The sequence below is a fragment of the Typopeltis vanoorti genome, chromosome 3 (genome assembly GCF_054136105.1).
Source record: "Typopeltis vanoorti isolate ZY-2024b chromosome 3, IOZ_Tvanoo_1.0, whole genome shotgun sequence".
Classification (NCBI taxonomy): Eukaryota; Metazoa; Arthropoda; class Arachnida; order Uropygi; family Thelyphonidae; genus Typopeltis; species Typopeltis vanoorti.
The window spans coordinates 50,750,000-51,326,715 of NC_143551.1; the positions used below are offsets into that span (position 1 = coordinate 50,750,000).

At 35.4% G+C, this 576,716-nt stretch overlaps 3 protein-coding genes and 1 non-coding gene across 8 annotated transcripts; 2 read left to right on the forward strand and 2 right to left on the reverse strand.

Moving 5' to 3' along the window:
• The first annotated feature begins 39,308 nt into the window (after positions 1-39,308).
• Positions 39,309-98,154, forward strand: LOC150108120 (uncharacterized). The gene is made up of 9 exons (XM_090415603.1): positions 39,309-39,430; positions 50,857-51,042; positions 55,298-55,468; positions 65,852-65,944; positions 67,766-67,900; positions 86,640-86,804; positions 90,059-90,100; positions 94,225-94,297; positions 97,851-98,154. Exons 1-9 carry the CDS (start codon positions 39,364-39,366, stop codon positions 98,110-98,112), a joined length of 1,194 nt encoding a protein of 397 aa, XP_090271729.1. The 5' UTR covers positions 39,309-39,363; the 3' UTR covers positions 98,113-98,154.
• A 54,989-nt stretch (positions 98,155-153,143) lies between these two features.
• Positions 153,144-423,061, forward strand: l(2)k01209 (uridine-cytidine kinase-like lethal (2) k01209). 4 transcript variants are annotated; one of them, XM_090390605.1, is made up of 14 exons: positions 153,144-153,302; positions 213,072-213,343; positions 231,836-231,942; positions 238,346-238,516; positions 245,867-245,938; positions 257,100-257,289; positions 284,899-284,960; positions 293,156-293,172; positions 340,808-341,000; positions 370,489-370,551; positions 376,310-376,432; positions 376,699-376,864; positions 390,213-390,311; positions 415,672-423,061. In XM_090390605.1, the coding sequence occupies exons 1-14, from the start codon at positions 153,247-153,249 to the stop codon at positions 415,710-415,712; spliced, it is 1,632 nt and encodes a 543-aa protein (XP_090246731.1). In that variant the 5' UTR covers positions 153,144-153,246; the 3' UTR covers positions 415,713-423,061. The 4 variants fall into 4 exon arrangements, with proteins under 4 accessions (XP_090246731.1, XP_090246733.1, XP_090246734.1 ...); XM_090390606.1 differs by lacking the exon at positions 153,144-153,302 and adding an exon at positions 183,573-183,709; XM_090390607.1 differs by lacking the exon at positions 370,489-370,551.
• TRNAE-UUC (transfer RNA glutamic acid (anticodon UUC)) lies at positions 390,765-390,836 on the reverse strand. Its single transcript has one exon. It is a non-coding gene; the product is annotated as a tRNA-Glu (tRNA).
• A 15,690-nt stretch (positions 423,062-438,751) lies between the features above and the next one.
• Positions 438,752-566,215, reverse strand: Rae1 (ribonucleic acid export 1). Of its 2 annotated transcripts, none has more exons than XM_090415604.1 (10): positions 566,171-566,215; positions 549,994-550,199; positions 540,662-540,754; positions 537,498-537,584; positions 527,984-528,070; positions 501,460-501,531; positions 485,884-485,991; positions 466,810-466,986; positions 456,309-456,503; positions 438,752-438,953 (listed from the first exon to the last, which is right to left on the reverse strand). In XM_090415604.1, exons 1-10 carry the CDS (start codon positions 566,190-566,192, stop codon positions 438,867-438,869), a joined length of 1,134 nt encoding a protein of 377 aa, XP_090271730.1. In that variant the 5' UTR covers positions 566,193-566,215; the 3' UTR covers positions 438,752-438,866. The 2 variants fall into 2 exon arrangements, with proteins under 2 accessions (XP_090271730.1, XP_090271731.1); XM_090415605.1 differs by having other exon boundaries at positions 566,076-566,190.
• Between the last annotated feature and the right edge of the window lie 10,501 nt (positions 566,216-576,716).

Below are 576,716 nucleotides of genomic sequence, written 5' to 3' on the forward strand. Positions count from 1 at the left end.
GAACCTACAACAGATATGACAAATTATTGCGTAGCAGCATATACATAACCAAATACACATTGCACCAGCAGTCTTTTAAGTATGTACACATACTTAAAAAGTGTTCATAGCTGAACTTTGAGTGTCAACATTTCTGTTATTTTTGTGAGATTTATGTCATTCAAATTTATGCTTTGAACTATGTTGAGTGCTAGTACTTTTATGAAAATCAGACAAGCATATAAAAAAGTTATAGTGCAGTTATATAAAGTGCCGATCCATTTCTGGCTGATAACTCCAGGCAAAATTTGTTTGCAGAACAAATATGCATTTGTTTTACAAATTCTGCAATGAGAAACAGTCTGAACTAAAATCAAAACAATCTGTCCAATTTTAATAGAGATCCCACATCTTACTCCAATAAATTCCACCCAGCCATTGAGGAACTCGTAATATTAATTCAAATCATTTTGTCAAATTCAATTAATAAAAATGATCCATTTGACACTAAAATTGACCATATGGACATATTCCTGTGTATCTATAACCTAAATCTCGAATTTCATTCCTTAAATTCCATCTAGTCAGTGTGAAATTTTATTATTTTTTTTTAATATGTGATTCACACATACTTTGTCAGAGAGGGATTGAAGTGGGTTTGTGAGAGAGGATCATTAATTAGCCAGATTGCCCTCTTCTGGACAGAATCTTAGGATTTTGTGGTTGGGCTCTGTGGTTGTGCCAGGAAAGATCGGAGGTGCAGGTCAGTCCGAGTAGAGAAATCTGACTGTGTTTGGACATTTCAGTATTACTGAAGGTGAAGGTGGGGGGGGGAATGAATACTTTCTTGAGAGAGATCAGACAGGACTGAGTTTTGGTGACATTGAAGTTTACAAGGTTGTCCTTGTCCTGCTGGGATATATTTAGGAGATCTGAGTTCAAGTCACTAGTCATTGTAGATCTTGAGGAAAAAGAGGAATGGAGTGTACTGTCATTGGTAAAGCTATGGATAGGACTGGAGGACTGAAAGAGCTGGTCATAAATATGAGGAAGAGAGTGGGTGAAAGAACAGAACCCTGGATTGGTTAGGAAATATGAGGATAGTAAACCGTCCACCATGACATACAGTGAGCGACCAGTGAGAAAGTTGGTGATACAGATAATTTGCAGAGTGAGGAAGGTAGACCATAGGATGGCAATTTGTTAAGTAGGCCCCTGTGCCAAACCTAATCAAATACCTCTGAAATGTTGTGGGCAAACAATGTGAGATTCTCCAAATTTCTCCATGGCTTGAGTCCAGCTGTTCTTGCTTTCTGTGAAAGCAAGAACAGCTGTAAATTGCAAGTGGTGGAATCCGTACTGCTGGTCACTGATTAGTTAGTATGACTCTAGGTGGTTTAAGAGTTGGTTTATTGATGGACTTTTCCATAATTTTTGAGAGAACAGAAGCGAGAGCAATTGGACGATAATTCGTTGGTTGATTTATCACCTTTCTTTGGGATGGGCTGGATGTGGATCTGCTACCATGTTGTAGGGTAGATGCCAACTGAATAGGATAGACTGAACAGGCAATACAGGATAGGTGTTAGTTCTGGGGCACAATTTTTTAACAGAATAGGTGGGATACAATCAGGACTAGAAGCCTTGTTTTTGTTCAGGTTAATGACGATTCTTCGGATTTCTTTTAGTCAGAAGACTATGGGTGACATGAAGGGAGCCATTCTTGGTAGTGTAGAGGGAACTTTGCCCAGGTCATCAATGCAGGAATTTAAAGAGAAGAGTGATGCCAGAAAGTTTGCCTTGTCTTTGGGTGAGGTAACTACAGTACCATCTGGATGTGAGAGCAGTGGAAACCTGGGTGAGCAGAAGTTGCATATAATGACCTTGGCAAGGGATCAGAAGGAGTGACTTCCATGTGGGTAGGTGCAAGTTTGCAGCATTTGACCCTTTCAAAGTCTGACTTGGACCTGGTGATTATTCTTTTACAACTGTTGCAGGCTGCAGTATAGGCAGTGAGCAGCTGAAGTTTTGGGCTTGAGCCACTCATGGTAAGCAGAAGATTTATCTTTTACAGCATTGGCACACTTTTTTGAGAATCAAAGCTTGGATGATGGATAAGAACTTGGAGTGGAATGAAGGATGAAAGCCTTCATTCCTGTGAGGATGATTTCTGTTATTCGAACAGAGAAATGCATCTGAACTAAAACAAAAATTTGAGTGGTCTGACAAAAATTTTGTGCAGATTCCAAATACCAAATGTCAATAATAAATTCATTCAGCCAGAGTCATGGAATAACTTGCATAACATACAGACAAAACAAAAACACTAGATCATTATGTAAAATCTCATGCGGAAAATTTTGCTGTGCATATTTTTTGCATCCGATTTTCCGTTCTTTTATTTTTTCAGTATTTAGTAATATTTGAAGTGTAATGAAATAAATAACATGTTACTATAAAAGTGCATATACATTGACTGTATGTAAGCTGCAAGTAGGGATTATGCCAAATTAGCGATGGTGAAACACCAACCAAAGGTTGCAAGGTCAACTGATGTTGACCGAATGGCCAGAACGACGTCATCGCTAAAGGCTAATCCCAAAAAGATAGCATAAAGAACAAAGAGCGACATTTTGCATAAAAGGAAATTGTGGCTATCGGCTCAAGGATTTTCTTCTGCTAGTCACTAAGGCTTTTAGTTCCTGTCGCCGGGGCTTTTCTTCTGCTCATCGCCAAGGCCTTTGTTCTGGTCGTCGTTGAGGTTTTCCTCCTTCCTGTTGCTGAGACTCTTCTCCCATCACGGGTTATCTACCCATCGAATGCCGTAGGATCTTCATCTCCAGATCGCAGGAGACCGATTTCCTTGTCAATGGCTCTCATGTTTTAGGCTCCAGAAAGAGAGCAGTTACACGTAAGCCTGGCAGTAACTAAGGCTGACTCCATATCAAATATCCAACAGAGGAAGGATCTACAAGAGACTGCCTGTGATGTCTATGCAGCAAGGAAGTTATCCAGAAAGAAGACCCTAAAAACCTGAAGAAGTATGCTGCAATTTGTCTACACTTTTATTCATGGTAGATTTCTAAGCAATGTTTTTGTATTTGTTAAAAAGTATATCTCAGTATTGTGAATGTGCTTACAAGAAATGGAATGTATTTTTTGTAAGCCACAAGTTTTGATGGAAGATTGTTTGTTAACTTGTATATTTAAGTAATGAATGTGTGCTTAGTTAAATTATTGGAAGCAGTATTAATATGATATTGTATGTGGTTAGACAATTGTTACATCAGCATTTAAGTGATGGATTTCAGTAACCTGTTTATGCAGTGAGCAAGTATGTACATAAGTTATGCCTGAAGAGTTAACCCAGTAATTGTGTGAATTGTGTCTTGTCAAATGCATTTTCTGCTTGTGAAAGGGTTAAGTGTGATAATGGCACAATATCTTGAGAGTAATGTACTTCTTGTGTCTAGTTTTAAAATAAATGTTTTTGTTTTGTAACTACCTGATCTGTTCTTTGGCTAATGCACTATCTCCAAAAAAATGCAAACCTGCGGACAATAATAAGATACTAATAGTCATGACTTGCATATAGAAAATTTGGATATATTTAGTGATTAATTTCTGTTTTTCCTCACCCTAACTTTCTAACGAAATTTACTCAAATTAGATGGCACAGTTGATAATAAATTAAATTTTCTAATTTGATTTGTATGAGAGTGGGGACTGCATACATTAAACATACTTATAACACAAAGTTATTTAATAGCAAGGGAGGGGGACAGAAATTGGTCCTGGTTGGATTAACCTTGAGAGGTTCATGTTAAAGTGGTTGATAGACTTAACTTAGTGAAGTGAACAAAGTAAAGTTAAGTCAAGTTAAAATAGATAATTTTAGTTAATATATATATATATATATATATATATATATATTTCAAAAAATAGATTTAATGACTCCAAGACCGAGATAACATATAAAGATTTTAATGATAAATACTACTAGTTTCGGCATATAGCAGCCTTCTTCAGGTATTTATAAAGGAAAGGAATACTAATAAACATTGAATTATTTAAATAAACAAACTGGAAATTACAGGTACAAATTGCCTCACATAATCGATACATAAAAACGTTGTATTTTTCAAGTTGTTCCAACTGGCGTGCCATTGTTTGTTGCAATTGTGCGTGCAAGTTCACGTGAACGCCAATATTGAATAACTGCAGCATGGCTATCTGGGATGTTATAACTTAAATTATTATTTAAGTGGACCGGGTTCAGTAGGATTTCCCTTGATTCTACGATTTTTCTTTCAAACTCATCTTCACAGCGAAAAATATTTTCTGATCTATTCCAGCATACAGAGTGGCTTTGTTGGTCATCATTAGGATTATTTGAAAAAAGAACATGACTGGATAACGCAGTTGCATGAGATCTTTTGTATGAGATGTCTCTCTTATGCTCTTCTATGCGTTGTTCAATAGATTTGTTAGTTTGACCAAAGTATGGGATATTGCAATCACACCACAATTTATATACTCCAGGGTACTGTTGTACCCTGGAGTATATAAATTGTGGTGTGTGGCATGACTATAAAAATAAATTACACGATAACCACAGTAATTAACTTTAATGAAATGAAGGTACAGATATTTTGTACTGAAAATAACAGTACATTATCAGTGTGCAGAAACAAGCAAATCAAAGAAACAGAAATACAAGGTACATATAGCAGTTGGTGGTTTACCAATTAAAAACTGTTGCCACGTGCTAGAAATTAATATTAATAAATAATATTATTAAGAACAATTTTTGATGGTTACATAAAATAAGAATCTTCCAAACGTTTGGGAGATAGAGACAATTGTTCCGATTCAGATTTGTCCAATGTAAAAGAGCTTCACAACTTTCTTTGAAAAGGAGTACATATTTAAACCTACTTCTATGGAGAAGACAAGCTTCATCCCACTGGATACTGAGTTTAGTGTCAATATTATGTTGTGCCAGACCAGACTTTTGGAGGTTTTATGTATTCGATATAATACTGATGTTTATTAATTCTTTTTTCCATAGAACATCCTGTCTGCCCAAAGTATGTTAGATTACATTCACAAGGTATTTGGTAAACACCAGCTAATGATGGCAACAGATGAGAAATTTTGTTGATAGGCAAGATGCTTCTTCAAAATTCTACCAATCAGTTCAGAGATGCCAGAAATATAAGGGATTGGAACCCTATAGTCTATTGAAGAATCCTGAGATGTTGTAACATAGGAGTCAATTATCTGCTGGATTTGATTAGGGTTATAACCATTAAATTCCATTAACGTTTTGACAGCGAGAAGTTCTTGTTGTCATGTACCATCAAAAATAGTTTTTAATAATATTATTTATTAATATTAATTTCTAGTATGTGGAAACAGTTTTTAATTGGTAAACCACAGACTGCTGTATGTATTCCCTTTTTTTTTATTTGCTTGTTTCTAAGCACTGATGGATGTACTTTCATCATGATGGATGTTATTTTCAGTACAAAATATCTGTACTTTTATTTCATTAAAGTTAATTACTGTGGTTATAGTGTAATTTACTGTTTATGTTGACATGATGTCATCTTTAGAAATGTAAAGAGCACTCTCCTGGGGGAAGGAAATGAGAGATGAACACATTTCATTTCCTTCCCTCCCTCAGGAGAGCACTCTATAATTCTGACGACACTCTTCATAATCCTTTCAATTAATAACCAAGCGATAAAAAATAACAAAAAATTGTTTTAACTTTTTCTTAATTATCACAGGATTTAGATAATTCATAACATTTTCTAATAGTTAACATTCATTTTTAATAATTAATTTCATTTTCCTCTCAGGGGACCTAACCACTAGAGCAGGCGTTCCCAACCCTATGCCCATGGGCACCATGGCGCCCGGCGAACAATATGTGTGTGCCCGCCGCTGTTCAACCGTGTGCCGTATAGTTTGAAATAATCACATGCACATCACACAATTCATTTCAATGGCCAATGAAATGCAATGCCAAAGATCACACTAACTTACATATATATATTTAAATTTTTATATAATGTAAACTTTTAATAAAACATTTGATTCTAATGTAAACTTTGTATGTAATCATTTAACAAAAGAATTCAAAAAATTTGCTTGAAAAAATAGATGGTGCCCATCGCCCTACCAGTATTTTAGAATGTGCTATAGGAAACCAAAAGGTTGGGAACCCCCTGCACTAGAGGGTGCATCCCCCACCCAGATAGTGGATGGGGTATCCCACCAAATATGGTGGGTGATATGAATAAAGACCATGGCCCAACAGGGCCACAAAGAACTATCAATTGTATAACAAGAGAAGTGGCACTCCCATGGTCCTCTAGCTGGTCTCTTCTTTCACCTGAGTCAAATTCCCTTTTTTTTTTTATCTGTTCTATTATTTTTCTCTATCAATCAATTTTCTTCTGACCCCGATGCTATTTGGGGACTAAGGGTCTTTCTCTTTTGACTTAATTCCTTCTTCTCTTCAAAGATTAGGCATTTGCCCATTCCTGCTTCACTGGTCTTACCATCTTTTTGCTGGTCATCCTCTCTCTCTCTCTCTCTTTGGTCTGTATCTATCCCGCCGCTTTGGGTAGCCAAAAGAGGTGGGATAGATACTCATACTTACCTGTATAAGATAAGTATGAGTCTTTACCCTTGATCAGTGATATACATAAGAGAAGCTAGTTCTGAAATTAAACCCTGGTTAAACAGGTTGGGATTCCATGACAGGGCAGCTCCCTGTCTCGGTCAAACTAATACTGCTCTAAATCTTAGAAAGAAAGCAAATAGCAGTGGATCTTCTTTTTTTTTTTTTTTTTTTTGACAATGACTTTGCAAGAAACAGAATGATTTCTAGAGCATGTATGAAGTCTAAATACTAAATAATATGAGATAATTCAAAAAGTTGAACAAGGCAGATGTTATGGTTCTAACAGAAACAAAGAAAAAAAGTAAGAGTTTTAAAATAATAGGTAAATATCTACATATATGGAGTAGAGTGGATAAATGCAGAAGAGATAAAGTAGGAGTAGGAGAGATAAAGCAGGTGGAAGAACCAAGTAAAAAGTTAGGAAGAAGTAAATGAAAGGTTTATAAAAGTAAATCTTGAAGTACATGGACTGGGCTTTTTAATTATTGGAACTTATGCCCCATGTGATGATGCCTCACAGTAGGTGGGCACAAGAAATTATTAGTATTAGATTTTAATAGTCAAGTTGGGCAGAGTGATAATCATTGTGTGGTATGATGTTATTGAGAAGATCTTGTTAATGCCAATGGGTGCAGGTTGATTAATTAACTGAATTAAATAATTGAGTCAGCACATGGGCACAAGGAATTATTAGTATTAGAATATTTTAATAGTCAAGTTGGGCAGAGTGATAATCATTGTGTGGTAGGACGTTATAGAGAAGATCATGTTAATGACAATGGGTGCAAGTTGGTTCAGGTATGTGAAAATGAGAAGGGTCAAGTAATAAATGGATATTATCAGCATAAAGATATTGGGGGGGGGGGGGGATCTGAATAGTTCTGATAAACACTTAGAACAAAAATTAATTAATTTTGTCTTTTTATATATCATAAAAGGAAAGATATTTTCTGAAAAAACATTTTTTATGAAAAAAGTTTTATATGAAAAAACATTTTTGTTCTGGGTGTTTATCAGAACTTTCTAGACCCCCCACCTGCCTCGTTTAAATGGACCCAATGAACTAGAGGTCTGAAGTCAATAATTGATCCAGCAATAGCTAGACAGAAGTGAATAGCAGTAGTGTGAGAGCGTTTTGTGGAGCTGAAGGTGGGCCAGATCATTATATGGTAATAAGTAAGATTGTGTGTCCTGTTATACATAGGAGGCCAAATATCTCACATGATGATAGCAGTTATTGCAATCCCTAGATATAAAATATGACTGTTACAAGATTATAGTACATGGGATTTAAGCAGAAACTGGATTTAACCACAGAGGGATCTGCAACTAAGTTATATGACCATTTAAAGAAACATGTACATGAGGCTGCTGAAGAGGCCCTTGGAAAGGAAGGTAAGAGGCAAGGAGATAAGTTGACAAGTGAAGAAGCTGAGAAAGTCAACAAGTGAAAAGAATGGTAACTGAAGATAAAGAAGGGTGGGAAAGAAAGCGCAGTGAAATCAAACATCTAGCAGTCACTGTTATGAGGCCTGATGATTTGTGAGATAGGTAGGAGAGCTTTATACACCTCAAGGAGGACTTATCCTTTTCCTTCACGATTTTATGAAGGTTTATTATATGAGGATAAGGTGAAATATCAAGGAGACGAGAGGCTAATGTATGAGAAAGAACATTTAAAGTAACATTAGAGGAGGTGATCCAAGCATCAAAATATGCATTAGCGACTTTATAAGTTAAGAACTGAGACACGTTTTTTTTTTTCTATTTCGAAACTATCGGGATTAAAACGAAAAAACAACAGAAGTAAGTTTTTATGAATACAGTTCTCTCTCAAAAATGTTCATGTAATAAAAGTTCTTAGACGCTGGACTTTTTACTACATGGAATATAAAAATGCAACTTCAAACAAGCAATTTAAACGTTTTTTGTTTTGTTTTTCAGTTCAGTAGGCTTACCTGGCTAACGGATGATATAATGCAAAAGAAAAAAAAAGTATAACTTTCAAAATGAATATGCACGCTTCATCTACATTAGTAAACCGTTATGCTACACTGAATATGAGCTTACTAAAGATTAACTTCAACCCATAGCCGCAACTCGACCTAAAATTCTTCACCTACATTGTAAACAATTCAAAGCAAATATCTTCTGCTAACTACCACAAGGTGTCACACTTATTCCTAAACAACAGGTGTGTGCGTGTGTTTCTATTTTCTTTTTAACGAAATATAAAAATAATTTTTTACATATTATTTTTATATTTCGTTAACAATTATGTCACAAAATACTGTACTATGTCCAATATCTCTGACTTGCAAATATCATGAACTAAAATACAATCATGAAAATTCAAGACAATCTCATATTTTATTATTTACATTGGCATGTTCAATACAAAAATTCAGGCAGTTCCAAATTTTTCTCCCTTTAATACAGAAAGTTGAAACTTTTTTCGCTTGGTTATACTATAAATTAAAGATGCCAAGAAATTATATTCTTGGTTTAATCCTTAATCCAAGTGTAAACAAACAATGTTTGCGCGTGAAGTATCTTCAAGACTGGGCTACTTGTATATAAAGGCTAATGACTTCACATCAATTACCTTAGCATCCCATGATGTAAAGCACACATCTTTATTATTATTATTATTATTATTATTATTATTATTATTATTATTATTATTATTTGACACCTTCAGGGAGTCCAAAGACTCATCGAGGGAGAGTGTGCCAAAAGCAACGAACGATTGGACCCTTTCCAACTACTAACCGCGCTCAAACTTACTTAACTGAGCCATTAGTAGATATGTATAATGCTATATATATTATGGGAGGTCCACTACCCAGATCAATTGCGACCTTTGTCGAGGTCTCATCAGTGGAAACCAGATCCAAAAGATACCAAGGTTGAAGTAAATGTAGAAGTCATATGTTTCACATATACAAGTAGAAAGGTGTCGCACCTTATTATAAAAATACTGTGGATTAGAGGTAGATGTTGAAACTTTTTCACTTGGTTATGCTATAAATTAAAAAATGTTTCAACAATAATCCAGAAATTATTTCGGAAGTTGTGTTGATTTCTCACCAGCCTGTTATTAGTCTTACAGCAGCAAAAATTATAAAATAATAATAAACTGTGTACCGTCGTTTTATTCCCCAAAAGAAGTAGTGAAACTCTTTTGCCTCTGACTTTTGAAAATCTGTGGGCAGTTGGTATTCACCCTTACTGTCATCAACTGAGCTCATGGCTATTTTGAGGATTTTCAAGGCACAGGAAAAAGAGTATACAGAAGACAACTATCACCATCTCATGATCCTAAATCAGTATTGTTGCTGGAAACAGTGGAAATTCACACAAAAAAAGTATAATATAGTATATCGGTAAGAAATGTGTGAGCAGAAATTCAATTGGTATAGTCATTTAAACAACAGAATGAGAAGAAAAAAGTTCTCAAACAACTTTTTTATGCTAGGATTATTATTATTATTATTATTATTATTATTATTATTGTTGTTATTATTATTATTATTATTATTATTATTATTATTATTATTATTATTATTATTATTATTATTATTATTATTATTATTATTATTATGTGACACCTCCAAGGAGTCCACAGACTCATTGAGGGAGGGTACCCAGTCTACAACTCTCCATCTCCACCACTCAATCTACCAACTACAGTAGTGTCATGTCAGGATGGTAGGAGAACACTCCAGAGGAGATCAAGATATAGGTGAACTAATGCAGTAATAAGTGTCTTAGAAGAACAAAATATAAATGTGACAATATTGCTGTCCTGACATATAACAGAGTAACTGGGAGGAAAATTGTCGATTGGAAGTTAGTAATAATATAAACTTTTCATGTACATCACTTTGAAGGTATATATCAGAAATTTGATGTGAGTGACTATGATGGTGGTGATGATGATGAGACATTCATTTTCAAATGAATCCTTCATAGGGATAACATATACTAATGGAAGCGAGCAAATATTTATTTCTAGTGTCCAGAAGCAAGGCCTTCAAACAAAGACTGATGCGTCTGTAATTCAAACCCCAGTTACCAAGTGGACAGTGTTTTCACTCTACAACCAATACACTTTCAGTTTGAAACCCAGTGCAAGTATGAATGTTTGTAAATGTGCTTAAGTGGTAGCTAAATCTGATACGTGAGAAACGCTCCTTATATTTCAGGCCTGATATATAAGCAGATATATTTTCAAACCATTTCAGGCCTACCTGAAACCATGAAGCTCAAGGAGATCGACCATAGAACTCACACTATTAGGGCCGTCGCCAGATTAGATCGCGCCCTGAGGCAAACAATTAAATATCGCCCGTGACGGATTATAAGACAAAAATATAAGAAAATCTGCAATTGCTGTTTCGTTTTTATTACAAGAGAAACATTAATGCAAAACGATTACATAATAATATTCATTAAATGTTTGCTCTACGGGGATATCGCACAATAAAACTGTTTATAAGCTTTTCTAAATGTAAATTATAAGCTATGTCCGCTCTATCAATATAGTTCCTAGACCAACCAATCTTTCTTGGGTCATTGCTGTTCACAAATAATTTTTAATCAGTTTAAGCTTGGAAAAACTTCTTTCCGCAATTGCTACGCTAACAGGAATTGTTAGCGTAGCGACTGCGCCTACCGCAACATGGCTGAACGAGTGCCCTTATTAAGCTACGCAGTGAGGCAAGCTACCTCTATACTATGTATTGCACACTATTACAGAAAATGGATAGTGATAGATTAGGGACCATGTTGCGGCATTAGTTGTCTGCCAGATTCTCATATCTAGATAGATTTCATCATAAGATACTAAAGATGGAGATTAGCTGGCCATCGATCTTCAAAAAAGTTAGAGCTAAAACAGTCTTGCTTACTTCCTTTGGGGAAAAAAACATTACCAGATTTTTATTATTTTTATTTTTATTCTTTTGTTTTAGCTCTAAGTTTTGAAAATATGTGTGTAGCTGACCTTCACCCTTCGTCAATATCAGTAGATGCGTTTATTTTGCCTGAGGATCTGTACACTTACAGCTAACGAGCATACGGCAAACAAATATCACTATCTTGTGTTCCTAATCCCAAATGGTATTTCTGCGTAGGGATCCCAGATACATGTCCCGTGTTTTTTTCCAATTTACATTGAAAAAAAACACGGGACACTTATGACTGAGGGTTAAAGTTTAGTATGTGCATCCATCACATATGCCAGTCTTACAAAATGATTCTAACGGCAAGATTTACTATGCACACACTTTACTAAGTATAAGTAAACAAATAGTAAATCCAATTGTTAGGCTGCATATTTTCATTAAGCCACTTTAAGTTGCCTTCAAATGTTTTTTTACTTACTATTATAGATACAAAATCGATTATTAATACAGTAATGCTCTTCTCACCTGACAATGTTCTTTCAATCAGTCTTGCTCACTCTTGCAATACTTTTCTGAAGAATGAATTTCACTTAACAATTGTTTGTTTTTAAGAACCATGTCATGAAAAGTTACACAATCCTCACCGAAGTATGATTTTACAGACAATTTGTTTTTCTCATCAGTCCACAGTGCGTTCATGCGAGAAAATTATCTTTCGAATACGCATTTGTTCCAGGGATACATATAACGAACTCCACTACTTTCTTTCAATTTGATAGTTTTCCTTCAACATTTTTTAAGAGATCCACCCAGACTTCATCTAAATGTTTGGATTTCAAAATGTCATTCACTTCAGTATCTTCTTTGAACTTCAGAGCTATTTTCACTATCATTACTTCATCAAACAAATCAGATTCAACAATGCTTGATATGGCAGCGGTCTGATTAATAGTTTGGGCTGTTTGAAGAACATTTTTCCAACATAATGCTCTTCAATTTCAGCATATACTGTGACCATTTTTTTATATGTGACACACATGTGTTGTAGAAATCAATTTATGAGATTGGAATGAATTTTTACTAATCAATCCTTCCTCTTGCAACTCAAGAAGTAGCTTCTTTTCTGTAGTAGTTGTCAAATTTTCATCTCTTCTCATTTCAATTTTTCCAACCAGTGACTGTATAATTGACTGTGCTTCAACGAAAGACATCGTTTCGCCTTCTATGCTCCTGATAGTAGTATGGAACATTTGACATTGCAACTCCAGAAAAGTAGAAAACAGCTTCGACACTAGGTTCTGGAAAAGTCTTTCAACATTGTTGGACATTTATCTATTGAAAGAAATAGACTTTGAGTCCTTCATACATTTCATTCAACCTTTTGATAGATGGATGCAACGACAGCCACCTTGCCTTCGAGTGTCCTAGAACTGTTTTATACTCATTGTCCACAAATTCACAAAATTCTTTTAGGGACTGGACTCTTACAGAGAATATATAAAAGTATTGAAATATTTTAGCTATAACAGCCTTAATGTCTACAAGCAATGTATCAGCTGCAGTTTGCACAGCATTGTTTAAAATATGAGCTGAGCAACCAACTCGAATCAATCTGCAGCCAAACCTAGTTCTGAATTTATGGTACACGTTGTTTCTTCCCTTTCTCGAACATCCACCGAAGTTAGTATTAGTATTGTCCGCTGACAAGGCAATGACTTTATCTTTAATCTTCCAAGATTTTAATAAATCCCACTTGTAATGCGTAAGTCGTTCTGCGCTTTCACTGGGAAGGTCTGTAAATTCTAGAATCATGGTTTCAACATCTTTTTCTGGAACGAAATATCGAACTATCAATGGCACTAATTTTGAAGTACCATGGTTTGAAGCGTCAATCAGGATTGATATATAATTTGCTTTCTTCATTTCCAGTTTGAATCGCTTGATTGCAAATGGAGCCAAAACATTTACAATTAACTCTTGTGTTTTTGTTTGTCCCACATATAAATTTTCCATCATATAACTTACGTATTATTTTAGATGTACAATCCATTGATCGAAAACTCTGGTTGTGAAAACACGTGTTATACGCGAAAGTTGCTTCTTCTGCAGCAAGATTCTTTTCCACTTCCCCCATCTATTTCTTGGTAAAGAAATCACTGACTTTTGCACTTGTACTAACTCGAGATACAGATTTATGTCTTTTCGTAGCAATGTGCTGGGTAATGTCGGACTTTCCGCCATGCTCAACGTTAAACAAGCCACCACAAACCATACATTCCACTTTATCTGTCTCGCCCAATTTAGTAGATTTTTTTAAAAACGGAAATTGAGATTTTAAAGCGTCTGTATAATCACACTTCCTTGTCGGCATTTTCAACGTTTAACAGTGCCACAGGAGAATTGAAAAACCATACATTTTAACAGCAGCCGTACAGTAATTAATACTCTGCAAGCACCAACCTGTTTCTCTCGGAGCAAGCTTCTAAAATGGCGTGGGCCCAGAGGACCGTTCCGTGCTATTTAAGCTGAGCCAATATCACGGCACACGCCAAAATGTCAATGCACATTCGCACTGTTCTAACGAACTTATCATTGTTGTAGTGTTGCTATTACTCGCATTTAGAAAATAACAATGTGTCTACAGTTCCCTGTAATGACGGAGAGCGATGTTTGTAATAGAATAGAAATTGTAACTGATCGATTTTGTTATTCAGTCTTGAACTCTAAAATACTGGACAAAAAAAACTGTCCTGAAGAGTTTTCTCGGAAAAACGGGACGCATTAGCCAAAAACTGGACGATCCCGTATTTTACGGGACATCTGGGATCCCTTTTCTGCGTAAAATAGCTCGAGTTCTATTATATTATTTCAGGCGAAGCTTTCAAACCAGAGTTTCTACGAGAAAAAAAAAGAACTATACTACCCTGAACCAGGTGATCTCTCTCTCTCTCTCTCTCTCTCTCTCTGCATGTGTGTGTGTGTGTGTGTGGTCTAGGAAACGTTTCGGTAGCTAAAGTTTAACCTACAATGGTCTTTCTTCTTTCGATCTTGGGTCAGAATCAGAATACGATAGCTATCTAGCTCGTACTCCTACCTCTGACTATTAGTATATACACTGTTTGGAAAGAAATCAATGAACACCATAGCGTGAGGTACAAACAACCATGTTTCCCACCTTAATAAGATGTAGGACTTCCTTTCGCTGCGATGACTGAAGCAACCTATCGAGTATACGTTCACACAAGCGTACGATAGTGGTCAATGAGAAATTTGGATCATTCTTCTTGTAGCCATGCAATAAATTCCTGTAATGTTGTGGGAGGACAAGGGTTGTCCTCCCAAAACATTCCAGGTGACTTTCATATCCACAAATCAATCAGCTACAGCAGCAGCAGCACAGCAGCCTTTCTCTATTATGTTCTGTGGCCTGCTATTGCCAATAATCAGCTACGCTACCGGCCAGGATATTTCCATGGATGCGAAGTGCATATTAAAATTGTAATACCATTGATATTACATTGAAATTTATGATGAATACGAAGCTTTTGAGGGTGCGTATTTGATCTTTAATGGCCAGTAAGGTGGTTAAAACATAATCAATGCTTTAATAGGGTAGTCAATCCTATCTACTTAGTATAGTATGGCCATCTATTGTATATGTTCTTTGGGAGGCTTCCTGTTTTGTAGGATGAAAAATCCGAGTTACTAGGAAGGGGGAAACTTGCTAACCTGTATGACACCAGCTAACTAACCTTCAATGGAAAAGACCTGATAAGGGCTCCTAGACGAGATTCAGACCTAGGTCTTTCTTCATTAAAGAGCTTCATCAAATTGACTAAGAAATGGAGTTTCTGGTATACATGATAAAAAAATTAGCTAACGTGTTTTATTCCCATATAGGGAGTAAGAGAGGGTTTTGGAGACTGAGGGGGAAATTCAGTGTCCACCATTAGCCAATCAGCGATATCTTGCTCCAGACTATCACTAAATTTACACGGCGTCTGGTGAAGAGAGGTGATTGAGAAGTACTTCCATCTTGTGATCCCAAATCCTAACACTATATTTACTATTGAAAAATACTGTGGGTTCTACGGTCGATTTTCTTGAGTCCACGGGACGAAAAACCCGAGTTTTCGGGAGAAAAAACCCGCTTGCCCTTGCCAGAGTTCGACTAAATCCAAGACCGGTCGAAATAAAGCTTCGTGAAAGTTCCTCTAGTCGGCGACTAGAACAGGACTTACGACGCTCTTTCTTCTGGCCGTCTAGAGCCGTACACGGCACACGCCACTTCCCCTGAGCTACACAGGTGCTTGATGTATCCTAAAAATTAAAAGAAACCCTTTAACAACTTTTATTACGCAGGAGTAGGCAAAGCTCCTTTAGCCCCAACTAACTGTTTGATAATTAACATGCTATAAATTAGCCAAGGATTTCAGGATAGTGAAAGAGAGAGAGGGAGAGAGAGAGAGAGAGAAAGAGAGGTAACTGTTGCTATCACCTGGTCTTTAACCCTAACACGCATATTATTATTATTCTCTTTGTTATCGAGTGAGTTCTGTGTCATATAGAGAGTCCTTAAAACATGAAAGTATTATTGTTTTGACTAAACGATGCTTATTCCTCTAAGATGGTAATCTGACTTTAGTCATTAGTCCTAATTAGGAAACCAGAGTCTATTCGATTTCGGAAGTAATGATTTGGGCATCACAGACCTGTTATTGCTTTTTTTTCTCGTGAGGCAAAATAGGGAATCGATCACTGAAGTTGGTCCATCTTCTTAGAGAAAAAAGTATACAATTTCTGCATGGAACTGAGTAACGACAAATCTGTGATGTCCTTATGGTTAATTGCTAGAAGGTTTTTTTTTTGTTGTTGTTTTCTGAAATGCAGGTTAAGAATCCAGAATTTCCGAGAGAGAAAAACCTACATGCATATGCCAAAAATCGACTAAGTCTGAACCCACAGAAGAAAAACCTAGGAAACTTCCCTGTAGTAGACGACTAGAATCGAACCTATAACACACTTGCTTCAGGCAACTAGCACTATGTAAGCAAACGCCGCATTCACAGAACTATCATACTGAGGAATATTAATAATCAAACACTGGTCTACAATTTTTTATCGCCTAGTTTATTTCAAACCTATTTTTTCTGTTGTTGTTGTTGTTAGTTAGTTAGTTAGTTATTTAATCAAAATAAATGCAATTAAATAAATCATCTGATCATTGGAGGATGACCTCTCAGAATCTGAGGATTCGAGGTTGACGAAAGACTGACAAAATCGCGATTTCCAGGTGCAGAGATTAGGGATGTTAGAGAGAGGCTATTAGAATTACGAAGGGCAAAGTGAAAGAATTGATTGTTTAGGATGGAACCAAGTGATTTGAAAGGAGACAATTATTGTATAAGGGAAGACGTGAAAGAATTACTGAAAGTAGCAAAAGGGAATAATGGGAGAGTTAAAATATTGAATCTGTTGCCAGGGTATGACAGAGTTTAGTTGAGAAGAGGGCCAAGATAGTAAAGGAATCATTGCGTAGGTTATACATGACGAACGGTGTGGGGTTTGTATGAATTTGATGGATAAAGGGAGTTAGTTAAGGTGGATGGTTTGGATTTAGTATTCAGAGTCTTGGAAAAGTGTTACTGAAGGATATGAGAATAGAGATGCAAAATCACTGAAGCTAGAGTTATTAGAGGGAAAAGTATTCAATGAGTCCACAGTTACCAATAAGACAAATGACCACAAGAATGTGCAAAAAATGCCTAAGTTAGGCATCTGGTAACACAAGGTGATAGCTAGTATAAAACGTAAGATAAGGATGGTCGTAAGGGAATTTTGCACCTAAAGTGTACACTAATGCTATGCCAGGAGCATTCAAAACAAAGGGAGGAGTTTTTGGTATTGTTAATTCTTCTTGGCCAAAGATTATTGGCCTTGGTGAGACACAGCTTACAGAAGATGATATCTTCAGTGCGATAGAATGTGAAGGTATAGTATTTTCGGTGAACATAGAAAGGGAAAAAAAATGCGGAGAGAGAGGTATTGTTGATAAAAGCTGATAAACTGCAACTAAAGAGAGCAGAAGTTCAACTGATGTCATTAAAAGTAGAGCATTCGAGACCATGTGGTGTGAGAAATAAGACGATGGGATAAAATATACACCTGCTTGTTACTATAGATCAGAGGATGAGGAAAACAGTATGCACTAGCAAATAAACTCAATGAGTGGGAAACAAATAATTATGTCTTCAGCTATGATAAAATAGATTGGAAGAGGAAAAGGACACGTGAGAGGAAGGAAATCGAAAATTTTGCAGTTATCAAGAAATAATTACTTGAGGCAGCATGTGGTGGAGTGTACCAGGTGTTTGAGAGTGTTAGATCTAATAATTATGTCAGAGAATTTGTAACCAGTATGAATGAATTGCGGCCAAGTGGCGATCATATGGTCTTGGTTTGGAAGGCAGCTAAATGTGTGAAATTTTCAGTTAAGAGGGGTTATATATGTTAATGTACATGGCTATTAAGTACGACAAACTCAGGAAATTGCTTGGAGCAATTCCATAACATGAGATACTACAGGGATTGTATGTTGATAGTGCATGAGAGGTGGAAAATGTTTGAGGAAAGTAATAGCAGACTGCATACCTAGAGTCGGGAGGAGAAATCAAGTAGTGGTAAATGGATGAATAGCTTCATTAAGGAGTACAAAAAAAGAAAGAAAATAAAATTTTGGGAAGGAAATTCAAAGGGAGGTGGCAAGCAGGCACATATGCCTGCTTGCCACCTCCAGCCTGGTTATCCTTCTGATAACCAGTATAGTAATTAAGGTAAAATCAGAGTATGGGAGGAAAATTATGGCTGAAGCCAAAGGTAATCAAAAGGAGTTCTTTCCTTTTTTGGCAAGTAAGAGGAAGAATGATTATGGAAGAATAATTTTGATGAATACCAATGGTACTGAGGTAATTGAAGGAGAAAAAATAGTTGAATTACTAAGTGGATACCTTGCAATGGTATACTCATCCAGGTGGAGGTAGTGGAGTAACAGGAGAAGCATAAGCGTATATGGAAATAGCGATAGATGAACTAGAAGCACTTTACATACCGAATGTTGATGTGGATAACACTATGGAATATGGTATAGCAACTGTGTTACGAGAAGTAATGGTAATATAACGGTATATCTGTGTGATGAGAAGGTGCTAAAAAAGTGGCAACGTCCTTGTCCACATTGATTAATTTCAGTTTCAACTCTTGGTTCATCCCCCCCCCAAGGGGATGAAAAGAGGAAACATTAGTTCCATTTCATAAAAGAGGCTCTAAAACTGAGGTATCAAATTACTGACTGATCAGCAACTCAGGAATGATGGTCAATTTATTGAATAAGTTGGAAAAATCAGGAAATGGAATACCGTATGGGGAAAAACATAAATGAGAACTAAATCAAAACTTAATAATCTATTCACTTTTTATAAGACAGTGACAGCTAAGTTGAATAAGTTGAATACATGTAATGAGTATACGGTGATACTGCCGGATTTCTCAAAAAGCTTTTAACAGGGTATCTCATGGAATCCTGATAAATAAATTACAGTACATGGGGATGGATATGAGTTTGGTGAAGTGGATAAGAGGGCGATTTATGGAGAAATATGATTCAGGAGTACAATCCAGTAGAAGACTTGTGTATAGAAGCATGCTGCAGAACTCTGTACTTGAGCAACTACTATTTAAAGTGTACATTAATGATATAGGAATTATCAGATAGGTGATATTCAGTTGTTTGAAGATGCAACATTGGCTAGCACATAAAAGTTAATAAAGATGATGTTGTTTGGAAATTGTTTGGTTTATGTAACAGAAAGATTATCGATTAAGGAAACAGTAACATAAAATAGCACAGGAAATTAATCAGAAAAACTGTCACATAATTAATATTACGGAATAATCAATAATCTGATTATTTGATAGTTTTAATCTGTGCAATCAACTATTCCTCCCCTCCCAAAAAAGGAATATTACTTACTGAAATAAAGAGCCAAAAGACTTCAATATTACTTATAATGAACATTACTGAAGGAATATTACTTATAATGAACATTACTTAAGGAATATTACTTAAAATGAACTTTTGCTTCTCATGTGCTACAAACTTTTGTAACAGCATTTCATTTATTTAAAAATATTATGAACGCCAGCATAACTGGATGTCGATAGGTAGATGATTCAAAATCAGTACTATTCTTTTCACATTTCCACCGGAACACCGTTTTCCAAATTCTTTTCCATTAATTCACTTCTATAAATATAAAAATTCGATTCAGACATATAAACTATCGAGAGAGACAATCAAGATGTATTATTATTATTATTATCGTCATCATCATCTGAGGCCTCCAGGGAGTGAAGGAGGACTCACCATGGGAGGATATACATCATTCAAACCAGCTTGTTTGAATACCAGATCTTTGTTTTACTGATTATGTAATTAGTGCCTTCTTGTTAGTGGTATTGGACTTTCATCCACCAAAACCAGAGAAGGTTGTATTCATTACAGTAATAATTAGAGCGGTTTCAGTATCTTTCCACCACTCTAGCTATCACTTGTACCTTAATTGCTTGCCATCTTGTTTCTTGAGTACTGACATTGTCTGCATGTTTTTCAGGTTGTAATCAACTCTTACAAGAACAGGTCTGTTGCTCCTGTGGCAGGGTTGACAGTCTCTTATGAAGCTATGGCCTTAAGAGAGAAGAAGACAGGAAAGATGAAGTGAGTGGTCTGTCCTGAAGGAGATTGGGGCGTTGTATAATTATAGATCATATAGGATTTTTCTATTTAATTTTACTTTTAAGGGACTCTCTCCAGTTTTGGGGGACAGTTTCCCAAAAGTAGATCGTTCAACTCAATAAGACTAGACAGTTTTGTCTTTTAATTTGTTTGGTGTTTTCCCTTACTGTTAATGTTTTTGCCTATGTTATATAATTTTTTTAAGTTATTTTAATTTAATTTTATATTTTTAGTTTTTATTTTGATTTTTTATTAATTTTTTTAATTATTTAATTAATTATTTATTTAATGATTATTTAATCCTTAATTTTGGTATAGGATAATGATAACTAGCTTTTCTTCTTTGCATTCAGAGAGTTGTTCAGAAGTTGGTTATTTTGGAATTTTGAATAATTGTTTTCATTCCCATACCTCTGCATTAACATTGCTTATTAGGTGTATGTCAGAGGCTTGGGGAAAACACTTCTCTAAAAGTGATAGAGATATTGGTGTGCTTGTTAGCCTGGTTAACATATGCTCTGGTGGCATTAATTAAGAGTATAGTACCATAGGCTTTAAGTAAATAATGAACCTAAGAGGTTGATTAAACCTGAGCATGGGGGCCAGGCCAACATAAAGATATGTTTAGGATTAAATTATAATTAATATTAAAAGTGAGAATTTGGGGATAAAAAAATAATAATGATAAATAATAATAGTAAAAAAAAAAAAAAAAAAAGGGTTATTGTGGCCATTTTGTTTACTTTTCTTGGAATTGATCATGGGAGTTTCAGAATGATGCTGCCTTCAGACAGGTAGCATAATGCAGGTGGGGAACTCCATCTTTTCCTGAAGAGATTTGGTCCCAGTTGTGCTAACTGTAGTCTCAGGTAGTTTTTGATTGATGCTCTTGAACTTCTTTTAATATCCTCTATTGTTTTCTTTTGTTTTTGATATGTTACAATATTCCTAATTTTCCAAATGTGATATTTAATTTCAATTAGTAGGTAGAGCAGTTGATTTTTCAAGCTTCCTTTCCCTGGTAGGTCTTGAAGGCATAGTGCTTGTTCCTTCCTGAGTGTGGGTATGTTGAAGGTGCTGCTTACATTAGCCCATATTTGTGTTGCCACTGCGCATTCATAGAACAGGTGTTCTTGGGTTTCTTGTAGGGTGCAAAAGGCACAATTTGCACTTTGAAGTATTCTCCATTTCAGGAGTTTTGCATTTACTGGTAAGATGTTGTGTAACATCCTCCAGTTAAAATTGTGTCTGGATGGGTAGGTGTACTTGAAGTAACAGTGTTTCCATTTTTCCTTTTCATGGGGGAGTGTGTCTGTTGGAATGTTGCTAATTGCCTGTAATATGTCCTCTTTTTTTAGTTCTTGAAGGTGCTGTTTGTTCTTCTTTGTGGTGATGATTCTTGCTTGTCTAGATATGGTTCTGTAGTATTCTGATGAAATTTTTGCCTTTTCACCACTGTGGGTTTGGCCTGTGAACATTTTGTATTTTACTCCTAGCCAGTACTGGCACATTTCATGGGAAGGGTGTGCAGTTTGCATAATCTTAATTACCTGCATAATTTTCTCTACTGAAAGCATGTCTTTTATTCTTGGGATGTTCAGCCCCCCCTTGTTCCTTTCTTTGAGCCAATTTGTCTTTACTGACCTTTGCCTTTTTATTGTTCCAGAAAAAGCTGTAGATGATGTCTTCCAGTCTTTTAGTTTGTAGTTTGCCGAGTGGAAATGGAGTTGTGTAGTATTTTATCAAGGGGATCATTAACTGTTTGATGATTTGTGCTTTTCCAGTGGCAGTTAAGAGTACAGATTGCCAGGTTTCTTTTATACAGATGATTTTCTTAATTAATTCTTCTTCGTTTTCAAGTTGGCCTAGGTGGTTGAAAGGAATTCCTAGTATGGTGATTGGTGCTAGCTGTTGTGTTGCACCAGCTCCTAATACTTTTATTTTTGTTTTTGATTTGTTAATCTGAGATCCTGTTATTCTGTTGTACTTTTCTGTTGCCTGGAAGAGAGTTTTAAGGGCAGTATTGTTGGTTATGATGCAAGTGACATCATCAGCATGTAGAACACATTTTATTTCATGTTTCTTTGTTGGTGTTATAAATCCTCTAATTTCTGAGTTCTGTCTGATCATTTTTGCAAGCAACTCAATTTGTGTTACATATAAAGCTGGTGAAACAGGGCAGCCTTGCCTTACACCTTGCATTATGTTGATGTCTTCAGAGAGGTTACCATTGATTCATATTTTGCTAATTATATTCTTGTATAGACAGTTTATCATACGTTGGAAGTGTGGGCCATAGTTATGTGCTGTTAGGGTTGCTGTTAAGAGTTCATGGTTAACTCTGTCAAAAGCTTTGCTTTGGTCAAGGGAAACCAGTGTTGCATTTATTTTTTTTTCTTGAGTGTACTGGATGATGTCTCTGATTAAACTAGTTGTCTGGAAGGTGTGTCTGCCTGGTATAGCACAGGTTTGATTTGTGTGTATTATTGTTTTTAGTGTTGGGCTCAGTCTGTTGGTTATTATTTTGGCTAATATTTTGTAGTCAGTGTTCAGTAAGGTGATAGGCCTCCAATTGCTGACTTGCAATATGTCTGGCTTTGGGATTAAGGTTATAATTCCTAGTTTCTGTGAAGGTGCTAATTCACCATCTTTGATGAGTGTGTTGTAGACTTGTGTCAGGATGGGAGCTAGATTGTTTTTAAATGTTTTGTAAAAGGTACTCCCAAGTCCATCTGAGCCTGGTGATTTATTTACTTTTAGTGTGGAGATTGCCTGCTTTACTTCTGTTTCTGTAATTTCTCTTTCCAAGTCCTCTCTGTCTTTTTGTGGTATCGTAGGTAGGTTACTGATTATTTCCTCCCATTCCTTTTTGTTTGATTGTTTTGTGGCATGTAGTTCTCTGTAGTAAGTTGTGAAGATTTTACTTATTTCTTTAGAATCTGTAACTGTTAAGCCTAGGTGCTGTATTTCCTCTATTGCCTGTTCCTGTCATTGTTTTTTAATTTGGTTGTAGAAGGGCTTCGTGAATTTTATCTCTGCTGTTATGTTGGTCAACCTGCTTTTTAACTGTAGGGTGTTTAGTTGTGTTTCTTTGATTCATTAACCAACTGTTATACATTCCCATGAATTCATTCACACTAGATGCAGTTACTATGAGGAAGGGGGATGAAAAGTTGTGATAAACATCTAGAACATGGTTCTACCTCAATTCCTTCAAGGTGGTGATCACAACTTTTCAGTACAACCTCGTACCTCTAAAGGCAAACTATTCCACTCCTCTTTGAGAGGAAAAACCTAGCTCTTACCCCTTTCTTGACTGCAAACAAACTTAACTTCCATTGATGTTCTCCTGTTATCTCCCACCTTCCAAATAACGAAAAATTTCATCATATAAACTTGAACATAAAATTAAAAGGCAGGTTTAATTATTCTTTATTCAAGTTTAATAACATGCGCATATAAACTAGTAGAGTGCTAGGGACTACAGAAGGATAGATCACCATGAGCTCAGTATGTCGATGGCATACTCCAGCTACTCACTGATATCCAAAAGTTAGTTGTGTCTAAAGGAGCTCTGCCTATTCCTTTTGGAGAATAAAGTATTAGAGGATTTTATTTTTTTCATTTCAAAATATTTATTAGCAGTAAAGTTTTTTCTAAAAAACTGATCGGCAACTTTTTGTTTTTATGTAAGTTGTAGGTAATATAAAAATACTTAAGTATGGATTCAATGTAAATTTCAAAGCTACAGACTTTGAATGTTTTCTTTAAAACACATCCAGTAAAGGCCTTTTATAACCCATAAGAAGTTAGCGATGCCAAATATTTAGCTCCAGCTAACTTTTCAAGATGAATAGCTACCCTGGCACCCATAGCCAATCACAAAATAGCTGGTCGTTGACCATCAGCGATTTTAATTGGCAGCCAGGGAAGAGAACACGACGAACAAGTGCTGCCATCTTCTCTATCGCCATACATTCTTCTTCTTCTTCTTATTATTATTATTATTGTTCCGGGAAACTCCAAGGAGTCGACAGACTCATCGAGGGAGGCCCTAACATCATATCAAGAACAACTATTCAACATTCACACAGTATCTATCATACCTTGCCTTGAACTCATTCACGGTCATAGCACCCACAACAGACTCTGGAAGCTTATTCCACTCATTTACCACTCTCCAAGTAAAGAACCTAGCTCTAACACCCTTGTCAACCACGCTCTTGCCCAGCTTCCATGCATGGCCCCTAGTCCTCCCACCACCAGTCATATTTTCAAAAATATCTTCTGGATCAATCTTATAAAAACCCTTCAGTAATTTGAATGTCTCAATCATATCACCCCTCCTTCGCCTATCGTCCAATTTCTGCAACCCACAAATCTTCAACCTATTCTCATAAGGTTCATTCCACAGACCTGCTATCATCTTGGTCACTCGTCTCTGGACCCTCTCCACTTCCTCTCCATCACGAAGAAACCCTGGTGCCCATAGCTGGGCACAGAAGTCCAGATGGGGTCTTATCAAGGCTCGATACAGAGGAACAACAACTTGTTCGTCTCTGCATGTTAAAGTATTTTTCAGAAGCCAAGTGATTTGGTGAGCTGTTTTAGTTACTTTTGCAATGTGTCCCCTAAACTTCAACTCCCTATCCACCAACACTCCCAAATCCCTGGCCTCATCAATCTCCTGGAGTATGATTCTACCAATGCGATATACTGCTGCTATTCTTTTCACCCCAAAGTGCATAACCTTACACTTTGCCACATTAAATTGACATCCATTTTTCCTAGCCCAGTCCTCCAAACTATCCAAATCATCCTGTAAAATTTTGACATCTTGTGCACTCACAATTGGTCTACCCAACTTTGCATCATCAGCAAACAAGTGAACACTTCCTCTCAGATCCTTTCCAATATCATTGATGAACAAATTGAAAAGCAGTGGTCCAAGAACAGAGCCCTGTAGCACTCCACTAGTCACAAGACGTCTTTTAGACTCCACTCCTGAATAAACCACTCTTTGATATCTCTCCTTCAACCACCCTCTTATCCATCTCACCAACCCTATATCTATACCCATCTGCTCCAGTTTACTGATTAGGGTTCCATGTGGTATCCTATCAAAGGCCTTGGCAAGGTCCAGTAGTATCACTGTAAACCCATTACCCCTATCCAGTTCAGCCGTCACTGTGTTATAAAACGTGAGCAAGTTACTGAGGCATGATCTACCCTTCACAAAACCATGTTGTCCCCCATACAATATCCCATTTTCATCTATCCAATCCTGTATTCTTTTCTTGACTAATTTCTCTAAGACCTTGACAATGATTCCTGATATGCTAATCGGTCGGTAATTTACAACAGCAGTCTTGGAACCACCTTTATGCAGTGGAACTATTTTCCCCTCTTTCCACCCGCTCGGGACTAACCCAGACCAGAGACTCAAATTAAACAAAATGGTCAAGGGTACTGACAATTCTTTAGCTGCTTCTCGTACAACACGAGCTGGTATACCATCCAATCCCACAGATGTATTGACCTTGAGGTTATGCAATAGACTACTCACCTCCACTTCATTAACCACAATTCCCGTATAATCTACTGGTTTATTCGTTTCTGCAATGCCACCACCTGGATGATATACTTTTGCAAAGTGCTCACTCAGTAACTCAACTATCTCAACTGATTCAGTTACCTCCCTACCATCGGCATTCTTTAAAATCAATCTGCCATGTACATTTTTCCTTTTACTTGCTACATATCTAAAAAACTGTTCAGGATTCTCTTTAGCCTGCATGGCCAATGTTCTTTGGTAATCCTTTTTTGCTTTTCTTACCACACTCGTAACCCTTCTGGCCTGCGCTTTATACCGTTCATGTGCCTGCCGGTCACCCTTCTCCTTAAATTCCCTCCATAGTTGTTTCTTTTTTTGCAACTCAAGCTTAATGGTGTTATTCATCCATTTAACCCCTACTTGATTTATTATTCGGACTCTAGGTATACAGTCAGCCATTGCTTCATGCAAGCACTTCTTAACTACCTCCCATGCACTATCAACTTCTAGTCCTTGCAGTTGTACATGCCATGGCACTGAACCAATCAAACTCCTAAGCTTGTCATACTTTCCAGCCCGATAATTCCACATGTACCCTGTCTTAATTGAAAATTCTACACCTTTAGCCACCTCCCAAGTTAAGACCCTATGATCACTCTCACCGATTGGTGGCAATGTGGTCATATTTGTTACGTCTGATATAGTATGATATCTACGGTCGACTTTCTTTAGTTCACAGAATGAAAAACGTGATTTTCTGAGAAAATAAAACCGATTGCCTGTACACCTAGAGGTTGACTAACTCGGAAAATGTTAGCGAAAAAAAATTCCTCTAGTTGGCAACCGAAATCGAAATCAGAACATAACAAATAGCCTCCTCACCCCACACACGATCACTCCCTGCGGGGATATATGTGTGTGGGGGGGAGGGGGAGGGGGGGAGGCTACTGGTACAAAGACCCATTTTTTTATAACATAATACCACTAAGGCTAATGAATGAAAGAATAGTAAAATTCTCTTGTCAGAAAGTTACATTTTGAATAAGCGCCCTCTCCGTCGGTGCTTAAATTTTATTGAAGGTAGAACCTTAAGTCTTCCGTTTATTTGTTGTAAAGATTTTATTACATTTTCATTTATTTATTTTTATGTGATTTCCACCCATGAAAGGTCGTAAACATATTGTTAGTACGGTGGGTGAGATAAGATTTAAAAAAAAAAAAAAAGCTATCTATTATAAATTATATGAAGAGCCAAAGGCTTCAATTCGGCGACATGAACTGATTTAAGGAATATTACATCCCATATTGTTTCATAGCCGAATAAGAAACTCAAAGAGTTTCATGCCGAATATAGAAACTATATAAAGTTCGGCGAGTCCAAGCGTAAGCAAATACCTGGATAGTGCAATATCTGACCCATTTGGTAGTGCTACACTGAGGCAACTCATAGTAAGGGTGGTGCAAGCTCCGATCACTATTCTTGGTATTTACCCACAATGTGAAACCCAGCTCCTAGGAGCTGTATAACTGTTCTACATTATGAGAGAAGGTCACTACTCAGACTGGTTTCAACCTTTATTGAGGTCTCATCAGTGAGTAGGTAGAATGAGAGTTCATGTCTTTCATCATCGGCCTTGGAGTATAAATATAGCTGAGGGTTGGATGACTGGAAAGTTTTCCGGAGGACACACGCAGAACGAATAGGAGGCGCTATATCGCCAACCCCAGCAACCACTCCAGTAAATAATCCTGAACCCACAAAAGAGGACGACATTCCAGCTATAGGCAAATCAACAGAAGAGCCTAAAACAACGGAGCCGGAAGACTCTCCAATCATCCAACCCCAGCTATCGTGACAGTAACAATAGCAAATCAAGCTGCCACCACAAAAAACTCAGAATGGAAAATAAAGAAAAAAAAAAGAAACGTAACGCAAGGAAAGCTCACATCGAGACGGAAGAGACCACCAATGAAAGTACAGAAGTAGAAGAAACGGAAGCCAGCAACAACACAGAAAAGCGATCAATCAGCCCTGAAGAAGGAGAAACGAAGAGAACAAAACCAGATAACAGATGCCCAGAAGAAGTATCAGACTCTGAGGAAGAGGAAGAAAGAGAGATCAGAATAGAAAACCAAGAAGAGACTGAAGAATCAAGAAAAGGCAATATTACCCCAGCCGAGGAATGGGAGAAAGAATCCATCCCTGCCGCGGACGCCCAAAGGCTTCTAATGCCCTTAATCCCGGAAGACTCCGAGATGATCCTCCAAAGGGCAATAGACAAAATAGGAGCACCTATGCTCCTCATCACAGGTCCTGAGACTATAAGTTTCGAATTTGGAGACCTCTATATAGAAAAATTAAGTGAACTAAACCCAGCACAGCTAAAAGGAATCCCGGAAGTAAACGAAGAAAAACGGAAAGGAGGCTGTATAAAGCTCTTCACCAACTAATAACTGGCAGAGAAAAAACAGTAGCTTCTCAAGTCTTACAGAAACATACAACAAAAAAAGAGCTAAGGGCAAACTAAAACCTTGTCCTCCTTTCAGGATCAACTAAATACTTAGTTCTATTATACAACTTATTGGTTCTCTAGTCCAGTAAGGAGGGAGTAGACTTGAGAACCCGAGCTGCGATGGTTCCCTAGTCCAGTAAGGAGGGGGATAAACCTGAGAACCCGAGCTGAGAAGGCTTACAGCGAGGCGGTGCAGCTCCTTGTAGGCTGCATCACTCGGGCCGGGTTCTTCCCCTAACTCTCGGTTCTCTGGTTGATAAAGTCCACCTCAATGCGAATTCTGTTATCGCAGTCTTTTTTCAGTTGTAAAGCATAGTTTAAGAGTAATCTAAGTTCCAAATTTTAACAAACAGTTTTTTTTTTAGGGACTACCAGATGATGTCTCCATACACCTGGATTAATCTAATGTAAAGTTATGTTTTTCGGGTAAAATATAGTGTAAATTTTAAGTTTTTTTTTAGAACAGGTGTAAGGAGATGATGTTTTACAGACCTTTTAGCCACAACCTCTGGGTTATACAGATAAACAGGTTGACTGAGGCCTCTTTTTACTTTCTACTATCCTACTCTACCTTTCTTTAACTTCCCCTATTACTACCTGCTGACCCTCAGCAATCTTTATACTCCAAAGGCCGATGATGAAAGACATGAACTCCCATTCTACCTACTCACTGATGAGATCTCAATAAAGGTTGAAACCAGTCTGAGTAGTGACCATCTCTCACAATGTAGAACAGTAATACAGCTCTTGGAGCTGTGTTTCACATTATGGGTAAATACCAAGATTAGTGATCGGAGCTTGCACCACCCTTATTATGAGTTGCCTCAGTGTAGCACTACCAAATGGGTCAAATGTTGCACTATCCAGGTATTTGCTTACGCTTGGACCTGCCAAACTTTATATAGTGATGAAAGACATGAACTCCCATTCTACCTACTTACTGATGAGATCTCAATAAAGGTTGAAACCAGTCTGCGTAGTAATCATCTCTCACAATGTAGAACAGTAATACAGCTCTTGGAGCTGTGTTTCACATTATGGGTAAATACCAAGAATAGTGATCGGAGCTTGCACCACCCTTACTATTAGTTGCCTCAGTGTAGCACTACCAAATGGGTCAAATGTTGCACTATCCAGGTATTTGCTTACGCTTGGACCTGCCAAACTTTATATAGTTTCTATATTCGGCATGAAACTCTTTGCGTTTCTTATTCGGCTATGAAACAATATGGGATGTAATATCCCTTAACTTAAATAAGTTCATGTCGCCGAATTGAAGTCTTTGGCTCTTCATATAATTAATAATTTATAAGGACACCTTTCTTGGCTATTCTCATAGTAGGTTCTGTTTGTAAGTTCTATGTAAGTTCTGTTTGCTACAAACTTGGTATTACTAGGTCTATCTACACACTGATGAGACCCCCAATGAGGGTGGAAACCGGTGCAGAGCGGATCTGGCTTTGAGAGGCTCCACTTGGAGGTAGGTTTTTGCCTGAGTGGGGCCACCTGAGATTATATCTCTGCTTGGTGGTGGGGTGAGTCTGCCACTGGGTAGAGTCAATGCTGAGAAGTTCTTCTCGATGACGGGGTGAGCCTGTCATCGAGTGGAACAACGCTGAGTTGGGCGATCTTTCGTGATCGTCTTATTTTTAGAGCCCGCTTCACCTATACATAAGGTTGAAACCGGTCTGGGTAGTGATCTTCTCTCATAATGTAGAACAGTAACACAGCTCCTAGGAGCTGGGTTTCACATTATGGGTAAATACTAAGAATAGTGATCGGAGCTTGCTCCACCCTTGCTATAAGTTGCCTCAGTGTAGCACTACCAAATGGGTCAGACGTTGCACTATCCAGGTATTTGATTACACTTGGACTCACCGAAATTTATATAGTATCTATTATATTTATTTATTTTTACATAAACTGGAAACCCTGGTACAGAGACCAAGTTTGGAACTTTTGAAGCTGCTTCAGTCCTCCAATAAGCATGGCGGTGGTCTCACATCAGGCGATGAAATTGTATTTCCAATCGAAAAATTCATTATTCTTTCATAGCCAACTATTTTGCAAACTTAAAAAAATTTGAAACTCACCAAAAGAGCTTATGAGAATAGAACTTTTTGGCTTCCGAGTAAGTGGTGGTGTGCTTGTATGTAATGCAGTAACATGGAAATTCTGATATCCACATTGTGCTACCATACAAGCTCGCCATCCAATTTCGAAGGATTTGTTTAAGTTTCAGAATAAATGGCTATAAAAGAATGTATTTCTGGACAACATTTCGATTGCATAATACTAGACTGCAAGGAATCGAATTGTTACATGTTTTAGTCGCTGACTAGGAAAACTTTTTTCAGTGCCTTTTTCAGCCAGTTCCTGATTAGCCGATCTTTTTAACTCAGTTTTTAACTGGAGTTTTTAATCCAGCAATTAGAAAATCCATGCAGAACCGACATTTCATACAATTTTAAGATTTAGAATAAAAAAATAACGACAGCTGTCTGTTACTTTCTGGCTCCGGAGCCTTCGAAATTAGCGGTAGCCACAAGCATCTCCATTGATGACAACTAAAGATAGAAGCGTCTGTCCACGAATTTCTAAAAGAGAGTAAAAACTAAAGGAGTTCTTTCTACTCCTTCTGCGAAAAAAAAGGCGTCAGTTTTTTTTTTAACATTTTGTTATTTGATTGAAATTTAGATTGAAATGCCCACTCAGTCTCCAAAAGTTAGATAGGAATAAAACGGCCTCGCCTACTCCCTATAGGAATAAAAGGCGTTAGCTAATTTTATTTTTTATGTAATAGATATATAATAAACGGCATGGACACCTTTATTTCCCCATCATCTTGTGATATTAACTCTAGAGAGATCACTTGTTTGCCTCGTGTCTTGCATCGACCGGATTTTTCTATTCAGCATTCATATACAGCAAAACAATATACTCAAACGCATTGTATGTAATTTCAGCCATTATGAAATGGTATTTTTTATGATGATGAGGAGGAGGAAGAGAAGAAGAAGATGAAAGAGGCCGGTTCCCATATTCGTTCCCACCCATTTTTGCTTAGATGGCCAACTAGCATTACCAAATGGGATAAAGTAATTATTAATATGTTAAGCTTAATAACAACTCAACGTGCAGTAGAAAGAAGAATGTGCAATACAAATAAAATAGACCACGTGAGACACACAGAAATCAGGAATAAGTCTGGACTCAAAGATGCAATAAAAGCAATCTACAACACCAAAAGTAGATGGGCAGTACATCTCACCAGAATGAGAGACCACAGATGGACAGTCAGATTAACAAACTGGTATCCGAGAGATACCAAAAGGAAACCTGGAAGACCAGCATTAAGGTTGGAAGACCCAGTGATTAAGAAAGTTAGAAGAAATGAGAAGAAAGGCCCAAGACAGGAATAGCTGGACTCTTTACGACATGCAGTCATGGAGATATCCTGACTGAAATCACAGGTTCGTCAAGGTAATCAAGGTAGGCTATTCAATGGGGGGGAAAAGGGTTATTCAAAGAAATCTCTGTTTTTAATAAAAGTGCGTCAGTTTTTTTTTTTTTTTTTTTTTTTGTAAAATACCTATCAATGTCAAACTTTAAAGCTCTTTGTTAAATAACGACACCTAAACACGTATTTAATGGTTAAAGTAATTATTAATATGTTTTATTAATACCTAACATTTAAATGCCTAACTACTGCATTTAGGCCTTTCCCCAAATGCGTTATCTACTTCATTTTATCCCTATATTTGCGAGCAGGCTATTCCATGATTTCAGTTAGACGGATTCATGTCCAATTATTTCCTATTTGGAAGCTTCATTAAACATTGTTGAGCTTTTCCAGGTTTTGTTTCAATGGGACCATTTGCAGCGGTAAAGCGTGTGGAAATCAGACACAGCATTGCAATAATTCCGTTCTGGCTGGATCGATGGAATTTAGGAACACACACAAGATGATATTCGTGTGGTTCACTTTTGGGTTCAACGGGCACACTGTATTGGCAAAATTTGACAAACTAATTCGGTTACTCCCCCCCTTATACAGCTTCCATGAACGACCTTTTTTCGATATCGCCTTCATTTTGAAAACTAGGTGACCAGTTATGTGCACAACAGTCCATCTGTGGCCTAATCAAAGCCTTATATAGTAGAATCATAACATCCCTACTTCTACAAATCAGTGTCATCCGCATCATTGCCATAATCTGTTGTGCTGTCTTCACGATTCTAGCAATGTGTGTCCCCGAAATTTTCGGTCTCTTGTCCACAATCACTCCGAGATACCTCATCTCCACCACTTCTAAGATATTACCACCAATTGTATACTCGGCATCCCATTTAAAATTAAAATCAAATTTAAACCTTTACTATATAAATAAAGTGGATATTATATTCAGCATTATTTCAAAGCCGAATATAGAAACTATGAAAGTTTCGTAAAAATAAGTTGACCATAGAGCATACGGGAATACACCCACCGGCATTCACGAGTTGCCTTACACGGACTACTTAGAAAACATAGGCGCGCCGAAGCGTCTATATATTAGCTTTCTATTAGTCCAGTTTGATAAGGTTTCACTGGCTCGATAGTTATTTCGAACTGGTTGGTTCTCCTCAGAGACTTGGCACTGTTTAAGTAAAGCACATCTCTAAAAATTAGACGACCCCCCCCCCCCCTAGACTACTCCCTATGAGTGACCAAAGGATCGTCCAACTCAGCGTTGGTTCCACTCAGTGACAGGCTCACCTTACCACTGAACAGAACTACTCATATTCCAGAGAAAACACCCCAACGACATGGACCGATAGAGGCCCTGCCTGAAAACGCCAATCCCCAGAGACTCAAACTGCTCTCTCAAGGCAAAACTCTCCACTCACGCCTCCGAAATCTTAAGCATCCCCCCCCCCCCTAAAGTGGGAACCAGACCTTAAGAGAGCAAAAACTCTCGTTCAGTACTAAGGAACTTGAAATGTCGGAGAGGTGTATTTTTCGTAAGCGAATTCTCGGTCGGTGCTAATATTGCTGGAGCTAATATCCACTTTACTTATATAATTTTGCATCACCGAACTGAAGCGTTTTGGCTCTTTATTTTAGTAAATACTTTTACCCACCGATCGAGAGTTCGCTTTCCAAAAATAACCCTCTCCGACATTTCCAGTTCCTCAGTACTGAAAGAGAGTTTTTGCTTTCTTAACGTTTCTGCCTGGTCTCTGAGGAGAACCACCCAGTTCGAAACAGCTGCCAGGCCAGTGAAACCTTATCAAAATGGACTAATAGAGAGCGAATATATAGACGCTTGGGCGGCGCCTGTTTTCTAAGTAGTGCGCGCTAAGGCAACTCGTGAATGCGGTGAGTCTATTCCCGTAAGCTCTTTGGTCAACTTATTTTTACGAAACTTTCACAGCTTCTACATTCGGCTTTGAAATAACGTGGGATCTAATATTCACTTTACTTATATAATTTTGCATCGTCGAATTGAAGCCTTTTGGCTCTTTATTTTAGTAATTAGTTTAAAATTCTTGCAAAGTTACGACATCGGCGTCATTATTCATTGTTCTCCCCAAGTTTGCATCATCTGGAAGCAGCTGAATATCAGCATTCAGATCGCTTCCGATATCAGTAACATGCAAGTTGAACATGTTACTGATATCGGAAGTATGCATCACCATTAAACAATGCATTGGTCATCTTATTATAATAAGCATGCAGATTACTAAAACACGATTTTCCTGTAGTAAATCCATGCAGACCATCAAAGAGAATGCTGCTGTTATCAACCCAGTTCTCAATCTTGGTCCTGACTAACTTCTCCAATACTTTAACTACAACTTCAGACATAAAGATTGATCTATAATTCGAAGCTTTAGTGTCATCACATCCCTGATGAAGCGGAATGACTTTACCTTCTTTTCACTCCTTTGGAACCAGCCGCCATTTCTTCATTCCAGTCTATATTAGCATAATTGAAATCACCATAATGATCATTCTTTTCTTATTTACCAGTCTATTTTGCTTATACGTTTCCTTTTCACTGCCCTCCAGATTTCCAGGTCTATAGTTATTATTGTTTCTATTTCAGGTGTATTATTTAATTTAAATTTTTTATTTATTTTTTATTTAACAACATCCAAATGAATATTATAAAGAAATGAAATATCAAAAATCCAACTCTGATAAATATGATACTGTATTGTGTATAAAGAAACAATTAGAAGAAATGCTAACTCTAATGTGGTGGTGGTGGGGGGGATAGAATGCGCTTAGCGGAGTTCCTTGTCAAATTGTCTTAGTTCAAGAATCGTGAATTAAAATTTCTTTTTTTTTATTTGCTGTTTTTAATAGCAAAACGATAATATGAAATGATAATATTTTTGAGTCTCTAATTACACCATTTTTATGGAAAAATGAAGTACAACAAAATTATTCCTATAATTAGAATACAGGAAAAAAAACCAGCTCTAGATTTAATTATTGTGATAATTAATGACATCACGAAAACACAGAATACCATTATTAAGCCTATCTTTTTATGACTGTCGACGATTATGTTGTCCTTATTTCACTAGCTTAATATTTGTGACATATGATTTTTTTTTTGTCTAATTTTATCACAACGAATGGTCTGATTGAAATGAAAAGTAAAATAGTTCGATTTTACTTTTATATCATTTCAATATCATTTCTAGTCGTTTGTTAAATATTAAAAATAAAATGAACGATTGACACAAAAAAATTTAAACATATAGACATTCCTTCTTAAACATCTTTGGGAGTTGCCAAACTTCATGCAAGGTCTCAGAGGAGGTATAATAAAAAAGGGACTGAAGCAAACAGAAGGGGGCTGCACGGATCCAGAGATTGCTGCAGAAGTAGAGGGGGGCCCGGTTCCAGAGACGTCCACAGAGAGACGGGAGAGGCTGCCCGGTTCCAGACGCTGGCAAAGAGGAGGCAGCTCGGTTCCAGCCATTGCTAAAGCTTCCCGGTCCCAGACGCTGCCGAAGAGAGACAGAGCTGCTCGGTTCCAGACATCGTCAGAGAGCATCCCAGATCCAGATGTTGGTTGAGAGAGGAGTTTTCCGCATCCAGAAAGGAGCTTCTCGGTTCGAGACGTCGCTAGAGAGAAACGACTTCTAGGCCACAGACAGGACTTTCAAATTGCCGAAAGGAGAAGTCCCAAACGCCGTAGAAGAGAAAAGTTTCCAGTCCATAGGGATCCTGATTGACAGTTCACAACAGTTTCATTTTTCTTCGAGGTGGCATTTTCAGTTTCTTAGAGGCGGCAATTCAAGCTACTTGAGACGGCAGTCGTCCAGGCATTTTCGACGAGCCCAAGTAGAGGAGAAAAGGCGAGGCAAATTTCCCGAAGTATCCTCGCTCGTAAGTTTTTCTTTTCGCCGTATTTGCCAGACTCAAAGCATGTATGAAATTTAAAAGAAACATTTTGCGAGTGTTTTAGAACGCTTGATTGAAATTATAAAATTCCTTGGTAGCCAATTTAGCTTTTCGCGGATCATCTGTTAAATTATATGAAAGGAATAACGGCAAATTTTTAAAATTAGTCGAACTGTTTGCGAAGTTTGATCCCGTTATGGAAAATCATGTTGAAAGGGCCCTACAACGAAAGAATAGAGTACACTATTTGAGTAAAGACAGTCAAAATGAAATATTGGAAACTTTAAGTAATGCAATCAGGGACACAATTTTATTATCAATTCGAAAATCTAAATATTATTCCATAATTTTAGACTGCACACCTGATGCAAGTAAAACAGAACAAATAACCAATATTATTCGCTTTGTTTCCTGTGACAAGTGAATTGTCAAGATCAGGGAAAACGTTTTAGGTTTTGCAGATATATCAGATTCCACAGGACGTGGTTTATGTGCAACAATAGTGGAACAACTGGAAAAATAGAATATTCCCATTGAAGACATGCGAGGTAGAGGGTATGACAATGGGGCAAATATGAAAGAGAAAAAATATGGGCTCCAAAATTTGCTTTTGAACAAAAATCCTCGAGCTTTTCTACGTGCCATGTGCTGCTCATACTCTAAATTTAATCATTAACGATGCAGCCAAAGTGAATGCAGATACAATTAGTTTCTTTGCAATTATTCAAGAAATATATAATTTCTTTTCATTCTCTTACAAACGTTGAGCAATCCTTTTAAAGTTCGTAAAAAATTTAACATTGAAACAACCATCAGAAACGCGATGTGAAAGTAAAATTCATGCAATCCGCCTTCTACAATATCAGTTACGAGAAATTTACGATGCACTTTTTGAAATTTTAAATAATGAACATTTTAATAAAGAAACTCAGCATGAAGCACAAACATTATGTGCTAAAATGAAGGACTACAAATTTATTTGTTCTCTTATAATTTGGCATGATTTACTTAACAGAATAAAGTCTGTGAGTAAAATGTTTCAAGACAAAAATATGAACATTACACTTGCTTTAGAATCTATCGAAAACATAAAAATATCCTTACAAGAGTATCGATCAGATACAAATTTTAAAGAAGTTCTAAAAACGGCAAAAGAACTGAGTGAAGAGGTGGATGGAGAAATAAGAATTTAAAACTGGTACGGAAGTTCGACGACGAAATAACATACGATAATTTGATTACGAGCTTCATTACGAAACGCCACAATCGCCAGAAGATAAATTTAGAGTGAATGTATTTTATACACTTCTAGACGTTGCAATGTGTTCGTTAATAGAACGTTTTGAACAACTAAAAACATATTATGATAATTTCAATTTATTGTATAGATTACTACAAATTAATAACGAAGATGTATGAAAAAAATGTGACGATTTAGAGATTCTCTTGATGGACGGCGACAATAAAGACGTAAATGCAATAGAACTATATTACAAGTTATGTGCTTTCCGGGATATTTTTCGAAAGGATAATTTAAATATTGAAAACCCTTTCGATATTCTTAATTTTATTGTGTCCAATAATTTATCTTTCCCTAACTTTTCAATTGCTTTAAGAATACTATTAACCTTACCTGTTAGTGTAGCAAGGGATGAACGTTCCTTTTCCAAGTTGAAATTGATTAAAACCTACTTAAGAACAAGTATGTCACAAAAAAGATTTGTTAATTTGGCGCTAATAGAATTGAAAATGAAATTGCTATTGAAAATGATGTATGTCGGAATTAGACGTTAAGACCATTATTTCTAATTTGGTGAATATGAAATCAAGAACTCTAAAATTTTAATAAAAACATTTCGAGTATTTTTATGTAATTTAATTTATTTTCTGTTATTCTGTAAAGATTTTATTTTTTGAATACTTATATTAATATTAATAAAATGTTCTAATTATTATTTCTGAATTATTTTCTTATTTTCTCGTCTATCTTGAGTTTCTTGTATTTTCCTAAAAGATAGTTCCACTTATAAAAATTATTAAAAAATTTTTACAACTTACTAAGAATTTAGTAAAATGCAAGAATTTTTTAAACTTTAGTTCAAATAATTTTTAACTTTAATTAAAATTCATTTTAATTTTGTTAGCGATTCGGGTCGGTGAGAAGGCTATAATCCTTGTATCATTATATTCAACGATTAAAGTGAAGTTGCTTTATCAAAATTTGCTTTAACTTTTGAGAATAACTTTTCAGAATTTTTTGAATATTCGGGTTTTTAATGATTATCCTGCCTAGTCAACACCCCCGGTTCGTTACATTTAGCGAACCAACGTGTGGCTGTTCTGTCAAAATTTATTTAAGAAATTTCAAATCAAATAATTTAAATTTTTATTATCGTAAAAGAACCACACACGCCCGGATCATTACAGGGGCGCTTAGATAGACATTGCATGCGGCGACAAAGACCATAGCGCTGACTATATATATATATATTTATAGTCAGCGCTATGGTCTTTATATATACAGTATATCTTTATATATATATATGGTCTTTATATATATGGTCTTTATATATAATATGGTCTTTATATATATGGTCTTTATATATATATATATATTTGAAATTTGTAATTAACTTGTAGTAGGTTAAGGTTAATTACAAATTAAGAAACACCGGTAGACAGATCACTGATGTTGGAATTGTGTCACGAAGGACATTTAAAGTATTGCAAACATAGCGAGCTTTTCTGTCTCATAATACAATCGGAAGATATTTCATTAATATAAACAGTAAAATGGTTATTTAAAAAATACTATTAAATTGAATATATTGAATATATATTAAACTTAAAAACTCGGGCATTTTCTCCCGAAAAACAAGAAAAGTCGGAATATAAACAATTAGCATTCAAAATGCATTTATTGATTTATTGGGTGAAATGGAGTTGGATGGTTTGCGTTTGTGAGCCCTGGGATTTTATGGAGGTGCCAAATCATAATAAAAATAATATTTCATGGATGAAATCAACTTATCCTTCAAACCATATTGAATCCTGCATCTGTTTAAATAACTGAAATAAAGATGAGCATTTAATCATATAAAATTTTATTTAATATGTAATTAAAATGAATAATTTGATCAAAGAATGATATCCTAAAGAATAAAACTATAGACATTCTATGACATTACGTGCACTATAAAAGTTTAGAAAGCTCTACATATCTATTAAATGAGTAATTAGTAATTTATAAAAAAAATAACCCTAATTAATGTGTTTCAGGATTTCACATTTCGCTTTTAAAATAAAATCTTGACAAAATGCAGTCATTCTTGAGAAAATCAAACTAAAAGCATGTGTATAACTCTTATTAGTAGAACAGGATATGACATACAGGAAACTTTTCTAAGAAATTCGCACGTTTGGTTTGCCCGTCACATGTCACCCGGTGTGCATCATAACGGATAAAAATGAAGTCAACATTGTTTAGACGATGAAAAGATAGTTTCATAGTGAAATGGAGTTAGTGCGTATGTCGTATTTTCTTATATTCTGGATTCTCTCTGTTATACAAGAAGCTGCAGGTAATTCATCCGATTTTGATTCAATAGACAGATATTTCGTTAGTATAAATAGTAAAATGGTTATTTAAAAAATACTATTAAATAAGAGTTGGCTATTACTGCAGATATTATTATTATTATTATTATTATTATTATTATTATTATTATTATTATTATTATTATTATTAGCACGTTTAGCAATTAAGATTAATGATCAATCAACTGTTAACCATCATATAAAGATACAAGTGCATAAAGGCAAAAGTCATCCCACAAACCTTTCTTCACGTATTAGCGTCTTCTTGCTACAGCACATAAACTGGCATCATATGATCTTAATTTTAGTTATGAAGTAATCCTTTCTCTCCAAATTTTGCTGTGTCTGCTAATGCGTGTTTTGTTTTCTTTCTCGTTCATTTGTTGGGAAGGAGAAAACATCCGAGTTATAATGTTATTATATAAAAATATTATAATCCAAATGTTAAATCTCTGCATTAATTTTTTTATTTATTTATTTAGACGTGGAGGTGGACAAATAAGATTTAAATCATAAAATAAATTTCAAATGTTAAAATGGATTGAAAAACGTTCAAATGAAACGTGGGTTTTATTTTTCTTTTTATTTATTACTAATTTAGTTATATAATATTTTAAGAAAAATGGATTTGATTAAAAGTTAAGAAAGGACTGATAAAACGATTTTCCATTTTATGTCGTTTATCAAACTTGTTCTGACCATTTCCATAGTTATTTGCTCTTACCTTCATTAAACATTGAATACAATTTAAACAATCTACAAAAAATAATTTTTTTTATCTCCAAAAAGGAAATGTACATATTAGACACAGTTGTACAATTTGTACTGAGAAGAATATCCTCAATATAAATTTAATTCATGACTTTTTTAGTTGGAGCAAAATTTTTATTCTGTATGTGGTACTATGACCAAAGGACAAAGCAGCAAAGGACATCTTACATTTGAGGCAGATCAAAGACACTGAAGGAAGAGTATTATGGACGGATGTGGGCATAAGAAACAGATGGAGAATATACTTTGAGGGTTTTTTGAATGAGGAAAATGCAAGGACTCACAGAGAAGATGGGCAGCCTTCTGAGGGGATGGTGCAGAACATCAGTAGAGTGGAAGTGACGGAGGCTATGAAGAGGATGAGGAATGGAAAATCGGTGGGCCCCGACAGGATTCCAGTGGAGGCATGGATGGCACTGGGGGAAAAGGGGATTGACCTGCTGTGGGACCTGTTCGTGAAAGTTTGCCAACAGGAAAATATACCCGAGGAATGGAGGGAAAGTACTCTTGTCCCCATCTACAAATGTCCCCATTTACAGTCTTGTCCCCATGCACAAGACTGTAAAAATTACAGAGGAATAAAGTTGATGTCCCACACAATGAAAATCCTAGAAAGGGTTCTTGATGGAAGATTGAAGAAGGAGGTGGAGATTGCAAAGAGATAATTTGGCTTCATGCCTGGTAGATCAACAACAGATGCTATCTTTGGGTTACGGCAGATGATGGAAAAGTTTCGAGAGAAACAACGGGAGCTACATCTGGCATTTATTGATCTGGAGAAAGCATACGATAGAGTGCCAAGGCAAGAAGTCTGGAGGCGTCTGAGGGAGAAGAAGGTTCCGGAGAAATATGTCAGGTTGGTGCGGGAGATGTACAGAAATGTGAAGACAAGTGTTTGGACCTGTCTGGGACAGACAGAAAGTTTTCAAGTAACAGTTGGCTTGCATCAAGGGTCAGCATTAAGTCCGTTTCTGTTTAATATTGTGATGGAGGTGGTGACGGAGGAGGTGAGAGAAGATGCGCCTTGGACAATGTTGTATGCAGATGACATCTTGCTGTGTGCAGATTCAAGAGAAGAAGCGGGAACTAAACTGGAAAGATGGAGAAAAGTACTGGAAGAGAGAGGTATGAGACTGAGCAGAAGTAAGACAGAGTATATGTGTTGCACAGTCGGCGGCGGCCAGGAGACAGACCCTGGCCACCGTGGAAGAAGATGGAGGAGCTGATAAGGAAGTGGGATGCAGGATACAAGCGGGTTGGAGGAACTGGAGGGAGATGGCTGAAGTGTTATGCGATAAGAGGGTGCCGATCAATCTGAAAAGCAAACTCTATAGGACAGTAGTGAGGCCAGCTATGACGTATGCTATAGAAACTGTGGTCCTGAGGAAAAATAACATCAGCAGGATGGAAGTAGCAGAGATGAGAATGCTTAGGTGGATGTGCGGTGTGACCAGAAAGGATCGTCTGAGAAATGACTATGTGAGGGGAACAGTGAAAGTTACGAACTTAAGAGCGAAGATACAGGAGGAAAGGTTGAGATAGTTCATATGGACTAATATACTTTGATATTCTGTTATGCAGTCTTTCAGTAAGATCAGAGAGCTTCGTAGCTTAATTTTCGACAATGCCTTTTGTTTGAAAAGGGACCTAGGTTCGAATCGTGTCTATGATGAGATGAACCTTAATCAGTGCTTTTCAATTGAAGGCGAATTAGTTGGTCTCAGACGCAGTTGAAAGTGAAACACCGGCAAGGTTAACATTCACAGATTTATTAACATTCACAAGTTTAAATTCACAGAGACAAGAATAACATTACAACTAATAATATTATAGTGATTTTATAGTTCTGTAACTACCATATGGGCCTCTTAGGCTGTTGTTATCATACGCTAAATAAATAAATAAATTAGTTCATCTCTCATTCATTTTTCTAATCAAAATTCCTCTGAAGTCATGTTCTTAGATAAATCTTTCCAGGATTTCTTGCTTTTTCTTTACTGCAGTTATATAACTTTGATTCTAATATGCATTCGCTCACTCAGATCACTTCCATTTGAAAAAGTTTTTCTTTTTCAAATGAGAGATGCTAAAAGTAAGTCTAGTTTATTTTAATGCAAACATAAAAAAAATAATAAAAAAAAATTACCAAAAGAACAAATCTTTGATCATCTCATTTCAAATATCTTTAGAATATGTCTTATATTCGTAAAGATATTTGAGTATCGAATTGCTTTAAGAAATCATAAAATCAAAAAAAAAAAAGGGGGGGGGTAAAATTACATTCAGAGTGATGAAGACAAGTCAACACTCGTAGCGATGACCTAGAATTTTAAATATATGTTACCATGTCAGAGGGAACATCCGATGATTTAGTGATTAATGTAACAGAAGCGACACATGTGTTAATTGTTTCCTTGAACAATTCCTGAAATGTGACTATTTAAAATAACTGTGAATTATATTTCACAATTCACAGTTATGTCAAAATCAAATATTTGGATTACCTTCGACGAGTCCTTGGAGGTGTGACGTAATAGTAATAGTTATAGATGGCTTAAATAATGATGCTTTTAATGGCTTTCTATGATTTATATAACATAAATCATTGAACTGCTAATAAACTTCTAATTAGCAGTTCAAGAATTTCTACTCATTTATACAATGTCATATCACGGTAAATACTTCGGCAATTAAATGGCTCAGTATTAAAATTCTGAAAAATCATAAATCAACTCAAGAGAATATTAAAAATGAAGTATTAATGTAATAATGATTAAAATGAAATCAATAAAAACGCTTCTGGAAAAATAAGTTTTTGGTTGCTTAATGCTGCTCCGAATATTTCCAGTGGATAAGGTAAAAAATTTTAAGGAATGATTCCGATTTTTTTTTTTTTTTGTACAAAGCCTTGTTTGTTAGGTCGTTTGTTTGTTTGGCTTATTTTTATCTTGTTTTATTTTATTTATTTATTCATTTTAGATCTGAGTCCCATCCAAGAACATTGTAAACCTATCCGTCATGAATACGATTTGTGGGCTAGGGGTTAAATAATTCAGGAGCCCTGCTCTAGAGATCAAGCATGGAAGTTTTTCAAGCCACTTCAGGCCACTAAGAATATGTTACCACACGGTCGTAGATGAAATTCATCTACGACCAGCTTAGATGCGTGAAATCTTGCTTTTGGAAGTATTTTAAAATCCAAACGTTTTCATGCTACAAAACAAAAAAAAAAGTTGTGTCGGTGTCTGTCTCTATGTAACACATACACGCATACGTAAATATACTTCAAGGAAAAGTTACTTTATCAGCTGATGAGGAACTACTCTCCTTTATTTTACTTGCATTCCGACAATGATAGCCAGAAAAAGGAAGGAAACTTACAAAGGAAAAGCAAATGTTGGTGACCATAGCTCCCATTTAAATACAGTTAATGCATTTAATTCAAATACATTTAATATATAACCTATTAAATGTATTTAATAAATAGTATAAATGATTAATTATTACTCATAATTTATTGCTATAACTGATTAATTATCAATTCATCTCACGAAAAAAAAAAAAAAACCGAGATTTTTTCGGCAAAAATTTTAAAGCATTCAAGTGAAGTTTGATCTATTGACATCACTTTAATCTTTCATACCCATTGAAAAAGATAAGTGCAAGTTCTTCATAAAAAAAATTAAATAGTATTAAAATACTGCATCCATTGAGCTTCCATCGAACCTCCCAATCAAGTCACTTTCTGAACAAGGGAACTAACATCGTTTTCATGTCGCAACCCAATCTTAAATATTTTCAGTTATAAAGAACGTCAAAGTAATACTTCTAGGCAAAATTTTAGCTACTAACATTAACTACAAGTTGCCGGAAAGAGCGGGGGGGGGGGTATAGAACCCAAAATGTTTCTTGAGTTTTTGTGATAGAACGTGAATTACTGTCCGATAGTACCGAGTGCAGCATGAGGAGAATGAACAGGACAAGATTCTTCGCACGATCAAATGCCCTACCCCCCCCCCCCCCGTATTCAACTACCTTATAAAAGTAAGAAAAATTATGAAATTTCTACGATAAAGAGCCAAGAGGCTATTTTTTTTTCAGGCGGCGTAAATTAAGTTAAGGGGATAATAAATCCCTCATTATTTTAAAAGCGAATACGAAATTCGGAGATTGAAATCTAAGAGTTTCATGCCGAAGAACTATCGGCGAGTCCAAGCGTAAGTCAACACCTGGGTAGTACAACACTGGATCGCCGATAGTCCTTCGGTATGAAACTCTTAGATTTCGATCTCCGAGTTTTGTATCCGCCTTTAAAATAATGAGGGATTTATTATCCCCTTAACTTAATTATGAAAAATTTCTCTTACGGTTTTGATTTGTAGTTTACTGTGAAATACTACTACAAATTGGAATATGGAAAGCAGAAAGCTAAAATAGGTTACGTTGAGTCTAGAATTACAGTCAAAGCTATTGTAAAGTAAAGCTGTTGTTTTATTATGTTTTAACTGAGTATGCTATTCTGGTCGGTTTGTCTGTTTTGTAGGATAAAAAAAAAAACCGACTTTTCGAATGCGATAACACCGCCTTCTCCGTAAGCTAAAAATTAAAATTAAAATAAATAAAAAATAAAATACGGTGAAGAAAAGTGTGGAGTCTGTATTGCCTTCTGTGGTACGTGTTTGAAATAATACAAACGGAAAATGAAGAAAACTAATTATGAAACTGAGTGAAGTCCCAAAATTGTAACATTGTATGAAAATAATGAAGATTACACATCAATAATGATGATTCCATAATAGAGAATTCCTTTTAAAAATTAGAAGATAAAATATATATTTAATTTGCTTACACATTACTAAAATGCTTACTTTTTCTTATGTGGGTATTTTAGCATACTCTATAGAAACTCCATAGCTCAGTCGGTATAGATGAAGCCCTTTGGTCGGAAAGACCTGGGTTTGATTCCCGTCTATGACGTGAGGAACCTTTACCTGGTTTCTTACGACTAAAGGTGAGTTAGCCGGTCTCATACGGGGGTAGAGGGTTTTTTTCACCTGGAAACTCAGGTTTTTCGACACCCAGAACAGGCAAACCCGCCTCGTGAACACACACGGATCTACAGTCATAAAATACATATTTATTCCCTCATTAGGAGGGCTCAACCAGTCCCAAGGAACGGAGGGAGAACCCCATACGAATAAATAAATAACAAAGCATACTCTATATGTTATGCAACTTTTTTTTTTGTTATTTAAATGCTTGTACATAACGTGCACTACCAAATTCTGTTCTTCCATTTTGATACCACCATTCCCGAGATGGCCTTACTTACTCAATAAATGGATTTCGTCTTTCATCATATATTTTTAATATTTCTACTTCTGAGTCTTTTATATTACTCTTATTTTATTATTATTTTTTTCATTTACGGTTTTTAAGTTATAGATTTTTACTCTTTAATGTATTTTGATTTTTAATCTCTTTACAAGTTTTTTATGGTGATATTTATTAGTAACGTCACATCATTCATTACCGAATCTATTCTTTAATCATATTGCATCATTTAATCACATTCTATTATTTTTACGCTATTAAACTCTTATTTATATCTCAGGTTTTAAATCTTTAAGATTAAACGGATTTCTATCTCAATATTTTACTTACCATTAATATCAAATTTATTCATCACCATCTACAATTTCAACTTCAACTTTCAAAGATCGTAATTGTTAAAAATGCAGCAAAGGTAGGCAATACAGTAACGCCTAACGATCCATAAAAACAGGCTTTGCTTATCTCTTTATATCTAAATTTGTATGGTTTTTTAATGTTTTAAACTATATACTCTTCTTAAGTATTATAAATAAATATTTTGTATTTCTTTGTAATAAAAATTGTACTTTGTTTCAGGTAAAATGTTATTAAGTTTGTTATATACATTAATCGTTTTTTTTTTTTTTTTCCTGGAGACCAAACTAAAATGAATCAATTCCATGCAGTACCGGTTACGTGGAAGTCGCCTTACAAACACCCCTAGGTCTCCATATGACGTGTACTGATAAAGTAATAAACAAAATCAAAAATCAGTAATCAATGAAAGCGAAATTTTACTGTTGAGTAGTTTTACTGTATGACACTAACAGAAATTCGCGCTTTGGTAGGGAAGTCATATTGGACACTCAAATTGCACATAATTTCTTGACATATTCCATAAAAGTATAGATTTAACCATGCCAACGTCGAAGGTTCCTTTTCAAAGATGACAATCAGCGAAGAAGTGCAAATACATTTCATATTTGTATTTTCATTTCATATGCAAATACAAATACATCGATCCATGTATGATTCTAATTGCATTTCAAGTTGTTGGCCACAGTGGCCGAGTGATGAATGTCTCCATTTTGCAACGAACAAAGTACGAATATATCTCAGTATGAAGTAATCCCAGTGTAATGTAGACATCAGCTATATATGATAATCGGGTGGAAGAGGATTTTAATCATTCAGTGTGAGGACCACCATTCTTACTCAATGAAGGCCTAAAACGATTAGGAAAAGAATGTGCTACACATTGCGACTTTTCATGGATGGGATCACCATAAAGAAACAGTACCAGCGGATGAGGACTTCGACTTCTTGAAAAAAAAAAAGAAAAGAAAAGAAAAGAAAGTAGTAAATATGTTCAGTATATTTTATTCATAACAAATGGGAGACCAAAGAGTCTTCGCGATGATTTTGTTGATTTTTACGTGAAGCAGTAACATGGTCAACAAAACAAGAAATCAACTCTGGAAATGATAAGCTCAACTGACTAGAATTCAGCGATCAATGCACACCTGATAAAAATTATAATTTTTTGCTACGCTAGCCAGAAATGATAAATCAATTAGGTCCTACTTAATTGGTGAATAAAAGGTGAGCACAGTGAGATATTGTTAGGCAACCAGCAGTATATCAAAACTACGACCATTTTCTTTGCTCGTTTTTTTTTTTTTTTTTTTTTTTTTTATGTTGCTTCGTGTTTCTATCATAAATACTGAGGTCATTCCCGAAGTATTAATTTTTAAGAGCTGATCTAAATTATACACAAAAGAAATAAACAAAATCAGCATACATAGATACGATTTTATTACTGATCGTTATTTTTATTTTTTACTTTTATCTAAAATAGACATGTTAATGTCAAGCAGCAGAACGTGTCCGAACGCGACTTCATTTAACTGATGTCATCTTTTGACAATGAATCAACATTCCAATCAGTTGTTTGCAAAATTTCTTATCAAATCAATTCCAAGACTGAAATGATAAATTGAGTAATGTCTGATTTTACCACTTACTTGGCGGTATTATGATGGTTAGATTTAGTCGTTTTTTAAAGGAGCTGCCGATCCGGGTATATCTGCCTTAATGTACAAAAAATGAAACCAGAGGTCTTCAGCTCTTTGAAAACATCTCTTTACAAGAAGGTACATTTGACAGAATCGGGAGAATGAAACGAGAAATGTGTTTCCATGAATTACTGAAAGCGATTCACGTGGTGTGGAAGAAAAAATACCACTAACATGGGACAACATTAACCAGAAATGAATCTTTTAAGCATATAATGAACAAAATTAACATGGTGTACGAGGAAAACACAACAGCAAACATTGGACATTAGATGTATAGGTACATAGGTCACGTGCATTCTGCACAGATAAAAACGATCCATATCCTTTACGGAAAGTAATACTTGTGTGATTTCTTTAGAGATAGTGGACCACAAGGACCGTTAATATATCGAGTGATTATAAAATAACGTCAAGTATTCAGAGCCCTCTAGCGAGTAATGTATTGGACGAAACACACCAATATTCGGTAGACGTACACAGTGGAACATGGAGATTCTATTTAACGAAAAAAAAAAAAAAAAGTACCAAAAGTCGCCAACAGGGGAAATTTTGGCGCTGCCAAATTAATTTTAGTAGGTGTGACTAATGAATGACTAAATGGCAAATGAGAGACAGCACACATCAATTTCATGACGTTTATTGTTAATTACAAATGAGGTTCAATATGACCACCATTCTGATGTTCCAGGAACTGCATACGGTGGACGACATTTTCCACAGTGGCTCTCAACATATCGGAATTGATTTGTCTCACGTGTAACGTTATTCGATCTTTCAAAGTCGGAATATCGGGTACATGTCCTTGATACACAATGCTTTAAAGAAATCCCCACAGCCAAAAGTCACAAGGATTGAGATCAGGCGATCTCGGTGGCCATGGCGTGGGAAATGCACGACTAATGATTCTTCTGTCAGAGAAATGTTGTCGCAAAACACGCTGTACATGAAGTCCGATTTGGGGTGGCGCACCATCCTGCATGAAGATGGTCGAATCGAGACATCCTCTTTGCTGCAGTTGTGGAACCACTAAGTTCTGTAGCATATTGGCATACCTGTTAGCATTGACGGAACTGGTCCATTTTGGCGATTTTCCTCGTAAAAGTATGGACCAATGATAAAAGATGCCGTAAATCCGCACCACACTGTGACTTTTGGCGAGTGGATAGGCATCTGCAGACACGTGCAGATTAGTTGCAGCCCAAATGCAACAGTTGCGTGTGTTAATATCGCTGTTCAAATAAACGTGCGCTTCATCACTCCATAAAATTTGCCACGACCATGCTTCATCCACTTCCATACGCGCTAAGAATCTCAAAGATAAGTCGATTCGTGTGGTCGCATCACCAGGGTAAAAGGGTAAAACTTCAACATCTGATGTAGGATTTTCCACACCGTTGTGTATGCGATATCCGTTTGCCGGGATATTGCTCATGCACTGCTGGTATCCTGCACATTCGTCATCTCCTGTTCCACAATAGCAGTTGCAACTTGTTCAACTTGTTGGAGATTGATTGGTTTGCGTCCCCTGCCTACCTGCACTGCTAGAGTTCCAGTAGTTTCAAATCGCCAAATCAGTTTTCGTAAGTTTGTTACGCTAATCGGTCCTTTTCGTAAATTTTTCATACGCCGAAAATCACGAAGACAAGCACTGGCATTATTGTTCCGTTGATAATAGAGTTTGACTAACAAAGCACGCTCACGTAAGGTAAGAGGCATTGAAAAGCAGTTCGTCTACGAATGATAAGAAATTTCACAGGCTTTCCTTTTATTGCAGGATCGCTCACAAGAAACGCGATAATACAAATTAATGCATTTTACTTGGTAAACAGCGCCAAAATTTCCCCTGCTGGCGACTTTTGGTACTATTTGTTTTCGTTAAATCGAATCCCCATGTTCCACTGTGTACGTTTACCGATTACTGGTGTGTTTCGTCCAATACATTACTCGCTAGAGGGCTCTGAACACTTGAAGTTATTTGATAATCACCCGGTATATAAAATAATATATAATGGGAAGAGCCACCCTTCGACATATTCTCGAAGATTAAATATGCTCATGTGTAGTGGGAGCTCAGAGAACTGGAGAGAATGTGGTTTGAAGAAGGTTCTGGTCAATCGATGATGTGGAGGAGTTCTAGAAGTGGAGTCCCTGCATGACGATCTAATTGAATGTAGATGTGGAAGAAATGCCGAAGCATGGGACGCTTCTTTTGTAATAATGACATTCAGAATGATAACATTATGGTGCACACTTTAAGTAATGTTATCATTACTTAAAGTGTGCACCGTACTTTAAGTAAACTTTAAGGGATTAAGGCTCTTTCTTTTCATCCTTCTGTGTCTTCAGGAATCGTTTTCGAAAGACACCAGAAATATCTTTTTCTATCACCCTATATAGATGAATGGTGCTACATTTCTCAGTGAGGTGTCAAGATCCTGTTGATTAGTACCTGGCCCATGCTCTACTCGACGAAAACATATGCGAGGGGTCAGTCATCTTACATCTCGGCAATTCTGATTTTTAGACAACGGATTTGACAACTGAATCTTATAAAACAGAAATCATATGTATCCACCGAACGAAAGTCCAGAATATGAATAGCAAAGAGAAAGCAGACTTTATTGTACCAGCATAGTAGTACCTCCTAAAGATAAGAGATGCCCTCGGCATCAGTCTTTTCCTTGAACTCTTGTTAAGATGGCCAAGGCAAATCTCCTCACATACTACGAACTCTCACGGCATGTCTCCGTGATCTTTCGCCTGAACATCGGGAAAATACTCAATAGGTTCCATATATTGAGATTGTGAATCAAGTTATGCTGCTGAGAATTGTTTCTGTACGCAGCTTACCTTCATAAAATAACTCCTGGTTTTGATAGAAAGAAACTTTTATTATAGTAATTGCATACTTTCAGTTATGACTCCTTAGACAAAGATAAAATGCATTTAGATTAGAAAGATATAGATTTGAATGTTCTAATAAGGAGCGGAGCACTTAGTGATAGTTTTTTCACACACTGAAACAGACAAACCAAACTGAGAAAAACATCAGCTGATAGATATCAAGGAATTAGTCTCGAGGTCTTAATGCCTCGATACTAATTCCATGTCTACCTTCGCTTAACACAAATATTTAGCATTCTATAGTCAGCTCTAAATTTGATCAATTCTGATGGCTTATTTAATGTTCATAATTTCAAGAATTGTTTTAAAGTATAAATAAACAATAAAGTACTTAACTATTTCAGGAGCCGGGGGGTACCATCAGTGTTACCCACCAGACATTCCAATGGGAGGAAAGTATAAACCTCAAAATACGATATATGATCTGGGTGACTTCATTAAATATGAATGTAACGATGAATATTTGATCTTCGGAGAAAAAGAGCGGAAGTGTGTACATGGAAAATGGTCAGAAATTGTTCCTTTTTGCGGTGAGTGTTGAATTTTCTAGTACAGTAAATAATATGCAAAAATTATTTGTATTTTCCTGTTGTCATTTATGCAAATTACTCCTCAGGAATCAAATTCTGAATACTTTCCTTTAGGCAGTTGCTAATTTGCTAACACAAAGAGGTTGTGAAACTTTTCATGCTGTTATTTTTGTGAAGTCTCCAATGGCATCTCTCGCAACCGGTAGATGCCATTCGAGACATTTTATTAGTGAACGGCCTCGTTCAATAATAAAAGTCATCGACTCCTGAGATGATATTATTTTTGGAAGAAAAATACAGGACACGGAAGAATGGTTTGGTGAGTATGGAAGAAAAATGCAGCCATCTAACGTTATGTTTAGTCAGGTGCAATGACAAATATGATCTCTGCTGCAAATCTAGCGACAGTTCTGGACTTTTATCATTTCTCACAAATTCTGGTGTATATTTTTAGATGTTCCAGCACTTATTTCCTTTAAAAATTCGCAATACTTTCTTAATATAATACTTTATATACTGAATATGAATTTATATCTGGATATAATACTTTCTTTTGAACTGTTGGCTAAAAGTTAAAATCATTAGTGAGAATTAGTTGAACAAGGATAATATAGTAAGAGAATGCAAAGAATAGACTATCTTCAGAGATAATAGAAGGAACAGGATGAAAAGAGGGGTTTTACTAATGATAGCAGAGGAATCGAAACCAAATAGAGTAAAATTACACCAGGAGGACAGAATTGTAGAGAGCAGTTCATTTGAGGATATCAGGTGTGAGATAGAGTAACAGGACAAAATATGTGATTGTTTCTGCTATAATCCAGGGAATATAAGGAATAGTGTATATGACATGCATTGGCATGTTAGCAAGACAAGTACAGGTCGAGTACTTATTATGAGAGATTTCAACTATGGGGAAGAAATTGGGAGGAGAGTAGGAAATGGAATTTATACAACTGCTGAGAGATAATATTACCTGAGACAGCATTTAATGAAGGGTACATGAAGTTCGAGAGTGCTGGATCTGATCATAGCGTCATAGAACTTAACATTAACAAACCTAGCTATGCCGCATCTGCTTGGGGGAAGTGATTCACCTGGGGGAGTTGTCAGACATGCAGAATTTTCTCTTAAGAAAGGATATGTGTGGAATTACAAAGCAGGTGATTATAACAAGCTGAGAAGTCAGCATTCAGTTGTGCCATGGCATAAGAATTTGGAGGAGAGAGAGAGAGAGAGATTGGTGATGTATGAGAGATGTTTGAAGAAAGTAGTATCAGAAGGTATACCCAGAGTCAGAAGGATAAATGAGGAGTTAAACGGATGAAAAGCATCATTAAACAGGAGTTGCATACAAAAAAAAAAGTTGTGGAGGGAACATAAAGAAAAAGGTGATCAGCATGCCTATGAACATGCCGATCATTTTTTTAAGGTCGGTATAAGGCACAGGCAAGAAGAGTGACCTGTATTGTAAGCAGGGCTAAAGCTAATTATGAGAGAGGGCTAGTTAACAATGCCAAAAGAAACTCTAAGGAGTTTTTTCACTATGTGATTAAGTAAAAGGAGGAATACCTACGGAAGGATGACTTTAAAAAGTACTGATGGTTGGCAGGTAACAAATCAAACCAAATAGTTGAATTATTGAGTGGGCATTTTGCAGGGATATATCATCTAGATTGTGACATTGACTGATAGGAAAATAGAGACTGAAGAAATGGAGGTTCCTAAAATATTGTAGACCCTCAATGCGAATATAACTATGGGATTAGATGCCATGCGGCTGTTGTATTACGAGAATATGCAAGAGAATTAAAAGCTTCTCTGACGAAGCTGTTTAATTTAATTTAGGAATGTTCCAATGGGGTGGAAAGAAGACAGAATAGTCCCACTCCTTAAAAGAGGCTCCAAAAACCGAAGTAGCAAATTATACGCTAGTCAGTATGTCTCAGGAGTGGAGTAAATGGTTCAAGTATTGGACAAATTGGTGAAAGACAGAACTCAGGACTGGGTGGATAAGAATACGATACTGTATAAGGGACAACATGGTTTTGTGAAGGGCATGTCTTGTCATAGTAAATTGCGGTATTTTATTATTTGTCATAGTAATAAAATAATAATTTTATTTATAACAGAGTAGCAAAGAAGTTGGATAAGGCAACTCAGCGATATTGCCTGGTTTCAATAGGCATATGACAAGATTACACATGGAATCCATGGAATAAGATGTAGGACCTACTTTGGCTGCAGTGACCTATAGAAATCCTACATGGGGGCATACTTTCTAGAAGCGTACAATAGCAATCAAAGCCGAAAAAAACTGATATGATTCAAAAATCAAAACGTTTAATTGATCGCGTACGAAAAGAATAAAGTCAGTGTATAAATGTATATTTTACCTATACCCAATTTTAATAATATCAATTTCAAAAACAAAAAAAATCAGCTAACGCCTTTTATTCCTTTATAGGGAATAGGCGAGGCCTTTCAACCCTATCTAGCTTTTGGAGACTGATTGGGCTGTTCAATCTCCATCAGTAACCTATCAGAGCTAGCTGGCTCATGACTATCACTAATTATAAGCAGCAACAGATGAAGAGATTGGCAAACAAGTGCTGCCATCTCTTGGTATCTAACCCTAACAGGATGTGTTACTGTCCGAAAAAATGTGGGTTCTATGGTCAATTTTCTTGAGTTTACGGGATGAAAAACCCAAGTTTCCGGAAGAAAAAAACCCTCTTGGCCATGACAGAAATCGACTAACTCGGAACTGGTAGAAGATAGGCTTAGAAAAAATTCCTCCAATCGACTACTAGACTTGAATATCTTAAGTTTCTGCGGCTTAGCGCAGAGAATGCAAGCGTCACTTCCACTGAGCTACACAGGCCTTCTATCAGTTTCAAGAATTACTAATTTTTTAAAAAACAACTTTATGTTTCAAATAGATTACATGCATATAACATAAAATTTAAGCAATGATACTACTTTTTTTGATGTGATTCAAGAACACTTTAATTAATATCATTATTATTTGCGTGATGTGCAAATAATAATTTTTCTTCTTATGGCTCTACAACTGAAATGAAGCCTTGGCCCCTGGATTAGTTGTCTTCGACTCTGTCTGTCTGTCTAAACTTTTACTTCTCCAGTTGGACATTATAATATGATGTTGTTATCTTGACTGATGGTGTCTATCCATATTGTTCTAGGTTTTCCTTTTGGTCTTTTACCGATAACTTTACTCTTTATTGTCTTCTTAATACGGTCAGTTTTCCTAAGAAGAAAAAATGCGAAAGTCTTAAAGGAAATGATGTGGAATTGCAAGGCAGGCGATCTTAATAGCCTTAGAAACCAACTTGGGACAGTGGTATGAATGGAGGAATTAGAGGATAAAGAGGTCAGTAGTGCATGGAAACTAGTTAAGGAACATTTGTTAACAGCAGTAGCAAAATGTATACGACGAGTGAAAAAAAACGGGTTAAAATAGATTACTACAGAGATTACGAAGGAATTCGGATTAAAAAGAAAGAGGATATAGAAAAAGTAGAGAATGAGAGGTAGTGAACAGTTGCTTGGCGAATACAAAGTTAAAGCAAGAAAGGTGACTAGTTTAGTAAGAAAGGGAAATTAGAATATGAGGAAGCTAGCATGCTGCATTGAAGGGACAACCCTACGCTATTTTTTTGTTATGTAGCCAGCAATAGAAGAAATGATTGTGGACGAATGGTCTTGCTGGATGGAAAAGGTGTGTTTGAGTGACCAAGGGAAATGATATTGTAGAGCTTTTTAACGATTACTTTATTCGAGTGTTTCATTCTGGGTAGCTGAGTTTTGTAAATATTTATAATAATAAGTACTCTGGAAGACATTGCTGAAGAGTTATATAGAACATATGCACACAAGCGATAGTGGATGGTTACAGGTTGGATATATGCTGAATTTCACGTAACTGATAACCCTTAACTAATTTGTTCATCTAAATTAAAAACACAAAAACATACACCTCATTGTTTTCCGCAATATTTATTTATAAATCTGTATATTTTTAATAAATATTTAGCCTTTGAAAATCATTATTTTGTGGAAATCATATATCAAAGTTATGATAAATTTCCTGTTATTATGTTATTGCATTTTTAACAAAAAAGAGACTCATTGGATTACTGTAACTACTAATATTTTTAAATACATATTTGCATTATTCTATAAATATATTATTTTGTTTAGGCGAATAGTATATCTAATAAATATTTATTAGACCTACCTTCAGAGAATATCAAGATTAATCCTTTAATGTCTGACAAAGCTGCTGTAGGCATAGATGGCAACACTTTAACGTGCTACGGTAATAATTGGGAAAAAGAACCCACTTTCTCTGTTATCGTTCCAAAAGTATCTGAAATTTTAGGAGTTCGATTTTTGCCATCAGGTAAGTAAAATTTCAGTTATAGAATGTGATATTATTAATAGACAATAGCATTGTTGATGAAGAAATCAGAAAAATCCAAATGGCATCTTATAATGCAATCTGATAATCCGGAAGAATTGTATTATTCTTTCGTCAAATCAATGCGTCGTATAATAAGAAAACAATATACAAAAAAAGACTATTTATGGGACCAGCTACAAATCCATGTAATCATAGCTTAAAAAGCGAATATAAGAATACAGAAACAAACTCCAATCAGAAATACGTCAAATTAAAGGTAATTATTACACCAATAAAATTAAATTAAATGAAGGGAAAATTAAAAGAAAATGGACAACAATAAACGAAGTAAGTACCACCTCTACCTGTCTCAACGAATGTCATCCAGAACTATGCCAGCACAGTTTAAGTAACACGCAACTAGCCGACAAATTTAATAATACCTCCAAGGAACAAATTACAATTTGAAAGGGAACTATATCCAGTCTTAGAAAGCCAAACACCAACACTATCCAAACAAAAATAAGACTATTCTATTCCTCCATATAACACCAAAGATTTGGATACGGTTATCTCAAAAATTAACTTTAAAACATCCCAAGAATTTGATCAAATATGACCAAGGGATATCAAACTGCACTACTCCGCCATATCGCCAGTTATACTCAAATTGTTAAACTTAATTTTTCGAAAGTAAAATACCAGACCTAAAAACAGCAGAAAATAAATAAATAAATAAATCCGATAAAATTAACAAATAGAGGGCTATATACTCAATATCAGCAATAGGAAAAACTATGAAAAAATAGAGAATGAAAAAAATATCGACATATCCAGAAAAATTCGAATTAATATCCAACACTCAGTACGGATTTCTTAAAACTAAAGGAACCAGTATCTTATTGGAAAATCTTTGTAATATAATTAGCTCATCTCTGGACAAAAAACACTTCGTGCTGTCGCTTACTCTTGACTTCTCTAAAGCTTCTGACACCATAGAGCACACAAAAGAAAAAGAAGAAAAAAAAACTCGAAGCGGTAGACATAAGAGGAAAACTTCACCACTGGTCCGAAGACTTTCTGAAATACAGAACTAACATTACAAAAAATAAATCGTACATACAGCAACAGAACTGAGATTAATTGTGGCATTCCGCAAGGGCCAATTCTATCGCAATTCCATTTTAATATTTTTGTAAACGATCTATCCAACCTACAGCTATACAGTCCGCAGTACGCAGATGACACACTGCTTATATCCATACACAAAGACCCATCAACAGGCTTACAATATTTACAGACTTCAACATAATCGCTGATTGGCTCATGAGCAATTCTATAGTAATAAATAGCAACAAATCTCAACTCGTAATATTTAGAGCCGCATCCTCTTTAACTACACAAGCTCAAATTGCGCAGCTGTGGCTGGCCTCTCAGTGCCAACTCACCACAGTCCCACTGGCTCATCCGACGTCTTGGATATAGCTGTCCTTCAGAATGTCAATCTCTGCAGTACACCCTGGAATCATTGAATGAATTATCATCAGACCACAATCCTATTTTGCTCCAACTGGGTTATCAGAGGGGACTTCCCCCCTTCGCCTCACACCTTCATTCCCTGGGAAAAGCTATCCAAAATGCTTCCAAACTACATTGATCCGGTCCATCATATTAATTCCAAGGAAGAAATTGATTCTGCAATCAATAAACTTACTGATCAAATCAACACAGCCATAGCATCTATCACCTTCAAATTCAATTGCTTTCAAGCCTAAACGACTACCAGATGACATAATGAACTTAATCAGGGAAAAAAATAAAGCAAGAAAAAGATACCACAACACCAGAGCACCCCAAGACAAAAAATATCTCAACAAAATTAACAGTGCAGTGAGAGATGCAATTAAAGTCCACAGAAACAAACTATGGGAAGATAAATTAGCCTCCTATCACCTGGTGATCAAACCGTCTGGAAGTTCCTGAGAAACATCAAAAACAAAAACAAATCTCTTCCTCCTCTCAAATCTGACCTGAACATTGTTTACACAGATGCAGAAAAAGCCGAAACTATAGCTAAAAATTTAGAAAAACAGTGTAGCCCGTCATACAATAATCTAAATTTCAATCATATTTACAAAGTCCACCGCCACGTCAGACACGTGTTAAAACGGCCTGATACCTGTATCAGCCAACTTACACCTACTTCCCCAGCTGAAATTTATAACATTATAAAGAAATTAAAGAATAAAAAAGTTCCATGGCCTGACGGCATATCCAACAAAGTTATTAAACTGCTACCCCGAAAGGCCATCGTATATCTTACAACAATAATAAATGCTATGTTCAGGTTTAAGTACTTTCCCTCTGCGTGGAAGTTGGCAGAGAGAAAGTACTTACCAGGCTTCTTATATACAAGCCTGGAAAGGTTCCTCAGCAGCCTCAAAGTTATCGTCCCATAAGTCTGATTTCTAATTTGGGCAAAATAGCAGAAAAAGCTACCCTTTCCAGAATTCAACTTTCAGTAAAAAAATTAAACATCCTTCCTTCAGAACAGTTTGGTTTTCGCCAGTTTCACAGTACCACCCAACAAATTCATAGACTAATCGAATTCATTACCACAAGTTACAATTGGCACCAATACACCAGAGCAGGCGTTCGACAAATTATGGCACTTTAGACTACTATACAAGTTGATTTTAGCTGGCATTCCATTAGATCTAGTCCAAATTATAAAGTCATTTCTTAGTGAGAGACGAATGCAAGTCAAGCTAAATGATATATTATCTACCTAGCGCGACGCATCTTGGCAGGAGTGCCTCAACGGTCCCTACTGGCACCGATACTTTTCACGATTTACATGGCGGACATTCCGCACAATCCAATGTCATCCATCATTGCCCTATACGCAGACGACACAGATCTATACTAACCAGATCTATTAAACCGCACCTTGTCACCAAGAAACTGCAAGAAAACCTGCAGAGATTAGAGCACTGGTTCTCGGAATGGAGATTGCAAGTAAACCCTCAGAAGAGTATCGCCATGCTCTTCACTAAAAACTCAATATCTCCCAAAGATGACATCTTCCTATTTAATATCAAGATTCCCTGGAAAGCAAAAGTCAAATACCTGGGTGTACTGCTGGACAGAAAACTAACCTTCAGTCCACATATAAAAGCTCATGTACAAAAGCATCAAGAGTCATTGCACAGCTTTACCCTCTTATCAACAGGAATAGCAAGCTGGATACCAAAATAAAACTGCTCTTTCATCATTTGATGATTCGACCCATTATTACTTATGCATCCCCAGCCTGGAGCCACATCTCAAGTACAAATATCATCAAACTATAGAGAGTGCAAAACAAATGTCTCCGCATGATCTTAAACGCACCATGGTATATCAGAAATGTCCAACTCCACCGGGATACAAATATCCCCTACATCTAATCTTTCCTGCAGTCTTCAGCAGTTCAGTTCTTCTCAGCATCCTCTTCACATCCAAATGAATTAGTGAAACAAGCAGCAAATTATGATGAAACAGACTTCTCCAAATATAGGAGACCCAAGGCCATCCTACTTCCAAATGAAGATCTTTAAACCGCACCCACTCAAGCAGAGCACTTAGCTCATAAACTTTTCCTCACACAGCAACCTTATCAGATAGCAGGGATTATAAAAGCATTTTGCATCACCCTTATAGTGAGCAACGTCTTGCGTCTTGCGTCGTAATATTTAGAAGTCCTCGAATAGCTGCAGATCTCTCACACATTTCATTGAAATGTCATACTTGACATTACCCAAAGAAAACAAAAACCTGTACTTGCCCAACAATCCAGGAAGTTAAAAATCTCAAATACTTATGCCTGCACTGTGACAAATATTTAGGCCTGTACATTGAATTTGAAATACAATATGCGATGGAACACATACATATTAATTATATATACAAAAACTGCAGATGTTACTCTTTAAAATGCATTGCTTACAAGACACATTGCCTTTAAATACTACGAAAATCATGTATAAATTCGTAGGTGAGTCTATACTGAGATATGATATGGCTTGCTTTGGTTCTGCACCGCGATACTTAATGAAAAAACTAAACTCATTACAAAACAGGCTGATGGCAACAACAACTCAGGAGTGCCATATTAGTAGTCCTCTTTTTCGTCCATCAGCATATACCAACAATCAACTTCTGACTGTAACCAACCTTAGACATCACATTATCATGCTAAGACACTACTTTTCCAGAAAATACCGAATAACAGTAACAATTCCATATGAAATGAGCCCTCAGCATATAACATACATTACAAGTAATTATAATAATGCATATGTCAAAACAACCCGCCAGTTCTATGTACCAGACCTATTAAATAAGCTTCCATACAGTATGAAGAACCAGTGGCGGCCGATAAAAATTTTAAGTGGGGGTGCTGCATATAAAAAAAAATTAATTACTTAATTTTAAAAAAAAATAAACTTTTTTTTCTAATCAGTAACGAATTTATTAATAAATAAATTTACATATTAAAAATTGCTTTATTAAAAATATTTCCTCCTCACCACGAACAAACACTAATAATAAAAGTTTCGTATCAATAGCAATGACAAGTGCAAACGAATATCGGCGTTAGATCGCAGTACATTTGTTTCGTGTAACGATAATTGAAAAAATATAATTCTTTTCATATTTTCAACAGTGACACTCATAATTCAGCCTTGTATCTATAATAAATAAATAATTATATGTTATTTTAACAAAATAAAATAAGATTTACAAAAAAATAGTTCACCACGAACATGCACCAATAATAAACGTTTCGTAGTTCACAGAAATAACAGAGCAGGCATAAGATACACTGTCCAAGAGGCAGTGTAGCTAATGACGTAACATGCAACGACAAGCACAAACGAATATCGGCGTTAGATCGCAGTGCATTTGTTTCGTGTAACGATAACTGAAAAAATAAAATTCTTTTCATATTTTCAACAGTGACACTCGTCGTAATTCAGTCTTGTATCTATAATAAATAAATAATTATATGTTATTTTAACAAAATAAAATAAGATTGACAAAAAATAGTTCACCACGCACCAATAATAAACATTTCATATCTCACAGAAACAAGGCGCGGAAGCATACTAAAAATGCACTGCCGTTTGAGCAGTTATAGGGAATGACGTAACGTGCAATGACATGCGCAAACGAATATCATCGTTAAATCGCAGTGCATTTGTTTCGTAATCTAAAGCGTTAATCGAACAATTCCAATTATTAACTATTCAATCAATGTCAAAACATAAGCTGTAACCTTTAACATGCTGTACTGCATTGATATAATGTTGAAAGCATTGTTATTATTTATAAACACAAACAAAATTTAATTTTTTAAATTTTTTTCCTTGGGGTGCTGCAGTGTCGCAGTGCTTATGTACGGAACACCATTGGAAGAACCTAAGTTCATATACTACCCTAAAGAGTACCTTGTGGTTCCTATGCTCAGTAACAATGTCTAATATCAAAATAGCCACATACAGAAAAAAAAAGAAGAAAAAAATCTAGTGCCTAATAATATATTTATTCATTTTCATCGGATTCGAAAGATGTGAATAAAGTAACAAATATACAGCTAATATACTGTATTTGCTATTGCTAATTATGAATATTAAAAAATAAAATAAATGTCCTCAGCATTTATTTGCATCAAAAAAGTAAATAACTATTATACCTTAATTTGGCATATATCATAACTCTGTACACATTATAACAATAATTCATAATAGTATTGAACACATAAACCAAAAAGCATCTACGAGTAGTATAACACTATAACACTATTAGTAATATGACACTATAACACTAATTATATACTCTAATGACACCTAAAGCATCTTCATAAAAGTCCAGCATTGGCTTCGAAAGATGTGAACAAAATGTAAATATAGTTTATGATTATGGCACCTTCTATGATTATGGCACCCACTACATGTATTACATACTGAATATATAATGTAAATATACAGGGGTTATCCAAATAATGGAAACACATACACATTTTTTGCAAAAATCTTTATTAATAAGCTGAAGGCCCATCCTCGGGCTGTTAAAACACCATGAATTCAACGTAGAATACTGATTCGAGTCCCGTACATAAGATAATAGGATTTGCCACTATTCTTCCTACAAAATATGTTCCAACGTTAATTAACCTATACTTTGTAGACTCCATCCAAGAACTACAGAGAAAGATCGCTCCACTCACAAAACCACTAGGAGGAAAACAACAAAACAGGCATTATGGTTCTCAGTTATGAGAGAAGCCAAACTATTCTCTGTAATCCATCAAACCAAACCACACAAAGGCGCAGAAATCGCTGGCATCAGGCCTAAACATATCAAGCAATATGCAGCTAGTCTATTTCTTTAAACTGATAAATAAAATCTTTAAATACTCAGTATGTTAAAGACTGCAATAATCACAACTATATAGCGGTACATACATGAAAAAAAGAAATTTAATCAATAATTTCAGACTACCAATTATCAATCAAATTATTTAGCGGATCATGCTTAACAAACTCGCAACATACAGAGAACGATTATATCATCCCCAAAACACAGTATGGTTTTCAGAAGAATAAGGGAATAACATCTCTCCTGGAAGATTTTACATCGTATATATTAATATGACATAAATCTGCTCACTGAGTGGCTCATCAATTAATGCAACTTTAGAAAAAACAAATTTGTCATGGTAATCTTTATCAACTTTACCAAAGCATTCGACACACACACACACACACACACACACACACACACACACACACACACACACACACACACACACACACACACACACACACACACACACACACACACACACACACACACACACATGTATGAGTGTGTCGAATACTTTACCAAAGCATTCGACACACTCATACATGTAACCTTATTAGAAAAGCTAAGCTACGTTGGAATAGGTGGGCCTCTGAAAAGGTGGTTTAGAAACTATCTTCAAAGCAGAAAAAAATTACACGCATCGGATCAATCCGTAGTATAGAGTTACCAGTAACCTGCTGGAGTGCCACAGGGAACTGTTCTCGCTCTCTCTCTCTCTCTCTCTCTCTCCAATTCTATTCAACATATATATGCATGATATTAACCAGCTACCTCTCAAAGGCAAAGCTTCCAATATGCAGACGACACAGCTATAGTATGAATCCATAATAATGCAAGCATAGCTCAAATAAACAAACATCTAATATGACATAAATCTGCTCACTGAGTGGCTCATCAAAAACTTTATACACCAAAACTCGGATAAGACAAAATTAATTATATTTAGAAATCCACTAATTCAACCAGTTGATAATAAAATATATAACTATCCAAAATCCATTCTCTAATATACAAAACACATAGAACAGTGAAACCACTACCATCACTCATGTTGAAACAATACGATACCTTGGAATTAACCCGGCGTTAGTAAGATGGGGTCCCACAGATCCCAAAGATCCTTACTAACCACACCTTACCAACGCCGGGTTAATGCAGATATGAACAGAAATAGCCACATAAGTCATCTGCAAAACAAACTCTGGACAATAACTGGAAATTTTTCAGGTTAAAAGACATAGTTTGTACTCCCATAAAATCACTAATATACAAAACACTATGCGAAAATATACTAAGCTACGCTATAAAAACACACATTTTGTGCACACTACAAACTAAATAGATTAATATCATTGCAAAGGCGTGAAAGGGCTTATGTGTTTGCAGTACAGGTTAATTTATTTTCACCGTATTGATTACAACACAGAACGATAAAAAAATTAATATTTATTAACTTATTAGCAGATATTTTGTTGGTATTATATTCAGCATCTTGGGAGCACAAGAACAGTTGTCCCAGTACACGAAACAACAACAATTTGATGTAACAGTGGGACTAGTTTAAAAAAAAAAAAAATGTAACGGACAACACAAGGCACTAAAGTCCTAATTAAGCTCCATCAATTTGAAAAAAGAGAAATAAAATTATTAGTTAGATCTTAAAATGACTGTCTTCCCGATTTTTGGTAAATTTTTACAGCTATATTTGTTAAAGTTTGGAGTACGTTTTAAAACTGCTGCTGATTCCAAAAACATCTATCTGACTAATAATGACTTTTGTGCAGCACTTTTGTTTTCTTCCATTTAATTCTGTGTGAAGGTCCAAGGCATGGTCTGCTAACCCTGACTGGCCATAATGATAGTGCCAGATGTATTTTTTATGTTCATCAAGGTGAAATGTTGACAAGTACATCTTATGAACTTGTGAACAGTTCTTCCTCTCTGTTCATAGTAAGCCAGGACAAAAGAACAGGGCACTTCATAAACTACTGGATGAGACGAAGAAGAGAGTTTGTTCTTAGGTAAACGGATGAGAGTTTCCAAGTTGCCATGTTGCTGAGCTGAACATCCAGCTCAGCAACATGGTAACCTAAAAACACTTAAGAGTATTGAAGTTCCTATTAGAACAGGTTACATGCTGAAGTACCGAGCTGGAAATTATGATAAACTTAGGATAATACTATCTATGATCCCAGGGTATCAGTTACTGAATGAGAAAAATGTCAGCAATGTATGGGAATCTTTGAAAAAGTGATTAAAGAAGTCGGTATCTGAATGTATCCCTAGTGTTCGAAGAATAAATATGTTGGGAGTGAAATGGATGTGCAGCCTTATTAAACAACAGATCCACAAGAGAAGATGATGATGTAGAAAGATTATCGAGAGAATAAGAGTGAGAAGAGTTATGAAATATATAAAGCTCAGGCCAGAAAAGTAAAGAATATTGTTCGGAAAGCCTAAATCAGAGAATGACAAGAAATTAGCTACGGAGGCTATGACGGTATCCGGAGAATTCACCGAAAACAATTTATCGAAAGAATTTACCGAACGACAATTTACAGAAAGGCAATTTATCGAAAAAATAATTCATCGAATAAACATTCGAAAATCAACTCATCGAACAATAGTTAATAGAAAAACAATTCATCGGAAGGCAATTCCGAAAAAAGCAATTCATCGAAAGGCAATTCCCAAAAAAAGCAATTCATCGAAAGGCAATTCCCGAAAAAGAAATTCACCGATCAGCAGTTAATCGAACAGAATTTATCGAAACACAATTGATTGAAAAACAACAATTCGTCGAAAATACAGTTCGCCTAAAATGAATTATAAGGCAGGTGAAGTGAAGATGTGTGTGGCAATTTTTTTGTTTTGTTTTGTTTTGAGAGGAATATACTTTTCAGGTCGCTTATATACAATAAACTACTGTTTATCTGACTTCGGAAAGCGATTTTTTGCCGGGCGATATGAAGGATGGTTAACTAGCTGTACCGGTTGCAGTAAATGATATCCAAATAAATTTATTTTATTTATTTATTGTTTATTATTATTACGTAATACTTCCAGGGAGTCTAATGCCTCATCGAGGGAGGGCACCTTTTTACAAAATCATGCGTTTTCCTTTCTGAGATCCTCAGCTCTCTCCTAATAACATGCGTTCACTTAAATCGAACTTCGAACCAACATTACTTGGAAACCTGAAGTGATTTGAAAACGTTCTATGTTTGGTGTTTTGAGCAAAGGTTTCCCTAAACTACCTAACCCTAATTTAGGTAGTTTATAATTCTATCTACGATAGCTTTCCAATTTTTTGTAGGCGGGACACATTTAAAAAAATAATAATAAAAATAAAAAAAATAAATAAATAAAATCGTAAAAATTATCGAAATGACATAAATGAAAGATTAAGGATCATCCTTAAGTATTGTTTTATATTTTGGGAGAAATTTTTGGAACTTCTCATCCATTCCTGTCTGTGTGTCACAGTTTCAATGAGCTTGTAATCTTTCTTCCCATTCATTATTCTCATCTCATGCATCAAAATTAAAAATAAATTATCAAGATTCGTTGAATTCTGATTCGTTGATTCTTGAATAAATACACTCACGCTTCCAGTTTGAAATCAGAAATAAATCAATAATTAAAAAATCCGTTCACATTGAGAAATTTTTCGCAATTTAAGTGCCAAACATATTAATAAGTTGTCTTTGTTAAAGTGAAAAAAAAAATGTTTTCTAAAAAAATTATTTGAGTTCTTCATGATACAATATTTTTTTTAGAAATAACTTCTTCATCTCCATCACATTTTGTAATTGAATGAATGAAGTTACCTTCTCTCTTGCGTACTCTTTCCCGCTCTCGTCTCCTATCCCTCTTATCCACTCAAGTATGAAATCATTCAAAGATGCCATCTTAATTTCAGCGGAAAAAAGTTGAAACGTGAAAGCAAATAAATATTAATTTCCATTGCAGGAAACAAATCTAATGCAAATTATGAAGTTAAGGTGTCAGATTCAAGTGGAGAACGTAGGTGTGATGATGATGAAAAACAGAAAGTTAATATAAGTAAGTAAATGGTTAATATAAGTCAGGCTTCCGTTTTATATTTTCTAAGACTAGGTTTAAGAACTCATTATACTTACATTTAAAAGTACTTTATGAAAATACCTGTTGATCACAAGTCACAGATTTCCTTTCAAAATGTTGAATAAGATCTTATGTAGTAAAAAAATGTGCGTTATGAGATATTTCTTGCACTCGTTTTTTGTTTCCCAAACACTCCAGGAAATCAGAATTATTAGTAGATAGGAAACACGAAAATCAGGACCATGCCATAGAGGGTGATTATAATTAAAGTTCACATTTCGAAAGACTGTAACTGGGTAACTACTCAGTGGAACAATTTAATATTAACATGATGATGATGATGTGTGTGGCAATGAAATGTTATTTCGCGCAAAAAACAACGTTAGTTCTAAAAATTGCCACTAGAACGATACATGGCACTGCAATACATGTAAATTATGTATGATACTCCTGGTATGCAGTGAAACGCTGCGATCGTAACATTTATGCAAATGACAAATGTCCCCAATCAAGTATGCTTCAAATGACCTCAACTCTGTGGAGACCGGTCAAATGATGATGTTCATGTCCACAGCCTTATGACACGGAGCATTGTCTTGATGGAAGAGAAAATGCTCATTTCGTTGGAAAGGCCACAGAGTAGGGAGCATTGCATTGTCTAGAATGTTCAGATACCCGTCGGAGTTCAATGTACTTGGTACCACAAATGGAAGTCCAAGGCCAAACCAGGAAAATCAGGACCATACCATCACACCGCAAAACCTCAGAATTTCATAGTTGAGATTACGCAACAAAAAGACATTCATCGGGCATCCACCACACCCACACACCTCCATCTGCTCGGTAGTGGGTATAACGTGACTCGTGTGTGCAGCGAGACATGAAAGCTTTCTAAGCTTCCATGTCTCACTGCACATGCTCTTTGCCTCACTGAAGAAGACAATGCTGTATGGTGGTTCGGGTAGTGTGGGGCTCGCACATTGCTGTCTTACCATGGAGACCCATGTTGTGAGCCTCGGTTTTGAATGTTTCCGTACAGATCCGTGTTCAAGTCGATAGCTGGAACTCCTCGTTGAACGTTCCGCTGACGAATGGCGGAACGTTCAATTACACGCACCTAAGGTCACGTTCGGTGAGTGTGGTGGGTCGTCCACTGCAGGTGGCACTTGCAGTTGATTCCCTGCGCTTCCATCTCAGTATGGTATCACTGACTGTTGACCTGGCATGACCCAATTTGTCAACAATTTGCCCAATAGTAGGCTTGCATCATGTCATCCTCTTACACCACCTCTTTCAGATTCGGACAATTCCCTTCTCACAGCCATTTCATTTGGACATTGCACTGACTTTCGAGAATCATATTCCTCCAATTTATACCGGCTCCAAACACGTGATTCGATACATGGCACGATGCGCCTTGCCTATGGGGTATCTTCGTTGACTTTTTACCAAGCAGTATATATATATATATATATATATATATATATATATATATAAAAGAAAGAGAGATATTTCCTTAGAACAAAAAGACTGAAACAAACATAACATCTAGATTTACGTAAATAATTTGTCAGCTGGTTTGTTATTAATTAAGCTAAATATTTAATCATAATCATATTAATTATTAAAAATTTCCTATGCTCCAGTAAGATTGAAATCACGCGCATTCTCCTTAAACAGTTACACAAAGAAGGCAAACATGTATAGATAATTTTAGAATAGCTGCTTTAAATATTACGAAGAGAGTTATGTATTCCAGATTACGATTTTAAAAATTCTGATAAATTTGCATTATTTCAGATGGGGAACAATGGCGTGTTGTATACTGCAAGCCCAATACTACAGGGAATGTTATTAATATTATAGAAAAATTACGTGATAGTTCCGCTGGAGGCTACATAGAAATTTGTGAAGTTCAGGTATTTGTTTTTGACGGTGAGTAAAAATTATTTCATATTCCTTTTGATCATTTAAAGAGTAAAGTAATGATCGTAGACGATCATAAACAGATGTATTTCGGTTTACATTCTTTATAGTTCAATTATCACGGAGAATGACAATTCCCCCCCCCCCCCAGTTTGGTAATTTACACAGTACGACCAGAAACTGACTCTATGGAGGCATCATCTTACATTTCGTATTTGGAATATGAATTCCAGATAAACAGTGTAAGGAAATATCAAATTTCGTTACATTCCATCCAGTTAGTCATTATTAGTATGATTATTTCGAAAGCTTATTCTGTTAAAACCGTCCAACAATTAAAAAACAAAAGGGAAAAAATTTCATAGCATCGTTCTTCAACCATTTAGAGTGAAATTGCACTTTGGAGAGAGAGAGAGAGAGAGAGAGAGAGTTTACTAAATTTATATTGTATACAATGTACTGTGAGCCTTCATAGCAGTCGATTTCGAAGATACTACCATTCGGTTGGAAAGACCTATGTTCGAGTCCAGTCTAGGACCCAAACACAGGCCTTTCCAAAGCGTTCAAACGAAGCATTCACAACCACCTCTGGCAACGCATTCCATCCATTTACAACCCTGCAAGCAAAAAATCCAATCCCTCTCCCCCTCTCATATGTCAGTGGGCAAATGACTGGAGCTATTAGTTTAATGTTGCAAAGTGCAAAGCCTTAAAATTTGATAAGCAAGGTTGGTTTCGTCTGCTACTCTTGTTAACCACACTCTTACACAATCTCCAGGGATGGCCCCTCGTTCTCTTCCTTCCTGCACTGGTCTTAAAAATGTTATCAGTATCAATCCTATAAAACCCTTTTAATAATTTATATGTCTCTATCATATCTCCTCTCCTACCTCTATCAGCTAGTTTTTGGAGCCCACAGACCTTAAATCTATTTTCGTAGGAAACATCCCACACAGGCCTACAACAATTTTCTTAACCAGCCTCTGAATCCTCTCCACTATTTCCTCATCACCAAGAAATCCAGGTGACCAGATCTGTGCACAATAGTTCAAATGAGGTCTTATTAATGCCTTATAAAGTAGGATAATCACTTCCTTATCCCTGCTTGATAGTGTGTTCTTCAATAACCATGTAATGTGAAGTTTTGGCAACCCTTGCAATACGCCTTCGAAACTTAAGTTCTCAATAATAACTCCCAAGTCCCTATTCTCATCAACTTCTTGTAGTTCAGTTCCATTAATATAGTAAACAGCATGTTTACTATATTAATGTTTACTTACACTTGGCCACGTTAAACTGGCAGCCGTTTAGTTTAGCCCAAACCATCAACCTATTTAAGTCATCCTGCAAGATATCCACATCATCTGAATTGACTATCGCTCTTCCCAGTTTTGCATCATCAGCAAAGAAGTGGATATCCCCTTTCAAAGTATTCCCAATATCATTGATGTACAAATTAAATAATAAAGGACCAAGCACTGAGCCCTGAGGCACACCACTAGTCACTTGCCTTCTACTGGACTCAGCTACACCATAAACCACTCTTTGGTATCTATCCACTAGCCACCCTCTAATCCAAATCACTAGCCTCGGATTCATACCCATTAGCTCCAATTTATGCAACAGAGTCCCATTAAGAATCTTGTCAAATGCCTTTGCAAAGTCTGGCAGGATCACTGAATAAGGATTTCCTTTATCCAATTCCATTGTTATTTCATTATAGAAAGTGAGCAAATTGCTAAGGCAAGATCAACCCTTCACAAAACCATGTTGTCCCTTATAAAGTATCATATTTCTGTCCATCCAGTCCTGAATTCTAATTTTTATCAAATTTTCAAAAATCTTAACCACCACTCCCGTTATACTGATTGGTCTATAATTTCTGGAGCCTCTTATGTAGTGGAATTATTTTCCCCTCTTTCCACTCAAATGGAACTTTACCAGAACTGAGGCTTAAATTAAACAGTTATTGTTTATGTTATTATGTTAATGTGAAACGTACCTTTTTTATGAATGTTTCCAATAATTTTCATACTTGCTTCAGTGTGATTTTATAAATATTAGTAGTGTTCATTACTAATATTATTAAAAAGCAGAATTCTTAATGATTACTAGATATTAATTATTCGGCTACAAAAATGATCATATTTATGATTTTTTTTTACTCACAGTGTAAAAGGCATTACGAAACAAATGTGACTTTGTTCCTTTCTTTAAGCATTATTTAAGTCATACTTTAGTAACACTATAGTTTCTTTTATATAATTCTTACCGCTCAAGGGTTGTGGGAAAAAAAGAGATTATATATGTAGCTATTTTGTTGTTAGCAATCTGTAAAATAATAATAATTAATATTAATAAATTGACATGAAAATGGCATGACATGAAACTGATGACATGGATAAGGTGATGATGGCTGATGGAGAGATACCAGACAGTAGTTTACCTAGAGCAGAGTCTCGTTGAAGGTCTGTTGTTTAGTGGCGTACCACACGGCTCTCTGCTTGGGACACTGCTATTTAATCTGTACATTAATTATACGAGTATAAGAGATGATCGGAGGAGAAATATTCAGTTGGTTGCAGATGATGCAAAATTAGGTAGCGCAACAGTCAATAATGATTATGTTGATATTTTACAGGACGATTTAAATAGACTGGCAGTAGACAGAAAAAAAAAGAAGGTCAATTTAATGTGGCAAAATGTAAGGTTATCCATTTTGGAGTGAAAAGATTACCATCTGTGTACCATATTAATTGAACTGTAGTCCAGAAATTGATGAAGTCAGGGATTTGCTGGTGTTTGTGGATGGGGAATTAAAGTTTCTAAGAGCATATGTGGCCAAGGTAGCTCATAGGATTATCTGGTTATTGAAGAATATTCTGACACGCAGAGATAAGCAGTTATTTCTCCTTATAAGTCTTTGATAGGGCATCAGCCGGATTACTGTACACAGATCTAGTTGAGAGGGTTTGTTAGCGATGTGGAAGAGGTGAGGCGGATTTAGAGGCGAGTGCCCAAGAAGGTGGCAAGTTTTGGGATGCTACATATAAGGAGTGATTGAAGATTTGAGAGTTACAGATCTTGGTTAATAGGTGGATAAGAGGGAATATGATAGAGACAAATAAGGTATTTGAGGGATTTATGGGATTGATGTGTATGTGCGGAGGACTTATTTCAGTACGTGAATAATACGAGGGAAATTAAACACACCCATGGAAATTAAGTAAGCGTGTGCTTAGCAAGGGCATAAGAAATAGATTTTTTTGCTTGGAGAGTGATGAATGATGGAATAGCTTATCAGAGTTAGTTGTAGGTGTTTTGTCGGTAAATGAGTTCAAGAAAAATATTACAGATATTGATGGAAAATGGATGTCACGAACTTCCCACGATGAGTCTACGGACTCCAGATATATTCAATAATAATAATATTTTTAATATAATAATAACTTTATTATTATTCACATATAATATTTACAATACCTAATTGCACACTAATCTGCATACATATACTGCTAAGATATTTTTTAATAATATTTTTTGTATACAAATACATTCTGTATATATTCATATACATTTACATTACATATACTTTTTTAACATTTTATTATTTCTCAGATAAATTACATACATACATACATAGAATAAGAGCCTGTGTAGCTCAGTGGATGTGGCGTTTGCCAACCACGGCGCTTGGCCGCACGAAGGAAGACTTGGTTTCGAGTCTAGTCGGCGACTAGAGGAAATTTTTCTAAGCCTTTTTTCGACCGGTTCCCGAGTTAGTCGATCTCTGGCACGGGCAAGCAGGTTTTTCCTCCCGGAAACTCGGGTTTTTCGTCCTGTAAACTCAAGAAAATCGACCGTAGAACCCACATTATTTCAGACATTAAATATATTGTGTTAGGGTTAGGGACCACGAGATGGCGGCACATTTGAGCCGTCTCTCTTCACTGAGTACCGCTTAATTAGTGATAGCCTTGGGCCATCTATCTCTGATTGGTACCAGTGGAGATTGAACTGCCCACTCAGTCTCCAAAAGTTAGATAGGGCTAAATGGCCTCGCCTACTCCCCGTATACGGGAATAAAAAGGCGTTAGCTGATTTTTTTTTTTTTATAGATAGAATAATAATTTTTATTGCTTTTAAAATTTTTTATTAGTTTCCAAATCGATTACAAATATAATTTTAAAAATTACAATAATAATAACAACAACAACAATAACAACAACAACAACAACAACAACAACAACAATAATAATAATAATAATAATAATAATTTAAAAAAATTTTTTTTTTTATTGTCTCAGTATAAATTACATACAATAATAATATTTACAATATTTACAATAAGGTTTATACAGAATTTTTGAATTTAGAGTATAATAATAATAACAATAATAATAATAATAATAATTTTTTTTTATAAACGACTTATTTATTTTTATAATGAAAATGATAAGGTTTACTATCACACAGAGTATCTCAACACACACAATGAAAAACATATTATCTTTTCTGTACAGTACGAAAATTCGATATACAAAATGCAGAGTACATTTTATAAATATGAATATACATTTTTTTAAACTAGCTAAATATGGATTGGCACCAGTGTGCACACAATTCACGATACAATGCAGTAATGCAACATACATACACAATTCACTACACAATGCAGTAATGCAACATACATACACAATTCACTACACAATTCAATAATAATAATAAATTTTTTTTTTTTTTTTTTTTTAACATTTTATTATGTCTCAGTATAAGTTACATACAATAATAATATTTACAGTATTTACAATAAGGATTATACAGAATTTTTTTTTTTTTTTTTTTATGTCTCAGATGAATTGCATACATAGTTGCTGTAGTAATTATATGTATATAATATTTATAACATTATTTATGTTATAAATATTAATAAATATTTTATTATTATATTATTATTTTATTATTTTATTATATATAAAAAATTTATATTTATAAATAAATATTAATATAAATATATATATAAATATCAATACATACAATATTTATGTATTGATATTTTTTCAAACTAAATAAAATATTTGATTATTTGCATTTAAAAAAAAAAAAAAAAAAAAACTTCGGAGCTGTGATTTTTTGTTTGTCAACTCTATTAAAATTATTATTATTATTATTTGACACCTCCAGGGAGTCCAAGGACTCATCGAGGGAGGGCACCTGCTCTACAACTCCGTCTCTACCATTCCATCACCAACTACACCAACGCCAGCTACCGACCATCACTTGTATTTCCACAGACAATCACAAACATCAATGCCCATGGCGTGATTCGCACCCGGAGTCTTTTGGCTGGAAAGCGCAGACGCTGACTACGCGACTAACCAGGCCGGCCAAAAAGATTATTATTATTATACGTTACACCGACAGAGAGAATAATAATAATAATAATAATAATAATAATAATAATAATAATAATAATAATAATAATAATAATAATAATAATAATAATATATTTTTTGACAAGTTTGAAAAAGTTTATTATCCTCTTCATATATACAAAATATTTACAAATATACAATTGAAGTATTACTATTACATTTTGTTCACTACAAATATTCAGTATTCAAAATATTTTTTTTTAAAATTTCTCAGATAAATTACATACATTATATGAAGACAATTATGCATAACAAATACTTTCTCGTACTTAAAGTTTTTTAAAAAAAAATAATAATAACAATAACTGTTTACAACATATATTATTATTATATTCATAATGATGATTATTACAGATGTTTCTTTGCAATTTTACACTCTATATATACAATATCAATGGATATAATCACTCTATATTGCATACTTTTGTTACAGTTATTACATATATTTGATTACATATGATATATTACTTACATTTCTTTACATATGATACTTATTTTACATGCATTTGTTTACATAAAATACATACATTAAATATGTCTGGTTTACATGTGATACGTACATTACATGCACTTGGTTACATATGATACATCTTGGATGAGAACTATCTTTGCTTTCATCCTCGAAGCTTATATGTAAGCTTATCTGAGGATGACACCAGTTGGTTATTATTAATTGATTTTTTCCCTGTGTTAGGAAACTACGAAATCTATGGAGAAATTCGCTCGCGCCCGAGCGCGCGCGCGCACACACACACACACACACACACACTCAAATAACTTGGAATGTATTGATGCGTCGCTGAACTGGAAGTCTGAACGAATATATTGTGTTTCATGAAGTTTGTATGGTATTTTGGGCGCTTGTTTCTTGTTCATAGTATGTCCTTAGAGCTCTTTTCAGGCTATTGTAGTTTGTAAGGTTTCTGTGTTCAAAAGGTAATTTGTTTATCATGTCTGGGATGTAGAAGATTCGCGTGGCCTTTCTGTAGTGATTATTGCATTTATATGTGATATAATTAGTGGTCTGAGGTCTTGTTATACGGTATGCATTTCTGACTGTCCTGTAATTGGCGTCGAAATAATGTTTCAGCAAAGCTGCATAGTGACATAAATGTTTTGCTGTCAGTATTTTCTGTTCTGACATTGCAATGTATATAAGGTCGTTATTTTTTCTTTTTTCCTAAAAGATCAGTTTTATCATTTTGTACTGTAGCGACATTAATCTATTTAATTTGTAGGGTGCACAGAAAGCATACGTTGTTATAGCGTATCTTAGTATATTTTGGCATAGTGCTTGGTATATTAGTGTTTTTAGGCGTATGGGAACTATGTCTTTTAACCTGTAGAGTTTGCCACTTATTGTTCGGAGTTTGTTGTGTAGATGGTTTATGTGGCTATTCCAGTTCATATCTGCATCGAAGTAAATTCCAAGGTATCGTATTGTTTCAACCTGAGTGATTGTAGTGGTTTTGCTGTTATATGTGTTTTTTATGTTGGAAAGTGGACGTTGGATGGTTATATATGTGTTATCAACTGGTCGAGTCAGTGGATTTCTGAATATCGTTAATTTTTTTTTTTCTGAGTTTAGGTGTATGGGATTTTTCGTGAGCCAGTCTATGATCAGATTTATGCCATGTTGCATATTTGTTTGGGCTATACTTGCGTTATTATGGATGGATATTATTGCTGTATCATCTGCGTATTGGAATATCATACCTTTGAGTGGTAGCTGATTAATATCGTGCATGTAAATGTTGCGTGTAAATAATAATAATAATAATAATTTTTATTTATTTTTCATTATGTCTCAGATAAATTGCATACATAGATACAGTAATAATTATATATACACGTGTGTGTGTGTGTGTGTGTGTGTGTGTGTGGGTGTAATATTATAAACACATTACAATTGTGAATAACAGATACTTGCAAGTTAATAATATTTTTAAATAATATTTTATTATTATTATTATTATTGAAATTATGATTGTATATTCTGATTGCATATTTACAACACATAATATTATATATTTACAACAGGTTTAGTTCTTTTTTTTTCTGTATAATGTATTATATTCTTTCTTTGGGGGACATTTTTGATTTCTTCCTCGAAGCTTAGCAGAGCTTATCTGAGGAAGATAATAGATGGCGGTGGTTTCATGGTTATGTTTCTATACTGGTCGCAAGCCAGGTGTTGATTTTACTGTTTATTGGTATGTGCTTGGAAGACTTCAACTGCTATTACAGTTTAACTTCTTTTTTTTTTGCAAGTAGAATTGGATTTAGACATGGTGTGTGTGTGTGTGTGTGTGTGTGTGTGTGTGTGTGTGTGTGTGTGTGTGTGTGTGTGTGTGTGTGTGTGTGTGTGTGTGTGTGTGTGTGTGTGTGTGTGTGTGTGTGTGTGTGTGTGTGTGTGTGTGTGTGTGTGTGTGTGTGTGTGTGTGTGTGCGCGTGTGCGCGCGCGTGCGTGCGTGCGTGCGTGCGTGCGTGCGTGCCTGCGTGTGTGCGTGCTTGTGGGGGGGGAGAGAGCGATGAAACAGGAATTTCTCTTGAATATAGCGTATGTTTCAGCTCTATGTATGTTCCTAGGTTTCTCTCGTCGAACGGCAGTTTGTTTATCATGTCAGGTACGTAGAAGTTTTGGGTGGCTTTGCCGTGGTGATTGTTGTACTTATATGTTATGTAGTTTGTTGACTGTGGTCTTGTTATGTGATATGTTGTTCTGGTTACTCTATAGGTTGGACTGTAGTAATGTTTTAACATGCCTGTGTAGTGGCATAAGTGTTTCACCTTAAATATTTTGTGTTTTTTCCGTGCTTCCTGCATTAGTATGGATTGTTCCCAGAATATCAGTTTTATCATTTTATCTTGCAACCATTGCAACTTGTTAAGTCTGTAGTCTGCACAGAATGCATATGATGTGATTGCGTATCTTAAAATGTTTTCACATAATGCTTTATAGATTAGTATTTTTATGTGGGTTGGGGCAATGTCTTTTAATCTGTATAGTTTGCTTGCTATTATCCTAAGTTTGGTATGTAGGTAGTTCGTATTGCTATTCCAACTTTGATCAGCATCGAAGTGAAGTCCGAGATAGTGTGTTGTTTTCACCTGTGTGACGGTTGTGGTTTTAGGTTCAGCGCTTTGTGTATAGGAGGATGAATGTCAGATAGTGAGATATTTAGTTTCTCTGGGCAGGGTTTTGGGATTTTTTGAATATCATTAGCTTTGTTTTTCCAGGGTTTATACAGGGTTTCCCAAAATTCACGCAAGAAGTAATTTTGATAGAAAACACAGGTTTTTAATTAAAAATTGTAATTTCTTATTGATTCATAAAGTATACAGTATAGGGTTATGCATAGAATAGTATATCGGGTAAATGGCCTCCACGGCTTTGCTGGCACATACGCACTCTTTTGTCGAAATTTTCCATGACCGTTTTGCATAAATGTGGCTGAATTTCGTTGATACAGCGCTCAATTTCCTCCTTCAAGGCATGGGTGGTCGTGGGCTTGTTAGCATAAACCTTAGACTTCAAAAAACGCCAAAGAAAAAAGTCCAACGGCGTTAAGTCACATGATCTGGGCGGCCAATTCTGATCATCAAAACGGGAAATTACACGACCAGGAAATGACTCATGCAGTAATTGAATTGTTTCTCGGGCTGTGTGGCATGTGGCACCGTCTTGTTGAAACCACATGTCGTCCACATCCATGTCTTGCAATTTAGGCACAAAAAACTGGATTATCATGTCGCGATAGCGAGCACCATTAACTGTTATTGCCTTACCAGCCGCATTTTCGAAGAAGAATGGACCGATGATGTTTCCAGCCCAAAATCCGCACCAAACAGTGACACGTTGTGGATGCATTTGTTTCTCAACAATCATCACTAGTGGATTTTCTGAACCCCAAATGCGACAATTTTTTCGATTAACGAAGCCATCAAGATGAAAATGAGCCTCATCGCTGAAGATGATTTTGTTCGAAAATAAGCATCCACTTGTTGTTGTTCCATAATCCATTCAACGAACTCTCTTCGCTGTGTGTGGTCAGTAGGCTTCAGTTCTTGAGTCAATTGAACTTTGTAAGTATAAAGATGCAAATCTTTCGTGAAAATATGCTATAGAGAGCTTCTCGAAATGCCCAATTCAAGACCACGGTGCCGACTTGATGTTCCTGGACTCTCATCAACACTCTTACGAACTGCTTCGATGTTTTCTGTTAAATGACTTGTTGAAGGACGGCCAGAGTGTATAAGATCACTAATTGATCCAGTTTCCTTGAATTTTTTAATTAATCTTTTCACAATTGATGAAGTTAAATCACTATTCCGACCATATTTTGTACGAAAATTGCGAACTGTAGCTGCCAAACCTTCATTATTTTTAAAATATTGCTCAACAATGAAAATGCATTGTTCTTTCGTGTAGCGCTCCATTTTTAATAACCCGGAACTGTCAGCTGTCACGCTGCCTTTTTTTTTTTCCTCGTTGGCAACACTTTACCGCACAAATGGCGCTAAATTTAAGTCTTGTGTGAATTTTGGGACACCCTGTATATACGCCGTTTTCGGTTAACCAGTTAGTGATTCGATTGATGTCGTGTTGCATATTTGTGTAAGCGATATTTGCGTTGTTGTGAATGGATACTATGGCAGTGTCATCTGCGTACTGGAAGATTTTACTTTTTAGGGGAAGGTGTTTTATGTCGTGTGTGTATATGTTAAATAGAATGGGAGATAGGGCAACTCCTTGTGGTACTCCACAGGTTACCAGTACCTCTTTGCTGTATGTTTGATCCTATACGTGTGGTGTGCTTTCTGTTTTTCATGTATGCTTTAAACCACTGGAGTAGACGACCTCCAATTCCGATATGCGTTAGTTTCGTTAACAAGGTTTTGCGTATTAGTGTGTCAAGTGCTTTTGTTAGGTCAATGAATACCACTAATGTTATTCTGTTTTTATCCAATGCAGCATTTATTAGGTCTGTGAAATCTTCCAGGAGTGTTGCTGTTTCTTTATTTTTTTTGAAAGCCATATTGTGTTTTGGGTATGATTTGATATTTTTCAACGTATGTGGAGAGTTTGTGATGCACGATGCGCTCCATGATTTGGTTGATTACAAACAACGTGGCAATGGGTCTGTAATTACTTATAATGTTTCTTTTTCCATGTTTCTGTAGGGGTATGATTGATGCTATAATAATAATTTAAAAAAATAATAATAATAATTTTTATACAATTACACAATTACAATAATAATCTTTAGTGACATTCCAACTTGTAATTTTTACAAAATTCAGCACAAGTGCTGCATATGTGATTCATTTTCTACATTGCATTTCAATTAAAATTTTGATAATAAAAACTTTTTTACATCTGTATTTATAACACGTGTTCTTCTAATATTAACAGTGAAGATTACACGGAATGTTTGAATAATGGATAATAATAATAATAATAATATATTTTTTTAAACATTTTATTATGTCTCAGTATAAATTACATACAATAATAATATTTACAATATTTACAATAAGGATTATACAGAATTTTTGAATTTAGAATATACATAATAATAATAATAATAATAATAATAATAATAATAATAATAATAATAATAATAATAATAATAATAATAATAATAATTTATTTATTTTATTTATTTATTTATTATTATTATTTTTATGTCTCAGATGAATTGCATACATAGTTGCTGTAGTAATTATATATATATAATATTTATAACGCATTACAAGTGTGTATAACAGATTCTTGCAAGTTGGTAATTTTCTTCCTCGAAGCTTAGCTGAGCTTATCTGAGGAAGATAATAGATGACAGAGGGTGGTTGTTTCATGGTTGTGTTCCTATACTGTTCACAAGCCAAGTGTTGATTTTACTGTTTGTTTGTACGTGCTTGGAAGACTTCGACTGCTATTACAGTTTAACTTTTTTTTTTTTTTCTTTTTTTCTTTTTTTTTGTGCAAATAGGGTTGGATTTAGACATGGTGTGTTTGTTTCTTTGTGTTCTTGTAGTGATAGTTTTTAAGAGGGGGGGGGGGGTTGTCATAGGTTTGTGTGTGTGTGTGCATGTGTGGTGGGGGAGAGAGAAACAGGAATTGCTCTAATTTTCATTCTCGCTATAATATTTATATAGTGCCTGTTTCAGCTCTCTGTATGTTCCTAGGTTTCTGTTGTCGAACGGCAGTTTGTTTATCATGTCAGGTACGTAGAAGTTTTGGGTGGCTTTGCCGTGGTGATTGTTGTACTTATATGTTATGTAGTTTGTTGACTGTGGTCTTGTTATTTGATATGTTGTTCTGGTTACTCTATATGTTGGGCTGTAGTAGTGTTTTAACATGACTGTGTAGTGGCATAAGTGTTTCACCTTAAATATTTTGTGTTTTGTCCGTGCTTCCTGCATAAGAGTGGGTTGTTCCCAGAATATCAGTTTATCATTTTATCTTGCAACCATTGTAGCCTGTTAATCTTGCAACCATTGTAGCCTGTTAAGTCTGTAGTCTGCGCAGAATGCGTATGATGTGATTGCATATCTTAAAATATTTTCACATAATGCTTTATAGATTAGTATTTTTATGTGGGTTGGGGCAATGTCTTTTAATCTGTATAGTTTTCTTGCTATCCTAAGCTTGGTATGTAGGTAGTTTGTATGGCTGTTCCAACTTTGATCAGCATCGAAGTGAAGTCCAAGATAACGTGTTGTTTTCACCTGTGTGATGGTTGTGATTTTAGATTCTGCACTTTGTGTATAGGAGGATGAATGTTTGATAGTGAGATATTTAGTTTCTATGGGCAGGGTTTGGGGGTTTTTGAATATCATTAGCTTTGTTTTTCCAGGGTTTATATATATGCCGTTTTCGGTTAACCAGTTAGTGATTTGATTGATGTCGTGTTGCATATTTTGGTAAGCGATATTTGCATTGTTGTGAATGGATACCATGGCCGTAATAATAATAATAATAATAATGTCTCATAAATTACATACATATATTAATAGTAATAATATTAATTTATATCTATATAATATTTATAATACAGTACACGAATACAGTTGTTCATAACAGATACGTGCCCGTACATAATATTTTGTTCTTGGCATATGTTCCAGAGTTATTACAGACATTTTTTGCATGTTTACACATTATGTATAAAATAACAATTTTTCTAATTTCATCGTACAGAGTATTTTCATATTTACAATTAATGCATATTACACTTGGGGCTCTGTACAATATTCTGTACGCAGTTTAAGGCACATTATTTCTTTTCAATATTTTTTTCTTAAAAAAAATCAGCTAACGCCTTTTTATTCTCGTATATATGTTACCGCTAAAGTGCAGAAATCAGTTATTCTGCAGATTATCTAGGTATTATGCAGATTAACTAGAGTGATCCGTTAACGTGCGGAAAATTGTTTCATTTCTCAAATTACTTAGGTAATCTGCACATTACCTACTAGGCACTCGTTAAAGTGAAAATAATATCTTTGCTGGAACAACAGCAACGTTTCTGTATGCTTAAATTAATATAATGTTATTTATTTATTTTTCGATATCTAAATAATCAAGTTAATACAATCAAACAATCAACAAATTAGTTGATAGAATCAATCATCAATCAATTAAAAAACTATAATACAAAGAATCAAACGGTTTAAAATATTATTACAATTAAGGAAATGAATTTGCAAAACATATGACACTGGCGAAACCAAACTAAAAGTCGAGGGAGAGGGGGGGGAGGAGTAGGGAAAGGAAATGAGAGAAACAAACTTTTGAACTTTAACAATACGGAAGCCGTTAATGTGCACATTACCTAGGTAAAATGCGGAAAACTCTTGTTTCCGCACGTTAACGGAGCAAATCAGTTAATCTGCAGATTAGCTAGGTAATGTGCACATTAACGGCTTTCGAGCTTTAGCAGTAACATATATAGGGAGTAGGCGAGGCCGTTTTTAGCCCTATCTAACCTTTGGAGACTGAGTGGGCAGTTCAATCTCCACTGGTGCCCAATCAGAGATAGATGGCCCAAGGCTGTTACTAATAAAGCGGCACGCAGTGAAGAGAGACGGCTCAACAAGTGCCGCCATCTCGTGGTCCCTAACCCTAACACTCGTATTTAATGTCTGAAATAATGTGGGTTCTACGGTCGATTTTCTTGAGTTTACGGGACGAAAAACCCGAGTTTCAGGGAGAAAAAAATTCGCTTGCCCGTGCAAGAGATCGACTAACTGGGGAACCGTTCGAAAAAAGGCTTAGAAAAATTTCCTGTAGTTGCCGACTAGACTCGAAATCAAGTCTTCTTTCTTGCGGCTAAACGCCGTGGTGTGCAAACGCCACATCCACTGAGCTTACAGGCTCTATATTTTTTTCTTTGGATACAAATTCATATACTTTTTTTAATATCTGTGTCTTAATTATTACTATACACTTTACTGCTTTGTTACATAATTTGCAGTCTTTGATTATGAGAATTATGTGTAGATGAATGAGGTAGATTAATCCCACCTACTTCGAAGCTTGGGTTAGATTTTATGACGAGAGTGGGATTAGTCTTCACTATTTATGTTGTTATTATTGTTTATGGATGCTGGTGATTTGTGATGTCTATATTAGTGTTAACAGTATAATTAACTTTGTTGGTATATTTTCCAGAGATCGTGTTTTAATGTTCTGTAGTTGTCCATGTATTTTAAATTACTTGGTAGGTTGTTGAGTAGCGTGGGTATCTGATGTGATCTCACCAAAGAACCATATGAGTTATTGAAGTGTGTAGGGATGTAGAGAGGTGTTGTGGATCGTGTTATACCATATGTGTTTCTGTTGTTTCGATAGGTGATGTTGAAGTAATTCCTTGGTAGTATTATGTAGTGTTTCAGATTTTTAATGCTGAGGATTTCTGTGTATCGCCATGTGCTGGTCGGATATTGGCTGTTGTGTATAAGGTGTCCAAGTCACTGTTGACACAATTTTCTTATGTAATATTTCTAATTTTGTTAGGTGGCTGTTTGATGTGTTTGCATAGACTGTTATATCGTATCTGAGTAGGGATTCACAAATACCGTGATATTTGTGAATTTGTGATATGGAGTGTTTTTATGTTAGATGGAATAATGTCTTTTACTTGGAAGAGTTTCGCTGCGATGATGCGGAGTTTGGTATGTAGGTATTCTATATGTTTTGTCCATTTAAGGTGGCAATCTATGTAAAGACCAAGGTATTTTGTATGTGATACAGGTTTGATTTCGGGACACTGGCAGTTTTTTTTTTTATTGTTGTTAATGCAGCGGTATGTGTGACAGTGTATCAATAGTGATGCGGGGCGCATGATTCTTGGGTTGTGTATTATCAACATCTGTGTTTTGGTGCCTTTAATTACAATTGCGTTTTGGTAGAAGTATGTTGTGATGTCATTTAGGTCTTGTGCTTTGGAGAAAGCCGTGTTGATGTCTGTGTGTGGACTTCTAGTACTGCGGTGTCATCTACGTACTGAAATATTTGACTTCTTATGGCTAGGTTATGAACATCGTTAATTTATATGTTGAACAGAGTGGGTGATAATATGGCGCCTTGAGGGACACCGTGTTTTATTTGTATACTCTGGCTGTGACATGTACCTATTTTTGTTACTTGTGTTCTGTTTGAGAGAGAGTTCCTGAACCGGTATGCAGTGTTCTTCTTATACCTATTGAGTATAGTTTGGTGAGTAGTATGCCATGTCAAGTGTATCGAATGCTTTGGTTAAGTCAAACAGTATAAGGACGTCGTACTTGTTTTTATCGAGTGCTTTGTTTATTGCGTCGGCGATGTCTTCTAATAAAGTGATGGTGCTTTTTGTTTTCTGATAGCAGCATTGATTCTGTGAGATGATGTTACACTTCTGTAAATAGTTCTGTAGTCTGGTATGTGTTATTTTTTCTAGAATTTTTTAAATGACTGGTCGGGTAGCTATTGGTCTGTAGTTCTGAGTATCGTTTATTTCACCATGTTTGTAAATTGGCGTAATTATTGCAGTGTTTAGTTGTTGTGGGATAATGCCAAAGTCGAATATATGTTCACGAGTCGCAAATGTTCACGAGTCGCAAAAGTATTGGATTTATTTGTTCAAAGTTTGTTAAAAGGTCTGAGAGTCTTATTTCATCTATTCCTGGAGTGGTCTTTGGTTTTTAGCTGTAAGAGTGCTTCTTTCAGTTCCTGTTTTGTTACAAGTTAAAAATACATAGTTTGTTGTTGACTTTGTGTCGTTAGTTTTTTGTTGATCGTTGGTAGATTGACTTTTTTTGAGTTGTGTGATATTGTTTGTGAATTCATGGTTGAATAAGTCTGCTAGTTCCTCCCGGTTTGTATCCTGACCGAAACTTTTAAATAAAATCTTGTGCTGAAGTTTTCTTTTTTCGGATTACTAATTCGTTGAGGGTAGCCCATGTTTACTTCATGTTGTCGTTATATTCCGTGATTGTTTGGAAGTAGTAGTGTCTTTTTTGCCCCTTGAATTTTTGGTGTTTGTTGATTTCTTGTGTTTTTATATCATCATCATCATCATCATCATCATCATCATCATACATATCAAGGATTTAGGCCTAGCATGGCCTGTTCCGGCCTTAGAAGTCATCGTTGAATCGTTTAAGAGGACGTCCTGGTTTTCTTTTTCCTAATGGCTTGTACTTTAAGGCTTGTTTTGGTAATCTTTCTGTTTTCATTATTTGAATGTGTCCCATCTATTTATGTTTATATTTTTTAATTTTTTCTATTACTGGTTCTTGGTTTAATTCTTTCATAATTTCTTCGTTTCTTTTGTGATCAAATAGGGTATACTTTGTTTTTTTATATAATGTTTGTAAGTGTGTTACTGGGTGACTTTTTTAGTTTATTTCATAGATTTTATTTTACAGTAATACTATTTAGTATATCGCATTTATCCATGAATTATTGTCTGTTTGTCGCCTCGTTTGTGTAGGCTTTCTTGCTTTTTTGTATATTTCTGTGAACTTTAGTTGGAAATCCTCATATAATGTTACAGGATCATTTATTTTAAGTAGGCAATTCCAGTCTGTATTTTTTACAAGGTTGTCGACAATGCTCTTTAATATGATCGAGTTTTGTTGACTTTTGTGGTGTTGAGAGGAGGGAGGGGGGTAGGTAACGTAATAAAACGACGTTGAGACAGCATAGTGATCGGTAATTTTGATGTTAATTACTGATGATGTATATGTATGGATGGGAGCCCGTGTGTTGACATACATCATCAACATACGAGCTCCCATGATTGTGTTAGCGAATTGTTGAGTATTTCTTCTCTTGTTGGTGAGTTAATGGTAGGGTTTATGTTGTACTGACTTAGTATGTCAAGGTATGTGTTAGTGGTTGAAGAAGCGTGGTCAAGAGTATTTATATTAATGTATTAATGTCTCCTATTAGGATGAGCCTATGCATAACCCTGAATGTTATGTTTATTGTGTATTTGATACTATGCTTGTCGCTATTTGTGATTTCCAAAGTTAGTGTTTTCGCCTGTTCGAAATGAGTTTGATTTTCAGTCACATTGTATTTTTCTTTGATAAATGCCACGATACCACCTCCTCTTTTGTTTGGTCTACATAAGTTGTAGGTTTGGTAATTATTAATGCTGTATGTATAAATTTCTGTGTCGTTTACAACTTCGGTCAGTATTAGCACATCTATGTTTGTCAAGGTATATTTGAGCAGTGTTATCAGTGTAAGCGAGTGTTTTTTTATACTTCTTATGTTTGTGTGTATGATAGTGAAGTTGGTATTGGTGAAAATATTGTCTGACCATTTCTTCAAAGAGTGAAAGACCTTGGACTTTATATTGTCTGACTGGATATGTTCGCCTATATTTGAGGTCTCCCTTATATAGTTTTTAAGTGCTTTCTAATCTTGTTCTTAAGGATGTGAAGAGTTAGTGTTTTATATTGGTAGGCTGTGTAGGTTGGATTCTTTTGCAATTATATAAACTCGAGTGTTACATTCTTTCTCATAAATATCTGTGAATCTTTAGTCCACAGGAACTTGTAGTTTGTCTCTGTTTTTGTCTTCCTTGCTTGGTATAAAAGATTTTCAAAGTATGGAGTCCAGTTTTCAGATACATAGATTGGTGTTGGGAGTTTCTTGTCAGTTAGGATCGATGTTGTCGGCCTTGTTTTCTTGCTTGCAGCAAGAATGGAGTCTCAGACTTCTGCTGGTAAAACGAGCGATGATTGATGGCGGTCTCTCTTTGTTTTTTTGTGGGCCTCAGTTAATAGAGGTGATGTGTGTCGTTGCGACTTGAATGCCAATTTTGCTGCCGATCAGTTGCACTATGTTGCTTAAATCTTCTGTCTTTTCTTTTGGGATTCCCTTCATTTGAAGTTCTTTTTTTCTTTCTTTTTGTAGCATATGTAGCATATGCTCCATTTGACACTTGAGTGTGTTTACCTCTTTCCTCAATTCTTTTTTTTCGCGCTTGAGTGTTTCTTGTGTTTCTATCACTACCGTTAATTTTGTCTTTATTTCTCGCACGGTTCGTAACATTTCTTCCACAGTCATGTTATTATATTGTATGTACTTTTCGTACTCCTCGATTTTTTTGTTAATTTCCATGTGTGTATTTAGCAAATCTTTAACCATAAGTTTGAAAGAGTTTGTCTGTAATTTTAGAATCAGGAAGGAACTTTCTTTGATGTGCGTCGTTGCTTTTCTTTGGTGTCTGTTCTTTGTTCTTCATTTTCTCACACAGCGCCATTCGGTCCGTTTCGCGGCTCCTTTTGCTTTCCACGTGCTTTCTGAGATCCCAGAACATTGGAAGTGTTGTCTTCGGCCACATCCAGAACAATGCGGCCCATCCCCTTCGTCGCTTAATGACTTATTGCACTTCTTACAGCTCATTGTGCTTGACCTTCGCTGTCTCAGTTTGTTCTCTTTTTAGCCACTAGCGCGACTTTTAAAATGGCGACATCCTTTGATCTTTGTTGGTTGGTGACAGCAGTTCATTCTATGACTTTCAGCAACAAAATTTGGATATTACTTAGCCGATTTTGATGATTTAAACGTGGCTGTCTTCAGCGTGACCAGTGAAATTAAATAGCCGCACTTTCAAATTAAAAATGAGTTAAAACCATTTCAAACCTACATAAACGGGAGCAGCGATAACATCATGATTGCACCCGTCTGCCTACACAGCACCCTCTATAATAATAATAATAATAATAATAATAATAATAATAATAATAATAATAATAATAATAATAATAATAATAAATTATTTATTTGTTTATTTGAATTTTGTTAACAGAAGACGAATGTTACCTTAATGACCTAAAGGTTAGCAATGGATGGTTGAATGCAAGCAACAGGTTGGTCGATTTGCATTGCTACGACAGTTTTTCGCCACAGTCACATAATCGCGCTGCATGCGAACTAGGTCATTTATGGACTGATACAATATTAACCTGCAAAGGTAAGAATTGATATTTCATTTTAATATCATTCTAAAATCTTAGTCCTAGGGAACGTTAATAGTTAAATAAATATGACCAATGCTATAACTACGTCTTGATTTTTGCTTAGAACACAATAAAGTTAGGGATATAATAGTGTATGCAGAAATCCATTTTGTTGTTGTTGTTATTATTTTATGTATTATTATTATTATTTATTTTTTTAAAGATATGATCTTTAAATTAAAATTAAATATTTAGAGGCATTCTATATTCGCGGAAAAAGTGTTTTTCCAGGCATATGCTTAGTAATGGGAACTGAATATTACAATCATATATTAATAGATTGAACATTTACACCTTGGATATTTTCACTCAAGATTTCTTCAAATAATGTCATATTTTAGGATAGATGAAGCTTGAAAATGTGGCATTTTAGTGAAGAAGAGGATAAGAGATATCAAAAACGATCTCGTGTCACAATGAAGCATATATTTTAATTCTGAAGATTGGAAATTAGGAATTCAACATCCTAAAGTATTTTTAAAATCTTAAAAGTAAGTAAATCGTCAACGACTTTTTAATTCTTCAAAAGGAGTAGGGGACAACTCTTAAGCTCTCGCGTTTGGAAATTAGTAATGTGCTCTTTTAGGTACTGACTATTTAAGGAATTTTAGGAAGACTTTTGGGTGAAACGGTGCAGTCATACGGCCGGTTTTGCAGAGTTGTCAGACTAAAAAGCACCAAAGGTCGACTAACTTGAGAACTGGCTGAAAAACTAAGCTCTAAAAAGTTCTTTCATACTTTCTTTCTAATAATAATATAATAAGAAGAAAAGAAGAAGAAGAAACTCGTTTTCTTATATATATTCTTATATATTCTTTCGAAAACTCCGGGTGTCAGTTGTGATGAGTTTTATGCATTTTCTTATTTGTGAGAATAACAAAATATAAATCTCTTCTGACAAAAAATAAAACCGACATTTATGGCGCTCTTATTTTTATTTTATTCATTTTTTGTTCGAGGCAATTTGCATTTGCTATTCAAATTGCAAATGCAAATTTGCTATTTGAATAGCAAATGTCTAGCCACTCACTGAGGGTCTAGCTACTCCTCAGTGGGTCTAGCTACTCACTGAGGAGACCTCAAAAAAGGTTGAAACCGGTCTAGATAGTGACCCCACCCATAATGTATTGCAGTATACATCTCTTAGTGAGATGTGCTTTATATTATGGAAAATACTAAGAATAGTGATCAGAGATTTTCCCACCTTTACGTTCAGGCGCAAACTTAACTGTTTGCTTACTTGGGATTAGGAGTAAAATAACTAAGTTTATAAAATTACTTAGTAACCCTAATATATATTACCCAACGTAAAAAAACAAATTAACACACACACACACACACACACACACACACACACACACACACATATATATATATATATATATATATATATGTGTTAAAGATATCAAGCTATTTTAAACCTGGTTTTACTCCATTTCCCAAGTAAGCAAACAGACAAATAAGTCATATTTAATTTTTGAATAGTTTTATTGCATACATACATTACCCAAGGTAAAAAAAATAATTTACATATACAGGGTGTTCGGGATAAATTTGACAGTTTCGTAAGGAAAAAGAAAATCTTCTTTATATCTATTAAATTTAATGAATTGACAAAAAAACATTACAGGCAGAGTTAATTACAATACTATCAACAAGATTTACTCAAAATAACCACCATTAGCATCGATCACAGCTTCAATTCTGCTTCGGAACCTCGAACAAGCTGATGCTACAGTCTCCCTGGGAAGGGCCGCAAAAACTGTTTTAATTTTATCCATTAACTGGGCTTTTGTATTACTGGAAGTGCGATTGGTGTCTTTTTCAACTGCGCCCCATACAAAATAATCCATGGGGTTAAGGTCTGGGGAGTTTGGAGGCCAAACATTTGGACTGGTGAAGTCGTAGAAATTTTCAGACAACCATTTTTGACTTTTCCCAGAGGTGTGGCAAGGGGCCGAATCCTGCTGCCATACATACGGCCTACCATTGGCTACCCTTGTTATCCAGGGCTTGACTACAGTTAGCAACTCCACGAACAAAGCCCGAATTCCAATGCCAGGGTTCTTCAACACCTGTTCCTGCAGATTTGCGAGGAATTCTGCTGTACGAACGCAATCAGATCGTCTGCTAGGGATCTTTCTTCTTGCTACATCCTCGTAGTCACCATTGCAAGTCTCTAGTTCATGCCTGATTGTTTTTACTGTATTCAGGGAGCATTGGGCAGCAGTCGTAATATCCTTATTTTGATGGCGGGCACGAATCATCATGATACAAGTTATTCTCTTCCATGATTCAGGTGGGTTCCAGCTATCCATCCTTTCTGACATCTTGTATATGAATGAAGAAGGGTCCAAACTTTTAAATGAAGAGAAGTGTGTGTTAATACATGAAACTTACGGAAAAAAACACCCTGTATATATATATATATATATATATATTGGTTGCAGTGTTATATCATTACTTTTTTTTGGTCACAATTGTTTGTCAACTTATCTGCGATGAGTTCAGAAATTGAGATATCACTAACGAATACAGGAGCGAATTTTTTTTTGTTTGTTTTTAATATTTTGTTTTTACTGCCTTTTTTATGTTTTAATTTTTGAATAGTTTTATTGCATACATAGGTTTTTTTGTAGCACTTTACTTCAATTGCTTGAATGTAGTGTAAACATAAAATTTATCCAGTAGAGAAAAGACATGCAGTTGAAGCTCTCAATGATGGACATGACTATGTTTTGGAACTACTGTCATCAATACAAAGAATAAAACAAAATAAAAGAATTATTTTGCGTAAAAATTAACAATAATAAAATTATTTATGTTAAGTGAGATTATATAAAGAAAAATCTGAAAAGGAATAGAAACAAATTTGTTCATTTATTTATTTATTTTTATTATTTCGTAATGCTAGTACTGTTTTATGTTATCTTCTTTGAATTTTATAATTTCTTTCATTATTTATTTTCTTCCTTTCTTTCTTTGTTCTCTTATTCACTGCGTGTGAGTTTTAAATACAATTTTACTAATTACAACTCTGTTGATTTTTAATAATTCAAAAAAAAATTACAGTTGATTAATTGTAATTTGATATTAATCATTTAGCTGAGATAATTTATGAATTCTCTTCATGATATTTTCATATCACAGAGGCGCAAGATGTATTTATTGAAAAATTAAATTGTTTATTTCATTTTCTAATACATAGATTCAATCCATAAGAAACCTGCTTCTTTCTACGTTTGGATTGGTATGTATAGACCCAATTGATTATAATATACTAAATTTTATGATATTTGATCGTATAAAACATTTCAATATTCTTTTGTAATTTTCATAGTTGTTATCGCTGTTATGAACTCTGTAATTCATTTTTCATTAACGAGCAAGATACGATATCATATAATAATTTCTTGAAAAATTGTTTTAAAGAAAATTTACAAATTTCTTTAAAACAACGTACATTGTTTTAAAGAATTCCATCTGAACATTTGTTTTCACTCTGCTTTACAGACAAACCGTTCTTAAGAACAGTCTTTAGTTATCTTATACATTCAACAAACTGCGCAGTGCTCATATATATTCCAAGCTATAAGATCTTGCATAGCAAATGCATTAAACGGTGCCCCATTGGTTGCCATATTTCAATGGGATGAGAGCAATATTGCCAATTTTAATGTAATGCTATCAAAACACAATCCTGTCTTATTTCAAGTAAGAAAGACCACATTACACCTTCCCTCATCTTTGATAATCCCGATGATTTCCATGCGAGATCAGATTTATCTTCTTGGACGGACACCACTAGCCTCCCTCAGCATAATCACATCACATCACCTCTGCCTCCCCAAAATTAAGTGTCCATTTTTAGCTCAGACATTTTTCACCTGCGTACAACTCCTAACACTGTATAAGACCCAAATCCTTACGCCTTAAAATGCTGTTCTGACATATGGAGGTGGTGCACGAAAATTCTCTAAAAAAACTTGCTACTAGCCATGAGAAGACGCCGGGGGTTAATTGTGATTCTCTCTCCAAAACTGATTCTGGTTACTTTGTCACAGATGTACTGTGTCTACCTTATGCCTCTCTACAAGTATTTTAATCAATGCTATTTTGCCGAACCGACTACCAATATTCCTCCATGTTTCCCTCTAGTCCATAAACACACAAGGAACTGCTGGTTCAACGAATGTTCACCAACATTCCACTGTCCAGCTCCATATATGCCGAATCAGCTTCTCATCCTCCTCCTCTTTCATTCAATCTATCTTCGGAACAGTATTTCCTGAAAACTATAACACCGGTTGTTTGGAAAACATATCGACAAGTTCTTTCTCTCTCTGACCATGTAAGCACACACGGCATTGATGTGTTATATGTTTTGCAACGTTTCGAGTGTTGGAATGATTAAAAAAAATAACGACGATAAAAAAAAAACTTTTCATTCACCTCCCGAAAGAAACTTTTGTTAAATCTCCCCCTCCTCTGATATAAGGATCTTTATATCATTTCTAATATACATTAGAAATATAGCATAATACAATTTCGAATATACATAGAAATACACCATGTGGTATATTTCTAAGTGTTTACTTAGAATATACCAAAATATGATTTTACACCACAGGAAGCAAAGCCAAAAACATCATCCTGGTCATCTCTTAGAAACCAGATTTAACACTTCGATAATGAATGCATTGTTCTAAAATGTCTTTTTTTACCCTTGGGATGGGAAGAGTATAGAATGTACATTCACTTTCATCATGACAAGCATTTAGTTTAAGAGATCCTGCGAGACCATAATAGAAATTAATCTTTAGATGTCCTTAGAGATTAATCATCTATTAGTCTATGTCATGACTATTAACTCTCTTAACCTAAAGGCTGTTGTTTATATGTTTAGAAGTCTTTCTCGTCATCTTTCTGCACATCCAGTTGCTGATCTACTAGAGAGCAATCTCTGAAACTTCTGCTGAAATGAAACATGCTTTTGAGAGGGTTCAAAAATAAATAAATGCAGTACTTAAGTATTTCGTATTAAGTATTTTGTAAAATACTTAAGAACCTATTAAATTCCCTTTGTTTGTCGGCCTGTACTTCGCTCTGGTTGAAGCGATTTTGATAGCGGTAGATAGCGTAGTGTACATGATCGATTATGTGCTGTGTAATGCTTCCGTAGCTCAGTCAGTATAGACCAGTGTTTCTCAACGTAGGAAATTTGAATATTTTGGGAGGCAAGTAGAAAATGACGTTACATTCGTCACTTCATCATCTATATACTCAAAAAACTCACCACTGTCGGCGATAAATTGTCGATGTTGCAACCCTGACTTTCCGAGAAAAAAAGCTGACCTCACTAGTACAGCAGTCAACATAAATACAGTATCAAGAAGAACTCTCAGAAAAGCAAAATGAGGAGTCTATTAGAAATTTATTTAACATAAAAGGAACAATGGCACGGCTTTCTGACGAGCCAGAAACGAAATACCGAAATTCAACTTGTTTTGCAAAAAAAAAAAAAATACTGTTGCCCTTCCCGTCGTCATATTTAGTTGAATGTGGCTTTAGTGCTGTAAATGACTTGCTACTGAAAAAAAGAAATCATTTGTTCCCTCTAGTCCATAAACACACAAGAAACTGCTGGTTCAACGAATGTTGACCAACATTCCACTGTCCAGCTCCATATAAGAATTATGTTATTATTGGATAAATGTTCAATCACAAACCGTGGGGATTTGAGATTGAAAATGACTAAATTAGTACCTCAAATAAAAACTCTTTGCAGCAGATATCAAGCTCGAGGATCGTATTAACTGGGATTTTATTTTCCCGAGTTCAGTTCGATTTATGTTTTATAATATACAAAGTGTAATATAAAATTTATATTCATTGAAGAAAGTAAAATTAAAAACAATTTTACCTATATTCCTTTTTTATTTAAAGTACATATTTATATATTATACTTTTTTCAGAACTTGGCAGACTATTATGCTAGAGGGGGGGGCATCAAAATCTTTCAGGCGTTGAGATGGGGCGTTATCCATAAAACGTTGGGAAACACTGGTATAGACGAAGCCCTTTGGTCGGAAATACATGGGTTCGATTCCCATCGGTGACGTGAGGAACCTTTATCTGGTCTCTTTCGACTAAAGTTGAGTTAACCGGTCTCATACGGAGGAGGAGGGGGTTTTTCACCCCGAAACTCGGGGTTTTCGTCCCGCAGAATAGGCAAAACGGCACACACGTGGATTACAATCATGAATACGTCCCAGCCATATGCCAGTCCCGAGCCCGGATAAAATTGGGGGGAGGGGAGCAATGGTGTCTTGTGTCCAGACGGCCTTTAATAAGTCACTAATTTTTCATCTTTTTCATATTTACACGTACCTTAACAGCAGTCTTATTCAATTCCACTCGTAGGAATCTCATTAGCATAAAATCCAATAACTGTTCCAAGTTTTCAGTTCACAGTATATCATGGATAACCAGACATTTCAATTTTTGTTATCTGGACTTTCCAAAAAAAAATATCATTAAAAATCTAAATACAGGAAACATATATATGAATACTTCTGTGAAATAATATGACAACATATCTACCTCATTTTAAAAAAGAATAGAATTTTATTTGATTTTATTTGAGGGGGGGGGGAGAGAAAGCCAACCGCTGGAGGTTTCGTGTATCGTATTTATTCTAAATAGACTTTTTTAAATCTTCTGTCTATTCTCTTTTATATTTACTCTTAGAATCTTATCGCACTATGCAGATTTTGCTTTTGAAACCATATTGGACGGAATAAGGTAGTTAATCCTTATTCCCGTAGGGACCTATGTCTGCATGTTAGGTGTGCCCGCGCGCGTGTTCTTTTGACCGATTTACCTGGTTTACGGGATAAAACACCTGGGTTTCACACACACATATATATTAAAGATACCAAGAAATTTTATAAACTTGGTTTTAATCCTTTTTTCATATGCAATATATACATTTTATATATTATATATAATTATATTAAAATATTATATTATTATATAATATGAATAATTATTAATATTATATAATATAAAGCCTGAAGACTGAAGAATTACAATATAATATAATAACAATATTATATTGTGAATATTATATAATATTGTTATTATTATAACAATATTATATTATTTATTTATTTTTATTTTGTTATTTTTGAGTTTTTGTGATGTTTATTTCGTAATGTAAATAGGAGAGGAGTAACAAGTTGATGTTCTTATATATCTTTTCGTAATACAGTATATTGAAACATATATAGAACTACGTGTTCATATAGAAATATGCTGTAAATGGAAGTAATTTATCAAAGAGTTTACTTTGATTTATCTTCATTTTTATAGCGATAGCTGCTATTGGAGGCGCTATCATTACAGCTGCACTTTTCGCCGCTGTACTTATAATTGCCAAGAAACGGTTAGTATTCTTTTATGTTTTAATTAAAACAAAGTAATTACATATGTATTTACTTATTTTTATTATTTAATTACCTAAAATATTTGTGATTCAAAATCAGTGCAATAAAATCTATATTATAAAGGGCCTGTTGCTAATTTATATAAAGCCTGCTTAAAAATAACACAATTGTTTTATGTTGATTTTTATACTGGTTATTTTAAACTGAATTAAAATTAAAATGGCATTAAAATTTAAAGATGTAATACATTGCATTAGGAAAATGAAATGCGTTCTAATTTTCTAAATATCTGCTTTCAGAGATAACGAATGTAATAACAATTTACTAACTGTAAAAGGTAATTCGGTTCTTATGAGATCTGATCGTACTGTTCAACACACGCACACAGACACACTTTTTTAAAATAGGTATTGGTACACGAACTGTCTACTTTACGATGAAACATGCTGATATGCAAATCCTTTCAACACATCGCCTGTACTACTATACAAGACAAACAGATATGCTATAACGTAGGAATCGACAACTACACTACATCTTCATCCTCGTCCCTCATATCTATAGGAGAGCTTACGGAGGAGTTCAAAAGAGCTGTTATCATAGGGAGATGTAGTATCAGTGGCCCATTCCTTCGTACTTGCTAAATAAATAACTGTATCAACCCCAGTTCAACTGTAGGAAATAATATCAGTAGATGAAAATGCGAGAATACTTTTTCAGAGCAGAAACACACAGGAAGACCCAGGAAACTAATCCAAGAATCCAAAAGGTGGAAGGGAACTAGGCGGTTTAGTGTGGAAATCATCCCTCATGAGTTCAGGAGTCTACAAGATTTGGGGACTGTAACAGAACATTACGTAAAGAGCTGTAATGGCCTCCGTTTTTTTTCCCTTTAATTTATTTTACTTTTTTACACAAGAGCAGTCGCGAATAATTAAATTCAAACCAGTTACACTGTAAGAAGAACATGCCTTTTTCACAGAGAGTTCGAAGTCTATGGCATGCAGTGAAGAATTACACAACATCCTTTTCCGATCAAATAGGCGAGTGTGTAGACGTGGTGGTGGATACCCAAGGGACTGCTTATGTAGAGTGCCTAGTTCCAAACGTGAGCTTTGACATTAGAGGTATAATATCCTGAACTGTTTCTCCGTGTTTGTTGTACCCTGAAGACTGAACGCTAATGGATATGGACTAATGGCTTAATAGATTAATATGCATTTATGTATGTTCTCTGGCCAGTCTGTCTCTATTTTGCAAGTGAAAACTGAAGGACAATTTTGCGATGTTCTCTGAATTGCGCAAAGTATATGCAACACATCTGTATACGGCACTTCTACAGTATGGCCGTTTTACGAAACAGAACCCATATCTCTTAAATACTGCCACATAGTTTGAGGGTAAATGATGTGGAAGAACTTGACTATGATTATATTAAAGCAAGAATGATTCAAAATAAAATGGCTAAATCATTATCACCAACTAGCGGAGAGTATGCTTTGAAAAGTGGAAAATATAATCATGGAGAAAGGAACACACAGACACATTGGGGGAAATAAATATTGAGACTACATTTCACCCAGAAAAAGTTGCAGAATTATTATACATTAATTTAATACCATGGTGGGTGAGTGGGATAAGGGTTAGATTTTTATGTTCTAGAGATCAAACATGTTTTCAAGATATTTCAGTTCTCCAATAAGCAAGGTTGGGTCTCATTGCGGAGGAGAAAATAGCCTCTCATTTAAAGATTAGATATTCACAAATCTCGTTACTGCAGTAAAACTGGAATTCACCTTTAAATGGAGAGTGGAGACGTTCACTCTGACAATCAGGCACTAAATTTATTACACGAACCAGAATACGTGGAACATTTACAAAACAACCAAGAAAGATGGTAAATAATTACAAATCACCAAATTCATCGTTGTTTGTTTTGAGTATTATCTAAAAAGAAAGAAAGGAAGAAAGAAAATTCTTATTCAAAAGAATTGTATTGTATATGAAAAGATGAGACTGATATCTTTGGCATCTTCTATAACAACTTGTATATATGATAAGGAAAACCATCTCGCACTATGCTAAGAACAGAAATTGCAAGTCTTTTCTGAACTTTCGCCAAAAAGATACATCAGAAAAATCGTCATTTGGTCTGGATACCCTGCGGTCCAGACGGCGTCCCTTTCATATATTCTTTGTAAAGCTATCAAGTCTCCAACAGCATGGAAGCAACCACCCTATGCCTAAAAGAGAGAAGATAAAATTCAGCTGCCAAACTGTCATGTCACTACCATCTTTAAAACAATGGAGAAGAATATCAATAGGACTTCATCTTCCTTACCTAGAGGCCAGTATTTAGTGATCGTATATATATGTATTTCTCTCTCTCTCTCTCTCTCTCTTCATTGTTCTTCCACACAAAATTTCTTACCAATCTTACCGCCCTTGGACACATTGACATTTTTAGGTCATTTGATCGAGTATGGCATAAAGCTCTCCTTTCTAAGCAGCTTAAGATTCATATTCTATCTTTTCAGATAGAAGTCTCTTTATTGTAATTGCGAATATAATTTCTCCTCTTCGAACTTCTCTGTCAATACCAGGGTGCCATAGGGATCTGTTTTTTCGAATTCTTCCGTCTATACATGAAAGATCATTTTTTATTATCCTGAGATCCTATCTCTAATTTTACTAATGTCCATTACCCTGATTTAAACATCAAGATCTTTCATGACAAATGTCTTAAATTTACACCGATTTCCTTAACATTCCCTAGCCGGATATGAATCCAGTGAGAGTTAATCTATTAACTTTCGACGCTTCAAAGAACGGTTCTGTCTTATTTCTAGTAAATAAGATAGAACCTTTCTTTGGAACAAGTAAAGAAAAAAAAATCTCACCCCCTCCCTTTAATACAATTTACATTCCAGTCAATATTTTCTTCTTTTTCAGCCGACTTACACTTCTTGCCTTTCCTGATACAAACCACATTACATTTCAGTCCTCTCCAGTCTCCAAAAATACATTATATAAATCTCAAGTCTTCCCAACTATAAAATTCTGTTGTCATATTTAGAATTTGTTTACCGAGAAATTCTTCCTAAAATTCTCCATGTCATCTAGATGAAAAGCATGATAGATTATCCCTCTCTCTGTAATTACTTTAGTCACTTTCTCATAGAAGTTTTGTTTCTGCATTATGTCTATTCTATAGATATTTGTATAGACACTGCTACACCCGAACCTATTCCACGTTTCTCTTAATATATAAAAAACACAAGCAGCTGATAATCAACAATGTACTGTTCATTTTCAAGCCATAGGTTTTGCGACTTCTCGTATGAGACTGGTATATCTAATAAAACTTATGTAATATAATAAAACACACACACACACACACACACACACACACACACACACACACACACACACACACACACACACACACACACACACACACACACACACACACTTGACAGTTTTATTTGCTCTTTTAGTATAGGAATCATGTTTGAACATGTATCTAACAAATGTTTTCATACGTATTTACAGAAGACGGAAACATCAAGAATCGGTAAAATGTAATTTCAGCAATAGTCAGGAAGTTTCAAATGATGATTTGTACACTACTATCATGTATGATAACATTCAAAACTCTTCCCTGGACTCTGGAATTCCTCCTCTACCACCTTCCCGAGTTACACTGATGCCATCCTATTCAAAACCAATGAAAACGTTTAATACAGAAGAAAAAAATATTCCTTTCTATGCCGAACCAGAAGATGCTTATAAGTGCTCATTAGATAATCATTAGATAATTAAGTATAATATGCAGTGGTCATATTGTTAATATTGGCATGCCACATGTTTTTGTAACTATAATGAAAATCAGTTAATTTATTAAAAACTATATTGATTATGCATGTGTTTATTTGTGCGATTCGACCCAGTTCTCAAAGTCATCACCATCTGTTGTGTCTTTTAATATGTCAAATCCAACCGTCCTATAATTTCTTCTAAGCATTTTTGAACGAATATGATTTGGTATCACATTTATACATTATTTCTCGCAATGAAAAGTGATAGGGATGTAAATAATTTGTGGGTAATTGAATTAAATATATTTTCCTGTCTTTTATGCAATAAGGGAAAATAAGCCTGTGAGTCATCACTACTGATTGTCCATGTTTTCTTAATAATAATAATAATTCACGATATTTAGAGACCCTTAAGGCCCACAACCAGCCAAGATTTGATTTGGTTATAAGTGTTCTAATTTTTGTGCTAATAAACTATCAACCACCCATTGGTTGGTTGATAGTTTACTAGCACAAAAACAGTAAAGGTTATACTGCACGTAAAAGGTTATAGTAATACACAAGGTCAAAGGTTACAATAATACATAAACAGTCAAAGAAAAATTGGAAACAATATGCATGTATAAAAACCAAGCAAGCAATGCAGCATATATATATATAAACAAAATTACAACAAAGGTTACAGAAGCACATATACAGTCAAATAGAAATTAATCAATAGGCATGCACAAACATTAAGTTCTACAATGCAGTTTCTACATATAAACAAAATTACTGCAAAGGTCACAGCAACACACAAGGTCAAAAGTAACAGCAGTACATAAGGTCGAAAGTTACAGCAGTACATAAATAGTCAACAGTACAAACTAATAAACAAAATGCACGTGCCAAAATCAAGCCAAGCAATGTAGTATCTACATATATATATATGATGAAATTGCAGCAAATGTTATTACAGCAGTACATAAATAGTGAAAAATAAATTATTATATAATATGCATGCATAAAAATTAAGTTTAGCAATGCAGTATCTACATATAAACACAATTACAACAAGGTTACACAAATATACAATCATATGCTGGCAATACATAAATAGTCAAAAATAATATGTATGTACAAAAATTTAGTATGTGCAAAAGCAATGCATTATGTACATATAAACAAAACTACATCGTGCCATGTAGTCGCACTACCTGTAGGATCAGCTAGACTTGCATCACTTGCAGGCGCAAACTTGACTTATTTGTCTGTTTGCCTACTTGGGAAATGGAGTAAAACCAGGTTTAAAAATTGCTTGGTATTCTTAACATTTATTATACCCAAGGTAAAATACTTTCTACATTTATATCTCCTCCAGAGATTTTTTTATTTAATAAGGTTAAAACACCTTATGGCAACTTGTCCTGGTAAAATACTTATGAGCTCTGTATTACTAAATCTTGGTATTTCTAGCCTAGCTCCCACTGATGAGACCTCAATAAAGGTCGAAACCGGTCTCGGTAGTGGCCTCTTGCCTTTAATACAAAACATCATACATCTCTTTCTTGGAGATGTGTTTTGGCATTAAGGGTAAATATAAAGATTAGTGATCGGATCTTATGCCACCTTTGCCACGAGTTGCCCTGGTCCTGCACTACCTGTAGGATCAGCTAGACTTGCATCACTTGCAGGCGCAAACTTGACTTATTTGTCTGTTTGCCTACTTGGGAAATGGAGTAAAACCAGGTTTAAAAATTGCTTGGTATTCTTAACATTTATTATACCCAAGGTAAAATACTTTCTACATATATATATATATATATATATATGTTAAAATTAAAAATTACCAAGTAATTTTAAACCTGGTTTTACTCCATTTCCCAAGTAAGCAAACAGACAAACAAGTCAAGTCAAGTTTGCGCCTGCAAGTGTTGCAAGTCTAGCTGATCCTCCACGTAGTGCAAGACCAAGGCAACTCAGGGTAAAAGTAGAATAAGCTCTGATCACTAATCTTAATATTTACCCTTAATGCAAAGCACATCTCCTGGAGGAGATGTATGATGCTTTTGTATTAAAGGCAAGGGGGACCACTACCCAGACCGGTTTCGACCTTTATTGAGGTCTCATCAGTGGGAGCCAGGCTAGAAATACCAAGATTTTAGTAACAAGTTACCATAAGGTAATTTGTTCTGGTATAGTGTTATGGTAATAATAATAATAATAATAATAATATATATATATATATATATATATATATATGTACACTTTAGCATTCATTTATATTTGAGGACTTCGAAACAAGAGCTATATCGTCCTTTTTCGTTTAAACCAAAAGTTTGGAAGCGTAATGTAGATGACATTTTTATTATATGGAGTCACGGCAAAAACTCTCTCATGGATTTCCTTCATCATCTCAATAACCAACATTGAAATATAAAATTCACAGCCGAACTATAACATGAAAACTCCCTACCATTCCTGGATATAAAACTTTCACGCTGTTCTGGAAAATTTAGAATCTCTATGTACAGAAAACCAACGCATACTAATAGATATCTTCACGATCTTTCTCATCATTTTCCACCATAAAACTCGGAACTATTTCCATCTTGGGACACAGAGCACGTTCTCTTTTGAACGATCCAGATGAACTTCAAAAAGAAATTAATCACCTCTCACATGTCTTTGAACAAAATGGATATTATAAAAAACCATTAAGAAATTTCTTATAGATCCTCCTGGGCACCGCAATACAGAAACTATCAATTTTAAAGGTAGCATCTAAATCCCATACATCAGTTCGGTCTCCCAAAAATTGGCTAAAGTCCTTAAGAAGTACAACATCAGGAGGTTATTCACTACACTTCAAAAAATCCGATCTCTTATAAGCCATCCTAAGCCTAAGCATCACAATCTGAAATATCCTGTTGTATATAAACTATGGTGTGACCGTAATGTTCGTTATTACGGTCAAACTAACAAGTCGATTGAACTTCGTATGGAGGAGCATAAAGAGACATTTCCTATAAAAGATCTCATGCCAGTGCCTTATCCAACCATATTCTCTTTTCTAACAATCCTCATGATGATTTTCAAGTTCACTCAATTTCCTAGGATAGATCTGAAAACATTTTTCGCTGCCATGATGAATTTGAAAGAAAGATACCAGTAGTAAGACTTATACCTTGGTTAGACATAACTGGTAATTAATTTACGGAATTGACAACGCATATAAACAACCAACATCCCAGAGTCCAGTTCACCTTAGAAAAAGAAGAAAACAACACCCTCCCCTTCCTTGACACTTTAATCACCCGCCAGCTTGATGGATCTTTGGTTTTCTCTGTTTACAGAAAACCCACCCACACTGGCAGATACATTCACCAGCAATCCCACCCCCCCCCTCACAACAATATGGGGTGATAAAAACACTATATAACAGGGCAAAATTAATCTGCTCAGATGACAAGGCCCTGACTATGGAACTAAACCACATCCTCAACACTTTCTTAGCCAATGGCTACAACCCCAAAAAAATCCAAAAAATACTAAAACCTGTAAACCACAACCCCCCCTCCCCCCTCCACAATAAAGACTACACCAAGTCTATCACTATCCCCTACATCCAGGGCACCTCTGAAAAAATAACTAATATCCTCAAAAAATATGACCTTACTTCCTGTTACAGACCATATAAAAAGTTGGCATCCCTTATCCGCTCTACCAAAGATCAACCACTTCCCCTAGATCTACCTGGTGTACACCAGGTCCCTTGCAGCTGCGAATTGTCCTACTTTGGCCAAACAGGCAGAACAACAAATATCAGGATTTCAGAACACCAAGACTACATCCGGTTTCACCAGTACAGCCGCTCTGGACTGGCAGACCATGCCTTAGATACCCACCATAAAATTCGTTGGAAGAAGACAAAAATAATCCATCGCAGCAAGTTTAAATACGAAAGACTATTCAAAGAATCTTCAGCAGCTCTAAAAAACTTTCCTAACCTCAACAAATTTGGGTGCATGAAACTGCCCCAAATTTGGGAGACTTTTATTTTGAGAACTTCAGCCCAACGGCCAAGACTACCAAATTAGTCCGCAAGAGGGCACCATTAGGACTTTAGGAACAAAATTAGTTCTTATTTTCTTCCTCATTTGCTTTGTTAGTTCCTTAGTGCACATACCATATCTTTATGTTCCCGAAGATGGCAATGTGACATTGCCGAAATATAGAAGTGATTCATTAAAGTTATCTGAAAGAAAGATAGTAGAATCCAGGGAGATCGTCCTTAACCCTGAACATTTAAACAACAATTTAAGCTATAACATCGCTGATAGCCATACTTGTTATTCAGTACTGGCGTTCTCGAGAGTCTGCTACCACGCAAACAAACAATGGCACGTAAAATACAACAACTTGAATGTTAATACAACGTTTTTTATTTCAATTATGTACTACAATTTATTTGTGCTTCTCAGTTTTTTAGAATCCTGAGTTTTTATTATTGTTTCCTCTTTCTAAAAAAAGATACCTGATGAAGGCTGTAAAAAGCCAAAACTAGTTGTGTTTTTTTATCATTAAAGCTTTTAATTAATTCTCTTAATATTAATTTTAATATATATATATATATATATATATATATATATATATATATATATATATATATATATATATATATATATATATATATATATATATATTAGGATAACCAAGTGATTTTATAAACTTGTTTATTTTATTACTAATCCCAAGTAAGCAAACAATTAAGTTTGCGCCTGAAACAAAGCTCAAGTCTAAAGATGGTCAACACCAGGGCAACTCATTGTAAAGGGTAAAGCTCTGATCACTATTCTTAGTATTTTCCTATAATGTAAAGCACATCTCACTAGAAGATGTATACTGCAATGCATTATGGGTGGGGTCACTACCCAGACCGGTTTCAACCTTTTTTGATAGGAGACCTCAAAAAGTGGGTAGTGACCCCACCCATAATGCATTGCAGTATACATCGTCTAGTGAGATGTGCTTTACATTATAGGAAAATACTAAGAATAGTGATCAGAGCTTTACCCAACTTTACAATGAGTTGCCCTGGTGTTGCACCATCTTTAGACTTGAACTTTGTTTCAGGCGCAAACTTAATTGTTTGCATACTTGGGATTAGGAGTTAAAATAACCAAGTTTATAAAATAACTTGGTTATCCTAATATACAATATCCCCAAGTTAAAAAATTTATTGTTTACTTTCTACACACACACACATATATATATATATACTGTATATATATATATATATGTAGAAAGTAAACAGGTATATACAGTATATATATATATATATATATATATATATATATAAGATTTTTTACCTTGGGTAATGTATATTAGGGTTACCAAGTAATTTTATAAACTTGCTCATTTTGCTCCTAATCCCAAGTAAGCAAACAATTAAGTTTGCACCTGAACGTAGTTCAAGTCTAAAGGTGGTGCAACACCAGGGCAACTCATTGTAAAGGTGGGAAAAGCTCTGATCACTATTTTTAGTATTTTCCATAATGTAAAGCACATCTCACTAAGAGATGTATACTGTAATACATTATGGGTGGGATCACTACCCAGACCGGTTTCAAGCTTTTTTGAGGTCTCCTCCAGAGATTTTTATTCAAATTAAAAACACCTTGTAGCAACTTGTATAGGTAAAGTTGATAAGGCTCTGTATTACTAAAACCTTGGTATTTACCTGAGGAGACTTCAAAAAAGGTTGAAACCGGTCTGGGTAGTGACCCCACCCATAATGTATTGCAGTATACATCTCTTAGTGAGATGTGCTTTATATTATATATATATATATATATATATATATATATATATATATATATATATATATATATATATATATATATATATATATATATATATATCTGTATCCGTATCATTTATCCGTAATTCGTGGAATTCGTAAAGAAAGACTTCCCATGTTCTTTATTATTGGTTGTACTGCTTTTTATATGTATATTTTTTTCATTACATAATTAAGTATTAGCGATTTTGATAAAATACATAAGCCATGGTTATGTATTTTATCAAATACATAACTATGTATTTGATAAATCTTATATATCGTGTATCATTTATCAGTAAAAGAAGTAGCTGTATAACGTTCATAAGCATTCATTTTTCGTGTAATTCGTAAAGACTTCCCATGACCTTTATTATTGGTTGTACTGATTTATATGTATATAATTAAATATTACCGTTCGCTATAAAGTCGAAAAAAAATCAAGAGCTCAAACTAATGCGGCGCTGAACACAAAATGGCGGCCAGTAAGCGTACCTGTTATTTAGAGCCTTAATATTAATAACAACAGATCTACTAAAAACTGTAGTACAGTTTAAATTGGAGTCTGCACTACTTCCAGCTGTATGTTACGCGCGCGAGTGATATCGCGAGAACGCCAGCACTGGACAGCAGAGCTATGGGAATCAGGTAAATTGTAGCTAGGCTGCTATTCATACGGGTTAAATCGAGAGTAATTTCTCTTGACTCAAGAATACGTCTTTAAAGTTCATCATAACATTTGTAAATATTAGAAGTTTGGAACCTGTCTATTTGATGTTGGCGGCCTTCATCAGAGTTTATAGAGAATAAGACGTGGTTGGCGAGAGCGCTGGCTCAGATTCTGTTATAGGATATGTCTCTAAGTTAAGGAGATAATAAATCCCTCATTATTTTACAGCCGGGTACAAAATTCGGAGATCGAAATCTAAGAGTTTCATGCCGAAGAACTATCGACGAGGCCAAGCGTAAGTCATCACTTGGGTAGTACAACACTATGGCAACTCGTGTCAAAGGTGGAGCAAGCTCCGTCACTATCCTTAATATTTCCTTAAAAAAAAATAAAAAATTAAGGACAGTGACGGATCTTGCTCCACCTTTGACACGAGTTGCCATAGTGTTGTACTACCCAAGTGATGACTTACGCTTGGACTCGCCGATAGTTCTTCGGCATGAAACTCTTAGATTTCGATCTCCGAATTTCGTATCCGGCTGTAAAATAATGAGGGATTTATTATCCCCTTAACTTAATTTACGCCGCCGGAAAAAAATAGCCTCTTGGCTCTTTATCGGAGGATATGTCTCTTTTGTTCTCTTCAACACGGAGAAGAATAGATTTATCAGTCTGTCCGTAGTAAGGTTTCCCACAATCAAATAATTTTGTATACTCCTGGGAAATGAAGATGGTAATGTTTTTCTTTAGGTTGACTAAGGATAGAGATGAGTTTAGATAAAGTAGAGAAACATGTTTTGATGTTGATTTTTTTTTAATTTTTAGCCAATTTGGGGGAGAGGGAACTAATGAATGGCAAGGAGATGTAAGCTCTGGGGGTAGTGGAATCTTCATTAGTTAGTTAAAGACGGCGAAAAAGAAGTTTCTCAATACTTTTTGAAGTAAAACCGTTGTTTAAAAAGGTCCTTTTGAAGAAATTAAGTTCATTTTGAAGGTTCTACGTCGTCTGATAATAAGGATTTGGCCCGATGTGCCAGAGTGCAAATAATGCCAAATTTCTGTGAAGGGTAGTGATGAGAAGATGCATGAAGGTATCGGTCTGTATGTGTTGGATTCCTAAAGATTGAAATTTTAATATTATCAGAGCACCTGGTTAGTTTTATGTCTAAAAACGAAAGACAATTGTTAACTTCCAGCTCATAGGTGAATTTGAATTTGACTCCGGACTACCCATAGCTAGTCCGGAGTTTTGTTTAAAGACCTTGTCCTCGAATCTAAATTAGCCTGAGTTGACACAATGGGTAAGTACGGCAAAGAACTTCTTTGATAATTTGCTCTTGAGAAGAGTGAGAACCTCCTGGGTTGGTACATTTGTGAAAAGCCACATTACGTCGAAGCTTGCCATCAAATCTGATTTGTTTAGTATAAGGTTTTTGATCTCGGAAACAAAGTCAGCAGAATTCTTTATGTAAGAGAAGGATTTGCCAGGGAGGTGTTTTAAGAAAGAGGCGAGATATTTAGATAAGTTGTAAGTAGGTGAGTCGATGCCTTCAACTATTGGCCTTAAGGGAGTATGGATTTTGTGAATCTTCGGAAGGCCGTATAACTGTGGGATTAAAGAATGAACGGATCTGAGCGAAAGGCGAATGTTCCTTGGTAATTCCGAAGTTAATTTTAGAAGATTGTTGGTCCTGTTATGGAACTCTCTGGTGGGGTCACTATTAAGTTCTGAGTAAGTATCTGTCTCTAATAATTCAAAAAGTTTATTGTGGTAGTCCGTTTTATTCAGGATGACAGTGGCATTTCCTTTGTCAGCTGGAAGGATGATAATATCTTAATTCTTCCTTAGTTTTTGAATGGCTAGTGTTTCACTATGCGAAATGTTATCAGAAGGTGGTTTAGCATTATTTATTATGAAAATAGCTTCCATAGGTAGTAGGTTTGCGTCTTGGGTTGGAAGTAAGGAAGCAACTTTTTCTGTCTTAGAAAAAGTTCTTTAGGAATGGAAGTAGGAACGATGACGAAATTGAGACCCTTTGCAAGAACCCTTTCTTCCGCCGATGAGAGGATATGTGAAGATTTGTTTATAACTACTTTTTTTAGAAAAGGAGGAAGCATAAGTAGATGAGGAACGATCCTGTGTACGTCTAAGTAAATCGAACTTTTTGATAAGTTTAAATCTGTTTGCGTTTTGGGATCTTGAAGCCAAAAGTGCGCTGATTTCTTTCGTGTTGTTCCGACAAATTGTCTAAAGAAGTCTCGAAGCGGATTTCTAGTGAAGTTTTCTTGGTGAAAAAAGAAGCTAGACTGCTTTTATTGTCTGCAATACGTTCTGAAAGAAGTTCCAGTTTAGCCTTGTGGTAAATTCTCTGCGCCCGAGCTATTTTGATGGATTCTTTGAAATCAAGAAAACGAGGTCTGATTGAATAGCACTTACATCTTTTTAAGAAGGCCAGTCTTTTGATGAAAAGACCAATGTTTCTGAGGGCTCTTTGATAAACTTTGACGAGATGTTGAGACTCCTCGTCATAAGGAGTATGGATATTCGGATATTCGTTAGCAGATTTACTCGGTTTAACATAATGTTTATTAATTTAATTAAAATGTCTTAAATACCGAGAAAACATAGCTGGAACTGTAACGTGGATTTCAATTTAAACTGTACTACAGTTTTTAGTAGATCTGCTGTTGTTAATATGTAATGTTTCTGTCGGATTATTTTGTATATTTCTTTATACTTTCACACTTGAAGAAGTTGGATTACCAACTTCTTCAAGTGTGAAAGTATATTCTTATTTATGTAACAGGTAATCAGTTACTCACCTTCCACAAAAACTACTCCGCTAGGGGTGCTCTGTCCATAGCTCCCAATAATAACTTTTCGAACCTTGGAAACATTGTAACTATGTAACCGTATATGATATCTTACTCAACGTGAATACCTTGAACGAGAAATTTTAATAAGATATCATATCTCCCTGATCAGCCACACCACTGGTATATATAATAAATTTAAAAAAAAAAGTCGTGGAGAGATTATGGACGCGTTCCTGCTCTCTTAAAGCTTCTGATGGAATGAGATCTGACCATAAAGAATAACCCCAAACATTCCGAAATTTCTGTATTTTTATTCTAAATAAGATATCTTTTGTTAAATATTTTCTTTGTATAGAAATGTTTTTATGATGTTTAATAATTAGAATGACTAACCAAAATCCCAAGAATAAAATGAAAGGAGAAGAATGATGATGATGAAGAGCGCTGGTTTGAAAATAACAAAGCCAGTAGACTTCGCTCCAGGAACCAACTCGTGTGAAAACAGAGCATCCTCAACTCGTCTGTATCAAAGATGCTGTTTGGTTTGAAACCTTGGGCTTGAATCCCGTCTAGAACATGAAGAACCTTTATGAGAACCCCTCCCCCGCGAAGAGTAAGTTAGTGGGTCTCATAATACACTTCCAGGACACTCAAAACTTTCATGCAATTTATAGACATAATATACTTGCCTCATAGTCTTAGTAACGTCTACCTAATTCCAAAACAACCCAATCCAGAAGGCCACAGATCCCCAGACACTGCGTTAAGCCATTAAACGAGTTTCGCCAATAATTTACGAATAGCGACAGAATAAACTCTGGGAGAACGTTCATCAAACGAATTGCTACCTACTGTTTGATGGAAAATGGGTCTATTTCAACAATCCGATACAGATAATCAATGTATCAAATCGTATTAAGCAATACTTTCAGTCTAGATGGGAAGTTGTTTCGATAACATGGTTGTGGCATACATTTGGTGGAATTTCCTAAGCTCGCTCCACTTTCAGCTTGTTCGATAAGGGCGTGGTATCAATACTCAATAACGAAGGAGTGTATGTCGCTTTGCATGATCATTACTCGGCAATGGGCCATCGAAAAACAGATGTTTTTCCAACAGGAGAATGTCAAGTTGCACACAGCATTTCGAAGGGAGGAAAAGCTGGACGATTAGCATAATCGAACATAATATTTTACACTTTGTTGAGTAATATTATTTAATTCTGACAAAGACTTGATCTGTGTCTAGAGAGAAACTAAATCCAGAGAGAAACTAAATCGTGATATGTGAAATTAGGGATCAGAATGTGTTCATAAAGTACTTCCAATTGGAATTGAAATATCAATCACAGATGAATTGCAATGGAAATGCGTAGAAAACAATTCTAGAAATTGGCACAATCTCTCGTTTGGCACGAGAAGTCAAACAGAGAAAATCAGATCTCTTGTTTGCATATTTATTCAATTATAGCAACTTCATCTAAATTCAAGTTTCATTTTCATTTCGTTTGCAAGTACACCAAAGCAATTTGGCTCAAGGCAAAATCAAATCGCTCTCTCTCTCTCTCTCTCTCTCTCTCTCTCTCCCTCCCTCTCCGCTGTATTAGAATTGATAATACTACTTAAAAATCAAAAACTGCCTTATACTTAACCGAAATTTGTATCTTTTCACATCACAATTTGTGTTTATCCTGTCCTTCATACTCTTTACATCCTAATGGTTCTCTTTTATTATTAAAAAAATAAATAAATAAATAACTTCTTGGCACTACTTCTCAAACTGTTGCTTCAATAATTAAAGAAAATCTCATATCAAAATAAGTATACCGTATTCAGTGCTTTCCTTTAGGAGATCGGAGCGAGTGAGTGAGAAAAATGAAAACATTGTATTTTAAATACTAAAAATCGTTCTGATCCCATTGGAATCTCTCCAGATGTTTTCAAAATCTGATACGAAGTTCCAAGTTAAGTGGTCGTTTACATTTTTCACTATTCCATTGGGCTTTATCACAACTTAAAAATTAATCCAGAAACTCATTTGAAACGAAAGAGTACCTGCAGAAGACAATTAAAAATGAAACGAAAGTTTCAATAGCTTGTCCTCTTCCATTAATAATATTAATTAATTTTATATTAAACTTACTTTAATTAATTTTGGATTACCTTCATATTATGTCTACAGTTTTTCGAATATTTGTTAGGTTTTTTTTTATATCTTACTTCTCATTAATTTCGCATTTTTGTATTATCATTAATTGATTTCATGATTTTCTGTGTTCTTTTACAAAATAGATTAGATGAGAGACTTTAAAATACAACCTACATGAATTCCAAGGCAGCTTAACTAATCAACATTGAAAAAATCCAGGTTGGCTGGTCAAGATCACTTAAAGCCAACTAAGACTATGATGTGTATATCATTTATATATTATATTATAGAATACTGTGCATGCGTGTATTGTATCTGTTGATTGCATGTGTTCTATGGCAGATTTATGAGTTTTTCTGAGAGGATTTTATTTTGTGTGTGTGTGTGTGTGTGTGTGTGTGTGTGTGTGTGTGTGTGTGTGTGTGTGTGTGTGTGTGTGTGTGTGTGTGTGTGTTGTGTGTGTGTGTGTGTGTGTGTGTGTGTGTGAGGCGAAACCTTGCCAACTTTGTCTAAAACTGACTCACCTTCAGTTTGGTTGGATGATTAGAATTACAGCCGAAGTAAACTGAGATTATGAAAAAAGTACATTATGTCTATTAATTTCATGCTCTCCGGCTGGTTTGCCTACTTTGTGGAATGAAAAATCCAGAAACTGAGGTTTTACATTTTACAAATCCTTCCACCGAGGTATGAGATTATTTAACTTACCTTCAATTGAAAAAAAATGGACCTTCTTCGTTTCCTAGAGGAAATTCAAATTCGGGTCTTTCCAAACAAAGGCGCCATCATATACCATCGGAGCCATGAAGCCTTTCGTATATTGTTTAAAAAGGCCTTCATAAACGTTTTTCGCAACGCAGATGCGATTTGAATCCATCTAAATCTCAGATTAATCCATCTAAAGAATGTATGTGTCGTTTGGACTCTAGTAAAGTAGTGCTTAAAATCTAGACACCTGCTGCACATCTTCAAGTCTTTTCAGAAGTTTGGATATAAAAAGATTTTGATAAGGTTTAAAAGATTTTTAAACCCATAAGTCTTATGGGTTTTCTTTCTGTGCATATTTGCAAAGAAGTATTATCCTTATATATAATCTGAATAGCTTACTTTGTACTGTCACCGATTCTCTTTCTTCTATACACGTTATCTCTCAGTCGATGAAAATCGTAATCATTGCTTTTACAGAACAGAGAATGTGCTCATCCTGATCCCGGAAACTATGCAACGGGCAATCAGAAGTATCTACAGTTAGATTCTCAAGTGCGTTTCTTCTTGTTTCGATAGGGGGAAAAAAAAAAAAAGTTGTCACCAGTATATCTGTATAAAATTTTGAAAATAAAAATATTACATTGGTTATTAATCATAAAGAGTAATAAAATAAATGTGTTAATAAACAGATACAAATTAATCACTTAATATATAATAATAATTTTGGATAAGAACTATCCAGTTAAGATCATATCAACATTAGAAGCATGAACATTGAATTTATTATAACCAATTGTGATTATTTTTCTCTAGTGAGCTATAAATATATTTGCAGTATGAAGTCTGTTTTATTTCATGAGACTCACAGAAGGGATGGCGAAAGATACACGAGGAGATTAGACTATCTCGGAAACTACGTGTAAAACAGCGCCAACCATTAATAAGACTGGCGCCTCTCGTTGAACATTTGTAGCTTGCGGTAATATTCATTGCAGACGTTGTTCAGTTTAGATATTGCTCTCGGTGTATTGGTGTCAAGGTAAAGATACTAGCTCGTGTGGTTTGTAACTATTGCTCAGCAAACTTACGTAATGGAGAAATTTCTGTAGTTGTAGAAGATGGATAACACCGACAGAAAAGTGATAAAATTAGAGAAGTGAGTGAATTAAAATTAGAGACTTACGTAGTGTAAACCTCTCTGTGATTGGACAGAAAGCTGTAATACTGTGATAAACCCCCTTTTTTTTTCATTACATCACGTTGTATTTTTTTTTCCAAAATGATAAAAAATAATGACATGGTATGTATACGCCAAGAATATATCCTCATCCGGGGTATTAAATGTATAACAATTGCACAATATGTCGATATGCAGTGCATAATAACGCAGTGCACAAAAATATCAATAAAGAATAATATATATAGAGGATAAAAAGTTATGCTTTAGGAAAAGTAGTATCCTGTACATATATAATTGTCTAATTGGTAATATATTTAATCTTGTATATTTGATGTTCATTGTAGCGTCTCTATATTAATTGATAAAAATTAGTATATTTACGAATTTACGAATTTTGCAGTGATAACTGCAAAATTCGTAAATGAAATAAATTCGTAAGTCAGCAAAGTCGTTGATGTAAAGTATAAATAATACTGGCCCAAGTACAGAACCTTGGGAAACGGCAATTCATCTGAATGAAACTGCTATAGCTTTTGTTAATGTTTTACTGCTTGTGATCTAGACGTCAAATAACTTTAAAGCCAAGCATGAGCACAGCCTCTAATTCTCCTATAGTGTCCAGTACTTTTTAATAAAATACATGGGATGCTCTGTCAAAAGCTTTCTAGAGGTCTAGAAAAACTGCTAAATGTTAGTTTTGGTTGGTCTTGTGATGATTAAATTAAGTTTGCGAAGTTCAGTAGCGCGTGCTCATTACTTAGTTTCTGTCTAAATCCATACTGGTTCTTAGAGGGGTAAAAAAAAGATTTTTGCATTTTTTTTCTAAAAAATCTACTAATCTATTTTTTCTCTGATATTTTGGAGAAAACTGGGAGTAGGGAGATTGGCCTATAACTTTTAAGATCATTTTTGCATCGTTTTTATGCATTGGGATTACTACAGCTTTCTTTAATTCTGTTGGAAACATTCCAGTCATCAGCGATAAATTGAAGATAGTCACTAAAGATTTATCAAATATTTATGGAACTCCAGCACAATGCTGACCTTGAAGAAGAATTTTTGTCTCATAATATTTTTGATTTCCTTTTCATAAGTAGGAAAAGAGTACATGGAAACTCTGATTTCTTTTAGAAGTGCAACTGCTAGGGCAGTAATGTCACATAATAATAATAATAATAATAATAATAATAATAATAAGTTTCGCATTATTATTGTTGTTGTTGTTGTTGTTGTCGTTGTCCCTTTAATTTTTTTCAAACAATATACTATCTTCACTGCCATCTAGGACATTACTAATCCCACGTTCTTAAGGAATCAACTCCACAATCGGTTTTTTTTCCCACAGACCCATGAATTCTTCCTCTATTCTCAAACTTTTAAAACGCTTAAGTCATTTCATTTGTCCTATTGGTGCCAAATCTCCTCAGGCATTTATGTTTTACATTGTATGGAATCCGCTACACAATCTGTTAGATAGAAGGATGAATTTAGTTTTAATAAGCTGACGACTGAACAACTAGCATAAGCTATAGTTATGCTTTGTGTTTCTCTTATTCTAAGGATGAGTCATTTCATAACTCATCCCTGTCTGGATGATACAATACTGAGCAACTAACTGGCTGAAAGAAGCTCAGAAGAAAAGTTCTACTTCTTCTTAATCTTCTAGTATTACATATCTGGTATAATGAGCGCTTCTGGAACAAAGCGCCCTTCACTGAAAATGACTTGACTTTGGCTTTGGTTTTATTCTTGTCGAAACAAGAAGAATCTTTATATTGACTTTTTTGGTTCAGGATTACTTAACCGATCTCACACGGAGGTAGCAGGTGATTTCCTCCCGGAAATTCGGGCTTTTTCATGACGTATAGGCAAATCGTCCAGAGAACACGCTCAATAGAACACATAGTCTTAATGGACAATAAATGACAGATTATGTAGTGTGTAGTAATCGTGTGATATAGAGCACCCTCGCAAATCTTTGGCTTTGGACACCATGGAGTGTACATAGTAGTAATAATAATAATAATATAAAAGTAACCACTAGACTGTGCAGGTAACTCGCAATAACCTATAAGTGATTTATTTCTTCTAACTATTGTTTTAATTCCTCCTATCTTTTTGTGCATTTGACACAAAGAGACTGTTGTAAAATCTTCTCAAAACACAGACCATATTACCTACGATCCCGTTTCTCATTTCCTTTGTGCATTAGTCTCAATGACCTATCATGACCAAACAACGTGGCTTCTCTGAGACCTCTTAATACGTTAAGAGGTCTCAAATTATTATGTGGGATCTCAATGATTTTGTGGGATAAAAAACTTGAGTTGCCGGAGGGGAACCTGTCCATTTCCGTATCAGATTGGCTAACTCACCTTCAGTTGAGTTAGCCAGTTCTTGGTGTCCTACATGGGATTCGAACCTAGGTCTTTCACCAAAGAACATCGTCGACACCGACTGAGCTACGGAGGCTTTTCCTCTAATAAGGTACCATTTATGTCCCGTTATATTTGAATTTCATATTTTCATTAAGTTATGTTTACCTTATATTTAGGTGTTTATTTATTTATTTTTTTTTTTAGATTACTACGCCACGAATAATTCTCTAAAAGTTACATCTTTATTTCATGTATTGCATTTCAAAAGTTCCATTGCATATTTTTAAGTCAATCAGTGAACGTGACTTTTTTTTATCATGTCTCTAATGTATTTTGAGTACTGCATGCTATGAACGGAATCGACTCTTAAAATAAAAACAGTTGTTGTTTTTAAACGAGTATCTCACATTGAGTCCAAAGACATCGCAGGAAGCCCACAAACACGTTCTGATTCATCGACGAAGCACTGACAACCACCTCAGGTAACCCACTCCATTCATTCACCACCCCTTGTAGCCAAAAAAAAAAAAAATCTAAATCTTACATCCTTGCTAACGACGATAATCAACTTCCAATGATGACCATTCCAATGATATTTTAAGAAGATAAACGACTTACTATCTGACAGTTCCCCGTACAAAATCCTCAACAAAGATCCTACCATGAAGAACCACAATGAGACAAACTTCCTGATCCGTAACATGAATACTTGGCCTGAAGAAGTAAAACGAAAACTTAAATCCTCACATCCCATTACTCTTAGACTGCATGGGGCGCCTAAAGTGCATAAAGAAGAAGTGCCACTTCGTCCGATTGTGGATGGCAGGTCCTCCCCAACATACCTATTGGCTAAGCACCTAGCGAAATTACTTGAGGGAAAAATTAGACAAACAGAGACCTACTTAAAAAATTCTCAACACTTTGTGGACAAACTCAAAAACGTTAAAATAACACAAACAGACATAATGGCCAGTCTAGACGTAGTGTCCTTGTTCACGAATATACCAGTAGAAGAAGTAACATTATCAAAGATCTCTTTCCTGCAGATATTACAAAGATGTTCAAGCATTGCCTACAATCAAATTTTTTCAAAGTTAACAATAAGTTATACAAACAATTAGAAGGCCTAGCCATGGGCAGCCCTCTGTCCCCACCATGTGCAGACCTTTTCATGGAGAAAGTTGAAGATGAAATCTTCACCAGCATTACTCCTAAACCTTCTACACGGTAGAGATATGTGGATGATATCTTCATCATATGGAAGGACAACTTAGAAAACTACATATGTTTAAGTATAATTTCTGGGAAATTCCCATGCTACTCCTCTAAAACACTATTAATATAATTATTTCACAAGCCCACACATGTCGGAAACTACCTCCATTTCAATACCACCCATATTCCGTTAAAAAATCAGTCATCCTATCACAATTTATCAATGCTTACAAATTCTCCACCAACAGCAATTTTCTTAACACTGAACTCAAGTATTTAACACAGGTTTTCAAAAATCGAAACTACCCCACGCATCTAATAAATTACGCGAACTTTACGGCAAAATGCCGTCTTAACAATAATACAACAAAAGCAGACTTCCCGACACGTATGGTCATCAAATTGCCATACATCCAAAACACATACAAGGCTTACAAATACATTTTCAAAAACACGAACTATAAGCTAGTATTCACCACAAACCATAAATTAGGAACTCTCCTAAAACCTACTAAATCTCTCACTCATAAAGAATTATTCGAACACCACAACGTAGTCTACAAATTCCCCTGTCAAAAAGACTGTGACGTTCACCTACACGGGCTCTACAATTAGGTCGTTATGGACTAGACTACAAGAGCACTTCAGGGATTGCAATATTCCCATTCCAGAATATCTGAACACGAAAAAACATCGCAACATCAAAAAGAAAAACAAACCACAGAATACAGGGAAGACTGAAATTGCAGCTCACGCCCTTGAACTAAAACACATTCCCCAAATTGACAAAGCCATAATCATTGACAAACAAGAAAACGAAACGATGCTTAGAATATCCGAAACTATTGCCATAAAATGTGATGGTAATTCTATCAACGTCCACCGCCCCTACCTAATTTCCGAATGTTGGACGATCCAAAACTTACAAATTAAGCCACGCCTCCAGCCATTTAGCGACAACAAATGCCCAAATTTGGCAGACACATCTTGCAGCCTTGACATAGCCCTACAGTCATTCCCACGAAGTTCCGACGATGGTCAGACGATGACCGAAACGGTCCACACCCCGTAAACCCTTGCCCCAGTTTCCACATAAGGATACCCTTCCCCTTCCTTTCCTCCCCCTCTCCCCACAACAAAATAATATATATATATTTATATATATATTATTAATAGTAACCCGGGTTCCCAAACTTATTTCCCGTGTCCCAAGTACATCCCCATGTTCTTTCTCTCTCTTCCCCCCCCCTTCCACAAGAGCTTGGATTTAGAAGGCATCTTTAAACCAAAATCAAGGTATGTACTTAATTTTTCAACATTTTTTATTCTGCCATAATTGCCTTCTACACTCGCCCGTAATGTTCTAAATTATATATATATATATACCCCTTTTGAGTTATGTTAGCCAATGTATTAAATATAAGGGACACTCCTAAACAAAAACAGGCTAAAATAGCCGTTAATTATACTACATATGTTTGTTAATAGAATCAATGCACTCCACAATAAAATAAAATTTACTCTAGAAGTAGAAAATAACGAACAGCTACACTTCTAGGACTTACTAGTAAAAAGACAAGGTAACAGTATCAAACTGCCAATTTACAAAAAACCAACGGACACTGGACGATATCTACATTACTCTTCAAACCATCATAGGTCACAGAAACATAGCATCATCCACATGTTGAGAAATCGAGCTAGAAAATTTATCTCTGATGAGGAAGAAGTTCAAGCAGAACTATCTCAAATAGCTACAACACTATCACAAAATGGTTATCCGAGAAACATCATAAACAAATTTCTATACAAAGATAACCAACAAGAAAGAACAGTCTCCCAGCAAATTTCAACAGCAGTCATCCCCTTTATAGGTTCAACTTCCACAAAAATTGCGAGATTGTTAAAGACCCATAACATCAGGGTTGTATTTAAACCAACAAATAGCATCAGACAATTTCTAAGATCTCCTAAAGGCAGTGTTCCATTTTATAAATATCCAGGTGTGTATAATATTCCTCGCACGTGCGGTCTTTCCTACATTGGACAGACTTCGAGAAGCCTGGAAATAAGACAGAAAGAACATGTCGGCGATGTTAATCACAACAGAACGATCACCACTGGATTGGCCCATCACTTTTCAACTTCGAACCATACTATAGACTGGAATCACAGCTCCATGCCCTACTTAGACGAGGATTACAAACATCGAGTATTTAAAGAAGCAGCAGTTGTACTACATACGGGCAGTAACCTAAACAGAAATCAGGGGGCCATACTGAACGATACTTGGAAAAATCTAATTAATTCCCTCAGTTCAACAGATCTACAGTACGCGAATAATCATATTACGCGTTTACATGTAACGCGTGTTCATGATGCTGAGTAGATATGTCACCCGAACGTGTTACCTTAAGCTACCTAACAGGTATTAACGGTTCTTTGTATTCTTAAACCTTTTTGCATTTACCATTTTTTGTACTGTGCAAGCCTTGAGAAAGCTAGTCAGTTTCTAGCGAAACCGGTAGGCAATTTGTACGAACAGAAGTACGTTTTAAATATATGGTCAATTTAATAATAAGTCTTATATTTTGTAACATTTTATGACCAAAAACATGTACAATATCTATATATCATTATATATTCAGATTTGAATTCGTAATTCAGATCACAGCACCAGGTCACAGCTTGTAAAAAGTCACTGCAGTGATTCTGATAAGCACGGAAGGTGCATTCTTTTACAATATGTTGCATAGTCTGTCGTGTAGCACCACAATCACATTCTATGGATGATTGTTTCCACAAATAAACACAAACATGTCTATATGTCCTCATTACAAAAACGTGACGTTTAAACCGCAATTTATATGCTGTGCATGAAGTGAGATAGGAAAGGTTTTAGGATAGGTAAGGGTAACAGAGATCAGATCCTTTGCTTATACAGATCATAGAAAAATATAAAGAATTTAGACTCCCTATGGTAATATGTTTAATGGACTACTCTGAAGCTCTGACTGTGTTCAGTGCGTGAAACAGTGAGAAGTAATGAAAATAATGAATTTTCCTCAACACATTTTCAGGTTGATAACTAACTTGTACAGTGAGCAAGAAGCCACGGTAAGAACAATTGTTGGATTAACTGATTGGCTTCAAGTTTGAAAGAGCGTTATTCAAAGATGTCTGCTATCTCCTCACCTGTTTAGTATGCATGCTGAAGACATCATGCATGTAGCAATGGATGAGCTTACAGGAATTGGTATAAGTGATAAATTAATCAGTAATCTGAGGTATACGTTGGTAATACAGTACTTCTTTGTAATGACAAGGATGAACTGGGACAGATCCTTGGCAAAGTTAATGCAATCATTGAGAAAAGAGGACCCCAGCTCAATTCTAGAAAGAAAAAGATTATGGTTCTCAAAGGAAATACAGACAGGGAAGCTCCTGAGAAACAAGTATACATGGAAAAAGAATTTTGGGAAGTACGCATTCAAATATACAAAGAAGGTGTCTTTCAAAAAATGAAGTCTCGCCCGAAGGATGGATAACTTTCATCAGTAGAAGATACAGTGACGAGTTCGGCGAAAATTAATCAAGAGGTTACAAAAAAGTGGTCCTCCGAAACTGTTGCCTCGTTATAAAAAAGCGTGATCACATTTTTTTCCATAATAAATAAAATCATATGTATTGCTATTATTTTATGGATTCTAAAGCCTTATCGATAGAAGCCACTACACTACATGATCATTCAGAGTTACACTATATAATGCACTGTCTTCACTACGCCATTACCAGCCACTGCAGTCTTTTTTTTTTTTCTGTTAACTGCATGTGTTATCTGCCGATTTGTCTGTTTTGCAGGATGAAAAACTTGAGTTTCTGGTGGAAAAAATCCTGCAATATCTTCGGATGAGATCAGCTTACTCATCTTCAGTCGAAAATCCCTTATAAAGATTCCTCTTGTCGTGTCGATAATCGAACTTAGATTTATCCTCTTCTATATACATATCATAATATTAAAAATAATTGTCTATTTATAATTATATTTATCTTCAATTATTACTTTTCAAAAAAATTTTTTTCTTTGATCTATTCTGGAGCCATATGCTCTAGTTTACCAAATATCCTTGCTTTTCGTAACCATCATTTAGTAGGATAAGGTATTTAGTCCTTTGCTCATTGAATATTTTGTCTGTTAATTTGCATGTACTCTTCAGTACCAGTTTGCCTGTTTTTAGGGGTGAAAAGCTTGAGGTTTCGGAGGGTAAAGCTTGCAAATCCCATAAAACTTAACTCACCGTCGGTGATTCAGCCCTTATAAAGGTCATACGCATCGCACACTCGATCCAGTTATTCTTAATCAAAGGATATCTTCGTTACTGAATGACCTCCAGACACTCTATATAATAATAATAACAATTTATTTATAAGAATAAAAATAACTTCCTCGATGAATTATTATTATTATTTTTACTACTACTACTACTGCTACTTCCAGGCTTAAGACTCATCGCGGGAGGTCGTACACCCACAGGCTGCAATAAGTAGCTTGTAGCTTGTACCTTGCTTGAAAAGCTTCAGTGTTCGAGCACCCACTCCGGCAATGCGCTCCACTCATTCATCACTCTCCATCTAAACGATCTCATTTTCACCTCCTCATTCACACGATTTTTGTGCACTTTCTAGGGTGATGTCCCGTTCTCCTATCACCCATTATCCTATCCGACAGTTCTGCTGTATCTTTCTGATAGACCTTCTCACCAATTTTACTTGTCAATGATATCACCCCTCCTCGGAGGAGGAGGAGAAGTGATATCATTGATGCGTTTAAGTTGGTGAGACTTAGTTCTGTAGATTACATTCCACCAATCTCTTTTCATATTCAAAATTCCAGAGTTCTGATGACAGTCTCAGTTATTCACTTTGCACTCTCTCTCTCTCTCTCTCTCTCTCTCTCTCTCTCTCTCTCTCTCTCTCTCTCTCTCTCTCTCTCTCCCTCTCTCTCTCTCTCTCCGATGTTTCCTTATCGGCGATATAACCAGGTGACTAAATCTCTGCACGAGTATCTAAAATGTGGCCTAATTAGTACCTTATAGAGTGGAATTATACACAGGACTGCGATGGAAAAGTTGTCTAGGAAGTAATAATTTATTCTTATAGATTTTTGGGTGCTGAGTTCAAAAAAATAGTAAAAAAAATTCCATCATCCACCAATTTTACCTAGTTTCTAATTTTATCGTTTTTATTAGTAGTATTTGGATTTAAATTCAGCACATTTGTATTTATTTTCGTTCTTCTTTATTTACAGCTAATTAGTTGTATAAGTGCTTTTTTTTAAGTGCCTTTTTATGGTAAATAAAGAAATTTTCAGATAAAAGCAGGTGGCTACTTTGAATCTGATTCGCCGAGATAACGGATGACTTTCCTGTTGTCACAGACACATTTTCTTGTGTGATTCTTTAGTTGAACTTTACTCGTTGACTACTAAGGTTATCATATTTCTGAAAAGTGGCATATTTTCTAAGAAGAAAGAGATTTTCTTTCTTACTTTTACAGAGGAAGGTGATTTAATTTACTGTAGCGATATATTCCCGGACTTATCAGTCAACGTAAAATATGAAGTCATCGATTGGAAGTTGTTTATCGATTCATCAAAAAGAAGCCTCAAAGCTGTACTTCTCCATAATTACAATAAGTATTAATTATGTGAACAGCCAAAGGCTTCAATTCGGCGACATAACTTGTTTAAGTTAAGGGATATTATATCCCATATTGTTTCTTAGCCGAATAAGAAACTCAAAGAGTTTCATGCCGAATATAGAAACTATATAAAGTTCGGCGATTCCAAGCGTAAGCAAATACCTGGATATTTGCTTACGCTTGAGCAACTGACCCTATAGGTAGTGCAAGCTGAGGCAACTCATGTCAAAGGTGGAGCAAGCTCCGATCACTGCTCTTGATATTTACCCATAATGTGAACTTAGCTCCTAGGAGCTGTATTACTGTTCTACATTATGAGAGAAACCCAGACCAGTTTCAACCTTTATTGAGGTCTCATCAGTGAGTAGGTAGACCTAGTTAATAATACCAAGTTTGTAGCGAGTAGAACTTACATCCCTTCTATGAGTATTGCCAAGAGAGTATTGCCAAGAGGTATTTTAGCACCACTAACACATTCCATGCATTTGAAAGAACGAAATGAATCCATGATCAGTGTACTTAAGTTTGCTTCATTCTCAGCAAACTTAAGTACACTGATCATGGATAGACAGTTTGCGGTGATCTTAAAGTCTTATCTATGATTTTGGGACAACAAAGAGGATACATCAAATACCAGTGCTTTTTTGCGTGAATGGGACCACCGAGATCGAGAGCAACATTCAATCAAGAACGAATGGCCAGAAAGAGTCACATTAGAACCTGGAAGCAAAAATGTGTTACACGAAACTTTGGTTGCTTTGTGTAAAGCGTGGGTAAAAAATCCTTTTACCCACGCTTCACGTAAAGCTTGGATTGATGAAGCAATTTATCAAGGCTTTGTCGAAAGAAGGAGAGTGTTTTAAATACAACTGTGCAAAATTTCCGGAATTATCTAGAGCAAAATTGAAAGAAGGTGTTTTTATCGGTCCGGACATCAGGAAACCTTATGAAGGATAAACTGTTTGAAGAAAAAATAGCAACTGTTAAAAAAAAAGCGTGGAAAGCTTTGAAAGAGGTGGTGACCAAAGTTTTAGGAAATCACAAGGACCCCAACTATAAAATGATTGTGGAGGACATGCTACATTAATTCAAGGATTTGGTATGCTCCATGAGCTTAAATGTTAATTTTCTCAACTCTCATTTAGACTACTTCCCTGAGAATCTAGGAACTGTCAGCGAAGGGCAAGGAGAGCGATTCCACCAGGACATCAAGGAGATGGAAAGAAGGTATCAGGGCAGGTTGAATATCAACGTTATGGCGGACTATTGCAGGATGTTGCAAAGAGACGACCCGGGAAAAGAATTTTACAGAAAAAGTTCAAAACGAAGCTTTGAAGAGAAAAAGGCACCACAACGAAATATAAAGTATGTACTAAAGATTAATCTTTAATTACTTTAATTAAAAACTTTTTTCCAATACTTTCATTCCAAAAATGTTTACGGGAAATTTTTAAATACTGTTATTTTACTTAATATAATGTTTTAAAGCTATTTTACTGAAATATTGAGATCTATTTTGTAACAAATCCTTACGCGATAGAGAAACATGGAAGAAATATTTGAAATCAGCGGTTCAAAATAAATCAGAAACAGTTAATAGTTTCAGACAACTTTTCATGACTCGAATTTTGCAGGCCTGTGTTATCGTCTTCTCAATTGTATGTTCATCCTCCTCCTTCTCAATTTCAACAACAATAGTTTATTATGTAGTATTTCATCAAACGCTTTAGCAAAGTCTACATAAATCATTGTGTAAAGTATCTCTCTGTCCAACACACTTGTCACCCTATTCATTTTATAATATAAAATATAATACGAAATGCAATTATCTGTTACAAATTTCCCATAACAAACCCATGCTGTTCTCTTGAAAAAGTTCCATTCTTCTCAGTCCAGGTTTGTATTCTGTCTTTAACCAGCCACTGTCACACTTTTACCATTAGATGATATATAAACTAGCCAGTAATTGAAACACCATTGGTTTGATTTTTCTCACTTCCGCAGTGGCGCTATTTTTCCTTCTTTCCGCTCTTCTGAAAAGGTTTCTATTGCCAAACTCTTGTTGAACTACTAAGTCAATGGCATGGCAAGTTCTTTCTCACGTTCCCTTAATATACATGGTAATATATAGCATCCAGTCCCACAGCCTTATTAACATCAAAGTTACTTGATATTCTAAACCCTTCCTATTCCAGAACTGTCAGTCCTCTGTTCTCCTTTCTGTTTTTATCCAACACTACTCTTAACACCTCTGTACGAAATGCACTAATCAAGTACTCATTGAACATTTCCAGCATCTTCAGCAGACGTGACCTATGGTTTCATATCCCGTAACTAAAATCAGCTTATTTTGTATGACAATTTCACCTTCCTAGCTTGTGTCTTGGTTAGACTATAATAAATTTAGTTTAATCCTTTACCCAAGTGTAGGCAAACAAAGTCTGTGCCTGAAGCAGTTCAGGACTGAGGCAAATCGTAGTAAAAGTGGACAAGCTCTCATCACTTCTTGTCACAGTATCTCCCATAATGCAAAGCACATCTCCTTGCAGACATGTATAAAGCTATGCATTAAGGGAAGGGCCACTACCTAGATCGATTTCGACCTTTTGGAAGTTTATTTTCGGTCGAAAATAAAATTCAAAAAAAAAAACTTATAAGGATTTAACCGAATTATAACTTTAGTTAAAATTAAAATTTATTGACTGAATTATTAAGTATAGCTTTTAATTAGAAAATTTTGATGGTAAGAATGTTTTGTTTGTATTTATCTCTGGGCTCACTGGCATAATATTATCCCGATATATCAATAAGAAAGAACTTCAACTCATCAACGGGTGGGTTGTGTGAAATGTGGCCCCGTTCTTATTTCAAGAAAATGTCCTTGGAAGTAAGACACTAATTAGTTCATAACGCCCAACCATGCAAACATAACCTCAGCAATGAATGTACACGTATAATCTCTGTTATTTCTAAAAAGTGTGTACGCCTTTGATTATGGACAGTTATATATAGCATACAACAATTTTTGGATTATTAAAACATTCTGTGCGAAGGTTTCTAACACATTAAAGCTACACATTTTTTTTTTATGAAAATATTTCTACAAAATTTAGCCTAATTGTTTGAATAAAAAAATAAAAACTGCTTAGTAAGGTAGCAGATGCTTGGTGTCACTTCTTTTACAATTAAATTCAACTTTTACTGTTATTTCATTCGAAGTTATTTAATTAAAAATTATTCAGACACTATCCGTAGGGAAAGTACCTAAATGACTTACAGTACTTATACGGAGTATTCAAGGTCATAATTTTTGTCCACTTATTGTTTTCGTATTAATTGGGCAAGTGTTAAATTGCATCGCCGCCAGGGGGATTAACGCAGTGATACACATTTTGCCAATTGTTTAGCTTACAGAGAGTTTATTATTATTATTATTATTATTATTATTATTATTATTATTATTATTATTATTATTATTATTATTATTATTATTATTCGTGACACCTCCAAGGAGTCCGAAGACTCATCGCGGGAGGACACCTCTTGTACAACTCTCCGTCTCCACCACTACACTGATCCTCTACTACAGCGCTTCCCAAACTGTGGGCCGCGGTCCCTTTGGGGGGCCGTAGGTTTTGTTGAGGGGGACCGTGAAATAATGAAACAAATTGAAAATGTTTTAAGACTAAGTAGATTTTTTTTAATCTTAAAAGAAACGTATTTAATTTTTATTTTTTATTATTTATTTTTTGTTATTTTTTATATTTTAATGAAAAAAAATCATACATTGGTGGGGGTTCACAAATTCTGCTTCCTGCGTATTTCGGCGCTTAATGAATATTAGTAAAAATATGATTATTCATATAAGTTTCATTTCAAAGCAGAAATCTAAGAATTGCAGTTTCAAATATTTCACCTGATATTGACCTTTTGTGTTGCAGTATTGAAACACATCCATCCCATTAAATTGTTATTAAACTTCTTTTATGTTTTTAATTCTTTCTTTCTTTATTACTAATCGTTTTAGTTTCATGTGCTTGTACTGCAAATGTACAATAACAATATATCTATCATATATAAAAATATGAGATGTGTCATGTCAAATGTGTATGTAATATTTGCATTTGATTTTTGCAATATTCGCTGTGTATGTTTTGTATTGAATATAAATACAATAAATATTATTATATTTATATTCAATAATATTTAATAATATGTCCATATTACGATTTTTTTTTTCGAGGGGGACAGTGAAATATTTTAATTTTTCCAAAGGGGGACCCTGACATCCAGAAGTTTGGGAAGCACTGCTCTACTACCAATCATCTACATCAGCGCCATATACTGCCCACCATCACCACCACAACTAGTATTTTTTTTGTCGGTAAATTGCGTGTGTTCTGATTCTGAATGACCGATTTGTCTGTATGAGGGATGAAAAACCTGAGTTTCCGAGAGAAAAAAACCTGCTACCTCCGTATGAGATCGGCTAACTCACCTTCGATTGAAAAAGTCCATATAAAGATTCCTCCCGTCATGACGAGAATCGAACTTTTGATCAAAAAGGAATTTAATTTTGGGGAGAGGAAATAGTATTATTTCCAATATTTAGAAGTTTAGTTATTAGGGGGTGTTATTATTAATATTAATATAATATTTGTATCGTGCACGAGTGGTGATACAAATACATTCCCTACGCATACAGAATCGGCACAAATCTGAACGAGAGCTGTGGTGACGTGTATTCCTAATGACCTATTCAATAGGTGAAAAAAATCATCAGCCTATGTGAGACCATCCGCAGCTTATTGGAGGCCTGGAGTGTCTTGATTCCATGCGTGTTCTCTAAAGTAGGATTTTCTGGATTAAGTAAAAAATAAATATACAAAAATAATACATAATTAATAAAATTAGAAAAAAATCCTTAGCCCACCCACGGAACAAATGGACTCTAGGTTTATAATAAATAATGATAATAATAAAAATTGCTGTAGTTTGTACTTCAGATATATACGTGTGTATCACATGAGTATCAGGTATCGTAGCTTCATTTAATTGTTTTTGCCCAACATACCCGAAGGATATCGGAAACTCAGTTTTTATTTATATTCAAGTACAGTTCCAATGTTGCTTCTCCTATGATTGCATAATCAAGCCAGTTGGAGACTTGTTTTTCATAAAAGCGTAAGTTTGTTTTTCAGTAGCACTCTATCATGATACTATTATCATTATGGTACTTGAACCTAGATCCAGTTTTAGTGAATGTAAACTATGGATAGTTTATCTGTTATTGTTGTTATTGTCGTCAGTAGATGATTTTGTATTGTTTCACCTAAATTTGTCGCTGAAAACTGATCTAATCGAAACTAAACCTGAGATGACTAGAAATTATATTAAAAATCCTTTACAAATATTAAATTTAATTAAATTCCAGTCAGCCTGTGCGCAGTTAGCATTTCGAAATTGAGTTCACATGATAAATTTTAGTAGACATCCCAAGCACCTATTTTTTTTTTTTTTTTAAATCCCATTCATTTAGAGCATAAGAATAACATGACGGATGTATAAAACGAATTTAAGGGATGCATTTTCTAAATATATCTGAAAAAGAGAAGATATTAAAATCAACTGTTTGTATATACAAACAGTTCCTTTTAGGTTCTTAGGTTTCAAACCATTATTTTCTATTGTTATACTCGTTCTGCAGATTATATTTATTTTCCACGAGCTGTACTCGTATGTTATAAATATATCAAATCTAATTTAAGTATACCTAAATGGAATGTCGATTTTTGATTACCTAATATTTTCATATATGTGGTATAATTCTTGGTATAAGTTTCATGTTGAAGTGGAGAACAAAATTTAAGTGAAGAGAATAAGTGTACTTATATGTAAGCGTTTTACTAGCTTATTCCTTTAAAACGATTCCCATTATGTGAGTGATAGTCTGATTGAAATTTGAAGATGAAACGCAAAATAAAAACGACAGGCCACACTATTTAGTGTCTCTTTCTTTCTTTTTTTTGTTTTGTGCTCAATTATGGATGGATAACATCCATAATTGATGAATTACCGATAACACTGCTGGCATGACGTCTCGCAAATAAAAATGAGAACAAACGGAGTTTGGAGCTAAATCCTGTATTAAACAAGATTTGGAATTATATCGTATAGTTCTAAAGTGAGCCAACTGGAGAACTTGGAACAGTGGCTACGTGGGCCAAATATGTGCCATCAATAATAATAATAATTTCGAGTAAGAATGTTGATCAGAATTTCACAGGCTTGGTTAAATTGGCGTTCCTTTCACGTTGCTGCAGGATGCAAAGAACACGTTCATTATCCATCAGTCAGACGTAGAATGTTAAGTGTGAGATCAGAAAAGCGAGATTATCCAAAATTGTTCAATTTGATGTGGCGTTTGTGTTCTTTTATAACGATTGGATTTACGGTTCCAATTTCACTAATGTAAGGTACAGAGGATTTCAATCTCCCAATTAGCTCGGGAGCGGGAAAGAAGGTTACTTTGAAAGAGGGGAATATGCATTTTAATTTTGTTGGTGATTCAAATGATCCTTACGGTTGTAATGATATCATCCTATTCTTTAATCTCGTATCCACTTTATAGAATCGAATAGCTATCACTTTCCTGTAATCTATGGTATTTACTTTTTAGATGTAAACTTCTGTATCAGTAGCAGTTTTGCTTTAGCCTTTCTTTATGAACGAACCGTAAATAATTTTTATTTTATGTTGGAATATAGCCCTGGCCATGAATACATATTTGTATAAAGCATTTGAGGTAAACGTTTCTTTTTTTACAGCAATAAGAATTGGCTCTTTGTGGTTTGTAGAGTTTCGCGGGATTGTGTGGAGGAGAGAACGTGGTGTAATGACAGGAAGCGCTGAGACAAAGCAGTAATCGGCGATTTTGTTGTTATTTACCATATAGAAATGGGATGCATAGTGCAATCCAATAAAAGTTGTTGACCACAAATATACTGAGACGTCGTCATTTGGGCTACTGTGGTAGATCGGCTTGCATAATTTTTTTCGTCCTACTTCGCTACCAAACGAAAGTAGAGAAAATGGGTTATTGTTTTCATTGTTTATACCTCCCCCCCCCAAAAAAAAAACCCATGGTAGTTGCTGATGACTGTCTGTTCTGCAGGTAGTCATCAATAGCAGCAGATACAGATCTTAAATCTTGTCTGATTGCGGACATCCGTACTTGTTTTTCTGGTGGTGGCCGCAGTCATACCGGATTTAAAATTTCAAACAGAGGCTACTTATTCTTTTTTACGAATCACACCTTGTACACTACTCAGTATTTATATTTCAGCCTTTGTACATGATAAGTAGTATGACATCGCCGAATATTTTTGATCCACAGATGTTTCTAATCGTGGATACTGGGTGTAGTTTTTGGAAGATTTATCAATTTAAGGAATGAATTATAGATCCAGAGGATTAAGAAATAGCGGCAGACGTGATGAAACGCAGCGTCGGAACCGAAAGCGGCTACTTGGCCTAAATTCATGAAAGGAGAAAGAAAGATGAATCCAATAGGAAAGCAAATTTCGCTGCAACGCGGTTTCTTAATAAGAAATATTATGTATTACATAATGTTTTTCTTATTTCTCATTTCATATAATACAAGTACAGTTGATGCTCGTTAAGAGCTATCAACAGATCGTTGCATGAGTCAGAGTACGAAAAAGGCCAAGCTTTTAAAACAGATAAATGTTACAACTAGATTATCGTACGAAAGAAAGTTTAAGTTTTCATTTCCTCTTTCTGATGTGATGATTTTTTACGTTTAACATGCGGGCATGATAACTTATATTGTTTGGATCTTTGCCAAAGCACGCAACTACTAGATATTTGTTAGTAGCACTCGAAACCTGTGCAGTACATCTACTTTTATATGCTTGTAATGTAACGACAACACGGGTCATTTTGTTATCACAATGGAGGGGAGGGGCTACTCTTCCGTTCCACAACCGAAAGAGCATACTTATACATAAGATACGCAGTTTTCTTCGGAATAAGTATTTCTTTTAAACAAAATTCGCTAAATCGGAGTTTTACATTTGATGACAAGATTTCTGAGTTTTATTATCTCGTTGTCTTTGGAAGATCTGGTAAGAGATGAGCGATTTAAAATATTTTAAAAGTGTGTCCTGTAATACGTTTCAAAATTAACGTATACAAACGACAAATTAGCAAAATAGTGCGAATCATTGTAAAAAGGCAGGATTATTGACTCATCCTGTTTCTAGTTCGCCTCATACTAGTGTTTAATATTATCCTTATTATCCATTAATATTTAAATTAATGAGTATTGCTGATTCCTTTTACAAAAACCATACCGTGATCGTTTAAAGCACACTGGAAAATATAAAATTATGATAGGGATGAAAAACTCAACTTGCCAAGATCAAAAACTCTCCCACCTCTGATAACACTTCAAATTCACCCAACCTTAGAATACTGTTCTCACGTTTGCGATGATGCACTAGTTTTCTCCCTAAAAAAAAAGTCTTGATGCTGACCTGTGGAGGGTGGTGTTTTCTATGGGCTACTCCACTTAACTGGCAAAACCCGAGTTTTGGGAAGGAAAAATTCTTCCACCTCCGTATGTGACCGGCTAACTCACCTTCATCTTGAAAAATTCCGATAAAGATTCTTCGCTTCCGAGACGGGATTCGAACCTTTCCAATCAAAGGGCATCGGCAAAACCGACTGAGCTACGTATTGAGTATTGGGAATTGAATCACAAGTCAGTTCGGTTTCCGCATTCTTTACAGGCTATGGAGGCGTCGTCTGTTATCCAACTTACTTTTAGGCAGGGCCGGTTTTATCATTAGGCGAACCTAGGCAATCGCCTAGGGGCGCTAAGACTTGTGTACGTATGCTTGTGTGAGTATGACAAAAAATATATAGAGAGAGACAACGTATAAGGGCACCTACATTTTATTTGCCTAGGGGCATCAGATACTCTCGGATCGGCCCTGCTTTTAGGTATATATATATACTGAAGAGAAAGATGTTTTACTTTAGGTCTACTTAGTATGAAGCGAGGTTTTGGAAACGTAGTGAAAGTTCTAATATTGAACTTCTTAAGAATTTTTGCCGATTTTGGGGAGAGAGAGCTGATGTATGGCAAAGATATAAATGCTCTTGGGGAAGAAGAATCTTCAATAATAGGTGAACGACGGTAGGAGATAAATTTATCAATCCTCTTAAGAGAGAAACCATTGTTGACAAAAGTCCTTTAGTAAATTAAGTTCATTTTTAATCTCTGTTTCGTCTGTTAATAAAGATCTGGCTCGATGTGCCAGGGTTGAAATAATACCAAATTTTTTGCGGAGGGTAGTGATGATATATATATATATAAAATATTTTGTAATAACATTATATTAAATGTTTTTTTTTTAAAAAGAAATCCTTCAAAATACATCCAAATTCCTGCCGAATAATTTCTACTATATCAAATCTTTATATCCATTATTAACAATAATACCTTCAAATACAACTTTGAAGAAACATGAGTTATTATCATGTTCTTAATTTTCGAATTTATTTTAGAACTAAGGTAAACTTTTTATAATTTAAGTAGTTTTTTCCCTGAATAATGGAATTTTAAATGAAAAAAAAAAAAAAAAAAAGAAAGTTCATTGCAGTTGTTGAAAGCTATTCTGTTTACATTGTCTTTTAAAAACCGAAAAGGAAGAAAATAATCACAGCGTAAAATAAATAAATAAATAAAATTAAAGGTTAATGAAATATCCATTGATTGGGGTCACCCAGGAATGACTAACGTTACAGAACCAGTTTTGTGGGATGGGGGGAAAGTGGATGACCTTGATGTTTTTTAGGATACATAACTACCGACATACGCTTAGGACAATTATTTTGTTTTGTTTTGTGTCGCTTACCAGAATTCAGGATGCCGCCCGGAATAACAATTGAACAAGACAACGACCATAAATGTTGCCACGTTTTCCAAAATTTAATCAGGTATTGTATCGGGCATTTGCTACCTCCTTTTGTTGATTTTTAAAAAAAATACCATTTTTATTTAATATATTTACGTTACTTTGAAAAATGCAAATATTAACATTTTTTCCTCAATGTTAACTGCATTGTGATAAGCAGTGGATAGAAGAATATACAGTATATTGTCGACATGCAGCATATTAGTAAAAATATGCTGCATGTCGAACGACGTGGTTATAGGCGAAGTTCTTTTAAAAGAATTGTACATTATACAATAAAGTCAAACAAGTTGACATTATTTTAATTCTAATAAAAAAATTCTTGTACGTACTCTGAGGTTATTCTTAAGTGATGTCACACTTTGAAGAAGATAGAATCTTCGAAATGTAACATATTGAGATGTAAGGAAGCATAAGTTAGTGTCCCAAATTTATTAAGACTGCTGCGATTTGATATTTTGTTCGCTGTTCCGACATTAACGTGATATATCCCAGAATACAAATGATTGAATTAATGATAGAAAATTAACACTAAGTTAGTAAGTAAGTTAGCATTTCAATCGTCGTATATATATATATATATATATTCAAAGGCTCACTTATTGTATATACAATATTTTTGTGATTAGCTCCTATGTTCGTCAGTGTACAACGATAGACTTCTTTATGAAGGTTCCATTCAGTTTTACGTTATTCTGTTAGAAATTTCATCGTGTAATCAGTGCTGGTCAAGTTAAATAGTGAGTCCACTAGCTGATTGGCATATGTAATCGGAAGTTTTTGACAGCTTTCTTTTAATTTCATTTTTTTAATAATCCCCCCTCCCACACACATAATCCAGATTTTTTATTCAGTACTATTAAAGAACTGCATTAGACTTAAGGCTTGAATTTTTGGCCAGGAAACACTTTTTGGATCATAGTTTTAAATTATTTCAGTTTGTGTCAGTCTATCCGATAAGGCAGTTGGTTGATACATGTAAGTCTGAAGGGAGGGAAATGACTACCTCTGCCTTATTACAAAGCTTATTTACGATTAATTTATAACTATACGGGCACAAGTATACATTTTGAATTCGAAAAATATATATATAAACCAAACATTTTAAAATCGAAAATTAAAAAGTCTGCCTGCTCTCTCGTGTTTTTCCTATTATTATTATTATTATTATTATTATTATTATTATTTGTAAGCATTTCTTAACTTAAACATTTCATTTTATTTTATTGAGTCAAGTAGATCATTCAGTTCACTTTTGAAAGAAATATTTGAATGCACAGGGCAATAACAATTTCTGCATAAAAATTCGCTTTAGAAACACAGACACGTGCGCGATCATTGAATAAATATCACTGCTTATGGTCAAATATAGAAACAGATAAAAAATTTTAGTTCTAGTCAACAAACATAAACATATTTGCTGATATACATACAGAGGTATGTATTTCTGAAATTTCGGGACAATTTTTCTTTTCTTTTTTAACTCGATTTATTATGCCCAAGGACAACATAGTATTCTACTTTATTCAGAAGCATTCGCTTATTTATTCTATCATTATTCATGTTAGTCGATCGTGTTCATTCTTATTCCGGCCTTATCAAAATAAGACAAATATACCCAACGTGCACGAGCCGCTCCTTTCTTTCCTGTTTTTTTTCCCTTGCAATTTCCCTCTCTCTTTCTTTTGTTTTATCTGTTTCCTTACTGCGCTAACCCGGTTGAATTCATAACGTTCTCAAAGAATGTCACTTCCGACTTTTACGACATAGCCGAGGAGACCTCCGGGAGGCCAGCTGGGAGTGTTTACGTGGTATGTGATTCAATTTGTTTGACATGGGCTGTACTTGATGCTCTGAGTGGACATTGAACATTGGGATAGTACTGATGGCGCGAGTCACGTTTGTGCTTAAAAAAATTATTCTGCCAACTAGGAGTGCCTATTGCTAATATAAACATTTAGGCAGTTTTTTTTTACATGACGAGTCCACACAAGCATTTTAATAATGCAATATTAGTGCGTTCATCGAATTGTAAAATCAGTGGATCGTCTTTTTCTTTCACGACAAGTGATAATCAGTTCACAAAATGATCCAAATTGGTCCCGCATTTGCTATGACAAATGCGGGGCCAATTGGGATCATTTTTGGGGGGTGGGGGGGGTCCTAATTTAAGATAATTAGGTATCGGAAATATACGCTATTAAACAAAATTAAAAATTAAACATTTACTGATTATATTTTTCCAAAAAAAGAGATTTATAAAGAAATGTACTTTATATTCAGTAAAATATTCCAGCATTTTATCAAATTTCAAATTTTTTGTTTCTGGGATCAGATTGGTCCACAAACCAGTTTTGACCTTCGTATCAATAAAGGATCGTTTCGAAAAACTAGGCGATCCTGCAGATCACTCTAATCTCATTGAGCAACCCGAAATATAATTTTAACTCATTAACACTCGATCGCTCCAATATACTCAGCAGTGGTTCCACTCAACGATGGCAAACCCCACTAACGAGCAGAACAGCTCATCTTCCAGGGCGAAGCATCCACCCAAGGGCCCGGTAAAGGCCATGTCAGTATAAGTATAAGCTCGATCACCGCATTCCATAAGCGAGCATCTAATGGAATGCGATGATCGAGACCACTTTAGCGGATCCTTACATAAGTAAAGGCGCCTCCAAAACTAGGTGATTCTTCAGATCACTCTAACCTCAATGAGTGGCCTGAAAGGCTCTTTCTAACTCACTATAACTCCACTAAACTCAGCAGCAGTTCCACCAGACAAATTCACAGAAGGCTCAGCTACAACGAGTGGTAGGTAAAAGCGCACCACCAAACAAAGAATCAAGCCGTCAGTAAGAACCACTCATCTTCCAGGGCAGAACATCCATCGAGGAGTCCCGATTAAGGCTACACAATAATTTATGAAATATTTAATATGCATTAAAATATATTGGGATGAATTTAATGCATCATTTATGTGAAAACTGCATCTCAATCCAGGAATTAAATAATTCTTTTACAAAAGAATTAACTCCATTAATCAGTTAGTCTATTTTAGTCCACTTGTATTAATGTGCTATAAGTTAACAACTTCTAGCGAATTAGGATGCAAATATGACAATGCTATAGGTTAATAAACTCTCGTTGACGAAAAGTTTTCGGTTGTTATTATTATTATTATTTATGTGAATCCCACCTGCAAAAGATTATAAACCTATCGTATATTTAGTTCCATGGATGGGTTCAGAATTATTATATAAATCGTAAACCCTGCTCTAGAGACCAAACGTGCAACGTTTTCAAGGTCACTTCAGGCTTCTGATTATTCATCGGTCTCCTCATTCGCCTAAGGCAGGTTGCGGCCGCCATGAACAATCACTTTCCAGTCTGATCTATCAGCAGCCAAATTATTTAAATTCACTAACAGTTCAGATCACTTACACTCTCGATGTTTTCTATCCATCCCCACCTAGATCTTCCAGTCGGTATCTTTCCTTCTACTCTACCGTTTTGGAGAATTTGAAGAAACCTTTTAGTAGGCTTTAGTACGCTGGTATGGGCATGTGTATATACCAGTGTAATTGTTTTCCTCTGATTCTTGTTATTATTGAAATATTGTAGTGTGATCCTTCTCTGATCTCCTGATTGGTTCCTCCAGTACTATAAAAATATTATGGCCACAATACAATTTGTAGCAGTTAAACCTTCTGAAATTCCAGTTGAGCAGGAACGTCCGCTTTCATCGTATTCGTTTGACCTGTGCCTGAAAGAACTAGTAAAAGGCTGTTTCAGAAAACATGGGGATAACTGTGAATGGACAAAATTTACATCATACAAAATATGCAGATGATATACTATTATTTACAGATATTAAGGAAAACTTAAAGTACATGATTGAAAATCTACACAAAAACAGTAAAGACTAGGCAAACATTAAACACAGAATAAATCCAGGGTGGTCTACTATGACTAACCTTATAAATATATGGAAAAATATACATCTCTCCAAAGTACTTAAAGTATATAGTTCAATGGTACTCTCTACAGTTTTCTGGTACAGAGACTTGGGTTATTAAACGAAAGGAAGAAAGAAGATCGACGGGCTTTGAATACAAATATTTGAGGAAAATCAATAAAACATCATGGACTGGATGAAACTTTATCAGATCTGATTATAAGTAGGGTGGTAATCTCAGACCTGACGATAAAATTCCTGTTCTGCCTGAAATTTCATTATGTTTTTGCTGACCGTAATAAAACAGCTTCATTACTTTGAATTATTACAAAATTAACCGCCGGGCGTGTATATATATATAGGTATATCTAAAATTTAAATACTAATGAAAGTTTTTCTATTGTCACCTGAAGAATCTAGAATTAATTTCTAGTTACTCCAAAATGCAAATACTTTTTTACGTTATTTTTTCTGTTCTTTCATGATGGTCCTATGCAGGGGAGGCTCGTGCATAGGCACTACGGAACTGCATCATCCCCAATTTTTCTCGATATAGAAATATATTTATTAATTTATTTATATTTGCTTGTAATATTTAATTTTATCACCAACAATCCTACACAGTTCTCTTATTTCGTATAAAAAATAATTAACATCCATCTTGTAGCACTTAGGGCGAAGGACGCTAGCAGTAACAATGTTTACCACAGTGTCATATTGCTACGCGCGCAAGCATATGGACGTCATAGTGAGATGCAAGCTATTAGCGTAATGCGGCACTGTCCGTCGCGCAGTTCCACTGTTTATACGCAGTTTTCGCCAGTAGTAGAGTGTTCGTAGTTCTTATCGTATTTACTCCGTCTCTTTAAATATTTGGACATTACAATTAAAGACATAACATTTGTTATGTCTTTAACAAAAGACATATTTCGGTGATTACACCACAATTTTTTTATTATTCAGTTATACAACATACTAAAATAATAGTTCCCGACAAGTTTCGTAAATCGTAGGATTTACATCTTCAGGGTAAATAGTATAACTTAAAGTTTAAACAAGAGAAATTAATAAATACAAATCATAACCATCTGGCTATTCATAAACTCAAATAACAGAATGCAGATATATAACGTTATTGACGTTGAACAATACTGGACGATGTCACATGTTCTTGTTCTCGTTCATACAGTCCGAGCTCAGATTGAGATAGATTTTTTATTAGAGCTGACCACACTTGATGGAGAATTAAACCTTGATTTTTATTGCATTGGGTTGGGTTTTTCAGCATATTAGCAGCTTCTTTAAATTTTCTTATGTAGCTGTTGTTTTCTATGTATGACATCGTCGTTTTTTTGCCAGAGTACATCGTGTCCAGTGGAAGTGTTATGGAAAGCAAGACCCATTTTTTGTTCTCTTTTGTATTGTACGTCTTTTTGGTGTTCAGCCATGCGTATTTCTCCAGATCTTCCTGTCTGTCCTACGTAGCAAATCCCGCAAGAGCAATGGATTTTGTAGACTCCTGGTTTTTTAAGAGGATGATGAGGTGGTTTTGGTGGATGTAGGAATCTTGAGATTTTTTCCATAGGAAGGAAGGCTACTTTTACGTTGTGTTTGTTCATTAATTTGGCTAGCTTATCTGTAACATTTTTGATATAAAGAAGCGAGATCTTCGAGACAGAGCATACAATATCTCCAGCACACAAGAAAGATGTAACGAAGAACTAAAATACTTAACACAAATCCTCCAACAGAATAGGTATGAAACAAAAACCATCAATAGAATCCTTAAAATGCCTCCAACTAACAACAATAAAACAGGATTACAAAAACGCAATCTCGCTTCCTTATATCAAAAATGTTACAGATAAGCTAGCCAAATTATTGAACGAACACAACGTAAAAGTAGCCTTCCTTCCTATGGAAAAAATCTCAAGATTCCTACATCCATCAAAACCACCTCATCATCCTCTTAAAAAACCAGACTTCTGCAAAATCCATTTGCTATCGCGGGATTTGCTAGGTAGGATAGACAGGAAGATCTGGAGAAATACGCATGGCTGAACACCAAAAAGACGTACAATACAAAAGAGAACAAAAAATGGGTCTTGCTTACCATACCACTTCCACTGGACACGATGTACTCTGGCAAAAAACGACGATGTCATACATGGAAAACAACAGCTACATAAGAAAATTTAAAGAAGCTGCTAATATGAAATGCTGAAAAACCCAACCCAATGCAATAAAAATCAAGGTTTAATTCTCCATCAAGTGTGGTCAGCTCTAATAAAAAATCTACCTCAATCTGAGCTCGGACTGTATGAACGAGAACAAGAACACGTGACTTCGTCCAGTATTGTTCAACGTCAATAATGTTTTATATCTGCATTCTGTTATTTGAGTTTATGAATAGCCAGACGGTTATGATTTGTATTTATTAATTTCTCTTCTTTAAACTTTAAGTTATACTATTTACCCTTGAAGATGTAAATCCTATGATTTACGAAACTTGTCGGGAACTATTATTTCAGTATGTTGTATAACTGAATAATAAAAAATGTGGTGTAATCACCGAAATATGTCTTTTGAACCAATTACCCACATAAGTCTACGCCTGCAGTTTGTTATAGTAATTTTTAAGTAATTTTGAATTATACCAGACTGTATAATTTTATCGTTAATAAACAATATTTTTTCATGTTTAATTTTTTTTAATTTTTATTAATTTTTATATTTTATCCAAACACGTATACACTGTCCTTACAGTGTGTATGTATATTTCGAAAGTTGCAGCACCCCCACGATTTCAAGCCACGAGCCGCCACTGGTCCTATGCTATTTTAATATAATACCTTTCTTGTTGTGGTGTGAGGAAATAACGTGCGTCATCAGGGATTTCATCATGGCTGATTATCGATTTCTTCTTCAACGCTGTAGCTTTTCAAAGAATTCTTCGACTGCAAGTTTTTTTTTCTTTTTTTTTCCCCTTTCCTCGTTTGGTTCGCTGTTCTAATTACAGTACTTGAATAAATAATGTTGTAACGCTCAGAAATCTATAGAAATGTTTCTATTTTAAAACCCTTTCCTCGATCATTCCGATTTCTCCAAATAATTTGTACGAACGACAAATGTTCCGATCGCTTTTCTTTCTTAAGAATAACCTCAATAAATTTTAACTATGCTTACATAAGATTTTGGGAGATTTTTTTTTTTTTTATTTTATAATGGCCGTTTTAATTCAGCATTGAAGTTTCGATGATATAATGTTCATGCCAACGTGAATTTAAATATCATTGTTTACCGTTTCGAAAAATAACAAGGTAAAGTGTTTGATTCGATTGTTTTGAATTACCACAGAAACAACTAAGGCGATGAAGCCAGTGAATTATCGGATAGGTTTGCTTGGAATATAAAGCCAATAAGGAGTGCCTGGTAATGTAGTCGTTCTGAATGGAGATATTCCTCGTCATTTACATACAATAAATGTATTTACATGCATGCGTGCATATAAATACATGTAATATAAATGCTGAGTATTTGTGCAGGCAATTTAAAATATTCTTATTTATTTAGTCAATATTTATTCAACTTATTGATTCGAAACATGTAATATGACTCGGAATATGACGTTGTGTAAATCTTTGCTGACTCGACCGGTTCACATCACTGGTATGGAGAGTACTTTGCAACCCGTTCGTAAATTCATATAGCCGAAAACAGAAGTCATGAGCAACTGCTGAAAGTTTAGTATCAGCTCGTTTTGCTGCGTTTGATTGACGAACGAATAAACGCTTTATTTGATTAATGTAGACCATTCCATACTGAGAACATCTCATCAGGACGTCTTTTAAAGATAGCCGCCAATCGTGGTCTCGTGGCGATTTATCATTCTCCCCTTCCCACTCCAAATGCGTGTGTCTGTATTCTAACACCAGTCAGTCGTGTTTGCCTTCACCTTTGGATTCTGCATATTATACCTTGTTAACTGCTATCGTAACATGATATATTTCTTGTTGTTAAATAAATGCACGTTTATACTGGTGTCTTTCGAATCAAATAAATTATTTAGTGCATACTTTTCATATTGATATATATGATAAAAGTTTTCGTTGTCGGTGAATAAATTAATCGTTCTGTTAGAAACTCTGTTCGCCTGCTGTTTTTTTTTTTTTTTTTTTTTTTTTTTCCCAGGTCAAAACAATGTAGGAATGTTTAAAAAGAGGTATTAAGTTCTCGTTTCTGCTTGAATTACAAATGCGTTCTTTGCTGAACACGTATGATCGACATTGTTTCACTGCTTAGAACGTACTTGGCCTAGATGTAGTGTCAGCACACTAGCGATTTTCCTCCCATGACCTAAAAAGCATGCCCTATTAACTCAGAATGAAAAAAAAAAAAAAAAAAGATTAACTGACTTGTATTAGTCTGACATATATTTTGGGAATCGATATGAATATTTTCACGCATCCGATAATTGAAATGAGAATGAAGTGGTGAAATAGGCAGTCCTAAAAATTTTGGAGATTCAGATCTGATATTATTCAGGATCCCTAAAACTTTTCAAAATAAAAAAAAATAATGAATTACTGAAAACAAACTGCATTTTATTCTTTAAGAGTTATAAAATATATTTGCAAACAGGTCATCACAAAAGTATTCGTTATTATATATTTTCACGTCAATCCCATAAATTCATGAATGCCAATATCCTTTGGGAATAATACGCGAAGGGGAAATGTTCAACTAGATTCCACTCCTCCTTCCGATGTTTTTTTTTTCCATTATGTAGTTAAAGAATTCAATAAAAACTTGCGTATTAAGGGAGAGAAAACTATTCTGCTAAAATCTAACTCAAATCTACTAAAATTATGGCTATCTTTCTACTAATATGAAACAATAGTTTGATTTTAGGTAGATTTAATTAAAGGCAATTGAAGACATCTTATGCAAATAACAGATGAAACAGGATTAGTATCCGAGACGATCTTAGGCCGTAAGTAGTACTTCGGTGAAGTTAGTTTGAATGAAAGGGGTGAAATCGAAGATACCTCTTACTGGCTCTGCTTTGGGGAGTCAAAATATCTAAAGATGATATTAACTAGGATATGGCTATCTGAAGTGCATGAAAAAGGCGATTATCCGCGGGATTGAAGCCCCACCTTTAAAATATCTACACAGAAAGAAAATTAGTTTTTTTCTTGTGTGTGTGTGTTCTTTCAGCCTAATGTGTTAAACACACACACACACACACACACTGGAAGTATAAAATATCACCAACATATCTGAATTTAGCACTGTTATTGAAACCTGCCACGTTATCACGGCGATGTATTATTTTCTGCACATTCAGCACTTCTTCAGATATAGCTGATGGAGGCGGAAGCATTAAAATGACTAACCTTGGAGCAGTCTCCGGGCAAATGCTCCATAAACAATGAAATGACACATCGTTACAAGTTATTATGCGTACCAAAGTCCTAGCCTATATGTAATAAACAGATCAAATTGACTATGGGCAGTATATTTCTATTCCTTTATTCTCCTCAAACTTTTGTGATAACAAGATTGAGACCAAACGGACACGTCAAATTAATACAGCTCCCCCCCCCCTCTCTCTCTTCAGTTGTTGTTTTGATTTATGGTAGACTGTGGCTAATGTTTTATGTCTGTTAATGCATGTATTCTTTTCATTTATTTGCCCGTTTTGTGGGATGAAGCTTCCGGGATGGAAAAATCGTCCATCTCCGCATAATTCGCCTTCACTTGAAAAGCCTTTCGGGATTCAAATCCAGATGTGGCAAACCAAAGGACTTCGCCGATACTGACTGATGCTTACGAAAGTATTGAGATACAAATTACAGAAATTGTACAGCATCTCAGTTGTTTCCAACTACTTGTTTTCGCACCTCAATGCTCATACGATTTGCCTTTAGTCTAGAGATAAGACACAAGTATTTTAAACCGACCTTCCATCAAAATGGCAGTCATTTTCTGTTTTGAAATTGGATGTGATATTCTCTCTCCCTCTCTCACTTGACGTTCTAACTTTTTTCAAATGTGCTCTTATAGAGTTCATATCAGAAGTCTGTGTTGGCCAGTCTAATCTTTGTACTCCAACTTCCTGTCACTACAAATCATTGCAGTATAACACGCTGCATTATTATGGTAATAACATCTTAGTCATTTCCACACCACAGGTACAACAGAATTGATCAGAATGTCATCTAATGTTTAGTGTTCGTTCTTCGCCTTGCACTAGAAGGGTAATATTCAAAACAGAAGAATCATTTTATCATAAAACTAAAGCCAATGTAATTATCAAATTGGAGAGTACATCCTGGTAATTTTAGAATGAATAGAAAAAGTTCATGAAACTTATTCAAGCCACTTCAGGTCTTCAGGGTAGCCTGACATCACTGATGAAATTCTTCTAACACCTAAATATATTCACAAATCCAGTCCATCAATAAAATTCAAACTCTCGGCTTATTGGTTGGAGAGCAGAAGCACGTACTATGCACTTGGCAAACCAGGCTTGCAAACATCGTTAATCTGACAACCGTCATACCATATATGACCGTCTGATCAGAAGTGTGGACATTGTGATTAGTCTCTCGTCACTAGCGCCATCCAGCAATCGACTGTCCAATTATAACGAGTTCTGCAGTAGTGGCCGATGGAAGCACTGTTTCAGCGATGTCTGGCTTGTGCTCAGCAGTCCATGGAAACAGAGAGTATTGGTTTTGCATGTGATGTTACCGCATAAACTTCTATAGTGGTGAACTGGGGTTTGACAGATCTTTAGTTACATCTTGGTCCAAGATTCAGGGTGAAAATAATCATATACATATTCAAGGATTCGAGTCGTGCTCACCTTTACTAAAAATATTTCCCGGACAGTTCGGCTTTTTTTTTTTTAAAGTTAACTATTCTTTCCTTGTGTACTATTGAAATTTCCATTTTTTTTCCTCATCGCCTCGTTAGAAAAGGGAGAGTCTTCGATACCTTCAAGCTTCGGAGGGGTTCCCTTGGCGCATTGGTCAAAGCAAAGCCACCGTTTTTTTTTTTTTTTATCGCTTTTGAAACGACACATTAAATCGATTACTCTTTGGATTTTTAATCCGCTATATGTGCAAAGTATTTGAGAAGACCATGAGGATGAATTTTTTACTATACATTTTCGTTTATAATCCATTATATGTCATATTGAATATAGATCGTTCGTAGATAAGCAGGTAACAACAATAGGAAAAGTCTGGGCTTGAGTCCCATGTAGGACTCCTCAAAATTTATGAGTTTCAATTGAAGATATGTTAACCTTTCTCATAATGAAGTAACAGGGTTTACCCTCCCGAAATCCTACTTTTTATTAATCTCACAAAACAGACAAACTTAGCAGAGAATACACACAGTTGACAGACATAACAAGTCATGCAGCTGGATTAATTGCTCCGTTGTTGCTTTAATTAAGTTTCCATGAAGACAACCTACTTGGCTGTGACTGGCCGAGTCGTTGATGAGGAAGAAAAGATCATGCTCGTCATCATGCAGTCGTGAAGTTATTAATCACGATGTTGTAAAATGTGTAGCTAAAATTTAGATAGCTCCTTGTTGCTGAAGATACTGGAAGGCTTTTGAAAAGCATTGATGAGAATAAAAATGACAGTTCCACTGAAATAATCCTCTTTTCAATCCATTAATTAAATGTCAGCATAACAAAAGGCACACTTAGTGAAGAGTATATTTCGACAAGACTTTTGCTTTCAAGATATATAAAATCCTTGATTTCAATATTCTTGAGGACTAGTCTAAAGTAAGCCGGGAAAAAAAAAAAGTAAGCACATCGATATCTAAATAGCAAGATTCTCCCCCTTGAAAATCTTGAACGGCTGTATTGATATTTTGGTCTGTTTTTGGTTTGTATGAGAGAGAGTCTAGCTCAGTTGGTTCAGAAGAGCCCTTTGGTTGGAAAGATCCAGTTTCGAATCTTGTCTATGACACAAGGAACCTTAATCAGTTAACCAGTATTATACGGAGGTAGAGAATTTTTTATTCCCGAGATGCGTGTTTTCCGTCTCTCAAAACAGGCAAACCGGCCCGAAGAACACACGCAATATACAGACAGGACACTTAAAAATGATTAATCAACCTATTCCCTCAGATTTGGTTTTTAATACTGAAGTGTGGGTCTACGCGTAAATCTGGAAGGAAAGAAAGAATTACATGAGACCGTTCTGTTTCGCACGTTCACTAAAAATTGAGAATTAAGGCAAGTAGGAGAGCGGATACGCCAACCTAATAATGCGGTCCTGTTGGAAACATTTGCCGGACTACGCATAACCCAAACTCTTTTAGGATAAATAGAAGAATACCAAGGTTAACACCTCAGAGAATGGTATTCGAATACTCGTGGTAACAGTGTTGCCATGCCATAACCTATAGCACATTAGTTACATAAGTGGACTGAGGATTAGATAATCCGGAAACAAAACGCACTTTCACTTTCTAATTACTGTATGCATCCGATAATAAAAATCATCCGATTTAGAATACTAAACATCAAAGGAAGTTGTGGAATGGACGAGGTTTTGCATAAGGAATGTTCTAAGAAATTGTCATTGCCAATTACTTGGTTGAAAGTCCAGCAACGAAAAAGGCCCTGAGAAATGGAAGGGGAGTAAGATAGTGTCATTGCATAAGGGGAGTAGTAGTGTAATAAAGGGGTTTTTCTTGTTATTTTTGGTTTCTTTTATTTATTTATTGTTGTTCGATGCTGCGCCTTTGTAATACTAATTGCTTTCTGTATTTAACCTTCAGATGCGCATTTGTAATATTATGATTTTTCTTTATTTTATCCTCTCTATTTGTTGTATAATATTTCCTTCTTTATCCTTGGCCTCTATAATTTTTATTCGTTAAACTTTAACCTTATCTTTCTCCTTTCATATACTTAGTTAATCGTATTTCCCTTTCTCTACTTTCAGTATTCTTTCCTTATGACGGAGAACATTAGAAATTTATTTGATTATTACTAGCTGCGCCACTAGAGTTCTCCAAATGGCATAAGAAATTAATTATACTTCCAGCAAAGTTTCTCCTCTATAATTATATACAGTCGTGGCTGACTCTTAATTCAAAATTCGTACCAAATTCCAATCTATCCCGCTCACAGAATTGGTTTATTTTGAGAACAGTGCAGTTGCGAAAAGAATCAGACGGCCTCCTTTCAATCATAACAAATGTTTATTTATTCTAAAACATTAATGCATGGTATGCACTAAAAGGATACTACTTTCCTTTCCTCTCTAAGCTAGGCTAAGCACAAAAAAACATCATATAGGACAAATTCTTAGGCATGCAACAAATACTAATGACGTAAATTATTAAACAATTAAATTAGATAACTATTAACTATCAGCCCATTTACAGTTTAGAAATTTCCATGCTTTGATTAATTATAATCTTCAATTCCAACCTTCACATAAAATATAACACTCTTTAAGCAAACTACTTCTCATAACATTATATCGCTTAATTCAATAATCTTGTCAGTTCTTCTGAACCATTTCTTTACAGTACAACGTAAGTTAAATTTCTCATTAATGTCTTACAATTACTTTAAAAAACAGATTCTCTCTATGCGAACAAGTATTCAATCTAATGTATATGGCAGTTCTATGAATTCAGTCTTTCTAAACAGTCCTTCACATCACTAATAAAAAGAAGTTTTTTCAACAAAATTCAACTTACGTGACTCCTCCATGGGCACAATGCACTTAGTCGTATTTTCTTTATATACTTATTCTGGATCCTACTCTATGCTAGGGCTTGATCTATCACTTTAGACGTTTCATGGACACCATGTTCTCCACTGGAATTTCTCGTGGCGCTGGAGCGCGATCTTCCGGCATAGTAGGCACTCGGACATAAGATCTGACGGTCAAGGCTTTGTCATCCTGGTTCTGGACCGCTATTCGCTCTGTAAGGTTTCGCCTCCGGTTACCCTCCACGACCTCATCAGGCGTAGTCCATGGATCGACTCCCTCCTTTTCTCCTGGCATCAATTCTCCCGATGCTCGATAGTCGATTCCTATGATCCTTTCATTTGGCTTCTCGCGGGACCCTGCGTGAAGGTTTTAGACCCCAGATATCCCGCGCAAACTTTGAATTAAGGTCTGAGATCCCCGTACCTTTCACGTGCAAACTCTTATCCTTCTAGAAAGTGCAGACTTCTAGATCTCCTTGAAGTGTACGTTTAATCCCTTTTACATCATAGCGTAACAGCTTCTGATGTATACCGCCCTCTTTTGCTATCGACCTTGAATGATTTGGTTACAATAGGTTTCTTTTTCACCCAATACTAAGTGATAACATCAAATACATTTCCGAATTCCAAAGTATTGCCCCTGAACTTCTATTTTAAGATATCTGTTTACTCTATTCTAGTATGTTTAATTCCTCTGGGTCTCTATAGATGGGCTTTGGTATTTACTTACATAGAAGAATTCTAACATATTTCTGATTTCTAGGGCATTTTCCCTTGAACTACATATTCATATATCTTCTATTTACACAGTATGATGCTAATTTTTTTTTTTTTTTTTTGGCTAATTTATATGGGCTGTTAGTATTATTTACATATAAAATTTACAAGTTTACCTTTTGTGAATTTTGGATGTGACTTCTGTAAAAGGTCGATGCAATAAAACTTTGGAAAAATTATGACGCTGCATTGAATTTTTATATTAGAATGAAGGCATAAAACTGTCGACCAGTTTGCACTTTTTTTGTACTGTTAAAATTTTGGAGAAATCATTAACAGCTGGTATATTGAATGAGATAGATGTGAGTTAAATGATTTATGTAGGTCAACATTCATTTGTAAAATTTATCATTTTAATAAGCAGGTAAGATTTTATAATGCGATTTATGAGAAGAATGCATATATTGTGATGTTTCTGGATTTTAGGAAAGCATTTGACAGGTTGCAAACGAGATAAGTCAAGATTTAAATTGCAACGATTGTGCTTAGATATTAGGTTAGCGGATTGGATTGGCTGCCTAATGATTGATAGTAAAGAGTTGTGTATATGGGAAACAAGCCTGATTGTCCGAGTGGATAGCATGTACGCTCTACAATGGCTGTGAGTGGCGTGAGAGTCCAAATTTTACGGTCTTCAGGTTGGACGATTTGCGAAGCTTCGCATGAGACTACTTCCTCCGGTCCGAATTGCTTTCCCATAGCAATTGTTGTATGTGATGGTCTTGTTATGCGATATGTAGTTCTGACTATCCCGTAGTTAGCAGAGTAATATTTGAGCAGTGGCACACCCAGAGGGGGGCAAGGGACCCCCTGCTCCCCCAAAGAAAAAACACTAGAAACATTTCCAAAAATCTTTTCCTAATTAAAATTAATTTTTTCTTTATGTTGTGTCTTGTCTTCTATTTCTATACTACTTATGAATTAGCGATCATTGCAGATGCTAAGTCATAAGTCGTATGCGATGCGTAGTGTGTATTCTCAAATCGTCTACTCAACTCGGCCCCCCCCCCCATCCAAGATTAAATCCTGAGTGCGCTACTGTATTTGAGCATAGCTGCATAGTGACATAAGTGTTTCATATGTTCTGTTATTGTAGTGAGGATATATTTAGTATCTTCTCTTTGTTTCCAAAAGATCATCTCTAATGATTTCAATATGTATAGCCTGCACAAAATGCATACGTTGTTATAGCGTATTTGAATACGTTTTTGCATGGTGCTTTTTTTTTTTTTTTTTTAATGAAGAACCAATCACGAGAGGTTGGTTAACCCATAGTACGCTAGTACCGTGGATAAGCAATAAGTATTTTTGGTATATTAATAATAAACTATGCATTAATAAAAATATATAAATTACTAAATACGTTGAACTTGCCGATTTAAATCCGATTCATTTAAATACAGTTTATCTATTTAAATGATTTGATATGATTTAAATTATTTGTATACCATTTATAGTTGAAAGAACTTCACAGTATCCATGTAAATAAATTATTGCAATTTTCTATTGACATCCGGTTACAGAACTATTCAGTTATAACCAAAATTTTCGTTTCCCATTATGAAAATAAGCTAAGTTAAATACGCTGACTGTATCAGAGTAGCAACGTAGCCTGCTTTTCGGGAGTGGTCGTACTGCCAATAATTAGACACAGAATGTCAGCACAGAATGACACACATGAGTCATTCTGTGCTGTTTCCTTGATTATTCGTAAACGCTTATCTTATGTTACATTAGCGAGAATTGAAGAGGTGGAGTCAGCATACGGTACATATGAACATACATTTGTTACTTTTCTGGGAATAAAACGTCATTCTGCAAAATTAACTAAGCATGCATTAGTAGTAGTACTAAATGGCATAAAAAAAGGAAATGGAAAGAAATTTTGGGGAGGGGGGGTAAATTTTATAATTTTTCTCACCATAAATGCGATTTTGTTTTAACTTATCTTTCTCGATTTCCCCCAAATCAACAAAATATCTTTAAACGTCCCGGTTTTCTTTCTTGTACTTTTCAGAGCCCAGTATCTTTCCCTTCCTTCCTCCTACGCCCCCCCCCCCTCTCTCTCTCATGCCCCAATGGTTTCTGAAAGTTACATTTCAGTAGTTAAGAGTTTTATTGCATAGTAATTGTTTTTGCCAATTCTTAAGCACTTCCGCGGCAGTATACAATTCGCTAATTGGTGGTGACTAACTTCTCAGTGTTTTTAAGTATGGATGGAATTTCCGTGGACTCTTTTCGCTTCCTATCCGTAGGTCACTGCCTCTAAGTAGTTGTGTTTTATTTTCAAGTTGCTTTTCTGTTAACCGTGTGGGGAAAAAAAAAAGCAGCAACAAAACACAAAAAACATCGCTTTTTTCCCGACTTAATCGTGTTTTTTTTTTTTTTTTTTTTAGAGGGAGAGAGAGAGATAAATATAAAACGAATTATTTCAAGTATTTCGAGTGAGTGAATTTCTTTCGTCAGTTTGTACCTACCGCTAAAAATTATGTTTTGAGATATGTTGAATACAACTTTCCGATCTTTTTATAATTATTTTACTTGCATAAACATAAAAATGATCTCAAACCGTATTCGTTATACTGATATGAATAAAGCTGTCAGATTCTGTTTATTTTTAGTATTTTATTAATATTAATTTATATAATTCTAAAATACACTGCACGATAACCTTGTTAAAAAGTTATCTTAATAAAACTCGTTATAGAGTGTGTTAATCACTCATAAATAGCTTCTTTCATACAGAATTGAACGTTGTTGAGCACTGAACTAGAAAATTACTATCTATATCTGTCTCATCTCACCTGTTTGATTTCAACCAGCGTTAATGATAGTAAATTAGTAAAACAGATTTTTTAAAAAATAATACCTTTTATTTCCCAAAGGGGAGTAGACAAAACTCTTTTGGTCCTAAATTTTGGAAACTTTACCTCTACCAGTGATTTGTAAACTTATGAATGAGGACAACATGGCAGACACAGCCGTCATCTTGTGTTCCTAACCTTAACTAGTATCATTATCTCAAAGAGCACGAGTTTTCTATACTCGATTGATCTGAGTGGGGACATTACAAACCCAAATTAATGGGAGGAAATTTACTTTTCTGCACAACACATCGATAATTCGAAAAGCCGCAAAGAATGCTCGGAAACAGCTTCTGTAATCGGCAACTAGAATGGAAATTTATAACGATGTTTTTATGCATATTTAGCCGTATAGAAGTTGCCATACGGCCACACAGGCTAAAAAGATATTTATATTTTAAATTAATATGCGAAGTAGAATCAATTTAAAAGTTATTAGCTACTACTAAAACGTTAGTTATTTGCTATTCATGAATTATCAAACTTATAAATATTCTATTTTTCATTAGTAAGCGTTTAAATCAAAAATATATTGTGCTTCAATATCTTTGGAACAATCCTTCTCATATAATTTTTTTTTTTTTTTTTTTTTTTGCCAACGAGTACAACCTCCAACTCTTTAAGAAACATCAATGGATTACTACTTTTTCATTATAAACTTACCCACACATGGCACACTGTTGTGTTATAGGTCCTACGACCTTTCATGTGTGGAGTCGTTATAAAAAAAAAAAAATATCACATTAAAGAAAGCTATAGCATCATTTAAAAACTTATCTACTATTAATAAAAAAAGTAAAGAATTAACTGTTTTCCTCGTTAAGCGCACATTTATTATAATATATATATATAACCTAATATTAATACAATGTATAACTTAATATTAATATTATGATAGCGCGGTTAATCCTATCTACATTCTGCTATGTGTGTGTGTGTTCTATGGACTGCGTCTATCTTGCAGAATGAAAATGAAAAACAGTTTCTTAGATGAAAACCCTGCAATCTTCATGACTAGCTAACTCATCATTTTCAGTTCTTCGCTTTTCCTATACGCGATTCGAACCCAAGTGTTTCTGTCGAAAGATTATATTTCAAAAGGGGATAAATAAAAGAAAGAAACAAAGAAAGTAGCAAGAGGTGAAAAAGTGAAACTGTTTAAAAATGAAAAAGGAAACAGAAAGGTTAAAGAAAAGTAGGATTAAATGTAGAGAAACAGTTTAGAAAAGGAGTGAAGAAATTGCCATAAAATAATACTATTTATAGGACAAGAAGTTACAATGTACAAGATATTACGAAACTACCAAGACGTGTTTTTTTTTCAAGTTCTAAAAAAGGTAAGCGAGATTCTCGCATACCTTTTTCAGAACTTAAGGAGAAAAGAAATTAACTCCAAAACGTGTTAATCTGTACATAATTTTATTAATCCACAGTTGTTCGAAAGAGTGACATGCGTTGTATAATTTTCCTTCGTTTTCTTTAATGGGACAAGTAATTCATGTATATGCATACTGCCTTTTTTTTTTAACAATCAATGAATCCGAAGTATATCGGAATTCTGATATAAAGAATGGATTTTTTTTTGAGCCTCCGTAGCTCAGTTGGTATAGACTCATCGCGCTTTCGAAGCCTTCTGGTCGGAAAGACCTAGGTTCGATTCTCTCAGTGATGGGAGAAACCTTTATCTGGTCTCTTTCGACGAAAGGTGAGTTAGCCGGTCTCATACGGTAGGGTTTTTTCCACCGGGAAATTTGGGTTTTTCGTGATCCCCTAGAACAGGCAAACCGGCTCCGTGAATACACCCATCTACAGACATAGGACACACCAAGAGGCATAGGGCTAGCGTCACCTTATCCTTGGGACGGGTACGGTTTGGAAGGGCTAAGGAGAGCTCCGTGACAGGCCACTAGGCCTAATACATAAGAAGGAAGAATGTTTTTTTTTTTTTTTTTTTTTTTTTTTTTTTTTTTTTAATGTGTGTGTGAGGGAGAAAAGGGGGGATACTAAATTACTATAAATTAGATATTTGCAACGAGACTTAATACGTATCTCAATTGGAAGTTCCTCATTCTTCACATTGAGAACGTGAGAAATGAGGAACATTAATAATAGAATTTTCCATTAAAAATGCCCTACTAGTGGCCATAGATCCCAAAAGAAACATATTTATTTTTACTTTAGTCGCTTCTATATAATCTTCAACGACTACCACTTTTATACTAAATGCCATTAAATTTTATTTATAATAGTTATACATGTGAACTGTTTCATTTGATTAATTCTTTCGGTCTTGTTTTAAGAAAATATTTTACTGAGATATCTGCATCAGAACAAAAAATGAAAAATGAAATGCAGCCAGCTACTTCCAATATATATATATATCGACAAAGAACTCGCAAGTAAACGTATCCATTGAGCCCGACAGTAAATATCTTCAAAATGCTCAAAAGTCTAACTTTTATTTATTTATTCGTATGGAGTTTCCTCCCTTTTTCTCCCCCGTCTCCCTATTGGGACGAGTTGAGCCCCCCTCATGGGGGGGTTAAGTATTTATGGCTGTAGATCCGTGTGTGTTCATGCGGCCGGTTTGCCTGCTTGCGGGATGGAAAACGCCAGATAAACTGGCGGAAAAAACCCTACTGTCCGAGCCCAAGACCGGCTAACTTGGCTATGGCTGCGAAAGCTCCTCAACTTCCTCACGTCTTCGACGGGAATCGAACCTGGGACACACTCCTTCCCCAGTCATATGGGTGCGAAGCGCAAAAAGTCTAACTAGTATTATGTTACACTTGCTATTCAAATTTTTCTTGACACATCTATTATCTTAGTCTACTGACGTGTGGTTTACACCATCCATTACATGGAAACACGATTAGTGTTTGCATCACGTGTCTTTACTCCTGCCCTCCCTCGTCATTCACTGTAAGTAAAAGTCACAAAGCTGAGCACACTTGTGAATTCATATGACGCTTTGAATTTGTTAAATAGTTTTCTTGCAAAATAGCCAGGAATGTGTTTTCGGAACAAGGCGTGCGACTCGATTGTAGTAGATTCAGCTGATTAAACAGACTTCTAGACTTGTCTTTGATATCAACTCGATTATAGTAATTTTTACAAAGGTCAGAAAATTCTCTTTGTTTCTACAAGTAGCACGGATGAGCTCGTATGACGTAGTTTATCTAATTCATTGCACGATCTTATCAGCAGATGAAAACACAAGCTGTGGTTTCTGAGAAAGATTGATATAGTTTAATGATTTTGTACTGCATCTCTATATTTCTTGACTTATCATATTGAATTCCAGGCTAAAAAATTCTACAGTAGTTATACTCCTTTTAATTTAAAGATGTTATACAGCATCTCTATGTGCTAATAGAAATTTATTTCGTCAAAATGCAGCTACTATTTAGTTTAGCAAAGAAAGAGATAAATAAGGGATATACAAAAAAAATCTTTGGTCATAAACTTCCAGGAATTGTTAATACTGTCCATAACTAATAAATATTCCATAATTGACTGTCTGACGAGGGACGTATATAAAAATTAATTTAATTTTAAACCAATTCACTATATAGAGTCCTTTCTTCCATGAGAATTACATCCGGTATTCTCAAAGGAATACATATACACTCTACAGGTGTTCTTTTCCCTGCGTACAAGGAAAATGCTGTATTGAATAAAATGCAAACAACGCCTTCATGAATAATTAGATAACTCGCCATTTCTCAATCATGTAAAGCAGTGAGTGTATTATCCAAATTTTGCTTAAAATTAGACCATCGTTTCTTTTGAAATTTGATGCGTCGACAGAGATTCCATTGTTTCTTGAAAAATTTAAGCTTCATGAATTAAAATTTTCGCAAACTTAATAAACAGCATTTAAAAATTAACCCGAATTAACTTGCAATCCAATATATCAAATTCCATAGCATTTATAATGTAGACGCACTATTTTTTTTTTTTATAGAAACAAGGGTTAATAAGTGCAAATCTTTAAAACTATAGCCACGCATGTTAAAACTCATTTTAAGTAATAATTAAACAGTACATGTACGCTGAGACCAGTTCATTGAACTAAAGTAGTCATTCGATAAATTCTGAAAAAGTCATTCTTGTTTCTCTTATGCAGTCCGTTGTGCTATGCGCTTCCCCAAAATCGATATTCCTATTATTGGACAAGAAATCTCATGAGCATTTTGAGAATTCATTCATCATTGTTTACATTCTACCTTTTATACCGTAGTCAATACAAATGTTTTGGTGTAGTCATATAATAATTATCATTATTAAACTTTAATTAAATTAAATTGAAAACTTTAATTTATACTAATTAAAGTTTTCAATTTAATTTCTATAATATGTTTTATCATACAGTATCTTATTCGTTTTCATATTAATTTTTTTTTAGCAAAACTAACGCCTATGTGGAAGCAGTAGTAAATTTTGTGACTAATTTATATTCATTTATAAAACCATGTTAAATCTGCTACTTTTATGCATTTGATGAATACTTAAAAAAAAAAAAAAACCTAAACTTCCATCGTTGTTAAGCTTACTTCAGAAACCTTACTACCCTTTGTAAAAAACATCATACGCCTTTTGCGAAATATGTTAGCTTTCGAATACCAGTCTTATTTCTTTTAATCTTGCTTTCCTGTTTCGTATGTCTAGAAAATAGCCAATTATATTTTTAATCAATATAAATTTACATTTTCCTGAGTATCGAAAATGAAACCCAAAGGTCGATAAGCAACCTGTTATTCTTGCCAAAAACAAACTTGACGTCATAACGCTAAATGTGCTTCCTGTAGGGGACGAGAGAAAGTCTAACTGGAAATCATATGCAATCCCCCCAACCAATCAGAAAGGCTCGTATCAACAACGACTCATTTTTACACATGCGTCTTTTTTACTACATGACTTGACAGCCAGACGAACTGTACGTAATGGTACTAGTACTGAATTCATTGAAATAGTGTGATGTGGCTCGATGTTAGGAAAACCGGTCGATTTGTGCCAGTGTAAACACAGAAGTTTAACAAAACAAACCCATATGTAGCGACATCTTTCCACGTCGCTTTCTAACTGAATCAAGTTCTAAACGCCTGTATCACGTGATTCATGTTCTTGAAAAGGTTAAAAATAAAAAGGTATATAACTATGCAAGATCCAAAGTGGTAGGTTAACATATGTTCTATGTAATTTAGTTCCTTATTATTTATGCTTTGCTACTGTACTCTCAGCGAAATACTTCTGTTGTCTATCAATTTTAAAAGTATTTAGAAAATTTCAATGTTTAAAGATTATTAGTAATAATAAGCAGCAACTTATTTTTTACATTCACTAGAAGAATATTTGGCTTATAATAATTAATTAGGTAAATTATTAATTAAAAAATAACTGTTCACGCACTTGCATATTGTATCGTCGGTGTTAACAGGTGTGATGAGGGACTGGACCTGTGGAATAACATTTTGCCATTGGTATTTATGGCTAGTTATCGCGGTAACGTTAGCAACAGTATCTATTGAAAGAAGAGAAGCGGATATTTCGAAACGAAAGACAGAATCGATAAACAGCGCTAAACGTTCCATACAAAGTAATGCAGAAAATCAAATATTTTTATCATCAGTATAACTAAAAGATTTAAATATACTTGAAGTGCGCAAAGTATTCTAAATTATGTTTTGATATGCCAAGTTGCGAATGAGTCAATTAATATAGATGCGATTCCTGTAACCTAAATTGCTTTTGTTAACGTTATTTTGTAGTTAATTATGTATTAAGTTGTCATTGCACAAGCTACGTGACATGTCACAGGCACTTGATGACGTTGTTTCGGGCTGTTTTAACTGTTGGCTTTGTATGAATAAGACCCCCCCCCCCCAAATGTTTTTGGTTTTGAATGACATTTTGAATTTTGATTTCACTGACGGCAGGGCACTTAATACCTCCCTAATTTCGGGATTAATTTAGAATACATGCCAGTTTGTGGACTATCTTTAAATTCCATCGCTGTTTACTTGTGGGGGCGGGGATTCTGGAAAATGTCACTACATGATTAGAAAGATGTTTAGAAATATTTTTAACTTCATAATGGAGAAGATTATGTGCAAATGAATACAAGTGCACATAAGTTCCGAGAAAAATTGATTCAAAGTTTTGTTATACAGAATGCTGTTAAACAGCAGCACTGATTTACAAATTCACTTTGCATCGAAGTTTTTCTGTTAATCTACATTTACTTCAGGCATTGAACTCGGTTATTAGCGAAATATTACATATCTCTGTGAATCTAACTCCCGCAGTTGCATTTTTCATCCCGTCTGATAAACCCAATATATGGTTAATCGGGAAACAGTACTCCATCGTTTCTTTGTTCCAGTTGAATTTTATTCTCTGCAGACATTCACGCATGTGATATGGAAGTTCTGTTTCTTAAATTTGAAGGTTGAATCATTTTTCGCTCCAAAATCGGGCTGCGGCGCATAAAGGTAGGAAGAAAGGGGTCCACTCCTCGTAAACCCACGAGGAGTGGACCCTCGTATTACTACATGGGTGGGTTTCGCCTGCTTTTTTGCCAGCAAAAAAGCAGGCAAAAGGTCATTAATAGAATTAAATCAGCGTCTTATCTCTTCACGAATAATTGCATGTGATAATCAGAATATCAGGTTTGAACTTTTCTATGATGCACTTCTGTAAAGCATGACTTAATGTCGGAAGAACAACAACAAAAAAAAAATCTTAAAACAAAAGCAATTTCTGAAACTACTATCATGTTAATCTAGTTAAATTAAAGATTCCAAGAAATTATATACTTTTATCCAAGTGTAAGCAAAGTGTTTGCTTACACCTGAATAAAACGATTAAACCAAGTATATAATTTCTTGGTATCTTTAATTTATAGCAGAACCATGTGGGAAAAAAAAAACAACTTCCAACTAGTTAAAATTTGTAGGGAAAGTACCAAAAGCCTCTACAAAGATAAGGAAAAGTGAATGATCGACTGTTATTAAGACATGTTCCCCATTATTTTAATAGAACATAAGCAACAGCATCCCTTCCTCGAACGTGATCATTTTTTAAATCGCGTAACTTCACAACGAATTCTAGTAAGCCCCCGTAACGCTTTTAATTAGCTCGTCTCATACATACAGTACTGGCAATGATGTTTCACTACAGATTTTTCAATCAGCAACAACAAACTGGCCATCGAATAATATATGCCGTTGAGATACATAGTCTTAGTCGCTTAACGTGATCTAAAATAACCTTGCAAATAAATTTCAAAATTTATCGAAAACTAGAATAAAATTGAATAGTAAAATAACTATCTTTTAAGGAACTGATGGATCCCGCCACAGTATAAATGAGAAGTTTTACGAATCGCTATTTTTCGGTAAAGATATGGATGGACCCTACCCCTCTTACTTTTTCGAAAGTCGGATATTAGATGTTCACGTTAATCATCTGATTTGCATCCTTCTCGCTAATAATTTCAGTGATTTATAAACATTTTAAGCGTCCCAATACGCACCGAAATGTTTATCTCACATTAAATTATACATTTTATAAATTAATATGGTCATTAATTTATGAAAAAATGAGGTCAACTGGTACGTTTTCCCTATCGACTTGGAAGCACATATGGCTTCGTAAAAATACAAAAGTTGATTTCGTACTTAAATATAAAGAGCTAATAAGCTTCATTTCGGCAATGAAAACATTACTTAAATTAAGGGAATATTAAATCCCACATAGTTTTAAAACCGAATAAGAAACTCAAAGATTAGGATCGTACTAGGATCACTTGCATTTGCTAACGCTAGTGTCGCCGATACTTTATAGTTTACTATATTCGGCAAGAAACTCTGATTCCAATCTTTGAGTTTCTTATTCGGTTTTAAAACTATGTGGGATTTAATATCCCCTTAATTTAAGTTGATTTCGTATTTTTAAACAAAGCTTATAATTTCGTGCTTATTGGTTGCATTTTTTACTAACTTGTGGAGGATGCTGTATTCCTGTCTATCCTTTGGAAAAGCGCAAATTATCATGCTTTCTAATTAAATTATTTTATTTTTTTTATGTTTAACTGATTAAAACCAAAATGGAGTAATTATTATTACAACATGACTTCTCCGTGTGGTCGTGACTCATTGCCGGAGGCCATTCTATACTGCATTAACCCCTTTCCAATTCCTCATTATCCACTGTCTTCACTGCGAATCTATCGGCCAACGCATATATTTTAATCGGTTTATAATTGCGTGGATACCTGCACAGCCCTGTGAAAATAACGATTGCATCCGTAGCGCTAGGTGAAGGGAAACCTTTTTATAGAGATTCTAATTATCGAGAGGAGGTCGTTCTTTGTATTTTCCCGAGTTAGTCGCTCTTCGGCGTGGCAAATAGTCTCTCTCCACCCCAGAAAATCGGGTGTTTTTAATCCTGCATCTCAGTCGACCGTAGAATTCACTATTACACAGTAACACAAGTATTCTGTTTAGAGCCACCACGAGATCGCTGTAGTCTTTCTTTATTGTAAGACGTTGATTCATTGATAGTTTGGGACTCATTATCAGTAAAGGCTTGAGACTGGCTGCCCATCTGTCTTCAAAAAAAAAAAAAAAAAAAGCTTTTAGGACTAAAGGAGCTCTTCCTTTTGAGAGTAAAAGGCATTAGAGGATTTATTTCCAATTCTCGTTTGGAAAGCTTGCATGGTCTATGCATAAACGTGGAGGGAGGAAGATTGGCCTGTTTTTTGAGATTAAAACGCCGAGTCCAGAACAAAAATCTGCTGCCTCCCCTCCCAATATATATTGAAATCTTTTATTTTAAAAAAAATATACGTATTGTTATGATGAGAATCGATTCCAAGTCTTTTTTTAAAAATAGAAATACGTATTTCCGTCATTCTTCTGCGTTAGTGAGGCACTTTAAGCCTTTTTTTTTTTTTCATTATCGAGATTTTTCTAATCAAACTTTCATTGTCTGTAACGTATTAAAATTTTTCCCCTACTTCAAATGAATTTTTTTTTTTTTTTGCATAGTTGCGAACAAATTTTTCTTTTAATTTTACATAATGCAATTGTCTATTTAAATCAAGAATAGGAAGCAGTGACCAGTGGCTGTGAATACGCAAAAGCACATTTTCGTTTTGTAGGTTGATTAAAAAAATTGGCAAGCATGATGATGACTTATCATCATGCTTGCCAAGGATTTAGGCCTAGAGTGGCCTGTTCCGACCTAAAGTCATCGTTGAATCTCTTAAGAGGACATCCTGGTGTAATTTAGGGTTTGTTTTGGTAATCTTTCTGTTTTCATCTTTCAACGTGTTCCATCCATTGTATGTTTATACTTTTTTAATTTTTTTCTATTACTGATTTAATACTTCATTTCTTTTGTGATCGAATAGAGTATACTTAGCAGTTTTTCTCAAACTTCATTTCAGATATTATTAATCTTTTGTTTGTCTTTTTTGTTTTTATATTTGCCAGAAAAAATACCTCGATTTAAAAAAAAAACAAAAAAAAACGAATATTTCACCACCTAATTTAGGGAAAGATGCTTGTGGAAACGGCATTTTATTCCATAGTGGTAGGTCACCCAAAATAAGACTTAACAAGTTTGATTGAGGTCACCGAATAGAGGTCCTTTTTCTAAGCCTACCTTTATTTTCAGGGGCATAAGGCTGACCACCTTATCCTGTAAAAACGGAGTGAGGTCCGACGATTAACTAACCCTCGACACCGCAAGGTAAAAGAGGGTAAAAGGAAGATGATGATGAGACCTTTATTTTCCGAAGATCGACTAACCTGATTCCTCAGTTTGGTCTTGGTACAGACAAATAAGATTTTTCCTCTTCAGAAAACTTTTGGTTTTACAACAGCATCCTAAAAAAAAAAAAAAGTCCAATTATTTAGTTATTTATTATGTACTTCACAAGATTGTGGATTTATTCATTTTTGGGATTAATCTGTTAATCGGAAATGGTTTAACTATGGTATTCATTTAAATACTGGTGGATCCACCGAGCTGAGCAAGACCATAAAATCCGTGACATTTTTAAAAGGTGTAACGACTCGAAAAATTAATAGCGGCTGATTGTATGTACGAATTGAAGGATATTCCAAATAATATCAGTGTATATCAATAAACAGCAATGGAATTCAACTGATATTCAATTTGCTTTGAATGATGTCACTTTCTTATGTTAATACAGGAAGCTTAAGAATCGGCTCATATGGTTTAAATTATTCATTGAAGTTAGGCTGCATATTGTGGGGATAAGAGTCTTAGTTTAACGATGATCATGATATCGAAGTAGATAACTGATTGTTCTTGGAAACGACTGCATGAGTAAGCAAGGAAAAGGGCGGGAGGGAGTGTTATTGCTTATAAGGAAGGGTATACACTACTAGATCGATGATTCATTGGATTACTAATAAGCATGGTCTGTGTGCTTGAGGGTGAGAGTTTATCAAAGTATAGAGGAAGTTGCCTATAATTATATTATAGACACTTATTTAAAGAGATGAGAAAGAATCAAGTATGATATGGAAGAATGAAAGAGCTGATAAATCAATATTGTAAATTTGTAGAACAACTTTGTGGTAGTTTATCTAAAGCAACATGTAGAATCTTGGAGTTCTTAATATCAGAGGAATTAATTATGAACTATTTTAGTTAGAGCCACTGTAGTAGCGGTCATTTTCATCCTGGAGGGGATTTATGACTACGGGGAAAATGAGAATTAGAAAGGATTAAAAGTTGTGAAATTTCAAGAACACTAATTTAAAGAGAACGTTCAGTTAAAAATTATTAACGGGGGGAAATTTATTGGAAGATGCACTAACGAATTCTTTAATACTTATCGAAATTTACTCCTGGAGGTAAATTTCATTATTTATCCGGTTGAATGCAGGTTTTAAGTTATAAGAAAAAACTATGAAAAGAGAGATTATTGATCTGTTAAATCATTGAAGTGTGATACGGATAATAATAATTACAATTTATTTGAATGATTTGGCAGTGTTGAACATATTGGAGCTTTTGTTTGTGTGTGTAAAAAAAAAAAAAAAAAAAAAAAGACGAGAGAGATTGGATATACACAATGTAAGCTATACTAGGGTAGTGACTTAGTGATACGCGTATTGGTTTGGACAGAACAGTGATTAGTCAGTTGTACTTACTATTCGTGTTTGTTTTTTTTTTTTATTCAAGCATTGAATTCGTCCGTTTCAGACGGGCTGTCGGGTTGATTTTCCTTGGGTGCTTAAATAACTCCACTACCACTGAAGTACCTATTTCCAGGCTGGTAAACCAAACATGGGAAATTATTTTTTTAATAAGTTCTAGATATAAACGAGAAATGATCAAAAGAGAAAATGGAAGCAAATGCTTGAATACTGGGTCCTGGAACGAATATATATAATTGTATATATTATTAAATTTAGAACAGATGATTACAGAAACAAGGAACTAAGTTTTCTTTCCATTTTTTTTTTTTTTTTTTTTATTATATATATATATTTTTTTTATTATAATAGCTATTTTTTAAATCATAAATTCTCTTAATGAAATATAATTTCTAGTTGTCAGGCGTTTTTACCCGTATTGTTCGTAATACAGTAAGGATTTTCTATCCTTGATCTAGATCCGACTATGAAAATGTTATATCTTTATCAAAAAAAAAAAAAAAAATCAATCATTGCTTTGAAATTTAGCGACTTATTACACGAATTCTACTTATTACAGGAGGTAACAGATCTTCGTGCTCTTTTTATAGTAGGATTGATGTTAAGGATTATACAGTGTTAATTTAACGTTTCCCAAAGCGTGGTCCCAGGCTCGGTACAAGTTCTTGGAGGGAGGAAAAAAATGACAGGTTCTCGGAAAATTTTAAATACGAATTGTGAGCTGTCTCTATAAGGAAAATCAAGTTATGAACGATAAAAAAAATAACAAAAATAAAACGACCGAAATGTAACTTTTTTTTTAATTCAAGTAGAATACATACCCATTTACACAGAAAACACACTTGATTATATTCGTTACATAACCAGATTTGATCATGCATAACTCCAAACTTTTGTAGGTGAAGTAAATAGAATAGGTAGCAGCGCATGCACCTTATTATAGTCAACACTTCGCTCTGCGTAGTTTTTGTGACCCAGTAAACAAATCTTTTCTTTTCTCCCTCATTTATTTTTAAAAATATCATCTTATTCTTTTACAATGTGATATAAATATCTGAAGAGAAATATAGCGTTCAGTTCAATGTATCCTACTTATGACATGCTTGGTTTCTTAAATGAATCGAAGCTAAAGGTGCAACAAAAATATTTTCTACTTTTAGGAAAAAGTAGAAGCAGTAATTCAATTTAGCTTATGGAACCAGGGGATAAAATGGGACATTAAAAGACTTTGTACTTTTAACTGAACTGTAAAATAATTCCTGAAATCATCTCGATTTCTGCAGCAATTAAAGAACAATTTTTGGGTTTGAATCAAGCTAAAAGGATTTTTTTTTTATGTTAATGCTAGTAAAATGCGAGTCAAAAACCTTTACTTAATACGCTAAATGAAGAAATATTACAAACGAATGAATCAAAAATGCATTTATTAACGGAACTTTTCTGAAATATCGTTTTAATAAACTCACCATGAGGACAGCTGAGTTGCCCAAATGGATATTCACAGGCATCTGTCAAAACTTTTTAATGCATTTCGTTATAACATAGGATGAAACTGGCTTCTTGACTTTTGATTTTCTTAAAAAAAAAAAAAAGTAACATGCTTTAATTGGAATATTATCATAGTAATGAGGACATACTCCAAGAAATAATTTATCCTGTCAAATTAGAATTGAATTAAACTCGGTAATTTCATGAACTGTACAAGATGGAAGCAAGAAAGGTTACCAATGTAGTACGAAACGCAAAAACCAAATTGATCTAAAATTAGCTGAGCTGGCCAAAGGAAGTCCCAAACAGTTCTTTCACCATGTAGCTAATAAGAGGGAGGAATGATTATGAAAGGAATTCTGCTGATATGATAAGATGGTAACAGAATCTAAAGAAATAGCTAAATTCCTGGATGATTTTTGACGGTTTCTCATCGGGATGAAGGAAAATCAGCGCCTGGTATTATAGGCATCGATGTGAACTTTAAGGTAGACGAATGAGAGATGCTTGGGATATTGCAATTATGAAAGGGGTGTATTTGCGTGAATGTAATGAAATTGGTTTTACCTTTTGACCAGACTTTAATTTGTTTCATTTCTGGCGGAGTCCCAAGAGAATGAAAGGATGGTATATTTGTAACTGTCACGAGCGTTGCAGTTAAGGTTTATGAAAATTTGATTTAAACCAAGATTAAAGAATGGATGAGAATATACTTTATATTAGTCAAAGTGGTTTTGTTTAGAAGAGGTCTTGTCTTAATTCATTCTGTTTCTATTAATAGTGAAGACAGAGTTGTATAAAGGCAAAATATTTATCAGGTACCTCATGGTAATCTGTTTTAAATAAAATGGAGCAAATAGGGATGGATATGGAATTAGTGAGATGATTAGGAGGATGGTTGTCAGACAGACATAAAACGATAGTGTATGGTGAAGTAGCATATAAGATTAGATAAGTGACTAGTGGTAGGCTGCAGTGCAAGTGCTTGGACCATTTGTTGCTTAATCTGTTTATTAGTTATATTGGGAGTAATTTAGTGAATGAGATTCAGTTTGTTGATGCTTAGTTGGAGATGAGTATTAAATAAGATTTTAGATGCTCCAGTGTGGCTTAAATAAGCTGACGTTGTGGGAAAATAATGATAATGGTTTTCCTTTCAGTGTGCCAAAGTTTAAATTTATTTTTGCTTGTATATTATATTGATGGGGCCAAAGATTTGGGATAGGGGTTCATGGTTGAGAGAGAGAGAATCGAAGTTCAGAGGATACTTGCGAAATTTGGCAAAACAGACTACCGAACAAGCTCACTAGTCGAAACAAAGAACTTATTTCTCTTTACAAGGCGTTGATAATTATGTCCTCATCTGAAATGCGATTAATTTGGTCGTTTGAATACCTTGAAGAAATGGGTGAGTGGATTCAGAAGCCCAGTAATAAGATATTTCATGCGTGGAGTGCTTGGTATAAGGATAGATTGAAGATTTGCGAGTTATAAAATTCGGCTGGTAGAGGCCTTACAGAATGATGTAGGGAAATTTTTTAATACATAGTAGGAAGAGAAAGAACAAAAAGTCATCATTAGAAATTGAGTAAAAGTGTAGTTAGTAGAGGTACCAAGTTTAGGTTGCTTACTAAGAGGGTAGTGCATGAACAGAATGGGTTGCCTGAGGTAGTTGTCAGTGCTTTTGTCAATGAATCAGTTTAAAGAAAGTATTTTAATAATTTTTGTTTATGAAATTAAACACGATACTCCTAAAAATTTTAAAATAGACTTGTCCTTTTCTTCATAAGTAAATATTAATGATAAATCAAAACAATTAGTCATTTTTTTAGCAGTTTTATTTTGTTTTTCGAAAGTTTCTTCATCTGCTGGTGTACTTAAAATGGAACAGAGAAGAAAATTACTTTTTCATTCTAGTTTCAGAGGAACTTTTGACTTTGAACAGAAAACTTATGAGCTATCAGAAAAATTAGCTGAATACAGATCAAAGGGAATGTTGTTATGTACGTCACTATATACCTGTATATATGGATTATACGTTGAAGAATTTTCTGAAAACACTCACATTTTTAAAATGCATAACAAGATAAGAAGTGACATTTTGTTTCGATGAAGAATAAAATGCGTTGTTCGTACTGAAAATAATTCAAAAAGGAAGGGGGAATGTTCAAGAGAAATTCTTAAGATAACATCTGCATATCTTTCAGACTGGTTTAGAGGTTTCCAGGTTGAAACAATTCTGATGTATCATATTCCACCATGTTTTATACAGATTCTCTATAAAATAATGCTAGGTCTTAGCAGCGAAGCAATCCTTCCTACCTTGACAATTTGTACCCGTAAATCTGTCTCGATATATTTTATTTGTTCACTTATTAAAGTTCAAATCTATGTATTCTTGGCAAAACCAGCACATAATATAAAATAAACAAGAATCATGTTGATTGGATTTTAATGGTATAGATGCGAACACAGATTGATGAAAAAAAAATAATAATATTGATTGACTTAATTGCTGGTATTCTATCCAGCATCTTCAGCGCCTACAAAGTTTGTTATCGTAGCGAGACAACCATAATCCAGTGTAACAGTGGGACTAGTATAAGCAATCGTAGAGTGCAAAACAAAGACTAAAGTCCTAATTAGGCGCCATTTAAGTTGGAAAAAAAAAAGAGAGAGAGAAAGCAGGTATTAATTTGGTTTAGGATGACCGTCTCCCAAATCTTTGGTAGATTTATACAGCCATACTTGTTGAGGTTTGGAGTATGTTTCAAGGCTTCTGTTGATTCCAGGAACAACCTCTCTGACTTGTAGAAGCGTCTGTGCATTACTTTGTTTTTTTTTTCAATTGATCCTGTGTGCGTGGGTATCCAAAGCATGGTTTGCTAGACCCGACTTGCCATAGCGGAAGTGCCGGATATATTTTGTGTTCACTGAGTTGGACGTCCACAGTTCTTCCTATTTATCCATGGTAGGCTCGATGACATGAACAGGGCACTTCATAGACTCCTGGGTGTGATAAAGGAAAGAATCTGTCATTAGGTGAACGGATGAAAGTTGCTAATTTCACATAAGGTTTAAATGCAGTGTGTAGTTGTTTGTTAAGCACTCTAGATATCTTTTCAGATGTGCCTTTTAATTTATGGGATGGTGACAGTTTTGTTGTAGTCTTCTGTGATAGACAGGGGGGGGGGATTTCTGGGGAGCATCTAGTATTTTATCTATCTTAGGGGGGATTATAGCCATTGGTCAGGAAGGTGTGACGTAGGTGAGAAAGTTCAGTAGTGAGAGCAATGTTATTGGAACAAATTGCTCTAGCTCTATGGGTTAGTGTTTTTAGAATACCATATTGTTGAGATGGGTGATGGTGTGATTAACTCTGAAATTTCCACACGATAAACAAGACTCGTTTCAAACCCTCTTTCTTGTAAAAGTAACGAAGCAATAACATCGAACAAGAAAATACAGTATAGTTCAAAAAACTTTAGGTGATTCATAAATTCGTTAGCTAAACCTAACTGCTTAAATTAATTTAATTAAACCTAATTATTTAATTAAATTCGATACATAGAATGAGCATAGCCTATTTTTTTCATTCATCTGTAGGGGTCGCTTACAGCGTGATAGACCGGATTGGCGATTTGCAATGTGAATAAATACGTGTCAACCTACTGGTTAATATTGATAATCGCTAATTGCCATAATTCATTTTCACATACCAGTAAAAGGAGTTGTCATTTCACATACTATTAATCCTATCTCTTACGAATCCATAGACATCCACAGAATTGTTCTGCTTCGTTTCTTCGTTCGAATTGTTCTGTTCTTTTTACCTTGAAGAAAAAAAATATCCCCTCTCTCCTGTGAAGTAGATCGAGTCTGTTATTGGCCGAAAAAAGAGTTTAGAAGAATTGTTACCAGTCGATGATTAGAATGTAACCTATAATGGTCTTTTTCTGTGGACTTCGCTGCCATTAAAGAAATTACCAACAGACTACTTCGGTCTTTTTGTTTCATTCCCTATTTTTATAAATAATGAAGGGAAAAAAAATTATTGATATATCCATCAGATAAAGATCCGTTTCTTGAGGTACTAAAATGTAAAATTACAGCTTGTAAGTTAATTTTTTTAAATCGGTAATGCTTATAATTTCAGTTTAGCTTTATCGGCTGAATGATACCCTGGGCTAGCTATGATAATCAGCTAGCTTGTTGGACAAGAGTAATAAATTGCTAAAAACAGGGACGTATGAAGGTTGCTCGTACAATGATCTCGTGTTTTATCAAGCCGCAAGATAAAATGCATTACAATGATCGCAACAATAAAGTAGCCTGTAAATGTGGTGTGTTTGATATCTTGCTGAACATTTATTTGGCTATCGTTAGCAGATACTCTTGGGGAGGGAAGAGAGAATTGTTTACTTACTTGCTGACTCAGCTGTTTGGCTTCTTTTAATTGTGGTGCGATAAAGAAAGCATATCTTGATTTTCTATCATTTATCGATTTGACTTGCGCTTTTAAGAGCAACGTGAGGAGGAAAACTACGACATCTTTTTGTCTTGTTTTTAGTATTTGAATACTAAAAAAAAAAAAATGCATAATGTTCCTATATGATATTTCACTCAATGTCTAGGTGCACCTTTTACACTGCTTAATTTTTGTTACTTATCCCTTTGATTCCTTGAGGGATACCCCTAGACTCTAGGGGTCCTGGCGCCCCGATGCAATTGTAAATTGAGGCCCCTTACTTTTTTAAAATGTAGTTAAAATTTAAAGCTAAAAAAATCAGCACACAATTTTTATTTAAAATTGTGTGTTTTACTTTGAAAAAATTTACTTTGAAATATATATATATATATTAATAGCACAGCAAAATTCACAAAACATACAAAAAAAGCGCAGACTAGAATTAACAGATACACAAGTTGCTGATTAATGGCTATGAGCTATTATAACTAAAGATCTACAAAGAAAAATTGCACAATTTTTAATGTTTATTTTGTAAGAAAAAGAAATGTATGAAAAAAATTCAATGATTTAAAAGTTTACTTTTCTTGATTTTATGGAAGCAGATTCGTCTAAAATTTCACTTGTTTCTAGTTTTTCGCAGATATCACCTTTTATTGCGCCCATTAAAAAGTCCAAGTCTTTCCTGTGAAATACTAGATCTGAGATGTTTTAATTAGTTTGTCTTGAAAATGATCGTTCACCACTTGCTACTGAAACTGGAAGTGTCAAAAAAGAAATTGTTAAATGAATAAAGACGCTTTCTAAATCATTTGCGTATATACGATTATATTGCAATATTTTTAGTGGTTCAAAGCTGTCACTATCCTGTACAAATGCCTTTTAGAATTTGTATTTCATTATATAATTCGGTGGCACAAATATCCCTTTTTCTTCACCATCAGTCAGCGCAACTTGTAAATCAGGGTTTTCTTAAAGTGTCTACACCATATTAGAAATTTCGTTGAAACTGGATAAAAACTGAAATATGTTAAAGTGACATGTCAAGAGACCAAAACTTTCAGCCAAAGTAATAATAGTGTCCACAACTAGAAGGAAAATAAATCTAACTTTAAAGTTGTATTGCGAATCAACCAGCGCTTCTGCCGAACATTCATAACAGAACAATCTTTTCTTATGTAGAAAGTTTTTTACCTTGGGTAAATATTATGTTAAAGATACCAAGCAATTTTATAAGCTAGGTTTTTTAATCCTTTTTCCCAAGTAAACAAACAGACAAGTAAATCAAGTTTGCGGCTGCACATAGTGCAACTCGTGGTAAAGGTGGAGCAAGCGCTGATCACTTTCCTTTGAATTTTCCCCTACTGCAAAGCATATTTCCTTGCGGAAATGTATGATGCTATGTATTAAGCATCATACCCATGCTATGGGTAGTGACCATTACCTTAATGCATAACATCATACATTTCCACAAGGAAATGTCTTTGCATTAGGGGAAAGTGATCAGAGCTTGCTCCACCTTTACCACGAGTGTTGCACTACGTGCAACCGCAAACTTGACTTGTCTGTTTGCTTACTTTGGAAAAAGGATTAAAAAAAAACATAGCTTATGAAATTGCTTGGCATCTTTTAACAATCTTTTTCTTACGTTTGCGTAATATACTGCTTTTGAACTAGGGAGACATTTCTAAATCTAATGCTAACTCTTTTGCCGATTTAAGTATAACATTAAAATTTTCATCCGATCTAAATTCTTTAGTAAAGCCGATTACATTATTTCACGCGTTTACAGATTCGCTTTGGATTCTAAAGCATTTTACTCACTACATTGATCCTGCACAAAATTCCATACCAGATTATAAGTGAGCACAGAAATCCATAATCTTTAATTTTCAAAGCTAATGTTTTTGCTTCATATTTTGTATAATTGTCAATTTGAATATTATCATAAATTTCCACAAAAGAATCTAAAATTTATCCAATATTATATGCAAGCGAACGAAGAGCGTCAATCCTCACTTCCCGTCTAGTATCCGAGAAAGTTTTAAGTGCAATTTTGGTGTACTTTTTCATTACATCCCATCGTTTAGTCGAAGCACTAAAGAAATTATAAATTTCTTGTATAGTGCTAAAAAGACTTACTGTTTCAGTAGTATTAAATTTAGCAGCATCAGCCAAAATTAACGTGGGTGCTGCCGCTATTTTCCTCGCATGTTCATCGTATCCTTTCCCCCTCAAATTTTTAATTCTAAATTTAAATATCTTAATTTATCTACGAGGTACGCGGATAAAAATTTTCCTATTGAATCAAAAACTTCTAGGAATCCCCAAAAATGTTCTTCCACAGTAATTATATTTCTTTTAATTTTATGGACAAACCTGAGAATAACTCATTTGTTCAATATGACTTATGTTCAGGGGGGGGGTGCAGTTTAGTATTACAAAAAATATTTATTTGGCATTAATTATCATCTGAACAATTTGATTTGAAATTGGAGATAATAAATGAACAGTTCATAAAGGTCTTTCCTTGTGAATGAAAGACCTTTATGAACTTATTTATTATCTCCAATACATCTTCCGTCTCGAATATTTTTACCTAAATAATGCGCCGTTTGTATTTTTCGGTTCTAGATTCTGGCCAAATGATTTGCAGTAACAATATCAAATTTTGAAAATAATTCTAACAAGTGAAAAAAAAAAAAAAAGCCGTTTTCTTTCACTACCCTCAATGCAACCGGCTAAGTATTTCATTTTATACACCTATATCTCAAACCACTACCACTATTTTCTTCCTTGCATCTCTACCTTCTATGGACATAACTGTATCATTAATAGCATTCCCCCCTCCCTTTTTTACCCTTTCTAATCCTCACGAAACACATCATGCCCTTCCAACTCTTTTCCTGTCAAGATGCCGTCCTCATCCAACCATGTGTCATTTATTCCAACAATTTTTGGGTGAACAGATTCAATTAATGCAACCATTTCATTTGCCTTGTTTCTTACACTTCTAGCATTTGTACACAAACACAGCAGCATATTCCTGGATCTATAGCTACTTCTACTGATACCACTTATTTGATGTGATTTTCCGTGCATAACTCGAGCCATTTCTTTCTCTTAATTCATTTTAGAACCTTCTTCAAATCTAACTGTTTTCCGTTGATCCCAGGTGATCCCCATCCCGTTTTGTGTCTACACATGCATTCACATCCTCTCGAAGCATCGACCTTTCTCACGCTGTGTTCCCATGTCCACCCTGAGCCTCCCCCCCCCGTCTTTTTGTTTCCCTGTCCTTGCATACTTGTGCATATCCACATTTAATAAACACTTGTATTAAAATGTGTTTTTATATTATTTTTCTACTCGCTTCAGCGCCTCTTGAAGAAGACGTCCCGATGCGACGCATCGCCTACTTACTGTGTTAAGTTGGCCCTGACCCTAGAGCATCTTCATTGTGGGACTATGAATGAGCCTTGGTACCAACAATCAGAGGACACCATATTGTGGCAGTACCTTTTATCCAGAGGCGTAGCTAGGTGGGGCGGAGGGGGGAAGTCCGTCCTGGGCGGCACTTGGAACCTTCTTGAATTTTCAGTTAATTCTAAAATACAGTCTCGAGAACTCAGTTCCAAATATTGTAATACTACTACGAATTTTCCTCACAATTGCTGTAAGTGTTGCTAGTTGTGAGAGGACTTTTTCTAAATAGAATTGATAAAATTGATTACTACTTCATAGTAATGTAGAATTACCTACATTACTATGAAATAGATTTCGCCAATGTCATCGCTTTTGCTATCAGAAAAGTAAGAAAAATAACATTTTAGAATGTTGAAATTAGTTTTACTTCAAAAATAAACAGTGTTTGAATTTATTTCCCCTATACGTCGTTTTGACTTTTTGTAATATTTTTGGTGTGTATTACGAGGGGCGAAAAACGCAGGGACCGGCCCGGGCGGCAAAACCTCTAGCTACACCACTGCTTTTACCCCTGCTAATCTGTTATGCCTGTAGATTGTGAATTCTCTGACTGCTTTGTAACTTGTTCAGAATAATAATAATAAAGCAGAGGAAATACCATGCCACTTCCTAGGAGATTGGCTTCATTTGTACTACTTCTATTACGGAAATCACTCGATTTTTTTCCCGTCTACTGACTTCTGTAGCTCAGCTGAAACGTTTGAAAAGGGAACAGAAGTAACATTAAAAAATAAGTAGTCATATGTACAGTATATTGATAGTTGATCCTTATATATAGTAATCCCCAAACAACTTGCTCAACGTATGGCGCATAAACGATTATTAGAAAGTTTGAAAAGAAGAAAGGAACTTTGGATTTGAAGACCTGAAGATTACAATCTTTTCTACATAATGGAGAAGACTGTTAAGAGACGGAGATTAGTATAATAATGAATGAAACGGAAGCAAAATGTGTGCCGTCAGTTTGGAGTCGATGAGGGAGTGTAAAATAACCATTGCGTATGTTTTCACAGATTTAGAAGTGTGGGAATTATATATCAATTTTGAAGAGTGGCTATTGAAGTTCTAATGGCCGGCTTGCCTGCTTTGCTGGATGAAAAATCTTTCTACCTCCGTATAAGACCGGCTAACTCACTTTAGTTAAAGCTAGGACAAAGTACAAGACAAGTCAACTGATAGAGATCGCATTCAACATGATCATAACTGCTTCAACGTTGAACCATCATTGCTGGAGTTTGTTACATGTTTAAAATAAAGTTAATTTCGTATTTGCTGTTCAATATATCTGAAGAGTGCAAATTATTGTATTTGATATGTAGATCATTTTCATTGATGCCGACTTACTAATGGGGATCTGATAGCAGAAAACCATATCTGAGCTGGAGATCAAGGTTCTCAACATGTGACTGACATAGGACAAGTGACTTTCACTTTCACCCCCCCACACACACACACCTACTTAAAAACATATTCTGTGACTTAACGGATTCCTGTAGAGTAGGTTATTTTATTTTTTCTGCTCTTGCATTTGGTGTCATCAGTAAGTTTATACATGGCTTAATTGATCGACTTTTCATTTTAAATTACGCGTATTTGATGTAAATATATAATTCGTCATATAATCAACAGGCTATTCCAGTAACTTCTAATTTCTAACATGAATTACAAAGGACGTTAAGTTGAGGAAAATATTCACACCCTCCTGAAAATAAAATATCCTGTAGGGGGGGGGGAAGAATGCCGAAACCATTCCCAATCAGTTATTACAACCATTCAACAGCGGAATTTTCGTTAAAATGGAAAAAATTAAAACGCATCAAGTTGGGGGAAAGAGGGGGGGGGGTCCGAACCTCATGAATAATTACAAAAGCAGCCGGTGATTGGCTGCTTTTGTAATTCCCCCCCCTCAAAAAAATCCGCGTTACAAACATCCATGCCGTGGGCATGGATGTTTGTGATTGTCTGTGAAAGTACTAGTGGCGGTAGATGGCGTTGGTGTTAGATGATTTAGGTTGGTGGAGTAGTGAGACGAAGAGTTGTAGAGTAGATGCCCTCCCTCGATGAGTCTTTGGACTCCTTGGAGGTGTGATGTAATAATAATAGTTAACGAACTAAAATAGAAATTTTAGTTCGTTAACATATGTATACTACATATATTTCTACATATATTCGTTAACATATATGTAAAAATTTTTGCAATTCGACGATTTGCATGGGCCAAATCCACTATCTGGCCCATGCAAATTGGCGCTTCGCAATCGTGTGATGTAATTTTTGTTCACTTAAGCAATTTTTGTAAAAGGCATAGTGTTAACACAGAACGCCTATGGGGAAAAAATGACTGAAGGGGATCTCTGATAGGTCACCTATTAAGCCAATCTTCTTCTGTATATCAAGGAGTTTATGGGTGCACCACTCTAAATATTCCAAGGTTAGTCGGATTTGAGACTTATAAAGAGTAGGAATTGAGCAGAAGATAAGTTCTGTTTTGAACGAAAAAGAACACTTTAAGAGGTTGAGGAGAATTAAGCTGACAGTCAGCCAAAGAAAAGAAAACTGATGGCAATAGGATATCAAAAGTAAGTGGGATCGAAGCGAGTTCTTTCTTTCGGTAATATAACATGCCTGAGATTGAATAACATTGAAATTCACTAAGTTGTCTTCATCCCCTTTGAGAATGTTGTGAGAGATCAGTATTTAAGTCATTGGTTATGGGAGATCTTGTGACCTCAATCATTTGAATATGACAGGGTTTCTCTATTGAACAAGTGGAATGGAGAGTGCTATCACCAACAAAACTATGAATAGGATTTGAAGTCTGAGAGAAGCGATTGCTGTATAGGAGAAAGGGCTTGAGAGTACAGAACCCTGAGATATTCCAGCATTGATAAAGAAATCTAAGTGGAAGCCACCCACTCTTGACATGCAACGTGAAACGTTCAATGAGGAAGCTGGCAATCCAATCACAAAGCGCAGGAGGGGAGACCATAAGATGGTAGTTTGTTCAGGAAACCTAGATGTTAGACATGATCAGATGCGTTTGAAATATCGAGACCGACCGAATGAATTTCTACAAATGTTTTTGTCATTTTTCCAAAGGCTGGTAAAGTTAGCGAGGAAGCCTTCTGTAGAACGAGAATGACGGAACCCGCATTAATAATCACTAATTAATTGATGGGTCTTCGGGTAGTAAAGCTGTTTGTTGATGACCTTCTAGGGATAATGATGCCGGCCGAGTGGTTAGCGTATCCGCTCTCCAGCCAAAAGGCTGCGGGTTCGAATCCCGCCGTGGGCATGAATGTTTGTGATTGTCTGTGAAAGTGCTAGTGGTGGTAGATGGCGTTGGTGTTAGATGATTGAGGTTGGTGGAGTAGTGAGATGAAGAGTTGTAGAGTAGATGCCCTCCCCCGATGAGTCTTTGGACTTCCTGGAGGTGTGATATAATAATAATAGTTTGCATGACTTTTGTCTCCATTTTTAGATAAGACTTTATAAAGGTTTGCTTCAATGATGTTGGGTAGGTGAATATGATAGCTTAAGGCAATACAGGATGGGTGGTAATTCTGGGGCACATATTATGAACACAACTGGAGGAATATCATCTGGATTAGGAGCCTTAGTAGTACCACCAAGATTACCAAGGATTTTCCTGATGTCCTCCTGATGCAGGAGGTGATTTTGCTTTGGTCTTTTAATCAACAGTTTGAAAGCAAACGTTAATCGTTAATACTTTATAATACCAAAAAGTCAATGCTTTATATAATACCAAACATTAATACCTTATCGTTGGATGAGGCTCCCATTATACCGTTTGTGTGAAAGAGAGAGAAAGAAAACAAGGAAGGACAGATGCTACACTTGACAGACCTAGTGAGAAACTAGAAGGCAAGCTTGCTGCATTTCATTCTTGGGAAGTTTTTTTTTTTCAGAATTAACTGTTTTTACTTGTTTTTGAGCTGCTATGTGAGCCAAATCAGAAGCTGGAGTTTTTTTTATTATTTATTTAGTTATTTAGTAAACATGTACTGCATTTTTATCATTATAACCAAGTATTGGGGGTTCGGTTTGCATTAGACTAGAGAATGAAGACCTTCATTTTAGTAAGGATTATTTCTGTTGTTAGTTCAGTGAATATGTTTGAAATAAAAGGGAGAAACAGTAACCCAACCATATAAAAGAGACAAATGATCATCGCACTTAGTACCATTGTAATGCCATAGGGCGGGGATTCTCAACCTATGGTACGCGTATACCACTGGTGGTATGTGAGCCACTGCCTTACTGGTACATCTAATATCTTGAATTAAATATAGTGGTATGCCATTGGAAAAGGTTGAGAACCCCTGCCATAGGGTATGGGGCTGTGATTCGCTGGAGGACAACGATCTGTAAGAGACTTGAACAAGTTGCCAACAGGAAAGGAGACATGCACAGTGTATTTGGAGGAATAGCTGGTGAAAAAGGGTCAGTATTTGGGAGAATAAGGATTGTCTGGTATTCTGGTAGGCAGATTATTTGTAGTAGATCATGACTGATGGAAAATGATTCTTGTGTCCCTTTTTGGCTTTATATGTGAAGTTGGAGAAGGGGAACGGTTTTGTATGGACATCAGTCTTCTAAGAAGACATTCTCAAAATCTGGATAATTATATTGTGTGAAATCAACTTTTATAGATAAGTAGTCAAAAAAAAAAAAAAAAAAAAGTCAATGTGGTTATCAGAATTAAGAGAGTGGTAAAAGCAGAAAATGAGAGCTATAAATTGAAGTAAGATAATTTTGAGCCAGAGCAGGTCAGAAAGCGAGAATTCCACGTTGGATAGCCTTTGGCAAGGGACATCAGATTTGACAAAAAGCAAACGTTCCTCTCTTTTAATGTGTATTTGGGATAGCCCCCCCCCCCCCCTCGCGAAGAGATCAGGGAAAAATCTGTGCTCTTTTCAATTATGATACAAATTTTTTGAAATAAAATTTAATGGAAGATATTCATGTAATTTATATGAAGAAAGAAAACAAATACCTAAATGCTCTCATTCTTATCTTCTTCAATCACTTACTGATCCTTTCATTCATCCACAGAAAACTTCCCCTTGTCTCAATGCCACTGCCCTGTGATAGATGAGACCTGACTACATGAATGAATGAATTAAAGAGGAATAAGCCTATTAAAAGATATACGAAGGGATAATAAAAGAAAAGTCGAATAATTAGGCACCATAACCATTTGTGCTCTCTGCAGTCCTTTAGAAACAGTGTCTACTGGATGGTCTGAAGAAAGATCGTTATACGTTCGATTATGCAGAGAAACGTCTCACAGGTTTCTTCGACGGCTTTCTGAGTTAGCTGATCTTGGGCACAGAGAATTATGGTTTCTTAAAATAAATAGACTATAGACAGAGCCGGCGCTAGGGTCTTTGCCGACCGCATGCAATGTCTATCTAAGCGCCCCTGTAACGATCCGGGCGTGTGTGGTTCTTTTACGATAATAAAAATTTAAATTATTTGAAATTTCTTAAATAAATTTTAACAGAATAGCCACACGTTGGTTCGCTAAATGTAACGAACCGGGGATGTTGACTAGGCAGGATAATCATTAAAAACCCAAATATTCAAAAAATTCTCAAAAGTTAAAGCAAATTTTGATAAAGCCACTTCACTTTAATCGTTGAATATAATGATACAGGGATTATAGCCTTCTCACCGACCCGAATCGCTAACAAAATTAAAATGAATTTTAATTAAAGTTAAAATTTATTTGAATTAAAGTTTAAAAAATTCTAGAATTTTACTAAATTCTTAGTAAGTTGTTCCACTTACTAAGAATATTAAGATAGTTCAACTTATAAAAATTATTAAAAATTATTTTAATTTTTATAAGTGGAACTATCTTTTAGGAAAATAAAGGAAACTCAAGATAGATGAGAAAATAAGAAAAGAATTCAGAAATAATAATTAGAACATTTTATTAATATTAATATGAGTATTCAAAAAATAAAATCTTTACAAAATAACAGAAAATAAATTAAATTACATAAATATACTTGAAAGTTTTTCATTAAAATTTTATGGTTCTTGATTTCATATTCACCAAATTAGAAATAATGGTCTTAACGTCTAATTCCACACATCATTTTCAATAGCTATTAACGCCAAACTAACAAGCCTTTTTTGTGACATACTTGTTCTTAAGTAGGTTTTAATCAATTTCAACTTGGAAAAGGAACGTTCACTGCTCGCTACACTAACAGGTAAGGTTAATAGTATTCTTAAAGCAATTGAAAAGTTAGGGAAAGATAAATTATTGGATACAATAAAATTAAGAATATCGAAAGGGTTTTGAATATTTAAATTATCCTTTCGAAAAATATCCCAGAAAGCACATAACTCGTCATATAGTTCTATTGCATTTACGTCTTTATTGTCGCCGTCCATCAAGAGAATCTCTAAATCGTCACACTTTTTTTGTAAATCTTCGTTATTAATTTGTAGTAATCTATACAAGAAATTGAAATTATCATAATATGTTTTTAGTTGTTCAAAACGTTCTATTAACGAACACATTGCGACGTCTAGAAGTGTATAAAACACATTCACCCTAAATTTATCTTCTGGCGATTGTGGCGTTTCGTAATGATGCTCGTAGTCAAATTGCCGTGTCTTCTTTCGTCGTCGAACTTACGTAGCAGTTTTAAATTCTTGTTCTCCATCCACCTATTCACTCAATTCTTTTGCCGTTTTTAGAACTTCTTTAAAATTTGTATCTGATCGATATTCTTGTAAGAATATTTTTTAGTTTTCGATAGATTCTAAAGCAAGTGTAATGTTCATATTTTTGTCTTGAAGCATTTTACTCACAGACTTTATTCTGTTAAGTAAATCATGCCAAATTATAAGAGAACAAATAAATTTGTAGTCCTTCATTTTAGCGAATAATGTTTGTGCTTCATGCTGTGTTTCTTTATTAAAATGTTCATTATTTAAAATTTCAAAAAGTGCATCGTAAATTTCTCGTAACTGATATCGTAGAGGGCGGATTGAATAATTTTACTTTCTCATCGCGTTTCTGATGACTGTTTCAATGTTAAATTTTTTTACGAACTTTAAAAGGATTGCCCAACGTTTGTAAAAGAACGAAAAGAAATTATATATTTCTTGAATAATTGCAAAGAAACTAATTGTATCTGCATTCACTTTGGCTGCATTGATAATGATTAAATTTAGAGTATGAGCAGCACATGGCACGTAAAAAGCTCGAGGATTGTTGTTCAAAAGCAAAATTTGGAGCCCATATTTTTCCCTTTCATATTTGCCCCATTGTCATATCCTTGACCTCGCATGTCTTCAATGGGAATATCCCATTTTTCCAGTTGTTCCACTATTGTTGCACATAAACCACGTCCTGTGGAATCTGATATATCTGCAAAACCTAAAAAGTTTTCCCTGATCTTGACAATTCCATTGTCACAGGAAACAAAGCGAATAATAATGGTCATTTGTTCTGTTTTTCTTGCATCGGGCGTGCAGTCTAAAATTATGGAATAATATTTAGATTTTCGAATTGATAATAAAATGTATCCCTGATTGCATTACTTAAAGTTTCCAATATTTCATTTTGACTGTCTTTACTCAAATAGTGTGCTTGTACTTTACTTTATTTTACTTTACTTTACTTCACTGTGCTTTACTCAAATTGTTTCCTTGTAGGGCCCTTTCAACATGATTTTCCATAACGAGATCAAACTTTGCAAACAGGTCGACTAATTTTAAAAAATTGCCGTTATTCCTTTCATATAATTTATCAGATGATCCGCGAAAAGCTAAATTTTGGCTACAAAAGAATTTTATCATTTCAATCAAGCGTTCTAAAACACTCGTCCAATGTTTCTTTTCTATTTCATACATGCTTTGAGTCTGGCAATCAATAGTAGTTTTGTTTTTTAAATTTTTATCAAGTTCCTTCCATTTTAAGAAATTTTTCATGTGAGCTAAACTAGTCTCATATCTATGCAAAGTTGTACTTACATTTCTCCAATCGTTATAACCTTCTACAAGACTACTGGATTCAGTAGGTGCAAAAAGTTTGCAACAAAAGCAAAAAACAGAATTTAAAGTTCTGGAATAAATGAGCCATGTTCTTGGCACGAGCTCCCCGTTTAACATTTTTCTATTATAATACGTGTCGCCAAATTTACGACCATATGTATCTCTGAGATATATTATTTTTCTTTTGAACAGGCCCCATTTCAATTAAAACAAATCGAAATTTTTCATCAATATTTCCCCATTCACCTGGATCTTCTAAATTTACAGAGACTAACAATGTGTTAGTTTCGTGGTCAACTACAACTAAATCTTCTCCTAACTGTTTTTCACTTAAATCCTGCATCTTGTTATCTTGTTCAACAGCTGTAATAGTACTTTCATTCAAACTGGATGATGAACATGGTTCGTCAACTCTGATTTCTGATGTATCGAGTTGGTTACAATATGCATCAGAATATTTTAACAAATTTATTAAGAGCCTCAGTTTGTTTCTGAATATCTGCTTCTTTCGCAGCATGACGCTTACGATTTTGTGCACCAGATAACTTTTTTAAATTTTTGATTCCATTTCTATTTTATACCTACAAGAAATTATTACACAACACGACACAGAGACAAAACAATAGTCTGCACTGTGCTACTCTCAGTAGCCTATTGAAATGCGTACTGTTATAAATCTACTGTTGCATTCCTGTCATTACTGTGACATTGAAATTTTATTATTATTTTAACTTGTAATTTCTAATAATTATTTGTGATGTCTTTTTTCTTTATTTTATACTTTATTATCCGTTATTCTAATGTAACTGTGCGCGCTTTCTCTCTCTCAGAATCTCTTGTTTATATTATTACGTGCACTGTTTACAAGAAAGTCAAGTAATATTTATTTAGATTACTATGAAATGTACACAAATTTAAACAGTTAGGGAGTTTGCTTTCTTTATCCTTCTATAAAAACTCTAGCAAAATTTAGAACCTTTTTTTCTTCAACTTTAAAATACTTTAACACAAAACGTTATCTACTTTCAGTTTACAAATTTTACTTATTAAACTCCAAGCTTACTCTCAAAGAGGTTACCTAAATCTCTCTGTTAAGTTATCTTTACAAATTTGATATCAACTTCTAACATGCCAATTGATTCTCTTAAGAACACTTCTTAACCTTATTAAACATATATCTTAAGTCTTTCTAATACAACTATAAGAGGAATTATATAAACGTTTTGAACTTACAAAGGCTCTGTATCTCACAATTAGTCAAAAGTCTTTCACTAAAAGTTCTATGGCAATTCTTTCATCTTAGATCTTCATCTGGAATTTTGGCTTCGGCTATATCAATTGGGAATGTAGCGGAACTCGTACAGTTCCGGGAAAATGTTATTCTCACGGCGAAAAGAAAAACTTACGAGCGAAGGTACTTCAAGAAATTTGCCTCGCCTTTTCTCCTCTACTTGGGCTCGCCGAAAATGCCTGGATGACTGCCGTCTCAAATAGCTTGAATTCTGTCAATCAGGATCCCTCTGGACTGGAAACGTTTCTCTTCTACGGCGTTTGGGACTTCTCCTTTCGGCAATTTGAAAGCCCTGTCTGTGGCCTAGAAGTCGTTTCTCTCTAGCGACGTCTCGAACCGAGAAGCTCCTTTCTGGATGCGGAAAACTCCTCTCTCTCAACCAACGTCTGGATCTGGGATGCTCTCTGACGATGTCTGGAACCGAGTAGCTCTGTCTCTCTTCGGCAGCGTCTGGGACCGGGCAGCTTTAGCAATGTCTGGAACCGAGCTGCCTCCTCTTTGACAGCGTCTGGAACCGGGTAGCCTCTCCTGTCTCTCTGTAGACGTCTCTGGAACCGGGTCCCCTCTACTTCTGCAGCAATCTCTGGATCCGTGCAGCCCCTTCTGTTTGCTTCAGTCCCTTTTTATTATACCTCTGAGACCTTGCATGAAGTTGGGCAACCCCAAAGAATCAGTATGATTCTTTCATCTTAAGTTTGAAGTTCGGCACGCATTTTGTTCTCCTCCGCTTTCTTTTAATTGTAAGTTGCCGGCCATCGGAAAGTTGTTTTAACCTTTCTGACTGACTTAGCAGATGTTTACACTTAGAGCCTGCAAGCTGTTCTCATACAAACAAATTTTAATAACAATCTTTCTAATGCCGCCATGTAGATCTATTACATGCAGCTTCGGCGATAAAAACATGGCCTTTGTTTTTAACACTCTAATATATTCTTATTAAAGCAGTATATACAGTTAACTTCCAGAGTGTTATTTACAATAACAACTAAAACAAACTATACAGAGACAAATTTTACAATATTCACATGGGACTTAACCTAAGTAAACAATCGAATGTAATGTGCTTTGGAATATTTAAGCTACGATCGAGTTTTTACAGTACCATATGACTGGTTGCATAGCAGCAAATGTTTTGTACGAAAATTCGTTTCTGCGCATAAAAACCGTTCACCGTTTCACTTTAGGTTCTGGAGGTAAGCATTCAGCCTGCTCTCGCTGCAAAATTGTAAACAGCCAGCAATATACAATTTTAAAAAAAAATTTATTCGGTGTATCCGGCCTTATTTATTTTAATATTGATCATTCTAAGAATTTTTTGTTTTTATGATAAAAATTTCATTTCTTAAAAATAAACTTATGACCTGCGCCCCCTTCGTAGCGGCGCCCGCATGCTCTGCATGCCCGCTTCCGCCGGACCTGACTATAGAACCCTCACTATTTCACACGTATATGATTGTTAAGGTTTATGGGAAAGAAGTGGGTGGCACGAGTTTATCGTAATCTTTCCCCGGAAACCCTGCTCATTCATAGTTCCAAGCTATGAATGAGCAGTGTTATCAGTGTTAGCTGAAGGGGAAGACCATCCATATTCAAAAAGTTTAAGAATAAAAGCGTTCTCCCCGTTCACTTTTAGGAAAATCAAAGGCTGTTAGAATTTAAAAAAAAAAAAATGGATTCTGAAAAATCCGAACTTGGATACACTAACTTTTTAACTTACAAGTAATTTATTGAAAAGAGCAGTCAATTTCAAAACGAAATTGAAATATTGCTGTGAGATACGAATATGCATTGATAAAATTAATAGAAATTTAGATTATTAGTTTAGAATATTTGCTGAATGCAAGACTATTTTTATGATATAATCTCCCCAGGGAATATATTCTAACCTTTTGCTCTCCCTAAATTCAAGAAAATATATATTATTAATAATTAAAAAAAAAAACTGTTTTTATGGTTCATGCCACCCTCAAGCTTGTATTTACTTAGTACGACAGCCCTGGTTAAAGGCCAAACAGAAATTTAGCTTAAAATATTAGTTTAGGATCGAACTTATGGTAGGAATACACTCTTACTTACACACACAGGATGATACTCTGTAGCTAATTCATTAACCACAATATTCAAACCGAAGGCTTTCCATTAATGGGAATGTCTTGGGTTCGAATCCCTTATAGGAAGCGAAGAATCTTTTTATTAAAAAGGTGCATTTTAATTAAAGGCAACTGGTCTTGTATACGAAATGGCAGGGTGTTTTTTTTTTCCATCCGCAAAACAAACTATCCGGAACCGTAATCAACAATTAACACACATGCAGACAGGATTGACCGCTCTATCGTAGTATTTATTAGGAATTGTCTATGAAGCCTTATGCATAAAAGAAGATAAGATATAAATAATAATTTGGAAACAGCACATTATTGACCAAATTGTATTATCTTCATCGGAAGATGTTTAGAAAGATCAGTAAATTTATTAAATGAAATCACAGAACAGTATAATGAAAAAAAAAAATAAAAATTCCAAAAAAAATTTCGGATATGTGCTAAACAAACACACATATAAATGTGTGTTTTGTTTAATAAATGATATAATATTAAGCTAATTTTAGTAATACACACACACACGAAACGGCTTGCATTGCAGTTCATTTGACTGATAACGTCGTTCTGCTTTTCAACCAACATGCTGTGGGTCTAAATCCCACCGTCGACATGTTTGTGTCTTATGAATTTAATTACCGGTGTGAATGTCCCACATTGTTTACTGAAGTTCTGGAGCGATTTGCAAAATTAACGTTTTTATCTTCAGAACAGATTATGTTGTTATTTAGAATTACGGTGCAGCAACTAAATGCTATCAGTGTATGTCACGTCCGTTAATGGGACGTGTTTTTTCTGTCCTTGTTTGTTTCGATTGAAAAATCAGGTGTCATCTTGTTTTGACAATGAGCCAATAAGGTCACAGTAGGATTCAGCTATTGATGTCATGTATTGGAGCTGAGAGGACATTTGTCAGTGTGTTATGTGATTGCTATCAAGGTGGTTGGTTTTTTTTGTGTGTGTTCTTTCATTTAGTGAGCTTGTAAAACGTAATAAAATTAAAGAAATGGCTCAAAGAGTTGACTGGTCACCCAGAAAGCGATGTAAAATAGTACTATTAAGTGAACAAGGCTACAGTTGTGAAGAAATTAGAAGAAAAATTGGTGGAAACCTGACCAAATGTGGCATTTCTAAATTTTTGAAGAGGTATAAGGAGACTGAGTCACTACAAAATCAGACTGGTAAAGGCAGGAAAAGATGCACAACAGCAAGTGATGATAGAAGAATTGAGAGACTGAATATCTGACAGAAGAAAATTATCTGGGTGTATACAAGATGAAATGGCACAATACAATGTGAAGTTGAGTGCAAGGACTGTTCGGCGCAGACTACAGGAATTTGGTCTAAATGCTAGAATTCCACGAAAAAAGCAATTTTTTATCTCTCAAACAAAGGTTGAAAAGATTAAACTGGAATAAAACCCATGTTAAGTGGACAGTGCTATTTGGAGTGATGAAACCAAAATCTCTCTGTTTGGTGGTGATAGCACAAAATACGTAAGTATTTTGTGCTATCATTTTGTGAAACACTCACTTAGTGTTATGATTTGGGGTTGTATGACATCAAAAGGTGCAGGCAGAATTTGCGTGATTAACGGGAATATAAATGCCCCAAAATACATAAATGAAATGCTTGAGCCCAAACTGAAGCCTTCCGCACGTGATCTTTTACAAGATAATGAAGTATTTATATTTCAACAGGATTCAGCTCCATGTCATGTTGCTGCTGTGTGCAAAAAGTGGTTTCAAGATAATCATAATCTACTGCAGCACTGCTGGAACAGCCCAGCCCTTAACCCAATCGAAAATCTATGGAGCGGACTAAAGAAACTTGTTGGTCAGAAGCAACCCACCAATAAAACCCAATTAAGAGAAGCAATAATTCAATCTTGGTTTCACATTATAAAAGCTGCAGAACTAACAAACTTGGTTCACTCCATGGGAAGGTGTTGTAAGGCCGTAATTAACGCTAAAGGTTACCCAACTAAGTATTAACTCACATTGTGAGAATTTTTGTATATCTCATTTTTTCTGTGTTTCACTTTTCTTCTTTATAACTGCTGTTCTATTAAAAAATCCTTCATAAAAGTTATTGCATTACATTCTCGATTAAAATATCTTTCCATTGATATATAATTTTATGGTATTACTAAAAAAAAAGTGGTGTTATGAGCCATCAAACCTCATAAATACACTTTTTCCAAAAGGTTTTCACAATTTTGGCCACTAGTATATAAGATCAGCGTACTCGCATTCACTTGGAATCCCATATAAATGTTCATCGCGTCCTAGAAAGGATTCGAATCCCCCTTCTTTCTGACAGCAGGGAAACTGGATCATCTAACCTGATCCCAGCTGTAGTGTGAAATGTAGAATAAGTTTATAAATTAGTAACTTCCGTGGGGAAAAAAGGGGCGAGTAACTGCTATTACAGATGGCAGCATATTAGTCAGACATCTGCAGCCATCTCGTATTTCTAAAACTAATTTACTCTAATCCCAAAATATCGAAGTCTGGATGTGAATTATCGTTGATGAATAATGATGGAGACTTTTCTATCGATTTACAAAACGTGTGTTAGGATTAGAGTTCTGGCTACTCCCTTTCTTGGATAAAAAGCTTTACAGGATTTATTTTATTTTATTTTTTTAATTTAATTTTTTATTTTTTGTGAATAAATTGAAAAAGAAAAGAGCCCAGAACAGGCTACTTCATCTAAATCCATGATAGGAAGAACCAAAATTGAAGTGTCGTTAGGGTTAAGTATGGCCAACTAAAATTGGGAGTTATGGATACCTATATCATTATAATGTAAAGTGATATTTGAAAACAGTAAGCTGTACCTTCAATTTGGTGACTATCGTAAGACTAAAAATATATTGACCTTCTCTGTTCGTATTATGAATTGTGGAAAATTGAGAAAATTTCCTAGGAAAAAATGTATAGCGCAATGCACAGGCGGAAGATGCAAGATTAACTTTCCTACATTTTAGATTACTGCATCGTAGAGTATGCTTAAGTGACTCAAAGATATTATTCATAATTTGGCTATCTTTATATAGTATATTAAAGCTCGTTCTACTCATTTACCTACTGGTAAACGTCTGAAAGACACTCAAATGCACTTAATGTGTGGAATGTATAATGTGGAGTAGCCTCCTGTATAAATTCTCAGGTTCCATGGAGGTACTGTACAGTGAAATTACAATATACAGTTCTTAAAATGCATTATTATCTACTCAATATTTTTGACACAAGGTGGCGATAATCGTAAGGATGGCGAATGCTTTTTGCTTTGATCCTCCTAGTTCAGCTAGCTCAGAGAGGTAAGTCTGAACTACCGGAAGGTTTTGATGATGGCAGGCTAGCAGCTGTAGTTTTGCCATTAACGAAAAAAATCTAGGGATGATGACATCACTTAAATTATATTTCAAATCTTATTAATTTTAGTACTTGGAGGACTGCACTCAGAATATGCAAGCTGGACCAAATACTTTTGATCAAACTGATAGGTATTTATGATATTAAAACAATTGTTACCAGAATTTACGGAGACGTTGATTGTAAAATGAGCATGTATAATTACTCTTGCGTGATGAGTTACAAGGGACAGAAAAAACTTGTAGAAATAGTTTAGAATGAACATTATTTTTAAATTTATTTTTAACTGCCATTGGTACAAAGGAAACCTAACTATTAGTACAGGTAGTGATGAAACAGCTTGCATGTCAATTTCACTTGACGCTTACCTTTATAGTAAACAAAAATTGTTCAACATGACATTTTCCTAAATATTATTTTTTAGTTCATATACAGAAGCGTTAGGTGTTCAGAGTAAGAGCAGCAACACCTATTTATATTTGGAAGTTAATTTTTCATTAGAGTAAACATCATTTGTAATTTACTTTACTTTTCTTGAATAAGAGGGGGGAGGGGGATTCTAAGTTAAAAAAAAATTTTGTCACTTTCCGGAACGCGCTTTATCCGAAAGATCAAATTCTGTTGAATTAGTTCAGTAATGAATTACAATAAGTATAGAAGAAAAGAACCAAAAATGATCAAAGTTTGGATGGCAGCATTGGCTACAAAACAATCCTGGATATTTATTATCCTTTCTTTTAATAATACAGTACAAGTTTTAGATTTATAGATTTTTTTTTTATCAACAAAAAGACCACAAGGTTTCTGATATTTCATGGTAAGCCTAATCATTTTTCATTTTCATGCTGAATATCTGCCAGTGTTTTGCACAGAAATGTGGATTATTAAGCTCCAAAGAGGAGGGTACTGTGCAGCTTAAGATATGACAAGAAAGAGCAGCTAAACCCCTTGATATAACTGATTTCATCTGTAACGATCATCCTAAGAAAACAGTTTATAAGTCGTTATATACATAGGTGCTAGAATATCTCCCTGCTACGCCTCCAGTAGAATTTCTACCTGCATTGGTTTTTACTTAAATATTTGAATGATTATTGTTCACAAGCTAGTTCAAACACTATATATCCTTCCAAGGTCTTTTCAAGTTAAGTCACAAAAATATTGGTATCTAGAAAATCTTTCTACAGAAACCTTCTATATATATAGATAGAATGTATACTTTCTTTTTTTTTCTTCAAGAAATTATATTATTGCTTAATCCTTTATCCAAGTTTAAGCAAACAAAGTTTGCATGTGAAATGTTGAATGTTGCAGTAATGTAGCTTATTAATGAATCCTATCATGGATGGGAACACAGCTAATATGCAGTATTTGGAAGATTTCTTAGTATCTTGTTTTAAGGAATTTGGTGTGGATATTCTCTTGAAATACTAAAGGCTTGATTTTGTATGATGTATTGAAGTTGTTTATTAGATCTGGTAATAACTCAGTTATTCTGCCACTTCCCAACATGCAGTGATAAATATGTTGCCACATTGAACCAGAACTTTTTATAGCTTTTATTATTAATGGTTTGTGTATTTTTTCTCCATACCTGGCTTTTCAGTGAAAGTCTGGCCATGGGAAAGGTACCCAGGGAGTGGAAGGAGGGTAAGATAGTGATTTGCTTAAGGGTGGTATTAGAATGGAAGTATCAAATTATACACCAGTTTGTATTTTATCAGTAATTAAGATTTTTGAGAAATTAGTGAGAAATCATTCACAGCATTGAGCAGATGAGGTAATGTTATCTGTGAGAGTCTGCATGGATTTGTTAAAGGGGGGGGGGTACTGTTGTTTCAGTAATTTGATTCCCTTTTATAATAAAGTAACAAGAGTGGTTGATGAGGAAAAGGCATATTCTGTCATTATTTTAGATTTTATAGTTATAAAGACTTGATTTTGTTATGATGTATAGAAGTTGTGGATGTGGTAATACCTTGGTTATTCTGCCACTTCCCAACATGCAGTGTGAGATAGGTGTTGGTAAAGATCTTGCCACTCTGTTAATCTGATTAGTGTCATAGTTGTATATGATGAGTGGTATCCAAGTAGCAGAAGATTAAAAGCATAGTCCCACAAAGCTCAGTACTGGGACCTGTATTGTTTAATTATATCAATGATATTGTCAATGGATTGCAGAGAGATGGATAATCGTTGTTTGCAAATTATGTGAAGCTGGGAAGGGTTGTTAGTAATAGTGCCAGGTTATTAGTAAAAGTCTTGAAGTTTAGGAATATTACATTGTTGGGATGCTGCATATTATGTTGAAGAAACTGTACTGGAGGAAATGGGGGGAGGCAAGGGATCTTGAGGTGATGATTGATATAAACCTGAACTTCAGGAAACATATTGTAAAGGTGGTGAAGGTAACTCAGAGGATTTACTGCAGTACTGAGGACACTGACCAGCAGAGATTCTTCTCTCTGCTGGTCAGTGTCCTCAGGATTTGAAGGGGATAAATTAACCTTGAAAAGAGTGCAGAGGCAGATAGCAAAGATATCAGGATAGATTGAGGGAATGTGAATTGCAGAGTCAAATTGAATACGCCTGCAGAATCAAATTGAATACACTGAATAGTGCAAAACAGTCAGAAAATCTATTGCAATAGAAATAAGAAAATTCAGTTGTAAATTCGTACCAGTCTCAAAAAAGCCAAACAATAAACAGATAGTTGCAGTCGAACTACAAGATGGAACTATAACCAGAGTTAAATATGCTGTAGCAAAAAGAATTGAAGAATTTTACTCAGTTTATATCAGGATGATGAGTTAAATGAAGAAGTCAACTACAAAATAACTGAAGTGCCACAGATTCTGCCAGAAGATGTTATGTGGAGCATCCAAGGTTTGCAAAATGGAAAAGCTGTAGGTAAGAATGGAATTATAGCTGAACTTCTAAAAGCAGGTGGGGAAATTATGTACAAAATCTTGGCAAAACTATTTGCCCTATGTCTGAAGAAAAATGATGTACCAAGAACGTGGAAGAAGACCACCCTAATTCTGATGCATAAAAGGTGAAGTAGAAGACTTGAACTGCTGACCTATCAGTCTACTTTCAGTGGTTTAGAAAGTGTTTACAAATTGGCTTATAGGCTTTGTGCAACTCTGGACCTATCACAACCAAAAGAACAGTCAGGCTTCGAAGTGGCTTTAGTACAGTGTACCATTTTCAAGCTATACAATAGATTATTGAATGGTGTAATGAATATCAGTTACTATTCTGTCTTGGTTTTAGTGATTATGAGAAAGCCTTTTGATTCAGTAAAAACTTGTGTAATACTTAATGCATTATGAAACCAGCAATTTGAGGAGCCATATGTCAGGACTATTGAATCAGCATACTGCAATTCTTTTCAGTGGAAATACAGAGGTATAAGACAAGGTGACACATCTCCAAAATTATTCACAGCATGCCTAGAAGAAATATTCAAACTTCTTGATTGGGAAGGGAAAGGTCTTAAATAAATTATTTAAGACCTTTATAATGATGAAATTAAACAAGTAGATCGTTACATATACTTAGGAGAACAGATATCAATGGAACAAAATATCATGGATGAAATTAAAAGATGCACGATGCTTGCATGGAAAGCATTTGGAAAATTGCAGTCAATATTTAAAAGCCAACTACCATTATGTCTAAAGAGAGAAGTTTTTAGCCAATGTATTCTTCCTATATTGACATGGATGTGAAACATAGACATTAAATGCAAAGGAAATTCAAAAATTAAGAACAACACTTTTAATATGGAAAGAAGTATGCTTGGTACCACAAAACTGGATCACAAAATCAAACCAGTCTCTGACATAGGAAGAGTGAAACACCTGGAGTGGCAGTGGGCTGGGCTATTGCTTGAATACAAGATCAGTGATGGACAAAAGAAGTGCTGAATTGGATTCCATGAGAGGAAAAATGCCCATCAAAATCTTGGAAAGGCCTTCATCCAGCAATGGATTGACAATGGCTGATGTCAATGATATATATGAAACAAATATTTAGTGAAGATGACAGTTCATTATAGAAAGAAATAAAATATAATTCAGAGCTGAGATAATGGAATACAGCTTAAAGACATTCATATAACATGAGTGATTGATTGATATATATTTTATTTATTTTTAACATGATTCTCACCTCCCACTTAGATCTTTAATTTTGTATTTTTTCATTTATTTTTACATATCTTGTAATCCTACTCTCTAAGCCATTTAGATCTCCAGTAATCCAGGGCAGTGGTCTCACACAGATGATAAAATTCATCTCCCTCCAAGGACGATCACAAATATCCATGCCCACAGTCAGATTTGAATCCATAACTTTATTGGTTGGAGAGTGAATATGTTAACCACTCGGCCAGCCAGGCAGCATTAACACCAAACAGATAAAACACCAAACTAACTATTTAAAACAAAACTAACAGCTAAAACACCAAACTAACAAACATGACTATTTAGAGATTAGAATATATAGCCAAAGGCTGGAGACTCTAAATATGAAAGTTCTTAGAAAAATTAGAGTTGAGGGGGGGGGGGGAAACAGAGAAAGGCTGTTAAAGCCTAACCTACAGACTGTAATGGACTGCCTACCAAGGAAGGATGTACTTTTTATCTTAGGGGACTTTAATGCAAAAGTGAGAATTAGTGTATGAGAGTTAGGCTTAAGTGTGGTGTTTTTGGTATGGGTGAATACACATTTAAGTTAGTGAAAGACTGTTGGAATTTGCCCATGCTAACAGATTAGTTATTACCAAAACCTGCTTCTAGAAACACTCACGATGGACCTATACTTAGACATCTAACATTGCTGGGTCAAGGCACCAGACTGATTACATCCTGGCTCTCCAACAGTGGAGGACAAGCGTCTCTGATGTGCATACTTGTCCTTGAGCAGTGTGGTACAGATCATCAGTAAGACTGAGACTCTGAAACCTTCCAAGTCAGACCTGTTCCACTAGACTGGATGTCAGAGTAATCCCTGTTGGGTTCACAGAAGAAACATAAACTTGAATGATCTTTTGAAGACTAATGAGAACTTGCCTGCAATGCTTTGGGAAGGAGTCAAGTTATAATACAGAATACAGCCAAGAAGTATCTAGAAGTATCTTGGTATTAGAACACCAAGAAACCCATGGATATCAGATTCAACATAGGATCTAATTGAAAGAAAGTGGTTGGAGAAACAAAAACACAGGGTCTGAAGAATATAACATTACATAGAGAAGTCAGAAAAGTACTAATAAATGTGAAGAGAGAGAGTTCCAGATGAGAAGGCACAATTATCAGTTTCTGCATTCTCTCTTCTACAGATTTCTCAATGACTATTGTTCAGCATACTCACTGAACCTACTACTCCCAGTCACCTTTCATTTCTTCCACCTCAGTTCTGTGAAACAGTCTCCCTCATGAAGCACTTCCAAAGGACCACAATCTTCAATAATTCAAGAAGAATATCAACAGATTACTCTATTCCTGACATCCTGCACAGCATCTGTTTGCTATTGGTTCTTCTGCTGTGTATGTGTGAGAGAGAGAGAGAGAGAGAGAGAGAGACTGCTGTAGAGGACATAATCATGGTATTCAGTGAACAATTCATCAGGGTTTCAACCTCATTGTGAAACCAGGAGAAGCCGAACTATAGAGAAAATAGGAATAGACTTACTGGTGAGCAAGTAAGAGGTGTATAAGGAGTTTGGTAGCAATAAGGCAATAGGACTTATTGCTACCAAATAGGTATCAATTGGATGACATATCACTGCTTGTCTTAAGGGAATATTCTGGGGAGTTAACATCTGCTGTGGCATGCCTGTTTTTGAAGAGTCTTGTAAACAGTACAAAGGTCATAAAGGAGAGCAAGGAAGGTAAAATGATTTCCCCTTCACAAAGGTGGTGGTAAGGTTACAAATTATAGGCCGACCTGTATAATTTGGTGTTAAAGTTGAGGTATTAGAGAGATTGTTTCGTAACAGCAGTATTTTCTCTGCTTATCAGCATAGGTTTGTTAAATGGGAAGGTCATATTTTACCAACTTATGTACCATAACAAGATAACAAAGGTATTGGACAAAAGAGAATTGCATATACAGTGGTATACTTAGGTTTTATAAAGGATTTTGATACATTGCCACACAAGTTGGTAACTGAATGGAGCAGGTGGGATTTGAATGTTAGTGAGTTGGATAGGTGACTAGCTGTCATTTAGGTATTAGCAGATTGTGTATTGGGGTGGGGTATCTTCTCCGAAGAGGAAAGCCACTAGTGGTGTGCTGCAAGGATCAGTTTAATATCCAACCCCATCTGCGCTAGTTTGACTGTCAACTTATTGGGATCATTGTTATTTAACTTGTATATTAATAATATCAGGATGGTTTAACTGGAGATATAGAGGTATTTACAGATGATGCAAAACTGAAGAGAGTGATGAGGAATCCTGCAGATGCTCTGGCTTTACAGGAGACTTGAATAGATTTGTATAAGTCAGCAAGTGTGGAATTGTCAGTTCAGTGTTGCAAAGTATGAGATTCTGAAATTTGGTTAACAGTGGGATGCAGAGTATAAATTGGTGGGGGAATTTTGGAGGAGGTTGATAAGACAAAAGACCTAGGAATGATGAGGACTTTGCATGGAGTCAGAGGTCACATTGCACAAGTTCTGAAGTCATTAGATTATGATAATGATTCAGAGGACCTTAATTTGCAGGAATAAAGAAATTTTGATTCCATTGTATAAGTGCTTGATCAGTCATCATAAATTATCATGCACAGATTTAGTCCCCTGGTTTTCATGGTAATGGGAGATATCTATTGGAAAAGGTCCAGAGGAGACCAGCTGACGTGGTAACTGGCATTTTGGAATGTAGTATATGAAGGCAGATTAAGGGAATACAATTTTCCAAGGTTCCAAGAACAAGGTTCTTCTTTGCAACCACTCTCCATGCAAAGAAGAAGGTTCTTTGCATGGAGAGTGGTTGGTAAGTGGAATGTATTGTCAATATATATATTTGCATGCTCTGACATTGCACCACAATGTCAGAGCATGCAAATATATTGACTGAATTTAAAGAACTATTTGAGTTTTGTGTGTAACATTGCATACCTTCTACAATGAGTCTTTTGACTCCATGGAAGTTTATTAGCAGTAATGTAATAATAATAAAGTTAGTGTCAAACATAAGATTCTTGAATTGCAAGTAATTGCAGGCAGTTATGTCAGCATTAATCCAATTGAAAATTCAGACTGGCTAGTACATATTATCTTGCTGAAGATACCAATAACGAAGAAGCCAATCTTTCACTTCTTCATTACTGAAGACAGTTGATACAAAGGAATTGCACATTCTTGTTGTATACCTAACCAGTAGAGTAGAGAATGAATTGCAAATATACAAATATTTTTGAAAATTTGGAGGGAAAGTTTGATGTGGTTAACAATAATAAGTATTTGCATGATTTTTGCTCATGACATGACTTATTTATTGCCAACAGCATTTTCCAATTAGATGTACATCTTCAGACTGGATCATGATGCAAGAGATTTGAAAGAGGCTGTGATCAGTTGGTTTTGAACATAAATTAATATCCTATTGAGAAGAGAGAAAAAAAAAAACTCTTGGATGACAACTGTAGGTCTAAATATTATTTAGAAATGTGCAAGAATTTTGAAACAAGAACCAAACCTTTAGAAATCTAGTTGCAAAATATGAGTCGGATGTTGATTGGCTCATCCAGGAAAGCAGCAAGGGTTGCCTGCATTGATAGAAGAATCAGCATTTCATTATAGGCACAAGAAATTGAGTCTATCCTGAAAAAGATGAATAAATTATTATTGTATTAACACTTCAATGCAGTCTGAAGACTCATCACAAGATCCAAACTATCTGCACAATGTATTGTACCTCTCTTGGCACAGGGCTAACAACTGACTCGGGCAACCCATTCCATTCATTCAGAACTCTTGAAGTGAAAAATCTAGTCCTCATGCCCCTACTAACCACATTTTTACTTGCGTTCCCTGGAACGCAAGTAAAAATGTGATTACCTCTTGTTCTTCCTCCTCTAGCCAAGTGTTGAAACATTATCCTCTGCATCAATTCTACAAAACCCTTCAAGTAATTTAATGTTCTTTCGTATTCCCTCTTATTTTTCCCATCAACCAACTTCTGTATCCCATGCATCCTAAATCTATCTTCACACCCACCACTTCTTCAACCCCAAGAAACCCAGGAGATGAGACCTGAGCAGTAATCCAGATGCAGATGTATCAAAGCCTAATAAAGAATAACTTCCTTATCCCTGTTTGTTAGTATGTTCTTTAATAGCCAAATAATCTTATGAACTGAGCCACTGTAGCTCAGTCAGTATAGAAGAAGCCATCGAACCCAGGTCTTTCCGACCTGGGTTAGATTCCTGTCCATGACATGAAGAACCTTTATCTGGTATCTTTCAAATAAAGGTGAGTTAGCTGATCTACATTCAGAAGTAGAGGGTTTTTTCCACCTGAAAACTTTGGTTTTTGTTCCTAAAAATTGGCCCCGTGAATACACGCTGATAAAGCCATGAATACTTATAACAATGCAGAGGAGATAGTCTTCACCACATTCTCCTTATACCCATAGTCAACTCCTGGATGGAGACGACACACAATGATGAATCTTATGCGCTACCTTAGCAATATGTCCTCAAGTTCAACTTCCTGTGCGCCACCCCCTAAATCCCTAGCTTCATCTAGAGCACAGTTTCATCAGTGAGGTACACAGCTTTTAATCTTTTGTATCATAAAATGCATAACTTTACATTTCTCCACATTTAACTGACATCCATTATCTTTTATCCATATTGACAGCCTATTTCAGTCATTCTGCAAACTCTCCACATTGCCTTGATTCAATATTCTTGAATCCCTAATTTTGCATCAGCAAATAACTGAATATTTCCTTTCAGGTTATTTCCTATGTCATTTATGTATAAATTAAACAGTAGTGGTCCTAGCACTGAACCTTGCAGCACACCACTAGTCACCTGCTTTTGCCTGGACTCTGTATACTACTTTTTGATATCTTTTCAGCAGTCACCTTCTTATCCACCTAACAGTATCATATCCTCATTCGTTTTAATTTGCTTAAGAGAGTTCCCTGTGGTATTGCATTGGAAAAATCCAGAGAATCATTGTGTAGCAATTTCCTTTATCCAACTAAGCTGTCACTCTTTATTAAAAAAAAAAAAAAAAAAGTTAGTAAATTACTAAGGCATGACCAGCCCTTCACAAGACATGTTGTCCCTCATAGAATATCATATTCTTATCCACTTATTCTTAAATTCTCTTTTGACCAATTTTTCCAGTACTTTTACTATTACCACCACTCCTGCTCCTGAGATACTGATTGGTCCAGTGATGGCTGGTGAAATTTTAAGTGGGGGTGCTGCCTATACAAAATGAAGAAAAAAAAAAAAATTATTTTTCTAATCAGTAACTAATTTATTAATAAATAAATTGGTTACTGATTAGGAAAAAAATTTTATTATTAAACAAGACCTCATGGAGTCGGACTCATCTGGGAGGTCCTTTTATCACACACACATCTCATCATACTGTGTCTTAAACATACTCAAACTCTTTGCAGACACCACACTCTCAGGCAAGGCATTCCAATCATTCACAACTCTGCATGAAAAAACCTGCCTCTCACTCCCCTACTCACACTCTCTTTATACAGTTTCCAGGGATGACCTCTGGTTCTCCCCTGATCTCTCACTATTCTCTGTAGAACTTCTCCACCATTGATCTTATAACAACCCCTTACCAACTTGTAGGTCTCTCCACCAGACTCTGCAAATTACATCTTCTCAATCTTTCCTCATACTCAACATTCCAGAGGTCAGAAACTACCTTAGTCAGTCGCCTTTGGACCCTTTCCAACATCTCTTCATCTTTCTGAAAATCCGGTGACCAAATCTGGGCACAATAGTCCATGTGTGGCCTAATCAAAGCCTTATACAATGGAACAAGAATCTCCCTACTTCTACATGTCAGTGTCCTCCGCATCATTCCCAGAAGTCTGTGTTGTCTTCACAATTTTGGCAATGTGTCCCCTAAATTTTAGATCCTTGTCCACTATCACCTCCAGATCTCTTATTTCCTCTACTTCCAACAATATATTCTCACCAAGCATAAATTCTGCATCCCATCTTTGTTTTCCAAATTTTAAAACCTTACATTTTGCAACATAGAACTCGCATCCCCATTTGCTTGCCCAATCACTCAATTTATTCAAGTCTTCTTGCAAGGCCCCAACGTCTTCACTACTCTTTATGGTTCGTTCCAACTTTGCATCATCTGCAAACAACTGAATATCTCCATCCAAATCTTCGCCAATATCATTAATATACAAGTTAAATAGTCATGGCCCTAAAACAGACCCCTGAGGCACTCCACTAGTGACTTTCCTTTTTCTGGATATCGCACCCCCATACACAACTTGTTGATGCCTATTAGATAGCCAGTCTCCAATCCAATGCACTAATCTAATATCCAACCCCATCTGCACTAGTTTGACTGTCAACTTATCATTAGGTACTCTATCAAAAGCTTTTGCAAAATCCAAGTATATTACTGTGTATCCTTCTCCTCTGTCCAAGGAAGCAGTCACTTTATTGTAATAAGTAAGTAGATTACTAAAACATGACCTCCCTTTAGCAAATTCATGCTGTCCATCAAAGATTATACCATTGTTGTCAACCCAACTCTGGATCCTAGTTCTCACAAGATTCTCCAACAACTTCACCACAACACCTGACAGAGATAGGCCTATAGTTTGATGCTTGAGTTCGATCACCTCCTTTATGAAGTGCCACAATCTTGCTCTCCTTCCACTCTTTAGGAACTTGACCAAGTGCAAGACTCGTATTAAAAAAATATGTCAAGGTAGGTGTCAACTCTCTGGCACATTCCTTCAGAATATGCGGTGATATATTATCAAGTCCCACAGCCTTATTTATATCTAGTTTACTCAACTCCCCAAATACCTCTTGCTCACTTAGTCAGTCTCTCCTCCCCATCATCAACTGCTCTCAATCTCTCCATGAAGTCACATTCACAAGATTGAAAGATCTTTATGAACTGCTCATTAAGTATCTCCACCACACATTCTGCAACAGCTGTCTTTATACCATTTCCTCCAATCAATGTCATCCTTCTATAATCATTCTTTCTTTTGCTGGCTACATATCGAAAGAACTCCCTAGGATTCTTTTTGACTTCATTAGCTAACTGCTGTTCATAGCTCTCTTTAGCTACTCTCACCAACCAAGTCACCCTCCTTGCCTGGTCTTTGTAGACCTCATGAAATTGTTACTTCCACTTCTCTTATGCTGCCTCCACAGTGCCCTTTTTCTCTGTATCGCATGCTTAATCTCTTTATTCATCCATCTCACACCTACCTTATTTAACCTTCTCACCTGTGGAATACATTTAGACATTGCATCTACAAAATAGTTTTTGAAAATCCCCCAAGCCGCATTGATTTCTTTTCCAGCTAACTTCTCATTCCATGCTACACCTGCAAGCTGTCTCCTGAGCTCTTCATAATCACCCCCCTTGTAGTTTCACATATACCCTTTTTTCACAGGGGTCCTTGCACTGCTGGCAACCACCCAGGTAATCACCTCATGGTCACTTTCACCAATTGGTGGATGATTTGACACCTCATTTATAATTACATCCTCTGAGATGACCAAATCCAAGACCCTTAATCCTCGTGTGCCCTCTGTTACATACTGTCTGAGGTAGTTATCCCTCAAAAACTCAAGAAACTCATTTTCTTTACTTCCAGTTGCTATCTCTTCATTCCAGTCTATATTGCCATAATTAAAATCACCTATAATGATCATCCTTTTCTTATTTGCTTGGCTTATTTGACTATACATTTCACTATCACCATCATCCACATTACCAGGTCTATAACAACATCCCACCAAGTATTTGATTCTATTCACCTCTATCTCACACCATACTGCCTCAAAATCACTGGCCCTATTTCTCTCTTGCATCTCTACCTTGTATGGACATGACTCTTTCTCTATCATCAATAGCACTCCCCCCTCCTTTTTTACCCCTTCTATCCTCACGAAACACATCATACCTTTCCATCTCTATTCCTGTCAGGATGTTGTTTTGACAATTGACATTTATGTCTTTAGGGGTGAAGCAAGATGCTTTTCATATTCCCCGCTATCTGTTGTGGTTGCAGTGAAGGTAAAATTAATGAGCAGATTGCTCGCCCTGGATGGGCATGGAGATTATGCATCACTAAAGGAGGCCAATATAGCTTTTGGTCTTCTATATTTGAATATGGCCGTTGGGTCGTATGCTGTAGCTTGTTGAACCAAATCGTTGGGATGTGTGGACGTCTTTAGGAAAAACTTGGTGGCTAAGGATCGTAGAAAAGAGAAAATATAGGGAATATTTGTGTCTCTGTGGAGTTGAATGTTTCTAACATACCACGGGGCGTTCAAAATCATTCTCAGGCACTTGTTCTGCACTCGCTGTATTTTGATGATGTTAGCATTAGAGGTGTGGCTCCAGGCCGGAGAGGCATAGGTGATTATAGGACGAATTGTCATCTGGTATAGTTGTAATTTGATTCTGTTGCTGAGCTTGCTATTTCTATTAATTAGCGGATAGATCTGTGCTATGGCTTTAGATGCCTTTGTGCATGCAGACTTGGTGTGCTGATTGAAAGATAGCTTTTTGTCGAGAATTACACCCAGGTAATTTGTTTCTGACTGCCAGGGAATTTTAGTATTGAATAGTAACAAATCTCCTACAGGAGACATTGGCCTTTTTGAGAAAAGAACGGCTGAGATTTTCTGGGGGTTGACTTCCAATCTCCACTTAGAGAACCAACCCTCCAGCTTTAGAATGTTTTCTTGAAGCTTTCTGGTAATGAAAAGGGGTCTGAGAGATCTGGTTAGTATTGCCGTATCGTCCGCATATAGGGTCAAAATGGAAGTCATCGGATTGTGCGGGATGTCTGACATCTATATATAGAGAACAGTAATGGAGCCAGTAGAGATCTCTGCGGCACTCCAGCAAAGATGTGGCGCTGGGAGGATGTAGAACCGTTGATTTTTACTTGCATTGATCTATTTTGAAGATATGAGTGGATTAAATGAACCATTCCAGGTGAGATGCCGGCTGAGATAAGCTTGTGCAGGAGTCCAAAATGCCAGATTTTGTCAAATGCTTTGGATAAGTCTAGGAAAACAGCGCCTGTGCACTGGCGCCAGTTGTAGCTGGTTGTGATGTATTCTACAATTCTGTGGATTTGCTGGGTAGTACTATGGTGTTGCCTAAAACCAAACTGTTCTTTTGGAAGGATGTTTAGGTCATTTATTGAGGTCTGAAGTCATGAGAGGATGACCTTCTCTGTAACCTTACCCAGATTTGAGATGAGACTGATTGGACGATAATTTTGGGGTAGGTGTTGAGTCTTTGCCTGGCTTATGTATGGGAATTACGTCAGCCAGTTTCCAGGTGGAAGGAAAATAGTGAAATCTTAAAATTGCATTTATTATACTGGTCAGGTACACTACTGCCCTCCGGGGCAGAAGTTTAATCACACGATTAGTAATGCCATCTGGTCCGGGAGCTTTTTTGTTCTTTAAATTTTTAATAATGTCATATATCTCAGCAGGTGATGTTGATGCAATATGGTCAGTGCTGGTGATAGGAAGTTTGAGTGAGTGTCTGACCTTGCTGTGAATCTTATGTATGTGGTCAAAGTCAAGGTTTCCATACGAAGGCCTGCATTGCTCTTCCAAGCTGTGCGCTATAACCTCTGCTTTTTCCACATCTGTGTGAGCAAGGCCCTGATCAGTTAATATTGGGGGAAGGGATCTGCCTTTGTTTTTGGTATTTTTCAGTAGTCTCCAGATGGAGTGATCACTAGGTGAAATGGAGGATAACTTTTCATCCCATACATAGTCTCTATGAGCTTTCAGTGCATCTCTTACTGCCCCATTTAGTCTGTTTTAGATTTGTTTTGTCTTGTGGTGCACACGTGTTACGGAATCTTTTTCAAGCTCTGTTTTTATCTCTAATTAAGTTCATGATGTCTTCAGGCAAACGATCTGGCTTGCGGGCAGATTTGTAGGAGGAAGCTACCTTTATAGCAGAATTAATTTGTTGTGTGAGATTTGTAACTGCAGTTTCTACTTCTTCTTTTGTGCGTATGTGAGGAACAGGTCCAATATAATCCTTGAGTGCAGCTGACAGTCTTTCCCATACAATATAGGAGTGAGAAGGAGGACACAGGAATTCATGATTTCCCAGCTGTACTAGAATTGGATTGTGATCAGATGATAGTTCATCCATAGATATGATACTATACTGAAGTTTAATATCCTGCAGGATAGCTATATCCAGGATGTCAGCAGTGCCGAACGTACTGAGATGAGTTGGTTCGGTGGGGCCTGCCACAACAGCGTTGCTTGATCCTAAGTAATTGAAAAGGATGCGGCCATTCTTGTTTGTGGTTGAACAATTCCACGCGGGATGCTTGGAATTCAGATCCCCGGCAATAATGGTGGGCCCTCTGATGCCTAAGATGGCATTTAGATCAGAGTGAAATAGAGATTTTTGGGGAGGGTTGTAAGCTGAGTAGATTTTCAGTTTGCCAGTGGAGCTGGTGACTACTTCCACTCCTGTGATCTCAAGGTTAGTGGTTGAAGGAATGCTCACAGAGTGGTGCTTAATGTAGTTTTTAATGAAGATGGCAGTGCCACCGCCTCTGTAGAGTAGTCTGTCTTTTCTGTATAGGTGATAGCCCCTTATTGTAGGATTGTCTGAGGGTCTTAGATGAGTTTCGCTAATTAGAATAACATCAGGCTGATACCTAGATGTGAAGGCACGGAGTTCCAGGATTTTGTTTTTGAGGCCATTTGCATTCCAAGCAACTATTTGAAGAGATGCTGGAATGAGTTTGTTTCTATTCATTTATGAGAGCTGTGAGGATGACCTGTGTTTCACGAAGAAATCTTTTAGTGGAGGTTTCAGTAGGGTTTGATAAGCTAAAATTTTGTAGCATGTTTGCTAGTGAGGCCGTGATAATAGCTGTTAGGTTTTTAGGTGCTCTTGGTTGATTTTGTTCTGGAGTTGGCCTAATTGTACGGGTCACATCGGCATAACTTCTTGTTTGCTTTTGATTGGAGGTCTCCGACTGTGGCCGCAGAGTCTCAGGTTTTGATGTCTGGGCCGCTGGTGTTCTTGTACTGTAGGAGGAGGGCTGACTGATTGCCTCCATCCGTCTGTTCTTTGGGTGTTGAGTACATCCCTTGTAGTTCGCCGGATGAGGGCCACTGCAGTTGGCATATTTGGCCGAGGTGGTCCTTGGCTTAGTGCAGGTATTGGTTGGGTAGCCGTCTCCACATTTTAAACATCTATATTCTGCTCTGCATAGATTCTGGGCATGGCCAAACTTTTGGCACCTGTGGCACTGCCCAGAAGATGATCTTTTACGGAGTGGTTCCGGTGTGACGATGAGACCACAGACTGTTTTTAAGTTGTAGATATCCTTATATATTTTGTGAATCTCAACAAGGACTAATGGCATGGGAGTTTTGTCTGTTTTGTACATTCTGCTGACCTTGACAGGTGGCAGATCCTGAGAATTTAGGTCAGCAGTGATTTCTGCTGTGTCAATGTCTTCACAGATACCATGAAGGACTACTTTTAAGTTTTTTTTTCGGAACTGAGCGCAAAGGTATGATACTGGATGCCTCTGTCATCCAGTTCCTTGGTCAACCTTCTATAGTCTGTCACAGTTGCTGGCTGAATTTTTTATGCCTTCATCCATGTTTTTGGCCTTAATGAAGCCAATATGCAGATTGGACATTGTGGATCGTAAAGCTGCCCACTTTTGTTTTTCTCTAAGGATGACCGGAGGCACATTTTTCTTTGGGAGAAGTAGCGGCGTCCGAACCCTGAGAATCCTGTTCCATTACAGTATTGTCATTGTGCGGTTCTTCTATTGTTCTTCGCTTTTTGCGAGCACGCACTTCTACAAAGTCTGAAGGAGTAGAAGGCATCGACTCTAAATGATCTTCAGCAACAACTTTGCGAGCACGCACTTCTACAAAGTCTGAAGGAGTGCATCGACTTCTACAAAGCATCGACTCTAAATGATCTTCAGCGACAGCGTCTGAGACACATTCGGGGGGAAACGTGTCGTACAGTTTAACTTTTCCCAGCCAATTATCACTCAGTAGCTTTCCCAGTCTGAGGAATTCCCTGTAAACTTCTTCGAATTTGGTCTCATTTAGAAGTTTTGCACATTTTTAAAATGTGTTGAGACACAGATGGAGAAAGAGTAGAGATCCCTCAGGTGTCCCGAGCAGGCAAAGACAATCCTGTGGACTTTTGAGGGTCCACTAGCAGATCCCGTAGACTCTTAGGTGTCTACCAGCAATAAAATGTTACTCTATATATATACATATATATATATCCCGTAGATCAAATCGATCTACCAGCATCGGTAGCAAATATTTCGGCTTAAAAAAAAAAAAAAAAAAAACGAAAATGAAGAACACTTACCTCTGTATATATCATTCATCATTCAAAACTATCGCCACTAATTAACACAATGACTTATCTGACTCTTAATTCCATCATCAATAATACACGACACAAAACACTAACACACGGGCCGCCATTTTTTCCACCACTGAGCTACACAGGCTCTTTTTGGATGTTGTTTTCATCTAACCATGTCTCACTTATTCCGGCAATCTTTGGGTGAACAGACTCTTTATTGAACAAAATAATTATTTTTTTTTTATTTTGTATAGGCAACACCCCCACTTAAAATTTCACTGGCCTCTATATAATTTACTACTGCAGTCTTAGCACCTCCTTTATATAAGGGAACTATTTTGCCCTCTTTCCACTCTTGAAACTCGACCAATAGCTGAGACTTAAATTAAAGAGCCTAGTCAGAAGCATTGCTAGTTTCTCTTGCACATTCCTGTAAAATGCAAGCTGATATTCTATCTAAATCCCACAGCTGTATTTACATAGTTTCTGCAACGTAAGCACCTCCAGTTCGTCTACCTCTTGTCCCACATAAGTCTGTCGCAGTATTAATCTCACTTGGCTGATATACCCTTGGAAAGTGGTCACTCAGTAACTCAACTATTTTATCTGCTTCTGTCACCATCAGCACTCATTGAGGTTTAATGAATTTTTTTTTTTTATAATCTTAATAAATCTTAATAAATATGGTTGCATTAAGCTTCCGAAAATTTGGGAAACACTCATCACCAGAGATCCTACTTTATATTCCAGGCCACCTACAACCGCCCTTAGAGGGCAGTTGTAGGTGGCCTAGATAGGACTTCAGTGTCGCCCACGTGGTTGGGCTTAGTATTGTATGATATTTGTGTTATGTTACATTAGTTATTTTTGTAATCCCCGTATCCTAGTGAATTGGAAGAAATATAGGAAGTATTAAATTCTTTTTAATCCTTTCTGAGTGTTGTAAAAAAATCCATTAAACCTCCAACACTGTCTTCACAGCACTTAAGCCTCTGTACACGAACTCATTAAGGTTATTGAGTGCTGATGATGACAGAAGCCTCAATAATGTTAAATTGTGAATAAAGAATTTTATGATTTATTAATACTTCATTCATGATTTAACATGAATTGCATTTCCTGAGCTAAGTTTGCTCCTAAATAAATTGTAATTTAAACACTTACTGTTATTTGTTCATTGAAATAATAATTGTAATTTTTTTTTAGTTATTTTATCTTGTATAATTTATTAATATAACTTGTAAATGTATCTTAAGTGAACTGTAATATGTGCATTTTATTTGTTATGGAAAGTGAAAGTATTTCTAAAGGACTCTGCTAATCTGATTTGATTGGCTGCTGTCAGGAAACTAAGTTATTTCATGATAGTGCATGCTTTAGCATTGAGAACTGTACAGCGATCACATGATAATTTCGTGGTTTGGGCAGGAAAAAGAGAGAGAATTTAGGAGATAGAGGAAGAAGGAACCAGAAGGAAAATGGAGTGAGTGTAGATAGGTAGTGAGACGTGACCTAACCTGAGATCGAACGTCGCAACAAAGATTTGGAAGTTTGTTCCGATTTTAATGAATCTTACTTCAAACTCGTAATTATTTATAGTTTCCTGTCACCTTGTAAAGGAATTTACCCGAGTGAATGGATAATAATAATAATATGATTGAGATTTATCGTAAGACAAGTTATTATGAGCAAGAAAATATTTTTTCCAGTCTTGGCAAATAAGTTGTTGAACTCAGTGATACTACAAGTTTTGTGCCGTCTAAAGTGGAAGATTATCGAGTGCCTTGAAGTGATGTAAGAATTTTCCATAATGTGCAAGCTCTGATGATCATACCGGTAAGAATATCTATTCTATAACTAACGTGTGATAGTGATGCTTGTGTCCAAAGAACTTTGTAAAATTTCATGTTGCTGAAGCCAGCTAGTCCAGCTTGATTGAGTGATATTATAAAACATTTCCTTGTGAAACAAAATGTGAGAAACGTCATTAAAGAAATAGTTTGTTTGAATGTGTTATCTCACTATGTGTATTTAAGACTGAATCTTTTAAGAACTATTCTAATCCTCTGATAGATATTGAAGTTGCCAGTTAAGTGTTTGATAAATTGAAGTTTATGAATATTTCTCTGAGACTAAAAAGAATTGACTTTTAAATGTTTTGCTGAATATTGATGTTGTTTAAAGTGAAACTAAGTTGAAATCATAACGGATGAGAATTGTGAAAGCCTTATTCATAAGTTCTAGCTGTAAATGATATACTCAGCTGAGTAGAATCTAATTTCTTTATAGAATGCATAAATTGTTTTCTAATTGATCTTAATAGAGTTCTTGTTTCTTATGTAAGAATAATTTTGTGAGAGAATTAAATATCTTGTTTAACTTGATTCTTATGCTTGCCTAATTTCAGTTTCATTGCATCCCTCATTAAAATAAGAATCTTGCAGGAAACCCTATATATAAGTAAGACAATTTCGGCCTGTAGTAAATTCTTATAGTTGTAGTGCTAATTGGTGCTTGATTCTCTCACAAAAATTGTGTGATTTCAAACATAGTGGCGCAGTATAATAAAAATTTTCTTTATGTTTGAAAGTGGGGTCAAACAACAGCTAACAAATATAAGGTTGGACGAAAGACAAACCCAACACCAGTGTTCAGTATCCATAATCCCACTTTTGCAGTATGTCCATGACCACAAATCAAAGAATGCCTGTCTTCTAACCACTCCTGACCTCACATCCTCTGGCACTACAGTGCCACCAAGTGAGATGACCTGAATTTGTACTCTTTTTCATTGTCTGACTAGTGCTTCTTACTCGTTTGGCCCTAACACCTGCTCAGAACATGTCACAGAAATTATCTCCACTAGCACACAAAGGTATTCATTCCATATTCTATCTAAAAGAGGATGAGAATTTTGGATGGAATGAGAAATGAAAGCCTCCGTGCTAATGGAGAATAATTCAGGAGGCCAGCTCAGTTGGCAACTTTTGTAATACCAGAGGATGCGAGGTCAGGAGTGGTTTGAGGATGGGTGTTCTGTGAGAGAGGGAAAGAGAGATTTGCACAAGATTGCAGTATCTGTAAGGAGAACCAATTTTTATCAGTAATTCATGTAGGTAGATTTGCGTTTAGGTAATTGCTTACGGCATAATTTTCTGCCTCTCAACCATCTTGGTCAGTGGTGTTGGAAAAGGCAGCCAGTTGGATTTGTGGACGTTGAAGTTACCTAGGAAGATATTTAGATAGCTGGATTGCAGATTTTCGAGCTTCAATGAAAGAAAGGTGGAGAGGTCTGATTAGTTATCAGAGATTGGAGACTGGTAAATGTCCCAAATGAATGTTGCTAAATGGAGCAAGGAAATCTTGAACAGAGAAAATCCAAAGCAGAAATTCTAAATTAGCCATTCTCTGGCAAGCATTGTCAGATCTCACAAAGGCCCAGCTGCCACCCTTGTGGCAAAAAGAAATGCGGTGTGTAATTTGGGCATTGAAGGTGAACTTCAGTGGATGTAGCTGCCATATGGTTTTTCTGTCAAGATGTCTGGTCTGGATGATTGCATGATATTGAATGTCATTTATTAAATAAATGATATAATGTTGGTGTTAATGCAATGGATGTTAGCAAAGAGATGTGCAAATGAGATTTTATTGTGGAGGTTGTCATGACTTGTATGTTGTGATTGTTTCTTTTAAGATTACACGGTGATCAGCACTCATATTTGTAAATTTAGAGACACAAAAACACATGTGTTGAACAGATTATTTTATTAATTACTAATAAAATAAAACTTGACGTTTCGACCTCTGTATTGAGGTCATCATCAGAAGAATACAAGTGTATAAGGAACCAAGCTACATGCTCATGCCCTGTATACCGGTAAACTAAATCTACGTAGTTAATTAATCCTTTTCCCTAGCCTGACCTCTAGTGATAAAAAAAAAAAAAATAATAATAAAAAAAATAAATTTAAAAAATAATAATAAATACAACTACAATAAACTGCTAAAGTCCTCATGTATTAATATTCTTCTGGATAGTTCTGATTGTTATAATATGATTTCTTTCAGTTGCTGTTGAATGTTACAAGTAGTGGGATTTTTCTATGGCTAGTTTAGGTTGTTATACAGGTTGTAGATGGGTCCTCCACATTCTTGAAATGGTTAGGCCGTCATTTTTGTTGAGATTTGGGTTGTTTGAGCATTTTGCATGACTCTTTAAATTTTCTCTCAAACCAGGTTTTGGTGCGGTGTAGGGACTTGGTATTTTTTCCAGTCAATTCTGTGGTATGTTTGGAGTGCATGGTCAGAAAGGCCGGTTTTTCCAAAATGGAGGTATTTAATGTGTTGTTTGTGTTCGTCTTGTCTGATTGGGATAGTTCGCCCTGTTTCCCCTATGTATGGCATGTTACATGTGCATTGTATTTTGTATACTCCTGGGTGGGCTAGATGTGGAAGAGGATCTTTAGAAGAACTGAGTAGGTGTCTTAACTTATTTGGGGGTTTAAAGGTGGTTTTAATGTTGTATTTGCGTAGTGTCTATTTTGTATTGTTGTTGTGATTGGTTTTTGATGTTTTATTAGTGGGATTGGTTTTTAAGGAGATTCATTTTTTTGCATTGTCATGGTTTGTATGATTTTTCATAAGTTCATTCCTGGTGAGATGAAAGGATGGAGTGAGGACATGCAGTGAGAGTTGGGGGACCCTCTTGGACATGACTTCCATACAGAGAGCTAACAGTCTCCTTGCTATAATGTGGCTTTGACTATTTGTTACTTTGAAAGATTGCTAAATGAAATGAATTGACAGAACAGTGGTAAAAAATATTCAAGTCATGCAATCAGGAATATGTATATCAATACTTGAGATACAAAAAAGTTACCAGAAACCTGAAATGTGTAAATTTGACCATAAATGTTGAATTGTAAGCTGTGTGTGACCTACAATGAGTCTCTTGACTCCAGTGAGGTCTGATGCTAATAAGTTTTGCTTCATAATTAATTCAGAAAGCTTGGTCAGAGTTGAATTCTGGGCGACTGGAGTAGAATTCTTCTACTCCAATCATAGTTTTTCTCTGTAAAAAGGAAAATAAAACATGTGAAATACTGAAATTTTTCCCTAGTGAGTGTTCCAGGTAAAATTTATTCAAGCATACTTGATGAGAAGCTAAGTAAAATTGTGGGAGAAAAATTGAGAAGAAAGTTGGGTTTGGGCCAAACTGAAGTTGTTGGGGTAGGATTTTTACTTCACAACAAATAGTTGAGAAATAAGGTATTTAAATATAACAAGGATTTGTACTTGTTTTGTGGATCTCAAAAAAGCATACAACAAGGTGCTAAGAGAGAGAGAAAAACTTTTCAAAATGCTAAATTATGAAGTAAATGGAATGTTGTACAGAGAGATATATGGTCTATATTTTAGTTGTAAGACAGCAGTTAGAATTGAAGAACTGGAAGGTGGTTTGATGTGCAAGAGATGTGTCATAAAGTATCTTTTCCAAGTAGTGGTGTGTGTGTGTGGGGAGGGGGACACTGTCAAGGCCATGTGATGACATAAAACTGGTTTCTCTCTCTCTCTCTCTCTCTCTGTATGGAAGTCATGGCCAAGAGTATCTTATCTTGCTACACATTCCCACTATAATCCTTCCATATAATCAAACCTATGAAGACTCGCAAACAATAACAGTGACACTGAAAAAAAAAAAACGAATGTCCCGCATGAACTAATCCCATCACTAAAGCCACAGCATAACCAGACAGAACATACAACCATGCCATAATCTCTTCACTAAAAACTTACTTTCACATATACTTTACTGACATCTGTGGCATAAACATAAATGGCATCCACCATCACTTGCAATCTTCCAGATCTGACATCTTATTTCTGACAGAAATCCAGATTGCAGCTACGTCTACTATTGTCCACCTCCAATGCCCAAACTACACACTTAACGATTCTTTTTTAATATAGGGGTGGCACCTGTGCCTTTTTGTAAAATCTGACACAGCCTGCCGGAGAATGGCTAATTTAGAATCCCTTGCTTTTGAACTTCTCTGGCTCAGTTTCCTTGCTCTATTTTGCAAGGAACTCGGATCTCTTCACAATCCTTTTCATGAAACTTGATCACCTGTAATCCAGCTATCTAAATAGGTCATCCTCCTGGGTGACCTCAATGTCCCACTTCCAACTAGTTCCCCTACTCCAACACCACCGACCAAGCAGGATGAGAAGCAGAAATCTTTGCTGTAACTAATGGCCTAACACAAATTTTGCATCTATCCATTCGAATCTCTAATAACCTTCTTCACTCTCCAAATACTCTGGATCTCTTTTAACCAGTTCTCCTTCCAGATATGCCATAGAGGTCACCTCTCCTCTTAGCTACTCAGACCACAAACTTGTACAAGTCTCTTCTCTCACAGAGCCCCTCCCCCCCCTCCTTCTTCTAACCACTCCTGACCCTACATCCTCTGGCACTACAAAGGAGCCAATTGGGATGACCTCTGGAATTTCTACTCCTCCTCCTCCTTGGTCTCACTATTGCTTCCACTCACCTGACCCTAACACTTGCTGTTAATGAGTCGCAAGTTATTCTCACTGGTATGAAGGACTTCATCTCCCATTCAACCCATAATCCACATCCACTTTTAAAGCCCTGGTTCAATCAAAAATGTGTCAAAGTAGTCGAAGAAAAAAAATTCACTTGCTGCAGAACTCCATCTTCATACTCTCATATACCAAATCGCTCATCAGTAGATACAAATCCAATTTCATGAAGGTCACCAGCAGAAAATTTGTCTCCTGTCCAAATGGAAGCCATGCCTTCTAGTTGCTTGCTAAGGCTGTTGGATGCAACTTCTATCTTGCATCTCTACCATTCTCTTATCCTGATGGTACCACTGTTACTTCACCCAAAGATAAAGCTGACCTCCTGGCATCACTCTTTTCCTTAAACTCCTGCATAGATGGCCAAGGGAAATCACCTCCTGCCATACTGGAATCCAAGCACCGTATATCTCCTATAATTTTTCAACAAAAAAGTCATCAGAAAACCACTAAGCAAAATACTAAAATGTCTTCTAGTCCTGATGGCATCTCCCCAATGGTTCACAAACATTGTGCTCCAGAGCTAACACCTGCTATGTGTAGTCTCTATAATGTATTATACATATCTGTTACTTATCCTAATGCATGGAAACAATCTCATATTCATCCTATTTCTAAAAGGGTGATAGAATCTACTGACCAATTGCAATCATTGCTGTCCTCTCCAAAATAATGGAAGAAGTTATCAATAGCCAGCTCCTCTGCTATTCAGAGGCTCATGAATTAATCTGTGGCAACCAGTACAGATTTTACCATTCAAGATCCATAGTTCACCTTGTAGCACCTACCACTAGACATGTACCATGGAAAGGTTTGGAGACACTTGTGCTATCATTACCAAAGCTTTCGACAGTGTGTGGCATCAAAGCCTACTAAACGAATTGACATCCTTCGGTCTCCATGCCACCCTCTATAATTGGGTAGCCAACTCGCTCTCTCTCTCTCTTTCTCTCTCTGGCCATTCCCTATGAATCATGATAGATGGCTCTCTCTTCGAGCTTTACCACCAATGCTAGATCTCCTCAAGGCCCTGTCCTATCACCTATTCTTTCTCATGTACATAAATGACCTACTCACTAATCCCATCCTCGTCTGTAAAGCTGTGGTTTCTTTGCTAAGAACATACTCTATGCATGTTCTTAGCAAAGAAACCAAAGCTATGTAAAAGACTTTTGTTTTGAGGCTATAAAAGTAGCCAGTTGTTAAGCAAAATTCTGTATATTTTATATAAAATATACAGAATTTCCTTTTTATAAGGTTATGATTCGGTCACATCTTGACTACACAGATTTAGTCACCTGGGTTTTTTGAGGTGGTGGAGAGTATTACATTTTGCCAGTTTGGCAATAAGATTGTCATGTTTATAGATAGCTATTAATATCTGACCTCCATTGCAGGAGGTCTATACTCTCTCATGCCAAAAGATCATCGAATTGTGCCAAAAGATCATCGAATTGTGCCATAAACCCATTCAGTTTCTGCACTCACCAATCACTCTATACAAAGAAACTGCTTCTCACTTTTCTGTTCATAGCCTCCTTGTACAGTTTCCAGGGATAGCCTCTATATAATAAAATAACATTTACTTTTGAGATTTTCTATACATGAAGGCAGTTCATAAATATTAATTTTAAACAAGTTTTTTTTTTTTTTTTTTTTAGATAAAATTTTTAACTGGTTTACCAATGTGCCCATCTGATACAAAGTGAGATCGCACCATACACAATATGTGCAAAAGACTGCCCAGCATGAATGTGTTAATTAACAAGTCATTTTTCACAGACAGCTCAGCTTTCTGTATCTGAAAACTTTGAAAAGATAAATTAAAGATGCCAAGAAATTATATTCTTGGTTTAATCCTTTATCCAAGCATAAGCAAACAAAGTCTGCACCTGAAGTATTTTCAGGACTGGGAAACTCGTATATATAGAAGCTAATGACTTCACATCACTGGCCTTAGTATCCCATAATGCAAAACACATCCTTACAGACATGTATAATGCAATACTGCATTACTTCAATCTTGGTATCACCTCTGGGTCTGACTCCCAATGAGACCTCAGTGAAGATCTAAACCTGTTTGGTAGTGACCCTTCCTATAATGCACAGCATTATACATCTCCATAAGGAGATGTGCTTTGCATTGTGGGATACTAAGGCAAGTGATGTGAAGTCATTAGCTTCTATATACAAGTTGCCCAGTCCTGAAAATATTTCAGGTGCAAACTTTGTTTGCTTACATTTGGATAAAGGATTAAACCAAGAATGTAATTTCTTGGCAACTTTAATTTATGGTATAACCAAGTGGAAAAACTTCCAACAACTTTGAAAAGCTGTTTGAGTGGAGTGTCTGAATTTTACTCTGGAGTTCGACAAACAGATGAACTTCCCTGATGATGTGTAACCTTATTAAACAGGAGATCCATAAGATCCTTGGAAGCTATACTTTGCAAGGAACAACATAGTTTTACTAAAGGAAAGTTATGTGCGAGCAATTTGAACATTTTATAATGTTATAACTGAATTGGATAAAGAGAATGGGTACACTGTTATATTGTTGGACTTTGGTGAGGCATTAGAACATAACATGAAAGGTGGAATAAAAGATAAGGATAATTTTAGACAATCCATATATCTGGTGGGATTGGGAAAGTTTTTTTAACTATTTCAGGAGGTCAAGAAGTGGATTATGATCCCACCAATTCTTAGAGGAAAAAAACCCATTAAAATGGCTTCTAAAAAATATCACTTGGTCTTAAAAACTGTACTTGAATTGCCTAAAATCCATCAATTTAATAATGCTCTCTATCCCATATTGGATGCTAGTGATTTTCCCCCTCTTTTAAGTTAGCTAAACAATTAGCTAATCTTTAACTCTACTTACTAGTCATATCTCTCTTATATTAAAAATTCCACTCAATTCAAATTTTGTTTTAAATTATGTCACATTAAGCTTTGACGTCAGCTCTTTATTTACCAATATCCTCCATTCTGACATTTTATCTTTACTGAAAGATACTTTCCCCTCTTGATATTAGTGATCTTTTCAATTCTGCCATCCATGTTGGTTACTTCTCTTGGAAGGACACCATATACAGACAAAAAAAAACATGCTCTTGATACTGCCATCCTTAAACCTATCTGACTGAGATATATTGATGTATTCTCTATTTGGCCACATGGCTCAGATACATTATTCTTTTCTCATCTGAATCCAGTTGTTGCTCAAATCAAGTCTTTCCAGTGGCACTCATTCTTTCTTAAAACCACATAGGTAAATGCATAAACTTTCCCATCATCTTCCCTCTCAACAGTATGGTGTTATCAAAACCCTTGTCAACAGAACCTCCATCTGTTTCACCCTGGCTTCCCTTTCAGCTGAATTCTACTTTATTCACCAGACCTTCTTGTCAAATGATTAATGCTAAAAAAATATAAACAAATGGGTTTTTCTTCCCTTCCCCTCACAATCCTCTCTACAAACAGACTAAATGCTATTACTATTCCCTATATCTGGGGCAACTTAGAACAAATAGCCAGAATTCTAAAAAATGAATCGTACTGCTCTCTCAAACCATCTGAAGCTGGCTGCCCTTATCTGCTCTCTAAGGATCCCCCCCCCCACACACTCTGTTCCAGGTGTTTACAGGAGGTTCCTTTTTCTTATATCTTATTATGATCAAACTGAGAGATCTGTCAACATCTGCCAAGAAGAACACAAGGAATGCATCTGCCACCATAACTATAGTCAGTCTGGTCTGACTATGCTAGACTAGACTGACCATACTTTGCATAGAATCGTATGCTTTATTTCAACAAATATAAAATTGACTTTTTTCTTCTTTTTTTTTTTTAGAATCGGCAGCGGATTTATTAAACTAGTTGATCAGCTAAGCCTAGCCAACAGCACCTATAAAGGATGCTCCTCATAGGACTTGAGGCTTTTAGTCTAATTTTTTTCCCACTTATTGTTTGAGTTTTTGTGTGTGTGCCTTTACAACTTGAGATTGTATCCCTGATGGCATCTCTGTGACAGACAAGATATAGGATATAATAAATTTTGTATTTTATTGTTCCTCTGTGCTGTATTCATTCCATTAAACTTAACAAGTTTAAACCAGTAAAAAATCTTAAATACTTGAGTGAGGAAAAGGTTACTTACATGGGGAGTAGTTAACGAGTGGAATGCATTGCCTGAAAGAATGGTGAATGCAGATGCATTGAAATAGTTGAAAACACAGCTTGATGAGATTTGTATGTGACAGTATGCACTTCCCATGATGTCTTTTGACCCTATGGATATTTTTCATTAATAACTAGATACACTGAGCATACAATATTTACAACAGCTCTCACACACAGAAAAAAATGCATCTATTTAAAAACTTTATTAGCTCTAGTCATTTTATCTTGCATCTGAAACTTTTTAAATTACTAGAATGACTAATAAAAAATTATAATTTCCCAAAGAATTAAATTTTCTAGTCTCCTTAATAATCTCCTTTTCAAACATTTTTAGTCATATTTTCTTAACTTCATACAAAGTAGCTTCCCAGTTATTACTGTTTGTTTTCAGGTTGATATGAGATGCTATCAAAAAAAAAACTGAACTGTGAAAAATTAGAACAAAGGGCAAATGTAATCTTTTGCATAAAATTGGGGAAATCTGCTACAGAGACCATTGAATTACTTCATAGGGCATATTAAAATGAAGCCATAAGCCAAACTCAAGTGTTTTGAGTTGCACTTGCATTTTAAGAAGAGCAGAACCACCTTGGAAGACATTGAAAAGCCAGAATGACAATCCACCAGCACAACCCAAGAAAATGTCGGGGAAAAAAAAAAATTTGACAAATCATCTATGCTGATCGATGCATCACCATCAAAAAAGTTGCTGACAGAGTTGGGATTTCATGTGGAACAGTTCAAGCAATCATCATGAGCGATTTGAACATGCATTGTGTCGCTGCCAAGTTTTTTTCCAGTCTCTTGACTTCTGACTTCTTCAAAAGGCCATTGATGATCAGCCTTCATCACAGGGAAAGAGACTTAAGATTACGGCTACAACTCATAGACAAAATAGCAATCATCACAGTGGAAGTTCACATTCTCCAAGATCGAAGAAGGCAAGGCAAGTCAGGAGTGCAACAAAGAGCATGTTGATTGTCTTTTTTGACATTAAAGGATGGTGCACCAAGAATTTGTCCGACCCTGGTCAGATGGTCAATGCAGATTTCTACTGCAATGTTTTAAGGCGGTTGAGAGAAGATGTGTTGTAAAAGACCAGAACTGTGGTGAAGCTGCAACTAGCTCCTCAACTATGATAATGCTTCCTCCTGCAGTGCCTTAATGATGCAAGAGTTTTTGGTGGCCAACAGCATGACAATCATCCCAGATTTAGGCCTTTGTGACTTGTTTTTGTTTCTAAAAATGAAATTAAAGCTGAAGGGGCAGCATTAAGGAGATCCAAGACAAATTGCAAGTAGTGCTTGATTCACTTCAACAAAAAGACTTCTAGGAAACATTTAGAGCATGGTGAAAGTGGTGGGATTGCTGCATGAACTTGGAAGGGGACTACTTTGAAAGGGTTTGAATTGGAATTTAAATTGAGTATAAGTTGTAAAGGTTTTATTAGCCTAGTCTGGTTTCTTTTTGATAGCACCTCGTAGCTGATTAGATATAAGCTGATCGACTGTTTTTAACAGTTAACCCTTTCCCTTTCTGTTTTAATAATTTTTCTTCTTTGAAAATGGCTTTATTTTATTCCTATTCTGTTAGTTCATGCATGGGTGAAATTTGTTCATGCATCACCTGAAGTAGTTAATTTTATATTCTTATTTGATATATGATCATCTAAATGTTTTTGAAAAGTAGTACAGGTGCTAGTTTTCTAAAATGATTTATTAATTTTATTTTATGTACAGAGCTCGAGAAATTATACAATATCCTACTCGCCAAAGATTCCATATTTTTTAAATATGTCCCAACAACCCAATAAGGTCTATCAAGTTATTAGTGGTGATGCATCTGTGTTTTCTTAAAATTTTTTTTTTAATTAAAAGGTATTCTGTTTTGTTCAGTCTGTAGCTGCTTGCCAGCTGGAAAAATCGACTCTCCGTGGGCGAGTGTATTTGTCGAGCCCTGAGTGTATAGTTATGGCTTGTTGGTTGTTTACATTGATTAAATAATATAATAGAATATAATGTTCGGTAATTAAAATCACGTTGAATAACTTTTGTATTTATTTTGTATTTATTCCCCAGTGGTAGTAGTGATGAATTAAACTATGACATTGATGCACTGGAAGGCATTGAAGATATGTCTCTGACTGGTTCTTATCCCCAGTCTCCAGTGTCCCCTCATGTGAACTGCTCACCACGTCGTTTTCGAGGAAAGAGAGACCGCACTTGGTCTATGACAAAGGCTAGATGTTCACGAGAACCAGTGCTAAGAACAAGGCAGAGAACTATATATACAGCTGGTCGTCCACCATGGTATGACACACAAGGTCAACTTGTAGAGCCTTTTGTCATAGGTAAGATAAAGGAATTTGTTTGTAATTAAGAAAAGAACTAGATATTTTAATTATAACAATTTCTTCTGTAGGTGCCCAAACTGTTGTTTTTTCGTTTACCACATTGAAATTCATTGGATATCTGTGTTTAAAACATTCACTATCAATGTAATCATCATACACCATAAAAAAAAAAGCCCTCCTGATTACTTAAATTTTTATATATTAAAATATTGTTTTAAAAGGTGTAATTTTTTTAAAACATTGGAGGTTTTTTTTTTATTTTGGTTTATAATTATTATATATTGATGTTTAGAAAACAGGATTTGTTTTAATTATTTTTTTAAACTAAAAACAAATTTGTTTGAGAAAGGCTATAATATTAAAAAAAAAAAATTACATTGAGTTGTAATATATGATCAAATTGTTTAATGTATCGGCACTGTTGTTGGTAGTTAACGCTAAATCATGTCAGAATATTAGCACAAAACCATGAATTATAGTCCTATTGATTACATGATCGCTTGCACTTTTTCAGTTTATGAACAAAATATTCTTAAAGGATTTAAAAAAAAAAATGGAGAAGATATCTGGGGAATCTGAGTACAATCTAAAGATGACCAGTAGTGGATTTTGCGAAATTTCCAAACAAATAAAGGATATTTTCTTTTTCTACAATGAAACGTATTCTGAGATGTGTGTATAAGAATATAATAAATGCTGAAATGACATAAGGTACTGAAGCTCTTTGCTCCAAGTTTCTTCACAAGTGTTATTTTAGTGCAACATTGTGCAAAAAATCAAAGGTTCATAAACACCCTAGCAAACTTCGTTTGCTAGTAGATAGTATAAACTTAATTATGAAGTTATTCTGTTCCATAGTGTGACTTTTGTCTCGAATTGTGCTACATTTCCCTCAGTAATACAAGTGTTCTTTAGTGGTGCTGCTTTTGGAATTTAGTTGTTTATATTGTTTTATTTTTGGGTTACCAAGAAGGCAAGATTTTGTGGCATGTATGTGTCCCAGGAGTTGGATATATGGCAGGTGAGAGAAGGGGGGAGTGCATATATGCTTAAAATGTAGGCAATGGGAGGAATACAGTGAGTGAGATGTTACGATATCCGACCTCGTTGCATCAGTAGCGGGAGATTGTTTTTTGAGAGATGAGTAGTGTGATAGGTGAGAATAACAAGCAGCGAAATATGAATGAAAAAATAAGAGTGGGGAAGTGTAGGTTTGAATGATTGTGAAGTTTTCGGAAATGGTCATAATTGAGAGGATAAATGGCAAGTAAGAGTGACTAACTTGCAGAGAGAGAGATGAGCTGAAAGAGATGGTGGAATGTTTTGGGAATAAGATGAGAAGTATGAAAGATTAGGCGAATGGAAGAGATGGTTGCAAGGTCAATTTGAGTAGGAGTGAGAGAGAGAGAGTTATGGGAATGATAGAAGAGGAGAGAAGAAAGGGAATGAGTGAGGTATGAGAGCAGTAGAAGAAAAGAAATGAGAGAGGTATGGGAGCAGTAGAAGAAAAGAAATGAGAGAGACATGGGAATGATAGAGAATAGGAGCAGTAGAAGAGAGTGGGAATGAGAGAGACGTATGGGAACGATAGAGAATAGGAGCAGTAGAAGAGAGTGGGAATGAGAGAGACGTATGGGAACGATAGAGAATAGGAGCAGTAGAAGAGAGTGGGAATGAGAGAGACGTATGGGAACGATAGAGAATAGGAGCAGTAGAAGAGAGTGGGAACGATAGAGACGTATGGGAACGATAGAGAATAGGAGCAGTAGAAGAGAGTGGGAACGATAGAGACGTATGGGAACGATAGAGAATAGGAGCAGTAGAAGAGAGTGGGAATGAGAGAGACGTATGGGAACGATAGAGAATAGGAGCAGTAGAAGAGAGTGGGAACGATAGAGACGTATGGGAACGATAGAGAATAGGAGCAGTAGAAGAGAGTGGGAACGATAGAGACGTATGGGAACGATAGAGAATAGGAGCAGTAGAAGAGAGTGGGAACGATAGAGACGTATGGGAACGATAGAGAATAGGAGCAGTAGAAGAGAGTGGGAATGAGAGAGACGTATGGGAACTATAGAGAATAGGAGCAGTAGAAGAGAGTGGGAATGAGAGAGACGTATGGGAACTATAGAGAATAGGAGCAGTAGAAGAGAGTGGGAATGAGAAGAATGCAATGGAGTGCTGGAACCAGGGATGGAATGATGCTAGGACAGCAGGTAAGTAGGGGAACACAAAGTGAAAGAATTAGAGCAGAGAGAGAGTGAGGGATGCAGGTGAGCAATCAAGGAACAGAGTGGTAAGAGCTGTGATATATGAAGACTCGATGATCCATAGTGTGCAAGATAGGATGCCAGTGGAGTATTTGCCTGGAGGAACGATAGTGTGGCTATGGCAATTAAGTGGGGTGAAAGGGTGGATGAGATGATTATGATGGTGGGCACGAATGACTTGAGAGGCAATGTAAATCAGGTGGCGAGAGATCTGAGATTCTTACTTGAGGTTGTACGAAAGAAAACGCAGAGAGGAAAGTGTGTGTGTGGTGCCCAGGTATGATAGTGATGAGCTGAACAGAAGAGCAGTAATAATGAATAGCATAATAGCCAGAATGTGTCAGAAGAGAGGATTCTAATATGTGGTTGTTTGGAGGGCATTTGAGGATAGAAAGGAACTGTATGTGAGAGACCGCTTGCATTTAAATGAGGAAGGAATCTGGAGAGATTGCTGTTTTCTGAATGAGTCGGTGTGTTAATGCAGGGAAAGTAGAAATCCCAGGGTTGATGTTAGCAGGGGTGGGCTCTTTTGGGAATGGGTGCTTGGTGGGGGGAAAGGAGATGCCATCAGGTAACACTGAGTCCGGTGGGGTCTGTAGGGGATAATGATAGATATGGAAGCAGTGACATTTCTACATTTTATACTAATGCCAGGAGTATCTGGAATAAAGGAGGTGAATTGGTGGTGCTGATAGCGTCAGCCTGGCCAAAGATTATTGAGATCTCTGAGACGTGGTTGATGGAAAATGATATAGTAACAGGAATAGAAGTAGCATCGTACAGCATTTTTTGGCAGGATAGGAAGGGATAACACGGTGGTGGAGTACTGCTTATGATAAGTGATGACTTGCATCCTCTAAGAGTGGAGGCTTTGGAAGGCAGTGACATTAATGGTTTTGAAAACATATGGTGTGAGGTAGAGGTGGACAAGACAGGATATTTAGTGGGATGCTGCTACAAGCCAAGGAGCATAGGTGGGGAGCAGGAGATGTTTAGGCAGTTGATCTTTGCAACTGCAAGAAGAAGAATGATTATTATGGGAGATTTAACTATAGCAGTATAAGCTGGGAAGAGGAAAATGCATGTAGTAATAAGGGAATGGAATTTCTAGAATTCTTGAGGGACAAATGTCTTAGGCAACATGTAATAGAGGGAACAAGAGGTTCAAGAGTTTTGAATTTGGTCATAGCATCAGGAGAGCTGATAATAACTGAAATGACATCTCTCTCTCTCTCCCCAGTTGGAGAGAGTGATCATGTGGTTTTGACTTGGAAGATGAATAGACATTCAGGAGTTATCAAAGAAAAGAGAATGAATGTGGAATTATAAGGCAGGCGATTGTAATAGTCTTATATATCAAATTGGGACAGTTCCATGGAGGGAGGAATTGGAAGAGTGAGATATCATTACTGCTTGGGAAATTGTGAAGGAATATTTGTTAGCAGCAATAGTAAACAGTATTCCACGAGTGAAGAAGAGAACACAATTTGGTGTAAAGTGGATGACAAACAATATCAAACAGGAACTGCAGGCGAAAAAGAGATTATGGAAGAGATATAAGGAGAGGGGTGGAGAGCAGATGCATGAAGAATATAGACTCAGGCCAGGAAAGTGACTAGTATGGTGAGGAAGGCAAAACTGGAATATGAGAAGGCATTGGCATTAAGATCCAAAGAAAATCCTAGGGAATTTTTTTAGCTATGTGACTAGTAGGAGGAGAGGTGATTGTGGAAGAATGACATTGTGGGATAAAAATGGGAATATGGTGACCAATGCAAAGGACATAGTGGAGTTGTTCAATGAACGCTTTATTGGAGTATTTCATCCTGGAGAAATAGGTTTTAATACTAGAGGGATAGGGCAGGTTCGAGCTTTAGAGGTGCAGGAGGAGAGTGTGTTCCAATTACTGAGTACTCTTGATGTCAGTATAGCTGTGGGACTGGATGGTATTTCACCATGGGTTTTGAGAGAATGTGCTGAAGAACTGACAGCTCCGTTGACCTGGCTTTTCAATGAAAGTCTGGCTACGGGAAAGGTATCCAGGGAATGGAAGGAAAGTAAGAAAGGGCGGTAGCAGACTGGAAATATCTAATTATACACCAGTTTGTGTGTCAACAGTAGTTAAGGGCTTGGAGAAATCAACATGGATTTAAGTGGCACTGTTGCTTTAGTAATATGATTGCCTTTTATAATAAAGTGACAAGAGCAGTTGATGAGAGAAAGGCATATACTGCCATCTTTTTGGATTTTGCAAAGGAATTTAATAGAGTACCACATGATAAGCTGATATTTAAGTTGCAGCAGATGGGTTTAGATGTTGGGTTAGTCAAATGGATTCAGGATTGGCTGTCTGATGGGTATCAAAGAGTTGTGTATGGTGGGGCAATATCAAGGAGGCAGAAGGTTACAAGTGGGGTTCCACAGGGCTCAGTACTGGAACCTGTATTGTTCAACCTTTATATCAGTGACATTGTCAATGGATTGCAAGGGGATATTCAGTTGTTTGCAGATGATGCGAAGCTGGGAAGGATTATTAGTAATAGTGCAGATGCTGCAGCTCCCTACAAGAGGATTTGAATAAGTCATTGCCGTCCATGCAAGTTACGAAAGGAAGCTCTGAGCAAGAGAGTGAGGAGTGGTTTCTTTGCATGGAGGGTGGTTGAACCATGGAATGCATTCTGATGCAGTGGTGAGAGCAAGAACAGTCAATGAGTTCAAGGAGTGGTATGATAGACTTTGTGTTTCCTAGGAAAGTCCTCCCAGGATGAGTCTCTTGACTCCATGCAGGCCTGAATAATAATAATAATAATATATTTCTAAGATAAAACATAATCTGGCCAACAAAATATCTACTTGATAGCAAATGAATATGAAAGGAAGTTAAAACACTTTAAATGAAGTGATAACTTCATTTGTGGACTGCAGAGTTTGGTGGATAGAAGGAATTTGATTGATTTGAGACTTTTAAACTGTTGAGAAGTGGTTACAGGGTTGACACTGGGGAATTCTTTTGCTTGGTTGAACAGCGGGAAGAAGTGATGACAAGGGGCCATCCCTGGAAGTTACAAAAGGAAACTGCTAGCAAGAGGGTGTGGAGTGGTTTCTTTGCATGGAGAGTGGTTGAACCGTGGAATGCATGCATTGCCTGATAGAGTGGTGAGAGCGAGAACAGTCAATGAGTTTAAGGAGTTGTATGATAGACCTTGTGTTTCCTAGAAGGGACCTCCCACGATGAGTCTTGATGGACTTGTTTCCTAGGAAGCACCTCCCGCGATGAGTCTTTTGACTCCTTGGAGGCCTAAATAATAAAATGCTTATTTATTATATGAATCCCACCCACAAAAGTGTAAACCTATAGTACCATAGTGCTACGAATCTGCTAAGGGTTAAGTAATCCAGAAACCAAACATGGAAATTTTTCAAGCCACTTTAGACAGGATGGTCTAACACTGGATTATGAAAATCCAGTGTTACCATCCGTACCTTTTAGTGGGAGTTGAACCCATGACCTGTTGGTGAGAGAGTAGGTATACTACCCAACTCTTCTACCCAGGCAATCAATTATTTGTTCGCTGCTGAAAACAAATTACTCAAAATATATGATTTGGTTGTGAGTAGTGCTTGAGTAGTACTACTAAATGAAAACAGGTTTACAAAATTTTAAAACTAGAAACTGAAACGTGGTTAAACACAAGATTTTAATATCATTATGAATCCTGGCTGTTATGTTTAAATAATGTCTGCAGTTTTTTTTGTTTAGGGTGCAACCTAATCTCTACATTGCTTTAACAATAAAATGTTTACAGAGAAGTAATTATAATTTACAAAAAAAAGCAAGAAGACATAAAAACCAAATGAAAGTAAAGAAAGAATTGTTCAGTCATGCAGTCCCTCTGGTAATAACTGTAATCAAGGGTGATAAGAATGTGTTCATAGTATGGTGAAAATTAATGCAGAAAGATTCAGCTGATGTTCATGCCTTGCAGGAAGTTTATGAAAAAATATCATACTTTATATCATTATTTACCTATGATGATCATCTATTAGCATATAATTTAAATCTATTCTATATTTAAGCATCATTTGTTAATAGGTTATAACACAGTGCAAGATAAAGTAAGACTTTGTGAAAGAAAGTTACTTTTTGTAGGATCTATATGCTGGCCTGGTTGGCTGAGTGGTTAGTGTATCTGCTCTCCAGCCAAAAGGCTGCAGGTTCGAATCCCACCTTGGGCATGAATGTTTGTGATTGTCTGTGAAAATACTAGTGGTGGTAGATGGCATTGGTGTTGTTGGAGTTTGTTGCAGTTGGTAGAGACAGTTGTAGAGTAGTGCCCCCCCCCCCCCCCAATGAGTCTTTAGACTCCCTGGATGCGTCATATCTTCTTCTTATGCAGTTTGTCCCATTTGAGTGTGGAGGTTGCTGTAATAATACTAATTATATTAATATAATAATATTAATAATTCTATATATACACTGCTTCAAAAGAAGTCATCAGACCCCCCCTCCCCGCGCCTTGAGCAAGGTACATTGTACCATGTAATTAGTCACATGTTTGTAACCAGTATAAATTGAAGTATTATGATGCTCTCAAGTAAAAAGTGCAAGGAGTCAACTGAAAGTGCTATCTACAGTGGATGACCCACCACACTCGCTGAATGTGACTATAGGATGCTACGAAGGATAACATGTTGGCTGACAAATGGCTGTAAAAACTGCCATTTGTCAGCCAACATGTTGAATACGGAGTTCTGGGACACAAATCTGCACAAAATCATTCATAACTGTAGCTCGCAACAGAGGGTTCTGTAGTGGGACCATGGCAATATGAAAGCCCCATGTTATCTGAATCAACATCCAACGTCTTCACTGGTGCACAGAGTGTGTGTATTAGGATGGAAGCTTGGAAAACTGTGTTATGGAGTAATGAATTATGCTACACCCTCTGCGAAGGAGATGGGTGTTGGGGATGCCCAGTGAATGTCCCTTACCAGAGTGCGTATACCCAACTGTGAAATTTCAACATGACAGTATGATCCTATTTTTCCTGGTTTGGCCTTGGACCTCTCTTTGTGGTGCCATGAACTCAGAGGTTCAATGGCACCATTGGGCAATGTAGTGCTTCCTACTTTGCTTCTATGGAATTGGACATTCTCTTTCAGCAAGACAGTGCATTGTGTCTAAGGCTGCTGCTGTAACTGCATGGTTTGTGGATATGAATGTCTCCACACTTGACTGATCTCCATTGACCGTGATCTCAACCCTATTGAACATCTGTGGGATGAACTGGAGTGTCAGGTGAGTGTCAACGGACATCTACCCCACAACAGTCCAGGACCTTATTACATGCCTGCAGGAAGAATGGTCCACAATTCTCATTATTGCTATCATATGCTTCTGGAAAGTATGCCTCATAGGATTGCTGCAGTCATTGCAGTAAAATGAGATCATATATCTTAAGGTGGGTGCCGTGGTTGTTTGTCTCTCACACTATGGTGTCCATTGACCTCTTTCCAAGCTGTGTGTGTGTGTGTGTATTGGGAAGTGGCTAAGTTTATCAATGTTCCATTCAGGAAAGATTACATGCTGAACCTCAAAGCAGGAAATTATGACCAACTGAGAAGTGTATCAAGTTCAGTGAAATGGTATCAGTTGCTGGATGGGAAAATTTTAACAGTGCATGGAAAGCATTTAAAAAAAAAAAAAAAAAAAATCTGATGCAATATCAGAATATGTCGCAATAGTTCGAAGAATAAATTGAGTCAAATGGATGTGCAATCTTATCATGCAAGAGATTCATGAGAAAAGAATGAAGGAATACAGGGTGCATGACAGTGCCGTAATGAAGGTGTGGCAAAAGAGGTGCCCACCTCGGGTGCAACTAGGTTTGGGGCGCAAAACGTAAAAAATAAATAAATAGATATAAAAGTCTGCTATTTTATATTGTATTTTTAAATTTTGGCAATACACTGCTTTAGACAAACAAATTCTGCAACACACTGCCATTCATTTTGATGGGGTTAATAGTAAGTATTTAACATATTGCATTTAGTAAAATTTAACTTGTTATAATTAAATTTTTCAAAATTTTTGTTATTTTTGGGTTGGGGGGTGTAAGTTAGACATTTGCCACAGGCGCTTCATACCCTCGTTACTGTACTGCATAAGAATGATGTCTGTTACAAAAATTATAAGCAGTAGGCCTGTAAAGTCACAACTGTTGTACAGAAAGCTAAGTCTGAATATGAAAAGAAACTGGTTGCAAGCTAAAGATAATCCTAATGAATTCTGTCAATATGCTGCAAGTAAAAGAAAGAATGAATATGAAAGAATAACTATTAAATGCAGATGGTGCCGAGGGTGACAGATGCAGAAGAGGTTGTTCAACTAATGAGTGCACATTTTCTGAAAACTATCAACCTGCTGTATGAAACATTGAGCGAAGTGCTATCTCTTCACTAGATGGAGAAAGTATGAAGAAGAGGTATTAGAGCTGTTGCACAAATTTGAATAAAAATCCATAAAAAATTTAGCACGGGTGCTAAATTTATGGAGATTCCACAGGAGTGGAAAGATGTATGGTAATCCCATTGCACAAGGGTGGTGCAAAGACCAATGTATCCAACTATCAACTAGTCAGTATTTCAGGGGTCATGGTGAAGATTTTGGAAAAGTTACTTAGGACTTGCATTCAGAAATGGGTTGAATCTGCGTTGCAATGAACAGCATGGATTTACTAAGGGAATGTCATGTCTTAGCAACTTGCTCACATTCTATAATGTTACCATTGAGCTAGACAAGGAGAATGGATATACCATGTTACTTTTGGATTTTGCTAAGGCTGACAGAACACAGCATTGAACACTGCATAAATTGGAGAGTATGGGTTTGGATTATAGAATCTTAACATGGATAAGAGGAAGGCAGACTGACATATCAAAAAGTGTTACATGGGGGGGGGGTGAGTCTGCAAAATTTAAGGTAACCAGTGGTGTACCATAAGGATCAGTGCTTGGTCCACTGTTATTCAATCTGTACATTAATGACATTGGGAAGGATTTGACATGCGACATATAGCTATTTGCTGATGATGCAAAGATAGGTAGGGTAATCAGGAATACTGCTAATATGCGTATTTTCAGAATGATTCGAATAAGCTGGATTGTGGCATGGGTAAATTGTCAATTCAATCTGACATTTGGATATCAGATTGAACTGATATAGGGGAAAAAACAAAAGTTGTACCAAAATGCTGTAAAGTGTAAATGGTGGGGTTCTTGCTTCCATGAATGTGTGCCACAAACATTTCAGTGGCATGTGCCCAGATGTGGGTGGTGCAGGCCAGGAGATCTGCTGTTAATTTTGAGTGGCAAAACCCATATTGGTGGTCATTGATTAGTTCTTTGAATAAAGAATAGATGTTTGTTCAGGCACACATCTCTTAAGCACAGCTGATGGTATTCCATCAGGCCCAGAAGCCTTTTTGATATCCAGGTTATTCAAGATTAGGAGGCATGCAGTGCAATGTTCCAGATAAAGAAGGTGGTGATATGCCTTCATTTGTATAGAATTGGATGAGACGAATGATCCCAGAAGGTTGGCCTTGCCTTTTAAGTGATGTTGCAATGGTACCATTTTCCTGAGAAAGTGCAGATGGATATGCTGAACAGCTTTTGCAAGGGACTGCACAATGGCATTTGTGGTGAGTTTTCTACATTTAGCCCTATCAAAGATTTGCCTTTTTAAAGTGAGGACTGAAAACTTCACTTCTAGCACAGAATTTCTGCAACCGAATAAGTATCTGGATCTGAAGAAGAATGAAAACAGTAGTCTGATAATTGAAAGGAAGAGTAAAAGTCACAATCTTTTGACATGGCATTTTTATAATGCTAAACTACATGAGATTGTGAGCGGCTAAGAAGACGACATTCCACAAGAGATGAAACTTGCTGAGATTGTGATCTGAATTACCAGGCAGAGCATTCATGTGTGCATTGTACCTGGAAGGGAAACTGGTTAAGAAACAATCCAGTTTGTTGTGTATGTGAAGAGGATTGTCCAAGATCCTGGTTGAGAAATGATTTTGTTTTAAATCATTACTTACATCAAATATTTCTGCTTCTTCCAGCAGTTGGCGGAATTTGAAAAAAAGGGAGCCAGTTAGAATTGTGAGCATTAAAGTCACCAAGAAAGATAATTTTGCTGTTGGGAAATTTTGATTGTATTAAATCAAGCTTCATCGATAAATTAAAAGAGGTCAGAATGGTTTCAGAATAGAGGGAAACGGTAGAGACGGCATATGAATTAGATATAATGAAGCGGGGAAATGTTAAGCTGCAGGAGGTCTAAAAGGAGAGATTCAAGATTAGGCATCCTCTGGAAAGGAATGTCAAATTTTACAAAAGTAAAAGTACCATCCATGTGGTGGAGGTAATCGTATAGGATGTAGTTTGGATAGTAAGATGGGTGGGCTGTGGGTTTGTGGCAGTGATTTGAGGTTCAGTCAAAAACAGTAAATCAGGTTTGGCAGTCTGCACATGATATGATGCATATCATTTAAGTTTGCATTTATACCACAAATGCAAGTTAAGTTGAAAGTGGAAGATTTTATTCTTTTTGTAAGATTTTTTTGAATTTGTTTAGGAGATCAAGACAAGAACCTTCTATTCTTTTCTTGATACCCTTGCAAAGTGTGATTAATCAGTAATTCAACCATTTCTTCTGCTTTTGTCACCTCTTTTTGTGATATTAATGTTCAATAAAATTATTTTTCCATACTTTTTCTTTTGCTTGCTTATGTAACAAAAAAAAAAGAGAATAAAAGAAACTGTTTGCTATTTTACTTGGCTTGCTTGGCTAATTTTCTCTTGTAATCTGATTTTGCCTGCTTCACCATGCTGGTCACCCTTTTTGCATGCACTTTGTATTGCTCATGAGCTTGCTGATCACCTTTTCCTTACATACAACCATAAGATTTGTTTTCTCTACAGCATCTTGTTTAATGTGGATAAATTATTTAATTTATCCACAAACATTTTAAAAAAAGGATAAATTATTTAATTTCTACATAATTTATCCTTTTTTACTCTAGGTATGCAGTCTTGATACTGTTTTGTTTACATACCTCTTGATCATTTCTCATGCATTACTAACATTCTACTTATTCACTTTCTTCAGCCATGGCATTGCTCTGAACTACCTTTGATCTGTAATCAAAGGTTTGATACAGATCAAAGAATTATCATGCTTTTGCCTTATCCAACATTCTCAAATCCCTTGGTGCTTTCTCTCAAAGCTGTGTGAGGTAATTCTCTCACTAGTCACATAAATTTCATTTCCTTCCCTTCCTGTGCTCTTTTCTCTTTCTAGCTGTTTCCATAGCCAAGGTCCCCACTCCAGTAATGATTACTTGTTCTGTGTTCATTGAGCTAATTTCACAGTGTATATTGACTATGTTCCCTTTTGATCCCTCTGGTCTGAATCATCAACCAGCTATATTTTGTTTTGTTGGCTTAAATCTCAAAACCATGCTTTCTCTCGATTCTTATCTTCCTGCTGAACATCTTAATTTGCTGGTTGCACTTCTACTATTATTAGAAAACCTCTTTCAGTCTTTCTTGCTCTATTCTTCCTGAAAATACAGCCCTTACATTCTAAGAAGTGGTATTTTCCTTTGTTAACCAAGTCTCTCTAATGTCTATTTATTTATTTGCCTGCCCTCCTAATCCCTCATTAGGTGGGCAGGCAAACCAGCCCTCCTAATGAGGGATTAGGTATGTATATTTTGTGAGCATAAATCAGTGTGTTCACAGGGCTGGTTTGCCTGTTCTGAGGGACAAAAAACCTGAGTTTTCAGGTTTTTTGTCCCTCAGAACAGAAAAAAAAAAAAAACCCTCTACTGAAAAAAACCCCTCTACTTCCATATGGGATCTGCTCACCATTAGTCGAAAGAGACCAGATAAAGGTTCCTCACGTCATAGACAGGAATCTAATTCCGATCTTTTTGACCCAAGGGCTTCATCTACACTGATTGAGCTATGGAGGCTCTGCTAATACCTATAATTTTTGGTCACTTCAAGCTAACCAATGCCAAAAAAAAAGTCCTTGCCTTTCTTCCTAATACTTCTGGCATTATGATATAGTGCCTTAGAGTATCCCCTTGAAGATATCCATGAATCTTTAATTAATAACTCATTAAGGTTTGATATTTGAGAAACTGAATTCAGCATTCTATGATGTGAGGTAACTGAATGTGATCTTTCTCGCATTCAGTTACTTCAAGGAAGCCTGCACACGTTTACCTGCTTGGCACCCGTTCACTTCTATCACACCTTGGTCAGAGACGTCAAGTGAGAGACATTCTCTTTTTATGCTCTTCCAGTAACTCTCATACTTCTCACATTCTATACTTTTGGCTTGTAAATAGTTTGTTCTGGCAAAATTATTAACTCTTTTCTTTTCCATTTCTAGAATTTGATATTAGTACCAATATATTTAATCTTTCCACAAAGTAGGCATGATTTATTATTGCACGACACCTCCAAGGACATCACAAACATTATTCGCACACTTATCAAGCATATCCCCCCCCCCGATCATGGAATCACAATGTGATATTATTTCCTTAATTTGCCTTTTTCACTCATTAACACTATTACTTTTTTCCTTTTCATCTTTTCTTCTCTTTACTCATCTCTGCCAGTCATTTACCAGACACTTTGAATACTCTAGCTAACACTTTGTCCTGTGAAAAGATTCCATGTAAATGTCCTGTTTCATTCATTAAAGTTTTTCGTCTTTGTTTATATCTTTTTCTTTACATAATTACATTTGTGATAAATTGAATTGATGAAATCTCTACTCCAGTCATCTGAATTATTTAGTGCAGCCACTGCAAAATATATTTCAGCATTGCATGCCAGTTGTATGCTCTAGGTCAGGCATGACCAACTTCATTCTATACGAGAGCCAATATATGATAAGATGCATATCATTTAAGGATGAGTGGTAGCATCACGGGCCGCACACTTTTAGACAGAACTTAAATAAAAAATAAATTCTGCATTTTTTCAAGGCAATAGTTATATGTATTGAATTACTATATTTGTTAAATCATTTTACTACTGAGAGAACAAAATACTTGATTGATTTAAATATAAGTTGTTAAATTAAATTTAATTACATATTTCTGTTTTTTTTTACATTCATGTGTGGCAACAAGTTCATCAAAGTCTATTTTCGATGATGATGACGATATTTGTAACAAATCCTGAAGGTGATCATCAGTCAGTCTGCTTCTTCGTGATGATTTAACTGCCCTCATAGTTGAGAAAGTGCATTCACATATGTATGTGCTTCCAAACATGGATGCAATTCTCAAGCTAAAATCACTCAACGCAGGATATTTTTCCCTTGGTACCAGTTTACAAAAGTCCTATCTCTACCCTTGACTGGAAAAAAGGGTCACTTTGAAAGTTACACAACTCCAATTGAATAGTGTCATGCTGCTCTGAAATGTCACATTTCATTGGGTTGTTAAATAATGTCAGTTGTGGCCACATGTCACTGAAGTCAGAAAATTGCATACTGAATTGCTCCAAAAGTTGGTCTAACATTGGCACAGAAAACTTGAAGCAATGTCATGGCTCTCCTCCAACTCCCTCAAGCAAGTGACTTTCAATAATGCATTACTCTGTAGTGCATAGAGAAGCAGTAGAGTTTATAAATTGAGTAATCTTTTTAAAGCAATTTTGATTCTGTGTTGAGAATATAAATTGTTTCAGTCATCAGAAATAATGAATATAACTAGTATATCAATCAGAAAATCTGCGATCAAAACTAATAGCTAAATTGATAATATATATAATTTAATATAGTTTTTATCCTGCCTCGGGCCGTACAAAATCACATTACAGGCTGCATGCCTGCTGTTGCCACCTATGCTCTAGTTGATTTTGCTACATTTCAGGTTTCTGGTGTTTTTTTTTTTTTTTTTGTAACTTGTATTGATGTGTACACCTGATGTTATTCCCCCTGGCTGTCAGGGAATGTTTCTTCAGGGTTTATTGCTCATCTTCTAAGGTTTGGTTCCTGTTTTCAAATAGTTTCATTTTTTTCTCAATAATAATTTCATATTTTAGTCCTCAGTTTCTATGTGAAAATTAACTTCTGTAACTATAGTACACATTTTTCATCTCATTACTCATTTTTTGCATGCTCAACACTGAGAAGTAGTCACTTCCTATTTCCAAATCTCTGTATTAGGCCAGTCTGACATCATCCATGTAAACAATAATGAAGTCAGTATGACTACTTGTATTGTATCTGTTCTCTCTAGGTTAATATATACATATTGTGTGTTAGAATAAATAAATAAAAAAAAAAAAAAAACATCTTTGTCATCAATGGCAGAATCATATTAAAAATGAGGATATTAGGAAAGAACTCAACATTGTTAGCAGAAATAACTTCAGGTGATATAGGTTAGCAAAACAAGTGTTTTGTGGCAGGAGAAAGACCCATAGGAAGAGCAAGATCTAGGCAGATCGATGCAATAAAAAGTGCCTTAGAAGAGAAATAAAAGATTTGATAATATTGGAGTCTTGAGAGAGAACAGCTTAATTTGGAAGAAAATTGTTGATAGGAATTTAGTAATGATGTAACTTTTTCATGTAGTACTATCATAATTAAAAACATGGTAAAGATATGAATGGCTTTGAACCTGGTTATGTATCTGGGGAAGGAGTAGAAAAATATGCTTTGGGTTCGGACCGTTTGAGTATGTCTGGGGAGGGAAAAGAGAAAGTTCTACAATGAGGTCAAATAGGATAGGTGGTAATTTGTTGTGTCTATATACAAATGCTAGGCACATCAGAAACAAAGGGGTTGATTTCATTGCTTTATTGAATACGATGTGTCCTAAGATTGTTGGCATTAGTGAAACCTGGCTATCAGAATCAGATGTGGTAACTGGGATTGAGTGTAATGGGTATACTATTTTTGGAATGACAGAAGAGATAGAAGGGGGGTTACTACTAATGATACACACGACTTAAGTCCAGTTAGGGTTGAAATAAAAGAAAACAATGATGTTACCAATGCCCTATGTAGTAGTGAGTTTGAGACTATCTGGTGAATGGAGGCTAACAAAATGAAATATATGGTAGGGTGTTGCTACAGACCTGGTGGCTCAGTTACATGGAATGAAGAAATGCATCTCCAATTTAGCCTTATGGGTACTAATCGAATGATCATTATGGATGACTTGAATTATCCAAGCATTGATTGGATAGAAGAGAAATTTACTGAATTGTTGCAAGACAACTTTCTCAAGCAGCATATGTGAAAGAAGGAACTTTGAAGTCAAAGAGTATTAAATTTGTTCATAGCATCAGAAGGGGTCTCTGTTAAGAATAAGTCTTGTTTTACCACTAGCTGTGCTTTCTTGAAGTATCTAATTATATTGATGTTCCCATTAGAACTGGTTACATGCAGAACTACAAAGCTGGAAATTATGATCAACTTAGGAGGATACTATCTTTGGTCCCATGGTATCAGTTACTGAATGGGAAATATGTCAGCAGCATGGGAATCTTTGAAAAAAGTACTTAAATGAGGCAATACCTGTATGTATCCCTAGCGTTCGAAGAATAAATATGTCTTGAGTGAAATGGATATGCAACCTTATTAAGCAGGAGATCCACAAGAAAAAGATGTGGAAAGAATATCGTGAGAATAAGAGTGAGAGGAGTTATGGAATATGTAAAGCTGAGGCCAGAAAAGTAACAACTATGCAAGCTAAATGCAGTCCAAAAGAATTTTTATTGTCATGCTGCAAGCAAAAGAAAGAATGAATGGGGAAGAATAACTTTATTGAATGCAGATGGTATTCTAGTGTCAGAAGCCAATGAGATTGTTAGATTAATGAGTGCTCACTTTGCTAAGATATATCAACCAGATGTATGTAACGTGATGTACAGTGCTTCTGCTACATTGGATGAAGAATTAGAGGTTCACGAAGGTTAAAGGGCTGTTGCATAACCTGGATAAGAATTTGTCAATAAGGAGAGATGGAATATCAGCATGTTTGCTGAAGGAATGTTCAGCAGAATTGGCTAAGCCTTTCACATGTTTGTATAACATCAGTCTCAGCTCATGAATGGAACCCTTGAACAGTGAAACTATCATACATTCCTTCCATCACTGTGGAAAGAATGTATGATAGTTTCATTGTTCAAGGGTGGTGCAAAAACTGATGTCTAACTACTGACCTATCAGTATCGCTGGTCTTGTAGTGAAGATTTTAGGTAGTTGGTAAGAACTTGCATATACACAAACGAGTAGATAAACATATGCTGTGCTCTCCAAGAAGCAGCATGGATTTTAGGAAATAATTATTATGAACAGGATGGTTCCCCATTGCCTTCTTTGCTCACTTTATGTATCTAGATGTGTGTTTATGCAGCTGGTTTGGGGGATGAAAAACCCAAAGCTCCAGCAAAAAAAAAAAAAAAAAAGTATCACCTCCATGTGAGACTGGCTAACTCACCTTAGCTGCTTATATTATTTCAATCAGCTTCTTGACATGATTTAAATAAAAAGGACAGAATCAGACTATCCCCTTATGTGATAAGTTGATACTTTCATTGGTTTTAATTTTCCTGCTGCATCTCTACCATGATGGTGACAGCTTGCATCATGGTTGACATATCGTTATCTTTTTTAATGTTTTTTTTTATAATGAAAATTAGAATATTTTGAAAGCACTTTTATATGCTTTTTTAGATATTTCATGAAATATCTAAATATCTAAAATTTCATGTTTTCACATTTTCAATTTAATTACTCTATTACGCAAAATTGCTAAAAAAAACTAAGGCAATTTCACCGATGAAGTCATATTAAACTTTGGTTCTATTTAAGAAAAAAAAAATCACTAGAGGTTTAGAATTCTAAAGCAACAGAATTATTCACATGGCAATCTCGACGAATCTGTTTAGTTTTTTTCTTGTTAAAAAACAGACAACTTTCAGTTTATTTAACAGTATTAATTCACAACACAAAGTATAAGAAAATAATTACTTCACTTATTTTCTCATATTTGGCAAATGTAAGAAATACATTTGCCACTATCATTATGGCAAATAGGGACTGGCAGACCATGCCTTAGATACCCTTTCATACAGGATCAGGTGGAAGAAAACAAATGTTATACAGAAGTCGTAAGTCAGAGAGACTGTTTTAAAGCTGATGCTGGTTCCAAAAACATTTTCCAAACTTCAATTATTGCTATATCAATTTACCAAAAATCTGGGAGACAGTCATTTTAAGATCAAATTAATACTTTTTTTTTTTTACTTCTTTATCCAACAATATATGCTTCCAGTTTAGTTTCTTGGGTTGTCTGTTACAATTTTAAGACTAATCCCATTGTTATGCCAAAATGTTGCAGTTTTGTACATTGTCACAAATTGTGTGCTCTATGATACCAGTGAAATATTAACAAATAAATGAAATAAGTAATTATTTTCTTATATTCTGTTGTAAATTGATGCTGTTTAAACAAACTGTTATGTTGTGGTAATGTGGCCTAAAGATTTATATTTTAATCATCTATGATATTGCATTTCTTTGTTTAGATTACATTAGTGGCGCACTCAGGATTTAATCTTGGAGGGGGCAGAGTACTCGAGATTTAATCTTGGGGGGGGGGGAGGAGAGTTGAGTAGACTATTTGAGAATACACTATGCATTGCATACGACCTATGACTGAGCATCTGCAGTGATCGCCAATACATGATACCTGTGATCTCTGGCCCAGCTCGGCAAACAAAATATCACCCGAGCACTACTTTGTTTGCCTTTGTGTTCACAATGGCCGTGTTTCCTGAGAGCCAGAGGATATTCCCACCTTATATGAACATTTATTCATAGGTGGTATAGAAATAGAAGACACGACATGACACAACACAAATAAAAAAAAAAAAAAATTTAATTTTTTTACAAAAATTTATCTTTTACAAAAAGATTTTTGTAAAATTTTCTAGTCTTTTTTTCCTTTTTCTTTTGGGAGGGGGTACCAGGGCCCCTTTCCCCCCTCCCTCCCTGGGTGCACCAATGGATTACATGGTAAATTGTAAATGACATTGTCTTTTGATGTGATAATGTTTAGAAGAAAAAATATTACTGTTAATTAGTTCATTTTTAAATGTACAAAAGGTATTTGTGGTGGAAGTGCTTCTGGTAAAACTACTGTAGCAAAGAAAATTATAGCAGCTCTGGATGTACCTTGGGTAACCTTGCTGAGTATGGATTGCTTTTATAAGGTAAACATTCAAGTAACATTTTCTGCTTTTTTTTTTTTAAAAGATATGAAGTGTAATTTGTTTTTGACATTAGCATGCCATATAGATTTGAATAGTTATTAGTTTTATTAGTTGTTGTTTATATCACTTTCATCCATTAAAAGGATAGAGGTTACTTAACAGTCAAAGCTGGATAATTGGGAAGGAGACCTCCACATATCATTTTAAGGAATGCAGAGAACAGACTGAGGTTTCTGACCTAATATCTAGTCCTCACCTTCTTGTGGCGCATCCTCTTGGTAGGTATCTACCTGGATACTGAATGAATGAGGATGACTGATAATTTGGGATTGAGCTAACCAATTTTTTTTTTGCTTAAACCAAAATAAGATTATAGTACAGTATGATAGAATTTCTTGCCAACTGGTGTATCATCCAATTAAACAAGTTATGTGTTGTTTTTTGTTGGGGAACTAGGGTGAGGCATGAAGTATGTGGTGAGATTACCTGCAAGGATAGAAAAATCGGAACTACATAGTATACTCAGGAAGTTGAAGAGACGGTGAAAAAAAAATAAAAAACAGAAGAGCATATGGAAAATTCCTGGTAAGCAAGTCAGCTTTTGCACTGAGAGAATAAAGATAAAAATATAAGAAAGTGAAACAATGTAAAACCAGCTAAAGAAGGTTATTGGAAGACTTTGGTAAAAACATAGAAAATTAGACAGGTAGCTGAATGTTATGGGAACTATTAAAAAAAAAAAAAAAGCTTAGAAATGGAGAAAAAAGTACTATAAAAGGAACTAAAGATGATAGCGACATGAAAACTGAAGATAAAGATATTCTGGATACCTAAAATAATTACTTTGAAAGATTGCTTAATGAAACGAGCAGTGGTAGAAAGCATAGAAAAATGGAAATAGCCAACTTAGAAAACCTGTAGAACAAGTAAAATTTAAACAATTTAGGCATAATTTTTAGTGAAGATGACAAATTATATGTAGCTAATAGAATAAGTAAAGCTTTTGTGGTGGAGAGCTAGTTGATAAATTTACGTGAGATTACACACACACGAGAGAGAACGATCAGCCGAAACACTAAATAGCAGCAGTGTTCAAACCAGTTTTAACCTATGGATCTGAGAGTTTCAATTACAAATAGAATAGTTGAAGAGTAGAGATTGTGGATATTAAGAATTCTTAGAAAAATTAGGGAAGTGAACAGATGGCATGAGTGGCAGAATCATGAGAACAACAAACTTGGCAATGCATTCAAGAATATGCGAGTTATAGCTAATGTAAGGTGGTATTGTCACACAGGCAAGGACGTGACTCAGTTGGTAAGGATAACAGAAGTTCAGCATGAGCAGCAGTTAGCTATTGAAGCCCCCAAAAAAATCCTATGAAGTTCTTTCGATATATAGCCAGCAAAAAAAAAAAGATTATATTAGGATGGCAGTGATTGGAGAAAATGGTGGTGTCCAAAACCTAATAACGAACACTATTTCTGAAGATTACAACTGCAAATTCAGACGAATCAACTTGTGGCAGTTTGTATAACTCATGATTTTGAGAAGAAAGCAGGTACACATTAAAATTTTTGAATTGTGTGCAAAGGGGTCACATGGTAACACTTGGCAGGATAAAAAGCAAATCACTGCACTAAGTGAAATGTGTTTGAAGGAAGCTCTTTTTGTGAAGGAATAAAGTTGCAAACTTTGTCTTGTAATATCTTGAAGACATAATCTAGATCAGGGGTTGGCAAACTTTTTAGACCATTGACCACTTCATGAAATCCTTGATCCCTCATAGACTTCCATCATGTTACATAAATGAATAAATGTTATCAATAATAAATTTCTCAATTTAAAAATAATAATTCCTTTACCCTTTTACTTCATTACCGTTTCTCGATAAGAAATATTTAAAGAAATTTATAAAGAACATTAAAAATTTACTTACATTTTATTGATTTACTTGGAATGGTTAATGAGAAGGATGTGTTTGACGAATAGTTGAATGTTTACTAGGTGTTTATTGACCCCCTTTTGAGCCCTAGACATTTATCGACCCCTTGGATAGCCACATAGACTCCCAGGGGTCGATATTGACCACTTTGCCGACCCCCCCGATCCAGATGATTTCGTGTGGGGAAGAATTATTGGAAAGCTTGTAGATTAGACCACAGAATTGCAGATACTGCCAAAGAGTTTGGAATTGTGCATAGCATTGTGTCCAGGTTCTGGGCAGCATTTCAAACCAATAGAATGTGTTCTAGATGTTTGCTAAGAGACTGCCCTTACTCTATCATGGAATATGAATACAGATTTTTGGTTATAACAGCAAAATGTAATTGACACACTACAGGTCAGCTAGCAATCATCTCCATTCAAGCACAGGTAGGTGGATATCTTGACAAACTGTGGCAAGACATCTGTGACAAGTAGGCCGATATACCCTAAAGCTTGTAGTCTTGATTCCCTTTATCCACAGCTCATCTTAGAGCATGCTTTCAGTGGCGTTGTATCCATAAAAATTTGTCAAGACACCAATGGGCTAGTGTACTTTTTACAGATAAGTCATTTTAGTCTTTCCTCCAATTCTAGACAGCACTTGATCTGGCGTGAAAGTGGTACTGCTTATCTTGAGAATATTCTTGAAAAGAATAAATAAGTGGTGTTGGGGTCATGGTGAGGGAGGTATTATGCTCAATAGATGCATCTAGCTACAAGTGCTGGAAAAAGGGACTATTAATGGTGAACAGTATTGCAACAAAGTTCTTTGTCATGTTCAATTATTCTGTGGTGCTATGAAGAATTCATTTTTATGGATGACAATGCCACCCGACATCGTACACGAGCAGTGGAGATACTTCTAGAGATTTAAGTTATTAATCGAATCGAGTGGCTAGCATGCTTCCCAGATCTCAATCCCATAGAACACGTTTGGGACACAATAGGGGAACACATTGCTGCTCTAAATTCCTCTCCAGAAAACAAAGAAGGCCTTGCTGAAAATATTTCCACATAGTTTTCTGTAAGCACTGTGCATTAATTCCTTAATCACATACTTAGGAAATTTGTAACTTTTGTGAAAATTGTATTACAATTTATAATAAATTTAGTTTAATCCTTTATCCAAGTGTGAGCAAACAAAGTTTGCGCCTGAAAGTATTTTCAGGACTGGGGTAAGGTGGTACAACACCGGGCAACGGTGGAGCAAGCTAACATCACTCCTATTGTATTATCTCCCATAATGCAAAACACAACTTGTGGATATGTATAATGTTATGCATTAAGGGAAGGGTCACTACCCAGACAAGTTTTGACCTTTGTTGAGGTCTCTTCAGTGGGAGCCAGGCCCAAGTAGAGATACCAGGCAGAAGCATTAGCAAGGTCATCTCTACCTATAGGAGTTGCCAAATGGTGTGCCACCTTTTTATTAAATTACTCTGGATTTAGAAAAAGATGTTAAGTTTATTTTTCACTTGGTTAGACTATAATAAATTTAGTTTAATCCTTTATCCAAGTGTGAGCAAACAAAGTTTGTGCCTGAAAGTATCTTTATCTTCAGGACTTTGGTAAGGTGGTACAACACCTTACTCCATATATAGGTAGGTAGAGATGACCTTGCTAATGCTTCTGCCTAGTATCTCCACTTGGGCCTGGCTCCCGTTGAAGAGACCTCCATAAAGGTTGAAACTAGCCTGGGTAGTGGCCCTTCCCTTAATGCATAACATTATACATATCCGCAAGGAGATGTGTTTTGCATTATGGGAGATACTCAGATATGAGCGCTGTTAGCTTGCTCCACCTTTGCAACGAGTTGCCTGGTGTTGTACCACCTTACCCCAGAAGATCTTATCCTGAAGATACTTTCAGGTGCAAACTTTGTTTGCTCACACTTGGATAAAGGATTAAACTAAATTTATTATAGTCTAACCAAGTAAAAAATAAACTTTCAGTATTACAATTGAATTTGTACAAAATTTATAACGCATTTTTTGTGTAATATAATTTATTAGTATACTAGCAATAAATTTATGCCCCCATTTGGCTGTAATGAAAATCTTTTCATGTACAGTAAAAATGTGCTTGTCATTATTTTTTGGACACCAGTGTATAAGGAGACCTGCTGCAGAGGATATAGTTGTGATATTTAATGAGATGTTCATAAAGGTCTTTGATTCTTGTGAATGTAACACTGTGGAGAGTTTGAGAGCAGTGGATGACGATGAGGAGAGAGTGATTGAGTGAAAAAGGTATATGGGGAATTAATCAAACTTGATATTAATAAGGCTGTGGGATTTGATATATCACCACATATGTTGAAGGAATGTGCCATGGAGTTGACATCTGCCTTGACATATTTTTTAATGAGTCTTACATTGCAAGTTCCAAAAGAGTGGAAAGAAGGCAAAATTGTACCATTTCATAAAGGAAGTGACAGAATTCAGGCATCAAATTATAGGCCAATCTGTGTGTCAAATGTTGTGATTAAAGTATTGGAAAGGCTGGTCAGGATCCAGTATTGCGTTGACAACAATGCTATTAACTTTGATGGGCAGCACGGATGTGCTAAAGATAGGTCATGTTTTAATAATCTACTTATTTATTACAATAAGGTGACATCAGCATTGAACGTGGGAGATGGATACACCGTAGTATACTCAGACTCTGCAAAAGCTTGATTATTACATAAGTTGATAGTCAAACTAGCACAGATAGTGTTGGACATTAGACTAGTGCATTAGATTGGCTGTCTGATAATCAAGTTGTGTATGGGAGAGCAATATCCCAGAAGAGGAAAGTAACTAGTGGTGTGTCTCAGGAATCATGTTAATGATATTGGGGAAGATTTGAATAAGGATATACAGTTGTTTGCTTATGATGCAAAGTTGGGACAAACTATCAGGCGTAGAGTCTTGTGGTCTTATAAGAAGACTTGAATAGACTGAGTGATGAGCATATAGTAGGGATTCCAGTTCACTGCAGTGAAATATGTTTTAAAATTTGAAAAAAAAAAAAAAAAAAAAAGATGAGATGTAAAATTTACTCTTTGTGGAGATATATTGTTGAAGGTGGGGGAGGGAAAGAGATGATGGGGGATAAGGATTTAAAATTTAGAGGACATATAGTCAAAATTATGAGGACAACATAACGAATTCTGGAAATGATGCGAAGGACACTGACTTGTAGAAGTTATGAAATTCTAGTTCCATTCTATAGCTCTGATTAGGTCACACATAGACTACTGTGCACAGGTTTGGTCATCTGGTTTTCTAAAAGATGAAGAGATGTTGAAGAGGATCCGTGGGAGATTGACAAATAGTTTCTGATCTCTAGTAAGTTGAATATGAAGAAAGGTTGAGACAATGCAATTTGCAGAGTTTAGTGGATAGGAGGAAGAGGAATGATATGATAGAGACATATAAGGTGGTAAGTGGTTGTTATAGGATTAGCATTGAAGAGGTTTTTCATAAAATAGTGGGAGATTGGGGGAAAACAAGAGGTCATCCATGGCAGCTGTATAAGGAGGGTATGAGCAAGAGAATGAGAAGCAGTTTTTTTTTTGTATAGGGAGTTGTGAATGATTGGAACTCATTGACTGATAGTGTGATGTCTGCAGAGAATTTGAATGTGTTTAAGGCACGGTATGATGAGCTGTGTGTGTATGACAAAAGAGGCCTTCTAGATGAGCGACTCCATGCGGTCTTAGGATAGTAATAATAAACATGTCAGCAAAAGTTAGCAAAACAAATGTTTGATAAGAAGTTCCAAGGAATGTCAAAATTTAGGTTGATTGATGCAACTAGTACTGATCTGGAAGACTGAAATCTAAGATCTGGCTATATAGGAGTCTTGATGAAAAACAGGTTAAATTGGAGGAAAGTTCTTGATTGGAACTTGTACTGTTGTAGTATTTCACACCTTTTCCCAAATGTACATAACAGGAATATGATGGTGCTTAAAGGAAAAGGCAAGAAAAAGATTATTCACAGTATTCATGTTTACTGGTTTTGAAACATTACTTTGAAATTTATTTTGTTGGTTTTCAGTAAATTATTTTATTAATTCTTACTCTGCATCAAGTGCATGCAGTAATAAAAATCAATACTGTACTGAAAATGTTCCAATAAGAATGAACAATTACAACAAACAGCTGAGAATGTATGAATGGTATTACTCCAAATATCTGTGGCTTACCTGAAGGCATATGACAAATCAATTTTGAATAAAGATATATATGACCAAAAATAATGCTGTCGTATAATGATTCTTTTGATTACAATTTTGAGAGGACAAATTTAACACTTTTTGATGTTTTAGCTTATGTAGAAAGCCATTAAATCTTATTCAACCTTTTTTTGTAGAAAGCAACCCCCTCCCCACCAATTTAATTCAACTTGCTTTATCTTATTCATAGGTACTTAATGAAGAGGAACACAAATTGGCACGAATAAATGAATATAATTTTGATCATCCAGATGCCTTTGATTTTGATCTCTTAGTTGAAACACTTAGAAAATTAAAAGAAGGAAAAAGAGTAGAAGTTCCTATTTATAATTTTATTACCCATGCAAGAGAAAAAAGGATGGTAAGATTCCTTTAATTTCAGTTTGTATATATATGATAGTCTCATCCACAAAAAGTTGCAGACATATAGTACATTAATACTGTGGGTGGGGGAAAGGGTTAAAATTATCTAGATCAAAGATTATACTTTACATGTCACATCAGGCCTTTGGTTAGCATGGTGGTGGTGGTAGTCTTACTATTTACAGACATTCACAAAAATTAATGCAGTAATAGGATTTAAAGTCATACAATGAAGGTGAGAATGTGGGTTTGCTATTCCACCAAACAAAACTAGTAACTGGAAATTTGTTTACATTTCATTGTTATTTAGTTGCGATATAAATGCTTCCATGAAATTTTTTGTGGCTCCCACTCATGAAAGGTTTACTTGTAATCTCATAGTACATTCATACCATGAGTGTGATATGGATTTTTTTTTCTATTTTATTGATTTATGTATATATTTTTTTGTTTTTCTATTCATTTTTTACCTAGTCTAAAAACCCTGCTCTAGAGACCAAACATGGAACTTTTTCAAGTCAATTCAGGCTTTCAGTAGCAGGGAGGTGGTCTGATATTGGGTCTGTCATGAAACTCCTTAGAGGTGTGATAGTAATAATGTTGCCCCTTTTTCATCTAGCTATCACCTGTAAAATTGCAAGCACTAAAATGGTTTAGTGTCATAGCTAACATAAATAATCCATCACCGTTTGCATGTGTTCAAGTGACTACTGTCTAGACAGTAGACATCCTAAACTAATGTGCTGCTACAACTTACTGATGCCAGTCAGTTTGTCCATACAGTCACAGGCTAAAAGTAACCAATTAAAGTGTATGAAAATAGAATGAGTTAGTGCAATGTTTCTCAAAGTGTAGTAGGTGAAAGGTCTTCATGGGATACAAGGAACTTTTTTTTTTTAATGTTGGATTACTTTTATATTTACTTTATATTTTTGTCTCCATATTGTCAAGATAAGTATAGGTCTATTCTATAATTAATTTTTAAATAAAAAAAAGTAAATGAAGTTTTAAAAATATTTCTTGCTTGTATTGACTGATTTCCATTAGGGCTGCTGCTGGTGGCCCCCACCAATAGCACAATTATATTCCATCTGTGTGGTTAAAACTCAAATAGTTCAAACCATGCAGTTGAAACTCTGATCATTTGTATCATAAACTGTTATGATCTCTTGGCAATTCTTTTGCTACACATGCATGCATGCATCCATACATGTTTATTTGTGTTTGTCACAAATTGCCTTCTAGATGTGGGGACCCCCCCTCCCTCTCTGTAGCTAAAAATAATAAACATATAATCAGATTTCACTGAAAGTAACTTCTTCCCAATAGAAATAATTTCATATATCATCTCATTAATCTTGCAGTGCTGTGATTGTAACCTGAACCCCCTTTGAGGGCACATATCAGGAAATTGATGAGATGATATATGAAATTGTCAATAATTTTTCTCCAAATCCTATTACTTATGAGCACTCTAATATTGTCATAGCTAACATTCCATATTCTAAGGCACTTCTGACTGAATCAGCCCACCTAGACCTTGGTCTCTCTCTCTTTCTCTGGGTTTCTTTCCATCAAAAATCTGTTTTTTGCTAAACTTTCTTCACCCATTCTATTTAAGTGGCCACATCACCTTAGATTAGCCCTGCTAACAATGTCAAGTTTCTTTCTAATATCTTCATTTTTAATGATTCTGCCACTGATGCCATCCGTTCATTCCCCTAATTTTTCTTAAAACCATCATATCTTGGTCTCTAGTTTTTGATCAAGTGCTTTATTTCTAACCCAACTCTTAGATCCATAACTTAAAACTGGCTTGAACACTGTCTTGTATATAGCTAATTTAGTGTTTTGACTAATTTCTCTCTTATTCCATATAAATGTATTCAGCTGGCTGCCCACCATACCAGCTTAGCTTATTCTGTTGTTTATTTACAGATTTAGCCTGCCATTTTCACTAAAAACTATGCCTAAATAGTTGAAATATTTTACTTGTTCTATAGAATCTCTATTCAGAATGCAGCTGAAGTTTTCTATGCTCCTACCTATTTTCATAGTTTTTTTTTTTGTTATTGCTGATTTTCACGCCAAATTTATTACAGCTGTTATTCAATTTAGTTTGTGAATCCTGGAGATTTGCCCTAGATGTGTTTAGGAGTACAATATCATCTGTTTAGAGCTAAGTTGAACATTTCCAATTCTAATATCAGGCCTGATGCCTCTTTCTTTCATAATGTGATCCATATAGATGACAAATAGGAGTGGAGATAAAATGCATCCTTGTCTTACTCCTGATTTTACATAAAACCATCTCCCTGTATTTCCTTCAATTCTGACTAACAACTTAAAATAGACTATGTATTCCTCTTTATAATGTTCCATTCACCCCATATAATTGTAGCATTTTGGAAAGCTTTTCTGTGGGCACCCTTTGTATGCCTTTTCCATATCTACAAAACTTACGTACAGATCCATGTTATATTCCCATGATTTCTCAACTATTTGTCTTAAAGCAAAAATCTGATCTTGACAACCTCTGTTTGGCCTGAATCCAGCAAGTTTCTCTTCCACAATTTTTCTCAACCTCTTTTAAAGTATCCTGCATAAATCTTACCTGGAACACTTAGTAGAGAAATTCCTCATTCATTTTTGACTTGCTTGTCAAAACCAGTCTTGTTTAACTGGGTAGTGATTTTCCCATAATGCATAGCATTATGGGATACTAAGGTAAATGATGTGAACTCATCAGCTTCTATATACAAGTAGCTCAGTTGTGATGTTACTTCATGTGCAAACATTGTTTACTTACACTTGGATAAAGGATTATTCCAGAAAAGTAATTTCATGGCATCTTTAATTTATCATTTCTATCTCAAGTATTGATATGTATTCCTCTTTGCCATTCCACTTGAAAATTTTTTAGTATGGTTCTGTTCACTGCTTAGTTCATTTAAGTCTTTCAAAGTAATTATTCTAAACATCTAGGATATCCTTGTCTTCAGTTTTCATGTCACCTTTATCATCGATTTTTTTTTTTTGCAGTACTCTTTCCTCCATTTCTAAGTGTCTTAAATAGCCTCCAGAATATTTTGCCACCTTCCTAATATTTAATTGCCATATTCTTACCAAAGCCATCGCATGACTTTTGTTTATTATTACACTCTCTTATGACTTCCTCTGTATTTTAGAGCATCTGCTGACTCCTTTGTTAGGAACTTTTGGTATGCTTTATTCTTTTTCCAGGACTTCTTCGTTTACTTGTGTCCATCATTATGGTGGTGTTCTTATTTTTCTATCCTTGCTAACAACTTCACCACATACCCCCCCCCCCCCCCCCCCCAGCTAAATCAATCAATGCCTTCTTCAGAGTTTGCCACTGATTCTTTTTTTTTTTTCAATTTGTTTCATATTTTCAATAATATTTGTATAGTTGAGTGTACAATTTACTTGGAAAAGCTACTCAACTTTAATTATTTTTAAAACTTTTTTACAGACTGTTCTTTTCAATGTGATATCCATTTTTATTCTGCTTAGTACTAAGTAATGGTCACTTCTAATTTTAAATCCTCTGTACACACTTGTATCCTGAATGTGTATGATGATATCACTATTAACAATGATGTAGTCAATGAGACTTTCTTATTTCTCATCTTCTCTCTATGTGAATTTGTGCACATCTTTATGTTGAAACATGGTGTTAGTAATGATCAGAATTGGAGTAAATACTTACCATTAATATTAGCTTTGCCATTTTCTCCAAATTTTCCCAAAATGTTCTTATATACCTGGTGGGATTAATTTTCTATGCTGCTATTCAGATCTCCAACAAGGACCACTTTTTTGATTTTCTTTGTCAGTTGCCTGTTCTAATGATTGAGAAAATCTCTCAACTTCTTCCTTAGACCTTCTGTGGTGCCATAAGCACAAATAAGTTTCATTCTCTATGTCCCCATTTTAAAGTTTGCCCACATAACTCTACTTCCTTCCTTTCTTTGATCATTATTGCCTGAAAATAAAATCCCATACTTATCATTTAATATGCTCTCGCCTGTTTTTTGTCTTCTTTGTCTCAGTAATGCTAATCATGTCCATGTGATACTTTTCGATTCTTCTGAAAGTTCAATTTCCTTTCCATTAATACTCCTTATATTGATGGTTCCTATCTTCTGATGTTGGGTTTATTCTTCTTTTCTTCTAGATGTTGAGTTGGAGCTTGTTCCAGTAGCTGACTTTTCACTGTTTACCCTGGTTCCCAACAAAAACAGCAGAGGCCTTGTTTAACTGAGTGACTCCCCAGCTGGCATGAAATCTCATGTTGTACCATCGCATTTGTGGTTTCAGCCAATAGAGAGAACAATTTGGTCAGCTTAGTCCCCAATTGCCAGGCCATTCTTGTTCGTTCAGTGCCCAGTAGATACCAACTAATGGGCAGTACCACGTGAAGGTGAGGATTGGACCTCAGGTCAGAAGTCCCAGTCAGTTCTCCGCATTCCTGAAGGTGTTGTGGAGGTCTCCTCCCATTTACTTGGCTTTAACCCTTAGGTCCCTTGAAAATAAAATAATAATGATGTAGGTGTTATTCATATGAGCTTTTACTGTACGGTGATCATATGAACTCTCATGGAAAGAGAGTTCATATGATCATTCATATGAAATTCAGATGTATGAGAATAAACATTATCTTATTTCCTAAAGTAAGGATTTTTACATTGTTTTTTTTTCACTGCCTACTTATAATATCAACTAAAAACTGTAGTTTGCTGAAATTTAGAGTCAAAAATCTTTTTGCAATAAAATTCTTCTTTGTTGATTGACTGTTATGTTACACATTTGCATTGGTGGAAACTGCATTTATTCACTGAAGACTAACATTTTTAATGAAGCTACATGTCATTGTTTTAGCACATTCATCCAATATGACAAAATACTGAAAAGTTCTGACCAAAACTCATAGGCATGCTGTTTCAAAGAAAATTCACTATAAGCAACTATCCACTATACAAATTATTGATTTTGGTCCCTATGAGTTCTCAGTAGTGAGTCATTTGAAAAGTGCACATACATGTGCTTTTCAAAGAGCTTTCCTTCATTAGTGTAATTAATTGCCTTATACATCATGTATTCAAAATATCAGTCACTGAAGAACTGTGAATCACTTATTTGAATGGGATAAGTAAACAAAAGATTATTTCACAAAAATTTACACTTCCATCATAATGATAACTTTCTTTAGTTTGAATCCATTTTTGTTGCATTAATGATAACATTCGGCAGTACAGGTTGACCATAATTAAACTCGCCCTATTCAGAGCCTTATATAGCTCAATCTAAAATGAGAATGTCGCCTAATTTGGTAGGGACTAATCAAGATGGGAAGAAGGATTCCAAAGGGGGTTGGAGTAGTTCAAAAAGTAGCCAATAGGGAGAATATGGTGGTATTGTAGTGCAGGAAGCCAAACATTTGCATAAAATGAAGTTGAACACCTGTTTTGCTGCCGTCATAAGAGCTATAAAGTAAAGGGAAAACTTTATAAACAAATTCCTATTGATGGTATGTTCAACGTGTGCCTCACTTTACCTTAATGAGTTCAACTCATCAAGGTAAAATGAGTAAAATCGGCCACTCTTCGTGAAATTAGAACTCTAACTGTGTTGGCTAACTGTGTCAGCCAACACAGTTAGATCGATAATTTGGAAGTTTGAAGAAATGGGATCTTTGAAAGTTTGACATGGTAGAGGATAGAAACCAGCACCACCACAGGTAATTGATGAAGTTGCTACTGCAATTGTTGACAGAGCAGTCGAAAATGCTGCAATGCCCATGGAGTAGCACAACAATTGGATATGCTTTATTCCATAGGGAATAAGGCATATATTTCCATGTGGAAAGTCTTGTGTAAAATTATTACATTTATCCATATAAGATCAGCCATGTATAGCAGCTGCTACACAATAATTGTGAAAAGCAACTGACATTTACTCTCACATTTCTGGTCAGATTGGAAGTCAATAGTGCTTGGCCTTTGAAAATTCTGTGGGGAAGATGAGGCATATTTTTATCTGAATGGGACTGTAAACACCCAAAATTGTTGAATTTGGGCTTCTGAATCATCTCATATGCTCCAGGATCTCCCATTACATCTACCCCAAAATTGCCATTTGGCATGACTGCACAGCAGATTTTATAATTGGGCCATTCTTTTTTGAGGATATCAACAGGATGAGTAACTTGTTCCATTGATGCACAGAAATACTGATATGCTGAACAGTTTCGGCATTCCATTTCATTTTGTCTGAAAGAGATTATTTTTATGCAAGATGGAGCACCTCCCCACATTGCACAATCAGTACAGCAGCTTTTATCTCAATACTTCAAGAGTGATTAGTCACTTTTTTCCAGTTGCATGGCAATCTCTCTACCCTAATATTACTCCTTTTAATATTTGGTTGTGAGGTTACTGAAAGCCAACGTCTGTCATGGCAGTGTCTCGAACTTGACAGCCTTAAAGGACAACATGTTACAGACTTGTTACATTTTGCTGTTTTGAATGCTGTGAACAGGATGCAGTTTCTGGTCCATGAAAACAGTGGCCACATCGAACCACATCCAGGATCTCCTATTACATTCACCAAAAATTACCATTTGGTGTTGCTTCACAGCAGATTTTATAATAGGGCCGTTCATTCGTTTGAGTTGTGTAACAGGTTTGTGACAACACTTTCCCTCCAGTGACTGTAATACTGTAATTACTGTGCTAAATTAGATTGATATCAAATGTTTTCTTGCTGTGTTATAAGTGCAACACATGAAGGTAATTTTTCATTTGTCTGCTCATTTTAATGTTTTTTTTTATGTTGTATAGTGTCATATTTCCCTCATTCGTGACTTTTTAAACTATTTTTTTCATGGAATTCTTCCCATGTCTCGATTAGTCTCCCTAAATTTGATGACATTCCATTATTAGATGATTCAGTTATTAAATTGAGCTACATAAAGCTCTAAATAATGGGGGGGGGGGGAAGATAAATTATGACCAGCCTGTATATAATTGTATGAATTTTCAGTATTGTGATAATTCTGACTGGAGTTCATATTTATGACTTCCTTCTCCTTTATAATTTGATTTCTAACTTGCTGGTTATCTTTCTGTTGCTGGAACAACTGTTGTGCAAAGTTATTATAGCAGTTTTGTGAATAACCTGTTTGTGAAACATTTTCCTCTTGTACTTTATTAATCATGTCTTAAAACATATAGCTTCACTATTTGCCATTGATAAATTTGTGTAATATTAACATTAAGGAACTTTAAGCACAGGTTGATGCATTTTCCTTTATTTTTCTTTATAGAAAACAATGTATGGAGCTAATGTAATAATATTTGAGGGAATATTAGTGCTCAGTCACAAGAAACTGATTGAGGTGAGTTAAATTGAATTAAATTGTATTGACATTTAAACAAAAAAAACAAACTAGGAGTTAACAGTTGCCATGTTTTTTTTTTTTTTTTAATCCAAGCATTTAATCTTAAGCAACAATTAACTGGAACATATGAAAATGAAGAGAGAATTTAGTCCTGTTGAATCCCAAAACTTTCATGCTTCATTGCCAGAAGAATCTGCGTGTTAGACTCGGTAGACTTTCAGCCAAGTAACTTTGCTTTCTGTAAACCAGTGTTATGATGGTATGATTAATCCATTCTCTGTAGTATGTGTGTGGTCCTGACAGTTGTATGTTTTCTTTGGCTGGTTTGTTTTGTGAGATGAAGAACTTGAGTTTCTGGAGGAAACCTTCTCACTTCTGTATGAGACACTAACTTGTCTTCATTTGAAAAGTTCTTTCTTTGTGTCCTAAATAGGGTTCATCTTGGAATTCTGTTTAGGATGAGATTCCTATCCAGTTTTTCCTGCCAAAAGGCATAGTCTTTACTAACTAAGCTATAGAAACTTGTCCCCTTAATAAAGAATCTAGGATGGATAAAAGCTTTGTTTGTTGGAAAAGTAGTAGGTTTGTTTTAAAAACAATGAGGAACAAATTGAAAATTCAGACAATCATCATGAGACCTCTGTGATGAGTTAAGGATTGCATCGAGAAAACCCAAATAATAAATGATGAATTTTGAAAATTTACTGCAATTGAACCCGACCAAGTTTTTGTATCATTTAAAATCATTTTGCCACAAAAAAGGTAGTTTAGTTTAAAGAAAAAATTGTTGGTGGCTTACAAATTGTATTATGGATATTTCAATAAAACTTGTCCAGCCAAAGCAGAATCTTTATGCACATAGACAACTTGCCAAAGAGAAACAAATCTGATTGATTGTGCATGATGCACATAAAAGGAGTTTAAATTAACAATTCAGTTAAGAGAATTTTTTTTTTCTCTATTCTCTCTCTAAAAAAAAAAAAAAAAAAGTCAGAAGTTTTAAATAGCATAAAGAAAGACATCATTATATAATGTCATTCTAGGATTACTATTTCTGAGTGAACTGTTAAATATACATTTATATTTAACAGTTTATATTTATATTACCCTATTTATCTTATCTAAATTATGAAGCTAACTATGAATTCTAAGATCAAAGATGTTTCTTCTTATAGCAAGACTTGAGTGTGGTATAGATTCATTTTGTGATTTGCATGAAATGAGACAGCGATTTAAAAAAAAAATGCATCTTCTAATTTGTGATTATGAAATTGTCTTCATCTCTAGGAATAAACTGCAAAAGTTATTTAAACACAAAAGCACAAACCCATTCAACACGTGTAAAAAAAGAAATATCATTGTCAATTCAGCTCTAACACCTCTTACATCAGATCCACTTGTCTGTTCTTCAAAATCACATTACAATTGATTGTAATATCTTTATATCAGACTATTTACGCCTGATGGCCAAGACGATGCAAACAAAAAAAACATTAACTCCACCACCGAAATATCACTATATGTTCTACAACTGAAATACACCTAAGAAATTAAGGTCACCATTATTGATTTCCAAGAAAAACAAATGTAAATTATGCTGCTTTGAATGCATTACAATAAGAACCAACTAATATGCTACAAACATAAAAATTGTATCTAGTCTTTCCCTCATGGAAACTAAATAAGATAAATTGCTCCTCCATTACTCTAAAACCAACTATTCTGCAAACGTCTTTGTTAGTAACAGCGTGACAAGCTTGCAGCAAATTTTCACTTTCTGCTATCTGATTTTTACAAAGTGGCCAGCATACTATCATATAGTTGGCTTTTCTTACAACAGACTTTCAGTTCTTTCCCTTTTTAAATTCATAATTTTTGGTTGCTTTTTATTCCTTTCATGTATTTGTTTGAATCTTTCCATTTATCTTATTTACTGATTCCTTATCTTCTACATTTTTGGTGCCATTGTCAAACTGAGTACCAAAGTTTAGTATCATCATTACCTCAAATTCTGTATGTTATAATTGTCACTCAAATATAAAATCCAATTAGTGTGATTTAATTTACGAAACATAAACTATTAACATGTAGCCCAAGATTGGATATAAAGGTCACCTCCATTCCATTTAAGTGCAGATTGGGCCAAGTTCCAAAGGAGTGGAAAGAGGACAAGATTGTTTCATTTCATAAGGGAAGTGATAAGATTAAGGCTTCAATTATAGGCCAATCTGTTTGGAGTTGCGATCAAGGTGTGAGGACTAGGATTCAGAATTGGGTTGACAACATCAGCATTCTCTTTGATGGACAGCATAGGTTTGTTAGAGGAAGATTGTGTTTTAGCAATCTTCCTCTAACACCATATTATAGTCTTTTTTTTTTTTTTATTATTATTATAACATATTGCATTCCCCCCTTGTCCAAATGTATTGGACAAGGGGGAATGAATGCACAGTAGTATATTTAAATTTTGCAAACGCCTTGGATAGATTGCCACATGACTAGCTGGTAATTAAATTGGAACAGATGGGATTGGATAGTAGGTTAGTGCACTGGATTAGCTCTGATAAGTATTAGGAAGTTGTATTTGAGAGAGTGATATTCTAGGAGAGGAAAATCACTACTGGTGTGCCACAAAGACCTAGGCCTGTTTTTGTGGCTATTGCTGTTTATTTTATTTTATTCTTTTTTGTAGATGAGACTTAGAATTTTATATATATGGCTTGAATGGCAATATGCAATTGTTTGCAGATGATTTGAAAAGGACTTCAATAGGCTAGGTGAATGAGTGGGTTGCCAGTTAAGCATTGCAAAGTGAAAGGTTTTAAAATTCAGAAAGCAAAGATGGGATGAAGAGTACAAGATTGGCAATATGATAGAGAAGGTGGAGTAGATGAGGAATCTGGGGGAATGGCAAATAAGGACTTAAAATTTTGGGAACAATTTTGCTAAAATTGTAAGGGCATTGCAGCAGATTATGACAGTGATGCAAAGGACATTGACATATAGAAATAAGGATGTAATGCTTGATTGGTATGGATTATTGACATATAGAAATAAGGATGTAATGCTTGATTGGTATGGATTATTACTGTGCATAGATTTGGTTATCTGGTTTTAAAAAGTATGAAGATATGTTGGAAATAAGAGACCACTAAATGGTTTCTGGTCTCTGGAATATTGAGTATGAAGACAGGTTAAGAGAATGCAAGAGAATGCAATTTAAGGAGGGGAAGGGAGAGTAGGTATGATCAAGAAATAAGTTGGTAAGGAGTTATGTGATTAATGCACATGAAATTTTTCATGGAATGGAAGGAAATGGGGGAGAAGAGGCCATCACCGGAAGTTCTATGAGGATGTGAGCAAGGGAGGAGTAAGTTTTTTTGTGTGCACATGCATGCTCGCATTAAGTGTAGTAGGTGATTGGAATGCCTTTCCCAAAAGTTTAGTGGGCTTGGAGACAGTGAATGCATTTAAGTCACTGACATAATGATGAACAGTGTGTGCAAGAGTGGGACTTTCCACAATAAATCTTTTGACCTCTGTGGATGTAAGGCAGTATTTTTTATTTATTTATTTTTGTTGATGTTGAAAATGCATTTTGTTTATCTAATAATTACACAATAAAACATAAGCATGTTCAATGTGCACAATCTATTTCAATGCCTAGGCTACAAAAATCCAATCCACAGTTTGTTATATGTGAAATATGATTGTTAGGATTGAATATTAACTGGCCTCATGTGGAGGCAGCAGAGTTTTCCTCATGAAAACAGGCAAACAGCAAAAGAACACATGCAATTAATAGACATAATGCACTGACCTCATGATGGCCTCAGTTACTTCAACTGTAATTGAAAAAGAGCCAAACAGCTAGAATCTGATTTTTTGCTTTAACACAGATTCTTGAAAAATCATGGTAACATAACAGTAAATATCATAGTTCTAAAAAAAAAAAAGGCCTGGTTGGCCGAGTGGTTCGCATATCCGTTTAGTCAAAAAGGCTGCAGGATTGAACCCCCCCCCTGTTGGGCATGGATGTTTGTGATTGTCTGTGAAAATACTAGTAGTGGTGATATTGTGCAGTAGATGGTGTTGGTGTAGCTGATGGTAATTGCAGTTTTCATTGTAGTTGTTGGAGACAGAGCTGTAGAGTAAGTATCCTCTCTCAATGAGTCTTTGAACTCCCTGGAGGTGTCACATAATAATAAAAAGCGCCAAGTAGGTGCCAAGAGAAGTTGTTCAAAATATTAGTTATAAATGGGATCTTTAGAGATCAATATATAGCCTATCTTAAGTCACTAGTTGAAATTAAAGAATGTATGGGAACTGTTAAACTATTGGTATCCTTAAAAATAAATTCCCAGATTTATCTCATCTTTGCCAAGCCAGAGGGTGGGAGGCCATGTGGAAGGCCAAGGACTCGCTGGATAGATTATATCCAAAACTTGGGTGGGCACTTTTGGGAATCCCACCAGAACACCTGAGCTTGGTGGCAGAGGATCGTGACCACTCGAAGTTCCTCTTGCAGCTGTTGCCCCCACAACCCAATTAGGAAAGGTGGGCCTTGAAGATGTATGTATCTCATCATTGAGGTTAACGCTGGAACAGTGTAGAACTTGAGCATCTTCTTTGAAGAGGTGTTTGAATTTGAAGGTCCTTCTTTGCAGCAGTTATGTTTCCAGAAATCATATAGCTAGTGCTAATGATTGATGTTCTGAGATTTTTTCCACAGTTCTCCATTCTTTCATCTACACTCTTCATTCTGTATATCAGTAGCATTCTCCAAACCAATGGGTTACAAATGAAATCCACAATTTACTCATAACAAACTGTGGATTGGATATTTTTGTAGCCTAGGCATTTTTCACTCCTCTTTTAACATGTTGCACTACACACATCACCAAATCTTTCATAATATCTGATCTCCAAACCATTCTTTGCTTAAGTTACAACAATCTCTAGAGTCCCCATAAAACTCAATCCAATGTTGTTTTGCCAGTTCCATGCTTTTAATTACAACCATGTCTTAACAAGAAAAAAAATGCTTCTCTCTGAATAATCCTAACTTTCAATCTTTCTCTTTTACTATCTGCTTACCTTTGAGCAACTATTAACAGTGATTAACTGTTAATAGTTGCTCAAATTCACTTTTAGCTATTGTCATTATTCATCAGAATTGGCTTAATTCAACCACTCTTCTGTATCTATTTAAGCTCTTCCGTAGTTAGTCATTGCTCTTTCACAGTTCAACTCCAGCATTATAAGACAAATTTTTATTCATTCCTTGCTTCCTTCTGCTGCAGCCTTTTGGAAAAGTCTCTTTTCTTACATTTCTTGAGTATATAATCTGTATGTCTTTAAATCCAATATTAACAGGTTATGCCCATTCACTGTACTAAGTACTATAGATTGAACAGTCTCTTGTGTGATATTATCATAAAATTTTAGGCAAAGGAATGACAAAATAAATATTACTACATATTTCAAGGAGGTTATTGTTAATTTCTTATTTTTCCTGCATGATTAAGTTTACATTCTTATCAGTCTCCTATTAACAATTTTCTTCCAAATTAGTCTATCTGTCAGATCCATGTTTTTTTTTTTTTAACATTTTTATTTTTGATTAATATTTGGCTCTTTTTAGTACAAGATGTGAAATAATGAAGAAATGACAACAAATTTGAACAAATATTTCAAAATGAAGTGGACAGTGATATTTTCTCTTGAAAAACAAATACCAGTATCAAAATTTAGTTCGATTACACCATTTTAATAACATTCAAAGAGCTTCCGTAGCTCAGTCAGTATAGATGAAGCCCTTTGGTCAGAAAAAGAACTGGGTTCGATTCCCATCCATGACCTGAGAAACCTTAATCCAGTCTCTTTCGACTAAAGGTGAGTTAGCCGATCTCATACAGAGGTAGGATTTTTATTCACCTGGAAACTAGATTTTTTTTTTTTCTCCCAGAACAGGCAAACTGGTCCCGTGAACACACGGATCTATAGTCATAAAATACTTTCCTAATCCCTCAGGAGGGCTCAACCCATCCTAAGGGACAGGAAGGAAGGGGGGGGGGGGAACCCATATGAAATAAATAACATTCAAAGCTGAAAATTCACTTTTAGCTATTGAGTACTTTGTGGGTCCTCCTTTTGCCTTTATTATAATTTGGCATTGACAAAATAAATTTCCTGATGGATGCAACTGTCAGTTCATGTTTCCCATACTCTTCTGAAGTGTTTTCAGCTTCTTATGTATTTCAGTCTTCATTTGATACCACAAATTCTCAATGGGGTTAAGAAATCTCGGATTACAAAAGCTTTTTACTAAACTCAATTTGCATGGTGCATTTTAGGGTTATAATAGCATTATTTACACTTTTTGCCCTATGACAAGGAGCAGTCATCCTGAAAGATGCAGTTTGTTGTTATGGTAAAGTGGCCTCTGATAGTAAGGAACAATTTTTCTAAAATTTTTTGGTACACTTGTGCATTCATTGAACCTTTTGTGAAATGCAAGCAACTAACACCATGATACAACATGCAGCCCCAGATCATCTGACTGGCTGAGAATTTTACTGTTGATACCAGACAGTCAGGATTGAATTTTTCCCCTGATTATCTTCAAACTGTCTGAGTTGGTACCCTGCAAGTTACACTTTTTCTCATCAGAAAAAATTTACTATTTTCCACTGATCAGGGGTTCATTTGGAGCATGCCAATCTCATGCCAAAATGAGATTGGCATGCTCTTTGCCAATCTCATTTTTTTTGCCCACTTCAAGGGCTTCTTTTTTTGGTGCCTGGCTATCAGTCCCTGTCAAATGAGTCTTCTCCTGACAGTTACGAAGCTTGCCACAACTCCTGCTTGTTCTTCCCAGTCCCATTTCAGTTCTCCGGATGATGCATGGTGATTTTTGAAACAGAGTTGTTTCAAGACTTAGCATGGTGTAGACAGTGGCTTTCTTCCTGTCCCCCTTCTTCCTTACAGCAGATCTGGTTTTCTTCACTTTCGACAACAGCTGTAGCACAGTAGATTGACTACAGGACACCCTTTTAGCTATTTCATGAGAGGAATTGCCTTCTCTATTCAAAGCTTGAATCGCACTTTTTTACTATGGCTAGTTATATGTTAACTGCATGTGCATATAACCCTGTGTGTGTGCGAGTGAGTGAGAGAGAGAAAGACTGATTTACTCGGCTGAAAAACATTTTTTGAAATAGATTAAATGACTAATCGAGAGATTAAAAAATAGAAATGCTATTTTAAGTAAACTATTGTCATCTAAGACAACTAGTTTTGTTGTCTTAGATGACTTCTGCAGGTGCATAACAATGAGAGAACTACCAACAAACATGCAAGAGAAAAAAAAAATCTATACATTAAAGCATTAACGTATTAATGTTTGAAGCTGTTCTGTGTATCTCTTCATTTACTGATATGACCTTTGTACAGTTTTCAGGGATTTCCTCTAGTTTTTTGCATAACTCATTATCAAGTGTACAAGTGCAGTAATTTCCCTGTATCTATATGGTAGGCTCCTCTCGTCCAGGTTAATCGTCTCAGTCATATAGTGCCTCCTACAATGAAGAGATCAGCTTCAAATGTTGATGTGTTAATGTATTGGTTTTTTTTTCTCTTTCGCAATGTTGGTAGTTTCCTAAAGTTATGCACCTGAAGTCTTCTAAGAAGACCAAACTAGTTGTGCAGTTTACTTAAAGTAGTGTTTCTATTTTTTATCTCTCAGCTTAATCTATTTCAAAAACAAATACATCAAGATCTTCATGGGAAAATATTAATTTCTGTACACCAGATTTCTTTGCTGCAAATCTTTCTCGTATCCCATTCTTTTCCAGTCAAGTACCTGGCTTACTATTAAAAATGGATGAATTCTGTAGCTAAGAAAGGAAAAGTAATTTGGTGACATAGTATTACTTCTAAGTTTCCATGGAGTCTTGAAGGCTCATCTCAGACCATAATAACTATCATAGCTTGCCTTGAACATATTCGGTGTTGGAGCACTCACTACCCACTCTGGCATTGCATTCAACTTATTCACCACCTACCAATTAAAATCTCTTTTTTTCACCTCTTTGCTGACATGACCTTTCTACAGTTTGTTTCCAGTGATTCCTTTTTGTTGCATAACCCATTATCTGGTGCAATAATTTCCCTGTATGCTAGGATCCTCTTGCCAGATTATTCATCTCCAAAGATTACATTCTCTCAATTTTTCCTCATGTTCAATATTATAGAGTCAGAAGACGATGTTTCCTTATGTCAGGTTGACTAGATCTGTGCACAGAAATAAGGCCTATTTAGCACCTTATTGAGTGGAACTATCATTTCCTTATCTGTACATATCGGCATTCTTTGCATAGCAGCAATTGTTTGGTAACCCTTACAACTTTCACATTGTGTCCTCTGAACTTCAGTTGCCTGTCTACCAAGATGCCCAGATCCTGAGTACATAACTTTACACTTAGCAACATTGAAATGACATCCCCATTCTTCATCTGAAAGCACCAACCTGTTGAAATCCTCTCGTAACAACAACACATCAGAACTTCCTGACATTGCTCTTCTTAATTTAGCATCAATAAATAATTGAATATTTCATTTTACACCAAGTTACTAAAACATGACCTTTTCAGGTCATGTTTTAGTAACTTGGTGATGAGAATAGAAATCTTTCATGAAAAATTTCTATTCTCATCACCAAGTTATTAAAACATGAAAGATTTCTATTCTCATCAATCCAGTCTGTATTCTTTCTCTAACTAGCCTAACAACTCCAACTCATCAATCCAGTCTGTATTCTTTCTCTAACTAGCCTAACAACTCTAACATTACACTTGATATAACACTAGCTTTTGTTTCACACTACTGACTTGCATTCTCCCTTATGCAGTAGCACCCTTTTTTCTTTTCCATTCTTCTAGAACAGTTCCTGTTGCCAGTCTTTTGTTGAACAACCAAGTCAAGGATACTGCCAGCTCTTTTGTACATTCCCTTAGTATAGTTAGTAATATCCCATTCAGTCCTTATTGATATTATGATTATTATTCTTAGAGAGACCTCTAGGGAGGCCATACTATTTGCCCCATGTGTCATACCTGTTCTTGAATTCATTCTTCATACTTGCACCCACAGAATCCAATGGCAATCCATTCCAATCATACACCACTCTATCAGAGAAAAAATCTAGCCCTCACCCCTTTCTTGACAGCATTCATTCTCAACTTCCAAGGATGCCTTGTCCTTTTCCCACCATCCATAAAATGAAAAATTCCACCTACTGAAATTCTGTATAAGCCTTTCAGGAGTTTTTAAGTGTCAGTCATATCACCTCCTCTTTCTCCTGTTTCCTCATGTCTGCTGCCTAAAAATTGTCAGTCTGTCTTTATGATCAGTATTCACAATCCTGATGTCATTTCTGACACGCTTTTTCCCTCTTTCCACTGTATCAGAATTGCCATGAAAACCAGGAGACCAGACCTGCATGCAATAGTCCAAGTGAGATCTTTTCAGAGCCTTGTAAAGAGGCAAAATGAATTCCTCATCTTAAATGTCATGGTTCATTTCAGCATTGCAGTTATTCTGAGTTGTATTTAGATTTTGCTACATGATCCTTGAACTTCAACTTCCTGTCTACTAAAACTCTAAGATCGCTAGCCTGATCAGTTTCTTCTAGCATAATCCCACTAATATAATACAACATCGTGATATTTAATCCTTTAAAATGTTTATAAAATGTTTTGGGAAACATTAATTACAGAGATCCCACTTTATATCCTAGTTCACCTACAAACACCCATAGGGGACTCTTCACCTAGATAAGACTTTAGTCACCCATGTATTTCTCTTAGTACTGTGTTGTATTTGAGTGTGTGTTACAAGAGTTATTTGTAGTCCCTGATGGTGTCTCATGATAGACGAAATATTGGAAGTCTTAAAATTAGTATTTAATCTTTTCTAAATGCTGTAAATATTCCATTAAGCCTTCAACACGATGTCCTCCCAGCAATTAAGTCTCAACACATGGTTTCAGACTACCGCTCACTCAAATGCTGACCACCTGTAGCTGATCTCTTTTCTTCTCCTACTTTCAGATTTTTCCCATACATCAACAAACCCTGCATATTCTAGCTATCAATGACATGATAGCCAGAATATGCAGGAAACCTCTCTTTCTGCATATTCTAGCTATCATGTCATTCATGTTTATTGCTGTTCTCTTCAGCTCCCTACTGTCATACCTTGTTTACACACAATTTTCTCTCTCACACACTCGGCACAGTTAGCCTAGTGGCTATGTGCTTGGATATGCGCTTCGCAACCATATGCTCGGGGAAGGAGTGTCCTGGGTTTGATTCCCGTCTATGGCATTGAGGAGCTTAAGGATCTTTCTCAGCTATAGCCAAGTTAGCTGAGGACAGCAGGTTTTTTCCCCCAGTTTATCTGGGATTTTCATCCTACAAGCAGGCAAACCGACCCCGTAAACACATGCAGGCTACAGTCATAGGATATAGTACTTGATCCCTCAATTAGGAGGGCTGAACCAGTTCTAAGGGGTGGTTGAGGAACAAGGGGGGGGGGGCTAGACGAATAAAATGAAACACTTCATGACATATTATGGCAAACATGAAAATTCAACATCATTGCTCAAGGTCATCATGGATACATTACATTTGTAATGGGGGAAAAAAATGACAATTTAAGAGGCTAATTTTTTTCCTCTAATGTATAGCGTATAGAATAAATACAATACATGCATATCTTATCAATTATCTGGTTAAATGTGTGTTCTCAGTGTGTTTGATGCTGCTTAGCTCACTGTAAGCTAAGTAGTATCAAATATATGCATGCCATTCAGATATCAATTAATGACTTTAGAAATTGCCTCTGGTTAATGGTTAGCTAGGCTAAAAAATGTTTTCTATTAATTTCTTTCTTGGTCTAATTCCAATAGAGGAAGAAATAAGTAAATTAAATTCTAAATTTTAAAAATTGTATTTATATAAACTCTTCAATGACTTTCACATGCTACTCTTTAGTTTTTGCTGGTTCTAATAAAAGTGCTTATATTTTACTTCGTCATTGTTTCAGCAATGTTGAATGCATTAATGAAACATTTATTTTGAAATCATTATTTTAGATGATGGACATGAAGGTATTCATTGATACTGATTCAGATATTAGGCTAGCAAGAAGGCTTAAAAGAGATATCATGGAAAGAGCTAGAGATTTAGAAGGTGTTCTGAAGCAGTATGAAAAATTTGTAAAACCTGCCTTTGATTATTATATTGCACCTACTGTAGTTCATGCTGATCTCATAGTACCCAGAGGTAAGGCATCCATGAAGCATCTACTACTCAGGGATAACTTTGATCATATGAATAAATAATATATATAAACATGCAATATAATATATAAATAAATACTAAGTATTCTTTATATCAACCTTGCCCGTGAACAGTTATAGTAATATTAGTGCTATAATTGGCTTGGAAACCTTGCTCTGGAGACAAACATGATGGTATACCATTAGGTTTTATATACTATCATGCCAATTCTATAAGAGATGGAGTTTTTAACTTCCATAACATGCACATTGATTGATCCGTGGATTTTCTCCACAGTACATAGCAGCACTTTATCAGATTTGTGGTCTGATAAAGACACTGGCAGACTTCAACTGGCTCTGCCAGTGCATAATTCAAAATATGCCTCTTATACCTCATCTTAATGTGGCATATGCATGATGGTGCACCAACATATACCAGCATTGTAAGACATTATTTTCAGTATACTTATCTTGGCTTTGGCAAGGATGTAGTAGCCTTAATTCATGGCTACCTTAGTCAAATTTTGTAACAAATTTCAGACCAATTGCAAGACTCAGTATTTTCCAGCATGTCTGACATTCAGTGATGCAGCATGAGAATCATGCATTCATGAAGGCTGAAATTTTGAACACTTATTACAATATCATTGAAGCAACATAATTATGGTGATTTTTTTTTTTTTTTTTTTTTTTTTTTTTTTTTTTTTTTTTTTTTATATGAACTGCAGAAAAGCATTTGCCACTCTGTGAATGGTTTCTATGATTTTTTATTTATTTTTTTTATTCAAGAAAAATCTTGCAGAAGGTATGCAAGAAGTTACCAAATCATTTCATGGAATCAGTATTATTCAAAATATAATACCTGAATTATTTCTGATAAATGTAAGAGAATGTCCAGAAAAGGAATGTCCCCTGTCTCCTCCAATCTCAAGGAAGAGAACATCTTTTCCTTGAGATTGGAGGAGATAGGGGACTTCCCATTGCCAGGTCAAAACAGTTGTGGGAAGAGTTTTTCACATTTAAAGTAATTGGATTGGTGGTCAACTCCCGAACCGTCAGTGAAGTCTAGAGCTTCAAGCAGGACGTTTGCATACAATGAAATGATGTCAAGACTGGCAAAGATGTTTGATGATGTGATAGAGATGTCAGATAGTTTCTGAACAAAATGTGATCGGTTCTTGATGGAGTCCAAATGTCAGATGTGGGTCAACCAATTTGAGTGATCTTTCGATAGGCCATCAGTAAAGTTGATTTGCATTGCGCACCAGTCAACATTTTAGATGCCGACCTATGAAACCAAGTAGACAATTTGATATGCTATGCTCATCATACAGTGCATTCTTATCCCACAAAAACTGGCAAATTAAAAGGTTTATTGTTCTTTACAACAAAAAGCTCACATACTGAGATCTCTCTGTCTGAGAGCAAAGTTATAGTGAACATCTGTAACGATTATTTAACAGAAATAGAAAATATCCTGGCAAAAAGATGTTAATTTTGCAGTCATTCCTGAGCATATTCCAAAAGTTGATTTCCTATGCAGTGTTTGAAAAGGCTCTTAGTTCTCTGCCACAAGATATTGCTAATGATATTAGATTACAGACTCCTCCACTGGACTACAGTCTTGGGTTAACTACAAAAAAAAAACCCAATGAACACCTGTCTTTAAAAAGAAAATTCAAGTCTGTGCATCCTTTAACTCCAAGGTTGTATAGGGTCTCAAAAAATCCACAACGCTGGTATAATCTTGACTAATAATGGATGGAATAAGTTTACCTACTTGTCTTATCCAAGCACCTCTCAAATTTGCTGACAAACCACATCCAACATTGACTCTTTCGTCAAGAAATCATTGCATTTCGTTCAGAAATTATCATCTTCATTATGTCATCAGACATCTTTGCCAGTATTGATGTTGTTTCACTGTACATGCACATCTTGGTTAAAGAAGTTCTAGATGGCATCAAAGACCTCTTCTCTCCTGATATCACTAGACTCTTTAACATTGTCTCGAATCTAATTACTTGAAACAGAACAAGCAACTGTTCAAACAACTTTTTTTTTTTCTGTATCCATGGGAAGATTCCTGCCAGCCCCCCATGTGCTGATCTCTTCCTGAAGAATTTTGAAAAAAAAAAAAAAAGTTTCTAGCATCAGCCAGTCCAAACCCTTGATGTAGTGGAGATGTGTTGATAATATTTTCATCATCGGGGGAAACTTAGCATTGCTGAGCTAAACAGGTTCCTTACCATAGTATTCATTCCACCAAAAAATAAAACAAGCTGAAATTAGTAAACTGGGAGATGGCGATATGGCACTAAAATTTAACAGAATGATTCATATTTTTAAGTCAATCCTCTTCTCAAAAATTGATAATATATTACACAATGAGTATTGTAAGGTATGCTGAGATTTATAAAATCTTGAAATCCAGTGTTACTGATGAAATAACCTTTTTATTTTTAAGCCACTTCCATTTTCCAGTAAGTGAAATGGTAATATTACATTAGGCAATTAAAATTCTGTACTACCTAAACTTTTGCAAACTTTAGCAAAATTAACAGATAGTGGATTCAAATCCACTGTCTGTTAATTAGAAAATAGATGCACCATCAACTCAGCACACAAGATCAGATAAAGTGGCTTAAAGTATAAATATAACCAGTTTTTTTTTCTTTTTTTTTCTTCCTTAACTGGATCATTATGTCTAGCATATAACAATCATTATATGTAGATGATTCAGATGTATACTCTACATCTGATTCAGATGTAGAGTATACAATTGGTGGGGATATCTTACAGGAGGATCCAGAAGTGATAGTGGACTAGGACCCAAAATTGTGAAGACAGTACAGTCAGTTATGGTAATGATATTGAGGACACTGATGTGTAGAAGAAGGATGTTATGGTTCCATCGTATAAGGCTTTACTAAGGTTTTCAAAAGGATGTTTTGAAACATCCTTTTAAATAGTTTCATCATATAAAGTTTTCAAAAGGATGAAAAGATATTGGAAAGGATCCAGAGATGATTAAGGGGGTTTATGGTCTCTGGAATGTTGAGTATGAAGAAAGATTGAGGAAATGCAATTTGCAGAGGCTAGTCAATGGAAGGAGATCTAAATTGTTAAGGGGTTATTACCATATTAACGTGGATTAGATTTTTCATAGAATTGTAAAAGACATGAAGAGAATGAGGCCATCCTCATCTGTATAAGGAAGGTATGAATGGGAATACTTTTTTTTTTGTTGTTGAGAGTAATTGATGATTGGAATGCATTGCCTGAGCGAGTGGTGAGTGTGGAGATGGTGATTGCATTTAAGGCAATGTATGATGAACTATGTGAGAGAGAAGGCCTTCATATGATGAGTCTAGACTCCATGGAGGTCTGATGATAATATCTTGGGCTTCATGTAGCCCAAGATATTATCTTTGCTAAATTCCCATTATCTTTGCTTCAAACATATGTTTTGAATTTTTCAATTTCCTAATTTCGTTTCCCATTCTGCTTAACGACTATATTACTTAGTTGTGCTTACACATTCTTCACTATTAATAATTCTAATGCTTTACTGATGCCATTTTTAACATGATTTTGCAATACTGCTATCTTCTGTTCAGTTTGTAATTTTCATTATCACAAATTCACAAGTATCTGCTGTGTATCCTCAGGCAGAGGGATGTATAGGATATTATAATACTACATGAAAAGTTGCATCGCTTAATCAGATAACTATCCATCATACTCAGAATTCTTATATGTACTCATGGGTATTCAAGATATTACGATAAGCTTACATAATTCCCTTTACACAGTTTTTATCCAAATCTGTTTTGTCTTCACTGAAAATAGCTGAAATGTTTTACATGTTCTATAGGCATTCATGATGCTGTTGATGCTTTCAATGTTCCTATTTTAATTGTTTTTATCTGATTTTCATACCAAATTTATTACTACCCAAGTAACTGCTACTCAATTTTATTTTGCATAGTGCATCTTATTTTATTTTTACAAAATAACTTTTGCTCAAATAATATATATTTGAGAAAAAAGAAAGGAAAAAAATTGAAAGTTTGTGCACAATTTGTTCTATATGCATTAAATGCTCAAAAGAAAAGCAAATGCTGCAGATCATTCATTACAGGTGACACAACACGTCATGGTGTTTTCAGTACAGCCCTGAAATTGAGCAGTAGGGTGCAGAATGGAAGTTGAAATTCTCTATCAAAGCAAAAAACATTTTACCGAGAGAGAGAGAGAGAGAGAGAGAGATCAAAAATTAAAACAGTATTGACCACTATCTACAGTAATGAAGGAACTGTGCACAGAGTTCATTCCAAATCCCACTGTTAATACCATCTACTATTTTGACATTCTGCTACAAATAATTAGTCATGTGTAACCTCAATGCCAAAAGGTGGTTAATTTCTTGTGTAACAGTCTTCCGGACAAAAAAAAAAAAAAAAAAAAATGTTTTTTTTTTTTTTAAAACAAATCTACATATTGTTTCATGCATTACATTCACCTGACTTAGTCCCATGTGATTTATTTTCCTTCTCAAAGCTCCACTGAAAGGCTGCTATTTTGATGACTTCAGCATCATTCAAAAAGCTACAATGACATCTTCGAACAGTATATCAAAAGTGGCCTTCCACAAGTTGTTCCAGTTGCTTTGTAACGTTATTTTTATTTTTTTAGCATTTGAACTTTGGAGAGAAGAGAGAATTACTGTGAATGAAATTTAAATATACATTGTTTAATTATTCAAATTAAGTGGATATTGAATCCAACATTTCAAAGCCGAATATAGAAACTACAAGAGTTTCGTGCCGAATATAGAAACTATAAAAGTTTCAGCTGATCCAAGTGTAAGCAAACCTTTCATAACAGGGTCAACTTGCAGTTTTCCGAACAAAAAAAAATTGTTTTTTTAAAACAAATCTACATATTGTTTCATACACTACATTCACCTGACTTAGTCACAAGTTACCCCTGTCATGAAAGGTTTGCTTACGCTTGGATCTGCCGAAACTTTTATAGTTTCTATATTCGGCACAAAACTCTTGTAGTTTCTCTATTCAGCTTTGAAATAATGTTGGATTCAATATCCACTTAATTTCAATAATTGTGCATTGCTGTAGTGAAGCCTTTTGGGTCTCTTATTTCAGTAATACATTGTTTAATTTTGAAACAGTGATATCGAAAATGAGATTGGTGCAAGAAATTGTTTCTTGCCCCAATCTCATTTTCCATTTGCCACACCATTTAGACATGAAGTAACAATGAGTCTGAAAGAATTAATTCAGAGCATCCAAAAAATAAAACCTGTTTTATCAAGAATAATAAACAATGAAAAGGAAGGGGAGAAAAGGAGTTATCTGCCAAATTAAATTAAAGATGCCAAGAAATTATATTATTGGTTTCATCCTTTATCCAAGTGTAAGCAAACAAAGTTTGTGCATGAAGTAACTTCACAACCGGACTACTGTATAGAGGCTAATGACGTCACATCAATTACCTTAGTATCCCATAATGCAAGGCACATATCTTTATATATATCCTGAATTTCTTTGGCATCTTTAATTTATAGCATAACCATGTGAAAAACTTTCAATGTCTATCTCTAATCCAGAGTGTTTTAGTAATAAGGTGTGGCACCTTTTGACTACTTTCATATGGGAAATATGACTTCTTCATGTTACACAATTTTTCAAAGTTGTATTTTATGTCACTATGGTAGTCTAGTTACATACTTGCGTCAAAAGTTTTGATTCTGCGATATGTAATTTCAGTAAGTACCAAATCCTGTTTATGAATTCTGTTAAGGTATTTACAGCCTTGATAGTGTTGAAGATTTATTTGAAGGCATGCCAGGAAAGTAGTTTTGTTTCTGCTAACTTTATTATTACTTTTAATAATCAATGCTTAGAATTTTGAGTTATCTGTAATAGATGAATGGCATCAGTCTTTGCATAGTGCCATGTGTTTGCAGTCATTTTTGGCTTGGGCATGGTTATGATTTTGACATAATAAATTTAGTTTAATCCTTTATCCCAGTGAGAGCAAACAAAGTTTGCGCCTGAAAATATCTTCAGAACTGAATAGTGTTGTACTATCTTACCTGGGTAAGTAGTACAACACCAGGCAACTCATAGCAAAGGTGGAGCAAGTTACCAACACTCCTATCCCAGTATCTTCCATAATGCAAAACACATCTCCTTGCAGATATGTATACTGTTATGCATTGAGGGATTGGCCACTACCCAGACTAGTTTAGACCTTTATTGAGGTCTCTTCAGTGGGAGCCAGGCCCAGAGTTTGAGATGCTAGGCAGAAGCAGCAGCAAGGTCATCTTTACCTATAGGAGTTGCCAAAAGGTTTGCCACCTTTTTTTATTAAATTACTCTGGATTTAGAGAAAGATGTTACCAAGTTTATTTTTCACTTGGTTAGACTATAATAAATTTGGTTTAATCCTTTATCCCAGTGAGAGCAAACAAAGTTTGTGCCTGAAAATATCTTCAGGACTGAATATAGTGTTGTGCTATCTTACCTGGGTAAGTAGTACAACACCAGGCAGCTCTGGGATAAAGGGTTAAACTACTGAATATAGTGTTATACTATCTTACCCAGGTAAGATAGTACAAGATAGTAGTACAACACCAGGGATAAAGGATTAAACTACTGAATATAGTGTTATATTATCTTGGAATAATATAAATATCTTAGAAGATATTTTCAGGTGCAAACTTTGTTTGCTCTCACTAGGATAAAGGATTAAATTAAATTTATTATAGTCTAACCTAGTGAAAAATAAACTTTCAATGTGATTTTGACAGTTTATGCAGTTCATCTTGGACTCATTTTGTGGACACTCGCTGAGCTTGTTTTCCTTAGAGAAGAATGAATGAACAAGTGGTTTTTTCCATACAGTCTCATGTATGATGGTGGAACTTATTGCAGTTGAAGCACCTCAGAAATCTTACATAGTTAGCACAATGGCAAATTCTCCAACATTTTCACACTGGTTTTCAGCAATTTTATTTTCAACATTGGATCAACTTCAATAATTAGGTTTCTATTGTTCATTTTTTTTTTATTTGTCATGATGAATTTTTGTGTAATCTCTGTATCCTCACTGTAGAGATCTTTGTTCTGTAGGTGTGCAGAGTTATTTGCATTATTCATATCTATTTCACTGGGTATGTCATATATAATTTGCCTTGGAAAATATTTCTTGCTGGAATTTGCTGCTAATGTGTCTTTGCATTCCTTAGACATTCCATTACGTAGTAAGTCACTGTCTGTCTTTTCTTTGGTTTTGATGAAGACTACTCTATTATTAATACTTTTAATTTTTCTTAAATTGTTTTATCTTTTTGACCGATATTTTAGTTTCTTCATTATTTAATTGAGTTATTGGTTAAACAATCACTTTAAAGCAAGATTTGTTTTCTGCTTCACCTTTGTTTTTTATTATTGTTTTTAACAACTTATGAATATAGCAGTTTGTTGATCTAAATTATCCTGCAACTGCTTGGTTGTGGTAGATTGTTCCTTAAATCTATGCTAATAGAAGTATCAGAAACAAGAGGGCGAGTTTGGAGCATTAGGTGCAACCTCTCATAAAGTTGTAGGCATTAGTGACAATTGACTAACAGCAGATGACGTAGTTACAGGTATAGAACGTGAAGGGTTTAATATTTTCAGGGAAGATATAGGATAGGTGTGTGGGAAGAGGGGTTACTGCTCATGATTGCAGATGAATTGGAGCCAAAACAAGGGATAGGTGGGAAAGTGGCTGTTCATTTGAAGCAGTCTGGTATGAGATCAAAGCCCCAGTAAGACAAAATATACAGTTGGTTGTTGCTATAGACTTAGGACTTCTGCTATGGAGATATAGACTGGAAGAAGGAAATGGAACTTATTCACCTGAGAGATAATTACTTGTGGAAGCATGTGATGAAGTGAACTCGGTTATAAGCTCTTCCAATCCTGGTTGAAAGTTTATTTTTCACTTGATTAGAATATAATAAATTTAGTTTAATCCTTTATCCAAGTGTGAGCAAACAAAGTTTGCACCTGAAAGTATCTTCAGGACTGGGGTAAGGTGGTACAACACCAGGGCAACTCCTTGCAAAGGTGGAGCAAGCTACCAACACTCCTATCTCAGTATCTCCCGTAATGCAAACACATCTCCTTGCAGATATGTCTAATGTTATGCATTAAGGGAAGGGCCACTACCCAGACTAGTTTCGATCTTTATTGAGGTCTCTTCAGTGGGAGCCAGGCCCAAGTGGAGATACCAGTCAGAAGCATTAGCAAGGTCATCTCTACCTATAGGAGTTGCCAATTGGTGTGCCACCTTTTTAATAAATTACTCTGGATTTAGGGGAAGACGTTGAAAGTTTATTTTTCACTTGGTTAGAATATAATAAATTTAGTTTAATCCTTTATCCAAGTGTGAGCAAACAAAGTTTGTGCCTGAAAGTATCTTCAGGACTGGGGTAAGGTGGTATCTCCACTTGGGCCTGGCTCCCACTGAAGAGACCTCAATAAAGGTTGAAACTAGTCTGGGTAGTGGCCCTTCCCTTAATGCATAACATTAGACATATCCGCAAGGAGATGTGTTTTGCATTATGGGAGATACTGAGATAGGAGTGTTGGTAGCTTGCTCCACCTTTGCAAGGAGTTGCCCTAGTGTTGTACCACCTTACCCCAGTCCTGAAGATACTTTCAGGCACAAACTTTGTTTGTTCACACTTAGATAAAGGATTAAACTAAATTTATTATATCCAATCCTGGTTATAGGATTGGAAGAGCTATCCATAATCAAGGTGGCCACATTGCCTCTGATTGGTCAAAGTGTATGTGGTCTTGATTTGGGTGATTGTAAAACCAAGGTGAATATTCTGTCAAGAAGGGGTATATGTGGAACTTAAAGAGACAGGTGATTATTGCAAGCTTAGGAGGAAGCTCGAATCTGTGCCATGGCATAAAATCAGCAAAAGAAGGATGTTAGTAGTAAAAGTAGCATGGGGAATAGTTACGGGGCATCTAGAGGAAGCAATATTAATTGTACACCTAAGATAAGGAGAGATAATCAGGTAGGAGTTAGATCAGGGGTCGGAACTTTTGTACCTATTACCCCAAAATATATTTATTTACGCTGACGTTACCCCCCCTTGATTTGAAAGGGAGAAAATCATAGATTATTTAAATTCAAAGGTTTATTGAATCTATTTATATGGAGAATACAATTATAAATATAAAAAGTATAAAATAAATGCTATAAAATAAATTAATATCCTCATTATGAAACAAAAGGATTTCTTTGAAAACTTTTTCACTTCAGGTTTTGGAGAAATGATGTTTCATTTTTGATACAATAACATCAAAATTGGGGCATTTTGATGACGGAGCAATTTGGATACTGTCTCCGGGGGTCCAGTCGATTTCTCTGATTTGTTTTCATGTTCATTAGAGTGGAAAATCCTTGTTCGCAAAGGTAGGTTGTTGCAAAAGGCAGCAACTTTTTGACTGCCTCGTGCAATTTTGAAAGCCTTTGCAGCTATTGACATCCAAAAATATGACAGATCTGCTTTGTTTTCAAATTCAATACGTGCTGCACTATTGGATCGAACTTCAAGAAGTGCCTCTGCCAACCCTTGAGGCTCTTTTGGTATATCAGCAATTTCACATTTAAAGGGATCTACAACCCAACTGACAGTATGTGAATCAAGATCTGGAAAGTAATCAGAGAACCGCTCTTTGAGTTTGGTAAGATGCCTTATAACTGTATCCTTGATGTCGTCAATAGTAATATTTTTGCAATCTTCCAAAAACAAAGCTAACTTTGGAAAGGCAGCTATCTTGTTTTGTTCTTCTTTCTGTCTCCAATATAAAAGCATTCGATCCAAATGCTGAAATCTTTTCTCTGGCTGAAATTATATTGATGTTTTTTCCTTGCAATTCTTTGTTCAATGCATTCGCATATTTAGCTGATATTCAAAAATATCAGCTAAATATGCGAGATGTGCAACCCACGAGGAGTTTGTAAACTTATCTGCGAGAATATGCTTTTGATCAACCATAAAAATTTAAGTTCAGTTTTGAGAGCCCACTTGGTTCAGAACATTTCCACGTGAGAGCCATCTCACTTCTGTATGATAAAGTAGATCTGTGTATTCAGCCTCACCATCTTTACATAATTCACGAAATAAAATAGTTGCATGTTTAGTGCATGTCCATTGACAATCTTGATATCATGCATGACGGCTTCCAGTGCAGGTTCCAAATGTTTCACATGCAGTGCTTGGCGATGGATCATACAGTGGTTAACTTCAATTTTTGGATTAATCTCTCTCACCAAAGCCGAAAAACCACTTACACGACCCAACATAGTTGGAGCTCCATCAGCAGACACAGCAATGCAGTCTTCCCACTTTAAGTTAACATTATTAAAGTATTCATTAACTTTATTGAAGACATCAATTCCATGAGATCGCAACTCGAGAGGAGAACAAAACAATTCCTCTTAAATTGCTGTAGCGAACATACACCATCGGCTGCAAATTACTACTGACATCTGTAGTCTCATCAAGCTGAATAACAAAGCATTTACTCTCTTTTATTGAAGAAATAACTTGTTCCCTCACATTTTCTGCTAAAATAGAAATCTTTTTTTTCACAACTTTTGCAGACAAGGGCACTGAATTTAGTTTCATGGCTTCTTTCTGACCACACATAATCTCTGCCATTTTCAAAGCTGCTGGTTTAGCCAATTCCTCACCAATAGGATATGGTTTCTTGTTTTGGACAATCAACCAGGCCACTTCAGCTAGCCTTTGATGCTGAACGTTGATCGAATGTACCTCTCAAGTTGCTGTCCAGTCTTTGTCTTTTGACAGACATTTCCAAATTTACAAAGTATTCCTGTGGTTTGGAAGACAGATGTGGGTGCAAATTATCCAAGTGTTGTTGACTCTTTTGAAGGATTCTGCAGTCAGTACTTTTAAACAGACAACACACTGTGGTTTCATTATTCCTTTGTCTTCTATTTGTGTAAACCCATAATTGAGGAACTCTTCCTGGTATATTCTTTTTCTAGTTGATGTCATCTGAAGGGTAAAAAGACAGTGATTGAATTTAAGTTTTTTAAAGTTCATTTAAATTTACAATAATTTAATTGGCAAACGTGGCACTAAGACATGTCCTCAAGATGAAGGCAGTATTTAATTAATTTATTGACCATCGAAAATTAATCGAGCAAGGAGAAAATATATTAATCAAATTATCGAACTAACATAAAACTAAAATTCTTGTACAGAGGCTTATACGCTGATTAGACATGATAACTAATAATTAAGGAATTTTATTAGAAATATAAATTAAATAAACTTTAATATATACTTTAATATAAATTATCCTACTTTGGCCAAACAGGCAGGACATCATGTATCAGAATCTCAGAACACAAGGATTACATCTGATTTCACCAGGCCACTCTGGGCTTGCAGACCATGCTCTGGATACTCGCCATAGAATAAGATGGAAGAAAGCCACAGTAATACACTGCAGCAAGTTCAAATATGAAAGACTATTCATGGAATCAGCCTCAGCCCTTAGGAACATGCCAAACCTCAACAAATTTGGATGCATGAGACTGCCCCAAATTTGGGAAACATTTATCAGAACTTCAGCCCAAAGGCCAAGAACTACCAATATAGCCCACCAGGGGGGCACCATCAGGACTTTAGGAAAACGGTAGCTTCCTAGCTTCTGTTCTCATTTGCTGTTATGTAGTACTTGTGCACTTGTCTTTGTATTAAGTTCCCAAGAAGATGGCAACATGACGTTTGCCGAAATATCGGAAAGTATATATTAAAGTTTATTTAATTTATATTTCTAGTGTACGCTGTCAATTCCTTAATTATTAGTTATCATGTAATGTGGCAAGTAAGAGGAAAAATGATACAGAACAATAACCTTAATGAGTGCTGATGGTCACAAGGTGACAAAAGCAGATAAAATAAAATAGTTGGGTTACTGAGTGACCACTTTACATGGTGTTATACTTGGGTTACACTTTTATTTTAATATTTGTGTTCATATATATATCTTTATATTTATCTTCTGTTCTGACTTACCTCCTTAAGTAATTAATCTAACATCAGTGAGTCATGTCTTAACTATAACTCTAGGCTAATAAGCAATTTTACAAGATGTGCATGTGTGCTATGAAGACAAAGGAAATGTCGTTAATTGGCACCAAGTCCTTTGTTTCAATTCTGGTACTGGTTCTTTTTTAATTTTAGGGAAAATTTATATTTATACTGCGCCATCCTAAAATGTATTTGATGAATATTTATTCATGGAACCAAAGTCTAGATCAGCACACTCTCGTAATTCTTAAACACTTAGCAGAGTATTCTCAATTAATCTACTGTTAGGATTTATCTCGCAGTCGTAGCCCCCTATTTTATGTTTGTTATTCTTACCTCCTGCCTTGGTTCAAATTTTTATGAACGGTTCAGTAAAATGAAAATCAGGCAAGTCTTCATATTCATTTCAAAAGAAATTAACATTTAATTCACTGAATAGACATAATACATGTTATAAGAAATTTTTACTGAATAAAATTAATCTTGCTATTATTGGGAAGCGAGTAGTTTCACTTATGATTGCTAAATCTCCTTTAACATATTAGATCATAATTTCATACCATTAATTCTAACAAAGATCTAACTCTCATAACTGGTAATTAGTTTACGGAATTAACAACGCATATAAAGTATATTAATTAAAGGTAACTTTAATAAATAACTTCTGTATTTCGGCAACGTCACGTTGCCATCTTCAGGAACATAAAGATATGGTATGTGCACGCAGGCACTAATAAAAGCAAATGAGGAAGAAAGCAAGAACCTAATATTGTTCCTAAAGTCCTAATGGTGCCCTCTGGTGGGCTAATTTGATTGACTTGGCAGTTGGGCTGAAGTTCTCAAAATGTAAGTCTCCCAAATTTGGGGTAGTTTCATGCACCCAAACTTGTTGAGGTTAGGAACGTTTTTTAGAGCTGCTGAAGATTCCTTGAATAATCTCTCGTATTTAAACTTGCTGCGGTGTATTATTTTTGTTTCTTCCAACCAATTCTATGGTGGGTATCTAAGGCATGGTCTGCCAGCCCAGAGCGGCTGTACTGGTGGAACCGGATGTAGTCTTTCTGTTCTGAAATCCTGATATTTGTTGTTCTGCCTGTTTGGCCAAAGTAGGACAGTTTGCAGCTGCAAGGGACCTGTTATACACCAGGTAGGTCTAGGGGAAGTGGTTGGTCTTTGGTAGAGCAGATAAGGGATGCCAACTTTTTATATGGTCTGTAACAAGAAGTAAGGTCATATTTTCTGAGGATATTGGTTATTTTTTCAGAGGTGCCCTGGATGTAGGGGATGGTGATAGATTTGGTGTAATCTTTATTGTGGAAGGGGGGGGGGGGGTTGTGGTTTACTGGTTTGAGTATTTTTTGGATTTTTTTGAGGTTATAGCCATTGGCTAAGAAAGTGTTGTGGATGTGGTTTAGTTCAGTAGTTAGGGCCTCGTCATCTGAGCAGATTAATTTTGCCCTGTTATATAGTGTTTTTATAACCCCATATTGTTGTGAGGGGGGGGGGGGGGATTGCTGGTGAATGTATCTGCCAGTGTGGGTGGGTTTTCTGTAAACAGAGAAAACCAAAGATCCATCAAGCTGGCGGGTGATTAAAGTGTCTAGGAAGGGGAGGGTGTTGTTTTCCTCTTTTTCTAAGGTGAACTGGACTCTGGGGTGTTGGTTGTTTAAGTGTGTTAGGAAGGAGTAGAGTGAGTCTGGGCCATGTGGCCAAATAGCGAACACATCATCCACGTAACGAAGCCAAATAGTGGGTTTTTGTGGGGCGAAGTTTAAGGCTTTCTCTTCAAAGGTCTCCATAAAGAAATTGGCGAAGGGTGGGGAAAGTGGTGAACCCATGGCTGTCCCCTCTATCTGTTTGTAGAACTTTCCTTGCCAAACGAAATAGCCTGAGTTCATTGTGAACTGAAATAGGGCTGAGATATTGGGAGGAAACTTGGCTTGGATGAGCTCTAGGGTTTCTTTGAGTGGGACATTAGTGAATAGGGGGGAGACGTCAAAATTGACCATTATGTCAGTGTGTTGGAGTGAGAGGTTTTCTATACTGGCTTTAAAGTGGGCTGAGTTTTTTATGTGTGATGGTGTGTTGCCAGTATAGTGTGTGAGCATTTTGGCTAAATGTTTGGCTAATTTATGTGGGAGAATCAATGCCATCCACTATGGGATATAATCTCATCTATATATGACACCATTAAAGACTATTCTTTCTATAATTCACATACATTCACAATTATTTTCACACTATTATTACAATTAAAAGTATATAGTTCCTAAGTTTCATCAGCATAACTCCTAAAGTTCTTTCAATGAGGGCTTAGTCCTGAGTTGAAGATTTTACCTATATCTAATTATTGTTTCCTACACAATTTTACATAACAAGAGTCTACATTACCAGTAGTTGGGGATGCACTAGGCCTTCATGTGTATCCCTACAGCACCTTCAATTTTCAGATTACTTTCCTGATTTACCTCAGCTTTTCTACACATCAGTTGAATTCGAACTTGACACATCACTGACGGAGGAAGCAATTCTGGCTCCCCACTCGCTCATCAATCGGCTGGGCATGGGTCTTCGATCTCCGGTGTGATCTGGAACTTTATCGTGTCAGGTCATTTCATAGCCTAGAACTGCCCATGGATACTGCCGCTTGCTGCGATGACCTCACAATGGACTTCTCTGCTGATGACCACTCCAGTACAGGGAACAAGAAAAAAGCCATGAGCTGACGCCACAGCGCCTTTTAAAATGCGCGCCCTATGTTTCTTGCCTACATCATCCTGATTTCTCCCTTTCCTTACGGCGCGTCACTCCTTTCAGCACCTAGCGCCAATCTCTCCTCTAGCGTGCTCTTCGGAGGACATCCGCGTGCGCATTCTATTAGGTGCACATGTATGACTTCAGGCCATTGCTTTATAATCGGATTGTCCTTTGCCTTCAACATTGTAACAGCACTTACATAGATTACACATAGTTTAAACTTCACAAAACGCTTAATTATTTTCAATATGATGCATGAGGTAAAACTTTCTTAAATATGAACATAACTGATAAATTGCAATTGGTTATTTTTCGCTTGATATAGTAATACTGGCTCCCGAATCGATAAACTGTGTTAAATCTGAATGAAAGTAAAGGTTTTGACTTTTCCTTTCATTCAGAGTATAACAATGGGTATATCATCCAAATGGGGCTACTGCTTTAACATATGTGATAGAGACTGATGTGGAAACAGAGGTGGATGAATTAAATCTTCTTAGGATATTGCAGAATCTCAATGTAAATACAGTTGCAGGATTAGCTTGTCTTTTGAGGGAATGTGCAGGGAAACTGGCAATGCCCCTGACTAGGCTCTTTAATTTTAGTCTCACCTCTGATAGTCCCAAGAGAGTGGAAAGAGGGCAAAATAATTCCCTTGCATGAGGGAGGTTCTAAGACTGCAGTAGCAAATTATAGACTAATCAGTATCTCAAGAGTAGTAAAAGTACTAAAAAAATTTATCAAAAAAAAAATTCAGGAATGGGTGGATAAGAATATGATACACTATTAGGGGCAACATGGCTTTGTTAAGGATTGGTAATGCCTTAGTAATTAACTAATTTTTTATAATAGTAACAGCTGAATTGGATATATAAGGGGTGCTTAAGGGTCAAAGCTGTATAACTGAGAGGAGACCTCCACATAGCCTTTAAAGGAATGCAGAGAACCGACCAGGGCTTCTGACCTAATGTCCAATCCTCATCTTCTCGTGGTGCACTGTGTTGGGTATCTACCTGGATACTGAACGAACAAGGATGGGCTGGCAATTTGGGATTTAGCCAACCAAATTGTATTCTTATTGGCTTAAACCAATATACAAAATGATGGTACAACATGACAAAATTTCATGCCGGCTGGGGCATCGCCCGGTTAAACAAGCCCCCCCGTTGTTTTCGCCAGGGAACCAGGGCGAACAGCGAAAAGTCAGCTACTGGAACAAATCTGAAAGCACACCCCAACTCAACATCACCAGAGCTAAAGATCGGTACTATCAACATAAGAAGCCTGAATGGCAAAGAAATGGAGCTAGCTGAGGAATTAGATAAGTACCAGATGGACATAATAGGAGTGACTGAAACAAAAAAAGACAAAAACTGGTGAGATCTTTCTGAGCAATAAATACAAAATGTTATATTCAGGCAATGACAATCAAGGAAAAGGAGTAGCCATAGTATTCAACACAAAATACGAGGCTAATCTTCTTGAATGGCAGTCAGTCTCAAGTAGAGTAATGTGGGCAAATATGAGAATAGGGAGCTGGACGATGAGACTTATTTGTGCCTATGGTAAATAAGCACCATTTGAACAGTGTTAAATCCAAATATACAGTGTAAAAATAGAATTGCTTTTGTTTTCTCAACCGTGTTATTTCGAAATTGTATAATAACAGTGTAAAAGAGAATTATTCAGTTTGCTGATGATTCAAAATTAGACATAGTAATAGTTAATCAGGGTGATGTGGAGAGATTGTTGGATGATTTAAATAGATTGTCAGTATGGGCAATGGGTGTCAGTTTAATGTGAAGAAATGTAAGTTATTCATTTTGGGATAAATAGATTACAAGCTGTGTATCGCATTAATGGCACTGTACTCCAGGAAATAGATGAAGCTAGAGAATTAGGGGTGGTGGTAGACAGAGAGTTAAAGTTTAGAGGACATATTGCTAAGGTAGCTCATAAGATTACTTGGCTATTGAAAAAACACATTAACAAGTAGGGATAAGGAAGTTCTTATTCCTCTTTCTAAGGCCCTGAGATGTCCACATCTGGATTACTGTGCTTAAGTCCTGTCTCCTGGGTTCTTGGGAATGAGGATGCAGTGGAGAAGATTCAGAGGCAAGTGAGCAAGATGGTAAGTGGTCTGTGGAATGTTCCCTATGGGGATATATTGAGAGTGGTTGTGGATTGTAGAAGTTGGTTCAAAGGAAAAAAAAAGGTGGGGGGGATATGATAGAAAAATTTAAATTACTTAAAAGATTCTATAAGATTGATGCAGGGGAAATGTTTTAGCAGTTGACTGGACGTTGAAGAAAGGTGTGGTTAGTAGGAGTGTGGAATGAGTTGCCAGAATCGGTTGAGTGCTTTAACTCTTAATGGACTCGAGGAAAGGTATTATAGATTGTGTGGATAGTTTGTGTCTCTTGTGATGAATCTTTGAACTCCGTGGGAGTGTTATATTATAATAATTGCTTTTCTTTCATTTTTCGTTTCGTTGAATATTCTTCTAGTTCATTCACTGCAGTTAGTATGCCCTTTTTTAAAAATTTTGAAATTGTCACTTTTTCAATGTTATGAAGCAAATAGAGGTCTTTATCACACTATTTTGTTGCATTCTATTATCTTAGGGGTTTTCTTTTAATTAAGATTTTAATACTATGTTTGGACTTGAGCTCCTAAGTTTCTCTAAGGTACGAGTTAAAGAAAATTGTACTTGCAGATTTGCTGCTGCTTCCCAGAAGTGACATCTCCATTGACTTGACCTTCAGATGACTGTTGCTTGTGGCTTGTGATCTCCCAGAGGAAGTTGTGTGTGTGTGTGTGGGGGGGGGTCTGGTCATTGCTGTAGCAGCTGATCCTATGGTGAGAGGGAGATGTTATGGTAAATGGTAGCTGAACAATGGACGCAATCTCAGTTGCTGTATTTGGACCAAAAGGGGTAGAATCAAAAAATCCCTCATATGTTCTTAGTATAATGAGTATATTACTCACTGTTAAGAAGAACACTGCACAGTCAGTACTAGATTCATTACATTTTCTTGTTTAATACTGCACAAAGTTGAGATTCAGAAGAGGAATGAGCAGAGGCACATCCAAGCACACTGTGTTGTCTTGTCAGGATTTTGTGTGTGTGTGTGTGTGTGTGTGTGTGTGTGTGTGTGTGTGTGTGTGTTTGTACAGTAATTGTCTCCTTAATTTACCATAAAGAATCCATGATAGGGTTGGCTTGCATAACTCACATGGGAAAGACACCTAGATTCTAATTCTGTTTGTGTTGAGAGCGATTTTTTTATTACAAGGCTACCTGTGACCTTATTGCATTATTGCCACAGTGGTTCTTGTTTTTATAACAAACTGTTTAAGGCAATAGTTCTCCCCCCCCCCCCGCTCTAACATTGTACTTTTTCAAGCCACTTCAGCGTTTTGTAATCAGGGTGCTGGGCTTTAAGGCCTATGAAGATGTTTTAGCAAAAATTCAGTTTATAAAAGCTAAGCTGTTTGGCCATAACAGGCTACTAGCCTTATGAATGAATAGATGTTATTTTTCACTTTCTTGGATTTGCTGTTGATGTTCAGAAATCTATGGCCAGTTTCTTTGAGTTATTTTTAAATACTACAGAAATAATAGGTTATGAATTCACCTTACATAATGAATGAAATCAGTATGCTCTTCAATATTCAGTGAATTTCTATTTTTATATATTTAGAATAGATTATAAATAAAAAGAAAGTAATAATATATTCATATCAGTATGCAATATCAGTGGTTCCCAAACTTTTTTAAATAACCACCAAACTTGTTCATGTTTGCCAAGCTCCTACCTCCATTAATGTTAGTTTCTTCCTTTCAAACTCTGGAAGAGATAATGAATTCACAACTTAAAAGTTGAGCTGCCTTTGCTAACTTTCTCTTAACTCAGAGAACGCTAACAAAGAACATTTGAAAGATTTTTTTTAGTGATGATCCTGTCCATTAAATGTTTCAAACTTATTATATTAGTACCTTTTAGCGGACTATAAGCTACACATTCTGGAAATCCCACTTTAGCAACCAAACTTGGTATTGTCAAGTAACCTCAGGATTATACAAAACAGAGTACAGATCTCATACTAAGTGATGAGAATCATCTTCCACTTACATACACAAACATTCATATCACAATTGGGCTCAGTCTTTTGCTCGGATTTCAGAGACATTATTGACTTGGCAAATCAGTCCCATTAATTACAGGCAATTAATTTAAAGCCTATGATTACTGCTTTTTTTTTTTTTTAGCTACCTTGATAATTTTTTGTGGCTGGCTATGTATAGCTTAAAAAAACATCCAGCCTGATCGGCCAAGATGTTTACCTTTACCATCCTTTACCCTTTTTTTACCTCTTTTTTTACCTTTCCAACCAGTAGGTCATGGGTTTGAATCCCACCACTGGCATGAATGTTTGTTAGTGATGTTCTTTTGGTTGGAGATGAATTTTATTGTCTGGTGTGTTACCACCATCCTGCTTATTAAAGGCCTAAAGTGGAATAAAAGTTCCATGTTTGGTCTCTAAACAGATTTCTAGACTATTTAACCCATAGCCCATCACAGGATTAATGTATAATATCGAAACAAATATAAATTTAATCACTTAATAAATCAGGTATTTTAGAAAGAATTAAGTGAAACAAAAAGGCACTCTGGTTTAACCCTTTAACTGCTGAGAATGTATTATTACGGGCTCGGAAATACATGCCTGCTGTGCTGAGCACGTATATGTACGGTTGTACATAAATTAAGTAATTTGCATAATCAAGTGGACACCCCTTGATTATGCAAATTTTATAAAACTATTATTGCCATTTTTGTGAGTGAACAAGTGTATATCAAGAATGTATGACTGTCTGGACTTCTTACGTCAGTAAGAATTTTAATTGATTTTATTTATAAATTTTTTGCAAAATTAATTCAGCACTTAGACAATGTCAGTAGAATATAAAATCAGCAGTTAAAGGGTTAAAAATAAGATAAAAATGAATAACAATTTGGCTAACTGTTCAAGACAGATATTACATGCCAGGAAAAATGTGCAAAAAATAAAAGAATCTGTTCAAGAGCAACATGGGACATAATGAAACGTAATATACGAAAAGGTTGTTAAAAAAATATTAAAACTTATCCATGCCAAAATGTCTGATACATCTTGGAATGGATAAGTTGCCACAATCATCATTAGATTACTGATATGCATCAAGGTGGAGTAGGGGATCTACAGGATACTTATAATAGTTCTACCTGAAAAGGTCATGTTATTACCAACTTCCTATTGATAGTTATCATCCAAATTAGTTTGATCTGTCAGGATTCCATTATCTCATATTTCAGTCTTCTGAAATACTAACTGCATCAGTCTGCTCATATCTTGGTCATCCTTTAGGTTTTTCCCAGAGAATGACCAAGATGCCGGCTTGGCTTGCCGAGTGGTTAGTGTATCCGCTCTCCAACCAAAAGGCTGCGGGTTCGAATCCCGCCATGGACATGGATGTTTGTGATTGTCTGTGAAAATACTAGTAGTGGTTGTCGGTAGTATATGGCATTGGTATAGACGATGATCGTTGTGTTTGGTGAAATGAGTGGTAGAGACGGAGAGTTGTAGAGTAGGTGATCTCCCTCGATGAGCCTTTGGACTCCCTGGAGGTGTTACGTAATAATAATAATAATAATAAAGATATCATCTGGTAGGTACATGGGCATCAAACAAATGATTTGCTAACCTTTCATTTCCCATTCTGATTAAGTGACCATTAACATCCATAAATCTCTGCTCGCACATTTCTAAATGTTAACAACGTTGAACTCTTAATATCTTCATTTTTTAATATGAGGTTCCATTGATACTATCTTTTCATGCCCTTATTTTTTTCACAAAATTCATATCTGTGTGATACCCAGTCTGATCAACTGTTTTCTTTATAACCTTAGCTCTCGGATCCATATCAGATCCAATCAACCTGGTTTGAACACTCTTATATGACTACTGTAGTGTTTGGACTAATTTTTCTCTTATTCCATATAAATTTATTTAGTTCACTCCTGTCATACTAGGTTTGCTTATTTTGCTGTCTGTTTCCATATTTAATTTGCTCTTCACTAAAAATGTGTCTAAAGGGGTGAAATGTTTTGCTTGTTCTGGAGGGTTCGTATTCAGTATGCAGCAAATGTGTCCGTCTTCCTGCATATTTTCATAGTCTGTCTTTTTATTGCTCATTTGCATATTAAAATTGCTACAGCAGTTACCCAGTTTAGTTAAGGAATCCCTTAGACTTCCACTATATTCATTCAAGAGTATAGTATCATATGCATAGAGCTGAGATTAATACATCCAATTTTGATAATTAGACCTAGAACTTGGTTCATAATGAACAACAGTGGAGATAATGTGCACTCTTGTCTTAATCTTCTGTACTGCCTTCACCTTGTAACTGATGTCTTATAACTCAAATGCAGACTGTGTTGCTTGATATAATTGTAGCATTATGAATTTTCCTTTTGCACTTTGTTATGTCTTTTCCATATTATCTACAAAACTTAAACATTGTTAATTCCAATGATTTCCCAATTACTTGTCTTAAAATGAAAATTGGCTCTTGCTCTTTGACCTAGCCTCAGCCTGTTTTGTTCTCCAAGTTTCTATTTCACAATTTTTCTTAGCCTCTTCTCATATATGTTAGCATAAATCTTATCTGGAGCACTCCATAGGGAAATTACTTTGTAATTTTCACATTGTTCTGTTTCTCTTTTTATAGGTGGATACTATTACATCTTTATTCCAATCATTTGGAATTTTGCCTTTTGACCAGTCCTGAGTTATGCAAAGCAGCCTCTGTAAAACTTTTCTCTCCACATTTCAGGTTTTTAGTGGCTTTTTTTTTTTTTTTTTTTTTGTACCTCTTGAGTATTTTCTGTAACTATTGTCACTTCTTGCTTCATTTGGCAATGTTTCAAAATTATCACTACAGACATATAGAATATCTTTACTTTCAGTTTTCATGCCACCTTTATCACTCTGATAACTCTCGCACTGCTTCCCCCCCCCCCCTCCATTTGTTTTTTCCAGTAGATTCCAGAACATTTTGCCACCTTTATATTTATCTTCTATATTGTTACTGAAGCCTTCACATAACTTCTTAGCTATTTTTGCTTCACATTCTTAAATTTTTCTGTATATTCTCTCAGAGCATATACTGACTTTCTCACTCAGAACTTTTGATATGCTTTGTTCTTTTCCATGACCTTTTGATTTCTATTGTGGAGTTGTGAATATTCTATCCTTGCAAGATAATTTCATCATATGTTTCCCTTTATGAAGCAGTTTTCTTTAGACTGCTGAATCTCCATGGTTTAGTTCTTGTTTTCAAACTTTCATTATTCTTGTATAACATATTTGTATATTTTAGTCTACAATTCACCTCTGAAAGCTGCATGACTGAGATTCTTTTTTTAATCTAGCTTTCTTATATATTTTACTTTTTTATACTTATACTCAGGGTGCTTAAGAGTCGAAGCTGTATGACTGCGGAGAACTGACTGGGGCTTCTGACCTAATGTCCAGTCTTAACCTTCTCTTGGATACTGAACGATTGATAATGGGTTTGGAATTTGGGATTTAACTGACCAAATTGTATTCTTATTGGCTTAAACCATGTAAAATGATGGTGACAGAATTTCATGTGGCTGGGCACCTTGTTCGGTTAAACAAGCCACTTGTTTTTATCAGGGAACCAGGGCGAACAGTAAAAAGTCATGTACTGGAACAAATCCCAGAACATGTCCCAACTCAACATCAACAAACTTCAAGATTGGTATTATCAATCTAAGAAGTATCAATGGAAAAGAAACGAAACTGGCAAGAAAATTGTATAAGTGACCAATCGACATAATACGCATGACTGAAACAAAGAAGACAGAAACAGGTGAGATCTTTCCAAGTGACAAATGCAAAATGTTATATTCAGGGAAAAGAGGGAGTAGTCATAGTATTCAACATTAAATATGAAAATAATCTTCTTGAATGGGAACTGGACAATGAGACTTTTGTCGCTATGATCCCATAGGCGTAGTAGAATTGGAGGAATTTTTTGAGGCTTCAGAGAAAGCAACTGACACAATGAAGAAAGAAAAGTTGGTCCTCGTTGGAGATATAAATAGCAGAGTAGGAAATGACTTAGACATACAGAAATATTTTGGGAAGATTTTGAGAAAAGAGCAAAACATAATAATGGTAAATACCTGTTGGATTTCTGCTCAGGACATGGACTGGTTATTACTAACACAATGTCCCAACATATAAATGTGTATAAATTCACATGGAGAGAAGAGGCAAGGAATAAATAAAGGCTCATTGATTATGTTATAATTGATAGCAATGTTTCCCTACTGGTCCAGGACACACAAGCATACAGAGAATTTGAAATAGGAAGTGAGTGTTATTTAGTTTTGAGCAGGATAAAATTGAATTTCATATTGAAAAGAATTGTGTGTAAGAAAGTTTTAAAATGAATCAAGGTTAAGAAGCTTTTGGAGGTGAACTGTAGATTGGAATACACAAATATCATTGAAGAAGAAATGAGTTTGAAAATAAGAACCAAAACTTGGAAATTTAGTGGTAAATCTTGAAGAAAACATTGATTGATTGAGCCAGAGAATGGGGTGAAGTTGTCTGTAAGGATAGAAAAATCAGAACATCAATGTATTCAGGAAGTCAGAGGCAGTGAAGGAAAAGAAGAAAGCATGTTGAAAGTTCATGGCAAATAAGTCAACTTGTGCTCTTAGAGAATACAGAGACAAATGTAAGAAATCTAAACACTGTGTAAAACTGCTTAACCAAAAGTCATGGGAAGACTTTGGTAAGAACATAGAAAATAAATATCAGGAAGGTAGCAAAATATTTTGGAGTCTTATAATGAAGGTTTATTTTCTTGATCCTGAGAATTAGTAATAATATTTTGGTTTACAGATATCAAGTGCTGATCAATTTTATTAACTTAACCAACTAGCTTTGCCAAACTTTAACTGTTGGCATCTTCAGGGCACTTACATATAGGCTGAAACAATCTCACAATTATGTGTAACTATAAAACTGACAAGAATAACTGTAAAAAACTGACTAGAATAATTACAAATAAAATAGTATCGAACGTGCCTGAAACACATAGCGTGTGTACAAGATTAGTTAGCTGTTGTTAAGGAACTTTCTGTAGTTTGTATTAAAGTTCATTTCTTTTGCTTTTAAAGATTTGATTAGGGTTTTCCATATCTCTTGGAGTATTAGGCCTTGATTTCTGTTAAGGTTGACAGTAGAACGGGCGACTGTGGCTGCTGCTTCCAAAATTCTTGAATGGTAATCTTCCTCTAAGTAAGGGGAACAACTTTTGTGTTTCATGCACGTTCGATACTATTTTATTTGTAATTATTCTAGTCAGTTTTTTACAGTTATTCTTGTCAGTTTTATAGTTGCACATAATTGTGAGATTGTTTCAGCCTATATGTAAGTGCCCTGAAGACACCAACAGTTAAAGTTTGGCGAAACTTTTTAAGTTGTTGGTTAAGTTAATAAAATTGATCAACACTTGATCTGTAAACCAAAATATTATTACTATTTTGGAGTCTGTTTGATGAAAACACTTAGAAATGGAAAAAACTACTGTAAAAGGAATCGGAGATTATAAAGGCGACATGAAAATTGAAGATATTTTAGATGTTTGGAGTAATTACTTTGAAAGACTGCTAAATGAAATAAGTAGTGTTAGCATAGTGGTAGAAAAACCCCCAACAGGAATGCAGTCAGGAATACATATTCATACTTGAAGTTGAAAAGGTCATCAAAAACCTGGAATATATAAAGGCAACTGGAGTAGATGAAATTCGACCAGAAATGCTCAAATATGATGGTATAAAAGTTTTTCACTGGCTGCATTGCATATATCAGAAGGCACAGTCTGAAGGTCAAATTTCAGATGATTGGAGCAGAGTTCTCATAGTACTCATCTATAAAAAGGGAAATAAAACTGAATGTGAGAATTAAAGGTATTTCATTACTATGAGTGTTACTGGTAAGATTTATGCAAGTATACCATGCAAAGAAAAATTGTGGAAAGGAAGCTTGGTGAAGAACACTGGATTCAGGCCAAATAGAGGTTGTCAGGATTAGATTTTCACTTTAAGGCAAATAGTTGAGAAATCTTGGGAATATAAAAGGGATTTATTTAAGTTATATATTTCAAAAGCATATGACATGGTGCCAAGAGGAATGCTCTTCAAAATGCTACAGTTATATGGTATAAATGGAACATTTATATCAAGCAACACTCTATTTAAGCTATAAGTCAGTAGTTATGAAGCTGTAGTAGCTGGTATGAAGGAGGTGCATGAAGATGGTTTAGAGGTAAAATCAGGTGTGTGACAAGGATGCACATTATCTCCACTGCTATTCATATTATCTATATGATCACATTATGAAGGAAAGTGTCATTAAATCTGATATCAAAATTGGTGATGTTAATCTTAGCTCTTTACTTTATGCAGTGGATGTTATATACTTCTGAATAAATCCAGTACAAGTCTGCAAGATACCATGAGTAAATTGAATGACTTATAATAAATTTGGTATGAAAATCAGCAATAAAAAGACAAAAACAATGAAAATAGGCAGAAACATTAAAAACATGAAATGTGTCCTGAATGGTGAACCTATAGTACAAGTAAAACATTTCTGCTATTTAAGCACAATTGTTAGTGAAGATGGTAAATTAAATATGGAAATAGACACCAGAATTAGTAAAGCTGGTATGGTAGGAAGTCAGTTGAATAAATTTATATGGAATAAGAAAGAATTAGTCAAAACACTAAGTTAGCTCTATATAAAACATTCTTCAAACCAGTTTTAACTAATGAATCTGAGAACTGGATTAGAAATAAAACACTTGATCAAAGACTGAGGAGGCCTCTGATATGAGAGTTCTGAGAAAGATTAGCGGAGTCAACAGATGACATTAATGGCAGTATCGCATTAAAAATGAAGATATTAGGAAAGAGCTTGCCATTGTTAGCATTCAGGAATGTGTTACTATGGTCACTTAAAGAGAATGGGAGAGCAAAACAAGTGTTCTTTGCCAGGTTAAGCAGGGATAAGACCCAGAGGAAGACCAAGAAGTAGATGGATTGATACAGTAAAAAATGCCTTAAAAGACAAAAATATAATGTTGGATAATATTGGAATCTTACAGATATCAGATTAATTTGGAGGAAAGTTGATTAGAAGTTAGTACTAAATGAAAAATTTACATCATTACTATCATAATTATCCTGCACACACCTTGAGAGTACATGTCAGGAATTTGATGATATTTATATTTAGTTTAGTTCTGTTCATACTCAATGGAAATCACATTTTCTCTTTTGTCCTGAACAAGTATTGAAGATATCATTACCAACAACAATGCTGTTAGTGAAGCTTTTTCCTGTGTGTTCTCTCCCTGTGAAGTTTCTTTTGTCTTGATGTTGGAACATGGCATTAACAGTGACCCATCTACATTGTGAAGAGATGTCTAGCAGGTGTTTATTAACTGTGCTCTTCTCCAAATTTTTCCAAACATTTTGGAGTGTCTGGTATCCATTTCCTACTCTATTTTGATCTATCTTTGCCTATTTTTATTATTATTTTTCATGTTTGCTGTATTCTCTAATGATTAAAAAAAATTCACCTACTTCTTCTTCTGGAGAACTTTCTGTGAACATAGACACAAATGAGTTATTGTCCAATTCCCTGTTTGCCTACATCACTACTTGATATTGCCCATCATTTAAGATTATTCTTGTGTGTAATGTTGATTCTATAGTTTTTTCCCCTCTTATTGTTGTTGCTTAAATATAGCATTATGTATTTGTCTTTTAGTGTGTTCTCGCTTGTTTTTGTCTTCTTTTTTTCTGTAACACCTAGTATATCAGCATGGTACTTTTCTAATTCTTCTGCCAGTTACTTTCTTCTGTTCTGGATAATCCATCATTCTGATTCAAATTAGGGCAATACACTAGGTCCTCAGAACTCTTCTTGAATAACATTCATGCCTAAAATGGCTTGTATGGTGAAGCTTTGTATTATTCCAAAGAATTGGCTATTTACTTGATCTGAACCTAAAGTTGGTTTATAGTATACAGAGTCAGACAGAGTGGAAGCTCTGTATACTATAAAGCAAATTTCCCTTGTGCATGCGTAACACACACAACCTAATTTCATCATCTTTTCCAAATGTAATGTTGTGAAAATGCTACTAAGCAGAACTTATCCCTATTTGTTCTTTCTTTTCTTTTCTGAATTTTGTGATTTATTTGAAATATCTGATGTTTAAGTGATCAGTAAACATCTTATTCTGCATACATGTTTACATACTATCTGTTCTACAGTTATTTTGAAAACTAGTTTTGCTACTCTGCAAAACTTTTAAGATGCCTTCTTTCTGGCTGGCACAGGCAGTGTCTATCTGATATGTTGTAATTTGTTGTCTTTTTATCACCCCTCCCTCCTCTTAAATGCCCTTACTAGTCTTATGTAATGTACTTATTTGGGAACCACTGACTTACATAGAGGAAATAGAGGAATGAAACATTTCATCTTAAATGCAAAGCAGATCACTTCATGTAGTTATGTTTTTATTAGGAGGAGAAAATGAAGTTGCAATTAGTCTTATAGTCCAGCATGTTCATACCCAACTTCAGTTGGTAAGTTATTTGAAACTTATATCCTTCTATTCCCTAATATTCTATTAGTCATAATGTTTATTTCAATCTAAGAATATCATTTATCGTATTTTTGATGTGCATATTTCAAAATCATTATTAAAATCTTGATTACTTAATGTTGTGATTTGACTTTTTATTATTTTCATTGCTGCACTTGTATTGATTGTTTCAGAATCATTTCCATTCTTAAAAATTGCTCAATACTGGGCTGGTGAAGAGGTGATGGAGGCATTTGCCTTTGTTAATAAGGCAATTATTTTGTAAAAGTGTAGAAATTCTTTGAGTCATTAGAGAAGGCAGTTGTTGATGAGGTAGGGAAGATGGTCCTTGATAGAAAACTAAACATCAGGGTAGAAAATGAATACCAGACATGTATTCAGAGATATTTAGCAAATAAGACAGAATTATTGAAGCTGCAATTGCTTGCTTATTACAAAGCAATTTATGCAGAAAAGAAATGGCAAATGGTGCAGATTAAGTTTTGGATATCATCTACCAATTTTTAAAGAAGCTTAGCACTCCATCATGTCATCCTCTGAAGATGAGCCTAGATCTTCCACAGGTGATTTATCTAATGTAACCTCAGAAAGCTTTGTCACAATTCCCAAGGTTGAAAAATTTGTTAATTACCTAGCTTTCCCTGCCTCTTCTATTGAATTGTATAATTAATAAAAACCATCTTTGAAGAATTACTCCTTCTTCCATGTTTTTACAGCTGATTATTTTGTTGCTAGTGCACAGAAGCACTATCATACGTCATAATTTATTACACTACAGTATATACGTAATTTTGTTATAATTTGTACATTGTATCATTTTACTATAAAAGGAGTAAAATCGGTTATGTTTTTTTTTATTTAAAAAAAAAATACACATTTTAGTATTTGTGCATGTTTAATATATCCTTAGGGTTCATATAATGATTTCCAGCTTGCAACCTTTTTGACTTATAAGTGGATCATTAGAACAGAACCGTGTGTGTGTTAGTACTTTTGAGCAGTTTGGACTGCTATTCTATATAATTCATATGTGATTAACACATTTTCATTGTTGAAGCTTCATGCTTTGTTTAATTTTGAATTCTACTGAAGGTGCCACTGATACTTGGATGAAAATGTTGACATTAAAAATTCTAACAAGTCTTCCACTGTATCATTTTTTTAATCTATCTGATACCTTTTCTGCCTGTTGTCTAGCTGAATGGTATACTAAGGAAAAAGTGGAGAAATTCTTTGAGTCATTAGAGAAGGCAGTTGTTGATGAGATAGGGGGAAGATGGTCCTTGATAGAAAACTAAACATCAGGGTAGAAAATGAATACCAGGCATGTAAATGTTTTGGAAAATTGCAGTGCCAATAATAAAGGTAAGTGCCTGCTGTATTTCTGTGCAGTATATTGAGTTGGTCTTCTCTCCATGTGAATTATGTTCACTTGAGAGATGACACAGAAATAAGCTTTGACTGTTATTGTTGATAGTGATATCTTCACACTTCTTCAGGACACAAGAGAATGTCAGATTTCAAATAAGAAACTACCCTCATTGAGTCTGAACAGCATTAAGAATATCTTATTGAATAAAAAGAATCAAAATTAACAGCTTTCAGAGGCCAACTATATATCAGCTAACGCCTTTTTATTCCCATATATAGCCCGTTTTTAGCCCTATCTAACAGAAATTCAGTGCGTGAAATTACTGAAACTATAGGCATTTCAAAAGAACATGTAGGATATATCTTGCATGAAGAATTGCAAATGAAAAAGCTTTGCACAAGATGGGTGCTGCGCTTGCTCATAGCAGATCAAAAACGCACTTGCATGAAAATCACTGAACAATGCTTCGAGCATTTTAACAAGAATAAAACTGATTTTGTGCGTTGATTTTTTTACTATGGACGACACTTGGATTCACCATTACACACCAGAATCCAAACAGCAGTCAAAACAGTAGACAGAAGACTGTTAAGTGCTAAACAAGACAGTCTGTTCCATCAGCAGGAAAGGAGGTCATGGTATCGGTGTTTTGGGATCCTAATGGCATTTTGTTTATTATCTTGAAAAGGGTAAAACAATAACTGGGGAATAGTATTCCGATCTTTTAACCAGACTAGATGAGAAATTTCTTGAGAAAAGACCTGGTTTGCAGAAGAAAAAAAATCATCTTTCATTAGGACAATGCACCTGCCCACAAAGGTGTTTCAACAATGGGAAAATTAAGGGATCTGCACTATGAACTGTTGGAACATCCACCCTATTCCCCAGATTTGGTTCCCTCTGACTTCTATCTCTTCCTAAAACTAAAAACTCTTCCTCGCTGGTCGGCGTTTTTCTTCAAATTAAGAGGTGATTGCAGCTGTAGAGGGCTATTTTGCAGATCTTACTGAGAACCACTACAGGGATGGGATAATGGTGCTGGAGCATTGCTGGAATAAATGTATTAGTCTTAAGGGAGATTATGTTGAAAAATAAAAATAATTTTGAAATTCGTTTTTTCATTGTTAGGCCAAGAACCTTTTGGACCACCCTTGTAATTACCTTGAGTGATTGTGAAATGAAACGAGCAGTGACAGAACAGTTGTAGTTAGTATTTAAGAAGAGTGCAGTCAGGATTATATATCAATATTGAGGGAAAAAGCCATCAGAAACAATGTGAAAAGGCAGCTGATTAAATGATTTTTGGCCAGAAATACTCAAATGTGGAGGAATGAAACTTTTTACTGTGACTGATTCATAATTCACAAGGCTGGTCAGAAAATCCAATTCTTAATGAATGTAGTGGTCTCATGGTACTCATCTATAAAAAGGGAAATAGAACAATGAGAATTAGAGGAATTTTCCTGCTGACTGTTTCAGGTAAGATTTATGCATATACTTTGAGTAGAAGCTAGGAAAAATTATGATAGATATATCTGGATAAGAAAAGTCTAGGTTCAGCAGAATGGGGAGATTTATTAAGAGAAATCATAAAATATAGGAAAGATCTGTATTTAAATTAGATCTGGAAAATGTATGTGACAAGAGAAAAGCATTTTTAAAGTGCTACAATTATATGGGATTAAATGAAATGATATACAGATAATGTGTAGTCTATATTTGAGTTGTAAGTCAGCAGTTAGAATTGAAAGAAGTACAGGGAGATAGTTTGGTGTAAAATCAGGTGTGAGACAAGGCTGCATTACATCTCCACTGTGGATCACATTATGAAGGAGATCTCATTAAAGCTGATAGAAATGATGATGTTAAGTCAGTTCTTTATTTATGTAGGTGATTTTATACCCATAAATAAAGTTCCAATATTCAGGATTCCTTAACTACAGTATAAATTTACATGAATATCAGCAGTAAGAAGACAAACTATGAAAACTGGCAGAAATGCAGAAAACATATCCTACATCCTGAATGGAAAACCTGTTGAACAAATAAGACTTCAGCATTTAGGCAAGATATTTAGTAAATATGGAAAATTGAATATGGAAGAAAATAATAAAATAAGCAGAGGTGGTATGATGTGGAGTCAACTGAATAAATATGTATGGAATAACTAAGAAATCATATGCTAAACTTGTACAACAGTGTTCAAACCATTTTTAATTTATGATTCTGAGAGTTGAGTTAGAAATAAAATTGTGGTCCCTACTCTTCGATCAACTTATGAGAGTTAGAAAAGAGTGAACAGAGGACATCAGTTGCATAACCTTTTTAAAAATTAAGATATTAGAAAGAACTGCTACATAGTTACCATTGAGGAATATTTAAGTAGAGCTGATCTAAGATGGTATTGTATCTTAAACAGATTGGGGGAAAGATAATAGCAAAAAAAAAAAAAAAAACAGGGACTTGATGTGAGAATAGCAGGACAAAGATTCATAAGAGAACTAAGATCTAGGTAGATTAATGTGACAAAAAGTGTCTTAGAAGGCAGCATTGTATATAGTTTAAGGAAATTAACAATGTATTTGTTTATAAATAAAATTATTTACTTATTATCCTATATTTCACCAAAGTCAAATTGGCATCATCAGGGATTAATAGACTGGTATTAGACACGTGTATGCAGGCACACATCAGTAATAACAAAGATGAAAAAACTGGGAGATACAGGAAGACCTAAAGTCTCCTACAATTATGCCACCTATTGGTTTCAATTGGGTATTCTTGGTCATTTGGCTGACTGTCTGCAGATGAGGGTTTCCCATATAAGCAGAGTCTGATTCAACCATACATAGCATACAATCAGCCCAATGACTAAGAATACCCAACCGAAGCCAATAGCTGGTGTAATTGTAGGACTTCAGGTCTTCCTGTATCTCTGGTTTTTTTTCCATCTTTGTTACTGAAGTGTGCCTGTGAGCACATGTCTAATACAAGTCTATTAATCCCTGATGATGCTGATTTGACTTCAATGAAATATAGGATAATAAATAAATAATTTTATTTAACAAATGCATTGTGTATATGTAAGCTATATATATAATGCTAGTTTTTTTTTCCATCTTTGTTACTGAAGTGTGCCTGTGAGCACATGTCTAATAAAAGTCTATTAATCCCTGATGATGCTGATTTGACTTCAGTGAAATATAGGATAATAAATAAATAATTTTATTTATTAACAAATACATTGTGTATATGTAAGCTATATATGATGCTGAAAAATCAATGTATAAGCCCTAAACAACAGGATTAGAAGGCAGAAATACCTGATATAAATAACTTCTGAGACCTGTGCAGGAAGTTATGTAAATGTTTCATGCATCTTATACATATCAGGAAATACTAGTTTCTTAAAAGTTTGATGGACAGCATGGACTTCCTAAAGGGAAGTCATGTTTTAGTAATTACTTACTTATTACAATAAGGTGATGACTTCATTGGATGAAGGAGATGGATACACACTAGTATACTTAGATTTTGCATAGGCTTTTTATAATTAATGCATAATAAGTTGATAGTCAAACTAGAGAGGATGGGGCTGGATATTAGACTAGTCATTGTATCAGAGATTGGCTATCTGATAGGTATCAGCAAGTTGTGTATGGGGGGAGCAATATTCCAGAAGAGGAAAGTAACTAGTGGTGTGCATCTGGAGGGGGGGGTCTGTTTTAGGTCCATTATTGTTTAACCTGTTATGTTAATGATATTGGGGAAGATTTGGATAGGGATATTGAATTGTTTCTGATGATACATAGTTGGGATGAACTATGAGGAGTACAGTAGATCTTGTGGCCTTACAAGAAGACTTGAATAGATTGAGTGAATAAGCACGGGAGGAGGGGAGATGAAAGTTCAATGTAGCAAAATGTAAGGTTTTAAAATTTTGGGGAACAAAGATGGGATGTAGAATTTCTACATCCCATCTCCTTACTTCTACAAGTCAGTGTCTTCCACTTACTTGTAGAAGCAAGGAGATTCTTGCTCCATTATAAGAGGGTGGTCTGAAAAGTTCTCGACCTAACAATGAAAAAATGAATTTATAATTTCAAAATTCTTTTTATTTTTCAACATAATCTACCTTAAGACTAATACATTTATTCCAGCGTTGCTCCAGTGCCATTATCCCATCCCTGTAGTGGTTCTCAGTAAAATCTGCAAAATATCCCTCAACAGCTGCAATCACCTCTTGATTCAAAGAAAAATGCTGACCAGTGAGGAAGAGTTTTAGTTTTGGGAAGAGAGAGAAGTCAGAGGGAGCTAAATCTGGGGAATAGGATGGATGTTCCAACAGTTCATAGTGCATATCCCTTAATTTTCCCATTGCCAAAAACACCTTTGTGGGCAGGTGCATTGTCCTGATGAAAGATGATTTTTTTTTTCTTCTGCAAACCAGGTCTTTTCTCACGAATTTTTTTTGTCTTGTCTGGTTAAAAGATCGGAATAATATTCCCCAGTTATTGTTTTACCCTTTTCAAGATAATCAATAAACAAAATGCCTTTAGCATCCCAAAACACTGATGCCATGACTTTTCCTGCTGATGAAACAGACTGTCTTCTTTGGTGCTGAACAACTGGCTTCTGTCCACTGTTTTGACTGCTGTTTGGATTCTGGTGTGTAATGGCAAATCTAAGTCTCATCCATAGTAATAAATTGATGCACAAAATCAGTTTTATTCTTGGTAAAATGCTCCAAGCACTGTTAAGAGATTTTCATGCAAGTGTTTTTTGATCTGTTGTGAGGAAGTGCAGCACCAATCTTGCACAAAGCTTTTTCATTTGAAATTCTTCATGCAAAATATCTCCTAAACATTCTTTTGAAATGCTTAATAGTCTCAGCAATTTCATGCACTTTGACTCACCGGTCATCCAATACCATATCGTGCACTTGATCAATGATTTCTGGTGTTGTTACACTTTTTGGACGTCCTTCACATGGATGATCTTCAATGCTGGTACAGCCACCTTTAAACTCGGAAGCCCATTTCTTGATTGTTGAAAACGAAGAAGAATGCTCATGGACTTCGAATGAATTTCTTTTGGTGTTGAACCTTCTTTTACAAAGAATTTTATAACCGCATGATACTCAATTTTATCTATTTCAAGGAATACAGACAACACTTTTGTTTCAGACAGCTGTATAAAACAAACTACTCGATAGAATGACTTGCAGTTTCACATGGATGCTTATGACACATGTACCAACCTAGAAAAAAAAAAAAAAATCTTGCCGATAGTGTTGCCATGTATGGTCGAGGCAGAGAACTTTTCAGACCACCCTCATATAAGACTGATTAGGCCACACATGGACTACTGTGCACAGATTTTGTCACCTGGTTTTCAAAAGGATGAAGAGATGTTGGAAAGGGTCCAGAGACAATTAAGATAGTTTCTGTTCTCTGGAATATTGAATATAAAGGAAAGGTTAAGAAGATGCAATTTGGGAAAGAAGTTTAGCAGAAACTAGTTGCCAAATATTGTTTAGTCTGTCATAATACATTGATCATTTCAAAAGTTATGCAGCCTGACAATGTAAAAATATGCCTATTTTCTATTTCTGGGTCTTGCTCTATGAAATTATCTTTCAAAATATCATTTCATAAGAATCTTTTCAGGTTAGATATCATGCCTATTTTGCATATAATATGAGGCCACATTTTCCATGTAAAATGTCTAGTGTTATGAAAAAGTATCAGTGTCAAATATTTCCTCTCCCCTTTCTTTACCATCTAGACTTTGATCTTTACACTAAGTTAAAAGAACCACTTCATGAGGAACACTTCGCTATCATTGACAAGGTTTCTGCTGAAGTGACTCAACTATCATACACAACAAAAACAGGTTTGCTGACAAGAATAATAACTTACCCAAACATTGGAGGTGGTTAGGCAGAATAGGTATTATATCAATGACCTGTTATTTAGCCAAGCATTTTGTTAATTGTTTGGTTGAATAACAGAAGTATAGTGTGTGCAGAACATGGGGAATTGGTCCAGCTGGAATGTAATTTGCTTATTTTCTGCTGTCATTATGTACAGTAATCTACCGTTTATCCAACCACCCCCAAGAAGGCAGTTTGCTGCTCTGATAATTGAAGGGTCAGATAATCGAAGTACAATTGTGTGGTGCTGTATCAGAGGTTGGTTGACATGTAAGGAGTCAGTTAATTGAAGGGTTGTTTTGAAGTTCATATAAACAGGCTATTACTGTGTATGTAGTTTAAACACAAAATGCAATATCATGTTGTTCCAAACTGATCCTTCATTTAGTATTGAAGTAGATACCTGAAGCAGGTTCACCACATTAAGGATTAGTATTGGACAAAGGATCAGAAACCCCTTTTATTTTATTGCTTTTATCCAAAGCCCAAAACATTTTATGATTAGTTGATGGTATGGTTACTTTAAACAGAATGAAGTTGATGATTGGTTGAAGTTAATATTGCATCATCCTTTGGAGCATTCACTCAAGAAAATTAAACACAGCAAGTTGTATAAGAAGTCGAAACAAAATCATTCATCACAGTTATGAATGATAACTATGCCTGAAAGAATTTTCCTGGTAACTTTATGGAAATATTAGTTTAATATTTGAATTTAACTTAGATTCATTGTAATTGATCTAAAATGATAGGAAATATTATGATTTGATATTCTGATTAATTTTCTTTTAATCATTTTTAGTTTTCATATAATATTAATCTGTTTGTCAGGAATGCAATATAATGCAAGTTTATTTTCTTCCAACAGAGGGGTCTGAAACTTAGGTATGTATAGTTTGATTAAATGATTAATGTTTATTGCTTTAAAATTGAAAGGAAGACTTTTAAATAAATGCAAATTATAAATATCTAGAAAATGAAACTTAAGATTGAGATTTTTCTGCATGTGGATTTAAAAAAATATTCGTTGTATAATTTTGATATTCTTGATCACTGATATGAAAAATTCCTGAACATATTTGTGCATCAGTGCATTAAACATTGATGTTATGTTACTGTATATGTCACATATTACATATATTTGATGTATTAAAACATTATTTCGGTATGCCATTTTCTTGACCATAATCTGTCTACATATTTCGACAATTCTCTGTTGAAATATGTAGACCATCGTTTATTTCATATTTAAAAAAATAAATCTACAACTGATCCTGTTTAGCTATATCCCATTTACACCACTGTGGATTACCATCTTTTGTGAATTGGAATAAAAAAACTTGGAAATATGTGCAAAAATCAGTTTTTCAAATGACATAACAAATGCAGTATAGGTTGCTTGATTGAAAAAGATATACAAAAGGCCATGCATTCAGCAAAATTGACAAAATTGAAAAAAGAAATTATGCCTAAAGACTTCAAGTATTCTACTTGAGAAAGTTGTTGATTGGAAAATAATTCTTAATTGTTTTGCAAAACAATTAAGATTTTGCAATCATAACATTTGAAGGATTCTAGTTTAGCTGGTCTGTTTTGCAGAAAATAATAGGCCTTTCAAATCATTCAGTTTTGTTATATATATATATATATATATATATATATATATATCATGATGAGAAGAATGGTGGTAATCTATGTATTACCAAGTTATGCAACTCTGTTAATGATACAACTGTGCATTATCATGGAGATGTTATGAAGAAAGAATGATAATTATGTGGTTATTCAGTTCTGACTCATGTGCAAGGATATTGATGTAAATAAGATATGAACAAGAATCTGAAAGTTGTCCAACTGGGTCATGCAGGCTACAAAGGAGAGTATACAAAAAATCCCAAATTTGTCTATTTTTACGATACTGCTCATATGTTTGTAGTTATGTACCTAAAAACTCGATGCTATCTAGAGGAAAGTAATTCTGTTTATGGATGATCCCTCCCTTATAAGAATCTCCTCAAGCCTCTATTTCACAGATGCAATGTTTAGCACTATCTGTTCTGCAGGTCACTGTTCTACTGAATTGGCATCCATCATTCTTCCACTTTCTGTTGGGCCTGTTAAAACGAGCAGTAGCTGCCTATCATCCTTTTTTTAATCGAAACTACAAACGCACCAATCCTGCTTCTCTTTGTCTTGTATTCTATCTGTCTGTGTTCTGATGCAGTATTTCTCATAAAGTATTCCCAAACAACTGCAACCTGCAACTCTTAAAGAAAAATTTCAATAAACATCTTTCTCGGTCTTCACCTACATGCCACACAGACAACATTGATGTACTTATGGGTTTTTCGACATGTCGTGTGTGGAATCATACAAATAAAATAAAGTTGCTTTATATATACACACACATCTTTGTACACAAATGCCTTTCTTTCACCAATTCCTGAGTTAGTTGATCTCTGACATGGCCAAGGATTTTTATCCCAGGAACTCTGGATTATCATCCTATAAACTCAATAAATATAGTGTTAGGATTAGGGGCTATGAGCTGGCAGCACTTGTAAGCTGTCTCTAATTGGCTACTGGTGGAGATCGAACTGTCTGCTTAGTTTCCAAAAGCTAGGAAAAACAGTCTGTCCTTCTCCCAGTATGGGTATAAAAGGAGTTAGTGGATTTTTATAACTGCATTTACTTTACATGCAGAAAAAAAAAATCACTTTATATTAAGATCACCTTTAGCAATCATATCTGCTTACTTCTCAAGAAGCCAAGTGTATATAAAATTTTCTGCTCGCATGACACATTATGTCAGACATGCAGGCCATTTAGGAGAAATTGACATTCAAGAATGTTTAAAGGATATTGAGAAGAGATTGTACAAATCATATCTAGACTGTCATACTACAAATGAGAAATGGTGTGTTTAGTGACTCCCACCCACAAAACATTAACGTATAGTGCATCCGTACCATTTATAGATTTAAGACTTTTTTGTGCTTAAGGGTCAAAGCTGTATAACTGAGAGGAGACCTCCACATAACCTTTAAAGGAATGTGAAGAACCGATCAGAGCTTCTGACTTAAGGCTCAAATCTCACCTTCTTGTGGTGCACCCTGTTAGGATGTACCAGGTAGATACTGTTCAGTATCTACCTGGATACTGAAAGAACTAGGATGGGCTGGCAATTTAGGATTTAGCTGACCAAATTGTATTTTTATTGACTTAAACCACAATATAAAATGATTGTACAACATGACAGAATTTCATGCAGACTGGGGTGTCACCTGATTAAACAAGGCCCCTGTTGTTTTTGCCAGGGAGCCAAGGTGAACAGAGAAAAGTCAGCTACTGGAATAAATCCTGAAAACCACCCCAACTCAACATCATCAGAGTTCAAGAGGAGTACTATTAACATAAGAAGCCTGAATGACAAAGAAATCAAGCTAGCTGAGGAATTGGATAAGTACGACATCGACATAATTGGGATGAACTGAAACAAAAAAGACTATCTGAGATTTTTCTGAACAATAGTATTGAACACTATATAGTGTTCAATATAGTAGAAGGTGTAGCTATAGTATTGAACACTAAATTATTATTATTATTAAGAGAGATCTCCAGGGAGTCAGACTCATCAAGGGAGGCCACATACTACCCACACCAGCTACCATACTGTTATTTTTTATTACTTTATATTCCCTCTTTTTCTATATATATATATATATATATATATATAGTATATTAACTTTTTTGTCTACCGGCTGTGCCTTTGTTAATAATTATACTATATACTTATGAGGTGATTTATTATATAAATCTCTTTTACTAACAATTATTTTTATTTTGACTCAGAGTGTCCCTATATGTTATTATATTTGCACAAAGAGTTCACTCCAATTGGTGCAATGACTTTAACTCACTCTTTCAGAATCCAACTAATCATTGACTCAATACCAAGTACAAAATAAACACATTTAATAAAACTAAAACTATATATACACTCTAGTAATAATACATAACTATAACTACAGATTATATGGATCCAAGGCCTTATTTAAAAATATAAACTTACTCTTAAGACTAAACACTTTTTCTTTCACAATCACAAAAAAATGTTCATAGTCTTTTTCTCTTTCTGTTAAGGCTCTTTTCCAGAAGTTATAAGGCTCTGTACTTCATTTTCAGGATCCTTTTCATCAATCAATATAACATACATAAAGTCTTCTTGACTATATCCTGTTTTCCTTTTAGTAGTAATACTCATCAGATCAGGCACCTTTAATACCTAAAAATCTTCTTAATCAATATATTTTCTAAACTTTCACTTTCAGGCATTCTTAATACTTATAAAACTTCCTTATCAATATTTTCTCTAAGAAAAACATTCACTTTAGAATGTAAGCAACAAGTTCTCCTCTCATTCACAATACTAAATTGACAGTCTTAACTTATTTCACCATAAAAACTTAGTTTCAAGATTTCCTTTTATTCATTACTTATTTCTCCTTGAAACCTAATATTTCCACTATTCCCTTTTCGGAATACACTATAAAATATCTTCCGACTGCCACACACAAAAAAAAATCAAGTTCCTTCTAACTTGAATATTTACCGGCCAATTTATAAAAACTTAGTTTCAAGATTTCCTTTTTATTCTTTACTTATTCCTGCTTGAAACCTATTATTTTCACTATTCCCTTTTCGGAATACATTATGAAATTTCCTTCTGACTGCCGCACAAAAAAATAGAGTTCCTTCCAACTTGAATATATCTCGGCCAGTTTAAAAAACTTAGTTTCAAGATTTCCTTTTTATTCTTTACTTATTCCTGCTTGAAACCTATTATTTTCACTATTCCCTTTTCGGAATACATTATGAAAATTCTTTTGACTGCCGCACACAAAAAATCAAGTTCCTTCCAACTTGAATATTCCTCGGCCAGTCTTCTAAAAACTTTTCGAACGCTCTCTTGTTTACAACTGTAACTTGGATACGCAACGCTTTCCTTGTCAGCTGTCAATCACACATCAAGTTCTCTCTGGGAGCATGCACACTTCACAAAAGTCAGAAACTACGCACTGCAATAAAATGGCTGACTCGCTGTATCCATCAGCGCTAAGAGAAAGTCTTTCACAAACACAAAATTCAACATTTTAAAATACAACAAACTTTCTTATAAGTAACACAAATAATCAGTTTAGTAAGTACTTCAATATTTTTTACTTCTTTACATGTTACTTCTAATATAACATTTTCATAACGAGCACATCACAAGTGCAGACACTGCGTGTATGAAAACAAAAACTAACAAGCATAATTAATACGTAAAAATATTCAGAATTTTTAATATGATTATTTTTACACTGTTTGCACTCACGACATCCAAAGGCGATCCATTCCGATCACACACCACCATCTGAGAGAAAAATCTAGCTCTCGCACCCTTCTTGGCAGCCTTCATTCTCAGCTTCCAAGGATGCTGTCTCGTCCTTTCCCCACCCTCCATAAATTGAAAAATTTCGTCAATTGAAATCTTGTATGACCCTTTCAGAAGTTTGTCTCAATCATATCACCCCTCTTTCTCCTGTTTGCTAGTGTCTGTTCAGGTCTTATCAATGCCTTGTAAAGAGGCAGAATAACATCCTTATCTTTACATGTAAACGTTCGTTTCAGCATTTCAATTATCTTTTGAGTTGTATTTGCAATCTTTGCCACATGGTGCTGAACTTCAACTTCCTATCTATTAACACTGCATGATCCCTAGCCTCATCAGTTTCTTCTAGCCTAATCCCATTAATATAATACGACATTGGATATCTAATCATGCCGAAGTGAATGACATTACATTTACTTACATTAAACTGACACCCATTTTTCCATGCCCACAATTCCAGCCTATTCAAATCATTCTGCAAAGACTGCATATCACCAGCATTCCTGATTACCCTACCTATCTTTGCATCATCAGCAAATAGCTGTATGTCACTTGTCAAATCCTCCCCAATATCATTAATATACAGATTGAATAATAGTGGACCAAGCACTGATCCTTGTGGCATACTACTTATTTTGTACTGGTTATGGGCAGTACTACCCTTACATCACGTCCAGACTTGATATAGGCTTAACCCTTTATGAGTGTTTTACCCGTTCGAGTTATCATTGTAGTCATTCTCTGGTGGCAACGCCATAACACCAGTTTGCTCTGTAGGGCCCCCATCAAGGAGAACTTTTATATCCTTCTGTGTAAGCCCAAGCTGTTTTAAGTCCTTATAACTAATAATTTACTTTATTATTATGGCTATAGGCTAGTGGGCACCCTGTTCCCACCACCTGGGCATCAACTACCCAAACGTCGCCATCAATTTTAATTACTAAGTCTGACTTACGCAAACCCACGGGGTCTTATAATGTGGTTCCACCGCAGTCTCCCAACCTTTGTTCTTAAAGTGGTTGTTCAGAATGGAGATCATGGCATCATGCCTCCTCACGTGGATCCCATGGGTGCAGAAGCAACACTGGGCTATATGAGACAATGTCTCACTGTAGTGGCAGCCGGCCCTACAGTTGGAGTTGTCACTACCCCATCAAGCTGTGCAGGCTTGAGTAGGCAGGGCATAGATCCTCATCCTGATAAGGTCAATATACTCGAACTCAAGGAGGATCTGGTGCCATCCCTTACCCAATCATTCTGGGGAGGCACCAGATATGACTCTTTTAAAGGAGCACCATCTACAGAAATGCCCATCTCTTGTGTTCTGCAGGTGCTTATTAAAGTACCTTGATAATGGGGCCAGCCTTTATCTCGCCTAAAGTCTTCTTGTATTAATGGGCTATAGAAAGCCTCTGCAGATGGGGGAAGAAGATAGTTCTAACTGCACGATTCTTGACAGCCACAGGCGTGGGATCAGTCATCTAAGTGATGGAACCCCCCAAGCCCACCATCTTTCACCCTCGCATGGATATATGCAGTAGGAGTGTCAGGTGGCAGTCGGAGCCATGATCTTATGGCTGAACGGATGTCATTGTCCATTCGGGACAGTACCGAGATATATATCCTACCAAGCACCAACTTGTGGTAAAAGCAAGGTAGGAGATAGTAGGAAAGGAGAAACAGTCTTTGCTGGGGGCTTGAGAGGAGCTTTCCTCAAAGAAGTGATCCCAGCTTCTAGGATAGAAGGGACAGAAGACCTTCCCTTTGGGTGAACATGATACCGAGCTATCTCCACTCTTCCAGGATGGTCAAAGCCTGCAACGGCCACCTGTGCAAGGAAAACTCTATAGTCTCGACCTTAAGCTTCTTCTCACGACCAGAGGGGACAAGAGCTAAAGAGCAGGACTTCTCTACATTAATAGAAATGCCTCGAATAGAGAAGAAGTCAACTGCCCAGTCAGGGAGTTCCTGGAAGCCTTTAGTAGAGGATTTGAAAATAAGATCGTCTGCAAAGGCCATAGCATTAAAGGAAGAAGTGCCTAGAGAGTAGCCTATATGGCTAGGAAGAGAATGAAGAAACTCATCTATGACGCAGTTAAAGAAAAGGGGAGATAGAGGATCACCCTGGCGAACACCCCGCACTGCGGAAATAGAAGTTGCACGGGACCCTGTAGTGATAGCGATGGAGCTACCCAAGTATAGCTCCATAACATAGGAAAGAAAAGGTTCTGGGCATCCAGCAATAGACAGCGCTCGAAGGAGAGCAAAAAGGGAGATGCTATCAAAGGCCTTTTGGAGTTCCAGTAACGCCATATAGAGGCTTAAAGTGGCGTTGGGAATCAGAGCGAAGAGAAAAAAGAAGATATATATTCTTGGCACAGCCGTCCGAAGGGACAAAAGCTCTGTCTATAATCATGTTGTATATATTGCTGAAGTCATTTAACTAATATTTTATGATAGAGTAAGTAACACAGGGGAGATGGTAATAGGCCTAAAGTCTGATGCACAGCTTGAAGTTTCTTTCTTCAGAATGAAGATAGTTCTTGAAGCACGTAAGTATGGTGGTGTTACTTTACTGGAAAGGGGAATGTCCACTAAGGCTTGAAGAATCTTCAACGGCACCTTCCAAAGCTTAGACGCAGGAAAGCCATCAGGTCCGGAGGCAGAGAAATTAGATGGAATAGCTGCTTTAATCTACTGGATGGAGGCAGGCTGATATATTTGAAGGGCAGGAATGGACCTCAATATCGTAGGTTGGTCATCATAATCAGGGAAGTGTGGAGGTAAAGCAGAAAGACCTTGCAGACTCAGATCCCCTGTATACCACTTTTTGATATCTATCAGTCAGCCATCCTCATATAACCTAAACCCATTTTCTCGAATTTGTGCAAAAGTCTACCATGCTGTATTCTGTCGAAGGCCTTAGCAAAATCCAAAAGTATCATAGTGTATCCATTCCCCTTGTCTAGTTCATTGGTAGCATTGTTATAGAACGTGAGCAAGTTGCTAAAACATGACTTTCCCTTAGTAAACCCATGTTGTTCATTGCAAAGTAGAGATTCACTGTCAACCCATTTCTGAATGCAGGGCCCTAACCAATTTTTCCAAAAACTTCACCACCACTCATGAGATACTAATTGGTCGATAGTTGGATGCATCGGTCTTTGCACCACCCTTGTGCAATGGAATTACCATACATTCTTTCCATTCCTGCAGAATCTTCCTTGTTATATTAAACAGCCAGGTCAAAGTTGATGATGAAAATGGGTAGTGGCCCTTCCCTTAATGCATAACATTAGACATACCCACAAGGAGATGTGTTTTGCATTATAGGAGATACTGAGATAGGAGTGTTGGTAGCTTGCTCCACCTTTGCAACGAGTTGCCCTGGTGTTGTACCACCTTAACCCAGTCCTGAAGATACTTTCAGGTGCAAACCTTGTTTGCTCACACTTGGATAAAGGATTAAACTAAATTTATTATATAAAAAAAAAAAGCCAGGTCAAAGGAACTGCCAGTTGAGCTGAACACTCTTTTAGCACATGTGCTGATATTCCATCAGTCTCTATTGCTGAATTCTTATTCAATTTGTGCAGCAGCTCTAATACCTCAGCCTCATGGACCTGCATTTCTTCATCTAGTGAAGAAGTAACAGTGAGCTCAATGTTGCATTCACCAGGTTGATAGCATTTTAACAAAATGGGCACTCATTTACTGAACAACCTCTTCTGCATCTGTAACCCTCACACCATCTGCATTTAGAAGAGTTATTCTTTCATATTTATTTTTTCTTGTAGCATATCGAATAGAATTCTTGTGGGTTGTCTTTAGCATGCAGAGGCAGTTTCTTTTCATACTCAGACTTTGCTTTCCGTACAACAGTTGTGACTGTTCTAGCCTGCTGCTTATAACATTAATAACGGATGTCATTCTTATGCAAATGGTATTCCTTTCACATTGTCCTTTTCTTATGAATAAGTAGGATCGAATAAGATTACACATCCATTCGACTCCTACTCTATTTATTCTTCAAATTCTCGGGACATATTCTGATATCGCATTATTTAAGTATTGTTTAAATGCTTCCCATGCACTGTCGATATTCTTTCCATCCAGCAACCGATCTCATTCCACTGAATTAAGTATACTCCTCAGTTGCTCATAATTTCCTGCTTTGTAGTTCAGCATGTAACCTTTTCTGAATGGAACATTCATAAACTTAGTCACTTCCCAAGTGAGTACCGCATGATCACTGTCACCAACTGGAGGCAGAATAGTTAAGTCTTTAACTGAAACATCCTCTGACTATAATCAAATCTAATACTCTTTGCCCTCGAGTTCCTTCTGTCACATGCTGCTTGAGGAAGTTGTCCCACAGCAGCTCAATAAATGCATTTTCATCCTTCTCATGAGATTCTAATGCCACCCAATCAATATTTGGGTAATTAAAATCTCCCATTATGATTACTCTTTTCGCACTCATCTTTTCTATTTGGTGATGCATTTCATCACTAGCAACTGTTCCACCAGGTCTGTAACAACACCCTACTATGTAATTATTCTTGTTAGATTTGACCTCACACCAGACTGCCACATGAAATATTGTTAGTAGTATTACTACAATCATAGGTCTCAACTCCAACTGGATTTAAGTCATCCGATATCATTAGCAGCATGCCTCCCCCCCTCTCCTATCCTCTCTATCCTTCCTAAAAATACTGTACCCTTGACACTCAATACCAGTTAGGTCTGATTCTGATAGCCAGGTCTCACAAATACCTACAATCTGAGGTCGCAACATATTGATTAAGGCAACAAATTCTATCCCTTTTGTTTCTGATACTCCTAGCATTCATGTACAGACATAATAATCTACCTGTTTGCTCTTTTGTATTGCCTTGTCTTCCTGACACAGTTGGACAACTTGCAGATCTCTATTATTCTCTAATGCCTTACACATGTAGACATCTTTGCACACACATGATGGGTCCGATCTGGATGAACATAAAGCCAAAATCGTTCTCTCCTCGTCAACATTCCATGACAAAACCCATACCTGTCATCAATAGTTATATGATGTTGCTCTTACATTCACACCATTCCTCCCTTTATAATTTAGTTTTCCTGACTCTCTGTGTTAGGTCTCATACCAGTTATTAGTTTTTCTAGACTCCTGATACCGAACCCATTCAGGTGTAGACCGTCGCTCTTATAGAAATTCAGTCTTCCCTCAAACTCACTCCACATATCCAAAAACTTGCATCCATTCCTTCTACACAGCTTATTCATCAAATTGTTTGCCATCGTAGCCCTTCTTTTTAATTCATTTTTATCATAGCGAGGTAAAATACCAATGATTTTCACTTTCTCACTCTTCACTGTTGCCTCTTCCAACAACCCTTTCATGTCCTCTCTCATACTAAACTTATTGCCAGTTAAATCGTTCGTATCTACTACAATTTTGTTTACTTTTCTTTTCTGTTTTTGAATTGTTTGCATTAAATATTTAAAATTTTTGCTCCTATGGCATGTTTTATTATAGAGTCGCCATACCAAATAACTTCTTTCTTTTTACTAGCAACATCACTTACTTGATTTCCGTTATTTCCTGACTTACCTGTTTCCTTGCTTTGTTGTTTCTTATTTTTCTGTTCACTTTTCTTTTTTTCTCTATCCTTATTTAAACATCTCTCAACTTTTTGCAATTCCCACATCTTTCTGATCAGCTTCAACTTTGCTATTTTGGTGAAAGAAATATGAAGCTAATCTTCTTGAATGGCAGGTAATATCAAGTGGAGTGATGTGGGCAAACATCAGAATGGAGAACTAGACAATGAGACTTATTTGTGCCTATAGTCCCACAGAAGGTTCTACTACGGTAGAAGTGGAGGAATTTTTTGAGCTTTAGAGAAAGCAGCTGACACAATGGAAAAGTTGGTCCTTGTTGGGGATCTAAATAGCAGTGTAGGAAATGATTGTCAGACATCGTGTAGAAAGGCTTATGTATTCGTCACATGTTGATTGGATTTTAACTGTATAGATGCAAACACAGATTGATGAGAAAATAACTATTTATTAACTTAAACTCTAATATTTTGCTGCTATTATATCCAGCATCTTCAGAGCATACAAACAAAATTTGTTACAGTAGCGAGACAACCGCAATCCGGTGTAACAGTGGGACTAGTATGAGTAATTATAGCGTACAACACAAGGACTAAAGTCCTAATTAGGTGCCATCTAAGTTAAAACAGATATTCATTTGGTCTTAGGATGACTGTCTCCAAAATCTTTGGTAGATTTATACAGCCATACTTGTTGAGGTTTGGAGTATGTTTCAGGGCTTCTGTTGATGTCTACCAAAGATTTGGGAGATAGTCATCCCAAGACCAAATTAATATTTTCTTTTTTTTTCTTTTTTCTTTTTTTTACTTAGATGGTGCCTAATTAGGACTTTAGTCTTTGTGTTGCATGCTACAATTACTCATAGTCCCACTGTTACACCAGATTGCAGTTGTCTCGCTACTGTAACAAACTTTGTATTCTCTAAAGATGCTGGATATAATACCAGTGAAATATTAGCGTTTGAGTTAATAGTTATTTTCTTATCAATCTGTGTTCGCATCTATACCGTTAAAATCCAATCTACATGATTGTCAGACATATTTTTATGTCTGAGAATTTGGAGAAATGAGCAAAGCTAATAATGATGGCAAATACCTGTTGAATTTCTGCTCAGGACACGGACCAGTTGTTACTAACACAATGTTCCAACATAAAAATGTGCAAAAATTCACATGGAGAGAAGAGGCAAGGAATAAGAAAAGTCTCATTGACTGTTTTCTACCTTGTGCAATTTGAAATTGGAAGTGATCACCATTTAGTCTTGATCAGGATAAAATTGAATTTCATGTGGAAAAGAAGGACATGTTAGAAAATTTTAAAGAGAATAAAAGTTGAGCAGCTCTCAGATTTAAATTGTAGACTATAATACACAAACATTATTCAAGAAAAAAAAAAGAGTTTGAAAATAATAATCAAACCTTGGAGATTCAGTGGAAAGCCCTGAAGAAAACATTGATTGATTCAGCCAGAGAGCACGTGGTGAGGTTGTCTGCAAGGATAGAAAAATCATAACTCCATGGTGGACACAGGAAGTTAAAGAAACAGTGGAGGAAAAAAAAGAAAGCATGTCGAAAGTTCCTGGCAAATAAGTCAGCTTGTGCTCTTAGAGAATACAGAGATAAATGTAAGAAAGCTTAGCACAGTGTTTAAAAAAAAAAAAAAAAAGTAGCTAAACAAAATTCATGAAGACTTTGGTAAGAACATAGAAAATAAATGTGAAGTGGCAAAATATTCTGGAGGCTGTTGAAAAAGCTCAGAAATGGAGGAAAGATGCAATAAAAGGAATTAGAAATGCTAAAGGTGACATGAAAATTGGTGAAAAAGATATCCTTGATGTATGGAGTAATTAGTTTGAAAAATTGCTAAACGAAACAAGCAATGACAGCACAGTAGTAAAAAACACTAAACAGGCATGCAGTCAGGAATACATATCCATACTCATCATTATCAGATTCTTGACATGTACCCTCAAGGGGTGGGGTGTACAGGATATGATGGTACCACATGACAAACTTGGATCATTACTAACTTCCTGTCTACAATTTTCCTCCAAATCAGTCTGTTACTTGTCAAGACCCCAACATTATCAGATCTTATATTTCTATTGTCTAAGGCACTTTGTACCGTATCAATCCACCTATATCTTGGTCTTCCTCTGGGTTGTTTTCTGGTCAACCTGGCAGAGATCACTTGTTTTGCTAATTTTTCTTTGCCCATTCTGTTTAAGTGACCATACCACCTGAGATTAGCTCTGCTAACACATTCCTGGATGATGAAAATGTCTGGTTCTTTCCTAATATCCTCATTTTTAATATGATATTGCCATTGATGCCATTCAGAATAATATTAATTTTAATTTATTCTTATTCATTCAATTTTTCATTCATTCAATTCATTCATTCAATCATTCAATTCAATCAATTATTCTTAATAATATCTCATTTAAATTAATAATTTAAAAGTTAAACGTCTTTACCAAATGTAATTACTGAAATATTCGCTGAAAACGATACAACGAATTGAATATTTAATTTTAATAATTTAATTTAAATTATTTGAATTAAATAATTTAAATTATTCAGGATTTAAATTATTAACAATTAATGCGCTTATAAATAACAAAAGAATATGTGTAGATGCATGAACGTTAAAACCCATCCACAGGAGTATCGATGCTTAATGCTTTTTCATTTTAAGGTAGGGTTTAAGGTAAGATTTACGATTTTCTTTATACTTTATATACGAGAATACTGCTAAAATAAGCTACGAGTGAGTTCATTTTTTTGATTCTGATATCAAAATTCATATTTACTGATTCAAAAACCTCATTCCTAAATCGACAGATCTTTTCCTAATTTCATTCTTTACGTTCCCTAACTTTCACTGGCATTTAAATAATAGGTGTGGATTATAATTTGTAGTAAATTAAGAGAATACGTTGGCTAATTTAATAACTATAAACTAGCTGTCTAATTTATTATTATTATTAAATTAGGATAGACACCGCGCGGTTAGCCTAGTGGCTTTGCGCTTCGCAACCATATTCTTGGGGAAGGAGTGTCCCAGGTTCGAATCCCATTGTAGACCTGAGGAATTTGAGGATCTTCCTCAGACATAGCCAAGTTAGCCGGTCTTGGGCGCGGTCAGTAGGGTTTTTCCCGCCAGTTTATCTGGCGTTTTTCATCCCGCAAACAGGCCAACCGGCCCCATGAACATACGCCTCTACAGTCAAAAATATATCTCCCCAGTGGCAGACCAGGCGACGGGTCGGTTGGGAGTAGTACTAACAAAGAAGTTGCATCTAAAGTAACACGCGGACCCTGCATGGAAAGCGGGAATAACGCGTAGAAGAAGAAGAAGATTGCCATTGATGCCATCTGTTCAGGCCACTAATCTTTCTCAGGACTCTCATATCTGCAGTCTCTAGTCTTTGGTCAAGTGTTTTACTTCTGACCCAGCTCTCAGATCCATAAGTTAAAACTGGTTTGAACACAGTCTTGTATACAGCTAATTTAGTGTTCCAACTAATTTCTCTCTTATTCCATATGAATTTATTCAATTGACTTCCTGCTGTTGGATTGTGATAGATTGGGATTATAGGAACTCCTATCTTATCACAATCTAACATGCGTTTCCAAACAAAAAAGGAATATAAATACATGTGATTGCCTCTGAGTATTAAATTAATGCTATATAAATATATCAAGCAATTTTTACTATGAGAAAACAAATAAGTGTGCATTTAGTACCACTCACAAATGAGTTAAAATCAATAATGCAGTGTAAACCTTTAGCAGAGTTTTATAAAGTAATATGTACTAAGAGATATAGAATGTTAGCACAAGTTCAAGATGGGGGAGGTGAAGTCCAAAGGTCACGAAGGAGCTGTTCGCCCCAAGCAATCACGTGCCGTCAGCGCACGTGGGATATAGCAGAGAGAGAGCTGGATGCCGTTACGTGAGCCTACGCGAGTGCATTGGGTGGACATCGCAAAATGCGAGAATTGCCGAGAAAGAAAGATGAAAATATAAGGGTCTAGCACCCCAGAAAAAGGGCCTTTTGTTCCTGGATCTCCTGGTGTTCATCTCGTGTTGTCATGAGCAGGTGAAGGGTGACAGTGCCTCCATTCCGGATGGTTTCAATAGAGGCAGCGGCAGAACTAGACGTAGTATCTCTGCAGAAGGAATAAGCCCGGCCGTCCATAGAAAACCAGATTGGAGCATATAGACATCTCGTCTAAGGAGAGGCAGATTCTGGTAGACTGCTGACGCGACGCAGAACCAAGGATTGATAAGTAGACTTTATTTGTATTTTGCTGATTGTGAATGAAAGATTTGTGCCACGTCATAAAAACAGAAGAAGAAACATTAATGATATTAATTAGAACTGAACTGTAGTGATCTATAGAGGGTTACCTTAAAATCTTACTGTCTCCTATTGTGAGAGAGTTGCATAATATGTTCTAGTAGGTTAAGAATATGTTTAAAGTAAGGAATTGCTTTCAATGAAGGGATTGTAAAAGATATAAATCCTATCTTGTGTGGTTTGATTGAATTACTAAAGAAATTAGAGAGTTATTATGATAATCATGCATGATTAAGGTATTTAAGGATAAAAATAAGAAATCTTACTTCAGACTTACAGTTAATCACTTTGAGTATACTTCCTGACTATCCTGACTGTCAGGAACTCGGGTGGGAATTAAGCTTATTGTATTGTATGTACATATTTAAGATATCTAATAAACCTTGCGTTTGTACCCAAGTAAGACTTTCTGGAATCCGATGCACCGCTTTTAAAAACGTACTACGAATCTAGGCGGGAGACTAGAATAAGAATAGATTTTGGACATGTCTGTGAAATTATCAGGTATCACTTAAGTACTGTCTTGGGATCACCTCTTGATTAATAATATTGTTTAATCTAAAAGCGCTAAGTGGCGCAGCAAAATATAAATTTCTTAGTGTTTACGAGGGGTCGATCTCAGACAATCTGATATTCTGGTATTGGCTCAATCTCGAGGCAATTCCTTTGTCCCCCAGAGGTACCACGTGATACCTGAATGAGAGTTTAACGGGGATTTGACCTAAAGACTAAAGAATAGATATGAGTAGAAAGAAAGACACAACACTGCCATACCTGCTTTGTTGATTCTGTTGTCTATTTCCATATTTAATTTATCATCTTCACTAAAAATCGTGCCTAAGTAGCTGAAATGTTTTACTTGTTCCACAGGTTCTCCATTCACAACACAGTTGACATTTTCAATGATTCTGCCTATTTTCATTGTCTTTGTCTTTTTATTGCTGACCTTCATACCATATCTATTACAATAGTTATTCAATTTAGTCAGGGAATCTTGCAAACTTGTAGCAGATTTATTTAGAAGTATAACATCATCTGCATAAAGCTGACATTAACATCTCCAATTCTGATATCATGTTTAATACCACTTTCCTTCATAATGTGATGCATATAGATAATGAATAACAGAGGGGATAATGTTACATCCTTGTCTCACACCAGATTTAACATTAAACCATCTTCCTATACTTCCTTCAATTCTAACTGCTGATTTACAACTCAAATAAAGACTAAGTATTGCTTGATATAATGCCCTTGTCATATGCCTTTTCCAGATCGACAAAACTTAAATGCAGATCTTTCTTATATTCCAATGCTTTCTCAACTATTTGTCGTAAAGTGAAGATCTGATCCTGACAGCCTCTATTTGACCTGAATCCAGCTTGTTCTTTGCCAAGCTTTTCTTCCACAATTCTGCTCAACTGTTTTTCAAGTATACTGGCATAAATCTTGTCAGGAACACTCAGTAGGGAAATTCCTCTGTAATTCTCACATTCAGTTTTATTTTCCTTTTTATATATGGGTGCTATGAGAGCTCTACTCCAATCATCTGGAATTTGTCCCTCGGTCCAGGCCTTCTGAACTATGCAGTGCAGCCACTGTAAGACTTTTATTATACCACCATATTTCAGCATTTCTGGTCGAATATCATCTACTCCTGCTGTCTTTCCACATTTCAAGCCTTTGATGGCTTTTTCTACTTCAAGTATGGATATGTATTCCTGACTGTATGCCTGGTCAGTGTTTTTTAACACTGTGCTGTCATCACTGCTTGTTTCATTTAGCAAATTTTCAAAGTAATTACTCCATACTTCAAGGATCCTTTTTCCCTCTGTTTTCATTTCACCTTTATCATCTCTAACTCCTTTTACAGCACTCTTTCCTCCATTCCTAAGCTTCTTCAACAACCTCCAGAATATTTTGCCACCTTCTTGATATTTATTTTCTATGTTCTTGCCAAAGTCCTCCCATGACTTTTGTTTAGCTAGTTTTACACACTGTTTAGCTTTTTTACATTTGTCTCTGTATTCTCTAAGAGCGCAAGCTGACTTATTTGCCAGGAACTTTTGATATGCTTTCTTCTTTTCCTTCACACTGCCTCTTTAACTTCCTGTGTCCACCTTGGAGTTCTAATTTTTCTATCCTTGCAAACAACCTCACCACATGCCTCTCTGGCTGAATCAATCAGGGTTTTCTTCAAAGCTTGCTACTGAATCTCCACGGTTTGGTTCCTGTTCTCAAACTCTTTCATTTTTTTTTCCCAATAATCTTTGTGTATTTTAGTCTACAGTTCACATTTGAGAGCTGCTCAACTTTTATTTGCTTTAAAACTTTCTTACATGTTATTCTTTTCAATATAAAATTCAATTTTATCCTGCTCAAGACTAAATAGTGATTGCTTCCAATTTCAAATCCTCTGTGCACTCTGGTGTCTTGCATCAGGGAGAAAACATCACTATGAACAATAACATTGTCATTGAGACTTTTCTTATTCCTTGCCTCTTCTCTCCATGTGAATTTGTGCACGTTTTTATGTTGGAACATGGTGTTAGTAATAACCAGTCCATGTCCTGAACAGAAATCCAATGGGTATTTGCCATTATTATTAGCTTTGCTGTTTTCTCCAAATTTTCCCAAAATATTTTTGTATGTCTGACAATCATTTCCTAGTCTGCTATTTAGATCACCAACAGGGACCAACTTTTCTTTTTTCATTGTGTCAGTTGCTTTTTCTAAAGCATCAAAAATTCCTCCACTTCTACCTTAGTAGAACCTTCTGTGGGATCATAGGCACAAATAAGTCTCATTGTACAGTTAGCCATTCTGATATTTGCCCACATCACTCTACTCAAGACTGCCTGCCATTCAAGAAGATTAGCCTCGTATTTAGTGTTGAATACTATGGCTACTCCTTCTTTTCCTTGATTGTCATTGCTCGAATATAACATTTTGTATTTATTGCTCAGAAAGATCTCACCAGTTTTTATCTTTTTTGTTTCAGTGGTACTTATCTAATTTCTCAGCTAGCTCCATTTCTTTGCCATTCAGGCTTATGTTGATAGTACTGATCTTTGAGTTGGGTGTGCTTTCAGATTTGTTCCAGTAGCTGACTTTTCGCTGTTCGCCCTGGTTCCCTAGCAAAAACAGTGGGGTCCTTGTTTAACCAGGCGACGCTCCAGCTGGCATGAAATTTTGTCATGTTGTACTATCATTTTGTATATTGGTTTAAGCCAATTAGAATACAGTTTGGTCAGCTAAATCCCAAATTGCCAGCCCATCGTCGTTTGTTCAGTATCCAGGTAGATACCCAACACGGTGTACCACGAGAAGGTGAGGATTGGACATTAGGTCAGAAGCCCTGGTGGTTCTCTGCATTTCTTTAAAGGCTATGTGGAGGTCTCCTCTCAGTTATACAGTTTTGACCCTTAGGCACCCCACATATCTATACTTGAAGCCATCAAAAGCCCGAAATGCGGAAAGGCAGCAGTAATATGTGATATTTCACCAGAAATGCTCAAGTATGGAAGTCTTACAGCGGCTGCACTGCATAGTTCAGAAAGCCTGGACAGAGGGACAAATTCCAGATGATTGGAGTAGAGCTCTTGTGGTACCCATATATATATATATATATATATATATATATATATATAAAAAAGGAAATAAAACTGAATGTGTGAATTACAGAGGTATTTCTACTGAGTGTTCCTTGGAAGATTTATTCAAGTATACTTGAGCAACAGTTGAAAAGGATTGTAGAAGGGAAGCTTGGTGAAGAATAAGTTGGATTCAGGCCAAATAGAGGCTGTCAGGATCAAATTTTCACTTTATGACAAATAGTTGAGAAATCATAGGAATATAAGATCTGTATTTAACTTTTGTAGATCTGGAAAAGGCACATGACAAGGTTATGTAGTGTCAATGGGGCATTATATCAAGCAATACTTAGTTGTAAGTCAGCAGTTAGAATTGAAGGAAGTGCAGAAAAATGGTTCTGTGTTAAATATGGTGTCAGACAAGAATGGACATTATCCCCTCTGTTATTCATTATCTATATGGATCACATTATGGAGGAATGGGGTATTAAACCTAATATCAAAATTGTAGATGCTAATCTCAGCTCTTTATTTTATGTGGATGATGTTATACTTCTAAATAAATCCGCTACAAGTCTGCAAGATTTCCTAACTAAATTGAATAACTGTTGTAATAAATTTGGTATTATTCACTTAAAGAGAATGGGAGGGAAAAGATTAGCAAAACAAGTGTTCTTTGGCAGGGATAAGACCCAGAGGAAGACCAGGATGTAGATGGATTGATACAGTAAGAAGTGACTAAACAAACACACGTAATAACCATATTAATAAGTTTTAAAAAGTAAATATTTCATCCTAAGTATCTTAGGACATCGTCAGTACAGTTAATTCAAACAATACTAGGAATAACATCCTTTTAGGGCGCATGATTACAATGGAATCCCAATATGTGTGCAGTAACGTGCTATAGAATTCAAATATATCTGGAAGAGAAAAAAAAAGATTACATTAAAAATAAGATAACGTACTGTATTTTTCGGATGATAAGACTCGCCCCAAATTTATGAGATGTTTTTTAGAAAAAAATATTTTATTACATAAGTAAGAATTTGTAAATATCATTAATTTTTATTTATTGTTACAATCATTTGTATTAGCAATATTCATTTCATCTTCACTCTCGGTACAATCACTCGTCTCCTTAATGTCATCGTTCGTATTACTTTCGTCTGAACTATTGTTGTCACTCCCTTCAAAAACTGCGTCATCTTTGGTACCATCCATCGCATTACTTATCCCACATTTCTTAAATGACTTTATAATCGTCTCTTCTTTCACAGCTTCCCATGAATTTTTCACCCAGGTAAATACTTCTGAAATTGTTGGTCGTTTCATACATCCTGTTGCTGTAACATCGTGATTTCGCTTTGCCATCCGTTTGTTCCACTCTTCCTGCATAAAAAATTTTTGAATGGTTTATTAATTGATCCATCCAAGGGTTGTAATTGGCTTGTAAGGCCTCCAGGAATGACAGCTAATTCTGTATTCATTTCTTTTAGAAGCTTCTTTTGTTGATTGTTTTATGCGCTCTGAATTGATCCTACATTAACATCGCAGGCTTTTTAAACAACGCACCTGGACGTTTTGCCCATATCTTATCCATAATTTCATTCCTGTTTCGTCCATCCAGCCTTTATCTTGAATGTGGATAATAATGCCACAAGAAATTTCATCTCTCAGTAACGTTTTTCTCTTGAAGATTAACATGGGGGGGGAGAGTAGTTTTGTTCCATCCGCACAACAAGCTAAAATTACAGTGTAGTGAGTGTTTTCATGACCTATTGTTTTGATTACTATTGATTTGCTGCCTTTTGAATCTACTGTCCGATTTGAAGGAACATCAAAAGTTAGAGGCAATTTATCCATGTTTGCAATTTAATTAAGCTCAATTGATTCTCGCTGATATGACAAATCTATGGAATTCTATAATTTTAGCTTCATAGTCAGCCAGCATTTAGTAGGCTAGAGTGGTTTTTGTATGCATGCATAACCCATGTCTTTTCATAAATCTAAAGCACCAAGAGTGATCCGGTAAAATCTAAAATTCCATTAGCAGTTGCCCATCGTTTCACTTCAAAAATTATCATTTTCGTAGAAACAGATATTCCCATGTTTCGATGATTTGTTACCCCATTTTTCATTCGTACTTCTAATTCTGGCCATTTTTCTAAGTACGGACGGAATGTTTTCATGTGTTTATATAACAGTTTTAATTGTTCCTCTTGTTTTCTCCACTCACGAACCATTTTTTCTGTTGGTGGTGGACCAAAATGTCTTTCTGCTGCTCTGTTTCCATATTGTTTTGCATAATTTATCACATTTAATATATAACTCGCATTATATGAGTCTTTTTTGTTTTACTCATTTTTTCTAATTTTAAGATAAAAATTTTAATGACTTATAAAAAAATAATTCAAATGAACCATACAAAAGTGCATATGTTTACACACTAATGACTATTGATGCTCTAAATCGGTGATTCGCCCACATGCAGCGAGATAACTTAGGTACCTACCTTCAGTGGCGTACTTTCTAATTTTATTAACATATCACGCCAGTAATTGAACTTTGTTAACAGCTTCGGTACAGTGTAAAGATTTGTATTTTAATGTTACCTTCGGACCACAAGATGCACCAAAATTTTCAGTCCATTTTTCTATGTAAAAAGGTGCGTCTTATGGTCCGAAAAATATGGTATATAAAAAATCATTTTACACAAATTTATGTGACAATTTCCCATACTTTAGAAATAGCAAGAACGTCATTATGGTTTAGATTTGGTCTGTGAATTAGGGCTTCAGCACTTTCTTTATATAAATGTTAATGTTTATATAAAGATCTATGTAGAAATTTGGTCTTTATCCAATGGATCCTAGGGTTTGGGTTTTCAACTTTCTGTGGTTTGATAAGAGGGATATGGTCATGATGTTCCGAAATGCATTTACAAACAGATGCTACCTTGTACATGCCAGGTAGCATCACAGGTGAGAGTTTGTCTTTAGGAGAAGGTAACAAGTTATAGATCTGGTTGATTGGTTTTTAGGTAGTAGCAAGTTTGTATTTCTTCATAATTTTTGAAAGACATTCGGCGATGTCTTTGACATAAGGTATGGGAATCCTACGGGCTTGTTTTTGTCTAGGTTGATGCGTGGGAAAGTGACTGATTTTTTGAGTTGTTTTAAGATTGTATCCATTTAGTATGACTGTATTTTTGATTATTTCCTGTTTCGATTCTAGAAACAGGAACTACATCTCTGTTTCTAGGATAAAATAAACCTGCTTCATCCTCGCATCAAATTCACGCTAGAAAAAGAATCTCCACAGGGTATCTCCTTTCTGGATTTACACATCCAAAGAAAAGAAGAAGATTCCATCTCCACTTCTGTTTATTGCAAGCTGACATTTTCAGGTCGCTACATTCATAATTCTTCTGCTCGTTTTGAAATTCATCCATTTCAAAAATTTGGCATCATTAAATCATTAGTAACTAGAGCACACTGATTCGCTCCTGAAGAATTTCTAAACCAAGAATTGGAAATAATCAAAAATACAGTCATACTAAATGGATACAATCTTATAACAACTCAAAATCATTAGTCACTTTCCCACACATCAACCTAGACAAGAACAAGCTCGTAGGATTCCCATACCTTATGTCAAAGACATCTCTGAACGTCTTTCAAAAATTATGAAGAAATTCAAACTTGCTACTACCTACAAACCAATCAACCAAATCTATAACTCGTTACCTTCTCCTAAAGACAAACTCTCACCTCTGATTCTACCTAGCGTGTACAATGTACAAGGTTCCATGCTCCTGTAAATTGTCTTACTGTGGACAGACAGGTAGATCTATTCGTAAATGCATTTCGGAACATCAAGACCATATCCATCTTATCAAACTACAGAAATCTGTCATCGCACAACACTGAGTTGAAAACCCAAACCCTAGGATCCATTGGAAAAAGACCAAATTTCTACATAGATCTTTATATAAATATTAACATTTATATAAAGAAAGTGCTGAAGCCCTACTTCACAGACCAAATTTTCACCGTAATGACGTTCTTGCTATTCCTGAAGTATGGGAAATTCTCATACAAATTTGTGTAAAATGATTTTTTTATATATGTTATCTTATTTTTAATGTAATCTATTTTTTTTTTCTTCCAGATATGTTTTAATTTAATTCTATAGCACGCTACTGCATGCTTATTGGGATTCCTTTGTAATCATGCGCCTTAACTTGATGTTATTCCTAGTATTGTTTGAATTAACTGTACTGATGATGTCTTAAGATTCTTAGGATGAAATATTTACTTATTACTGTGGTTATTACGCGTGTTTGTTTAGTCATGAATTTTCCACAGGTTTCATTGTACAATACAGTCAAAAGTGCCTTAGATATAATTATGAGATCTGATAATGTTGGAGTCTTGACAGGTAACAGATTGACTTGGAGGAAAATTATAGATATGAAGTTAGTAATGATATAAGTTTTTCATGTAGTACTATCATATCCTGTACATCCCTTGAGGATACATGTCAGGAATTTGACTTTTTTGTAATTTAAGTTTATTTTTTACATTATTTGGAAACCCTGCTCTAGTGACCAAACATGGAAGTTTTCCAAGTCACTTCAGGCCTCCCATAAGCAGGGCCATGGTCTCACATATGAAATTCATCTCCTGGCTAAAGGTATTCACAAGAACCCATACCATGACAGAATTCAAATCTGCAAACTTGTTGGCTGGAAATCAGGTATGTTAGCCACTTTGCCAGTCAGGTTGGTAAATGATAGGAAACTAACAAAAATGTTATATATATTGAGTTCGATAGTTATATTTGTAAGTTTAAAAAAGTATCAGAAATTATACATCTACCTCAGTGCAGCAAAAACAAAGGCCTAAACCAGCTTTAGTCTGCTTTTATAAAAGACCCAAAATTATTACTTCCAGGTACTTAATGAGAAATGTCACATATCACTCGTGCTAACTGTTATATCTTCTCATGAATTCATTCACAATACCAGTGAATGAATTCTACAATAGGTATGATAGCTGATGTATGTGATACATGACCTCCCTCAAGTGGGTGATACAATCATGTATCATGCACTTGAGACTGCAGCTGCTAGATCAGCTCATACCTTTTTTTTATGCATTGCTTAATAGTCCTATATACAGACTACAGACACTTTATTGATCAAAACTAATTGCCGAATGGCAGCCATCATGGCAGGAAGCATTGACAAATAAATTACATGACATTAAGCCTTGAAATTAAGTACTGACTTTCTAGTCAACATAGAAAAGAGGGGTTGTTCTTGCCAGGCTCTACATAGGCCATAGTCATCTTACACATTCCTGTTTACTGACCACCTGTGGGTGAAAAATGCAATGCGGCATCTTACTGTTTGTCATATTCTGATGGAGTGCTAGCACTCCATGTGAGAAAAATCTGCTCTCATCCCTTTCTTGACTGTATTCAATTCTTAACTTCCATGGATGCCCTTTAATCCTCATCCCACCCTCCATAATAAACCATTCCATCTACTGATATCCCTTATAACCCGTTCAGAAGTTTGTAGGTCTACCATATCTCCCTTCTTTCTCCTATTTGTTAGGATCTGAAGTTCATAAATTCTCACTCTATTTTCATAAGCTACATTCCACAGTCCTGATATCATCTTTAACAATCTCCTTTGGACCCTCTCTGCTGTATCTCCATCACCTTGGAGACCAGATTTAGGCAAATAGTCCAGGCAAAGCCTTGTGAAGAGGCAAAATGACTTCTTATCCTTGCATATTGTGTTTGGTTCTGCAATGCAATTATCCTTTGAGTTGTATTTGCAATCTTTGCTACATGATCCCTGAACTTCAACTTCCTGTCTACTGAAACTCCAAGATCTCTAGCCTGATAATTTTCTTCTGTTCTAATCCCCTCAATATAATGCAACCTTAGATATCTCCTCACAACAAAAATCATAACTTCACATTTACTAACATGTTGAAATGCATGTACACAAATGCCAGAAGTAGCAGAAATAAAGGAGAGAGTTCTTAGCATTGGTCAGCTCAACTTGGCCAAAAATTATTGGCATCAGCAAGACCCTGGTTTTCAGAGAATGATGTAGTCACAGGAATAGATTGTAATGGATATTGTATTTTCAGAGAAGATAGAAGAAATAGGGCAGGAGGAGGAGTATTATTAATGATAGCTGAAGAACTTGAACCAACAAAAATAGAAGTTAAGAAAGATCTGATGAAAATGGTTCATTTGAGGCTCTGGTGTGAAATAGAGGCAAATAGGACAAAATATATTGTTGGTTGCTACTATAGATCTTGGCATCCAGAAGAAGGTGTGGTTGACATGCATCACTAGATTAGCACAACAAGTGCAGGTTGAGCAATTATCACGGGAGACTTCAACAGTGTAATATAGATTGGAAGGAGGAAAAGGCACATGGCAAATGGAAATAGAATTTATACAGTTACTAAAGTATAATTAACCTGAAACAGCATGTGATGGAAGGGACCAGAGGTTTGAGAGTGTTGGATCTGGCAATAGCATCGGAAGTTCTATCTATAACTTGCAGTAGCAACTCTACCTTCTGATCAGGGAAAATGACCATGCAGTATTTTTTTTGGGGGGGGGAGGGGGTTGCTCAACACATGAAAATTTCCGTCCAGAAAAGATTTATGTGGAACTACAAAGTTGCCAATTATGATAAACTTAGAAAGCAACTTGGAGCAGCACCATGGCATAAGAAACTTATGCACTAATGACATTCATTCCATGAATTGTCAAGGATTGTTTGAGTGAGGCAGTATCAGAGTGCATTTCCAGGGTCAGAAGGATAAACCAAGTAGGGATTAAGTGGATGATTAGCAATATAAAGCAGGAGCTGCAAAAAAAAGAAAGTATTGTGGAAGGAATATAAACAAAATTATCAGAATGCCCATGAACAGTAAAGCATAAGCAAGAACGGTAACTAGTATGATAATGAAGGCTAAATTTTCAAGAGAAAATTCGCTAGGTAGGCTAAAGTAAATCCAAGAAGGTTTTTTCACTACCTAGAACAATAACTTTACTGATGGTAGGAAAGTGACAGAAGCAGAAGAAATAGTTCAATTACTTGAGTGATCGTTTTGCAAGGGTATATTATACATGTTGTGACTTTGCTGTTACTGAGGTGACAGAGACTGATGTGAGCATTGAGATAGATGAACTGGATATACTCAGTATATTGAAAAATATCAATATGAATACAGAAGTGGGCCTGGATAGTATGTTAGTTCGTGTGTTACAAGAACGTACGAGTGAACTGGCAGTGCCTCTGATGAACTGGTTTAATCCATGTCTCAGCTTTAGCAAGTTTTCAAGAGAGTGGAAAGAGGATAAGATAGTTCCATTACATAAAAGTGGCTCTAAGGCAAATTATACAGACCAATTAGTATCCCTGGAATGGTTGTTAAAGTATTGGAAAAATACTTTAAAAAATTGTTTAAAAGTAAAATCAAGGAATTGGTGAATAAGAATATGATACTCTATAAGGGACAACATGGCTTTGTAAAAGGTAATTCCTGGCTCAGTAATTTATTCACATTTTATAATAAGGTGACAGTGGAATTGGATAAAGGAAATGGCTACACCATGATACTGCTGAACTTTGGAAAGGCACTTGATAGAATACCACTTGGAAGACTATTACATAAGTTTGAGCAAATGGGATTGAATATGAGGCTGGTAGCATGGATGGGGGCGATGGCTAATGGACAAACATCAGCAGGTGGTGTATAGTGGAGTGGAATCAAGGCAAATGAGGGTGACTAGTGGAGTATCCCAGACTGTACCAAGACCAGTGCACTTTAATTTATACATTAATCACATAGAAGAGTTGTAGGGAAATATTCAGTCGTTTGCCAATGATGCAAAACTAGGAAGGGCAATAGTTGATAATGGGGATGTAAATATTTTACAGGATGTTGGAAGTTTATTTTGCACTTGGTTAGACTATAATAAATTTAGTTTAATCCTTTATCCAAGTGTAAGCAAACAAAGTTTATGCCTGAAAATATCTTCAGGACTGAGGTAAGGTGGTACATCCCTTGGCAACTCGTAGCAAAGGCAGACCAAGCTCTCATCACTCCTTGTCTCAGTATCTCCCAAAATGCAAAGCACATCTCCTTGTGGACATGTATACTGCCATGCATTAAAGGGAAGGGCCACTACCCTGACTGGTTTCGACCTTTATTGAGGTCTCGTCAGTGGGAGGCAGACCCAGAGTGGTGATACTAAGGCAGAAACAATGGAGAGGTCATATTTACCTATACGAGTTGCCAACTGGTGTACCACCTTATTATTAAATTACTCTGGATTTAGAAAAAGATGTTGGAAGTTTATTTTGCACTTCGTTAGACTATAATAAATTTAGTTTAATCCTTTATCCAAATGTAAGCAAACAAAGTTTGCGCCTGAAAATATTTTCAGGACTTGAGGTAAGGTGGTACATAAGGTGGTACCGTATAGGTAAATATGACCTCTCCATTGCTTCTGCCTTAGTATCACCACTCTGGGTCTGCCTCGCACTGACAAGACCTCAATAAAGGTCGAAACCGGTCTGGGTAGTGGCTTTTCCCTTAATTCATGGCAGTATACATCTCCACAAGGAGATGTGCTTTACATTTTGGGAGATACTGAGACAAGGAGTAATGAGAGCTTGGCCCACCTTTGCTACGAGTTGCCAAGGGATGTACCACCTTACCTCAGTCCTGAAGATATTTTCAGGCGCAAACTTTGTTTGCTTACACTTGGATAAAGGATTAAACTAAATTTATTTTACAGGATGATTTAAATAAATTGGCAGTTTGGGCAATAGACAATTTTTGTCGATTCAATGTTATAAAATATAATGTAATGCACTGTAGGATGAAAAAAATGACACACTTCATATCATATTGGTGATACTAGTTTATAGGAAATTTGCAGGCTAGGGATCTGGGGATGATGGTGGATAGAGATTTGAAATTCAAATTGAAGAGTTGCCAGAATAGCTCAAAGGATTAGTTGGATGCTAAAAAACATCGATCGGTAAAGATAAGATCATTATCCCTCTTTATAAGAATATGATTCGGCCAGATGTTGTCTGCTGTGCACATATTTGGTCACCTGAGTTTCTTGAGGGATCGAGAGGATTCAGAGACAACGACCAAGCTGGTTTCAGGTCTGTGGAATGTTTCCTGTGAGGATTTTTTTTTTTTTTTTTTAATTATTATCCCATGGTATTATTACACCAGATTGTTAGAGGTCAAATTCATGTATTTTAAAAGTATCTTTTCTAGGTTGTTAGAAAAGATATTCACATTTAGAATTGTTCATACAAATTAATAAATTCAGTGGTGATGCTTCCTCGATGTTACAGATTTTGTAGATGGGAAAGATTTGTGCCATTGCTAAAACTTGATTGGTCTTGTGTGACCGGTCTTGAGGCGAGAGATAATGGTAGTGACACAGTGATTTAGTGGTAAGTCATGTCCTGGAAAATCACTCTTTTTACATTTGAGTAGTTTTAAAAAGATCAAAATCTGTGGTATCACTTGATGTTTCAGCGTTTTTTTGCTGTTACATCTGCAGTTTCATTTTCCTTTCATCCCAAATGGGATGAAATCCATTGAAAAATTATTTCGAAATCCTTATGTAGTTTGTTTTCTTATGTCTCTAAGTATTTCTTGGTGGCTAGTGTAGCAGTGCTTAATAGCTTGAAGGGCTGCTATGGAATCTATTAAATTCCTTTGAGTTTTGTTTATCCAAATGCTGCAGTGCTATGTTAATAGCTATTAATTCTGCATGTCATGAGTTGCATCCTATTCTGTTGGTTGTTTCCAGTTCTATATTTCGAGTGTCGGAAAGAATTCAGAATCGAGTGACCAAGATGGTGAGTGGCCTGTGGAATGTTTTCCTATGAGGATAGATTAAGTGTGTGGATGGCAGAAGTTGGTTGATAGGAGAAAGAGAGGGGATATGATAGAAACATTTGAGCTGCTTAAAGGGCTATATAGGATAGATGCAGCAGAAATGTTTCAGCACTTGTCTAGAGGGACCATATACGGGCCTGTTTTTTTTGGTTTTTAGTTTCATGGAAATATTTTCTGGGATTTACGCTAAAGTATTTCTGGATTTCTTCATCCTGTTCACAAAAAATTTTCTCTTCTGTTGTCTTATTATTTTATTAGCTTCTTTCCTGCTCTCTTTGTATCTTAGTGTGTTCATGAATATCGGCTGGATTATTAAGCCAAGTGCTTCTTTTTCTTTACTGCCTATTGACATTATTCATTGAACCATTTTTATGCTGTATTTTACTTTGAATTCTAATTGAGTTTTCTACTACTACTTTTATGCTATATGATACATGATTCCAGATGTTTTTAATATTTTCATTCTCCTCCTGTCATATATTTTTCAGTTTCTGTTTTAATTCACATGCATATTTTCTTCTCTCTTCTGTTATATCCAGTTTGTTAATATTGTATTTCAGTTGAATTTTATGTGCTGAAAAATATTTACTGTGTTTTAATCTTAACTATGGCACCAATTAGGAAATGGTTACCATCACACTCAGCTCCTCTGAAGCTCTGGATATTCTGAATGCAATTTCTGTCCTTTCCTGATTATGATATGTTCTATTTGATTTGAATGTATGATTATCAGGAAATTTCCATTTTTGTTTGTATATATTCTTCCTCATAAACATAGTGTTGCTTATTTAAATATAAAGAGCTAATAAGCTTCATTTCGGCGATATAAACAATATTTTAAATTAAGGGGATCCACATTGTTTCAAAACCGAATAAGAAACTCAAAGATTGGAATCGGAGAGTTTCATGCCGAATATAGTAAACTATAAAGTATCGGCGAACACTAGCGTGAGCTAATGCAAGTGACCCTAGTATGTAGTACAATACCGGACAACTTATTGCAAAGGTGGGGAAAGTTCAGATCGCTATTCTTAGGTATTTTCCATAATGTAAAAACACATTTCCTAGGAAATGTATGCTGTTATTACATTATGGAGGGAGGTCACTACCCAGACCGGTTTCAGCCTTTTTTGAGGCTTCATCAGTGAGTAGCTAGACCATAATACCAAAGTACTTTTCGCTATACACTTTGTATATAAGTTCTTTTCGCTATACACTTTGTATATAAGTTCTTTTCGCTATACACTTTGTATATAAGTTCTTTTCGCTATACACTTTGTATATAAGTTCTTTTCGCTATACACTTTGTATATAAGTTCTTTTCGCTATACACTTTGTATATAAGTTCTTTTCGCTATACACTTTGTATATAAGTTCTTTTCGCTATACACTTTGTATATAAGTTCTTTTCGCTATACACTTTGTATATAAGTTCTTTTCGCTATACACTTTGTATATAAGTTCTTTTCGCTATACACTTTGTATATAAGTTCTTTTCGCTATACACTTTGTATATAAGTTCTTTTCGCTATACACTTTGTATATAAGTTCTTTTCGCTATACACTTTGTATATAAGTTCTTTTCGCTATACACTTTGTATATAAGTTCTTTTCGCTATACACTTTGTATATAAGTTCTTTTCGCTATACACTTTGTATATAAGTTCTTTTCGCTATACACTTTGTATATAAGTTCTTTTCGCTATACACTTTGTATATAAGTTCTTTTCGCTATACACTTTGTATATAAGTTCTTTTCGCTATACACTTTGGTATTATGGTCTAGCTACTCACTGAAAGCCTCAAAAAAGGCTGAAACCAGTCTGGGTAGTGACCTCCGTCCATAATGTAATAACAGCATACATTTCCTAGGAAATGTGTTTTTACATTATGGAAAATACCTAAGAATAGTGATCTGAACTTTCCCCACCTTTGCAACGAGTTGTCCGGTATTGTACTACGTACTAGAGTCACTTGCATTAGCTCACCCTAGTGTTCGCCGATACTTTATAGTTTACTATATTCGGCATGAAACTCCCTGATTCCAATCTTTGAGTTTCTTATTCGGTTTTGAAACAATGTGGATCTCCTTAATTTAAAAAAAAAAAAATAGTGTTGCTTATTATTAAATTTCTATATGTGGCCAAATTAATCTTTCTCCATTAATATTTGTCGCTTCATGAAGGCTTTGGTTTCCAATATTTTTTTTATAAATTTCTTCTTTTCCAAATTTTGCATTTAAATCACCTAATAAAATTATATCTTGCTGGGGAATTTTTTCTAGGATTAATTAGTTTTTTGTAGAAATCATCTTTTATTGACTCTTCTGCAACTTTTGTAAAAGGTTTTCTTGAACCATTTTGCTTGTACTCTTAGCTTGCTTATTCTTTCATTAAAAGCTTCAAATTCAATCAGATGGTCACAATTTGTTTTTAATGATGAAACGTGTTCCAAATTCATGTTTATCAGAGTTTACACCATAAAATAGCAAAAGGTTCTCTTTCTTCAAATTTCCTTCTCCTGTCCACTGTGTCTTGTCTTTTGTATTGCTACTATATCCATTCTATATCTATTTAATTCATGTATAATTTCTTGAAATTCTCCAACTCTATATACAAGCTTCTGACATTCCGTGAACCTATTCGTAAATCATTATTCCAAGGCCTGGGTCGATATCATTAAGTCCATTCAGTGAAGATCACTTGATACATGTTTCATGACTAGTTAATTTTATATAAGATGAGGGTTGTTGGCCCCATGCTCGACCTCCCCCAACTTGGAGGACCAGGGTGACTCTCTTCATCTGATCCCTTACCTGTGGCATGTCCAGCTTGGGAGGCCCTGCTGGTAGCAATGCTACTGCCAGTATACTTCACAATATCATTGAAATGTGCCAGCCCCCCCCCTCGATAAGGTAGAGACACCATTGGGGGAGACAAGACTGCACCTAATAACGAAAATAAACTTGATTACCATAAAACTAACTATTCCATAAATATCAGATAAAATAAACAGAATACTACACAAATACAACCTTAATGTCACCACCTTTTAAACCTCCTGCAAAATTAAAGAACTTGTTCAACTCCTTCAAGGATCCCTTCCACCCTGGAGTAAGCCAGCTTGGTTGCCTGAGTGGTTGGTGTATCTGCTCTCCAACTAGTAGTAGTCTGTGGGTTCAAATCATGCATGTGATTGTCTTTAGGTGGAAGAAGAATATCATTGCCCAGTGTGAGACTACTGCCCTGTTTATTTGGAGGCCTGAAGTGACTTGAAAATTTCCATTTTTGGTCTCTAGAGCAGGGTTTCTGGACTATCTAAGAAAATTGATTAAAAAATACCAAAAAATATATGAAATTGACAAAAATAGAAAAAGAATCCTTAGCCCACCCACAGTAAAAATATACTGTAGTTTGCAAATAACTTTTTCATGGGTGGGAGCAACACTTAAAAAAAAAAATAATAATTAAAAAAATATTCAGTATGCCTGTAACCTGCCTTATATAGGTATGTGAAACTGGACACAATTCCTATCCAGTAAAAGAAACATAAATGACATACATAATAACTGTAGTAAATCTAGCCTTTTTGATCATGCCCTGGATACTCTACATAGAACTGACTGGAAAAGCACCAGTTCATTGTATCACACTAAAACGTTATGAGCTCAAATATAAGGACTTGTGAAATTTGAATCAACCATCCTAATTTCAACAATAATGGTATAAAAATCCCAAGAATATGGGTGCCACATATTCTATCTACATAACGTTTTTTTTCTAAAAGTTCATAAATTATAATTACGTACTCCGGGATATAACAAACACTTATGTTAAATTATTAATCTACCACTATTGCTGTATTAAATGATAACATAAATTTGTTTTCTGGCCTTTTAAAATTAGGACATAACTTTGAACCAGATTTTTCACTGGAGGTCAAGCTAGTTGAATAACAGTTGATAAAATTAGTGTGAATTGTGTGTGTACTCCAGATGATGACCTTAATATGAAGGCTGAAACGTGAAAATTAAAGTAATTATTCTTAACACAGTACTGGTCTTGGTGATTTTGTCAAAATGAATACCAATCACCATGTAACATTAAAAGAAAGGAAACTGCAGTAAAGACTGTCAATCTTTCATTCTGGTTACATGGTCAAACCAATTTCATTTTAGTTGTTTGGCTTTTTGAATATTACATAGTTTTAATGTCTAATGTTATGAGTTTTTTTTTTTTTTCACCTCTGCATTTTTAATTCCCAAAACACACTTCTCTCCGTTGCTCATTGACATATCCTAAGATTTTGCTCTTGTTATTTTTGTCAAGGACTGCTCGGGTACATTTTGTCAATGCAGCCAATATAATGGAATCCATCAGTTTCATTTTAATAGAGATGATCAAATCACCCTTCATCCACTGATCCAGTGAACGGTCTTATGAATGTTCATGTGTAAGTCAGATGTTGAAAAGCACATCAGTGCCATGTGAGTGGGCAAGAGGGTGAAAAGGAAGGAAAGATCTGTTGACTTCTTTTTAACAACTTAAGGTTGTAACCTTTTGGGCAAGGCAGATTGAGGGAGGTTGTACCATTATAATTAGGACTGTGAAGTTGGACTGTAAATGAGTACCAGTTAGCAGTAGTGACTGTTGTTCTTAAAGTTTTGGAGGAAAGCAGAGGAATGATAAATACTAATTCAACAGAGCACTGTCCATGAAAGTATCTGTAGAACAGGCATAAGGCAGAAACTGCATCTTATGAAAGAGGAATCATTAATGAACTGGCTTGCTTTCTTCAGGACAGCATTGAGCAGTCTTAGAGGATTTTGGTGTGCCACGTCAAATGTGTGAGCAATATTCCATGGTAGGGTGGATTTGGAATTTGTACAGAATTAGTCTATAGGTGTGAAATACTGTCTTGAGAAAGAAAAGTGTGTGTGGGAGAGAGAGAGAGGTGGGAAAGATTGGAGTTGTAGGTAAGCCTGAGAAAAGAAATATGATCATGTTTGGATATCTGGGTATAATTGAAAGTTTTAGAGATGGAACCTGATCTTTCTTGTAAGACACGTCTGAGTTTTGGTAGCATTGAAGTCCACCAGGTTGTTCTCACACCATTGAAATATCAGAGTTCAGGACATAGGTCATGGCAGGTTGACAATTGGGAATTCTTGAGGGTTCTGACAATTGGGCACTATGAGGTTTGTCAAATAAAAAGGAAGAATGGAATGTACTGTCATCTTCAGGGCTATGATAAGGATTTGAAGTCTGTGAGAGCAGGTCCTTTATATACAGGAAGAAAATAATAAGTCAAATCACAGAACTTTAGGATACCCCTGCATTAGTGGGGAAAATCTGTGGTGGCCAACCAATGAGAAAGCTGGCAGCCCAGTTGCAAAGGGTGGAAGGCAGACTACAGAATGGTAGTTTGTTAATTACACCTCTGTGTCAAACCTGATTAAATGCTTGAGAAATGTTGAGGGCAACACGAGTATCTCCAAATTTTTCCATGGCCTGAGTATAGAGGTGGATGGTGAAGGCTAGAAGATCAACTGTAGATCAAGAGTGATGGAATCTATGTTGCTGTTCACCAGTTAGTCAGTGGGTCTCTAGATGATGCAGAAGTTGGTTGTTGTAGACCTTCTTCATAGTTTTTGAGAGAATGAAAGTGAGCAGTTGCATGATAGTTTGTTGGCTGATTTGGATAGACTGAAATGGCTATACTTTGGCCCATATTCAACGTTCTTGCTATCTAGAAAGATAGGAAATTTTTAACATTTAATCAATATTTTTGTTTTGTAAAATTCATTTCAAGTCTCACAAGTTTGCTTGTGTTTGGTTCATTTATCATTTCCATCAATTTAGTGGATCTTCTGAGAAGATACCAGTACTATCAGAAAATTGAATATTTTTTAGTTTCTTTCCTAAGAGAGATCCTTTTTGTTTTAATCAAATATTCTGAACACAGAGATTAATTAGACAATAAATGAAGTCTTATTATGCAATAGAATAATATAAGAATATAATAGCAGCTGACAGGTCAGACATAAGTTCTGGTGAATGCGTGATATGGCTTTAGGTGGTACAGAGTTTTTCACCTTGATCATAATAATTCTAAATTCTCAGATGCTGTATATGTAAAAACAGGGAAAAAGATAATGCTTGAAGATTTTCAACTAACTTTCATAAGAGAAATATTTGAAAACATCCATGGACTGAGAACAGCCACTAAAATGGGAACTTCATCACCTGGTGATCAATCCCTGAGATTGAAAGAAAGACAGTTCTCATTCCTGATTCCACCTGCACCAAAAGAAGAAAAATCTATAGGTATTGCTGTGCATGTGTTTAAACATCTCACTTGAAGAGAAGAAGAAAAAATCAGATATGTATGACAAATGTTGTTGCCCTATGTATATACTCCTATTTCGAAAAATATCTTCTGTGGTGCATCATTCCGAAGATTGATTAGTTATAGTAGTACGTCATAACATCCTGTCATGTGACCTCCTTTTTATCTCTTCATAACTGTTAGTGGCAGTTAGCATCATTATGTTATTTATATATGAAATTCTTGGTCTGCCCCATGGCCTCTTTCCTTCAACAGTCCCCTCCATTATTGCTGTAATCAGTCCCCCATGCTTCAGATGGCATCCAATTGGGCTTTTTCTTCTCTTATTGATGCGGTTCATTAGTGATTGCTCTTCATGAACTATATTTAGAACTTCTTCATTACTTTTTCTTCTGTCCAACTACTTTTCATCATCTTTCTCTAATGTTCGAATGCCTCCAACTTTTTGATGTCTTGTTTTGTGTTAGTGTCCAGGCCAAACAACCATATAATGTAATGCTCAATATGTATGTTTTCACTGGCCTTTTTTTTTTTGAACTGGATGCTAAGAAACATAGTGAAAATGTTTCTTCTATTGTATAATGCCTTTTTGGCCAAAATTCGAAAAATATATCATGACTAACTAAGATGAAAAGCCAAACGGCTATTTTTTTTCTGGCGAGGTTGATCAGTTAAGGGAATAAAAATCCCTTATTGTTTTTCAGCCAGTAAGCGAAACTAAGATCGAAAACTACAATCTGAACGTTTCATGCCGACGAACTGTCAGCGTATCCAAGCGTAAGTGACCACTTGGTAGTGCCACACCACGGCAACTCGTTGCAAAGGTGGAGCAAGTTCCCTCACTGTTCTTGATATTTTCTCATAATGTAAAAACACACAGCTCTTAGGAGGTGTAGTACTGTTTTACATTATGAGGAGAGGTCACTACCCAGACCGGTTTCAACCTTTTTTTTTGAGGTCTCATCAGTGAGTAGCTAGACCTAGAATATCAGAGTTTAAGTGAAAAGAACTTATATACTTTTGCTATACGATTGCCAGAAAGGTGTGTCACTATATTATATATTATAACATAGTATAACTAAGATGATGAGACCTCAAAAAAAAGGTTGAAACCAGTCTGGGTAGTGACCTCTCCTCATAATGTAAAACAGTACTACACCTCCTAAGAGCTGTGTGTTTTTACATTATGAGAAAATATCAAGAACAGTGAGGGAGCTTGCTCCACCTTTGCAACGAGTTGCCGTGGTGTGGCACTACCAAGTGGTCATTTACGCTTGGATACGCTGACAGTTTGTCGGCATGAAACGTTCAGATTGTAGTTTTCGATCTTAGTTTCGCTTACTGGCTGAAAAACAATAAGGGATTTTTATCCCCTTAACATATCATGACTAAATTTTGAAAGGATGATGGAGGTAATGCAGAATGATCAGTATTGTTTAAAAATACTAAGCAAGATTTTCAATAAAACATTTATAAATGCCACAGTTTTGGTTAACTGATTTGAAAACAAATAGCCTAAGTTTTGCATGTTATTTTTTTTTATTTGAATTTTGAAAAGGATCTCCTCACTACAAGATGGTGATAGTTCTCCAAGAGGAGGATAAAAAAATTATATTGTTTTATCCTTTCTCTTAGTTTCAAAGAAAATTTTGAAAATAAGTCAACAGGGAAGAGGTTAAAACAATAATTGAATGTGATCTTCCTTTCTTTCTGTGTAAACCAGCTACTTAACTTCTGCTGTATAGCTTGGATTAGTTTAATGTATTTAAAATTTATGCCTTATTCCAGTAGAGCATTTAAAAGCATATTATGCACACAATAAATCAATAATTGATTTATTTTGTGCAAGTTATCTGTTGCATAAATGTTCCTCTATATCCTCTATCTAACAGATAAGCTTAGGCGTTGATGGTTATTCAAGGTTGAAACCGGTCTGGGTAGTGACCTCTCCTCATAATGTAAAACAGTACTACACCTCCTAAGAGCCGTGTGTTTTTACATTATGAGAAAATATCAAGAACAATGAGGGAGCTTGCTCCACCTTTGCAACGAGTTGCCTTATTTTTCACGGTATTAACAACACCACAAACACTTTTATCAACAAAGATGTTTTATTAACGCTAATATTTCGCTGATTTTCAACTCTGCATCATCAGAGCACAACACATATGTAAACACGACAGTGAGTGAGTGAAACAATATAATTGCAAAAGACAAAAGATCTAAAGTCCTATTTTTGGAGCCCTCTAACGGGGAAAAAAAAAAAAAAAATACAGCTGTTATCCAGGAGTTTTTCTTAGGATAACCGTCTCCCAAATTTTTGGCAAATTAATGCAACCATATTTGTTAAGGTTGGGAGAATTCTTCAAAGCCATTGCTGACTCAAAAAATAATCTTTCAGATCTATAACGACTCCTAAATAGCAAATTCGTTTTCCTCCATTTAATCCTGTGTGAAGGAGTGTCCAAAGCGTGGTCTGCCAGTCCCGACTTGCCATAGTAATAGTAGCGAATGTATCTTTCATGTTTTTCCAGGCGGATGTTCACTGATCTTCCTGTTTGCCCATAATAGGCCAAGTCACAGTCACATGGAACTTCATACACTCCTGGGTGTGCTAAAGGGTGAAGTTTATCCTCTGGCAAGCTGGCAACTCTGATCCACTCGCCAAAGGATAAACTTCACCCTTTAGCACACCCAGGAGTATATGAAGTTCCATGTGACTGACTTGGCCTATTATGGGCAAACAGGAAGATCAGTGAACATCCGCCTAGAAGAACATGAAAGATACATTCGCTACTATTACTATGGCAAGTCGGGACTGGCAGACCACGCTTTGGACACTCCTTCACACAGGATTAGATGGAGGAAAACGAATTTGCTATTTAGGAGTCGTTATAGATCTGAAAGATTATTTTTTGAGTCAGCAATGGCTTTGAAGAATTCTCCCAACCTTAACAAATATGGTTGCATTAATTTGCCAAAAATTTGGGAGACGGTTATCCTAAGAAAAACTCCTGGATAACTGCTGTTTTTTTTTTTTTTTTGTTATAGGGCGCCAAAAATAGGACTTTAGATCTTTTGTCTTTTGCAATTATATTGTTTCACTCACTCACTGTCGCGTTTACACGTGTGTGTTGTGCTCTGATGATGCCGAGTTGAAAATCAGCGAAATATTAGCGTTAATAAAGCACCTCTATATCCTGCTTGCTCACATGGCTGCTTTGCTTCTAGCCATCCAGTGTTCTGTTTGGGATAACTAATGAACAACTTGTGGTTATTGAAATATGACTGAGTTGGATATATAGTTCATTGTATGTGATGTGATTTACAATTTATTTGTGTAAAAGAATTTACTGACACTTGATTTCTTCAACACTAAGAAACCAAGTGTCAGTATCAGTTGTTTTCTCTTAGTTTCTTCTTATTTCTGCAAGGCTTATTTCTAGTTACTTTTCCAGCTTTTGTAGCCTCATCTTTTATGATTCTTCTTCTTCTTCCATTAGGGGTTGATACAGATATGGTTGAAGTTTTGCCTTGGGAACTTTCAGGTGTTTATTTTTCATGACTAGGCTTCTCCTAATACACTCGTGTAACCTTGTTATCCCAGGCAGTGGTTGAGCCAGTATGAGAGAATTTGATTCTTTTGCTTCCTATGGTTTGTTATCATGTTTATAATACTCTCCCATAGTGATCCACTCTGATCTATCTTTTGACCAGTTGGACTAGTGTAGCCTTTCAATGTCTGTGCTCCAATCACTTTCCAGTGATTGGAGCACAGACTGCCTAACTACAAGATGGTGGTAGCCTGTGAGGAGGATAAAAAAAAAAAAAAAAAAAAAAAAAAAATATATATATATATATATATATATATATATTGTTTTATCCCCAAGCAACAAACAAAAGTTATCATATTAATTAACTTTACAATTACACTACTGCTGCTTGTGTACAGAGGCAGTTTCCTTCATGTCAAATTGCTGTGGCACCCTTAATGAACAGCACATTTTTGGGTTGATGGAAGTCAACTGTTCTGTGCTTTTCATAGAAAAGCTCAAGATACAGGAAGTTTTTTTACCTTCGTTATGCTATGCGTTAAAGATACCAAGCAATTTTATAAACTTGGTTTTAATCCTTTTTCTCAAGTAAGCAAACAGACAAGTCAAGTTTGCACCTAAACATAGTTCAGGTCTGAGGCAACTTGTGGTAAAGGTGGAGTAAGCTGTGATCACTTTCCCTTAGTATCTCCCTTAATGCAAAGCACATCCCCTTGCAGAGATGTATGATGCTATGCATCATACATCTCTGCAAGGGGAGAGATGTATGATGCTATGCATTAAAGGGCCACTACCCAGACTGGTTTCAACCTTCGTTGATGTTCAAGTACAGGTCAAACTCCAAAAACTCTGCATTGTTCCCCTCAGTGACAGGTTCCCCCTTTTACTGAGAAGAACTCTCAGAACTGGTTGGCTCCTGGCAGGCTCACCCTATCCCACCCCACTACCGAGCAGAGTTGCTCATTTGTTCATATCTCGAGGGGTAACAGCAACGGCCGTGCCTCAGTTAACTTCACAGGCATTGCCATTCATTCCCCCCCATCACCACCTTGGACCTGGGTGACAGCAACAGCCAAGCCTCAGTTAAAACTTCATGGGCTACTGCATTGCCATTCATCACCACTACCCAGACTGGTTTCGACCTTTGTTGAGGTCTCATCAGCAGAAGCCAGACCCAGAGATGCCAAGGTTGAAGTAATGCAGAGCTTATAAATTTTACCTAAACAAGTTGCCACAAGGTGCTTTGACCTTATTAAATAAAAATCTCAGGTTGAGAGAAAGATGGAAGTTTTTTTCTTGGGTATATTATAAGTTAAAGATACCAAGTAATTTTATAAGCTTGGTTTTAATCCTCTTTTCCAAGTAAGCAAACAGATGAGTAAGACAAGTTTGCGCCTGAACATAGTTCAGGTCTGAGGCAACTTGTGGTAAAGGTGGAGTAAGCTCTGATCACTTTCCCTTAGTATCTCCCTTAATGCAAAGCACATCCCCTTGCAGAGTTGTATGATGCTGTGCATTAAAGGAAAGGGCACTATCCAGACAGGTTTCGGTTTTGCAAGGGGGATGTGCTTTGCATTAAGGGAGATACTAAGGGAAAGTGATCAGAGCTTACTCCACCTTTACCGTGAGTTGCCTCAGACCTGAACTATGTTCAGGTGCAAACTTGACTGACTTGTCTGTTTGCTTACTTGGGAAAAAGGATTAAAACCAAGTTTATAAAATTACTTGGTATCTTTTAAATCTCAAGATAAGACTGCATGGAGGACTTTGGGGTGGGCCTTCATCCAGCAGTGCACAAAACATGGATGTTTGCTGGCTCTCTACACAAGTTAGCTTAGTTGTCAAGTTACTTCATGTGAAACTTTTGTTTGCTCATACTTGGGTAAAGGTTGAAACAAAAGAAATAATTTCTGATTTGTGTTTCAATAAGGAAATACCATGAGTAGGCATATTTAAATAAATTATAATATCGAAATTAACTCATGTAAAATATTATTTATTAGTATAATTTTCACTTGAGTATCAAAGGCGTCTTCAGTACAAAGCTAACAGAACAATAACTGACCATTCCAAAAGGCACCACCTAAGTAGCTAATGTGAGATAACTAAAAAAAAGTCATTAAATTTCCTAACTTATTAAAAAATAAATAAAAATAATAATAAAATTATATATATAATATACACTCCAATTAAAAAAAAAGTTAGTACTTTTTAAATCAACTAATCTTTCCTATCACCCACAAAGGGGATAGATGTAGAAAATCGGATCTGTTTAAGTTAGGAGAGTGAAGTAAAGTTTCACATGTTTCTTTATAAAGCCATCCCATGAGGAACCAACTTTTGTGAAGGATTCTTGTCTTGTTCCAATGAGCTCTGTCTAGTGTTGATGGCATGCTCTGCAAGTCCAGACTGTTCAGGTTCATGGTATTGAATATGACTTGTGTTCTTCTAGCCAAATAAAAGCACATCTTCCTGTTTGTCTGAAATAAGGTAACCCACAAGAGCAAGCTAATTAACTGCTCAGCTATTTGTGGACATCATCAGTTGCACTGTTTGGCTATCATCTTTGCTATTATTCACTGTTTCTTCTTCTTTGTGCCAAATGATGTACATTACTCACATCTAGAGTTATTTAATTGATTAGATCCTTGGATTAGGGATGAATTTCAGTAGTCGTTGTATTTTCATGCAGCAAAAATTCAATTACTATGCACTATTTTATACACTTCAAGAAACTTATATAAGAATTATCCATCGTGTATACAGTTACACAAGAAATACAATTTGTGATTGTACACCACTATGCTTACTATAGCAGAGGGATGAAGAAACAAAACAAGTTTCAAAGGCAACTCATACTCCACTCCATTTCTGTGTGCATGCAGGCATTACTTTTTGAATGCTCTTTGTATATTGAATTAATCTAGTTATTAATCTATTAATCTACTATTAACTTTTTAATTTTTAATTAACTAATTAATCTATTAATCTGAATTAATTAAGTTACATACAGCAATAGTAGGTATCTGTTTAGAGCACATATGGGCAACCCCCAGCCTGCGGGCCAGATCCGGCCCTCTACTTCTTTTGATCCGGCCCTACCCTAATCTATTTCAGCGAAGTTTGTCTTATTCATAGTGGGAGAAAACATGGTGTGTTCTACTAACTCACATTAAGTTGACGTCATATGACTTGCGCAAAACAAAGTTTTCTCCAACCAAGGTCTCTTTCTCACTTTGACTAGCGGTGTGTGTGAACATGTTACGACGTGTCAGTTCGGTACTTCAGTTGGTGTTGTGCTTTGTTCAGTGCCTGCGTTGATGTTGTGTTCTGTTCAGTGCCTGCGGTGTAGAAGACAGTTTTGTTTGACAGTTCTGAAAATCGCTTATAATTTTGGGACACTGTCAGGGGTTATTGCAAAAAAAAAAAGTAGATGCAGAGAATCATCAATTTCAAGATAACTGGACGGAGGATTATTATTTTATTCTGAATAAAGGTTTGCCTATATGTTTGCCGTGCAACAAATCCATATCCATCAACAAAGAATACAACTTGAAGAGACACTTTACTTTGAGACATGCGGATCACCCAAAAATTGATGGACAACTACGAAAAGATGAAATACAGAAGTTGAAGAACTTGGATACCCAGCAGCAAATGTTTAACAAGCAAAGAATGCAGCACCACAGCATTGTCAAATCCAGCTTTGTGGTAAGCAAAAAAATCACTAAGCATTCTAAGTCATTTGATGAAAGAGAATTTATCAAAGAATGTCTGCTGGATGTTGCAAGTATAATATGTCCTGAAAAGAAAAAAAAGACTTAGAGAATATTCATTTGTCAAGACGTACTATTGTCTGAAGGATAGAAATTATGGCTGATGATATCAGAAAAAGTTTAAAAGAGAAGATTGCTAGATTGGAAGCATTTTCAATTGCTTTGGATGACAGCACCGATGCCTCCGATACAGCACAACTAGCAATATTTATTCAAGGATTTGATGCGGATTTCAATATCATAGAAGAATTATTGGCACTTCGGCTGTTAAAAGGAACAACTACTGGTGAAGATATATTTGAAACAGTTAACAGTCTTCGAGAATTTGGGCTTAAATGGAGTTCACTATCTGGCATATGGACTGATGGAGCCCCTGCAATGGTTAGTGCACAGAAGGGATTTATTGGAATAGTTCATGAAAGAACAATAGAACTAGAGATCCATCTGGAAAATTTAACAAATTTTCACTGCATTATCCACCAACAAAATCTGTGTGCAAAATCGATTAAATTCACAAATGTTATGGAAGTTGTAGTAACCAGTATTAACTTTATTAAGTCATGTGCATTTAATCACCGCCAATTTAAGGAGTATTTGAAAGACCTATTTTCAGATTATGAAGATGTCTTATTATTGTGAAGTGAGGTGGTTGAGTAAAGGTAAAATGTTAAAATGATTTTATGATCTGAGACAAGACATTGCAGATTTTATGGACATAAAAGGAAACACAATTAACCAAGTAAAAGATGATGAGTGGGTGTGTGATTTAGCATTCCTTGTAGATGTCACCGGATACCTAAACGAACTGAATCTTAAATTGCAGAAACAAGGACAGTTGGTTCATGAACTGCATGGACATGGCAAAGCTTTTCGTAATAAACTAAGATTGTTGGAAAGTCAGATAAGAGCTAAAAATTGTTATCATTTTCCTATTCTAATAACTCATAAAAATATCCCTTATAATTGTTATGGAGATTAACTGAAGGCACTAATAGAGCAATTTGATACAAGGTTTGCCGACTTCAAAAACAAATACTCCACATTTGCTATATTTGCTCTTCCGATGGATGCTAATGGAAATAATGTTCCATAAAACTTACAGATGGAAGTTATTGAGCTTCAGGTGGATTTAGTGCTAAAATCACAATTTAACAACATTGCTTTGATGGATTTTTATAAATTTTATTTGGTGGAAGAAAAATATACAAATTTACATGCCCTTTCAAGAAAAATCATTTGTCTTTTCGGCAGCACATATATGTATGAACAGGTTTTTTTGAGGATGAAATACAATAAATCAAAAATTCAGACAAGAATAATGGACGAAAACCTCAAATTCTATGCGATTATCCTTAAGTAATATTAACATCAATATTGTTAGTCTCGTAGTCGAAGTACAAGGCCAATCTTCACATTAAATTGTTATGTCGTTCAATATATTATAAAATTTATGTAGAGCTTTATACCAAAGCATTATATTATAAATAAATGAAATATGAAGTAGCAACTTGTTTTAATTCATTTAATATTAATTTATTTTATTTAATAATTTGGTCCGGCGCTTGACTCAGAGATAGAATGATAATTTGGCCCCCGGACTAGGAAAAGTTGCCCATGCCTGGTTTAGAGTATAAAACATGTTAGACACAATAAATTTATTGAAAATTAGCAAGAAATATTTTGTACTGAAATTAATAGTACATTTTCAGTGCTGTGAGCCAGAAGGATTGTGTCAAATAGATACTTAATCATTTTGATATTTGTTGAAAATAAGAATCTCCCAAACTTTTGGGATTGAGATGCAGTCAGTCAAATTTAAATTTGGTTGGTGTAACAGATTCCCTGAACTTTTGTTGATTTTATTTAAAACTGTTTCTATCAGTTAGATTAACATCCTTCTAGTGTAGAACTTCCATGTAGAACTGATATTAATCAGTTCTACATGGTATCTACATGTTGGTCAATCCGTCTAGGTGGTTCTTTAAGAACCACCTAGACAGATTGACCAACATGTGAAGGTGCATAATTCTGCATGAAAATGACCGAATCCATGCATAGGCATTGCTGTAGCTGTGGCACAACAAAATTGTTTATCATATTGTGATACATCTCAACAGTAACTGAACAAGTTGCAGGACACGACTGGTGAATGTCCTCAAAGAAGAATGGTCCAATGATAAATGAAGCTGTAAAAACTTACACAAGACAGTAACTTTGGGTAAATGCAAAAGAATTTGATGGATTGCATACAGGTTTTACGTAGCCCCCTTCCAGGCAGTTGTGGGTTTTCACAGCTCTGTTAATGTTGAAAGTGAGCCTCATATCCCCACATAACCATCCACAGCCATGCAACATCCAACTCTACTCAAGCAAGGAATATTAAAGTGAATGTCGGTCCACTTTCAAAGTCGGTGCAATCCTGTATCAGGATTATCTTGAATGATGGGTAGAAATGCAGAATCTTCCATAGAATTTTCCATACAGTTATGTGAGGCACATCCATATGAATAGACAGCAAGAACTAATGCTGTTATTCATGGCATGCTCCACAATGGCAGTAGCAACTTCATTTGTTGTGAATTGACTGATTTGCTACCTTTGCCATGTCTAATTTCTAACAATTCCATTTTTTCAACTAATTACATATTAAGGAACACATTGAGATACTGGATCTCAACGTTTGTTCAGGCAACGAAATTTGTGGAGTGCAACAACAGCATTGTAGTTGTTTAGTTGGTAGTATAGCTTTATGGGCAAAGCATGTTGGGGTAAGTTAGTGCCATCCCTGGCACTAATTTGCCCCAATCAGGTTTCAATCCTTTCAATTTGCCCTAATCAGATTCCTTTCTCTTCAATTTGGTATTAGCAACCAGATTGAAGGGAAAATCCCCATGTCGATCTTTTTAAACCCTCCTAGCATGTGCTGAGTTGTTTGATATGCAAATTCCATTCATTTGGTATTTATTTACAATACCCATGGTGGTGAATTTTGGGACTTTTTTTTCCTTCAGATATCACTTCTGCACTACATTCAACAATGCATTCCTGCAATTTTTCACTGTGTTTGGATCACTGGATGTGCTCCACAAGGTCTTAAACAGGGATATTTTAATTTTGATAATTCTGTATGTCAAAGAGTATTGGAAAGAAAAATATCTTCAGGAATTATAAACAATGACATTTAATACAGAAAAAGTAAGTTCCCAGAAAATTGTTGATGTTTGTTTACAGAGACAAAGAATTAGTGTAACTGACATTGAAACACTGATGTCTGTATATCTTGTGCATAGCAAAATCAAAGCTGTTAACTACATCCAGAAAAGTCTTGGATGGATTATCTACCAAAGGAATATCACTAAACAATGATTATTGTATTAAAGCATCGCATCGAGTGTTGGTTCAATGATCCATAACGTCTCTTACCTTTTTTTCAAAAAATAGGCAGAATTCTCAGTATGGAATCGGAATGATATATTTGTATATACACACTTCTCTGGAAAGAAGTCAATGAGTAAGGTGCATCATGCCATGTAATGAGTCACATTTTTGTAGCTAGTATAAATTGGAGGAATAAGATTCTAAGTCAGTGCAACAGTATCCAGGTGAAATGGCTGTGAAAAAAGAATTAACAGTTTGAAAGAAGAGTTGATAGGATTCCATGTTGCAGGTCCATCTGTTTGGCAAATTGTTGACAAATTGGACCATCCGGGTCTACTGTCAGTGATATAATATTCAGATGGAAGCATAGTCAACTGAAAGTGTTATCTGCAGTGGATAACCCATCACACTCGCTGAATGTGACTGTAGAGTGCTATGAAGGAATCAAAACCGACATTCATCATCCGAAGCATTGAATTTAGAGTTCTGAGCATTAATTGGAACACAAATATGCACAAGCATTCAGAACTGAAGCTCACAACACCTGTTTCCATGGTAGGAGTTCAATATGGAAGCTTGGAATACCAAGTTATGGAGCAAATAATCAAGCTACACCATCTTCCAATCAGATGTGTGGGTGTTGAGGATGCCTTGTGAATGTATTACCAGTGTGTGCGTAATCATAACTCTGAAATTCAGAGGTGGTTGTGTGATGGTATGGTCCTGTTTTCCCTGGTTTGGCCTCAGACCTCTGTGGTGCCACCAACATTGCACTGCAAGAAGTATCTGAAATTCTGGATAATACAATGCTTCCTACTTTGTGGCATTTCTACAGAACTGACCATTTTCTCCGTTCAGCAAGCCAATGCACCTTGTCATAAGTCTGCTTCTGTAACTGCATGGTTTGTGGACATGAATGTCACCACACTTGACTGGCCTCCTAGTGGCTACTGCCATTGTGGAGCATGCCATGAATAACAGCATTGGTTCTTGCTGTGCGCATGCAGTATCTATCCACATGGATGTGCCTTACACAACTGTCTGGAAAATTCTATGGAAGATTCTGCATTTCTACCCATTCAAGAAAATCCTGATACAGGATTGCACCTGCATGACTTTGAAAGTGGACCGACATTCACTTTAATATTCCTTGCTCAAGTGGAGTTGGATGTTGAGTGGCCATGGATGATTCTATGAGGAGATGAGGCTCGCTTTCACCTGAACAGAGCTGTGAAAACTCACAATTGCCTGGTATGAGCTATGCAATCCAACAAATTCTTTTGCATTTACCCGAAGTTACTGTCTGTAGGTTTTTATAGCTTCATTTATCATTCAACTATTCTTCTTTGAGGACATTCACCAGTCATGCCCTACAACTTGCTCAGTTACTGCTCAGATGTATTGCAATATGATAAAAAAAATTTTGTTGTGCCACAGCAACACTTGTGCATGGATTCAGTTATTTTCATGCAAGATGGGAGGACACCTCCACACATCAGTCGATTTGTACAGGTAGTTCTTCAAGAATATTTCTCAGAAGCCAGAGTGATCAACCATGCAGTTTCCCACTGCATGGCCTTGTTCACCTGATCTAACTCCCTGTGACTTCTGGGGTCTGGGGATCTCTCAGACAGGGTTTATCAGGATCCTCCTGATAATTTACTAGCACTGAGAGACAGCATAACACATGTTCCCAACATCATTCTTGACCAGCTGTGTTCTGTCATTGAACCCACTGTGCAAAGGATGCAGTTTGTGGATGAAGGGCAGCACATTGAAGAGTAGTCTGTGAATGCATAATGGAAATGAATGAAAAGGTGTTATGTTTGTGTCAGTTTTCTCCTTCTTACATACACTCACACAGAAAAATTAGTACATTCGCATTTGGTACATCGTACATCACCCTGGTAGTAAATTTTGGAATTTTTTTTTTGCCCTCAGGTATTGCTTCCTCATAATGCACAATGTATTCCTGTAAACTTTTGCAGCATTTGGATCATTGGGTGGTGCTCCACAAGGCCTTATCAGTGATACTTTAATTTTGATCACCCTCTATGTATGAGCACCAAGAAGATATAATAAATGCTTTGCTTTTATTTGTATAATTCAAATCTTTATATCAAATCTTTTTATTCAAATCTTCAAATCAGATCTTTAATTTATATCTGTTACTGCTATTTAGTAATAACTAATATTATTTTTATGATGGTAGTATGTCAGAAGTACAAGGTATCTTGAAAATTGTGAATTGAAACTTTTTTTGAATGATGACACTAAAGCATGTTTGGATTTGTTTTGAATCAGCCATAAGTATATTCTGGTGCTTTCAAGATATTTGTTCACATGTGAAATTAGTGTTTCTATCCACTTAATCTGAAATGTTTTTTTGTCATTAACAGTCATATTTAATTTCATTTCATTATTAAAAAAATAATGCATTATTAATATATAAAATTGTATATCTTAATAGGTCTAAACTGGCTCAGTCTCATGCAGGACAGCCTCTTCCTGTCAGTCTTTATATTTTGCCATGTACATCACAAATTCGAGGCCTTCACACATTTATTCGTAATATTAATACTCCAAGAGATGAGTTTATATTCTATTCCAAGCGCCTTATGCGACTCTTAATTGAGTATGCCCTGTCCTTGCTGCCATTTAAGGTAAGCTTCTAATAATCTGTACAAAATAAATTTACTTATCTCTTAAGTTTTTCAAAGGAATTTACTGAGCAATAATTTTTTGTTGTTTTGTGATAGAAAAATTGTTAAGCAACATGTTGCAAATTACCCAATCTAGTCTTCACACAACTCATCATTTAAGATATGGCTGCTTATAGGCTATTTCTTCTTTTGCAAATGTTCTCAGGCCTTTCCTACTAAATTCAAATGTTTTGTCCTACCTATAGATGTCAGGAATATGCACTTTCCAAACTGTTAGTGTCTCTGCATTTTTTCTGTTACAACAAAAATCAATTCAATGCATGATGTTTCCTAAAATAAAACTGCTCTTCCCTTAAACCTTATTCTTGTTAGCATTATCCTTTCATCAATCGTATGCAGCAAACCAGTAATGTTATTCCTCTTCCATATTTCTCAATAGTTATTACATTCCCTCCTTGACCCTTCCCCCCTTTTATATTTAGAACTAATCTTCTTTGTCTAGTTATCAGGTATTATTTTTTTCCCAGATTAGTTTAAAATGCTATCACACAACCAGTCCTAAACTACCAGAAACTCAGATTAATTCAATAGGCAAATCAACTAGCCCAAGGGGATTATCCATTCATCTTCCTTAATACTTCCTCTTTTAGGCCAATCCTAATTTTCATCTTACTCCCACCCTCTCATTTGTATATTCATTGTTTATTTTACTCTAGTTTTCACTTTACTTTAATAGGTATCTAAAGTGCTGTTGCCTTAGCATCATCCTAAATCTCTTCTGTGGGCACCAGGGTTCATCTCCATTATATTTATAACTATAAATATAAACTTGTAAATGTATTTATAACATTTATATCTAATTTATTTTTTAGTTAAAAAGTCATTCTTATTTAACTCTGATGCTTCTTTTCCTTTTCTGTTTCTAGTTCTTCCACACAAGTGTACACACACACACACACACACACACACACACACACACACACACACCTATCATTACCTCTAAAATGTCTTCCTTTTTTTTTTATTTACATTAAGTTCATAGGATTTTTTCTTCCTAGAGGTTTGGGTTTTATCTTTCAGAATAGACAAATCAGCCAACATGTAATTAATAGGCAAAATTCACTGGCTCTAGCCTTAGTTTATTTGCCATAATTGGAAAAAAAAAATAAATAAAATATTTTCATTATCTTACTGACTCCCACTTATGAAAGGTTGTAAGCCCATGGTATATTAGTGCTGTTGATGGGCTAAGGATTTTTTAAAGTAATTTCATAATTATTTTTATATGTTTTATATATACAGTTGACCCTTGAACGCTTGGGTTAGGGGTGCTGACCTCCCATTGTTCGAAAATCTGCGTATAACTTTTGACTGCCCAAAAACTTGACTGCTAATAGCCTACTGTTGACTGGAAGCATACAGTAGATTACACATATTTTGATGGTATGTGTGTATTATATACTATATTCTGACAATAAAGTAAGCTAGAGAAAAGAAAATGTTAAGAAAATCATAAGGAAGTGAAAATACATTTACAGTACTGTACTATACTGTATTTATCGATACCATAAGTTTACGTCATCTGTTTATAAGATGAATCGTATGTCTGTTTATCTACATCAATATTGTCTTATGTGATACAAAACACTATAGATGTTATGTTATTTGTTATGAGATTAATTGTATTATTTAATCTGTTTCTAATAATTATTTTTTTATTTCCGAGTGTACCTATATATGCACAAGAGTTCACTCCAGTTGGTGCAATGACTTTAACTCTTTCTTTCAGAATTCAAAAAAAATCACTGACTCAAGACTAAATACAAAATAAACACATTTTATAAACAAAAACAATATGTACACTTCAAACAAAATACATAATTACAAAATTAATTGGATCCAAAGGCCTTTTAAATAAATTTACAGTTAAGAGATCAGCCATTCTCTGACTCAATCTATTATTGATTTGTTTAACATATACTTCATCTCATTTTACTAGACTAAACACTTTGTTTACAGAATAACAAAATGTACATAGCCAGTTTCTCTGTTAAGGCCTCATGTAGCACACATTAATTCTTCTTGACACTGAAGTGTAGATATTCTAAATTCACCTAAATATAAACACTTCATGCAATTCTTTCCAATCAGCGTTTCTTCGAACATTCCTTTAAAATGTCATTAACAATATCTTCTTTTATTTACGAATACTTATTGACAGTCTTTCACTTTAAAACTCAGTTCTACAATTCCCTTTTCGGAATCTGCTATTAGTCTTCCAATCAGCGTTTCTGCGAACATTCCCTAAGAACATAGATTGCAATATCTTCCTTTATTTACCAACAGTTGTTGACAGTCTCTTAAATCTTTTAAAACTCATAACTCTATGATTCTCGTTTTGGAATCTACTATTAATTTTCCCTCTGACTGTCACATAAAAACTTAAGTTCCTCCTAACCTAAAAATCTGCCGGCCAGCGTTTTCCTTTCTCCCCGAACGCTCTCTTGTTTTCTCCCGTTACCTCGATACTGAACGCTTTGTCTGTCGGCTGTCAATCGCCCATCAAACTCCTCGGCGAACATGCACACTTCATGAAAGTTGCAAGCGAGAAGCTAAGTATGGCTGACACGTTGTCTTCATTAGCGACAAGAGAATGTCTTCACAAAATACAACACTTAATATTTTAAACTACAATAAAAATTTCTGAAAGTAACACAGCTCTCCAAATCCAGTAAGTACATAAATTTTTAACTGCTTTACATTTCATTTTGACAAAATAACATCAGTAATGTGCATATCACAAGTGCCAACAATGCGTGTTATGAAACGTACTAGCTTAAACAATTTGTAAAAATATCCAAAATTTTAAATTATGATTATTTTTACATTTACGTCATCTGTTTACAAGATGAATCATGTCTGTTTATCTACATCAATATTGTCTTATGTGATACAAAACACTATAGATGTTATACGTATTACTAACACTAGACATCAAAAATGAAAAGATAATGTGAAAAAAAATTCATATTTATTTACAGGTATAATAATTCATGCATTGATAACAAAGAAGCAGCAATATGATTGCTTTATGGTAGCCTAGCCTATACTAATGAATGAATGAATTGTTATAAAATTTTATTTTATACTAATTTATTAAACTAATAGCAGTTGATTTTATGCAGTGATATTTACCACTGCATCTTTACGTTTGTTTACATTTCTCTCTACTGCGAAGGGCACCATGAACAGTCTGCAAGTGTTTGTGTGCATAAGTTTTGATAAATATTTAACTTTTTATAATAGATTTGTGTATACTTCATGGTAGTAAATGATAAAATAGACTAGTATCTACATATTTTTTATGCATTCATAACATACCTAACTTTTCTTAATTTTTTCGGTATTTCTAAGCTATGCAATTTGTGTGCAAATTTTTTCAAATTGTCACAAATCTCCAAAAAAATTTCCAATATATTCATAAAAAACAGTGTAGAAGTGGCAGTAAGGAGTATGAGAATAAAGACTGCAAATGCTAAATGCTTATATTCAAGGGAAAATACCTGCCCACCTACTCTTGAGCTAGGATAGAAAGAAAATAGAGACCAATCAGAACATGTACCTTCAGGAGATGCAGGAAGTATATCAAATCATTGTTTAGTGGAAAACCCTCTTATGCTGAAATGGCAGCAATAAAGAAAGTGTTAAATGGGACATGACCATGTGTATGTCTGTCCCACCTTCTCCTGATTTCATCATCATTCCTGAGAGGGGTGTGAGAGTATGGCCTCGCTCCTGAAAATACAGCAAAAATGAGTCATGCACTAAGTCTACCTACTGCTAGTTTGTAAAATAATGGATTGTGTGCCCCAAAAGAATAAGATGTTCCTCCAATTTCCTTAATAGATGGGATGGCTACTTCTGCATCCCCCCCCCACTTCCGATCTCATAAGTTTTTTTTCCTACATAAATGACTTTCTCTCACTGACCTGATATTCTAGCCATCATTTTTCCAATGATAGTAAGGACCTGTATATGCCTGATTGACTGCATTAAATAGATAAGTATGGGATAGGTAACCGTGACTGCAGGCATGATTATGAAAGGCTGAGTGCAGTTTCCCAGGTTTCGAATCTGAATGGGCAGGTAATGACATTATGTAAGGGTAACTGTGGGCCCAAGGAGATGTTAAAATGCATGTACACAAATGACTTAAGTATCAGAAATAAAGCAGAGGGAGGCGTTTTTAGCATTGGTAAGTTCAGCTTGGCCAAAAATTATTGGCATCAGTGAGACTTGGTTGTTAGAAAATGATATAGTTACATGGATAGGGTATTATTAATGATACCTGAACTTCAACGAAAAAATAGAAGTTAAGGAAGATCGTAGATCTGATGGAAATGTTTCATTTGAGGCTGGTGTGAGATAGAAGCCAATAGGATAAAATATATTGTTAGTTGCTGCTATAGACCTGGGGAGTCCTGAAGAAAATGTGGATGACATGCATCAGCAAATTAGCACAATGAGTGCAGGTCAAGCAATTATAATGGGAGACTTCAACTAGGGTGATATGGATTGGAAGAAGGAAAGAACACATGGCAAAATGGAAATGAAATTTATACAGTGACTTAAGGGATAATTACCTGAAACAGCACGTGGTGAAAGGGGATCAGGAGTTTGAGAGTATTTGGTTTTGGTAATATCATCAGAAGATTATCTATAACTGCAGTAGAACTCTACCTCCAATTGGGGAAAGTGACTATGTAGTCTTGTCCAGGAAGGTTGCTCAACATGTGGAAATTTCAGTCCTGAAAAGGTTTGTGGAACTACGAAGTTGCCAATTATGACAAACTTTTAGGAAGCAGTACCGTGGCATAAGAAACTACATGTCATTAGTGCATAAAAAGTGATAGAGGATCGTTTGAGTGAGGCAGTATCAGAGTGCATACCCTGGGTCAGAAGGCTAAACCGAGTAGGGATTAAGTGGATGACTAGCAATATAAAGTAGGAGCTGCAAAAAAAAAAAAAGCATTCTGGAAGGAATATAAACAACAAGGTGATCAGTATGCTCATGAGCAGTATAAAGCACAGGCCAGAAGGGTAACTATTATGGTAAGGAAGGCTAGATCAGATTTTGAAAATTAGCTAAGCAGGACAAAATCCAAAAAATGAAAAGAATATACTCAATATATTGAGTACCTCCAGTTAATCTAAGTCTCAGCTTTGGCAAGTTTCCAAGGGAGTAGAAAGAGGGTAAGATAATCCTGTTGCATAAAGGTGGCTCTAAGACAGAAGTAGCAAATTAGACCAATCAATATCTCTGGAGTGGTGGTTAAAGTATTGGGAAAGTTGGTTAACCATGCTACTGGCCAAGACGTCTATAGACGTCAAGGTTATCATGGATGCAAAGTGCATGTTAAAATTGTAATACCATTGATATTACATTGAAATATGATGGATACGAAGCGTGAGGATGTGTATTTGATCCATAATGGCCGGTAAGGTGGTTAAAAGTAAAAATCCTATCCATTCATTCCCGAATGAATGGATAGGATTATATTCTATAATGGACAGCATGGCTTTGTAAATGGTAGGTCCTGGCTCAGTAATTTATTCACATTTTAAAATAAGGTGACAGCAGAATTGAATAAAGGAAATGGCTTCACAGAATACCATGTGTAAAACTATTACATAAGTTGGAGATAAGGACGGAGTGGAATCAAGGCAAATGAGTGTGACTAGTGGAGTGCCCCTGGACTCTACTAGGACCACTACTCTTTAATTTTTATATTAATGATATATCAGAAGGTTTGAAGGGGGAACATTCAGTTGTTTGCCATTGATGCAAAACTAGGGAGATCAATAGTTGATAAAGGTGAGGTAGACATCTTATAAAATGATTTATATAAATTGGCAGTGTGGACAAAGGACAATGGTTATCAGTTCAATGTTGTAAAACGTAATGTAATGCACTGCAGGATGAAAAAAAAATTACACCTGTATCATATTGATGGTACTAGTTTACAGGAAATTTAGGAGGCTAAGGAACTGGTGATGATGGTGGACAGAGATTTGAAATTCAGAGGACATATTGCAAGAGTTGGCAAAACAGCTCAGATGATTATTTGGATGCTGATGAGTACATTGAAAAGTAAAGATAGGAAGGTTATTATTCTTCTTTATAAGTCTATGATTTGGCTACATGCTGACTACTGTGCACATATGGCAGCGAGTGCTAGAGTCTCCAAAGCGCGTGACAGGGGATTTGAGCTGTGCTGAAAAAAGTGCTTTTTTTAATCGGTGAATAGTGAGACTTCTGTCGAGATTTGTGCTACATTGTTTTTCTGTAATACAACTGTCCTCCAGTGGTTGTTTTTGGAGTTAGTTGTTGTCTCTATATTGTGTATTTTTGGTTAGCAAGAAGGCGGAGTTGGAATCGGATGCATAGCGGTATAAGAGAAGAAGAAGATAACACAAGTTTTCATTATTTAGATATTTAGTATACTTAAATATGTTTTATACTTATAGTTAACTTATATAGCTATATCTATAGTCATACTCACTTACACTTATTTAGTGATTAGTTGTAATAGTTCCTCGATAATATTTTGAATAATGGTGGCAGCTTAAAATTGCAAATGGCATATCACCAAGTCCTCCCCCATTTAAGGACTTCATTTTGCATGATATAATAAGGGATTTTGTGGCATGCTGGACATGTGGAATGTATGCATCCCAGTGGTTGTATATGTGGCAGGTGAGAGGAGGAGAAATATGTATATGTGCAAAATGCAGGCAGTGGTAGGAACTTGGCAAGTTAGAGATGACTATAACTGACCTCGTTGAGTCTATGGCGAGAGATTCTCCATGTCGAGAAAGAGAGATGAGTGGTATGATAGAGGGCGAGAATAGCGAGAGAAATATTATTATTATTATTACGGGCCACTCCAAGGAGTCCTTAGACTCATCGAGGGTGTGTTAGAGAGAGTGTTATGGGAATGGTAGAAGAGGAGAGAGAACAGTAGAAGAGAGGGAATGAGAGAGTATTATGGGAATGTTAGAAATATGAATGAAAAATAGAGATTGGGAAGTGTAGAAAGGTTGAATGATTAAGTTTTTGGAGATGGACTCAATTGGGAGGATGAAACAGTAGAAGAGAGGGAATGACAAAGAGAGAGAGAGTTGTGGGAATGGTGGATAGAATAGGAATAGTAGAAGAGAGAGAATGAGTTATGGGAATGGTAGAAGAGAGAGAATGAGAGTTATGGGAATGATACAAGAGGGGAGAGAGAGAGAGAGAGAGAACAGTAGAAGAGAGGGAATGAGAGTTATGGGAATGATACAAGAGGGGAGAGAGAGAGAGAGAACAGTAGAAGAGAGGGAATGAGAGTGTGTTATGGGAATGCCAGAAGAGGAGAGAGAAAGTTGTGGGAATGGTAGAAGAGGAGAGAATAGGAATATTAGAAGAATGAGAGTTGTGGGAATGGTAGAAGAGGAGAGAATAGGAACATTAAAAGAATGAGAGTTGTGGGAATGGTAGAAGAGGAGAGAGAACAGTAGGGGGGGGGAGAGTTATGGGAATGGTAGAAGAGGAGAGAGAACGGTAAAAGAGAGGGAATGAGAGAGTTATTCTCATCGAAAGGCTTAGATGTTGGTTATACATGCTTATTAAATAACTTAAGGAAATTACAACGTACAAAGGATATAAATTAAATTAAACTTTAATCTATATTTCCAATATTTCGGCAATGTCACGTCGCTATCTTCACAGGAACTTAAAATAAAGACGTGCACGCAGGCACTACACACAGTAAATGAGAATGAAGCAGGAAGCTATTGTTTCTCCTAAAAGTCCTGATGGTGCCCCCTAGCGGGCTATGTAGGTATTCTTGGCTGTTGGGCTGAAGGTCTTCTGATGTAAGTCTCCCAAATTTGGGGCAGTCACATGCAACCAAATTTGTTGAGGTTTGGCATGTTTCTTACAGCTGAGGCTGATTCCATTAATAGCCTTTCAAATTTGAATTCTACGGTGTATTACCGTGGCTTTCTTCCACCATATTCTGTGGCGTGAATTCAGAGCATGGTCTGCAAGACCAGAGTGGCTGTACTGGTGAAACCGGATGTAGTCCTTGTGTTCTGAAATTCTGATATTCGCTGTCCTGCCTGTTTGGCCAAAGTAGGGCAGCTTACAGCTGCAAAGGACCTGGTATACACCAGGTAGGTCTAGGGGAAGTGGTCGGTCTTTAGTGGAGCGGATAAGGGATGCCAGTTTTTTATATGGTCTATAACGTGAGGTCAAATCATGTTTTTTTAGGATTTTGGTAATTTTTTCCGAGATGCTTCGGATGTAGGGAATGGTGATGGATTTAAAGTAATCCTTGTTGAGAGGGGGGGGGGGGTTGTGGTTTACTGGTTTCAATATTTTTTTTGGGGGGGAGTAGCCATTGGCTGAGAGAGTGTTGAGGATGTGGGTTTAGTTCTATGGTTAGGGCATTGTCATTTGAACAGATAAGTTTAGCCCTGTTGTATAGTGTCTTAACACCATATTGTTGTGGGGGGGGGGGAATTGTTGCTAAATGTATATGCCTATGGGTGGGTTTTCTATGAACTGAGAAAACCAAGGTTCCATCAGGCTGGTGGGTGACTAGTATGTCTAAGAAAGGGAGGCTGTTGTTTTTCTCTTTGTCCAGGGTGAACTTGATTCTGGGGTGTTGGTTGTTTAAGTATGTTAGGAATGAGAGGAGTATATCAGAGCCATGTGGCCAAATAGTGAACACATCATCAATGTAGCGAAGCCATATGGTTTGTTTTTGTGGGGCAGAGTTTAAGGCTTTCTCTTCAAAAGTCTCCATTAAGAAGTTGGTCAAGGGTGGGGAGAGAGTGGTGAACCTATGGCTGTCCCCTCTATTTGTTTGTAGAATTTTCCTTGCCAAACGAAATAGCCTGAGTTCATTGTTAACTGAAATAGGGCTGAGATATCAGGAGGAAATTTAGCTTGGATCCATCGCAGGCCCACCATTATGGTAAAATAAACCTGAAGCTATCAAGACAACTGAACCATCTGACCTTCCTAAACTGCAGCTGGGTTAATCAGGTAATCCCAAATTGTGTTAAATTCAAACACTGATTCTTATCACAAAAGGCTCTCCGAATTTATAACTGCTCCAGCCAAGCTTTGCTACGAGAACAAGTTGCCACCACTCGCTTTCTCCTAGCTGACGCAAACTTAGCTATTCAGGCAATCAAAGAAGAGCTTTCCAGCATGTTAAACCACGAGCTTTGGTCAATTTTATACCACATCTTGTGCACTGCTGCGGATAAAGAATTTTAAAAAAATACGAGGTTGACATATCCAAAAATTTGACAATTTAAAAAAGAACTCGACCTCCGAACCAAAACTTCCTACCGACACTAGTCAACCTTTCTTCAGTTAATTTGAAGCCTGAAGCACTCAATGCTCTCTCACGTGGCCACAACTTTGCCATTGCTCACAGAAAATTACCGGCCGAGGATATAATGATCCAAATTGAACGCGGGATCTGCCACTTTCCTAAGCACGTTGTCAACAATATTAGACTAGATGTAGCTTGTGTTTTCACCAAAACAAGACCACCAAAAACCAACATATCCAATAAAGAATATAAATCTCTGCAGTAATTGAAGAAAAACAAAGAAGTAGTAATTGCCAAAGTGGATAAAGGTAATGCCACAGTAGTACTTAACCAAACGGATTTCACAGGTAAGCTTAATGCTCTTTTATTAGATCGGACTACTTACCTCCCTATTGAATACAATGCCACCAACTCGCAAATTAGAAAACTCCACAGGGAGACTTTTGAAGAGAAAACCTTAAACTCTGCCCCACAAAAACCAACCATATGGCTTCGTTATGTCGACGATGTGTTCGCTATTTGGCCACATGGCTCAGATACACTCCTCTCCTTCCATTATCATCATCATCATCAAATTCCTGCCATGTACCCTCAAGGGGTGTACAGGATATGATAGTACTACATGAAAAAAAATTACATCATTACTAACTTCTTATCTACAATTTTCCTCCAAATCAGTCTACTTGTCAAGACTCCAACATTATCAGATCTTATATTCTATCGTCTAAGGCAGTTTGTACTGTATCACTCCACCTATATCTTGGTCTTCCTCTGGGTTGTTTTGCTGCAAACCTGGCAGAGAACATTTGTTTTGCTAATCTTTCTTCGCCCATTCTGTTTAAGTGACCATTCCACCTGAGATTAGCTCTGCTAATGCATTCCTGGATGCTGACAAAGTCAAGTTCTTTCCTAATATCCTCGTTTTTAATATGATATTGCCATTGATGCCATCTGTTCATGCCTATAATCTTTCTCAGGACTCTCATATCTGCGGTCTCTAGTCTTTGGACAAGTGTTTTAATTCTGACCTAGCTCTCAGATCCATAAGTTAAAATTGGTTTGAACACTGTCTTGTATACAGCTAATTTAGTGTTCTGACTAATTTCTCTCTTATTCCATATGAATTTATTCAATTGACTTCCCACCATATCAGCTTTGCTGATTCTGTTGTCTATTTCTATATTTAATTTACCATCTTCAGTAAAAATCATACCTAAGTAGCTGAAATGTTTTACTTGTTCCACAGGTTCTCCATTCACAACACAGTTGACATTTTCAATGATTCTGCGTATTTTCATTGTCTTTGTCTTTTTATTGCTGACCTTCATACCATATTTATTACAACAGTTATTCAATTTAGTCAAAGAATCTTGCAGACTTGTAGCAGATTTATTTAGAAGTATAACATCATCTACATAAAGCAAAGAGCTGACATTAATCTCCAATTTTGATATCATGTTTAATACCACTTACCTTCATAATGTGATCCATAGGGATAATGTACATCCTTGTCTCACACCAGATTTAACATTAAACCATCTTCCTGTACTTCCTTCAATTCTAACTGCTGACTTACAACTTAAATAAAGACTAAGTATTGCTTGATATAATGCCCCATTGACACCATATAACTGTAGCGTATTGAATAGCTTCTCTCTTGGCACCTTGTCATATGCCTTTTCCAGATCGACAAAACTTAAATACAGATCTTTGTTATATTCCCATGCTTTCTCAACTATTTGTCGTAAAGTGAAGATCTGATCCTGACAGCCTCTATTTGGCCTGAATCTAGCTTGTTCTTCACCAAGCTTTTCTTCCACAATTCTTCTCAACCGTTTCTCAAGTATACTTGCATTGATCTTGCTAGGAACACTCAGTAGGGAAATACCTCTGTAATTCTCACATTCAGTTTTATTTCCCTTTTTACGTATAGGTACTATGAGAGCTCTACTCTAATCATCGGGAATTCGTCCCTCTGTCCAGGCTTTCTGAACTATGCAGTGCAGCCACTGTAAGACTTTTATACCACCATACTTCAGCATTTCTGGTCGAATATCATCCACTCCTGCTGCCTTTAAACATTTCAAGCCTTTGATGGCTTTTTCTATTTCAATCATGGATATGTATTCCTGACTGCAAACACTGCCTGGTCAGTGTTTTTTAACACTGTGCTGTCATCACTGCTTGTTTCATTTAGCAGTTTTTCAAAGTAATTACTCCATACTTCAAGGATATCTTTTGCTCTCGTTTTCATGTCACCTTTATCATCTCTAACTCCTTTTACAGCACTCTTTCCTCCATTCCTAAGCTTCTTTACAACCTCCAGAATATTTTGCCACCTTCTTGATATTTATTTTCTATATTCTTGCCAAACTCCTCCCATGACTTTTGTTTAGCAAGTTTTACACAGTGTTTAACATTCTTGCATTTGTCTCTGTATTCTCTAAGAGCACAAGCTGACTTATTTGACAGGAACTTTTGATATGCTTTCTTCTTTTCCTTCACTGCCTCTTTAACTTCCTGTATCCACCAGGGAGTTCTGATTTTTTATCCTTGCAGACAACCTCACCACATGCCTCTCTGGCAGAATCAATCAATGTTTTCTTCAGAGTTTGCCACTGAATCTCCAAGGTTTGATTCCTGTTCTCAAACTCTTTCATTTTTTCTTCAATGATCTTTGTGTATTTTAGTCTACAGTTCACATCTGAGAGCTGCTCAACTTTTATTCGCTTTAAAACCTTCTTACATGTTATTCTTTTCAATATGAAATTCAATTTTATCCCGCTGAAAACTAAATAGTGATCACTTCCAATTTCAAATCCTCTGTACACTCTGGTGTCCTGCACCAGGGAGAAACCATCACTATCAACAATAACATAGTCAATGAGACTTTTCTTATTTCTTGTCCTTCCTAAAACACTTAAATAACCAACACCCCAAAATCAAGATCACCCTGGAAAAAGAGAAAAACAACAGCCTCCCTTTCTTAGACATACTAGTCACCCACCAGCCTGATGGAACCTTAGTTTTCTCAGTTTATAGAAAACCCACCCATACAGGTAGATACATTTAGCATTACTCCACATTGTTCTGGGGGGGGGGGGGAATTATTAGGACACTACACAACAGGGCTAAACTTGTCTGTTCAAATGACAGAATGACAGTGCCCTAAACACAAAACTAAACCACATCCTCAAGACTCTCTCAGCCAATGGCTCCCCCCCCCCCAAAAAAATATTGAAACCAGTAAACCACAACCCCCCCCCCCTCTCAACAAGGATTACTCTAAATCCATCACCATTCCCTACATCCGAAGCATCTCGGAAAAAATTACCAAAATCCTAAAAAAACATGACTTGATCTCATGTTATAGACCATATAAAAAATTGGCATCCCTTATCTGCTCCACTAAAGACCAACCACTTCCCCTAGACCTACCTGGTGTATACCAGGTCCTTTGCAGCTGTAAGCTGTCCTACTTTGGCCAAACAGGCAGGACAGTGAATATCAAGTACAGCCACTCTGGTCTTGCAGACCATGCTCTGAATTCAAGCCGCAGAATACGGTGGAAGAAAGCTACTGTAATACACCATAGTAAATTCAAATTTGAAAGGCTATTCATGGAATCAGCCTCAGCCCTAAGAAACATGCCAAACCTCAACAAATTTGGTTGCACGAGACTGCCCCAAATTTGGGAGACTTGCATCAGAAGACCTTGCATTTCTTGAGAGATTGGGATGTTGTGGAGAGGATTCTGAGACGAGTGACCAAGTTGGTTAGAGGTTTGTGAAATGTTCCCTATGAGGATAGATTGAGGGTGTGTGGATTGCAGAGTTTAGCTTACAGGCAGAGGAGAGGAGATATGAGAGAAACTTATGAGGGAGGGACTGAGAAGTTCTTAGAAACAGCTAGAACAAAAATGATGTTAAAGCAACTGATATAAACACAAGAAAGATGGGTATTGTGGAAATTAATGGAATAGGGCTCCTGTGATGAGTCTTAACTCCATGGAGTTCCCATACAAATAATAATAATAAATCCAGTCTGTTTGACAAATGTATTGCTCAAACAGCAAGCTTCAAATTCTTCTATGACCATTGTCTTGAACCTCTTATTTTTTTAAGTGACTCCTGCTCACAAAAAGGTTTTAAACCAGTAGTACATTACATGGGGGGACTTTTTTTTTATCAATTTTCTGTTTATTACATAATCTGGAAACTCTGCTTTAAAGATCAAACATTGAACTTTTTCAAGCCACTTCTGGCGTTTATTATCTAGGCTTCTAAGCAGGCAGTGGTCATCTCACACTGGATAATGAAATTCATCTCCCATATAAAGATAATGCAAGCATCTATGCTAATGGATTCAAATTGTAGCCTTTTAGTTGGATAGCAGATATATATGCTAACCACTTTGCCAATCAGGCTTTCCAAGGATTGGAAGGATAACTTTGTAAACTTTAGTTTCTCTTCCCTTTCATAATATTACATACAAGATCAGATGCATCTTATGCAACTGAATTATTCCTCCCCCCCCCCCCCCATCAAACCAAAGAATGACAGTCTTTTCACTCAAGAGACTGCTTTCTGCATGCATAATTGCTACCACTATATAAATCCTAAATTTTTCCAAACTTGGGATACTGTTTTCTCATTTGGGGTGGTGCACCAAAACCTCCCTTTTGAAACTATCCAGAAAAAGGCATTTCAGACAATGTCTCTCTCTCACACACATACACAGATTCACTCTAGTCTCAAACCTACTGAACCAGTTTCTTGTCATCCTATTTCTTTCCATCTCTCGTCTTTACATTATCTGCTCCAAAAACTATACTCTCCCCCAACTTTTCAGATAATATATCAGCAGCTTTCTTCTCTCTCCTTGACCACTTGCTTACACACACACACACACACACACACACACACACACACACACACACACACACACACACTGATATGTTATGTATAAAATCTCATATGGGTTGATATATGTAAAATGTGTTGAACAGATATAGCTAAGGCTGTATTGTGGAAACTAGAGGCTCTGGATCTACAAGTCCTCATTAAGAAAGTAGTGACATTATAATTGACAATGAAACTCACTCTGCTGCTTAGTGGTGCTTGTCACAGAAACATGTTCTCTGAGGAGAAGTGTGAATTATACACCTCAGCTCTTACCTGCATTAATTTAGTCCCATCTAATGATTTTATGCCTGTTGACAAAAGTATTTAGGGCCATTCATTAGGGGAGTGTCTGCATAAGTCTGGTAATAAAAGATAGGATGTGCTGCATGTTTTGAACTTGCTCTATGTCAAAATGCCATGTTCAGCTGAACTGACAAACTTCCAACATTGGATGGTCGTTGGGTGTCACATCAGTGGTCTTTCTATCTCTGACATTGCTACCTGTCTCAGTATACCAACATATATTATTGCTTTATGTCATTTATAGATGGAAAGGTGATTGTGCTACCACAGCAGAAAAATGCCACTAACACTCGCTGACCAAGATCAATGAGCCCTGTCTCGCATTGTTTGGGCAGACCTTGCAGCCAACCTGGAAAATGCTGTCCACAGACAACTGTCCACAGAGATTTGCATGCCTTTCTGGATCGTAGATGATTGGAAAAGGGTTCTGTGGAATGACAAATTGTGCTTCCACGTATTTCACTGATGGTCTTGTTTAGATCTGAAGATTACCGGGGGAACTGTCTCAGCAGGACCCCAACATTCCAGTGATCAAGTTTGGAGGTTTGGTAATGGTATGGGAATGTTTCAGTTGGATGAGACTTGATCCATTGATGGATGTACCAAAACCATGATGTGTGATGGCTATCTGGACGACCTAGACAAAATCTTGCTTTCAATGCTATGGAAGTACTTCAGCAGTGAACCTTGCATGTTTCAGCATGACAGTGGTCTGTGCCATACTCCACTACATGTCCAGGACTGGTTTCCACAAAACAGCATTGAAGGGTTAAAGTGTCCAGCTCAGAGTCCAGACCTTAACCCCATTGAACATCTTTGGGATGAATTAGAATGCTGAATTTGCTCCAGACCATTGCGACTGTCATCATTGGGGATAGTTTTGTGCAAGGAATGAATGTTCCTGCTGAGATGTATCACAAATTGGTTGAAAGCATGCTGTGAAGGTAGTTGCTGTCATTCAGGCCAAAGGCAGTCTCACTCAGTACTAGAAATGCACTTTTTTGACCACAACTAGGTGGTCAAATACTTTTGTCAACATAGTGTATCTTAAGTTACCAACAGGCCCATCAACATTATTATTTGACACCTCCAGGGAGTCCAAGGACTCATCGAGGGAGGGCACCTGCTCTACAACTTCGTCTCCGCTATTCAATCACCAACTGACCACAACTACACCAACACTATCTACTGCCGAACACAACGTATTTCCACAGACAATCGCAAACGTCCATGTCCACAGCAAGATTTGAACCTGCAGTCTTTTGGCTGGAGAGCGGATAGCTATCCACTCGGCCAACCAGGCCAGCCTCATGAAGGTGCATGCACAGGATTTTGGTGCTACAGAGGTGGCCTGAACATCAGTGTTTTTGTCTTCTGTAGTGTCTTCAGTATCTACAGTCCTGTTTTATGCCCAGGTTCTAATTCAGCTTGAACACTGGATCAAAGTGTAGGAATTGATTCTAAAAGTGAGATGGCTCTTTCATTCATTTTTATCTTTCATTTGTTTTTTTATCTAAGTTTATTAATCTAAGGAAAAGCTTCTTTAGAATTTGAATCTATCTTAATAAAGAATTTCTAAAAAATTTACTGTTGTAATGGAATTTTATTTATTTGTATGGAGTTTCCCCCTCCCCCGTCCCTATTGGGGCGAGTTGAGCCCCCTCATGGGGGGGGGTTAAGTATTAATGGCTGTAGATCTGTGTGTTCACGGAGCCTGTTTGCGGGATGAAAAACCCCAGATAAACTGGGGGGGAAAACCCTGCTGGCCACACCCAAGACCAGCTAACTTGGATGTGGCTGAGGAAGATCCTTAAGCTCCTCACGTCGGTGACGGGAATCGAACCCAGGACACTCCTTCCCCAGTTATATGGTTGCGAAGCGCAACGCCACTAGGCTAACCGCATGGACTGTAATGGAATTTCATTCCATTACAACAATGGATTGCATGTTTTGAAGGGTAAAATTTCAAAATCTTTCAAATCAATATCTGAAGGGTACTTCTCAGTTTATATAGTGGCTTTCAACTTCCTTATTTATTTTTAAAGTTGTGATACTTTTTCAGGCAAAATTTCTGTTCTCTGTAACATCTTTATTAGATAATGTCTTTGGTCTAAAACTGAAATCAGTTTGTATTTAGTAGCAGAGAATTCATTTCTGCTTTGGATTCTATGTATTATAGAGCATAATCTTTGGTTTTTCTTCAATCTCTTGCTCATTCTTGAAATAGCTGAACTCTCATTCTTGTCATACTGTTTATTCTTTGTGTGTGTGTGTGTTGCTTTAAATTTTGTATGGGGACAACAACTTTAAAAATACAGATTTTATCCTTAAGGACTTGGCAACTTTAAAAATACAGACTTTATCCTTAAGGACTTGGAACAAAAGAATACATGTATTATAGCATAGGGCAGTGATTAATCAACACCATTACTTGTTTCTCTTGTTTGGCCTACATTTTATCTTGAAGGCATTTCAGTGTTGTTGCAAGTTTGATACTTGCGTATCAGTTTTACATAAATTTCAACATATGTTTAGGTCTCTCATTTAATCTCCCAACTAGCTGAGGTAGATGAAATAGTCAGACCACCCTAGTATTTTTCATGGATCAAAAATTCAATGGCATTCTGCCTTTTATCATATAATTACCCTCCTCTGCTAATCCCTTAACAATGAATTTAGAACCATTAGTGGATTAACTGGAATTAAGCCATCTTCTTGTCACTTAGTGTTCTGTGTTACTTGGAATTTTGTTTACTGTCTGTTGATATTTGACCTCTTTTTGCTGCAAAAATTATTTACTGTCTCTTCCCAAAAATAGAAACTAATTTCACACATTTGAAAAGAAATAATCAAACCTGAAATGACCAGAGATCAGCCTTTGCACTGAATGTATTTAGTCATAGCAAATTTGTTGTCTTATTCTTCAAATCAGTGTAATGGAACAAGACAATTTATTCTTTCATTTTACTGACAATATTTTCTTTTCTTTTTTTTTGTGCAGTTTTCAAATGTTTGTGTGCATTGGAAATTATGTTAAAAATTTTAAATTTTTTAAATGACATTTATTGAAATAAAAGTGACCTTTTATATTCTTTCCTTGCAAAATACCATTATATGGATCATCACACTTGTTTATTGTTCATTAAAAAAAAAATGTTAAATTGCATTCCTTGGTTTCCAATTCTGAGACTTTTTTTTAATATCAAAAATTTATATCCAATATTAGCAGGGACTCTTTGCCTTCGTTTTTGTTTAAAATTGCAAAATTTTTTTTTTTTTTTTTTGTAGGCTGCACATTACTATAATATCCCGTCTTTAACCACTGCAGATATGTTGAAAATATATGAAGGATATCATATATGGACTGATTCAAAATTTATGCCCAGTTTTGAAGATTTTCAACTGCACCCCACGTCCTTCTCCTCTCCTGGAAATGAATTGCATAACTACTGTCTAAATTTGAAAGTTTCATAAACAATATTCAAAATCTATTATTTTGTTTTACCGTTTTGAAAAAAATAAATAAGGCAATAATGTTGTATCTGTCGAAGCAGGTACTTCTAATTACAGTCTCTTTCTTTGTAATCTAAAATCAACTGTCTGCTGAAATGATTCTAAGTTTTAGAATCACTGTGCTATATTTTCACCATGTAAAACTGTTTATATGCATGCCACAAAAAAAGAAAGTTCAGTAGGTGCTAGTTCTTAAAATGTTTTTAAAAACACCATATAAAACTGTTTATATTTATGACACAATGAGTTAAGTAATGTTTTTTTTCCTTAAAAATTCTAAATATTACTACTTCTACTGATGATGGTTGCTATTTCTGAAATAATCTATATTAGAAATACTCAATAATAATCCTCTCAGCTGGAGGAAAAGGCTAAAGACTTAGATTACTCTCACTGCTATTGAGAAAGACGAGAGAACACTTCCCACAAGTCACACTGAAGTACCTCAAGCTGCAGTTAGTGAAGAATACATCAGCAATGTCTTGTTTTGTTTTCAATCATTGAATTAGCAGACATTCTCAACAGAAATTCTGATATTTGTTTTACAGGCTGATACAGTATTTATACGAAAATAATTTCTTAATTTATAATAATCACACTTTCACTTTTATTATCAAAAAGTTATAAATTATTTGATACAATTATCTTGGGGGGGGAGTTGAATTTAAAAAGAAAAGGTGCACATGTGTTATGTAACTGGCTAAATTTTGGGTGGGTTATCAACCTATTCAACCTGCAGATATTTCAGATAATTTATTTTCAGAATCATTCACAAGACAATTGTTACAAAAGGAAATCACTTAGGGAACATGCTCATACCATTTTAGTGTAAAATAGTAAAGTCTAGCTACTCCAACAATGCCAAGTATCTGAACTAGAAGAAAATGTCTTTTTTAAAATGTGCATTGATTTCTTCTTTGTACTACAAGAAAAAAATGGATATTAGTAAGAAGAAAAATGTGTACTATTTTATTTTTCATTGGGTGAATTTGCAGTATTCTTTCTTTGTGTTTTGAAAGGAAAGTGCACAATTATTTTCTTGCTAATTTTGCCAACAGAACATACCATGTTTCTCCCACACAAGAAAAATAAGGCAATGATATTGCTGAATTTATCAAATTTTATTATAGCAGAGTTGTAACCTTTGACCTCTTGACTTGAAAAACATTAAAAACAAAACAGATTATTATTATTGTTATTTGTAGAGTGTTCATTTCAGTAATAGGAATTCTGTTAATTAACCATTGTAAAATACATATATGATGAAATTATGTGAGAAGACATAATATGCGGAATTGATTTAAATTTTATGTTCAATTTGAAGTATTCCAATTGCCTGTCTGCACCGCAAAAGCTACCCATAGTAACTAAATTATAGATATCTACTTTTTTATCGTTCGTATTTCGTACTTTCCGCAGTGTGCATACTTCACGTTTCTGTATCCGAAATCTATAATTTCATTTTACCCATCAAGAAATGCAATGAAATAATTATTCTCTTATCTGTCTATATCTGTACTGTTTCATTGCTATTTGATTATTCAAACCACTAGTTTCTATTCTTGCTGAATCCCAGTATTCAGTTGTTTAGGGAATAGTGATAAGCAAAAACTGTAATTTTTACTAATACCATTACCTGTTATTGTTCGTTCTTAAAAAGTTATCTTTATGTCATGAAAGTTAGATATGAATCCTTGCCTTTAGTGTTACATGGTGATCAGCATTCATTTTACACAAATTATGGACTCTACAACTGTGTTATAAATAACTATTTTAATTTCTCAATGTTTCGACCTTCACATTAAGGTCATCAACTGGAGTATACACATATACAGTCATACCCCAATTTGCACGAATCTGGAGTTACGCGGTTTCATATATGTATGTATTCCAGTCCTGCTTCACACCTCACCACTAGTCATATCTTTCTGGTGCCGGCCGCATTCGCCAGTGTTGCACATGCTGTGAACAAACACTGACGTGTTTCGTGCAGTCTCCTTCATACATGATTTTTATAATCTACAAACCTTGTGATTGTTTAATGTTATGTTCTTGATAAAAATTTTATCACATAAAAAAATAATATCGTCCAAAGGAAGCAAGTCTGATTCTTCTACAGCTAGCAAGAAAAGAAAAACATTGACTTTGGAAACAAAATTCAACATTATTAAGGATTTTGAAGGTGGAATGAAAATTTGTGAGCTAGCAAAGAAGTTTGATCTACAGGAATCTACAGTAAGAACAATCATAAAAGAAAGGTTTACAGATTTTGGAGGACATAGATTCTAACGAGCAACAAATTGTAGCCACAAGGTAAGGAATAAAAAAATCATTAACTTGCTATGAAGAAATTTTTGCGTGACAAGAAAAAGGCATTATGCTGTCAGACGAATCTATTAGATTTTATGAAACCATTGACATCGAAATAACTTTTTTTTTTTTATGTATGAAAAACTACAATTATGATTATATTTCTTAAAAAATATAGGTGTTTTTGTAAACCTTTGGTCCCAATTAACTAATATTTTGTATGTTTGTATGCAAAATTATACCCGAGTTACGCGAATTTGACTTGCGCGCTTTTTGTTGGTCCCACCTGCCGCGTAACTTCGGGGGTATGACTGTATATACAGTGACAAGCTAAATTACATTTCATGTTGTATGCTTAGGAGACAATGATTTGATCAACAGTTATTCTACTAGCCTGACCTCTAGTGAAAATAAAATTACAAGAAATAAATGAAATAAAATAAATTAACTACATCAAAGCTATCTTCTATTTAAGACAACATCAGAGATAGTTTTGTTATGGTGAAAATGATGTCCTAATTTAACATGACAATTGTTATATTATTAAAAGTAAATCACTTGGGGAACATACTCTTACCATTTTAGTGTAAAATAGTAAAGTCTAGCTACTCCAACAATACCAAGTATCTGAAATAGAAGAAAATGTCTTCTAGTTTAGATTTAGGAGACTAGTTTACCTATAGTTCTATTTAAAATTAACTCTTAGAGAGAAAGTTTAAGTGGGTAGAATATGTGCCTTCCATATGATTGGGATTTTTAGACTATCATTATTAAGATTAGGGTGATTGATAACAATCTCACAGGCCTCCTTAAATTTACAATCATACCATGTCTTGATGCTTTTCCAGTCAATTCTATGTAAAGTGTTCAGGGCATGATCAGAAAGACCAGCTTGACCATAGTTATATTTAATGAACTTAAATATAAAGAGCCAACAGGCTTCATTTCGGCGATATAAACATTAATAAAATTAAGGGGATATTAGATCCCACATTGTTTTAAAACCGAATAAGAAACTCAAAGATTGGAATCAGAGTTTCATGCCGAATATAGTATAAAAAACTATAAAAGTATCGGCGAATACTAGCGTGAGCTGAATGCAAGTAGTCCTAGAATGTAGTACAAACACGGGCAACTCGGTGCAAAGGTGGGGAAAGTTCTGATCACTATTCTTTGGTATTTACCACAATGTAAAAACACATTTCCTAGGAAATGTATGCTGTTATTACATTATGGTAGGGAGATCACTACCCAGACCGGTTTCAGCCTTTATTGAGGCTTCATCAGTGAGTAGCTAGGCCAAATTATTAATACCAAAGGGTATAGCGAAAAGAACTTATATACTCTGCTATACAAGTTGTCCAAAAAGGTGCACCCACGAAGTTACTTAAATATAAAGAGCCAGTTCTTTTCGCTATACCCTTTGGTATTAATAATTTGGTCTAGCTACTCAGTGATGAAGCCTCAATAAAGGCTGAAACCGGTCTGGGTAGTGACCACCCTACCATAATGTAATAATAGCATACATTTCCTAGGAAATGTATTTTTGAAAATTATGGAGACAACTACAGTGTTTGAATAAAAAGTTTAGTTTAATATAACTAAAATCTACATTCGACGTTTCGACCTTTATGTCAAGGTCATCTTCTGGAGCATACAACTATACACAGGAAACAAGCTATACTACAGTCAAACTGGTTTGGTAAAGACACTGACCAACCGCTACAACAATTGTTGGCCTGACCTCTGGTGAAAAAAAAAATATATGTATATATAAAAAAATAAAAATAAAAATTTTAAAAAAAATTAATAAAAAATTATACATCAACGCTAGAGTCCTATTATTAGTGTGGTCTACTATATACATATATTAACATCATTCCAGCCAGTTGGTATGGAATGGTTTCTAATACTAGCTAAGGATTGGCTAGAGTCCTGACTTATGCTGGAAGAGTATTTTTGTTATAGCCATTATTTATGAATGTGTCACTAATAATTTTTAGTTCTTGTTTCAGGGCTTGCTGGTTAGGGATTGTCCGTTTCTAGACACACTAGTCGCATCTTCCTTCAGGTAGATGTGTGACTAGTGTGGTCTATCAGGTAGTCTATCCTTCATGGTCTACCGAAAACCGACACACACTGGCCAATACATACATGCTAATTCGTACCACCACCCATCACAAAAATATGGAGTCATTAACACCCTTAAAAACAGAGCCACAACTATTTGCTCTAACCAGCAAGCCCTGAAACAAGAACTAAAAATCATTAGTGACACATTCATAAATAATGGCTATAACAAAAATACTGTTAATAAAATACTCTACAAAACTACAACAAATCTAGATTACAGCAAAACCATAGCCATCCCATACATTAAAGGGTTTTCAGAAAAAATCAACAGAATCCTACAACATTATAACCTCAATGCCACCTTTAAAACACCCACTAAACTTAAAACCATATTCAACTCCTCTAAGGATCCTCTCCTCCCATTAGCACATCCTGGAGTCTCTTGCATCCACTGCACCTGTAACTTACCGTACATTGGTGAAACAGGAAGGACAATCCCTATACGCAAGAAAGAACACATTAGACACATTAAATATAACCATTATGGTGAAGCAGGCTTCTCAGACCACGCACTCAACACCTTACACCAAATCAACTGGAAAAGCACCTGCTCCTTACACCGCACATAAACCTGGTACGAAAGGAAATTTAAGGAATGCTGCGAAATCCTGATAAACCACCCAAATATCAACAACAAAGATGGCATGAAAATTCCAAGGATCTGGATGGCACACATTCAGCCTACCTAATATGAAAGATCCAGCATAAGTCAGGACTCTAGCCAATCCTTAGCTAGTATTAGAAGCCATTCCATACCAACTGGCTGGAATGATGTTAATATATGTATATAGTAGACAACACTAATAATAGGACTCTAGCGTTGATGTATAATTTTTTATTAATTTTTTTTAAATTTTTATTTTTATATATATATATATATATATATATATATATATATATTTATTTATTTATTTATTTTTTCACCAGAGATCAGGCCAACAATTGTTGTAGCGGTTGGTCAGTGTCTTTAACAAACCAGTTTGATTGTAGTATAGCTTGTTTCCTGTGTATAGTTGTATGCTCCAGAAGATGACCTTGACATAAAGGTCGAAACGTCGAATGTAGATTTTAGTTATATTAAACTAAACTTTTTATTCAAACACGGTAGTTGTCTCCATAATTTTCAAAAATGCATTCGGATCACCGTGTAAGCCTAAAAGAAAGGATTCCTAGGAAATGTGTATTTACATTGTGGTAAATACCAAAGAATAGTGATCAGAACTTTCCCCACCTTTGCAACGAGTTGCCCGTGTTTGTATTACATTCTAGGACTACTTGCATTCAGCTCACGCTAGTATTCGCCGATACTTTTATAGTTTTTTATACTATATTCGGCATGAAACTCTCTGATTCCAATCTTTGAGTTTCTTATTCAGTTTTAAAACAATGTGGGATCTAATATTCCCTTAATTTTATTAATATTTAATGAATTTTTTTTATAGGAATTGTGCATCCTGTTTCCCCCTATATAGGGCAAATTATAGGTGCAATGAATACGGTGTACCCCAGGATGGGCAATGGATGAATGGATCCTTGGATGAGTTGAGTAAGTTCTTTAATTTTGCAGGAGGTTTAAAGGTGGCTTTAAGGTTGTATTTTTGTAGTATTCTGTTTATTTTGTCTGATATCTCTTTAATGTATGAAATGGTTACAGTTTTATTGTAGTTTTGTTTATTTTTTTTTTAAGTGAGGTCTTGTCAAGGTGAGTTTTTATCAGGATTTTCATTTTCAGGGTTTGTTCCAGTAGCTGACTTTTTGCTGTTCGCTCTGGTTTCCTGGTGAAAACAGCAGGAGCCTTGTTTAACTGAGTGATACCCCCAGCCAGCATGAAATTCTGTCATGTCATTTAAGCCAATAAAAATACAATTTGGTCAGCTTAATCCCAAATTGCCAGCCCGTGTTCGTTCTTTCAGTATCCAGGTAGATACCTAACAGGGTGTACCATGAGAAGGTGAGAATTGGACATTAGGTCAGAAGCCCTGGTTTGTTCTCTGCATTCCTTTTAAAGGCCGTGTAGAAGTCTCCTCTCGGTTATACAGCTTTGACCCTTATGCACCCCATTTCGGCATTTTTTCCCCTGATAAAAAATAAGATTTCATGGAAAACAATTTTAGTATTATGAGATTACATGGGCATCTTCTGTTGAGGATTGTTCTATAGGTATTCAGAAAATAGCATGTTCTAATAGTAACTGTTTCCCTTTTTTTTTTTCATTAGAAATAAAAATTTGATAATAACAGTAATAGTTAATCTTATTTGTTTTTACAGGCTGAATAAGAATAACAGAATATTATATTATTGTTATGTAACTATTGTTATTATCACTCTACTGTTATTATAGAATATATTGTACTTTATGTAACACAATAAGTTTTCTGATATAAATTGATATGTACATGAAAAGAGTCCCTTTATTCCATTTTTAGTAAAATATTACTACAATAATAATAACACCATTTTCTATATTCCGAAAGTAGCTATATTTCTTGTTTCTCCTTTTAAGTAATGTAAAACTGGAAGCTTGGTGTGCTAAGACGAACAGCAGGAACTCTTCCAAGTGCTACTTTTTCATTTGCCAGTTGTAAAAAAAGTGAGGATTTCGCAGCTCATCCAGAAAACTTTGCTCTGTAAGAACTGTGACTAAGAGATTGTTTTATAAATGGCATTTCTCAAACAATGGAAAAATTATCCCAATTCCTTTTTAGAAATAAGGGCTCTTCCCCGATGCACCACAAACAAATCAGTCGGCAAATGTGTGTTTCACAGATATGAGATATGTGATCTATAGTTATGCCTCTAAAGCAGATGTGAGGAGAGTGCAACAGTTTTCTTTGGTTAGAAAACCTGGGTTCGAAATCTATGTAGTACTATGAGCGCCATCAGGACTTTTCAACTGAAAATAAGTCAGTGTCATACTGATATGGTTTTTCCAGGAAGCTGCATTTCTCAGCAAACAGGCAAATCACTGGAACCTATCAAACACACAATGTATTTGTCTCATAGTTGTTTCTGCCATAATTCCAATCAAAACAAAATCATGGCCTTATTTGACTGAATAATTTTCCTGATTGAGATAAGTAAGCTTGCTTGGGTAGCCAACTGGAGACAGTCGCTGTTTTTTTTTTATATACCTAAATGGCTCGAATTAGAATCCTTAATACTTTCACAAATGCTTATGAAAATATTTAGGTGAGTAGATGAATTTGATTCTGTAAATATCATGGTGCAAGGCCATCACCCAGTTTATTGGAGGCTTGATAAAACATGTTTAGTCTTATCTCTGATGTTAATAGCATCAACTTATTATAGATTTTCAAACTTTTGTGATTGTAGGCATAAGAGGAAAAGAAAGTATTTGCACCTAGAAGGCATGTGTTCTGATGGTCCTTCCTATTTTTATTTTATTCCCTCAAAAAAAAAAAAGTACTATTATTAGCCACTTCAAGAGGAACAGTGTATATTCTGTGTGTTGTAAAAATAACTTAAACAAATTCCTCTTCAAGAGAAATTGGAATCACTACACTCGGGCATTTTTCTATCAATAGTAATTTGGAAAAGGACTGTTTTGATGGCCCTGAAAGGGAACATTTTTGTTTTCATACTGTTCCAAATTTATATATCTTGAACAGTATGGAATAAAGGAGACAAATAATCTGATGTCCTGAATGTAAAAGTGCTTTGTGTGTTCACCCTTGTTTAAACAAGGGTGAACACACAAAGCACTTTTATATTTAGGATGCCAGATTGTCTCTTTTCTGATTTTTTAGCTGTTAGCGATAATGTGTTAGCAGTGCTCAACCACAAGTCTGGAAGGATTGTCTGTTTTCCTGCTTGCTGTAGGAGCATAAATTTGTATTAGTGCTTTCACAATTTCTACTCTGTTATCTAGATATGTTAAAGTAGACATTTTTTCTTGCATAGGAGACTGTTCCTAAAAATAAACTGTTCCTAAAAATAAAAAAAAAATCTAATATAAGTCCCAAGACTTCTTTAAATATTTTTTTTTTATGTTGTGTCCTCGTTACAGAGTAAAATGATAGCTACTGATCACACCTGTAGACTCCACCCATAGTGATGTTGTATGCACATACAGCAGTGGGTTTGTCTTTCTTGAAATCATGCTTCTCTATTGATTCCATTGATGGATTATGCAGGGAAGACATAGTTCAAAGACTTTCCCTTACTGATAAGCTTGGATTTCCCCATTCAATAGTTTTCTTGATGCCAGATGAGGACTGTTCTCACCTTTTTACATTTACAGTACAATAACTATCTCTATGATACTGAAAAAGCAAATCAGCAAGTTCAGGACACATTTAGTAGTTATCCATTGTAACTCAGTAACCTTTCCCCAGTAAGGGGTCTAGTAACTATTACAACACACATCGAACAAGGGAAGATCCGAATATTTATTATGCTCAACTACAGGTCTGCTCTCCTGTATAAGGTTTAAAATCCCATAGCCACTTTGCACTTCTCAAAACATAAATTTATACCATACTTTGCTTCCTTTTGGGGAATACACTGCTTACATTTCAATCTGCCTTTGAATGGCATAAAGCTTTCATCAGTACTCATGTCTCTCTCTCACAGGAATGTATGGTGATCTAAATTTCTGACAAATTTTCATTAGAAAATCATATAGGGTAAGGATGTGTTGCCTGATCTTATTCCTCATTATTCTAAAAATGCAAATACTTCATGATGAGAATGAATTGTTTTTCTTGCACAATCAAGACCCCTATAAATGTAAATAGCATGTTGATCTATTGGGCTCCAGAGTGTACTGTGAGAATGCAAACTATACTCAACTTGCTGATGGAAAGAATACCATTGTCTAGAAATAGAAGAAGCCTAAAATACTGATGTGCATTTAGTGACGATCACTCATCTTCTGCATGAAGACATTTCTAAATTACAGGCAGAATTGCTATCTTTAGAGCCATTTAAAAATAAAAACTTCTCTCATTATCATCAGTAGAGTAAGAGCTACTTGAAAGGCTCCAATTTTTCTGCATCTCCCAAACTTTTCTTTTTTACCCTTAATGTTTCTGCTATTTGCCATCTCAGAAATGAATTGTCTTAGATATACTTGCTAATGTTCCTTTCTGTTTGACTAACAGGCTGTAGGCTAAAAAGATTACTGAGAAAGAGAGGAAAGAACATGTTCCAGTAGACACTTAAAAGTCCCAAGCAGTGGCCAAATACATGCAGAAATTTCTGTTTTTCATCGTTCTAATTGATTAGCAGATGTTAGAAACATTTTACTCTGATATTGCTTTTGTAGGATGGCACCATTTTTTAAACATGAATTTCCCCAGTTACCCAATATCACATATCACAATTTCTTGATTTATAGTAATCAGGAAATAATATAAATGAGAAATGACAAAATATACAAAATTTGCTAATTTATAATGTGTGTTTGTGTGTGTTAGTTTTAGAGGGGGATTAGCCATCAAAGGTGAAATAAAGTTTTAATTCTATTATTTATGAATATTTTGGAAATGAAATTTCACTTTTGATGCATGTACCTAAATGTGTTTTTGAATGATAAAGTATAGGGAAAGTATCACTACTTCAAAACTATTAGATAAATATCTGAATTAGCAGAAAAATATATGCAGACAGTTTACTTCATAACAGCCGTTTTCTTCAATTTGTAATGAGCGATTTGTGGAAACCAGAAAGTTGAAGTGCAAAGAAGTGCTACAGGTTATGTTATAATGATTGTACATTATGTGATATGATTTTATGTATACGAGTAGTTCTCTATAAAGCAAAATCGTAAAAGTGTGAACCTTCACACAATCTGAAGTAATCTTCAAACTGAAATTATGAACAAGAAATAAAAACTTAATTTGGAACAGATGTAGGCTGTATTTTTTTAAGATGTAATTTTCATTAATTTATAAAAATAATTGTTTGACAAAAATAATTATCTTGGATCAAGTTCTGAGAGAATGAAATGTATTGGCGACTAAGATGATTAGCAAAAAAAAAAAAAAAAAGTCTTCCAAGGTGATACAATTGTTTTTTTTGCACCTGGCATTAAAACACACAATAAAAGTAGTAGAAGAATTAAATAACTTGAGGCATTTAGTCTAATATAACTAAGATTTCAGTTACCAAGCAAACGTCAAGCAACTGCATTTCTTGCTACAGGCAACTGAATGTAGCTATGTATGTGAGGTAATCTGTTAAGTGTTCTTGTCAGTGTAAAGGGTTATCCTACCTTCTAATAGACATGAGGGCCAAATTGCACTTCTTATCCGTGTTATTTCAACAGATATGAATCATAACCAGGATTTGCTGGATGTATATATACACGTTCTGGCTGGTAGGGAGGTTAAACATTAAATTCACAGTTAACTGTAAATTTACAGTTCACCTTCAAAATTAATAGTGGACATACAAGCTAAATGACATATGAAGTCTTTGACATTAAGTATCCCTTGGGTGTTTTCCATACTGATTTTTCTTCCTGGCTTCCAAGTGGATATAATCAAACTTGAAGGGTCTGGTCTGTCGAATCGGTGAAAACATTATAGATGATAAAAGGCATGCTTAACAGGATTGTTGAGCTAAGTCATAATAAGATAAGTCTGGCTGAAATGAAGCCAGCTCAGTTTTTGATAACCTTAGTAAAATCCCAAAGATAGAATCTTATATGTGAAGAGTTTTTAACACACGTGCACCTCACTGGGATTTGAACTGACAAGCTTTTGGTGGCAAGCAGAGGAATTTACTCACTTAATGCCTGCCAAGAGATTTATATGGTAATTGAATACTGTTGGTTTTAAAACTAAAGTTTTTGTACTAAATTTAGCCTTAGCTTGATTTAAAAATAGATATTCTTCTGATTTCATTAACATTAATTGTATTATAAACATTGGCATAACTAACATTTATGGCAACATTTTATGATTGCAGGATGTTACCATAGAAACACCTCAGGGAGTCACTTACCATGGAAAACGAATTTCTATAAAAAAGGTTAGTACACACCTATGTCATAACTTGACATTATTGTTATTCAAGAAATGTATGATCAGAATGTGCAAATTGTTGAATTGGATGTGCAAATTCAGGGAAACTAGATTTGTTAAGGGGGGGGGAGTAGAGATACAGTCCTTATGGAGGCAGTTGAATGTAAGAATGAATATAATATGCCAGAGCAAATAAGGACAACAAATCTGAGTGGGATAGTTAATATAAGGCATCAAGGTAGGGTTGGGGCTAATGGGGGTCTTAAATTCATGTACACTAATACTAGGAGTATTAGGAACAAGAAGGAAGAGTTTTTGGCCATGGTTGGCACTTCCAGACCACAGGTTATAGGTATTAGTGAAACATGGCTGACTGTAGATGATATAACTAGTGGGATTGAATGTGATGGGTATAGTGTGTTCAGGAATGACAGAGAGAATAAAATGGGGGGAGGAGTATTGTTGATGATAGCTGATGAGCTCCAGCCAAGGAGAATAGAAGTTGAATTGCAGGATAGAGAAAAGAGCACATTTGAGGCCATTTGGTGTGAGATTGTGGCTAGCAGAACTAAATATACAATTGGGTGCTGCTATAGACCAGGTGATGGAAAAGATGGTGGTGACAGTATGCACAAGCAAATAGAAGAAATGGGTGGAAGGAGGGTGATTATTATGGGAGATTTCAACTATGGTCGCATTGATTGGAGTGAGGAGAGGACGCACGGGAGGAAGGAACTGGGTTTTATGCGGTTATTAAGGGATAACTATCTGCGACAGCATGTAATGGAAAATACTAGGGGTCAGAGAGTGCTTGACCTAGTAATTACATCTGAGGATTTGGCTGTAACAAATATGACCACATTGCCACCAATCGGTGAGAGTGATCATAGGGTCTTAACTTGGGAGGTGGCTAAAGGTGTAGAATTTTCAATTAAGACAGGGTACATGTGGAATTATCGGGCTGGAAAGTATGACAAGCTTAGGAGTTTGATTGTTCAGTGCCATGGCATGTACAACTGCAAGGACTAGAAGTTGATAGTGCATGGGAGGTAGTTAAGAAGTGCTTGCATGAAGCAATGGCTGACTGTATACCTAGAGTCCGAATAATAAATCAAGTAGGGGTTAAATGGATGAATAACACCATTAAGCTTGAGTTGCAAAAAAAGAAACAACTATGGAAGGAATTTAAGGAGAAGGGTGACCGGCAGGCACATGAACGGTATAAAGCACAGGCCAGAAGGGTGACGAGTGTGGTAAGAAAAGCAAAAAAGGATTACGAAAGAACATTGGCCATGCAGGCTAAAGAGAATCCTAAACAGTTTTTTAGATATGTAGCAAGTAAAAGGAAAAATGTACATGGCAGATTGATTTTAAAGAATGTCGATGGTAGGGAGGTAACTGAATCAGTTGAGATAGTTGAGTTACTGAGTGAGCACTTTGCAAAAGTATATCATCCAGGTGGTGACATTGCAGAAACGAATAAACCAGTAGATTATACGGGAATTGTGGTTAATGAAGTGGAGGTGAGTAGTCTATTGCATAACCTCAATGTCAATACATCTGTGGGATTGGATGGTATACCAGCTCGTGTTGTACGAGAAGCAGCTAAAGAATTGTCAGTACCCTTGATCATTTTGTTTAATTTGAGTCTCGGGTCTGGGTTAGTCCCGAGCGGGTGGAAAGAGGGGAAAATAGTTCCACTGCATAAAGGTGGTTCCAAGACTGCTGTAGTAAATTACCGACCGATTAGCATATCAGGAATCATTGTCAAGGTCTTAGAGAAAATAGTCAAGAGGAAAATACAAGATTGGATAGAAGAAAATGGGATACTATATCGGGGACAGCATGGTTTTGTGAAGGGTAGGTCATGCCTCAGTAACTTGCTCACGTATTATAACACAGTGACGGCTGAACTGGATAAGGGTAATGGGTTTACGGTGATTCTACTGGACCTTGCCAAGGCCTTTGACAGGATTCCACATGGAATTCTAATCAGTAAATTGCAGCATATGGGAATGGACATAGGGTTGGTGAGATGGATAGAAGGGTGGTTGACGGAGAGATATCAGAGAGTGGTTTACTCGGGAGTAGAGTCCACAAGACAGCCTGCCAAGAATTCCAGAATTCCAACCCTTTTATACCACTCCTATCGGCTACTACTGTATGGCCGTTCACCCGAGGCGCAAACATGCTTGTGACGTCACAGTGTCCGATTCTCCCACTACTCGCTCTCATTAGCACAGGACAGTATGGGGTAAAGGTTTGCTTTCTCCCTTTCTTCTCTTGGAGTATACGTAAGCATAGAATTTTCTTGATTGTTTTCTTTTTTTTGTTGTTTTTTTATAAAATAAAAAAACAATTTGACCAAAATTTGAGTATTACTATCAATACAATGTTAGTATATCTTCTTAAATATTCTTTCCATTTCTTAAAGTAAATGTTTTTTTTCTTTTTACACTAGTACATAACCTCTCCTTTAGATATTTTACAGTTTCTTCCTTTCTTTTCTTGTTAATATACTTGGTATTTAAAGCACACATTACTATTACCCAGATAACAAGTATTTTCAGTAAGCATTGTATATAGTTTATACTCTGTTATACAATGATGAGTGGAATCATGACATTCTAAACTTATCAGGGTATAATAACACCTCATTTATAATAACATCCTCTGGTGAGATGATCAAATCCAAGACCCTCAGTCCTCATGTGCCTTCTGTTGCAGTATGTAACTTGTGATAGTTGTCCCTCAAAAACTCACTCATTTTCTTTACTTCCAGTTGCTATCTCATCATCCCAGTTTATATTGCCTGTTTATATTCTTATTTGCTTGGCTAATTTGATTATACATTTCATTGTCACTAACTTCCACATTACCAGGTCTATAACATCCCACTAAGTATTTTATTCTATTCACCTCTATCTCCCACCATACTGTCTCAAAACCACTGGCACTATTTCCCTCTTGCATCTCTACCTTGTATGGACATAACTCTTTCTCTGTCAACAATAACAATCCCACTCTCTTGTTACCCTTTCTATCTTCATGAAACACATTGTACCCTTCCATCTCTATTCTTGTCAGAATGTCATTTTTTTGTCCAACCATGTCTCGCGTATTCCACCAATTCTTGGGTGAACAGACTCAACTAATGCAATCATTTCGTTTGTCTTGTTTCTTACACTTCTAGCATTTATATACGAACATAATTCATTCATGGATCTATAGAAAGTTTCACTGATACCGCTTATTAGACGTGTCTTCTCCATACTTAACTCGAGCCATTTCTTTTTCTCCTTATTCATATTAGAACATTCAAATCCAGCGGTTTTTTCCCTTGATCCCAGTTCATCCTCTTCCCTGTTTTTTGTCTACACATGCATTCACATCCTCTTGGAGCATCAACCTTTCTCACTCTGTTCCCCTGTCCACCCTGAGCCTCCCTATTTGTCTTGCACACTTCTCATTCTCTATACTTATGCTATCCACTACTTCATTCATAACCACCACTTCAATCTCTCCTTTCTTACTCTCCTGCTCTTTCACATCACTTCTTACTTGATCAGATTCATTCTCTGCACTCATTTCTATACCTTCCAGCAGCAGTACTCCTTCTCCAAATGACCCACACCAAAACCATTCAAATACATTCCATCACTCTTATATAGTTCAATTCGTCCCATTCCACATATTAAAAAACTGCACTCCTTTCTCCTCACACATTTCTGCTAACATATCATTCATGATATGTTAGCAGAAATGTGCTAACATATCATTCATGATCTTTGCTCTCCTGATAATAGTGTGGCAGGAAAGGATTCAAAAGTTCAGAACTTTATTTTTCTTTCTATATGAAAGAAAAAGTCATTAAAAGAGCAATGTATGTCTCTTCTTTGCCACCCCAACAGCTGGTCTGTCATCATTGTTATAACATAACTGATAACTTTTAAATGTGTCTCTTTCTATATGAAAGACTTCCTAAATATCTGCTATTGAGCGCCAAGAAATCCTTCTCGTTTCTCTCACAGCCATATTATAGTGTTCTTCACTCCATGTGTGCTCCACTATGCATCATGCTTTCAGTTTTCATTTCAGTCATTTGGCAAGAAATATGAGCTGTCATTAAGTGTTATTATGGTGCTTTACTTGAAAACAGTAAACCTCATGCACTTCAAGCAAAAACAAGTAAGCTTTTCATACTGTAAATACATTTAAATTGAATTACAATGATCATTTCCAATATATAAATTTTATAATCACATCAATGCATTCATTTAGTTCAACATTAACCTTACATGCATAAGTAATACAGTCTATTATTTAAAAAAATAGCAAAAAACGTTTTTCTCACAGTATAATTTCATTAACAAAAGAAACAATTATAAATGCAGAAATTAATGGGCACGATTTAATTAAATACTATAGTACATCTATACTTTTTATTCTTCTAACACCTTTAAACCTTAAGTAGATTTGCAAATGTATTGTACTAAGCTTTCACAGCATGAATTAGCTTAGTGTAATTAAGTACTTGAATATTTTATATAATGAAAAGGCTTTTTAATACTGTTGCGTTAAAAAAATATATTATTTTGCAAAGACAAGACAGACTGGGTCATGTGACTGAGTACATTGTAAAAATCGAGTCTTGCTGCACAGTGAGTGCTACCTACTCTGGTTATTTTGCAAATTTTATTATTTGTTTCTTATTAAATTATTATTTATGGATCTTCAACCTTTTGGTTCTCTGTCCACTGCTGGACGAAGGTCTCCCCCATGATTGTCCAGACCACTCGGTTTTCTGCTTCTCCCATCCATCTCACTCCTGCAATTTGTTCTAGTTCATCCTTCCACCTTCTTCTCGGTCTTCTTCTTTGTCTTGCTTCATTGATTGGTCTCCACTCTTTGTTTTTCTAGTCCATCTCCCATCACTGCATCTGGCAATATGGCTAGCCCATCTCCACTTAGCCTGTTTAATGTATTTTACAATATCCATGACACCTGTTTGAAATCTTATCCAGGAATTTGTCTTCCTATCTCTTAATATTATTTTTAGCATACTTCTCTCCATGCAATGTTGTGTTGTTCTCAGCTTTTTGTTTAGGGCTTTTATGCATGATTTATATAAATTATATATTTTTTATAGATAATTTATTTATGGGTAATTTATATAAATTCACTTTTCATTACAAACATTGAGTGAAAGAAAACACAAGCTATGTTGTGTTATGTAATGAGCTGTGCTTTCATGTACATTTTAAACTCACATTAAAGGAAAAGAGATTTCTATATAATTATGTGTAAGAATTAAAGAATGTGTTCCTTTTCTTTCTCTTAATAACATTTATCTGAAACATCACCAATAACAGCATTTATATAAAATAGACCAATATAAAGACCAAGTAAAAAAATTTTTGTGGCTAGTAGATTTAAGTTGTATTTTTGGAGCCCTGTTTATGATTATGATTAAGAATTGGTGCAACCAGCAGGTTTAACTGGTCTTGGTTGGCTGAGTGGATTATTCTGCCTTCACTCTCCAGTCAGTGGGAGTTTCAAATTGCACTGTAGGCATGAATGTTTGTAAATGTCTTGAAATAGTAGACAGATGAATTTTATTGCCTCATCTGAGATTAGTCTGCTTATTAGAGTCATAAAATGACCTGAAAAAAAATTTCATGTTCGGTTTCAGAGGATTTGACTATCTAATTGTAATATAACTAGATAGTTTCAAAACATAATTAAGGCAGTTTTTTTCTTTTCAGATTTGTGGAGTATCTATCTTGAGAGCAGGAGAAACAATGGAACAGGCAGTTTGTGATGTACTAAAGGATGTGCGACTGGGAAAAATCCTGATTCAGACAAATCAAGATACTGGGGAACCTGAAGTAATGAAGACAGATTTTCATTTCTACATGTTTTATGGTTAAACTTCATTTATAAAACATAAAGAAATAATTATATATATAATTTTCACAGCTTGAGGATGGCCTCCTTTTTTCCATTTGGTGTAGCATTTATTCCTTCTGCATGACATTAGTAAGCATTAATAAATCGGCTTGGTGTTATAAAATACTTAATGAAACTTAAACTTGGTTAGATTTGGTATAAATATTGATAAATTAATAATTTATTTTTTTATCCCTTCTTACAGTTGTACTATTTAAGGCTGCCAAAAGATATCAAAGATTACAGAGTTATTCTAATGGATGCTACTGTAGCAACTGGGGCTGCATCGATGATGGCAATTAGGATACTTTTAGACCATGATGTGCCTGAAGAAAATATTCTGCTTTGCTCTCTTCTTATGGCAGAATCTGGTAAACTTTTATTTATACTACTTATATGAAGTTCAAAAATATTAATTATTTTTTTTAGCTAAGACTTGTACTTCTTGTCTACAAGATGGGGAGACTTTAAAAAAAAAAAAAAAGCTTTTTATGAAATAATTAAACTAATATTTTTGGCAGTAGTATCAGCTGACATCTTTGGAAGTAGACATCATAGTTTTATGGTTCATTTAAAGAATACTCATACATTATTGGTTTGTATATATTTATTTATGTCCTCAAGGGCTCACTCTAGCGAGTACAGGAATGGCAAACCCGAGGTACCTGATGCTGGACCATGCCTTACTTCATGTAATGTATGTCTGTTATGTTATCTGTAGACTGGTTCCTATCTTCTTTCTTTATACTTCCTCTCTTCTTGTTTCTCCCCCCCCCCCAATGCTATTAGAGTAATTCGAGGGCTAGGGGTGAATCTTTTCTATTTACTTTATTTTCTACCTTTAGTAGTGAGAGGAGTAGCCTATTTTAAGCAGTGGGAGTCTGCTGCTCTCCCAGGTTTGAAACCATACCATAATGGTTTCCTGAGGAAGGCAACGGGAAACCACCTCGGTATTATTTCCAAGAAAATATGGTAAACTCGGCAAATTTAGTTTCCACAACTGGCAAAAATGGGATCTATTGGCAAATGATGGATGTCATGCCCGGCAGAAGAAGAAATGAGGCTTCTCAGGTCGTTAACCTACGAAATCCTCAAATGGACAATGAGGATGGGATCCCAAGTATTGAGGAAAATAGGAAGAAAATAAGACATCCAAGAGAGAATGAGATAGAAACTATACATGTTGCAACTTGGAATGTAAGAACAATGTTAAGAGCTGGTAAATTAGAGAACTTGAAGAAAGAAATGGAGAGGAATAAATTGGATGTGGTTGGGCTAAGTAAAGTCAGATGGGAAGATATAGGAGATTTTGAAAGTGATGGTTATAGAATTATATATTCCTGTAGAACACGAGGAAAAAATGGAGTAGCGTTTGTTTTGAATGAAAAGGTTAAAAATTCAGTTGAAAAAATAATATATAAAAGTGACAGGGTGATTATGATTAAACTGAAAGCAAAGCCTGTGGACTTAATGATTATACAGATATATGTGCCCACAAGTGACCATGATGAAAATGAAGTAAAAGAGATATATAATCAAATAGAAGAGATAATGGAAGAAGACAGAACTAAAAGGTGTACCATCTGGATGGGAGACTGGAATGCGGTGGTTGGTGAAAAGGTAGAGAAGGGAATAACAGGAAGATATGGCCTTGGAAAAAGGAATGAGAGAGGTGAAAGGCTTATAGAGTTTTGTAAAAGACACAAACTAATCATTGGTAATACTTGGTTTAAACTTCCAAAGAGAAGAAGATATACATGGAAAATGCCAGGTGATATCGCAAGATACCAGATTGATTATATGTTAATACAAAACAGATACAGAAACAGTGTAAAAAGGATATCAACATATCCAGGAGCAGATATTGACTCAGACCATAATTTGCTTGTTATGGAATTAAGAATACAATATAAGAAAATAAACAAAGGTAAAAGCAAGAAAAGGTGAAACCTAGAAAAACTCAAAGGAGATGCAGGTAGGAAATTCAGAGAAGAACTGGAAAATAAAATAAGGAACAAAGAGAATATATCTGAAGAAACTATGGATGTTAATGCAAAATGGAATCAACTGAAAAACTTGATATATGAAACAGCTGCTGAAGAGATGGGGTTTTGTGGAAGGGAAAAAAGCCATGGATTACAAATGAAATGATAAGAAAAATGGAAGAAAGAAGAAGATGGAAAAATTTAAACACCAAAGAGGAAAGAAGAAAATACAAAGTATTAAATAATGAACTGAGAAGAGAAACTGATAAAGCAAGAGAGGAATGGTTGAAAACAGAATGCAAAGAAATTGAAGAAATGGAAAAAAGGGCGATATGATAAAATGTTTGAAAAAGCAAAAGAAATTACAAATATTAAAAAAAAAGCATAAGAAATCTGCCATTAGAAGATAAGCAAGGAAAACTGATTTATGATATTGAAATACAGGGTGAAAGATGGAAGGAATACATCGAAGAACTTTACGCAAAAAATGAAAGACCAACAAAAATTGAATTGGAAGAGCAAAATGAAATCTCAACAGAAGAAAGAGGTCCTGAAATACTAGAGAGAAGTAGAAATAGCAATTAAGGAATTAAAAAGTGGAAAGATGGAAGAAGTGGATGGAATACCTAGTGAAATCCTAAAACAACTGGAGAACAAAGGTATAACAGAAACATGGAATTTCTGCAACTGCATTTACTAAACAGGAATATGGCCTAAAGATTTCACAGAGAGTATTCTTATACTAATTGAAAAGAAAAGCAATCCTGCTAAGTGCAGTGACAACAGAACTATAAGCATACTCTCACATGCCTTCAAAGTACTGCTAAGAATATTAAATCAAAGATTATATAATAGAGTGGAGTATTTTCTGGGGGATGATCAATTTGGATTTAGAAAAGACAGAGGAACCAGAGATGCAATTGGAGTAATGAGGACCATATGCGAAAGGAATATAGAAGTAAATAAAGAAGTTTATATTTGTTTTGTCGACCTTGAAAAAGCATTTTGACATGGTGAAATGGGAAAATCTGATGGAAATATTACGCAAAATAGGTTTAGATTGGAGAGACCGAAGGTTAATAGCTGAATTATATATGAACCAGACGGCCATAATAAAGACAAAAGTAGGAAAAACTAAAAAATGTGTGATTGGCAGAGGTGTAAGACGGATGCTGCCTGTCACCGATGCTCTTCAATATATTTGCAGAAGAAATGATAAAAGAAGCATTTTATGAAGAGGAAAAAGGAATCGCTATTCGAGAAAGAACAATACAAAATATTAGATTTGCAGATGATCAAGGAATATTAGCTAATACCGAAGATGAACTACAGCACCTAATGCAAAAATTTTGAAAATATATGCAAGAAATATGGTATGAAAATTAATGCAAAGAAAACAAAAGTGATGAGTCTCCAGGAAATATCAAGGTGATGATGAATGGAGAAAGTGTAGAGCAAGTGAGACGATACAAATACCTTGGTAGTATAATATAAGAAAATGGAAAATGTGACATGGAAATAAAAGAAAGAATTAACAAAGGAAAATATGCCTTTTATAGCAAGAAAAAGTTGTTTATTAATAAAATGAATAAAAATCTAAAGAAAAGGCTTATTAAGTGATATATTTGGAGTATGACCTTATATGGGTCAGAAACATGGACAATTAGGAAGAAAGAAGCTAAAATGTTGGAGGCATCTGAAATGTGGTTATGGAGAAGAATGGAGAAAATAAAGTGGACTGAAAAAATCACCAATGAAGTATTACTAAGAGTTGAAGAAGAAAGGAATTTACTAAAGACCATAAGAAGAAGAAGAAGAAGAAAGCGTAACTGGATAGGACATGTATTAAGAGGAGACAGCCTACTGTAAAGAATGATAGAAGGAAAAAATTGAAGGAAAGCGACCAAGAGGAAGATGACTAACGATGCTTAATGATATAATGGGAACAAGAAGATATCAGGAAATGGAGGAAGCAAGAGACAGAGGAAATTGGGGGAAGAGAATCTGCTGAGTTATACCATTGGACCTGTCAAGAGGCAGAACACTAATGATATTTATTTAAAAAAGTTTGCTAAATTAAATTTCAGCAGTTTTCATTCACTTACTTAATTCTCTGAAGAAGTCCATGATGAGACTGTCCCATTCATTCATTCTGCATAAAAAGTGCTAAATTCTTATATGCATCAGTGATGACTTTTCTGATGATAATCATAGTTAAGGTTATCTGTAGGTTTGCAGACATCAATCTTCATTGGATAGTACATCCCAATAAAACATTGGTAGTTTCCAAGCTTACGTATAAGAAATGACAACAGAAGTAAATTCTCACTCTATCATTTGGCATAGACATTCTTGCACAAGATCAGTTTAATCTCAGCATGTGAATTGTACCTATCTTATTTATGTTTAAGAAAATTTCTTATAAAAATGTATTCAGATTACATTTGAAACCTACAGTAAATTAATCATCACTTATTCCCCTTTTCTTTAAATGCCAAACATAGAGCAGTTTGGAATAGACAGCTGTCTTTATAACTGGCTGCCCTGTTTTATATATATTCTATGATCTTGTTTATGTGGAATAGATTAAATTAGTAAAAATTGATCTATCCATTTTTTTTATCTTAATGTTTATTCCATAAGAAAACAAGTTTACTAATTGTCTACCTTTCCTTGATACTATTATCAAACATAAATGATGACTATGATTCCTTTTTTTTAATAGCATAAATGAACCTTTACTGTCAGGTTTAAAAGGAATCACCAAGCATATATTATCTGAATATGCATTCCTATCATTCAGCTTACAACTGTAATCTCTTACATAGATTTATTTTCCAGAAATAAATATGTAAGAAATAATCTGGGAATAAAAGGATCTATTTTTTACTTAAAAGGAATTTGGATGCATAGCTGAAATTCTCAAGAAGTTTGGTATAAAATTAACTTCACTTCTTCCTTCATTTAAGGAAAAGTATAACCTCTTCTTTCATATTCAAGTTTTTATTATATCTTCTATTTTTTGGTAGATCAAACAGCAGAAGTCACATTAATAGAAAAATATAGTTGGATTTTTCCAGACAGATATTACAGAGAATGCAATTTCTCTGTAACAATCATATGCTCTGCATGCTTGTATAAAGGAAACTTCTGGAGCCCACTGCCATTATTCTAACATTAACCAGAGTTAGTGGTTTAGTTGCCTATTTATATGGATTTTATATATTTTGGAAACATGCAGTCACTCTGATTAAGGTTAGTAATGACAAAGATATGTCTCCTCTCTGCACCTAGTACCAATAAGCTTTAAGTTTAAATCGAGTGGATGCTTGTGAAGTGGTGGATGAATTTCATTGTGCAGTGTGAAATGACCATCCTGATTATTGGAGACCTAAAATATTTTTTTTCCTGGAGTGAGATTTCTTAATTTGCCTCAAGGGCTCACTTTAGTGTGTACAGGCATGGCAAACCCAAGGTACCAGATGCTGGAGCATGCCTTACTTCATGTAATATACATCTGTTATATTATTCTGTAGACTGGTCCCTCATCTTCTTTCTTTGCTTCTTTCTCCTCTCCTTGCTCCTTCCCCCCGATGCTATTAGAGTATTCGAGGGCTAGGGGTGAGTCTTTCCTATCTTGCTAAGTCATTTCGTCTTATGCAGCCACCAAAGGAGGCAAGCTAGCCTCAATAGGTGCTGGCCCCAAGCCCAGATAAATGGCGAGGGTTGATGTTAGGAAGGGCATCCGGTCGTAAAACTTCAATGCCAGCTCAAACTATGATATGAGTCAAAGAGAAAATGATATAAGGGCTAGGGCGTACCCCTTAAGCGACGCGCAGCCACATCGCCCTACAGCTGCGAGAAGTGGATGAGGGCTACCGCATCAAGGGTGGGTGTGGTTAAAGAAGCAAGCCCAACAGGTGGAGAGGATGTTGCGAGTGGGAACACTGAATGTTGGAAGCATGACTGGAAGGGGAAGAGAGGTGGCAGACATTGAAGAGGAAGTTGGACATTTTATGTGTGCAGGAGATAAGGTGAAAGGAGGCAAAGGAACTGGGAGATGGATATAAATTGTTCTACTCTGGAGCGAATAACGAGGGAAGAAATGGTGTAGGAATTGTGGTGTGTGGCAGAATGAAGGGCGAAGTACTGGAAGTGGGTAGAAGGAATGACAGGATCATGTGAATGAAATTGGGTCTTGGAGAAGAGCGGGTGGTCGTATTATGTGTATATACCCCGCAAGTTGGTTGTACAGCAGAGGAGAAAGATGAGTTCTGAAACGTGTTAGATGAAGAAATGAGGGAACTGGAAGAAAATGAGATTGTGATTGTCGGAGGAGACTTGAACAGACACATAGGGAGACAGAATAGAGACTGGGAAAGGGTGCATTGTGGCCATGGAGTGGGAATGATGAACCAGGAAGGAGAGAGGATTGTGGACTTTGCAGTAGCGTTTGATCTGGCAAATGTGAACTCGTTTTTCTACAAGAGGGAAAAACATTTGATAACATTTAGGAGTGGTAACAACAGTTCACAAATTGACTACATTTTGACTAGAAGAAAACATCTTAAGGTTGTGACAAATTGTAAAGTAATTCCAACAGATCAAATAGCACAGCAACACCGACTGCTGTGCACAGACTTTAAAATAAGATCGAAGATAAGAACCTCTGGATGCCATGGGATGAAGACAATTAAGTGGTTTCGCTTAAAAGAGGAGAGTGTGAGGAATCGTTTTAGGGAGAGAGTGTTAGAGAGGATTTCGGATGGACTGGAAAGTGTACAAGATTAATGGAAACATAATTCAAAAGTAATCCTGAGCTGTGCAATCGAGGTGCTTGGTGAGACATCTGGAAAGATTAGAGAGCAGAAGGAGGGTTGGTGGTGGAATAATAATGTACAAGTGGCAGTGACAGCTAAGAGGAAGGCAAAGCAGAAGTGGGATGAGTCAAGAGTGGAAGAGGACAGAGAGGTGTACAGAGAGAGAAAGCAAGAAGCCAAGAGAGTTGTGGCACAGGCAAAGGCCATGGCATATCAAGATCTGTATGATCAATTAGAAACAAAGGAAGGACAGAGAAAAATTTATCAACTAGCGAATTGTAGAAATAAAGCAGCAAAGGACATCTTACATGTGAGGCAGATCAAAGATGCTGAAGGAAGAGCATTATGGAAGGATGTGGACATAAGAAACAGATGGAAAATATACTTTGACGGACTTTTGAATGAGGAAAATGCAAGGACTCACAGAGAAGATGGGCAGCCTTCTGAGGGGATGGTGCAGAACATCAGTAGAGTGGAAGTGACGGAGGCCATGAAGAGAATGTTGAATAGAAAATCAGCAGGCCCCGACAGAATTCCAGTGGAGGCATGAAAGGCACTGGGGGAAGAGGGAATTGACCTGCTGTAGGACCTGTTCGTGAAAGTTTGCCAACAGGAAAATATACCCGAGGAATGGAGGGAGAGTACTCTTGTCCCCATCTAAAGGGTAAAGGGGAAGCACAGAACTGTAAAAATTACAGAGGAATAAAGTTGATGTCCCACACAATGAAAATCCTAGAAAGGGTTCTTGATGGTAGATTGAGGAAGGAGGAGGTGGAGATTGCAAAGGAACAATATGGCTTCATGCCTGGTAGATCAACAACAAATGCTATCTTTGGGTTATGGCAGATGATGGAAAAGTATCGAGAGAAACAAAGGGAGCTACATCTGGCATTTATTGATCTGGAGAAAGCATACGATAGAGTGCCAAGGCAAGAAGTCTGGAGGTGTCTGAGGGAGAAGAAGGTTCCGGAGAAATAAGTCAGGTTGGTGCGGGAAATGTATGAAGACAAGTGTTCGGACCTGTCTGGGACAGACAGAAAGTTTTCAAGTAACAGTTGGCTTGCATCAAGGGTCAGCATTAAGTCTCTTTCTGTTTAATATTGTGATGGAGGTGGTAACAGAGGAGGTGAGAGAAGATGCACCTCGGACAATGTTGTATGCAGATGACATCTTGCTGTGTGCAGATTCAAGAGAAGAAGCAGGAACTAAACTGGAAAGATGGAGAAAAGTACTGGAAGAGAGAGGTATGAGACTGGGCAGAAGTAAGACAGAGTATATGTGTTGCACAGTGGGTGGTGGACAAGAGACAGATCTGGAGCTGGAAGGAAATGTCATCAGGAAGGTGAGAGACTTTAGATACTTAGGTTCAACAGTGGAAGAAGATGGAGGAGCTGAGAAGGAAGTGGGGTGCAGGATACAAGCGGGTTGGAGGAACTGGAGGGAGATGGCTGGAGTATTATGCGATAAGAGGGTGCCGATCAATCTAAAAGGCAAAATCTATAGGACAGTAGTGAGGCCAGCTATGACGTATGCTATAGAAACTGTGGCCCTGAGGAAAAATAACATCAGCAGGATGGAAGTAGCAGAGATGAGAATGCTTAGGTGGATGTGCAGTGTGACCAGAAAGGATCGTCTGAGAAATGACTATGTCAGGGGAACAGTGAAAGTTACAAACTTAGGAGCGAAAATACAGGAGGCAAGGTTGAGATGGTTTGGTCATGTGATGAGGAGGGAGGATGAATATGTGGGAAGAATGGTCATGCAGATGGACGTGCAAGGAAAGCGAAAGCGTGGGCGGTCAAAGAAGAGATGGATTGAGCTGGTAGAAGAGGACTTGAGGATGAAGAACTTGGATGTGGTGACAGCCCAAGACAGGACGTTGTGGAGGAGACTCATTATCAACAGTGACCCCACTTAAGTCTGAGAATCTGCAGAAGAATTAGTAGTGAGATTTCTTAATTATCTAACCTAGCACATCACAGTTTAGGATATATGTATTAAGATTCAGATATTCCATAAAATGAATTTAATTTAATTAAAGATAAAAAGTTAATAACATAATATGAATGAGGAATTAAGGGGAATTAAGCAAACTTGATATTAATAAAGCTGTGGGACTTGATGATATATCACCACATATTTTGAAGGAATGTGCCAGGGAGTTGATATCTGCTTTGACATATTTGTTTAATATGAGTCTCATATTGAGTCAAATTCCAAATGAGTGGAAGGTAAGGCAAGATTGTACTGCTTCATAAAGGAAGTAAAATATTCAAGCATCAAATTATAGGCCAATCTGTTTGTCAGATGTTGTTGTTAAAGTGTGTTGGAAAGGCTGGTGAGAATTACTAAAGATTACTAAAACATGCCTCCCTTTCAGCAGAGATCTGAAAGGGAGGTATGTTTTAGTAATCGTTATTATTACAGTAAGGTCACAGCAGCATTGGACGTGGAAAATGGATATACCTTAGTATACTTAGACTTTGCAAAGGCTTTTGCTAGATTATCACATAAGTTGATATTCAAACTAGAGCAGGTGGGGTTGGATATTAGACTAGTGCATTGGACTGGAGATTTGCTGCCTGATAGGTATCAAGTTTTTTTTTTTTTTTTTGGGGGGGGGGACTATCCTAGAAGAGGAAAGTCGCTAGTAGTGTGCCTCAAGAATCTGTTTTAGGTCCATTGCTGTTTAACCTATATGTTAATGATATTGGGGATGATTTGAATGGAGATATACAGTTGTTTGCAGATGAAGCAAACATAGTTGGAATGAACTATGAGGAGTAGAGCAGATCTTGTGGCCTTACAAGAAGACTTGAATAGACTGAATAATGAATGGAGATAACAGTTCAATGTTGTGAAATGTAAGGTTTTAAAATGTGAGAAATAAACATGGGATGTAGAATTCACATTTGGTGGGGATATATTGTTGGAGATGGAGCAAATAAGAGATCTTGGGGTGATGATGGATAAGGACCTAAAATTTAGATTGCCAAAATTGTGAGGACAACACAACGAATTCTGGCAATGAACAGAGGACGCTGACTTGTAGAAGTAAGAAGATTCTGGTTCCATTGTATAAGGCTGTAATTAGGCCACATAGACTACTGTGCACAGATTTGATCACCTAGTTTCCAAAATAGATGTAAAATAAATTTGCTTAGATTAGATTTTAAAGCTGAACTGTATCTTTGTTATGAGCTGTCAGATTTTGAAATGTTTGTTTTGTATGTAGACAAATGTTTTACAAAATGTTAGAAGCAAAAGTCAGTGCTGTAATTCACATTGCAGACTGGAGAACGTTATAAATTGTATTTGTTTCATTAAAAAATTATAATTAACTTTCCTGCACTATGAAAAGAACTTTATCATTATTTCAAGCACAGTGCTGGAAACAGTAATTTGGCACACAATGATTGAAGCCGAAATCGTCCTACTGTATTTGTATTTCTGAGCATGTGCAGAAAAATTAAGTCATTATGGATTAATAGTCATTAATCCATAGCATTTATTTCATTTAAAGCCAAAAGGAACTTTGATTTCCAGTTCATACAGAAATGGGTCCAGTAAAGTTTTTTTAGAATTTTCAGTCTGAAAAATTATTTGAAGCTTTGATATATTTTTAGTTATTGCTTCAATGAAGAATGCGGATATTTTCATATAGAAAGTTGGTCAAGTTACTGAAGTTCTGGTTGAAGACAAGTTATATTTTTTAGTATTCTGCAATTTAGGATGCAAGATCAATTTGACTGCATTATGTTGCTGATATACTGGAAGCAGTTTTTATGTCTTTCTCCTGTGTGAATTCAAGATGGGATAAAAATTCTGTAGGAAACAAGCAATAAAAACTTAAGAAGTTTTGTCTGTAAGAGATAACCGTTAGCACATACAGTATATATATTTAAAAGGAAGCTGCATGGTTAGTGTTTATGCTGTTTGAATTTGTGGTTTTAAGAATTTATTGGCACTTGCATTGTTAAATTGTACTGATTTTATGTTGTATATATTTGAGTTTTTATAAATTAAAGATTTTTATTTTAGTTATAAAGATATTTGAAGAAGTCTCTTAGTTGGCAGATAATGGGTTAATATTTACGAGGGGAATCTGGAAAGTTTTGCTAAACACCAAGAACAAAAATGATATTAAAGCAACTTGATATAACCACAAGAAAGAACATACAAGGATGTAATTTATGAAGGTAACATAAATTACCTTCATAATTCTGCTGTTAGTATGTTCTTTCTTGTGGTTATATCAGTTGCTTTAATATCATTTTTATTCTAGGTGTTTATCAGAACTTTTCAGCCCCCCATAGATATATATTTATAAGGCAGAACACAGGAATAAGATTATATTTATTTTAATTGACAACACAGTGTTTCATCCTAATTGCACAGGATTTCTTCAGGTGACAACTGTTGTGCAGTTATAGAAGAGACTGATGTTGTTTTAAAATATATCTAATTGTTTGTTGCATTGTTCAGAACATTGTACGTGTTTATGCATTCGCATTGTCATGCTCAGCTAATCAAGGCTTGGATGCATTCAGACAAGTTGGGTTAATATTTAGATATTTAAAATCTAATGCCATTTCCAAGAACTCTCAGATTTTCTTTCTGTTGTATCATAGCAACATAGGTGTAATAGTTAGATTTATCCCACAACACTTGATGTTGTGGGATAAATCTCATTTGCCAAGTGTCTTGTGGGTCAGCTAAAAAGAGTACACGTGATGACAAAGCTGAAGCTTCACTCCTATGGTATTCAATATCTCAAACGTGTTCTTCAGCACATTATTCAATTGATTTTTCTGTCTGTCCATAGTAAGATGACCACTAATTGCACCATAGCCAATAAACATCTGGATATTGAAGTGGGCTATATCAAGGTTTTGTGGATCGGAGTAGCGAATCTCATCTTAATAAAGGGGATAAATGCTACTTTGATTTTATATTCCTTAAGTATCTTTGCTAGGTTTATTGAAATAGAGCTAATATATGGAAGTGTGATTCTCCACATTCTTTTTCATTAGAAATTTCTCTGGTTTCATGTTGATTGAGTAATCTGGAAATATAGTCATTACAGCCATTTTGAAGGAAAGTGTTTTTTAAATGTTGAAGTTCTTTGTCTAGTTTATCCTTATCAGTGATGAGTCAGCAGACTCTTGCTCCTAGTGTGGAAATAATACCCAATATTTGGATTATAATGATGGGAAGAGACATGTTAGTATGTGTAGACTTTCAAAATATAGTGACTTTTAATATACACACACAAGAGTTTTTTCCTGAGTGGAATTATGAAAAAAAGAATAATAAAAAAAATTACAATACAGTATTACAAGTGATAGTTTAGAATGTAAAGTTTGATTTAATGTGAACAAATTCTGTGTGATCTCTGTATCCTGATGGATATTTCCAGAGTGGTTACAGCATCTCAAATTTTGTCTTTTAATTATAAGAGGAGTTGAGGGGAAATAATTAAGATGTAAGTGGAAATTATGAGGTGACTAGGAAATTAGTTCTATTTTTACTCCCAATGAGCTATTTTTTAAAATTACTTAAAATTATACCATAATTTTTCACCTCCCATTCACAGCTTTTCTGATGATAGTACACTCCATTCATTCCTACTTTTTTGACAAACCATGTAGTTCTCAGACATCCTATTCACCATCCTCCAGTTGGGTAAGAATAACCTGGTCACCTTCATTTCTACCAAAACAGTCCTGCCTTTTCTCTCACAAAAGGGATCTCATCTTACCTTCCCTTACCCTCAGTAATATACAAATTACTAGATAGGATCAGATTCTTTTCTCCTTGGACTGACATTTATCTCCAGCCTCTAAAAATACTAGGCATTCTTTTCTGCTCAAGAAAATATTTTACACACCAACTCGGCTATTAACCATATACAAATCCCAAATATGCCCTTCCTTAGAATAATATTCAAACATTTTGAGTGGTACACTTAAAACTTCCTTAAAAATTCTTACTGCTATCCAGAGAAGAGTAGTTCAGCTCATAGATGATCCTTCACAGACTTGCTTCAGCCTCTGTCTCACAGATGCAATGTTTCAGCTCTTGTCTCTTCTATAGGTACTTCCATGGTTACTGCTTGAATGAACTGGCAAACATCATTTTGTGGACCTGTTAAACAAGAGCAGCAGTTCAACATCCCTTTTCAGTACAACTGCAAACACATAAAGCTAAAGCTTGCTTCTCCTTATTTATTCCATATTCCCCCTGTTATCTAGAACAGCTTCCTCACAACAACTTTAACCTCCAGCTCTTGAAGAAAAATGTTAATAGATTTCCTTCTTTTTCAATCCTTACCCAAACACACATAGCATTGATGTGCTATAGATTCCTGTACCTCTTGTGTGTGTGATATATCAAGTTTTTTTTATCTTCAGGTGGATTAGCCTAATGAACTAATCTAAATTCCCATCACACATATACACACACATACATCACTGGCTCAGATTTTGCATACTATCAAACATGTAGCTTTTTGAATAACTGAATTTGAGTATCAGCAATGAAATTTCAAAAACATTTACATTTAAAATAACAGCATCTTTTGTGGAAAAATCCTCTGCAGCAGCAGAAAAACTGCATGATTATTCAGTTTAAATGTCTAATTGTAATATAAAACTACTGTTAATGCTTTGAAAATGTTAGTCAAAATACTATTTGTGAAATGTTAGTTTAAATTTCATTTAACATTTATGTGTGTATTGAACCATTTATTAAAGAAATTATTAAAATGACAGTTATACACATAAATCCATACAAAATGTATCTGCCTTAATATATCTGCTGGTTAAAACTCATATAATATATTCTAGAAAAAATTTTTGTTACTGTTAAAAGAAGAAATTATTTCAATAAATATAAGTGCCACTTTATTGCAGGTGTGCATACCATAGCATATGCTTTTCCCAAAGTTCAAATTGTTACAACTGCTGTAGATCCAGAAGTAAATGAAAGATTTTATATTGTACCAGGAATTGGTAAGTTAAGGTGTTATAAAGTCAATTTTTGAATTTTCTTTTAAGAAAATTCAACTTTGCTAGTTGTATAAGTATTAGAGTAAAACGGGAATGTGTATGTTGGTCAAGACATGCATTATTCCTTCTACAGTCATTTGTCAAGTCCCATTATTCTGTGATGATGCCTTTTGGTTGGGAAAAACTCGGACATTCAAATGAGGGAAATATTATTATTATTATTTGACACCTCCAGGGAGTCCAAGGACTCATCAAGGGGAGGGCACTTGCTTTATAACCCATCTCCATCATTCAATCACCAACTGACTGCAACTACACCAACACCATTTACTGCCAACCACCACTGGTATTTTCAGAGACAATCATTAACATCCATGGCAGGATTAGAACCCACAGCCTTTTGGCTGGAGAGCGGCTATGCTATCCACTTGGCCAACCAGGTCAGCAAGAGTTTCTTTCCCATGACAGGAATCGAACCTGGGCCTCCTGGGTGAAAGCCAGGTATCCTAGCCACTAGACCACATGGGAAGGTAAGGAGGACTTTTCTGCTAAAGGCTGATCTTTACAGAAGTGCCAGGATTTTTCTCCTGTAATCATGGTTCTTATCTTAACATGTAGACTATCCTTAAAATGCATGCAATTTACAAATGCATTCACCTGATATCCTTAAGCACTTTCTCTGGTATAATCTGAATAACCAACCAGCCACTTTTTTAGTGATTTTTCCTCATCTCCAATACATTGGCAGAAATCTTTCCTGTGGCATTCAGCAGGAAAGTATTCTAATTTGCATCTTCACTTAAGGCATAAGACTACACCTGGATTATTGTGTGCAGATTTGGTCTCCTGGATTCCAAGGGGATAAAGAAGCTGTGGAAAGGGTATAAAGAAGTTACAAAGATTATATCCGGATTATGGAATTTAGATTGTGATTATGTGGATTACAGACTCTAGTTAACAAGAGAAAGAGGGGTGATATAATAGAGGTCTATAAACATTTTGAATGGGTGTTACAGAATATCGTCTGATGAAATTTTTCATTATATTTGGAAGGTGGGGAGAGAACATGGGGAAGGTATTCATGGAAGTCTGTTCACAGTCAAAGGGGCAAGAGCTAGGTTTTTCCTCTCATAGAGCAGTGAGTGAGTGGAATAGTTTGCCTTTAGGGGTAATCAGTGCATCTAGTTTGAATTAATTTAAGGGAAGGTATGACAGCTGGTTTTGGGTGATTTATAGTCTCCCTGGAGGTTTCAGGTAATAATAATATTTTTTTTTTTTTTTGTAGATTGGCATAACAAGTGCTTACTCCAGTAACTTGCTATCTCTTCATCAAATTATATGGTATGGCCATTGTACATATATTTTTAATGCTTTTAGTTTATTATAATCTACTCTAGCTTCTTTTGCATAAGGATTTTCTGGTGACTTTTACATCATCATAATGCTAAATATGGATATAGACCATATTGATCTGTTCTGGTCTTATTTTCAATCTAATATCTTTTGAGGTCTACCCAGCCTTCTCTTCCCAATTGGTTTGTATATTATTGTTTTTAGGATATTGGGTGTTGGCCATTCCATTCACATGTTCTATCTAATTTTGTTTGTATTTGTTTAGTTTTTCAGTTGATTTTATTTTTAGCTCTTTTAGAATACCTTCATTCTTTCTCTAATAATGTGTATTTTGCAGTTCTCATGAATCTCACTTCACTTATTTTTTATTCTTTGCTTTTGTTGTTTGTTTATTGCCCAAATTTTACTGCCATATAGTAATGTAGGTACTGCTAAAGTATTGTATATTTTCAAGAGTTCCTTTTTGCACAGTATATTTGGATTGATCATTCTATTTATCAGGCCTATAATCTGTAAAAATTTTGAAGTCTTTAATTTTTCTTTTTCTGTTTCATATGGTATTTCACATCCAAGATAAAAGTATTTAACATCTGGTATTGAAATACTCACCTCGCTGTTTTGCTTCTGAATTTCTTTTGTTTTTTTATTGCTGGTTATCTCATTTGTTTTTCAACGTGTATTCTTATCTTCGGTTTTTATATCACATCTGATTCCTTGTGACAATTTTTCATTGTTTCTTAATTTTTCTCATTGCTGTTCAAAACTATTTGGTGCATAATGATACTCATTTAAATTCCTTTCAGTGATAGAAAAATAAGAACTCCATAGTAGATATAGAAAGCTTTTAACTAGCAAATCAACAGAACTCTAAGATATGGAATAAATATAAAAAAAGCAAAAAAAAAAAAGTGATGGGAAGATTGTTGAAGAATATATAGAAGATCAATAGCATGACATAGTTTTAGAAGCTATATTAGAAATATAAGATTATAAAAGTAATATAAACACTGAAGATAAGGATTAAAAGAAAGGACACTAACATGTTCATGCTAAGCACCATGCAGATTGTATTGTATGGTGTTTCTCCATGCAGCAGGATGCAACAAATTATTACATCTCCTTTCCAGAGAGAGATCCATTTCCAGAGAAATGTGTAGAAGGGAAAATATTTTTTGCCTTTAGGAAATAGAATAACCAGTAATTAAGAGAAATTCTATATGTGATTGGTATGTTTAAATTTATAAAGGTAATTGTATTTTGACCTGCATTAATCAGATATGGATCATTTTTGTATGAATAACACATCTGAGGAAAAGAATAGGCATGAATACAAATAATTTGTTATATCAAATATCAATTTGCAGTTGTGGTTTTATTCTGGTGCAGTAAATTACTATGGTAGGAAATGAATTACATTCCTACCCTCATACTCTAGTCGCTAGTACCACGAGTGAACTTAGTGGTAGATTTGAGCTGGGTTAAAAAAGCATTTTTAATTAGTGTATAGTATGACTTTTATTGCAAATTGTGCTGCATTTTTTCAGTTGGATACAAATATCCTTCAATGGTGATATGTTGAAATTTTATTTCTATTATGTTTTGTGATGGACGCAATTTTCAAAAGCAGTACGAACAAACAAGTAGCAAAACAAAATAGAAATAAAATTTCATGTGTTATTCATGTGAAAAGTGTCTTGATAGATTAGAGCAATTAGAAATGGGAGCAAGCATTGGGACCATAATAGAAGAGCTTAGGAAAGGTTAGTGAAAATGAAAAGCAAAATGAAACATCTGGAAGAGGATATTAAACATCTAAAGAAGAGATTGGCTGATGATAATGAGAAGGAGGAAGTTAGTATTATGAAGAAAGAGTCAAAGGATAGTCATATATCATTGTATGAGGACTTGATCATTAGAGGTGTGATGACTAATAAAGTTAACAAAACATGCTTTCCTAGTGGAACAAGGAAATAGCTGATGCGCTGCAGAAAAGGAAAGACCCTGTGTCAAAATTAGTGGTAGTCATGGGCACAAATGCCTTAGTTTGGGGAAAAAAATAACATTGATTGACTTGAAGTCGTTACAGCAGGTAAAGAAGAATAGTGTTGTGAAAGTAATAGGCATGTTGCCCAGATATGACAACAGTGAATTGAGAAGGAGAGCAGAGATAATGAATAGTAAGATGGCTGAGTCATGTGAAGCAAAGGGGGTTCAATTTGTAAATCTGTGTAGTGAAATTGAAGGGAAGTTGGAATGATTTAAAGTTGATGGATTACATTTGAATGGGTTTGGTGTTGGGCATTTAGAAAGGCTATTGTTTTTTGAGAAGGCACAGAATGAAGAAGTTAATGCAATAAATGATCAGTCTACTTGTGAAGCTGGATAGCACAAATAAGCAGATTGTATGACAGGAAGAAGATGGATATGAGGTTGAAGATATGGTTGCAGTGCTGCAAAATAATGGAATGCATAAAGATGAGGATGAGACAGGTAGGAATGGAAATCAGACTCAGAAACGGGAGTGGTCAGACTGAAGAGAGAGGTGTGGTATAGCAGCTAGAATAGAGAATGTTGGTAGAATGGCCTCAAACACACAGGAATTGTTATGTTTGTACACAAATGTAAGGAGTATTTGAAACAGTTTGTTGCATTGATTGAGTTAATGTGCCCAAAGATAATTGGAATAAGTGAAACTTGGTTGTCATTGTCTGAGGAGGATGTGATGCTGGGAATAGAAATAGAATATATAATTTTCCAGAAGGATAGAAATGTGAAAAGAGGAGGGGGAATGCTGTTAATGATTGCTGAGGAATTCTGTCTGCAAAGTATGGAAGTTGAAAGTGCATGCACAGATTTTGAATCTGTGTGATGTGAAGTTGAAATAAACAGGTTAGTATATCCAGTAGGATGCTGTTATAGGCCAGTGAATGTAGAGAATATTGATTGTAAAATGTTTAGGCAAATTAGTTGGGCATGTAAAAAGGTGATGCTGATGGGAGACTTTAATTACAGGAATATAGAATGGAAAGAGGAGATAGAGTATGGCAACAAGGAGAGTGAGTTTGTGGAATTTATGAGAGAGAAATATCTTAAGCAGCGTGTGACTGAAGCAACTAGAGGCTTTAATGTTTTGGATTTGGTGATAACTTCACAAGATGTAGTTGTTAATGAGGTGTTGACACTACCACCTCATGATCACTGGTGAGTGTGATTATTAGGTGCTTGTTTGGGAGGTGATGAAATAAGAAAAGGTTACTGCCAAAAACAGATGTATGTAGAAGTATAAAGCAGGTGATTGTAGGAAGCTCTGTAGTCAGTTAGCATCAGTACATTGGATAGATGAGCTGAGCAAAAAAGATGTTGACAGCATTTTTCTTGCATGGAAACTTACAAAGCAGTGTTACGTCCCTATCTTATGATCTTTGTTTGTTTGTCTTACAAACTGCCTTTGTCTATGTTCTTCTAACTTCTATTTTCAAAACACCACCAAAATTTTTACTAATATCTGAGCTATTGTTCTCCGTAGTATCCCTAGTATTTGTATTTTAACTGCGCCCTTTGGGATATTTAGTTTAAGATATCTTATACATAAACAGAGAAAGGAACTCAAATAACTGAAAGTGCAACTATTGCAGTCGTGACACTATTTCTTATTACTCAACATTAATTCCTTAAACTTCCCGTTTCTTAACATTAATTCCCCGCGTGGTTAGGTTCGAATGTTTCTAAGCGGTGCATTGGATTAGCAATATCAGACAACTTCTTTTATCATTAAACAAAAGGTTTATTATTTCTCTAAACATGGTACATATCAAATTACACAACTAAATTACTTACACACTAAAATTAGCTTAATACAAGTAGTTGGGCTATGATTCGACAAAGGTTACTATGATCATGCCGCCACAAAAATTTTTTATACAAAACATGAATTCACTTAACATAAAAGTTTTAGATCATCACACATTAATAGATTATTCAGCTCCAAGTACACTAACAAATACGTTTACTACTCTAGCACATATTTATGACAATTCCGATTCTCTACACATCACACTAGGCATTCAAATTCCTCTGGCTACTTGATTACTCAATTTACACTAATCAAACTGAATATTCATTAACACACAACTATGTCATTAACTTTCCTTTTACTATATAGTAGACACTCAAGATTCTTAGGATAATTAATTATTCACAAGTTATCAACTCTAGCTAGCTTACTTTTAACACTCTCTATCAAACTCTAAAGTCCTATTATAATTTCTCCCTAATCACTTTAACAGTTCCGTAATATGACAATGGTATCTATCTATCACATACAACTTCTAGTTAACATAAGACAAATTTCACAATACCTTTCTTTAGCTTCACTTACGGGCCTTCATCTTCTACTGAACGAACTTGCCTGCATAACTTCTTGCAATTCAGGGCTATATGAACATCTGCACCGTCGGCTGTACTATCCGAAATGAGGACATCAATATTTTCACAGCTTCCTATGACTCTCTGGTATATTTCGCTTTCTACATAGGAATACGGGAATAGCTTTCCCGTTCACCTTCGATTCCTTGTTGTGGCATGAGGATATATGCCATATCTCTCCACTCAGGAACACCGTGAAATCCACTAGAAAACCAAACTAAAACCACCGCGACTATCCAAACGTTTCTTCTCTTCTCGCAAAAAGGCCTCAAGCTCCTTGACCACTTAAATGTCTCCCCCAAGACCCAAAAGAGCCTACTCCCCGAAAATCCAAAGTCAAAAAAAGAAAGAAAGAGCCTCGAAGGGGGGGGGGGGGGGGTTTACCAACCCTTTTAAAGCTGCTTCCCTAACGGCGCCCTTTCTTACTTCTCTTTCCCACCTGCTACTTGTTTTCAGTCTGTCTACCAATTGGGTGGCATTTTGGCCGCCAACGTCATTATGATCGGCAACTCGTAACGAAGTTCCCATCTGGGCATAGGCCCTAAGCGATATTCCGTTATTTCTCTTGTTAGCCTCTATCTTAACCCCCTTTCAAACCTTTTCTCAGAATTCTACTTAAAGCTTAATCCGTAGCCTCTTACATAGCGTATTTCATGACTCATCCTTTTATACTTATGAACTTAACTCTTTCATTCTTAATCGCATTACTATATTAATTCTTAGTTAGCTACTTATTTAATACAAATTCCTTGTTTAGTCATAATACATCTTAATACATTCTTTTCTTTCGTTATCTTAACTAAACAATAGACCTTTACATTTTACTCAATTTATACTGGATGCAAGAACATTACATTAACTAAATTATCCTTTTTATGCAGGTGTTTTTATTTGTTATTTATTTTTTCATGTTACACCATGATAACTGAGAATACTATATTCTCAAGATATCAGGTGTAACAGCAGTATCTGACAAAAGTAATATATAACTGCATACCAAGTATTAAGTGAGTGAAATGGATGAACAGTGAAATAAAACAAACTGTGCTGGAAAAGAAAAAGCTATGGAGGAGGTACAAGACAGTTGGTGGTGATCAGATCCATGAAGAGTATAAAGTGCAAGCTAGAAAGATGATGATCATGGTAAAGAAAGAAAAGGTGTAGTATGACAGGAGATTGGCTGGTCAGGCCAGGGTTGACTCAAAGAAATTTTTCTGATATATGGCAAGCAAGAGAATGAATAATTATGGCAGGTTGATACTGATGGATAGTCATGGCAGCAGAATAACAGCTGCAAAGGATATAGTAGAATTATTGACAAATTAAGCAGTTTATCAGCGTATATCATACTGTGTAAACGATGCTGTACAACTGTATATTCCTAGAGATAAAGTGTGGAGGACATGTGATTCCAATGATTATCTTTGTTTTCTTTTGATGCTTTTATAGATAACTTCTGATGGTGTAATCATGAAACATGAAAATTTGATGATGATGACTAACTTCCTATCTACAATTTTCCTCCAAATTAATCTATTACCTGTCAAAGCTTCAACATCTTCTAAGGACACTTTTTACTGTATCAATCCGCCTCTGTCTGGGTCTCTTTCCTGGCAATCTGGCAGAGAACACTTATTTTGCTAATCTTTCCTCTCCCATTTGTGACCATACCACCTGAGATTAGCTCTGCTAACACATTCCTGGATGCTAACAATGTCAAGTTTTTTCCTAATATCCTCGTTTTTAATATGATATTGTCATTAATGCCATCTTTTCACACCACTAATCTTTCTCGGGACTCTCATAACTGCAGTTTCTAGTCTTTGGTCAAGTTTTACTTCTAACCCAGCTCTCAGATCCATAAGTTTAAACTGGTTTGAACACCGTCTTTGTATACAGCTAATTTAGTGTTTTGACTAATTTCTCTCTTATTCCATATAAATTTATTCAGTTGACTTCCTACGATACCAGCTTTGTTGAACTTGTTATCTATTTCCATTTTTAATTTACCATCTTCACTAAAAATCGTGCCTAAGTAGCTCAAAAGTTTTACTTGTTCTATAGGTTCTCCATTCACAATGCAGTTGATATTTTCAATGTTTCTGCCTATTTTCATTCTCTTTTTATTGTTATTGCTGATCTTCATATCATATCTGTTACAACAGTTATTCAGTTTAGTCAGGGAATTTTGCAGATGTCTAGCATTAGAAGTATAACATCGTCTGCATAAAGCAAAGAGCTAACATTAACATCTCCAATTTTGATATCAAATTTAATACCACTTTCCTTCATAATGTGAGCCATATAGATAATGAATAACAGAGGGGATAATGTACATCCTTGTCTGACACCAGATTTAACGCAGAACCATCTTTCTGCACTTCTTTCAATTCTAACTGCTGACTTACAACTCAAATAAAGACTAAGTGCTGCTCAATATAATGCTCCATTGACATACAATCTATTACCTGGCACTCTGAACAGCTTCTCTCTTGGCACCCTATCATATGCCTTTTCCTGATCTACAAAACTTAAATACAGATCTTTGTTATATTCCCATGATTTCTCAACTGTTTGTCATAATGTGAAAATTTGATCCTGACAGTCTCTATTTGGTCTGAACCCAGATTGTTCTTTACCAGACTTCCCTTCAACAATCCTTCTTAACCATTTCTCAAGTATCCTGATAAGATTTATTCAAGTATACTTGAATAATTCTTATCAGAAACACTCAGTAGGGAAATACTTGTAATTCTCACATTCAATTTGATTTCGCTTATTATATATGGGTACCATGAGAGCTCTACTGCAATCATCTGGAATTCATGCCTCTGAACTATGCAGTGCAGCCACTGTAAGAATTTTATGGATCCATACTTTTGTATTTCTGGTCAAATATCATCTACTCCAGCTGACTTTCCACATTTTAGACTTTTGATGGCTTTTTCTAATTCAAGTGTGGATATGTATTCTTTATTGCATGCCTTGTCAGTGTTTTTTTATCACTGCGCTGCAATCACTGATAGTTTAATTTAGCACTTTTTCAAAGTAATTACTCCATACTTCAAGGATATTTTTCTCCAGTTTTCATATCACCTTTATCATCTCTAATTCCTGCACTCTTTCCTTCATTTCTGAGCTTCTTCAACAACCTCCAGAATATCTTGCCACCTTCTTGATATTTATTCTCTATATTCTTACCAAAGTTTTTCCATGACTTTTGTTTAGCTAGTTTTACAGTGTTTAGCTTTCTTACATTTGTCTCTGTATTCTTTAAGAGCACAAGCTGATTTATTTGCTAGGAACTTTTGATATGCTTTCTTCTTTTCCTTCACTGCCTGTTTAACTTCCTGTGTCTACCAAGGAATTCTGATTTTTCTATCCCTGCAAACAGCCTCACCACATGCCTCTCTCTCGCTGAATCAATCAATGTTTTCTTCAGAGCTTGCCACTGAATCTGCAAGGTTTGATTCCTGTTCTCAAACTCTTTAATTTTTTCTTGAATAATGTTTGTATGTTTCAGTCTACAGTTCACATCTGCGAGCTGCTCAACTTTTATTCGCTTTAAAACTTTCTTACATGTTCTTCTTTTCAATATGAAATTCAATTTTATCCTGCTCAAGACTAAATGGTGATCACTTCCAATTTCAAATCCTCTGTACACTCTAGTGTCCTGCACCAGAGAGAAAACATCACTATCAACAATAACATAGTCAATGAGACTTCTTATTCCTTGAGTCTTCTCTCCACGTGAATTTGTGGATATTTTTATGTTGGAACATGGTGTTAGTAATGTATTGTTTTGTAATTTATATTTTAATATTATATTGATTATTGCTTTACTTTTTAACTCAATGTATTTCTGCTCTTTGTTATTTTCATGATTGCTTGAGCCTGTACAAAATACCTATGTGCTCTAATCTCTAAGTCATGTATAATACTATTAACTTTAATCCTTTAGTAATCTACTTAGCTTCCCCCCCCCCTTTCAATGCCGTAAGGTATACTCTCACATGTGCTAGTATCGTAGACTTAGGAAAAGTCTCTCCCTGTGACCGGATCTTTAATCTACGTTGCTATAATTCAAATGTTATTAATCCTTTAAAAATTTTATTTTTGTTAATTAATGGCTGTGCCATTAAGGATTGTGTAAAAGAATTTTCTGTATTTCCTTTACATACAAAAGAATAATTTAGCTAAGCATGTATAATATCCTTTAAATCAGTTTTTTTCTCAAGCAACTCTGAATTACTCAATCGTGGCTGTTACTTTACTTAGATCACACAGGTTTGATTTGTTTTTATGACAGTGAATTGGCTAACAAAGATTAAACTATAATAAGTTTAGTTTAATCCTTTATCCAAGTGTGAGCAAACAAAGTTTGTGCCTGAAAGTATCTTCAGGACTTTGGTAAGGAAGTACAACACCGGGCAACTCGTTGCAAAGGTGGAGAAAGCTCTCATCACTCCTATCTCAGTATCTCCCATAATGCAAAGCACATCTCCTTGCAAATATGTGTAATGCTATGCATTAAGGCAAGGGCCACTACCCATACCAGTTTCGACCTTTATTGAGGTCTCATCAGTGGGAGCCAGTCCCAGTAGTAGAGACACCAAGGCAGAAGCAATGAGAGGTCATCACAACCTATAGGAGTTGCCAAAGGGTGTACAACCATATTATTGAATTACTCTGGATTCAGAGAAAGATGTTGAGAGTTTATTTTTCACTTGGTTAGACTATAATAAGTTTAGTTTCATTCTTTATGCAAGTGTGGGCAAACAAAGTTTGTGCCTGAAAGTATCTTCAGGACTGGGGTAAGGTGGAGAGCTTTCTCCACCTTTGCAACGAGTTGCCCAGTGTTGTACTTCCTTATCCCAGTCCTGAAGATACTTCCAGGTGCAAACTTTGTTTGCTCACACTTGGATAAAGGATTAAACTAAACTTATTATAACAAAGATCAGGGAAGCTATTAACAAAACCAGCCATGTTTATTCTAACTAAGACAATTGATATACAAAGGAAACAGTACATATCACGTGTTTGATTCTCCACACATTCATTAAAACAATTCACGTTAAGCATGGTGATCACTTCCAATTTCAAATCTATATTAGACAAAGAAATGATTTACACTCAACTTATTTAGCATTTGGATGGATTTTAGCACACTTAACCTTACTCTCTATCTTATTATATAAGGCACAGTTATACCCAACACGTTATAAGCATTAGATAACACAAGCAATATTCAAGATTACAATATTCTGTTATACACACATTCAAACTGACATTTGGCTTTCTGGCCTCTTCAACACATTATGTTATGCCATTAGTTAAGCAGAATCAACATCTATCGTCTGAGGCTATTAACATAAAGAATCTACTTCCAAGCTCACTATATCATTGTACATTCCTGGATCCTAAAGGATTAAGGGTGAGTTCTGCTGGTTCCTTTCTTGATCTTGTGCTACGGCTCTGATCAGGCACTATCCAATGGTGGTAGTCTGATTTTCTCCCTTGTAACGGTACTGCATTTCTTCGGTGATGTCAGAAACTGGTTCGGCTGTGACAAATCAGCACGCATGTGGCTCGGTACACTCGTCGAAGAATTTCACGGAAGGATATCTTGTAATACTACCAGCGAACTCCCCATGATCTCCAGAACTACTGCTCATTTGACTGCGACTCTTCCCCTCCTCAAAGCTTGACACAGGAACAAAAAATAAGAGAACCCTTTTCGCCCTTCAATCTCCGCATTTTATATCATTTGTCGTCCCTTGGTCTTCCTTCCAAAACTTCCCGGATTTACTGGAGGCTCCCTTATGTCACCCACGCTTATGTTAGGTTTTTTTTGGCTGCAAAACTCGTATAATCCGGTGACCTTCAGTTTACTAGCCTAATCCTATCTGATCTTTTTAGTTACAATTGCTTGTCATTCTACATTGTTATTCTAACATTATATTACAAAATTTATTACATTACAGTAGGTTACATGCATTTCTAATTATGTTTTGTGGTCCATGTAAAATCGATATAGGTGAAAAATATTTCTATTTTTCACCACAAGACCCATGTCCTGAGAAGAAATCCAAGTCTTTGTCATTATTATTAGCTTTGCTCTTTTCTCCACATTTTCCCATGTCTGACAATCATTTCCTACTTTGCTATTTAAATCCCCAACAAGGACCAACTTTTCATTTTTCATTGTGTCAGTTGCTTTCTCTAAAGCCTCAAAAAAATTCCTCCACTTCTACCTTCGCAGAACCTTCTGTGGGACCATAGGCACAAATAAGTCTCATTTTCCAGTTCCCCATTCTGATATTTGCCCACATCACTCTACTTGAAATTGCCTGCCATTCAAGAAGATGAGCCTTATTTAGTGTTGAATAATATGGCTGCTACTTCTTTTTCATGATTGTGATCCTTGATCACAAGGATGACTTTTCCTTAATCATGAAATATTCATATATATTGTGATATTAATATCTAGTTATATACATAACTTTGAAATAAGAAAATATTACTTGAGATATTTTTCAGATCACGAAGACAATTCATAAACATTAGTTTTATATGAAATTCTCCCAAAAAACTTCAAACTAGCATGTCACGTAAACAAGTGAAAAATGTGCTGCTAAATGCAGTAGAGATGTTACGTAGTCTAGCAAGTGTAATATGTGTGAAACACATCCTAGCATGAAGGTATTAGATATGCATTACTGTTTCATAGTCTAGACCAGCATTTCCCAAACTTGTGTTCCGTGAAAAATTATCAAAATTAATACGAGTCTGGAATGGTTTTAAATGCTGCATCAAGTTCAAACATGTTTGAAAATCAGGTGCTTCTCACTTTGCATGTAGATTGTGCTATTAAGGCCAGCACGCGCTGGCTGAGAGCCAACTGCGGTTGTCGACACCTCTGAACGCGAGTGAAGTATGGGGATATCTATTCTAGGAAATGTGCATGTGCACAGGAATGTTCAATTTTTGCGATGCGATACAGCCTGCTGTGACGATAGTGTACACTCAGCTTTACAATGAATACGAGACCAATGCTACTCGACTCAACTAAGATGTTCCATTAAAAATTTCAGGATGTGTGAAGTGTTATGTTGCAGGAAAAGTTTGAGAAACCCTGGTCTAGACCAATGGTTATTAACCTGGGTGGTAGTGTCCCCCTTGGGGCACTGTGAATGCTGATGGGGGGGGGAGTTAGCATTATAATACTACTAATATAATAAGAGCAAAAAAATTCCGTATTTAATCTAGCATCCTTATTTATATTGTATGTTTGGCAACACTGTTCAGAATATTGTATGTCTGGCAATACTGTTAAAATTTATTCGTTACTTACTTTTTAGAATCTTTACATTGAAAGTTAAGTAATTAGGCTACTTTTCGGTCTGAATTTTCTACATTAAAAATAATGAATTTGGGCTATTTTTAACAGAATCCACTATTATAAGCTTTATCTGCTACTTTTCTAATGCCTATCTGACAACCCTGATTTGCAGTTTACATCTAGCGAATGGTATCGTGTGACTCACTTCACTGATACAGTTTTAGCTGTAGCCCATTAAAATGAATGAAAAAAGAAAGTGCCGTCGTCAGTATTCAAGTGAATATTTAAAATACGAAGTTATTCCATCTATAAATAATGAGCAATTACCAATGTGCTTAATATGTGAAAAAAAACTTTCTCAAACGAAGGAATGTAGGCTTCAAGAATGATCGAGCACTTAAGAATAAAGCATCCAAATAAAGCAAAAAAGGATGTGGAGTACTTCCATGAATTAAAAACTAAATTTAAAAATCATTCTGGACTTAAAGGATTAGACATTGCGATTTGTTTTGTCTTAGAAACTTTCAAAATTAATTGGCAAATGTGGAAAGCCACATGCTATTGGTGAAACTCATCTTACCGGCTATAAATGAAGTTTTTGATACGATGAGGGTCCCATCTAAAAGTAATATGATGTCATCAATTCTTCTCAACAATAGCTCAGTATCAACAACAATTGACGAAATGACAAAAGACATTGAAAAAAAAAAAACTTTCATTTAAAAAACCATAGAATTTTTTTTACAACTCAATGAGACAACTTTACGTGAAGCGAAGTTTTGTTAATGGCCTATGTGCTTTATATAAATACTATATGCCGAAATACTATGTTTCTATTTGCTGAACAACTGAAAATTGACACAAAAGGCTCTACAATTTTTAAGGTTAAAAACATTCCTCTCAAATATTATTCCATGTGTAACTGATGGAGCACTAGCTATGATTGGTCATCTGCTTTATATAAATACTATATGCTGAAATACTATGTTTCTTTTTGCTGAACAACTGAAAATTGACACAAAAGGTGCTACAATTTTTAAGGTTAAAAACATTCCTCTCAAATATTATTCCATGTGCAACTGATGGAGCACTAGCTATGATTACTACGTCATCACCATGGATTTATATCACATTTAAAAGAAGCAATTCAAAATATCTTTATAATTCACTGCATTCTTCATAGATAACACTTAGCTGCAAAACATCTAGCATGATGTTATTACAGCATTGAATACCCGTATTTTTTTGGGAACTTTGCCATGAAAATGAAGAATTTGAGCATCTGTTGCTTTACACTGAAGTTAGATGGCTCTCAAATGGAAACTGTCTGTGACGCTTTAATGATCTCTGATACTGTTTTTGAATTTCTTAATTCAAGTGATTAGACCATGTGTAATGTTCTAAAAAAGGAAAAGGTTGACATTGCATATCTTTACGATATTTTCACCAAATTAAATGAGGTTTAAAACATCAAATTACAGGGAAGCAACATGAATTTTATTGAAGCAAAGGGAGTTATAAATGCTGCTTTTAGCAGCAAATTGACATTCTACAAGCAGAGCATTGTAAGATCAGATTTTCTGCAGTTCCCAAGTTTGGATTGTTATTGTTCCCATCTTATGACACTGAAAGATGATCAGATTTTCCAAATCAGATCTGGTTCTCCAAAAGATGTGCCAAGGCTGTAGAGATGAAACACCAGACATGCCACAACTGGCCGAAATCAAGAACCTCATCCTCCTTCAAAGCTTGTACTGAAGCCTGTAATAGATGCAAAAATCAACGCTTCCGAAAGAGCAAAAAGCAGGAAACTAGCAGCCTGTTCAAATGGCAGCCGAGCCTTTTGGTCTCTCACCAAAGCAATTGGCCGTAACTTCCCAACACTATTCCCACCCCTGTCATACTAGATGGCTCTACTGCATCATCACCCACAGAAAAAGCCAATCTTCTGGCTTCATACTTTGCTTCAAATGCATGCATAACTGACAATGGTAAATGTCCCCCAACCATTCTAGACACCCAACATTCAATGCCCCTATATCCTTTTGCCAAGATGAGATCAGAAAAATACTGTCCAAATTCGACACAAAGTCTCCTGGCCCTGATGGTATTCCCCCAATTGTTCTGAAAGGTTGTGCTCCAGAACTGACCTCTATCCTATGTCACCTATATATACACTCTCTTACTCCACTGGAATCTATCCCACAAACTGGAAATTGGCCTATATTCAGCCCATTCTCAAGAAGGGTGACAAGTCACTGCCATTCAACTACTGCCCTATCTCGCTTACCTCAGTCCTGTCAAAAGTAATGGAAAAAATCAATTCCCAACTCCTACACTATCTCGAAGACACTCACCAAATAAATGACCACCAGTATGGCTTCCACCACTGCCGATCAACAGGAGATCTACTGACATACGTCGCCCATCTCTGGACAAATGCTATGGAGAGGTTTGGCGAATCTCAAGTGGTTGCACTAGATATCTCCAAAGCCTTTGACCAGGTCTGGCACAAAGGCCTGCTAGGCAAACTACCATCATTTGGTCTAACCCAGGACTTCTGTTGTTGGATTGCCAGCTTTCTGTCTGGATGCACACTGTGTGTGATGGTGGCCGGCTCCTTATCCTCTCACCACTCAATTAATGCTGGGGTCCCACAAGATTCTGTCCTCTCATCAACCCTCTTCCTGCTATATATCAATGATCTACTGCAATTGACCTCTAACCCAATACAGTTTTGCAAACGACAGCACACTACACTCCTCGCTTGCATTTCATAAGCCTTACCCTACACAACTCACCTCAACCTACAGGACATCAACCACCACCACCCTCAACTCCGATCTCCAAGCCATCCTACAATGGGGTTCGGATAACCTCATAAATTTCAACGCCAATAAAACCCAGTTCTGTACTATTTCCCATAAAAAAAAAGGAACCATTTTTTCCCAGTATCCTTTTTGACGATACCCAAATTTCCAGACAGTTTGAGATCTCGCTTCTTGGAATCACCCTCACATCAAACCTCTCCTGGTATAAACATATCACAACCATTGCATCCTCAGCCTCAAAAAAAACTAGGATTTCTCTTTTGCTCAAGACTTCACATTCAAACAGCCATTAACATTATACAAATCACAAATCTGTCCAATATGGGGCAGGGTCCCTAAAAGCACTTTCAAAATGCTCGATTCAATACAGAGGAGAGCAACTAGACTCTCCACCCCCCAACCCCCCACTTTCACACAGACATATGGTCTCTGCAGTTTGTATATTCTATAAATATTTCCATGGGAAATGCTCATCTGAAATAACATCAATAATTCCTCCGCCCAGTACTAAGCTCATTGGAACACGTGCAGCTGCTGCACAACATCCCTTTCTTCACAATAGACTTAGAAACAAAGAGAACAAGTTTCTTTTTCTCTTCCTTCATCCCTGCAACTGCAGCACTGTGGAACAGTCTCCCACCTGCTGTGTTTACCAAGGAATACAATTTAAAGTCATTCAAATCAAATGTAAACAAATTCTTCCTTTCCCAACCCACTACCCATACACGGTACTAATGTACTATAGGTTGACCAACCAACCTCTTGTGTATGGGTCAAACATTAAAAAAAAAAAAAAAAAAAGATTCAAAGACTTTGGGCTTAAAATATCCAATTGGGTCATAAATCAATTTCTTTCTGATGCCACTTGTGTTCATCCCAATTTGTGTGAAGAATTTGACTTAAAAAATGATTTTGAAGCTCAAGTACAATTTCAGCAGCATGAAAGATTCTGGCCAAACATGTAATCAAAGTATGCTCAGCTTTGGCAAGAAATAAAATCACTGCTCATTGCTTTTCATTCTTCATACTTGGACGAGAAAGGATTCAGCTTCATGTTGCAATTGTTAGGTAAGCGGTGAAATAGATTGCAAATAAGTGAAAGAGGAGACTTGAGACTTTTCTTGTTGAACATTGAACCTGATATTGAAAAATTATCAGGATCTAATCAGGCTCAAGGTAGTAATTAATGATTGGCTTATTAAATACTGTAAGTTTACATCTTTTTTGAGTAAAAATGAAATTAAAATAAATTTATATCAGTCGTTAATTTTTAATTAAGTATCAGTTCAAATATGTTGATGGTAATTTAGGTTTGCCTAATAATGTTATAATTATTTACTAAAGAGCCAAAAGGCTTCAGTTTGGTGATGCAAAATTATATAAGTAGATATTAAATCCAGCATTGTTTCAAAGCCGATTATAGAAACTGAAAGTTTTGTAAAAAAAAAAAAAAAAGTTGATCAGCTGGATTTAATATCCACTTATATAATTTTGCATTACCGAACTGAAGCCTTTTGGCTCTTTATTTTGGTAAATACTTTCATGGTAAATACTTACGAAAAATAATACACTTCTCTGACATTTCAAGTTCCTTAGTACTGAATGAGAGATTTTGCTCGCTTAAGATTTCTGCCTGGTCTCTGAGCAGAACTAGTTCGAAACAGCTGTCAGGCCAGTGAAACCTCATCGAAATGGACCGATAAAAGGCAAATATATAGATGCTTGGACAGTGTTTGTCTTCTAAGTGGTCTGCACTAAGGCAACTCGTGAATGCCAGAAACTCTCTAGTCAACATTTTTACGAAACTTTCATAGTATCTACATTCAACATTGAAATAACGCTGGATTTAATATCCACTTTACTTGTATAATATTATAATTATCTTATTGCGTCATTAACCTAGTGTAAAACTGAGCAAGGGACGTCAGGCCATACAAATAGTTGAAATAGAGTGACAGGCAAAAAAAGGTTAAGAACCACTGGTCTAGGCAGATAAACTTTTGCCTTAGTTATGAAAAACAAAAACTTAAGTTGCAAAAGCAGGTGAGCATTCATGTAAATATAAAATCCAAGACTAATAAAAGCTTCATGAAACCATGCACATCCATAAAACATAAATAACTAGCAAAATCCCTACAATTGCAGATTTTGCCAAAACAAGAATATCACTATCCATTTATTATTAACATCTGACATCCATGGAGTCAGAGGACTCATTGCAGGAGGTCTATACTCTCTCATGCCAAAAGTTTATCAAACCATGCCTTGAACTCATTCATAGTTTGTGTACTCACCACACTATTAGGCAGTGCATTCCATCACAAATCACTTTCGATGTAAGGAACGTGCTTCTCACGCCCTCCTTATACAGCTTCCATGATTACCATTTAGTTCTAACCCTGCCTTCCTCTACTCTATGAAACATCTTCTCAACATTAATCTGATAACAATTCCTCACCAACTTGTATGTCTCAGTCATATCTCCTCTTCTATTCACAAGGCTCTGTACATTGCATTCCTTCAATCTCTCCTCATATCTGACATTTCATAGACCCAACACTAACTTAGTAAACCTTCTCCAATACATTTTCATCCCCCTGAAAACCAGGAAACCAAAAATATCTGCATAGTAGTCCATATGTGGCCTGATCAAAGCCTTATACAAGAGAAATATAACCTCTTTGCTTCTGCATATTAAAATTCTCATCATTATTGCCATAATCCATTGAGATGTTCTTACGATTTTAGCCATGTGACCACTAAACTTCAAGCCTCTCTCTATTATCAACCCCAGATCTCACTTCCACCTCCTTCAAAATTTCTCCATAATTGTATACTGTATTTACTTGAATATAATTAGCACATTTTTCCTCAAAATGAACGTGAAAAATCATGATACAAGGATTTTCAGGAAAAAACTAAATTGACATTTATAATTAAATCCTCAGTATTCATTATAATTTTAATTGCTCACATAGTCTTTGCAGCTCAGTTGGTATAGACGAAGCTTGTTTAGTCAGAAAGACTGGTTCAATTCTCATTCAAGATGTGAGGAACTTTTAAATAGTCTCTTTCAACTAAAGGAAAGTCGGGCTCATATGGAGGTAGAGGGTTTTTTCACCCAGAAATTTGGGTATTTTATTCCTTCAGAATAGGCAAACTGGCCCTATGAACACATACAAATTTACAGTCATGAAATACATATACTTAATCCCTCATTAAGTGGGCTCAACCAGTCTTAACAGACAGGGAGAAAGTGTGGGGAGGGAACCCTATACAAATGAATAAATTTCTGACATTTATAAAATGAATATATTTAAATTTTATTTATCAACATTATTTATATGATTGGCTGCTCACCATCACTCGATATATTTGAATCTTTAGCAACAATATTTCTGTAATTAAATTAAAAATTTGTTAAAGGAATGTTCAGCTGAATTGACTAGGCCTTTCACACATTTGTATAACTCGATCTCAGCTCAGGAATGGAAGGAATGTAATATAGTTCCATTTCACAAGGGTGGTACATAAACTGATGTGTCTTAATTACCGACCTATTAGTATTTCTGGTGTGGTAGTGAAGATTTTAGAGAAGTTAGTAAGAACGCGTATACAGAAATGGGTAGACAATCATTCTATACTCTGCAGGGAACAGCATAGGTTTACTAAAGGCAGGTCATGTTTTAGCAATTTGCTCATATTTTATAACAATGTTACGGCCGAGTTGGATAAAGGAAATGGATACACTATGATAATGTTGGATGTTTCTAAGGCATTTGATAGGATACCATGCGATAGGTTGTTGCGTAAACTGGAAAATATGGTACTGGAACATAATCTATTGACTTGGATCAGGAGATGGTTAACAGACAGATATCAAAAAGTGGTATACAGTAGGTGTAAATCTACCAGATTTAAGGTAACCAGTGGTGTACCTCAGGGTTCAGTCCTTGAGCCATTATTCTTCAATCTATACATTAATGACTTCAAGCAGGGTCTATCATCAGATTTGCAATTGTTTGCTGATGATGTGAAGATAGGCAGGGCAATCAGGGATGCTACTGATATTCAGCAATTACAAAATGATTTGAATTGACTGGAAATCTAGGCAAACGAAAATGGCTCTCAGTTTAATGTTATAAGTGTAAAGTTATGCACTTTGGCGTGATTAGAGATCCAGCAGCATATTATATTAGTGGGGTTATGCTACAAGAAACTGAAAAAGCAAGGGATCTTGGTGTATTGGTGGATAAGAATTTAATGTTCAAAAGTCACATAGCAAAAGTTGCAAATACAACTCGGGATAATCTTGACATGTAAGGATAAAGAAGTAATTTTGCCTCTTTATAAGGCTTTGATAAGACCACACTTGGATTACTGTGTGCAGATTTGGTCTCCCAGGTTTCAAGGGGATAAAGAAGCTGTGGAAAGGGTGCAAAGAAGAGGTACAAAGATTACATCCGGATTATGGGATTGATTATGAGGACAGATTGCAAGTATGTGGATTACAGACTGGTTAACAGGAGAAAGAGCGGTGATATGATAGAGGTCTATAAACTTTTGAATGAGTGTTATAGCATTTCAAATGATGAAATTTTTCGTTATATGGAAGGTGGGGAGAGAACACAGGGGCATCCATGGAAGTTAAGGTTGTTCTCTGTCAAGAAAGGAGTAAGAGCTAGGTTTTTCTCCCAGAGAGCAGTGAGTGAGTGGAATAATTTGCCCTTAGGGGAAGTGAGTGCATCTAGTGTAAATGAATTTAAGGGAAGGTATGGTGGTTGGGTAATTTACAGCCTCCCTCGATGAGTCCTTGACTCATCTGAGACCCTGGAGGTCTCAGATAATAATAATTATTACTTATCCTTGAATTATTTCAGAATCATATATAATCAGATCACCATGATTTACAAAAAACTGAAAATAGGTATGACTTTAAATTAAAGATGCCAAGAAATTATATTGGATTCATCCTTTATCCAAGTGTAAGCAAACAAAGTTTGTGTATGAAGTCACTTCATGACTGAGCTACTTGTATGTAGAGCCTAATGACTTCACACCAATTGCCTTAGTATTTCTAGCAAAATCATGTCCCAAGAGCTATCAAAATTCAGTTGCACAACGGTTCTAAAGATGGTCTCTTAATCTTCCCTGCTGGAGTCAGGTCATAGCCGCTGGCTTCCCTCCACTCCGTGTAGAATTTTTGTACGTAGTCCTTAAATGCTTTGTTGAATCATACATCTGTAGACAAGGTGTAAGACCACCGAGAATAACGGCCATATCAGTCTTCATATCCAAAAGTTTTTTTTACTATTTCTGCCATAACAACATTCACTATCTATTTCTTAAAGTTTTAAACGTTTTTTGTGTGTGAGTATACACAAAACTTTTTCATTTCTTTTTTCATAAAGTAAAATCAGGGAGGTGCGAGACCCCAACGTTGCCTATCAAATATCAAGGACTTGCAATTTGCAATATTAAATTGATAGCTCCACTTATTTGCCCACTTACATAGTCATTCAGATCCTCCTGCTTGTCCACGTCTGTTCTACTTTACATCATCGGCAAACCACTGCACATTTCCAGTTAAGCCAATTTCAGTGTCATTAATGTACAAGTTAAACATTAATGATCCCAAAACAGATCCCTGTGGCACTGCACTAGTGACCTTTCTTTTTTGTGAAAGCACTCCTCCATATACAACCTGCTGATACCTGTGAGACAGCCAATCAACTAACCAACTTATTAGTCTGTTATCTGATCCCATCTGTTTCATTTGTTACTAGTTTGTCATGTGGCTGCCAAAGCTGATCAAAGGCCTTTGAAAATTCCAAGTATATCACCATATATGAATCTCCTTTATCAAGTGAATTTGTCATCTTGTTGAAACATGACCTTCTCTTCCCCCCCCCCCCAACAAACCCATGCTGACCATCATAAAGAACACTGTTATTATCAACTCACTTGAATCCTAGTTCTCACCAACTTCTCTAATAGCTTAACAACCCCCTTAGACACACAGATTGGCCTATAATTGCCTTAGTCTTTATTAAAATTATTCCACTTCACAAAGGGAAGTGGAATAATTTTTCCTACCTTCCATTCCTTTGATTCACCCTGTTTCAAGACTCATTAATTAGTTGTGCTTAAGGTGCAATTAATTCCATAGAGGATTTCCTCAAGATATGGCAATATGCTGTCAAATCTTATTGCCTTATTAATATCAAGTTTACTTAGTTCCTTATATATTTTCTTCTGATTCACCATCTGTCCCTCTGCCACACACTCTACACTCCAGCTTCTTTGCTGTTGCCTTCACAAAGATGAAATATAATGATAAACAAATGACATGTATGACAAACGGCCCTCCTAGATGAGTCTGACTCCATGGAGTCTTAGGATAATAATTCTTGTTTGCTATTTTTTGCTACTTCTTTCTGTTATTAAATTTTTGTAATTTCACATAATGATAAATTATGATATGCATTTGCCATATATTATATCTGATTCAAAATCTTCCTTTCATGAATCCAATTTTGTGTTTTCTTTGTTTCCATTAATCTTGGAAATAATTCTAAATCAATAATACTTGCCAAGAAATGTGTTTAATCCTTCATCCAAGTGTAAGCAAACTTAGTTTGTGCATGAAGTATCTTCACAACTAGACTGCTTGTATATAAAAGCTGACTTCACATCAATTACATCAGTATCCTATAATGCAAAGTTCACATCCTGAAAGGATGTATTTATATTGCTCTGCATTACTCGAAGGATCACTACTCAAACTGTTTTTGACCTTTATTGCAATCTCATCATTAGGAGCCATACAAATTGACTACATTTTGACTAGAAGAAAATATCTTAAGGTTGTGACAAATTGTAAAGTAATTCCAACAGATCAAGTGGCACAGCAACACCAATTGCTGTGTGCAGACTTTAAAATAAGATTGAAGATAAGAACCCCTGGAAGCCATGGGATGAAAACAATTAAGTGGTTTCGCTTAAAAGAAGAGCGTGTGAGGAATCGTTTTAGGGAGGATTTCAGATGGACTGGAAAGTGTACAAGATTGGTGGAAACATAATTCAAAGGTAATCCTGAGCAGTGCAATAGAGGTGCTTGGTGAGACATCTGGAAAGATTAGAGAGCAGAAGGAGGGTTGGTGGTGGAATAATAATGTACAAGTGGCAGTGACAGCTAAGAGGAAGGCAAAGCAGAAGTGGGATGAGTCAGGAGTGAAAGAAGAGGACCGAGAGAGAGAAAGCTGTGGCACAGGCGAAGGCCATGGCATATCAAGATCTGTATGATCAATTAGAAATAAATACAGATGGAGAATATACTTGAGGGACTTTTGAATGAGGAAAATGCAAGTACTTGCAAAGAAGATGGACAGCCTTCTGAGGGGATGGTGCAGGACATCAGTAGAGTGGAAGTCGGAGGCCATGAAGAGGATGAGGAATGGAAAATCAGTGGGCCCTGACAGAATTCCAGTGGAGGCATGGAAGGCACTGGGGGAAGAGGGATTGACCTGCTGTGGAACCTGTTCATGAAAGTTTGCCAGCAGGAAAATATACCCGAGGAATGGAGGGAGAGTACTCGTCCCCATCTACAAGGGTAAAGGGGAAGCACAAGACTGTAAAAATTACAGAGGAATAAAGTTGATGTCCCACACAATGAAAATCCTAGAAAGGATTCTTTATGGTAGATTGAGGAAGGAGGTGGAGATTGCAAAGGAACAATTTGGCTTCATGCCTGGTAGATCAACAACAGATGCTATCTTTGGGTTATGGCAGATGATGGAAAAGTTTCTAGAGAAACAACGGGAGCTACATCTGGCATTTATTGATCTGGAGAAAGCATACAATAGAGAGCCAAGGCAAGAAGTCTGGAGGTGTCTGAGGGAGAAGAAAGTTCTGGAGAAATATGTCAGGTTGGTGCAGGAAATGTATGAAGACAAGTGTTCGGACCTGTCTGGGACAGACAAAGTTTTCAAGTAACAGTTGGCTTGCATCAAGGGTCAGCATTAAGTCCGTTTCTGTTTAATATTGTGATGGAGGTGGTGACGGAGGAGGTGAGAGAAGATGCACCTTGGACAATGTTGTATGCAGATGACATCTTGCTGTGTGCAGATTCAAGAGAAGAAGCGGGAACTAAACTGGAAAGATGGAGAAAAGTACTGGAAGAGAGGTATGAGACTGAGCAGAAGTAAGACAGTATATGTGTTGCACAGTGGGTGGTGGACAGGAGACAGATCTGGAGCTGGAAGGAAATGTCATCAGGAAGGTGAGGGACTTTAGATACTTAAGTTCAACAGTGGAAGAAGATGGAGGAGCTGAGAAGGAAGTGGGATGCAGGTTACAAGCGGGCGGGATGAACTGGAGGGAGATGGCTGGAGTATTATGTGATAAAAGGGTGCCGATCAATCTGAAAGGCAAATGTATAGGACAGTAGTGAGGCCAGCTATGACGTATGCTATAGAAACTGTGGCCTTGAGGAAAAATAACATCAGCAGAATGGAAGTAGCAGAGATGAGAATGCTTAGGTGGATGTGCGGTGTGACCTGAAAGGATAGTCTGAGAAATGACTATGTGAGGGGAATAGTGAAAGTTACAAACTCAGGAGCGAAGATACAGGAGGCAAGGTTGAGATGGTTTGGTCATGTGATGAGGAGGGAGGATGAATATGTGGGAAGAAAGGTCATGCAGATGGATGTGCAAGGAAGGAGGAAGCGTGGGAAGCAAAAGAAGAGATGGAGGGAGCTGGTAGAAGAGAACTTAAGGATGAACTTGGATGTGGTGATAGCCCAAGACAGGAGGATGTGGAGGAGACTCATCATCAACAGTGACCCCACTTAAGTGGGAGAAGCAGAAGAAGATCATTAGGAGCTATACCCAGAAAAATACTAAGGTTGAGTTAATGCACAACTCATTTTTCATATACAAGTAAATACTTACAAAGTAAATTATACTTGACCAGAAATTATATTCTTATCTAATCCTTTATTGGTAAAAAGTGTAATCAACTTATTAAAATATTCTGGCTCTCTGATGCAGAGTATTTAAATGTTAATGTGGTATGAGATACTGAGGCAAATTGTGTGAAGTCAACTGCCTCCATATACAAGAACCTAGTCATGAAGATACTTCATGCACAAACTTTGTTTGCTTACACTTGAGTAAAGGATTAGACAAGAATATAATTTCTTGTCAAGTATACTTCGTAACTAAGTGAAAAAAAAAACTTTCTACAACAACTTTCTCCAAAGTTGCTAGAGTTTAGAATTTGCATAACTTGGTGTTACTGTGATAAGTTTGTAATCAAATATTTTTATAACATACTTATTCAAATATTTTTTTTATATATAAGAGAAAATTGTACATTATTTCATTCTTATATTTACTCTTCTTTTTATAGGTAATTTTGGAGATAGATACTTTGGTACTGAAGCCTTGTAGAACTAAACTTCTCCTTCTGCCATACAGAGAGCTCCCAAGATATTTTTAACCTTTATATTTGGTTATGTAGATAGTAAGACCACTGTTTTTTGGTGGCAAAACCAAAGTTTATCTATATAAGGATTTATATTAAACAGATGAGAATTTTATCTATGTGATGAATAAAACTGTACAGTACAAATAAGTTGTGAAAACTTGATGTGGTAATAATTGATAGAAAATTTATAAGTGATTGGTATATGCCATGACTTGGTTTCAAGACTGAATTTAGAAAATAGTCAGTCAGATTCTTGGAATTATTGCAAGTCATATTAGGTAAGTGCACTATAACAATAAATGGAGCCAGTTATTCCTCTGATCTTATTTTGAATTAGTGTGTATATGTTATGGGCCAAGTGACTAATAGGTCGTTATTCATAATGCCTGGCCATTATAAATAATGATGGAAATGGCTACACAGCCTGATAAATATTAATTTATTAAATTGACCAGATGTTATGAATAAAACTACATTTCTTTAGTCAATTTGATTTTCAAAAAAAAAAAACTAATCTTAATTATGGTCATCTCTCTTGTAATATTTTTATATTTTGTACTTAATTCTTTTTTCTATGTGGTTTCTGCCACCATGGCCAATAGCGATATGGGCATCGTGCAATATCTGAAATATTTCTTCAGTGTGAACGCAATATTTAATCAAATTGCTATATGCATATTACAATACCTGTATATGATGTTTATATGTTATGGACCAAGTCACTTTGGTTTTTGACTCACTTTTTCTATCATTGTCAAATACACTAATTTTGTAAAAATTTGAGTGACCTGGGCAAAGTTCTTTCGTCTCCCGACAAAAAGAAATCCGAAGAATCTCTCCTCCCCGAACCCTTACCACTTCTAATACTGTGAAAAAGATATCATTATCACGTTGCCTGACCATATGACAGCAGTATTCATATTGACCCCATCAATGTGATAAATTATGATAAACAACGCAAAATTTATTACAGTGCCCGATTTTGTTTGTCATTATTCATAATAGCTGGACATTATAATGCCCATATTAATCATTTAGTTCAGAACACACACAATACTTCTTTAAAAAGTATCAGAGAGGGGACTATTGATATTTAGTGTCAAGTGCATTTGCTTTCTTAATGACTTATCCAGTAATTACAAGAATGACAGTTTTAAATCGATGCTGGGTCCAGGATCAATACCTTGTAAACAGTTACTTTAGTGTTATCTAGTCTATAAACAAATGATCTCTTTTGCACTCTCTGTGTTAGAGTTCATATGTAATTTCTTGAACTTTTTATGCTACCATTTCATCTTTCTAATAATGTAAATCCAAAATATTTATTATGGGTTTCTTAATTCTGAAGAAACATGTATTGCACTTAATATTTATTTATCATTAGATTCATATCATAGATATACCTGAACCTCAGTTATGTAAATAACAAACAGAACAAAGTTGAATTTAAAGGAATAATTTTGCAAAGATTTTATACGGAACTTTTTATTTTATTTTTTTCTGATTTTCATATAGTGAAATTGAAAAATACTTCAGCTGATTGCAGTGAACAAGTCATTTCACTTTTATTCAGGGTAACCTTTTTTAAAGAATAAGGTACTATATTATTATTGACACTGCATTCTTCATTTTGTTTTGTGGTTTATATATTAAAAATTAATGGAAACCACTCAATTATTGCCAGCCTGGTTGGCTAGGTATATAGTATACATAACTTTTCATGAGTAGGATTCACATTTAAAAAAAAAAAATTACGTTTCCCCTTTACTTAACTACTTGTCAATGTGATCTTTGGCTGAGATTCCTTAAGTAGTGTCATATTAGATTTCTTTGTATGAGTTGGAGGAGGCCGTCAAAGTGGAATTAAGAAAAATTACTTATTTAAACTGGGAGAAGACTTTTGTTTGTTATGAAGGATGTTTTAATAATGAAAATTCTCGTATAATAATAAGTTAAAGCAGGCAATGTAAATATGTTCTTTCTCTTTGACAAATTGAGACAAGCTTATAGCTTTGCTCTTACAGACAACAAATTCTCATTTATACACACACACACTACAGGTAGCAGTGAGGTCGAAATCTCATTGCTATTTCCAGCATATTACTGCTTGAAGTATTACATTCTGTTGTAACAATAAAGACTGCTTCATAACTAAATCATTCCCATGGTTATAACTACGTTGTTCCTAATGATTCCTTTTGCAGTGCTTAGATAACTAGACACAAAAACAACAACAGATATGAACATCAGTCCCAGCTTTATACCTTCACAAACATACTCTGGTTATATGTGGCATGGCACATATACTGCACCTGAAGAGCATACAGCAATGGACCAAAACAATACGATGGGAATGGCTAGTTTATATCATGGAATGCAGCTATCCTTATCAGTTACATGTTAATGGGTTACTACAGAGTATAAATTACCATAGTGAAGGTTAATTAATGACTTGTTATTAATATTAATTTGTTTTGGATATTAGAAAAAAAGTGAGAAATTAAAGCATGGATGATGCTAAATTTCATATTGAATTTGAAAATGGTACCAAAAAAATATAAGTAGAAATGATGTCAAGATGTGGTAAAATGGCACAATTTGAAACAAATGAAGAGGATAAAGGACAATAAATCTATTTCAGACAGTCTGATTATGTTTATCTATCTCACAAGACAAGATATATGCATGAGATAGATACTCCCCCCCCCATCTAAATTTAAAGAAATCAGCATACCCTACAATATTCTATTTTATTTTTAACTCCTCTATATGTACTAATGTTGATGTGTTCCCAAAGCATAGGAAATCATTCATACACTGCTTATAAATGATCACAAAGTAATAGAATGTACAAAATATCTCCTTCATATATTCTCAACTAATCAATATAATCATTGCAGGTGGGCAATTTCTTTAATGATCCCATTAATAAACAGGATTTAGGACTTCCAATGGTTGCAAAAATTGAGTGGTGAAACTTAATCTTTTCTTACACATATGAAATTGCAATTTCTATTCCCCGGCATGGTATATAGGTTGATGTCTATGTATTGGCAACAATGATGTCATAAAAAAATTAATGCATATTTTAAATGCTTTAGTCATATGTTACACTTGTTAAATACAAAGAAAATATTTAATGTTTTAAATTTAACCTTAACCAGATCTGATTACCATGTTAATGCTGAAGTATCACAAACTAAAGTATGTTAAAGAAATTACTTGCATTTTTAACACCCTCCATATAAAAAAAAAAAGTCGGTCATGTTAACAAAATTTATTAATGCCTATAAATACTCATCTAGCCTTTATCCAAGAAATTATAACTCTGGGATGTCTTCAGTGGTAACCTCCATAACTAATACTTTGCTATCCAGTCTTCCCAAAACCACGTTTCCTCTTCCCAAAACATCTGCAAATCTATCATATATATATTCAAATTGTCTTCACTACTACTGATAAACTACAAAAGTTATTAAAAACAAAATCGTAATAATGCATCCAGCATATTATGGCACAGCATATGTCAACACTGTTGTTGATTCTGGATACTCTGGTTTTTCAAATGAGGTTTGAACCAAGGTCTTTTCAACCAAAGGACATTATCAGTAATGACTGAGCTAATGGAAGCTGCCATTAAAATTTGTTGAATGCTGTTTTGGGATGTTTCAGTGAATTTCCCTCATTCCATATTAATTCAACTAGCTCTGCATAGTACTGACTTTGCTCATTCTGTTACTTATCTATTTCTGTATTATGTATTTTAACATATTCACTGAAAGTTGTCCAAATAGTTAAAATGTTCTGCAGATTCTCTATAAATTCTAGTTCTCCATTAAAAATGCAGTTGATGTTTTTTGTCTTGTTGCTTGTTATAACAAATTCGTTATAGCAATTATTCAAATTAGCTAGTTCGGAAGACTTATGCTGGATTTAAGACTAAACATAGTCTGTTTAACAGGAGCATTTAACATCTCTGATTTTGATATTAAGTTTAATGCTTTCTTTCATAATGTGATCCATATAGATAATGATTAGTATAATAAAGATGGTGCGCATTCTTGTTTTATACTTAAATTCACATGAAATCATCTCTGTGCATCTTAAATATAAGATGTAGCTTACTTCATTTCTCAATTATATAATTTTGAACAGCTTTTCTCATGGGACTTTATTATATACCCTTTTCTGATCTAAAAAGTAAGATGTCCTAGTTATTCTTATCTATAATATGCGACTCCCACCCATGAAGGGTTGTATACTTCTAGTATGTTAATTCCTAAGGTGAGCTAAGGATTTTTTTGTTACAATCCCTGCATAATCTAGTAAATGACAGTGGAAAATGAACTGCCTAGTATGAGACCAATCATAAACATTACCCGTAATGGAATTTGAATCCACAACTTCAATGCTTATGTTGGTTGGAGAGCAGATACATTATTAACCAAGACCAGTGATTTATTCCTATGATTTGACTTGAAAGCTGGTTCTGACAATCATTCCTGTTTGTCCTGAATCCAACATGCTCTTCCCCAGTTTCAAATTTCAATTTGTCTTGGAATATTTATGAAGCATGCTTTCATAAATCCTACCTAGAACAGAAAAGTTCTAATTTATACATTGTTTCATTTCCTATTTCACAGATAAGTAGTAACAGCCCTACTCTGATATTTGAGCATTTCTGGTTGAATATCATCTATTCCAACTGCATTTCAGGTTGGCTTTCCTATGGCATTATATATCTTTAATATAAAGTATATTTTGAAATAATTATCCCAGAATTCTTTCTCTTCTGTTTTTTTTTTTTTTTTTTTTTTTTGTCACATCAATTCTCATTTCCCTTTTACAGCATTTTTCCCCCTCCATTCTACTGGTCTGTTGTAGTTGGTGGAGACAGAGTTGTGGAGTAGGTGCCCTCCCTCGATGAGTCTTTGGACTCCCTGGAGATGTCATATAATAATAATACTTAAGATTTTTTTTTTTTCCCCCAATGGTCTCAGGCACATTTTGCTGCCTTCATTAAGTTTTATATTTATACCAAAGGCTTTAATTGTGACTTGTTTACTACCTACATTTCCTAAATAAAAACAAACTTATGTAATAAAAATTTATATAATTTAACTGGATAAATATGGAATCATATTTATCCAGCTGTTGCATTACTTTTATCATCTTTCCACCACTCATATGTTACATGTAAGTCATAGTCCTGGATAGAGCTGTCAGGGCTATGCCTAATCAGTTTGAAAAGGGAATGATTATATTTTTTAGTTATGACTGAAGAGAAATGTTATCAAATCTCAATATAGTAAATGTGAATTATAACAAAGTCAACTAGAATTTCATAGGCACAGCTGTTAAAGGAAATTTACTATAGCAAATTATCTACTAAACAATATTCCTATGGTCCTATAAGTAGGCTATAGTGAGAATCAACCAAATCTTGGCTGTAATGCTAAGATCTTATGCTACGTCTAACATTTTTTAGAACAGTGTATACATCAATCAGATCACACTGATAACATTCAACATAGCTGAGAGAGAGAAGTTTAAGGAAATTGTATACATGAAATTTTAATGGTCTTCAAAGGAAAAGAGGCATTGACATAATTTTGAAATTGTATTGTTTTCTATTGTATTTTTTCCCTACTGGCAAAAACGTTTCTAACCTTTCCTATTATGAATTTTCATTATTTAAATTAAGGGGATATTAAATCCCATATGAATTTTCATATTGTTTTCTGGAAACTAGAATGGGTTTATGTTCATTGCATGTATCGCTAGTTTAGAATGGTTGAGTAACGTTATGTGCCAATGTGAAATAAGCATAATCTTTATTGATCTAGTTCAACATGGTATATAAAACACATTTCTTAGTTTTTATTTATTATAGGTACTATTGTTTCATTCTGGAAATCATGTATAAATTGTAAAAGACTGGTTAATGTGTTTATTCAATTTCAACAGTTCTGCCAAATTTGGAAGGATTATCTGTAGAAATGTTTTATACATTTATAAGCTCTGTAATTAGTGAAAATTATATGTATGCGGTAGTTTATGCTAAGGTAATATATTTGATATTGTATTATAGTATTCTCCCCTTATCTATGGGGGATATGTTCCAAGACTCTCAGGTGTATACCTGAAACCACAAATAGTACTAAATCACACACACACATATATATATATAGGATTTTTTTTTTTAACTATACATAACCTATCTATGATCAAGTTTAATTTATAAATTAGGCACAGTAATAGATTAACTAACTAATAATAAAATAGAACAATGATGATACACTGTAATAAATTATGTGAATGGAATCTTAGCAACCTCAGCATACCATTTCCCTTTCCTCAGGAAGTCGAACTTTCACCTAAAAGGAAGCACTTTACGGCTTCTTTTTGGCATATCCTAATTGTTAGCTTCGTTCTGTATTAAGTAAAATAAGGGTTACTTGAACATAAGCACTGTGATAGTGCATATGTCGATCTGATAACCAAGATGATTACTAAGTGACTAACAGGCAGGTAATGTATCTAGTACAGCATGGATATGCTGGACAATGGGAGATGATTCAGATTCACATCCTGGGCAAGACAGTAGGAGATTATCATGCTGCTCAAAATGGCATGCAATTTAAAACTTATGAATTATTTCTGGAGTTTGCCATTTATATCTCTGAACTGGAGGTAACTGAAACCATGGAAAGCAAACCCACAGATAAGGGGACTACTGTATTTAAAAACTATTTATAAATAATATTGAGAATTCCATTAAATTTCAAACTACTAATTGTTCTGTGAATCACCTTTACAAGACTTAAAACTGAAGATTTTTTTCTGTTCAGTTTTTTTGAGTGAAGAAAGCTAGGAAAGCAGTTCAGGCATTCCAAATTTGCAAAAATATTTTTATTTTTTTAAATATAGATTGTAATATTGTGTGTTCATGGTTAATGATCTAATTCATGTAAAAGCTTCTTAAAATTAATCCAGTTAAAGCTATAATCTATTTTGTAATACTTTCCATGCATTCTAAAAATGATCTCTGAAAAAAACCATTCCCTTACTACACCTAGTCAAGGTTTCATACACATGCATTCAGAATAGTATTATGTTTCTTGACTGAATTGCCTTGTAGATTTTATTATATTTAATACTAAGTTGATGTAATAAATTTGTTATGATTCTGATTGTTTTTTTCTTATCAAGAATATATATTTAGAAACTGCATTTTCTCCATCTCTATACTTAAATATAAGCAGGTTGTCACCATAATAATCTGTAAATAAAATTTTATACCATCTTGTCTGACATTTCTGGTGTTATAGAAATGTTTTATTTAATTTGCAGTTATTTCAGTATGGTTAAAATTGGTCTTCATTTAGAATGAATTGTAGATTTGAAAGAACATACACACAAATAGTTTGAAATCAAATAGTGTAGACAAACTAAATGCCCATTATCAGTGATGTGATAGACAAATTCAAAAGAAAGTAGAAAATACGATGTTAGCTTTCACGTTCATAGTAAGTGGTGCATGATGGAAGGCTGACATCTGACTAGTTTGGATGAGAATAACATTTAAAAAAAAAAAAAAAAAAAGACAGCAAGGGACAAAATTTCACCTACAGACAGAGTTCACTAGTAACTTAGTTTTCCAAGACTGCTCACCTGGACTCTCAAGCATTTTGGACATTTACTATTAGGCATACTTAACTTGGCCCATCATCTAGCCCAAAAAAATTGATGTCACCTAGCTCACTTTGTCAGTTCCTCTGCTTCCTCATAGCAATACTTTAGTACCATTAAAACTGTTAATGCAATTAAATGAGCTTAACCCTCCAGAAGACTCAAAATATTATATTCATGCATTCCAACTTCTCATAATTCCTATTAAGAAAAATAAATAGTACAGCCTATCCATAGTACTCAAGAACTCAGTGGCAGTGCACCACACAATCTACTGTTTATGCCATATCATTTACCACCCACTAATAGCATTTTTGGATGTTTAATTGTGTGTGTGCAAAGCCAACTTGTATATCAGTGATGTGATAGACAAATTCAAAAGAAAGTAGAAAATACGATGTTAGCTTTCACGTTCATAGTAAGTGGTGCATGATGGAAGGCTGACATCTGACTAGTTTGGATGAGAATAACATTTAAAAAAAAAAAAAAAAAAGACAGCAAGGGACAAAATTTCACCTACAGACAGAGTTCACTAGTAACTTAGTTTTCCAAGACTGCTCACCTGGACTCTCAAGCATTTTGGACATTTACTATTAGGCATACTTAACTTGGCCCATCATCTAGCCCAAAAAAATTGATGTCACCTAGCTCACTTTGTCAGTTCCTCTGCTTCCTCATAGCAATACTTTAGTACCATTAAAACTGTTAATGCAATTAAATGAGCTTAACCCTCCAGAAGACTCAAAATATTATATTCATGCATTCCAACTTCTCATAATTCCTATTAAGAAAAATAAATAGTACAGCCTATCCATAGTACTCAAGAACTCAGTGGCAGTGCACCACACAATCTACTGTTTATGCCATATCATTTACCACCCACTAATAGCATTTTTGGATGTTTAATTGTGTGTGTGCAAAGCCAACTTGTATGTGGTGGTGGTGGGGGGGGGGGGGGATCGCTGGTTGAGAGAAAGCAGTTGAGACATTTGCTATGTACATCACAATATTTCTATACTTCATGAAATTCCCTTGAGAATAAGAAAGTGCAGATAAGCTTTGTGAATTTATTTCAGAATAATCGAACTCTCAGTCAGTGAAAAAATACATTAAATGTCATTTCGCATGTTTTCCTAGCCTGTTGGAATTATCTTTTACCCTGTCCAAAAAAAAAAAAAAAGTTGGAAACTTTGTGGGCAGGCAGCATTAGCTGTAGTAGTATATATTAAAAGCATAGTGTAGCCTGCTGAAATCCTGTTCTAGAAACCCATGGTTGAATGTCATTCCACAAGTTATAAGATTGATACCGGTAAATATCTCCTCTACTATTAAAAACTTGCAAACATCCATACAACGGTCAGTTTGAACCTACAACCTATCAGATGCAGACCAGCCACTTGGTTGACAGTAAAGGTGTAGTTAGAATATCAGTGTAGTTCTATATACTCTTATTAAAGAATTCACAAGACATTCTACACAGTAATCTTTTATTAAAGGTTACAATAAACTATAAAGACAATCGAAGGTAAGTTGATCAGTCATGTAGAAGTATAATATTTTCATGTTAACTGGACCTAACACCAATGCAGGATCTATATTGTTTACAGATGAGTCTTGATTCACTCTATAAAGTGAGACCAGGCATGCTCTGATCTGGAGAGAAACAAGGATACAAATCATCCCTCTCATATTTGGAAATAGAGACATGGAGGTGGTGTGGTGGCATCTTAGGTGGATAAACCAAAGGTAGGGGAGACATCTATTCTACAAGACACTAATGCTCATCCTTATTGAGCTTTGCTCAATATCTTCAAGAAGAACCTTATGTACGGACTAACTAGCCAGTTTTTCCTAACCATAATCCTATTGAACATGTCTACATAGCATCTAAGGCATGTTGTTACTTTCACCTTTTTCAAACAACCTTCAGGGACTTAGGAGAAGTTTCAGTGGGTATTACCAATTGGAGCTCCTGGACACTATTATAAACAGTATGAAACATTGTTGTGAGGAATGACCACATTCCTAATTGAGGGCCAATCTCATTTTGGAGAAAGTGCATCGCAAATGTGAACTTTTCCAAATTTCTTGATTTACATATAAAGCATTGCTTTGATTTTTTTGTCTCAAAAGGCAGTGCTGCTTTAGTCCTGACTTTTTTTTTTTTGGATAGGCACTTCCAGTCTCTATCCTTTAGCCCTCACTAACAGTGCAATCATGTATCAAGGCTTTTGAAGAAAGAGTGGCAGATAACTGTTGCTTCATTTTCTGTAATAGTGATCCCTATGGTTGATTTTGTTTGAGATGCATGCCAGTAGAAGAAATCTACTTGCTGTTGCTTAAGAGTGACTAAATCAAGAACTAGTTGAAAAATATCCTAGAAAATGCTTTTCTAGTTGACAAAGAAACATGGGGACTGAAGAATGAGAGAAGAGCCATCACAAATTTAATCCCAAATTGAGTGTCATCAAAGACAGGAATGAAGCAATACTAACAGAAGAACTTGAAATCTAAAACAAAAAATATTGTGAGGAACTGTATAACAGGATAAAGAAAATTTGGAGGAGTCCTCTCACTAGGAAAATTTTTATTTGGAACAGTTAAAACAGCTTAATAGCAATAAGGCCACAGGTGCAGATGGCATCCAGAAAAGTTAATTAAGGCTACAGGAGATGAAGGGATAAGTGTTTCACAGATTGATTACAACGATATGGGAGACAGGAACATTGCTTAGAGACTGAAAGAAGTCAGTTTTCATACACTACCTAAGGGAGATATGAAAGATTGCAAGAACTATTAGTTTAATATCTCATGCAAGCAAGATTTTATTGAAGATTATTCTAAATATGGTTAAAGAGAGAGATGCCTGAGGAAAAAGTGGGTTTTAGAAAAGTAAAGGGCACCAGAGATCAGGTTCCTTGCTTTAGACAGCTCATAGAAAAGTATAAAGAAATTACTCCCTATGGTAATGTTTCATAGACTACTGAAACTTTTGACTGTTCAGCAGGTGAAACTGTGCAAGGATTTGATGCACTGGCCAAGTATTTTGCCATACTTTCCACCGCTGGAAGAAAGCACCTAAGTGACAGATGACTTTCTTCTCCTTGTGAAACACCATCGCTGTGCTTGAGGGGTGGTATCAGGATGATTCTGCAAGTCTTCCATTAGATTTGATGATGTATCTGAAGGCATTCCAACCAGGTAGTGAATAGTTCTATTGCTACTAAACATTGCCATGGTGGTTGCAAGGAGTTGGAGTATACTAAACTGCTGAGGCAACTGCTCTCTAATGTTTTGACATCAATGAAGGGCACCATAAATAAACTCTGTAATACATGGAATGTCATGTAGTGGGGCCAGTTGTCAAGTTCCCTCTGGTTCAAAATTAACTTTTTCTTACACATCTCATTAATTATTTTCTGCAATCTAAAGTTTACAACATGTCTCCTGTTTTGGACTACATAAAAGCAAGGTGGAACAGATGCCCCCATATTTGCTATTAGGCAATTACTATCTAACCACAAATTTCAATGAATGATATCACTCCTCTTTACCAGGTTTTGCTAATGTGAATAATCTTAGGCCAAAATATATTCACCAAGGAAATGAACAACCCCTTTATTCCTGATGCTACTAGCATTCATGTGCCAAGTTACCTTCTCGCTTTTTCAGATATCTACAGTCTGCATAAGCAACTTCCTGTTTTCTCTTCTGTCACACACCGAAATGTCTGAACTCAAAGTGTACTTTTTTCTGTCCCTTCACCACATTCATAACCATGCTCAATAACATTTAGTCATGTTTGTATACCATAGCTGATATTACACACATTCTGTTCCTCTCATGATCTAGTTTTCCTGATTCTCTGCATCAGTAAGGAAATACTGTGAGTAGGCATTACTTAAAATTATAATTAACTCACGTAAAATATTTTTTAGTAGAATTTTCACCTGAGTATCACGGCATCTTCAGTACATGTAAAAAGCTAATTAAACAATAACTGACAATTCCAAAAGGCACCACCTAAGTAGCTAATGTAAGATAACTAAAAAAGTCATTAAATTTCCTAACTAATTTAAAAAAATAAATAAATATATATATATATATATATATATATATATATACACACACAAATTAAATAAGCTAGGAAAGATTAGCTGATCTAATTTTTTTTTTAATAAGTTAGGAAATTTAATGACTTTTTTAGTTATCTTACATTAGCTACTGAGGTGGTGCAATTTGGAATTGTCAGTTATTGTTTAATTAGCTTTTTACATGTACTGAAGATGCCTATGATATTCGGACAAAAATTCTAATAAATAATATTTTATGTGAGTTAATTCTGTTATTTAGTTAAATTTAAATTCCTGAAACAACTTCAGAAGAAAGGAACTGAAGAAATAACCAAAATAATAAATTTAATTTATAACGAACTACCAAAAGATTCGATGACCTTAATATTTATACCTATACCAAAGAAAAGTAATGCAGTGAACTGCAAGGATTTTAGAACAATAAGCCTCATTTCCCATACATCAAAAATACTTATGAGAATCTTAACACGAAGAATTGCATCTAAAGTGGAAGAATTTTTTGGAGAAGATCAGTTTGGTTTCAGGAAGGGTAGGGGAACAAGAGATGCGATTGGACTTAACAATAGTAAGTGAATAAAGAAGTTAACATCTGTTATATAGATTTTGAGAAAGCTTTTGACTATGTAAAATGGGATAAGATGGTGAAAGTAATGGAAAAGATTGGTATAGATTGGAAAGACAGAAGGCTAATTATCTCACTATATATGGGACAAACTGCCATGGTGAGAGATGTATATGGTACAACAGAACCAGGTATCATTGGATGAGGAGTAAGACAGGGCTGTTCTGTCACCAGTTTTGTTCAACATATATTCCGAAGCAATGCTAAAAGAAGCATTGGAGAATTCGAAAGAAGGAATAAAAATTGGAGGTAGACAGATATTTGCAATAAGATATGCAGATGACAAGGCATTACTATCAAACACTGAAACAGGACTACAACATTTGTTGAACAGATTACTGGAATCCTGTGTCAATTATGAAATGAAAATAACATCAGAAAAACAAAGGTGATGAAAATAGCAAGGAAAGAGGCAAATATGGATATCAGAATAAATGGAGAAAAATTGAATTAAAGACATTTAAATATCTAGGAAGTGTTATTAGCAGTGAGGGAAGATGTAAAAGTGACAAAAGCAAGAATAGCGATGGGTAGAGATGCCTTTAATAGAAAAGAGAATTTATTCAGAAGTAAAATGGATAGAAACCTAAAGAAAAGACTAATAAAATGTTATGTGTGGAGTGTTGCCCTCTATGCATCTGAAACTTCGACATTGAAAAAAGAAGAAATTAAGATTTTGGAAAGTTTTGAGATGGAGAAGGATGGAAAAAATCAAATGGACAGATAAAATAACTAATGAAGAGGTCTTAAAAAGAGTAGAAGAAGAAAGAAGTCTGTTAAGGAGGATAAAAAGAAGCACGGGAAACTCGATCAGACATTCTGAGAGAGAATGGAATCATCAGAAATGCCATCAAAGGAAAAACAGATGGAAAAAGACCCAGAGGAAGAGTAAGGAAAACAATGCTAGATGACATGCTCAATGGAGACAGGTACACAACCTTGAAAGAGAATGCTCAGAACAGAAGAGAGTGGAAGGAAAGTTTCTGCTACTAAAAGAAGAACCTGTTCAATTATAGAATACTAAAGAGAAGAATTCTGTTATTATAAATTTAAGTAATCCCTCTCCTACAAGAAAGACTTGTAGGAGAGGGATTACTTAAATTCAGACTATGCAAAGCTGTACACTGAATCATTTTCTATTATAGTCCTTGTATCTCATTAATGAGCTAACAATTTTCACTCTTTTCTTTTTCTTCTTCCAGTAATGCTTTCATATCCTCCCTGATACTATATTAAATTAGTTCCAACAAACACTATAATCTCTTACTTTTCTGTTATATTTGTCACATCTTTAATTTTCACTCCTAGGAAGCTCAAAGTAACTCCATTGACAAGCACAAATTTTGTGAGAACCACTGCACCGTACTACTATTACTTCTTTATTCTTACATTCTAATTGACTTACCTTCTTATTATTCATACTCAGTTATCTTGGCTACTGAAGTGCTTTCCTTACTCGTCTTGTTCTGCTCATTTTTATCCTGTCCAGAGTTTCTCAACTTTTTCTAATTCTCTTGTTGAATGCTTTACAATTTTAATCAGGATATTTGAAATGCTATCCTCAATAACAGTGCTGGAAAAAAAAGGTTAACATCTCAGTATCTACATTTTATGCATTTGATAAGACTTGATTCTGATGGGTTTTTTTGCACAATTTTTAAATTATAATATGCATACTGGCCACTGAATTAGAAACCTTTATGCAGATGTACGTAATTGTCACTTATGCAGCACATATATAAAATACTTAGTCACATGTTCCAGGCAACTATTTAGGAATGCTGCAGGTTGGTAATAATCAATGTTGATCATAGTGGGAAAAACAAAGGATCTTTTGGAGTTCAGTAAAGGGCTTATTGTAAGTGTCCATCTAGTGTTTCCACAATTTTGAAAACAGCAGAGCTGACTGGTTCTCAAAAGGTGAGATATCCCAGGTGTTTAATTAGTGGAAAAATAATCCACATTGCTTGTCTAAGAGGTTAACTGTGGTCCTAAGACAGTTATTGTCTGAGAAGGCTTGTATGAACAAACAGCACTTTCTGTGTGCAGCAACTGACTGAAGCATTTAATGAAGACTGTTTGCAACCTATATGTCATCGAACTATGCATGTGCTGGGAAGTGAAAGGGATCGGCACTGGCAGTTGTTGCATGCCTATACAGAAACCACTGCTTTCTGTGAAGAACTGTTAAGTTCACCTACTGTGGTGTCAGGAACACCATGAAAAAGTCTTGTTTCAACAAGTCACTGTGCACCTTGTTCTATACCAGCGTTTTTCAACCTTTCTAAGGCTAAGGACCAGTAAAATGTTGAAAACAATTCTACGGACCACTAAGGTACAGAGGCGTAACTGGGGGGGGATCAGCCCCGGGCAGCACTTTTTTTGGCGCTTAAGAAATCTTGCCTTACTGTCTATAAAATAGCAACTGAGTGATTAAATAGACTTTGACAATGTCATCAACAATTTTGTGAACGGAAAAGCATTTTAGAATGTTGAAATTAAAGTTTCTTCAAAAATAAACAGTGTCTTTAATTTATTTCCCTATACGTCATTTTGACTTTTAGTATTTTTTTTTTAAAAACCTAAGTAGGAATTACCAACATTTTGGAAAAAGTGTGCCATTTATAACATAATAAATCTAAAAGCCTGTTTTGAATACATATGGAAACAAAATTAATTAAATTGGAAGTAAACGATTAAAAGTGTTTCATCATTGAACAAAGTTTTAATTTTTATTAAACAAATAATCTAATTATGTTACTACTTACTTTTAATGAGATGGTTGAGCTTCTCGGCCCTTGCAGAGTTGCTGGATACCTTGCTCAATATTGGTCGAATTCAGTCGAAGATCGGCACACACATGAAGGCGATTTCTGTATTTTGTTTTTATTTGAAGGAGCAATGAAAATCCTTTCTCAAAGATAGGTTGTAGAGAACTGCATGACGATTTTCAATGCTTCTTCAGATAATTAGAGACTCACTGAAGGCGAGATCCAAAATCGAGCCACACCAAGATCACGGAATTGCATTTTAAGTCCACTGTAACTTGAAAGCGCAATTAACTGTTCTTTTTTTCGACAACGAAAGATCGTTCTCATAACTGCAAGCCTGAAATGGATTGCGAACCAACAGAAATTTCTTAGAAAAGTTATTCGGAAAATATGTTTCAAAATTCAGTTTCAGATTTTTAAGGTGGTCAAACAAACCCTTTCCAGAAACTCAGAATCAACAAAAATATCATTTTCCACTAAAAAGGATTTTAATGTTGGAAAAGGTGCAAATTATGTCTTTTACATAATTAATCCATAAAACCAGTTTTTTCTTGAATGCCTTTATTTTGTCGTAGGCATCAAGAACAGTTAAAGAATTTCCCTGAGCGGAAAGATTTAGTTATAATTTTAGAAAAATGTCTGAAAGATAGCATAGTGTTGATAACTATGCTTCGTCAACAAGGAGTGATGCAAAATCAGAATTACGTTCATTTACAAATAAAACTTCATGGCTTAATTGAAATAACCTTGTTAGTACTTTGCCCCAGGAAAGCCAGCGAATTTCAGAATGAAGCAAAAGTTGTATATATTCACTGCTCATATCGCAGAGTACTGAAAATAACCTGCTATTTAATGGTCGAGCTTTAATAAAATTAACTAGCTTTACAGCATTATATAGCACAGTTTTAAATTCTGGTGGCATTCCTTTGGAGGCTAACGCTTCCCTATGTATGAAACAATGTACCCAATTCATATCCAGATCTACTTCGTTGACCATAGAGACTCACTATGCCTGCCTGTAAGGGCGAGAGTTCCATCCAAACAGAAGCCTATACATTCTTCTCACTGGATCCCTTTGCATATTTTGTAATTATTGAGAGTGTGAAATATTTCTTCTCCAGTTGTTCGGGATGGCAAAGTTCTACAAAACAGAATATCATCGTCAATATTATCATGCACATACCTTACGTAGCACATCATCTGTAACATCAGTGATCTCGTCTATTTGTAACGCATAATAAGGGGTCTTAACTCTTTCGATTAGCTGAGATTCTAAGTCACCTGCCATATCATTAATTCTGCGACCGACAGTGTCATTTGAAAGCGGAATCAAATCAACATGTTTTAGTAACTTGTTGGCAAACATCGTTTTAACTACATCTTTTATAGCTGGAAGTAGAAAATTTTCCCTGATAGAATGAGGTTCCCTGTTTTCGCTATGCACAAACTTAAGAGATGGGATGCTTCCAGTGCCTTGCTATTAATGGAACGCATGGCCGAAACTATATCTTTCCCATGATTTAATATCCCTAAGCATTGCTGAAAAAATTCAATTGGCTTATTTTTCGTATCACAATATTTAGTTTCTAAATGTCGGTTTCGCAGGTTTCATGTACTCGTTCAACAACACTTCATACCACAAAACACATTGAGGTTTCTGTTCACTTTCATCTCCACACCAAGTAAACCCGAATTCCAAATATGAACTGTTATATTTCCTACTGTATTTTTTCTTTGAACTACTTGTTTCTTCTTTAATAGTATCAGATTTATTTGCCGTTAAAACACTTGTATCACAATTAGGGTTAGCATCACCTATTTCATTTGCTCTTCTTTTCAAAGTCCTAGTTCTAAGCCACTTTTCAATTAAATGTTTCCGAAAAATGGTTAGTGTATCCGCTCTCCAGCCAAAAGGCTGGAGAGCGGATACACTAACCATACACTAACTTTGAATCCCACCATAGGCATGGATGTTTGTGATTGTCTGAAAATAATAGTGGTGATGGCGGTGTAGATGAGGTTGAGTGGTGGAGACAGAGTTGTAAAGTAGGTGCCCTCCCTCGATGAGTTAGAACTCCCTGGAGGTGTCAAATAATAATACTGGGGTTAACTCAGGACACTGTGTCCAAGCATCACTTACTTCTCAAGATATACCGAGCCTCGGTTGAAGGAGGGAAACCTTTAATAATAAAAATCAAACAAGCCATTGGTTGAAATGTGGATAACACATGTTCACTTCAAATCTGACAAAACAGCAATGGAAGGCAGAAGCAATAAAACTATATTGTTCACTTCACCCCTCTTATTGTCATCCTACCGCTAAATTTGTAGCAGCAGATATGACGAATAATAAAAAAGGGTGAAGTGAACAACTATAGTTTTATTGAACATTCTGACTTTTTTAAGTCTCCATTTGATTTCAATAATTTTTACTTATTTAATTTGTTTAGATAAATAAAAAAATTTAATTAATTTAAGTCCTCTTGCAGACCACCTGTCCATCATCTCGGACCACAGGTTGAGAAACACTGTTCTATACCAATGGCAGGCGCCCCATGGAGAAATGAATCCTTGTAAACACAAGGTTCTGGAGGTAGCGTCAGTGTGGGGCTTGCTCCATTAGAACAGGTCCCCTGATATTGCTGGAAGGTCAGGTGTCCTCCAAGGAATATCTGAACATTGTTGAATCAACTCCATCTTGCAATGTAGGCTTTATCCAGCAGGTGACAATTGTTTCATGGATGACAGCAGTGGTTCAGTAAACATCCACTGAACTTTCAGTGACTTCCACCATTTTCTCTGGCCACTACAAAGTTCAGATCTTGAATCTCCTCGAGAATGTATTGGAAAGAACTTTTATATCCTTCTGCATAAGCCCAAGCTGTTTTAAGTCCTTATAACTATCTGCACTCCATATGCCATGTAAAGAGATGGTGGTGCTGGTAAACCTCTGAGTTACCCCATGCTCCTCCCGTATCTTACTAACTAGGTTATTAACTAATACTAGGATCTTGGTTATTTTTATAATAATTTACTTTATTATTATGGCTATAGGCTAGTGGGCACCCTGTTCCCACCACCTGGGCATCAACTACCCAAACGTCGCCATCTCTTTTAATCACTAAGTCTGGCTTACGCAAACCCATTGAGGTCCTATAATGTGGTTCCACCGCAGTCTCCCAACTTTTGTTCTTAAAGCGGTCGTTCAGAATGGAGACCACAGCATCATGCCTCCTCATACAGATCCTGTGGGTGCTAAAGCAACACTGGGCTATATGAGACAATGTCTCACTGTAGTGGCAGCTAGCCCTACAGTTGAAGTAGTCACAACCCCATCGAGCTGTGCAGGCTCGAGTAGGCAGGGCATTGATCCTCGTCCTGATAAGGTCAATATACTCGAACCCAGGGAGGAGTCTGGTGCCATCCCTTACCCAATCATGCTGGGGAGGCACCAGATATGCCCATCTCTTGTGTTCTGCGGGTGCTTATTAAAGTACCTTGATAATAGGACCAGCCTTTATCTCGCCTAAAGTCTTCTTGTATTAATGGGCTATAGAAAGCCTCTGCAGATGGGGGAAAAAGATAGTTCTAACTGCATGATTCTTGACAGCTGCAAGCGTGGGATCAGCCATCTAAGTGATGGATCCCCCAAGCCCACCATCCTTCACCCTCGCATGGAAATATGCAGTAGGAGTGTCAGGCGGCAGTCGCATCAATGATCTTATGGCTAAACGGATAGCCCTGTCCATTCGGGACAGTATCGAGATATATGTCCTACCAAGCATCAACTAGTGGTAAAAGTGAGGTAAAAGATAGTAGGAAAGGAGAAACAGTCTTTGTTGAGGCTTGAGAGGAGCTTTCCTCAAAAAAGCGATCCCAGCTTCTAGGATAGAAGAGGCAGAAGACCTTCCCTTTGGGCTGAACATGATACCGAGGTATCTCCACTCTTCCAGGATGGTCAAAGCATGGAAAGGCCTCCCGTGCAGGGGAAACTCTATAGTCTCGACCTTAAGCTTCTTGTCGCAACCAGAGGGGACAAGAGTGATGAGTTATTGCAAGCGAGGAAACTTAACCCTACCAGGGCTGCTAACCCTGGGAGGGAGGAATAGCATAGCAGGCCAGTCAGTCACCCGAAGGTGTCCAGGAATCGCCCCTAGGAAAGGCCACCTACCACTGCACTTGCGAAATGTCTCAGTGGATGTGCAAGCCAAGACAACACTTCGGATTCCCAAATATTAAACCTTGCAGACTCAGATCCCCCGTATACTACTTTTTGATATGTCAGTCAACCATCCTCTTATCCATGCTAATATTGTAAAACAAACCCATTTTCTCCAATTTATTCAGCAGTCTGCCATGCTGTATTCTGTCAAAAGCCTTAGCGAAATCCAAAAGTAGCATAGTGTATCCATTCCCCTTGTCTAATTCAATGGTAACATCGTTATAGAATGTGAGCAAGTTGCTAAAACATGACCTTCCCTTAGTAAACCCATGTTGCTCATTGCAAAGTAGATTTGCTGTCAACCCATTTCTGAATGCAGGCCCTAACCAATTTTTCCAAAATCTTCACCACCACTCCTGTGATACTAACTGGTCGATAGTTGAATACATCTGTCTTTGCACCACCCTTGTGTAATGGAATTACCCTACATTCCTTCCATTCCTGCAGAATCTTCCCTGTTCTGAAACTCATTAAACATCCTGGTCAAAGGAATGGCCAGTTCAGCTGAACACTCTTTTAGAACACATGCTAATATTCCATCAGTCCTTAGTGCCGAATTCTTATTCAGTTTGTGAATAAGAATTAAACAGCTCTAATACATTGGACTCTCACACCTGTGTTTCTTCATCTAGTGAAGAGGTAACAGTTAACTCAATGTCACGTTCACCAGGTTGATAGCTTTTAACTTTTGGATTTAGAAGAGTTATTCTTTTTCTTGCAGCATATCGTAAGAATTCTTGTGGGTTGTCTTTACCACGCAGAGCCAGTTTCTTTCCATAATCAGACTTTGCTTTCCGTACAACGGTTAACTATTCTAGCCTGCTGCTTATAAAGTTCATCATCCTTATCTAAACGGTATTCCTTCCACATCGTCGTTATCTTACGAATCCCTTGCTTAACAAGATTACACATCCATTTGACTCCTACTCTATTTATTCTTCAAACTCTCGGGACCATTCTGATATCGCATCATTTAAGTATTGTTTAATTAAGCTCGAGAGTAACATGTTTACACCCAAAAAAATAAATAAAATAAAAATGAAAAATACTTATAAGTATCCATATAAATTACAATAAACTGGTATGGATAGTGGCCAATAAAAGCTGACAAATTGCTTAGTCGTAAAGTCAGGGTTTGCTGGAAGTGGACTGAATTTGTGCCATCCAAATTCTAGGGATTTTTATGCCACCATTATTGTGGTGGCATAAAAATTAAATTAAAATTTAATTTATTAAATTTTATTAATAAAATTTAATTAAAATTTCACAGGCTTCTTTAAATTTCCATTCATACCAAGTTTTTGTATGATGTAAAGAACAAGTACTTTTTCAATCAATTTGGTGTAGCGTGTTAAGAGGATGATCTGAGAGACCTCTGTTTAAAGAAGCCTAGAATTTGGATGGCACACATTCAGCCCACTTAATTTTCCAGCAAACCCTGACTTATGCTATAAGCAATTTTTCAGCTTTTATTGGCCATGATCCATACCACTTTGTTATAATATTTTTTTTTGTGTTTTGTAACCTAATAGATAATAACAAGACTAGCTTTGCAAAGTTTTTTTTTTAACCAGAGGTCAAGCCATTAATTTTAATGTTGATCAGTAACTTTAGCATACCACGTAGATTGTAGTGTAGCTTGATATACTCCAGATAATGACCTTAATGTGAAGGTCAAAACATCAAGTGTTTATTTTGGTTTATAGTAAACTAAAGTTTTACTCTAACATGGTAGTTTTCATAATGTATTCTGATCATGGGGTAAGCATGAAAGAAAGGCTAATCTCAAATGGTTTTTCACTTAAACTGAATGGAGTATGAAAGATTAATCAAAAAAGTGTTTAAAGCAAAAATGGTTGGGTGCAGTGGCACCCGCTAAGGCCATGTTTGTTGTATTCTTTGGACCAGCTTATTTTGTAATAGGAAGACTCCACCTCCTTATGAGAGCAAAAAATAGGAAGGATCTAGAAGACCAAATATGAGTAGATTGATGTAGTTATTAATGCCTTAGAGACCAAAAAAAAATCAACATTGGAGATCTCACAAATAAGTGAGTTTGGAAGAAAATTGCTGATAAGCTAGTAATAAGAATACTACAATGATGCATTATTCGAGGATACATATTTTAAAACTATGGCCACACTTAAATTGAAATGAGGTGACTAAGGCCAGGAGCCAGTAAATTATAACTATTAACTGCAGTTATTCAGGCAGTTTGTTTGAGACTGTCACCTTATATAAACTTGCCTTCAAGTAGTTTATAAAAGTTATTTCAATCCTAGACAAGATTTTGGATGTGGATCTTCTTAAAGAAAAGACAAATGATGCAAAGACAATGTACTGCATTATAAAGGCATCTTCTGAATTAGTTTTCCATGGTAATGATATAAACTGTTGTAATATTAGCATTTTAATCCTTGAAGTTTCTAGTACAAACTTTTTTTTTTACTACAAAAGAATAGGGTCTAGTATTAATTAGGTACTTAAACAGTCCCCATGATTTATGACAAAAGCATACCTGTAATTATCCCATATTCAACATTATCACTCTTAATATCAGCATAGTTATTCACTTCTATACTTTCTGCTCATCCCAAGTAATCTGTGCATGGAAGTGTAGATGTATGCAACTCAAATTGCAAAGAGGGGTGGTTCCTTTTTTATAATTAAGCAGAACAGATAGTCCTCTTTATAGCAGCTCTTCTCTATGCTGCCATTCCTACTTAGTCTCCTGGTTCATCCTAGTTCAAAATGAAAATCTTTAAAAACATTTATACAGTTTTCTTACCTCTTTAAACCAACCAAAGTAAATGTCATGATGGTTTACAACAGCATTTCTTAAACTTTTCCTATGACAGAACAGAATACGCTATCGCTGCATCACATCGCAAAAATGCAACAGCACACATTACAGGCATGCCATGCCACAGCAAATCGCATTCATCTTGTTTGTGACTGCACGTTTCCTACAATAGATACCTCCATACTTCACTCGGTGTTGACAACTGCGGGCAGCTGAGTCAAGGCCAGCGCATGCTGGCCTTAATAGCACAATCCACACAAAAGTGAGGAGTGCCTGATTTACAAACATGTTTTAACTTGTTGCAGCATTTAAAACCATTCGAGGCTCATTAATTTAGATAATTTTTCGGTTAACATAGTTGGGAAACGCTGGTTTAGAATATGAACTTCTGTATTAAATACATTATAGTAACATCAAATTATAGTATTTGCTATATATTGATCATATATATAAACTTGTGAAACTGTTCTGTGCATGTGTAGACACTAGAAAAATACATGGTAATTAATACATTTCAGCACCTGCATTTCAAGTGCAACCAGCTCAATATTGTAAGAAATGTTGCAATACAGTCTGCAGCAAATCTACCACAGTTCTTGTAACTTCAATATGTAAATGTTCTTATATGGTATCACAGCTTGGGTGTGTTCAAATACAGATGTTTAAAATTTAGTTAACTGTTACATAGTGCCAGCAGATTGACTTTTCAGCATGAGTTTTACCAACTGAAAATAGTGTTATTAAATTCTCTGAAACAGAATACTCAATTTTCATTATTTTTATAAGAGAATTAACACGTTCTATATAAAAATGTTTACTTTTAAATGAAGTAAATTACACAGGATGTTCATGTTTTAACAAAAAAAATTTTTTATAATAATGATACTATATTACATGTGTACATATTTATCAACTATTTTTTAGCTCTTGGCTTTAATTCTTCATAGCAAGGATGTAAAAATATGTAATTCTTCTTCTGTGGGCTATAAAATTCATGACCCTGAAAGAGTGGGAGGGAAAAAAATTCATTAAATTATAGATGATAATATGTACATTAATATCACAATAGCCAAATAAATTTATTTCCTTAATTTTCTAAGTAATTTAATTGTACTTTCAGGTTAAAGTGTAATTTAATGTTTTCTTTTGGATTATTACCATGATTTTTTTTTTTTTTCCTTTACTGGTTTCAGTTCAAAGATCAACCTCACCACCACCCAAAGATGAATTATAGTGATTAACAGAAGAAATTAAAATTTAAAAAATAAAATTTTTCAGGCAACATTTCTTAATACAATCCTCCATGCTTTCAGTACATTTTCTGTACCATATTTAAAAAAAAAAAAAAATTCTCAAAGTAGTCATAAAACTCTTCGGACTGATTCTGTTGTCATTTTCTCACCGTTTGCCTTTTATCTGGTCATTATTTTCAAAATGAATATTGCTGAGATATCTTCAATTTAAGAAATAATCTATTGGAGCCAAGTCCAAGTTATAGGATATTCCACAACTTCATGCACTTCAATGGCTATTAAAGAGATTTGAAGTTTGCAGAACATCCTCCCTTCATTTCATTGGACACACTCATTTTGAAAACTATCAGATCAAAGCAGAGAGTGAGAAAACATTTCCAAAAACAAGTTCAGTTTTAGACTTAGGAGTCTTTGGGGGGGGAAAAAAAATGTACTGAAAGAGGAAGTTAAGGTGGAGAAACAGAAGTCCATTTTATTTTGTACACCACCTTTTTGGAAGAGAGACATTACTTTCAGAATGCTCCTCATGTTTCTTCATTTTCTTCTCAATCAAGGTTGAGAAGAACTAGTATTGAGGGAGATAAGAGCCAGGTGGTTAGTGTTTGGATCCTTGTTGTTCAGCATATTCTTAAATGATTTTGAGGGTTCAAAATACTGCTAAAGGAATAAGGATAAATGAAAATGGTGTCTAAATTTAATGCAAAAAAAATGCATATAATCTGGTAAGAATGAAGTATTACATGAATATGAGTTGAATGGACAACATTTCAAGTGTTAATGAATACAATTTATTTTGGTTGAAAGGAAATTAAAGTTATAGAATCTTACTTGTAAGATCACTTCACTAGAAAGTAAACTCTGCAAATTAAAAGGAGATTTGTAGAAGAAAGGGAAGTTATATATGCTGTTATACAAGTCTGTTCAGGCGAAGGTTCAGAGAAGATTCTAAGTGCATGGATAAACACTGATCTCAGAGATAGTTTTCCTTTGGATGGCCTGGATTTTTCCTCCCAGACTTGACAGTACAGGTTGTTGTGACTTTATAAGTTACTTCTTAGTGAACACTCGTAATGTTTGCAAAGAAATTTGACCACAGTTATATTAAATAATTTATGCTTAAACAATGATATTTATCCGAAGAAATGAAAACATAGCCTTTAAAATCAAGTTATAATAGTCGAGAGAGACTTCTGTTTTCTTTATCAATTTCATGATAGCATGCCTAAGATTTCTTACAGCTGTAGCCACTTTTCTAGTGTGCTCAAAATTTTAACATTGTGACTTGAAAATAAAATCTGTTTTTTTTTTCTTTGTTAAAAAGAGAAGGAATGAACATAAATTTCAGCTGTTAAATCTTCTGCTTCAGTCCCTCCCACACACACTTTGTCATTTCCAAGTGATCATTTGTAAGCTCTCCACTGTGTGCTCGAAACAGACCAGTTATATCAGCTGTAGAAGATTAGCAATATCAATATAGTAGTACTGTACATCTACAAATATGGTTATAGAAATGCCATATTTATCACTATTTAGCATTTACTGTACATATTTTCAATTTTGTTGATAACTGAAAAAAAAAAAAAAACTCAAAGCGAAAAATTGCCTGTAGTTTAAGTAAAAGATATGTAGGTAAATCATGGACCATGCTTTAACCACCCTGGATAGAATTAAGTATCGTTGTAGAAAGTAGATAAGAATAATTAAATTACCTTGTAGATACCCACAAAAAAAGGTTAAATTAATAGTGCAGTGGAATATTTCCTGACAATTGGATCATTTTTTCAGATTTCATTTAAGTTTTTTTGTGTACTCTATGGCCTGTAATTAAAATTTGAATACAAGATAATTTAACAGTAAGGCTAGATCACTTAGGAGACCACCAGCACTAAGGAAACAGAGAAATGAACCAGGCTTCTGCCTATATATATATATATATATATATCCAATCCTCACCTTCCACTGGTGCACCTCATTAAAAAGTGGTCACTTGGATAATGAATGAGGATGAATTATTTGACTTAACTGACCAAATTGTATGCTATATTGGCTTAAACCATTCACAGGTACAGCACAATATGATCAAATGCCATACTGCTGGCTGGGGTATTATCCAGTCAAACAAAGGCAATGAAAAATCAATCTATATCCAACAATCTTAAAGCAGCAACTAAAAATAGGTACAGGAAACGTAATAAACACAAAATCCCTAATACAGATATTACAGAAATAAGTTATATAACTGGTATTACAAAAAAGAAACATTGTTACAGAAGTATTTTCTCTAACTATGCTACATTCCACAATATACAATACTAAACACATTGAAAAGTAAGCAATTACAAACAGGATGATATTGGCAAATTTCAAAATGGAGATTAAACAATGATTTATTTGAGCCTATGCTTCGAAAGAAGAGAAATGTTCTGAGTCATTAGAAAAATCTCCCCACACGCACAGCTCTTCCCTGAAGACTAGAAATGTTTTGGGAAAATTGTGAGAAAACAGCACTTATAACAATAGTAAGTATAAGTTGGATTTTTGTTCAGAACATGGACTAGTCATTACAATATAACTGCACACATATCAATAGTATAAAATGAAAATATATAAATACACATGGTGCGAGCACACAAGAAATACATCTTATTGACTGAATATATGTTCATAATATCTTCACAAAAGTTCAGAATATAAGGGCTGTTATATAAGCTGTATAACAGATAAGACCTCCACACAGCCTTAATAGAAATGCAGAGAACCAACTAGGGGCTAATGGCCAATCCTCACCTTCTCGTCATGCACCCTGTTAGGTATCTACCTGAACGAACGAGAATGGGCTGACAATTAGGGATTTAGCCAACCAAATTGTATTTCTTATTTGACTTAAAGCACAAGGGAAAATGATGGTATAACATGACAGAATTTCATGCTGGCTGGGGCATGGCCTGTTAAACAAGCCCCCCCCCCCATTGTTTTTGTCAGGGAACCAGGCAAATGGTAAAAAGTCAGTCACTGGAACAAATACTCAAACACACCCTAACTCAACATCAGAGTTCAAAATCGGTACTATCAACATAAGAATCCAGAATGGCAAAGAAATGGAGTAACTGAAGAATTGGATAAGTACCAGATTGACATAATAGGGGGTGATTGGAATAAAGAAGACAAAAACTGGTGAGATCTAAGCAATAAATACAAAATGTTACATTCAGGTATTAACAATCAGGGAAAAGTAGTAGCAGCTATAGTATTCAACACTAAATATGAGGTGAATGGCAGGCAATATCAAGTAGAGTGATGTAGGCAAATATCAGAATAGGCCAGTGCTTCCCAAACTTATGGATGTAAAGGCCCCTTTGGAAAAATTAAAATATTTCATGGCCCACATAAAAAAAAATTCATAATAGACATATTATAATATTTATTGTATTTATATTCACTACAAAACATTCACAGCATATATTGCAAAAATCAAATGTTACATTTTTAGCATCTTCCATACACATTTGACATGTCATGTTATCTTATATTTTTATTGTACATTTGCAGCACATGAAACATTTCTTTTAAGATAGAAAAAAATATCTACTTAGTCTTAAAACATTTTAAATTTGTTTTCATTATTTCACAGTCCCCCCGACAAAAGTAATAGCAGCTGCAGCCCATGCTTCTGTGGGACCATTGTGCCTATGGTCCCACAGAAGGTTCTACTATGGTAGAAGTGGAGGAATTTTTTGAAACTTTAGAGAAAGCAACTGCCACAATGAAAAAGGAAAATTTAGTCCTTGGAGATCTAAATAGCAGAGTATGAAATGATTGTCAGACATACAAAAATATTTTGGGAAAATTCAGAGAAAACAGCAAAGCTAATAATAATGGCAAATACCTGTTGAATTTCTGCTCAAGACATGGACTGGTTGTTACTAATGCAATGTTCCAACATAAAAATGGGCAAGAAATGTGAAGAGGCAAGGAATAAAAAAAAAAGTCTAATTGACAGTGATGTTTTCGCACTGGAGCAGGATATTAGTGTCCAGAGGATTTGAAATTGGAAGTGATAACCATTTAGTCTTGAGCAGGATAAAATTGAATGTCATACTGAAAAGAAGAACTTGTAAGAAAGTTTTAAAGCAAATAAAAGTTGAGCAGCTTGCAGATGTGAACTGTAGACTAAAATATGAAAGAGTTTGAGAACAGGAATCAAACCTTGGAGATTCAGTGGCAAGCCCTGAAGAAAACATTGATTGCTTCAGTCAGAGAAAGCATGTGAAGTTTTCTGCAAGGATAGAAAAATCAGAAGTCTATGGTGGACACAGGAAGTTAAACAGCAGTGAAGGAAAAGAAGAAAGCATAAAAGTTAAATAAGTCAGCTTGTGCTGACTTATTTGACTATTGTGTTTGTTGTAGAATTCCTCTATTTCTTTACATTTTTGATTTAGCCACTTGTCTTCAGTCTTCTTGCATTCATTTTTTATAATTTTCCTGAGTATTCTATACTTTCATTTTTAGTCTTTCATTGATACAATAAGAAAAACCCCATCATCCAGGGTTTTTCTTATTGCATTTAATTTTTGGAATCTCGATAGCTATCTCGTATATTACACTTCTAAAATTTAACCATCTGTTTTCAATTTCCCATGTTTGCAGAGTATATAGTCTTCTGTTTTATATCCTACATGATCTAATTTTTTTCTAATTTCTGAGTTAAACACCAGTATATTCAGAAATGTCAAGTCTTTCAGTATGATTGGTTTTTAGAAATGCCTTTTAGTTTAGTTTTTAAAGTAGGCACAACAGGGTTATGGTCTGAACCTATATCAGCACCTAGGTATGATTTAATGTTGGTTATATTATTTTTGTATCTATTATTTATCATTATGAAATCTATTTGATTTCTTAGTTATCTTGGTTTGTCCAAGTATATAGTCTGCACTTCGGATGTTGAAAGAAAGTATTAATTATGCATAGGTTGTTTTGAATGCAGAATTGTATCAATCTCTCACTTTCATTTCTTTCGCCCATTCCAAATTATCCAACAACTGGATTTTCTTTCCCTTCTCCAACCTTTGCATTCAAGTCACCCATCACTATGATTATCTCATTTGATTTTACATATTCTTGTATGTTATCATCATCATCAAATTCCTATCATATCCTATACACCCTCACTACATGAAAAATTTACATCATTACTAACTTCCTATCTACAATTGTCCTCCAAATCAGTCTATTACTAGTCAAGACTCCAACATTACCAGATCTTATATTTCTATCGTCTAAAGCACTTTGTACCGTATCAATCCACCTATATCTTGGTCTTCCTCTGGGTTGTTTTCCTGCCAGACTGGCAGAGAACACTTGTTTTGATAATCTTATCTCGCCCATTCTGTTTAAGTGACCATACCACCTGAGATTAGCGCTGCTAACGCATTCCTGGATGCTGACAATGTCAAGTTCTTTCCTAATATTCTCGTTTTTAATATGATATTGCCATTGATGCCATCTGTTCACACCACTAATCTTTCTCAGGACTCTCATATCTCCAGTTTCTAGTCTTTGGTCAAGTGTTTTACTTCTGACCCAGCTCTCAGATCCATAAATTAAAACTGGTTTGAACACTATCTCGTATACAGCTAATTTAGTGTTCCGACTAATTTATCTCTTATTCCATATGAATTTATTCAATTGACTTCCTACCATACCAGCTTTGCTGATTCTGTTGTCTATTTCTATATTTAATTTACCATCTTCAGTAAAAATCATACCTAAGTAGCTGAAATGTTTTACTTGTTCCACAGGTTCTCCATTCACAACAATGTTGACATTGTCAATGATTCTGCCTATTTTCATTGTCTTTGTCTTTTTAATGCTGACTTTCATACCATATCTATTACAACAGTTATTCAATTTAGTCAGGGAACCTTGCAAACTTGTAGCAGATTTATTTAGAAGTATAACATCATCTGCATAAAGCAAAGAGCTGACATTAACATCTCCAATTTTGATATCAGGTTTAATACCACATTCCTTCATAATGTGATCCATATAGATAATGAATAACAGAGGGGATAATGTACATCCTTGTCTCACACCAGATTTAACGTTAAACCATCTTCCTGTACTTCCTTCAATTCTAACTGCTGACTTACAACTCAAATAAAGACTAAGTATTGCTTGATATAATGTCCCATTCACACCATATAACTGTAGCGTATTGAATAGCTTCTCTCTTGGGAGGACCTTGTCATATGCCTTTTCCAGATCGACAAAACTTAAATACAGATCTTTGTTATATTCCCATGATTTCTCCACTATTTGTCGTAAAGTGAAGATATGATCCTGATAGCCTCAATTTGACCTGAATCCAGCTTGTTCTTCACCAAGCTTTTCTTCCACAATTCTTCTCAACCGTTTCTCAAGTATACTTGCATATATCTTACCGGGACACTCAATAGAGATGTACCTCTGTAATTCTCACATTCAGTTTTATTTCCCTTTTTATATATGAGTACTATTAGAGTTCTACTCCAATCATTGGGAATTCGTCCCACTGTCCAGGCATTCTGAACTATGCAGTGCAGCCACTGCAAGACTTTTATACCACCATACTTCAGCATTTCTGGTCAAATATCATCTACTCCTGCTGCCTTTCCACATTTCATTGTATTCCTGATTGCATGCTGGTCAGTGTTTTTTTTATCACTGTGCTATCATCACTGCTTGTTTCATTTAGCAAATTTTCAAAGTAATTACTCCATACTTTAAGGATATCTTTTTCTCCCGTTTTCATTTCACCTTTATCATCTTAACTCCTTTTACAGCACTCTTTCCTCCATTCCTAAGCTTCTTCAACAACCTCTGGAATATTTTGCCACCTTCTTGATATTTATTTTCTATGTTCTTGCCAAAGTCCTCTCATGACTTTTGTTTAGCTAGTTTTACACACTGTTTAGCTTTCTTATATTTGTCTCTGTATTCTCTAAGAGCACAAGCTGACTTATTTGCCAGGAACTTTTGATATGCTTTCTTCTTTTCCTTCACTGCCTCTTTAACTTCCTGTGTCCACCATGGAGTTCTAATTTTTCTTTCCTTGCAGACAACTTCACCACATGCCTCTCTAGCTGAATCAATCAGGGTTTTCTTCAAAGCTTGCAACTGAATCTGCACGGTTTAGTTCCTGTTCTCAAACTCTTTCATTTTTCTTTCAATAATCTTTGTGTATTTTAGTCTACAGTTCACATCTGAGAGCTGCTCAACTTTTATTCGCTTTAAAACTTTCTTACATGTTATTCTTTTCAATATGAAATTCGATTTTATCCTGCTCAAGACTAAATAGTGATCACTTCCAATTTCAAATCCTCTGTACACTCTGGTGTCCTGCACCAGGGAGAAAACATCATTATCAACAATAACATAGTCAATGAGACTTTTCTTATTCCTTGCCTCTTCTCTCCATGTGAATTTGTGCACATTTTTATGTTGGAATATGGTGTTAATAATAACCAGTCCATGTCCTGAGCAGAAATCCAACACATATTTGCCATTATTATTAGCTTTGCTCTTTTCTCCAAATTTTCCCAAAATATTTTTGTATGTCTGACAATCATTTCCTACTCTGCTATTTAGATCCCCAACAAGTACCAACTTTTCCTTTTTCATTGTGTCAGTAGCTTTCTCTAAAGCCTCAAAAAATTCCTCCACTGCTACCTTAATAGAGCCTTCTGTGGGACCATAGGCACAAATAAGTCTCATTGTCCAGTTCCCCATTCTGATATTTGCCCAAATCACTCTACTTGACACTGCCTGCCATTCAAGAAGATGAGCCTCGTATTTTGTGTTGAATACTATGGCTACCCCTTCTTTTCCTTGATTGTCATTGCCTGAATATAACATTTTGTATTTATTGCTCAGAAAGATCTCACCAGTTTTTGTCTTTTTTGTTTCAGTCACCCCTAATATGTCGATCTCGTACTTATCTAATTCCTCCGCTAGCACCATTTCTTTGCCATTCAGGCTTCTTATGTTGATAGTACCGATCTTTAACTCTGGTGATGTTGTGTTTTGGAATGTGTTTTCAGATTTGTTTCAGTAGCTAACTTTTTGCTGTTCACCCTGGTTCCGTGGCAAAAACAACGGGGACCTTGTTTAACCGGGCGACGCCCCAGCCGGCATGAAATTTTGTCATGATGTACCATCATTTTGTATTTTGGTTTAACCAATAGGAATACAATTTGGTCGGCTAAATCCCAAATTGCCAGCCCACTCTCGTTCGTTCAATATCCAGGTAGATACCCAACAGGGTGCACCACGAGAAGGTGAGGATTGGACATTAGGTCAGAAGCCCTGATCAGTTCTCCGCATTCTTTTAACGGCTATGTGGAAGTCTCCTCTCAGTTATACAGCTTTGACCCTTAAGCACCCCTGTAAGTTATTATAAAAATCTATTTCTTCTTCTTCATCATAGGGGCATAAACCTGAGTAATTATGATGTTAAAAGGCTTTGCGGCTACTTTAATAAGTATCATTCTTTCATTTATGGGTTATGGGCCACAGTCCCATTACAGATTTAAAGATGCCTTTCTTAATCATGAAAGCCACTCCATATTCCTGCTTCTCTCCACCAGAATATACAAATGTAAAGCCATCTTTTTTCATTTTTTCCGTGTTAGGCCATCTTGTTTCATTAATTCCCATCATATCAACTTTGAGTGTTTTCATTTCCTGTATAAGGTTGTCAAAATTCCCTAGTTTATATAATGTTCTCATATTCCAATTTTCAAGACTTTGTTTTCAAATGAGGAATATCAGATGCTGACATTCCTTTCGGATTTAAGTTGACATCATCATGGAGTGCATTTGCAGCACTCATTTTACTCATAGTTTCTGTTTCTTCCCTGTAACTATTTACAGCTTGAGATGTTGCAAGATATTTCCATTTCTCCATGGCCGACTATAGGATAGTAATGTGATTAGGTCCCGATCTATTCCACATCTGCAATAGCCAGCTAACGTGGCTCGAACTGCCAGCCATTGATCTGTATTCAGATTCTTCCACCTGCCAGTTGTTTCACATTGACGTTGGTATATGAATTGTTCCACCATAAGGGTCAAAGCTGTATAACTGAGAGGAGAACTCCACATAGCCTTTAAAGGAATGCGGAGAAAAGACCAGGGCTTCTGACCTAATGTCCAATCCTCACCTTCTCGTGGTGCACCCTTTTGGGTATCTACTTGGATAGTGAACGGACGAGGATGGGCTGGTAATTTGGGATTTAGCCGAACAAATTGTATTCTTATTAGTTAAACCAAAATATAGAATGATGGTACAACATGACAAAATTTCATGCCGGCTGGAGCGTTGCCCGGTTAAACAAGGCCCCCGTTGTTTTCGCCAGGGAACCAATGCGAACAGCGAAAAGTCAGCTACTGGAACAAATCTGAAAATAAACCCCAACTCAACATCATCACCAGAGTTAAAGATCGGTACTATCAACGTAAGAAGCCTGAATGGCAAACAAATGGAGCTAGCTGAGGAATTAAATAAGTACCAGATCGACATAATAGGGGTGACTGAAACAAAAAAGACCAAAACTGGTGAGATCTTTCTGAGCAATAAATACAAAATGTTATATTCAGGCAATGACAATCAAGGAAAAGGAGTAGCCATAGTATTCAACACAAAATACGAGGCTAATCTTCTTGAATGGCAGTCAGTCTCAAGTAGAGTAATGTGGGCAAATATGAGAATGGGGAACTGGACAATGAGACTTATTTGTGCCTGTGGTCCCACAGAAGGTTCTACTAAGGTAGAAGTGGAGGAATTTTTTGAGGCTTTAGAAAAAGCAACTGACACAATGAAAAATGAAAAGTTGGTCCTTGTTGGGGATCTAAATAGCAAAGTAGGAAATGATTGTGAGACATACAAAAATATTTTGGGAAAATTTGGAGAAAAGAGCAAAGCTAATAATAATGGCAAATATCTGTTGGATTTCTGCTCAGGACATGGACTGGTTATTACTAACACCATGTTCCAACATAAAAATGTGCACAAATTCACATGGAGAGAAGAGGCTAGGAATAAGAAAAGTCTCATTGACTATGTTATTGTTGATGGTGATGTTTTCTCCCTGGTGCAGGACACCACAGTGTACAGAGGATTTGAAATTGGAAGTGATCACTATTTACTCTTGAGCAGGATAAAATTGAATTTCATATTGAAAAGAATAACATGTAAGAAAGTTTTAAAGCGAATAAAAGTTGAGCAGCTCTCAGATGTGAACTGTAGGCTAAAATACACAAAGATTATTGAAGAAAAAATGAAAGAGTTTGAGAACAGGAATCAAACCTTGGAGATTCAGTGGCAAACTCGGAAGAAAACATTGATTCTGCCAGAGAGGCAGGGAAGGAAAAGAAGAAAACATACCAAAAGTTCCTGTCAAATAAGTCAGCTTGTGCTCTTAGAGAATATAGAGACAAATGCAAGAATGCTAAACACTGTGTAAAACTAGCTAAACAAAAGACATGGGAGGACTTTGGCAAGAACATAGAAAATAAATAACAAGAAGGTGGCAAAATATTCTGGAGGTTGATGAAGAAGCTTAGGAATAGAGGAAAGAGTGCTGTAAAAGGAGTTAGAGCTGATAAAGGTGACATGAAAATGGGAGAAAAAGATATCCTTGAAGTATGGAGTAATTACTTTGAAAACGTGCTAAATGAAACAAGCAGTGATAGCACAGTGGTAAAAAACACTGACCAGGCATGCAGTCAGGAATATACATATCCATACTTGAAAGAGAGAAAGCCATCAAAGGCAGCAGGAGTAGATGATATTCGACCAGAAATGCTGAAGTACGGTAGTATAAGATTCTTACAGTGGCTGCACTGCATAGTTCAGAAAGCCTGGACAGAGGGACAAATTCCCGATGATTGGAGTAGAGCTCTCATAGTACCCATATATAAAAAGGGAAATAAAACTGAATGTGAGAATTATAGAGGTATTTCCCTACTGTGTGTTCCTGGCAAGATCTATGCAAGTATACTTTAGAAACGGTTCAGAAGAATTGTAGAAGAAAAGTTTGGTGAAGAACAAGCTGGAATCAGGCCAAATAGAGGCTGTCAGGATCAGATCTTCACTTTACGACAAATAGTCGAGAAAGCATGGGAATATAACAGAGATCTGTATTTAAGTTTTGTCAATTTGGAAAAGGCATATGACAAGGTGCCAAGAGAGAAGCTATTGAATAGCTTCTCTCTTGGCACTTTGGGGCATTATATCAAGCAATACTTAGTCTTTATTTGAGTTGTAAGTCAGCAGTTAGAATTGAAGGAAGTACAGGAAGATGGTTTAATGTTAAATCTGGTGTGAGACAAGGATGTACATTATCCCCTCTGTTATTCATTATTTATATGGATCACATTATGAAGGAAAGTGGTATTAAACATGATATCAAAATTGGAGATGTTAATGTCAGCTCTTTGCTTTATGCAGATGATGTTATACTTCTAAATAAATCTGCTACAAGTCTGCAAGATTCCCTGACTAAATTGAATAACTGTTGTAATAGATATGGTATGAAAGTCAGCAATAAAAAGACAAAGACAATGAAAATAGACAGAATCAATGAAAATGTCAACATTGTTGTGAATGGAGAACCTGTGGAACAAGTGAAACATTTCAGCTACTTAGGCACGATTTTTACTGAAGATGGTAAATTAAATATAGAAATAAACAACAGAATCAGCAAAGCTGGTATGGTAGGAAGTCAATTGAATAAATTCATATGGAATAAGAGATAAATTAGTCGGAACACTAAATTAGCTACATACAAGACAATGTTCAAACCAGTTTTAACTTATGGATCTGAGAAGCTGGGTCAGACGTAAAACATTTGACCAAAGACTAGAGACCGCAGATATGAGAGTCCTGAGAAAGATTATAGGCATGAACAGATGGCATCAATGGCAATATCATATTAAAAACGAGGATATTAGGAAAGAACTTGACATTGGCAACATCCAGGAATGCGTTAGCAGAGCTAATCTCAGGTGGTATGGTCACTTAAACAGAATGGGCGAAGAAAGATTAGCAAAACAAGTGTTCTCTGCCAGGTTGGCAGCAAAACAACCCAGAGGAAGACCAAGATATAGGTGGATTGATACGGTACAAAGTGCCTTAGATGATAGAAATATAAGATCTGATAATGTTGTAGTCTTGACAAGTAACAGACTGATTTGGAGGAAAATTGTAGATAGGAAGTTAGTAATGGTGTAATTTTTTTCATGTAGTACTATCATATCCTGTACACCCCTTGAGGGTACATGGCAGGAATATGATGATGATCATTGAATCTAAAGCATCTTGAAAAAAAAAAAAAGTAAAGGACAAAAAACTTAGCTTTCCTAGACACTCTACTCCTACTCTCCTTCTGCCATACTATAAACCTAACCACAATATGTATATAACTTTGCACTTTTTGAAAAAAAAACAGGAATCAAAATACTTAACAGAGCACACATCTGCTCCACACCCTATGACCTTAAACTGGAACTTGATACTATCTAAATAATTATACACCAGACTGGTTCCATCCCGAAGATTCAGCGTATCACTGATACATATCATATAATATAATTATTACATAACACATGCAGGGAGTCCAAAGACTCGTTGAGGGAGGGTACCTACTCTACAACTCTGTCTCCACCAACCGCAACTACCACCATTAGTATTTTCACAGACAATCACAAACATCCATGGCGGAATTCGAACCCGCAGCCTTTTGGCTGGAGAGCAGACACGCTAACTACTTGGCCAACCAGGCCGGCTAATAATACTAATTTTCTCTGTACCAATTTCAAAGATACTAAAAACTTGGTTCCTATTATCTTTAGGGTAAAATTCCTCCATGTTTTCTTTCACCAATGATAAAGTCTTTTCTTTTGTGGGATGAAAATGGGTAGTTTGGTTGAGAAGAGGCTGCATGAACATCAATCCTACATCTCTCTCTCTCTCTCTCTCTCTATATATATATATATGAGAGGGAATACATCATCATCATCAAATTCCTGCCATGTACCCTCAAGGGGTGTACAGGATATGATAGTACTACATGAAAAAAATTACATCATTATTAATTTCCTATCTACAATTTTCCTCCAAATCAGTCTGTTACTTATCAAGACTCCAACATTATCAGATCTTATATTTCTATCGTCTAAAGCACTTTGTACTGTATCAATCCACCTATATCTTGGTCTTCCTCTGGGTCGTTTTGCTGCCAACCTGGCAGAGAACACTTGTTTTGCTAATCTTTCCTCGCCCATTCTGTTTAAGTGACCATACCACCTCAGATTAGCTCTGCTAACGCATTCCTGGATGCTGACAATGTCAAGTTCTTTCCTAATATCCTCATTTTTAATATGATATTGCCATTGATGCCATCTGTTCACGCCTATAATCTTTCTCAGCACTCTCATATCTGTGGTCTCCAGTCTTTGGTCAAGTGTTTTACTTCTGACCCAGCTCTCAGATCCATAAGTTAAAACTGGTTTGAACACTGTCTTGTATACAGCTAATTTAGTATTCCGACTAATTTCTCTCTTATTCCATATAAATTTATTCAATTGACTTCCCACCATACCAGCTTTGCTGATTCTGTTGTCTATTTCTATATTTAATTTACCGTCTTCAATAAAAATCGTGCCTAAAATAGCTGAAATGTTTTACTTGTTTCACAGGTTCTCCATTCACAACACAGTTGACATTTTCAATGATTCTGCCTATTTTCATTGTCTTTGTCTTTTTATTGCTGACCTTCATACCATATCTATTACAACAGCAATTGAATTTAGTCAGAGAATCTTGCAGACTTGTAGCGGATTTATTTAGAAGTATAACATCATCCGCATAAAGCAAAGAGCTGACAATAACATCTCCAATTTTGATATCATGTTTAATACCACATTCCTTCATAATGTGATCCATATAGATAATGAACAACAGAGGGGATAATGTACATCCTTGTCTCACACCAGATTTAACATTAAACCATCTTCCTGTACTTCCTTCAATTCTAACTGCTGACTTACAACTCAAATAAAGACTAAGTATTGCTTGATATAATGCCCCATTGACACCATATAACTGCAGCGTATTGAATAGCTTCTCTCTTGGCACCTTGTTATATGCCTTTTCCAGATCGACAAAACTTAAATACAGATCTTTGTTATATTCCCATGCTTTCTCAACTATTTGTCGTAAAGTGAAGATCTGATCCTGACAGCCTCTATTTGGCCTGAATCCAGCTTGTTCTTCACCAAGCTTTTCTTCCACAATTCTTCTCAACCGTTTCTCAAGTATACTTGCATACATCTTGCCAGGAACACTCAGTAGGGAAATACCTCTGTAATTCTCACATGCAGTTTTATTTCCCTTTTTATATATGGGTACTATGAGAGCTCTACTCCAATCGTCGGGAATTCGTCCCTCTGTCCAGGCTTTCTGAACTATGCAGTGCAGCCACTGTAAGACTCTTATACCACCATACTTCAGCATTTCTGGTCGAATATCATCTACTCCTGCTGCCTTTCCACATTTCAAGCCTTTGATGGCTTTTTCTACTTCTAGTATGGATATGTATTCCTGACTGCATGCCTGGTCAGTGTTTTTTACCACTGTGGTGTCATCACTGCTTGTTTCATTTAGCAGTTTTTCAAAGTAATTACTCCATACTTCAAGGATATCTTTTTCTCCCGTTTTCATGTCACCGTTATTATCTCTAATTCCTTTTACAGCACTCTTTCCTCCATTCTTAAGCTTCTTCAACAACCTCCAGAATATTTTGCCACCTTCTTGCCAAAGTCTTCCCATGACTTTTGTTTAGCTAGTTTTACACAGTGTTTAGCATTCTTGCATTTGTCTCTATATTCTCTAAGAGCACAAGCTGACTTATTTGACAGGAACTTTTGGTATGCTTTCTTCTTTTCCTTCACTGCCTCTTTAACTTCCTGTGTCCACCAGGGAGTTCTGATTTTTTTTATCCTTACAGATAACCTCACCACATGCCTCTCTGGCAGAATCAATCAATGTTTTCTTCAGAGTTTGCCACTGAATCTCCAAGGTTTGATTCCTGTTCTCAAACTCTCATTTTTTCTTCAATAATCTTTGTGTATTTTAGCCTACAGTTCACATCTGAGAGCTGCTCAACTTTTATTCGCTTTAAAACTTTCTTACATGTTATTCTTTTCAATATGAATTTCAATTTTATCCTGCTCAAGACTAAATAGTGATCACTTCCAATTTCTAATCCTCTGTACACTCTGGTGTCCTGCACCAGAGAGAAAACATCACTATCAACAATAACATAGTCAATGAGACTTTTCTTATTCCTAGCCTCTTCTCTCCATGTGAAAATGTGCACATTTTTATGTTGGAACATGGTGTTAGTAATAACCAGTCCATGTCCTGAGCAGAAATCCAACAGATATTTGCCATTATTATTAGCTTTGCTCTTTTCTCCAAATTTTCCCAAAATATTTTTGTATGTCTCACAATCATTTCCTACTCTGCTATTTAGATCCCCAACAAGGACCAACTTTTCATTTTTCATTGTGTCAGTTGCTTTTTCTAAAGCCTCAAAAAATTCCTTCACTTCTACCTTAGTAGAACCTTCTGTGGGACCATAGGCACAAATAAGTCTCATTGTCCAGTTCCCCATTCTCATATTTGCCCACATTACTCTACTTGAGACTGACTGCCATTCAAGAAGATTAGCCTCGTATTTTGTGTTGAATACCATGGCTACAACTTCTTTTCCTTGATTATCATTGCCTGAATATAACATTTTGTATTTATTGCTCAGAAAGATCTCACCAGTTTGGTCTTTTTTGTTTCAGTCACCCCTATTATGCTATTATGTCGATCTGGTACTTATATAATACTTATATACACACACAGATACAGTGGATTCCAGTTAAATGGAACATGCTGGCAGCCAATTATGTGAAATTTTATGGAAAAAGCTAAAATATCCCAAAAAGTTAAAAACAGACTAACTTTCAGTATACCTTTTTTAACCATGTTTTTATTTTTTTTTTAAATGTACACATACGTGTCATTATCCCTAAAGAGGTTAATTATAGGTATCTATCAAAGAAGCATATTTTCTCTAACAATCATTTTGGAGAAATTTAACGAGTGTACCCTTTCTAGACTGCAACTGAACAAAATCAGCAAAGGTATCTAATTCAGATAAAGCACTACCTTCATTGCATTCTTGCATAAAGTAGCATTGGAATTCAGAAATAAATTTCCTGGCTTCCTGGTTAGTCACTTGCTCATGTTCAGGTGTGTTATCTTCATTACCTTCCATGTCTTCTGAGGTCTTTAGGTGTTTTGTTGCAATTTGTTCAACAACTGAATCCTCAAAATCTTGATTTTCATTGTACCATTGAAGGCTATCAACAGTGCATAAAAATTCTTCATAATTTCTGATGTGTTGTAGTTCCAAAATGATTTCATTTTCATTATTAGTGATATCTGGCATTTCCTGGTCTGAATTCTTAAAACCAAAGCAGTTTTGAATTTTTTTGCTGCTTATTTCTTGCCAACTATCTACAACAAATTGTACTACCTGTAAAATGGCAACCTTTGTGCTGATTTCTTTGGCCTTTGAAGAAGCTGTGGGTGTGCACCATACACCCCGAATATACACCCGATAAAAACTTTATATCTACTGTACTATACAACTTTAGCACGTGGCTCTTATCTCTTTGGAAATCTATGTGTTATTATATTTTTTTTTGTCTGTTCATTGAAGATGATGTAAATTTCAGATTGAAATTACTCTGTATTGATTTATGTTTATGTTCATATATGGGTTTTCAATATTTAATAAATATACTAATATCATGTTATCAAAGAATATATATCTACCTACTATGAAACATCACATTTTGCATGTATCTTTACATAATAAAAAAAAGATGAGTAATAATTGATCTACAAAGGCACCTAAAAGTGATGTAAAAAGAAAGTATGCCAACTCATATCCCCTTTTTATAGTGAACAAATGATCTGAAGAACAAAAAAAAAAATTAATTACCTTCGACCAATCATAGCTAACTGAATAAGCAAATATTTCTCCCCTTGCATTGAAGCAACATCTGGTGATAGCCTGTTCCATTTGGTCTGAAGTCTTCAGCTTTGTACGAGCATCTTTATCCCAAAAGCTAAACCTTCCATCTGAGCCAACAGTAGCTAAGGTACCATGTGTGGGATGAAATGATATATCATTTACCTAAAAAAGAATGCAAACTATGTTTAGCAAATGTGGATCAATGTTTACACTGATCCACATTTGCTATTAATTCATATTGTTGACTATAATATTGAATTGCATATACTATCAATAATTTGCTAGAGTGAATTTCCTTTAACAAATTATTGATAGTATATTTGGCTGGGATGTTTCAGTAGTTTATTATATAAAAGTTTTTACTATAGTAAAAGTAGATGTACATTTTCATTAGCATATTATCAGCAAACCAAGTAGAATTTATAACCTACTTTTGATTGTTTTAAGCATGCTGAACTATCCTATCAGTTAGGATACACGCCATATTAGTAGAGGATGGTACTGGAAGAAATATAGAAGTCAGTGACTATGATGGTCCAAGCAATTAGGAATTCATTTTCATAGTTTCCTATCATTCCTTTTCTATATCAGTCAAGTTTCCATTATCAGCAGATCTTTTTCATGTCAATTTTGATTCAAATATCTGTGTTATTTTTCATCCCCCCCAAGTTCAAATTCTTTCTTAATATAATTTTCAAGATTCTTTAACTGAATACTCTTCCTTCTACTTATTGATAGGCTTAGGGGTTGAATGTTATGAATAACTTAGTTTAATGGGATTAGAACACCAAATAGAACAATTCAAGTTAGAATAAATAATACTTTTTCCAAGAAAGTGAAAATCAGACAGGGACTCCCTCAAGACAGAATTTTGAGCCCGCTTCTTTTTTCCTACTTAAATGACTTAGATAAAAATATAAACAAAGACACAGATAACTATGCTTGCTGATGATTTGGTCCTATTCTCAGCTCATAACTTAAAAACAGCTGAAGGTCACTTAAACAAAGCCACTGAAAGTTTATCTACATACTGTCAAAATCTAAATTAATCCTACTAAATCAGAAACTTGTGTATTTACCATTAATAATCACCTCAGAAAGTGGAGACCAAAGATCAAGCTAAACAATCAACTAATTACATTTAATGAAACTCCCAAATACCTTGGAGATACTCTGGATTCATCATTAAGCTTTAATAAGCATATCAACAATGTTGCAGATAAAAAAAGACTAAAGATCATGAAAAGTGTTTCTGGTAGAGAGTGGGGGAGCTGATGCTAACATCTTAAAAGTCACATATATCTCCATTATCTGACTCATAATGGAATGTGCTTTGCCAATCTGGATGCAAACGTCACAAACCAGTTTAGACCAACTTACAAAAATTCAGAAAAAGGCAGCTAGAATCATATGCTGACTAAGGAATACAACTTCAGGAAAAATAGCACAATTTGAGAGCAAACCTTGTTCTTTTGAATATTAGGTGACAAGAAAATCTTACTAAATTTGTAGAAAAAAGAGCCAACCTTGCACATCATAGAACTTTTTAAAGTTCTATGATGTGTAAGGTTTGCTCTTTTCTATGATGTGTAAGGTTTGAGAAATAACTACCTACCATTTCTTTCAAATCAAGACAGAAAAAAATAGTTATTAATTTTGAAATAGGGAAAAATGAAAAAAAAAAAGGCCTAGAAAACCCTGAAATTTTGAGATCATTAGCTCTTTTAAAAATAATGAAATATGGACCTGATTCAGGATGCAACTCATACCATTAACATAGCACTGCAGCATTTGGATAAACAAATCCAAAAGGAATTTATATTTTTCACAGATTCCTTAGAAGCCCTTCAAAGCTATTAAGAACTGCTACACTAGCCACCAAGAAATAATTAGACATATCAAAAAACAAACTACATAAGTATTCTAAAATGATATTTTAAAATACTTATGTAGTTTATTAAAAGGGAAATGAATCTGCAGATGAAGTAGCAAAAATAGCTGCAACATCAAGTGATACCACAGATTTTGATTTTTTTAAAACTACTCAAAACAAAAATGTAAACAGAATGATTCTCCAGGACTCACCACTGGTATTCAGCATAAAAACCAGGAGCTGCCATCAACTCCAAGCAAGTTTAATCACTGTGCCACTACTATGATCTCTCACCTCAAGACCGGCCACACAAGACCAATCAAGTTTATCAATGCATGATAGTCTCCCCCATCTGCAAAGTCTGTAACATTGAGGAAGCATCACCACTACATTTACTTGTATGAATATTTCTAAATGTGAACTTTATAACAATCCAGAAAAGGTGCTTTATAAAAAAGCATGAATTTGATCTCTATGATCTGGCATAATAATACCACGGGATAATAAAAAACACCAAAATGCTAAATTATAAAAAGATGTTTAGCGAATATGTTACAATTTATGTGCAATAACAAGTAAGTGAAATAATTCTAACTGTAATAAACAAAAATTTAAAGTCATAATTTGGAGTCTTCTAATGTACAGTTGTGTAGAAGTTGATCTTAAGATGACCATCTTCCAATTTGTTGGCAGATTAATGCAGCCATACTTGTTAAGGTTAGGAAAATGCTTCAGTGCCACTGCTCTAAAAATAGAAGTCATTACTGGTCAGAAACAATGTTGTGATCTCAACTGAGAGCATCGTCAACTTCTATAAGCACTTGTGACAGCCCCAATGGGAATTCCTTTGTAATTTGCCTTAGCATTTAAAACACAAAAATTCACTTCACATTAGAAAAGGAATCAAATAATTGTCTTTTCTTGACACATCAGTCACTCACCTTTCAGGTGCTTCACTATCTTTTTCCATTTTTTAGAAAGCCAACACAACAGAAGATATCTCCATAACCAATCATCTTTATTCAGCCCAATAAAATTTTATTTTGTAGGGGCCAAAAAAGGCTAATGGCTACAGCTCCTACAAAACAGCATATACAATACTACAGTCATCTGCTTTCCCCTCACCAAATAAACGAGAGCAAAACATCAATGTCACTATTCAACATACCAAGAAAGAACTTAAAAAAAAAAAAAAGCCAAAAGCAATAAGAAAATATATCCCATTTTCAAACCACATATCAAATCAGCAACTTCTCTAGCACATCTGAGAGTGTATGAAGTACATGCGACTTGGCCTACTATGGACAGGCAGGAAGATCGAACATCTGCCTCAGAGAACAAATACATTAACTACCATTATGGCAAGACAGAACAGGCAGACCATGCTTTAGATACACCTGCACACATAATTAGATGACAGAAAACAAATATGCTATACAGAAGTCATTACAGGTCAGAGAAAAACTATTTTTTTAGTCAGCAATGGCTATAAAACATTCTCCTACCCATAACAAGTATGACTGCATTAATCTAGCAAAAATTTGGGACACAGTGATCAATTTCTATGCTAATAAATAGTTATTTTCTTATCCATCTGTGTTCATATCATACCATGAAATCTATTGCAACAAGTGATCAATTTCTACACAATTATACCTTGAAAGTTTATTTTGCACTTAGTTAGACTATAATAAATTTAGTTTAATCTTTTATCCAAGTGTGAGCAAACAAAGTTTGCACCTGAAAATATCTTCAAGACTAAGGAAAGGTGGTGCAACACCAGGCAACTCGGAGCAAAGGTGGACAAAGCTATCATCACTCCTATCTCAGTATCTCCCATGCAAAACACATCTCCTTGCAGATATGTATAATGTTATTCATTAAGGGAAGGGCCACTACCCAGACTGGTTTCGACCTTTATTGAGGTCTCGTCAGTGGGAACCAGGTAAGAGAAAGTTTATTTCACTTGGTTAGACTATAATAAATTAATTTAAGACCCCAATAAAGGTCGAAACCGGTCTGGGTAGTGGCACTTCCCTTAATGCATAACATTATACATCTCCTCAAGGAGATGTGCTTTGCATTATGGGAGATACTGAGATAGGAGTGATGATAGCTTAGTCAGGGAATCTTGCAAACTTGTAGTGGATTTATTTAGAAGTATGACATCATCTGCATAAAGCTGACATTAGCATCTCCAATTCTGATATCATGTTTAATACCACTTTCCTTCATAATGTGATGCATATAGATAATGAATAACAGAGGGGATAATGTACATCTTGTCTCACACCAGATTTAACATTAAACCATCTTCCTGTATTTCCTTCAATTCTAACTGCTGACTTACAACTCAAATAAAGACTAAGTATTGCTTGATATAATGCCCCATTGACACCATATAACTGTAGCGTATTGAATAGCTTCTCTCTTAGCATCTTGTCATATGCCTTTTCCAGATCAACAAAACTCAAATAGAGATCTTTGTTATATACCCATGATTTCTCCACTATTTGTCATAAAGTGAAGATCTGATCCTGACAGCCTCTATTTGGTCTGAATCCAGCTTGTTCTTCACCAAGCTTTTCTTCTACACTTCTTCTCAACCATTTCTCAAGTATACTTGCATATATCTTGCCAGGAACACTCAGTAGGGAAATACCTCAGCAATTCTCACATTGTTTTGTTTCCCTATTTATATATGGGTACTATTAGAGCTCTACTCCAATCATCGGGAATTCGTCCCTCTGTCCAGGCTTTATGAACTATGCAGTGCAGCCACTGTAAGACTTTTATACTACCATACTTCAGCATTTCTGGTCGAATATCATCTACTCCTGCTGCCTTTACACATTTCAAGCCTTTGATGGCTTTTTCTACCTCAAGTATGGATATGTATTCCTGACTGTATGCCTGTTGAGTGTTTTTTACTACTGTGCTATCACTGCTTGTTTCATTTAGCAATTTTTCGAAGTAATTACTCCATACTTCAAGGATATCTTTTTCTCCCGTTTTCATGTCACCTTTATCATCTCTAACTCCTTTTATAACACTCTTTCCTCCATTTCTAAGCTTCAACAACCTCCAGAATATGTTACCACCTTCTTGATATTTATTTTCTATGTTTTTTCCAAAGTCCTCCCATGACTTTTGTTTAGCTAGTTTTACAGTGTTTAGCTTTCTTACATTTGTCTCTGTATTCTCTAAGAGCAAAAGCCGATTTATTTGCCAGAAACTTTTGATATGCTTTCTTCTTTTCCTTCACTGCCTCTTTAACTTCCTGTGTCCACCATGGAGTTCTGATTTTTCTATCCTTGCAGACAACTCACCACATGCCTCTCTAGCTGAATCAATCAGGGTTTTCTTCAAGGCTTGCCATTGAATCTCCAAGGTTTGGTTCCTGTTCTCAAACTCCTTCATTTTTTCTTCAATAATCTTTGTGTATTTTAGTCTACAGTTCACATCTGAGAGCTGCTCAACTTTTATTCGCTTTAAAACTTTCTTACATGTTATTCTTTTCAGTATGAAATTCAAGAAGATACAGATATAGAAAATGAATGGCAAAACATTAAATAAACAAATAGTAAAACAAGCAACATATGAAACCATAGGAACAAAACTGCAAAGGAAAAGGAAAGGACTAAGAACCTGGAACCCAGAAATAATCTTTAATAAGAAAGAAAAAAGAAATCTACCTAAAATGGTTAAATGACAGAACCATAGGAAATGAAATAGAATATAAAGAATCAGAGCAATAACAAGAAGAGAAACCAGGAAAATCAGAAGACAAGACTGGGAAAAATTGGTATCCAGATTGGAGCAGGAAATAAATGGACCTCAACTAAAGAGCTATAAAATCATATTAAAAAAAATGAATTGAGAAACAAAGGATAACCTACAATTAAAAGGCCTCTCTACAAAATAATGGACCAATCATTACACCCAGCTTCTAAACAATGATAATCATATTCAAATAAAACAAGTAATAAGTCAAGAAACAAATGAACGAATACAGCTAAATAATCTAAAGAAAAGATTGGAAAAAATAAAAATTAGAGAAGCTATAGCAAAAAATGGAATTAAATTCAGAACTATAAAAATACAGCTCTAAACCATTTCAATTACAATTAATCAAATTTCTAAACTGAATATGTGAAGAAGGAAACATCCCACAAGAATATAAGACAGCAATAGTCATAAACATATTCAAAAAAGGAAATAAAGGATTGCAGAAACTACAGAGGAATATATCCTCATTAAATACGTGTTATAAAATATATCTAGATATAATTAAAAGCAAATTAACCATAGGCCAAAGAAATTATTTGAGAAGAACAATGCAGCTTTAGGAAAGGAAGATCCTGCACAGTTCCCACATTTACACTCAAACAAATTATAGAAAAAAGAAAAGAATTTAATCTGCCAACATATATAGCCTTCCTAGATTATGAGAAAGCATATGATCAAATCAACAGAACAAAATTAATCAATATACTGTATGAATTGAAAGCTTCACCTCAAACCACAAAAGCAATAGCAAATATAATGGAAGAAAACTATATCAAAATTAAAATTAATAATGAAACAACCGAAAAAATTAAAACCAATAGAGGTCTTGTAAAATCTCTCAAGAGAAATTAAACTTCGTAGATTTTTGCTATAGATTTTCCAGTTTGTTTCAAATTATGAAAGAAAAATGTACTAAATAAGTTGTTATAAAATTTACTGTAAGAATGCACATACATTTTCACTTAGTAAGGATTAAGCCAGATTACCGATGATAAATACCATCCAAAGATCGTATGGTCGAACGGCCAACAATGACGTGATTTTGCTACTGGCTAATCCTGGTAAGTTCATTGTTAAGAACAAAGAGCTGAAAATCTGCATAAAAGGCGAACAGCGTTTGGCTTGGGACTTTTTAGGCTTTTTACTTTCGACTTCCTCGAAGCTCTTCCCTTCATCCAGGAGGCTTGTTCTTCCTGCCACCGATGCCTCATGTTTTAACACTGCCAGCCCTCTTCTCTAGGCTCTGGGTAGCTACGGCAGAACCTCAGCAAGATCAACAGAGGAAAATTCCATGGGAAACCGCCAACGCAGTCCAAGCAGCACAAGGACTGGCCAGATGGAAGACACTCCGGTCTCTATGTAGTTTTCTCTGAGCTAATTGGACTTTCCACTCATGGTAGTTTTCAAGTAAGCAATAATTAAAATTGTATTTTGCTAAGTGAATGTACCTCGGAATCGTGTGCAATTGCGAGATATTATTTGTAAACAGGCGGTAACTTGGTTATAAGTTGAGGAAAGATTATGTGTTGTTAAGTATGTTTAATTTAAGAGAGTGTATGTGATAAAATCGGGAATAGTGCTAAATAAGTATTGTATGTGGCTGGAAGTGTTATGTTACAGATTCTTATAGGAAAAATAATCTTAACTTGTAAGCTTATATGTGATTGAAAGAATTATGTTAGCTTGTAAGCATATATGTGCATGTGTCATAGGAGACATCTTTATGTTAATATATAATGTTTCTTTTGGTAGTGTATGCACAGTACGTTCTGTTGCTAGAATTGCATTTTTAGTGTGTTAAAACTTTTGAGTAAAATTCTCAGTAATTATTATGTGCTCTGTACCTATTGCTCTAGATCAAAAATAAATGTTTTGTTTTGTAATTACCTGGTTTTATTCCTTAGCCAATGCACTATCTCGAAAAAAAAAATTAGCAAATCTGTGAACATAAGATACGAGTCACAATTTGCATATAGAGAAGTATTACATATACTTTGTGATTTATTCCTGTTTTCCTCACCCTATCTTTCAATCAATATTTATTCAAATTAGGTGGCACAGTCAGAAAAAAAAAATTTCCGAATTTGATTTTGTGCGAGAGTGGGGAACTGCATACATTACTTATAACACAAAGTTTAATAGCGGGAGGGGGGAGGACAGAAATTGGTCAGGAGATAGGATTAACCTTGAGAGGTTATAAGGCTAACCTTGAGAAGTTTGTGTTAAAAAAGTTTATAGTCCTAACTTAGTGAAGCAGAATAAAGTAAAGTAAAAGTTAAGTTCAGACAAAGTTAATTAAATTTAAATAATATTATTTCACAGTCTCATTCAAGGAAGTGGATTATCACCACTACTCTTCAATATATATATATATATATATATATATATATATATATATATGGAAAAAATTTCAGAGAATGTAGGAAAAACAAAATCATAGGAATTAAAATAGGAAATAAAGAATTGACCAGTCTTCTGTATGCTGACAATCAAGTTATTTTTGCTGAAAATGAAGACCAATTACAGAAAAATTTACAAGTATTGAATAAAACAATAGAACAGTATGACATGAAAATCTCAATAAATAAAACTAAATCAATAGCATTTCAAGGTAAAGAAATTAACAGATACAAACTAGTCATCCACAACAAAGTAATAGAACAAGTGAACAAATTTAAATATCTAGGAAATTACATAATCCCCAATGGAGAAATCGACATTGCATGTAAAAAGCAAAAATTCCTAGCAGTCATTGGAAATTTGAACAGATACTTCAATAAACAGATGTCTAGAACAACTCAAATAAAACTATATAAAATAATAGCCAAACCAATTCTGAAATATGGCAGTGAAACATGGACTTGGGGAGAACGAAATAAAAGACAAGTGGAAGCTGCAGAAATGAAGTTCCTAAGACTGCTCGCAGGCTATAAAAGAATAGACAAGATAAGAAACGAAGAAATAGAAAACAGTTATCCATAATTAACATAACAGAAGACATCACAAACTATAGAAAGAACATGAAAAAACCACATAGAAAGAATGAATGAGGACAGATGGCCAAATATTGGTTGAAAAAAAAACCCAGAGGGACACCGATCAAGAGGAAGACCCAGCGGGAGATGGCAGAAGACTTTTAAAACCCTTGAAAACGTTACAGGCAAACAATTGCCTAATATGGCAAGCCAAGAAGAAGAAGTCACAATATAAGTCCAACAGGCACAATGCTATTCTATAGGAAATCATTCTCTATGTACTGCTATAGCGAAAGTGAACCATAATTACTTTTTTTTTCTAAGTCTGTTACAAGATATATGATAACTAACTCAGTGTTTTGGGGGGGGATAATTCTCTTTGCATTCTTCCACTTTCTTTTTTATGCTTTGAAACTAATCTTTATTCGTAGGCATTTTGCTGAAAATAATCCACACATATCTAGCTATAATATCTATATGGTGTAGTTATGTTTTTGTAGCATGAACATCCTTTAGTAGATGAAAAAACCTGGATTAGACTCATCTAGGAGATGACTATCTCCACCTGAAAAAACATACCAAACAAATGCTCAAAAAAAAAAAACACATATTGGCATATATAAAAGACAACTGATGGTCATCCTATCTGGTAATTAGTTTTATAAGAGCCAAATATGCTCAGTATAACAACCATTGGTATCTCATGCATAAAAGAGAAGATGGGATGAGATATTCAAAGTACTACATCAAACAATGTATTTTCTTTCTTTCATTCATTCCACCAACAATACTCTTATTACAGACTGTGCATTTCTATTTTTGGAATCAGCTATTCAAAAGACTGGGAAATTAAAATATTTAAGAGAAGTGCAATAAAGTTCAGTAATTTGAAGACCTAACAAGGAAAGAGAGTGAAACAAAAAAACATAAGAGAATGGAAACAAAGTTGAGACAATGGTGTTCAAAAAAAAAAAGTTTACTGTTTTGCTTTTCTCTAGGCATAAGCATAGAGAATCTATAACGAAGTTATTTTTGTATATAAATTAGAAGGAATCAATGAGTGATTAGTGATGAGAAACAGTCTGAAAAAATTTAGACAGAAAAAATTTAGATTATCTAGACAGAATTAGAACTAGAAAATGACACACTAGAGGTTAGCATTCAGTCTATGTCTGTCAAAAAACTTGCCTAAAATTCAGATTGTGGTCAGCTGTAACTTAACATGAAGTGTGAAAAAGTATTAGTTTTATATTGCATACTGAAAATAATACCAGATCAATGTGGAATAAAAAATTTAAGTGAAACAGAATACTGCAAGATAAATACAAATCCATTAACTAACACAAATGCAAATGCAGTGAACTACATCATTTTTGATATCCTAAGGTTGAGAACCTTGCAAATCTTGATGGGAAAACAGGTATCGCATACAACTTCAAGATACTGACAATAGGTTCTGAGATGCCAGAAGTGTGAGGAGATTGTAAGTAATATCTGTTTCTCATCAGGAGGAGTATACCATTTCATTCCACTGATGTGAATGAGGAAAGCGCTTTCTGCAAATACAACAGAAAGAGCTTTCCTCATTCTATTTCCACAAATAAATTGTGGAAGCACTCTGCAACATAAGATGTTCAGTGCAAGAGCTTGCACTTTGTGGAATTCCGTATATGAATAAGAAAGATGCAATTCTCTCTTGATCATCATGAAATGAAATTATTAACTGAAATGAAAAGAAAATGTATATTATATATAATTTAATGTAAATTAATCTTATAGACTCAAGAACCATGGTACATGAAATTTTAAAGCAGCCTAGATAAGTACTTACAGCATAAATATCTTGGTATCCGTTAGTAGTCCCATTTGATCTATGACACTTAAAAGTGAAGTTATCTTTAGGGTTTTGTGGATTAACATATTGAATTGCAACCCTGCCCTCAACACTGCCTAAAGCAAATCCACTGGGAGATCCCTTTTTGTCTACAAAAATGCATACACAGCGATGCTAAATAGAAAGAAAAAAATAATAATAATAAGGTTTCAATGCTGAATACTGTTTCTTTGCACATTTTTGGAACAGAATTTCTGATATAAATGATTACACTACACTAAGTTTACTTTGTGTTTTAGGTGGGAGCTATGCTTGCCTATAAATTGTAGCAAATAGTTCATTGTCATAAATTATGATTTTTATGGAAATAAACTCGTACCACGAGTATCTCCTACATTAATTGATATAGTATCAAATTAAGTACATTACAACATAAGCCAGCTTAGCAAGTGAATAGAAAGAAATAATGTCGTCCATTCATTCGTTTTTGATACACATTCCTGAATATCCAAAAATTAATAAATCATTATCATATTTCTGCAATGCATCATCAGGGGTTGAACAGGATATTATGATAGTACTACATGAAAAAGTTATATCATTGCTAACTTCAACAATTTTCCTCTATATTAATTTATCTGTTAAGACTTCAATATTATCCAATCTTATATTTGTCTTCTGAGAAAGATTATAGGCGTTAACAGATGGCATCAATGGCAATATCATATTAAAAACAAGAATATTAGGAAAGAACTTGACATTGTCATCATCCAGGAATGCGTTAGCAGAGCTAATCTCAGGTGGTATGGTCACTTAAACAGAATGGGTGAAGAAAGATAAGCAAAACAAGTGTTCTCTGCTAGGCTGGCAGTAAAACGGCCCAGAGGAAGACCAAGATATAGGTGGATTGATACGGTACAAAGTGCCTTAGACGATAGAAATATAAGATCTGATAATGTTGGAGTCTTGACAAGTAACAGACTGATTTGGAGGAAAATTGTAGATAGGAAGTTAGTAATGATGTAATTTTTTTCATGTAGTACTATCATATCCTTTACACCCCTAGAGGGTACATGGCAGGAATTTGATGATGATGATATTCGTCTTCTAAGGCACTTATTACTTTATCAATCCACCTAGTTCTCAGTTCTTCCTCTAGGTTCTTTTCCTGCCATCCTGGCAAAAAACTTGTTTTTCTAACCTTTTCTCTCCCATTCTGATTAAATGATCATACTACTTCACCTGAGATTAGCTCTGCAAACGCATTCCTGAATATTAACAATGTTAAGTTCTTCCTTAATATCCTCAATTTTTAATATGATATTGCCACTAATGCCAACTGTTCTCCCATAATCTTTCTCAGAATTCTCGTATGTTGCTTCAGTCTTTGGTCGAGTGATTTATTTTTAACCCAGCTTTCAGATCCAACAGTTAAAACAGGTTTGAACATTGTCAGCTTAATTTAATGTTTTGACTAATTTCTCTATTTCATATAAATTTATTCAACTGACTTCCTACCACACCGGCTTTGCTAATTCTGCTATCTATTTCCATATTTAACTTGGCATCTTTACTAAAAATTGTGTCTAAATAGCTGAAATGCTTTACTTATTCTACAGATTCTCCATTCAGGATGAAGTTAATGTTTTCAATGTTTCCGCCCAATTCTCATTATCTTCATCTTTTTATTGCTGATTTTCATACCAAATTTATTAGCAGTTATTCAGTTTGAATTAGGCAATCCTGCAGATTTGTAATAGATTTATTTATAAGTATAACATCATCTGCATTAAATAAAGAGCGGAGATTAACATCTCAATTTTGATATCAGTTTAATGATATCAGAAAGGTTAATGCTACTTTCCTTCTTTCTTTCAATCATTTGATCCATCTACAAAAGATAGACTGTCACCTCTATCATTAGCTGCTGTTTACCAGATACCTCATGAATCTAAGCTGACCATACTTTGGACAGACAGGCTTGTTCTGTGATATAAAGAATTAATGAACATCAATATTATACTGAATACATGAAACCTCAAAAGTTTGGTCTGGCACAACATAGTATTGACACTAAAGAGTATCCAGTGGGATGAAGCTCATCTTCTCCATAAAAACAGTTTTAAATATGAACACCTTTTCAAAGAAACTTACGAAACCCTTTTACGTCAGCTAAATTTGAATCAGAATGATTGTCCCCCCCCCAGTTTGGGAGATTTATTTTATGTAACCATCAAAAATAGTTTTATTTATTAATATGTTAATTTTTAGCATGTGGCAACCATTTTTAATTGGTAAACTGATTGTTGTATATAACTTGTATTCCTGTTTCTTTGATTTGCTTGTGTCTTTGCTTTGATAATATACTGTTATTTTCAGTATGAAATAGCTGTACTTTAATTAAGGTTAATTACTGTAGTTGTGTAATTTGTTGTTTATAGTCATGTAACAGGTACCTATTAGTGATAGAAAATATTTAACAGGAATGGAATACAGAGTAAGTATCAACATTTGAGATAGAAAAAGCCACCTAGAAACTTGATATGTAAAAAGGCAACTTGAGTAGATGACATCTGATCAGAAATGCTCAGATGTGTGGCATAAAAGTTTAACAATGGCTATATTGCATAACTCAGAAAGTCTGGTCAGAAAGCAGAATTCTAAATTGGAAGAGTGTTCTACTACAAAGATACTTTTACTTTTTTTTTTAATTTGTTTTTTTTTAGATTAACCGGTGTCTTTAATATACAGGGTAGCCATAAAATAACTTTCCCTCTTTGGAGGCATCTGTAACTAAAACCAATAAACGGAATGAGACCAAATTTTATATTGAGACTTTTGAAGGCATGGGGGAGATCATTTCCGTGAAAAAAGATTCAGTATCAAAAGTCGCCGATAGGTGAAATTCGGCGCTGGCAGAGCCAAAAGCAGTCACATATTTGCAGTAAACACAGGTAAAAAGGATTATGCAAATTTACTGTATGTACTTGACAGCAGCGCCACCAATTCCACTTAAAAAGGGATTGGAAACATTCAGGCAATTATTCGAATGACGGAAAAATTTTGCTCAATATGCATCCTACTTTGCCTCAGCGTGCTTTACTTGTTAAGTTGTTTCACCTTAAACAGTGCAATGGCGTAGCAGCCCTTCGGGAATTAGAAGGCTTCATAACCTGCGTACAGGTCCTATTGTCAGCTGTAGCACTGAGAGCTATGATTAAGAAGTTTGAAGAAACTAGATCACTAGGAGTTAGACCTGGCAGAGGACGGAAAGCAGTGCAAGAAGAGACAGTAACAGACGTTGCTACTGCAGTGTTCGACGACACAGGGACCAGTACTAGTCCAAGCACTCGTGTCATAGCTTGCAAACTTGATATGGCTTATGGTACAGTCTGGAAAATCTTACGGAAAATGCTTCGCTTCTATCCATATAAGTTCAGTCGTGTGCAAGCCCTAACTACCGCAGATTATGATAAGCGCATGACCTTCAAGCTAACATTTCTTGCCCGAATGGAAGTTGACAATGACTGGCCTTGGAGAATATTGTGGGGTGATGAGGCTCATTTTTATCTGAATGGGTCGGTCAACACTCACAACTGCAGAATTTGGGCAACTGAACATCCCCAAGTGATCCAGCAAGTACCACTGCATTCTCCAAAAGTAACCGTGTGGTGTGGTTTCACAGCTGATTTCATAATAGGACCATACTTTTTTGAGCGTATTACCCCCTACAGGTTCTGTAACCTGCTCCATTACTGGAGAGATTTATCGACGAATGCTAGAAAATTTTGTCATTCCTGCATTGCAGCAAAGACAATATTTGGACTCCATAATTTTTATGCAGGATGGAGCAAGGCCACACATTGAACATTCAGTACAGCGCCTTTTATGCCAGCATTTCAGTAAAGAGGGTTATCAGTCAGTTCTTTCCGATGGCATGGTCGCCTCGATCCCCGGAAATCACTCCATGTGACTTTTGAGTGTGGAGATATTTGAAATCTGTTGTGTAGTTTGGTGGTGTTCCCAACTTGCATGTCTTGAAAGAGAACATAAAACAGGCTGTTATGAACATTCAATCCGACTCCTTACGCTCAGCTGTAGAGCATGCCGCACACCGAATGCAATTTGTTGTACACAAGAAAGGTCAGCACATTGAAAATTGTGTATGTGGTCCAGGGAACCCCAATTCTGATGAATAAAACATTATTTCCTGTGAGTTCAATCACTACATTAATTTCTGTGTCTCTCGCAAGTTGTTGTTTTAGTTTAATTATTATTATTATCAGTGTAAAGCGCCACATATCCAGCTGGAATGAGTGACGCAGTTGTTGCTTACACCGCCGAAAAGTTATTATTCCAGTTTATCTCTCTTTAATGTAATTATCCGCTTGTTTTCAGCTCCGCCAGCACCAAAATTTCCCATATTGGCAAGTTTTGGTACTAAATCTTTTTTTCGCAGAAATCATCTCCCCATGCCTTCAAAGTCTGAATATAAAATTTGGTCTCATTCCATTTATTGGTTTTAGCTACAGATGCCTCCAAAGAGACAAAGTTATTTTATGGCCACCCTGTATATTATTGTAGTTTTTAGTGGATTTATTGTACTTAGTGCATTTAATAATATAATCATAGAAATATTGTTTTATCTTCCCGCAGACAATATAGTAACAAAAACTGAGGATAGATATTTGGGAAGCTTGAAGTAATCACTCTGAAAGACAAACAACAAAGCAGACAACCTTAAATTTCCTTAAACTAATAATACTGAATCATGCTTACGATTCTCAATGGGGTGTCAAAAGCAAAGTTAATGTAGGTGGTGGTGAGGAGAACCTCTGTAATATAATACTGTGCATGCTGATAATGTAACTGATATTCAAAATATTCTGATTAAAAGAAATTATTGGTAAATTGACCAGAGGATTATAAAGAGAAAACTTGAAACTTAGGATAAGAAAAATAATCAAAACAAAAAAGGCAAGAAAGCACTGAAGCTGGTAAGAATAATAGTATGGAAGAAAACTATTTACAAACAATTAACCGGATTACCCATGGGTAGTCCCCTCTCACCCTCTTGTGCTGACCTATTTATGGAAGATCTTGAAACTAAAATCTTATCTCAAATTAACCCAAAACCTACAACATGGTTTAGATATGTAGATGACATCTTTATCAGAACCACAAAAAGGAAGAGCTATTGGATTACCTAAACAAAATCAATTCATTCCACTATACTATCAAATTCACACTAGAACTTGAAAAGGACAAACAACTACCATTCCTAGCCATCATAATAAATAACAAGAAAATATCAACTTATCTGTTTATAGAAAACCTACAAATACTGGATGTTATGTACACTTCAGCTCATCACACCACATCTCCCAAAAACTTAGCATTATCATATGCTAAAGGAAAGAGCTATACAATTTACTACGGACCAAAATGATCTACAAGAAGAATTGACTACAATATCCAATGAGCTATTCTTAAATGGCTACCCTAGAAGACTCATCAACAAGATTCTCTTCTCTGACATACCACAAAGACAACGTGATGTCACCCAATATATCACCACTATAAGGTTAAATTAATCTGAATCAAGAAAAAAGAAGAAATATAGTATGGCAATTCAATCATGAAATTAGTGCTTACCAACAGAGTCACTACTTCAAGCTTCCTGGGAAAAGGGGGGAAGGGTAAAAATTAAAATGTCACAAATATTATAGAGAAACACAAAAAAGAAAAAGAGATCAAAATGAAAACTTGTTGGAACTAATGATTTAAGTAACGGATATAGGATATATATCTGTTACTTAAATTTCGACAAGTATAGGATATGAAAAGACTGTTGGAAGAAACAAGAAAGAAAACCAACTGTTTTCTCACTCAAGGTACAACACTAAATTAAGGAGGGCTATGACAGCAAATGATTCAATGTGCAGGCTGTGTAGAAGAAATAGATGCAAGTATTTGGAAGTGTAGAGTGAGTTTGATGGTAGAAGAGACTTGCATAAGGTGGGCACTTGAATGGATTTGGCATCAGGGACCTTGGAAAAATTACTTATCAAAGTGAGACCTAATGCAGAGAGTCAGTGAAACTAGGAATGGAGAGAATGTGTGGGTAAATTCAGCTATGGTATGCAAACATGATGATATGAATGTAATCAGGCATGATTGTGTATCTGGCAAAAGAAGTTTATAAGTATGCTTTGGGTATGCACAATATGGACCATTTGGAAGATTCATAAGATGTAGAACGAATATATCATGGGAATAAGAGTGAGGAAAAGAGTTATAAAACAAAGCAGGCCAGAAAAATTCCAAGTACAGGTAACCCTTGTATAACGTGGTGCTCATACAATGCAGTTTCGATATAATGCGGGCTACAAATTGTAGTAACCCTTTATCTTTTCATATATTTTTCACTGCGCGACTTAAAAATCAAATTTTATCTTCGTTAAATTTGCGTCTACCTGTATTGTGCATGTAGTTATAAGTAGCGAATTTATATTAGGGGAAATACCCTTCAGCACACATGTACATCAATTGTTTACAGTAAATTGAAATTGTCTTCGTTTTCTGCCAGGAAAGCGCATTAAAAATCATAAGTGTGTTAATCTCAAGCTGAACACTTTATTTTCTGATGAGTTACATACAATATGCAATGCTCTTTTATGTAAAAAATTTACTTTTATTGTAATAGCCACTTAAAGGGCTTTTGCAATATGGTTGAAAACAAAATTAATAAATTAATTGATGGGAAAATAAATTTAAATGAGGAGGAACTGGTACAATTAATAGATGACGTCAAAATGAGGAAATTTCTGCCGAAGATTCCAATTGTGATGAATCTGTTAAAGAATTCAGTTTAAAGAAATTAGCAGAAGTTATTTTATGGATAATGATCCCTCAATGGAGTGCTCCGGAAAATTCACAAGATAACTGGATATTTGTTTAGCTCCATATCATGAACTTAATAAAAAAAAAATAGCAGCATAGTGGTAAGTAAAGTTTTATTACTGACTTCTTGATAATTAAACTAGCCGAAGTATGCAATGAGAATTATATAAATGAGTCTTTGACTCCATGGGGTCTTGGATAGTAGTAAAAAAAATAATAATAATGTCCAAGAGATTTCAAGTGATGACGTCTGGCCACTCATAAATAAAGAACATCTATGAAATGTTAGTTTTGAAGACAGTGATGATGATTAAAGTATGCACTTTATTTTATTTTGCCTAAAACATTTGTGAAATATGTGCAATACAATTTTTAATTGTATACTATGTATTTGTTTTGTAGTTTATATGTTTTCTTAATCTACATGAATTACCTGATTAAATAAAAATATATTTTTGTTGGGTATGTCACTGTTGTTTATATATATATATATATATATGTTTTTTTAAAAAAAAAAAACAATTTCGGAACCTAACCCTACTTTTTCTATGTGATCTGAGTCTCGCATAACACGATTTATATAACGCAGCATTTCTATGGAACCTAACATCTGCATTATACGAGGGTTACCTGTATTATGCAGACAGCTAAATTGGAGTATGAACAGAAATCGGCTGTGCAGGCTAAATGCAACCAAAAAGAATTTCATTATGCTACAAAAAGTAAAATAAAGAATAGCTTTATGGAATTCAGGTGGTACCTTTGTGTCAGAAGCAGTTTAGATTGTTTAAATAATGAGGTTGAAGAGCTATTGCATAACATGATTAAGAATTCGGCAATACGGACAAATGGAATATCAGCACGTATGCTAAAGGAATGTTCAGCCAAATTTGCTAGGCCCTTGATATGTTTGTACAACTTGTGTCTCAGCTCAGAAAAGATACCACAAGAATGAAAAGAATGTACAGTGATACCTTGAGATACGAGCTCAATTCATTCCATGGCCGAGCTCATAAGTCAAAATGCTTGTATCTCAAATCAATTTTCCCCATTGAAATTAATTAAAATGAGATTAATTCGTACCAGCCCCCAAGAAACCATTCCAATTTTTTTATAATAATGTATTTATAATGAACAAATATTGTATACAAACAAAATAAAACCAAATACTGTACACACATACATGTAAAAGAGAATCTAAAGAAATAAACAGATGTTGGCGGAGCCAATTAGCGTATGGTATTAATATTTTCTTTCATTTCACTTTTGCTTAACTTAATTTTCTTCTTCACTAGTTTTTTTCTTTTTTTGCCATGCTTTCGTCACTTTCATCTGCAGGGCGTTTCAATAGAAACCTGTCCAAGGAGCTTTGTTTCTTTCTCCCTTGTGAAGCCTCCTGTGCTGAAGTATCTGGGGTCAGCTGCAGCAAATCTGCGTAAATGGCTCGTGCCTTCTCACAAATTATAGTCTCTATCACAGTGTTTCCTGCAAGCTTCTTCTCTGTCAACCAAAAATCAGCAGGTTCTCCATCTTTTCATGGACAGAGTTGAGTGGCTTTGAAATAATTTTAATGCCCTTAGCTGGAGTTAGCCTTTATCGAGTCCTTCTGCTTCAGAATAGTACATATCATAGAAGTAGTGCGATCGTCTATTAATGCCAAGTCTATTACTCTTATGCCTTGCTCATGTTTGTCTATTATCTCACGCTTTAAATCCATGGATATTACCTTTTTCCTTTTCTCACCACTGTTCTTTACACTCACCTTCTTTGGACTCATCGTTATACGAAAAAAATTAGCTAAATAACTGTACATACAAAAGAAAACACAAAATTAAAACTCAACACGACAGAAAATGCTTCTGCGGTGAGGTAAACATGTGAACTGAACGACGTGCAAGACTCAGGAATCTGAGCAGAGTGGTGGTTGTGACGTCACCGAAGTAGGCTCGTGTCTCAAATTCTGGCTCGTAACTCAAGGCAAAAAAATCAACCTAGTGACGGCTCGTATCTCAAAAAGCTCATATGTTGGGGCACTTGTATCTCAAGGTACCACTGTATAACAGTTCTGTTGTACAAGGATAGTACAAAAATTAACATGTCTAACTACTGACTTATCAGTATATCTAAAGTAGTAGCAGTAAAGATTTTAGAAAAGTTGTTTAGAACCTGCATGCAGAAATAGGTTGACAGACAAGCTATACTTCACAAGGAATAACATAGGTTAACTAAGGGGAGGTTATGCAATTTTCTCATAACAATGTTACAGGGGAGTATAAAGGAATGAATGCGAGTTAGATAAAGGGAATGAATGCATTATGATACTGTTGGCCTCTGCTAAAGGCATTTGATAGAATACCACATGAAAGGCTGTTGAATAAAGTAAAGAATATGGGATTAGAATATAAAAGCTTAACTTGGATAAGTGGATAGCTGACAGAGGTTTCAGAAAGTAGTATATATTGGGTGTGAATCTTCCAGATTTGCACTCAGTCTTAGGCCTCTGTTTTTCAACCTATACATTATTGATATTGGGAAGCATTTGACAGGATATGTTCAACTATTTGCTGATGATGCAAAGATAGCCAGGATGATCAGGGATGCTACTCATATCCAGCACCTACAAACTGATCTTATTTACCACTTATTCAAATGATAATGGCTGTGTATTCAATGTTAGTAATGTAAAGTTATGCACTTGGCATGATGAGATTTTATCAATGACATAATGTTGGCAGGATTATGCTAGAAGAAAATGATAAGGCTAGGGATCTTGTAGTTATAGTGGACAGGAATTTGAAGTTCAAAGGTCACATAACAAAAATTGCAAATGCAACTCAGAAGATAACTGCAATGTTGAAACACTCAGATGTAAGGATATGGAATTTTGCTTCTTTACGTGGTTCTCATGACTGTTGGACTACTGTGTGCAGATTAGGTCTGCTTGGTTCAGAGGGGGGATAAGAAAGCTGTGAACAGGACGCAAAAAAAAGAGTTACAAAGATAGAATGTAGATTATAAGGATAGATTGAGAGTATGTGGACTTCAGACACTGGTCGACAAGAAAAAGAGAGGCAATATGATAAAGGTCTGCAAACTTCTGAATGAATGTTACATCACTATGAAATTTTTGTTATATGGAAGGCAGGGAGAGAACATCAAGTATCCATGGAAGTTAAATTTGTGCACAAATTCAACTTCCATGAACAAGATTTTTCCCTCACACAGCATTCAGTAGAACAGTTAGTCTGTTGAAGTGGTGACTGCATCTCACCACTTCAACAGTGTGAATAAGTTTAAAGGAATGTATGACAGCCTTCCTCAATGAGTTCTTGATTCCCTGAAGTTCAATAATAATCTAAAAAAATGGAGAGGGCATAAAATGTAATGTGAGCATTACAGAATTCCCATATTGACTGTTCCAAATAAAGGTTATGCAAGCACAAGTTTTATGCTTCTTGATAAGAGGCTAAGAAAAATTGTGGAAGAGAAACTTGAAGAATAAGCTGGGTTTGGGCCAAACAGAGGTTGTCAACATATTTTTTCACAAAGAAGAGAATCCAAAAAATCATTGATATACAAGGATCTGTATTTAAGTTGTGGATGCCACAAGAAAAGTTGTATCCATATAGTTTGCTTTTGAAGTTATATTAGGTAAATGTTACATTATAGAATGATACTTAGTCTATCTTTAAGTTTTAAATACAAATTATGTATCAGAAGTTAGAATTTAAGGAGGTGCAGGAAAATAGTTTGATGTAAGATGTAAAACAAGAGTGCACACTATCTCTCCACTGTTATGAAAGAGAACAGCAAACTGAAGATATTCAACTGAACTTTACTTTATGCTGATGTTACACTCTTAAATGAATCTGATAAGACATTAACTACACTGAATGACTTCTATAAAAAGAAATTAGAATGAAATTCAGCAAATACAAAGACAAAAACTATGACAATAGGCAGGATGATGAAAAAGTTCAACTGCATTTTCAATGAAATTGTCAAAAGAACAATTAAAATATTTCAATTTAGTTGAGCAATTTTTTAGTGAATAGGGCAAATTAAATTTGAAAATAGCAACATAATAAAGCTGGTATGGATACAGCTGAATTAATTTATATGAAATAAGAATAACTAGCTAAAACATTGAACTCTCAACATGCTAGATAGTGTTTAAATTTTATGGAACTCAGTTGGGTTAGAAATAAAGTAGCTAATCAAAGACTAGAGACCACACATTAGTTCTGAGAAAGGGGGGTGGGTAAACAAATGGTAGAATGACATTAAAAATTTGAAAATATCAGAAGGAACTTGACGAGCATAAGATGGAATGGCTACTTAAATGGGAGAGAAAAGGTTAGTAAAACAGGTATTTGGTATAGACTAATAAGAGTCCCAACAAAAAAATCTGAAGGAAAACTGCCTATAGGAAGTAATAATGTAACAATGTAAACTTAATGTCATACTATGGTACTTCCTGTACATAATTAACTGTATTGAAAATTGGCAAACAAATATTTCATATAAAAACTAACAGTACATTATCAGCATGGAACAAGAAGAAATTGCAAATTACTCATCTGTTTCACACTGATGATGTAATGCTAGTTTGTTTTGGCAAGAAATATTGTTTACTAATTTTCAGAAAGCACTGTGCCTAATGTATTTCACTCTTGATTAGCACCTTGTAGGTGCTACTAAAACTAATACCAGGAATTCAATAATAAAATGTTAAGTATTAGATAAGCAAGATGTCAAATTTTTAAGATATGGAATCCAAGTTGATGCAAAGAATAATTTTATATATATATACACAATAAAATCCTGTTTTTACGTTTTCCTGCCATTTACATCATTTTCTGTTGGTCCCGTCTTAAGGCCTATTCTTACGATATATTGTTTTCTCACCATTAACAACTTGATGTGGACGTTATTTCCCATGATTTGCAGATTTTTCTCAAGTGGCAACACTGATTTTCGAATCGATTTCCTCTCATTCAAATCGATTTCTGCGGAAATCTGCGCATTTCTGTTTCCAGATGGCATTGCTTTTGGCTGTAGTTTCATTGCTACCATCATGGTGACTTGCACAGCTGCACCAGTGATGTAGTGATGAGCGATACTGTGATTTTTCAAGCACAGTACGAATTGATATTGCATTATCTCTGCTACGTAATTTAGCGTGTGATAGTTGCTTTCAAGTTGCGGTGGTGGGTGATCGATGTTAGTAACATGGAGAAAAAAGACAGAAAATGTATTTCGGTAAAAAAAAAGATGGCAATTCTGTGATGTGTAGATTGGCATGCCAGAACATGTGCAATTAGCAAAAGATCTTGGACTCTCCGTGTCCACATTAGTAAAAAACAGGTCAAGCCCTGAACTCAATTCAAAGCAATCTGGTGCTTTGTCAAAAAAAAAAAAAAAAAAAACTAAAATATATCCGGACATCGACATACGATGAATTGGATAAACTTGATCAAGAACCTACCATCCCTACTAGTAAAGAAGCAATGGAAGCAATCTCTGTTTTGAGGCAGTATACTGCAAGTGCATCAGGAGACGATGGGGCATTTAATGCCTTATACACTGTGGAGAGGCAAGTGGAACTTATAAGAGTGTAGAAAACACAAAAACAATAAAAGGTTTTTTTAAATAGATAAATGTAAATAATTAATTGTAAATTCATTTATTTTCAGTTATTAAATTTTGTAATCTAGTATGTAGTCACATGCTAGCAGTAAGTCATCTTTTAGCTTTTTTTAATGTTTTTATACATTTCCTGCTATTTACACATTTTTCCATCAGTCCCCTGGAAAGTGTAAAAAAGGGGTTTTACTGTATATCATTCCCACATTTAAAAGTCTGCATAGTCTAGAACAACTGATGCCATTTGTGGGCATGAATTTATTCATTGTGAAATAAATCAACAATTATATTAGAATTGTGTCAGTACTGAAAATAGACAACAATGCAAAAAGAAAGAAGGAATACATGTCTTCCCTAATGACTACAGCTGAATGTTGTAGTCATTAGGGAAGACAGCGAGTCTATTCCAAAGCACAAGGTAGACAATGAAAGAGGAAGAGAAGGTTTAGAGTGTGAAGCTGGAATAAATAGATGTAAAAAATTCAATTACTGCTGGTCAACAATTTTGGAGGAATGATGTATAGCAGGGGTCTTCAGCGCACGGCCCGCTGGCCATTCTGAAAAAACTACTTAGCATTAAAACACGATTAAATAGAAAATAAATTCAATGAAGCTTGCAGACCACTAAACTATACTGCGGTATTTAAAATTGTAAGATGCTTTCCAGATTCACAAGGAACGTTGCGCATTTGATACTTTACATAAAATCCTATAAAAACAAATATTAAATGGACATGCATCTTCAGCCATACTAGTACTAACGTTGCAAGTAGATGACTGAAGCAGTAGTTCGTTAAAGTGCGCTGTCTAGTACCTTCCAGATACATCTCGGAGGTTCTCGATACGTCATTATTTTCATATAAATACAAGAGGATCTCATCCACAGTCAGTTAATCGTGAACAGTGTGATATTAATGTATAAGCGCACACAGGTTTGTCATGTCAGCCATAGCTAGGGATCCCAGACGTCCCATAAAATATGGGATCATCCCGTTTTTGGCTAATGCGTCCTGTTGTCCCGAGAAAAAACTTTTCGGGACAGCTTTTTGTCCTGTATTTTAGAGTTCAAGATTGAATAACAAAATCGATGAGTTGAAGTTTCTATTATATTAAAAACATCGCTCTCCATCATTACAGGGAACTGTAGATGCATTGTTATTTTCTCAAAGCGAGTGATGGCAACACTCATCACTCGCCTTGAGACACTCAACACTCATTTTGTATCTATAATAGTAAGTAAAAAACCATTTGAAGGCAACTTAAAGTGGCTTAATGAAAATATGCAGCCTAACAATTTTGATTTACTATTTGTTTACTTATACTTAGTAAAGTGTGTGTGTGCATAGTAGACGTTACCACGCACACACTTGGAAAGCTAGAATCATTTTGTAAGACTGGTATACGTGATGGATGCACATGCTAAACTTTCACCCTCAGTCATAAGTGTCCCATATTTTTTTCCAAAGTATCTGGGATCCCTAACCATAGCCTATTGTAGTTTTATATTGCCAGACTTTTTTCCATTAGTGTGAGACATATTCAGTGGATAATAACTGTTACATGGCCATTTTGAAGCATCTACGAGTAAAAAGCGTAAATCAAGTGATTCTTGTCGAGTTTTTAATGAAAAGTGGACCAATTTGTACTTTTTTTTGCCGATTGACGATAAGCTAATGTGTTTAATTTGTCATGAGTCAGAATCAAAAGAATACAATATAAAACGACACTGTGAGACAAAGCATGCATCCAATTTCGATCACCTTCAAGGACAGCTTCGTTTGAACAAAGTGAACCATCTCCAAATTGATTTAAAATGCCAGCAGGGTGTTATGTCCCTCTTTTCTATAGCTATCATCTTTTTATGGCTAAATTATGTCTCTTCCTTCCCTTATCTCACTTTTATTATATTCTACTTTTTTCCTCTTAACTTGGGGCTGTATTTTTTTTTTTTTATATAAGGATATGATTCTTGGGTTGAAAGCAAAGAGATTCCCACCAGACAATGGCAATTCCTTTGTTTCTGAGCTAATGCTGGTTCTTTCTTCAGACTCAAGAAAAATTTCTATTTAGCTGTGACACCCTAAGTTCTAGATTTTCAAACAGTGAAGAATCAAAGAACCAGTACCGAGCTTTGAACTATATCCTTATTTCTGAATCTTATATAAAATAATTCAAGTATCAAATCTATCCCTATCTCAATCTACAGTCGTGACCTCCCTTCCAAAATACCTCCCGCTGTGGTTCGATTTTTTTATGGGGGGGGGGGGGGTGCAGTAGAAAATGATTTCAGGCAAGGCAATTGTTAAGTCAAAAGAAAACATTTAATTATGCACTAAACAAATTACAAATCATGAATAATTCAGACATATATTCACTTCTAAATCAATTTCAGTTAAATCACAAGCACTCAATCTCTCTAATTCTTTCTTAACAAGCTTAGGTAACAGTTCCACATGGCACTCGAACAAAGGTGAAACAAAGGCTAATGTCCCAACACTATTAAGATTAACTCTGACATGCATTAACTTCAATATCAATTTCAGATAAAATATATACACTCAATTTTTCTAACTTCTATCTTAAACAAGCATAGGTATCAAGTCCACATAACTTTCAAACAAAGGTAATACAAAGATTAATGATACAATACTGCTAAGGTTATGCACTTCAGACGTTCAGGTCATGCTCTAATTTTCTACATTCATGTCTTGGAATTTAGTTTGTCTCTCTAAACTAGGTTTCTAGAGTCCTTACGCGAAATCACAATATTCTAGTCTTAAACGTTCTATTAAGGTTACAATCACTCTTTCTGCACACTTTCATTGAACAAAGAAAAGGTTTCTACATTACCACCCAGTTGGGATCTGCTGGAAAATCATACACATCTCGAAACAGCTTCACCTTCAGATTTGTTTCTGGTTCCGTTCGACCTGCAGTTTCGTTCTTGTCAGACTTGGGCTAGATGAATCTCAGACACTGAAGATACGTGCTTGCCTTTCACTGGTTACCAGGTTTAAGCAAAGCTCGACTGTCTATACTGTATACCGGACCTCAGCTCAACTGAACGAATTTTCTATCCGCAGCTTCTCAAGGACTGCTCGGCATTCTTTCCTCGCTTGTGGCTCGACGCCTTGCCCCTTGGGCGAACATCACATTCTCCACAAGAAACCAGGACAAACATCGAGGCAGGGAGAGAATGGCTCCCACAACAGCAGACAACTGACTGGCAAGGGACTCTGGCTGGAGATCCGACGAACAAGAGAAAAAGCCCCAGTCCGGTGCTGCGTTGCCCTTTTTAAATTACGCACCCCTACATTTCAGCACTACGTCATATCCTTTTAATTCCTTGCTCACTTCAAAGTACAACTCACTTTACTAGCGTCACATTCTCCACTAGTAATCTCTTTGGTGGTTGGGAGTTTTAGTCGTGTGGCTTCTCTTCACAGTCAACGTGTACTCTGGCACACGTGCGTTGCCTCTGGCAATCAATCTTTGACCCGTTAGACCTTCACTCAGTGGTGCACAAACACTCATTTTTAACAAAACCTTAGGCAGTGGACAACGAAATATATTACATATATTAAGGGATAAATAACAGAATTCTAAAATTACTAAATTGTCTGGCACCTTTACATAAAATTTAACCTGCTTGACTTATCAGTATGCGCAAAGTTTAAAAGTGCATGTTAAGTTCTGAAGAAATTACAAGTTAGCTACTTTTAGTTTTATTCAGAACTTAACAAGGGCATGTTTAAATGGCAGGGGGGAAGAGAGCAAAGCGTGCGTCAAAGTTAGTTATGTAATAGCTGAAAAAATTACTAAAAAATCAAAAGCCTTCTTGGACAGCAGGTTGGTGAAAGAGTGCTGCATTGCTGCTGGAGAAATTCTGTGCGCAAATAATAAGGAAGTGTTTAAAAAACCGTGTTTGTCTGGGATAAATGTGGCATAACATGTTGAAAAACTTGCCAACGACATACAAGGAACCTTAAAAAAATGGTCATCCGAATTTACATCATATTCACTTGCTTTAGATGAGAGTACAGATGTTAAGGATACAGCAAAACTGGCTATCTTTGTCCGTGGCATTGATCAACAATTCAGTGTGACAGAACTGCTAGCACTCGTACCTATGAAGGGAATGACGAAATGCACCGATATTCTTGAAGCCACCAAGAAAACGCTCCAGCATTTAGACCTCAGCTTAACCAACCTCGAGGGCATGGTAACTGATGGTGCCCCTGCTATGGTGGGAAAGAACGAAGGGTTTGTTGTGCTGCTACGGAAAGAACCAGAACTAGAAGGTAAAGATTTCATCCATTACCACTATTTAATCCACCAGGAGAATTTGAGGACGAAAACTATTGGATTTGAGAACGTCGTGAAAGTTATTGTGACTGTCGTCAACATTGTTAGGGCAAGAGGATTGAATCATCGTCAATTCCGAGAGTTTTTGACTCAAGAGTGCAAAGTGGATCACAGCAATGTGGTTTATTATAGTAATGTGCATTGGTTGAGCAGAGGGAAGGTTCTTAAAAGTCTTTGACTTAAGAAGTGAAATACAGCAGTTCATGCAAACCAAGGGGAAGCTGATTACAGAATTCGACAATCCGAAGTGGATGACAGACTTTGCCTTTGTGACCAACATCTCGTTGGTCTATGTACTAATGAACTAAATACGTGGCTACAATTCAAAAATCAACTGGTACATACTGTTTGATCACATCAAAGCTTTTGTGGCCAAGCTCAAACTTTGGGAGGCACAACTCGCAAAAAATGACTTAACTCATTTTCAGCTTCTCGCTGAGTACAACTGTTCGACTCTTGATGAATATGCTACAAAATTAGCCGTGCTGCGAAGTGAGTTCGAAGAGAGATTTAGTGATTTTCGTAATTAGCAGTCTTCTTTAGATTTATTTTCAATGCATTCAGTGTCAATGCTGCCGAAATGCCAGGCTCAGGACAAATGGAGATGCTTGAACTCCAAAACAACTCTTCTTTGAGAGCAAAATTATTCAATGTGCCCCTTGCTTACATTTTACAAAGACTACATTTTTGAGGATGCATTCCATAATCTTTGCCAGCATGCTTTGAAGATGTGTGCTTTGTTAGGAAGCACATACTTATGCAGTTCTTCTCCAGAATGCAGCATGTGAAGTCCAAGACAAGAACTCACATTACGGACCAACATCTCGAGAATACTCTGCGCATAGAGACTTCCAACATCAACAAGCTGGTCAAGGAAAAGCATTGCCAAGTTTTCCATTGACATTATAAAAAATTAATGTTTTCTTCATTAAATTATCTTTTTTCAAGTATTGATTGTATTTACTTATCATGAACCAGACTCCTACTATGCTCTTAAAGCTGAGTTTGTTTATTTTTATAGGATTTTATGTAAAATATCAAATGCACAGCATTCCTTGTGAATCTGGAAAGCATCTTACAATTCTAAATACTGCGTTATAGCTTAGTGGCCCACGGGCTTCATTGAAATTTTTAATGCGGCCCGCACCGTCTGAAAGATTGAAGACCCGTGATGTAGAAGAATGATTATGATAGCAAGTTCAAAAGAATATTGTCCATGAAAACAAAGCTAAATTGTTGATATCACAGAAGACAAAAATAAAATAAATAACAATTAATTAGTAAATAAAAGAAAAGTCCTATATATGGTGTTTTCTGAGCTTTGGCATCCTTCCTATTGAAATGAAGGCATATTTGACTTAATAAGGAATGTAAATTTAATTTCTCCCTAATGTCTAATTCTATGGTGCTGCATAAATCCAAGATTTAACTGCATCTTTGAATCGATAAGGAAGAATCATCCCCTCCATCTTGATGCTGGAATGATGCTGAATTTCTTAAATTTGTGAATGTTACTGTTTTGCTTTTATGGAAGGTACTTAGGGAAAAAATGCCATCAAAATAAGGTCATACAATAAAGCTTATGTTTCATAATAAAAGTTAAAATGTAGAATCAGATGTTATTGCAACAATGTTTAACTGATGCATTTAAACCTGTTCTTTCTCACAGGTAAAAGAAATTTAAAACCTAATGACAACACAGAGAGAGAGAAAAATAATTGACACACCTTTTCAGTCATATAGGCAAGTGCTTGTATTAATTAGCAATACCTGTTCTCACTATAGCAAACTCATAAGGAATCAAATGAGCTGTTATTTGCCAGGATGAGCTTCCCTTGATATAGCATTGTTGCTATATGGTTTGAATGAAACTTCTCAGTTAGTACCCTGTGGTGAGTGTTTGCTATAACAGTGGTTGTTACAATAAAGTTGACATGACTACATACTTTAAATAATTGGCTGTTTTTCCATATTCCATCATAACAGAAACATGAGAAACATGGTAGTGGAGGCACCATGAAATAAAATGAGAAATATGTGATAATATATGAATATCATCTATTTTTATAATAGTGAAATTAGCAGAAACAAAGAAAAAGGAATTCTGAAGTTCTGAAGGTGTAAGTTAAAAATATTTTATATCCAAAAACAATTTACCTGATATTTTAAAGGTGATTCAATTTTCTTAAATTCTTGTGGCTGTCCTTCAAGCTGATAAACAATAATACCCCTGCCTGCTGTACCAACAACTGCCATTGGATAAACCTAAAAGAAATGTTCATGCCATAAAATAAAACAGCCAAAATGATTAAGATTTAAATTTTTCCTAAGTCCCACCCCCCCTTTTAAAACAGGAGTTAGTTTAATGCAAAGGCAGTTGACATCATATTGCAAAACATATCCATGAAATGTTCAAAAGTTATGCATATTTACAGGGAATAAAGTACTGGCCAAGCAAGTTATGGGTTCAAATCTCATGGTAGCATGAATATTTGTGTGTGCCTCTAATAGACATTCCATCAACTAGTATGAAATCACCACTGCTTATTAGAAGCTTGAAGCTCAATGTTTGGTATCTAGAGTAGCCTTTACAGATTTCCTAACCCTTAATTACAAGAGATTAGTATTAATGTATTATAGTTTTACAGCCTTTCATTGGGATTCACACAAGAAGATCCTGCTTCTTGAAAGAACAATAAAAATGCAGAATGTAACAATTATTACTGTTACAGGATCAACTAATCTTTTATGAAATTTCATTTTTCATCCTTATTTTTTTCTTGTTAAGATATCACAACAAAATAGTGAAGGTCATTTAAATCAGGCTTCCATTTGTTATTCCATTAAATAGAGGCTTCCATTTGTTATGCCAAATGGAAGCCTTCATTCATATTCAAATGATGCTGGAGTCTGATTCGAAGCTATAGTAATAGGTAGGTGTATTTAATGCTCCTAAGAAATTAGTGATTTTTAACTGTTGTGTTATGTTCTTAGAATAATAAGTTTTTTATAGTAATATTAAGGTGTTTTTTCATGTATTTATAATATTTGATAAGTTTCTGATATTTCGTTGCAATACTTAAATATTACAATACTGCAATATTACAGTAGTACTGTAAACATGGCACTAAAACCCAAGAACAATAAAGCAGCAACAAAGAATGATGCTAGTGAGATTGTTAACAACTTGGCTTGCCCCAATGAACAGATCATGCCATTTCTGAAACTAATGAGGATATCAAGTATGAATTTACTTTGGAAATATCTAAATTATTAGAGAGATGAGAGAATTGGAAAAAGATAAGTGATAGACATCAGAAGGACATGAAGGATAAGCAGCAAAAGGAAAAACAAAACTGAACCAGGTAAGATTTCAAGTAATGATAATGAAGTATGTAAAATCGATTATACAAAGGATAGTATATGGTACAGAGAATTCAATCATAAAACTTATGACTGACCACTTCGAGTTTTCCAGATTCTAAATTCAAAAATGTAACTGGTAAACAATGTAAAAGAATGGTAGATCTGGTAGGAACAGAACTACTTGTCTGGTGAAAATATAGTGCAGGAGAGGATATGAAAGGACTGTTGGATGAACTGAGAGTGAAGAGTGAGAAAGTGAAAGCAGTATATATTGCCAAGATGTAATTGTAACATGTAATTAAGCAGGTTGTGATGACAAATGATTCAATGCACAGGCTATGTAGAAAGATTGGTTGGAAGTATTTGGATGTGTGTGTGTGAGCAAGTTTAAGGGAAGAATAGATTTGTATATAAGGGACAGCCTACACCTGAGATTAACTCTACTAAGACATTCCTGAATGCTAACAATGGCAAGTTCTTTCCTAATATCCTCATTTTTAATGTGATTATGTCTGCACGGTTAGCCTAGTGGCTGTGCGCTTCGCAACCATATGAGTGGGGAAGGAGTGTCCCACGTTCGATTCCCGTCGAAGACGTGAGGAATTTGAGGATCTTCCTCAGCCATAGCCAAGTTAGCCAGTCTTGGGCGCAGGCAGTAGGATTTTTTCCACCAGTTTATCTGGCATTTTTCATCCCGCAAGCAGGCAAACCGGCCCCATGAACACACATGGATCTATAGCCATAAATACTTAACCCCCCATGAGGGGGCTCAACTCACCCCCAATAGGGACGGGGGAGAAAAAGAGAAGAAACTCCATATGAATAAATAAATAAATGCAATACTGCCATTGATGCCATCTGTTGACTCCATTAATCTTTCTCAGAACTCTAATATCAGGTCTCCAGTCTTTGATAATGTGTTTTATTTCTAACCCAGTTTTCAGATCCGTAAGTTAAAAACAGTTTGAACACTGTCTTGCATACATCCAATTTATTGTTTTAACTAATTTGTTTATTGTATATAAATTTATTCAGCTGACTTCCTACCACACCAGTTTTACTAATTCTGTCATCTATTTCCATATTTAATTTACTATCTTCACTAAAATAGCTGAAATGTTCTACAGGTTCACCATTCAGGATACAGTTGATGTTTTCAATGATCCTGCCTATTTTCTTTGTTCTTTTTATTGCTGATTTTCATATCAAATTTATTATGTTCAACTTAGTTAGGGAATCTTGTATATTTGCACTGGATTTATTCAGAAGTATAACATCTTCATAAAGAAAAGAGCTAAGATTAACATCACCAATTTTGATATTAGATTACCACTTTTCTTCATACAAGGGTGGTCTGAAAAGTTCTGGGCCTCGACCATAGATGGCAACACTATCGGCAAGATTTTTTTTTTCTTTTCTAAGTTGGTACAAATGTCATAAGCATCCATGTGAAATTTCAAATCATTCTATCATGTAGTTTGTTTATACAGTTGTCTGAAGAAAAAGTATTGTCTGTATCCCTTGAAATGGATAAAATAAAATTGAGTATCATGCAGTTATAAGTCTTTGTTAAAAGAAGGTTTAAAGCCAAAAGAAATTTATTCGAAGTTCATAAATGTTTATGGGCACTCTTCTCCTTTATTTTCAGCAATTAAGAAATGGGCTGCCGAGTTTAAATGTTGCCATACCAGCCTTGAAGATGATCCACGTGAAGAATGTCCAAAAAGTGTAACAATACCAGAAATCATTGATCAAGTGCACGATATGGTATTGGATGACTGGCGAGTCAAAGTGCATGAAATTGTCGAGATTATAGGCATATCAAAAGAACATGTAGGATATATTTTGCACGACGAATTGCATATGAAAAAGCTTTGCGCAAGATGGGTGCCGTGCTTGCTCAAAGCAGATCAAAAATGCAGTCGCATGAAAATCTCTGAGCAGTGCTTGGAACATTTTAACAAGAATAAAACTGATTTTGTGCATTGATTTATTACCATGGATGAGACTTGGATTCACAATTACACACCAGAATCCAAACAGCAGTCAAAACAGTGGACAGAAGCCAGTTGTTCAGCACCGAAGAAGACAAAGTCTGTTTCATCAGCAGGAAAGGTCATGGCATCGGTGTTTTGGGATGCTAAAGGCATTTTGTTTATTAATTATCTTGAAAAGGGTAACAATAACCGGGGAATGTTGTTCCAATCTTTTAACCAGACTAGACGAAAAAAAATTCATGAGAAAATTTTGCAGAAGAAAACAAAAAAATCATCTTTCATCAGGACAATGCACCTGCCCACAAAGGTGTTTTTGGCAATGGGAAAATTAAGGGATCTGCACTATGAACTGTTGGAACATCCACCCTATTCACCTTCCCAAAACTAAAACTCTTCCTCGCTAGTCAGTCTTTCTTCAAATCAAGAGGTGATTGCAGCTGTAGAGGGACATTTTGGATCTTACTGAGAACCACTACAGGGACGGGATAATGCCGCTGGAGCAAATGTAATAGCCTTAAGGGAGATTATGTTGAAAAATAAAAATAATTTTGAAATTATAAATTCTTTTTTCATTGTTAGGCCGAGAACTTTTCAGATCACCCTTATATATATATATAAATTAATAAAAACAAAAAATCCTCACCCCACCTAAGGTACTAATTTACAATAGGTTTATGCCCTTTTGGGGTAAGAACACACACACACACATACAAAAGCATTCAATTTTCTTCAAGCAATCTTTTCATCGCTGTTTAAATCATGTTTCTATAATCACTACAATTTCTTACTTTTCTGTTTCTCTCCCAAAATTTTGCTCCCATAAAGTTCGAAATAGTGATTGTTATCAAGTGCAAATCTGATGAATAGATCACTGTACTTTTTTCTTTTTTTAAAGTACAGTGATCCACAAATGTTCTCTTCTTCAGTATGTCAGCCTTTGCTTTTGACACTGCTCTATTATTCTGACAGGTTTTTGAAGCAATTTTTAAAGACCATCTTAAATTAACAATGTGTCTTCAAATTGTTATTACCGGAGACCTTCAGGGGGTTCAAACTCGAAGGTGGTCTCCCACCTTCGGGTTTGAATATCACCCACACCAGCTGTCATGCCTATTCTTGAATTCATTCACACTACGTGCACTCATAATCTCTAAATGCAATCCATTCCAATCATGGAGTTCTCTTGAAGCAAAAATATTAGCTCTCACCCCTTTGACTGCATACATTTTCAGCTTTCATGTATCCTGTATGATCCATTCAAAGTTTGTAGGTCTATCACAGGGTTTCTCAAACGTTTCCTATGACAGAACACTTCACAAATCCTGAAATTTTAATGGAACACCTTGGTTAGAGTCGAGTATCATCGGTCTCGTATTCAATGTAAAGCTAAGTGCACACTATCGCCGCAGCAGGCTGAATCACATGTGACAAAATGTGACAGAGCACACTACAGGCATACCAAGCCACATCACATCGACCCTGCTTATGACCGCACGTTTCCTAGAATAGATACCTCCGTACTTCACTAGTGCTTGGAGGTGTCGACAACCTCCAAGCGCAATTTAGTTTTTTCATTGTTGGGCTGAGAACTTTTAAGACCATCCTCGTAATGTGATCCATATAGATAATGAACAGTGGAAATAATATGCATGCTTGTCGCACACCTGAGTTTACCTCAAATCATCTTGCTGTAACTTCAATATTAACTGCTGACTTACAGCTTAAACAGAGACTATGAATTGCTTCATATAATGTCCCATTTACACCATATAAATGTAGCATTTTGAAGAGCTTTACTCTTGGCACCTTTTTATATGCCTTGTCCAGATCAACAAACAAACACAAATCCTTGTTCTATTTGCAAGATTTCTCAACTATTTGCCTTAAAGTGAAAATCTGATACTACCAACCTCTGACTGGACTGAAATCCAGCTTTCTTCACCAAGATTTCCTTCCACAATTTTTCTTAGCCATTTCTCAAGTAAACTTGCATAAATCTTACCAGGAACCTCATAGTAGGGAAATACCTCTAATTCTCTAATTTATTTCTTCTTGTGTAGTTCCTCTATTTCCTCTAATTAGAGAATTAGAGGAAATACCTCTAATTCTCTAATTTATTTCTTCTTGTGTAGTTGTGTACTATGAGAGCTCTACTCCAATCATCTGGAATTTGACTTAGTGATACACTATCGACCAATAATTGTCCAGACACCCCTGTTATTTGAAGTTATGGAAATTCCAAGTTTCTTCATAACAAAAACTGGTGTACAGATAGTAGGAAGTAGTAAAGTAGTATTTCATCATAGCAGTTGAATACGGGTAGTATGTCAACACGACGTGAACTCAGTGAGAGTTCACATCATATTGCCATTGCTGCTCAACTGGAGTATCCAAAATCAATTGTGCAATGTGAGCAACAAATGGAATCACTAGTGCAGGAAAACACCCAAGGAGGCTGCCTAAAAAGGACTGACATTGACAGGAGGATGTTAAAATGAATGCCAATGCAAAAACTAGCAACAATCATCTCAGACCATCTGTGATTAGTTTCAGAGCACCAGTAATACCATGATGAGCACTAATATACTCTACGAAAAGAACTCCATTTACTGGGTTTCCACAGAAGAGCAGCGGCACACAAGCTGAACATCACAACAACAAACACGGTGGCTCGTTTGGCCTGGTGCAAAGAGTTTGTGGAAAATGACCAGTGGAAAATGGTACTCTAGAGCAATGAATCAAAGTTAACCTGTTTCCAGTCTGATGGCAGGGTGTGGAGGCAGCCTAGTGACCACTTCTTACTACAGTTGTACCCACAGTAAAGTTTGGTGGTGGAGGAGTAATGGTATGGGGGTGCATTCAGCTGGTTTAGAGTGGGACCACTGGTCATTGTCTGTGGTTCCATGAAGGCAGCTCAGTAACATGATATCCTGGATAATCAAGTTCTGCCTACACTGTGGAGTTTTTATGGAATGGACTCATGTTACTATCAAGATGACAATGCCCCATGCCAAAAGCTGCACTGTTATGGAATGGTATGAAGAGATGAGTGTTAAATGACTGCCCTGGCTTCAACCCCGATCAAACACTGTGGGACGAATTAGAGTGGCAATTGAGGTCTAGAGTAGCATGTCCTTGATCTGTCTCTGAACTCAGTGCTTCTTTGGTAGAGGAATGGAGCCTCCTGCACCCATTGAGGGAGGCTTTCCACCTGGTGTCTACCACACACACTGGTGGAAAGCCTCCCTCAAAGGGTGCAGGAGGTGATCAAAGCCAAATGTGGACAGACCCAATATTAGGGTTCACCTGCTGGTATCAATTTTAAATTGCTAAAGAGTCCAGACAATTATTGGTAAATAGTGTATATGCAATGCAGCCAGTGTAAAACTTTTATACCACCATGTTTGAGCATTTCTGGTTGAATTTCATCTACACCCGCTGCCTTTCCACATTTAACGTTTTTGATTATTTTTTTCTACTTCGAGTATGTATATGTATTCCTGACTGCATTTCAGTTGGGAGTTTTCTACCACCATGCTGACACTGCTTGTTTCATTTAACAGTCTGTCAAAGTAATTACTCCAAATATCTAGAATAACTTCAATTTTCATGTCACCTTTATCATCTGGTTCCTTTTACAGTACTTTTTCCTCCATTTCGAAGCCTTTACAATAGCCTCCAGAATATTTTGTCACCTTCCTGATATTTATTTTCTATGTTTTTATGAAAGTCTTCCCATGAAAAAGACCAGAATAAAATAAAAATAAATAAATATATAAATTTAAATAATTAATAAATAAAATAAATAAAAACTACAATAAACTCTGCTAAAGTCCTCATGTACTAAGATTCTTCAGGATTTGTAGAGTTCGGATTGTCATCTGAACTGTACGAATCCAGAAGAATCTTAGTACATGAAAACTTTAGCAGAGTTTATTGTAGTTTTTATTTATTTTATTAATTTTTTTATTTAATTTTATTTAAAAATTTTTTTTTAAATTTGATTATTTTTATTTATTTATTTTTAATCTTATTTAATTATCCCTAGAGGTCAGGCTAAGAAACATTAATTAACAGTGCAGATTTAATTTACCTTTATAGAGTGCAAGAGCATGTAGTTTGGATCCCTATATACATGTATCCTTCTGATGACCTCAATACAGGGGTCGAAACGTCAAGTGTTATTTTATTAATAATTAGTAAAATAATTTCAACACATGTGTTTTGTGTCCCTAAATTCGTCAACATGAATGATCATAATATGAATACTTATTAAAATAATTTAATAGTCACGTTGGCAACACGTGACTATTAAATTATTTAAGGAATTTACAACATATACTAGAATATAAATTAAAAGAAACTTTAATAAATACTTCCTATATTTCGGCAATGTCACATTGCCATCTTCATGGGAACATACAAATATGGTACGTACATGCAGGCACTACAAAAAGCAAATTAGGCAGAAGATGAGAAACTACTGTTGTTCCAAAAGTCCTAATGGTGCCCCCTAGCGGGCTATGTTGGGTTGCCTTGGCCATTGGGCTGATGTTCTCATGATGTAAGTTTCCCAAATTTGGGGCAGTCTCATGCACCCAAATTTGTTGAGATTTGGAACGTCTTTTTAGAGCTGAGGCTGATTCTATGAATAATCTTTCGTACTTAAACTTGCTGCATGTATTACTTTGGCTTTCTTCCAACGTATTCTGTAGCGGGTATCTACAGCATGATCTGCAAGCCCAGAGTGGCCGTACTGGTGAAACGATATAGTCCTTGTGTTTTGAAATCCTGATATTCGCTGTCCTGTCTGTCTTTGGTAAATCAGATAAGGGATGCCAACTTTTTATATGGTCTGTAGCAAGAAGTCAGCTCATATTTTTTTAAGGATTTTGGTAATTTTTTCAGAGGTGCCCCAGATGTAGGGAATGGTGATAGATTTAGTGTAATCTTTATTGTGAAAGGAGGGGGAGGGGGGGTTGTGATTTACTGGTTTTAATATTTTTTGAATTTTATGGGGATTGTAGCCATTGGCTAAGGAAGTATTAAGGATGATGTTTAGTTCCATGGTTAGCGCATTGTCATCTGAACAGATTAATTTTGTCTCCTGTAATATAATGTTTTAATAACCCCATATTGTTGTGTGTTGGGGGGGGGGGGGGATTGCTGGTGAATGTATGCTAGATGATGAATGATAGTATATACTTTTGCTGATAAATATTTTGAAATATATAATAAACACTTACATATACTATTATCAAAAATAAATGCACAAAGGAGAATTCACAAAACACAATTTACGAACGGAAATTTGGAAACGATTTTATTTACTAAACAATGTCTGTATTCATTAAACACAAACACGTTATCAAAACTCCCATACTGGACATTTGAATAAACAATAATGCCTTATTTTTCAGCGAATTTCCAAGAACTTGAAACATTTAAGTTCTTGGAAATGCAACATTGTTGCACTATTGATAAATATAAAAATTCGTCGCGACAGCTATGGTCTCTGGTCATTTGATCGACTACTCACAGTGTATAATTGTGCCAGTCATAAACTAGTGGTAATATTAGTGTTACATTTTTTTATTTTGTTCCGGATTTCATTTGATAATACATAATAATCGTTGTAGGATACGTAAGTTGTAGGTAATGTAGGAAGATTTTCGTTATATGTTTTTATTTCATTTTTTTTTTTTTTTTTTGTATCATCATCATCAAATTCCTGCCATATACCCTCAAGGGGTATACAGGATATGATAGTACTACATGAAAAATTTGCATCATTACTAACTTCCTATCTACAATTTTTCTCCAAATCAGCCTGTTACTTGTCAAGACTCCAACATTAACAGATCTTATATTTCTATTGTCTAAAGCACTTTGTACAGCATCAATCCACCTATATCTTGGTCTTCCTCTGGGTCGTTTTCCTGCCAACCTGGCAGAGAACACTTGTTTGGCTAATCATTCCTCGCCCATTCTGTTTAAATGACCATACCACCTGAGATTAGCTCTGCTAACACATTCCTGGATGCTGACAATGTCAAGTTCTTTCCTAATATCCTCATTTTTAATATGATATTGCCCCTGATGCCATTGTTATGTCATGCATAACTGTATTTGTTGTGGTTTATTGTCTTTTATAAATCTTATCTATAGATCTTTAATCTTTTTACCAATTGTTCTGCTGTTCCTATTCCAGCCGCTAAATTACAGTGCTTAATCTTAGCAAGAGCAGACTTTTTTTTTTTTTTTTATATATATCAGACACTGTTCTCTCTGATGGATCACGTGTACTGTACTTGCAGACAAAGAGAATGCCCTGGGCAAGAGCCAAATTTCTCTATTGTTACAGATCCGGAGTTAGCTCCTTTTCGGAATCAATAAAAAATTTATTTGTTAATACAGCTGCGCCATCTTCATTCCTATACAAAAAGGATATTCCTGTCAGAGAGTTAACTCGCAGATAATTACACAACCTTAGAATCTATTATTTATTTATACCCTACTAGTTTATTCTTTAATCAGCAGTCTTAACTAAATTTTCTCCCCCCCCCCCCCTTCATTCCTAGTTGTGCTTTCTTCTCCATTTCTGTTGTTTACAGATCGCTCGCTTACATGACCAGGTTGAGAATATGCCTTATATCTGTAATAGATAGGGTTTAGGGTCATTAGAATTAGTATGTCCTCCCCTTTCTGGAGTTGTCCGTTCCCCCTTCGGAAGGTAGCATGCTCTATCTCGTCATTCCCTTTCCAGTGATTTCTTTCTGTGTGTGAATTTCTATTAAACTTGGAATTTCTACAGCCTACCTTGGGGCAATCAATAATCTGATCCATATAGATAATGAATAACAGAGGGGATAATGTACATCCTTGTCTCACACCAGATTTAACATTAAACCATCTTCCTGTACTTTCTTCAATTCTAACTGCTGACTCGCAACTCAAATAAAGACTAAGTATTGCTTTATATAATGCCTCATTGACACCATATAACTGTAGCATATTGAATAGTTTCTCTCTTGGCACCTTGTCATATGCCTTTTCCAGATCGACAAAACTTAAATAAAGATCTTTGTTATATTCCCATGATTTCTCCACTATTTGTCGTAAAGTGAAGATATGATCCTGACAGCCTCTATTTGGTCTGAATCCAGCTTGTTCTTCACTAAGCTTTTCTTCTACACTTCTTCTCAACTGTTTCTCAAGTATACTTGCATATATCTTGCCAGGAACACTCAGTAGGGAAATACCTCAGCAATTCTCACATTGTTTTGTTTCCCTATTTATATATGGGTACTATCAGAGCTCTACTCCAATCATCGGGAATTCGTCCTTCTGTCCAGGCTTTCTGAATAATGCAGTGCAGCCACTGTAAGACTCTTATACCACCATACTTCAGCATTTCTGGTCGAATATCATCTATTCCTGCTGCCTTTCCACATTTCAAGCCTTTGATGGCTTTTTCTACTTCATGTATGGATATGTATTCCTGACTGCATGCTGCCTGGTCAGTGTTTTTTACCACTGTGCTGTCATCTTGTTTCATTTAGCAGTTTTTCAAAGTAATTACTCCATACTTCAAGGATATCTTTTTCTCCCGTTTTCATGTCACCTTTATCATCTCTAACTCCTTTAACAGCACTCTTGCCTCCATTTCTAAGCTTCTTCAACAACCTCCAGAATAATGCTGGAGTTTGTTGAACTTCCAGCAATATTCTGATACACTGATATGCCTGTTGAGTGTCTTTTACCACTGTGCTATCACTGCTTGTTTCATTTAGCAATTTTTCGAAGTAATTACTCCATACTTCAAGGATATCTTTTTCCCCCCGTTTTCATGTCACCTTTATCATCCCTAACTCCTTTTACAGCACTCTTTCCTCCATTTATTTATTTATTTTCCATGTTCTTGCCAAAAAACATAGAAAATAAATTTATAAATTTATGTTCTTGCCAAAGTCCTCCCATGACTTTTGTTTACCTAGTTTTACACAGTGTTTAGCTTTCTTACATTTGTCTCTGTATTCTCTAAGAGAACAAGCTGACTTATTTGCCAGGAACCTTTGATATGTTTTCTTCTTTTTCTTCACTGCCTCTTTAACTTCCTGTGTCCACCATGGAGTTTTGATTTTTCTATCCTTGCAGACAACCTCACCACATGACTCTCTGGCTGAATCAACCAGGATTTTCTTCAAGTTTTGCCACTGAATCTCCAAGGTTTGGTTGCTGTTCTCAAACACTTTCTTTTTCTTTCAATAATCTTTGTGTATTTTAGTCTACAGTTCACATCCGAGAGCTGCTCAACTTTTATTCGCTTTAAAACCTTCTTACATGTTATTCTTTTCAGTATGAAATTCAATTTTATCCTGCTCAAGACTAAATAGTGATCACTTTTAATTTCAAAACCTCTGTACACTCTGTTGTCCTGCACCAGGGAGAAAACACTATCAACAATAACATAGTCAATGAGACTTTTCTTATTCCTTGCCTCTTCTCTCCATGTGAATTTATGCACATTTTTATGTTTATAATTAAAATAATTTTAATAAAGGTTAGAGTTTTGCAGTCAAAAAAGCGGATAGCCGTTAGTTGAAAAAATGAAATAGAAATAAGCAACAATAAATATTCTTCTGTTTTTTAATAAATGTATGTAAGAACAACATAATGCTTTTTCATTAAAAAAATGTGAAGAAAATTTTTTTTCATAAAGCGAACTGGTTGTTAAAAATTTACCAACACACCACTACCTGTATTGGTGGGTTTTCTATAAACAGAGAAAACCAAGGATCCATCAGGCTGGCAAGTGAACTTGAAAAAGAACTCTACCTCCGTACCACAGCAACCACTCAATACTGTAGTCAACCTCTCTTCCATTGTTTTAAGACCTGAAGCACTCACCGCTCTTGCACGTGGCCACAATTTCGCCTCATCTCCTAAAAGAATACCTGCTGAGGAAATAATGATCCAAATAGAACGGTGTATCCGCAACCTTCCAAACCACATCGCCAACAATGTCAGACTGGATGTAGCCAGTGTTCTCACCAAAGCTAGACCACCAAAAACCAACATATCGAAAGATGAATACAAAGCTCTACCAGAAATGAAGAAAAACAACGAAATAGTAATCAGATAAGGGAAACGCCACTGTGGTTCTCAACCAAAAGGACTACACAGGTAAGCTTAATGCTTTATTATTAGATAGGGCTACCTACCTCCCTATTGAATATAATCCTACTAGCTTTCAAATTAGAACACTACATAGGCTCCTTAAGAAGGTCACTTCTTGGCCTGTGGAAGTTACCAACAAACAAACCTTTTAACTCTAGACCCCCCCCCCCCAATTATATGGATTTCCAAAAATACATAAACTAAATGTGCCATTACATCCCATAGTGGAAGGCACTGATTCCCCCACATATAAATTAGCCAAACATTTAGCCGAAGCACTCGCACACCATTACACACAAAAAACTCGGCCCACTTCAAAGCCAGTATAGTGAGCCTCTCACTCCAACACACTGACATTATGGTCAGTTTTGACGTCTCCTCCCTATTCACAAATGTCCCACTCAAGGAAACCTTAGAGCTCATCCAAGCCAAATTTCCTCCCGATATCTCAGCCCTATTTCAGTTCACAATGAACTCAGGCTATTTTGTTTGGCAAGGAAAATTCTACAAACAGATAGAGGGGACAGTCATGGGTTCACCACTTTCCCCACCCTTGGCCAACTTCTTTATGGAGACTTTTGAAGAGAAAGCCTTAAACTCTGCCCCACAAAACCCCACTATTTGGCTTCGTTACATGGATGATGTGTTCGCTATTTGGCCACATGGCTCAGATACACTCCACTCCTTAACACACTTAAACAACCAACACTCCAGAGTCCTGTTCACCTTGGAAAAAGAGAAAAACAACCGCCTCCCTTTCCTAGACACTCTAATCACTTGCCAGCCTGATGGATCCTTGGTTTTCTCTGTTTATAGAAAACCTACCCATACAGGCAGATACATTCACCATCAATCCTCCCCCACAACAATACAGGGTTATTAAAACACTATATAACAGGGCAAAATTAATCTGTTCAGATGATAATGCCCTAACCACAGAACTAAACCACATCCTTAATACTTTCTTAGCCAATGGCTACAACCCCCAAAAAATATTAAAACCAGTAAACCACAACCCCCCCCCCCTTCACAATAAAGATTACACTAAATCTATCACCATTCCCTACATCTGGGGCACCTCTGAAAAAATAACCAAAATCCTTAAAAAATATGACCTAACTTCTTGCTACAGACCATATAAAAAGTTGGCATCCCTTATCTGTTCTACCAAACACCAACCATTTCCCCTAGACCTACCTGGGGTATACCAGGTCCCTTGCAGCTGTAAACTGTCTTACTTTGGCCAGGACAGCGAATATCAGGATTTCAGAACACAAGAACTACATCCGGTTTCACCAGTACACCACTCTGGGCTTGCAGACCATGCTCTAGATACCTGCCACAGAATACGTTGGAAGAAAGCCAAAGTAATACCCGCAGCAAGTTTGAGTACGAAAGATTATTCATAGAATCAGCCTCAGCTCTAAAAAAAACATTCGAAACCTCTACAAATTTGGGTGCATGAGACTGCCCCAAATTTGGGAAACTTACATCATGAGAACATCAGCCCAACGGCCAAGAAAACCCAGTATAGCCTGCTAGGGGGCACCATTAGGACTTTAGGAACAACAGTTTCTTATCTTCTGCCTCATTTGTTTTTTTGTAGTGCCTGCGTGCAAGTGCCATATTTGTATGTTCCCATGAAGATGGCAATGTGACATTGCCGAAATATAGGAAGTATTTATTAAAGTTTCTTTTAATTAATATTCCAGTATACGTTGTAAATTCCTTAAATAATTTAAGTCATCATATGAATAATACCTGAAACTGAATTGTGCTGGAAACACATGACAGTTATTCCCAAGAAAGAATAAATAAATGAAAATGATCTGTGGATATGCAATTTCTAATGCTTAATACTAAAGGTGATGAGTTAACTATGAACTGCACTTAATATAGCAATCAAATATGAGTTTCTTGACAAACTCATATTTGGTAATCATTCAACTAAAGATGCCAAGGTGATTGTAAAAAAAAAAAATGTTTTGGGACAAGATTGCAAAGGTAATTAAGTAATTAAGGTTTGCAACCTTTTTCCAAATTACATGAAATATTCTCTTAAATCTCCACTAAAAATGCCAGTTTTTCAACACCTCGATTGTGAGTGTTTTCAACCAGTGGAACAATCACTTTAATCTTTGCTAAAAACAGCTGTCAATTTTCCTATAAAGGAACCCTCGTAAGGACTAAAGGAATAGTTTTAGTGGAACCATTTGCTTTAGAATTGCATAATATGTGGTACTGGCTGGTATGTTTCCGTAGTCTGTTACAGCAAGTGAATTTATTCTGTGTTCATCATTGTGGAGTTGATAACAGCTGGCAGAAACCTTCAGAAATGCTATAAACCAACATGCTATCTTTATTTTTGTTTGATGCACTACATTACATCAAATTTCATAACTGCATTTATAATTTGGTGGGAAGAACTAACTTTTTTCCTACCAAATAGGATCAGAAATACAATCAATTGTAAGCATAAGACCAGATCACCTTATCCTGTTAGGAAGGATCAGGGTTATAAATTTCTCGACATCTTGAATATGTTTTACTGTCTACTTTAGTATGGTATAGTATTACTATAAAGTACCAAGTGCCTGGATAACTTGTAACATTCATCCTACAACACCCCCCCACCCCTAAAAAATTTTAAAAAACTGATTTTAGTTACTGGCTAAAGGAACTTTTTCTAGACCTGTTTTGGTAATTTATTCCAGAGGTAGTTGATTTTTGGGGCAGATAGTGGGATATCTTCTGAAAAAAATTCCCTTTTATTATCCCTAAAACTCTGCAAAACTGATCACAGAACTCAAGTATAAACAGTAAATACTAGTTCAGATTAAAAATATCAGGTGGAAACAGCTAACCATAATCTGTGTTCACTTCTGACCTTGCACACCAATAAAACTGCACTGAACTGTAGATGATGGGGACAGGTGAAAACCAAGTGCCTACAGTACTAATAGTGCACAATACTCATGAAAAATGACTAGTCGAAGTCCCAATACTATCACTGTTAAAGGAAATTTAGTATAGCTAACTATTCATTATAGTGAGAGTTAGCTGTGTGATGATCTGAAGATCAAGATAAAAAAACAAAACTGATATAAAGTTAACCTTTTCTTTAAACAGTTATTTTTTATTTTTTTAATAAGCATCAAACTGTATAAACATTAAAAGAGAAAGCACTTACAACATCCGCACAGTAACATCTTTCTGGAAGAGTAATTGTTAGCATAGGAGTTGGAGTCCTCGTATCCCAAAACTGAAACATAAAAAAATAAAAATAAATGTGTGTGTGTGTGTGTATACACACATATATAAAATAAATAATGAATAAAAGCTATTTTTTTCTACTTGTGTTAGCTTTTAGACTACTTTTAATAATTAAAATATTAATCAATAAACATACAACAGAGAACAGAAATATATTTCAAGCAGCATTTTTTAAACTTTCTCAGTGATGTAGAAAATAGTCAAATTCTGCAAGAAACTATGTAAGCTGCAGGTAGATAGCATAGCAGCATGGTTCATGTAAATTATATTCTACAACAATATTCTGGCTCAGAATATGGGTTACTGCAAGCACAATTCTCATAAACTGGATTTATCACAATTCAATGACCAGTTCCAATTTTTATTGGAATATGCATATAAAGTGAAAACTGGTATAAGTCTGTAGATCAGCAGCTGAGTCACACCAGTCAAGAGAAAACTCATAAATTGGTTCTCTCTCTATAGTAAAATTGTAAGAATCAGAGTTTTTATTATTCTGGATAGCCTGCTATAGTCAATTTTCTTTAGAACAGCATTATCTATGTCTGTGGCACTTTGGCTAGGACTTTGTGATAATTTATAGAGTTGACTGTAGAACCATAAAATCTGATGTGGAATTAATATTTTCAGTATTTTCTGAAATTATTTGGGATAAGATGTGAGATTCTAATAATTCTTTTTTTTTTTTTTTTTGTTCCTGATTCTATTTGTAGGATCATAATCTAATGCTATATGTGTGCAGTTTTATCCCAAACTAAGTTATTAATCTTTTCTATGCAATTCAAATTTTATTCTTATTCAGTTAATTTATCAGTCTTTATAATTAAGATTTGTTTTACTAGTCTCATTTTGAACGAAATGAGACCAAATCTTTTACAAGTATACAGCCAGAGGCTTCAATTTGGTATAAGTAAATTTTAAAATGGATGATATTATAGATCCAACTATATTTTATAACCATATTTTACAGCTATTAGTCCAGTAAACCTAATTTAAGCACTAATAAAAGGTAAACACATGGGCTTTTGGAAAGCTTGTGTATTTAGTGCAAGGCAACTCTGATGCCAAAGGTCATCATCATCATCATCATCAAATTCCTGCCATGTAGCCTCAAGGGGTGTACAGGATATGATAGTACTAAATGAAAAAAAATTACATCACTATTAATTTCCTATCTACAATTTTCCTCCAAATCAGTCCGTTACTTGTCAAGACTCCAACATTATCAGATCTTATATTTCTATCGTCTAAAGCACTTTGTACCGTATCAATCCACCTATATCTTGGTCTTCCTCTGGGTTGTTTTGCTGCCAACCTGGCAGAGAACACTTGTTTTGCTAATCTTTCCTCGCCCATTCTGTTTAAGTGACCATACCACCTGAGATTAGCTCTGCTAACACATTCCTGGATGCTGACAATGTCAAGTTCTTTCCTAATATCCTCGTTTTTAATATTATATTAGCATTGATGCCATCTGTTCACGCCGATAATCTTTCTCAGGACTCTCATGTCTTGGTCTCTAGTCTAGTCTATGTCTAGTGTCTATCTATCTCTAGTCTGTGGTCTCTAGTCTTTGGTCAAGTGTTTTACTTCTGACCCAGCTCTCAGATCGATAAGTTAAAACTGGTTTGAACACTGTCTTGTATACAGCTAATTTAGTGTTCCGACTAATTTCTCTCTTATTCCATATGAATTTATTCAATTGACTTCCCACCATACCAGCTTTGCTGATTCTGTTGTCTATTTCTATATTTAATTTACCATCTTCAGTAAAAATCGTGCCTAAGTAGCTGAAATGTTTCACTTGTTCCACAGGTTCTCCATTCACAACAATGTTGACATTTTCATTGATTCTGCCTATTTTCATTGTCTTTGTCTTTTTATTGCTGACTTTCATACCATATCTATTATAACAGTTATTCAATTTAGTCAGGGAATCTTGCAGACTTGTAGCAGATTTATTTAGAAGTAAAACATCATCCACATAAAGCAAAGAGCTGACATTAACATCTCCAATTTTGATATCATGTTTAATACCACTTTCCTTCATAATGTGATCCATATAAATAATGAATAACAGAGGGAATAATGTACATCCTTGTCTCACACCAGATTTAACATTAAACCATCTTCCTGTACTTCCTTCAATTCTAACTGCTGACTTACAACTCAAATAAAGACTAAGTATTGCTTGATATAATGCCCCAAAGTGCCAAGAGAGAAGCTATTGAATAGCTTCTCTCTTGGCACCTTGTCATATGCCTTTTCCAAATCGACAAAACTTAAATACAGATCTCTGTTATATTCCCATGCTTTCTCGACTATTTGTCGTAAAATGAAGATCTGATCCTGACAGCCTCTATTTGGCCTGATTCCAGCTTGTTCTTCACCAAGCTTTTCTTCCACAATTCTTCTCAACCGTTTCTCAAGTATACTTGCATAGATCTTGCCAGGAACACTCAGTAGGGAAATACCTCTGTAATTCTCACATTCAGTTTTATTTCCCTTTTTATATATGGGTACTATGAGAGCTCTACTCCAATCATCGGGAATTCATCCCTCTGTCCAGGCTTTCTGAACTATGCAGTGCAGCCACTGTAAGACTCCTATACCACCATACTTCAGCATTCTGGTCGAATATCATCTACTCCTGCTGCCTTTCCACATTTCAAGCCTTTGATGGCTTTTTCTACTTCAAGTATGGATATGTATTCCTGACTGCATGCCTGGTCAGTGTTTTTTTACCACTGTGCTGTCATCACTGCTTGTTTTATTTAGCAGTTTTTCAAAGTAATTACTCCATACTTCAAGGATATCTTTTTCTCCTGTTTTCATGTCACCTTTATCATCTCTAATTCCTTTTACAGCACTCTTTCCTCCATTCTTAAGCTTCTTCAACAACCTCCAGAATATTTTGCCACCTTCTTGATGTTTATTTTCTATATTCTTGCCAAAGTCCTCCCATGACTTTTGTTTAGCTAGTTTTACACAGTATTTAGCATTCTTGCATTTGTCTCTATATTCTCTAAGAGCACAAGCTGACTTATTTGACAGGAACTTTTGGTATGCTTTCTTCTTTTCCTTCACTACCTCTTTAACTTCCTGTGTCCACCAGGGAGTTCTGATTTTTTTATCCTTACAGACAACCTCACCACATGCCTCTCTGGCAGAATCAATCAATCAATGTTTTCTTCAGAGTTTGCCACTGAATCTCCAAGGTTTGATTCCTGTTCTCAAACTCTTTCATTTTTTTCTTCAATAATCTTGGTGTATTTTAGTCTACAGTTCACATCTGAGAGCTGCTCAACTTTTATTTGCTTTAAAACTTTCTTACATGTTATTCTTTTCAATATTAAATTCAATTTTATCCTGCTCAAGACTAAATAGTGATCACTTCCAATTTCAAATCCTCTGTACACGCTGGTGTCCTGCACCAGGGAGAAAACATCACTATCAACAATAACATAGTCAATGAGACTTTTCTTATTCCTAGCCTCTTCTCTCCATGTGAATTTGTGCACATTTTTATGTTGCAACATGGTGTTAGTAATAACTAGTCCATGTCCTGAGCAGAAATCCAACAGATATTTGCCATTATTATTAGCTTTGCTCTTTTCTCCAAATTTTCCCAAAATATTTTTGTATGTCTCACAATCATTTCCTACTCTGCTATTTAGATCCCCAACAAGGACCAAATTTTCCTTTTTCATTGTGTCAGTTGCTATTTCTAAAGCATCAAAAAATTCCTCCACTTCTACCTTAGTAGAACCTTCTGTGGGACCATAGGCACAAATAAGTCTCATTGTCCAGTTCCCCATTCTCATATTTGCCCACATTATTCTACATGAGACTGACTGCCATTCAAGAAGATTAGCCCCATATTTTGTGTTGAATACTATGGCTACTCCTTTTCCTTGATTGTCATTGCCTGAATATAACATTTTATATTTATTGCTCAGAAAGATCTCACCAGTTTTGGTCTTTTTTGTTTCAGTCACCCCTATTATGTCGATCTGGTACTTATCTAATTCCTCAGCTAGCTCCATTTCTTTGCCATTCAGGCTTCTTACGTTGATACTACCGATCTTTAACTCTGGTGATGTTGAGTTGGGGTTTGTTTTCAGATGCCAAAGGTTATATTCTCAAAAGCTATCTGGTACATTTAAAAACTTTTGAGATGCTTTCTATTTTTGGCTATATAGAAGATGATGAATCCATAATATCCACCTTTTTAATATAAAATTTCTTAGTAATTCATCAAGTTGATGGTATATCTGCCTTCACAGCTCAGGTTGCATGATGGGATTTCAGCATTCTTAATTATGTTCATGAGTTCAAGAGAAATTTCTGCACCTAGGATAACCTTCTCTAATTCTCATTATTCCCTAATCAATGTTCTATTGTCCTCATTTTGTGCTGTACTGCTTCAATTCCTCTTACTTCTTCTTTCACTATGCGATATTCCCGCTTCCTATGCAGGGTCCGCGTATTACTTAGATGCGACTACTTGTTAGTACCACTCCCAACTGACCTGTCGCCTAGTCTGCCACGGGGGGGATATATTTTTGGCTGTAGAGGCATAAGTTCATGGGGTCGGTTTGCCTGCTTACAGGATGAAAAACACCAGATAAACTATCAGAAAAAACCCTACTGCCCACGTCCAGGACTGGGTAACTTGGCTATGTCTGAGGAAGATCCTCGAATTCCTCATGTCTTCCATGGGAATCGAACCTGAGACACTCCTTCCCCAGGCATAGGGTTGCGAAGCGCAAAGCCACAAGGCTAACTGCATGGACCTTCAATTCCTCTTACTGCTTTTACAAAAATATTAAACAATACTAAACACATAAATGTTGTGAAAAAGAAATCCTTTAAATCTAATCTCTTCCTTTGTTTTCTAAACAAGTTCTTATCCCCAGGTCTATGTGCATGGCACTGAAATAAGGATCCACTGGGTACTGAATGAAACAGGGATGAGCTGACAATTTTGGACTCAGTCAACCAAACTGTACTCACTATTGACTGATGGTACAACATCAGATTTTATGCTTACAGAGGCATAGCATATTTAAACATCTCCTCCACCCCCAAACTGCTTTCATCAAAAAACAACAGCAAAGAGGGGAAAAGTCAGCTAATGGAACTAAACTGACTTTTAAGCTTAGTTCCATTAATTAAGCTAACACATAAGAACTGAAGACATGAACCATCAACATAAGGAATATTAATGGAAAGGAAACTGAACTTGCAGAAGTAGAAAAATACCATGTGCACATAATTTGTGATCCTGAGACAAAGACCAAAACAGCAAGATTATACTAAATAATAAATATAGAATACATCTTAGAAATTATGGAAACAACTACCATGTCAAAGTAAAACTTCAGTTTAACATAATAAACCAAAATAATCACAACATTTTGACCTTCACATTAAGGTCACCATCTGAAGTATACACATATATACAAAGAAACAAGCTGCACTACAATTTACATGGTATGCTAAAGTTAACTAAAGGTTAACTGTTAAAACTATTGGCCTTACCTGTGGTAAAGGGAAAAAAAAACTTACAAAGCTAGTCCTGTTATTATTGTCTGTTAGGTTACAAAATTAAATTAAGCTAGAGAGCAACATTAACAACAACAGCATTCGACACCAAACATGAAAATAAACTTCTTGATTAGAAGGCAATTTCAAGTAGTTATGTGGGGGAAATGGACAATGAAACTTAGCTCAGTGGATGTGGTGTTTGCACACCACGGCACTTGACCGCACGAAGGAAGACTTCTTGGTTTCAAATCTAGTCAGCGACTAGAGGAAATTTTTCTAAGCCTTTTTTTGACCAGTTACTGAGTTAGTCGATCTCTGGCACGGGTAAGCGGGTTTTTCGTCCTGTAAACTCAAGAAAATCGACCGTACAACTAACATTATTTCAGAAATTAAATATATTGTGTTAGGGACCACGAGATGGTGGCACACTTGTTGAGCCATCTCTCTTCACTGCATGCCGCTTAATTAGTGATAGCCTTGGGGCGGCTATCTCTGATTGGGTACTAGTAAAGATTGAACTGCTCACTCAATCTCCGAAAGTTAGATAGGGCTAAAACAGCCTCGCCTACTATATGGGAATAAAAGGCGTTAGCTTATTTTTTATTTTATTTTTTATAGTCCAACAGAAGGTTCTAAGGTAGAAGTGGAGAAATTTTTCAAATCATTACAGATGGGCTGACATAAAGAACACAGAAAAGTTGGTTCGTGTTAGTGATCTAAACAGCAGAGTAGGAAATGAATTCCATACATACACACTTACAGAAAAGTTTAGGGAAAATTTAGAGAAAAGAACAAGGCTCATAATAAGTATGTGCTGAATTTCTGTTCAGGATATGGACTAGTCATTACTAACACCATATTCCAAAGCAGATGTGCGCAAGTTCACATGGAGAGAAGACAAGAAATAAGAAAACTCTCATTGATTATGTTACTGTTGATAATCTTCATGCTGGTTCGGAATGCAGAAGTATATACAGGATTTGAAATTGGAAGAGATCATCACTTAGTCTTAAAAAGAATAAAAATGAGTATTATGCTGAAAAGAACAATATGTAAGAAAGTTTTAAAAATAATTAAAGTTGAACAGCTTTTGCAGGTCAACTGTAGACTCAACTATACAAAGATTATCAAGAAAAAAAAAATTAAACAGTTTGTAAACAAGAACCAAACCGATTTAGGTAGGAAAGCATATGATGAAGTCTGTAAAAATAATGATATTTTATATTCTTTATCTTAATTTCAAGTTCGTATCTTTTGAACTTGCTCTTGATATATATTTCAATTTTATTTTTTTCTCTTATCTTAATTTATCTTATTATCAGCCGTACTCCGAGTTGTAATCATTGCTTGAGCTAGTCTTTTCACCTTTAATCCTTTAGTCTACAATTTCATTCCCCCCTCTCAAGGTCATAACTATGCTACTTTCACGTGCATGGAGTATAGATTCAGGAATTGCCTCTGGCTGGAATCAATTCCTTTGTCTAACTAGCTGACTCTCTCTTACACTGATCTTTAAAAATTTATTTGTATAACGACTGCACCATTAAAGATCGCGCAAAGGAATTGTTTGTATTTCCTATACATGTAAGAGAAATGCTCAGCAGTACACGGAATTAGCTCTAAATCAAAAAATTAAAGACTTATTGTTAGTCAGTCATGGTTAACTTTAAGGACACACAGGTTATATTTTTATGAGAAGTGCATTGGTTAGTCGAAATCAGGCAAGTTATTAACAAACAAAACAATTTATTCATACTAAGACATGGGAATTACAAAATAAAAGGTAAAAGATTTCACAAATATCAAATTTGTCTGGTTCCTTTGAACTCAGCTAAGTAACAATGCAACGCACGTGTCTGGTTCTCAAATTAATTAAATCAGCACTTCTGGCCAACAGCTTAAAGACAAAGACAAATATTTACACTCACATATATATCAGACACGTGGTTAGTTTCACATACGCTTCAACTCAATTTAGCTCAGATCATTAACAGAATTATGCTTAACTAAGCTTCTCATTCAGTCTCTCCTTCAATGTTTAACATTAACTAATACTCAGACTTCTGTGGAATTATTTCACAATAATTTAGAAGTACAGTTGTTCGACTTCAACTTTAGATTATGCTAGCAACTATATAATCAACAATCCTTGCTCTAAGGTTCACAATTCATAACAGTTCTACATTAATCTTACTTGAAACCTGTCTCAGCCAGTTCAGCATTCAAGATCCTAGAGATCACGAATATAATCTTTTCCATTAGAACTGCAAACAGACACTACTCCACAGCAACGACGATACAGCATTCTCAGAAATCGCTTAACTCCGTGACTGGACTTCTCAAATAGGCCAACACCGCCATTAAAAATCTCCTATCATCGTCGAAATACTGCTAGCGGGATATCCTTCCCCCATCCTTGGAACGGCTGGACCCAGGAACCTCTTCGAAGTGACACCGGAACAAGTCAGGAACAGAGAGCCAGGAGCAGAGTGCCTATCTCCTTTTTATTCTACCTTCATGACCTTGGGAATTCTTCAGATCGAGTTCCCCAGATGTTCTACCTAGCTCCGTAACTTGCTGACCTCCACTCCTGGTGATAGCCTCAGGTCTACATTTCTAATCCTGTCTGGGCTATCTCTTTGTTTGTACAATATTAGCGGTCAAATAACTTAGCAATTCTTTCTAATATTTTACCAGATTACATAAAACACTAATGAAAAAATATTAATTAAACTACAAGTATTTTGTATTGACTTTCTTTTTCAAGTAAAATCGGTATATAAGAATTTTGTACAAAATTCCTTCTATACAAGATTTTACATCTGTAAGGACAGAAAAATATGAAGGCCATGGTGTACACATGAAACTAAACAAGCAATCCTGGAAAATAAGGAAGTATTAGTTTAGGAATGCTGAACATTTCTAACAAATAAGTTGCCAGATACTCTATAAGAACAGAGAAAAATGTAAGAGAATTAAGCTACGTAAAAAGTAGTTAAACAAAAAGTCATGGGAAAACTTAGAAGATAAATATTAGGAAGGTGCAATGTTCTGTAGGCTATTAAAAAAGCTTAGACACTGAGGAAACAGCTATAAAAGGAATCAAACATGATAAAGGTGACACGGAAGCTGAAGATAAAGATATTCTAAATGTTGAAAGTCATTAATTTAAAAGCTTAAAACAAAACAAGTGGTGACAGAATAGTAATAGAAAATATTCAAGAGGAACACAAACAGAAGTAAATATCAATAGTTGAGTAAAGGGGGAGGGTAAAGAGGGAGTAAAGAGATATCAAAAGCTTAAAATGTGAAAAGGCAGGTGTGTAGTGATCTTCATCCTGAAATGCAAAAATATGGAAGTAGAAAAGTTTGCAGTGGATGCACAGCATAATTCTGAAGGTCTGGTAAGATAGTTGAATTCTAGATGTTAGAGTAAAGCTCTAATGTTCCCATCAATAAAAAGAGGAATAAAGCTGAATGTGAGGATTAGAGGAGTTTCTCTATCAAGTGTTCCAAGATTAATTAAAGACTGAGAAAAACTGTGGAAGAGAAACCTGAAGAATAAGCTGGGTTCAGTCCATATAGAGATGGTCAAAACTAGAGTTTCACTTACTAGTCTCAACTACAAATGGTTGAGAAATCATGGAAATATAACAAGGATTTGTACTTAAGTTTTGTAGATCTGGAAAAAGCATACAACCCCACATAATTGCAGTGTTTTGAAATACTACAATTATATGAGGTAAATGAAACATTATACAAAGCAATATGTAGTCTAAGTTGTAAGAAGAAGGAAAGTCATTAGAGCTGAAGAAAATGAAATACAGGAAGATAGTTTCATGTAAAATCAGGCATAAGACAAGGCTACACTATCTCCACTCTTATTCATCACCTATATGGATCGTATAATGAAAGAAAATGGCACTAAATCTGATGTTAGAATAGGAAATAAACTTAACCCTTTGTTTTATGCAGATGATGATGCCTTCTAAACAAATTGAGTGCAAGACTCCAGGATTCTCCAACTAAACTGAATAATAGCTGTAAAAGCCAACCTAGTTTGACAAGTTATTATATCCACTCTCCAAACAAACAACAGGCTGAGGGTTCAAATTCCATTGTTTGCATGGATATTTGCAATTGTCTTTAGGTAGGGGATGAATTTCATTGCCCAGTGTGAGACCACTGTCCTGCTTATTGGAAGCCTAAAGTTGCTAGAAAAAAAAATTCCATATTTGGTCTCTAGAGCAGGATTTCCAGACTATAAAAACTAAATAAATAAATCAGGGCATCACATGTCCATTTAATTTGGATATGTTGTTGTGTGGCTTATGCAACCTGTGCTAGAAAATTCACATCAACTTGACCATATGATTGCATTTTTACTGATGTAAGAAAGTTTTAAGAGTGCCTAGCACATCGGTGCTCATCTTAATTGACCCAATGCAATTAATTGAAGGACAATCAGAGGCATAACAAAGGACACTGCTTTTTTATGCCTCAAAAAATTTCACATGTTGTGTGCAATATATGCACTGATGAATGCAAGTGATTTATGGGAAATAAATTATCATGACATAAGGATGTGCCAAAAATATGAGGATAAGTCATCTAGAAGAATGTAAAATATTAAATATGAGCAAATCTCAAATGAAGATATAAGATGTCATGGCAAGTGGTGAAAATGATAGGTGGAATGTGAGCAAGAATGGAGGTTTAAAATACAAGACAGTGAGTGCTGAAAAGGTAATAAAGGAAACAGAAAAACTGAAATATGCATCATGATGTTAGAAATTCTAAGGCTTCATACAATACCACACAGAAAATGGAGACTTGAAAATATTTAGCAAACAAAAGTACTAAAGGAAATGAGATGTAGCATTAAATGAAGGAAGGCTCAAGAAAGCAGAAATGGATAAAGGGTATAATAAAATATGGTTATTCCATGATTAATGGCACACTGGACAAGCAGACAACAAAAGCATGTTTCCTGGCTTGAAGATTGTTGACTACAGCAATGTATAAGCAAGTAGAATGAGAGTGATATGATTATGTGGGTCAGACTAAATGATTTGAAAGGAAAAAAAGGACAGTAGGAGAGAAGATATAGAAGAGTAACATTAGAAAAAATTTTTTTAAAAAAAAGTAAAGATTGTTAAGTATGGTGTGACAAACTGAAGAGAGGAGGACCAATTATAATGAAATAAATGATATAATGAATGAAATATACTTTATTTTGATAAGAGGACACTTGGTAATAAAGAAAATTTAAGAAGGGGTACACATATCTGAAGTGAGTCAGTAAGTATATTGTATAGGAGAAAACATGCAGTATATAGATGTAGGAGTGTCTTTGATAGTCAAAATAATTTGTACATGAAATATGGATTGCACTCAAATGGCATTGAGTGCAATCCATCTGTTATGTCAATGAGTAGTTTATATCATCTATCAGACACTTGGAGAAACTGTTGAAAGAGTGAATTCATTGAAAGAGTGAATGCGAATTGTTGAGGAAATGAAATGCCTGGGTGGTTGCATGCATTATATTAAATTATAGAAACTGGAATGAAGGCTAGCTGATCAGTGTTAGTTGAATGCTGATAAGCCACCCTGGTGATCAATTTGCATACATGTATACAGTAATGCCAGAAGAATGAGGAATAAAGGTGAAAAGAGTTTAGCGTTAGTAGATGTAGCAGAAGAACCAAAAACTATTGGCATTAGTGAGGTAGAGAGAGAGAAGAGGATATCATTACAGGAACAGGTGATGTGTTTCAGTGTAGGGAGGATAGACAAGATAGAAAAGTGGAAGTTTTGCTAATGATTGCATAAGATTTAAATCCAACTATTACTAACACTACCATTTTAGAAATCTAAAATGGTAGTGTTAGTAATAGAGATAGTGGGTTTGAGACTGTTTGGTATTAAGTAGAATTAACAACACAAAATACACTATTGGGTGATGTTACAGACCAGGATCATCTGAAGATGACTGAACGGCACAGTTGGATAAATCTCATGGGTACAAAGAGGAACTATTACTGTTATGAATAATTTCAACAATGAGGATATAGACTGAAGGGAAGAGAAAGCATTTAAGTTAAGGGAAAAAGAAATTATAATTACTCAAGAAATTATAAAAAATTATAAAATTATTCAGGGATAACAAGAAAATTGAATCTGGTAAGAGAACCTGATGCCTATAAATGAGCAGACTATTATGCTTTCAACCAGTGAGAGTGCTATGCAGTCTTGACACTTGGAAGGTGAAGATGCATGCAAAAGATCTAAGAAAGTTCATATATAGAATTATGAGGTGATTATAAATTATTATAATCATGTTATACTTCTTATAATTAAAAGAAAAATGAAAGAATATAAGTCAATGTTCATGTACTTGGTTTTAAAGTAAACGTTTAACAACTAAACTATTTCATCCCCCCCCCCCCCCCAAACAAAAAGATGAACAAGTGGAAGAGGTATTACAGAGGTTTCAACTGAATGGGATATTGGAATGAGTTCTGAAGAAATGTGTAAGATGGTTAGCACATGCTCCTGAGTTAACTGCTTTGAGTCTTAACATGTATGATTCCTAATGAGAGGAAGCAAAGCAAAGATAATTCCAATATACTAGGGTAAGAAGCCTGATGCAGCAAATAATATACCAATCAGTATTGCTGGTGTGTGTGGGGAGAAACAGCATGGGATCCTCTACTGGGAACAGCACAACCGTGTTAAAAGCAAGTCTTACTTTAGTACTCTGCTTGTGTTCTATAACAGACTGACATAAGGGGAATGGATATAAAATTAAACTTCCCAAGGCAACCAATAGGATTTCACTTGCAACACAAAATAAACTTGACATGGATGGGAGAACAGCTGACTGACAAAAAGTGCTGCATTGGGTGCTGAGTTAAGAGAATGAAAGTGATCAATGGCATAATACAGGGTTGTGTATGGACCATTGTTGTTTAACATAAATTAATTATATTAGGGAGGATCTAAAAGGTGATATCCAGTTATTTGCTGTTGATGCTAAGTTAGATCAAGTGATAAGGGACATCTTTGATACAAGCTCTGTACTCTGACTTAAGACTAATTTTGTAAGCAAATATTAATGAGTATCAGTTTAGGATTTCTAAATGTAATATTAGGCATTATTGATGAAGGATATTGCAGGTAGAGCTCATATTAATGGGAATCAGCTGTGAGTAGCCAATGGAGCTAGACATGAGAGTAGGAAGGAGGAGATAGTGCAGAGTGAGGTGACTTTAGAATCACAGTAATAAGGTAACTACGATAAAGAGCCATCCCCTTAACTTAATTAGTACTAAGGTAAGTCATTGCATTAGATAACCACACTGTTAAAGGACACACTAACATGCAAGATCGATTTCACTCTTCTTTATATGTTCTTTTACCTTAGGAATACAATGACATTTCCATAAGTAACTGATTTCAGACCAAGTTCTAGGCACTGATATCTCTCCCCTTCAGTTGATCAAGTCACAACATATCACTGATGTTTTCTTAATTTATGATCCCCTACTCTGTATTTCCATGCATCTCTTTTGTTCCATGAACCTAGCCACCCCCCATGTCAAAACACACGGTCTCTCTCTTTTCAGTTGGTGGCATTGTGGTGACATGCCACTGTATGAGAGATAGTATTATTAAATTTAACACTCATATCCCACATGTTTTTGCAATGACATACAGCAGTTTTTCCCAAGTAGCTCAAATAATTAAATCTCAGCATTGATTAGAAGCACAAAATAATGTGCAAGTAAAGAGACTGAATTATTTGAGCTACTTAGGAAACATTGAGAAGTAAAAGGCACAGGCTACAAATGTGACAAGGTCACCACAATGCTATCCAATATCATAACATACAATAGTGCAGTGCAGGAGAAATTGGCATATGAAAGGATACCAACAGAAGTAGTCAAGCAAAACCATCACAGATGTCCCTGAATAAAAAAGGTGAGATTGACTAGTTGCTGGATATGGAAGATGGGTTATATTTCCTGAAGATGTACTGGAAATGTTCAATGAGCATTTTGTTGGGATATATATATATATATATAAAATGACAGCGAGATGGATTTGACAGACGACATACAGCTATTTGCTCATGATGCAAAGATAAGTAGGGTAATCAGGAATGTGGTTGATATGCAGTACTTGTAGAATGATTTGAATAGGCTGGAATTGCGAGCATGGAAAAATGGATATCAGTTCAACATCAGTAAATGTAAAGATGCACTTTAGCGTGATTAGATATTCAATGTCATATTATAATGGTGGGATTACAAGAAACTGCCGGGCTAGACATCTTGGAATGTTAGTAGATAGGAAGTTGAAGTTCAGGGGTCATGTGGCAAAGATTGCAAATACAGCTCAAAAAATAATTTGCAATGCTAAAATGAACTTTGACATGTAAAGATAAGGTGGTAATTTTGCCTCTTTACAAGACCTTGATAAGACCTCATTTGGACTATTGTGCACAGGTCTTGTTCGCCTGGTTTCCACTGTGATTCTGATACAGTGGAGAGATGCAAAGGAGAGTGATGTCAAAAATGATATCAGGATTGTGGAATACTAATTATGAAGACACAGTGAGAAGTTGTAGAATGTAGACACTAGCAAAGAGAAGAACGAGGGATGATATTATTGGGACAAATTTCTGAAAGGGTCATACAGGAATTCAGTTGGAATTTTTCGTTTTATGGAGAGTGGGGATAGGTCAAGAGGGCATCCTTGGAAGCGGAGAATGAATGCCTGTTAAGAGGCAGATGAGATCTAGATTTTTCTCTCATAGATTGGAACATGATTGCAATAGATTGCCATTGGATGTTGTGTGAGCAAGCAGTATGAATGAATTCAAGAACAAGTATGATAAGCTAATGCATGTGGCCTCCATTGATGAGACACCCTGACTCCCTGGAAATCTCTCTTACTAATTCATGTGGAGATGGTGATAGGAGTAGTGCTGAATAACAGCATGAAGGACAGTTCAAGAATGGGAAGTGTTTATATCAAGGTTGTTTAGAACATTAAACAACCGTGATGTTAATAAGGTATTCAGAGGGAGGGAGAGAAGGCTTAGAAGAGCAGATAAAGGCAGTCCAGCTTCAGATGAGGTATGAAAGCAGTAGAGAGATAAATTTTTTTTTTTTTTTTTAGAGTGATGTTAACAATACAGTGTTATCAAAATCCTTGTCAAAAGAGGTCTCCAACCTCTGTTCCACCCAGGCTTCTGCTGAACTCTTCTTTATTCATCAGACCTTCTCAGCCAATGGTTATAATGCTAAGATTAACTGGTTTTGCCTCGCTTTTTCTCACATCCTTCTTGTCAAACAAACTACAGTTACAGAAGTATTTCCCTACTGATTGTTCCAGGTAAGATTTATGCAAGTTTACTTGAGAAACTGTTGAGAAGGATAGGATTGTGAAAGAGAAGTTTGATGAAGAACAAACTGGATTCAGGCCAAATAGAGGCTGCCAGGAGCAGATTTTCACTTTACAACAAATGGTTGAGATATCGTGGGAATATAACAAAGATCTGTATTTTAAGTTTTGTAGACCTGCAAAAGGCATATGACAAGTATCAAGAGAAAAGCTATTCAAAATGCTAGTTATATGGTGTCAATGGGGCATTATATCAAATAATACTTAGTGTGAGTTGTAAGTCAGCAGTTAGAATTGAGTACAGGAAGATGGTTTGATGTTAATTCTGGTATCATAAAAGGATGTACTTATCCCCTCTGTTATTCATTATCTATATGGATCACATTATAAAAGAAAGCAGTATTTAACCTGATATCAAAATTCGAGATGTTAATCTCAGGTCTATACTTGATGCAAATGTTATACTTTTAAATAAATCCAGTACAAGTCTGCAAGATTCCCTGACTGAAATGAATAACTGTTGTAATTAATGTGGTATGAAAATCTGCAATAACAAGACAAAGCCGATGAAAATAGGTAGAAATATTGAAAACATTTTTATGGCTATTTAGCGCATTTTTGTTTAGGAGTGCCCCTTTTTTCTTATAATGACATTGGCTTTTTACTCAAAATTTTAGGGCATTACTGATGTTTTATATAGACAGATATATAAAGAATATATAGGAGGAAAAATTCAGGTATACCTTTGTAGGATGTTGCTAGCTGTCTCCATATTCAGCAGCATCCCAGCATGTGATGATATACATTCATCTGCTGTTAAAGGAAGCAAGTATGATTGAAAGGGGGGGGAGTTGGAAAAAGGGGGGGGTTAGAGAGAGATGTGGAAGAATTATTGGTGAGGCAAGGGGTATGTAAACTTTTTGATAAACCTGTTTTTTTTTTTTTTTATTATTATTATTAAAAGGTGGGCAGAGAATATTTTGGGAGGGGGTGAAAATAGAAATTTTTTGGGGAAGGGAAAGAATATGATGGGAGTAACAGGGCGCAAACCGTTTCGAAAGTGTGCCGTCTTCAGAGCTCGTGGGGGAAATGGAGGCTATGTCGTGCCAGCTTGGTGTTTTTGTCTTTGGTGTATCTGTGTTATTTCCTATTGGTCGTGATCTAATTTTTATGTTATGGAGCTTCCAACTCTCCGAAATTATGTAGGGCCGGCAGATTTGAGTGTTTTCACATTTTATGGCTATCATTTCCTATATCCTAAGCATTGTTTCATTTTCTTGTATATCTATTATTATTATGGCCTTGTCGATTTGTGGGGTGTGTTTCTGTTCAAGGGTGTGAACTGCTATTTCCGTTTTCCCTGTATTCTGTTTCTCTTTTGGTTGTTGCATTTTTTATTGTTTAAAGGGGGTGCTTAAGGGTCAAAGCTGTATAACTGAGAGGAGACCTCCACATAGCCTTTAAAGGAATGCGGAGAACCGACCAGGGCTTCTGACCTAATGTCCAATCCTCACCTTCTCGTAGTGCACCCTGTTGGGTATCTACTTTGATACTGAACGAACGAGGATGGGCTGGCAATTTGGGATTTAGCCGACCAAATTGTATTCTTATTGGTTAAACCAAAATAAAAAATGATGGTACAACATGACAAAATTTCATGCCGGCTGGGGCGTCGCCCGGTTAAACAAGGCCCCCGTTGTTTTCGCCAGGGAACCAGGGCGAACAGCGAAAAGTCAGCTACTGGAACAAATCTGAAAACAAACCCCAACTCAACATCACCAGAGTTAAAGATCGGTACTATCAACGTAAGAAGCCTGAATAGCAAAGAAATGGAGCTAGCCGAGGAATTAGATAAGTACCAGATCGACATAATAGGGGTGACTGAAACAAAAAAGAGCAAAACTGGTGAGATCTTTCTGAGCAATAAATACAAAATGTTATATTCAGGCAATAACAATCAAGGAAAAGAAGGAGTAGCCATAGTTTTCAACACAAAATACGAGGCTAATCTTCTTGAATGGCAGTCAGTCTCAAGTAGAGTAATGTGGGCAAATATGAGAATGGGGAACTGGACAATGAGACTTATTTGTGCCTATGGTCCCACAGAAGGTTCTACTAAGGTAGAAGTGGAGGAATTTTTTGAGGCTTTAGAAAAAGCAACTGACACAATGAAAAAGGAAAAGTTGGTCCTTGTTGGGGATCTAAATAGTAGAGTAGGAAATGATTGTGAGACATACAAAAATATTTTGGGAAAATTTGGAGAAAAGAGCAAAGCTAATAATAATGGCAAATATCTGTTGGATTTCTGCTCAGGACATGGACTGGTTATTACTAACACCATGTTCCAACATAAAAATGTGCACAAATTCACATGGAGAGAAGAGGCTAGGAATAAGAAAAGTCTCATTGACTATGTTATTGTTGATAGTGATGTTTTCTCCCTGGTGCAGGACACCAGAGTGTACAGAGGATTTGAAATTGGAAGTGATCACTATTTAGTCTTGAGCAGGATAAAATTGAATTTCATATTGAAAAGAATAACATGTAAGAAAGTTTTAAAGCGAATAAAAGTTGAGCAGCTCTCAGATGTAAACTGTAGACTAAAATACAGAAATATTATTGAAAAGAAAATGAAAGAGTTTGAGAACAGGAATCAAACCTTGGAGATTCAGTGGCAAACTCTGAAGGAAACATTGATTGATTCTGCCAGAGAGGCATGTGGTGAGGTTGTGTGCAAAGATAAAAAAAATCAGAACTCCCTGGTGGACACAGGAAGTTAAAGAGGCAGTGAAGGAAAAGAAGAAAGCATATCAAAAGTTCCTGGCAAATAAGTCAGCTTTTACTCTTACAGAATACAGAGACAAATGTAAGAAAGCTAAACAGTGTGTAAAACTAGCTAAGCAAAAGTCATGGGAGGACTTTGGCAAGAATATAGAAAATAAATATCAAGAAGGTGGCAAAATATTCTGGAGGTTGTTGAAGAAGCTTAGGAATGGAGGAAAGAGTGCTGTAAAAGGAATTAGAGATGATAAAGGTGAAATGAAAACAGGAGAAAAAGATATCCTTGAAGTATGGAGTAATTACTTTGAAAAACTGCTAAATGAAACAAGCAGTGATGACAGCACAGTGATAAAAAACACTGACCAGGCATGCAGTCAGGAATACATATCCATACTTGAAGTAGAAAAAGCCATCAAAGGCTTGAAATGTGGAAAGGCAGCAGGAGTAGATGATATTCGACCAGAAATGCTGAAGTATGGTGGTATAAGAGTCTTACAGTGGCTGCACTGCATAGTTCAGAAAGCCTGGACAGAGGGACGAATTCCCGATGATTGGAGTAGAGCTCTCATAGTACCCATATATAAAAAGGGAAATAAAACTGAATGTGAGAATTACAGAGGTATTTCCCTACTGAGTGTTCCTGGCAAGATCTATGCAAGTATACTTGAGAAACGGTTGAGAAGAATTGTGGAAGAAAAGCTTGGTGAAGAACAAGCTGGATTCAGGCCAAATAGAGGCTGTCAGGATCAGATCTTCACTTTACGACAAATAGTCGAGAAAGCATGGGAATATAACAAAGATCTGTATTTAAGTTTTGTCGATTTGGAAAAGGCATATGACAAGGTGCCAAGAGAGAAGCTATTCAATACGTTGCAGTTATATGGTGTCAATGGGGCATTATATCAAGCAATACTTAGTCTTTATTTGAGTTGTGAGTCAGCAGTTAGAATTGAAGGAAGTACAGGAAGATGGTTTAATGTTAAATCTGGTGTGAGACAAGGATGTACATTATCCCCTCTGTTATTCATTATCTATATGGATCACATTATGAAGGAATGTGGTGTTAAACCTGATATCAAAATTGGAGATGTTAATGTCAGCTCTTTGCTTTATGCAGATGATGTTATACTTCTAAATAAATCCGCTACAAGTCTGCAAGATTCTCTGACTAAATTGAATAGCTGTTGTAATAGATATGGTATGAAGGTCAGCAATAAAAAGACAAAGACAATGAAAATAGGCAGAATCATTGAAAATGTCAACTGTGTTGTGAATGGAGAACCTGTGGAACAAGTAAAACATTTCGGCTACTTAGGCACAATTTTTACTGAAGATGGTAAACTAAATATAGAAATAGACAACAGAATCAGCAAAGCTGGTATCGTGGGAAGTCAATTGAATAAATTCATATGGAATAAGAAAGAAATTAGTCGGAACACTAAATTAGCTGTATACAAGACTGTGTTCAAACCAATTTTAACTTATGGATCTGAGAGCTGGGTCAGAAGTAAAACACTTGACCAAAGACTAGAGACCGCAGATATGAGAGTCCTGAGAAAGATTAGAGGCGTGAACAGATGGCATCAATGGCAATATCATATTAAAAATGAGGATATTAGGAAAGAACTTGACATTGTCAGCATCCAGGAATGCGTTAGCAGAGCTAATCTCAGATGGTATGGTCACTTAAATAGAATGGGAGAGGAAAGATTAGCAAAACAAGTGTTCTCTGCCAGGTTGGCAGGAAAACGACCCAAAGGAAGACCAAGATATAGGTGGATTGATACTGTCGTGACGGCTCCTTTCTGTCGTGTTCTAAATCTATCTAGTTTCAAGTCACTTTTATGAATAATACAACTAATTACGAAATGATCACCGATCCAAAAGTAGGGAAATTTATATTCATACTGCGCCACCCTATTCTTAGATTAGTCTATATAAATAGTAGGATCAGTTCTAAATTAGGTTAGCAGTCATCTCATTAGGCCGAATCATCTATTATCATTTTTACTTGGGGTTCCCGCAAGATTCGAATATTTATGAACGGTGCAATAAAAAGGAATTCAGGCAAACACAATATTTAGATCAACAAAATAAAACATTTAATATATGATATGGTTAACGAATACAAAACTCTATTTAAAATTGGAACTATACAATTAACTTAATACAACTTCTTAGGTCACTCATTCCAATTCAACGTTCTAACTTTCATATACAATTCACAGTCTCAAAAACACAATTCTTCTTATTTCAAGTTAATATAACAACTTCACATTTAATCAGTCTTCACAAATCTATCAGCTCAATGTTTATATTCACAGCAGGCAATACTCTATGTAAGCAATATTCCAAACAAATAAATTCCGGTCCTTGAGCATCGGAGATATATCACAGTTAATGCTAGAATAGACAAACTTATACAACTACTCTTACCAGACAAATTCTTCAATACATCAAATTATTGAGAGAGCACTTATGAATTAACTTAATTAACGTTAGCGGAACACACATAATAAAAATTCTCCACAGTTTAAACTGTATTACTGTAAGTCGCACTTCACTATTCCAAACAACAGTAATTAGGTACTAATATCTTTTCTTGTTCGCTTTTCTCCAAGTAATCAATATAACCTTTTCCTAGGGCAACATAGAATTAAAATCGTAATTCAGATTAACTGGAACTAATCAGAATTTTCGCATTGACTGTCCAGTTTCCTTTTTATCTGATTACGGCATCAACCTTTCTTCATAACAACAGCTGACTTCGCTTATAATATTAAACTTTATGATTCACTACTTATTGGTTCATTTCCGAACACTATTTTCATAAATTTCAGCCCTAAGGATCTTATAATCTTGGTTCCGCAAAACTCTCCCTCGCTTAATAATAATTCTTCTCTTTTCTCGTTCTATCTATCTATGACCTCCCTTCTTCTTTACCCTTTTTCTCTATTTTTTATATGACCTTCACTCCCACCTTACGTTCGAACGCCACGCTCTCTTCACTCGTGGTTGTTTACGCGTGCATCTCCATGACAACAGACTAAACGTAAACATTTCGCTAATGTAATGTATGCTCTGTTACTACTCTTACATGAATGATTACATAACATTAAATATTTGACAAATAAGAACAACAGAATATTTAAGCTACTTCTTCAACTTTTTGATTACGTATACAGTTAAATATAAAATAACACTTTACGTTACATCATATATATTTGGTTATACAAAATTCTATACATTTTAATATTTTATAAAATAATAGTAGGTCAGGTTTTGAATAAATATTCAATTAGTAATTCTCAATTAGGGAATAATAAATAATTTTATATAAGTCATGATTAATATTTAATAAGCAATGTTAAATGTGAATGAAAAAAAATAAATTACATAACATAGCTTCATTCACAATTTAACAATACGGTACAAAGTGCCTTAGACGATAGAAATATAAGATCTGATAATGTTGGAGTCTTGACAAGTAACAGACTGATTTGGAGGAAAATTGTAGATAGGAAGTTAGTAATGATGTAATTTTTTCATGTAGTACTGTCCTATCCTGTACACCCCTTGAGGGTACATGGCAGGAATTTGATGATGATGATGTTCTGGAATACTGATATTGCAGTCATGGAAGTGTTCTTGTAATCTTACTCATAAAGATCTGATAGTAGAACCAGTGTAGGTGAAATCAATCTTTTTTGGCAAGAAAATTTGTAAAACACATTGTGTGTTCTAATATTTCTTTGTGTGTGTGTGGGGGGGGGATTTTGTAGGTTTTAGAAGTGTTGCCAATTTTTGGTATGTGGTAAACAGTAAACAAAAACAGGCTAATTAGCAATAAAAATAATATTTATTTAGAAGTAACATGGGAATTTTTCCAGAAATAATACCTATTAAAAATATCAACTGAAAATCAAAACACTAAATCAGCTGTATACAATGCAGTATTTTCAAACCAATTTTAACTCATGGATTTGAGAGCAGAGTTAGAAATAAAACACTTGACCAAAGACTAGAGACCACAGATATGAGTCCTGAGAAAGATTAGAGGCATGAACAGATGGCATCAATGGCAATATCATATTAAAAATGAGGTTATTAGGATGCAACTTGACATTGCTGGCACCAAGGAATGTTTTAGCAGAGCTAATTTCAGGTGGTATGATCACTTAAACAGAATGGAAAAGGAAAGATTAGCAAAACAAGTGTTCTCTGTCAGGTTGGCAGTAAAAAGACCCAAAGGCAGACAAAGATATAGGTGGATTGATACAGTAAAAAGTGCCTTGGAAGAAAGAAATATAAGATCTGATAACATTGGAGTCTTCACCGATAACAGACAGATTTGGAGGAAAATTTTTGATAGAAGTTAGCAATGATGTAAGTTTCCTGTAGTACTATCATAATATCCTGTACACCCCTTGAGGGTAAATATTAGGAATTTGATGATGGGTTTCTTATGGATTTATAACTTTGCTTTCAAAGAGTACATTACTGTATGGTATGCCTCTCTCTTTCACAAATGGAAAAACTGCATCTCAGTCTATCATAACAGGCCAGTGTTTTTTTCTAAAAAATATAGTAACATTTCCAATACTGTATTATGAATGACTAATACCGTATGTCAAAAATTTCATAACAATTCATTCATTAGTGTATAGGCTAGACTAATTTGAAGCAATCATATTAATTACACCAGGCTACCATAAAGCAATCATATTACTGCTTCGTTATCAATGCATTAATCGTTATACCTGTAAATATGAATTTCTTTTTCACATTATTTTTTTCATTTTTGATGTCTAGTGTTAGTAATACATATAACAACAGTGTTTTATATCATAAGACAATATTAATGTAGGTACTGAGAGACAGACAATTCATCTTGTAAACAAAGTATGTAAACTTACAGTATCGATAAATACAGTACAGTACTATAGATGTGTTTTCTCTTATGATTTTCTTAAGATTTTTTCTCTAGCATACTTCATTGTGTAAGAATACAGTATATAATGCAGTACATCATCATCACCAATACAGAAAATGATGGTACAACATGACAAATGCAGTACATATAACATACAAAATAATGTGTCAATCAACTGTTTATGTTATTTGTAAGGCTTCCAAGTCAACAGTAGGCTATTACTACTACTCCTTGGCATTACAGTCCATTTAGGACCTGGGCCTGTCTCAAGATAGCCTTCCATTCATGATTCTGTGCCTTGTTCCTCCAATTCTTTACTTTCATTTTCTTTAAATCATCCTCCACATCTTCAAGCCATCTCTTTTTTGGTCATCCTCTGGGTCAAAATCCACCCAGTCCAAACATGAAGACCTTTTTTTTTTTTTATGGCTCTGTCATCCCTCATTCGTCAAACATGTCCTAGCCATCTCAGTCTTCTCAGCTTTATTTCAGTAATAATATCCACTTCATTGAATTTCTCCATTATTTCTTTGTTGTTCCTCATTCTCCAAAGTCCATTCTCATTAACTAGGCCAAAGATCTTTCTTAATACCTTTCATTCCCATATATGTAATTGGTTTTGATCTCTCTGGATCATTGTCCATGTTTCACAGCCATACAAAAGTACAGGTTTGAGGATTACTTTATACAGCTGGATTTTATCGAAATCAAATTAGATTTTAATAGTGGTTGAATACTATAATAAACTCTATTTGCTGCAGCTATTCTATAAGTAATTTCAACTGATACGTCATTACTTTGTTATTACTGAACCCAAATATGTGAACTGCTGTACTTGTTCAAAGGTTTCTTTCTCTACAGTGAAACTTTGGATGTTTTCAAGTTTTTGTTTATCTCTGGCAACAATTAAATATTTTGTTTTAGTTTCGTTTGTTTGTAGTCCCATTTTCTTTGCCTCTTCCGTCATTTGTCTATAACCCTCTCTGAGACTTCTCTCATTGCTTCCAATACAGTCCACATCATCTGCAAAAGCCAAAAGCTGTTGACTTCTATTCATAATAGTTCCACCTCTGTTTATGATTACATTTCATATTACCCTTTCAAGGCATAAGTTGAAAAGCACTGTTGATTGTTGGTCTCCTTGTCTTAATCCTTTGATTATCTTGAACTCTGGTGTGAGTTCACCCTGTATTTGTACTCTACACATGGTATTTCTAAGTGCCATTTTAATCTTATTTGGGTGGAATTTGGAATTCCCTCATGACTTTAAATAGCTTATCTCTATTAATGTTATCATAGACTTGTTTAAAATCCACAAACAAATGGTGCAGATTAAACTCTCAACATTTCTCCATTATAGTTTGTACTGTAAAAATCTAGTCTATTGTGATCTACCATATCAAAAGCTACACTGATAGTCACTCAGCATTTCTTCTATAAAAGGCTGCAATCTAGCTGCCAATATCCTTGCCAATATTTTGTAAGTCACTGCAATAGTGCTATTCCTCTATAATTTTGGCACAGAGATTTGTCATGTTTTTTATAGATAGTGAAGATAATAGCAGTATCCCATTCAGTACACATAGACTCAGTTTCCCATACCTCTGACAAGCACTCATGGATTTTGATTAATAGTGATTGCCCACCATATTTTAATTGCTTGACTGTTATTCGGTCTTCACCAACCAGGTGCTTTATTATCTTTCATTCTCCATAGGGCTAATTCCACCTCATGTAGCTCTGGTGCTTCCTCTGTTTCAGCTTTTCTTATACTTGCCAGGGTTTCGTTAAGTTAGTCTTCTTCTGGAAGATCAGTTTCAACTTGTTTCGTCCTGAAGGAGATCTTCAAAATATTCTGCCCACCTTCTCAAAATATCCTCCTTTCCCCAAGCAAGTTGTCCCCACAGTCTCTGCAGAAAGTTATTCTGGGCTGAAATCCACCTGTAATTTCCTTTATCTTATTATACATTTTCTTAATTTGTCCTGTATTCTTCAGTCTCAATTTTCTTCTGCACATCTTTTTGGCTTATTTTCATTTTTCTCTACATTCATTCTCATTTGCTCGAGTTTTCCATTCAAGCATCTTTAGACAAGCTGTATTTCTGTCTTCAACACATTTTCTACAACCTGAATCATACCATTCATTTAGTTTTTTAATTGTTTCTGAATCCCAGACCTTCTTTAGCCACTATCGTAATTTTATTTTTAATCCTTTCCCATTTTTTATCTATAGTCATATCATTGATATATTCATCCTCTTTCTCTTCATTTATTTCTTCTCTCAATCTTTCAACTTATTTTTGTCTGTTTTTCCATCTTTTAATTTTTGGATGTCATATCTTGATGTTCTCCTTCCTCTACTCATATTAATAATTTTTATTCTGTCTATCAATCATCATAATCTGATTTTCTGTTAATCCATCTGCTGATCTCCAGGTAACTTTATGTGGCAAACATATTTTTGCCACTTACAAAATCACTTAGTCTCGTGCTATTTTCATTACTTTCTTCATGTGCTCTCTCTCTTCCAAATGGTCTCTTCCTTTCCTATTTTGGCATTCATGTCTCCCAGAACCATTTTAACGTAATGTTTTGTGACTGATCATATATCCTCTCCAGTGATTCATAAAAGTTCACCTTGTCTTCTTCACAAGTCCTTGGTTGGTGCATGTGTACATAGTGAAAAAAGTGAAATATTAAACATCTTAAACTTTATTCTCAGTACACAAATTCATTCATTAGCTGGTTTAAAATCAAGGATTAAGTGTTTCCATTTTTTTTTTTCAACCAAGAATGCAGTACCGAAGGCTTTTTGATCTCCACCACCGTAAAAAAAAGTATGTGTTCTGGTATCAAATATGCCATTTCCTTTCCATCGCACCTCCTGCAAATGCTGTTATTCTCACTCTATATCTCTAGTTCAAACATTCTCCTCAATGCTCCTGGTCTGTTCAGGCTCAAGACATTCCAGCTTCCCAAACCAATATTCATAATACTTTTTCCGCTGTTCAGGTCTTTCCATGAAGTCCGTCCAGTTAATTTTCCTTTGGACTTTCTTAACAAGTTGAGTTTTTACAGGGCAGGGTTGTTAGCCCTGAGCTCAACTTTACAAAAAGGAACCTGGCTATACCCCCCCCCCAGAATGCCCATTTTAGTCGCCTTTTACAACATACATGGGCTACATTGGGACTATTCTTTAACCCTGGTCGCCACATGAGATACAGTAGACTATCAGTAGTTAAATTTCTGAGGAGAAATTAACATACACAGATATACACAGATTAAGTTATACACAGATTTTTGACTATCTGTGTATTTGGGGGAGTCAGCATCCCAAACCCTGCATTGTTCAAGGGTCAAATGTATTTTATTACTATTTTTAAATTATAGCTGCTGATTGATGATAATATTTCTAATTCAAAGTTAAGATATTACCATTATAAGATTTTGCTATGTAATATTTATTCTCAAAATTTATTTTGGGAGAAATCCCAAAATTCATAATCTGGTTAACTGGAATGCCTGTTCAGAGACAAGTCAGAATATTCTCTATGGCATTTCTCAGAGGTGTACATTAATATACAAGAATAAGTAACAGAGATTAGAAAAAAAATAATAATAAAGGACTTGTTAAAATTTTACTGATTAATTTTTTTTTTTTTTTTTTTTTTAACTGGAACAATAATAATAGGCACATACAATCAAGGAAGTGAAACTTCTTTTTAGTAAAGCAATCAATTTTGTGATCAAAAATTAAAGTTACCTTTAATGTTTTATCCCAACTTCCTGTCATCACACATGAATATGTTGGAGCTTTAATCCAATGCACTGTTTTAACAGGGGCATCATGCTAATTAAAAGGGAACAATTATTTTGCACATGCAACATTACAAAAATGTGAGCAAATTAAGTTAAACCAAAAAGTACTAGACAGGTCACATTTATTTTTTTTAGCATTTGAATAATCACTTCAAATTAAATGCTTCCACTGATGAAACCTCAATAAAGTTCAAAACCAGTCTGGTAGTTGCCCTTCCCATAATGCATAGCATTATAGACATCAGAAAGGATTCATGCTTTGCATTATGGAATACTAAGGCAATTAATGTGAAGTCATTAGCCTCTATATACAAGTAGCCCAGTCATAAAGCAATTTCACATGCAAACTTAGTGTAAAGGATTCAACAGGAATACAATTTCCTGTTTTTAATTTGTTAGTTTCTTAATGACCTGCCTGATGAATGCCATTTACTGCAAGAAATCTAATCTAATGTTCCAAAGAATACTCACCTGTACACTATCCAAACCACATTAGTTCCAACTGAATTTGGAGAACTTGGAACTTGCATGGGAGAATTTCTTTATCCCTCCAACATGAGCAACACTTAGCAATAGACAAAAGCCATCCAAAACAAGATTGGACAGCACTGTCTGAAGTGATGACCAATCTTGTTTTTCGTGTTGCAGCAAAACCTAATGATAAGTAACAATGGAACTAGAATGGAAAACATGCAAAAAAATAAACTAAGGATAGTCTATATAGGTATTACCTAAATGCTTGGATATTATCACTTGCGGATGCAAGTGATAATATCCAAGTCCCACTTAAAAAATGGGAGAAGTATAATTTATGACTTCCTATCATAGTTTATGACTTCCTATCACAATTTATTTCCACAATTTTACTTCATTTGGGCACATTTTTCTCTGTCAGAGGACGTCTCTCTCTCTCTGTTTCTCAGACAAAATCTTTATCAGACTTCCACGGAGTCAAAAACTCATGAGAGATCCATACAGCTCATCATACTATGCCTTAAAAACATTCACATCCTCTGCAGACACCACACTCTCAGCCAATGCATTCCAATCACTTCACACAGCTTCCAGGGATGAACCCCATCTCCTACCACTATGATAATGTTAACATTTATATGATAATAACACCAAACCAACTGATACATCAAATCCTCCCCCTTTATCTCCTATCCACCACTCTTTAAAGTGCATCTTCAACTTTTTCATACTGAAAATTGCAGAGACCAGAAACCACCTTAATCAATCACCTCTTTACCCTTTCCAGTATCTCATCATCCTTTTGAAAACCAGCTACATATGGACTACTGGGCACAGTAGTCCATATGTAGCTTAATCAAGGCCTTCTACAATGGAACAACAATCTCCTTTCTAGAAGTGATGGGATACATTGTGCATGTGTGTCCCTCCACTTGGTGGGACACACACAATCTCATCTTTGTTTTCCATCTAAAACTCCACACACACACACACAAACAGAACTAGTAACCCCACATCCACGTCCATGTCCATTCATTTGGTCTGTTCAAAGTCCTCTTGTAGAGCCACAAGATCTGCCCTACTGTTCACAGTTCTTCCTAATTACAAACAACTTAATATACCCATTAAAACCTTTCTAAATATCATTAATGTACAGGTTAAAATGCAATGACCATAAAACTTATCCGTGAAACACATCACTAGTAACTTTCCTCTTCTGGGATATTGCTTCCACCATACACAATTTGCTAATATCTATCAGATGGCCAATCTCTAATCCAATGCACTAATCTAATATCTAACCCCATCCATTCCAGTTTAACTATCAACTTATCATGCGGCAATTATCAAAAGCCTTGGCAAAATCTAAGTATACAACTGTATATCCATCTCCCTTGACCAATGCACTTGTCACCTTATTGCAATTAGTAAGAGATTACTGAAACATGACATTTCTTTAGCAATGTTCATGCTGTCCATTAAAGAGAATGCCCCTGTTGTCAACCCAATTCTGAATCCTGGTTCTCACTAACCTCTCCAACATTTTTAACCACACCTGCCACACAACAGATTGGCCTATAATTTGAAGATCGAGTTCTGTCACCTCCCTTATGAAGTGGTACAATCTTGCCTTCCTTCTCTTTTGGAAGTTGACCTACTCTACTCGATTGACCTCAAGGGCTCAATTTAGTCAGGAGTGTCATACCCAAGGTACCTGATGCTGGACCATGCCTTACTTCATGTAATATACATCTGTTATATTATCTGTAGACTGGTCCCTACTCTTCTTTCTTTCCTTCTTATCCCCCCCACCAATGCTATTAGAGTATTTGAGGGCTAGGGGTGAATTTTTCCTATTTTACTTTTTTTTTCCCCTCCTCATGAAGTGAGAGTCTGCTTTCTCTCCCAGGTATCTGCTTTATCTAGTAGGCTGAATCCCAAGACACCTGGTCAGTGTGAGAAGAATACTCCCCTTAAAGAAATGGAGTTCATAAGAATTGAAGGAAATAGTAGCCAAGACCAAAATGTTATTTTGGTCATGGCTGCTATAACATGCCCAATGGTAGATATTACATTGGGAATGTTATTTCCAATGTAATATCTACTTATCACACTAAGGATTGAACCAACTCAAACCCAAATGGGAGGTCCCTTTCTAGATAGTACATCTGTGAAAAACTCCCTGATAACAAATTTGAACATCTGTACTTATGTCAGAACTTTGAAAGGAGAAGAAAAAGAAGAAATGTGTAAAACACGGGTAAAAATAAATTGCAATATTATTGGCCTTTCTGAAATAAGAATAGAAGAAAAAATTACTGATTAAAAAAATCACAAGTAATTATATTTTACATACTGTTAGAGAAGATTATCGGCAAGGAGTTGGAATTATCGTCCACAAAAGATGGAAAAAACATGCTCGAATTTATACCAGTGTCCCAGAGAATTATAACTCAGATTGAAAATCACCAAGACATGTGATTTAAATAAAGTACAAGTATATGCACCCATCTATGGTCATTCAGATGAAGAAATTAATTTCTATGAGGATGATCTCTCCAACACTTTCAGAGATAATACGTATCACTGGAAAAATGTAATGGGCAACTTTAACTATAAAGTGCGCATGAAACAACAGGTGCTTTAGGTATGCGAGGTTTGGGCCAAATAAAAAGAAGTCAAAAACGTATCCTCTTATCTTTGAAAGGAGAAGAAAAAGAAGAAATATGTAAAGCACTGGTAAAAATAAATTGCACCCACTTCTTCTTTGCCATCCATTTTTACTCAATTGGCAGAAGGTGAGTGATTGTATATAGGAAATGTGTTCTTTAAAAAGCAAACTAAATGAAACCGGACCTGCAGATCACCAAATGAAGTTTTTAATGAAAGTGATTATATTATAGTAAACAACATGGAAATACTAGAAGATATTTGTTATCAAACAATTTAGTTATGACAGTGATCACAAGCTAGTGAAAGCAAGGATAAAAATAAACATCAAGAAGAAGAGATTGAAATTGTTGGTGAAAAAACCCACAAAAGGTGAACATATATCTTTTTACTATTTTATCCAATCAATGTCACCCTTCTATAATCATTCTTTCTTTCTTTTGATGGCTACATATCAAAAAACCCTTAGGCAGTTTTTTTTTTTTTTAATTTCATTAGCTAACTAGTAGCTTATACATTTTTGCTACTCTTACCAAGTCACCTTCTCTGCCTGTTTATTGTACTCCTCATTAAACTGATTACCATCCATCTTATGCTGACTCCATAATGCCTTCTTCCTCTGTACTGTATTCTTAATCTCTTTATTCATTCATTTCACACCTACCTTATTTAACCTTCTAACCCTTGGAATATATTTAAATACTTTTGCTAGACAGTTCTTGAATGGCACCCAAGCAGCACTGATCTCCTTTCCTCAATTCCTCATCAGTGCTACAGCTGCAAGCTCTTCCCTGAGCTTGTCATAATCACTAGCCTTGTAGTAGCACAATTCTTTTCCTCACAGAAGTCCTCATATAGCTGGCAACCATCCAGGTAATCACCTCAATCGTTCTCACCAACCAAAGGATTTGACGCTTCATTTATGACATCCTCTGATGATCAAATCCAAACTCTCAATCTTAGCATGTCCTCTGTTACATACTACCAGAGGCAGTTGTCCCTCAAAAACTGATTTTATTTCCAGATGCTATCATCATCCCAATCTATATTACCACAATTAAGATCACAACATAATGATCACCTTTTTTCGATTTGATTGGCTAATTTGCTTATACATTTCATGGTCACTACCCTCGACATTACTAGGTCTATAGCAAAATCTAACAAAGCATTTCATTCTATTCACTTCTATCTCGTACCACACTGCCTCTAAACCACCACCACTATTTCTCCCTTGCATGGGCACAACTCCTTTTCTATCAACAGCACTCTACTTCCCTCTTTACCTTTTCAATCTTGACGAAAATATCATACCCTTCCATTTCTATTCCTGTCAGGAAATCATCCTCATCCAACCATAAGTCATGTTATTCCAACAATTTTTGAGCAAATGAAAGCAATCAATGCAACAATTAAGTTTTCTGATATTTCTGGCATTCTTATAATTGTTTGCCTATAATATCACTTATTAGATGGGACTTTTACATGCCTTCCTTGAGCCATTCCTCTCTCTCATTACCCATCCCAGGATCTTCTTCAAACTGAATACTCCTCTCACAAACTAGGCGATCTCCTTCCTGTCTGCTCACATTCCCTTGAACAATGACCCTTCTCATGCCGTGCCTCCTGTCCACCCTGACTCTCATTTCCTTGTCTATTATGCCTACCTGTTCTCTCATTCTCCACACTCATGCCAGCCACTTCTTCATTCATAAAAACTCCTTCAATCCCTCCTTCCTTACTCTTCTATTCTTCCATTTAATATTTTTAATTAAAATTTTTTTTTAAAGAATGTAATTTTTAATGGGAATATCTACTTCTAAATCACCTCCATTCAATATGTTTTTGAAATGTATGATGACCAGCTGAAGCACTGAAGTATATATGAAACTGGGCCAGACAGTCATTAATTTGCAGTTTGATGTACTAATGAAAATAGATTATAGTCACTAATCCATAATCCTACATAAATTGTTTCTTCTTTCATGCAAGTATGAAAATGATCATTGGCAATGAGGTACTTGAATGTTTTACATTCTTGGGACACTATTCATTATCAAAATCAAACCATAATCTGCTAACCTGGCTGGCCAAATGAATAACATTCATGTTACAATGCAAAGGTGTAAGTTTGAATCTTGCTAGAGCATGGATATTTGGGAATGCCTGTGGATGGCACGACTTTTTTTTCACGTGATTTGAGACCAGTATTGTACTTACTGTGAACAGGCCTGAAGTAGCATACAAAAATCTTGGGCTTAGTTTCTAGAGTAAGGCTTCAAGATTATATAACCTTTATCAAATCAAATCTGTGGTCCTAATGTACTATGAAACTCACATAGAGAAAAAAAATGAAATTATTCATCAACCAGTCTTGAACCTAGAACTGAAAATTATAATATATATGCATATGATTAAATATATATTTACACAATTCTTATAATTTTTTGCCTATAATTATAAAGTGCTTACTAGCAGGCACTCATAATTATAGATAAACAATTATAATTACTATACTATAACTATAAATAGTTGTATGATGACATTAAACCTTTGCTAACCACGCTTTTGCCCAGTTTCCATGGATGTCCCCTAGTCCTCCCACAACCAGCCCTGTTCTCAAAAATATCTTCTGAATTAATTTTATAGAAACCCTTCAGTAATTTGAATGTCTCAATCATATCTCCCCTCCTCTGCCTATCAACCAATTTTTGCAACCCACAAATCCTCAACCTGTTCTTATAAGGTTCATTCCGCAGACCAGCTATCATCTTGGTCACTTGCCTCTGGATCCTCTCCATCAAGAAGAAACCTAGGTGACCAAATCTGGGCACAGTAGTCAAGATGGGGTCTTATCAAGGCTCAATACAGAGGAACAATAACCTGCTTGTCAACGTATTCTTCAGCAACCAAGTGATTTGATGAGCTGATTTGGCCACTTTTGCAATGTGCCCCCTAAACTTCAACTCCTTATCCACCAACACTCCTAAATCTCGTGCCTCATCAATTTCCTGGAGTACAGTTCCACCAATGTAGTAAACTGCTGCTAATCTTTTCACCCCAAAATGTATAACCTTACATTTTGCCACATTAAATTGACATCCATTCTCCTTAGCCCAGACCTCTAATCTATCCAAATAATCTTGCAAAATTTTGACGTCATCTGCATTCACTATTGCCCTACCCAACTTTGCATCATCCGCAAACAAATGAACTGTTCCTCTCAGATCCTTTCCTATATCATTAATGAACAAATTAAACAGCAGTGGTCCAAGAACAGATCCTTGTGGCACACCACTAATCACAGGCCGTCTTGTGGACTCTACTTCTGAATAAACCACCTCTCTGATATCTCTCCATCAACCACCCTCCTATCCATCTCACCAACCCTATATCCATCCCCATATGCTGCAATTTACTGATTAGAATTCCATGTGGTATCCTGTCAAAGGCCTTAGCAAGGTCCAGTAGAATCACTGTAAACCCATTACCCTTATCCAGTTCAGCCGTCACTGTGTTATAATACGTGAGCAAGTTACTAAGGCATGACCTACCCTTCACAAAACCATGCTGTCCCCGATACAGTATCCCATTTTCTTCTATCCAATCTTGTATTTTCCTCTTGACAATTTTCTCCAAGACCTTGATAATGATTCCTGTTATGCTGATTGGCCGGTAATTTTCAACAGCAGCCTTGGAACCACCTTTATGCAGTGGAACTATTTTCCCCTCTTTCCACCCCCTTGGGACTGACCCAGACCCGAGGCTCAAATTAAACAAAATGGTCAAGGGCACTGACAATTCTTTAGCCACTTCACGTACAACACGAGCTGGTATAGCATCCAATCCCACAGATGTATTGACATTGAGGTTCTGTAATAGACTAGTTACCTCTACTTCATTCATCATAATTCCAGTATAAGCTGTTGGTTCTTCCATTCCTACAATGTCACCACCTGGATGATATACTTTCAAAGTGCTCGCTCAGTAATTCCACTATATCGACTGATTCAGTTACCTCCCTACCCTCAGCATTTTTTAAGATCATTCTACCATGAACATTTTTCCTTTTACTTGCAACATATTGAAAAAACTGTTTGGGATTCTCTTTAGCCTGCATGGCCAATTTTCTTTCGTAATCCGCTTTTGCTTTTCTCACCACCCTTGTTACCATACTGGCCTGAGCTTTATACTGTTCCTACGCCTGCTGGACACCTTTTTCCTTAAATTCCCTCCACAATTGTTTCTTTTTTGGCAGCTCAAGCTTAATAGTGTTATTCATCCATTTAACCCCTACTTGATTTATTATTCGGACTCTTGGTATACAGTCAACCAATGCCTCCTGCAAACACTTCTTAACCACCTCCCATGCACTATCAACATCTAGCCCTTGCAGTTTTACATGCCATGGCACTGAGCCAAGCATACACCTAAGCTTGTCATACTTACCAGCCCGATAATTCCACATGTACCCTGTTCTTAATTGTAAATTCCACTCCTTTAGCCACCTCACAAGTCATGACTTTATGGTCACTCTCACCAATTGGTGGCAACATGGTCATGTTCGTTACAGCCACATTCTCAGTTGCAATTACTAGGTCAAGCACTCTCTGCCCCCTGGTATTTTCCACTACATGCTGCCGCAGATAGTTGTCCCTTAATAACCGCATAAAATCCAATTCCTTCCTCCCGTGTGCCCTCTCCTCTTTCCAGTCAATGTTACCATAATTGAAATCACCCATAATAATTACCCTCCTTCCACTCATTTCTTCTATTTGCCTATGCATACTATCCCCACCATCTATTCCATCACCTGATCTATAGCAGCACCCAATTGTATATTTTGTTCTGCTAGATTCTATCTCACACCAAACAGCCTCAAATGTGCTCTTTTCTCTATCCTGCAGTTCAACTTCTATACTCCTTGGCTGCAACTCATCAGCTATCATCAATAACACTCCTCCCCCCTTTTTATTCACCGTCACTCCTGAACAACATAGAATGATAAGAGAATTATATTTATTATTTATTTGCTGATATTATATTATTATATATTTATATACGTATATCCAGAATTAATATTCTGAAGGCTTTATTTTAGAAGTACAAATGGATTTAGAAAAGGATAATCATGTATAGACCTGGCCTTTTTCCTAAAATTAATAATAAAGAAAAGAAGAGAATACAATTTAGAAACATATTACATTTATTGACTTTGAAGCATTTGATAAAGTTAAAAGAAGTATTTTATTTAACATATTAAAAGAAAAATAAATACCAAATAATATTCTAAAATAAGTATATGAAAATAATCAAATACAAATAAGATTAAATTATGAATCATCATATATGAGAGAGAGATAAACCAAGGAGTCTGACAGGAATGTCCCCTTTTAGCAACTAATATTTAAGTGAAATAATAATAAAATATAAATTTTTATTCGATTGATGCATTAAACTTTCTCTTACTGTGAACTCAAACACTTTCCTTTTTGCTAATGTTCAAATGATAATTATAAATTCTGAAGATAACTTACAGAAAGATATTTTAAATTTAAATGAAATAGCCAAAGATTATGAACAATATGAAGAGAAAAATAAATGGCCTTTAAAGGACAAGATCCAATAAGAACTAAAATAGTAATAGGTAACAAGATTTTAGACCAGGTGAATTCATTTAACTACCTAGGATGTAAACCTAAAAACTGCAAAATATTTAAAAATAACAGGTGTAATTACCTCTATATTTAAACCTAATCTAGTTCAAAAACAAACTAAACTAAAAGAATACAATACATAGCACTACAGGTCCTATTGTATGGAAGTGTAAATCTGAACAATAAAACCAAAAGACAAAGATTAATAACAGCTGAAATGAAGTTGAGAAAAACTGCAAAATATACTCAATTTGATCACAAAAGAAATTATGAAAGAATTAAACAAGGAATCAGTAATAGAAAAAATATATAAACATAAATGGATGGAACACTGAAAGAATAAAAACAGAAAGATTACCAAAACAAGTTTTAAATTACAAACTATTATGAAAAAGAAAACCAGGACTTCCCTCTAAAGAGATTCAATGATGACTTCTAAGGCCAGAACTAGACCTTGAATCTTAGAACGAGACCTAAATCCTTGAAAAGCATGATGATGATTATATCCAGCATCTTCAGAACACAAGAATAGTTTCTCACAGTACACAAAACAATTTGGTAACAGTAGGATTAGTTTTTTAAAAGCTAATAACTGACATAGGTGAGTCATGAAAAATCCCCTTTTAATTATACTTTAAATAAAATTAGGAATTTTACCTGTGCTATTGGAATGGCCTGGTTACTGTTCAGGTCCCACATTTTTACAGTTTTATCACATGAAGCTGAAAATACTTTTGTACCATCCTGAAATAAACAATATGGTGGATATGTAATATAATACACTTAGTGCTGAAATTTTTAGGCAGAAACTATAATGCAAATAAGCACCATCTAGAATGCAAAATATACATTCTGATTATACAGAAATGCAGTTTATAACCACACAAAATAGAAGTGAATAAGACAACATTCAATTAAGTTTTTATAGATTTAATTTAAAGCTATAATTTTTTTAATTATTATATTTTTTACTGGTAGATGAATTCCATCACACAGTGTGAAACACCAATATTTCAAATACTATCTGAAATGCACTGTGAAAGTTAAGTGCATTACCAGATAATGGATGTTTTCTAATACTAACTAGTACTTGTAATGTACTTCTGTGTGGCTGAGTCTGTCTGCGAGATGCAAATTTAAAATCAAAGTTTTTTCCAGAGATAAAGAGAAAAAGGAAAATGCCTAGGAAAAAGTTCGTGCAGTTTGTGATTAGAATGAAACTTATAATCACCCTCCGCAAATATCGTATTGTATATCTCATCTTGTATGTATATCTCATTTTCTCCTTAACATATTAGTCTTAACAGCCTGTCACAGCCAAACAACTTAGCTTCAATGAAATCTAATGCATATCTAATGAAATCTAATGATAGGCAGCAAATCCTGAATACATAATTTGCCTGTAATCTGTGACTGTCTTACAAGATGAATAGCACTTTCCAAGCAAGAAAATGCTGCCATTTCTGTAAAATGGCCAATGAACCTGCAGGTGAAAATCCCTAATAAAGGTTCTTCACATCCTAAATATAATTCAGCACCAACTCTTTCCAATCAAAGGGAAGCGGTCTTATTATAGAAGCTCTCTCTCTCTAATTATATACATAAAATTTAGTAATTGTTATTTGCCTCTATTTATATATAAAGAAAAGAAATAATTTCATAGAATAATATTTTATACTTCAATGGATGATTTGAAAGGTTTGATGTAAATTTTATTTTTAATATAATGGTTTTCAGACTCTTTTGTACGGACTTTCACACACTTTTTTTTTTCTTTTTTCTTCATCATCATCATCATCATCATCATCAAATTCCTGCCATGTACCCTCAAGGGGTGTACAGGATATGACAGTACTACATGAAAAAATTACATCATTACTAACTTCCTATCTACAATTTTCCTCCAAATCAGTCTGTTACTTGTCAAGACTCCAACATTATCAGATCTTATATTTCTATCGTCTAAGGCACTTTGCACCGTATCAATCCACCTATATCTTGGTCTTCCTCTGGGTCGTTTTCCTGCCAACCTGGCAGAGAACACTTGTTTTGCTAATCTTTCCTCTCCCATTCTATTTAAGTGACCATACCATCTGAGATTAGCTCTGCTAACGCATTCCTGGATGCTGACAATGTCAAGTTCTTTCCTAATATCCTCGTTTTTAATATGATATTGCCATTGATGCCATCTGTTCACGCCTCTAATCTTTCTCAGGACTCTCATATCTGCGGTCTCTAGTCTTTGGTCAAGTGTTTTACTTCTGACCCAGCTCTCAGATCCATAAGTTAAAATTGGTTTGAACACTGTCTTGTATACAGCTAATTTAGTGTTCCGACTAATTTCTTTCTTATTCCATATGAATTTATTCAATTGACTTCCCACCATACCAGCTTTGCTGATTCTGTTGTCTATTTCTATATTTAGTTTACCATCTTCAGTGAAAATTGTGCCTAAGTAGCTGAAATGTTTTACTTGTTCCACAGGTTCTCCATTCACAACACAGTTGACATTTTCAATGATTCTGCCTATTTTCATTGTCTTTGTCTTTTTATTGCTGACCTTCATACCATATCTATTACAACAGCTATTCAATTTAGTCAGAGAATCTTGCAGACTTGTAGCGGATTTATTTAGAAGTATAACATCATCCGCATAAAGCAAAGAGCTGACATTAACATCTCCAATTTTGATATCCGGTTTAATACCACATTCCTTCATAATGTGATCCATATAGATAAATGAATAACAGAGGGGATAATGTACATCCTTGTCTCACACCAGATTTAACATTAAACCATCTTCCTCTACTTCCTTCAATTCTAACTGCTGACTCACAACTCAAATAAAGACTAAGTATCGCTTGATATAATGCCCCATTGACACCATATAACTGCAGCGTATTGAATAGCTTCTCTCTTGGCACCTTCTTTTTTCTTGCCTGTGTCAATATGCTGGTTTCTGCAAGCAGGTTTGCTAGAGTTTGGCAACATGCCACTAAAATTGTACAGATAAAATAAAGGGCAAACATTTCAAGCAGAAATCAGGAACAATTTCAAGTATTAACTATAACTAAATAATACATGTGATTAGGACCCATCTATAGCTAAAGAAATCTGCTACATTGATATTAATCATGAATGTGAATATAAGAATAACTACTTTATTAGTAATCAAAGCTTAGCATTCAGCCATGATGTAACATGATAAGTTTCAAAGTAAAAAAAGTCCAGTAAATAACAAAATTGCATAATAGAACACAGGTCCTATAAAAACTTACAAGTAATTCCAATAGCTCATTAGTATGTACAAAATTGCAATATAACAAATGTGATAGGTGCTAATGAAAATAAAACTTCAAAATATGAAAAATTAACTGCCAACACTAAATTATACAATTTATGAATATAATTAGATTAATCATGAAAATTTAAAAGCAAAGTTTCAGATGTACGCATAAAATCATTAGGATTTGGAATTGGGAATCTGGAGAAAGGTTTCTTCAGTGAAAGAATATGAAACATCGGGAAAACAAAAGTTATTAGGGGAATGTCGGGGTAAGTATTTGTGCAGGCCACTTGAGTTGAGAGTGAGATTGAGAAGGATGAGTAATTGCATATAACATTCTATAGACTTATAGAATTGATTTCTAGAAGCTAATTAGATTACTAGACCCAGCACTTTCTTACTTTGAAGTGTCTCATTACCATGGTACTTCATGATATGAGATAAAAAACTCTTTAGGAAGTACAGTAACATACCTATTTAAAAAGGTACAATGAAATGATAAAAAATTGTAAGTTAGTAATATAAAAGCACTTACATCACTCCAAGCAACATCTAAAATAGGACCTTGGTGTGTCTGCTGTGCCTTTGGAATTGTTTGACCAGTATTTTGAACTTCCCAACAGCGAACCTATAAATCAAAATTATCTTATGACAAAATATCAATGTAGATGTAAACATTTTAATACTATTCTATATGTAGTTCACATATAGTCAATGAATTTGTGAAAAGCTGGTTTGGATCAAATATCTTTTACACTTTGTAACCCCCCCCTCTCATTTATATTATGCAATTTTTTTTTTTTAACCAAGAAATTTAAGTTTATAGACTCAATATACATTGCTTGGAAAAAATTCAATGGACAAGATGCCAAGTAACAAGTCATGTTTATAGCTGGCATAATTGGAGGAATATGATGCTCCCAAGTCAGTGAAACTGTGTCCGAGTGAAATGGCTGCGAGAAGAGAACTGACAGTTTAAAAGATACATTGTGATAGCATGGCATGTTGCAGGCCTATCAATTCAGCAAATTGTTGATAAATTGGGCCATCCCAAGTCAACAATCAGTGATACCATATTGAGATGGAAGTGCAGGGGGGGGGGGTAAAATTCAAGTGCTACCTGCAGTGGATGACTCACTACACTCACCGAACATGACTGAGGGTGCTACAAAAGATATGTAATCTGCCATTTGTCAGATGACAAATTTAATGTGGAGTTCTAAGCATCGACTGGAACATGAATCTGCACAAAAACATTCAGAACCATGGCTCAACTTGGATTTTCATGCTAGGATTGCAACATGCAAGCCCCACATTACCCATGCAAAATAGTCTTCAGTGTACAAAGAGCATGTACAGTGAGATGTGGAAGCCCCATGATATGGAGCAATGAATCACGCTACACCCCTTAATGAACAGATGGATGGATGGAGGAGTGATGGAGAATAAGTGCGAGTGTGGCTGATGCTTGGTGAATGTCTCTTGACAGAGTGTATAATTCCAACTATGAAATTCGTAAGTGGCAGTATGATGGCATGGTCCTGTATTTCCTGGTTTGGTGTGAGATCTCTGTGGTGCCACGAACACTGAACTCTGAGAGGTATCTGAACTTTCTGGACAATGCAATGCTTCCTACTTTGTGGCATTTCTATGGAAATGACCAATGTCTCTTTCAGCAAGACAATGCACCATGTCATAACACTGCTGCTGTAGCTGCATGAACATCTGTGGTTTGTAAACATGAACGTCACTACAGAACAAATCGTCATCAAATTCCTGACATGTATCCTCAAGGGGTGTACAGGATATTATGATAGTACTACATGAAGAACTTACATCATTACTAACTTCATATCAACAATTTTCCTACCAATCAATTGTTATCTGTCAAGATTACAATAATATCAGATCTTATATTTCTGTTTTCTACAGCAGCACTTCCCAAATTGTGGGCCGCAGCCCCCTTGGGGGCCATAAGTTTTGTTGAGGGGGGGGACGCAAAATAATGAAAAGAAATTTAAAATGTTTTAAGACTAAGTAAATTTTTTTTATTAATCTTAAAAGAAAGATTTAATTTTTATTATTTATTTCTTTTTTTTATATATATATATTTTAATGGAAAAAATCACACACTGGTGTTGGTTCACAAATTTTGCTTTTTGCGTATTTCGACGATTAATGAACATAAGTAAATATATGCTTATTCATAAGTTTCATTTCAAAGTATTGATAAGAAACACAAAAAAAATTACAAACACAAAATCTTGAATATAAATTGTATTGAATATAAATACAATAAATATTATAATAATATATGTCTATATTATGAATTTTTTCTTCGATGGGGGCCGTGAAATATTTTAATTTTTCCAAAGGGGGCTTGGCATCCATAAGTTTTGGAAAGCACTATTCTACAGCACTTTTTACTGTGTCAATCCAAATATATCTCTATGTTCCTCTGGGTCTATTTCCTGCCAGAAAAATATTTAAGTGACCATACCACCTGAGATTAGCTCTGCTAACACATTCCTCATTGCTAACAATGTTAAGTTCTTTCTTAATATCCTCGTTTTTAATATGATGTTGCCACTGATGCATCTGTTCAAGCCCCTAATCTTTCTCAGGATTCTCATATCTGTTGTCTCTAGTCTTTAGTCAAGTGTTTTATTTTTAACCCAGCTCTCAGATCCATAAGTGAAAATTGGTTTGAACAGTGTCTTGTATACAGCTAATTTAGTGTTTCGACTAATTTTTCTCTTAGTCCATATAAATTTATTCAGTTGACTTCATACCAGCTTTGTTGATTCTGTTGTCTATTTCTATATGTAACTTACAGTCTTTACTAAAAATTGGGCCTAAATAGCTGAAATGTTTTATTTGTTCTATAGGTTCTCCATTCATGATGTATTTGATATTTTCAACGTTTTTAATTAAATTTTGATTCTTTGTCTTGCTATTGCCGATTTTCATACCAAATTTAATACAACAGTTATTCAATTTAGTCAGGGAATCTTCAGACATATACTGGTTTTATTTAAAAGTATCACATCTGCATAAAATAAAGAGCTCAGATTAGCATATCCAATTTTGATATCAGGTTAATCAACTCTTTCCCTCGTAATGTGATCCATATCGATAATGAATAACAGAGGGGATAAAGTATATCCTTGTCTGACACCAGATTTAGCATAAAAACATCTTCCTGTACTTTCTTCAATTCTAACTGCTGAATTACAACTCAAAGACTAAGTACTGCTCGATATAATGACCATTCACACCATATATCTGTATCATTTTGAACAGCTTTTCTCTTGGTACCTTGTCATACTTTTTCCAGGTCTAAAAAACTTAAATACAGATCTTTGTTTATATTCCCATGATTTCTCAACTATTTGCCGTAAAGTGAAATTGTTCCTGACAGCCTGAATCCGCTTGTTCTTTACCAAGCTAATCTTCCACAATCCTTCTCAACTGTTTCTCAAGTATATGCATAAATCTTCCCAGGAACACTCATTAGAGAAATACATCAGTAATTTTCCCATTGTTTTATTTCCCTTTTTGTATATGGGTACTGTAAGAGCTCTACTCAAATCATCTGGAATTCGTTCCTCTGTCCATGCCTGAACTATGCAGTGCAGCCACTACAAGACTTTTATACCTCCATACTTGAGCATTTCTGGTCGAATATCATCTACTCCTGCTGCCGTTCCCCATTTCAGGCTTTTGATGGCTTTCTCTATTTCAAGCATGGATATGTATTTCAGATTGCATGCCTGTGCAGTGTTTTTTTTTACCACTGTGCTGTCATTTAATGTTTTATTTACCAATTTTTCAAAGTAATTACTCCATACATCAAGGATATCTTTTTCACCAGTGTTCCTCTCACCTTTATCATCTCTAATTCCTTTTAAAGCAGTCTTCCCTCATTTCTGAGTTTTTTTTGACAGCCTCCAGAATATTTTGTCACCTTCCTGATATTTATTTTCTATGTTCTTACCAAAGTCTTCACATGATTCTTCTGCTTAGCTAGATTTACACAGTGTTTAGCTTTCTTACATTTGTCTCTGTATTCTCTAAGAGCACATGCTGACTTATTTGCCAGGAACTTGCAAAATGCTTTCTTCGTTTCCTTCATTACCTCTGTCTTCCTATGTCCACCAGGGATTTCTGATTTTTCGATCCCTGCAGACAACTTCACCACATGCCTCTCCGGCTGAATCAATCAATGTTTTCTTGGCTTGCAAATGAATCTCCAAAGTTTGTTCCTGTTCTCAAACTCTTTCATTTATTCTTGAATGATGTTTGTGTATTTTAGTCTACAGTTCACATCTGATAGCTGCTCAACTTTTATTAACTTTAAAACTTTTTTACATGTTCTTCTTTTGAACATTGGAAGAAGTTTAAAAATTGTAACAGACAACACAAGGTACTCAAGTCCTGATTAGCAACACCTATCAAATGCAAACATACTTGTTTAAAAATACTAGAGAAGTGGATTAATACCTAAACATTATCTGCACTCTGGGCTTTAAATAATGTTTCAAATCAACTCAAAAAGGAGATGTAGGGACATGTTGACTAAGTCTTTATTAGAAGCAAAGCATGAATGCCAAAATCAGAATGTAAGCATAACATAAGAGATGATTCCTCAAGAATAGCCAAAATAAAAAATAAAACTACAGAAAAAGGAATTGATTACACAAAATATGATTATACTAGGATCCTCAAGCTTAATTATTCTATCGGAAAATAATTTTGAAGTTACTCATAAAAATTATACAAAAAACAAAAGCAAATTATATACATACAAAAAACATTTAAAAAAATGCACAGATTGAAACTGAATATAGATCATTTAACAAGTGTCTGAAATGAAAAAGGCAAAGCAAATTTTCAAATTTACACAAATGAAATGTTCTTCGAAAATGAATTAGCTAACTAGAGTTGGATCAATGACTGGCTGTCAGATTGGTATCAAAATGTTGTATATGGGGGTGGAGTATCTCGAAAGAGGAAGGCATTTGGGACCATTATTGTTCAACGTACATTAATGGTATTGGGATGGGTAATGGTATTAATTGGTGATATGCAGCTGTTTGCAGAGCAATGCAGAGTCAATCAGATGTTATGTCCTTACAAGGTGGACTTGAATAGATTGTATGAATGTGCAGATAAATGTCAGATAAGATGAACTGTCAGTTCAATGTTGCAAAGTATACGGTTTTGAAATATGGTAAACAATGGGATGTAAAGAGGGGGTGAAGTGAACAACAATATGGTTTTATTGCTTCCACCTTCCCTTGCTGTTGTCAGATTTGAAATAAACATGTGTTAGCCATATTTCAACCAATTGCTTGTTTATTGATTTTTATTATTGAAGGTTTTCCTTCTTCAACCAAGGCTCAGTATATCTTCAGAAGTGCTAAGTGATACTTGGACAAAGTGTGTCATGAGTTAACCCCAGTATTTATATATTTTTCAGAAACGTTTTTTAATAATGGAAAAGTGGCTTAGAACTAGGACTTTGAAAAGAAAAGAAAATGAAACAGATGATGCCAACTCTAATTGTGATACACATGTTGTAACAGCGAGTAAATCTGATGCTATTAAAGTAGAAAAAACAAGCAGTTCAAAGAAAAAATACAGTAAGAAATATAACAGTTCATCTTTGGAATTCGGGTTTACTTGGTGTGCAGATGAAAGTGAACAGAAACCACAATGTGTTTTGTGTTATGAACTGTTGTTGAACGAGTGCATGAAACCTGCAAAACTCCAACAACATTTAGAAACTAAACATTGTGATGTGAAAAATAAGCCAACTGAAATTTTTCAGTGATGCTTAGGGACATTAAATCATAGGAAAGATATAGTTTGGGACATGGGTTCGATTAATAGCAAGGCACTGGAAGCATCCTATCTTTTAAGTTTGCGCATATCAAAAACAGGGGAACCTCATTCTATCGGGAAAAATTTACTACTTCCAGCTATAAAAGATGTGGTAAAAACTATGTTTGGCAACAAATTACTAAAAGATGTTGATTTGATTCCTCTTTCAAATGACACTGTCGGTCACAGAATTAATGATATGGCAAGTGACATAGACACTTGAACATAGAATCTCAGTTAATCGAAAGAGTTTAGAAGAGCCCTTATTATGCATTACAAATAGATGAGACTACTGATGTTACAAATGTTGCACAGTTAATATGCTATGTAAGACATGCACATGATAACATTCATGACGATATTCCGTTTTGTAGAACTTTGTCGTCACCAACAACTGGAGAAGATATATTTCACACTCTCAATAATTACATAATACACAAATGGATCTAGTGGGAAAAATGTACAGCTTTCTGTTCAGATGGAGCTCATGGCCTTACAGACAGACATAGTAGGGTTGTTTCTAAAGTCAAGGAAGTAGCTCCAGATATGAATTGGGTACATTGTTTCATACATAGGGGAAGCATTAGCCTCCAAAAGGAATGCCACCAGAATTTAAAACTGTGCTATACAACGCTGCAAAGCTAATTAATTTTTATTAAGGCTTGACAGTTAAATAAGAGCTGATTTTCAGTACTCTGCGATGAAATGGGCAGTGAATATATACAACTTTTGCTTCATTCTGAAATTCGCTGGCTTTCCAGGGGCAAAGTACTTACCAGGACCAAGTTTATTTCAATTAAGGCACTAAGTTTTGCTGTTTGTAAATGAATAATTCTGATTTTGCATCACTCCTTGTGGATGAAGCATGGTTTCAACACTATCCTATCTTTCAGACTTTTTTTTTTTTTTTAATTAAATGAACTAAATCTCTCCCTTCAGGGAAATTCTTTAACTATGATGCCTACGACAAAATAAAGGCATTCGAGAAAAATCTGGGGTTATGATTAGTTATGTAAAAGACAGACAATTTGCCCTTTTTCCAACACTGGAATCCTTTTTAGTGGAAAATGATATTTTTGTTGGTTCTGAGTTTCTGGAAAGGGTTTGTGACCACCTCAAAACTCTGAAACAGAATTTTGAAACATATTTTCCGAATAACTTTTATAAGAAATTTCTGTGGATTCGCAATCCATTTCAGGCTTACAGTCAAGAGAACGACCTTTCATTATCAAAAAAAGAACAGTTAATTGAGCTTTCAAGTGACAGTGGGCTTAAAATGCAATTCAGTGATCGTTTGGCTCAATTCTGGATCTCGCCTTCAGTGAGAAGTGAATTTCCCGAATTATCTGAAGCAGCATTAAAAATCATGATGCAGTTTTCTACAACCATCTTGGTGAGAAAGGATTTTCATCGCTCCTTCAAATAAAAACAAAATACAGAGATCGTCTTTGTGTGTGTGCTGATCTTTGTTTGAAGTTGACCAATATTGAGCCAGACATCCAGCAACTCTGCAAGGCCGAGAAGCTCAACACCATCTCATTAAAAGAGTAATAACACAATTATATCATATTATTTATTTGTTTAATAAAAATTAAAACTTTATTCAATGATCACTTTTAATCATTTACTTCCAATTTAATTATGTTATAAATGGCACAGTTTTTCCCCAAATGTTGGTAATCCCCACATAAGTTTTTAAAAATTACATCACTTAGTGGTCCGTAGAATTGTTGTAGGCATTTTACTGGTCTATGGGCTTAGAAAGGTTAAACTCTGCCATAGAGGAAGAATGACTATAGAAGAATAACCTTAATGAGCGCTGATAGTGATGACATGACAAAAGCAGATAAAATAGTTGAGTTACTGAGATTACTGCTTTAACATATGCGACAGACACTAATGTGGGAACAGAGGTGAATGAATTGGAGGTTCTTAGGATATTGCACAATCTCAATGTAAATACAGCTGTGAGATTAGATGGGGATATCAGCTCAGGTTTTCTGAGAAAGTGCAAGGGAACTGCCAATGCCTCTGACTAAGCTGTTTAATTTAAGTCAGCTCTGGTCGAGTTCTAAAGGAGTGGAAAGAGGACAAAATAATTCCCTTACATAAGGGAGGTTTTAAGACTGCAGTATCAAATTATAGACCAATCAGTATCTCAGGAGTGGTGGTAGAAGTACTGGAAAAATTGATCATAAAGAGAATTCAAGAACAGGTGGATAAAAATATGTGTGAGAGGTAACATAGCTTTGTCAAGGGTATGTCAACTTTTTATAATAGAGTTACAGCTGAAATGTATAAAGGAAAAGGCTACATGATAATTCTGTTGGATTATGCAAAGGCACTTGACAGAATACCACATGGAACTCTGTTACGCAAATTAGAACAAAGAGATGATATGATACTGGTTATGTGGATAAGAGGGTGACTGCTGGACAGATATCAAGAAGTATATATGGAAGGGCAGAATCAAGGCAAAAACTGGCGACTAGTGGTGTGTGTCACAAGATTCAGTGCTAAATGATATAGGAAATAGCTTGAAAAGAAATATTCAGTTGTTTGCTGATTATTCAAAATAAAGTATTGTAATAATGAATCAAGCCAAAGTGGAGTGCTTCCAGGATGATTTAAATAAGCTGTCAGTATATGCAAAAGATAATACGTGTCAGTTTAATGTGGAGAAATGTAAAATTATGCATTTTGGGATAAATAGATTACAAGTTGTGTACTACATTGATGGAACTGTACACCAGGGAATAGATGAAACTAGACATTTAGGGGTGGAGGTAAAGTTAAAGTTTACAGGACATATTGCTAAGGTAACTCATAAGATTACTTGGCTAATGAAGAACACATTAACATGTAGAGTTAAGTTGTTATTCCTCTTTATAAGGACTTGATACATTCACATCTGGATTACTGTGCTCAGGTCTGATTTCCTAGGTTTCTTGGGGATGAGAAAGCGGTGGAGAAGATTCAGAGGTGAGCGTCCAAAAAAAGGTGAGTGGTCTGTGGAATGTTCCCTATGAGGATCGATTGAGGGTGTGTGGATTGTAGAAGTTGGTTGATGGGAGAAAAAGAGGGGATATGATAATAACATTTAAGTTGCTTAAATGGTTTTATAGGATTAATGCAGGGGATATGTTTCACCACTTGGCTAAAGAGGCTAGAACAAGGAGTCATCCCTGGAAGTTGAATAAAGAAAGGTGTGAGGACTAGATTTTTTGCTTGGAGAGTTGTGAATGAGTGCTTTGCCAGAGTTAGTTTGGTTGTGAATGCTTTATCTGTTAAGGTTCAAGGAGAGGTATGATCGATTGTGTGGATAGTTTGTGTCTCCCACAATGAGTCTTTGGAATCCATGGAGGCACCAGTTCAATAATAATAATAAATAAATAAAGTACCTTGAGCAAATATCAACTAATCAAAACTTGAGTTTAATCGAGGCTCAGTTCTGGAACCTATCTTATTTCTAATCTACATAAATGACCTAAGTTCAATTGTCATTTTGGAAACCTAATCAGCTATGCCAATCATATACAGCTATAGTTTTCTCCTTGAATAGCATGACGAGTTTAAAGTGCAACATGGAATGTGCTATATTAAACCTGCACATAGTTCAGCAAAAATGAAATGAACATTCATAAAACTAAATTCATCTGCTTTGAAGAAGAGAGAGAGAAGCAGATTGGCAAATTAAAGAGGGAACACATACACAGACCACAATTTGAAATGAACACGTCCCATTGGTTAGAATCTAATTAAAGTATATAATATATATATTGCATATAATATATAAAATTTAAAACTACTTTTGTCAAATTAAAGCAGTACTTATTTTAACAGTGCTAACTGATTTAAGTTTAAAATAGCAACTAAAGAGGCTTAAAAATATATTACAGCAGCAAAGAAAAAAAAAATATATATATATAATTATTTTATATATAAAAATCTATATATATCTATATATACATACATACATACCTGATTGTCCCAGCTGCCAGCTATTAAAAAATTCTGGGGTAGTGTTGGTGGACTAAATGATAAACTGCTTACAGAATCATCAGGAGCAGAAACTACTTCATAATCCTTCATTGGATTATGTGTTCTCTCTGTACCAGAAGAACCAAATACAGTAGCTGTATTCCCAAAGCTGACATTTGGAGTTCCAAATAAACTCATATTTTTAGCTGAAAGTATATATATATATATATGAAACAAGTGATAGATATTTTGAACTTTATTTCTAGAGCAGATTTAAAATAGTACATGAATTATACTATTATCAGAGATGTCATAATAGTCAAGGACTCAAAGGGAGACCATACACTCACCTATACAAGCTGTCATGTCCTCTCTTACTCATTCACACTAAGATGCATTCCCACTTCAACTGGCAAACCGTTCCACTCACTCAATGCTCCATGAGAGAAAATCTAGCACCCACCCCCTTTCCCCTTGTCCTCGCTCTGCTTTCCATATAATGGAAAATTTCTAATGATATCCAATAGCACCCTTTCTGAAGTTTATAAGCCTCTAAATATCATTACTCTTTCTCCAATTGACCAGTGATTGCAGTCCAACTCTCAATCAGTCCTCATAATTTACAAAATGACTTCCTTGTGCTTGCATGTCAATGTTTATTTCAGCATCACAATTATCCTTTAAGATGTGCAATTTTTTATGACCTTTGAAATTCAACTTCACTAGCATTATTAGTTCTTCCAAGCATAATCCCACAAATATAACATGCCATTCAAAATATCATATCAAAATGTATTACTCTGCACTTATTAAGCAAATTGATAGCAATTATCATTTACTGAAAGTTTCACTTATTCAAATCATTCTGTAAGTGACAAGCAGCATCCCTGATTGCCCTGTCTATCTTTATATCATTGGCAAATAACTGAACAAATTTTATCCCATACTTCCAAACATCATTACTGTATGGATTGAAGAACAGTCTAAGAAGTGATCCTTGCAGCATGCCACTGATCACCCTAAATCTAGTAAATTTACTCCTCCCATATTCAATTTTGATACCTGTCCAACTACTTACTTATGCAAGCCAATAGTTTATGCTCTGATGCCATATTCTCCAGTTTATGCAACAGTGTCCTTACAGATACCACATGAAAGGCACCCTATCCAATGCTTCAAAGTCCAATACTATTATATTGTATCAATTCCCTTTATCCAACTCAGCCATAACATTATAAAATGAGCAAACTTTTAAATCCATGCTGTTCCATACAAAGTCCTTGAACAACTATTACACTAATCTCTACTCCCATGAGATCTTTTTCTGAGCCAATACTCAAATTATATGAACATGCCAAAGACTTAACAGTTTGCAGGTGTTAAGGCTTAAGTGCTGGGAGCACATTATGTTGGAGGTTTGATGGAGTATTGACAGCACTAAGAAAGGATTAAAAACTAAATTTTAATTCCCCTCTAAGACTTATAGAAGATGCCACTTATACTCCATGCTACAAATTTCATATTTCATTTCTAATATTTCATTTGTCACTGAGAAATCTTCAGGAAGTATAAATATCACTTATAACCCACACAAAAAAACAATACTCAATGAAACATGGGTGACCTGTGTCCCTCTATGGGTGTTTGTAGGTGGCCTAGGATATAAACCGGGACCTCTGATGATTGTTTACCAAATTTCGAGAAGTTTTATGCAACTGCTTTTTTTTTTTTTAATTAGTTTGATTTCTGAGAGCCACTGCAGATTCCAAAAACATCTTTCTTTTTTGAATTTATGAATTTACTATGAAGGAGCATGGTGGCTTTCTTCCAGAAAATCTTGTGAGTGGTATCCGATACATGGTCTGCAAGACCAGATCGACCACAGTCAATATTGCAGATGTAAGATTTGTGTTCATTTGAACAGATGGTGACTGATCTACCTGTCTGTCTGAAGTATACAACTTGCAGGAACAGGGTACTTTATATATTTCAGGCACGGAGAAGAGGGAGCTGATCTTTGGTAGAAGGTATAAGGGTAGCAAGTTTCCGGTGGGGCTTAAAGGCAGTGTAGAGGTACCTTTTTAGACCGTGCTATTTTTTCCTATGTGACCCAGACATACAGGATAGTGATGGAATTTCTGAAATACTTCTGAAAGGAATGGTCAAGGAATGGGGGGGGGGGAATTGATTTAATTCTGTAAGCACTGCAGCCATTGGAAAAGAAGGTGTTGTGTATATGGTTGAGTTCTGTTGAAGGAGGTTCCACTCAAAGATTATAGGCTCCATTGGTTAGAGTTTTAATGATACAATATTGTTGAGGAGAGGGAGAGTGGTGGGTTAAAAGAGCATCTTCCTGGCTGCCAGCATCACAAAAAAAAAAAAAAAAAAAAACTCAAATGCTTCGGTTCTTATCCCTCCTCTGATATATAGTTTACCTAAAATCCACAAACCTAACTCCCCTCTAGGACTTATAGTAGATGCCACTTATACTCCATGCTACAAATTGTCAAAACAGTGAACTTACATCCTATATAAAAAAACTATCTATTTTAAAACCTTGATTGAAAATAAATTCTAAATAATACTGATATATTGATAACATTTTGCATTGCCTTAATATTTACCAAATATTCCCTTAAAAAATGTTTTTCCCTTCTGATATTTAAGATCTCTTCCACTTTGCTATTGATTCTGGTAATTTTTCTTGGAAGAATAAAATTTACAAACAGAGTGAAGTGCTATGAGTCCTTCCCCCCCCCCCTCCTCATCCCCAAATGAGCTAAACTCAGTCCCTCTCAAGCCTTTTATCTGGCTAAGATATATAGATGGTGTGTTCTGTATTTGTCCTCATGACCCAGACATATTACTCCTTCCTCAGTCGCCTCAATAGTTACATTCAAGAATCCAGTTTACAATGGAAAATGACAGTTTTTCCCCTCCAAGACACCTCAGTGACATGCCTTCTGAATGGTAACCTCTCCTTCACTGTATATAAAAAACCCACTCACACAGGCAGATCCATTCATAAAAATTTTCTTGCCACCACTCCTCTCAACAATATGACGCAATTAAAATGCCAACCAACAGAGCCTATAATTTTTGTTCTAGTGGAACCTCTCAACCATATACACAACACCTTCCTTTCCAATGGCTACAGTGATTGCAGAATTAAAAAAATAATTAAATCACCATGATTAAATCCAACACGCTTTGACCTACAGTCACTTCATTTACATGCTACTTAAGAAAGCTGTCTTGTAACAACTCAAATTCTCCATTCTTACATAAGTTTTCTCTGCTACCCAATGTTCAGATAATTTAAGGCACCCATAATGATACTCATTTAATATCCATCATAGCAATTTCGTAATGCATTTCATTAACCCAAGCAACTGTACCACTAGGTCTGCAACAACACCCCATTATATATATAAATTAAAAGATACCAAGTATATAAAAGAAATTATATACTTGGTTTAATCCATTATCCAAGTGTAAGCAAACAAAGTTTGCACCTGAAGTATCTTTCAGGACTGGGGCAACTCCAGTATCCCATAATGCAAAGCACATCTCCTTGAGGAGATGTATAATGCTATGCATTAAGGGACGGGTCACTACCCAGACCGGTTTTGACCTTTATTGAGGTCTCATCGGTGGGAGCCAGACCCAGAAGTGGTGATACTGAGGTGGAAGTGATGGAGAAGTCATATTTCCATATACCAGTTGCCAAGAGGTATATAAAAAACCCACTCACACTATATGTATATAAAAAACCCACTCACTATCTACCTTATATAAAATGATAATCCTTTTTACGTAACGTTTTTGTGTCACGTTTTTTGTCAAGTTATTTGAAATGTTTCGAAACTCAGGGGCTACCCTGAATGTCGAGTCTTTAAAATTCAAGTCATCAGAATTCAAGGAGAACCAGCCTACCAGTCTGGAACTCAGGGGGTTGGGCGCCATAGGTGCTAGAACCCCCTTTTGAAGACTTGACACTCATGGGCTATCCTGAGTGTCGAGTCTTCGAAATTCGAGTCATCAGAATTCAAGGAGAACCGGCCTACCAGTCTGGAACTCAGGGGGTTGGGCGCCATAGGTACCAGAACCCCCCTTTTGAAGACTCGACACTCATGGGCTATCCTGAGTGTCAAGTCTTCGAAATTCGAGTCATCAGAATTCAAGGAGAACCAGCCTACCAGTCCGGAACATGGGGGGGGCCTGGTATGTATATAAAAAACCCACTCACACAGGCAGATGCATTCATAAAAACTTTCCTGCCACCACCACTCTCAACAATATGACACAATTAAAATGCCAACTAACAGAGCCTATAATTTTTGTGATGAGAACTTATACCACCTTGGCTGCGAGTTGCCTCAGTCCTGAAAGATACTTCAAGTGCAAACTGTTTGCTTACACTTGGATAATGGATTAAATCAAGTATATAATTTCTTGGTATCTTAAATTTATAATATAGCCAAGCGAAAAACTTTCAACAACCCCATTATATATTTCATCCTGTTAGCCTCCCCACCAGACAGCCTCAAAATCAGTACTGCATGAAACATTTTATTGCTTTCATGACTCTCACCCAAACTGATATCAAATCATCTGATATCATTAATAATATTCCTCCCCCATCCTCTCCTATCTCTTCTGACCTTCCTAAAAAAAAATTATACCTTTTACATAAATTTTACACATCTGACTGAGAGCCAGGTTTCACTATGCTAACAATCTTAGGCCACAATGTATTCACAAAGGCAGGAAATTCAACCCTGCTGGTCTGATGCTCCTGGTTTTATCATGTGCTTACATCTGCAATCTGCTTGGCAGTTAAGTGGATTTCTCTTTACTGTCAACACATGCTCAGAAAGTAAGCCCAAAGCATACAAGTCCATCCCACTCAAATTCAAAACCATGCTCACTGAAATTCATATCATTTGCATGTCTCAGCTGGACTTATATGCATTCTAACCATTCAATATCATCTAGTTTCCTTGACTCTGTGAATTAGGTTTTACCTCAATAAATAATTTCTCCAGACTTCTGATGCTAAATTCATTCAAATGTAGGCTATCCTGTTATACAAGTTCTTTCTACTATCAGACTCAGTCCACAGATCAAAAAATTCGTCTATTTCTTCTATAAATCCTGCACATTGAATCGTTTGCTATCATAGCCCTTCCTTAACTGAGTGAATTCATATCTTAGTAAATGCTGGCTTGGATGGTGAAGTAGCTAGTGCATCCACTCTCGAACCAAAAGACTGAGTTTGAATACTGTCTGGGTATGAATGTTTGGGATTGTCTCTAGGTGCAAGATCAATTTCACCACCCAATGAAGGTGTTGAAGTGGCTTAAAAAAAAGTTTCATGTATTTCTGGATTATGTTCTCGGCCAAGACCATAGATGGCGACACTATCAGCAAGATTTTTTTTTCTAAGTTGGTACATCTGTCATAAGCATCCATGTGAAATCGCAAATTATTCTATCAAGTAGTTTGTTTCATACAGCTGTCTGTATCCCTTGAAATGGATAAAATTGAGTATCGTGCAGTTATAAAATTCTTTGTAAAAAAAGGTTTAACGCCACATGAAATTCATTCAAAGTTCATAAACGTTTATTGGCACTCTTCTCCTTCATTTTCGACAATTAAGAAATGGGCTTCTGAGTTTAAACGTGGCCGTACCAGCCTTGAAGATGATCCACATGAAGGACGTCCAAAAAGTGTAACAACACCAGAAATCATGATCAAGTGCACGATATGGTATTGGATGACCGGCAAGTCAACATGCGTGAAATTGCTGAGACTAAAGGCATTTCAAAAGAACGTGTAGGATATATTTTGCATGAAGAATTAAAAATGCACTCGCATGAAAATCTCTGAATAGTGCTTGGAACATTTTGACAAGAATACAACTGATTTTGTGTGTCGATTTATTACTATGGATGAGACTTGGATTCACCATTACAAGCCAGAATCCAAATAGCATTTCAAAACAGTGGACAGAAGCTGACTGTTCAGAGCCAAAGAAGACAAAGTCGGTTCCATCAGCAGGAAAGGTCATGGCATTGATGTTTTGGGATGCTAAAAGGCATCTTGTTTATTAATTATCTTGAAAAGGGTAAAACAATAACCAGGGAATATTATTCTGATCTTTTAACCAGACTAGACAAAAAAAAGTTCATGAATAAAGATCCAGTTTGTAGAAGAAAAAAAAAATCTTTCATCAGGACAATGCACCTGCCCACAAAGGTGTTTTGACAATGGGAAAATTAAGGGATCTGCACTATGAATTGTTGGAACATTCACCCTATTCTGCAGATTTGGCTTCCTCTGCCTTCTATCTCTTCCCAAAACCAAAACTCTTCCTTTCTGGTATATTATTCTTCCTTGCTAAAATAATATTCCATGGTTATTGTTTTACCCTTTTCAGCGTTTTTCTTCGAATCAAGTGGTGATTGCAGCTGGAGAGGGGTATTTTGCAGATCTTACTGAGAACCACTATAGGGATGGGATCATGGTGCTGGAGCATCGCTTGAATAAATGTATTAGTCTTAAGGGAGATTATGTTGAAAAAGAAAAATAATTTTGAAATTATAAATTTTTTTTCATTGTTAGGCCGAGAAATTTTCAGACCACCCTCATACTTCCACATATTTTTTCCTAAGAATCTCTTGCTTAATAAGACTGCACATCCATTTCACTTCTATCTTTATTTATTCTTCAAACAATTTCAATATTGCATTATATAAAGATTTTTTAAATGCATCCCATGCACTGCCAGTATCTTTTCCATTTAGCAACTGATACCATGAGACAATACCTAGTATATTCCTCTGTTGGGCATATTTTCCTACTGTGTAGCTCAACATGCAACCTTTTTCTGAATGGAAAATCTATATATATGCCACTTCCCAGGTCATTACAGTATGATCTCTGTCATGTATGCCATGACAGAGATAAAGAATGTTTGATCTTTACTCTGGGAGTAAAGATCAAACATTCTTTGACCTAGAGTTCTGTCAAATGCCACAATTAATAAACATTAAAATGACAATTATTATACTTTGTTGTATTAGAATTATATTAATATATTTATTGATATATATTAATGCATACACACACTAAATACAACAAAGTCGGAAAAAACTAAACATCCCTTTTCGCAACCATGAAAACTGGAGAAGAAGGATATCCTTGATGTATGAAGTAATTACTTCGAGAAACTGCTAAATGAAACAAGCAGTGAAAGCAGAGTGGTAAAAAACACTGAACAGGCATGCAATCAGGAATACATATCCATGCTTGAAGTAGAAAAAGCCATCAAAAGCCTGAAATGTGGAAAGGCAGTGGAAGTAGATGATATTTGATCAGAAATGCTCAAGTATAGAGGTATAAAAGTCTTGTAATGGCTGCACTGCTTAGTTCAGGCCTGGACAGAGGAGTGAATTCCAGATGATTGAAGTTGAGCTCTCATAGTACCCATATATAAAAAAGGGAAATAAAACCAAATGTGAGAATTACAGAGGTATTTCTCTATTGAGTGTTCCTGGTAAGATTTATGCAAGCAGAAATGGTTGAGAAGTAATGTGGAAGGGAAGCTTGGTGAAGAACAAGTTGGATTCAAGCTGAATAAAAGCTATCAGGATCACATTTTCACTTGACGACAAATAGTTGAGAAATCGTGGGAATATAAACAAAGCTCTGTATTTGAGTTTTGTAGACATGTAAAAAGGCCATATGACAAGATGCCAAGAGAAAAGCTATTCAAAAGGCTACAATTATATGGTGTCAATGGGGCATTATATCAAGAAACTTAGTCTGAGTTGTAAGTCAGCAGTCAGAACTGAAGTACAGAAAGACGGTTTGATGTTAAATCTGGTGTCACACAAGGATGTACATTATCCCTTCTGTTATTTTATTCATTATCTATATGGATCTATATGAAGATAAATATCTATACATATTTATCTATATGAAGGAAAGCAGTATTAAACCTGATATCAAAATTGGATATGTTAATCTCAGCTCTTTGCTTTATGCAGATGTTATACTTCTAAATAAATCCAGTACAATCTGCAAGATCTCCTGACTAAATTGAATAACTGTTGTAATAAATTTGGTATGAATTGGTAATAACAAGACAAAGACAATGAAAATAGGCAAAAACATTGAAAATATCAACTGCATCGTGAATGGAGAACCTATAGAACAAGTAAAACATTTCAGATACTTAGGCACAATTTTTAACTGAAGATAGTAAATTAAATATGAAAATAAACAACAGAATCAACAAAGAGAATATTGCAAATGATATAGTTAAACAATTTTAATTATGGATCTGAGAGTTGGGTTAGAAATAAAACACTTGACCAGACTAGAGATCACAGATATGAGTCCTGAGAAAGATCAGGGACACAAACAGATGGCATTAATAGCAATATCATATTAAAAACAAGGATATTAGAAAAGAACTTGACATTGTTAGCATCCAGGAATTTGTTGTTAGCAGAGCTAATCTAAGATGGTATGGCCACTTAAACAGAATGGGATAAATTTAGTTTAATCCTTTATCCAAGTGTAAGCAAACAAAGTTTGCACCTGAAGTATCTTCAGGACTGAGGCAACTCGTGGTAAAGGTGGACTGAGCTCTCATCACTCCTTGTCTCAGTATCTCCCATAATGCAAACCACATCTCCTTGCAGACATGTATAATGCTATGCATTAAGGGAAGAGCCACTACCCAGACCAGTTTTGACCTATTTTGAGATCTCATCAGTGGGAGCCAGACCCAGAAGTGGTGATACTAAGGCAGAAGCAATGGAGAAGTCATATTTACCTACACGAGTTGCCAAAAGGTGTACCACCTTATTATTAAATTACTCTGGGTAGTGGCCCTTCCCTCAATGCATAGCATTATACATGTCCGCAAGGAGATGTGCTTTGCATTATGGGAGATACTGAGACAAGGAGCGATGAGAGCTTGGTCAACCTTCATCACGAGTTGCCTCAGTCCTGAAGATAATTCAGGTGCAAACTTTGTTTGCTTACACTTTGATAAAGGATTGAACTATGTTTATTATAGTCTAACCAAGTAGGAAAAAACTTCCAACAAAACAGAATGGGAGAGGAAAGATTAGCAAAACAGGTGCTCTCTGCCCGGTAAGCAGGAAAAAGACCCAGATGAAGACCAAGATATAGGTGGATTGATACAGTAAAAAGTGACTTGGAAGACAATTATGTGGCAAGTAAATGGGAAGAATGACTATGGAAGATTAACCTTAATGAGTGATGATGGTGACGAGGATGAAAGAGAAGCAGATAAAATAGTTTACTTATTGAGTGACCACTTTGCAAGGGTATATCATCCTAGTGAGGTTACTGCTTTAACATGTGTGATGGACACTAATGTGAGAACAGAGGTGGATGAATTGGAAGTTCTTAGGATATCTCAATGTAAAAACTCTAGCTGATATTCCATTTAATCTGGGATTAAATGGAATATCAGATAGGGTTTTGTGAGAATGTGCAAGGGAACTGGCAATGCCTCTGACTAGGTTCTTTAGTCTCAGCTCTTGTAGAGTTCCAAGGGAGTGGAAAGAGGAAAAATATTTTCTTGAATACGGGAGGTTTCAAGACTGTAGTAGCAAATTATAGACCAACCAGTATGTCAGGCATGGTGGTAAAAGTACTAGGAAAATTGCTAAAAAAGAGAATTCAAGAATGGGTAGATAAAAATATGATACTGTATGAGTGTCAACATGGTTTTGTGAAAGGTTAGTCATTCCTTAGTAATTTACTAACTTTTTATAATAGAGTAACAGCTGAGTTGGATAATGGAAATGGCTAAATGACTTTGCAGAATACCACATGGAAGTCTGTTACATAAATTAGAACAAATAGGGATGATATGACACTGGTTAAGTGGATAAGAGGGTGGCTGCTGGACAGATATCAAAAAGCGGTATATGGAGGGGAAGAATTGAGGCAAAAACAAGTGACTAATGGTGTGCCACAAGGTTCAGTATTGGGACCATTGTTGTTTAATTTGTGCATAAATGATATATGAAATCACCTGAAAGGAAATATTCAATTGTTTGCTAATGATGCGAAATTAGATAGAGTAACAGTTAATCAGCGTGATTAACTGTGTGCAGAACCTGTAGGACAATTTAAATTGGCTGTCAGTGTGGGCAAAAGTTAATGGGTGTCAGTTTAATGTCGAGAAATGTAAAGTAATGCATTTTGGAAAATAATAGATCACAAGCCATGCATTCCCACTGATGGCACTGTACTGCAGGAAATAGATGAAGCTAGAGATTCAGGGGGGGGGGGGAGTAGACAGAGTTAAAGTTTAGAGGACATACTGCTAAGGTAGCCCATAATATTACTTGGCCATTAAAGAACACATTAACAAGTAGAGATAAGAAAGTTGTTATTCCTCTTTATAAGGCCTTGGTACTCCCACATCTGGATTACTGTGCTCAAGTCTAGTCGCCTGCATTTATTAGGGATGAGGAAGCAGTAAAGATTATTCAGAGGTGAGTGACCGATATGGTGAGTGGTAAGTGGAATGTTCCCTATGAAGATCGATTGAGTGTGTATGGATTGCAGAAGTTGGTTGATAGTAGAAAAAGAGAAGATATGATAGAAACATTTAAGTTGCTTCTTAAATGGTTTTATAGGATAGATGAAGAGGAAATGTTTCAGCACTTGGTTTGACAGACCAGAACAAGGGGTCATCCCTGAAAGTTGAATAAAGGTGTGGTTAGTAAGAGTGTAAGGACTAGATTTTTTTGCTTGGAGAGTTGTGAATGAGTGGAATGGGTTAGCCAGAGTCAGTTGTGAGTGCTTTGTCTGTTAATCGGTTTAAGGAGAGGTATGATAGATTGTGTGGATAAATTGGGTCTCCTGCGATGAGTCTTCGGACTCCATGGAGTCCGAATATCATATAATAATATTATAAGATTTCAGCTATAAGAGTGACACCCATGATTTGGGATGGAGAGTGAATATGAGAGAAATGATCAGCAATGTCTCTTCACGATAAAGAAGATAAATTATTATGAAAAGGATGGCATTGTTAGTTTTCTTTTGTGTTTATAATCCTGTACACGAGGCATTTCAGTACACATACCATGCATGAACAAAAACAGTCAGAGAAAGAAGAAACTATCAAAACTGCATTTAGAGACTTGTAGAATGACAGTTTGGGAAATGTAGTACAGTTATTCTACAGCTCAACAGTACAATTTAAATGAAGCATTTTTTTCCCAAAAAATATAAGTGGCAACTGAATGCATGTGTCTATGTGATAGAGTGAAGTGCAATGGTTAGATTTTAGTGTTCAACTGTGAAATTTGTGATCTATACAAAGTTCACAGTTGAACACTAAAGGAGCATTTTCAGTTCTCCCCCACCTACCCATTTGTATGTGTGGCTAAGTGGCATGGAAGACAAAAGAAATCTGTGTTTCTTGAAGAGCCAGACGTTGCAGTTCTTGGGAATATAGTATCAGGAAGACAGATTGATAGAATGAAAGAGAAGATGGGAAGTTGGCTCACATGTTTGAAGCTGACCTATGTAGTATCAATGAGTGCTGTATGCTTCTTGGATGCTTAGAGGAAAGTGAAGGTATGGTCGTAACCAGTTTGAAGTGGCATCAATGAAAATACAAAACAGCAATAATGCAAAAAAAAAAAAAAACATCTACAAGAAAGAGTGAATCTGTGAGGGACAGGTAATTATTTAATCATCTATTAAATGACTGTCCTTTAATAAACTGCATCACATTCAAAAGGAAGCTTTTGGTGAACTACTCCAAAATGTGAGCAGAATATTTTGAAAATGGGTAGATTTGGGATTTGTGTAATGTTCTACAGGTGAGAAGTGGTGTCCTAAACTGAAGAGGATATCAGGTTTTATTGAAGAATAAGGAGGTCAAAAATAAGATTGAATTGTGTTTTGATAATACTGAAGTTCATATTATTCTTAATGTATATTCCATTAGGAATGGTAAAACAATAACTTTTAAGACACTGACAGAAAACCCTGAAGCTTGAATTATTTGAGTACTGTATAGTGCATCAAAGAAAGAGGAATAAGGAGCATCTATCATCACTAAAACTGTTAAGATTTGTATTTAGTGAGAGAAGGTGTGTGTGCTAACGAGGAGGGATGTAAGCAAAAGCACAGACACCTGAGCCACCATACAACTGACAGAGAAATCATTTGAAGTAAACCATGAGTTCTTTGTTAGCCTGGTTATTGTTTAGGTGGAAGCATGAAACTTCTGTTTTGCTAGGATTTAGGCGTAATTTCCATTTGCTGAAGTATTCATTTAGGACTGCAAGGTAGTTTGTTAGTGTATCTTCCATTGTAGTAAAATTTGTGTGTCTGGTGGCTAGAGCAATGTCATCAGCGTAGCAAAACTTCTTGGAGGCTGTATTAGGCAAATCTGCGATGTATAAGTTAAAAAGGAGGAGAGCCAGAATTAACCCCACATACTGAGATTGAAACACAGGGAGTCAACTGCATGTGCTACCCACAGTGAGAGATCAACTGTTAAAACTTGATTGTAGCTTAAATATTCTAAAGCACATTGCATCAATTTTTTTCCACAGAGGTCAAGTCCCATGAGAATGTTGTAAAAATAACTTGTTTGTTTCTGTATATTTTGTACTAGGTATTTTTGTAAATAACTCTTTGGAAGTTAACTGTATATACTCCTTTAATAAGAATATTTTAGAGTGTTAAAAACAAAGATAATGTTTTGCTGCTGGAGCTGTATGTAATAGATCTACATGGTGGCATAAGAAAGGTTGTTTATGAAATTTTGTATGTGAAAGGCTTACAAGCTCTGCATGTAAACACCTCCAAAGTCAGTCAGAAAGGTTCAAACAACTTTCCGACGGCCAACAACTTACAATCAAAAGAAAGCAAAGGAGAACAGAAAGCTGGCTGAACTTTTGAGCTATTGGAGACGGCAGCCATCCAGGCATTTTCGGAGAGCCAAAGCAGAGGAGAAAAGACGATGAAAATTACCCAAAGCAACTTTTCTCGGAGGATTTTCTTTTTCGCTGTGGGAGAACAACCTTTTGCCGGTCGCAGTCCACCTCCCACTATTTTCCCGTTGAGATATATTACTGAAGCCAGACATTCCTGAGGAAGCTCAAGATCCAAGATGAAAGAAATGCCATAAGACTGTAGTGAAAGACTTTTGACTGAATGTGCGATGCAGAGTCTTTTGTAAGTTAAAACCTTTTGTATATTCCCTCTCATAGTAGGTTGTAGATGGACTTTTAAGAGATTGTTCAATAGTAGTAAGAATTGTCATTAAGAGAATCGATTGGCATATTGGAAGTTGATATAAAATTTGTAAAGATAACTTACCACCACCACACTCATTGAACATGACATAGGTTGCTATGAAGGATATGTAAAATCTGCCAATTTTTGGCTGACACATTGAATGCAAAGTTCTGAACATCAACTGGAACATGAATCTGCAAAAACATTGAGAAACAAAGCTCACAACATGAGGTTTCCATAGTAGGATCACAATATGCAAGGGCCCACATTATCCAAACCAACATGCAGAATCTTCTTCAGTAGTGCAAACAGCATGTACAGTGGGATGTGGAAGCTTAGAAAGCTGTTAAAGAGCGACAAATCATATTACATCCTATATCGAGCAGATGGACAGGTGTAGCAGATATCCAGTGAACATCTCTTAACAGACTGCGTAACCAACTATGAAATTTGGAGGTGCAGCATGGTCCTACTTTCCTTGGTTTACCCTCAGACCTCTGTTTGTGGTGCTATGAACACTGAACTCAGAGAGGTTAGCTGAACATTCTGGACAATGCAATGATTCCTACTTTGTGATGTTTCTATGGAACTGACCATTGTTTCTTTTGGCAAGACAATGCACTGTCTCATAACGATGATGCTGTAACTGACACGAACATCGCCACACTTGACTGGCCTCCACTCCATAACAGTCCAGGACATGGACTGTTATGGAGTGGACGTCACATGCCTACAGGAAGAATGGTCCAAAATTCACATTGACTGCTTATGGAAGGTATGCCCTACAGGATTGCTGCAGTCATCACAAAAAAAAAAAAAGAGGTCCTACATCTTATTAAGGTGGGTGCCATGGATATTTGTTCCTAACACCAAGGTGTCCATTGACTCCTTTCCAAGCAGTGTATCTTTTCATACCTTGTACCCAAAGGTGGGCAAGAGTTACATGGAGTTCTGCTGTAGAATAAGAACAGAAGAATTCATATTGGCAATCACCAATTGACTGGACCTCCAGGTAAATAAGTTAACTGTCAATGACCATCTTCATTAAAGGATAACAGTCTGATGACTGATTTTTATCTCCTGTTTTAGGGATGGGATAGACAAATACAACACTTCCTCCTAGGAAACAGTGTAATTTGGACAATTAAGAGCAGACCGTGGTTGTCGTTACAACATGGGGAATGCAGTCATAAATAGGTCAGGTATAGATGTGATGATGTATGCCATTTATGTTAATGTTTATGCCACAAACTGTGCTTGAAAATGGCTTTTGAGTTGTTTTTTTTATTAGTTTATATATAGAGAGAGATAGAGAGAGAGAATTACTATAATTGTTTATCTTGGTTTACTTTTGTGAATATCTGAATAGAGAGAGAAATGGGAGGGGATACACTAAGACAAGTTACCCATACCAAGTGCATAATATCCTTACCACTACTCATTCCATTCTCTCCCATTTGTATGCAGGAGAATGTCTTCCTACCTGACATATCTGTGCATGTTTGAAATGTTGTAGTTCATGTGAAATAATGCAAAAATATTGTAACAAACTGCAAGTACATATATATAATGTAGTAAGAAATAATCTTATTTGGTGAAACCATTCTTATATATCACTAAGGCTCATAATTTTTTGTTTTCATGAAAATGAATGCTTTCAATTTTGGAATGTTCCGTCATCTCACATTAAAATAGCTTTCACAAATTTAAGAAAGTGCAAGCATTTTTCATAGTTTACTATGAAACCATCCTTTCATCATATGCCAGGTAAGTACAGACCTCCATTTCAAAAGTTAAAAATATGGCCTGAATAATTAATTGCTCAAAATTACCATTTGGGATATTTACAAACAAAGCATATCAAAACAAATTTATTCACCCATTGGTGACACTTCAGCAGACTGATCAATAGCATAGTTAATAAATGAAATTTTTATATTTTAATGGAAAAAACCTCACACATTGGTGCAGGTTCACAAATTTTGCTTCCTGCATATTTCAGCGATTAATGAATATTAGTAAACATATGCTTATTCATAAAAGTTTCCTTTCAAAGCAGAAATCTAAGAATTGCAGTTTCAAATATTTCACCTGATATTGGTGCAGCAGTATTGAAACACATCCATCACATTAAATTGTTATTAAACTTCTTTTATGTTTTTAATTCTTTCTTTATTACTAATCGTTTTACATTTCATGTGCTTGTACTGCAAATGTACAATAATAATAAATCTATCTATATAAAAATATGATATAATGTGCATGTCTAATGTGTATATAACATGCTAAAAATGTAATATTTGCATCTGATTTCTGCAATATTCGCTGTGTATTTTTTTGTATTGAATATAAATATAATAATATGCCTATATTACGATTTTTTTTCGAGGGAGCCGTGATATATTTTAATTTTTCCAAAGGGGACCCTGACATCCAGAGGTTTGGGAAGCACTGGTCTAGATAATTCAAAGGCAATCTACGGAAATGTGCAAGTGTTAAAAATTTCATATTCAATTACTTTAAAAAAAAAAAAAAAAAAACTACAGCATAACCAGTTCACTTTTCTTTACACAAAGGAACTGTTAGCAGCGATTCCTAGTAAGATTCAACATGAATTAACAACCACTACCAAATGTTTCTGTCAAGAAATAAAACCGAGACTAAAGGTGTCGGTCAATTCAGTTTTCATCAATACTTTTATTGTACAATAAGCAGATAGGATAAGTAACCATTGTGATGCAAAATTTAACAGCTTAACTCACTTATTTTATTTCCTGATGTGCAGTTTGACAAAACCCGTAATCTAAAATATAAAAGTTTACAACAGATGTAAACAAGTCGGAGGTACCAAACTTACACTTCTTGCCTGCATCGCGCATGATCAGAAAAGTGAAGCACACAACCTGCCGGTAGCAAACTTTATCAATCAAAATTTCTCAAATCAAACAGTCAAATTTTATAAGAAATATGAATAAGATTTAAAAAAAAAAAAAGGGCGTAAGTCATGTAAAGTCAATTTTCAAAAAAATGACAAAAATTCCTTAAAATCTAAACTACTTCAAAAAAATTTAATTTAATAGTTTTAACTGATTGTGCCAAAAAAAAGAATTGACAAGCTGAGGGCATAACGTCTAATTTTTCTAACTTTTAAAATTTCAGATTCTTAAAATTTAAATTTTAAGAATCTGAATCATGAGTAATCAGTGTTTAAAAACCGTTTTAGACAAAAGACAAAAATCAAGTCAGATTGTTATTTGATTGTCATCAATGAAATCAACCACTATGAATGTTTATTAAACACTAGCCTATAATTTATAAATTAAACATTTATCAACTAGATAAGCATAAAAAAAAATCAGTAATAAAAACTAGTCAGTTGCCATTCACGCAAAAACCCTTGTCAGTTGTCATTCAAACAAAAAACCCCTTTTCACTCAAACTATCCAGAACTGCTTTCAGTTTTCATCATCTGCGTTACTGTCTTTTCAGGTAATCAAGAAAAGATTTCTGTATAGATGTCCTTATAGTCATCTGGAATGTAAGTCCACCTTTATCAGAACTTGCATCTCCTCTTGACAGACTTTTTGGTGGGGGTATCAAGAAGATTTTGGTTGTGTTGAATTTTTTCTTGACTATTATTTATAAGACTATTACACTTTTTTAAAATAATGTTCGTCAAGTAGCTTTATTTTATTATCCTACATGTTTCGCCAATATTTTTCTATAACAACAGACAAGACATTTCAAGCCTTTCTTGCCACTTTGCCTCTACTAACCATCACATTGAGTGGGATAAGAGCCTTATGCCCTATATAGAAGATAAATACCATTCAAGAACCTTCAAGGAAGCAGCTACAGTCGCCCGTAAAACTGAAAACCTAAACAAGAATCAAGGTCTAACCTTACCAGAAATTTGGAAAGCTTTAATCAGATCATTAAACATCAAAGAAATGAACTTTCATAACAATTACATCATGAGCTATAACGAATAAATGACGTTCCCGAGACACGTGCATTGCCTCGTTCAATACTAATTTTTTGTATGAATTAGAACCATCAGTTATAACCTAGTCTGTTACCTTCATATAGCTTACTAGTTTGTATTCCCTAAAGATGCCGATAGAAAAATATTGGCGAAACATGTGGGATAATAAAATAAAGCTACTTGACGAACATTATATAAAAAAAGTGTAATAGTCTTAAGATTTTGGTTGTTTGGTGAGTGTTGTCATATCTCCATAAAGATATGACAAGATATGGCGATTCGAACCAAAGATTGTAGAATACCTTTTAATATAATGACGTCTCTCATGAGTGTAAACAAAGTGATAAAAGCTACTAATCATACATTTACCTTTTCATTCCTTGGTTTTGCTTTTACCGTTTCAGAAACAGCTGTTCTTTTGTAATAAAATTTTCACCTGTCTTTAAAGTTCAGTATATAATTGGCTATCACTTGTTTTACCAGGAATTTTCCAGACATATCAGCCTGTAAAATTTGACCAATAACTTGATGAACTGTGTAGGATCTATCATTTCTCCGGAGAGGATTCCGAAATCGTGGTCACACGGTAAAAACTTCTGTTATCTGACAACAGAAATTTGTTGGACTTTCTCAGGATTGATAAACGATAGAAGGAAAATATCTGATTTTTATTTTTCCCCATACAAATGTCAGAGAAAAGAAGAAGCCCTGTTATGTCTAGCAGTGCCTGTCTTAAATAGTAGGTAAAAACAGGCAAACTTCTTCTGGGAACTTTCTGCCACTGTCTTTGTTTACTTTCTAGGAAAGATTTTCCCCTGGTTTCCTCTTACATGTATTACCCTGTTTATTATGTTTGCAAGCAATAAAAAAATAGAGTCCACATATCTCAGTGGAAGTGGCGTTTGCACTCCTCACCTCTAGACCGCTCAAAAATGACCTAGATTTATTCTAGTTGCCGACTACAGGAATTTTTCTAAGTTAGTCAATTTCTGCCATGGGAAAGCCTGTTTTTCACTTAGAAATTTTGGATTTCAAGAAAATTGACCGTAGTACCCACTATTTCAGACACTAAAAACATAGTTAGGATTGAGGACCACGAGATGGCAGCACTTGTTAGCACTCTCTTCATCGCATTCCGTATATAATTAGTGAAAGTCCTGCGCCTGCTATCTCCGATTGCTATCGGTAGATATTGAACGTCTCTCTAAGTCTTCAAAATTTAGATAGGGCTGAAATGGCCTCGCCTACTCGGCATAAGAGAATAAGAGGGGATAGCTGATTTTTTTATTACTGTAAGCTACTATAAGTTAGTTGTCTAAAGAGCTTTGTTCAATGAGCATGCTGAAACACAAATACAGGAAAACTTAAGCAATCAGGGTGGAAACAGTAGGTTTCTGTGAAGGTACCCTTGAAGTGAGTCAGTGTGAGAATGACAAAGTGTGGAATCTAGTCTCTGAATGAAAAATATGGAATATGGTAGTAATTTCAGGGGTTAAGGGTAGGTGGGTCCCTAAAGCGATGCAGCAACTTTTATATATACAATGCCAGAAGTATCAAGAACAAGAGGGGAGTTTTTGTCATTGGTCAGTGAGACTGGACTAACAGCAGATGATGTGATTACAAGGATACAATGTGAAGGGATTAGTATTTTCAGGTGCTGCTGTTGATGATGATGATAGCGGATGAATTGCAGTCAAAAAGAATAGTAGATCGGCGGGAAGATGGCTGTTCATTTCAAGCATCTGGTGTGAGTTCGAGGCCTAGTAAGACAACATATACAGTTGGCAGGCCCGTTTCTACATTTTGTCTGGCCCTGTGCGAAATAGAAAAGCGGAGCCCCTGAAAGTTAGTAACATTTATGGAAATTTTAAATAGAAGAATATCTTGTTAATTAATTAATTAAATAAAATATGAAAAATATTTATGCACATAAATAAACAAGTATACTCTTTAGCATCAATTTAAGTAAAGGGGAAAAATTAGTTAAAAAAATAAATGTGTTTGTATGTACATGATATATTATTTTATTATGTAAGTACACATTATCATATAAATACGCCAGAACATAATAATATAAATAATAATATAAAAATACGGGAAAAAAATGTCCATTTTTACTATTAAGAATGAAATATATGTATAACAACTTATAAGATTTAAAAGAAATCTAAATATATTAAATTTTATTTAACCAAATGCGCTTATCAATAAAATCATTTATAATGCTATCAAAATTCAAATTTTTAATTTGAATTTTGATAGCGCTATCAATTTCATGCTCTATAGATATTATTGCCAGGGACGACAAACGTTCTTGAGACATAGAAGATCGCAAATAGGTTTTTAGTAATTTTAATTTGGAAAATGACCTTTCTGCTGATGCGACCATAACTGGACTGGTCAATAATATTTTAAATGTCGTAGTAATATTTGGATAAATATCCGACAAATTATTTGCAATTATGAATTTCAAAATATAAATGGGTGCATCTTCTGGAACAATATTTCTAAAAATAATTAATTCATTGCAAAATTTAGATTCATCAATATCTGTATTTAATTTTTGATACAGCTGTTTGCAGCAAAATTTTAATTCATTTTCTGTGATTTTGCTTATTAGTATCATATCATAAAGAAATCTAAATGATTTTTCGTGAATTTCATACAATTCAAATCTTTTTTGACAGATTGTAGAGCAGTAACTAAAATTACAAAAAAAGAAATTTATCCTAAAATTCCCTTTGTTATCACCTATGTGTGATTCATCAGACGTTTCATAATCAAAAAATACTTTTATTCGACGTACTTGACTTTCTTTAAATTTAATTTCTATTTATAATAGATTTGACAGTTCTTTAGAAATCTCAAAACAGCTATCAAATCCTGATATTCTCTGCTCTTCAAAGTACTGCACTAACTCTTTAATATGCTTAGTTGCTACGTCTATGGGAATTTTTGCATTTTGTAATACTTTACTTACTAAATTAACTTTTGACAAAAGCTCATACCAAATTACAAGGCTTAGTATAAACTCAAATGAATCTATTTGTTCATATATTGAAACCACTTCTACTTTGATAGTATTATCTGATGAAGTTTTAAATAAGTCTTTTAGTGCATTTAAAAATTCTGGAATTTGAAAACGTACAGCGCTAACTGATTCTATTCTACATTCCTGTCTTGTATCACATAATGGTTTTGGAGTTAATTGTTTAACAAATTTCTTTAATATGTCCCAACGTGAAGTTGAGACAGCAAATGATGTATATATTTTTGTATAACATTAAAAAAATTTATTGCTATAATTGATGATTTTGCGACTTCCCCTAAAATCAAATTTAAATGATGACAGGCGCAAGAAGTATAAACTGCCTTTTCGTTTTCATTTAAAATGCAAGCACGGACTCCTTATATACTCCTTTCATATTCGCTCCGTTATCATGCTCTTGCCCTCTACAATCTGACAATTTAAGACTTATTCATTCAAAAGAGATTTTATATTTTCATATATACCTTTACCAGTAGTGTCAGTTTTTAGTTGTTTAAAAAAAAGTTGTTAAAAAGTGTTCACGAATTTCAATATCTTCTTCGAATATATGTAAAAATCTAAAAATTACCGAAATTTGCTCCTGATGACTAATATCAGGAGTACAATCGAGAAATATTGAATAGTACTTTGTCTGTCGTATCATATTTACAATATTTTGTTGAATTTTGGTTCCCATATCAACAATTAATTCATTTTGCACAATGGGTGACAGATATGAATTTTGTGTCTTACCTATAATTTTTTTTCCGAACATCGCATTGAATGATCTTTTAAAAGTGGATCAAATTCTGCAATTAATTCTATGATTCCAAAAAAAATTACCATTATGGGCTGTGTACAAAGTATCAAAATTACCTCTAAAAGCTAAATTATGTTCGGATAAATAAAGAATTGCTGCTACTATTCATCTTAAAACATTTCTTAACCGTTCTGCTTCACATTTTATGACATTTTGATTTGCCTGATCAATTGTATTGTGATTTTTTAAATTACATTCCATTTTTGTCCATGAATACATGCATTTCATGTGCAAAGGATTTGGTTCGTGCGACATTAATCTTTCACTTACATGTCGCCAGTCAGAAAAGCCATTATTAGATAAAAAATTATCATCAGAAGAAAATAATTTGCAACAAAAACAAAAAATAGAGTTGGAAGAGGTTCAATATAAAGTCATCTTCTGTTTCGCTTCTCTCCGTTTGCAATTGTCCTAACATAGTGAGCTGTGGAAAAACACCTCTTGTTGTCATCTTTCGGAAAATCATTTTCAGTAGGAGTAGACGGTGGACCACATTGTACAATTTGTGTTAGTGTTGCGTTGTTCAAAATTTTGGGACTTGTTGCTGGATCATCAATAGTAAATAGTTCAACTTCCTCTAGGTGTCTCAGTTTTAGGATCTTCAATACTCATTGTTTGGCCAAACGCTCATGTTCTCCACTTCCTTTGAGTATTGTCGGCAAAGGTTGGTCGACTGGTAGAGCCTCTGCTATTAATGGCTCAGTTAAGTAAGTTTGAGCACGGTTAGTAGTTGGAAGGGGAACAATCGTTCGATGGTGTTGGCACACTCTCTCTCAATGAGTCTTTGGACTCCCACTCCCTGGAGGTGTCAAATAATAATAATAATAATAATAATAATAATTTCAGAACTCTCATTATTAATTAATGTTGAAGCCGAAGAACTGTTTGTGGTTATTTCAGAACTCCCATTATCAACTGATATACCTGAACAAATATCTGAGTTCAACTTCATAAATTGAAACAGTAAATTTCATTGACATTCTCAGCAGCTTCTTTTTCTTGTTTTCGCATTCGTTTTTCATACCCACTTGAGTATTTTCTTCCATAATAATCTCTCTCACGACTAGTCATACTCTAGAATTAAATATGATAGATTTAATTATAAAATAAGTTAATAAATTAAAACAAAATTACTTACCTGATAAATAAAATATATCTAAAATAGATAATATTAGAAAATAAATTAATCTAATATAGATTGAAAACTGCTGTTGAAGAAAAATTCTGATGTCGAATAACCTAAAACCAGTTTACAAAATATATTTTTAAGATGTTTTGCAAGTAATATCAAATAAAAACAAATTGCCCTCACAGTACGTGTATATCCTTACTTGTTCACAAAATCATAAACTAAAATAAAAAAACTCCTTAAAATGATTAAAATCACCTGTTTTAAAATGCACTTTTCCCTATTTAACACTGTGTTACGATATTGTTATATACTTTAGAGTAGTTTCAAATACTACCGCTCAAGCGCTACGATCTGATTCCGCATACTATAACAACAATAGTTGGTTGTGAAATTATATACATATATTTTTTACCTAATAATATTTTTATATAATAATTACAATATTAATTTATGTAATAATTAAAAAAATTAATTGATTTTCTTTTTTCAATTTTTGGTGCTTTGCGGGGGCCCTGTGCCATTGCATAGTTCGTACACCCATGAATACGGCCTTGCAGTTGGCCGTTGCTATAAGCCAGGGAGATCCACACATGTACTAGAAAACATGCATTAGCAAATTAGTGCAATCAGTACAGGTGGTGTGATTTTAGGAGGGACTTCAACTTTAGAGATATAGAATGAAAGGAAGAAATATCTCATAGCATAAAGGAAATGGAATTTATACACCGACTGAGAGATAATTACTCGAGGCAGCATGTGATGGAGGCGATTAGGGTGTGAAATTATTGGACCTGGTCTATCTTAAGGCATCATCAATACAGTTATTAGAAACAATACTAGGAATTACATTCAAATGCACATGCTTACATTGGAATCCCTGTATGCATATAGTAGCGTAGTTGAGGACCCAAAAAAATCGGCTGTAATTAAAAGTAAATTAAAATATATCTCATAAATTTATTTTATGCAATTGAGGATAATAATTTCCCAGACCTTTCAGATGGTGAGACAGTTATTATGGTTCACACTGGGACTGTGAGAGTAGTATACCAGGCGCTTGAACAAGATCAAGATCAAGATAGGATAAGGAATCGTGACGTGATTGGTTGTTGAGATGATGATGTCATTGTGTGTGTGATGTTCATGGGTTTGGAATGTTTGGAATTTCCCTGGGGGCATACAAAAAATAGCATTAGGTGGTGGAAGTGAAAGGGTTGTCAAGAGAGCGACAGGGGTCTTCTCTACAATGCTCCCCTCATTCCCCTCTTCTCCCCCTCTCCAGAAGATGTCTGCTCAAGCTAGTGGAGATGAGCAAGCTCATCATTTGCAGATATCCTTTAGGGATGTCACCTCTAACTGATACTGATCACTTTGGAGGGAACAAAATGCACTTTTTTCCCCTCCAAAGTTATCAGCATCAATTGGAGGTGACACCTTCTTGACTACCCTTTCACTTCCACCAAGTAATGCTATTTTCTTTTCCCCATCCCAACAATTTCGAACATATGAGTGAGGAACTACTCACATGGTCTAACATCAAAAATGCTGTTTTAGGATAAGGTATTTAACATAATAAGAACAAACAATATAGAATACCCTTCAAGCCACAGAGATATGGTTTGCCCAATGATGTTACAAAGTAAGATAATCTCACATCAACATCATATCCAACAGCATGTAGAAACATGTCCGTGAATCAACTGCACGAAAATTTCATTTTGGAAGGAAAGGTCAGGGTTTAGGGTCATGTAAACAGTACTATAAGGAACAACAAATGAGTCAAGTGTCTTTGCAGTCACGGCAATTCGTTTTCATCCAGTGCAGCTATTGTATTGTATTGTGGTGTTTTGTATCCAGGAAAGTAAAGCAAAATAATGGGTGAGCCACAAAAGTCATTGAAATTTTCTTTCTTGAGCAAAATAGCACGAGACAAAACTCTTCACATAGCTCTAAAAGGATGGAAACCAATTATTATTTTAGAAGACACATACACTGTGATGTATTTATCCAGGACCACTTGGGAATAGTTACGCAGGAAGTGGTTTGATATCCTCGGCTACTTGCAAAGAAGAGTTGACTACGAAATGGACCTCAGTGAGTGTTATATTCTGAAATGCAAAGATTGGGAACTAATACTTGATGATACAGGAGCTGATGGAAGTAAAGTTATTTCTATTAGTTGCGATGAAGCTGAGAGATTTTCACCAAAAATATATGATATTGATAATCATCTACTATTTTTGGAAACTGAATTACCAGCTATTCGTATCATTGGTAAAATTATCGCTAATCATTTAAATTCATCAATGGTAAAATTAGACTTTCAAGATTTTATCCAATTCGATAAAGGTTCTTTATTTTGGGACATTTACGAACATTTTACGAAAACTGTTTGTCTATATATTTGGTGGCAAAAGATTACACAGAATGTTTAGGGAGGCATGGTGTCATTTCCAGACTGACACAATATCAAATGTATGGAGCTGTGCTTACCATGGTATCGGATTTAAAAACTCTTTTGCGTGACCAACTATTTTGATGTAATGTAACCAAGAAACAGTGAGTAACAAATATATTATTCGTTGAACTCTTTGGAAAATGTTAAGAGTTTAAACTAAATATTGTGAAATATTTTTAAGTAATTACATGTTTTGAATTTTTCTCTGTGAATATACTTGTAAATGATATTTTACAGCAAAATAAAATATGCATTTGTAAATTTAAATGAACAAAGATGTGTGCTTTTGTAGTGTTTTTCCACAGTGAAATTTTTACTCAGTTTATTCTGATTAGAAATTGATATTTAAATCCACAACTTTATACCTTAATGCAATTCTGTTTAATTATTGTAAAAAAATCACTACTGTGAAATTAATGCCAGGAATGGGGGAAAAAAGTGGTGAAAACTAATATCCATGTAATTGATTATTTTAGAAATTGTCTAATGCTACCTATTGACATTTTTTGAGTTATCTGAAAACATTTCGTTCACATAATCGAAAATCCGAACTGTTGGAATTTGATTGTATTTCAGTGACACAGCAGATAATTTAACCCAAAAATGTGACTTAAGCTCTTAAGGTTTAGTATAGAAAAATGCTTGAACTCTCCAGATAACTCAAATACAAATTTTACCTTTCCCCACACAAAGTAAGATAAAAACACACCAACAGTATATCCGATAGCATGCGAAAACTTGTCGTCGAGTCATCTGCGCAAAATGTTCAATTTTTAAAGGAACAGTCAGGCTAGGGCATAGTAAGGGTAAACAGTACTATAAGAAAAAACCATAGAAAAACCAAGTGACTTTGGATAATGTAATTGTTCATCGACTGCAGCTGCTGTTTTGTGTTGTGGTGTTTTCTGTTTGGTAATATGTAAAAATAATGGGTGAGCAACAAAATTCTTTGAAAGTTTCTTTGTGAAAAGTTCTAATTGTTTAGAATTTTGTAACATAAAGTTAACATAAAATATAAGATCAGAGCTAATAATCAGTGAAATAATAATAATAATTAAATAACTATTTATTTGTGGTGTCACATGAAGTAATCTAAGAAGAAGAATGAAGAAAAAGGAATATGAAAAATTGTGGGTGAAAAATATGAATTTTCAGTTATCATTGGTATAAATAATCTTAAATTTCTTTTGAATAAGTCTTCAAATTTATTTCCTAAAGAAATGTGTATTTTTGATGGAATTATTTTAAGATATGCATTGACAAAATCACCTTGTAGTTGGAATGAATTACCTGAAAGAGTGTGAAAACAGAATTCTTGGTTAATAAAATACAACCATCAGCTGAAGTGTGAAATTGGTTCACTATCTCTGGACAAACTAAGAAATTGGATGACAGAATCAACATGCAAATAGCGAATATTGCTCGCCAAAGGAAGAGAAAAATCAAAAACATTAACAAGATTGTTAGAGAGACCTGTTCTTGATTTAAATGAAATTGGATGCCCAAAACGTAAAAACATAATGAACATTTCTGTGCTTTTTATAATGCTCAAAAATATATGTATTGGTTTCAAAATAATAAAAATGTGACCCTTAATTTTACTGCAGTAACAAATTCCCAACGATCACAAATGAAGAAATTTTCAGATGAGAGTCATATTGGCAAAAACCACATGATGGCAATTCCTCAACCATAGGAAGAACCTTTGAACAACAGCTCAAAATTAACAATAAGCACATTAAGGAATAAAAAATAAGATTGTATTTTTCACTTTATTTATTTTCTGCATGTTAGATTCAGTAAATACATTGTAAATAAAATGTGTAAATTAGAATGAACAAATTGGGTGTTGTTGATCTGTCATATAAATTTAAGTAAGACCATAACATTTTTTTTCCTTGTGAAATTTCATGCCACAAACTAACCAGACACTTTTTTTTTTCAAAATCCACTCAGTGAATTAAAAGTCTTATTTGTTCA

Bases quoted from the DNA above. Each gene is read 5' to 3' on its own strand.
- LOC150108120 (XM_090415603.1), top strand. From the start codon at position 39,364: ATGGAGTTAGTGCGTATGTCGTATTTTCTTATATTCTGGATTCTCTCT. The intron at 51,043-55,297 runs GTGAGTGTTGAA...AATATTTATTAG, and splicing joins AGAAATTGTTCCTTTTTGCG to ACCTACCTTCAGAGAATATC. The intron at 86,805-90,058 runs GTAAGAATTGAT...TCTAATACATAG, and splicing joins TACAATATTAACCTGCAAAG to ATTCAATCCATAAGAAACCT.
- Rae1 (XM_090415604.1), bottom strand. From the start codon at position 566,192: ATGCGCGATGCAGGCAAGAAGT. The intron at 528,071-537,497 runs GTAAAATTCCTA...CCTTTTAATTAG, and splicing joins AGGCCATTCCAATAGCACAG to CATGATGCCCCTGTTAAAAC. The intron at 438,954-456,308 runs GTAATTAATTTT...CCACTCTTTCAG, and splicing joins TTAGCTATGATTGGTCGAAG to GGTCATGAATTTTATAGCCC.